Raw genomic sequence first — 568,821 nt, 5'->3', positions numbered from 1 at the left:
GGGGGATCAAGGAGGTTGGGGGATGCTACACCACAGCATATGTAAATATGCTATAAAAATAATAATTTAAAAACCTTTTATTTTAGTACTGGCAGACTTTCTGCCAGTACTTAAGATGGCGGGGACAATTGTGGGGTGGGGGAGGGAAGGGAGCTGTTTGGGAGGGATCAGGGGGTCTGATGTGTCAGGTGGGAGGCTGATCTCTACACTAAAGCTAAAATTAACCCTGCAAGCTCCCTACAAACTACCTAATTAACCCCTTCACTGCTAGCCATAATACACGTGTGATGCGCATCAGCATTTAGCGGCCTTCTAATTACCAGAAAGCAACGCCAAAGTCAAGTTTTTTTTTAAATTTGAACGCATTAGGCGGTGAAATGGTGGCATTAAATATACCAAAATGGGCCTAGATCAATACTTTGGGTTGTCTACTACACTACACTTAAGCTAAAATTAACTCTACAAGCTCCCTACATGCTCCCTAATTAACCCCTTCACTGCTGGGCATAAAACACGTGTGGTGCGCAGTGGCATTTAGCAGCCTTCTAATTACCAAAAAGCAACGCCAAAGCCATATAAGTCTGCTATTCCTGAACAAAGGGGATCCCAGAGAAGCATTTACAACCATTATGCCATAATTGCATAAGTTGTTTGTAAATAATTTCTGTGAGAAACCAAAAGTTTGTGAAAAAGTGAACATTTTTTTTTTATTTGATCGCATTTGGCGGTGAAATGGTGTCATGAAATATACCAAAATGGGCCTAGATCAATACTTTGGGTTGTCTACTACACTACACTTAAGCTAAAATTAACTCTACAAGCTCCCTACATGCTCCCTAATTAACCCCTTCACTGCTGGGCATAAAACACGTGTGGTGCGCAGTGGCATTTAGCAGCCTTCTAATTACCAAAAAGCAACGCCAAAGCCATATAAGTCTGCTATTCCTGAACAAAGGGGATCCCAGAGAAGCATTTACAACCATTATGCCATAATTGCATAAGTTGTTTGTAAATAATTTCTGTGAGAAACCAAAAGTTTGTGAAAAAGTGAACATTTTTTTTTTATTTGATCGCATTTGGCGGTGAAATGGTGTCATGAAATATACCAAAATGGGCCTAGATCAATACTTTGGGTTGTCTACTACACTACACTTAAGCTAAAATTAACTCTACAAGCTCCCTACATGCTCCCTAATTAACCCCTTCACTGCTGGGCATAAAATACGTGTGGTGCGCAGTGGCATTTAGCAGCCTTCTAATTACCAAAAAGCAATGCCAAAGCCATATAAGTCTGCTATTTCTGAACAAAGGGGATCCCAGAGAAGCATTTACAACCATTTATGCCATAATTGCATAAGTTGTTTGTAAATAATTTCTGTGAGAAACCTAAAGTTTGTGAAAAAGTGAACTATTTTTTTTTATTTGATCGCATTTGGCGGTGAAATGGTGGCATGAAATATACCAAAATGGGCCTAGATCAATACTTTGGGATGTCTTCTAAAAAAATATATACATGTCAAGGGATATTCAGGTATTCCTGACAGATATCAGGGTTCCAATGTAACTAGCGCTTATTTTAAAAAAAAGTGGTTTTGAAATAGCAAAGTGCTTCTTGTATTTATTTCCCTATAACTTGCAAAAAAAGCAAAGAACATGTTAACATTGGGTATTTCTAAACTCAGGACAAAATTTAGAAACTATTTAGATGTTTTACCCGCTGCGGGAGTTTGGTCTGTCACTGTGAAGCGGGAGTAACCCTTACACTACCTGATCGATACAACATCATACCTGATGTTTGAAAGCACGTTATTCCAAACAATTTAGGAATGTTAGGTGATTTATGCCCTTTATGGATTAAAACCAGACTCTGCATCAACTATGTAATTTTCCATGGGAGTTTTGCCATGGATCCCCCTCCGGCATGCCACAGTCCAGGTTTTAGTCCCCTTAAAACAACTTTTCCATCACTATTGTGGCCAGAAAGAGTCCCTGTGGGTTTTAAAATTCGCCTGCCTATTGAAGTCTATGGCGGTTCGCCCGGTTCGCCCGTTCGCGAACATTTGCGGAAGTTCGCGTTCGCCGTTCGCGAACCGAAAATGTTATGTTCGTGACATCACTAATAACAAGAGTTTCTTGCTGCATGAGTATAATCCAATCTTTATTGAAACTCCAGAGGAAGGCAACTAGTCTCTAAAATATGTAAAACATCAGTATTGATGTCTATTTTCTGTGAAGAATGTTTTTTTAATAAAGAAATTAGTTAAATAAAAGATACAATCTGTTGTTAGGTGACTACTATCCTGTGGCCATAAGTTTCCGTAGAAAATATTCTGGGGGGGCGCAATAATATGAAATATGCCCAGACAATAAACACACACACAAAATAAATAGGTAGATAGATGGATTTTTTACAAATTGAAGGTCTCTTTCGAGCAAGTCTTTCGGTGCCATTTTTCCATCTTATAAAGACACATAAACTCACATGAATACACACATATACACACCTATATATAGACACCATCAGCAAAAAGATTATGATTCACTGAAAGCTCAGATGAAAGTAGCAATTTCTAGCAATAAAGTATTTTTTTAATTAAGGTATGTACAATATTTTTTTAGACATAATGCTATTGCACACTTAAAGGAACATAAAACAGTATGAACTAACTATAATGCAGCTAAAGCTTAGCTGTGAAACGGTTTTTGTTTTAACCCCCATTAACCCCTTTAATGCAGGAATAGTTTTGTTTGTAGCAATTCCGCCCCCCCCCCCCCCATATATGGAAAGTGTTATCCAGGCCATAGCTTCAGCAGAATGCACTTGTGCACATGCACGGTATGGGGCACAGTCACATGGCACCTGACTAAAGTAGTGCACAGTATAATGCTGTAGTTTTCACAAAGCATGTGAAATTATCCCCATGGAAACAAGCAAGCCTCTTGATAATAAATAGCAGTACCTCAACACCCTTACTTGCATAAGTAATTATCGTCATGTGCACACTTTGTTTCATGATACCACAAGGCTTGGAGTAGGACACTAATAAGGGGGTAGAGCAGGTTACACTTGGCAACACTAAAGTGTAAGTAATTTTGCAGATTTCTGGAAATTGTATTAAAAATTGTATTTAAAAAAAAAAATTCACACACTGTTTTACCTCAGTTGGTCCTTTTATAATATACACATAACTCAAATGTTAGATGGCACTTTAATAGACTACAGTATAGTGTAAATATTATTGTTATTTGTGGCTCACTTTATTGCTATATTTGCTTTGGAACAGAACCAGCAATATCTCTGAGGTACGCCTGTGTGTATATATATATATATATATATATATATATATATATATATATATATATATATATATATATATATAAATCAGGGGTTGAATTAAAGTATAAATTTTAGAGTCATTATATGCTAAACTTTAATACACTTTTACACATTTTTTTTTTTTTTTGGGGGGGGTGTATTAAAATGAATGTCTGTATGCAGACTCCTAACTTATAAAGGAACATAGGAGCATGTAGTATTATTTATTAAAAATGCTATGTTTATTGAATCAGTTGCATTATACAATTAAAAAGAAGAAAAACACAATCAAACAAAAAAGAAACAATGAGGGAGCTTACAAGTTATGCGGTACAGCTTTACCACTAAAAATATGGTCTTTGAGTGCAGAATGGTCAGCTCACCGATATTACAAGTGGTGTGGTATGGCTTTTACGTGGTCGTTATATCCTATACCGCAGCGATCCATTCTGCAATCAAAGACCAAAATGTTTCACAAAACTCATAAAAAAATTTGTTACAAAGTACACTAACACCCATAAACTACTTAACTGCTAAAACTGCCATCCACCCGCATTGCAAATACTATAATAAACCTATTAACGTCTAATACAGCACCCACCCACATTGCGACTACCTAAATTAAAGTATTAACCCCTAAACCGCCATCCTCCCGCATTGCAAATACTCTAATAAACATATTAACCCTTAAAACACAAAGCCCCACGTCGTAACTCCCTAAATAAACCTATTAACCCCTAATCTGCCGCCAGCCCACATCACGGCTACCTAAATTAAAGTATTAACCCCTAAACCGCCATCCCCCGCATCAGAAATACTATAATAAACCTATTAACACCTAATCTGCCACCACCCACATCGCAACTACCTAAATTAAATTATTAACCCCTAAACCGCCACCCCATGTATCGCAAATACTATAATAAACCTATTAACCCCTAAACCACCAACCCCTCACATGGCAACTCCCTAAATAAACCTATAAACTCCTAATCTGCCGCCCACTGAAAGAAGACATTCACCGCTGGACTTCAGGAATGGTACGTACCTATTTTGGGGTTAGTGTTAGGTTTTTGTTTTTTTTGGGGGGGTGTTTTTTTTAAGATTAGGGCTTTTTATTTTTTTAATGGGCAGTAACAGAGCTGATTGCCATTTTAAGGGCAATGCCCATACAAATGCCCCTTTAGGGCATTAAATTTAGGGCAATCCCCTACAAAAGGCCCTTTTAAGGGCTATTGGTAGTTTAGTGTTAGATTAGGGGGTGCTTTTATTTTGGGGTGTCTTTTTTATAGGGGTATTAGTATTAGATTAGGTTTCATTTTTTATTTTAGATAATTTTGTTTATTATTTTATGTAATCTTAGATTTTTTTTTATTTTTCGTAATTTTAGAGTTTGTTATTTTGTGCAATTTTAGATTTTGTTATTTTTTGTAACGTTAGGCTTTTGTTTGTTTTTTCGTAGTGTTAGGATTTTTTCATTTTGTAATTTAGGTTTTTTTTATTTTTGGTATCTTTTATTTTTTTAAATAGTAATGTTATGTTATATTTATAGTTTAAAGGGACACTAAACCCACATTTTTTCTTTCATGATTCAGATAGAGCATGCCATTTTAAGCAACTTTCTAATTTACTTCTATTATCAATTTTTCTTTGTTCTCTTGCTATCTTTATTTTAAAAGCAGGAATGTAATGCATAGGAGCCGGCCCATTTTTGGTTGAGAACCTGGGTTATGCTTGCTTATTGGTGGGTAAATGTAAGCCTCCAATAAGCAAGCGCCATCCATGGTACTGAACCTAAAATGGGCTGACTGCTAACATTTACATTCCTGCTTTTAAAATAAAGCTAGCAAGAGAACGAATTAAAATTGATAATAGGAGTAAATTAGAAAGTTGATATAAATTTAATGTTCTATTTCAATCATGAAAGAAATTTTTTGTCTTCAGTGTCCCTTTAAGCTTAGTTTTTTTTTTTATTTCACAGGTAAGTTTTTATTTATTTTAAGGCAGTTATATTCTAACTTAAATTTAAAGTTAGCGGGTGATAGGTTTAGGGGTTAATAGTTTAATTAAGTTTGTCATAAGTTTGTCATAAGTTTGTGGGGGGTCGGCGGTTTAGGGGTGAAAAACTTTATTTAGTGTTGGCGATGCGGTTGGCCGGTGGTTTAGGGATTAATTGATTTATTTTAGTAGTAGCGATGTGTGGGGGCTGCAGATTAGAGGTTATTAGACTAGGGCTTTATGTTAACCGCAGCATACCGCACAACAAAAGAAAGCTTTTTTGTCATTTTTAATGGCTGCGGTATAGAAATAGTGGTATGAACCCATTTTGCACGGTGTGTACGCTACAGCTATACCGCACAACTTGTAAACTCCCTCAATGTAAGTTAACTTTTACATAAAAAGCCTAAAACCGCTAACAGTACATTACCTAAAATATGCAAAATAAATATTGCTCTATTTGTGCTATTGCCAAAACTTTTAACAAACAATTCCAGTATGTGAGTAGGAGGAATCTGCACAAAAATTATTTACTCGGAGCACATTGCCATTTGAATTGAGATACCTTATACTATGGGGTTGATTTATCAAAGGCTTTGCAAGACTTTCGACCCCATACGACTGCAGGTTCTCACAAGAGAACCTGCATGACATATTTAACAAGCAGACCGCTGCTTTCCTAACCTTTTGCCACCTCTAAAGTGGTGAATTTCAATCACCCCGGTATATTCCGACCAGGGAGATTGACAGCTCCTGCCCGTGCGTGATTGGCTGTATGCGGGCAGGGGGCGGGATTGCACGCAAGCCCAAAATAACGCTTGTGTGCAATGCTGAATTCTGCCAGGGGAATTCAGCCCACCAGAGACGAGCTGCGGCGGACAGAGGCGCGTATGTGCGCCCCTTTCCGCCTCAGCTTAATTAATCTCCCCCTATATAGTACACACATACAGCATGGAGAAGGGTGCATGACCTCATGAGCTCACTCTCCACCACTGTAAAATGCAGCCACCCAATACTGAGAGGAAAAAAAGTGAACTATAAATTCCAGAATCCTATGTAACTTCCAGAATATGGTGCTTCTTCCTCTAAAATGGAGCTACATTCAAGGGAATTAAAAAAAAAAAAATTGTACTCCAGGTGGTGAGGAAAATCCAAGGCGGGGAGGCAAATGGACGCTTGTGGTGGATGCTTATGCCTTTTTTATTGAAGGATTTACAAATCATAGAGCAAGATACTAACATACATACAATATAGTTTGGGCTTCATCAAAACTACTTATGTCATTCTATTATAAGATCATCAGTATCAGTGACAGTGAACATTACAGATCTATTACATAGTTCACATTTCCCTTCATTTATACATAGTAACATAGTATCATAGTAACATAGTAGATTAGGTTGAAAAAAGACCGAAGTCCATCGAGTTCAACCTATACAAATCTAAAATACTTACAAAAAGCTCCAGTTAAGCTTAAATAATCCCACTAAAAGGTGACCCATTTAATACTATCAATCATATCTATGAATTTTGTTAATAGACAGAAATGTATCCAATTATTTTTAAATGTATCTAGGGTATTGGCATTCACTACCTCCTTTGGTAATGAGTTCCACCATTTTATTGCTCTTGCAGTGAAAAAACATTTCCGTTGCAGGAGATAAAATCTCCTTTCCTCCAACCTTAAATTGTGACCTCTTGTCACAAACAATTTTATTGGAATAAACAGAGCTTCTGCCATCTCTGTATATGGGCCTTGAATATATTTATATAAAGTAATCATGTCACCTCTCAAGCGCCTTTTTTCTAAAGAAAACAGACACAGTTTGGACTAGCCTCTCCTCATAGCTTAAATTCTCCAATCCCCTTATTAGCTTTTTGGCCCTTCTCTGAACTTTTTCTAGTTCTGCAATATCTTTTTTTGCAATCTGTCCCCAGAACTGCACTCCATACTCAAGGTGAGTTCTTACCAGAGCTTTATATAGTGACAAAATTATGCTTTCCTCCCTTGAATCAATGCCTCTTTTAATACATGCTAGTATCTTATTAGCCTTTGAAGCCGCTGCCCTGCATTGTGCACCCATCCTTAGGTTCTTATCTATTACTACTCTCAAATCCCTTTCCTCCTGTTTATTTTTACTTCCAAAATGTAGAACCTTGCATTTTTCCGTATTAAATCTCATTTTCCATTTACCTACCCATACTTCTAATTTTTTGCAGATCCTTTGTAACGAAAGTTCATCCTGCTCTGACCTAATGACCTTACTTAACTTAGTATCATCTGCAAAAATAGAGATGTCGCTATTTAATCCTTGCTCCAAGTCATTTATAAAAATATTAAAAAGAACAGGGCCCAGTACTGATTCCTGGGGGACTCCACTGATTACCTTTGTCCAATCTGAGTATGATCCATTTACTACTCGTTGCTCTCTATCTTTTATCCAGTTATTTATCCATGAGCTAGCATTTTCAGCTATTCCCAGTCCCTTCATTTTGTGCATTAATCTCTCATGTGGCACTGTATCAAACGCCTTTGCAAAATCTAAGTATATCACATCAACTGATTCCCCTTTATCTATATTTTACTTCTTCCCCATAGAATCTAATTAGAATAGTTTGACATGATCTATTCCTCATAAATAGCAATTAGAAAAAGGAAAATGCCCCAGTACAACACTACAGTAACTGCTTAAAAAATGAGTTATGTCCGGATCAATACCGTTAACAACTTCCCCAACAAACACAAAGGACTTTAAACCTTCTATCGGTATTTATATTCCTCGTTACTTTGTGTATACATAAGGGCTGATGCCCACAGAAGGTAAAGTACAGTGCTATCATTCACTTTGTCACATGCCCCAAGCTGCGGTGTATCACTAACAATTTCTCAAAGTCTCTCACTATTGGCAATAGCATACATCGGTACTTGTGTCAACTCTAAACACCATAGGTGTATTTCTCAATCTCACCCAAAATTCCGGCGTCTCTCAGCTCCCTTTAACACCCCTCGACAACACCTCAGGCTTAGGATCACTGCGGCCGATGTTCCAGACTCCTGTCCGTCCACTCCATGCGGATTCAGCGTGTCTATAACAGTGCTAAGTTCCCTTAACACCCTTGGGTGTATTCCATCTGGGCCTGGAGTTTTATTTACCTGAATATTATCAATTTTTTTCCTGATATCGTCTATACATAACCCAGTTAATGGTATGGGATGGCATCTTCTATTTTGTTCCAAAGTATCATCCAATGGTTCCTCTTTTATGTATACTGTAGAAAAAAAACTGGTCTAGTACCTCAGCCTTCTCCCTGTCACTGTTAATCATGCTACCCTCCACGCATTTTAATGTACATATATTGTCTTTCTTAGATTTTTTGCTATTTATTTACTTAAAGAACCTTTTAGGGTTAGATTTAAAATCCTTTGCAATTAATTTTTCATTTTGAATTTTGGCTAATTTGATTGCTTTTTTGCATGCTTGTTACATTCCTTATAAATATGGAATGTTGAGTCTGTACTATTTTCTTTGAATAATTTAAATGCCCTACGTTTTTTCCTAATTTCTCTTAGCACATTTTTATTTAGCCACATTGTCTTGGATTTTTTATTTTTATAACCATATGGTATCTGTTGATATGTATATTTATTTAACAAAGTTTTAAATGTTATCCATTTATCCTCTGTATTTTTATTAGAGAATACTTTGGGGCCTATTTATCAAAGGTCTTGCGGACCTGATCCAACAGTGCGGATCAGGTCCGCAAGACCTCGCTGAATGCGGAGAGCAATACGCTCTCCGCATTTAACATTGAACCAGCTGCTGGTGCAACGCCGCCCCCTGCTGACTTGCGGCCAATCGGCCGCCAGCAGGGAGGTGTCAATCAACCCGATCGTACTCGATCGGGTTGAATTCTGGTGATTCCTGTCTGCCTCATCAGAGAAATGGAAACCGTGATACTTCTGATCGGTGTGTGAGTAACAAAGTTAGTGAAGGGTCCCAGCAATCAGATATAAGTGATCGGAGAGTGAGAGAAAAAAAGGGGGGGGGGAAGATGGAGGATGGGGGAAAGTGAAAGCCATTTTAAACAGAGGCAAATACATTAGACCTTTCTCCCTTTAAAGTCTCTTCCATAGAAATCACTGCATTTTGAAACGGTGTTAAATGCTGCTTTTTCACTTCCAGCTCAAACGTTAGAATTAGCTTACGCCACTTACGGAGAAAGAGATCCAATCTATTTTGAACATCTGCCCTCACATCCAATTGTTCTGTAAACATCTGCAATTTTAACATGTTTCTAAAAAAATAGACAGAGGGTATCATTTGCTTTATCCAAATCTGGAGAATACACTTTCTGGCAAGTAGGACTATTAGAATAAGTACAGAGCTAAATTGCCTATATTTATTATCCCATTGCAAGAATAGGATATGTTGAGGAAGAAGTTCTATATGTATGTCTAGTGTTCTGTTGATCCAGTATTGGAGCTTACTCCATAACTGATTAAGTAATGGGCATGTTCAAAAATAATGTAGCACAGTAGATGCGTGAACAGAACATTTAACACAATTATCAATCCATTTGGCCAACCCCCTTGGTGTCAAATAAGATCGGTGTAGGATCCGTATTTGTGATTCCCTGAATGTTGCCAACAAGGTAGCTTTTTTTGTTTTTTCCAATCCCTCGCAAACTGCTGCTCATATTATCTCCGTTAACCCTTCCCTTCCCCAACTCTTTAATATCAGGGGCTGTAATTTAGTATATGTGGCTGTAGGAGGGATTGATAGATGCCCAAAAGGGAAAATCTACCCACCTTGTATAAAGTTTGTGTAAGTCAAAAAGGCGAGCGTTCCCAAAATCCTGGATTCCCATAAATAGGTAAATAAATATGAATAGTTTATGTGCTAGCTGCCAAGCCTTCAAGGGGTCTCTAATATAGTAGGTTCCAGCCCACTAGTTTAATTTTTTTTTCTATTTATTTACACAATTTTATTTTCATCCCATTTAGTGTTTCTTCTTTTAATCTTTTTTTTTTTTTTTTTCCTGTAGGGCGTGTTGTGTGTCTGCTGCCAAAGGTCTTTATCTATTGGATATTTTATACTGTCCTCTGGGACTCTGCAGTATAAAGACACAGCATTAAAGGGACATAAAAGTCAAAATTAAAACTTTCATGGTTCAGATACAGCATGCAATTTATAAGAAATGTTTTAATGTACTTCCTTTATCAATGTTTTCTTGGTATGCTTTGTTATAAAACATACCTAAGTAGGCTCAAGAGCAGCAATGCACTACTAGGAGCTAGCTTGTGGTGGCTACACACATGTCTCTTGTCATTGGCTCACTTTATGTTCAGCTAGTTCCCATGAGTGCATTGCTGCTCTGGAGCTTTCATTAAAGGGCCAGTAAAGTCTAAATTAAACTTAAAGGGGCAGTCAATAAAAAATAACCTTTTATGATTCAGATAGGGCATGCAATCCTAAGCAACTTTCCAATTTACTTTTATTGTCAAATTTGCTTTGTTCTCTTGGTATTCTTTTTTTAAAGCTAAACCTAGGTAGGCTCATAGGTTAATTTCTAAGTCCCTGAAGGTTGCCTCTTATATGAATGCATTTTATAGTTTTTCATAGTTAGACAGTTCATGTGTGCCATATAGATAACGTGCTCACTGCCCTGGAGTTATTTATGAGTCAGCACTGATTGTCTAAAATGGAAGTCTCTCAAAAGGTAAAAAGTGTATTAATATAAAAATGTTGGTTATGCAAAATTGGGTAATAAAGGGATCATCTATCTATTTAAACAATAACAATTTCCTAAGTAGACTGTCACCTTAAATTGATTAAATAGAACATGACATTTTAAGCAACTTTCCAATTTACTTCTATTATCAATTTTGCTCAGTTCTCTTAGTATCCTAATTATAAAACAAGTTGAGATTTCTGCATATCCTAAAAGGGATAATTAATTCAAATAGTTTGCATAAAAAAAATGTTTAAAAATTGCTGGCAATTATTTAAAATCATTTTCAAAAATAAGCAAAATGAATTACATAGCTAAGCTGCCTGGAGCAGCCAACTCCACCCCTCTTATCAGTGTTTAGACACAGGCATTGTATTTCAACTGAGTTCACAGCTTCTAGGCATGCTACAGCAGAAAATCCCTATTCACTTTTGCATTCTACAAATGAACAATAGATATAGATGCAGTCATAGAAGGAAATGTGTGGGGGTAGTTAGAGCTTTACAATTGAGAAACTAAAAACAAAGGGTTAATAGCGAGGCACTGCTGTATAAATTTACAGGTAAAGCAATTAAAGTACATATTATTATATTTTGTCTCTATCCCAACTAGTTTTATGTCCCTTTAAAGAGTAATCCTAGGTGAGCTCAGGAGTTTTCACGTGTCTTAAGCCATCTGGCAATATTGTTTTATAGCAATGGTATATCCCATCAGCCTACTTAGATTTAGTCTTCAACAATAAATACTAAAATAACAATGCTAGTGTAAAGCCCCTAGTAAGCTTGAAGCATATTAAGGGCTGAAGTATGGTAGGGATGAGAATGTGAAGTAGTGTTTAAGGGGTATGGCAACAATGTTGTAGTAAAGGGGGAGTAACTTACCAGTAGTTTAAGAGCAGTGGTTCTGGAAGTTTTTGCATCTTTCCTGTGGTGCATACTTATAGAAGTCTGAGTTGCCCACCCTCCCACCCTTAAGATTGAAAAGCGGGTAGAATGAGTAGACAGCTTCCTTGTGTTACTGTAGTTAGGACGGCTTTGGTAGGGTTAGTCAAGCCAGCCTTTTGTAAGACCCTGTGTTTTCAATTTTGTACCCCACCAGTCTTTTATATGGGTTGAGCGGCTGTCCTTATGAGTAGGAGTGTTGTTCGCTCCCGCGGCAAGAGGTAGCGGCCTTACTTGCAGTTTTGGGGTGGAGTGATGGTCAGGCTGGTAGGATTGGCGATGACACGAGGAGCGGGTCTAGTGTGCCTTTCCTCACAGGTAGGTAGGCCAGGAGAACTCCTTTTACCCCCTTAGCTTGCTATTTGATGGGGCGGAGTCATCCAGGGGGCTCCGCCATGTCCAATTTGAAATCTAGGCTGATACCTCTATTCCGCCACGCATATTTAAATATGCCAGTTAGTTAAAAGTTAACCTCCTGAGGGTGACAGTATTTGATTATAATTTATATTTAATGGGGGCGGAGCCAAGCCGTGCAGGGACATGGCCGCACATTAGAAAGGCTCCGTGTCAGCCTTTACTCTTAGCCTCTTTTGCCAAGTCAGGAAATAGCCCCAGAAGGTGTAAATGGTTGTCGGAGGCTGACTTGTCAACGGGCCACCTGGAATACCAGCCCTTCTTAACAACGTGAGCATTTGGGGACCGCCGGATTCCCGCGGCACTTACAGGGAAGCAGCCCTACAACTGAGTCTCCAACTTAGATGGTCCGGGTGCTCTAGCCGGACACTAGCACCAAAACAGACCGAGGAGGTCAAGACACTGCCCCAAGCTTGCGCTCCTTTTGTGAGTAGGAGCTAAAACTAACTCCCGGATCACCTCGGAGGCTGCAGGAGGCGGCGCCATTACAGGCCAGCTGACCCGCGATAACGGTTTTACCTAACAGCCCTCCCTGGGGACCGCTCAACGCTCGATCAGGGGAAGTTGAGGTACTGACCCTAGTTAATGCCATAGGTGTCTGGAGCTAACAGAGACAGCCTTCCCTATATTAATCTTTCCAGCCGCCACTTGCGATACACGCTTCCCACGTGGCCAGTCCTTACACTCTGCTCTATCGGGCACACACAAAATAGGCCTCTCTCCCGTGCAAGTAACCACGAGGTCCTCATCTCCTGGGTCTGGCTGGCCCATACCGGACTATTTGCATTTAACATAGCAACAAAGAGGAACAATAATATACTGCAGGCTTCATAAGCTCCACAATCAACCAGTTTCAGCTAGCACAGCCTGTGCTACGCTAATCCCTCATTACTTCTCCCTGCAAACTAGACCACCACACCCTCTGCCCGTTAACAGGATACACTGCTAATTCCCGCCATCACATCACTCCTAAAGGAGGCAGCTTCTCACTGCATAAATCCCACCAGCAGGGGACACGGAACCACTATGACCCCTAAAAAAGGGCAAAAATCAGACAAACCCTCCAAGGCATCAACCCAGACTCCTTCAGTTTCGTCCTTCTTTCAGTCTACTGACACAACATCGATGGCTACAGGGGGAACCCCCGACCCACTGGGTCCACCATGCCCATTAGAGTCTGCAAACAGCCACCAAGACCCTCTACAGGCCATACAGGAGAGACTAGCTACCTTACCTTCCAAATCAGACTTAGAATCGCTTAAACCATTTATTAAAGAAGAGATGAGAGACTTGAAGAGAGACCTGAATGAGATAGGGGCACGTTTGGAATGCTTAGAAGAGGGCCAAGAGACCCTGAATAATTTGGTCAGCTCCAACACGCAACAAATCTCTATCCAGGACTCCATGGTACAGTCCCTTCAAGACAAAGTAGAGGACTTGGATAACCGCGGCCGCAGAAATAATTTAAGATTCCGCGGTATCCCAGAAGACGTATCTCCTGAACAACTTAAAAACTATATTTTCGGCCTAGCCCACCATCTATCCCCTAACTCCCCACTGTTGCTAGCTGAAGACCTGGATAGGGCACATAGAGCACTACGCCCTCTACCTAAACCACCATTACCTCCACGAGATGTTATTGTTAGATTCCTACGCTTCACTACAAAAGATACTATCTGGCAGGCAGCTAGGACACGACAGTCTATATCTTACCAGGGTCACTCCCTCCAGATATATCAGGACCTCAGCCCTTACACGATCCAAAGGCGCAAGGAGGTCAAGTTCATCACAAGTGCTCTACAGGAACATCGCATCAAGTATCGCTGGGGATTTCCCTTTAGTTTAATAATCAATCACAACGGCTCACAAATAATTTATAAAGACTATAACGACCTTGAACACTTATCTAGATCTCTCAATATTCCATTCAACACTCCAGCTGATGCAAATGTCATCTCGCCCTCTGTATCAACAGAGCCAGGACCCTCACGCCCATTGGAACAGAGACCCCAGTGGCAAAGGGCTCAGCCAAAGAGAAGAAAAGTGGACAATATGCCATCAAGAGACGGAGCACCGCCGCTATGAAATAATACCTCTACCAAGTCTCATCATTGTTTTCTGCCCGGTACACTCTGAGAACCGGAATGGGCCCAAGCCAGCTGCACAAGATGTGACGCACGTTTGCACCTTCGCAAACCAATGTTTTCTTTTTATCTCAACTACTACGGCAGTAGCGGATATCAGAAGGTTGGACTCACATTGGTAATGTATAGCCTTCTAACATGATCTCTCTTAATTTGCTCAGATTACAGACTGTCTAACCCACACAAGGACACAAGTTATACCTATAGCTTTCTCTTTATGCTTCTTGTTCAATATGATTTATGTATATTTTCATATCTAAGATGGACTACTGTGGTTAGACTTCACTTAATGGTTCACTGAACTTTATATCACTTGTTGTTTTTTGTTACATGGCAATTTCACCTACTGTTTATATTGTTCAACTACCCATGCATGTATTTTTACAAATTGTTGTTGTAATGTATTTACCTAGAAGCCCTCCTAGCTTACTTGGCCCCCCTCAGGTGGATTCCGGGTGATCCCTTACGGTAGACTATGCTACTAAATGTTTTATACCCCTTCCCATATGGGGTCTTAAACGGTATCCGTTACCCTTTTGGTGGGTCCCGTTTTCCCCTAGCTGATAACTATGGCCAGGAGATTCCCTGTTAGACAGTTAAGTAATAAACTAAGACATCTTCTTGTACTGACAGGATTGGATGCACAATTACATAAGTCTTACCTGCCCCTAATTGTTTGAAGTTAGACATCCCCCAGAAATGAGCCCTCTTAAAATTACACCTAAACAATAACTCCATTCCCGGGAAATTTAAACTATGATGTAGCCCTCCTAGACCCACCACTTATCCAGAATACTTTATGTATCTACCACCTGAAGCAATATAAATCTTATACTATGATACATCCCTGATATTATCAGATTACATTCTAACCTAAGAGTTTATTAGGCGATATTCTTCCCCCCTAGTAAGGTGTACAGCGGAATAATTTGTACACTTATTACAAAAGTTATTGTAATCATTATGTTTGATGAATGTCAATGTGTATTGTTTGAATTTTCAGGCTTTGTTTTTTAGAACTCTTTCCTTAATTTAATTTTTTGTCCAGTCTCGGGAGGTTTTTCCCCTCTCTTGAATCAAAACGACACCAAGTTTTTTTTTAATAGTGACCTCAATTACACTCTAACAAATGAATAACCCACCTACTAAAATTAGGTTTCTTTCCCATAATACTAAAGGCCTCAACAGCCCACATAAAAGGTCAATGGCCCTAAGAGACTATAGGAGACATAGGGGCGACATCCTTTTTATTCAGGAGACCCACTTTAGAAGGGGATCTGAACCCAAAGCTAGCTTTCAGAAATTTGGAAAGAGTTTTTTCTCCTCTCACACCTCTAAACATAATGGAGTGGGGATCCTAGTACATAGAAATCTACCTTTCACGGTGACATCTACCCATAAAGACAAGGAGGGAAGATACATAATATTAGTGGGATTTCTCTACCATAAACCCATTACACTCGTGAATCTGTACGCTCCCAACACGAACCCCGCTCCCTTCTTTCACCAACTCTGCAGCAAGGTCCTGGAGGTAGCCAGGGGCAGCTTGATTCTAGGAGGTGACTTCAATCTAGCATTTGACCCAGCTCTAGACTGTTCGACAGGCACATCCTCTACACCCAACAAGACACTGACACATTAAACAATCCCTCTCATATCTAGCACTGCATGACTCGTGGCGCCTCCAGCACCCCAACGACAAAGACTTTACCTTTTACTCTAACCCCCACCAACTATACACGAGAATAGATTATATTTTTGCAGACATCTCTAGTCTTTCTTCCATTGCATCTACTAACATAAGTCCTATAACGTGGTCAGACCACGCTATAATTAGCTGCCAGTTCTACTGGCGTCCCACAGATCCCTCAGCCTCTACTTGGCGATTTGATGACTCTCTCCTCAGAGACCCCCAGATACTCCTACAGGTACAAAAGACAATGATTGACTATTTTCAAAGAAACGACATCCCTGAGACAGACATACATAATATATGGAACGCTTACAAATGCGTACTTCGGGGAGAACTCATTGCGATTAAGGCAGCTAAACGTAAACAACAACTTATCTATTTGAACTCACTCCTAGATGATATTGCTAAACTTCAGGCCATACATAAAACGCACCCCACAGATAAATCCCTCTCCGACAGTATCACACATAAAAGAAACCAGCTACGCTTACTCCTGGGCACTGAAGCTAAGAATAAAGCCCTGTACCTTAGGAAAATTTATTATGAAGGAGCGAATAAACAAGGCAGGATGTTGGCCCGACAGCTCAAGAAAAGAACGAACAAACAATATATAATGGGTATACGGGACTCCGAGGGGGCTCTGAAATCCACTACCACAGAAATCACACAAGCTTTTAGGGACTTCTACGATAATCTCTATAACCTCAGGCGTGGTGTAGCAGACCCCCACCCAGCGACATAGCGGCCTATCTCAACGACATAAACCTCCCCAAACTGACCACTGAACAGAGAGACGAGTTAGACGCTCCATACTCAGAGGAGGAACTCCTCGACGCTTTGTCTTCCCTCCCTTCTGGGAAAGCTCCGGGCCCGGATGGGTTTGGGAACTCCTATTTCACGCAATTTAAGGAAATACTATCCCCCTACCTACTCAAATATTACAAAAGCATAGATGACGTTGGAGCATTCTCGCCAACATCACTTCAAGCACACATTGCTATAATCCCTAAGCCCAACAAATCCCCTGACTTAATAACCAACTACCGCCCGATCTCACTCATTAATACTGACTTAAAAATCTATGCAAAAATAATAACGACCCGCCTCAACCGCCTCCTCCCTACCCTCATACATAATGATCAAGTGGGCTTTGTCCCCGGGCGCAAGGCAAGGGACAACACCGTCCGAAATATACATTTAATCTGGCATGTCGTCAATAAAAATATCCCTACTACACTAATTTCAACAGACGCCGAAAAGGCCTTTGACCGGGTAAATTGGTCTTACTTAAGAGCTTCCCTAGAGGCCTTCGGAATAGGCACGACCACCCTAAAACGGATATTTGCTTTATATACCTCACCCAGTGCCCGTATTATAGTCAACGGCTCCCTTTCCTCACCTATAGATATAAAAAACGGCACACGCCAAGGTTGCCCTCTCTCACCGCTTCTGTTCGCCCTCTTTATTGAAACTTTTGCCTCAAAGGTTAGAAACACTCCTGAAATTCGGGGTATCACAGTGGGGGGAGACGTATATAAACTATCACTTTTTGCCGATGACATCCTTTTTACCCTTACCGAACCAGAATCATCAATCCCCCTGCTATTGACAGAACTCACCACATTTCATAAACTTACAGACTTTCTGGTAAATCAAACTAAGTCTGAGATCCTGGCTTTCGGACTCTCTGAGCGCTCCATAAGAACTATCAAGCACAGTTGCCCACTAAAGTGGTGCGCAGGTGCTCTTAAATACCTAGGCATCTACCTCCCTACAAATTACGACAGCTTGTTTCGGGAAAACTACTTACCCATTAAAACAGCAATTATGCGCGATCTATCATCCTGGGGCTCAAAGAAACTTTCATGGTGGGGCAGGATCAACACTATAAAAATGAACATCTTCCCAAGACTCCTATATATAATGGGAGCGGTGCCGGTGCCTCTGCCCCCCAAATACCTTTCCCAGGTACAGAGTTTAATTAGCACTTTTGTCTGGAAAAAAAGACCTCCAAGAATCAACAAAACTACCATGTCTTTATTACTAGAACATGGAGGCCTAGGCCTACCAGACTTGGACAAATATAGGGTCTCCATATTTATACAAAGAATCCTGGACTGGGGGGTTGCTGGGGGGCGGAGGAGATGGGTCCGCCTTGAGGAACAACTAAACCCCGATTTCCCGCTTGCTTCTCTCTGTTGGAGCCCTGACTTCCACGCGAGAATAAAAGCGCTCCCTAACCCGATCACTAGAGAGACCGTTGCCGTCTGGGATCGGGCTACCCGACAATACCCTTGCCTCTCTTCCAACCCGAGCCCTTTGACTTCTCTGCTCCACAACTCCGATTTCTCATTAAAATCGCTGATGGGTCCTCACCCCCAGGTCCCTCCTAACGGTAACATATTAATATTCAATGTTACGACAAACGACGCCCTATGTACCCAAGAGCAGTTAATTGACAAGGGTTACGACTGGGCACGTAACTGGTTTTCCTACAGAAGACTCCAAAACTATATCAACACCAACACTCATAAAAATAACATGACCCGAAACCCCACTAACATTGAGAAACTTTTCCTCTCAAACTCACCAATACAACACTCTCTCTCTGCCATCTACAAAATTATCCTCCAGCCTTTACCAGGCAATCTGCCATATTCCATTGAAATGTGGGAGAGGGAGCTGGGTGTGATCATCCTCCCGCAAACAGCAGTTAATATTTTCCTCAACACTAAAAAATCTTCTATCTCAGCATCTGTTTTAGAAACCAATTACAAAATCCTACACTGCTGGTACCTAACCCCTCGTAAAATGCACCGGCTATACCCTAGCACTAACAATAGATGCTGGAGATGTGGTCATGTGGGTAGCGGCATGGGCCACATGTGGTGGTGGTGCTCTCGCCTGAACCACTTTTGGTACAAGGTAATAGATGAGGTCGGGAAAATATTACATATGCAGATACCTCCTGACCCCCTAATATGGCTTCTGAACAAGCCTGTCAGGCTACCGCTAAAGTCCCTCCTTCCCCTATTTCGGATATTCACAAATAGTGTTAAAACACTGATAGCCAGATACTGGAAAGTTAAAGATGTTCCTTCCTTGGGAATGTGGAGGGCTAGGGTCTCTGAACTATTGGAGCTGGAAGAATATTCTGCTTATAAGAAAGGGAACACAGAAAACTTTATAGCCATACAAGCTATTTGGGACGAATACAATAGAGCCCCTGATGTCTCCTCTTAGGCGAATATGTGATTATGGGAAACCACTTGACTCCTTATAGGTTACTATAGCTTAAGAAAGCTATTTTTCAACTGTCACTATAAATTGACCCCCGAGACTGGACATATCCCCTATCCCCTTCTGCTATCTCGTTATTTACTGTAACTGTTTTTGATTATACCTAGTTATTACCTGTTCAAATGAAAAGTTTGAATCTGTGCCTTTTTATGTGAAATGTGAACGCATCTACAACTGCTTATTATATGGAAATGATGTGAATTGCGCACAGTTTCTACGTTAATAAAAATAATTTAAATAATTTATATTTAATAAATGCGACCTGTTGATCTTTCCTCCATCTCTGTTGTGGTGTCAGTTATTTAAAAGGCTTGAAAGGGGGAGTAATAAAGTTTAAGGTATGTGTCAGTTATTTCACTGGTAATCTATGTGCAGGGGTTTATATTTGCAAGCAATAGTGCAATAATAAAACATAAGAGAACATTTTCTTTCTTTACAATTTGTGTTCCATTAACATAAAATACATTATTTTATGACTTCCGGTGGGCAGGCGCTCTGATCAGTCGCAGCTAGACGGATCTCCACTCGAGTAATAGAGGAAAGAGATTTAAACACCTTTCTACAACCCCGAATACCTTGAACCATTGACAGGACACCTTTCTAAACCTAACGGGATAACATTAGAGGCAGGAGCAACCATCCAGCTTCCCCACTGGACAGCAATAAGCGGATACCGCTGGAGGGCGGACATTGAGACAAAATGACCCACAGAGTCGGCAAGGGTCGAGGGGCCCACATAGAACATACTGTGAGTACCTGTGATCTTATAATCCCACAATAAGCGGAGGGGAACGAGACCAAAGTCACAAGCTACAATGGTAGTGAATTGGGGCGAAAAGCGGCCATCTTTAGCACTAACCCAGAAACACAGACACAACGGTCCTCTGAAACACAGAGAAGAGGCCGCTCCCTTAACATTACAGGAGCCAATACCACAGCCATCAAAGAAAAGTTTAGAAGTCCTGATAGTAAATCGCTACCCTTATTCACAAGTCTCATGAAACATAAGCCACTTGAGGGGAGAAGGGAGCACACACTATCACCAGAACCCGAGAGGAGAGTTATAAAGAAACAGCATTACAGTCACAAAACTAGGTACTAAAGTTCAGTCTAACTCTCCAGGAAAGAGACAGCTTTCTGCACGACATCTACATCTTGCATGCAGGAGTATTTAAAGGGACACTCAGGTTTTATTAAATTTTCATGATTCAGATACAGCATGTAATTTTAAACAACTTTCCAATTTACTTCTATTAAAAAAATGTGCACAGTCTTTTATATTTAAACTTTTTGAGTTACCAGCTCCTACTGAGCATGTACAAGAACTCACAGACTATACGTATATGTATTTATGATTGGCTGATTGCTATCACATGGTACAGGGGGAGTGGAAATATACATAACTTTGAAATGTGTTAGAAAAGAATCTACTACTCATTTGAAATTCAGAGTAAATGCTATTGTATTGTCTTGTTATCTTGCATTTGTTGATTATGCAAATCTACTGTGTTTACTGGTCCTTTAAGATAAGCCCCCTTTTACTATCCATCTCATACGAAGGCAAAAGAATATAGATCTTTCCGGACTATTCGGCAAAAGTGGCCAAAACCAGAAGAGAATTTTCCCCGTATTGCAGAGATCTGATAGCCCAAGGAGAATTGGTAGCCCTCCTGTACCCAGCTCGACTTAGACTGCAGACACATCAAGGCACAAAGATATTCGAGATGCCAAAGCACCTACAATTGTTCCTGGATCAAACAAAATGTAATAAGGAGCACCCAGAAGAAATACAGCAGTAAGATGAAGGGGCAACCTGAGCTAAGTCCCATTACCTGAGTAATTAGCAGGACAAGATATGTAGGACTACAGGGTCATTCCTGACTGAATGAAGAACCGCTAGGAACTCTGAGTGGTTTAACCCACTCTTTACATATCCTTTTTTGAAAGAAGGGGGGCTGTTGTGGGATTGTTAATTTAATTGCACTGTATTGTTACCAGTTGATGTGTAAACTGTTGAAAAGGTTATTTTTGTTAAGTCCAGCCTTGGCTGAAAAGGTTCTAAGATCTATTGTCTATATCTGTTTTATAAATACCAGACTGTAACAGCCAATCCAAGCTGAACGGGACCAAAAAGATTGTACTCTCTCCCTGGGATATTCAACCATGAGTAAGACACACATCAAACCATTACAGGGGACTCCCCTCTGGGAACTCTAGACACAACTACCAAAGTAACCAAAGGTTCTTAACCCATTAGTGTTCAGATATGAAAATAATTTTCTGGGATGTGGGGGGGATTACATCTCCTATAAAAAGAAAGGCGATATTAAGATTTCTCAGAAACCAGCACTCAGACATAGCCATATTAGAGGAGACCCATCTAAATTCTATAGAGCACCAAAAACTAAAACAGGGTTGGGTGGGAGAGGTAATATACACAAAATATAAAGGAAAGCGTGCCAGAGGAATAGTCATTCTATTCCAGAAAAATCTGGACTATGTCATTGAAAAACAAACCCTAGATCCGGAAAGTAGATTTGTCCTTATCAAATTAAAATGGGAAAATAGATACATTATTATCGGGGAAGTATATGGCCCTCACACACAAAAGAAGGAATTTTGGAGTTCCTTCAAAATAACACTGCTAAACTTTGCTGACTCACCTGTGGATCTGGGTGGGGACTACAACATAGCACCTCAAACACCAGCGGATAGGTTTGGTAAACCTAGTGCTGAAATTCAACCCAACAGACCATACCCTAATGCAAAGAGAGTCTCTGTTATCATATCTAAATTCAAACACTCTTTAGCACTGACTGACATCTGGGAAAACAGGCATCCGGAAGCAAAAGAGTACACATGCATCACACCGGCAAAAGACTCCTTCTCACATATTGACTATTTTCTAACCTCCTCTATCATTCAACCGGACATAACGAACACAAAAATGGACACCACCACTATCTCTGACCATGCATCCATCAGTCTGAAAATAAACTTCAGACCTAGAGGAGAGGGAACTCACAGGTGGTTCTTTCCGACATACCTTTATGCTGACGTAAATTTTAAAAGATTCCTAATGGGTGAATGGAATACTTACACAACTCTAAACGCATCCCACAGAAATAGTAAGGCAGTGATGAGGGGGGTGATAACTTCATATTCAGCGGGTAAGCTAAAAAAAGAAAAAACTGAGAGGGAAAAATCTACTGAGACAGGTGCTAAACGCTAGGAGCAAATATTTACGCAACCCAAATTTAGTCACTAAAAAGAAATAGACTGACATGAAATCCCTAAGGGACATGAGACAAAATATTACAGATACAGCAACAAAACCAGATTTTTTTTTAGCCAGACTTACGAAACTTTGCAAACCGAATAAATGTATAAATGCCATTAAAGCAAACAATATCATACACACAAACACAACTGAAATCCAAAAAGCCTTTGGGGAATATTGTCAAACAATATATAAGGGACAAAAATAGACATATCCCGACAAGAAACATTCTGGCAATCTATACAAAATCACAAAATCTCAGAGGAACACTGACAAGTTCTAAATTCACCTATTACAGAAGTAGAGAAATTGAAGACATTAAATACGCTACCACTCGAGAAGACCCTGGGTCCGGATGGACTACCGGGGGAATATTACAAACTCCTACAGAAAGAAATAGCTCCCACTCTCAGCATACTATACAATAAGATCATGACAGGAAACGTTGACCTCACAGCTCAATTCACAGAGGCACAAATATGCGTTATCCTGAAAACCAGTAGGGACCCACTTCTTCCCTAATCATACTGATAAATATCCCTTATGAATTCGGACAATAAACTGCTAACTAAAATTCTGGCAGATACACTGGCGCTGACCCTACCAACCATGATAAATAAAGATTAGATATGTTTTGTAAAGGGGAGAACCTCTGTGATGAATATTCAATACATTTTAAAACACTTCTGGAATAAACAGGGGGAGAGGGGGGAGGCGGACAATCCCAAAGCATGCGCTTTACTGGTGGACGCGGAGAAGGCTTTGATAAAGTCTTTTGGGACCATCTGTTCTATAAATTTGGAATCACTGGCCTCTTTGTGCACACAATTAAACTATTATATGCTAGCCCAAGTGCATCAATTCTAATTAATGGAGCCCCTTATTTGCCCTTCCTGCTGGAGAGGGGTACTAGACAGGGGTGTTCACTGCCCCTTCTTCTTTTTGACCTGTCCATCAAACCCCTAGCCATAAAAATGTGTACAGCAACAGAGGGTCTGTGGGTTGGGGGGGTTCTGTGCTACCTATCTCTTTTTGCTGATGATATGATACTAGATACTATGGGGCCTATTCAAGCCGTCGACCGCAAATACGCTGGAATTCCGCAGCATAATTGTGGAGTGCTTGATTCGCCTTATTTATCAAAGGCTACAGTCTGGTAAAAGTAGAATTTTGTGACGTAACATACGATCCGCCGGTCTCAGTCCGACACGGATCGATGCTTACGTCACTACAGATGCAAATTCGGCACTATCTGACTACATTTGCTACTTATCAAATAACTACCAAGTACGCTCACCACTATTCCGGCCCAGCGTACCTGCTTTTCAATCCGCCACCCTGGAGGCGGCGGATGCCATAGGAATCAATGGAAGTCTGAAAGCAGCAAAAGCTCATGTTCGCTGCTGCCCAATATCCCATTGATTCCTATGGTATAATAAAAGTTATGTTTACACCTAAAAAATTACAAAGTTACAAAAAGCTAACGGCTAGATTTAGAATTTGGTGTTAGCCGTCAAAAGCAGCGTTAAGGGTTCCTAACGCTGCTTTTTACCGCCCGCTGGTATTTAGAGTCAGGCAGGAAAGGGTCTACCGCTCACTTCCTTTCCGCGACTCCAGGCTACCGCAGACCCCCTTAATCCAATTGCGTATCCTATCTTTTCTATGGGATTTGCCTAACGCTGGTATTTGGAGTCTTGGAAGAACTGAGCGGTAGAGCCTCTACCGACAAGACTCCTACCACCAAAAAAAGTCAGTAGTTAAGAGCTTTATGGGCTAACGCCGGAATATAAAGCTCCTAACTACTGTGCTATAAAGTACACTAACACCCATAAACTACCTATGTACCCCTAAACCGAGGCCCCCCCACATCGCAAACCCTCTAATAAATTTTTTTAACCCCTAATCTGACGACCGGACACCGCCGCCACATACATTATAGCTATGAACCCCTAATTTGCTGCCTCTAACATCGCCAACACCTATATTATATTTATTAACCCCTAATCTGCCGACCGGACCTCGCCGCCACTATAATAAATGTATTAACCCCTAAACCGCCGCACTCCCGCCTCGCAAACACTATAATAAATTTTATTAACCCCTAATCTGCCCTCCCTAACATCACCGCCACCTACCTACAATTATTAACCTCTAATCTCCCACCCGCAACGTCACCGCTACTATAATAAAATTATTAACCCCTTAACCTAACTCTAACCCTAACACTCCCCTAAGTTAAATATAATTTTAATTAATCGAAATAATATTCCTATAATTAAATAAATTATTCCTATTTAAAACTAAATACTTACCTATCAAATAAACCCTAATATAGCTACAATATAACTAATAGTTACATTGTAGCTATTTTAGGATTTATATTTATTTTACAGGCAACTTTGTATTTATTTTAACTAGGTACAATAGCTATTAAATAGTTAATAACTATTTAATAGCTACCTAGTTAAAATAAGTACAAAATTACCTGTAAAATAAATCCTAACCTAAGTTACAAATACACCTAACACTACACTATCATTAAATTAATTAAATAAATAAACTACAATTAGCTAAACTAAAATACAATTAAATAAACTAATCTATAATACAAAAACAAATAAACACTAAATTACAAAAAATAAAAAAAATTACAAGAAGTTTAAACTAATTACACCTAATCTAAGCCCCCTAATAAAATAAAAAAATCCCCCCAAAATAAAAAAATGCTCTACCCTATTCTAAATTACAAAAGTAATCAGCTCTTTTACCAGCCCTTAAAAGGGCTTTTTGCCGGGCATTGCCCCAAAGTAATCAGCTCTTTTACCTGAAAATAAAAATACAATACCCCCCCAACATTACAACCCACCACCCACATACCCCTACTCTAACCCACCCAAACCCCCCTTAAAAAAACCTATCGCTAACCCCCTGAAGATCATCCTACCTTGAGTCGTCTTCACCCAGCCGAGCCAAATTCTTCATCAAAGGTGCGCAGAGGAGGTCCTTCATCCGGTAGAAGTCTTCATCCAGGCGGCGTCTTCAATCTTCATCCATCTGGAGCGGAGCCATCTTCAAAGGAGCAGACGCGGAGCCATCCTCTTCAACCAATGACTTCCCGACGAATGAAGGTTCCTTTAAGGGACGTCATCCAAGATGGCGTCCCTTCAATTCCGATTGGCTGATAGGATTCTATCACCCAATCGGAATTAAGGTAGGAAAAATCTGATTGGCTGATGCAATCAGCCAATCAGATTGAAGTTCAATCCGATTGGCTGATGCAATCAGCCAATCTTATTGAGCTTGCATTCTATTGGCTGATTGGAACAGCCAATAGAATGCAAGCTCAATACGATTGGCTGAAAAGCGCTCAATACGAAAAGCCCCCCCAAAATAAAAAAACCCTAGCCTACAATAAACTACAAATAGCCCTTTAAAGGGCCTTTTGCAGGGCATTTCCCCAAAGTAATCAGCTCTTTTACCTGTAAAAAACATTACAAATACCCCCATCAGTAAAACCCACCACCCACACAACCAACCCCCCAAATAAAAAGCTAATCTAAAAAAAAATAAGCTCCCCATTGCCCTGAGAATGGCATTTGGATGGGCATTGCCCTTAAAAGGGCATTTAGCTCTATTAAAGTCCAAGACCTAATCTAAAACTAAAACCCACCCAATAAACCCTTAAAAAATTCTAACACTAACCCCAGAAGATTTACTTACAGTTTTGAAGATCCGACATCCATTCTCCAAGAAGCCGGCTAGAAGTCCTCAACGAAGCGGCCGAAGTCTTCATCCAAGCCAGCAGAAGTCTTCACCCAGACGGCATCTTCTATCTTCATCCATCCGGCGCGGAGTGGCTCCATCTTCAAGACATCAGACGCGGAGCATCCTCCTCTGACGACGACTACCGACGAATGAAGGTTCCTAAAACAATGATGTCAAACAAGATGGCGTCCCTTAGATTCCGATTGGCTGAAAGAATTCTATCAGCCAATGGGAATTAAGGTTGAAAAATCCTATTGGCTGTTGAAATCAGCCAATAAGATTGAGCTTTCATCCTATTGGCTGATCCAATCAGCCAATAGAATGCAAGCTCAATCCTATTAGCTGATTGGATCTTTAGACCGCTGCTTATAACTGTTGTTTCTGGCGAGCCTGAAAACTCGCCAGAAACACGGGCCCACAAGCTCCGTTCGGAGATTGATAAATGGGCCCCATTATGTCAATAGCTTGCTCCAACACAATGAAGTTTCTGACCAAAATCTTGACATTAACAAACTACTACACAAAACAGAACTTGGAACAACATCCATATCCCCAGGATACAAACTCATTACAAAACAGGCTAATGAACAAACCTCAAATCACATCAGTAGTAACTGGGCGGATACTTTGAGCATAGAAGTCACACCAATCATGGTACAACATAGCATACAGCAGTCAAGAAAGGCTACTCTATCAGCAGCTATTTTAAGAATCTCAAACCCGATTGTTACAAAATGCGTACATTCCACCTAAAATGTTTAAAAATTGAAGACCGGACACAGGGGGCTCATGCCTGAAGTGTAGAGTGCTGGAGGCAGACCTGCCACGCATGTTGTGGAACTGCCCTAAACTGATACAATTCTGGGGTATTGTAGCCCATTAGATGAACACTACATTTCATATAGATGTTAAATTTCTCCCCCAGACGATAGTACTTCTCACCAACACCAAGCTATTACCCAAAATGATGAGACAGTTAGTCAGCAATGTAGTCTGACAAGCCAGAAGGTTAATATTCAACAACTGGATCCCCACACTCATACAACTTAAATCCAACATGCAGAAACAGGTGACATACGAACAGACAGACACACTAAGAGATATGCAGGGGATAACCAAACCATTTATAAAAAAATGGGAACCCTATATACTCAGCCTAAATGAATCTGTGCAAAAACAACTTTGTACCCCCTTAGAAATACAGAATACCTGATAGAAGACAGTCTGAGAGGTAAATGGAAGTTACTATACACAGACAGAGAACAGAGACAAGCCAATATCACATAATTACGCAGGGAGGGAGGCAATCAGGTAATTTGGGAATTATTGTTATTAAATCTGTTGTGAGTGAGTTAACCTTTTTACTGTACTTAGAACCTATGTATATAATATGGATGGAGTAACAGAACTCCAGATCGAGAGAGAGTGAGGAGAGCAAGAGGGTCAGGGTGGGTGGAGAAAAAATAAAAAATGAAGAAGATGTTATGAGGTAAATGAATACAAGGTCTCTGCAAATAAGCTCTTATCACAAAAGAAAGTCCACACCCAACTATCAGAGAATATCATGGGATAACTTCACAAAGTTGGACTTGAATTGTACAAAGGCATAATCCGGTTGTATTACCAAATATGTGGTAAATGTTCATTATATCTTTGAATAAATAAAGTCTAAAAAAAACAAAAAACATTCTTTTAACTGGTTCATCTTACATGAGATGAAAGTAACTGTGCTTGAAAGACGAGGGAGAACTATAGACAAGTTTATGCAGTTTATGAAAACTGCTTGTACAAGAGACCACGTACCTCTAGAACTGTACTGAGGGCAATCTCACCAATAAAAAGCCAACTCGGTGTCAACATGACTGACTGCTGCTACTACTATGTTTCCTAGTAATAAATATCAGCCAAAGGTCAGCTGTCACTGGCGCTCAAGATGTTTCCATGGGAACCAAAAAAAACCTCTCCTTGAACTGTCCTGTCTTTTTTGTGGTAGAACGAGTCTAGGTTACCATTAAGACCCCTGATAGGTCTCATTATTACCTTTAAATGATTTAGGAAAAGTTGACCAGGAACAGTTTTAGGGCTAAAGCTAAAGCTTTGTATACATAGGCTACAGGTACATTTTCTACAGCAATGGGGAACTCTGGCTATTAAGGCCTGTCCTGGCACCAATACCATGCAGTGAATTGGCCTATTAAGTTAACCATAATAACATTGTAACTATACATATCTGCAGGCATTCCTTTTTTCATTTCCTTGTACTTCTCTTGCATTCTCTTTCAGACATCTCTTAAGAATACTTAAAGGGACATGAAACCCAACATTTTTCTTTCATGATCCATATAGAGAATACCATTTTAAACAATATTTCAATGTATTCCAAATATCAATGCCAATCAAATGAGCCATGTATGTGTAGCCACCAATCAGCAGCTACTGAGTCTATTTAGATATGCTTTTCAACAAAGGATATCAAGAGAATGAAGCAAATTAGATTATAGAAGTAAATTGGAAAGATGTTTAAAATTGCATGCTCTTTGTAAATCATGAAAGAAAAAAAATGTGGTTTTCATGTCCCTTTAAGACTTACTAAGTCTTTCTTGTGAGTAAAACAATAACATTTGTACTAAAATGGGTAACAATACAAACTCTTAATTCTTGAATAAATATAATAATATAGGTGATATATATATATATATGCATGTATAAAACAAGAACACACAAATACATACACACATATATACGTATTTCTAAGGATTCCCCCTCCATCTGTATCCTAGGACCCTTGTAACACTGCTCAGATTTTCCGCTGTGTTAGTGGTATAAAAATAGAAATTATGTCACTGGTTACCAAGGAAACATGAGGAATCTAACTTTCATGTCACGACTGCTAGCCCTGCTTCTTTCAATGGTATCCCCTGCACCACACACACTGGTAACCCTTCACTGATTTATGAGAAGGACCTTGGGGCATTTACAATAAAAAGAACAGGGAAAGAAGCAAGGTTCGGGAGTCATATTAACCTTAATTATGCCAGACAAACAACCAGAGGATTTATAAAACAAACAAAAAATGTGACCTGTATATAGCAAATGCTAGATTGCAAGATTATGTGCTTGGTACTGAAAACACTAGAGTAAAAATGTCAGACATTAAAGGGACAATATACTATAAATTGTTTTTCCCTTAATGTGTTTCTAATTACTTTTTTTACCAGCTGCAGAGTATAAAATGTATGAGATTTGCTTTTTAAGCTTATTTGTGTATATGAATTACACATTAAAATATTTTACATGAGAAACTAATGCCTAGTTTCCGAGTCTAGTGTTAGGGTTAAAAAGCAGCGTTGAGAGGTCCCAACGCTGCTTTTTAATGCCTGCTGGTATTATGAGTCTGGCAGGTACAGGTGTACCGCTCACTTTTTTCCACGACTCAAGCATACCGCAAATCCCCTTATATCAATTACGTATCCTATCTTTTTAATGGGACTTGCATAACGCCGGTATTACGAGTCTTGGAGAAAGTGAGCGGTACAGCCTCTCCTGTCAAGACTGATACCGCATTTAAAAGTCAGTAGTTAAGAGTTTTATGGGCTAACGCCGTAGTATAAAACTCTTAACTAAAGTGCTAAAAAGTACACTAACACCCATAAACTACCTATTAACCCCTAAACCGAGACCCCCCTCCACTTCGCAAACAGTTAACTAAAGTTTTTAACCCCTAATCTGCCGACCGCCACTTTAATAAATATATTAACCACTAAACCGCCGCACTCCCACCTCGCCAACATTAGTTAAATTTTATTAAGCCCTAATATGCCGTCCCTAACATCGCCAACACCTACCTACATTTATTAACCCCTAATCTGCTGCCCCCATCGTCGCCGCTACTATATTAAATGTATTAACCCCTAAATTTAAGTCTAACCCTAACCCCCCCTAACTTAAATATAATTTAAATAAAACGAAATAAAATTACTACAATTAAATAAATTATTGCTATTTAAAACTAAATACTTACCTATAAAATAAAAACAATGGGGCTCTACTATATCTAAGTAGTGTGTCCAGAAATAAGGTGCGCCTAATTTATGCTATTTCAAAAAAGTGATAATATGGATAGATCCTAAGTTTTATATCTTACAAAAAATAAACAATATGAACTGTATAATTATAAATACAAATACATAACAATAGTCACCACAGTCATATGGTTAGGAAATATACATCCATAGATGCAAGTGAAAGTCCCAATATAGAGTGATGTCCAATCTGGAAATGATGTCCCAAACGATAGCTGCTCTCTCCAAAGATGTTGAAAAAGAGATGACTGCGTTCTGTATAGAAACAAAAAAAGAAGAGGCGCTCTGGTGCAGATGATCCTTGGCTACAAATGATTCTAAACTAACAGTTCAGAGTAATACTCACAAAGATGTTTGCACATGCAGTGCAATAACAGGTGAGCCGAAGCTTCAGAGCCGCTCGGCTGACTCGCTAGAGGGTGAAATCAGCTGTTCACTGGGTAATCACTTCACCAACGATGTGGGGAAAAAAGATACCTATGACATAAAATATAGATACCGCCCTTGGTGCAGATTATCCCAGGCACAGAATACACATACAACAGATGTCGAGAAGTTATACTCACAAACGGAGTTGCACAAGCAGTGCAATATCAGGCGTGCCGAATCTTAAAGAGCCGTTCGGCTGACTCCCTGAGGCCTGTACAGCTGCTCCTGGATCGTTGGAGGAGTGGTGGAAAATAAAGGTGGATATGCCGGTAGAGGTTAATCCAAGCAAGGGATCAATAAGGCAAATAGAACAATTCACCAGCAAGGTAGACAAAATAAAAGTATTTATTAAAAATATAAAAATTACTTAGCAACGCGTTTCTCGGCTAACATGCCGTTTCATCAGGCTACATCATGAAACGGCATGTTAGCCGAGAAACGCGTTGCTAAGTAATTTTTATATTTTTAATAAATACTTTTATTTTGTCTACCTTGCTGGTGAATTGTTCTATTTGCCTTATTGATCCCTTGCTTGGATTAACCTCTACCGGCATATCCACCTTTATTTTCCACCACTCCTCCAACGATCCAGGAGCAGCTGTACAGGCCTCAGGGAGTCAGCCAAACGGCTCTTTAAGATTCGGCACGCCTGATATTGCACTGCTTGTGCAACTCCGTTTGTGAGTATAACTTCTCGACATCTGTTGTATGTGTATTCTGTGCCTGGGATAATCTGCACCAAGGGCGGTATCTATATTTTATGTCATAGGTATCTTTTTTCCCCACATCGTTGGTGAAGTGATTACCCAGTGAACAGCTGATTTCACCCTCTAGCGAGTCAGCCGAGCGGCTCTGAAGCTTCGGCTCACCTGTTATTGCACTGCATGTGCAAACATCTTTGTGAGTATTACTCTGAACTGTTAGTTTAGAATCATTTGTAGCCAAGGATCATCTGCACCAGAGCGCCTCTTCTTTTTTTGTTTCTATACAGAACGCAGTCACCTATAAAATAAACCCTAAGCTAGCTACAATATAACTAATAGTTACATTGTAGCTAGCTTAGGATTTATTTTTATTTTACAGGCAACTTTGTATTTATTTTAACTAGGTAGAATAGTTATTAAATAGTTATTAACTATTTAATAACTTCCTAGTTAAAATAATTACACATTTACCTGTAAAATAAATCCTAACCTAAGTTACAATTACACCTAACACTACACTATAATTAAATAAATTATCTAAACTAACTACAATTAATTACAATTAAATAAAATAAACTAAAGTACGGAAACCCCCCCCACTAAATTACAGAAAATAATAAAACAATTACAAGAATTTTAAACTAATTACACCTAATCTAATCCCCCTAATAAAATAAAAAAGTGCCCCAAAATAATAAAAATCCCTACCCTATACTAAATTACAAATAGCCCTTAAAAGGGCTTTTTGCAGGGCATTGCCACAAAGTAATCAGCTCTTTTACCTCTAAAAAAAATACAATACCCCCCAACATTAAAACCCACCACCCACACACCCAACCCTACTCTAAAACCCACCCAATCCCCCATAATAAAACCTAACACAACCCCCTTGAAGATCACCCTACCTTGAGACGTCTTCACCCAGCCAGACACAAGTGGTCCTCCAGAGGGGTAGAAGTCTTCATCCGATCCGGGCAGAAGAGGACCTTTTTTTTCAGCCGGCTCTCCCCCATTGATTCCTATGGCGAAATCGTGCACAAGCACGTTCAGCCAGCTCACCGCTGACTTAAGCAGCGCTGGTATTGAGGTGAGATGTGGAGCTAAATTCTGCTCTATGCTCACCTTTTTGCGGCTAACGCCGGGTTTTAAAAAACCTGTAATACCAGCGTTGTCTTAAGTGAGCGGTGAGAAAAAAATGCTCGTTAGCACCGCACCCTTGTTACCGCAAAACTCATAATCTAGGTGTAAGCATTTAAAGTTGTTTAAAGGACCATTCAATACAAAAGAGTTGCATAGGCAACAAAGGCATAAAACAAGATAATGGAATAGCACTTACTGTGAATTTTAAATGAGAAGTAGCATTTGACAGCCATCAGCCAATCGCAGACTCATATACGTTTATTCTGTGAACTCTTGCACATGCTAATGCTGAGGTGTCTCAGAAAGTATGCATATAAAAAGACTGAGTACAAGTTGATAATAGGAGGCCTATATATCAAGCCGTTAACCGCAAATACGCTGGAATTCCGCAGCTCAATTGTGGCGAGCTTGATTCTCCTCATTTATCAAAGCCTACAGACCGGCAAAAGTTGAAATCTGTGACGTAACATACGATCCGCCGGTTTCAGTCCAACACAGATCGATGCTTATGTCATTACAGATGTTCCGAATGCAAATTCGGCACTATCTGACTACTTTTGCTAGTTATCAAATATCTACCAGGTACGCTCGCCACTATTCCGGCCCAGCGTACCTGCTTTTCAATCCGCCGCCCTGGAGGCCGCGGATGCCATAGGAATCAATGGGAGTCTGAAAACAGTGAAAGCTCATGTTCGATGCTGCCAGATATCCCATTGATTTCTATGGGAGAATAAAAGTTATGTTTACACCTAACAACCTAACATAAGTCCCGAGTCTAAACACCCCTAATCTGCCGCTCCGACATCGCCGCCACATGCATAATATTATCAACTCCTATTCCGCTGCTCCTGGACCCCGCCACCACCTAAATAAATATATTAACCCGTATCCCACCACTCCCCGACACCGCAGCCACCTACATTATACTTATTAACCCCTAATCTGCCACCCCCTACACTGCCGCCACCTACATTATACTTATTAGCCCCTAATCTGCTGCCCCCTACACTGCCGCCACCTACATTATACTTATTAAACTCTAATCTGCCGCCCCGCCACCGCCACCACCTACATAAAAGTATTAATCCCTATCCCGTCTCTCCCGGAGCCGACCTCAACTAAATAAAGTTATTAACCCCTAAACCCCTGGCCTCCCACATCAGTACCACTTACTAAACCTATTAACCCCTAAACCGCCAGCCCCCACATCGCCATAAATAAACTAAATTAACCTATTAACCCCTAAACCTTACAACCCGCTAACTTTACATTAAATATTAACTCATCCCTATCTTATAATAAATTTAAACTTACCTTTAGATTTAAATTAAACTATTAATTAATCTATCCTAACTATTATACTAAAATTACATTAAACTATATTAAACTAATAATTAATCTACCCTAACTGTTATACTAAAATAACATTAAACTATAAATTAAATTAAATATATCATATATTTAAAAACCTAACCCTACTCAAATAATTTAAATCTACTATTAAAAAACTAACATCTAAGTTACATAAAATAACAAACACTAAGTTACAAAAAAAATAAACACTAAGTTACACAAAATAAAAAAAAATTATCAAATATTTAAACTAATTACCCCTTAGATTAGAGCCCTATCAAATAACCCCCCCCCCCCCCAAAAAATAAAAAAAACCCTAGCCTACAATAAACAACCAATGGCCCTTAAAAGGGCCTTTTGCGGGGCATTGCCCCAAAGAAATAAGCTCTTTTACCTGTAAATAAAATACAAACAACCCCCCAACAGTAAAACTCACCACCCACACAACCAAACCCCAAATAAAAACCTAATCTAAAAAACCTAAGCTCCCCATTGCCCTGAAAAGGGCAATTGTATGGGCATTACCCTTAAAAGGGCATTTAGCTCTTTTTCCTTGCCCAAACCCTAATCTAAAATTAAAACCCACCCAATAAACCCTTAAAAAAAACTAACACTAATCCCCGAAGATCCACTTGCAGTTTCTGAAGACCCGACATCCATCCTCAGCGAAGCGGCAGAAGTCCTCATTGAAGCCGGCAGAAGTCTTCATCCAAGCGGGCCGAAGTCTTCATCCAAGCGGGCCGAAGTCTTCATCCAAGCCGGCAGAAGTCTTCATCCAGACAGCATCTTCTATCTTCATCCAACCGGTGCGGAGCAGTTCCATTTTTAAGACATCCGGTGCGGAGCATCCTCTTCTGTCAACTTTTTTCTTCCGAATGAAGGTTCCTTTAAATGACGTCATCCAAGATGACATCCCTTAGATTCCGATTGGCTGATAGATTTCTATCAACCAATCGGAATTAAGGTTGAAAAAATCCTATTGGCTGTTGCAATCAGCCAATAGGATTGAGCTTTCATGCTATTGGCTAATCCAATCAGCCAATAGGATTGAGCTTGCATTCTATTGGCTGATTGGAATAGTGTGCACTTATATGCTCAGCATTATAAAAGACAACATTACCCATTATTACTGAAACAGGTTTTTAAGCCATCAAATAGATTGCGTGTCACATTTGTTGAATAAAAATACATACATCACTAATCATTATCATTATTGTGCATGTAATCTCACATAAATTGTTCAGTATTAAGGACATATTTAAGTCACTTGTATTGGTTAGTAACCATTTTAATAATATTATAACAAAAACGTATAAATTCCTTAAGTAGAGATAGGTTATAAAAATATTACTGAGATTTCAACTGGCTATGATCAAAAGAGATACATTTTAAGTTAGGAAAGAAGCAAACTAACATTTCGTTTAAGCCTATTGGGGATAAAGTTTGGAGATTATACATTCATCTAGTTTCTTTTTTTCAACAGGATAGTGTCAATATTACCTCCTTGTCTACTGAGTTTTACTGATTCAATACCAATAAAACTCATATCATCAATTTTGGAACTGTGGAATTGGGCAAAATGTCTTGCCATTGGGCTATCAATATTAAAATCTTTTATATCATCACAATGCTCCGTTATCCTTGATCTAAATTCCCTGTAGCATACCCACCCAACTCTCCCAATTTTCAAGGGACAGTCCCGAATTGTGAAATCTGTCCCGTTGTCCCGTTCAGAGTGCCCTCTGTCCCGAATTGCCCCCGGCCCCTGGGCTACTGTTCTGTGGAGTTTTAAAAAAATGTAAAAAAAGACTTCCTCCTTATGTTGCCGTGGTCACATGACGTTTTCAGCCAATAATATTCCTGCAGTCTGCTTTGCCCTCAATCACATTGGCCCACGTGAGATCGCAGGCAACAGGGTTTGGCTCCTCACAGTCTACTTACTCTCAGTAGCAGTGTGTGCATGCCGCGGGCTCAACTGCAAACTTTGTCTCAGAAGCAGTCTCTAGAGCTCAGTTGCATGATAAAAATGTAGATGTCCTGACCGCAATTATCTGATCTGGATAGTACTAGTGACACTTTTGTAGGTAGAGATCACGGTGAGGGTTGTAGTGCCAGTGTGGTAGTGGTAATGGTGGGCGTCTCACTCTCAACCTTCTAACTAGAGCAGGTGGGTGCTAAAACAACTCTACAGAAACTAGATCTCCTGACTGTATCTGTCTGGTAGTAGTAGGAGCGGTATCGGTAAGCAGCTCACTCTGTTAACCATGGCGGCGCTTGGGTCCTCCTTTTGACTCACTGAGCAGTCCCTGTGTTACCTTACAGCTACTTCATACTAGCGCTGAGCTGCCTTAGGAGAAAACATTGCAATTGCCAGTTAGTTTCCTTATATGTACCTTATTGTTCACCCTGTCCCCATAGTGAAAGTCATAACCCCACTCATATACAGTATGTTCCCTGCATGCTAGCTACTGTGCCCTGTGTGCCAGCTACATGTATGTCAGTGTTTGCCCCAAAAACCCCAGCTGTTTGCAATCCAGCCTTTCACACTCCATAGCAGTCATTGCCCCATTTATCCCAGCTTCCTTTAAACACTGATTGCACAACTAGCACACTGAGAGCAGGCCCCAGGATGCTAGAGCTCCCATTCCTAGCAGCCATTGCCACTTTTGTGTCAACCCTGTATACAAGTCATCTCTATGCCAGCCCTGGCATGACACCTTTAACTAGCTTCTGCATTTAACTACTAATTGTCCCCATATATGCTGATTGATACTTCAATGCAGGACCCTGGGTACCAGTGTTCCTATTAATTAACTTCTTGCAACTTTCATGTCATGCGTCTACATTCCAGCTTGCTTCATTCCAGACAGTGCCCAATTTATAAAATGAAATAGGAGCACCAGGCACTTCCATAAGTAAAATATAGCTTTTTTTTTTTTTTTTTTTTTAAAAAAGCTTTATTGTATAACTCAAGAATACAATTTCTTACAGCAAAATCATAGTAGCAAAGTATAACATCGATATTCAATATAATACAATAGTCTCATACATATTTTTTCACAGAGCTGCCTTAAACCGTTCTGTCCTGCACTCACGGCATTTCTTAGCCTGCCTTTAACTATCCCTTCACCTCCATACCTATTCCAGGGCCTGATTAATTCTCTGTGTCCCCCAACAAATCGGGCCCTACACTTTGTAATGTTGCCCATTGTTTCAGCATTGGTATATTGTCCACATAGGTTTATTCTGTTCCCTGTGCCCCCGGCTATGTCCATGTCCCCTGAGTTAGTTGTATTATCCCTACTGCGCTTTCTGTCTTGTCATCCTAGTGAAATCTCAGATGGCTATCATATGTGTCTCTAACCTTCACGCAGAACTGGGGGGTAAGCGGGTGCTACTAGGTCCATTCATGGGGAGGTTTGCATCTGTGAACGGAGGGGGAGGGGGGGTGCCGTCTCTCTATTAGTGTGATCTTTAGATCACTAATGTTTGCTCCATATTTGCAGCATTATTTCATGCGTCTCTGCAGTGCCATTCCTGATATGGTGGTACCTCTCTAGTTGTAACAGCAAGTCTACTTGTCTTACCCATTCTTGTTGGGTGGGGGGTGCAGCAGTTTTCCAGCGTCGGGGTATTAGAGCTTTTGCACTATTCAGCAGAATCATTAACAGTTTTTTCCTCGCTCTGCATTTAATCTTGGGCAGCCCTGCGTATAGAAGTATTATTTTTGGGTCTCTGGGAATAATGATCTCTAGAGTTCTGCAAATGCATGCGAGGATGTCCGTCCAGAATTGCTGGAGTTTAGGACATTCCCACCACACATGCAGAACAGTACCATCCATCTCGCAGCCTCTCCAGCATTTACCCGAGGTATTCGGATACAATCTTTTTAACCTGCTTGGGGTGAGATACCACCTGGTGAGAAACTTGAAGTTAGTTTCTTGTATCTGTGCTGATATGGAGGCGGTCTTATTGTTAAGGAATGTGTTTTTCCATGTTTTTACATTTATTTCCTCTCCTAATTCCTTCTCCCATGTTGTAGTGTATGTTGGTAGGCTTCCTGAGTCATTTTGTCGTAGTTTCTTATAGATGGTGGATATCAGGTGTGAGCGTGTCTGTCCGGCATAGCAAAGTTGTTCAAATTCTGTCAACTCACGAAGCAGTGAGTTTTTGTCTTTGTGTGTCGATATGAAATGGGAGATCTGGGCATAGGATAGCCAATTTAAGTGTGTTTCCGTGTCCCTAATGTCTTCCCATTTTTTGATTTTGTGTTGTTGAGTCAGCCTTGAGATTGTGTTTTGCCCTACCTGTTTCCCCTGGGCTGAGTATTTCCTTGTTATGCCCAATGCGAGGGCTGGGTTGTCCATATATGGGGTCATGGGGGACGTCGGTGAGGATATCCATGTGGATGTATGGATGATTTTATCCCATACCTTGAATAATTCCTTATAGAGAGGATATTCATCTAAGGTCCGTGGTCAGTCCTTCCCTAATGTCCAAGTTATATACCCCGGGTTGTTAGTGTGTAGGATTGCCCTATCTATCTGTATCCATTGTTTCGAGCAGTCATTGGAGCACCATTCAACTATTCTTTGTAGCATCAGGGCCTGCCTATATGTCAGTATGTTTGGTACCCCTAGGCCACCTTCTTCTTTTGCCAGGTACATTGTTTGCTTATTTATTCTAGGTCGCACATCACCCCAAATGTAAGTTTCTAGAGAGCTCTGGAGTTTACTCATAAAGTCTTTCGGGAGGGGGATTGGTAAAGCTTGCATAATATAAAGTATTCTGGGGAGGACATTCATTTTAATAACAATAATTCTACCTAACCATGACAGATTCTTATTTTTCCAATTGGATAAATCTCCTATTATCATCTTTTCTAGGTGTTTATAATTAGCTTCAAAAATGGCCTCGGGGTCTGCTGATAGTTGTATTCCTAAATATTTCATTGTGATTGGTTGCCTACGTAGTGGGCAGAGGGACATCAATGTGGACATTTTGTCCTCTGTTAAGTTTATGTTTAATACCTCTGATTTGTTTACATTTAATAGGAAATTGGAATATTTACCATATTCCTGAATTATCTTTAAAGCTTGTGGTAGTGATTCTTCTGATTTTGTAAGAGTTAACAGAATATCATCAGCATACATGGCTATCTTGTGTTCTGTGTTATCTAACTTAATTCCCGACACTCGGGGGTCTGCGCGAATCTTCAAGGCTAGAATTTCTATAGATATTGCAAACAGGATTGGGGATAGGGGGCAGCCCTGCCGTGTCCCATTTGTGATGTCAAAGCTCGTGGACAGGAGGCCATTAACTTTAATCTTGACTGATGGGGCGGCATAAAGTGAAAATATCATCTCAATGAAGTGTGTACTGAAGCCCATCTTTGACAGAGGGAACCGCAAGAACTTCCAGCTCACCCTGTCAAAGGCTTTCTCGGCGTCCATAGATATCAGTGTCATTGGGATGTGTTCTAACTTAGAGTATTGTATTAACTGCAGCACTTTCAATGTATTATCCCTTGCCTCCCTACCTGGGACAAATCCCACCTGATCCGAATTAATTAACCCTGGGAGAACCCTATTTATTCTTGTGGCTAGTATTTTCGCATACATTTTTACGTCTGAGTTGAGTAGGGAGATGGGGCGAAAATTTTCAGGCCTGTCTGGGTTCTTTCCCGGTTTGGGAAGAACTGTGATATGTGCCTCCAGCAGGTTCCTTGCAAACCCTCCATCTTTTTGTAGGGTATTATAAGTGTTTGCAAGGTGAGGGGCCAGTATTTGTCCAAATTTTTTATAGTATGCCATGCCTAGTCCATCTGGTCCCGGGCTTTTTCCCGTGGGTGAGTTTTTTATTGCCTTTAAAATTTCTGCAGGTGTTATGCATGCTTCTAACCTTTCTGCCTCTTCTGCACTAATTTGGGGGATTTCTATATCATCTATATAAGATTCCATCTCGTGGTCTATGTTCCCAGATTCTAGATTCATGTCTGGCGGTCGTGTGTTTCCTTTTAGGTTATATAATGTCGAATAATACTGTCTTAACGTCTCTGCGATACCTTTGCTGTCGTCATGTTTTTTTCCCCTGCTTATCTACAATACTTGTGACATATGCCCTATACTGTTTTCTCTTGAGTGCTTTCGCTAGTGAGGTCCCAGGTTTGTTACTGTATTCAAAATAGTGTTGTTTTAAATATAAAGCTTTCGTTTGGGCTTCTTTAATTTGTAAATTTTGTAACTCAGATCTAACCTTTTTTAGGGAAGTATATACATTTGTAGCGGTTGTGTCTTGTTTATGTTCTCTTTCCCAATATGCGAGTTGTGCTTTCAATGAGTTATAATATTGTCTGGACTGTTTGTTCTGTTGTGCTTTAATTTTAATCATTACTCCTCGTATCACTGCTTTGTGTGCCTCCCATATCATGGAAGGTTTGCTCTGTTCTGTTTTATTAATTTTAAAATATTCCTCTAATTCTTTCGTTATTTCCATTATAATTATCGGGTTGTTCAGTAGAGATTCATCTAACCGCCATATATGGGGGAGAAACGGTCTTTCTTGCCATTTAAATTCGCAGACCACAGGTGCGTGGTCCGACCATGTGATGGGCATTATGTCTGTGTAGGTGATTTGTGAGAGCATAGCTGGGTCAGCCAGTATGATATCAATTCTGGAATATAGATGGTGCGGGTGCGAGTAGAATGTGTAATTCCTTGCCTTTTGGTGCATCACCCTCCATGTATCTCGTAGCTGTAACTGCTGTGTCTGTACTGCTATTGATTTTAGGACTTTTTTCGGAATATTAGAGGAACCGCTGGAAGTGTCTATTTTTGGGTCTAAGGGTGTGTTAAAGTCCCCTCCCACTATCATTTCCCCTTTACCTATCTCCAGGAGTTTTTGTGTCACTGCCTTCATAGTTATATGTTGCTGCTGATTGGGCAGGTATATGTTCGCTAGCGTCACATATCTATTATATAAAAGTCCCACGACTATGATATATCGTCCTCCCTTGTCCTTCTCTACGTGAGTTGCCTGGAATTGTACACTGTTGTTAATAAGGATTCCCACCCCCCCTGTCTTTGTAGGGCCTGAGGCTAGGAATGTTGTTTGATATCTGGGGCTCAGTACCCTCGGTTCCCTCCCCCTCTTGAAATGAGTCTCCTGTATAAATAATATGTCGCCTTTTTGTTTTCGTAGGTCGTTAAAGGCGATTGATCTCTTTGCCGGGCTATTGAGGCCCTTAGCATTAATAGTAATGAGACGTAGTTTATAAGCTCTATTTTGTACTTCCCCTGTCTCCCCGTCCGCCATGCTATTTGTTTCATGTCCTGGAGGGGGTTTTGATCGTATTGCCGTATTGATAGGCGTGGCCATAATTCAGTCTATTGTAAGAGATATCAACCCCTGTACCGTGAGTGCAGTATTGCCAATGAAGCAGTTAGTGCTACTTGTATGCTGTGTATCACATAGTGTCTCAGACGTCTACGTTAAAATGAGGGGTGTTATCCCTTGTCGCCAAACCAGCTTTCTGATATGTATTAGCCCTACGTGTATTTAAACTTAGTTGCCTTGTCTTGTTTTACTTAGCTCCTTTATTTTCTCAGGGTGACTAGTGAGTGCCCGGCAAAACTGTATACCTGCTTTAAATTCTACAAGGCATGGCAGTCTAGAGTTCTCGTCAAATTTGCGGTCATTGGCTATTGTGTAAACCCCATACCCTATTCCGTACTGCATTCGTAGTTGCCTAGTGTATGGGATGAGTCTTGTTGTCCTGGTGTTATCTATATGTGTGTGCCTTTTTATATCTTATTCATTGTGTTGATCACACTTTCACCTCAGTTTATGTATGTGCATGCTGAACTATCCTTTCTCCTGCTATCTATGTTCTCCAGCCTGCAGCAGTGTGTGTGTGCGTGTGTTATTGGGCAGGTTAATAAAATTTTTCTTAAAACATGAAACATATATCTATTTGCCGGATCAGTGCAGTTACCCTTATCTATTGGCATTCAAACATTTAAACAGTGTATAGTGCCAGTATCACGTCATACAGTTTCAAATTTAACATCAAATTTTGTCTAAGGCACTCCTTTAAGAAAATTTAGTGTGCACTAAATTCGGTTAAAACATGTCCATATCCAAACATTTCAACAATTACTGCATAACAATCTAAATTTTAGTTTCTATTAAAACTATATCAGTCTTTCATACGTAAGTCCTTTTGGGTATATCCAGATCCCACTGAGTAAAGTACAGATGGGCTCCTTGATAATGTCCCTGTGCGAGTCTCATACCTTGGTAAGTAATTGGGTGAGGTAGTATGACACTCAGTATTTTACTTGCATTAATATATCAATTATCAGCAAACAACAGTTCGTCTTCTCAGTATAAAAACCTTTGGTTATTAATTTTAGCTATAACAGTGAGCCGGTATGTCTCAATAAAACCTCTAACTTTGGTATCAGCCTTTTAGCTGCAGTTATTACTAGAAAACCTAAACCACAGCAGCTTTAGCAATAACAGTGTAAAACTTTAACATTCTGACATATATAAAAAACGTAAAACTCTACAACTTTGATAACTTTACCCATCCTTTTACGGGTAGCTCTTGCTAACAGAGTCCAGATCAGTCCTTCCGTGAGGTAAGTAAGTTCTGTAACATTGTCCTTACATAGAAGACTATAGCTCTTTTTGGGCTCTATCTTTCCGTACCCGTGGTTCCAACGGGATGTTTCTGTCTTGTGAAGAGCTGCCTTTGGGCGGTGCAATGTTCACTTGGAGGACTTCGCAAAATCTTTCCAGATCATCTGGGCCTCTGTATATAGCTGACTTGTCTCCTTTTGAAGCATTTATGCAGACTGGAAACCCCCATCTGTATTGTATGTCTTTTTCTCTCAGGACCGATGTGATAAAATGGAGCTCCCTACGTTTCTGCAGGGTTGCTTGGCTAAGATCTGTGAATACTTGTATGGGTATTCCTGCATGGGTGAACTGTGGTTTTTGCCTTGCATGCCGTAGTATTTCTTCTTATTCTTGATAATTAAGAAATGTTATAATCACATCCCTTGGCGGTGCTTTCGGGGAGGGTTTAGCCCTCAGGGCCCTATGTGCCCGTTCCATTATCACTTCTGCCGCAGTACTGGAGCCTTTAAGGGTTCTGAACAAATCCTCTAGATACCCCGGTAGGGCTGAGGGTTGCACGCTCTCTGGTATGCCCCTGATCCTCAGGTTGTTTCTGCGCCCTCTATTATCAAGGTCCTCTACCTTTTCTTGTAGGTTCTGGATAGTTTCTTCTTGATTATACAGGAGTTGTGATAGATGGTGCATATCTTGAGTGACAATATCATGACTTTCTTCAAGATTAACCACTCTATTATCTATTCTTTTAATGTCCCTTTTCATCTCTTGAAACATGTTCCTCATGTCCGCCATGGCAGATTTGATGTCTTCTTTAGAGGCTAACAGTTTCAGATCTTCTCTTGTGATTTCCACTTGTTTGATAGGGATGACGGGGGCTATCAGTTCAATCTCGCTTAGCTCTGTTGATGGGGATGGAGTCTGTGTGATTTTTAGAGGGGCTTGTACTGGCTCTTCTGCAGACTTTAAGTAATGGTCCATCATCTTTGTCTTAGGGTTAATATCTGTTTTTAATATCTTTTTGGCCGGCATTACCCTTCTGCGCGTCTATAAAGCTTATGTTTTAAGCAGGTCTTGTTATTAACTGGTTGCTTATATTTTCTGTGGGTGCTATTGCATGTGCAACCTGAGTCCGGCCCTCAGTGTGTTAGGCACCTGCCTAAGCTGCTGGTAGCTACTTGAGATGTAATAGTAAGGCTGAGTTACACACCTAGAAAGGTGAATATGGTACCAGTTTTCACCTGCAGTGCTCTCTTCTCTGCCACCGGACTGCCATGTGGGGTGCTTATGTGTATTGTCTCTATGGCTGATGAATTATGCTTGTCACACAATATCTCACACTATTAAGTCTCTTTGATCCCCTGGTGATTGTTGGACCCTGGATTATATAGTGTTTGTCGGGTCTGATGTGATTTGTGTTAGGGCTGTGTATTTGTCCCTGCTGTAAGTTCACAATCATAGTGCGGTTATCACTGCTTACCCTCCACGTGGCATGCCTGAGTGATCCGTTCTTATGTCCCTGTCTGCTGTGTTTGCTCTGCAGCGATGTCAGCCATTTTGCCACATCAGCCCTGTATGCCAGCCTGTTATGCCGGGTTTGTCCCTTGTGTTTTGTGACAGGTGCCGAGGCCTCTCTTATAAGCGATTCTTTTCGTCGTGTGGCCTTCGCACTCTCCCGCCTCCCGCTTGCGGCCGTGTATGCTGCGGTCCTCACTTTACTTTAAAGTCTCCCTGTTCTGTTATCAATCAGGTAGCGGCGGGTCCCACCAGCTGTGTATATTACGCTGGACTTTGCAGATATGACCCGATCCTCTCCTTATCCGCAGCCGTGGGGTTATTTTTTCCTACTCACCAAGTTCCGTCTGTGGTGCGCCTATAGCTGCTGCGTGGTGCCGTGTATGTGAGCTGCTGCACATGAGACCTCCGGTTCACCCTGTACTAGCTATTAGGGCAATAAAGCTGTTAGGTAGGGTTTGTTTAGATTACCATTCGTATTTAATTAAGCTAATCTGGGGACAAGGGCCTAGGAGCTGTGCTAACAAGCTGCCATCTCGGTTCGTGGCCAAGCTCCGCCCCCCGTAAAATATAGCTTTTATTCGGCTTGTAGCAGCTTACAGCAAACTTGCATAAAATCAATTCATAGCATCATAACACAGCACGTTCCAGGAACGCTACCCTTGAATGCTGTGCTGTGTTATGATGCCATGAAGCCGAATAAAAGCTATATTTTACTTATGGAAGTGCCTGGTGCTCCTATTTCATTTTGCAATTTGTTCATTGGGGACAAGTGAGCACAGGCATTGAACATATTGAGGTCAGAGCCTGGGAGCGGATATCGATCCACATGCTGACAGCGCTGAGCATTCTGAGAGAGGGAGACGGAGCTCACGGACCAACGATGACATCATCAGCTATTGCCCGTGGTTGACGAAGGGAGCGGAGACAAGTCTGAAGCGGCAGATAATTTGCGGCAATCTGTGCAGAGCCAAACAGACTGCCTTCTGGACATCTCCCGTGGACCGACCATGGAGGTTAGAAGCATTGTTTTCACATACAATTCAACTGACTGGTAAGACCAGGAACTTTATGTGTGACTCATTGTGGCGTGTATGCTCTCTCAGAACTGGCTATGTGTAAGTTGATTGCTGACATCACTATTACAAGCAGTTATAGTTAAACTGCGAAGTAGCAGTACATTTATCCTTTCCCAATGTGAAATAATAATATGTAGTTTATATGGTGCTGAGACTTTGTTCTACTTTTAAGTGCCCAATTTATGCCAAACTCCTGCATACCAATGCAAACCTTTATAATGGTAACCATTGTTGACCCTATTTTGTCGTTGTTCTCTAAAATTGTGTCTGCCATTAGAAATAATTGTATTAACCATAATAAATCATTAGAACAATTTGGGGGTGTCCGTCTTTTAAATTTACAAATGTTGGTATGCTGTAGGTTTTACCCACATTTGAGGGCATGAGCAAGATAACAGGTAAATGACACCTGTAGTAGAGCAGTTGATGAATTAATGGATTTTATACACTTTATTAGTGGTAGCCTGAAAGGTTTTAGTTTTCATAACAAACTGACAGCAAACACAGTGGTTACAGGGTGGGCATCCCATTCCCTATGTGAAGTGAGTTTAACAGTTTTTCTTTTTTTAAGATAATAGAAGTAAATTAGATTTTTTTTTTTAAACTGCATGCTCTGCCGTAAGTTTTATTTTGACTATAGTGTTCCTTTAAATTGATATTGAAAATATCAGAAAATGCATGTAGTGCATAGCTGATACTCAGGTGTCAGTTGCTTTCTGGCTGATAAGATAATCTCCCATAAGGGCTAAACTCCGATTTCATAATTTATAAATAAATAAATAAATAAAGGCAGACACATGGAGCTGGGTTAATGTCCATTGTTCTGTGGCAGCATATGAAGCCATATCATACCCCATACACCTAGTGGTCAGGGCCCGGTTTTAGGCATGGACAGATCCAACCGACATCATGACCCAGCAATAAGCACCAGTCGCTCTAAGGGTTCTTCAGTCAGCAAGCTTGCGGGGAACACCCAGGGCATGATCCTGGGACATCACCACCCCCATTAACTCAACTATCCCCTCTGCGGACGCTGTACTTAAAATTGGGCCATGACCTCCCGCTGTTAGAAGATAAAGGACTTTATCCTAAGATTAGGCCAACTAACCCTATCTCTGCCTACAGCAAAGCCAGCAGCCCTGTAGAAGCCATTATCCTCTATTGCCGTCACCAACCAAACAACACATCCCAACAATATATTCCTTTTTTTTTTAATATAATATAAAAACAGGGGAGGGAGGGTCAAACTTCTCCACATGGTTTCCAGGAAGAAAAGAGGAAGAGAGGCCTTCTTATCCCCCATAAATAAGGTAAAGGGATACATTTGTTTTTCTTGCAGTTGTGATTTCTAGACATGTGCGTTTAAAATTTGGACGAATTCAACAAATTCTGAGATTCTAATCGATTTGAATTTCCGAATTACCCTAGCAATGAAACTAAACTAATCTGAATGCATTTGTAACGAATAAATCCAAATTAGTTCAGATTTATTCGTTACATTCGAATGGCCATAGACTAATCACAATTCAGTATGAAACAACAACAACAACTAACAACAACTAACAACAACAATTCTAATACTAACAATAACAACTCTAATACTAACAACAACAACTCTAATACTAACAACAACTTTAATACTAACAATAACAACAACAACAACAACTCTAATACTAACAACAACAACAACTTTAATACTAACAACAACAACAACTCTAATACTAATAACAACAACTTTAATACTAACAACAACAACAACAACTCTAATACGTCCAATTCCAATAAACATTGAAGGATCATATGTAACCTATTGGTTTACATACAGCATTATAATACAGCTATTGCCCTTTCCATCTAAGTTTTTGTGCCCGCTAGTGTGGTATCATAAAAATTAAATTTATAATCGCAATTCAGTATAAAAATTAAACTTAGTGAGATTTAGTGAGATAGAACAGTAAAATAATTCCGTTTGTGTAACTTGTAACCATCTGAATCAAAATAACACATACCGAACTTCCGAATTTACAAATCAAATCCGAAACGAATACAACCAAATACATCCAAATTTATTTGAATCCGAATGAAGACAAAACGAATACATTTAAATGTATCTGATTTTGAATCTATCCGAAACGAATTTCGAAAAAACCGGATGGGTCCGAAACTAATCAAAACAATTTTTTTCCACTGCGCACATGTCTAGTGATTTCCAAATTTGGGATCAAATTAATCTCTCTCTAGATATCAAATTTCTTGAGGAGCAAAGCTGAAATCACTGTCTAAAAAGATAATTAATGTGAAACACTTTGCACAAGAAAGGAGAACCGATAAATTCAAAGCATTATTCAGATGCAGACCAGACCTGTTATTATACGTTTAGATAGATGAAACTGGCTATTGAATATTGTAAAAGATGGAGAGTATCTCTCACAGGGCCTGATATTCAAAAGCTCTCCATTCAGGTGAGAAGATCTTTAAGCAGTGGCTCTTTCAGCTTGCACACCGATAGCCACTGGTGCTGGAGAATCTATTGCTTTACCCATATTTTTGTAGAGCAACAATTCTTTTTTTTTTTTAGATCCTCAGAAATTTCTTTGGCATGAGGTGCCATGTTGAACTTTCAGTGACCAGTATGAGAGAGTGTGAGAGCGATAACACCAAATTTAACACACCTGCTCCCCATTCACACCTGAGACCTTGTAACACTAATGAGTCACATGACACCGGGAGGGGAAATGACTTATTGGGCCCATTTTCGAAATTTCCACTTAGGGGTGTACTCACTTTTGTTGCGAACGGTTTAGACATTAATGGCTGTGTGTTGAGTTATTTTGAGGGGACAGCAAATGTACACTGTTATACAGGCTGTACACTCACTACTTTACAATGTAGCAAAGTGTCATTTCTTGTGTGTTTTCACATGAAAATATATAATAAAATATTTACAAAACACCCCTAATTTGCTGCCCCCAACATCGACGCCACCTACATAATATTATTAACCCCTAATCTGCCGCCCTTAACATTGCCGCCACCTAAATAAAAATATTAACCCCTAATCTGCTGCCCTTAACATCGCTGCCACCTACATTACAGTTATTAACCCCTAATCTGCCGCCCCTAACATCGCCGCCACCTACCTACACTTATTAACCCCTAATCTGCTGCCCCCAATGTATATACTAAAGTTATTAAACCCTAAACCTCTGGCCTCCCACATCACTAACACTACATAAATATATTAACCCCTAAACCTAACCATAACCCTAACGTACCCCTAAGCATAAGTCTAACCCTAACAACCCCTAATTTAAATATAATTAAAATAAATCTAAATAAACCTTACAATTATTACCTAAATAATACCTATTTAAAACTAAATACTTACTTACCTGTGAAATAAAACCTAAGCTAGCTACAAAATAACTAATAATAACTTCATCCATCTGGCGCGGAGCTGGTCCTTCTTCAAGACATCCAGCAGCGGAGCATCCTCTTCTTCCGATCATCGCTGGAAAATAAAGTGCACTTTAAGTGATGTCATCCAAGATGGTGTCCCTTACATTCTGATTGTCTGATAGAATTTTATCAGCCAATAGGAATTAAATGGGAAAAAATCCTATTGGCTGATCCAATCAGCTAATAGGATTGAGCTTTAATCCGATTGGCTGATTCAATCAGCCAATAGGATTGAGCTAGCATTCTATTGGCTATTCCAATCAGCCAATAGGATTTTTCTACTTTAATTCCTATTGGCTGATAGAATTCTATCAGCCAATCGGAATGTAAGGAACTCCATCTTGGATGACGTCACTTAAAGTGAACTTCATTTTCCAGCAACGATTGGAAGAAGAGGATGCTCCGCGCCGGATGTCTTGAAGATGGACCCACTCCGCGCAGATGGATGAAGATAGAAGATGTCGTCTCGATATAGACTTCTGCCCGCTTGGATGAAGACTTCTGGCCGCTTCGATAAGGACTTCTGCCTGCTTCGATGAGGACTTCGCCGGCTAGATGAGGATGGATGTCCGGTCTTTGGGTTTTTTAAGGGTTTATTGGGTGGGTTTTATTTTTAGCTTAGGGTTTGGGCACCCTAAAAGAGCTAAATGCCCTTTCAAACACAATGACCATCCAAATGCCCTTTTTTAGATAGAGTTTAATTTGGGGGGTTTGGTTGGGTGGGTGGTGGGTTTTACTGTTGGGGGGGTGTTTGTAATTTTTATTGCCAGGTAAAAGAGCTGTTATCTTTGGGGCAATGCCCCACTAAAGGCCCTTTTAAGGGCTATTGGCAGTTTAGTGTAGGCTAGGGGTTTTATTATTTTGGGGGGCTTTTTTATTTTGATAGGGCTATTAGATTAGGAGAATTTCGTTTTTTTATAATTTCATTTTTTTATTTTGTGTAATTTAGCGTTTTGTTCTTTTGTAATGTAGATAATTGTATTTGATTAATTTTATTTATTTGATTTGATTGTATTGTTAGGTTTTATTGTAAGGCAGGTTAGGTTTTATTTTACAGGTAAATTTGTATTTATTAAACTAGGTAGTTAGTAAATAGTTAATAACTATTTACTAACTAGTCTACCTAGTTAAAATAAATACAATCTTACCTGTGAAATAAAAATAAAACCTAAGATAGCTACAATATAACTATTAGTAGTTATTTAGGTAATAATTGTAAGGTTTATTTAGATTTATTTTAATTATATTTAAGCTAGGGGGTGTTAGGGTTAGACTTATGCTTAGGGTTAGGTTTAGGGTTTAATATAGTTATGTAGTGATGTGGGAGGCCAGAGGTTATGGGGTTAATAGTTTAATTTAGTATATTTCGTTGTGGGTGCCTTGCGGTTTAGTGATTAATAGGTTTATTATAGCGGCGGTGTGGGCGGAAGGGCAAATTAGGGGTTAAAAATATTTAAGTAGTGTTTACAATGCGGGAGGGCTGCGGTTAGGGGTTAATATGTTTATTATAGTGGTGACGATGTCGGGGAGCTGCGGAAGAGGGGTTAATACATTTTAATAGTGGCGGTGATGTCCAGTGCAGCAGATTAGGGGTTAATAATTTTATTTTAGCATTTGCGATGCGGGAGGGCCTCGGTTTAGGGGTTAATAGGTAGTTTATGGGTGTTAGTGTACTTTTTAGTACTTTAGTTATGAGTTTTGTAACGTAAAACTCATAACTACTGACTTTAGATGGTGGTACAGATCTTGGGTGTACTGCTAGGGTGTACCGCTCACTTTTTGGCCTCCCAGGCAAACTCGTAATACCGGCGCTATGGAAGTCCCATTGAAAAAGGACTTTTTTAAAAGTGCGGTAATGACGTTGCGTGACAGCCAAAAAGGTGTGCGGTACACCTATACCTACAAGACTTGTAATAGCGCTGTTAGGGAAAAAGGAGCGTTATGAAGCATAACAATGCTTTTTCAGTCATAACGCCAAACTCGTAATCTAGTTGTATATTAGCTGTTCATCTTTGGAAATAATGATAACAAATCCGATACCAATATTCATCGAACAGAATGCCTGCATGGACGAAATTTGGCCAAACCGGAGGTTTTAAAAACAAATGTTTTGGCTGTGCACATGTCTAGTGTTCAGGTATAGAAGAAGTCTTAAGAAATGCTTCTCAAAACCCAGAGCACAATAGACTGGCTCAATATGCCGACCAAATTAGTATGTGACAGCATCTTTTTAAAGACAGCACCAAGCAACAGTACAAAGCAAAAATCCAGCAAAAAACTGCAGGTTCACAGAAAGTGCTGGTGTTCTGCAAAATATTATGTGACAGAGGGGGTGGAGCCTAGCCATGCTGGAAGATGGCTGCATTCTGTTAGAGCTCTGAAAGCCCAAAAACTAGCTAAGCCAGTTTGATGCGACTCATTTAGTTTTACACTGGGGAGAGGAACAAGGCATAACCCACTGAAAAGACAGGTAGTGCTTTAATCAAGAACCAAACCCTATAACACCTGGTGGCCGGCTGGTCTGGATCACCTCCGCTGACTGCACACCACACAGGGACCATTAAAGTAACAGGAGAGGACACGGAGGAACCCACTACCTAGTAAATATCCCAGACATGGCGTCCCGGACACTTGCGGAAGCAACAGAAGCATACCGCCACCGAATCAGAGGCCGCAGCACTAAGAATGGAACTCATCTGGTGCCTGCCACGTGGGCGCATAACAGAGCGCTGAAAGGGCCTGAAGTGCAATGGCCTTCCTCCTGGCACATTAACAGAGGGGAACTGGCAATCTCTCACACGACCTGCTCATTGGCATATCTACCTCACGCTGCCACTGATCTAGCTTCTTGCGGATCACCCGTCTGACCTGACTGCAGCAGTGAGTCGGTGGCAGTGTGGTGCTGGGCCGCTCAGAAGCTAGGGCTGAATACGCGCCATTAGGAGGTGAGTCACTGCATAGAGCACAACAGGTAGACATTGCCGGGCCTTAAGCGCTCGGCAGAAAGCGACTGTTCCAGATTAGAGACGTAATAGGGGGCTAAAGCACCAACTACATTTGAACAGCATAATTTGGCCCCAAAAGGTGAACTGCATAAGAAGCCCAAAACTAGACGGGAGCTCAGGGGCGTAATTCTAAACAGCAGGGGGTGAATAAATCCACGAAAGTGCCAACTGCATCATAATTATAAGCAGAACAATAAGCACTGTACATAAGGAATAACTGCCTATAAAATTCTCTGCAAGACACAAGGCCTTTTTCATCAGAAGGGACAAGCAATAAAGCCACAAAACACAGCCCTTGAAGCACACTGCAGGGAGACACTAGAAGGGGGAAATCCTGTCACAGCTAAGCAGGCTAGACATAATCTACACCCCAGCCTCATTTAAGGCCCTACAAACCAGACCTACAAGCACTCCTAATAGGCGGTAAACCCTGGTATAACTAGCAAAAGGACACAGAGGCTGGTGAAGGGCTCTCAACTAACAGCTATGGATAATAACTTGCTGCCACCTGATTCAAACCCAAACTCCTCCAGAGAACAACAGGAGGGGAGAAGGCAGATAAGCAATACACAACCACCTCATGCAGACCTGGCGCAGAATAATTATGTTACTAAAGAGGACATAAAACACCTCTCTTCAAAGATAGATATTAAGGAAGCAATGGCAGACGTCAAGCAAATTTTCGCAGAGCTAAAAAAAAAAGATATAACAGCAGTTGAACACAGAGTCACTCAGACCAAAGAAAAACAAGAAAATATGTGCTCAGACTCACAACAGCAAGCGAGCCTTCTACAATCACAAGAAGTAGTGGTGCAAAACCTGACAGAGCGCATCGAAGACTTAGAGAATAGGAGCAGGAGGAACAACTTGAGGCTACGCGGCATCCTTGAGTCAGTAAATCCGGTGGCCCTACATCACTACCTATAAGAGCTCTTCAAATACATTAAGAACTCCCCAGAAGCTGTGGAGGACCAAATAGAGCGAGCACACAGGGCGCTTCCCCCTAAACCGCCTGCCAGGGCACCACCGAGGGATGTAATTATCAAACTCCTATCTTACAAAGATAAGGAGGACATCCTCCAGCACACCAGAACGAGACACCCGATTGTGTATGAAGGAGCAGACATTCAGGTTTTCACAGACCTCTGCACAGCCACCCTTCAAAAAAGGAGAGTCTTAAGATACATTACCAACAAATCCCATACAGGTGGGGTTTCCCAACAAGTGTCAATGCAAGCAAAGATAACAATACAGCAATTTTTAGGAACATCTCGGACCTCCCAAACTTCAACCAAGTACTTGGAACACAGATAAAGCCCCCATGGATGTTAGCCAGAGTAAGAAGTGACCCACAAGGACCTGCACAACCAGCAGCAGGAAACCTACCTAGTTGAAGGACTAACCCACACCAAGAAGCTCACGTGATCGGCACTTGATTGTTCTGAGCCTAAAGTGGCTTGAGGACTCTGATCGGGACAATAAATAACAGCATCTTGACGATCAAAAACACTGACAGATCATTTTGAATCACCTGTTATTTACATGTTTACATTCTGCTTGTTTATAAGGATTGTATCACATTAATGTTTTTTTGTCTCTAAAAGAGAATAATTTATCTATTATCTATTATGTATTATATGCCTGTTTGACACAGATAAGAGGGGGATGAGCTTGATTGCCCAAACTTTGATAGATAAATGCGGGGTAGAGAGGGGGCCTGCCCAAAGGGGTCGAAGTACCCAGTGCTGCACGAATTGAATTAGTTAACATCCTATATGAAGTTGACGGGATTCCTTTTTTACACACAGATGGGGAGTCTCCTTACTGCCACACTAGTAATAACATTGTTAACAAACTAGGGCGGACATATGGCACTCAAAAGATTATTAAGTAGGCGAAGCCTAGTAAGATACAATGGCAGACATTCCCCTCGCCCTTATGAACTGAGCAAACATCTAAGATATATGAGCGAAGATACAACAACAGCACAATAAGTGGCCTCAACCCACACAAACCATAAGCAGACCCTTTCAACATGCAGACCCGGAATAGCTGGGTAGCAGCGTCCCTACCCGCACAGCGCCCTTGTAACTCATTTTGTGGCACGTAACACCAAGTTAAAAGTGGGGCAGCGTGACCGAGACAGACACACAGAAAACTAGTCAGTAGAATAAGAGCTATATCCCCTAACGATAAGAGAGAACATGTGCACACTATTACAATGGTGTGGACCAGATGTGAGGTAGCAATGAGAGGTTTGGGTGACTTTCCTCTCTCCACTGAGAATTTTGTTTTCTTTCATTTCTTTTCATTGTTAATCGTTTCAAATTTGCACAAACTTACAAAAAATAATTGTACAGTATACTTAAACATACGCTAGCTCCAGGCATACTACCCCTGGTTTATTACATTGGTAGTACGGATCTTTTGCACTTCCTACAGGAGGAGCAACAGAGACAGGGAGATAAGTCGAGGAAAGTTTTGGCTCGAGCATTAGCTCGGAAAAAGAATTGATCATACATGCACACACTACTAGACGGTTAGGGTCTACCTAAAGCAGATAGTAGGACAATCGCTGACACATTCAGAGAGTACTATAGTGCTCTCTACAACCTACAGACCCCAGGAACCACTCCTGAGGACCCTCTGCTCTGCGCCAAACATGAGTTAGCGATCCATCAATATATCACAGATACGAAAACACAAATATTATCTAGGGAGGAATCTGAGTCTCTTGAGACTCCCATAACAAGACAGGAGGTCTTAAAAGCAATTAAAGACCTGCCAACCGGGAAAAGTCCAGGCCCAGATGGCTTCAGCCTGAAATATTACAAAACTTTGTCGCAAGAATTAGCACCATGGTTATTGGAACTATTACATCATCTACCCAATTCACAAACTCTCCCCAAATCCATGCTAGAGGCGCACATCATTGTTATACCAAAACCCGGCAAACCTCCTGACAGACTGGAGAATTACCGACCCATATCACTTCTGAACTCGGATGTCAAAATCTTAGCCAAGGTGCTCGCGAACTGGTTAAATACATTTTTTCCCCAGTTAATATCCACTGATCAAGTAGGGTTTGTTCCGGCCCGCGAGGCTCGGGACAACACACTTAAAGTCTTGCAACTGATCTCACACGCCAATGTTAACACTATCCCTTTATCACTAGTCTCAACTGACGCAAAAAAAGCGGTTGACTGGGTGAACTGGTCATTCATGCGTCAGACCCTATATAAATACGGACTCGGAACCAGATTTATTAACACCACATTTGCACTATACTCTGCATCCAATGCTAGAGTCAGGGTAAACGGCACACTATCTGACCCCTTTTCAATAAATAACGGGACGAGACAGGGATGTCCCTTGTCCCCGCTTCTATTTGCTCTCACTATAGAGATGCTGGCTTGTAGAATTTGAGACAATAACTATAACAGGCATTACAGTAGGCAAGACAGAGCACAAAATTGTGACGTATGTGGATGACATCCTACTAACAATCTCCAACACTATCCCATCACTGACTGCCGCTCTTGAAGAGTTTGAAGCGTACGGAGAAATTTTCTATTAAACCCTTCTAAAACATAGATATTAAACATAATGGAACCCGAAAATACATTTGAAAGACTTAGGCAATACTGCCCGATTAAAATTGCACCTACCTCCCTTAAACACCTAGGAATCATTCTAACACCACAAATTAGGGAACTAGTAGATATTAATTACAGGACAATTAGGAATGAAATAACATGCAATCTCACAAATTGGAGAAATAAAAGTAGATCCTAGCTAGGCCTCATAAGCGTAGTTAAGATGAACTTCCTGCCCAGGGTCCTATATATATTACAGACAATCCCGATATCTACATCTCACCACTTACTGCACCAAATACAGATGGCCATAGAAACTTACATTTGGAATGGGATTAAACCTAGGATTCAACGGAAGACATTATATCTACACAGAGAGGGGGAGGAGTGGGGGTCCCCATCTTGAGACTTATTGCAAAGCCATAAACATACAAAGATTGGTGGAGAACTATTTGGGAGGTCTTTTCCATGTGGGATAAGATGATCCGAGATGATACTTTCATCTCTTCACAAAGCTCACCTTTGACTCCGATTAGGGAGAATCCAGATATAGGGCTCAAAATTCGGGCCAGGGCCCCAGACCAAACCTACCCACTAGCAGACAATAACATCACACATGTTTTACAAAGTGGTAAGCTTAAATCTCAGGCCGAACTGAAACAATGGGATAGCCAGATGTTCTCCTCTTGGTTCTGTATGGCACAGCTGGCGCATTTCTACTCCATGCATAAAAGCAAAAAGCACTACAGCAGACAAAAAACTCCCTTTGAAAATCGATGTGTAGCAAGCCAACCCCCAAAACATCTCATCTCAAAATTATACAAAATGCTTCTTTTAGGGGGAGAGTCTTGTCTTCCTTCATTCACGCACGCATGGCACAGGGAGTTAGGGCTCATAATAGAAACTGAGGCCTGGTACAACATTTTCAAGAGAAACAAAAAGGCATCAGTGTCCGCCAGGATACAGGAGATGCACTACAAATTCTTAAGTTGCTGGTATCTCACCCACATAGGCTTAGAAAAATCTACCCAACAATGACCGGGGAGTGCTGGAGGGGCTGTGGGGAGGAGGGCACTTTAATACACATATTGTGGTCCTGTCCCGAAATCTGTCCCTTTTGGGACGCAGTGTCCTTCAACTCGCTATTGCACCTAACCCAAACAATCTACTACTCCATGAGCTCCCAAAAATGGAAGGGGAAGCAAAATATCACGTATTACTTTTGATGCTTAGGACGGCCAAGGGGCTCATACCTAAGCTTTGGAAGATGACACTCGCACTTACTTCGCAAGAGTGGAAAGCTAGAGTCGGGGACTTGCTCCGATTGGAACGCTTTCACTACAGGAGAATTGGGAAAATTATGACCCATGAACTTATGCAACTCACATGGGAGGGCAAGGGTCTTTGACCTTGTAAACTAACATCCAGGGTCTAACATACTGACATTTCTGTCTCCCCAATGTCCTATTCCCCTACGCCAAAAGGTGGGGCTGGGGTTGTTGTTGTTGTGTTTTTTTGTTTTTTTTCCCTCTGTTACCTTTTCCCCTCTTTCTTCGCTCCCCTCCCTTCTTTGTCCTACCACTTGCTCCCTTTCTTCTTTACTTTACCTCTAGCAGCTATGGCAATATCAGAATTGTGTTGGTGATAAAATGGAAAATTGATGTATAACAAGCTCAAGATGGTGGGTGTATAACCCCACCCTCAAATTGAATTCTCCTTTGTATTTCTGGACTGTTATTCTCCTCACTCATCAAGGACTTTAGCCTTATGATATGGCAGGACCACTACACAGAATATGCAGTTTGTCAAATTAAATGTTACGTCTGCCTTGACGTATTGTACAAATTCTTACAATAAAGCTTGTTTTAAAAAAATATATTTATATTATGTGACAATATGTGAGAAATGATGGACTTCTCATGTTCCGACTCCATGCAGAAGATAAATACATAACCTGCAGATACCTTTGTCTTTCCATGCTTCATCAAGACCTAGTGATAATAAATATTTGTAACTTTCAGGAAAACTGTAATGAGAGACATAAATGGAGAGTCATAGAAAGGAAAATCTAAATCGTATATTGCTTCTGAGGCACTGAAAACTGAGGTATATGGCAATATTATTCATGATATAATATACAAACTAGCAAGGCAAATACATAGGTAAGAATAATATGCATCACAAATGAGGATATTTAAATATAGTGTAGGTGAAAAAAATGAATAGCACTACAATAAAAGTGAAAAGTCAATATTCAATAAAACTGACTTCTGTACAGTGTTATGTATCCTGATGCAGGCTGCATTATAGAACAAACACTGATAAGTGACATAAATCAAAGCTGTGCATGCAGGACTATGTGTAACAATTCTAGGATGCACAGCTATACTGGTATTGAGTGCCACAGAATGCATCAAATGAATAAACCAATACATGCGTGACCTGACACCTTGTGGTCTGCTCCTAAAAAACACATATATGTATCAATGTGTGCACCAGCATTACACTAGCAAGATCAATAGCCAAGCAGTCATATCCAAAATAATTAAAGTATATAATCAAATATTTGTCTACCTGAACAGCTCCTTTATAATAACGATAAGTCTATGCAACTCCTAAGTAATAAATAAGGAGTCTGCTGATAAAAGTTATAACTGGCTCACTATGTCTAATAGCACATATGAATAAATAAATATACTGTATATGAATGTACAAGTAGCATACAATCATATATATTGTAATGGCATATAACAAAGCACAAGTCAGATAATGACAATATTATTTGACAATGTGCTTGCTTCATAGCCATATAGGGGTAGATTTAATAAAGGGCAAGCGGACATGATTCACTGAAGCGAATCATGTCCACTCGACCTTGCTAAATGCCGACAGCGTATCTGGTGAAATGCTTGTGCAATGCCGCCCCCTGCTCACCGGCGGCCAATCAGCCGCTAGCAGGAGCCGTCAATCATCCTGATCGTATCGGATGATTTCAGTCCGCCACCTAAAAGGTAGCGGAGAAGTTAAGGAGCAGCGGACTTACGACCGCTGCTTCTTAACTTCCATTTCAGGCGGACCTGAAACGATGGGGCTCTGAAGCAACATCCGCTGCTTAATAAATGGAGCCCATAGTAACTCATAAAGATGCACTACAAATTCTTAAGTTGCTGGTATCTCACCCACATAGGCTTAGAAAAATCTACCCAACAATGACCGGGGAGTGCTGGAGGGGCTGTGGGGAGGAGGGCACTTTAATACACATATTGTGGTCCTGTCCCGGAATCTGTCCCTTTTGGGACGCAGTGTCCTTCAACTCGCTATTGCACCTAACCCAAACAATCTACTACTCCATGAGCTCCCAAAAATGGAAGGGGAAGCAAAATATCACGTATTACTTTTGATGCTTAGGACGGCCAAGGGGCTCATACCTAAGCTTTGGAAGATGACACTCGCACTTACTTCGCAAGAGTGGAAAGCTAGAGTCGGGGACTTGCTCCGATTGGAACGCTTTCACTACAGGAGAATTGGGAAAATTATGACCCATGAACTTATGCAACTCACATGGGAGGACAAGGGTCTTTGACCTTGTAAACTAACATCCAGGGTCTAACATACTGACATTTCTGTCTCCCCAATGTCCTATTCCCCTACGCCAAAAGGTGGGGCTGGGGTTGTTGTTGTTGTTGTGTTTTTTTGTTTTTTTTCCCTCTGTTACCTTTTCCCCTCTTTCTTCGCTCCCCTCCCTTCTTTGTCCTACCACTTGCTCCCTTTCTTCTTTACTTTACCTCTAGCAGCTATGGCAATATCAGAATTGTGTTGGTGATAAAATGGAAAATTGATGTATAACAAGCTCAAGATGGTGGGTGTATAACCCCACCCTCAAATTTAATTCTCCTTTGTATTTCTGGACTGTTATTCTCCTCACTCATCAAGGACTTTAGCCTTATGATATGGCAGGACCACTACACAGAATATGCAGTTTGTCAAATTAAATGTTACGTCTGCCTTGACGTATTGTACAAATTCTTACAATAAAGCTTGTTTTAAAAAAATATATTTATATTATGTGACAATATGTGAGAAATGATGGACTTCTCATGTTCCGACTCCATGCAGAAGATAAATACATAACCTGCAGATACCTTTGTCTTTCCATGCTTCATCAAGACCTAGTGATAATAAATATTTGTAACTTTCAGGAAAACTGTAATGAGAGACATAAATGGAGAGTCATAGAAAGGAAAATCTAAATCGTATATTGCTTCTGAGGTACTGAAAACTGAGGTATATGGCAATATTATTCATGATATAATATACAAACTAGCAAGGCAAATACATAGGTAAGAATAATATGCATCACAAATGAGGATATTTAAATATAGTGTAGGTGAAAAAAATGAATAGCACTACAATAAAAGTGAAAAGTCAATATTCAATAAAACTGACTTCTGTACAGTGTTATGTATCCTGATTCAGGCTGCATTATAGAACAAACACTGATGAGTGACATAAATCAAAGCTGTGCATGCAGGACTATGTGTAACAATTCTAGGATGCACAGCTATACTGGTATTGAGTGCCACAGAATGCATCAAATGAATAAACCAATACATGCGTGACCTGACACCTTGTGGTCTGCTCCTAAAAAACACATATATGTATCAATGTGTGCACCAGCATTACACTAGCAAGATCAATAGCCAAGCAGTCATATCCAAAATAATTAAAGTATATAATCAAATATTTGTCTACCTGAACAGCTCCTTTATAATAACGATAAGTCTATGCAACTCCTAAGTAATAAATAAGGAGTCTGCTGATAAAAGTTATAACTGGCTCACTATGTCTAATAGCACATATGAATAAATAAATATACTGTATATGAATGTACAAGTAGCATAAAATCATATATATTGTAATGGCATATAACAAAGCACAAGTCAGATAATGACAATATTATTTGACAATGTGCTTGCTTCATAGCCATATAGGGGTAGATTTAATAAAGGGCAAGCGGACATGATTCGCTGAAGCAAATCATGTCCACTCGACCTTGCTAAATGCCGACAGCGTATCTGGTGAAATGCTTGTGCAATGCCGCCCCCTGCTCACCGGCGGCCAATCAGCCGCTAGCAGGAGCCGTCAATCATCCTGATCGTATCGGGATGATTTCAGTCCGCCACCTAAAAGGTAGCGGAGAAGTTAAGGAGCAGCGGACTTACGACCGCTGCTTCTTAACTTCCATTTCAGGTGGACCTGAAACGATGGGGCTCCGAAGCAACATCCGCTGCTTAATAAATGGAGCCCATAGTAACTCATAAAGACGATACTGGAAAAGACTCAAACCTTGTAAGCTAAAGGGTTACCATTCATACTGTACAGAATATAACGCATACCATGAAGAAGAAAGAAGAGCAGTCCAATGCTCACTTAAAAAGGTGAAATGTCAGGCCTTGTGCTTCTGTCTGGTCTCCTTTTTAATGGTCTTGTCTTTAGAAACTAGTCAGTCATTTTAATTTGGAAATATAACTAATAGTCTGTAACTTTAGGTCATTAATATTTGCCAAAAAGATCAAATTAATAAACATACACTTCTTTGATCCCAAACAAATAATTATATTGTGTGGCACTGTGCCAAATGGCTTGGCGCTTATACAAGCAATAATTCATAAAGAAAGTGATATAAATGCTGTTACATAGATAGCTGGTACATCTCACATGGCTGATGACTTGCAGTCTACAATGACTTTTGGGCTACCAGTAATGCCAATAATTTGTTCACTGCACTGGCCACTGGGCTACCTGTCACACAAATGATTTGGATTTCCTGTAATTCTATTTGCTGATTGGGTGCTTTGCTCTGGTGCATGACCTTTTTTGTTCTGTCTGCTGGTTGTCTACCTCAGTAAAGCTCTGTGGAAATGAATGCTTCTTATTCCTCATTTGAAGCTTGTTTGTATTAAACCATATAATTGTGCTCACCATACCTGCAAATGAGAAATACATTCTATATGGTCCTTCATTTGTAAACGAATATCCTTTATTTCATTTATTCCAAGGACACTACTTCCATCTCCATCTGCTGGAAATAAATACAACTGCACATCTAGCTGATTTTTATACTGTAGTACACCATTTATTTATTGTTCAGTGAAAATGTTCCCTGCCCCCTGTCTTGAATGAACTACTATACCCACAGTAGCCTGAACATCCCAGGAAAAACCCCTATAACCTAGGGAGAGAAAAATAAATACATTAAATATCCCAAACAAACTAATTTTGTCCTTAATCACAATCTATCGGCAGCAGCTTTTCCTGATATTTTTTTGGACCTGAAAAGGCTAATTTTCTATTCAGTGTGGTCACAATAGTGTGCTTTCGGGTGATTCCTGCAAGCGCAAATGGATTTTCCTATTTCTATTTTTCCTATGGAGAATGGAGCCGAAAAGTTCTCAGTGATCACAAAACATATTTGAGTCGTTTTTCAACACTTTTTCTGGCCCATTTTTGGCTTTTTATGTTTAACACTATTACATTCATGGCTATTTGGAAACAGTCTATCTTGCACCCTGAAAGGCCACAGAAGAAATTCTAGATGTTTATTAACATGCATACTATTAATTGATTAAAGCTCCATTCATTCCTATTGGAGAGGCTGTACACAGTGAACAGGGCACACAATTACATTTGTATGTGTGTTGACTACGTAATGTCCTGTACAGCTAAGGGTATCTGCTAGAAAAGTAATTTCTTTTATTTTTGATTTTAATATTCTATTCTCAGTCACACTCCCACTGTCATGATTGTAACTAACAGTACTAGCGTCTTTTAAATCGGGGTTTCAAAGGAGATTACACCATTGTGACTTTTATAGTTAAATATTGTAATCCATTTCCATCCACACCACTACTAACCTATCTGAATGCATTTTTTAGTTTGTCTGGATGAGCAGACTATGCAATATTTTTCTATTGCTATATAGTTGCTTTTCAAGTTTGACAAATATTTTTTAAACAATTTTACAACTATTCACCTTAATTGCAAGTTTTGCGCTAAACACACAATAGGACCAGCACATCACAGTATCCAATTCATGTAATAAAGTAATAAAGTGCTTTTCCACCTTGGGCCAGCATTGGTAGGGCATCTGCGTGGGCGGTTCCATCTGTACACGCTGCCTGAGGTGTAATCATGTTCGTCGCGTCTAGATTTACGATGTTTGCATTCCTTTATCTAACTTTTAGAGGTATTAACCCCTTCCTCAACCTCTTAATAGGCGCGCTGGAACTCCTCTTCTCCTTCAATTTCCCGCAGCTTTCACACCCATATACTGGTAAAAACAATCCTGGTCAATGGGAATTATACGTGTAACTCGACTCATGTGGTCTATGCGTTGAAGTGCCTATGTGGGCTGTTATATGCAGGTAAGACGACCGAGAAGGTCAAGGATCGCATATGTCAGCACAAGTCAACCATCAGAAATGAGAAAACTGCTCACCTTTCTGTCCCTGCTCACCCCGAAATGTTGCTCTATAAAAGGTTCTGATACCTACCTTGAGTGCCACCTGTGTGTTCTATTGTATGTTTAAGCTGGGACCCTGGAAAGGGGAGTCCTACAGGTGTTGCACCAAAGCGTCCTCTTCATATGTTCACCACCGTATACTGAAGTTGAATGCAAGGTACCCGTTTCAAAATTTCATACCTAGCATTCCTATTGGCTGATTTGATTCTTCAAATTCAAATCAGCCAATAGGATGAGAGCTTCTTAAATCCTATTGGCTGTTCAAAACAACCAATAGGATAAGAGCTACTGAAATCCTATTGGCTGATTTGAATAGGTAAAAGAGCTGTTTAACTTAGGGCAATGCCCTACAAAAGGCAATTTTAAGGGCTATAGGTAGGTTATTGTAGGTAAGGGGGTGTTTTTATTTTCATAGGGCTATTAGATTAGGTGTAATTGTTTTTATTTTTGATAATTTCGTTTATTATTTTTTGTAATTTTAGTGTGTATTATTTTGTAATCTTAGATTTTTTTTATTTTTTCGTAGTATTATTTTTTTTAGATATTTTTAATTTGTAGTTTATTTTATTTTATTACAATAGTTATGTTATGTTAATTTATAGTTTAAACTTAGTTTTTTTATTTAACAGGTAAGTTTTTATTTATTTAAAGATAGTTATATTGTAATTTTAATTTAAAGTTAGGGGGGTGTTAGGTTTAGGGGTTAATAGTTTAATTTAGTGTTTTGTGATGTGGGGGGCTGGCGGTTTAGGGGTTAATAGGTTTAGTTTAGTAGTTACAATGTGGGGGGCTGGAGGTTTAGGGTTTAATACTTTATTATAGTGTTGGCAATGTGGGGGCAGGCGGTTTAGGGGTTAATAGGTTTATTTAGTATCGGCGATCTCGGGGTGGCAGATTAGAGGTTAATAGGTTTATTTAATAGTTGCAATGTGGGTGGGCGGCAGATTATGGGTTGATAGGTTTAACATAGTGTTTGCGCTGTCGGACTGCAATGGTTTAGTGGATAATAGGTAGTTTATGAGTGTTAGTGTCCTTTGTAACATTTTAGTTATGAGTTTTGTGGAACATTTTTGTTTCTTAAAATCCATAACTACTGGTCTCAGATGGCGGAATGGATCGTGTCATATAGGCTGTAGCGCAAGCATTCTAGCCGGACCGCACATCCTGTAATACTGCGCTATGGAAATGTTTTTGAGTGCAGAATGGACATTGCGTTACAGGTTAAAATGCTTGCGGTATAACTATGCCGCCGTGACTCATAATATGCGTTACTGGCCATTCCAGTGCAATGACCAATTTTTCAGCAGTAATAGCCAGTACCGCAACACTTGTAATCTAACCTATTGTTTGTTAAAGCACGGTTTCCATTTTGGTTTGAACTAAAAACAAACTGGCAACTTCGAATGTCTATGCAAAGGACTTATAATATCTTCTTTTACTGGATGTTAACATTCTTTAAACTGCAAATCATAAACACACTGCCTTGCTACATTGTACATGCCTAGGAGACCCTTAAACAAGATTGCGCCTTTATGAATGTTTTTTTATAGGGGACACATAGAAACATAGAAACATAAATATTGAGGGCAGATAAGAGCCATAGGCCCAGCAAGTCTGCCCGATATTTCCTAACAGTATAAACTTATCTAGTTCGTAGGATAGCCTTATGCTTGTCCCAGGCATTTTTAAAGTCCCCCACAGTGATTGTCATTACTACCTCTTGTTCTTTATTCCATAAATCAATCACTCTCTGTAAAGAAGTGCTTCCTCAAATTACTCCTGAATATACTACCCTTTAGCTTGAGATCATGACCCCTTGTTCTTGAATTTTCCATTTTATGTAAAATACCCACAGCCTCCTTTTTACTAAGCCCTTTAATGTACTTAAAAGTTACTACCATATCACCTCTTTCCCTTCTCTCCTCTAAGCTATACATATTTAGGTCATTGAGCCTATCCTGGTAAGTTTTATTTTTTAGACCATGTACCATTTTGGTAGCCCTCCTTTGCACAGATTCACGTTTGTTAATATCCTTCTGAAGATATGGCCTCCAGAACTGCACACAATACTCACGTATCCATGCATGCTAAGTCCCAACTCATTCACAAGAGTGCCTTTAATAGAGCCCACATTAGTGAACTTGTAAACTGGAACAAGCAATTGTGACCGTGGGTTCCAGTGATCACATGACCAGTTTTTAGGGCTGGATAACCTCACATGCAGGCATAAAGAAACAGCCTGATATACATGCTGATCTCAAGTATAGTAAGGGGCTTAGTAAAGCTGAGGCTGTATTTTTCATAAAAAGAAAAATTCAAGAGCAAGGGGTCATGATCTCAAGCTATAGAGTAGTATATTCAGGAGTAATTTTCAGAAGCACTTCTTTACAGAAAGTGTGATTGATTATTGGAAGAGGTGGTAATGATAAATACTGTGGGGGACTTCAAGAATGCCTGGGATAAGCATAAGGCTTTAATACGAACTAGATAAGTTTATACTTTTACAAAATATTGGGCAGACTTATTGGACCTATGGTTCTTATCTGCTGTCAAAATTTATGTTTCTATGTATCTCATGTAATGAAGGCACCCCGTTGACATGCATGGGATCACATGCACACTCTGTCCCCATAATCACAAGTCTGGAGTGGCCTCCATTACACTAGTTCTGCAATGCCTCACTCCTGAGGTTTTGCTGCTGTTGACAAGATCTGTGAACTAACAGCCCAGGACACAGCCACCGCAAAGGGTACTGCGGGTGTCCTTAAGGGCTAAATGACAAGGATTAAAGAATTAAGTAAATTACCTAATAAAGTTCAGTTTTTGCACAGAGATAGAAACACAGATTCAGAGCTCTCCCATATGTCTATTCATCGTCCAAGCAATAACTCAAATCTCCCCTTTCCACGTGATTGATTACATATCGTTTTAAGCTACAGCTGAGTTAAAGGGGCTGATTTATCATGTGTCAGGCGGACATGATCCGCTGTAGCGATCATGTCCGCCAGACATCATTAAATGCTGGCAGCATACGCTGTCAGCATTTATCATTGCACAAGCATTTCTAGTGAAATGCTTGTGCAATGCCACCCGTGCACAATTGCGGCCAATCGGCCACTAGCAGGGGGTGTCAATCAACCTGATCGTATGAGATTGGGTGGATTGCTGTCCGTTGCCTCAGAGGTGGCGGATGAGTTAAGATACAGCGGTCTTAAGACCGCTGCTTCCTAACTTATGTTTCCGCACGGAAACAGCTGCATATAGCAGCATTCGGGGCATAATAAATCAGCCCCAAAGGCTCCTTTACTGCCTAATCCCAGGATCATACTTGAGATATGGCGAAGCCAGAGAGGAGCACTTGCAACCTCTTGTCTACCTTGCAAACGCCCATGGGGATAATTCAACAACAGTATTCCAAATCACCAGAAAACCTTTTCTCACACATTCCAGCAGACATGATGAGTTTCACATTCAACAACTTGGACTGGTTTGGAGTGTAATTTCTTGACAATTCACACAGCCATTTCTTTTCAATTTCTATGCTCATTTCACATGGTAATAGACACTTCTGTGCTGAAAAATAAAGCTAAAAGTCTCTGTATGCTATTGAAGTCATGTGCTTTAAATATCCCTGTGCCACAGGATATGCTTACAGTAATACTTGTCCAATGCCCACTCATGCTTCAAAAATATAAAAGTACATTTGTAGATATCTATCTGACACCCCAGGAAATGTTTAGTCTAACTATGGTTTATTTAAGGAAGAAATCGCCTGAGACATGTCATCTTGAGAAAATAAACACACACTTTGTATGTCTTGCAGACACTAACTATTCTCAAACCGCATTCCTTTATCCTTCGACTTCGACTTGAGCGAACATTTGAAACAGAATACAACCAAGAATTAATAAGAAAACTTTATTTCGAAAAGATGGAAAGGGGACTGGGAGTGTCCAACCTATATTACTACAGAAAGTCCTAAAGTTAAAGTTTATGTCCAATTAGACAATCTGATGTAGTGTAGATTAGCAATTCTGAAACTCTTACATGGCTCCACTTACAATTAAAGAGAAATTTTACGCTTATTATTTTGTGTAAAATTGTGCTTGTGCATGCTACTAAAGAGACCAAAAATAGAATGAAACCATGTTTTCCTCAAAATTTTGCATATAGGTAGCTGGTTTTGGCAGTTTTGTATAGAGACGTGAGGTCCCGTGAGCTATAATTAATATCAAATCCTCTAATTCTGCAACACTCTAGGAGGACAGTGTGCACATCTGCCTGACTGGGAACTTTGTAACAAAAAGTTTATGGCCGGTTGAGTGACTTGCTACTAATTGCTAGCCAAGTAACAACATTTACTATGGGGCCCATTTATCAAGCTCTGTATTGAGCTTGTGGGCCCCTGTTTCTGGCAAGTCTTCAGACTCGCCAGAAACAGCAGTTATGAAGCAGCGGTCTAAAGACCGCTGCTCCATAACCCTGTCCGCCTGCTCTGAGCAGGCGGAGAGGAATCGCCACAATTCAACCCGATTGAGTATGATTGGGTTGATTGACACCCCCCTGCTGGCGGCCCATTGGCCGCAAGTCTGCAGGGACGGCGTTGCACCAGCAGCTCTTGTGAGCTGCTGATGCAATGCTGAATACGGAAAGCGTATTGCTCTCCGCATTCAGCGAGGTCTTGCGGACCTGATCCGCAGTGTCGGATCAGGTCCGCAAGACCTTTCTTAAATAGGGGCCAATTAATTTTACATGTATCTAGCTATTGTTCAATAAGGAATACATAGGTGCATGCTAGACATTCCTGGTTAGTCTCATCAGGCTTTATGAGATGTTGATATATGCGTCATATTTGGGGTACCCCGCACAGTATCACTGATATATTTCAGTGATATTCTTCACTTTTTGCTCATTGTATATATTTATGAATGGAGTATAATTACATCCTTTTTTGGTTTGCAATCCTTAAGATGGTCCGTTTTCCTTTCACTGTGTTCCCATTTATATGAATTGTGGCTGTACATAAATTGTGCTGGACAAGGTCTTCTTTTGTTATATATATATTTAATTAAGCAATTAATCACTGCACTGAAAAAAAAACCAAGTACTATTTGAGTGGTTTATTGTCAACATTTATTGGCAAATGGTATTAATCCCTAGGAGCTGGTGCAACTATATATATATATATATATATATATATATATATACTGTATATAATGTATATATACACAAAACACGGAAGGGGACTGCACTCTCAGACTGGACTGGGTACATATCCCATGACCATACAACATGCTCAGCCCTGGGTGCTATAGCACTCTCAGGAAGCTGTGCTGTCTCCAAAGTCACAGGAAGTTAACCCCAGACAAGTCTGGGTGCAAGGCCCATAGGGAAAATTACAACATAAATTAATACAACACACAAAGAAAGTCCAGCACTCGCTTACAAGCTCTCAGCTAAGATTAAAAGCAAAACTGGAAGAGTTAATTATTGCACCTGGCGAAATGGGACAAGCCCAGGTACCACGTAAAGGTCTCTTTTAAAACCTGGGTCGCTAATACAGCCAAACAAATGCCAGCTCTCAATCAAAAAAACTGGGAACAAGTCAGGATTCAAAGACTTATGTAATCACCCTAGACATATACAAAACACGGAAGGGGACTGCACTCTCGGACTGGACAGGGTACACATCCCATGACCCTGCAACATGCTTAGCCCTTGGTGCTAATAGCACTCTCAGGAATCTGTGCTGTCTCTAGAGTCACAGGCAGTTAACCCCAGACAAATCTGGGTGCAAGGCCCATAGGCAAAATTACAAAATAAATTAATACAACACACAAAGGAAGTCCAGCACTCACTTACAAGCTTGTAAGTGAGTGCTGGACTTAATTTGTGGGTTGTATTAATTTATTTAAGCTGTGCTTTTAATCTTAGCTGAGAGCTTGTAAGCGAGTGCTGAAGTTTCTTTGTGTGTTATACAGGGAGTGCAGAATTATTAGGCAAGTTGTATTTTTGAGGATTAATTTTATTATTGAACAACAACCATGTTCTCAATGAACCCAAAAAACTCATTAATATCAAAGCTGAATATTTTTGGAAGTAGTTTTTAGTTTGTTTTTAGTTTTAGCTATTTTAGGGGGATATCTGTGTGTGCAGGTGACTATTACTGTGCATAATTATTAGGCAACTTAACAAAAAACAAATATATACCCATTTCAATTATTTATTTTTACCAGTGAAACCAATATAACCTCTCAGCATTCACAAATATACATTTCTGACATTCAAAAACAAAACAAAAACAAATCAGTGACCAATATAGCCACCTTTCTTTGCAAGGACACCCAAAAGCCTGCCATCCATGGATTCTGTCAGTGTTTTGATCTGTTCACCATCAACATTGCGTGCAGCAACAACCACAGCCTCCCAGACACTGTTCAGAGAGGTGTACTGTTTTCCCTCCTTGTAAATCTCACATTTGATGATGGACCACAGGTTCTCAATGGGGTTCAGATCAGGTGAACAAGGAGGCCATGTCATTAGATTTTCTTCTTTTATACCCTTTCTTGCCAGCCACGCTGTGGAGTACTTGGACGCGTGTGATGGACCATTGTCCTGCATGAAAATCATGTTTTTCTTGAAGGATGCAGACTTCTTCCTGTACCACTGCTTGAAGAAGGTGTCTTCCAGAAACTGGCAGTAGGACTGGGAGTTGAGCTTGACTCCATCCTCAACCCGAAAAGGCCCCACAAGCTCATCTTTGATGATACCAGCCCAAACCAGTACTCCACCTCCACCTTGCTGGCGTCTGAGTTAGACTGGAGCTCTCTGTCCTTTACCAATCCAGCCACAGGCCCATCCATCTGGCCCATCAAGACTCACTCTCATTTCATCAGTCCATAAAATCTTAGAAAAATCAGTCTTGAGATATTTCTTGGCCCAGTCTTGACGTTTCAGCTTGTGTGTCTTGGTTTTTCCACACGCTTCTTGCGACCCTGTTGACTATTTTGAATGAAACGCTTGATTGTTCGATGATCACGCTTCAGAAGCTTTGCAATTTTAAGAGTGCTGCATCCCTCTGCAAGATATCTCACTATTTTTGACTTTTCTGATCCTGTCAAGTCCTTCTTTTGACCCATTTTGCCAAAGGAAAGGAAGTTGCCTAATAATTATGCACACCTGATATAGGGTGTTGATGTCATTAGACCACACCCCTTCTCATTACAGAGATGCACATCACCTAATATGCTTAATTGGTAGTAGGCTTTCGAGCCTATACAGCTTGGAGTAAGACAACATGCATAAAGAGGATGATGTGGTCAAAATACTAATTTGCCTAATAATTCTGCACTCCCTGTATGTACATACTGTACATATCCATCTTTAGACATGTATATGTATATATCTCAATGTTAAAGACCTTTGCCAGTGTTTTTTTTTTCTTCTAACACCGATCTCATATCTTTGGGCCTTTATAACTTTATGTGCAATATTTTTTTAATAATTTTTATTAGATGGTGTTATTATGAGTGTAACTATACTTTGTAATGTATTTTTGATGTGTTTTGTGCAACTTTTAATGTTTTGCAAAACAGTTAACCAGAGCTCTGAAATCACTATAATCATTCTAGTGTAAATCGCGATTGTGCTCAAGCGATTACGTTTGCTTTCAATTCGTAATACCAGCGTTAAGCCCGATGAGTGCAAACCCCTGCGGTAAACCCCTTATCACTCCAAATACACCATTAATTTAGGATAAAAGTAAAAAACTGGATAAACATAAACACATAGACACTTATAACACATATTAGGGTGGATACAGCATTTAAACAACTGCAACTGTTAGCAAAGAGTCCTATAAAATGTCTTCCATTGGAATATCTCAAAGAAAAGAGAAAAACTTCATAGTGTTATACTGTGGTTTAATTCCAGCAATTAGGAACAAATGGAAGGTACTCACATGCTCCAACACTCCACTTAACTTCACCTCTAAAGTGCCAGTAAGTACCTCACCCTTCCCAGTGACCCGTCACCCACCTCAGTGGTGACAGACTTAGTCTCATAATGAGCACTAAAAGGGGTAAGTGGTATGGTTGAGACAACAGACAGACAATGCAGATTTTATTGTACAGGAAACTGGAAACAGGACGAGGCAGCAGTAATGCCCACACCAGAGCTGGGGTCAGAAGTAATGCCCACTCTAGGGCCAAGAACAGGAGTGCCCACTTTAGGGCCAGGAACAGGAGTGCCCACTAGAGAGTCAAGGATTGGAATGTCCACTTGATGGTCAAGGACAGGAGTGTCCACTCTAAGGCTGAGACTGGAGTGCCCAGCTAATCTGAAGACAGGAGTGACCACTCTAAGGCCAAAGACTGGAGGGCCCGCTTGAGGGCCAAAGACAAAAGCAGGATACAGGTACTTGGCATATGCCCTCTGCAGGGCTAGGGTAAAGGAGCAGGGTACCAGTGCTTGGCAGATGCCCTCTGCAGGGTGTGAATACTAGAACAGGATACCAGTTCTTGGCAGATGACATCTGCAGGGCCTGGGTACAGGAACAGGATATCCGAGCTTGGCAGATGCCCTCTGCAGGGTGTGGATACTGGAAAAGGATAATAGATACAATGGTAGCGGAGACAGGATGTTAACCAGAGAGAAGTCAGTCTGGTCAGTTACTAAATACAGGCAGAATGCAGAAGAGAAGTCAGGAAAACAGGCCATGTTCAGAATACCAGAGAAGCTGTCAAATCCTTCTTCAAATCCAAGGGAGATCTAAAAGAAAAGTCAGGAGGCAAGCTGGATACAGGAACCAGAGAAACCACCAAGCAACAGGGAAACAGTCTTCAGGTAAAAGGAAATAACAGCAAGTGTGAACCTCAATGTCCGGGCAGGGAGTGGCTTGTGAGGCAGCCTTTTTACAGCTGTGCTTATTGTGAAACTACCTGCAACTGGCAAGCAGGTGGAGCCAGAGAGCTAGTTATTGCAGGCAGAAGATCTCCAGGAACAACTGCACAAGCTAGAGTTCTCTGGTGGCGCAGAGACAGGGAAACAGGCTGCAAACCAGGAGCCCAGTTTCTATCCTGGCATGACTGTGACAGCATGCTACTTTAACAGTGAAAAAAAAAGTGCAAACAGTCAAGGCTGCTGAGTTTGAAAATCCAAAAAATGCTCTAAAAACTAATGGAAAATGTTTTTTGATGGATTGGAATAGAACTATCAGATTGTCCTCATGTAAGGTGTATAGGGAGTGTTATGCCACACATGAATTTGAAAAGTTTGTGATAGGTGGTTTATCATGGAGGTTTTTTGTTGGCTTTGAATGGATTTGACTATCTTGCATAAAGTCATGCACACCACGCCACATGGGAATTCTTATACATTTGAGTAGGGATCAGTGTTTTGAGGAGCAGTTATATGATTTAATGTTAGTTATAGGGAGGGTTGTATGAAAAAAACCACACAAGGGTAAAGTACAAAGTAAAGATAATATGAAATATTATACTGCATGTTTGTATAGTGCAATAGGAAGCAGTAGTAATGATTATGTGCAACAGATGTACTATTAAAGTCAAGAGTGACAGAGAGGGTTTCTCTGAATTGCTACACAATTAGGCGGATATACAGATTACAGTTGTTAAAAGACACCAAGGCAAATAAAAAGATTATAAGAAGCTGATGCCAAAAATCAGAATAACTTTAAGCAGGTACAAGAACTGATAACCTTCATATCCTTCTCATAAGCTCAGTAACAGTAGCTGCTATTTCTCTAGTCATACCTTGCTAGAGTATTGTGTACAGCAGGGCAATAATTTAAAGACTGAAGACATAAGATTATTCCATATTGTGTAACCGCATGTGTGTAGCTGTCTTGATCTTTCAATCTGGCTGTTACTGACTCACAGTCTGCAAATTATGAAGCATGCTTGACTGACCAAAACCAAAATGGATCTTAAAACTGAAAACCTAACTGTTTTTGACACAACAAATAGTTTTTTACCAGCACAGATTGCATTGGACAAAACTGCAGCCCACTGTTTTAATTTGCTTCAGGTTTTTTCAGTCTGTAAGCGCTAACATTTAGTTTACCTGGGGATCAACATTAGTATATTCAGTTTTGTGCTGCCCTGGGTACTTGGAAATCTTCCAATATTTAGGTATATTCCCTAAAATACATTAACATTTAGGCATTTATTATTAATCACTAGACTGCAAAACAATATCTACTTAGCATGTGAAGCAGGTAAAATTAGACCTTGATGAAGCAGTTAAAGTAGACCTTGATGGCATTGTACATAAAAAGACAGTTATCTTACCATAAAATATATGTTCCACACTTTTTGACCCCTTGTCTGTTCCTGCTGGTTTTCCTATGCTGTGCAATTAGTATTCAGATTAGTAGCAGAAAGGACCCTAGAGTCCTAAGGAGGTGCGCTGGTGCAGGCTAATATGGAAAACCGGAGAGAGCAGGCCGCACTCTTGGCAACAAAGGGGGTAGTCAGATCATTCCTAATAGGGAAAAAGAAAGAGGAGCTAACATAGGGTACTATTGACGAGACAAGCCAATACAGATCATAATATAACAGGATGTCCCTTCAGGGTAGCTACTCACAAGCGTGGCAGCACAACCGGAGTGCTTGACCGGATGTCGGCGTTCCGTGCATCAGGTAGCGTGACGGGTCACACCAATCACAGAGTCAAATCCCCAAAGGATTGGTATGACCCGTCACGCTACCTGACGCACGGAACTTCGACATCCGGTGTGAGTCCTATGGGCAACTCTGTCCTACAGGCACTCTGTCAGGCACTCCGGTTGTGCCACCACGCTTGTGAGTAGCCACCCTTAAGGGACATCCTGTTACATTGTGATCTGTATTGGCTTGTCTCATCAATATCACCCTATGTTGGCGCCTCTTTCTGTTTCCCTATTAGGAATGATCTGGCAATTAGTATTCACTACACACATACACTGCTTAGACCAAAGCATGCTGTGAATTTTCATTTCAAGAAGACATGGCAGCCATATTAAGAAAGACTGTAGATGACAAGCAGTATGCTGGTAGCAGGGGTCAAGTCGAGGGTGAACGCATGAGAATGGAGTTCCTGCACTATTTTTGCAGGAGGAACTAAGTTCTCTCTGGACAGAGAACAGAAACGCTTCAGTAAGCACTGCTGCTGCTGGTGGGAGGAGTTGGAGCACAGCCTGGTTAGAGGGATAGTGAGATCCTCTAGTACCAGGCAGTAACACTTCCTATAATACACTAAATGCAAGGCTGTCAAGGCCCTGCTGTGTGATCACCCCACAATGTGTGTAACACATGGTGCTTACATTTCTGTGTGGCTTGCTCTGGGGTTATTTAGTTCCCCTCAGCAGAAATAGGACTATTGCACCTTAAGTGGGTGAGACTTAATTTGCTTTATTAACCAAAGTGTATAGATTATATACATACAAATACAGTGTGTATATGTGTGTGTGTATAAAACAATATTAAATGAGGGGGGGTGGAAGTCTTGGTGAGTTCCCACAATTTTTTTTGTAGGCCTTGGTCCCTGGCTGGTAGTGCAAGGGAAGTGAGCCTGCAACAAGTGCTATCATTTTGCAACCCTTCTAATGCAGACAAGCTTGCTAAATCTTTACAAGGCTGGATAGCATAGTTCTATGGGGGCAACCACAATTTTCTATCCCTGCATGTTTAATTTATGGTAAATTCACAATAGATCCAGCACAATGCAAACAAGGTGGTGCAAAGCTGTGTGTGTGTGTGGGGGGGGGGTGCCTCCCCCTCCACAATCAAGTAAAGTTCAATGGAGCAGCAGCACTCGCCAATCTCCAAGGTACATATAAAAGATTTATTCAGCAACCCCAGGCAATGTACAAAAGAAGTTTTGGCTACAAGCCTTTAGTGATATTAATCATACACTGAAACAATACACAAGCATTTTTAAAGCACTCATAATCCCACACCCACACAGAAAAAAATTGAACTCTTTCCTATATTACACCAAAAAACAGCCCCCCCTAGTGGACACAAAAATGATATATATATATAATTATTTATAGGAATACTGACATGTCAAAATCCTTATTTAATCCTACAGGTTTACGTGTTTCTAATTTAAAAATCCAAAACAATTCTCCCTGTTTAAATATGTCTCCCTCTCACCTCCTCTTCTAAATGGTTTCACATGGTCTATGATCTGGAATCTCAATTGGCTAATATTATGCCCAGCTGCTAAAAAATGTTCAGCTACACAGTATTTTACATTTCTTTAGGGATATTTGTTTTGTGTTCGGTTATTCTTTCATGGACAGACCGAGTTGTTTCTTCAACATAGGTCTGCCCACAAGGACATTTATATATATATATACAGTATATATATATATACAGTATATATATATATATATATATATATATATATATATATATATATATATACAGTATATATATATATATATATATATATATATAAATATATATATTTATATATATATATATATATATATTTATATATATATTTATTTATATATATCAAAATTGGTATTACAGGTAAGAAAAAAAAACACATTAATAATAAAATTCTTTCCCGTTCTTAGATGGAAAAAATATTTTGTTTAAATTAAAACTGAATTAGCTGACAAACAATATATCAAGTTACCTCAGAATCCTATCGTTAACATCTGCAAAGAGATTAAAAAAATCTGTTTTGCTCAGAATAACAGTATTATTGGGAAAGATAAGGTGTCTTTTTTGATTAGCGATGATGTTAGAATGCCAGTAAAATACACCTTACCTAAGGTTCATATAAATATGAAAACCCCACAGGTGACAGTAAGAGATATGTGAAACAGAGAGAATTGTTTTGGATTTTTAAATTAGAAACACTTATAACTGTAGGATTAAATAAGAATTTTGACATGTCAGTATTCCTATCAATAATATAGTATTTATATATATAGTGGGGCATGGTATTATTGTTCTTTAAAAATAGTGTATTGTTTCAGTGTATGATGACATGACCAAGGGCTTGTAGCCTGAAATGTTGTCTTTTGTGCATTACGGGGGGTTGCTGAATAACCTTTTTATACCTTGGAGATTGGTGAGTGCTGCTGCTTCATTGTCCAATTTATGATCCGGAATCCACATACTTTTAGGCCTTCATTTTAAGGGTAAAAAATTACTACACATTTTCATTATAATTGCAGCGCACATGGAGTATGTGGGAATGGAGCTTGTATGGATGTTTCAGATTAAAGATCAAAACCAAGATCAGCAAAGTGTTCAATCTTAAAATTTAGACTTTACAGTAACAGATAATTGCTAACTGCCTCCTACCCCCTTTTGCTTTTCTTCTCCTACCTTCTCGTTATCCTACTACTCTTGCCTTTTGCCTTACTTCTCCTTCTCTCGACTCTCCCTTCTTCCGATACCTTTTCTCTCATTTGTTGCTCCTATCTTTAATACTTTCCCCGTCTTCAACTCTTCCAATCCCCCTAACCCCTGACTTCTTGCTTCACTCCTCTCAAAACCTCCCTCTTTCACTCCTTCTACTCATAATTATACCCTAGTCTTTCTGTATCTCTACTTCTTTCTCCACTTTCAAACAGAATGTATGAACTATAAGTATTCTATAACTACTAAAAAAAGATCTGAGGCACCAAACTTTACTTGTGAGATTTCATACTCAAACAAAGAAGGAAGATCATACATCAAATAAAGTGCAATGTGCATGCATAAATCTAACGTTGGAAAGGATTGTTGTCTTCTTTGTATGTTTTAAATCTAGAAATAAAATGTATCTACAAGGATTAGTGACTTCTGGCAAACACTCCACAGGTAAGGATTTCAAGCATTGTACGAACCTGAGGTATCCTGTTTTTCGCACCTATCTCTTACTACACCTGCTAGTACCTGGCCTGATGTGTGACACGTTTGTTGTTGCTTAGCTTTAGGATGCAAGTCCACTTTTTGTTATCGTTCTTATCCGGCTTGTGAGCCATTTGGATGAAATAATCTTTTTACTGACTAATACCTGTCCAGAAATGTCTTCATTTTTCCCTTGAAACCTAATGTTGAAATAAAAGACAATTTTATATTTTAAAAAGTTTCAATTATATTATTACAATTATTTTTGGTGTTTTGGAACTGGTAAATCCCAGATCCCTTGTCTGAATACTTGTAGGTGCTGTCTCCTATCTTTGAATCTTCTCATACTACTAATTATTCATTCATTATGATTCCATATTTAAAATTGATGCCATGCTATATATCCCCATGCCATTGACTTACTAACTCTGAACTTGAAGAGAGGTTAGGATAAAACAACAAGAAGCTAGGATGTTGGAATTATTTTTTTCATCAAAAAAAGGAAGATCTGGCAAATATTTTTAACTGTTTGCATGTCTGTACAACACATTAAGGCCTCGCTTCCATTGAGTCGTTAAAAATGGAGCCGTAAGCTACCGAAGCGGCCGACAGCTAAAAGTAATTTACGGCTCCATTTTAGTACCAGGTTTCCATTGAAATAATTTGCGGATAGCGTGCAGTCGCTCTTTTCGTGTAGCTGTAAGTTAACGCTTCCATCTGACGTCAGATTTCTTGAAAATCAATTAGTTGCTAAGGTAACCCGACCTTACACTATAGAATTTACGTTTAACGTCCGTGCTCCTTACCGGTGATCACCTCTCAAGAAAAATAAAGAAACACATCCATATTTTTAATAATCAAATACTATTTTCTAATATAATTATATTTAACACTTCATAAATATAAGTAATATTGATTGCTGCCCTAGGCATAGGTCTAGTTTGCATTCTGTAGATATGTTCTTGCATATATTATTATATTTAAATATATACTGATATTTCTATTAGAATATAAGTTCAACTATTTCTATACATGAGACAACAATAAATATTACTTATAACAATTTATTTCTACATTAAAACACTTGCATTATTTGCAAGTTTTATAATTTCAATAGAAAATAGGTCTCAAAAAGCACAATTTTCCTCTTTTACACCTAGTTGAGCTGGGGGTAATATGTCTCAATGTATCGACAGCCTCCGACAGTGTATTAACGGTTAGCGCTTTCATTGGAAACCTGGTATAATTTATCGATTAACGGCTTCTATTACTTTCTATGGGACGCGAAGATCTTTTCGGCAGCCGAAGTCCGGCTGCCGATATTGAGGTATAACGCGCCATTGGAAACAGTCGTTAAACGATATTGCTTTCGAAATCATATTTAATGGTTTGCAAGTGCACGCAAACTGAATTACAACTCAATGGAAGCGAGGCCTTAGTGGGTTCTAATTATAAGCATACTTTTTCAAATGCTTCCAATTATGGACTTGAATAATGAATTTGTCTTGTTTCATATTTTTGTAGTGGTGAGCAAACACTATAAAACTGGAACATTTAATATCATTTTTAAGGTATTAGTCAAAAAAGTACACATTTTCAAAATGGTGCAATGAGGAGTGGAAGGTGATTAGCAAGGCTACAATTGAAATCACCAGAAGGTGATATTTTAGGGTGTGCTTTTATTAAATGATTATTTTGATTCAGTTTACATTTTAGTTTACATTTTTTCATTAATACCAAATACTTAAAATGGCTGTTGATGTGTTTTTCAGATAAATAATGCCAATTACTTTATATTGGATTTTAGAGATAAAGTACTGCATTTTAAAATTAAGTTGATATGCTTATTTTCTTATTTTAAGCATAAACAAATTTCCAGGAAAGATCATTTACATAAAGAGCTTGTGTATGAACATAGCTCACCAATTTCAATGAAAGCGTATAGAGAAATTATTAAGACCTAGGACAGCTGTGGGGGAAAAAGGTTGACTTATTTTACAAGTGCCATGGGTTCAAGTCCTATTTATTTTTTTAGTCTGTTTGTCCTAAGTCTACAAAGAAAGAGAAATGTCAGGTAACATACAGAATACTTATCTTTTAATAGTTGGTTGCAACCCAGCGCATAGTAGTGTGTTGGTGTCAAGAGGTTAAATAGGAAAATTAAATAATATCCTTACATTAATATAACAGTTATTTTCCCATATAAAAGCTAGACAATTATTGGTTTGAATAAATAAATTAATTAAATAATTAATGGGAAGTCTTGACTTAAACAATGCTCCTTCCAATTTATCAATTTTAATCAAAATTCTTTACCTGTTTTTGACAAATGTAAAGGTCCTGGACAGACAAAGCATTCAAAGTCTGGGGACATGGAATTTGTATTTTCTTTAAGCAATAATGCAAAAAAACCCAGGAATTACAAAGAGCTGGATCTGCGGCAACATCAAAATTTTATAAAATTAAATTTATAAAAAATATTCATATAAAATAAAAAATGTAGTGTATTAATGTTCTACATTCAGGACAACCCTAATTTATAAATGTCATGGGCCTTTAATAAAATGAATTATCCTGAGTTGCACATTATTTCATTTAGTCATCTCATCAGGTTTTAACAACATAGTAACATCATAACAAGCAGTGATCAAGTGCGCAACCGCACGAAACATGTCTGCGTGGGGTCCTGATCGCTGACATTGTGTCTATTTTCTTTTAACAGTGCTTTAACACAGCTGCGTTTTTTGCTGTTATGTTCTTAACTTGGATACAATAAAGTTTGTGTTTTTTATATCTTGGAGTTCTTTGCGCTATTTGAGCGTTCAATTGTCTTTGGATGTCTATCATCATAACATAGTAGATTAAGTTGAAAGAAGAAAGTCCATTGAATTCCACCAATAAAATCAAGGTGAACACCATTTTTGTTGCCACTTTTCCCTCTCTAGTTGTAAAATATAGAGCTGATTTTCCACACAAAGGTACCATGGTGCATGTTGACTCAAAACTCTGTAGACCTGCTTAGGGACTGAGCCTACTAATATAAATAGAAGGGATTGTCGCCTGCGGTATGGATCAGTCTCAAGTGTATAAAGCTGTGTTTATGATAAACTTGCAGCCTCAGGTTCAAATATTTCCCACAAAATTATTAAATTTCTATTTCCATTTATCTTTACCATGTTTTTGCATTGAATTTCAATTGACAGATTCATTTCAATTATATCATAATGCATTGGTTTTAATAACATTCTTTTAAAGGAAAAGTTAAACCATCTTTTTTTTTGTTTGTTTGTGAGCTGTAGAAATAGCTGATGAGATGGAGTTAAAGCTTTAGCACTAGATTACAAGTGGATCACTAAATTATCGCACGGTAGCAATTGGTGCTTATAAAATTAACCAGATCAGATATCTGGTTAATTTTATAAATGTGCCCCAAATGCCTCTACAGTGTAGTGTATATGTTTGTTCTAACATGTGTATATACACATATAAGCACATAAATATATATACAGTATATAATCAAATATATTTAAATTTGCTGCCATCTCAAATGGCATCAGAACGAGGCTCCCATTGGAGCCCATGGAAGTGAGCTCTTGTAAGCGCAATGGTTCCCAGCAATGTGAATGCAAGCTTGCGTTTGTATTGCTGGCAACTTGTAATACCAGCGCAAATTGGCGTGCACTGGTATTTTACAGTGGAGCGCAAATATCACTTTCATGAAAGTGATATTAAGCTCTCCACTTGTAATCTGGCCCTTAACCCTTTGAGTGCTAAGCACTTTACCACCTGGATGCTAAGCTGTTTAAAGTTTTTTTTTTATTTTTTTGAAATATTTTTTTTTTACGTTTTTCAGATCCCCAATGTATATAGATACAGGCTTCTAAGCAGCATGCCCCCTTTTCCTATACTTAACATTGTTATTTTTAAATAAAGTTGCGCTGTGACGTCATCAAGTTATTGCTCGTGATGTCACCATGCATAACGTGAAGTCCTGGCGATGTCTGTCACTATACAGGCCCGATCACTGGGGTAGGAGCGGGTAGGAGCCCCCAGATTTCCCTCAAGGTGGGAGAGTGCTAGCCGTCGTTAGCACATGAGTGGGAAACTCTGCGATGGCTCAGAGCCGTCGTTAGCACTGAAAGGGTTAAAGGGATAGTAAAGTCCAAATTAAAATTTCATTATTCAGATAGGGCATGTTATTTTAAATTATTCTAATTTTACATTTTTCAGGAAATTTGCTTTGTTCTATTGTTATTCTTAGTTGAAAGCTAAACCTAGGTAGGCTCATATGCTAATTTCTGACCCTTGAAGGCCGCCTCTGCATTTGACAGTTTTTCACAGCTAGAGGGCGCTAGTTCATGAGTTTCAATACAATGTGCTCATGCACTTGAAGTTATTTAAGAGTCAGTACTAATTGCATGAAATGCAAGCCTGTCAAAAGATCTGAGATAAGGAGGCAGTCAGCAGAAGCTTAGATACAAGGTAATCACAAAGGTAGAAATATTAATATAACCGTGTTAGTTATGCAAAACTGGGGAATGAGTAATAAAGGGATTATCTAACTTTTTAAACAATAACATTTTTAATTTTTACTATCCCTTTAATGTTTTTATGATAGTTCAGTTATTTTGTTCACTGTGATTTTGATACAACCCTCTTTAGTAATAAACTAACCATAAAAAGTGTGTAAATGTAGCATTTTATTCTGCTGAAGTTGTGTGCTGTATAATTGCTTCTCTTACTGAAATATATAGCTCTACCAAAAGGTAGATATATATTGGAGCCCATGGAAGTGAGCTCTTGTAAGCGCAATGGTTCCCAGCAAACTTTCACTAGCCCTTTGCAACAGGCAAGTAAAAAACTATTCCTATTATACCAGTACGTTGACTAGTGACTCTTTTTCTCATGACTTGTAATTTTATTCCACTGAAACTATGCTCATATTTATAGTAAATATGTATTCACTTTGTCAGGAAGCATTATGCATAAATGTGTGGGTGTATATATATATATGTATGTATATATATATATATATATATATATATATATATATATATATATATATATATATATGTGTGTGCATATTGAAAAATATGACTATGTTCACTAGTCAGGGGCTAAATGCTTGTAGCCCAGAGGTAAAAAAAAAAGCTGTGTTCACTCAGTGTTAAAGATTGGAAAAACGTACGGCTAGATTACAAGCAGCGTTGGCCGTTTCTAACGCTGCTTTTTAACACCCACTGGTATTACGAGTCTTGCAGGTACATGTGTACCGCTCATTTTTTTGGCCAGACTTGTAAATACCGCAAATCCACTTACGTAAATTGCGTATCCTCTTTTTCAATGGGACTTGCATATCGCCGGTAGACCCTCTCCTGTCAAGACTGGTACCGCATTTTAAAGTCAGTAGTTAAGAGTTTTATGGTACAACGCCGTAGCATAAAACTCTTAATTAAAGTGCTAAAAAGTACACTAATACCCATAAACGACTTATAAACCCCTAAACCAAGCCCCCCCACATCGCAAACACTAAAATGCATTTTTTAACCCCTAATCTGCCAAACCGGACATCGCCAGTATAATAAATATATTAACCCCTAAACCGCCACACTCTCGCATCGCAAACACGAGTTAAATGTTATTAACCCCTAATCTGCCGTTACTAACATCGCCTACACCTACCTACATTTATTAATCCTAATCTGCCGCCCCCAACGTCGCCGCCACTATATTAAAGTTATTAACCCCTAAATCTAACCCTAACACCCCCTAACTTAAATATAATTTAAATAAATCTAAATAAAAATAACTATTATTAACTAAATTATTCCTATTTAAAACTAAATACTTACCTATAAAATAAACCCTAAGCTAGCTACAATATAACTAATAGTAACATTGTAGCTAGCTTAGGGTTTATTTTTATTTTACAGGCAAGTTTGTATTTATTTTAACTAGGTAGAATAGTTATTAAATAGTTATTAACTATTTAATAAACTACCTAGCTAAAATAAATACAAATTGACCTGTAAAATAAACCCTAACCTAAATTACACTAACACCTAACACTACACTATAATTAAATTAATTCCCTAAATTAAATACAATTAAATACAATTAAATAAAATTAGCTAAAGTACAACCCCCCCCCACTAAATTACAGAAAATAATAAACAAATTACAAGATTTTTAAACTAATTACACCTAATCTAATCCCCCTAACAAAATAAAAAAGCCCCCCAAAGTAAGAAAAACCCTACCCTACACTAAATTACAAATAGCCCTTAAAAGGGCCGGGCGAAGCGGTCCTCCAGACGGGCAGAAGTCTTCATCCAGAAGGCATCTTCTATCTTCATCCATCCGGCACGGAGCGGGTCCATCTTCAAGACATCTGGCGCGGAGCATCCTCTTCCAACGAAGTCTTCTTACTAAATGACGGTTCCTTTAAGTGACGTCATCCAAGGTGGCGTCCCTTCAATTCCGATTGGCTGATAGAATTCTATCAGCCAATCGGAATTAAGGTAAAAAAAATCATATTGGCTGATTGTTAGGGTTGAGCACTGTTTCTTTAAGAGACTCTGAAGTTTCTCCTAATTGATTGCTCCTCCTATAAAACAACACAGCACATTGCAATCAGTGCTTGGTATTGTGTTCCAGTATCCACTGAGTACTCCTTGTATTAAGCTCTGGATTACAAGTTGTCTAAGCCTCTCTGCCTTATTTTCTAACAGGTTGAAATATCTGCTGGATTTCCTAATACCAGATCCTACTCTCACTTACTTCCTCATTTGATGCCTGTTCAAGATTCCTCAGTGGGGTAACGGAAGATGTATTACCTTCTCTCAGTGTCTCTCTGCTTCAGCCGCAGCCGCTGCTGCATTCCAGGCTGTCGACTCTGCCGGTGACGTCACACGCTCACTTCTTCCTCATTCAGCATTCACACGCTGCCTGCCTGCTCCACCATCAAACTTCTCAGCTCCTGCAGCGTTTCAGGTACACTCTCTGCAAATACTACTACTGACTGTCTAGCTTGCTACCTCTTACAAATATTGCAGTATTTGATTATACATATTTAGGTAATATTACGCTCTCCATCCTGAAATTATTCTTTGAGTGTGAATCCAGGATCTGTGTACTTTTCTGCACGCTGAGCCAGAGTGTGTTCTGAATAACTTTACCTTACTTCTACCATAGCCCAGTCTTGCTTGCTTCATTTAACAACCTGTGAATCAGAGTTGTTATTAACAACCTGTTTTTACCATAAGGTGGTCTTATATTTCCCTGTCCTATACTTTAATTATTCTGTCAAAATGTATACAGTGTGTGTTTATAAGATAAAGATATAGACTGTGTATATTTTGAAATAATAAAACACTTTATTTTTCAGAATCTGCTTGTCAGTAGTTGATTCAATAAATAAAGTGTAACAACCAAATTTTTACTACTGTTGTGTTCCATATAACAAACATTAATTGAGAGTAACATTATACTGATGCAATCAGCCAATAGGATTGAGCTGGCATTCTATTGGCTGATTGGAACAGCCAATAGAATGCCAGCTCAATCCTATTGGCTGATTGGATCAGCCAATAGGATTGAACTTCAATCCTATTGGCTGATTGCATCCACCAATAGGATTTTTTTCTACCTTAATTTCAATTGGCTGATAGAATTCTATCAGCCAATCGGAATTGAAGGGACGCCATCTTGGATGACATCACTTAAAGGAACCGTCATTTAGTGAGAAGACTTCGTTGGAAGAGGATGCTCCGCGCCGGATGTCTTGAAGATGGACCCACTCCGTGCCGGATGGATGAAGATAGAAGATGCTGTCTGGATGAAGACTTCTGCCCCTCTGGAGGACCACTTCGCCCGGCTTGGATGAAGACTTCTCCCGTTAAGATGATCTTCAAGGGGTTAGTGTTAGGTTTTTTCAAGGGGGTATTGGGTGGGTTTTAGAGTAGGGTTGGTTGTGTGGGTGGTGGGTTTTAATGTTGGGGGATTTGTAATTTTTTTTTACAGGTAAAATAGCTGATTACTTTGGGGCAATGCTCCGCAAAAGGCCCTTTTAAGGGATATTTGTAATTTAGTGTAGGGTAGGGCTTTTTTATTTGGGGGGGGGGGGGCTTTTTTATTTTGTTAGGGGGATTAGATTAGGTGTAATTAGTTTAAAGATCTTGTAATTTGTTTATTATTTTCTGTAATTTAGTGTTTTGTTTTTTGTACTTTAGCTAATTTTATTTAATTGTATTTAATTGTATTTAATTTAGGGAATTAATTTAATTATAATGTAGTGTTAGGTGTTAGTGTAATTTAGGTTAGGTTTTATTTTACAGGTCAGTTTGTATTTATTTTAGCTAGGTAGTTTATTAAATAGTTAATAACTATTTAGTAACTATTCTACCTAGTTATAATAGATACAAACTTGCCTGTAAAATAAAAATAAACCCTAAGCTAGCTACAATGTAATTATTAGTTATATTGTAGCTAGCTTAGGGTTTATTTTATAGGTAAGTTTTTAGTTTTAAATAGGAATAATTTAGTTATTTATAGTAATTTTATTTAGATTTATTTAAATTATATTTAAGTTAGTGGGGGCTAGGGTTAGAGGTTAATAAATTTAGAATAGTGGCGGCGACGTTGGGGGCAGCAGATTAGGGGTTAATAAATGTAGGTAGGTGGCGGCGATGTTAGGGATGGCAGATTAGGGCTTAATAATGTTTAACTAATGTTTGCGATGTGGGAGTGCGGCGGTTTAGGAGTTAATATGTTTAAAATAGTGGCAACGACGTTGGGGGCGGCAGATTAGGGGTTAAGAAGTGTAGGTAGGTTGCGGCGACATTGGCGAAGGCAGATTAGTGGTTAATAAATATAATGTAGGTGTTGGCGATGTTGGGGGCAGCAGATTAGGGGTTCATAAGTATAATGTAGGTGGCGGTGGTGTCCAGAGCGGCAGATTAGGGGTTAATAATATAATGTAGGTGTCAGCGATGTCGGGGGCGGACGATTAGGGGTTAATAAGTGTAAAATTAGGGGTGTTTAGACTCAGGGTTCATGTTAGGGTGTTAGGTGTAGACATAAAATGTATTTCCCCATAGGAATCAATGGGGCTGCGTTAAGGAGTTTTATGCTGCTTTTTTGCAGGTGTTAGACTTTTTTTCAGCCGGCTCTCCCCGTTGACTCCTATGGAGAAATTGTGCACAAGCACTTTACACCAGCTCACCGCTAACGTAAGCAGCGCTGGTATTGGAGTGCGGTAATGAGCAAAATTTTGCTCAACGCTCACTTCTTGTCTGGTTTGTAAAAACCCGTAATACCAGCGCTGTCTGTAAGTGAGCGGTGAGCATAAACTGTTCGTTAGCACCGCACAGCCTCTTGTTTTTACTCATTTGCAGCAATTTCTTACTTGTGTATATATATATATATATGCAAACAGGTGTATAATATGTATTAATACTTTCCCCTTCTGGTGAACCGCAGCCGTCCCACAGTCTCTCCCAAGGTCTGTGTGAATAGATCAGGTGTGCTAGCTGGAGGTGCTGGTTCAGCTTGTATCAGTCGTTGGTATCTTCCTTTCCTTCCTCGGTTGTATAACTCTAGGTGCAAAATAGTGGTGCTGAAATATCAGACAATACACCATACAAAGGTGAATATCTACTCACAGTGTATATTGCAGGTTACCGGCTCCTTCCCAATATGAAAAGACAATATCACAGATTCAAACCAAAGCACTTTTATTGCTCTTGAGAAAGACGTCTGGGACCGTTGAAACGTTTTTGCGTTGAGCCAAATAAAGACAAACTTTTTTACTGAATCTGTGATATTGTCTTTTCATATTGGGAAGGAGCCGGTAACCTGCAATATACACTGTGAGTAGATATTCACCTTTGTATGGTGTATTGTCTGATATTTCAGCACCACTATTTTGCACCTAGAGTTATACAACCGAGGAAGGAAAGGAAGATACCAACGACTGATACAAGCTGAACCAGCGCCTCCAGCTAGCACACTTGTGTATATATATATAGATAGATAGATTATATACAGATGAAACCATAATGTCAATCTGTAGAACTAAAACTGTTCCATATCCAAACAAGGTGCCAGCAGAATAATGACATCTCTCTCATGGGGGAAAGTCTGGGTTAGGATACTGTTAACGGGTCCCGTGGTGTCTGCTAGCCCTCTGCCTCCTAACCAGTACCTTAATCTGACATGGGCAGTCTCTCTGCCTCTCCAAGTGTCAGCAGATCCTTCAGCTGTGGTGGGGCATCCATGTAGACCTTTTCCGTGATGTTCCACTTCTGTCCCACGTGTGTGGCCAACGGGTCAATCAGCTTACAGTCACCTGCTCCATCCCTCACTGTATGCTAAGGTATTGACGAACCGCCTGAAGAGAAGCCAGTGATACAAACAAACGGAGAGGTCCGTCAAAAGTAAAATCCAATTTTATTAATAATTTAGGTAAAACAGGGGTACTGCAACTATCAGGAACAAAACATTCAGGTGGCGTAGCATTGGGTTCTATGTCACCTGAATATTTTGTTCCTGAGGGTTGCAGTACCCCTGTTTTAACTACGTTATTAATAAAATTGGATTCTACTTTTGGCGAACCTTTCCGTTTGTTTGTTTGTTTATATATATATATATATATATATATATATACACACATAAAAAATCCATTAAAAGACTTTACACTAACATCATGCCGTATTATGCTAACTTGATAAGTAACAGTGAAGGTAGCAGCAAACCAATCTAACCCTGCTCACTTTGGCCACTTAGAAATGCTTTTTCAGTTTTCCAATTTATGTGGGCATTTATATGGAGGTATGGGTGAAGATTTATTATGCAGCGGACGCTGTAATCTATGCTGATAGTTTCAGGTCTGCCTGAAAAGTAAGTTAAGAAGCAGCGATCGTAAGACCGCTGCTCCTTAATTTTTCTGTCACCTTTTAGGTGGGGGACTGAAATCATCCCAATTTGATCAGGATGATGACACCCCCTGCTAGTGGATGATTGGCCTCCGGTGAGCAGGGGTCGGGATTGCACAAGCATTTCACTAATGTTTGTGCAATGATAAATGCCGGCATTTAGCAATGTTGAGCGGACATTATTCGTTATAGTGAACCATGTCTGCTCGCCATTTAATAAATTTACCCCATAGACTCTCGGTCCTTCATAGACACTGGCGATATGTATTAATAAACAAGCTAGGCACACAAAATGTAATTGTTCAATTAGAATATCTAGTTCTCAAACTCCCACAAAACTATTTTAAATAATATGTTTAATTAGCATGAAACAAAGTGCCGTAAGCTCTCTTGTATAAATAAATCCAATTTTAGGGGCAATATATAAAAATAAGTCTGATGTACCCATAAGTATGCAACAATAATAAAATCAAGGCCATATGACATACGTGTGAGAGTCCACGACACGTCATAATGCAATTCATACGCAAAGACTCTGCGTTATATTGATCTAGTTGTTGTCCCTTCTTCCCCACAAGAAGTGACCCCCTGTATCCCAAACTCTAACTCTTGCATTTTATTAGTAGGGACTATATTTTTTTTTTTTAAGTATTGGCCTCTCATTGGTGGTAGTTTGCTTGTTGAAGCTGAGTGGACATCAGTCTTTATACTACAGGACAAAATGAATTCCCAATAATTTCATTCAGATTAAGGTATTAAGCCACATAGGGGTATATTTATCAATGTGCGAGTGGACATGATACGAAGTAGCGTATCATGTCCGCTGCAAATCGATAAATGCCGACAGAATACGCTGTCAGCATTTATCATTGTACCAGCAATTCTTGTGAACTGCTGGTGCAATGCAACCCTCTGCAGATTTGCCAATTTGATTGGCCGCTAGCAGGGGGTGTCAATCAAACCGATCATATTCGATCGTGTTGATTTTTGTCCGCCGCCTCAGAGCAGGCAGACAAGTTATGGAGCAGCGGTCTTTAGCCATCAGGCTCGCCGGACACAAGGGGCATCAAGCTCCATACGGAGCTTGATAAATATACCACATAGTCTTCAGTGATATTTTACTTGCTTGTGCACTGAATCCCTTTCTCTGATTCTACACATTGATGAACCCTCAAAAACATATTTGTAATAGTACTTTAAAAGCCCCTTAAAGACAAGTCTAAAGTACATCTTGTTTTTATAATACATTCAAATTTGTTGAAAAATGCTCCATGTAATCCCACTTTGGACAAATCCATTGAGTAAAATTCCTTATGTTGATTTATTCCTTAAAAAAGACCCTATGACCTGACTTGGCAGAAAGGATATAGAATTTGTTTTTTATGTTTATTGTGCTGTATTTTGTTTCATATCATTGGCTAGTAAAATGAAAAGTTCTATTGCCAGGTTGCTCATTCAAAAGACTTAAAGGGACACTATACCCAAACATTTTCTTTCATGATTAAGGTAGAGAATACAATTTTAAACAGCATTCCAATTTACTTATCTTACCTAATTTGCTTCATTCTTTAGATATACTTTAATGAAGAAATAGCAATGCACACAGTGAACCAATCACAGGAGGCATCTATGTTCAGCTACCAATCAGCAGCTACTAAGCATATCTAGATATACTTTTCAGCAAAAAATATCAAGAGAATGAAGCAAATTCGATAATAGAAGTAAATTAGAAAGTTGTTTATAGTTGTATGCTCTTTCTAAATCATGAAAGAAAAAAATTGGGTTTCATGTCCCTTTAATAATAATCCTATTATATAAAAGGCCAAGTGTGTTTGTCCGAAGCTGTCATGCGCAGTAGAGACAGCACGAGGACAAACACACCTGGCCTTTGAGTCCTGCTCCTAGCTGATCTGCCGCCTGCTGCAGAAGTGGGCGTGGCTGGGCATGAGCGGGGGGCGTGACTGGCATGAAGGGGGCGTGGCCGTACGGGAATGTCCATGAAGGGGGCGTGACTGACCGTGAAGGGAGCGTGGCCGATCGTGAAGGGGCGTGGCCAGACGCGGTCGGGAGATAGAGAGGGGAGAGAGAGAGAGGGGGGAGAGGGGGGGAGAGAGAGAGAGGGGGGAGATAGATAGAGAGGGGAGAGAGAGGAGGGGAGAGAGAGAGAGGATAGGGGGAGAGAGAGGGGGAGAGAGAGAGCTCATAAGAGATGGGGGAGAGAGAGAGAGAGCAAAAGAGAGGGGGGGAGAGAGCGCAAAGAGAGGGGGAGAGAGTGCAAAAGAGAGAGGGAGAGAGAGAGCGCAAAAGAGAGGGGGGAGAGAGAGAGAGCAAAAGAGGGGGAGAGAGAGCACAAAAGAGAGGAGGGAGAGAGAGAGAGCAAAAGAGAGGGGGGAGACTGCGCAAAAGAGAGGGGAGAGAGAGAGCACAAAAGAGGGGGGAGAGAGAGAGCAAAAGAGGGGGAGAGAGAGCACAAAAGAGAGAGGGGGAGAGAGGGGGAAAGAGAGAGGAGGGGGGAGAGAGAGGAGGGGGGGAGAGAGAGAGGAGGGGGGAGAGAGAAGAGGGGGGGAGAGAGAGAGGAGGGTGGAGAGAGAGAGGAGTGTGGAGAGAGAGAGGAGGGTGGAGAGAGAGAAGGGGAAGAGAGAGAGGGGGAGAGAGAGAGCTCAAAAGAGAGGGGGAAAGAGAGCGCAAAAGAGATGGAGGAGAGAGAGAGCTGAAAAGAGAGGGGGAGAGAGAGTGCAAAAGAGATGGGGGAGAGAGAGCAAAAGAGAGGGGGGAGAGAGCGCGAAGAGAGGGGGGAGAGAGAGCAAAAGAAAGGGGGAGAGAGAGCGCAAAAGAGAGGGGGAGAGAGAGCGCAAAAGAGAGGGGGGAGAGAGAGAGCAAAAGAGAGGGGGGAGAGAGAGAGCAAAAGAGAGGGGGGAGAGAGAGAGCAAAAGAGAGGGGGGAGAGAGCGCAAAAGAGAGGGGGAGAGAGAGCGCAAAAGAGAGGGGGCAAGAGAGAGAGAGCGCAAAAGAGAGGGGGAGAGAGAGAGAGCAAAAGAGGGGGAGAGAGAGCACAAAAGAGAGGGGGGAGAGAGAGAGGGGAGAGAGAGGAGGGGAGAGAGAGAGGAGAGGGGGAAGAGAGAGAGCGGGGGAGAGAGAGAGCTCAAAAGAGAGGGGGAGTGAGAGCGCAAAAGAGATGGAGAGAGAGAGCTCAAAAGAGAGGGGGGAGAGAGAGCGCAAAAGAGATGGGGGAGAGAGCTCAAAAGAGAGGGGGAGAGAGCACAAAAGAGATGGGGGAGAGAGAGAGAGCAAGGGGTGGGACCACTGTACTGCAAAAAAATGGCCCGTGTGAACGGGCTTTAGGACTAGTGTGCAATAAACTAAAATTGAAACTGCTTGAGAACATCAACTTTAGAGGCATATCTGAGTGACACATAGCATGACTCATGCCCCCCCCCCCCCCACACACACACACACACACTTTCCTGGCTTAAAATGCACCTGTAGTTCATGTAATTTGAAAATTTCTTAATAGTTTTGTTTTTCACTCCTGGTTGTGTAAAATAATAATAAAATAATCTTGGGTGACTTTCTTTATACTAAGCCTATAAACTGCTAGTTATTCACTTCTAACCAGCCAACCAGCTGGAGACAAAATGAGCAAATTGATGATGCATTATATACTATATTCTTACGCTACCTTCATAATGTCTGGATGGAACTTTTGATTGTTAAAGTATACATGGATCAGCCCCCAAAGTTCATTATTTACATACTACAGCTTTCACTTCCAAACAAATGGCTAGATTTCTTGCTTTAGCCTTAAAAAGCAGCATTGAGAGGTCCCAACGCTGCTTTTTAACGCCTGCAGGTATTACGAGTCTGGCAGGTACAGGTGTACCACTCACTTTTTTCCGCGATGTTCTCATACCGCAAATCCCCTTACATCAATTGCGTATCCTATCTTTTTAATGGGATTTTCCTAACGGCCGTATTACGATTGCTTGAAAAAGTAAGCCGTAGACCCTCTCCTGTCCAGACTCCTACCACATTTAATAGTCAGTAGTTAAGAGTTTTATGGGCTAATGCCGTAACATAAAACTCTTAACTAAAGTGCTACAAAGTACACTAACACCCATAAACTACCTATTAACCCCTAAACCGAGCCCCCCCCCCACATCGGAAACACTTAACTAAAATGTTTAACCCCTAATCTGCCGACCGGACATCTCCGCCACTTTAATAAATATATTAACCCCTAAACCGCCGCACTCCCGCCTCACAAACACTAGTTACATTTTATTAACTCCTAATCTGCCATCCCTAACACCTACCTACATTTATTAAGCCCTAATCTGCCGCCCCCAACGTCGTCGCTACTATATTAAATTTATTAACCCCTAAACCCTATCAGCCAATCGGAATTAAGGTAGGAAAAATCCTATTGGCTGATGCAATCAGCCAATAGGATTGAAGTTCAATCCTATTGGCTGATCCAATTAGCCAATAGGATTGAGCTTGCATTCTATTGGCTGTTCAAATCAGCCAATAGAATGCGAGTTCAATTCTATTGGCTGATTGTATCAGGCAATAAGATTTTTCCTACCTTAATTTCCGATTGGCTAATAGGATTCTATCAGCCAATCGGAATTGAAGGGACACCATCTTGGATGACGTCACTTAAAGGAACCTTCATTCTTCAGTCGCCGTCGGATGGAAGAGGATGCTCCGTGTCGGATGTCTTCAAGATGGACCCGCTCTGCTCCGGATGGAAGAAGATAGAAGATTTTGCCTGGATGAAGACTTCTGCCGGTCTGGATGTCCTCTTCTGGCCGGATCGGATGAAGACTTCTGCCCCTCTGGACGTCCACTTGTGCCCGGCTGGGTGAAGACAGCTCAAGGTAGGGTGATCTTCAAGGGGTTAGTGTTAGGTTTTTTTAAGGGGGGATTGGGTGGGTTTTAGGGTAGGATTGGGTGTGTGGGTGGTTTTAATGTTGGGGGGTATTGTATTTTTTTACAGGTAAAAGAGCTGATTACTTTGGGGCAATGCCCTGCAAAAGGCCCTTTTAAGGGCTATTTGTAATTTAGTGTAGGGTAGGGAATTTTATTATTTTGGGGGGCTTTATTATTTTATTAGGGGGATTAGATAAGGTGTAATTAGTTTTAAAAAATTGTAATTCTTTTTTATTTTCTGTAATTTAGTGGGGGGGTTTTTGTACTTTAGTTTATTTAATTTAATTGTAGTTAATTGTAGGTAATTTATGTAATTCATTTAATGATAGTGTAATTGTAATTTAGGTTAGGATTTATTTTACAGGTAAATTTGTACTTATTTTAACTAGAAAGTTATTAAATAGTTAATAACTATTTAATAACTATTCTACCTAGTTAAAATAAATACAAAGTTGCCTGTAAAATAAATATAAATCCTAAGCTAGCTACAATGTAACTATTAGTTATATTGTAGATAGCTTATGGTTTATTTTATAGGTAAGTATTTAGTTTTAAATAGGAATAATTTAATTAATTATAAATTTATTTAGATGTATTTAAATGATATTTAAGCTAGGGGGGTGTTAGGGTTAGACTTAGGTTTAGGCGTTAATAAATGTAATATAGTTGCGGCGACGCTGGGGGGGGGCAGATTAGGGGTTAATAAATATAATGTAGGGTTCGGCAATGTTGGGGGCAGTAGATTAGGGTTTCATAGGGATAATCTAGGTGGTGGCGGTGTCCGGAGCGGCAGATTAGGGGTTAATAATATAATGTAGGTGGCAACAATGTCGGGTGCGGCAGATTAGGGGTTAATAAGTGTAATATTAGAGGTGTTTAGACTCGGGGTTCATGTTAGGGTGTTAGGTGCAGACATAACTTTTATTTCCCCATAGGAAACAATGGGGCTGCGTTAGGAGCTCACGCTGATTTTTTGCAGGTGTTAGGTTTTTTTTTCAGCCAGCTTAGCCCCATTGTTTCCTATGGGGAAATCGTGCACGAGCACGTTTAGCCAGCTTACCGCTACCGTAAGCGTGCTGGTATTACAGTGAGATGTGGAGCTAAATTTTGCTCAACGCTCACTTTTCTGAGGCTAACGCCGGCTTGAAGAAAACCTGTAATACCAGCTTTGTCTTAAGTGAGCGGTGAGGAAAAAAAGGCTTGTTAGACCCGCACACCATTACCGACTAAAACTTGTAATCTAGCCATTTGTGTTCCCATTTTAAGCCTTATTCCTGGGTCTTATAACATTTAAGAATCTGCAACCTGATGTAAGGGCTTGCATCTGAGAGATCGGAAGTAGCAGACCAGATGCTCTAAGGATGCAGTATAGGTGCTCTTAAATCACACCCTGAGTAGTCCTACTATTTTGGACATACTAGGATGGATATATGGTGATCTGAGCTGATTTTGCATGGCCGCAGGTTTCCTAAAAAGAAACCAGGGCAGAAATAGAGGTAGTAGGATTTACCTACCAATTCAGGATCAGCCTGCAAGACAGTTCCTGGAGAAACATATTGCAGATTTCACAGGGTCTGATATGCCGAAGCTTGCTGGCATGGAGAGAAATCATGCAAAATCTTTGGGATTTTGTTTAGACCTTATATTGTAATGTAGGCGTCTCTCTTTCACATCAAGGACCCTGCATAGTGAGTTAAATATCTTTCAAACAAAAATGTGTGTTTCTAACATTTTTTTACGGACCTCTCCTTACTGACGAGGGGTTTCGGCACAAGCGTGGGAACCTGCGCCGTCCGTAATTTCACCTCGCACATCGGGGTATTACATAAACCCCACCGGCAGTTCATAAAGTTCCGTAAGTCTGATAAACTAGCGATGTCCAGAAATGAGCCTAAAGACAAATTTCTGGAGTCGCCAGTGACTTACGGCACTTTAGAAACTGCCGGCGCCTAAGAAAAGTAAAGAAAATAACAAATCTCCCGTAAAAGTCTAACACGTCTCCCAAAAATAAGCCCGACACGTAAAACCCCTATATCCGCAATCCCCCCTCTCATTACTAATATTAAATGTATTAACCCCTAGACCAACAACCCCCCACAACGCAATATTAATTAAATTAATGTATTAACCCCTATAACCCCGCAAGTAATAACTAAATTATTAACCCCTAAATCCGCCAACCCCAACATCGCAAACTACCTATTAAAACTATTAACCCCTAATCAGCCATTAACCCACAACGCAATAAACCTAATAAAGTATTAACCCCTAAACGGCCATAGCCCACAACGCAATAAACCTAACCCCTAACCTAACCTAAACCCCCTAAATAAACTAAAATGACCTAATTTACAAAATACTAAAGTAAATTTACACTACTTTTAAAATACAAATAAACTAAGTATAAATTAAAGGGGCAGTCTAATCAAAATTCAGGAGTAGACTGTCCCTTTAAGCAAGAATTACAGAAAATAAAAAAAATCTAAGATTACAGAAAATAATAAATAAGATCACAAAATTTTAAATAAATTACACCTAATCCTTATGAAAATAAAAAAGCCCCCCCAAAATAAAAACACCCCCTAATCTAATAAACTACCAGTAGCCCTTAAAAGGACGTTTGCAGGGCATTGCCCCAAGATAATCAGCTCTTTTGCCTAAAAAATACACACAGCCCCCCCTACCAGTAAAAAAGCCCAACCACCAAACCCCCCCCCCCAAAAAAAAACTAACACTAAAAATGCTAAACTAACCATTGCCCTGAAAAGGGCATTTGTTGGGCATTGCCCTTAAAAGGGCATTCAGCTATTTTGCTGCCCACTCTATCTAAATAAAATAAATCCCCCCAAAAAACCCTTAAAAAACCCTAAGTCTAACCCCCAAGTGGTCCTCACCTGTCCTGAAGTTCAGCGGAGAAGGTCCTGTTCCAGGTGGTGAAGTTTTCTTCCAAGCTGTGACCTCTTCTTTCTTCTTCCAGGAACCAGCCGGCGCGGAGCGGAGGGCGGAGTTGAAGACTGATGACCGCGGAGATGAAGACCGGCGACTCTGGAACTGAAGACCGGCAACCGCGGAGCCATGGAGCGTGGAGGATCCTCTTCATACGATCTCCGCCATACACTAAATAGGAATTCAAGGTACGCAATTAAAAATTGCGTCCCTTGAATTCCTATTGGCTGATTTGAGCCTTCAAATTCAAATCAGCCAATCGGATGAGACCTACTGAAATCCTATTGGCTGTTCAAACCAGCCAATAGAATTTCAGTAGCTCTTATCCTATTGGCTGATTTGAACAGCCAATAGGATTTCAGTAGCTCTCATCCGATTGGCTGATTTGAATTTGAAGGCTCAAATCAGCCAATAGGAATTCAAGGGACTTCATTTTTAATCGCGTACCTTGAATTCCTATTCAGTGTATGGCGGAGATCGTATGAAGAGGATCCTCCACGCTCCATGGCTTAGCGGTCACCGGTCTTCAGTTCCAGAGTCGCCGGTGTTCATCTCCGCGGTCATCGGTCTTCAACTCCGCCCTCCGCTCCGGCTGGTTCCTGGAAGAAGAAAGAATAGGTCGCTGCTTGGAAGAAGACTTCACCGCATGGAACAGGACCTTCTCCGCTGAACTTCAGGACAGGTGAGGACCACGTGGGGGTTAGACTTAGGGTTTTTTAAGGGGTTTTTGGAGGATTTATTTTATTTAGATAGGGTGGGCAGCAAAAGAGCTGAATGCCCTTTTAAGGGCAATGCCCAACAAATGCCCTTTTCAGGGCAATGGGTAGTTTAGCGTTTTTAGTGTTAGTTTTTTTTGGGGGGGTTTACTGGTAGGGGGGGCTGTGTGTATTTTTTAGGCAAAAGCTAATTATCTTGGGGCAATGCCCTGCAAAAAGTCATTTTAAGGGCTACTGGTAGTTTATTAGATTAGAGGGTGTTTTTATTTTGGGGGGGCTTTTTTATTTTCATAGAGATTAGGTGTAATTTATTTAAAATTTTGTGATTTTATTTATTATTTTCTGTAATCTTAGATTTTTTTATTTTCTGTAATTCTTGCTTAAAGGGACAGTCTACTGAATTTTGATTAGACTGCCCCTTTAATTTATACTTAGTTTATTTGTATTTTAAAAGTAGTGTACATTTTTTTTATATTTAATAGTAACTTTAGTATTTTTTAAATTAGGTAATTTTAGTTTATTTAGGGGGGGTTAGGTTTATTGCGTTGTGGGCTATGGCGGTTTAGTGGTTAATACTTGATTAGGTTTATTGCATTGTGGGCTATGGCAGTTTAGGGGTTAATAGACTTTATTAGTTATTGCGGTGGGGGATTGCGGTTGACAGGTAGATAGACATTGCGCATGCGTTAGGTGTTAGTTTATTTTTGCAGGCATTTTCAGGAGTTACGGTGCTCCCATACTCAGCGCAAGGCCTGCTACGGCTGCCTTTTATGGCGAGGTAAAAATGAAGTAAGATTTCTCCATTTTCGCCACGTAAGTCCTTGCGCTGGATATTGGATACCGATTTATGACGCGGTTCCATGTTAGCCTATCGGAGAAATAATTGCGAGCGACGTGTGAAATATACGCACGTAACTTGTTTGCTACGCTGTATATGTAATACCAAAATTGCGTAAAATCTAGCGGCGGAGGATTTTGCGGGTGACGCTGCATATGTAATGGAGGCCCAGATGTCTTAGATCATCTCACCTAAGCAGCGAGCTCTCCTGCCACAGACACACTTACCACCTTAAAACTTTTAGCAAAACCTGATCAGGCTTTACATTTTACACATAGATCACCATAGAATTATTCTGGCCACCACTATTAATCAAGATACAATATGATTCTTCAAAGAAATAGGTAGAATACAGTATTTATATAAAATACTCCCAATCAAGTAAGGCCTGCAAAACAGCTCATTTTAAATGAGCAGAATAAGAAAGCTACTTTTATATTACATCTGTTTTTTGTACAGATTTCATATCTTCCATAGGGCGTTTGACGTTAATTTTAGATGGATTGATATTTTTTGTTTTTTAGCTGCTGTAAAAAGCAAATATATTTAATTCTCTAGAAGGATGCAATTTTCTTCCCCGGCACTATCAATGCAAATTAAATTTCAGTAAATGTATAAATCTGATAAAATAAGGCTTTAATATTTTTTCTTGCAACATAAATAACAATTGCAACATGCGCTCCCTCAAATTAGGACAAATTTGTATTTGGTCCTTTCATAAAAAAGGCCAAACTAACACAATTACCTTTCGATTAAATTTCCCTAATCTGATGGCAACAAACATCTTATTGTTGCCACACCTGATCTATTCCACACCATAGGATGTGAAAGAGTTCATGAAATAATGTAATCTTTTAACCTTGGGGCAATCTTCAGCACTTGGTGGACTGGCTAGATGATGGACCACAAAATGTTGTTTTGTTTGTAGACTACATTTTGAGCCCCCTGTTATAAGAGGGGAGGGGGGGGGTGACTGGACCCTGGATTTAACTGATTTCCATTCTCCAGATAAAGCTGCATGAAGGGCTGTTAGACTTCTGCCCTGTAACATATTTGCATTGTTACCATGTTCAGGCTTTCGCTAAAGTTTTATTGCCACAGTGATCTTATCATTGAGTGTTTAGCCTTTGTCAGATCATTGTAATTTGCATCAGTAAGTGCAGTATTTATCCTTTTTTTTATTTATCCTATTATAACAGCTTGGTCTGTTTTTTTAACCAGGATTGTTATTTGGGAAAGTCATTCATTTTTCTGAAGAAAATAAATTATTTCCATGTGTACAACAATATAACATTCATTAAAGTGAACAGCTCTGTATAAACATGGGAAAGTTTATATAGGTGGTTTAAATGGAACTCGATATGCCCTTGACACTGGTAATATGCACTAACCTAAGCTATTGTAAGGAAAATACTATATGGAGCAATGAGCTTTAGTAAGAGGGATCTTCCCTAACCACTGTACCCATATGTGTTACTTCTGGAATTCTTGTAAAATCCACACCTCATCATCTTATACATAGATATTAGTGATCATATGTTATTATTGAATACGAGATTGTGTACTTTTCTTCTGCCAGCATTCGGGTAAATACCCTCATTATCAACTCCATAATGTTTATAGCAACTCCCTCCTATTTCTAAGAGAATCTCACCAACCAGTAGTTGTTTTAGCTTGTGAAACCAAGGTTAGGGGTGGAGGGCTGCATTGGTGGGGGTATCACTGTTTCTAATAATAGATTCTGCCTTTATTATTTAAATCCCCCACAGCTTTTAAGTCTCTTTTTGTCCTGAAAGGACCACCTCATAAATATATAGATTTTTATACATTTGCTTTAATGTTTGTTAATCCCTAGAACTGCAAATGTCACCAGCTATGTATTTTTAGAAAACTAATGTAAAAAGCACCAAATCCATTAAAGTTAAGAATGCATATTAAGTAGCTAAAACTAGCCATCTGTCTGATAACTCTATGGGTTCCTTTTATATAGGCAGACGCAGTAGTAGCACAAAAAGACAGACAATAAAACATTTGCCACTTCTTATCATTCATTTGTATCAAAGTTGTAAGTAGTATGGTGTGGGTTCAATTACGTTGAATTTTTTTACCCCTTCACCAAATACACCCAATTTCTACCTTACAGGAAGGAATTATCTATAAAAAAAGAGGATGCACAGTAATATATATATATACTTGTAGAAATATATATATTAACAAAAGTACTCCCTACTTTTATATCAACCCCCTCCCCACCACCAGGGCGATATACTGCTGAAGGTGGGCAGGTCTTTTTCAGGTTCCCATCATATGCCTTAGTTGCTGGAGGTATTCACCAAGTCTCAAAATCTCCAATTATTCATGATACTGTAGCCATTACCTCCACCCACAAACACATAAATCCTTGTAGGGCTTTTTTAGAAGACATCATAGAGCAGTAACAAATGGGGAGGGGAACTCTGGCACACATAGGGTGGGAGGGAATAGTTTATTTCGCACGCACAGCGTACATTGTAAAAGACTGAGGCATCGCAGTGTTTCTGATGAATACAGAGGAGGCTTAAAAAAGACCCTCACCCAAAACAAAATATTGGGAGGAACAAGGAGAAGGAGGAGATATTCAAGGTCCATTTGCCCTAATGTTCTCTCCTTAAAGTACCTCCTCTTCTAATCCAAGTTGTCTATTCATTAATTGGTCTCCATGAGACCAAAATCCCTGCTTCACTCAGGGGCTCCAGCATCTAGAGGGTCTGCTAGTCTCCGGTGGTGTGAAAGTGGGGTGAGGTTTTCTGGAGTAGGAGGAGGGGGAGGTTTGGGAGACTGAGGGGGCCTAGGCACCGGTGGGGGGCCTCGTAGAGTCTGTATCCGCCGGCACTCCTGGCAGATTCTAAAGTGTGCACATCCTCCCCGGCCAGAGGAAGATGGAGGATCCTCATGGAGCCGTTGAGCTCCTGGAGCAGGTGGAGGGTGAGGTGGGGCAGGGGGGTGCTGGTGGGATTGGTAGAGACGCCCATTGCAGAGGCGAGTCTCTCGTGTGGCACGTGGTGGTCGGCTAAGTGAAAGCAGAGTTCTTCCATGCAGATGGCGGGCTGGTCGGCGCCGATGCCTTGAACGAGAAGTCTTCTTACAGGATACAGCACTTCGCAGCTCACTCAACATCTCTTGGCATACTGAGATCTAACAAGAATAAAATGGAATTAAAATAGGAGAAAATACAAAAGAAAAACGACAAAGTAGAATAATATACCTCTATGTCTCTGCAGGGAGGATGCAGTTTAATCTACTTAAATCTTAGTTTAAATCCCAGCACATTTCTAAAATAATAAAAGTATTTTAGAAACAATTCTACCACTGAGTGTTTTTTCGCAGTTTGCCTGGGAAACCAAAAGGAACTAATAAAACGCAAACCTTTTGAATTTAGGTGGTTCAACAAACCTCTAGAACAGGGGTGCTCAACCTTGTCTGCCAGAGGTTTTGGAACTACATTTCCCATGGTGCTCAGCCAGCTTAAAGGGACAGTGTACACCAATTTTCATATAACTTCCATGTGATAGACATTTTTATAAAGAAGAATATGCACAGATACTGATCTTAAAATCCAGTTTATAACCTTTTACAAACTTACTTAAAAGCTCCCAGTTTAGCACTGTTGATGAGGTTAGGCTGGGACACCCTCTAAAATGGGCTGAGAAAGCAGTTAGAGTAGACACTCCCCCCCACCCCTGCACATGAAAAGACAGATTACAGACTCCTGCTTTCCTGTTTATGTAAACGCACATGTACATCTGATACTTGGTTATGAATCTGAAAATCAGCACAATGTTATTAAAAAAACAGAATTTATGCTTACCTGATAAATTACTTTCTCCAACGGTGTGTCCGGTCCACGGCGTCATCCATAACTTGTGGGAATATTCTCCTCCCCAACAGGAAATGGCAAAGAGCACAGCAAAAGCTGTCCATATAGTCCCTCCCAGGCTCCGCCCCCTCAGTCATTCGACCGACGGACAGGAGAAAAAAAGGAGAAACCATAGGGTGCCATGGTGACTGTAGTTAAAGAAAGAAATTGATCAAACCTGATTAAAAACCAGGGCGGGCCGTGGACCGGACACACCGTTGGAGAAAGTAATTTATCAGGTAAGCATAAATTCTGTTTTCTCCAACATTGGTGTGTCCGGTCCACGGCGTCATCCATAACTTGTGGGAACCAATACCAAAGCTTTAGGACACGGAAGAAGGGAGGGAGCAAATCAGGTTACCTAAACAGAAGGCACCACGGCTTGCAAAACCTTTCTCCCAAAAATAGCCTCCGAAGAAGCAAAAGTATCAAATTTGTAGAATTTGGCAAAAGTGTGCAGAGAAGACCAAGTCGCTGCCTTGCATATCTGATCAACAGAAGCCTCGTTCTTGAAGGCCCAAGTGGAAGCCACAGCCCTAGTAGAGTGAGCTGTGATTCGTTCGGGAGGCTGCCGTCCGGCAGTCTCGTAAGCCAATCGGATGATGCTTTTCAGCCAAAAGGAAAGAGAGGTAGCAGTAGCTTTTTGACCTCTCCTCTTGCCAGAATAAACGACAAATAGAGAAGACGTTTGTCTGAAATCCTTTGTTGCTTCTAAATAGAACTTTAAAGCACGGACTACATCTAAATTGTGTAACAAACGTTCCTTCTTTGAAACTGGATTCGGGCACAAAGAAGACACAAATATTTCCTGGTTAATATTCTTGTTGGAAACAACTTTTGGAAGGAAACCAGGTTTAGTACGCAAAACAACCTTATCTGAATGGAACACCAGATAGGGTGGATTACACTGCAGAGCAGATAATTCAGAAACTCTTCTAGCAGAAGAAATAGCAACCAAAAACAGAACTTTCCAAGATAACAACTTGATATCTATGGAATGTAAGGGTTCAAACGGAACCCCTTGAAGAACTGAAAGAACTAAATTCAGACTCCAGGGAGGAGTCAAAGGTCTGTAAACAGGCTTGATCCTGACCAAAGCCTGAACAAAAGCTTGAACATCTGGCACAGCTGCCAGTCGTTTGTGTAACAAGACAGATAAAGCAGAAATCTGTCCTTTTAGAGAACTCGCTGACAATCCCTTATCCAAACCTTCTTGGAGAAAGGAAAGGATCCTAGGAATTTTAATCTTACTCCATGAGAATCCCTTGGATTCACACCAACAGATATATCTTTTCCATATTTTATGGTAAATCTTTCTAGTCACAGGTTTTCTGGCTTGTACCAGAGTATCTATCGCAGAATCCAAAAACCCACGTTTAGATAAAATCAAGTGTTCAATTTCCAAGCAGTCAGCTGGAGAGAAACTAGATTTGGATGTTCGAATGGACCTTGTACTAGCAGATCCTGTCTCAAAGGTAGCTTCCATGGTGGAGCTGATGACATATTCACCAGGTCTGCATACCAAGTCCTGCGTGGCCACGCAGGAGCTATCAAAATCACCGAGGTCTTCTCCTGTTTGATCCTGGCTACCAGCCTGGGAATGAGAGGGAACGGTGGAAACGCATAAGCTAGGTTGAAGGCCCAAGGCGCCACCAATGCATCCACTAGAGTCGCCTTGGGATCCCTGGATCTGGACCCGTAGCAAGAAACCTTGAAGTTCTGACGAGACGCCATCAGATCCATGTCTGGAATGCCCCATAATTGGGTCAACTGCCCACTCCCCCGGATGGAAAGTCTGACGACTCAGATAATCCGCCTCCCTGTTGTCTACTCCTGGGATGTGGATCGCAGATAGATGGCAGGAGTGATCCTCCGCCCATTTAATGAATTTGGTCACCTCTCTCATCGCCAGAGAACTCCTTGTTCCCCCCTGATGGTTGATGTAAGCAACAGTCGTCATGTTGTCTGATTGGAATCTTATGAATCTGGCCTTTGCTAGTTGAGGCCAAGCCTGGAGAGCATTGAATATCGCTCTCAGTTCCAGAATGTTTATCAGGAGAAGAGACTCTTCCCGGGACCATAGACCCTGAGCTTTCAGGGAATCCCAGACCGCGTCCCAGCCTAATAGACTGGCGTCGGTCGTGACGATGACCCACTCTGGTCTGCGGAAGCTCATTCCCTGGGACAGGTGATTCTGGGTCAGCCACCAACGGAGTGAGTCTCTGGTCTTCTGATCTACTTGAATCATTGGAGACAAGTCTGTATAGTCCCCATTCCACTGTTTGAGCATGCACAGTTGTAATGGTCTTAGATGAATTAGTGCAAAAGGAACTATGTCCATTGCTGCAACCATCAACCCTACTACTTCCATGCACTGAGCTATGGAAGGCCGTAGAACAGAGTGAAGAACTTGACAAGCGTTTAGAAGCTTTGACTTTCTGACATCTGTCAGGAAAATCTTCATTTCTAAAGAATCTATTATTGTCCCCAAGAAAGGGACTCTTGTCGACGGAGACAGGGAACTTTTTTCTATGTTCACCTTCCACCCGTGAGATCTGAGAAAGGCTAGAACAATGTCTGTGTGAGTCTTTGCTTTTGAAAGAGACGACGCTTGAATTAGGATGTCGTCCAAGTAAGGTGCCACTGCAATGCCCCTTGGTCTTAGAACCTCTAGAAGGGACCCGAGCACCTTTGTGAAAATCCTTGGAGCAGTGGCTAGTCCGAATGGGAGAGCCACGAACTGGTAATGTTTGTCCAGAAAGGCGAACCTTAGGAACTGATGATGATCTTTGTGGATAGGAATTTGTAGATACGCATCCTTTAGATCCACAGTAGTCATAAATTGACCCTCCTGGATTGTAGGTAAAATCGTTCGAATAGTTTCCATTTTGAACGATGGCACTCTGAGAAATTTGTTTAGAATTTTTAAATCCAGAATTGGTCTGAAAGTTCCCTCTTTTTTGGGAACTACAAACAGATTTGAGTAAAACCCCAGACCTTGTTCCACAGTTGGAACTGGGTGTATCACTCCCATTTTTAACAGGTTTTCTACACAATGTAAGAATGCCTGTCTCTTTATTTGGTTTGAAGATAAGCGAGACATGTGGAACCTTCCCCTTGGGGGTAGTTCCTTGAATTCTAGAAGATAAACCTGAGAGACTATTTCTAGTGCCCAGGGATCCTGAACATCTCTTGCCCAAGCCTGAGCAAAGAGAATGAGTCTGCTCCCTACTAGATCCGGTCCCGGATCGGGGGCTACCCCTTCATGCTGTTTTGGTAGCAGCAGCAGGTTTCTTGGCCTGCTTACCCTTGTTCCAGCCTTGCATCGGTTTCCAAGCTGGTTTAGTCTGGGAAGCATTACCCTCTTGTCTAGAGGCTGCAGAGTTGGAGACCGGTCCGTTCCTGAAATTGCGAAAGGAACGAAAATTGGACTTATTCTTAGCCTTGAAAGGCCTATCTTGTGGGAGGGCATGGCCCTTACCCCCAGTGATGTCTGAAATAATCTCTTTCAATTCTGGCCCAAAGAGGGTCTTACCTTTGAAAGGGATATTAAGCAATTTTGTCTTGGAAGATACATCCGCTGACCAAGACTTTAGCCAGAGCGCTCTGCGCGCCACAATTGCAAACCCTGAATTTTTCGCCGCTAATCTCGCTAACTGCAAAGCGGCATCTAAAATAAAGGAATTAGCTAACTTAAGTGCGTGAATTCTGTCCATAACTTCCTCATACGGAGTCTCTCTACTGAGCGATTTTTCTAGTTCTTCGAACCAGAACCACGCTGCTGTAGTGACAGGAATAATACATGAAATAGGTTGAAGGAGGTAACCTTGCTGTACAAAAATCTTTTTAAGCAAACCCTGAAATTTTTTATCCATAGGATCTTTGAAAGCACAATTGTCCTCAATAGGAATGGTCGTGCGTTTGGCTAGTGTAGAAACCGCCCCCTCGACCTTAGGAACTGTTTGCCATAAGTCCTTTCTGGGGTCAACCATGGGAAATAATTTCTTAAATATAGGAGGAGGGACAAAAAGGTATGCCTGGCTTCTCCCACTCCTTATTCACTATGTCCGCCACCCGCTTGGGTATTGGAAAAGCGTCGGGGTGCACCGGGACCTCTAGGAACTTGTCCATCTTGCACAATTTTTCTGGGATGACCAGATTGTCACAATCATCCAGAGTAGATAGCACCTCCTTAAGCAGTGGAGATGCTCTAATTTAAATTTAAATGTCACAACATCAGGTTCTGCCTGCTGAGAAATTCTTCCTGAATCAGAAATTTCCCCATCTGACAAAAACTCCCTCATTGCCACTTCAGATTGGTGTGAGGGTATGACAGAAAAATTATCATCAGCACCTTCCTGCTCTACAGTGTTTAAAACAGAGCAATCACGCTTTCTCTGAAATGCTGGCATTTTGGATAAAATATTTGCTATGGAGTTATCCATTACTGCCGTCAATTGTTGCATAGTAACAAGCATTGGCGCAATAGAAGTACTAGGGGTCTCCTGCGTGGGCAAAACTGGTGTAGACACAGAAGGAGATGATGTAGAACTATGTCTACTCCCTTCATCTGAGGAATCATCTTGGGCAACTTTACTATCTGTGACAGTACTGTCCTTACTTTGTTTGGACGCTATGGCACAATTATCACACATTTTAGAAGGGGGAGACAAATTGGCTTCCATACATACAGAACATGATCTATCTGAAATCATAGACATGTTAAACAGGCTTAAACTTGTTAATAAAGTACAAAAAACGTTTTAAAACAAAACCGTTACTGTCTCTTTAAATTTTAAACAGGGCACACTTTATTACTGAATATGTGAAAAACTATGAAGGAATTATTCAATCTTAACCAAATTCACCACAGTGTCTTAAAGCATTCAAAGCATTGCACCCCAAATTTCAGGCTGTTAACCCTTAAAATGTGGAAACCGGAGCCGTTTACAATTTTAACCCCCTTACAGTCCCAGCCCCAGCCTTTGCTGTGACTTCACCAAACCCAGGGGAGTATACGATACCAAATGAAGCCTTCTAGGAACCTTTTCAATGAATTCCAGACCCACACACATGCAGCTGCATGTACTGATCTCAAAAGTAACTGCGCAGTAATGGCGCGAAAATGAGGCTCTGTCTACTACAGAGAAAGGCCCTTCCTGACTGGGAAGGTGTCTAAACAAGTGCCTGACGTAAAAAACGTTCCCCAAATTTATAAAAGTGTGAAAATCAACTTCAAACTGTATAAAATACCTAAATAAAGCAATCGATTTAGCCCATAAAAGTGTCTACCAGTTTATAGCCCATATTAAGCCCTTTATTCTGTTTGAGGCTAAGAAAATGGCTTACCGATCCCCATGAGGGGAAAAATGACAGCCTTCCAGCATTACACAGTCTTGTTAGAAAAATGGCTAGTCATACCTTAAGCAGAAAAGTCTGCAAACTGTTCCCCCCAACTGAAGTTCTCTCAGCTCAACAGTCCTGTGTGGGAACAGCAATCGATTTTGTTACTGCTGCTAAAATCATACTCCTCTCATAAACAGAACTCTTCATCTCTTTCTGTTTCAGAGTAAATAGTACATACCAGCACTATTTTAAAATAACAAACTCTTGATAGTAGAATAAAAACTACAACTAAACACCACATACTCTTCACCATCTCCGTGGAGATGCTACTTGTTCAGAGCGGCAAAGAGAATGACTGGGGGGGCGGAGCCTGGGAGGGACTATATGGACAGCTTTTGCTGTGCTCTTTGCCATTTCCTGTTGGGGAGGAGAATATTCCCACAAGTTATGGATGACGCCATGGACCGGACACACCAATGTTGGAGAAATAAGAAAAACTATACATTTTTACAAAAACACTCCCAGATGGGCTATATAAATGGATCATCTACAAAACATTTATGCAAAGAAAAATTCAGTGTACAATGTCCCTTTAAAGTATCTGAACATCATAAGAAATGCTGACCGAGCATCATGTGAAATGTAGTAACAAAACCTTAAGACTATTGACTCTGCAGCACAGTAGAAATACTGACGGTGCACTGCTGGTCCCAAGTGGAACTCGTCGCTAAGCAGTGCAAGTCACAAGACAAAGATGTGACTAGTTTGGATCAGTGACATTTTATGCTTGGGACTAGCAGTGCACCACAAGGCCCAAGTGATATTTCCATTGTGTGTTTAACCTCATTGCAGGGGTTAAACACGCAGTGCTGGTGAGAGGTAAAACACAGCTGATCCAATCAGCAGCTCTAGTTGCACATCTGAGTCGTGTGATTTGCACTGTTGACTGGAAGTTTCCACTTCGTACCAGCAGTGCACCGCGAGTCCCAAGCAGTATTTTTACTGTGTATTTAACTCCATTGCAGGGGTTAAACAAACAGTACTGCAGGGCTGATAGTCTTAAAATCTGTTAGATCAAGTAATTTTTTGACTATAATACCCCTTTAATAACACTCAAAAAGTGGTGATTTTACCCCTTTAGTATACAGTAGGTTTTAGTGGACAGCTGGTTAAATCACTAGAGTCTCTACGGCAGAATGTCCAAAACGCGTCAGCTGGTCTGACAGATACACCAACCTTTTATGGCACACTACTAGTTTGTTTTTAACATTGTGGAAAAATAAAGATACTTTGAAAGTCTCAGAGTTCAAATACTTTCTCCTAAATATCTCTAGTTCAGATAACTGACAACTGCATTTGTCTACATGGCCAGTAAATGCACACAGTTGTGCCACAAGAGATCAGTATACTAGTGCAGAAATAAAACGTATCTGCAGGTTAAAAGGAATAGAATTTCACATTACATTCTATCGGTGCTATTTTACATCTGTATGACCAAATCTCAATTTCTTTCCTGGTGGCATATACATTTAAACCATTTCTTTATAACATATTCCTTTGCCTGGTATTAAAGGGACATTAAATTGCCAGAGTGGATCGCAAATATCCAGAGGTAGGGTCTAATAGTGCGTCTTGCCGCTCATGGCAAGACACCTGCTATTATAGCCACACAGTCCCTTAAGGAAATATAACGAACTAGTCCTAAAGCCCGTGTACACGGGCCATTTTTTGCAGTACAGCGGTCCCACCCCTTGCTCTCTCTCTATATCCCCTCTCTTTTACCCTCTCTTTCTCCCCTCTCTTTTGCTCTCTCTCTCCCCCCTCTCTTTTGCTGTCTCTCTCCCTCTTTTGTTGTCTCTCCCTCTCTTTTGCTCGCTCTCCCCACTCTCTTTTGCTCTCTCTCTCTCCCCCCTCTTTTGCTCTCTCTCTCCCCCCTCCTCTCTTTTGCTGTCTCTCTCCCCCCTCTCTTTTGCTCTATCTCCCCCCCTCTCTTTTGCTCTCTCTTTCTCCCCTCTCTTTTCCCCCTCTCTTTTGCTCTCTCTCTCCCCCCTCTCTTTTGCGCTCTCTCCCCCTCTCCCTTTTGCGCTCTCTCCCCCCTCTCTTTTGCTCTCTCTTTCTCCCCTCTCTTTTCCCCCTCTCTTTTGCTCTCTCTTTCTCCCCTCTCTTTTCCCCCTCTCTTTTGCTCTCTCTCTCTCCCCCTCTCCCTTTTGTGCTCTTTTCCCCCTCTCTTTTGCTCTCTCTCTCTCCCCCCTCTCTTTTGTGCTCTCTCCCCCCTCTCTTTTGTGCTCTCTCCCCCCTCTCTTTTGTGCTCTCTCCCCCCCTCTCTTTTGTGCTCTCTCCCCCCTCTCTTTTGTGCTCTCTCCCCCCTCTCTTTTGTGCTCTCTCCCCCCTCTCTTTTGTGCTCTCTCCCCCCTCTCTTTTGTGCTCTCTCCCCCCTCTCTTTTGTGCTCTCTCCCCCCTCTCTTTTGTGCTATCTCCCCCCCTCTCCTTTGCTCACTCTCCCCAATCTCTTTTGCTCACTCTCCCCAATCTCTTTTGCTCACTCTCCCCAATCTCTTTATCCCCCTCTTCTGCTCTCACTATCCCCTTCTTTTTAGAGCTCTCTGTCTTATGATCACGCCTGGGCCCCGTCCACACCACGCCTGTCGGCCACGCCCACTCCACCACACGCCGGGGGAAGACAGTTAGAAGGCCAGGTGTGTTTGTCCTCGTGCGCAGTCTCTACTGCGCATGACGGCTTCAGACAAACACACTTGGCCTTTTATAATATAGGATATGAAACCCAAATTGTTTCTTCCTTGATTATGACAGAGCATGAGATTTCTATTTTACTTCTATTCTAATTTTTTCTATGTTCTCTTTATATCTTTTGCTGAAAAGCAGGGACAAATGCTTAGAAGCCAGCCCATTTCCGGGGCACCCCTAGTCCAAAAGGATGATCTTCTTGGAGTGATTCTGAAGTAATTGATGACTCCAGACTAGTCATCAGAAGACATCCTGAAGTATGCCCACAGGCGGAAATATTTCAATGAGGTGACTCTAGAGTAATTCACTGACTGTTCATGCTTGTGAAGTAATCAGTAAGGTCATCTGCTAATCATTCTGAAGTCATCACTCAAATGTTTTTTTACCTTAGCTGATAACGTTACAAGTCTGATGATGTCTGATGATGTGAAAATGACTTCTAAAGTAGTTTGGTGATCATCAAATGACTCCAGGATGGTTTCTAAAATAATCCTCTTTGTCTTGGTTCTATATGGCAGCAGTTTTGCAAGAATGTTAACCATTTGCAAGAACACTATATGGCAGCACTGTTTCCTGCCATCTAGTGCTTCAGACAGCTACAGAGGTATCTCTTCAACACAGGATATCATGGGAATGAAGCAAATTTGATAATTGAATTAAATTGTATACTCTGTCTGAATCACAAAATATTTTTTGGGGGGTTTCATGTCCCTTTTTAAACTCAAACTAATATACTCCTGGTTGTCATTGACTATCACAATTCTGACCAGGACTCAGTCTGTGGCATCTACAACACATTTGGTCACGACTACAACATGGCGGCCCCACCCATGTCACAGCTATGGCATTTCCCAATGCTGCCCCATCCATAAGTTCTCTCATCTTCCTCTTCCCGAAAAGTTTGATTGAAATTTAGGGAGGTATGAAGCAGTCAGAACATTTTACTATGTAGTTTTAAAATACATAAAATCTTTATGAAGGAATAAGATGACAGTTTAAGTTAACTCTTTCACTACACTGGTATTCTATTCAATCTGTTTTCCTGTAAACACCATAATATGTATCTCTCACAGGACAAGACTTGCTCATGTCACTTAGAATGTTTTAGATTCCTCTTTATAGTCTCACCTCTTCATTGTCGACAGAACGTCGCGTTGACCAGACAAACTCCATAATTGCCACAAAAACAGCGATGATCAGGCCACAAATAAGAACTACAAAAATACCTCCAATATTCTCCATCCCCAGCCCTATGTGTCAGAGAGAATCAGACAATTATTCACAAATACAGATAACAAAAACAGACATGACAACAAGAAGAAAGCATCAAAGAAAGTGAGTGAAACAAACAAATAAAACAGAGAAAATGTGAACTGTCACACTAAGACACAGCATAACAACAGGAGTGTGATCTTTAAAGAGATTCTGTTAGAAAATGTACAATTAAAGGGATTCTATGCTATAAAATTGGTTTCCATTTAATTTGTTTTCAGTGATTTGTTATACAAGGGAATGAGAAATAACTCCTTTTATTTTTGTATACGTAATAGCCATTTTAAAAAAAAAAAAATTCTAAATGAAACCACACCCCAATCAAATGGGAGAGCAGACCTCATTATCTTATTTACTTATTATTTATTTACCACAAAGCCCTCCTTATCTTATCACTCACTGTATGCACAAAGAGCAAATGAAAATTAACATTTTAATACCTTTCTCTCCGACCCATCCCCACTGGAATTTGGTAATTAATCTGCTGCTTCCTGTTTACATATTTTTCAACAGTGAAAATGGCAGTACTGAAACTTTCAGTATAGTTTTAACATTTAACATTTAGCAAACACACGGCTAGATTTCGAGTTGTGCGTTAAGGTAACAAAGCAGCATTAAGAGGTCCTAACGCTGCTTTTTTATGCCCACTGGTATTACGAGTCTTGCAGGTTTAGGGGCACCGCACACTTCTTTGGCCTTACCGCAAAACGACTTACATAAACATTGTAAAGTCTTTTTTCTATGGGACTTCCATAGCGCCGATATTACGAGTCTGTCCTGGGAGGCCAAAAAGTGAGCGGTACACCCTACCCTGTCAAGAGTCCTAGCGCATTTAAAAGTCATTAGTTAAGAGATTTATGGTACAACGCCGTAACTCATAACTAACGTGCTAAAAAGTACACTAACACCCATAAACTACCTATTAACCCCTAAACCGAGGCCCTCCCGCATCACAAACACTATAATACATTTTTTAACCCCTAATCTGATTGAAACAGCCAATAGAATGTAAGCTCAATCCTATTGGCTGATTGGATCAGCCAATAGGATTGAACTTCAATCCTATTGGCTGATTGCATCAGCCAATAGGATTTTTTCTACCTTAATTCCGATTGGCTGATAGAATTCTATCAGCCAATCGAAATCTAAGGGACGCCATCTTGGATAACGTCACTTAAAGGTACCTTCATTTGTCTTTAGTCGTCGGATGAAGAGGATTCTCCGTGTTGGATGTCTTGAAGATGGAGCCGCTCCGCGTCGGATGGATGAAGATAGAAAATGCCGTCTGGATGAAGACTTCTGCCCGTCTGGAGGACCACTTCGCCCGGCTTGGATGAAGACTTCTCCCGACTTCGTTGAGGACTTCGACCTGGTTGGATGAAGACTTCTGCCGCTTCCTTGAGGATGGATGTCGGATCTTCAGAACAGTAAGTCGATCTTCAAGGGGTTAGTGTTAGGCTTTTTTAAGGGTGTATTGGGTGGTTTTATTTTTAGGTTAGGGACTTTGGGCCTGCAAAAGAGCTAACTGTCCTTTTAAGGGCAATGCCCATACAAATTCCCTTTTCAGGGCAATGGGGAGCTTAGGTTTTTTTAGATAGTATTTTATTTGGGGGGTTGTTTGTGTGGGTGGTGGGTTTTATTGTTGGGGGGGTTGTTTGTAATTTTTTTTTACAGGTAAAAGAGCTGACTACTTTGGGGCAATGCCCCGCAAAATGCCCTTTTAAGGGCTATTGGTAGTTTAGTTTAGGCTAGGGTTTTTTTATTTTGGGGGGGCTTTTTTTATTTTGATAGGGCTATTAGATAAGGTGTAATTAGTTTAAATATCTGTAATTTGTTTATTATTTTCTGTAATTCAGTGTTTGTTTGTTTTTGTACTTTAGCTAATTTAATTTAATTTATTTAATTGTATTTAATTTAGCAAATTTATTTAATTATAGTGTAGTGTTAGGTGTTATTGTAACTTAGGTTAGGTTTTATATTACAGATACTTTTGTATTTATTTTAGCTAGGTAGTTATTAAATAGTTAATAACTATTTAATATTTATTGTACCTAGTTAAAATAAACAAGTTACCTGTAAAATAAAAATAAACCCAAAGCTAGCTACAATGTAACTATTAGTTATATTGTAGCTAGTTTAGGGATTATTTTATAGGTAAGTATTTAGTTTTAAATAAGAATAATGTAGTTAATTATAGTAATTTTATTTAGATTTATTTAAATTATATTTAAGTTAGGGGGTGTTAGGGTTAGACTTAGGTTTAGGGGTTAATACATTTAGTATAGTGGTGGTGACGTTGGGGGCGGCAGATTAGAGGTTAATAAATGTAGGTAGGTGGCAGCGATGTCAGGGACGGCAGATTAGGGGTTAATAATATTTAACTAATGTTTGCGAGGCGGAAGTGCGGCGGTTTAGGGGTTAATATGTTTATTATAATGGTGGCGACGTTGGGAGCGGCAGATTAGGGGTTAATAAGTGTAGGTAGGTGGCGGCGACATTGAAGGCGGCAGATTAGGGGTTAATAAATATAATGTAGGTGGCGGCGATGTTGGGGGCAGCAAATTAGGGGTTTGTAAGTATAATGTAGGTGGTGGCGGTGTCCGGAGCGGCAGATTAGGGGTTAATAAATGTAATGCAGGTGTCGGGGGTGGCAGATTAGGGTTAATAAGTGTAAGATTAGGGGTGTTTAGACTCGGGGTTCATGTTAGGGTGTTAGGTGTAGACATAACTTTTATTTCCCCATAGGAATCAATGCGTTAATGAGTTTTACGCTGCTTTTTTGCAGGTGTTAGACTTTTTCTCAGCCGGCTCTCCCCGTTGATTCCTATGGGGAAATCGTGCACAAGCACGTACGACCAGCTCACCGCTGACTTAAGCAGCACTGGTATTGAAGTGTGGTAATGAGCACATTTTTGCTCAACGCTCACTTCTTGTCTTTTAACGACGGGTTTGTAAAAACCTGTAATACCAGCGCTGCATGTAAGTGAGCGTTGAGTGAAAACTGCTCTTTAGCACCGCACAGCCTCTAATGCAAAACTTGTAATCTAGCCGACATTTATTTTTAAGGTGCATTATCATAGCAAGAGACTGTATTTTTACATCTAGTAATAATCACTGCAACATCTAACTTTGTACTAAAAAACATAACATTATCAAAAAGCCTCCTTTGGTTCCTTATATTTTTGTACATTTGAGTAGACTGTAATTTTAGAAAACATTTGACACATTCATTGTGAGGCTAAAAAATAAAAAAACTTTGCTTAGTACATGAACAAATACAACACGCAGTCCCCAGGGTGGTGCACTTCCTCAGAGATATCTAGAACAACAAATACCATATACATAAATAATTCAATTGTAAACTTGCCACTATTTTTGCCAAACTATTTTTTTATAATTGCTGAAAACCTACAAGTATTTAAGCCAGTATTCTATTCCTGCTGAATTTCCAGTCTTCTTGTTTTATGTCTCGGGCCCCTTTACAATCATAAAATCTGACCTTAACATATTTAATGGTTCTTTTTTATTATTTAATTTATATTTGCTCCAGACAAAGAATTCTTATTAAAACGGAGTGTTAACCTTGCACCCCCAACCATATCCTACACTGTAGAGAGCTATGATGCAGCTCAATGTTTACAGATACTTAAACCTTCTACATCTTTTCTTAGAGAATTTAGTGAAGACGACCCTATGAAGCCTGCAAGATGATTTCCTTCCAACCTGATGAACATGTGAGAATCTACCCCAACACCCCTTTTTCTCAGCCCACAGAGATAAGTAGTAGGTAGATAAAATTATATCAAGGGCAATAAATACAATTTTAAAACAATATAAAACACCTGAAGTTATTAGAAAACATAGGTGTATGTGACTCAAAGAAGGGTTGCAGAGCAATGGTCTAATATGGGTATGGGGCTGACAGAAGAATTGCTGGGCCATAGAGCCTGATCTGAGGTCTAAGGTGGGTATGTTCCTTATAGAAGAAGATCTGGGCCATTAATATAATGTGTGCAATGGGCTGATTTATACTGAAAGACCAGGGGTCTGATGTGAGTATGTGGGCTATAGGATCTTATCTGAGTACTGATGTCACTGTGTGGCTGCATTTAATAGATAAGATGTATCAGTTGCTGTAGCAGCAAAATCCTGTATTTAATCAATTTGATGCCAGCACAGATTTGTGTTAAATGCAGCACAGTTCATATTTTTTATTTTAGTCTGAAGGTTCATGGTATAGTAAAATTAATATGTATATGTGTGTATATATATATATATATATATATATATATATATATATATATACACACAATTAAATGCATGAAGAGCTAATTGGTGGATGGGTATAAAATATGGTAGACACCGAGATAAGAGCAGACTTTGGGGCATATTTATCAAGCTTCGTATAAAGTTTGATGCCCCTGTTTCCGCGCGAGCCTTTAGGTTCGCCAGAGACAGAAGTTATGAAGCAGCGGTCTAAAGACCTGCTCTGAGGCAGCAGACAGAAATCAACCCAATTGAATATGATCGGGCTGTCGGCATTTATCGATGTGAAGAGGACATGATCCGCTATATCGGATCATGTCCGCTCGCACCATAATAAATAGGCCCCTTAAAATGAAACATGAAAAAAAAATAACAAAATAAGAATAATATGAGGAAATCTTGAAATACCATTCAAAGACATAGGTATTTTTAAAAACTATGAGACTCGGTGTGCAGCAGCTATCAGGGAAATGGTATAATTCAAAAAGGAACAAACTGCATGTGCAGGAAAAACACAAAAGCATAACAAAGCCATAATCTGTTTTTGGTAAAGAAAGAAATGAAGGCTGAAAAAATACAGCGCAATTAGCAATAAGGAAAAAGCTCAGGCTGTGAGCTCACCACTGACAAATGTGTGGGTTTGTAAAATATTGTCAAAGTGATCCAGGTGCAACAAATAGCTCAAATAAAAAGAAATATATATAGTTAAAATGAAATATACAGAATAAGGCTCCCTAGATGAAGGAATAATCACACAGAATTTTAAACCTTTGAACATCAGAATAAAAGCTTTTACTTTTTCTCACTAAAGATGAAACTGGCACACACAGAAAAATATGTGACCTCACCAGTTATAGTCAGTCCAGCGGTCAGTAACTTTCAATCCATATTTAAGTCCTAGTGCCTGATTCTCTAAAGCTCTCTGGACTAGTAAGATTATCTAAGAAGTCGTATCAGTACTGTGAGGTCTCAAAGAATTTTAGAACAGCAAAATTTAGCTTGAGAGATGTTTATCTCGCTAAGGGCCTGTGGATCTAAAGCTTTCCTCTCTGGCAAGATTGTCTAAGAAGTTGTGTCATTACTGTGAGGACCCACAAAGAATTTTAGAACCACAAAATTTAGCTTGAGAGCTGAATATTTTACTATGCAGGTTTGTGGATGCTAAAAAAAACAATGATTTTGTGTCAGGGTCGGATTGAGCCGCCTGCATACCGGGAAAAATCCTGGTGGACCGGCAGAGGCTGGGCTGGTGCATAAGTGAAAGCGGTGTAGTGGGGCGGGCATGTGTGGTTATCTCCGCCCATTGGAATCACGCTCCCTTCCCTGCTGGGCTGAATGCTGCCAGCCGCTGTTCCGGTGCTGTCAGTGGTGCAGGGATCCCTGGTGTAGCTGAGGGGAAGTTGTGCTAGTGTACAGTGCAGGAGAATTACAAGGTGACAGCTGAAGGTACCACTAGCTCTGAAACCCAGACGCCACAGCTACGGGAAGCAGCCACAAACCATAGCCTCCTTTGCAGAGCCCCGGTGTTGTAACTTATTTGGTCGCCGTCCCCATGGAGAACTGTCTCCCCTGCCGCTCGGCTAGTAGCCGCATCACTGCTTACATCATCGCCCATCACTTCCTTACAGATCCGCGCATATTGGGTTAAATAATTAGACCATCTGCAATTGCTGTGTCTGTATAACAGTCGTAAACTCTGCCTTTGTAACAATCATGATGACGTCACTACCAATGGTATTATCGTGGGTATTTCTGAAGCTCTAACACATAGTGATTATGGAATTAGTGAATGCCTGGCGCCATAGAACGCCGAATATTTTCATCTAAACAAGGTATGAAAAGTGGTCGCAATTATTTCCCCAATATGTATCTTAAAATGGATTGGGTGGGTAATTAGTAGAAGCTATACACATTATTCATAGTGGATAAGGTACACTGAATAAGGATGATTTTAAAATAGTATATTGATATTGGTGTATGTTTGTATCACTTATAATTTCAAATGTTGGCGTATAGATTTCAGTGTTGTAAATATGCACATTTATAAATAAATACATTGGTATTTCATGCCGAAACATTGACTTTATAGATGGAGTTTGATCCTATGTTGAATAAAATTTGGGGCTGGACTGGAGGGGGCATGGCTGGCCTGGGGGGGTGGAGCTTGGCTGGAGGGGGCATGGCAGGGCCGGTCTATACAAATTTCCAGGGCCGGTCTGATTTTCCAGTCCGGCCCTGTTTTGTATGATTTCTCTACCTGCCAACAAGTTTTTGGTCATCAGTCCCTGAGGTCCTGAATATAAAGGAGAAACATCTTCATTACAATATAATGTGGGGGAAAAGGTTTTGCATGATTTATCATTATACTTGCATTTTTTTCTGATAATCAAGTTTCTATAAAAGAAATCTGGGACAGCTCAGAACCTGCTCATGTGAACACCCAACTTCTCCCAGACCATTCAGATTCTGTCCTGAGCCTCCTGTTCTAAAATTGAAGGAGACAATATAGAGAAGCATGGAAATATTGGCGTAGATTACAAGTATTAGTGATATAGCATGCTAACACCTCTCAAGTTATTCAACAGGGCTTTTATTTTTGAGGTCAAACAAGTTAAAAGTAAGTGGTCCAGCAAAAGCTTGAGCATAACACAACTCACAACTTCTAATTTGAGCAGTGTTTATCTCGTTAAACATTATCTGGTACTTCTATTTTACCATGGACTTGTAATACCAAAATGTGCGCTATTCTGAAGGTGGGCCCACAATATAAGCCTTGCACTATTAATATTGCTCCACTTGTAATCTAGGCCTAAAATGCAATGTATGTGCCACTCTTTCACATCCAGAAGCCTGCATAGCTAGATAAATAGCTCTTAAGCTACAATTTGCCTTTCCAAAAATGATTTGAGGAACCTCACAGTGCTGATGAGACATCTTAGATAATCTTGCCAGAGCAGAGATTTTTAGACCACCCGGCCCTTAAAAGGACTCAGGCAAGAAGTAGATAAGAGTTCATTGTATTCAAAGCAGCTGCAAGAATACTCATTTTTTCACCAAACAAATAATATAAATTATAAAAGTGCAAAAAGTAAATGTTCTAATTTGTAACAATATTTTATTATTGTACTCTTAATTCTGCAAAAATGTGTTTGTAACAGACACAAAAAGGTTACTTAAAGGGACATTAAATCCAAATGTTTTCTTTAATGGTTAAGATAGAGAATACAATATTAAACAACATTCAAATTGACTTCTATTATCTAATTTGCTTAATTCGTTAGATATTGTTTGTTAAAGAAATAGCAATGTACATGGGTGAGCCAATCACATGAGGCAACTATGTTTAGCCACCAATCAGCAGCTACTGAGCCTATCTAGATATGCTTTTCAGCAAAGGATATCAAGAAAATGAAGCAAATTAGATAATAGAAGTAAATTATAAAGTTGTTTAAAATTGCATTCTCTATCTGAATAATGAAAGAAAAAATGTGGGTTTCGTGTCCCTTTAAAGGGACAGAAAGTGTACAATTGAATAGAAGCATTTTTGTAATTTTCTTCCATTAGCAAAAATGCATCAAGTAAAAGTCATTACTGTTTCAGCGGCATACGCACTTTTGCTATGTATGTCCAGAGCAAGTTGGCAGTGATGTGTATTGTGCAAAGACTTATTTTGTGTCATACTGCTAACTGTGGTGTTAGAATGCTGCTGCACTGGCCCTCACATATGAGTGTATGTCGCTTAAAATTAGTAATCATTTTTACTATAAGCATTTTCTATCCCTTTAAGGTCAGTTCCAGCAGCAGTACTATACTGGAAATGGTGAATATAAATAACCATTAACCCTTATATTTAACTATTTAAATTAAATTTTTCCCTCCTATGATAATCACTTATAAAATATAAATCCACATTATAAAGTGATTAAAGCTTGCATTTTTTTTGCAAAATTTATTCCAGTTAATAATATAGCTGTGGAATCTGTTGGCGCTCTACAAATAACCGATAGTAATAATAATAATAATAATATGTAAATACATTTTTTGGCATTTTATTCACAATCACCTAGATTCCGAGTTTTGCTCTAATCAGTGTGCGAAACTAACGCCAAAAAAGTTGCGCTATTTCATACTCCATAGAGCTGCCATTATGAGTTACTGAAAAGCCTCCTTGTGCGTGCAATATGGTGGCATTAAGCTCCTGCGACACCTGCGATTGCGGAATGAAAAATCTCCATAACGCAACCCCAATGATGTCTATGGGGGATAAAAATTTACGTTTAAACATAACATCCTAACATAAACCCCAAGTCTAAACACCCCTAATCCACCGCCCCCGACATCGCCAACACTATAATAAAGTTATTAACCCCTATTCCGCCGCTCCCCGACTTCGCCGACACTATAATACAGTTATTAACCCCTATTCCGCCGCTTCCTGACATCGCCAACCCTATAAAAAAGTTATTAACCCCTAAAGCTCCGGCCTCCCACATCGCCGCCACTAAATGAACCTATTAACCCCTAAACCTACGGCAGCCATTTTACTCACCTCTCTTGCTGACTATGGTGCATTGTGGGGGATGCTGCTCATTTCATGCACTTCCTTTTATGGCCAGACTGGTGTGCATCATCCGTGTGAGACAGAATGCAGTCTCAGAATTGTGATGTCATCACTTATTATTTAAAGGGCCTCTGTTCAGTATGCTTTGCCTTTGCGTTGTCTCAGACCTGTTTGTGAGAGTTCTTGTGTATTACCTGGCTAACTGACGTCCTTCCTGGTTCCTGATCCCTGGCTTGTTCCTGACTCTGCTGTTCTCCTTGTTACTGATTCCGGCTCGTCTGACTACTCGCTTTGGCTCCTGACTCGGCTCGTCTGACTACCAGCTCTGGTTTTGACTCCTGACTTGTTATTTGACTTGTGGACTTTTCATTATTTTTTGCACTTCTCGTCTCAGTCTGATTCCTGGCACCCTGACACCCACATCGCCGCCACTAAATAAACCTATTAACCCCTAAACATAACTATTATAATAAAATAAAAATAAAAACTACCAATTAAAAAATCTAAATTACATATTTAAAAAACCTAACACTACGAAAAAAATAAAAAAAATCTAAAATTACAAAAAATAATAAACACTAAATTACGAAAAATAAAAAACAAAATTATCAAAAATAAAAACAATTACACCTAATCTATTAGCCCTATAAAAATAAAAAGCCACCCCCAAAATAAAAACACCCACTAGCCTACAATAAACTACCAATAGACCTTTAAAGGGCCTTTTGTAGGGCATTGCCCTAAGTTAGACAGCTCTTTTACCTGTATAAAAAATACAAAGTCCCCCCAACAGTAAAACCCACCACCCAACCAACCCCCCAAAATAAAAAAAACCTCACTCTAAAAAAAAAAACCTAAGCTACCCATGTTTTGTATGGGCATTGCCCTTAAAAGGGCATTCAACTCTTTTTCACTGCCCTTAAAAGGACATTCAGCTCTTTTACAAAAGCCCAAAGCCCTAATCTAAAAAAAAAAAAACACCCAAAAAAACCTAACACTAATCCCAGAATATCTACTTACAGTTCCTGAAGTCCGGACATCCATCTTCATCAAGGCGGCGACACCTTCATCCATCTCGGGGACGTCTTCTATCTTCATCCCGGCGGCGCAGAGCTATCCTGGAAGCCATCCTGCGCGGAGCTTCCTCTTAATACGGTCACTGCCGTACACTGAAGTTGAATTCAAGGTAGCCGTTTCAAAATGGCGTACCTTGCATTCCTATTGGTTTATTTCTTCTTCAAATTTAAATCATCCAATAGAGTGAGAGCTACTGAAATCCTATTGGCTGTTTATTATAATAGTTATGTTAGGAAAATGTATAGCTTTAGGCGGTTTAGGGGTTTATAGGTTTATTTAGTGGTGGCGATGAGGGAGGCCGGAGGTTTAGGGGTTAATAGGTTTATTTAGTGGCGGCGATGTGGAAGGCTGGAGATTTAGGGGTTAATAAGTTTATTTAGTTGCTGCGATGTGGGAGGCCAGAGGTTTAGGGGTTAATAGGTTTATTTAGTGAAAGCGATGTGGGAGGCCAGAGGTTTAGGGGTTAATAGGTTTATTTAGTGGTGGCGATGTGGGAGGCTGGAGATTTAGGGGTTAATAGGTTTATTTAGTGGTAGCGATGTGGGAGGCCGGAGGTTTAGGGGTTAATAGGTTTATTTAGTGGCGGCGATGTGGGAGGCTGGAGATTTAGGGGTTAATAGGGTTATTAGTGGCGGCGATGTCGGGGAGTGGCGGTTAAGGGTTAATATATTTAAATAGTGTTGGCGATTTTTGACATTTTAGTTATGAGTTTTGTGAAACATTTTTGTTTCGCAAAATCCATTTCTACGGCTCTTACAGGCCCATTTATCAAGCTCCGTATGGAGCTTGAAGGGCCGTGTTTCTGGCGAGTCTTCAGACTCGCCAGAAACACAACTTATGAAGCAGCGGTCAAAAGACCGCTGCTCCATAACCCTGTCCGCCTGCTCTGAACAGGCGGACAGGAATCGCCAGACATCAACCCGATCGAATACGATCGGGTTGATTGACAGCTCCCTGCTGGCGGCCGCGAGTCAGCAGGGGGCGGCGTTGCACCAGCAGCTCTTGTGAGCTGCTGGTGCAATGTTAAATGCGGAGAGCGTATTGCTCTCCGCATTTAGCGAGGTCTTGCGGACCTGATCCGCAGTGTCGGATCAGGTCCGCAAGACCTTTGATAAATGGGCCTGTTAGTGTTATGTGGCCCCACGAAATGTAACGGTTGTCTAGGGTCTACATAGAGTGATCAGACCTAAGGTTTATGTAATTAACCATTTATGTATTTGCTAAATTATTTCACTAATCAGAAACCTAGGGGAGCTATGTACAAAGTACACAAGAGGTTCTGTGTGTGTAGCGCTCGGTTCACTCCCAATGTAATTGCTGCAGGGGGTGGAGAAACAAATCCTCCTGTCGGCTCAATGGAGAGTGGGTGCAAATATGGAAAGTCCTGTTATGCGGCCCCAAATTAAGTCTGCCAACTTAAAAGTAAATACAAATTGATCCAGTAGAGAGGCGCACCACAAAGACAATCACTCCAGAGTAAAAGTAACTGTTAGTTTATTTCGGCACATCGTTAAAAGCATATAACAGGGCACACAGGCCCAAAAAGGCTCACAGGTAAAAACACAGCACAGGTGTGTCAGATAGTTACACAGACATGTTTCGTGAGCATGCTCACTTGTGCAGTGAACAAGTGAGCATGCTCACGAAACATGTCTGCGTAACTATCTGACACACCTGTGCTGTGTTTTTACCTGTGAGCCTTTTTGGGCCTGTGTGCCCTGTTATATGCTTTTATATGCTTTTAACGATGTGCCGAAATAAACTAACAGTTACTTTTACTCTGGAGTGATTGTCTCTGTGGTGCGCCTCTCTACTGGATCAAAGAGCTATGTACAAAGATTGAGAATATCTATATATTAAATGGGAGTGTTAAAATTGGTAGGAGAAAAACTGTGTTCTTCCAAAAAATAATTTTGTAAATACATAAATTTATTTTAATCTGTAAATGGTTAATTCCATAAACCTTAAGTCTGATCACTCTATGTAGACCCTAGACAACCGTTACATTTCGTGGGGCCACATGACACTGTACATTATTTTTTTTAATGGAATATGCCCTATACTTTAACTGTTGACATTTGGGCTTCACATATTTTTTTATATTTTTTTTAAATTTGTTTTATTTTTTTCATTGCACGTCAGCCCGCATGCACACTGAAGGCAACCTGCCTGTAGAAATCCTGGACCCTCTGATGAAGCGTATTCAGTTGATCGTGAGAAGTCGGGCCGCGTGCGCATGCACGGTGAGTTTCAGGAGCGCATGCACAATGACGGCTAATGCCCATATAAATCCTCGACCCTTTGCTTCCACTGAAACAGCTGATTTTGCAAGTTTGGGTCGCTTGCGCATGTGCAGTGAGTGCCACACGCCTCCAACAGCTGATGCCACGTCACTGGAAGTGACGCGAGTCCTGCATTCTTATGCGTCAAGAAAAATTTTAGAACACCGGCTCCTATGCTTACATTCCTGCTTTTTCAAATAAAAATAGCAAGAGAATGAAGAAAAATTGATAATAGGAATAAATTAGAAAGTTGCTTAAATATGCATGATCTATCTGAATCATGAAAGAAAAAATTGGGTTTTGTGTCTCATTAAATATACAGAGGATGTAACAAAATAAATTTGGTGAGGTAGACAGAGGAACTAGAAATTGTTACTGGATTGTTGTGGCATATGGGCAAAAAAAAAAAATCTTGTTTCTCATTTAATGTGTTTCTAATTTGTGTATACAGTCTGGGAGCCTGACATTCAAAACCTCGCCGGCACGGAGAGAAATCCCACTAAATCTTTGAGATTTTTTTAGACCTTTTATTGTAATGTAGGAGTCTCTGTTTCACATAAAGAACACTAGATAGCAACATAAACATTTCTCAAGTTAAAAATTAGCGTTTCTAAATAAATTTATGGGCCTCGCCATACCTACGAGACTTCTTAGAATATCTCACCTGAGTGGCGAGGTTTTTAATATCAGGCCTTGGAGAGAAGATGAGAAAAAAACATATAAATGAGAGACATACGTGTCAATCAACGGGAATACGTTGAAATGGCAAAGTTCATGATGATGCAGAGATTTATAGAACATGATTAGAAAAAAAGCTGACCTTTGGCGCGATGATCTTCCTCTCTGGGACACTTGCCTCCTTCCCACCACTTCCGCTTCAGTATTTCCAGGTGGTTGTTTTCTTGAAGCTGAAGAATTGCAAGGGTTATCTCATCTCGGTACGGAGACCCTAAATTAAAAAAATATATGAATTTACTAAAAGACAATTTGCAGTGAAAATGATCAAATCCGTGTAGTATAATTTATTCTGTATGATTAATTTCTGATTAACTCAAGGGGACAAATGGGAAAATGTAGCAAAACAATATTTGCAGAAAACCTTTTTCAATGTGTTCTTATCTGTAATGATTTCATTTTCCCATAGCAGTATTCAGCAGATGAACTAATTCCTTAAGACGTAAACTCTCCCATACCCCCTTGTACTGTATAAAAATGATCATCTGGTCTAGTGCTCATATCTTAAAAAACCCTGTTATTATTAATAGAAAACTGTCAAGGGAATGAGTCATGAAAATAAAATTACTCCAGATAAAAAAGTGTTTCCCTGTTTCTTCGCTAACCATGGTATCCAGTAATAATGCTAGACATCTAAAGGCAGTGATAAGCAAATACGTGGAAAACAATAAAAAACAAAATAATTTTCAGTATTTCATTTATTTTCAATTTTACACCTATAAATGTCATAACTTTCATAGCACAGCTTTAACCCCTTGAGTGTTAACAACGGCTCTGAGCCGTCGCAAAGTTTCCCTCTCAGGTGCTAACGACGGCTCAGAGCCGTCACTAGCACTCCCCCACCTTCGTGGAGTTCTGGGGACCTCCATCTACTTCCACCCGGCGTAGATGGCAATGACGTCACTGTGCAACTTTATTTAAAATTGACAACTGTCAGTTATAGGGAGAGGGGGGCATGCTGCTTAGCTGCAGCTACAGACCCCCAAGTCCCACCATTGGAAAAGTAATCGTTTACCCTTTCCAATGGTTTAGTCTTGGGGGTGTTCAGTAAAAAATAAAAAAAGTTTAAAAAAAAATATAAAATAAAAATAAAAAAAAGGATTATATATAATATATATTTTGAATCTGCCTGCTGGAAAAAAACAATATATAGTTTGTATAGTTTATTTGCACAAACTTTACTTCTAAAAGGGTTTAAATGTGAACTGCAACAAAAAACCCAAAACCAGCTTAGCACACAGGTGTTAAGGGGAAAAAAAATCTATTGCAGAAGTGTTATATTATGATACTATGAAAACAGTGGTGGACGGTTTTAGAACTTAATATTCTGGGGGGGGGGGGGGATTTGAAAGACACAACACACATTATATATGGATCACGTCACTACTCAACATGGGTGCTACACGTGCACACCATAAAACCACCATCGTATGTAAATAAAGAATGTGCTCGTAGAAATAGCATTAAAGGAATAGTCTAGTCAAAATTAACTTTCATGATTCAGATAGAGCAGGGAATTTTAATCAACTTTTTAATTTACTCCTATTATCAATTTTTTTTCCCATTCTTTTGGAATCTTTATTTGAAAAAGCAGGAATGTAAGCATAGGAGCTGGCCCATTTTTGGTTCAGAACCTGGGTAGCACTTTCTGATTGGTGTCTAAATGTAACCATTAATCAGCAAGCGCTACCCAGGTATTGAACCAAAAATGGTCCGGTTCCTAAGCTTACATTGAAATAAACATACCAATAGAACGAAGAAAAATTGATAATAGGAGTAAATTAGAAAGTTGCTTAAAATTGCCTGCTCTATCTGAATCATGAAAGTTTAATTTTGACTAGACTGTCCCTTTAAGATCATAAGTGATGGTTCTAGCTAATAACATTTACAGGTGCAATAACTTGACCTCTAAGCTAAGTATCAGGGGTGCAGGGGGCTTCATCCTTCAATATCTATTCCTAACTTTATTATTGTTATCATTTTATTTAATTGTTTTAATTATCATTCTCCCTCTGTTACCACTCCCCTTGCTCTTTATAAAGTACTGGACACCTTTTAAATACTTTGCATTTTGCAACTTCAAGTGTTGTAGTGCAACAGAAATGAATGTGAGTGCTTTAAAACATCCATAAACTGCCACTGCTGCAGATGACTTTAGATCAGCAGAAAAAGAAGTCACAGCTATTGTGCTATCAGAACTTTTTGATTACATTTGAACGGAAACCAAATATCAGTCTCATTACTGATTTATCCTGATGGAGAACAAAATAAAAGTTGCTTAAATACTAGCCAATCACAACAGATGGAGGAAACTACAGATAAATCCCACAGGAGAACATAAGGCTTACTTTCTGTATGTAGTCTTGCCATTGCTCGGAAGTTCTGAATAATTAATAGCATCCCTAGCCATTTTATTCCATTTGCAGCAGATAGGCTGAAATCTGCATCATTAAGACTCACATATTGATATCTGTCCTATAAACCTTAATGTTGGATCTGTAGACTGTGATGTGTGCCAAATGTTTTAAGCCATCTTGCTTTATGTTTGATTCAAGAAGAAAAGCAGAGATATCTTTATATGCTGAATAAGATTGTTTTTATTGTTTGGTCACCATATTGCCCTGCTGTCATGGGCCACAATACCAGTATAGCAATATCATGAGAACAGCAGCAATATCGCCTTGTGTTGCAGTTTAGGGTTAAGTTTGGGTTCTACTGTTACAATGACACAGATACCAGGCATTTTCCCCACTAACAATCTTATGGTCCCAACACCATGAAAAAGAATGTCAGAAACCTGTTTTTTTCAACCAGCACCACTCAACCATAGGCCTTAAAAGCCATAAGTATTTTTTGCAGATTCCTTGGAAGGATAAATATCACTTATACTTAATTTCCTCTTATCTGTGAATATTCCAACAAGTGGATAAATATATAAGCTAGCCAAATCCAACGTGTTCCTTATTTTCTGCTCTTTCCCTTGTTAATTAACTGACCTTTCAGATTTTTTATTATACTGTAATTTGTCAAACCTCTCTGGACCTTGGCATTTTCCATATACAGGTTCATTATCTTGACTTTTGAGTGAGAAAACTAGTTGATGTGTTTTGCTACTAGAGAAGTGACGTGTTGAAATACTTAGCAAAATTAGTTCTGCACAAACATAAGTGCCATAGATTAGAAACCGTAAAACACTAATGGCTAGATTATGAGTTGTGCGTTAGGGGTAAAAAGCAGCATTGAGAGGTCCCAACGCTGCTTTTTAATGCCGCTGGTATTACGAGTCTTGAAATGACAGGCTCACCGCTCACTTTTTTGGCCAGACTCGGAAATACTGCAAATCCACTTACGTCAATTGCGTATCCTATATTTTCAATGGGACTTGCATAGCGCCGGTATTACGAGTCTAACCAAAAGTGAGCGGTAGACCCTCTCCTGTCAAGACTGGTACCGCATTTAAAAGTCAGTAGTTAAGAGTTTTACACTACAACGCCGTAGCATAAAACTCTTAACTAAAGTGCTTAAAAGTACACTAACACCCATAAACTACCTATTAACCCCTAAACCGAGGCCCCCCCACATTGCAAACACTAAAAAAAATGTTTTAACCCCTAATCTGCCTAACCGGACATCGCCACCACTATAATAAATATATTAACCCCTAAACCGCCGCACTCCGACATCGCCAAAAACTCGAGTTAAATATTATTAACCCCTAATCTGCCTGCCCTAACATCGCCGTCACCTACCTAAATTTATTAACCCCTAATCTGCTGCCCCCAACGTCGCCGCCACTATAATAAAGTTATTAACCCCTAAACCTAAGTCTAACCCTAAACCTAACACCCCCTAACTTAAATATAATTTTAATAAATCTAAATAAAATTACTATCATTAACTAAATTATTCCTATTTAAAACTAAATACTTACCTGTAAAATAAACCCTAAGATAGCTACAATATAACTAATAATTACATTGTATCTAGTTTAGGGTTTATTTTTATTTTACAGGCAACTTTGTATTTATTTTAACTAGGTACAATAGTTATTAAATAGTTAATAACTATTTAATAACTACCTAGCTAAAATAAAGACAAATTTACCTGTAAAATAAAACCTAACCTATGTTACAATTACACCTAACATTACACTATAATTAAATTAATTACCTAAACTAAATACAATTAATTACAATTTAAAAAAATTATCTTAAGTACGAAGAAAAACAAACACTAAATTACAGAAAATAATAAAATAATTACAAGAATTTTAAACTAATTACATCTACTCTAATCCCACTAACAAAATAAAAAAGCCCCCCAAAATAAAAAAGCCCTACCCTACACTAAATTACAAATAGCCTTTAAAAGGGCCTTTTGCGGGGCATTGCCCCAAAGTAATCAGCTCATTTACCTGTAAAAAAAAGTACAATACCCCCCAACATTAAAACTCACCACCCACACACCCAACCCTACTCTAAAACCCACCCAATACCCCCTTAATAAAACCTAACACTAACCCCTTGAAGATCACCCTACCTTGAGAAGTCTTCACCCAACTGGGCCGAACTCCTCAACGAAGCAGGGCGAAGTGGTCCTCCAGACGGGCAGAAGTCTTCATCCAAGCCGGGAAGAAAAGGTCCTCCAGACGGGTAGAAGTCTTCATCCAGGCGGCCTCTTCTATCTTCATCCATCCGGCACGGAGCAGCTCCATCTTCAAGACATCTGATGCAGAGCATCCTCTTCAAACGACGTCCAACTGAAGAATGAAGGTTCCTTTAAATGATGTCATCCAAGAATTCTATCAGCCAATCGGAATTAAGGTAGAAAAAATCCTATTGGCTGATGCAATCATCCAATAGGATTGAAGTTCAATCCTATTGGCTGATCCAATCAGCCAATAGGATTGAGCTCACATTCTATTGGCTGATTGGATCAGCCAATAGAATGCAAGCTCAATTCTATTGGCTGATTACATCAGCCAATAGGAATTTTTTTACCTTAATTCCAATTGGCCGATAGAATTCTATCAGCCAATCGGTATTGAAGGGACACCATCTTGGATGACGTAATTTAAAGGAACCTTCATTCTTCAGTTGGACGTCTTTTGAAGAGGATGCTCCGCGTCGGATGTCTTGAAGATGGAGCCGCTCCGCGCCGGATGGATGAAGATAGAAGATGCCACCTGGATGAAGACTTCTGCCCGTCTGAAGGACCTCTTCTTCCCGGCTTGGATGAAGACTTCTGCCCGTCTGGAGGACCACTTCGCCCGGCTTCGTTGATGACTTCGGCCCGGTTGAGTAAAGACTTCTCAAGGTAGGGTGATCTTCAAGGGGTTATTGTTAGGTTTTATTAACCCCTTAATGACCGAGGACGTGCAGGGCACGTCCTCAAAAAAAAGGCAGTTAATGCCTGAGGACGTACCCTGCACGTCCTCGGTGTGGAAAGCAGCTGGAAGCGATCCTGCTCGCTTCCAGCTGCTTTCCGGTTATTGCAGTGATGCCTCGATATGGAGGCATCCTGCAATAACGCTAGATGGCCATCCGATGCAGAGAGAGCCACTCTGTGGCCCTCTCTGCACCGGACATCGATGGCCGGTATCGTTGGTGGGTGGGAGCCGACTTGGGAGGCGGGTGGGCGGCCATCGATGGGCCGGGTAATGTAGAGGGGGGCGGGATCGGGGGCAGAGCCGATGGGGGCGCGCACGGGCGCGCGCGCGCGTGCACGGGGGCGGCGGGCGGGGCGCGGGCACGGGGCGGGAGCGGGTGGGAACGCTACACTACAGAAAATATAACTGTTTAAAAGTTTGAGAAAGGGGTATATTTATGGCAAAAAATATATAAATCGATGGTATCTAGGAGGGGGTGGGGGGTTGGTTTTTGGTGGGGCAGGGTGCTACACTACAGAAAAGGGGAAAAATTTAAAAATCACCAATTTTATTCTAAACTGGGTACTGGCAGACAGCTGCCAGTACCCAAGATGGCGGCCATTAAGACAGGGGGAGAGTTAGAGAGCTGTTTGGTGGGGGATCAGTCAGTTTGGGGGCTAAAGGGGGGTCCTACAGAGCAGCATATGTAAATATGCCTTTTCTTTTTTAAAAAAAAAAGCCCAAATATAGCTTTTATTTTAGTACTGGCAGTTTCTGCCAGTACTTAAGATGGCGGGGACAATTGTGGGGTGGGGGAGGGAAGAGAGCTGTTTGGGAGGGATCAGGGGGTCTGATGTTTCAGGTGGGAGGCTAAGCTCTACACTAAAGCTAAAATTAACCCTGCAAGCTCCCTACAAGCTACCTAATTAACCCCTTCACTGCTAGCCATAATACGTGTGATGCGCATTTAGCGGCCTAAGTACCAAAAAGCAACGCCAAAGCCATATGTGTCTGCTATTTCTGAACAAAGGGGATCACAGAGAAAAATTTACAACCATTTATGTCATAATTGCACAAGCTGTTTGTAAATAATTTCAGTGAGAAACAAAAAGTTTGTGAAAAAGGGAACTTTTTTTTTTATTTGATCGCATTTGGCGGTGAAATGGTGGCATGAAATATACCAAAATGGGCCTAGATCAATACTTTGGGTTGTCTGCTACACTAGAATAAAGCTAAAATTAACCCTACAAGCTCCCTACAAGCTCCCTAATTAACCCCTGCACTGCTGGGCATAATACACGTGTGGTGCGCAGCGGCATTTAGCGGCCTTCTAATTACCAAAAAGCAATGCCAAAGCCATATATGTCTGCTATTTCTGAACAAAGGGGATCCCAGAGAAAAATTTACAACCATTTATGCCATAATTGCACAAGCTGTTTGTAAATAATTTCAGTGAGAAACCGAAAGTTTGTGAAAAAGTGAACGATTTTTTGTATTTGATCGCATTTGGCGGTGAAATGGTGGCATGAAATATACCAAAATTGGCCTAGATCAATACTTTGGGATGTCTTCTAAAAAAAAATATATACATGTCAATGGATATTCAGGTATTCCTGAAAGATATCAGTGTCCCAATGTAACTAGCGCTAATCTTGAATAAAATGGTTTGGAAATAGCAAAGTGCTACTTGTATTTATGGCCCTATAGCTTGCAAAAAAAGCAAAGAACATGTAAACATTGGTTATTTCTAAACTCAGGACAAAATTTAGAAAATATTTAGCATGGGTGTTTTTTGGTGGTTGTAGATGTGTAACAGATTTTGGGGGTCAAAGTTAGAAAAAGTGTGTTTTTTCCATTTTTTTCTCATATTTTATAATTTTTTTTACAATAAATTATAAGATATGATGAAAATAATGGTATCTTTGGAAAGTCCATTTAATGGCGAGAAAAACGGTATATAATATGTGTGGGTACAGTAAATGAGCAAGAGGAAAATTACAGCTAAACACAAACACCGCAAAAATGTAAAAATAGCCTTGGTCCCAAACGGACAGAAAATGGAAAAGTGCTGTGGTCATTAAGGGGTTAAGAGGGTATTGGGTGGGTTTTAGAGTAGGGTTGAGTGTGTGGGTGGTGGGTTTTAATGTTGGGGGGTATTGTACTTTTTTTTACAGGTAAAAGAGCTGATTACTTTGAGGCAATGCCCCGCAAAAGGCCCTTTTAAGGGCTATTTGTAATTCAGTATAGGGTAGGGCTTTTTATTATTTTGGGGGGCTTTTTTTATTTATTAGGGGGATTAGATTAGTTGTAATTAGTTTAAAAAACTTGTGATTATTTTATTATTTTCTGTAATTTAGTGGTTTTTTTTTCATACTTTAGATAATTGTATTTAATTGTATTTAATTGTATTTAGTTTAGGAAATTAATTTAACCCCTTAATGACCACAATGTACCCTGTATGTCACTGGTCGTTAAGGGTTTTTTCAGGACATAATAGCACAAGTCTAGCAAGAACACGCTTTTAATGCACTCCCTCCAGCAGGCTTTGTGCAATAGAGCAGGCTCAACGCTGGTGGCAAGACCGCACTATAAAACAATCAAGTCCCAAAAAAAGGCCAGCGACATACAGGGTACGTCGCTGGTCCTTAAGGGGTTAATTATAGTGTAGTGTTAGGTGTAATTGTAACTTAGGTTAGGTTTTATTTTACAGGTAAATGTATCTTTATTTTAACTAGGTAGCTATTAAATCGTTAATAACTATTTAATAACTATTTAATAACTATTCTACCTAGTTAAAATAAATACAAAGTTGCCTGTAAAATAAAAATAAATCCTAAGCTAGCTACAATGTAATTATTAGTTATATTGTAGCTATCTTAGGGTTTATTTTATAGGTAAGTATTTAGTTAAATAGGAATAATTTAGTTAATTGTAGTTTTATTTATATTTATTTAAATTATATTTAACCCCTTAATGACCGGACCGTTTTTCAATTTTCTTACCCTTAATGACAATGGCTATTTTTACATTTCTGCAGTGTTTGTGTTTAGCTGTAATTTTCCTCTTACTCATTTACTGTACCCATACATATTATATACCGTTTTTCTCGCCATTAAATGGACTTTCTAAGGATACCATTATTTTCATCATATCTTATAATTTCCTATAAAAAAAATATAAAATATGAGGAAAAAATTGAAAAAAACACACTTTTTCTAACTTTGACCCCCAAAATCTGTTACACATCTACAATCACCAAAAAACACCTATGCTAAATAGTTTCTAAATTTTGTCCTGAGTTTAGAAATACCCAATGTTTACATGTTCTTTACTTTTTTTGCAAGTTATAGGGCCATAAATACAAGTAGCACTTTGCTATTTCCAAACAACTTTTTTTCAAAATTAGCGCTAGTTACATTGGAACCCTGATATCTGTCAGGAATACCTGAATATCCCTTGACATGTATATATTTTTTTTTAGAAGACAACCCAAAGTATTGATCTAGGCCCATTTTGGTATATTTCATGCCACCATTTCACCGCCAAATGTCATCAAATAAAAAAAAAAGTTCACTTTTTCACAAATTTTGTCACAAACTTTAGGTTTCCCACTGAAATTATTTACAAACAGCTTCTGCAATTAAGGCACAAATGGTTGTAAATGCTTCTTTGAGATCCCCTTTGTTCAGAAATAGCAGACTTATATGGCTTTGGGGTTGCTTTTTGGTAAGTAGAAGGCCGCTAAATGCTGCTGCGCACCACACGTAAATTATGCCCAGCAGTTAAGGGGTTAAATTAGGTAGCTTGTAGGGAGCTTGCAGGGTTAATTTTAGCTTTAGGGTAGAGATCAGCCTCCCACCTGACACATCCCACCCCCTGATCCCTCCCAAACAGTTCTCTTCCCTCCCCCACCCCACAATTGTCCCCGCCATCTTAAGTACTGGCAGAAAGTCTGCCAGTACTAAATAAAAGGAGTTTTTATTTTTTTTAATAAAAAAAAATAAAATGTTTTAGCTGTGATGGACTCCTGCCTTAGCCCCAACCTCCATGATCCCCCCCCCAGCAATCTAAAGCTCTCCCCTACCTAATTGCCGCCATCTTGGGTACTGGCAGCTGTCTGCCAGTACCCAATTTGCCCCCCAAAAAAGTGTTTTTATTATTATTTTTTATTACCAATTTATTTTTTTCTGTAGTGTAGCAGCCCCCCACAATACCCCAACCCCCTCCCCCTCCCAGATCCTCATATATATATATTTTCCCCCCTCTTCCCACTCATTGGTGTCAGTGTGGGTAGGTAATCGCGCGCGTGCGCGCGCACCCGCGCGCGCACGCGCACGCGCATGCGCGCCCCCGCACGCTCCCGGCACCCGGCGTGCACATTGCACTTACAGGAGCCGGATGCCGGGTAGCGATGGGCCGCCCACCCGCCTCCCAGTTGCGCTCCCACCCACCAACGAACCGGCCGCATCGCTACCGGTGCAGAGAGGGCCACAGAGTGGCTCTCTCTGCATCGGATGCTTTCTAAGGGTATTGCAGGATGCCTCAATATCGAGGCATCACTGCAATACCCTGAGAGCTGCTGGAAGCGATTGCGATCGCTTCCAGCACTCTCTTAGACAAGTGACGTACCAGGTACGTCCATTGTCACTAACTGCAAGTTTTTGCAGGACGTACCTGGTACGTCACTTGTCATTAAGGGGTTAAAGGGACACTGAACCCAAATTTTTTCTTTTGTAATTCAGAAAGAGCATGCAATTTTAAGCAACTTTCTAATTTACTCCTATTATCAATTTTTCTTCGTTCTCTTGCTATCATTATTTGAAAAAGAAGGCATCTAAGCTTTTTTTGGTTTCAGTACTCTGGACAGCACTTTTTTATTGGTGGATGAATTTATCCACCAATCAGCAAGGACAACCCAGGTTGTTCACCAAAAATGGGCCGGCATCTAAACTTACATTCTTGCATTTCAAATAAAGATACCAAGAGAATGAAGAAAATTTGATAATAGGAGTAAATTAGAAATTTGCTTAAAATTTCATGCTCAATCTGAATCACAAAATAAATTTTTTGGGTACAGTGTCCCTTTAAGTTAGGGGGTTAGGGTTAGACTTAGGTTTAGGGCTTAAGAACTTTAATATAGTGGCGGCAACGTTGTGGGCGGCAGATTAGGGATTAATAAGTGTAGGTAGGTGGCAGCAACATTATATATATCGGCGATGTTGGGGGCAGCAGATTAGGGGTTAATAAATATAATGTAGGTGGCGGCGGTGTCCGGAGCGGCAGATTAGAGGTTAATAATATAATGTAGGTATCGGCAATGTTGGGGACGGCAGATTAGGGGTTAATAAGTGTAAGATTAGGGGTGTTTAGACTCGGGGTTCATGTTAGGGTGTTTGGTGTAGACATAAAATGTATTTCCCCATAGGAATCAATGGGGCTGCGTTAAGAGCTGAACGCTGCTTTTTTGCAGGGGTTTTTTCAGCCGGCTCTCCCCCATTGATTACTATGGGGAAATCGTGCACAAGCACGTTCAGCCAGCTCACTGCTAACGTAAGCAGCGCTGGTATTGAGGTGAGATGTGGAGCAAAATTTTCCGCGGCTAACGCCGGGTTTCTAAAAACCTGTAATACCAGCGTTGTCTGCAAGTTAGCGGTGAGGGAAAACTGTTCGTTAGCACCGCACCGCTGTTACCGCAAAACTTGTAATCTAGGTGTAAGGGTTTCACAAAAAAAAAGTTCACCCTGTCAGACAAGATGGAAACAAAAAGTAGGAATCAAAAAGGAAGTGAGCTTTTTATAGCTTATGATGTGTACTGAAGCTTTTTCCTTTCTACTGCAAATAAAAAGCTCACTTGTTTTGTGAATAGATATTGTGTTTAGCAGAGAAAACTGGGATGTGCGATTTGCAGAAAGCAATATAATTGTAGAACGGGATGTATAAAGTGCTGCACTTATGTAAGGGAAATAGCTTGGAAAGCTCTTCAGCTGTATAATGCTATTTCTAAAGAACCCTTGTAGCTATGTAAAAGGAGATAGCCCACCGTAATGCATGAATGCAGAGCAACAGAACAAAATGAAACATACTGTGCTAAACTCTGTCTTATGGCTTGTGACATTCAAACCCAAAATGCAGCTACTTCAACCTGATAGTGTTACATTATCCTGCTCCCTTCTCAGTGGTGGTGTTAGGTAGTTAGCAACTATGGAAGAGCAGCGTTCCTGGCAGCGTCTGCGGGCCTGGCGAGGTAACCGGAAGTGATGCCGGTTTCAGTGTAGTCTTTCCATGGTGAACCAACGGAGTGCCGTAGCAGTGGCGAAACCCAGCCACTATTAAGATACAGAACAAGAAAAAAGTGCAGGCACTGCTGGAGGTTCCTTAAAACAATGATGCTTTATTTGAACAAAGTTTAAAAAGTAAACAGCTATTCATACATGTCTATGAATAAGAGTCCTGAGAGGACTCGAAACTAGTCAGACATTTTTCGTGTCTAAATACCCCAGCCTTGTACCTTACCTTTTTGTACCTTTTTTATATTAGTACTCTTCACAGCGGATGTAGCTGTTTACTTTTTAAACTTTGTTCAAATAAAGCATCATTGTTTTAAGGAACCTCCAGCAGTGCCTGTACTTTTTTCTTGTTCTGTATCTGAAAGGGAAAGAGTGACTAAAATCCATCAGTTGTAATGAAGATAACTTACTTTTTATTGTAAATATGAAATTGAAATACCCCCAAACTTCAAAAGTCAATTTATCGGTGAGCTAAAGGTTTGAATTTTGTCCAATCAGCGTTCTAGCTACAACAAAAGTGCCTTAAAAGGACAGTCTAGTCCAAAATAAACTTTCAAGATTCAGATAGAGAAAGTAATTTAAACAATTTTCCAATTTACTTTTATCACCAATTTTGATTTGTTTTCTTGGTATTCTTAGTTGAAAGCTAAACCTTGGAGGCTCATATGCTAATTTTTAAGACCTTGAAGGCCGCCTCTCCACGTGGAGTTCAGGTGAGCCAGCTCTGATTGGCTAAAAATGGATGTCTGTCAAAAGAACTGAAATAAGGGGGCAGATTGCAGAGGCTTAGATACAAGGTAATCACAGAGGTAAAAAGTGTAATTATATAACTGTGTTGGTTGTGCAAAACTAGGGAATGGGTAATAATGGGATTATCTATCTTTTTAAACAATACAAATTCTGGTGTAGACTGTCCCTTAAAGGGACATTAACCATTTTCAGATGGTAATATAAAATGATAAATTATATATATATAAATAAAGGTTTGAATTATACTTCCATTATTTATTATGTTCGCTTTTCCTGTAATTCCATTCTGAAATTGTGAGCTTTTTAGTTCCTGTGAGAAATTGAGGTGTAGAACACTGTTATATTCCACACAGCCATTGGCTGCACACTCTAGTTACCTATATTTATTATTTAACTGTCCCTAAGTGGTCACAGAAGAGAAGGTAACCTAAGTTACAACATGGCAGCTCCCATTATTTTAGACACTAAAACTTTACACTTATTTTGTCACTATTTAAACAACAAATGAAACTTTAAAAAATACATCTATGTTATTCTCAGACTAATCTTTTCTTTGAATGCATCATTCTATCTAGCATTTATTTATGTCCCTTTAAGAGGAGAGCACTGATTGGAGAACAGTTCAAACCTTTAACTCACAGATAAAAAGACTTTTGAAGTGGGCGGCTGGAATGCGGGGTATTAGAATTTAATATCTACATTACAAAGTAAGTTATAGCGCATCTTCATTGCAACTGATGAATTAAACTCCATCTAAAATACTGCTAACATTCTGGATCTGTCATTATAAAGAGGAGAGTTTACCATCACTTTAATAATTCAGATCAGAGCATGCAATTCTAATTATTATTTTTTTTCATAATCTTAATAAGTTGTTTTCAATTCAAAGCAGATCTATATTCAGTCATTTATGTCCTTTTGTTTTAGATTTTATCTAATTGACATCATATTAAATATCCTTTTTATGATATTTAATAGGGATGTGCACAGGAAACATTTTTGAAGCATTCAAAATTTTCGTTTCATTAAAAAAAAAAAAAACTCTTTTTGCTTCATTTTCATCACTGGTCCTTTTCATTTCAAATGAATTTTGTCCGATATTTTTGTTTTAACTAAAATTTTTGTTTTACTCTATATTGCACATTTTGAAGCTGTAAATCAGATGAAACCTAGAGGGAAAAAAGAGGCGCCAACATCGAGTAGTAGGATCTAGACAGGTAGGCAAAATCCAAGAATAACGGACCCTACAGGGTGGCAACTCACCAGATCCGGCGACACAACCGGAGTGCCGTTCTAGGCAACACAGGACTTAAAACAGTCACCCGTAAGACTGGGGGAGGCATCAGATCACGTCCAGCGTGGGCTGGAATCAAGTGGACCAATCAGCAGGGCCCCTCGGAAACCACAACAAGCGTAGAAAACGTAATCTCAAATGGTGAATAAATACAAGTCCAGGAGCGAGATTGTGGTTAAAAGTGTAAATTCCTTTAATACACAATAAAAACAATGCAACGCGTTTCTCAGCAATATTACTGCTGTTTCATCAGGCTGTGGCACTGAAGGCGTGGGTTGGGCGAGTGGAGGGGGCTATGGACACTTCCGGTGATTTAGTCACAGTAGCAATGTTGGTGGTACTTACACTGGTACTTATTTTTAAGTGGGTCAGACTTAGTAATAAATAATTTACATGTAACAATGGCCACAGGTCATGACCCTAACATTCCAAACACTTTGTCAGTTGTTACACTACTAGTTTTTGTCTGAGCTGGTAGCTGTGGCTGAGATTCAAGAAAGGAAGAACTAGAACACTTTCTGAGAGGTGGGGCGCCACCGCCAACACTGCTGGTCCCAGCCACTGGAACAACACACCAACCACATCTGTTTCTAGCACTACTGCTGTAGGTGGAAGTGGGTCGCACCATTATTGCTGTTGCAGTGTCTGTAGTGGGGGCTGCCACTGATGGTGTTGTGGCTCCTGTAGTAGCTGGGGAATTAATCGGTCTTCTGTAGCTGCGATTGGAGGGAGCAGGGCCCTTCTTTTAGGGTTATTTTAATGTATTTTAATTTTGTATTGAAATAAAAAGTATTGTTTGCTGCCAGGAGATTATATGTCACAGTCCCGGTTTAGTGAAATGTGCTGCTTGTGTTTTTTTTTCTTATTAACTTACAGCTAGATTAAGAGTTTTGCGTTTTGGTTTTAACGCTGAACAAATGGCCATTTCAGTGTAAAAACCGTAATGCAGCCATTACAAGTCTTGTCGGTATAGCTATACCGCAAACATTTTAGCCTGTAACTTGGGGTTTATGTTAGTGTGTTAGGTTTAAACTTAACATTTTCCCCCCAAAGACATCAATGGCGTTGCGTTACAACGATCGCCATTCCGCGCTTCAGGTGTTAGTTTTTTTCCAATCCGCTCTCCCCGTTGATGTCTATAGAAAAAGCGTGCACAAGCACGTCAAAACAGCGCTTGTATTTTGTGCTGTATGGATCTCAACGCAACCATATCGCATGCACAAGGCGGCTGTTTCAAAACTTGTAATGGCAGCGCTATGGAGGGTGAAATAATGCAACTTTTTTGTTGCGTTCGTTAAATATCCTTTAACGTGCATAACTCGTAATTTACCTGTTAGTAATTTTTCATTCATAATTAATTAACGTATATACAGTATCTCACAAAAGTGAGTACAAACCTCACATTTTTGTAAATATTTTAGTATATCTTTTCGTGTGACAACACTGAAGAAATGACACTTTGCTACAATGTAAAGTAGTGCGTGTACAGTCTGTATAACAGTGTAAATTTGCTGTTCCCTCAAAATAACTCAACACACAGCCATTAATGTCTAAACCGTTGGCAACAAAAGTGAGTACACCCCTAAGTGGAAATGTCCAAATTGGGCCCAATTAGTAATTTTCCCTCCCCAGTGTCATGTGGCTCGTTAGTGTTACAAGGTCTCAGGTGGGAATGAGGAGTAGGTGTGTTAAATTTGGTGTTATCGCTCTCACACTCTCTCATACTGGTCACTGGAAGTTCAACATGGCACCTCATGGTAGAGAACTCTGAGGATCTGTAAAAAAGAAATGTTGCTCTACATAAATATGGCTTAGGCTATAAGAACATTTCCAAGACCCTGAAACTGAGCTGCAGCACAGTGGGCAAGACCATACAGCGGTTTCACAGGATAGGTTCCACTCAGAACAGGCCTCGCCATGGTTGACCAAAAAAGTTGAGTGCACATGCTCAGCGTCATATCCAGAGGTTGTCTTAGGGATATAGACGTATGAGTGCTGCCAGCATTGCTGCAGAGGTTGAAGGGGTGGGGGGTCAGCCTGTCAGTGCTCAGACCATACGCCGCACACTGCATCAAATTGGTCTGCATGGCTGTTGTCCTAAAAGGAAGCCTCTTCTAAAGATGATGCACAAGAAAGACAAAGGACGACTGCATGGCTGTTGTCCTAGAAGGAAGCCTCTTCTAAAGATGATGCCGGCATTAGGGAGCTACAGTTCATTGAGGGAACCATGAATGCCAACATGTACTGTGATATACTGAAGCAGAGCCCCTACCTTTGGAGACTGGGCCACAGGGCAGTATTCCAACAGGATAATGACCCTAAACACACCTCCAAGTGGGGTAAAGGTGATGGGCTGGCCAAGCATGTCTCCAGACCTAAACCCTATTGAGTCTCTGTGGGGCATCCTCAAATTGAAGGTGGGGAATAGCAAGGTCTCTAACATCCTCCAGCTCTGCGATGTCGTCATGGAGGAGTGGAAGAGGACTCTAGTGGCAACTTGTGAAGCTCTGGTGAATTCCATGCCCAAAAGAGTTAAGGCAGTGCTGGAAAATATTTGTGGCCACACAAAATATTGACACTTTGGGCCCAATTTGGACATTTCCACTTAGGGGTGTACTCACTTTTGTTGCCAATGGTTTAGACATTAATGGCTGTTTGTTTAGTTATTGGAGGGGACAGCAACTTTACACGGGTATACAGGCTGTACACTTACTACGTTGCATTGTAGCAAAGTGTAATTTCTTCAGTGTTGTCACATGAAAAGATATAATAAAATATTTACAAAAATGTGAGGGGTGTACTTTTGGGAGATACTGTATATTATATTCTTCTAATCTCTGTTTAAAGCAGTGGCACAAGCTTTAGTATATTATATAATAGCAAATATCTCTGAGTGAGGGGGCACAGCTGGCACAGGTACTGCTAGCTCACTGATACACACTGGTACACACAGGTACTGCTAGCTCACTGATACACACTGGTACACACAGGTACTGCTAGCTCACTGATACACACTGGTACACACAGGTACTGCAAGCTCACTGATACACACTGGTACACACAGGTACTGCTAGCTCCCTAATACACAATGGTACACACAGGTACTGCTAGCTCAATGATACACAGTGATACACACAGGTACTGCTAGTTTATTGATACACGATGGTACACACAGGTACTGCTAGCTTACTGATACACAGTGGTACACACAGCTACTGCTAGCTCCCTAATACACAATGGTACACACAGGTACTGCTAGCACAATGATACACACTGGTACACACAGGTACTGCTAGCACAATGATACACAGTGATACACACAGGTACACACAGGTACTGCTAGCTTACTGATACACGATGGTACACACAGGTACTGCTAGCTCACTGATACACACTGGTACACACAGGTACTGCTAGCTCACTATTACACAGTGGTACACACAGGTACTGCTAGCTCACTAATACACAGTGGTACACACAGGTACACACAGGAACTGCTAGCTTACTGATACACAGTGGTACACACAGGTACTGCTAGCTCACTGATACGCACTAGTACACACAGGTACTGCAAGCTCACTGATACACACTGGTACACACAGACACATAGCTACTGCTAGATCACTGATACACAGTGGTACACACAGGTACTGCTAGCTCACTAATACACAGTGGTACACACAGGTACACACAGGAACTGCTAGCTTACTGATACACAGTGGTACACACAGGTACTGCTAGCTCACTGATACGCACTAGTACACACAGGTACTGCAAGCTCACTGATACACACTGGTACACACAGACACATAGCTACTGCTAGATCACTGATACACACTGGTACACACAGAAACACAGGTACTGTTAGTTCACTGACACACACTGGTACACACAGACACACAGGTACTGCTAGCTCACTGATACACCCTGGTACACACAGACATACAGGTACTGCTAACTCACTGATACACACTGGTAAACACAGACACACAGGTACTGCTAGCTCACTGATACACACTGGTACACACAAACAGGTACTGCTAGCTCACTGATACACACAGACACACAGGCACTGCTAGCTCACTGATACACACTGGTACACATGTACTGCTAGCTCAATGATACACACTAATACACACAGACACACAGGTACTGCTAGCTCACTGATACACGCTGATACACAAAGGTACTAATAGCTCACTGATACACACAGACACACAGGTACTGCTAGCTCACTGATACACACTTGTACACACAGACACACAGGTACTGCTAGCTCACTGATACACAATGATACAGACAGGTACTGCTAGCTCACTGATACACACTGGTACACACAGGTACTGCTAGCTCACCGATACACACTGGTACACACAGACACACAGGTACTGCTAGCTCACTGATACACACTGGTACACACAGACACACAGGTACTGCTAGCTCACTAATACACACAGACACACAGGTACTGCTAGCTCACTGATACACACTGGTACACACAGACACACAGGTACTGCTAGCTCACTGATACACATTGGTACACACAGACACACAGGTACTGCTAGCTCACTAATACACACAGACACACAGGTACTGCTATTTCACTGATACACACAGGTACTGCTAGCTCACTGATACTGGTACACACAGACGCACAAGTACTAATAGCTCACTGATACACACTGGTACACACAGACACACAGGTACTGCTAGCTCACTGATGCACACAGGTACTGCTAGCTCCCTGATACACACTGGTACACACAGACACACAGGTACTGCTAGCTCACTGATACACACAGGTACTGCTAGCTCCCTGATACACACAGACACACAGGTACTGCTAGCTCACTGATACACACTGGTACACACAGACGCACATGTACTGCTAGCTCACTGATACACAATGATAAAGACAGGTACTGCTAGCTCACTGATACACACTGGTACACACAGGTACTGCTAGCTCACTGATACACACTGGTACACACAGACACACAGGTACTGCTAGCTCACTAATACACACAGACACACAGGTACTGCTAGCTCACTGATTCACACTAATACACACTGGTACACACAGACACACAGGTACTGTAGCTCACTGATACACACTGGTACACACAGACACACAGGTACTGCTAGCTCACTAATACACACAGACACACAGGTATTGCTAGCTCACTGATACACACCGGTAAACACAGACACACAGTTACTGCTAGCTCACTGATACACACAGGTACTGCTAGCTCACTGATACACACTGGTACACACAGACACACAAGTACTAATAGCTCACTGATACACACTGGTACACACAGACACACAGGTACTGCTAGCACACTGATACACACTGTGACACACAGGTACTGCTAGCTCCCTGATACACACTGGTACACACAGGTACTGCTAGCTCACTAATACACACAGACACACAGGTACTGCTAGCTCACTGATACACACTGGTACACACAGACACACAGTTACTGCTAGCTCACTGATACACACAGGTACTGCTAGCTCACTGATACACACTGGTACACACAGACACACAAGTACTGCTAGCTCGCTGATACACACTGTTACACACAGGTACTGCTAGCTCCCTGATACACACTGGTACACATAGGTACTGCTAGCTCACTAATACACACAGACACACAGGTACTGCTAGCTCACTGATACACACAGACACACAAGTACTAATAGCTCACTGATACACACAGACACACAGGTACTGCTAGCTCACTGATACACACAGGTACTGCTAGCTCCCTGATACACACTGGTACACACAGGTACTGCTAGCTCACTGATACACACTGGTACACACAGGTACTGCTAGCTCCCTGATACACACTGGTACACACAGGTACTGCTAGCTCACTGATACACACTGGTACACACAGTTACTGCTAGCTCACTGATACACACAGGTACTGCTAGCTCACTGATACACACTGGTACACACAGGTACTGCTAGCTCACTGATACACACTGGTACACACAGGTACTGCTAGCTCACTGATACACACTGGTACACACAGGTACTGCTAGCTCACTGATACACACTGGTACACACAGGTACTGCTAGCTCACTGATACACACTGGTACACACAGACACACAGGTACTGCTAGCTCACTGGTACACACAGGTACTGCTAGCTCACTGATACACACAGGTACTGCTAGCTCACTGATACACACTGGTACACACAGGTACTGCTAGCTCACTGATACACACTGGTACACACAGACACACAGGTACTGCTAGCTCACTGGTACACACAGGTACTGCTAGCTCACTGATACACACAGGTACTGCTAGCTCACTGATACACACTGGTACACACAGACACACAGGTACTGCTAGCTCACTAATACACACTGGTACATACAGGTACTGCTAGTTCACTGATACACATTGGTACACACAGACAGACAGGTACTGCTAGCTCACTGATACACAGTGGTACACACAGGTACTGCTAGCTCACTGATACACACTGGTACAAACAGACAGACAGATAGTGCTAGCTCACTGATACACAGTGGTACACACAAGTACTGCTAGCTTACTAATACACACTGGTACACACAGGTACTGCTAGCTCACTGATACACACTGGTACACACAAACACACAGGTACTGCTAGGTTACTGGTACACACAGGTACTGCTAGCTCACTGATACACACTGGTACACACAGGTACTGCTAGCTCACTGATACACACAGGTACACGCAGACAGACAGGTACTGCTAGTTCACTGATACACACCGGTACACACAAACACACAGATATTGCTAGCTCACTGATACACACTGGTACACACAGACCCACAGGTACTGCTAGCTCATTGATACACACTGGTACACACAGGTACTGCTAGCTCACTGATACACAGTGGTACACACATGTACTGCTAGCTCACTGATACACACAGGTACTGCTAGCTCACTAATACACACTGGTACACACAGGTACTGCTAGCTCATTGATACACACAGGTACACACAGATCCACAGGTACTGCTAGCTCATTGATACACACTGGTACACACAGGTACTGCTAGCTCACTGGTACACACAGACACACAGGTACTGCTAGCTCACTGATACACACAGACACACAGGTACTGCTAGCTCACTGATACACACTGGTACACACAGACACACAGGTACTGCTAGCTCACTATTACACAGTGGTACACACAGGTACTGCTAGCTCACTAATACACAGTGGTACACACAGGTACTGCTAGCTCACTGATACGCACTAGTACACACAGGTACTGCAAGCTCACTGATACACACTGGTACACACAGACACATAGGTACTGCTAGATCACTGATACACAGTGGTACACACAGGTACTGCTAGCTCACTAATACACAGTGGTACACACAGGTACACACAGGAACTGCTAGCTTACTGATACACAGTGGTACACACAGGTACTGCTAGCTCACTGATACGCACTAGTACACACAGGTACTGCAAGCTCACTGATACACACTGGTACACACAGACACATAGCTACTGCTAGATCACTGATACACACTGGTACACACAGAAACACAGGTACTGTTAGTTCACTGACACACACTGGTACACAGGTACTGCTAACTCACTGATACACACTGGTACACACAAACAGGTACTGGTAGCTCACTGATACACACTGGTACACACAGACACACAGGTACTGTTAGCTCACTGATACACACAGACATACAGGTACTGCTAGCTCACTGATACACACTGGTACACACAGACACACAGGCACTGCTAGCTCACTGATACACACTGGTACACTGGTACTGCTAGCTCAATGATACACACTAATACACACAGACACACAGGTACTGCTAGCTCACTGATACACACAGACACACAGGTACTGCTAGCTCACTGATACACGCTGATACACACAGGTACTAATAGCTCACTGATACACACTGGTACACACAGACACACAGGTACTGGTAGCTCACTGATACACACTTGTACACACAGGTACTGCTAGCTCACTGATACACGCTGATACACACAGGTACTAATAGCTCACTGATACACACTGGTACACACAGACACACAGGTACTGCTAGCTCACTGATACACAATGATACAGACAGGTACTGCTAGCTCACTGATACACACTGGTACACACAGGTACTGCTAGCTCACCGATACACACTGGTACACACAGACACACAGGTACTGCTAGCTCACTGATACACACTGGTACACACAGACACACAGGTACTGCTAGCTCACTAATACACACAGACACACAGGTACTGCTAGCTCACTGATACACACTGGTACACACAGACACACAGGTACTGCTAGCTCACTGATACACACTGGTACACACAGACACACAGGTACTGCTAGCTCACTAATACACACAGACACACAGGTACTGCTATTTCACTGATACACACTGATACACACTGGTACACACAGACACACAGTTACTGCTAGCTCACTGATACACACTGGTACACACAGACACACAAGTACTAATAGCTCACTGATACACACAGACACACAGGTACTGCTAGCTCACTGATACACACTGTTACACACAGGTACTGCTTGCTCCCTGATACACACAGGTACTGCTAGCTCACTAATACACACAGACACACAGGTACTGCTAGCTCACTGATACACACTGGTACACACAGACGCACATGTACTGCTAGCTCACTGATACACAATGATAAAGACAGGTACTGCTAGCTCACTGATACACACTGGTACACACAGGTACTGCTAGCTCACTGATACACACTGGTACACACAGACACACAGGTACTGCTAGCTCACTAATACACACAGACACACAGGTACTGCTAGCTCACTGATTCACACTAATACACACTGGTACACACAGACACACAGGTACTGCTAGCTCACTGATACACACTGGTACACACAGACACACAGGTACTGCTAGCTCACTAATACACACAGACACACAGGTATTGCTAGCTCACTGATACACACAGGTACTGCTAGCTCACTGATACACACTGGTACACACAGACACACAAGTACCAATAGCTCACTGATACACACTGGTACACACAGACACACAGGTACTGCTAGCTCACTAATACACACAGACACACAGTTACTGCTAGCTCACTGATACACACAGGTACTGCTAGCTCACTGATACACACTGGTACACACAGACACACAAGTACCAATAGCTCACTGATACACACTGGTACACACAGACACACAAGTACTAATAGCTCACTGATACACACTGGTACACACAGGTACTGCTAGCTCCCTGATGCACACTGGTACACACAGGTACTGCTAGCTCACTAATACACACAGACACACAGGTACTGCTAGCTCACTGATACACACTGATGCACACTGGTACACACAGACACACAGTTACTGCTAGCTCACTGATACACACAGGTACTGCTAGCTCACTGATACACACTGGTACACACAGACACACAGGTACTGCTAGCTCGCTGATACACACTGTTACACACAGGTACTGCTAGCTCCCTGATACACACTGGTACACATAGGTACTGCTAGCTCACTAATACACACAGACACACAGGTACTGCTAGCTCACTGATACACACAGACACACAAGTACTAATAGCTCACTGATACACACAGACACACAGGTACTGCTAGCTCACTGATACACACTGTTACACACAGGTACTGCTAGCTCCCTGATACACACTGGTACACACAGGTACTGCTAGCTCACTGATACACACTGGTACACACAGGTACTGCTAGCTCCCTGATACACACAGGTACTGCTAGCTCACTGATACACACTGGTACACACAGTTACTGCTAGCTCACTGATACACACAGGTACACACAGGTACTGCTAGCTCACTGATACACACAGGTACTGCTAGCTCACTGATACACACTGGTACACACAGGTACTGCTAGCTCACTGATACACACTGGTACACACAGGTACTGCTAGCTCACTGATACATACTGGTACACACAGACACACAGGTACTGCTAGCTCACTGATACACACTGGTACACACAGGTACTGCTAGCTCACTGATACACACAGGTACTGCTAGCTCACTGATACACACTGGTACACACAGGTACTGCTAGCTCACTGATACACACTGGTACACACAGACACACAGGTACTGCTAGCTCACTAATACATACAGGTACTGCTAGTTCACTGATACACATTGGTACACACAGACAGACAGGTACTGCTATCTCAGTGATACATACACTGTGTGCAGAATTATTAGGCAAATGAGTATTTTGACCACATCATCCTCTTTATGCATGTTGTCTTACTCCAAGCTGTATAGGCTCGAAAGCCTACTACCAATTAAGCATATTAGGTGATGTGCATCTCTGTAATGAGAAGGGGTGTGGTCTAATGACATCAACACCCTATATCAGGTGTGCATAATTATTAGGCAACTTCCTTTCCTTTGGCAAAATGGGTCAAAAGAAGGACTTGACAGGCTCAGAAAAGTCAAAAATAGTGAGATATCTTGCAAAGGGATGCAGCACTCTTAAAATTGCAAAGCTTCTGAAGCGTGATTATCGAACAATCAAGCGTTTCATTCAAAATAGTCAACAGGGTCGCAAGAAGCGTGTGGAAAAACCAAGGCGCAAAATAACTGCCCATGAACTGAGAAAAGTCAAGCGTGCAGCTGCCAAGATGCCACTTGCCACCAGTTTGGCCATATTTCAGAGCTGCAACATCACTGGAGTGCCCAAAAGCACAAGGTGTGCAATACTCAGAGACATGGCCAAGGTAAGAAAGGCTGAAAGACGACCACCACTGAACAAGACACATAAGCTGAAACGTCAAGACTGGGCCAAGAAATATCTCAAGACTGATTTTTCTAAGGTTTTATGGACTAATGAAATGAGAGTGAGTCTTGATGGGCCAGATGGATGGGCCCGTGGCTGGATTGGTAAAGGGCAGAGAGCTCCAGTCCGACTCAGACGCCAGCAAGGTGGAGGTGGAGTACTGGTTTGGGCTGGTATCATCAAAGATGAGCTTGTGGGGCCTTTTCGGGTTGAGGATGGAGTCAAGCTCAACTCCCAGTCCTACTGCCAGTTTCTGGAAGACACCTTCTTCAAGCAGTGGTACAGGAAGAAGTCTGCATCCTTCAAGAAAAACATGATTTTCATACAGGACAATGCTCCATCACACGCGTGCAAGTACTCCACAGCGTGGCTGGCAAGAAAGGGTATAAAAGAAGAAAATCTAATGACATGGCCTCCTTGTTCACCTGATCTGAACCCCATTGAGAACCTGTGGTCCATCATCAAATGTGAGATTTACAAGGAGGGAAAACAGTACACCTCTCTGAACAGTGTCTGGGAGGCTGTAGTTGCTGCTGCACGCAATGTTGATGGTGAACAGATCAAAACACTGACAGAATCCATGGATGGCAGGCTTTTGAGTGTCCTTGCAAAGAAAGGTGGCTATATTGGTCACTGATTTGTTTTTGTTTTGTTTTTGAATGTCAGAAATGTATATTTGTGAATGTTGAGATGTTATATTGGTTTCACTGGTAAAAATAAATAATTGAAATGGGTATATATTTGTTTTTTGTTAAGTTGCCTAATAATTATGCACAGTAATAGTCACCTGCACACACAGATATCCCCCTAAAATAGCTATAACTAAAAACTACTTCCAAAAATATTCAGCTTTGATATTAATGAGTTTTTTGGGTTCATTGAGAACATGGTTGTTGTTCAATAATAAAATTAATCCTCAAAAATACAACTTGCCTAATAATTCTGCACTCCCTGTAGTGGTACACACAGACACACAGGTACTGCTAGCTCACTGATACACAGTGGTACACACAGGTACTGCTAGCTCACTGATACACACTGGTACAAACAGACAGACAGATAGTGCTAGCTCACTGATACACACTGAAACACACAGGTACTGCTAGCTCACTGATACACACTGATACACACAGGTACTGCTAGTTCACTGATACACAGTGGTACACACAGACACCCAGGTACTGCTAGCTCACTGATACACAGTGGTACACACAAGTACTGCTAGCTTACTAATACACACTGGTACACACAGGTACTGCTAGCTCACTGATACACACTGGTACACACAAACACACAGGTACTGCTAGGTTACTGATACACACTGGTACACACAGGTACTGCTAGCTCACTGATACACACTGGTACACACAGGTACTGCTAGCTCACTGATACACACAGGTACACACAGACAGACAGGTACTGCTAGTTCACTGATACACACCGGTACACACAAACACACAGATATTGCTAGCTCACTGATACACACTGGTACACACAGACCCACAGGTACTGCTAGCTCATTGATACACACTGGTACACACAGGTACTGCTAGCTCACTGATACACACAGACACATAGGTACTGCTAGCTCACTGATACACACAGGTACTGCTAGCTCACTGATACACAGTGGTACACACAGGTACTGCTAGCTCACTGATACACACAGGTACTGCTAGCTCATTAATACACACTGGTACACACAGGTACTGCTAGCTCACTGATACACACAGGTACACACAGACCCACAGGTACTGCTAGCTCATTGATACACACTGGTACACACAGGTACTGCTAGCTCACTGGTACACACAGACACACAGGTACTGCTAGCTCACTGGTACACACAGACACACAGGTACTGCTAGCTCACTGATACACACAGGTACACACAGACAGACAGGTATTGCTAGCTCACTGATACACACAGACACACAGGTACTGCTAGCTCACTGATACACACAGACACACAGGTACTGCTAGCTCACTGATACACAGACACCCAGGTACTGCTAGCTCACTGATACACACATATACACACAGGTACTGCTAGCTCACGGATACACACAGGTACTGCTAGCTCACTGGTACACACTGGTACACACAAACACACAGGTACTGCTAGCTCACTGATACACACTGGTACACACAGGTACTGCTAGCTCACTGATACACACAGACAGACAGGTACTGCTAGCTCACTGATACACACTGGTACACACAGACACACAGGTACTTCTGGCTCACTGATACACACAGACACACAGGTACTGCTAGCTCACTGATACACACTGGTACACACAGGTACTGCTAGCTCACTAATACACAATGGTACATACACACAGGCACTGCTAGCTCACTGATACACACTGGTACACACAGACACACAGGTACTGCTAGCTCACTGATACACACTGGTACACACAGGTACTGCTAGCTCACTAATACACAATGGTACACCGAGACACACAGGTACTGCTAGCTCACTGATACACACTGATACAGACACATAGGTACTGCTAGCTCACTGATACACAATGGTACACACAGACACACATGTACTGCTAGCTCACTGATACACACTGGTACACACAGACACACAGGTACTGCTAGCTTACTGATACACACTGGTACACACAGGTACTGCTAACTCATTGATAAACACTGGTACACACAGACACACAGGTACTGCTAGCTCAATGGTACACACAGGTACTGCTAGCTCACTGGTAAACACTGGTACACACACGTACTGCTAGCTCACTGATACACAGCTGTTACACACAGGTACTGCTAGCTCACTGATACACACTGGTACACACAGGTACTGCTAGCTCACTGATACACACTGGTACACACAGACACATAGATATTGCTAGCTCACTAATACACACTGGTACACATAGGTACTGCTAGCTCACTGATACACACTGGTACACACAGGTACTGCTAGCTCACTGGTACACACATACACACAGGTACTGCTAGCTCATTGATACACACTGGTACACACAAACACATAGGTACTGCTAGCTCACTGGTACACACAGGTACTGCTAGCTCACTGATACACACTGGTACACACAGGTACTGCTAGCTCACTGATACACTCTGTTAAGATTACTGTAGCATTTACTGTATCTTTGCACTAACCTTGTTTTATCATTATATGTTAGACGTGCTGCAGCTTTAAGCTCAGCTCACCACACCCTCTGTGTGTTTGGGTCTCTGTGACATCATCAGAAGCCATGTTAGTTTTACTTATGAACCTGTGAAGAAGCCATGTGGTTGTAGCTAAATAAAAGTTATCTAAAGTTCCTGCTGCAGAGTCTTCATGATATGTGCAAGAGACATCAGACACAAGGTAACACATATACACACAGACACAGTGGTACACACAGGTACTGCTAGCTCACTGATACACACAGGTACTGCTAGCTCACTGATACACACAGGTACACACAGATCCACAGGTACTGCTAGCTCACTGATACACACTGGTACACACAGACACATAGATACTGCTAGCTCACTAATACACACTGGTACACATAGGTACTGCTAGCTCACTGATACACACTGGTACACACAGGTACTGCTAGCTCACTGGTACACACATACACACAGGTACTGCTAGCTCATTGATACACACTGGTACACACAAACACATAGGTACTGCTAGCTCACTGGTACACACTGGTACACACAGGTACTGCTAGCTCACTGGTATACACAGGTACTGCTAGCTCACTGATGCACACTGGTACACACAGGTACTGCTAGCTCACTGATACACTCTGTTAAGATTACTGTAGCATTTACTGTATCTTTGCACTAACCTTGTTTTATCATTATATGTTAGACGTGCTGCAGCTTTAAGCTCAGCTCACCACACCCTCTGTGTGTTTGGGTCTCTGTGACATCATCAGAAGCCATGTTAGTTTTACTTATGAACCTGTGAAGAAGCCATGTGGTTGTAGCTAAATAAAAGTTATCTAAAGTTCCTGCTGCAGAGTCTTCATGATATGTGCAAGAGACATCAGACACAAGGTAACACATATACACACAGACACAGTGGTACACACAGGTACTGCTAGCTCACTGATACACACAGGTACTGCTAGCTCACTGATACACACAGGTACACACAGATCCACAGGTACTGCTAGCTCATTGATACACACTGGTACACACAGGTACTGCAAGCTCACTGGTACACACAGGTACACACAGACAGACAGGTATTGCTAGCTCACTGATACACACAGACACACAGGTATTGCTAGCTCACTATTACACAGTGGTACACACAGGTACTGCTAGCTCACTAATACACAGTGGTACACACAGGTACACACAGGAACTGCTAGCTTACTGATACACAGTGGTACACACAGGTACTGCTAGCTCACTGATACGCATTAGTACACACAGGTACTGCAAGCTCACTGATACACACTGGTACACACAGACACATAGCTACTGCTAGATCACTGATACACAGTGGTACACACAGGTACTGCTAGCTCACTAATACACAGTGGTACACACAGGTACACACAGGAACTGCTAGCTTACTGATACACAGTGGTACACACAGGTACTGCTAGCTCACTGATACGCACTAGTACACACAGGTACTGCAAGCTCACTGATACACACTGGTACACACAGACACATAGCTACTGCTAGATCACTGATACACACAGAAACACAGGTACTGTTAGTTCACTGACACACACTGGTACACACAGACACACAGGTACTGCTAGCTCACTGATACACCCTGGTACACACAGACATACAGGTACTGCTAACTCACTGATACACACTGGTACACACAAACAGGTACTGCTAGCTCACTGATACACACTGGTACACACAGACACACAGGTACTGCTAGCTCAATGATAAACACTAATACACACAGACACACAGGTACTGCTAGCTCACTGATACACACAGACACACAGGTACTGCTAGCTCACTGATACACGCTGATACACACAGGTACTAATAGCTCACTGATACACACTGGTACACACAGACACACAGGTACTGCTAGCTCACTGATACACAATGATACAGACAGGTACTGCTAGCTCACTGATACACACTGGTACACACAGGTACTGCTAGCTCACCGATACACACTGGTACACACAGACACACAGGTACTGCTAGCTCACTGATACACACTGGTACACACAGACACACAGGTACTGCTAGCTCACTAATACACACAGACACACAGGTACTGCTATTTCACTGATACACACTGATACACACTGGTACACACAGACACACAGGTACTGCTAGCTCACTGATACACACTGGTACACACAGACACACAGGTACTGCTAGCTCACTGATACACACTGGTACACACAGACACACAGGTACTGCTAGCTCACTAATACACACAGACACACAGGTACTGCTATTTCACTGATACACACTGATACACACTGGTACACACAGACACACAGGTACTGCTAGCTCACTGATACACACTGGTACACACAGACACACAGTTACTGCTAGCTCACTGATACACACAGGTACTGCTAGCTCACTGATACACACTGGTACACACAGACACACAAGTACTAATAGCTCACTGATACACACTGGTACACACAGACACACAGGTACTGCTAGCTCACTGATACACACTGTTACACACAGGTACTGCTAGCTCCCTGATACACACTGGTACACACAGGTACTGCTAGCTCACTAATACACACAGACACACAGGTACTGCTAGCTCACTGATACACACTGGTACACACAGACGCACATGTACTGCTAGCTCACTGATACACAATGATAAAGACAGGTACTGCTAGCTCACTGATACACACTGGTACACACAGGTACTGCTAGCTCACTGATACACACTGGTACACACAGACACACAGGTACTGCTAGCTCACTAATACACACAGACACACAGGTACAGCTAGCTCACTGATTCACACTAATACACACTGGTACACACAGACACTGCTAGCTCACTGATACACACTGGTACACACAGACACACAGGTACTGCTAGCTCACTAATACACACAGACACACAGGTACTGCTAGCTCACTGATACACACCGGTACACACAGACACACAGTTACTGCTAGCTCACTGATACACACTGGTACACACAGGTACTGCTAGCTCACCGATACACACTGGTACACACAGACACACAGGTACTGCTAGCTCACTGATACACACTGGTACACACAGACACACAGGTACTGCTAGCTCACTAATACACACAGACACACAGGTACTGCTATTTCACTGATACACACTGATACACACTGGTACACACAGACACACAGGTACTGCTAGCTCACTGATACACACTGGTACACACAGACACACAGGTACTGCTAGCTCACTGATACACACTGGTACACACAGACACACAGGTACTGCTAGCTCACTAATACACACAGACACACAGGTACTGCTATTTCACTGATACACACTGATACACACTGGTACACACAGACACACAGGTACTGCTAGCTCACTGATACACACTGGTACACACAGACACACAGTTACTGCTAGCTCACTGATACACACAGGTACTGCTAGCTCACTGATACACACTGGTACACACAGACACACAAGTACTAATAGCTCACTGATACACACTGGTACACACAGACACACAGGTACTGCTAGCTCACTGATACACACTGTTACACACAGGTACTGCTAGCTCCCTGATACACACTGGTACACACAGGTACTGCTAGCTCACTAATACACACAGACACACAGGTACTGCTAGCTCACTGATACACACTGGTACACACAGACGCACATGTACTGCTAGCTCACTGATACACAATGATAAAGACAGGTACTGCTAGCTCACTGATACACACTGGTACACACAGGTACTGCTAGCTCACTGATACACACTGGTACACACAGACACACAGGTACTGCTAGCTCACTAATACACACAGACACACAGGTACAGCTAGCTCACTGATTCACACTAATACACACTGGTACACACAGACACTGCTAGCTCACTGATACACACTGGTACACACAGACACACAGGTACTGCTAGCTCACTAATACACACAGACACACAGGTACTGCTAGCTCACTGATACACACCGGTACACACAGACACACAGTTACTGCTAGCTCACTGATACACACAGGTACTGCTAGCTCACTGATACACACTGGTACACACAGACACACAAGTACTAATAGCTCACTGATACACACTGGTACACACAGACACACAGGTACTGCTAGCACACTGATACACACTGTTACACACAGGTACTGCTAGCTCCCTGATACACACTGGTACACACAGGTACTGCTAGCTCACTAATACACACAGACACACAGTTACTGCTAGCTCACTGATACACACAGGTACTGCTAGCTCACTGATACACACTGGTACACACAGATACACAGGTACTGCTAGCTCGCTGATACACACAGGTACTGCTAGCTCACTGATACACACAGACACACAAGTACTAATAGCTCACTGATACACACAGACACACAGGTACTGCTAGCTCACTGATACACACTGTTACACACAGGTACTGCTAGCTCCCTGGTACACATAGGTACTGCTAGCTCACTAATACACACAGACACACAGGTACTGCTAGCTCACTGATACACACAGACACACAAGTACTAATAGCTCACTGATACACACAGACACACAGGTACTGCTAGCTCACTGATACACACTGTTACACACAGGTACTGCTAGCTCACTGATACACACTGTTACACACAGGTACTGCTAGCTCACTGATACACACTGTTACACACAGGTACTGCTAGCTCCCTGATACACACTGGTACACACAGGTACTGCTAGCTCCCTGATACACACTGGTACACACAGGTACTGCTAGCTCACTGATACACACTGGTACACACAGGTACTGCTAGCTCACTGATACACACTGGTACACACAGTTACTGCTAGCTCACTGATACACACTGGTACACACAGGTACTGCTAGCTCACTGATACACACTGGTACACACAGGTACTGCTAGCTCACTGATACACACTGGTACACACAGGTACTGCTAGCTCACTGATACACACTGGTACACACAGGTACTGCTAGCTCACTGATACATACTGGTACACACAGACACACAGGTACTGCTAGCTCACTGATACACACTGGTACACACAGGTACTGCTAGCTCACTGATACACACAGGTACTGCTAGCTCACTGATACACACTGGTACACACAGGTACTGCTAGCTCACTGATACACACTGGTACACACAGACCCACAGGTACTACTAGCTCACTAATACACACTGGTACATACAGGTACTGCTAGTTCACTGATACACATTGGTACACACAGACAGACAGGTACTGCTAGCTCACTGATACATAGTGGTACACACAGACACACAGGTACTGCTAGCTCACTGATACACAGTGGTAGACACAGGTACTGCTAGCTCACTGATACACACTGGTACAAACAGACAGACAGATAGTGCTAGCTCACTGATACACACTGAAACACACAGGTAGTGCTAGCTCACTGATACACACTGAAACACACAGGTAGTGCTAGCTCACTGATACACACTGAAACACACAGGTAGTGCTAGCTCACTGATACACACTGAAACACACAGGTACTGCTAGCTCACTGATACACACTGATACACACAGGTACTGCTAGTTCACTGATACACAGTGGTACACACAGACACCCAGGTACTGCTAGCTCACTGATACACAGTGGTACACACAAGTACTGCTAGCTTACTAATACACACTGGTACACACAGGTACTGCTAGCTCACTGATACACACTGGTACACACAAACACACAGGTACTGCTAGGTTACTGATACACACTGGTACTCACAGGTACTGCTAGCTCACTGATACACACTGGTACACACAGGTACTGCTAGCTCACTGATACACACAGGTACACACAGACAGACAGGTACTGCTAGTTCACTGATACACACCGGTACACACAGATATTGCTAGCTCACTGATACACACTGGTACACACAGACCCACAGGTACTGCTAGCTCATTGATACACACTGGTACACACAGGTACTGCTAGCTCACTGATACACACAGGTACTGCTAGCTCACTGATACACACAGGTACTGCTAGCTCACTAATACACACAGGTACTGCTAGCTCACTGATACACACAGGTACTGCTAGCTCACTGATACACAGTGGTACACACAGGTACTGCTAGCTCACTGATACACACAGGTACTGCTAGCTCACTAATACACACTGGTACACACAGGTACTGCTAGCTCACTGATACACACAGGTACACACAGACCCACAGGTACTGCTAGCTCATTGATACACACTGGTACACACAGGTACTGCTAGCTCACTGATACACACTGGTACACACAGACAGACAGGTACTGCTAGCTCACTGATACACACAGACACACAGGTACTGCTAGCTGACTGATTCACACATATACACACAGACACACAGGTACTGCTAGCTCACTGATACACACAGACACACAGGTACTGCTAGCTCACTGATACACACAGACACACAGGTACTGCTAGCTCACTGATACACACAGACACACAGGTACTGCTAGCTCACTGATACACACAGACACACAGGTACTGCTAGCTCACTGATACACACAGACACACAGGTACTGCTAGCTCACTGATACACACAGACACACAGGTACTGCTAGCTCACTGATACTCAGACACACAGGTACTGCTAGCTCACTGATACACACATATACACACAGACACACAGGTACTGCTAGCTCACGGATACACACAGGTACTGCTAGCTCACTGATACACACTGGTACACACAGACAGACAGGTACTGCTAGCTCACTGATACACACTGGTACACACAGGTACTTCTGGCTCACTGATACACACAGACACACAGGTACTGCTAGCTCACTGATACACACTGGTACACACAGGTACTGCTAGCTCACTAATACACAATGGTACATACACACAGGTACTGCTAGCTCACTGATACACACTGGTACACACAGACACACAGGCACTGCTAGCTCACTGATACACTCTGGTACACACAGACACACAGGTACTGCTAGCTCACTGATACACACAGACACACAGGTACTGCTAGCTCACTGATACACACTGGTACACACAGGTACTGCTAGCTCACTAATACACAATGGTACACAGAGACACACAGGTACTGCTAGCTCACTGATACACACTGATACAGACACATAGGTACTGCTAGCTCACTGATACACAATGGTACACACAGACACACATGTACTGCTAGCTCACTGATACACACTGGTACACACAGACACACAGGTACTGCTAGCTTACTGATACACACTGGTACACACAGGTACTGCTAGCTCACTAATACACAATGGTACACAGAGACACACAGGTACTGCTAGCTCACTGATACACACTGATACAGACACATAGGTACTGCTAGCTCACTGATACACAATGGTACACACAGACACACATGTACTGCTAGCTCACTGATACACACTGGTACACACAGACACACAGGTACTGCTAGCTCACTGGTACACACAGGTACTGCTAGCTCACTGGTAAACACTGGTACACACACGTACTGCTAGCTCACTGATACACAGTGGTACACACAGGTACTGCTAGCTCACTGATACACACTGGTACACACAGACACATAGATACTGCTAGCTCACTAATACACACTGGTACACATAGGTACTGCTAGCTCACTGATACACACTGGTACACACAGGTACTGCTAGCTCACTGGTACACACATACACACAGGTACTGCTAGCTCATTGATACACACTGGTACACACAAACACATAGGTACTGCTAGCTCACTGGTACACACTGGTACACACAGGTACTGCTAGCTCGCTGGTATACACAGACACACAGGTACTGCTAGCTCACTGATACACACTGGTATACACAGGTACTGCTAGCTCACTGATACACTCTGTTAAGATTACTGTAGCATTTACTGTATCTTTGCACTAACCTTGTTTTATCATTATATGTTAGACGTGCTGCAGCTTTAAGCTCAGCTCACCACACCCTCTGTGTGTTTGGGTCTCTGTGACATCATCAGAAGCCATGTTAGTTTTACTTATGAACCTGTGAAGAAGCCATGTGGTTGTAGCTAAATAAAAGTTATCTAAATTTCCTGCTGCAGAGTCTTCATGATATGTGCAAGAGACATCAGACACAAGGTAACACATATACACACAGACACACAGGTACTGCTAGCTCACTGATACACACAGACACACAGATACTGCTAGCTCACTGATTCACACTGGTACACAAAGGTACTGCAAGCTCACTGATACACACTGATACACACAGGTACTGATAGCTCACTGATACACACGGGTACTGCTAGCTCACTGGTACACACAGACACACAGGTACTGCTAGGTCATTGATACACACTGGTACACACAGACACATAGGTACTGCTAGCTCACTGATACACACTGGTACTGCTAGCTCACTGGTATACACAGACACACAGGTACTGCTAGCTCATTGATACACATTGGTACACACAGGTACTGCTAGCTCACTGATACACACTGGTACACACAGACACATAGGTACTGCTAGCTCACTGATACACACTGGTACACACAGACACACAGGTACTGATAGCTTACTGATACACACTGGTACTGCTAGCTAACTGATGCACACTGGTACACACAGACACACAGGTACTGCTAGCTCACTGATAAACACTGGTACACACAGGTACTGCTAGCTCACTGATATACACTGGTACACACAGGTACTGCTAGCTCACTGATACACACTGGTACACACAGGTACTGCTAGCTCACTGATACACACTGATACACACAGACACACAGGTACTGCTAGCTCACTGAAACACACTGATACACACAGACACACAGGTACTGCTAGCTCACTGATACACACTGGTTCACACAGGTAGCACTAGCTCACAGATACACACTGGTACACACAGGTACTGCTAGCTCACTGATACACACTGGTACACACAGGTACTGCTAGCTCATTGATACACACAGACACATAGGTACTGCTAGCTCACTGATACACACAGGTACTGCTAGTTCATGGATACACACAGACACAAAGGTACTGCTAGCTCACTGATACACACAGACACATAGGTACTGCTAGCTCACTGATACACACTGGTACACACAGGTACTGCTAGCTCACTGATACACACAGGTACTGCTAGCTCAAAGATACGGATACACACTGGTCTGAGGCTGAAAACGTTAGGCAGTAACTTAAAATTCCCTCTTTGACTTCAATCCGCCCCCATTGAAAATGCTGAATTGGCAGAAAATGTCACGTTTCCACTGAGAGGTTGATAGAACTTGTCAATCTATTCACTGCTTCTTCCTGGTTTTCAACCATTGGCTAAAGTCTGCCTGCATCATATAAAGCAGCATCCAAAAACGAAAATGCAAAAGAAAATAATGCACAATTATTTTCGTTATCGTTTTAGTTTCAGTTGCGGATGGTTGCACCTGCGGTATGCAAAGAAAACAATAAAAATGCAATTTTTTTCGTTAATTTCTTTCATTTTTCCGAAAACAATGGCACATCCCTAATATTTAATCAGAAATAAATCACTGAATATACTAAAACTGCAGACCACTATTTACTAAAATGGCTCCATTTTGAGCAAACTATCTGTTAGCCACTTGCAAAATAATAATAATAATCAGCTAGAATACGAGTTTTGCTTTATGAGTGAAAAAGCATCGTTATGCTTCAAAACGCTGCTTTTTCCCTAACGTCGCTATTACAAGTCTTGTAGGTATAGCTTTTTGTCCGTCAAGCAACGTCAGTACCACACTTTTTCAGAAGTCCTTTTTCAAGGGGACTTCCATAGCACCGGTATTACGAGTTTGCCTGGGAGGCCAAAAAGTGAGCGGTACACCCTATACTGACAAGATCCGTACCAACATCTAAAGTCAGTAGTTATGAGTTTTACGTTACAAAGCTGTAACATAAAATTCATAACTAAAGTGTTAAAAAGTACACTAACTCCCATAAACTACCTATTAACCCCTAAACCGAGGCCCTCCCGCATCGCAAACACTATAATAAAGTTATTAACCCCTAATCTGCCGCTCCGAACATTGCCGCCACTATTAAAATGTATTAACCCCTATTCCGCCGCTCCCCGAGATCGTTGCCACTATAATAAACCTATTAACCCCTAAACCGCCACCCTCCCGCATCGCAAGCACTATTTAAATATTATTAACTCCTAATCTGCCGTCCGCCCACACCGCCGCTATAATAAACCTATTAACCACTAAACCGCAAGCCCCCCACAACGAAATATACTAAAATAAATTATTAACCCCTCACCTCCCACATCACTAACTCTACATAAATATATTAACCCCTAATCCTAACCCAAAGTAACCCTAACCCTAAATCTAACCCTAAGCCTAAAACCCCCTAATTTAAATATAATTAAAATAAATCTAAAAAAACCTTACAATTATTAACTAAATAATTCCTATTTAAAACTAAATACAAACTTACCTGTAAAAAAAAACCAAACGGCTAGATTACGAGTTTTTGTCGGTAAGGCTGTGCAGTGCTAACGAGCCTTTTTTTCTTACCGCTCACTTAAGCCAACACTGGTATTACAAGTTTTCTTCAAGCTGGCGTTAGCCTCAGAAAAGTGAGCATTGAGCAAAATTTAGCTCCACATCTCACTGTAATACCAGCGCTGCTTACGGTAGAAGTAAGATGGCTAAACGTGCTCGTGCACGATTTCCCCACAGGAAACAACGGGGCTGAGCTGGCTGAAAAAAAACCTAACACCTGCAAAAAAGCAGCATTTAGCTCCTAACGCAGCCCCATTGTTTCCTATGGGGAAATTAATTTTATGTCTGCACCTAACACCCTAACATGAACCCCGAGTCTAAACACCACTAATCTTATACTTATTAACCCCTAATCTGCTGCCCCCGACATCGTCGCCCCAACTATATTACATTTATTAGCCCCTAATCTTCCGCCGCCAACGTTGCTGCCACTATAATAAATTTATCAACCCCTAAACCTAAGTCTAACCCTAACACCCCCCTAACTTAAATATAATTTAAATACATCTAAATAAATTTACTACAATTAAATAAATTTAATCCTATTTAAAACTAAATACTTACCTATAAATAAACCATAAGATAGCTACAATATAACTAATAGTTACATTGTAGCTATTTTAGGATTTTTTTTTTTTTACAGGCAACTTTGTATTTATTTTAACTAGGTAGAATAGTTATTAAATACTTATTAACTATTTAATAACTTCCTAGTTAAAATAAGTACAAATTTACCTGTAAAATAAATCCTAACCTAAATTACAATTACACCTAACACTACACTATAATTAAATTAATTACATAAATTACCTACAATTAACTACAATTAAATTAAATAAACTTAATAATATAATAATAAGTTATATTTATAGAAAATAGTTTATAAAGGAATATTTCAATCTGCACTGCATAAAAAGTATAAAATATAGAGAAATACAGCAGGTAGTAGAAGATTATTAAAATAACATATTTTCACCACATGCAGCCTATTCAGCACAGGATGTAGCCAGCACTCCACAATGATCAAGTGTTTAGTTTTTGGGGAAGGGCTTAGGATCTTAATTTGTATATCTTAAGGTTAATAAATCATGTATAGATATAATGGTAAATACATTTATTAAGCACAAAGAGAAATAACTGTACTTAAAGAAGTGAGCAGTTACTGCTAAACGTTAAAACATAACTTTTATTTATTGACATTAACAAATAAAACATAAAAAAGTAGAAGTTGGTTAAATATAAATTGTGGTATTCTGCTAAGTGGTAAAACTATCTGAATGTTCTGAGACTAGGATCAATTTTGTACACAGGTCTGTACAGTAATATGATAGCCCATCATAACCTCCGCTCCCGGAGCCCACTGCAAATAAAAACGTTATTAACCCCTAAATTTGTATTTACAGATAAAAGAGCTGATTTCTTTGGGGCAATGCCCCGCTAAAGGCCCTTTTAAGGGCCATTGGTAGATTATTGTAGGCTAGGGTTTTTTTTATTTTGGGGGGCTTTTTTTATTTTCATAGGGCTATTAGATAAGGTGTAATTAGTTTAACCCCTTAATGACCACAGCACTTTTCCATTTTCTGTCCGTTTGGGACCAAGGCTATTTTTACATTTTTGCGGTGTTTGTGTTTAGCTGTAATTTTACTCTTACTCATTTACTGTACCCACACATATTATATACCGTTTTTCTCGCCATTAAATGGACTTTCTAAAGATACCATTATTTTCATCATATCTTATAATTTACTATAAAAAAAATGATAAAATATGAGGAAAAATGGAAAAAAACACACTTTTTCTAACTTTGACCCCCAAAATCTGTTACATATCTAAAACCACCAAAAAAACACCCATGCTAAATAGTTTCTAAATTTTGTCCTGAGTTTAGAAATACCCAATGTTTACATGTTCTTTGCTTTTTTTGCAAGTTATAGGGCCATAAATACAAGTAGCACTTTGCTATTTCCAAACCATTTTTTTCCAAAATTAGCGCTAGTTACATTAGAACACTGATATCTTTCAGGAATCCCTGAATATCCCTTGACATGTATATATTTTTTTTTAGTAGACATCCCAAAGTATTGATCTAGGCCCATTTTGGTATATTTCATACCACCATTTCACCGCCAAATGCGATCAAATACAAAAAATCGTTCACTTTTTCACAAATTTTTTCACAAACTTTCGATTTCTCACTGAAATTATTTACAAACAACTTGTGCAATTATGGCATAAATGGTTGTAAATTCTTCTCTGGGATCCCCTTTGTTCAGAAATAGCACACATATATGGCTTTGGCGTTGCTTTTTGGTAATTAGAAGGCCGCTAAATGCCACTGCGCACCACAAGTGTATCATGCCCAGCAGTTAAGGGGTTAATTAGGGAGCTTTTAGGGAGCTTGTAGGGTTAATTTTAGCTTTAGTGTAGTGTAGTAGACAACCCCAAGTATTGATCTAGGCACATTTTGGTATATTTCATGCCACCATTTCACCGCCAAATGCGATCAAATTAAAAAAAACGTAAAATTTTTCACAATTTTAGGTTTCTCACTGAAATCATTTGCAAACAGCTTGTGCAATTATGGCACAAATGGTTGTAAATGCTTGTCTGGGATCCCCTTTGTTAAGAAATAGCAGACATATATGACTTTGGCGTTGCTTTCTGGTAATTAGAAGGCCACTAAATCCTGTTGCGCCTCACACGTGTATTATGGCTAGCAGTGAAAGGGTTAATTAGGGAGTTTGTAGTGAGCTTGCAGGGTTAATTTTAGCTTTAGTGTAGAGATCAGCCTCCCATCTGACACATCCCACCCCCTGATCCCTCCCAAACAGCTCCCTTCCCTCCCCCACCACACAATTGTCCCCGCCATCTTAAGTACTGGCAGAAAGTCTGCCAGTACTAAAATAAAAGGGTTTTAAAAAAAAATGAATTTTTTTTTTTAGCATATTTACATATGCTACTGTGTAGGATCCCCCCCTTAGCCCCCAACCTCCCTGATCCCCCCCAAAACCGCTCTCTAACCCTCCCCTCTGCCTTATTGGGGGCCATCTTGGGTACTGGCAGCTGTCTGCCAGTACCCAGTTTACAATAAAAAGTGCTTTTTTTTTGTTTGTTTGTTTTTTTTCTGTAGTGTAGCTTCCCCCCCCCCCACACACACACACACAGACAAACCCCCACCACCTTGCTGATCGGTTTTTTTATATTTTTTATTTCCACATTTTCTGTAGTGTAGCGGTTCCCACCCGCTCCCTCCCCGTGCACGCGCCCGCCCCCACCCTCCCGTGCACGTGCGCGCCCCCAGCCACCCCCGCCCACGATCCCGCCCCCCTTCACATCAACAGGGCCATCGATGGCCGCCACCCACCTCCCGGTCCGGCTCCCACCCACCAACGCAGGGAGCCACCGATCTCCGGTGCAGAGAGGGCCACAGAGTGGCTCTCTCTGCACCGGATGACTTAAAAAGGTTATTGCAGGATGCCTCCATATCGAGGCATCACTGCAATAACCGGAAAGCATCTGGAAGCGAGCAGGATCGCTTCCAGCTGCTTTCCACACTGAGGACGTGCAGGGTACGTTCTCAGGCATTAACTGCCTTTTTTCTGAGGATAGGGGTTAATACATTATTTAGGTGGCGGCGGGGTCCGGGAGCGGCGGGATAGGGGATAATACTTTTATGTAGGCGGTGGCGGGGCGGCAGATTAGGGGTTAATAAGTATAATGTAGGTGGCGGCGATGTCAGGGCGGCAAATTAGGGGTGTTTAGACATGGGGGTTATGTTAGGGTGTTAGGTGTAAACGTTACTTTTATTCTCCCATAGGAATCAATGGGATATCGGGCAACAGCGAACATAAGCTTTCGCTGCTTTCAGACTCCCATTGATTCCTATGGCATCCGCCGCCTCCAGGGCGGCGGATTGAAAAGCAGGTACGCTGGGCCAGAATAGTTTTGAGCGTACCTGTTAGATATTTGTTAACTAGCAAAAGTAGTCAGATAGTGCCGAATTTGCATTCAAAACATCTGTAATGACGTAAGCATCGATCTGTGTCGGACTGAGACCAGCAGATCGTATGTTACATCTCAGATTTCAACTTTTGCTGGTCTGTAGGCTTTGATAAATGAGGCGAATCAAGCTCGCCACAATTACGCTGCGGAATTCCAGCATATTTGTGGTTGACGGCTTGAGAAATAAGCCTCAAGGTATTGATCTAGGCCCATTTTAGTATATTTCATGCCACCATTTCACTGCCAAATGCGATCAAATTAAAAAAACGTTAACTTTTTCATAATTTTAGGTTTCTAACTGAAATTATTTACAAACAGCTTGTGCAATGATGACACAAATGGTTGTAAATGATTCTCTGGGATCCCCTTTGTTCAGAAATAGAAGCCATATATGGCTTTGGCATTGCTTTTTGGTAATTAGAAGGCCGCTAAATGCAGCTGCGCACCACACTTGTAATATGCCCAGCAGTGAAGTGGTTAATTAGGTAGATTGTAGGGTTAATTTTAGCTTTAGTATAGAGATCAGATCCCACAAAAAATCTTTAAAAAAAAAAGGCTTTTATTTTCATAATGGCAGAAAGTTTCCATGATTCAGATAGAGCATGCAATTTTAAGCAACTTTCTAATTTACTCCTTTTATCAATTTTTCTTCGTTCTCTTGCTATCTTTATTTGAAAAAGAAGACAGCTAAGCTTTTTTTTTGGTTTAGACGATGGACAGCACTTTTTAATTGGTGGATGAATTTATCCACCAATCAGCAAGAACAACCCAGGTTGTTCACCATCTAAACTTACATTCTTGCATTTCAAATAAAGATACCAAGAGAATGAAGAAAATTTGATAATAGGAGTAAATTAGAAAGTTGCTTAAAATATCATCCTCCATCTGAATCATGAAAGAAAAAAAATGGGTTCAGTGTCCCTTTAACTAGAGCTCTAAAGTCATGCTAACCCGATGCGGGTTAAATTAAATTGCGCTCAAGCGAATGCATTTAATTTCAACTCTTAATAAGCGAGCTTCTTCCGACGCATGGAAAAACCCCGCAATATACCCCTTATTGCTTCCATGCAACAGTTAGCTCACAACTAATCTATCCCTGTGTTGGAGGACATGCAACCAAATTGGTGAATGGTGATGTATCCCATATTTGGTAGACTTCTCAAATCATTCAACCACTCTGGACCAGGGTCGCATATATGTGTCTCTTACTTAATCTACAAGACTCTGCCCCCAGAGATAGCCCTCTTACATTTGAATCTTCACAAGTTTTCCAAACATAGCAGATAACCTTTGATATACTTACTTATAGCCACTAAGCTAGACATCGCTAGAAACAGGAAACAGTGTAATGTGCCTTATTGTAAAGGTATAATAGATTTAATAAAATAATTTAAACTTATGGAAGAATATGTCAATAGATCCAATATCCAGACTGAATTGTTCTACTACATCTTGAAGCCTGGGGATTCACTGAGGGATAAGCGCCCATTCATTTCTTCCTGATTGTTCGAATAGGTGGATGTGTAGGTCCAACCTCTGGAATAATTACTCCCCCCCCCCCCTTTTTTTTCTCTCCTTCCATTTATTGCACTAAATGAGATCTCATTCTGGGCTGAAATATAGATACATAAAGTAAGTAAGAATGATTTTAACAGTATTAGTCTATTTCTCAATCTCAATCCATCTCTATACTATGATTTAGCCCAGTGTTCCCTGTATTTACAGTGACTGCAACAATAGCACCTCATTGCTGTCTCCTTGTCTCATGTATGTATTGTTTATAATTATTCTATTATCAACCTTGGATTGAGTACTCTCTTTCTTAAAGGGACATGAAACCCAAAAAAATTCTTTCATGATTTAGATAGCAAATGCAATTTGAAACAACTTTCCAATTTACTTCTATTATTTAATTTGCTTCCTTCTCTTGTTATCCTTTGCTGAAACGCCTAGGTTCTAGCTGCTGATTGGTGGCTGCATATATACACAGATTGTCATTGGCTTACCCATGTGTTTAGTTAGAAACCAGTAGTGCATTGCTGCTCCTTCAACAAATGATACCAAGAGAATGAAATAAATTAGATAATAGAAGTAAATTAGAAATATGTTTAAAATTGTATTCTCTATCCAAATCATGAAATAATTTTTTTGGGTTTCCCTTTAAATTTAACAGAAATTACATTGAGAAAAAAAAAAAGATGTACCTTAAGTCACAGAAATGGTTGAGAAAGGTCTAGCACTTAAAAATAAAAATGCAGAAAATGGAGAAAAATTAAAAGGAAGGTATTTTGAATTTTAATGTGATGTATTCAATAAAGGTTGAAAAAATGTTTTGGGCTTTGTGTCCTGTTATTGAAAAATCAGTCATCTAATACTAGAATTTTTAACAAAATGTAGTCATCTAATAACTTGAAAATAATGGCATTTTACAAATAACGCTCAAGCCAGTAAAATCTAGAATGTAAAAGAATTAGGCTAAGACATTACACTGGTTATACCACAAGAGGGAGACAAAGGTTTGGCTATAAACCAGTTGAAAAAGCTATGCAAAATAGATTTTTGACAGTCAATGCTTCTGTGTAAACTATAACCAAGGATCCTTAGAAAGAGTGCCCCCAAGTAAACCCCTCTGAGGTTCATTTCTTCCTAAGATCCCAAGGTTGCCTTTCTTTTTACAATCTATTTTGTTTCTATAGTTGAAAATTTTGCCACAACCACTCCCATTTGTGCTTCATTTCTAGAACCCCATCCATCTCTGAATTTGCTCCAGACGCATGTTGGGGGTCATTACCATTGACTTCCAAAACTCTTGTCATTCTTGGCTGCTTAACCTGTCAAGGATTAGTCAAGGATTTATTTGAATGCAAGTTTGACCTTGTACCAAATTTACTGTGACAAATGCTAAATTGTTAGCAGTGCTTTTTCAAGATTATTTTTCTTATAAACTCATTTTCTCAAACGTTAAAAGGACAGTCTACTCTACAATGTTCTCCACTTTAATGTGTTCATGATAATCCATTTGACTTGCTGAAGTGTTATAAATTGTTTACAAATAATTCTTTCAGTTTTATTTTGTCATTTGAAATAGACAATTTAGGGCCAGTTTACATATGGCACGCTAACAGTTACACACAAGCGATATCGGCTGTTTGCACGTCAGATGTAGGGCTCGTAATACAAGTTGAAAGTAAATGCGATCGATTGAGCGCAATTGAAGTTAACGCGCATCCGGATAGCACATCCTCAGAGGTCTATTTAACTGTTTGTCAAAAAAAAAAGTGTCACAAAACACATCAAAAATACATAACACTATGAGGCCTATTTACCAAATAAGTAAAAAAAAGAAGGTAGGATCTCTCTTCAAGTAATAAAACAAAACAGCTTTATTGAAACATGGTTAAAATTCCAGAGCCACCAACACAAGAACACAGGGAACAGCTGGTCTCTGTATTCTTGTGCTGGTGGCTCTGGAGAGATCCTACCTTCTTTTTTGACTTATTTACTATTGGATTACAAGGAGTCCTCTTTTCTGGGATCTCATTTACCTCACCTGGTGCATTATAGCCCATTACTATGAGTGCTGCCTATGTTGTGTGTTGCATGGAGTAGATAACCAATAGAGCAAGCAGCAAGAGCGCATTGGAGCTCAATCCTCACACACCCCCAAAGTGACCAGTGACGTCACACACCATGTTCGGATACGGAGACCGGCACTGGAAGTAACCACAAGGAGCCAAGGTTTACGGAGTGTATAATCCCACACTGGAGCTGTGGTTCACGCATCATACCTGGATTCCTGGATGGCACGGTTCTAGTTTTAGCGGTCCTGTGAGCATTGGAGAGTTCCGCCACAGTGGGGTAAGAGTGTGCAGGACTAGAACAGCTCTATGTTATTAGGTTTCTTTGCCTAGCTCCTTCTTTTTGTGGACACAATTTCAAAAATTGGCAGCTAGTGAGTTCTATGTTTCTATTGGCTACAACTGTTTATGCACCAGGGTTTTGCATTACCTTTTAGTGAGTGACTTTTTACCAGGGAACTTCGCTCTATTTACCAAATGTCTGTCGGACCTGATCCGACAGTGCGGATCAGGTCCGACAGACATCGCTGAATGCGGAGAACAATACGCTCTCTGTATTCAGCATTTCACCAGCAGCTCACAAGAGCTGCTGGTGCAACGACGCCCTCTGCAGACTCGCGGCCAATCGTCTGCCAGCAGGGAGGTGTCAATCAACCCGATAGTACTCGATTGGGTTGAATTGTGGCCATCTCTGTCCACCTGCTCAGAGACTTGCCAGAAACACGGGCCCACAAGCTCCATACGGAGCTTGATAAATGGGCCTCTATATATTAAAATTATATTTTTTTAAATTATTGCACAAAAAAGTTATAAGGGCTCAAAGATATAAGGTCTCTGGGGGAGAAAAAGGCAGACAAAGGCCTTTAACATAAGGATACATATATACACATCCATAGATAATTGTAAATAGGGATACAAAAACACAAAGGAGTGCTAATCTCTGTGTTTAAATAATAGTTACTCTGAGGAAGCGTTATTGTGAAACGCGCGTCAGGGGTCCACAGGAGAAACTTTGTCTCTCCTTTTTCAATTTGCGCACCTTACCTATAATTTAAAATGTGTCTTTTTGTGTGAGGTATCAAATTAGGAATCTGCAGCAATATCTGAAAGTGTAATTCGCTTGGTAGAACGTGGACATTCATTTTGGACAATTGAATGTTGATAAGAATGAAAATCCAAAAATCGAATGTTATTTCAGGTTTTCAAATGTTACTTTGATTTTTGAATGTTCATAATTAGATCGAATATCCACATTCGAAATTTTGAATGTAACATTCAATTTAACAAATATTATTCAGAAGCTTAATAGTTCATTTGGTAGGGAATTCAGTACATTTATACATAATAGATACAAATATATAAATTTAAATGTTTCTATTTTGAATATTGCATAATTCAAATATTACATTTAAAGAAAGCATAAATATATACTTTTACATTAAGCGAATATTAGAATGTTGTACAAACATTCAAAATTCAAAACTTTTTTTGGAATCTTGCAAAACATTCACCTATTCCTAATATTAAAATGGCTCCCACATTGTAGGAGCCTAGTTTGTATTAATTTAATAGGCTATGTCACTGGCATTTGTTACCCTCACAGAACATTTAAATATCATCATAATTCATAGAGGTAAGGTTCAAGTGTTTTTAACTGTGTAGCTCAGCTTGTAATATGAACGCTACCCGGCTCGTGCAAAAAGCTTACTTCTAGCGGAGTTAGCGCCCGAGTATGAGCATTAAACACCTCTCCACTTGTAATCTGGTTTTTGAATCGGCTGTATTAAAGCTTTGTAAAGAAGAAGCTGCAGAAGAATTTACACTCCCAGTGGGGGTTAGGAAATATTTGTAAGAAAATAATATTCAAAAACCTAAAGAATCAATTTCCTATACATTTTATACTCTGCAGCTGGTATAATAAGTCATCGGAAATACATTAAGGGGAAACCAATTTTACAGCACACTGTCCCTTTAATACACCATGTTAGTTTTTTATTTTATTTTACTTATGCTAAATGCTTTTTAAAGATTCTAATTCCCTCCTGCCAAAATTCTAAACTCAATCCCCCACATAACATTAAATTTGGTCCACACAGTGTCCTCCACTCATGCAGACAAACACACATACACAAACTCTCTCTCTCTTACACTCTCTCTCTCATTCACATATACACAAATTACACACAATCACGTTCAAACATCAACACACACAGCAAGATCCAGGATGGATGTGCACAGATATATACAGACACTCACAGGTAGAATAAATAAAGATATGCTACTCTATTGCAATAGTATGTTCCATGCACTACACTTTGGGGCAGATTTATCAAGGGCCGAATGGCCCCTGATGCCCGTTTCCGCGCAAGCCTTCAAGCTCGCCGGAAACAGCAGTTTTATGAAGCAGCAGTCTCCTTAACTGGTCCGCCTGCTCTAAGGCTGCGGACATCAATCCACCTGATCTCATACGATCGGGCTGATTGACACCCCATGCTAGCGGCCGATAGTCCGCAAATCTGCAGGGGACGGCATTACACAAGCAGTTCACAAGAACTCCTTGTGTAATGATAATGCCGACAGCGTATGCTGTCGGCATTCATCCATGTCTGTTGGACATGATCTACTGAGCGGATCACGTCGTAAAGACCAATGATAAATCGGCCCCTTTGTGTCCATACACTTCAAGCAATGCTCGTATTTTCATGTATTTTTCTTATTCAAAAAGAAATGCAACAGAAACCACACCTCATAATTCATGAGTATAAAGGCATACTGCAAGAAAACCATACAAATGCCTATATTTTAGTGTCTAAACTACATGAAGGTTTGTAATTTGTCATGTATTCAGATTTGTTATAAAATTATGTTATAAGAAAAATATGTGAATTGTAATTGTTGTTGCAGGGTGCTCAAACAAATAATTAGCAGTTAGCACCCAAAAACTGTATTGACAGTATTGTGTTTGCCACTTTGCTTGTAATAAAGCATGCAAGCAACCAAGGGGTCGATCCGATAAAAATCGACGCCCGCAAAAGTTGGCGACGCCAATATTTGCGCGGGTTTGGTATCCTATATACGGCGTAAGCTATAAGTTACGCGCGTAGATTTCTGGCGTCGCCCGTAGTTTTTTGGCCCATAGACTGACATACAAAACACGCGCAATTTGCTATCCAATATACGGCGTAAAGACTTACTCGCGCATATTTCACAAAATCTACTCCATTCTCAGCTCGCCACAAATTGAAGGCGCAGGAACCCTTGCACTGACTTAGAAACCAACGTAACTCTCTGAAGGCCTAACAAATGCATGCTTAACAATATACATAGCAGCAGCTTGTTCACAAATAGTTAACCTCTTAAAAGCATTTATTATTCCTGCCCCTGCAAGTGTGTCAAACCAATCACAAACAGCACAACCTCTCACCTGCAGCCTTAAAACACCTGCAAATGCACACCCTCATTAGCCACCATGTTTCCCTTGCAGTATATTGCATTTAGAGTGAGACAGTGTCGTGGGGCACAAGGGGTGCTGGAACCCCTACAAGCCCCTGTTTTGGATGGTATCCCTGCTGCTGAGGTCCCTGGTCATGGTGCTGTAGCTGTCCCTGCTCCAGCTGCTGCTGCTGCCCTCCCTGCTCCTCCTGCTGTTGTCCCTGATCCTGGTGCTCCCCATGCTGCTGTTGCTGCAGCTGCCCATAGGCCAGCAGGGCCTATAAGATGAAGGCATCAGCAGAGGGGAAGAGCACCAAGGGTACACAGGGTTAGGGTCACCCTGTTTGGGATGACAGAAGTGGAGGTCAGGGAAAAGTATCGCTTGACTTCTGCAAGCCTCATTAACCTATATGAGGTCTTGAAGGATGATATTGACCCTCAAGCGTATAGGAACCGAGCTCTGACTGGTATGCAGAAGCTGTTGTGTGTTGTACACTTCCTGGCAACCGGCTCATACCAGTCAACAGAGGGGCTTGTGTCTGGCCTAGCGCAGTCTACCTTCTCCAGGATTCTAGGGGAGGTTCTGACTGCTCTAGATAACCAGACACAACAATACATTCATTTCCCCCGTACCCCCCAGGAATGGAACCGTCTTTATCAAGGCTTCTATCGACTAGGGGGTATTCCCAATGTCATGGGGGCAATTGATTGCACACATGTGCGTATCGTGGCCCCACATGAGGAGACAATCCTCTATATTAACAGGAAAGGATTTCACTCATTGAATTGCCAGATGGTCTGCGATACCAATCTGAAATTCTTACATGTTTATGCAGGCTTCCCAGGTAGTGCACATGATTCCTACATCCTGCGCCAGACCTCCTTATTCAATATGTTTGAAAATGGAACACTCTCGGGAGGATGGCTGCTTGGTGAGTACCTTCATTCTGTCTGTATATTTCTACTAAAGGGACACTAAACACAAATTTTAATCTCATGTTTCAGATAGAGAATACAATGTTAAACAGCATTACAATTCACTTCTATTATCTCATTGTATTTATTCTTTAGATATCTTATTTTTTAAAAATAGCAATTCACATATATGAGCCAATCATATGAGGCTTCTATGTGCAGCCACCAATCAGCAGCTATTGAGCATATATAATATGCTTGTCATCAAAAGTTATCTATAGAATGGAGAAAATGATCTAATCTAAGTAAATTATAAAGCTGATAACAATTGCAGGTTCTTATTAAATGGACAGTCTAGTATAAATTGCACTTTCATTATTCAGATAGGACTTTAAATTTTAATAAACTCTCCAAATTACTTCCATTAACAAAATGTGCACAGTATTTGTATCTTTTATATTTTTGAGTCACCAGCTCCTACTGACCATGTGCAAGAATAAGTGTGTATGCATTTGTGAATGGCTGATGGATGTCACATGGTACAGGGGGAGTTTCAAAATACATAACACTTTAAATTGTCATAAAAAATAACTTTGATATTAGACTAAGTGCTATTGCATTGTCTTGTTATCTTGCATTTTTTGATAATGAAAATCTACTGTGTTGACTGGTCCTTTTAAAATAGATTTTTGGTCTAGACTAATACTGGCATAAAAGTAGATTGCTTATAATGCACACATTTAATGTTTTTATTAAATCTATCTTTTATATGAAATTCATGTTGTGTCCCACATGATGTACCTGTAGTAATCCAAACACATATGTTACATGACAGGTGACGCAGGGTACGGCTGCAGACCATGGCTATTAACCCCCTTGGTGCACCCCATTACAGAGCCACAACTCAGGTACCAGGAGGCACACATAAGAACAAGGAATGTCATTGAAAGGAGCTTTGGCCTATTAAAAACCAGGTTCAGGTGTCTGGATGTTACAGGCGGAGCACTACAGTATAACCCCAACAAAGTGTGTTCCATTGTCAATGCTTGCTGTATTCTACACAACATTGCTGTGGACACACGTTTGTTGGGGGACATTGACCCAGAGCAGCAGCAGCTGGTTCCTGTACCTGAGGATGTGGACAGGGGGACACTAAAGGGGAATGAAGTGAGGGATTATGTCATCCGGGAATACTTCACCTGTAAGTTACTTATTCATAAGTACAGTAAACAGTAACATTCACATGTATTATGATGTTTGACAGTACCTCACCAACCATTGCATGTGTATATATGGATTTCCACTGCATGTAAGTGAAACTACTACATCCCAACCCCCTTCCCTTAAAGGGACACTATACCCAAACATATTCTTTCATGATTAAGGATAGAGAATATAATTTTAAAAAACCTTAAAATTTACTTCGATTACCTATTTTCAGTTATTCTTTAGATATACTTTAATGAAGACATAGCAATGCACACAGTGAAACAATCACAGGAGGCATCTATATACAGCTACTAATCAGCAGCTACCAAGCATATCTAGATATGCTTTTCAGCAAAGAATATCAATAGAATGAAGCAACATAAATAATAGAAGCAAATTATTAAGTTGTTTATAATTGTCTGCTCTTTACAAATCATGAAGGAAAACATTTTGCTTTCATGTCCCTTTAACAACCCTAATTACTGTATATTTCTCATTTTTTTCATTCATGTTTAGTTCACTATCATTAAGAATGAGGATAATGGATATTTATAACTTATGTTCACACCTTCTTTAAATACATTATTAGTTATATATACCAACGTGTCAATTTATATTGGATGTGAGAAACCTTGATTTACATCTTAGAAGTGAATATTACTATATGTACCGTTCATACACAACTATGTGATGTGGTTTATCGAACAGGAATATGTCAGAAACATGATAATAATACCTTTTTTGCCCATTTCAACACAGGTATTATTATATGTTTTAACAATATTACTGTACTAAAACACACCTCACATGGATGTGGATGACAATTATATGGTAAATAACAGAGGACAAGATTTAGGATGAAATAGAACAAGATTTATTTTCTTTTAGGCCTCTTAGATGAGGGGGCTGAGGGGCCTGGAGTGGGTCTCCTGCCTCTCCTGGGTTGTGTGAAACCAGTAGGAGTGCTGGTCACAGATGAGATGCTTGAGGCGATGTCCTGCTGGTGGGTGAAATGCTCCACCAACACACCCAACAGTTGGTTCTGTTCCCTCCATCTGTGGTCACTCTGGATTTGCATGTCCGAAATGACTCTCAGCATTTGTGATTGGTTTTGTACCATAGCAGTTACAGATGCTGCCATGTCCCTTTGCAGCTCAATGGAACGCTGTTGTAATCGCTGTTGGCTCCTATGGAACCTGCGTTGGTCCCTCTGCATTCTCTCGCAGGTGGGGGTGCAGGGTGAGGAATTACAGCTTGGGGTGCAGGCCCCGGTATCTCAGCTGGGGGTGCAGGGCGAGGAATTTCAGCTGGGGGTGCAGGCCCCGGAATCTCAGCTGGGGGTGCAGGGCGAGGAATTTCAGCTGGGGGTGCAGGCCCCGGAATCTCAGCTGGGGGTGCAGGGCGAGGAATTTGAGTTGGTGGAGCTCTTCCAACTGCTGCCGATGGTGCAGATGTCCGGATGGACTGATAGTCCCATTGGCTGCTGGTGTGCATCCACTCAGCCTGCTGGTAGAATCCCTGAGTGGCATGATATTCTTGTGGGGGGGTAAAGACATCTACCCTTCGGGGCTGGCGTGGCTCCCCCTCCAAGCCAAAGGAATATTCCTCCGGCCAGGGCTCCTGCCAGGTATCCTCCTGTAATGCAGGCGGCATAACATTGGGATTCTCAATTGAGGCAGTCCAACCCATGTCATGCCTGGCATACTCCTGCTGGACTCTCTGGACCGGTGGTCGAGGTGGAGATATACTTTGATCCGATCCGGTGTTGGAGGGGGATGCATGGGCGTTGGCACCCTGGTGACTGGAGGTTCTGTGGAGGATGAGAGGGATTAGTACAGTCAGATATATATCCATGTGGGCATACAATGTACATGCTAGGGCCTATCCACATTCCCATGTCAAACTCTATAACATGCATGTGCACATTGAGATTTGTGATATGATGGGTTTTAATATGCAAAGTATACATGTATGTGCTTCATACAATAGTTCTGTGTACATGTCAGTGATGGAGAAAATGTGTTCTTTAAGTGACACTATGGTTGTGATGACTATAGTGTCCATTTACTGAAAAGTCTACATGTGGCTTGTGGCCTGTGTTACTCTGAGACATGTTAGTATTTCACTATTCCACCTCATATCATGATTTTCAATGTGTTAAGTAGCATTAAATAGACATGCAACCCATATTTATTCTTTCATGATTCAGCTAGCCAAGCATGGAATTTTTAACAACTTTGTAATTTACTTCCATTAGCTAATTTGCTTCATTCTCTTGATATTCTTAGCTGAAAAGCATTTCTAGATAGGCTCATAAGCTGATGATTGGTGGCTGCACATCAATGCCTCGTGTGATTGCCTCACCCATGTGCATTGATATTTAATAAACTAAGATTATGAAAATAATGATGAAAAATAGATAATAGAAGTAAATTGGGATGTTGTTGAAAACTGTATTCTCTATCTGAATAATGAAATAAAATTATTTGGGTTTCATGTCCCTTTAATGTTAAATCTCATTGTATATTTTGTTGTTAGTAAGCAAAATACCATGCTCATCATTGTGTACATGAATGTGTGACAATATAGGATGTTATAACTCAAATACATATATTACTGGTGTGTGGGATGTTACTCACCAGCATGCTGTGCTGATGTTGCAGCCCCTGAGTCACGAGCCCCTGGAAGTCCACCCACGGACTGCTGTGACGCTCAGGGACCTACGAATCAGCTCGTGCCACTCGTTGTATTCCGCCTCATAGTGAGGTCCACCTCCTGTTGCCCTCTGGGACATTGCTTCCTGGCCCATCTTCTCCTTGACTCTCCTTTTACAATCATTCCATCTCTTCTTTAGGCCATCCACATTCCTCCTCTTTTGGGAAACACCATTGACGGCCTCCACCACCTTCTGCCAAGCATCTTTACGCCTACGGGCAACTCCTTTGCCCTTCTCTTGTCCAAAGAGGGCATTATGGTTATCCAGGACAGCCTGGACTAGAGCGAGGTTTTCTGCAAAACTGAAGTTAGGACACCTCATACGCTCCTCGTCCTGGGCCGCCTGGCTCCCTCCCTGGGATGTCCCTGGTGTGGGTTCCTCCCTATCCTCTCCCTCCTCCCCCCTTCTATCCCCATGTGCACCCTCTATCCCTCTTCTCAGTGTGCCTGGCCTTGGGGCAACCCCACTCCCATCCTCCCTTCTGGCTCTCCCTCTCCCCACTCCGCTCACTCCCTGACGGGGACCCTGCTGCTCCTCCTGTCCATAATCCTCTCCCTGCAACTCCCCTTCCCTCCTCCCCCCAGCCCTAGCTCTCCCTGACATCCTCACACTACACACACTCACACACTCACACTCACTCCCACTTCAATCACACACAATCACAACCAGACACTCAGCCTTTCAAACTGTAAAATAAATAAAATGTGTAAGGTGTTATCAAAAAAAAGTGTTGTGTATTTTGTATATGTGTGTATGCAAAATGTGTGCAATATGTAAAAAAGTGACAGTAAATGTACAAGCTTATCAAATCCTCCAAATCCGACCTAACTAAATATTATGCAATGTGCCTCTCTCTCTACTCTAACGACTTTCTCCTACTCACTGTAGTGTGCTGTAGCTCCAAGAACCAACCAAACACACTAAAGAAAATGGCGGCTGCGCAGGGGTTTAAGTCTGAATTTTGAATCTCGTCATTACGTGGCGCATCTCTTAGAACTGGCGTTATTTTTTTACGAGTCGTAGGCTAATTTGCATAAAACTACACTTTATTGAGACTTTACGTGAACAAAATACAGGCGCAAGTACTTGCGATGACTAAAATGTGTATTTGCGCACATTTTGCCTGCTCGCCGGTTTTTCCTACTTACGCCAGTTTAGCATCTGACGGTGCTGAATATTGGATAGCTAGAGTTGCGAGCTGAAACTGCGGGCGACACGGGTTATCTCGCTTGCGCCGCAAACTACGATCTATATCGGATCGCGCCCCATATAGAGTACTTTTGTAGCTTGATTTTGTTTAGCAAGTGCCCTATTTCAAACATATTTCAACCTGATTTGCCTTTCACTTGATTTTGAATAGAGCCATTAGACACATAATTATGAACCTACAGACCTTGTCACACGCATGTGCTTATAGTCACAAATACCCATAATATACATAAGGTTTGTATTTATGTAAAGGTCTCACAATTTATTTATTTTCTGTGCTACTGTTGATGGGCCAGATTAGGAGTCAGAGAAAGATGAGAGTTTTAGCAGCCAATGGGAGATTCCCTCCCTGGATGGATCCAAACTGTAGGGGTTGGAGATGGATGTCACAAATGTACTAGAATGGCCTCTACATTTCCTATGTTGTTGTATAGAACATTTTCACTAAAAGTCACTGATTCTTTCTTGTTGTATCTATGGAACACTAATAAAACACTATGGGAAAGATTACAAGTAGCGCGTTATACGTTTTCCACGCACAATGTGGTCTTTTTGCATTCAATTTCCATTAAGCATTAAGTCTTGAAAACACGCGATTCCACGCGCATACTTTCCTCCTTTTATGGAACAATCCATTCCTCGCTCGAAGAGCTGTAGTTAACAGTTTTGCGCAACATACACACATTAAAAAATACATTACAAAGTACACTTACACTTATAATAACACTATCTAATAAAAATTATCCCAAAAAATATTGCACACAAAAGTTATAAGGGCTCAAAAATATGAGATCTCGGGGGTTAGGAAAAAAAAGCCGTCGCAGGGATTCCACATTGACATACATACACATGCATATAGAAACATGGATTTATATGTATAGAGATATGTTTAACTAGGGAGATAATGAAAATATTTTACATTACAATCTTATGCACATTAAACAATATCTCAGATGTAGTTTCCAAGGGATTTTCGCATATAGATTTTGCATATAGATCTCGAGATATCTAGACATAGATATATTCATATACATAACTTGCAATAAATAGATATATCAGCCCAAAAAACATCACATATATAGAGAAATATTTATTTAGAAATAAATAGAACCTATTGCCCAACATATTAGTCTTTTTGTGGGGGGTTTTCTATTTGTCTTCTCCATTGACTTCTATTGGAAATACGTGATCGAACACGCAATCTCGCAGTTTGAATTATGCGGCTTAACGCAGGTGAAAAATAAGTTATTTCTCAACTTGTAATAGCTGCGCAACCCCAAAAGCGAAAAAACCATAACACGCATGGAGTTTTCGTGACTGATTTGCCACGCAACTTGTAATCTTTCCCTATGTATGCACTCAGAATCATTACCCTATATTTATCAAAGCTGGAATAGTTTTCTAGTTAACCTGTTCCGTAATAATGGAGAGATTAGTGTGTTTTAGTGAAAAAGTTCTATACAGTACCAAGAAATAGAGAAACTGGAGAGGTAATTCCACACTTGAAGTCATTTTAATGTAATGCAGATTAAAAGTGACCTGTGCTCAGTATGTGAACAACGTAACAAGGTTATGACTTATGATGGATGCAATCTCAATGTAAGTTAGCTGAAGACTGGAAGACTGAATGAGTGTATGCTTCTTACTCACCCAGAGGCATCCCAATGCCATAGCCCTTAGTATCTAGCAGGCCACCAATCTGAGTGAGGTTACAGTTGAGTCTACGATGGTATTCATTCATAGTGGACTCTAGCAGGAAGGCATAACGAGAATTCAGCACTCTTGCAATACCCTCTTCTGTGCTCTTCACAAACACACTGGGCTGTTTAGAGTTCATATAATTCCACATGCGCTGGTATGTCTGATATCGTGAATTCTGTAGGTTGATAATAGAAAGGTTAGAAAACACTGCAGATTAAAGCTCAGAGTAAATGCCACAACTGAACAGGAGAGTGGGCTGTAGTACAACAACAGAGCACTACTAAATAATGACATGCTTTAGATTAAATTCATGACTAATGGTAAACTGCTAGTTCCTACCTGAAAAAATGTCATGGTGGAACCTCCATGTATCGTCCCATACTCAATGTTTGTCTGATCTGCCAGGTCATCAGCTGATTCAATGGGGACCTCCATACGTTGCACAGTCAGAAAGGCAGCAAGATTGGCCGTGTATGAGGAAATAATGATTAGAGTAAATGCCCACCTGGAAGAGAGATATGTAATATGTGAACAGTACTTTATTATTACTATGTCACTCTTAAGGGAGGAGGTATTGGATCCCTATCCAGTAGCACCCCCTGCTGGTGTCACAATGTTATATATCCATAATAGAGTTATACTTTTAGCCCTACAACTTCTTTTTGTCAGTGTTTTACTGAAGAAATTGATTTTATTTCAAGGAGCTCACTTAATATTGTCACCATATGGAAAGTGTACTTTAACTATTATTGAGTTTGTCATTGATGGGAGACACAGATTCTATACAACATCTTCTAAAGCTACATTCTGCCTACATCTCCCTAAGCCAATAAGTAAGAAACAATGTCAAAATAAAGGAGTTTTCAATAAATCCATTTCACTTTCCAAGTCAAATGGTACATACCATACTCCGCTAACACATCTTGTAGACAGTGCCCGAGGCATAACTTCTGAACCTTGCTGCATAAATCCTCCCACAGGAAACCAAAGGCTGTTACCCAAGGTATACTGGTTTTCCAAGATGTGATGACGTTCACGTAGACAGGGGTGTGGATTGTACCATTCATAGGGGCTGAGTCTAAGGGGAGAAAAAAAAGTCAAGGTGAGGGTTATACCATTCCTGAGCAATCAGTCAAACAATATATATGAGAAGATTAGCAATATAAATATAAGAGCTTCCATGAGAATGGAAGGCAGAGAAGGGGTAAAGTATATTATAGAGGGACAAGACATGAAGTTTATAACATTAACAGTGGAAGGGGCACAGCTTTGTGACAGGAAAAGGGAATAGTGTGTGTTTTATGTATACTTCATTCATCAAGTCAATGCATTTTTATCTGATTCCCTTCTCTAACTTGTTTACTGTTTGTGTCTGAAGGTATTTTGCAATGCTTTCCCCAAGCTGCCTATATACACAACACAACTGCATTTTTTCTTGAGGCATTTGGTTGTAATCCTGTGCTGCCCATCTACCTATTGCTATTTGCAACACACACAGAGCTAAAGTTGTGGAACAGCCTTTTCATCAGCAACCGTTTCATTCCTGTCCTCTCTGTAAGTATTCAATGTTACATTTTCTGAGCCTTTTCTTATGTAAGCTTTTAGTACTAGTGCAAAGTTAATATGTCTGAATATTTTTTGACCCTGCAAAAGGACAGCTGTAAGACACAATACATTTTTCTTTACCAACTGAATTGTCTACTGGGTTTCCTTTAGCAGATAACGACTCTTGGTACCTCTCGGGCACTTTATGCAGGCTATTGTATCCTTGTGTGACTAAATTGTACTTGTAAATGTTGGTTTGGAAATTGAAATTGCAGAAAAAAACAATAGAACTAAATGTGTTTCTAATACTTTAACGAATAACTGTAACCCCTGAAAAAATTGATTACCTATAGTAGTACCCAAAGTACCCAATATTCACATAGAGAAAACTATTGTAATGATTTCCCATTGGATTCTACTAATATATTTCTTGTTTGAATATTCTGTGGGGTTTTTCACCATATCAAGGTATCGATAACAAAAGTTGGAACATACATTTTATGAGCTGTCAATGTTTAACAAAAGAAAAAGTCCTGAATAGGACACATTCTCTATCTTTCACTACAAACTACCATTAAGAAGAAAACTTATTTCCTAAGAGTTGCAACTGTGAGATTTCAATTTGAAATTTTTTAGCTATCATTTCTTTTTCAGTTCTCAAAAAACCAAGACCATACACCATGAGACTCATTTTTTAGCATTGCTAAATATTTGTAATAATAGTAAGTAAATAATAAGTAAATCCATACATTAAGTAAACAAAATAAGTAAAGTAAATAATAATTTTCCTCCTCAAAAGGTCTGGAAGAACTTGACCTAATAACCTCTTTGTTGTCATGTTCTGGAACACTATTTAATGGCCATTTTTGATAAAATATAATGCCTATTAAGGAAAATACCCAAACTTCAACTTGAGGTGACGTTTCCACCTCTTAGCCAATAGCCATGCTAGCCTATGGCATATAATGCCAAAGGGCAAACACTGCTATTGGCTAAGAGATGGAAACGTATCCTTATTGAAAGGAATTGAGCTGTGCCATGGGTGGCCGGAGGCGCTAAGGTTAGCGTTGAAGTCGTGGTGAAATAAAGGTCCCTATTTATACGTTTTTTGGAACTGATGAATGAAGGGCGCCTTTATTTTTTACTGATGGTAAATCCTAGCATATTTGCTGCATTACTACTTTATGCTTTAAGCCTCAATAAGCCTTCTAAAATGTTCCTAATATGATAATTATTTTCTAAACCTAAAACCAAATATGTCTTACTACAAAAGCACATGGAAAAGAATATACAATGCATCAGCATCCCACATGGGAAAAAATCATTCACTTAAAGGGATAGTCTACTCCAGATTGTTTATTGTTTAAAAAGAAAGACAATCCCTAAATTACCTATTCCACGGTTTTGCATAACTAACACAGTTATATTAATATACTTTTTACCTCTGTGATTGCCTTGTATCTAAGCCTCTGCAGACTGCCCCAATATCTCAGTTCTTTTGACAAGGCTTGCATTTTAGCCAATCAGTGCTAACTCAAATAACTCCACGGGAGTGAGCACAATGTTCTCTATATGGTACACAAGAACTAGTGTTTTCTAAGTGTAAAAAACTGTCAAAATGCAATGAGATAAGAGATGGCCTTTAATGGCTTAGAAATTATCATATGAGCCTACCTAGGGTTAGCTTTCAACAAAGAATGCCAAGAAAACAAAGCAAATTTGATGATAACAGAAAATTGGAAAGTTGTTTAAAACTGCATGCCCTATCTGAATCATGAAAGTTTAATGGTGACTAGACTGTCCCTTTAAGCGCATGCTCATCAATTGCAGCTGGTATAGGATATAACTGGTACTTTCTTAGAGATTTTTTTTTTTTTTTTAAAGGGACAGTAAACTTAAAAAATAATGTAATGTAACATTATCTTAGCAACAGCCATAAAAATAAAAATATTTTAGAGATTTTATTTTAGCCCTTAATGTTAAACTTACCTTGTTTCCTCTCCAGGCTCTGCTGATCAGGTCTTCCTTTCCAAAGCGGTTCATAGCGATCGCGCTATTTAACTAAATGTAGCTTGCTCCCGCTATGGTCTGGTAGCGGGAGTGAGCTACATTTAGTTCAATAGCGAGATCGGACATGCTGTTATTAGACAGATCACCCGCAAACCGCTAAGGCCTGATCAGAAAGAGGAAACGAGGTACGTTTAACACTGGGGGCTAAAATCTCTAAAATCTCTAGATTTTTAAAGCTGTCGCTAAGATAATGTTACTATTTGCAGAATTATGTAACATTATTTTTTAAGTTTACTGTCCCTTTAAATAAACTTTTAGTTAATTTCAAAACTTTAAACAACATTCTAATTTACTTATATTATCCAATTTGCTTCATAATATCAGTAAATTGGAAATGAGTTTAGAGTTGTATGCTCTCTCTGAATCATAAAAGAAAAATTCCATGATCCTTAAAATTAGACAAAACATTTAAAGAACAAAGTCCCAAGATGCCTATAAGACAATAAGAAGATGCAACATTGTGTAATCCAAAAACAAACCAATGTATAAAGGAAAGTGTAACACAAGATATAAAGCACACTATTGTGCTAGTGGAAGCAGACTGGCCTCTTTGACAGTGGACCAGCTCACTGAACACCCGGTAATTTTAAAAACAAATTATCAGCACTTTTGAAATGAATTAAAAGTTAAAAAAAAAAAAGTTTAGAAAAGAATATGTAATAGTTTTGTTTACATTGGTGTTTTTCTGGCTCCCAATCCATTTTTTCCAGCTCTGAGTGATCACAATCCAAGAGACATTTCTGTATTTCTGTATTTATAAATGTTTAGATCAGATCCGAGGAGATGGCAGGAAAATCACCCATATGATATGTGCACAGCAATGGCTTCGGCAACCACAATCCCTACCAGGGGGTTTGCACTTTATTTCAACAACAAAATGGACAAATCAAATTCAACACACAAAAGTTGTTGATAAAGTGATAAACTTTATAAGTTTGACAGTATTCAAAGATGATTTGGAACAAGTCATTTATCTTGCAAATGCGCAATAGACTCCAAAAAAAGCTGCAGGGGCCATTGTAGATGTATATATCAATATATGGTCTAGATTTATTAAAGCTGTATTCAGCACAGTTGTATAGTCGTTCAGTAGTGGCTGAGACAGACATTTACATACGTATATGTACTTAATAGACAGATACATATTTTGTACAGCTAATAGGATCTGCAGGAATCGCAAGAAAATGGAACAAATGATCTCAACATCGAGAAATAGTGTTTAGCAAATGTGCGATCTTATCTTTGTTTTTATTTCATACTCGCATTTTTGGGATTGTAAAGTACAGTATTCTCGTCTTTTTGAATGTGGTTGCTCTTGGCAATCGCGTCTTTGTGGTTAGGGGTAAGTATTTGCCATACAGTCTTGTTTGTTTAAAACCACCATCTTCTTTCAGTTTTAGAAAAGCAGCAATGAGATGCCATTCTGTACAGTGACAATGAGGTTTGGGAATCAGTCTGTACAGTGGGTTTTTGAAATCTCTATCTTTGCAGTGATTTTTTTAAAATAACGGTCTGTACAGTGGTTTTTTAAAATCTCTGTCTCTACAGTGGGTTTTTGAAATCACGGTTTGTACAGTGGTTTTTTTTTAAATCACGGTCTGTACAGTGGGTTTTTGAAATTGCGCTCTGTATAGTGGGATTTTTAAATCACGGTCTATACATTGGGTTTTTGAAATTGCGGTCTGTACAGTGGGTTTTTAAAATCGCTATCTTTACAGTGGGTTTTTTAAATTGCTGTCTGTACAATGAGTTTTTGAAATTGCTTTCTATACATTGGGTTTTTGAAATTGCGCTCTGTATAGTGGGTTTTTTAAATCACGGTCTGTACAGTGGGTTTTTGGAATTGCGGTCTATTTACATTGTGAGAACTGTTAAAATCTTGTTTTAGAACATGAGATAAGTTGCGGCCACATTCTTCCTATGGAAATCAATATGCAGCAATATTCTACTTATTTTTTTCTGTTGCAAAACAGAAAATGAGGCTTTCTTAATTAATAAAAAAGTACTTTAACATATTTAAAGTTTAAAAACCTCATTGATCAAACATGCCCAATATCCTCCTCATGCCCATATATAAATCGCTTTCATATTACTTAACACATATAAAGGCCACTCTATTGAACTGATCAACACGGACTGCATTAACCCCTTTAAACCCCTTTAACACACTTATGATTTCAGTGATCCGCATCCATTAATGGCAGTTCTGTATGCCAACTGAAAATTTCTATACCTAGGTATAGGTTATTGACAAACTATGTAAACACAGCCAAAATAAGAAATTACACTCAAAGATAAAGCTCTAAAATGCTCATTTTCAATTGTTATTTCTAAGTATTGTACAGAGACAGAGATAAAAAAAAGGGAAGCATTTGACTGATAAGATAACAAGATCTGTCAGCAAGCCTAGCCTATTTTGATGGACTGTGGTTTCAAAGAGCAAATGCAGCTATTTATTTTGCAAAAAGTAGCATCATTGAGCAATTTCTCATACATTTTATACTCTGCAGCTGCTATAACAAGTCATGGGGAACACATTCAGGGAAATATTTTTTTACAGTGAACTGTCCCTTTAAAGAGACATTTCAGTCAAAATTGACATGCACATAGATTAATTATATATTTGAATAGTAACATATTTGCAATTTTCATGTATTGGCAAAAATGCTTTTAGTAAAAGCTATCACTGCTTTAGTGTTAACTCTGCACATGCCTGTGAAACACAGCTACAGTGAGGAAAAAAAAATATTTGATCCCCTGCTGATTTTGTACGTTTTCCCACTGACAAAGAAATGATCAGTCTATAATTTTAATGGTAGGTTTATTTGAACAGTGATTGCCAACAAGGGTTTTGCCACCAAGTATTAAGTCATGTTTTGCAAAGTGGTCAAATACTTATTTCACTCATTAAAATGCAAATCAATTTATAACTTTTTTAAATGCCTTTTACTGGATGTTTTTGTTGTTATTCTGTCTCTCACTGTTCAAATAAACCTACTATTAAAAATATAGACTGATCATTTATTTGTCAGTGGGCAAACGTACAAAATCAGCAGGGGATCAACAAATTTTTCCCTCACTGTAAATATTATCAGGGCACCTGCAAAATAAATACTGTAGCTGCTCACAGCACCAGTAGGGCTTGTATCATGTCAGCAATTAACAAATTGAGTCAATACTAGATGGTACAAGCACCTTAGGCTCTCTAAGAGAGTGCTGTGTTTGAAATGCTGGTGCACGGTGCATACTTAAATACACTTTTGAAACAGCTATAGATTTTATTAGAAGCATTTTTGCTAATGCATGTATATTAAAAAAAAATATTCTACTCAAAACTAAAATGCATCCATGTGGATTCCAATTTTGGATGGAAAGTCTTTTTAATCATCTGGCACCTCTGTGTAGATGAATACTGCACCTCCCATATGGTCTGATCAGTTTTATACAAACCACTATTCTCACTGGCCTCCAGACACAGACTTCTATGAAATGATTGTATATCTAGGTTGTGCTGGTAGGAGGTTTCCTGGTTGTGCTCATAGGTGTAATATTTATGTGCTCTGCTCATATGGTACACAGGTTTGTTCCCTTGTATTTCCCCACTATAAGCTTAAAGGGACACTGAACCCAAATTTTTTCTTTTGTGATTCAGATAGAGCAGGCAATTTTAAGCAACTTTCTATGTTACTCCTATTATCAATTTTTCTTTGTTCTCTTGATATCTTTACTTGAAAAAGAAGGCACCTAAAGCTTTTTTTGGGTTCAGAAAACACTGGACAGCACTTTTTTTTATTGGTGGATGAATTTATTCACCAATCAGCAAGAACAACCCAGGTTGTTCACCAAAAATGGGCCGGCATCTAAACTTACATTCTTGTATTTCAAATAAAGATACCAAGAGAATGAAGAAAATTTGATAATAGGAGTAAATTAGAAAGTTGCTTAAAATATCATGTTCTATCTGAATCACGAAAGAAAAAATTTGGGTTCAGTGTCCCTTTAATGAGTTTTAGGCAAGCTGCCTTGTAACAATTAATTGCTTCAAGCCAGAACATCTGAGATTGACATGTCATAGAATGGAATAAACTATTTTTTGTTGTTGAATTCCATAGCTTAGGCATTTCCAGCCTTAGTTGCATCTAACTATAGATTTCAATTACCCCACATTTTGCACAATTAACCCAGAATGGATAGGTGATGCCGGGAACCACCTAAAACCCACCAGAAATGGCCACCTATGTCCCAGTATATGTTTAAGCCCTGGTTGTAAACCCTGATAACCCCTTCCTTAGTTAGAGGCTGTATAAAAGTACAGGAAGGACACCGGAAAGGTTTTGATGAATGGTGTAAAATATATCAATATGGAAAAGATTTTATTTTTTACGGTTTTCTCATCTACTGCAACAGCCGGGTCACCAAAGTCAAGAAAAAACATGTTAAAGACAGAGAAAAAAAATTGAAAAACACAACTGAGTATTAGACACTGCAAGTATCTAAAAAAGCAGAGAAAGAGCTCGTCTTCACGTGTTACGCACAAACAATTATATGGCGTACACTTCAACAAAGATGTTGTTTGCCCTCAGGACATTCATTTTGTTTGCACTTGCTTAATGCTGAAATACACATGGCAAATAAACTAAATTAAATTGGAAGCTTGGGCCAACTAATTGTTTGTGTTTGGTATGAGAATTGCAGGGTACAAACTGCATTACAATGAGCACAGCTGTAAAGTGAATGAACTGAAGATAATTAAAGACAAGCCAAACAAATACTGAGTACAAATGGTTTTCATGCGATTTCTTACTGATTGAGGAGATTTATCGATAAATAAAAATCTCAGCTTCTTTTGTTTTATTGCTATAGCATTCAAGCTTAATTACATTCTTGTCAGTCCATACTACATGTACCAAAGGGAAAAGCCAAAGGAATAGATTAAACTGGAATAACTGTAAATCTTCTTTTTCATAACTGTAAATCTTCTTTTTCAAGCGATGCATCTGTGAATCAAAAATAGTACACTAAGAGGACACCAGTCTGATCTGATAGAGATATCTTTTAACAGTGGATCCTTCCCTCTCATTCCATTGCATGTGTCTGTTAGTGTGGGCATTACAAGTTGAAAGTAAATAGTTTGCGTTCAAGCAAAACCCCTGCGCATGCTAACCAAATATCACTACCGCGTTAAAGTTTTCTCCCCAATAGAAGTCAATGAGAGTGTAAAAGAAAAAAACCTAACACCTATCGCTTGCGCACTAACCCGACAGAAGTTATGAATAGTTCACATTCCAATGTTCTTCATATACAGGATAATGTAATTTTTGTTGTACATATACAGTTACAGGTATGTACAGAAATATATATCTATTCTTGTAGATATATAGGTATATACAGGGAGTGCAGAATTATTAGGCAAGTTGTATTTTTGAGGATTAATTTTATTATTGAACAACAACCATGTTCTCAATGAACCCAAAAAACTCATTAATATCAAAGCTGAATATTGTTGGAAGTAGTTTTTAGTTTGTTTTTAGTTTTAGCTATTTTAGGGGGATATTTGTGTGTGCAGGTCACTATTACTGTGCATAATTATTAGGCAACTTAACAAAAAACAAATATATACCCATTTCAATTATTTATTTTTACCAGTGAAATCAATATAACATCTCAACATTCACAAATATACATTTCTGACATTCAAAAACAAAACAAAAACAAATCAGTGACCAATATAGCCACCTTTCTTTGCAAGGACACTCAAAAGCCTGCCATCCATCGATTCTGTCAGTGTTTTGATCTGTTTACCATCAACATTGCGTGCAGCAGCAACCACAGCCTCCCAGACACTGTTCAGAGAGGTGTACTGTTTTCCCTCCTTGTAAATCTCACATTTGATGATGGACCACAGGTTCTCAATGGGGTTCAGATCAGGTGAACAAGGAGCCCATGTCATTAGATTTTCTTCTTTTATACCCTTTCTTGCCAGCCACGCTGTGGAGTACTTGGACGCGTGTGATGGAGCATTGTCCTGCATGAAAATCATGTTTTTCTTGAAGGATGCAGACTTCTTCCTGTACCACTGCTTGAAGAAGGTGTCTTCCAGAAACTGTCAGTAGGACTGGGAGTTGAGCTTGACTCCATCCTCAACCCGAAAAGGCCCCACAAGCTCATCTTTGATGATACCAGCCCAAACCAGTACTCCACCTCCACCTTGCTGGTGTATGAGTCAGACTGGAGCTCTCTGCCCTTTACCAATCCAGCCACGGGCCCATCCACCTGGCCCATCAAGACTCACTCTCATTTCATCAGTCCATAAAACCTTAGAAAAATCAGTCTTGAGATATTTCTTGGCCCAGTCTTGACGTTTCAGCTTGTGTGTCTTGTTCAGTGGTGGTCGTCTTTCAGCCTTTCTTACCTTGGCCATGTCTCTGAGTATTGCACACCTTGTGCTTTTGGGCACTCCAGTGATGTTGCAGCTCTAAAATATGGCCAAACTGGTGGCAAGTGGCATCTTGGCAGCTGCACGCTTGACTTTTCTCAGTTCATGGGCAGTTATTTTGCGCCTTGGTTTTTCCACACGCTTCTTGCGACCCTGTTGACTATTTGGAATGAAACGCTTGATTGTTCGATGATCACGCTTCAGAAGCTTTGCAATTTTAAGAGTGCTGCATCCCTCTGCAAGATATCTCACTATTTTTGACTTTTCTGAGCCTGTCAAGTCCTTCTTTTGACCCATTTTGCCAAAGGAAAGGAAGTTGCCTAATAATTATGCACACCTGATATAGGGTGTTGATGTCATTAGACCACACCCCTTCTCATTACAGAGATGCACATCACCTAATATGCTTAATTGGTAGTAGGCTTTCGAGCCTATACAGCTTGGAGTAAGACAACATGCATAAAGAGGATGATGTGGTCAAAATACTCATTTGCCTAATAATTCTGCACTCCCTGTATATGTATTTTACATTTTTCATATATATATATATATATATATATATATATATATATATATATATATATATAATAATAAAACTTACATTATTTTCTATGTGAAGAACATAGCAATGTAAAATAAGTGTAACACACATAAAAATAAAACACATAGGGACCAGAAACAGATTTTTTTAGGTCACAGACCAGGAACAGGCTTAGGAGAGGGGGGGGGGAACATGGAAAATACAAGAGACAGGAGGAGATATCCGATGAGGCAAAGAAGAAAGGAGAAAACTTAAGAATCAGTGTAGTCAATTTATCTAAAAAAGCCTATCAGAGCATCAAATTGAGGTTTTGGAAAAGGGGTTTTCTTTTTCTCCGAGAAACATAATGATGGTGATGTCAGTTGCTCACCACCGAAGTTTTTCACAGCTCGCTGAAGTAGAGGATCCCCTGTTTTCTCTTAGAGGCGTGCTTTAACACTATTTATTATTGTGCAAGCAAACATGTTCCGATATTGCGGATCATGTCCGCCGCACATCGATAAATGACGACAGCATACGCTATCTGGTGATCTGCTGGTGCAACGCTGCCCCCTGCAGATTCGCGGCCAATCGGCCGCTAGCAGGGGGTGTCAATCAACCCAATCATATTGGATTGGGTTGATTTTCAGCGATGTCTATCCACCTCTTCAAAGCAGGCGGACAGGTTATGGAGCAGCTCCATTCGGAGCTTGATAAATATGCCCCCATGTGCCTTTACGGCATCAACTATTGCTGGACTACCCGATAATAAGATCCACTTGCTGTATGGTAAATCAAACACCCTGGAAGACTAGCCTGGATGCGGACTGAATACCGTGGAACCTGAGTGGTACTGTGAGTATGAGTTTACGGGGTGTGGAAATAGCAGCACAGGAGGTATGTGCCCTGGTTTATTTTTCATTTACGACATGACAGTTGTGGATTATTATACATCAAAGCTTAATCACAAGCAAATTGTAAGAAAGGGGTGGAGTGCTACCAACAGCTGGTCTACCTACCTGGGATTACAAAATATTGCTACATATGGATGGAATACTGTGCAACAATGAATGAGTGGTAACAGCATTTTCAAGTCTCATAATAGGATCATCTCTACTTCTGTGAATTGTATTTGGTTGGACATTTAATTTATTTATTACAAGGCTGAGCTATCATATTCTGCTTTAAAGTTTTGTTAAAGTTGTTTATTCTCAGTAAATAACCTGATGCTGGAAAATAGAGGTCTTTGTTTTTCTTTTTGTTAATATTCAATATTTTACCACTACCGTGCACTGAGAGCAGTGAAACTCTTGATTAGGAGCACTGCTCTTAAATGGCTACTGTGATACTCTAGGTGGTGCTGATATAATTAGTTTTGTTATTTATATACTGTATATATATATATTACTATACAGAATATAATATAGTTTTAGGCAAACATTTTAATGCTAAATTTATAGCACTGACATGTTTTTTTCTGTGCTCCTCATTTTATAGCTAGATAAAACCCAGTACTTCTTTGGCTCTGTCTTTCACTAACCCTCGTCATAAATTTAGACTGTTGTACATGTTCCAACTTTTATCAAGATACTTATTGTTACATTTTTGGATTAGAAAGCCTTATTATACACAGAATGCACCTGTCATGGTTGATTAAATATTTCCTACCTGTTCTATGTTAAATTTTGCATATGTTATGTATTAATATTCGGCTAGATTACGAGTCTTGCGTTAGCCTTAAAAAGCAGCGTTGAGAGGTCCCAACGCTGCTTTTTAACGCCTGCTGGTATTACGAGTCTGGCAGGTACAGATGTACCGCTCACTTTTATTCCGCGACTCGAGCTTACCGCAAATCCCCTTACGTCAATTGTATATCCTATCTTTTTAATGGGACTTGCCTAATGCCGGTATTACGAGTCTTGGAAGAAGTGAGCGGTAGACCCTCTCCTGTCAAGACTGATACCGCATTTAAAAGTCAGTAGTTAAGAGTTTTATGGGCTAACGCCGTAACATAAAACTCTTAACTAAAGTGCTAAAAAGTACACTAACACCCATAAGCTACCTATTAACCCCTAAACCGAGCCCCCCCCCCACATCGCAAACACTTAAATAAAAATTTTAACCCCCAATCTGCCGACCGGACATCGCCGCCACTTTAATAAATATATTAACCCTTGAATCGCCGCACTCCCGCCTTGCAAACACTAGTTAAATTTTATTATCCCCTAATCTGCCGTCCCTAACATTGCCGACACCTACCTACATTTATTAACCCCTAATCTGCCGACCCCAATGTCGCCGCTACTATATTAAATTTATTAACCCCTAAACCTAAGTCTAAACCGAAGTCTAACACCCCCCTAACTTAAATATAATTTAAATAAAACAAAATAAAATTACTACAATTAAATAAATTAATCCTATTTAAAATTAAATACTTACCTATAAAATAAACCATAAGATAGCTACAATATAACTAATAGTTACATTTGTATCTATCTTAGGGTTTATTTTTATTTTACAGGCAACTTTGTATTTATTTTAACTAGGTAGAATAGTTATTAAATAGTTATTAACTATATAATAACTACCTAGTTAAAATAAATACCCATAAATACCCCAAAGTAATCAGCTCTTTTACCTGTAAAAAAAAATACAATACCCCCCTCCAAAATTAAAACCCACCACCCACACACCCAACCCTACTCTAAAACCCACCCAATCCCCCTTAAAAAAACTAACACTAACCCCTTGAAGATCACCCTACCTTGAGCCGTCTTCACCCAGCCGGGCACAAGTGGTCCTCCATAGGGGCAGAAGTCTTCATCCGATCCAGGCAGAAGAGGACCTCCAGACGGGCAGAAGTCTTCATCCAGACGGCATCTTCTATCTTCATCCATCTGGAGCGGATCGGGTCCATCTTGAAGCCAGCCGACGCGGAGCATCCTCTTCTTCTGATGACTCCCGACGAATGAAGGTTCCTTTAAATGACGTCATCCAAGATGGCGTCCCTTGAATTCCGATTGGCTGATAGGATTCTATCAGCCAATCGGAATTAAGGTAGAAAAAAATCCAATCAGCCAAAACGATTGAGCTCGCATTCTATTGGCTGATCCAATCAGCCAATAGGATTTTTCCTACCTTAATTCCAATCGGAATTCAAGGGACGCCATCTTGGATGACTTCATTTAAAGGAACCTTCATTCATCGGGAGTCGTCAGAAGAAGAGGATGCTCCGCGTTGGCTGGTTTCAAGATGGACCCGCTCCGCTCCGGATGGATGAAGATAGAAGATGCCGCCTGGATGAAGACTTCTGCCCATCTGGAGGTCCTCTTCTGCCTGGATCGGATGAAGACTTCTGCCCCTATGGAGGACCACTTGTGCCCGGCTGGGTGAAGACGGCTCAAGGTAGGGTGATCTTCAAGGGGTTAGTGTTAGGTTTTTTTAAGGGGGGATTGGGTGGGTTTTAGAGTAGGGTTGGGTGTGTGGGTGGTGGGTTTTAATGTTGGGGGGTATTTGTACTTTTTTTTACAGGTAAAAGAGCTGATTACTTTGGGGCAATGCCCCGCAAAAAGCCCTTTTAAGGGCTATTTGTAATTTAGCATAGGGTAGGGATTTTTATTATTTTGGGGGGCTTTTTTATTTTATTAGGGGGATTAGATTAGGTGTAATTCGTTTAAAATTCTTGTAATTATTTTTTTATTTTCTGTAATTTAGTGGTTTTTTTCTGTACTGTAGTTTATTTTATTTTATTGTATTTAATTGTAGTTAGTTTAGGTAATTAATTTAATGATAGTGTAGTGTTAAGTTTAATTGTAATTTAGGTTAGGATTTATTTTACAGGTATATTTGTATCTATTTTAACTAGGAAGTTATTAAATAGTTAATGACTATTTAATAACTATTCTACCTAGTTAAAATAAATACAAAGTTGCCTGTAAAATAAATAAAAACCCTAAGATAGATACAAATGTAACTATTAGTTATTTTGTAGCTATCTTATGGTTTATTTTATAGGTAAGTAATTTGTTTTAAATAGGATTAATTAATTAATTGTAGTAATTATATTTCGTTTTATTTAAATTATATTTAAGTTAGGGGGTGTTAGACTTAGGTTTAGGGGTTAATACATTTAATATAGTAGCGGCGACGATGGGGGCGGCAGATTAGGGGTTAATAATTGTAGGTAGGTTGTGGCGACATTGGGGGCGGGAGATTAGGGTTTAATAAATAAAAAATAAGTGTCGGCGATGTTGGGGGCAGCAGATTAGGGGTTCATAGGGATAATGTAGGTGGCGGCGGTGTCCGGAGCGGCAGATTAGGGGTTAAAAATATAATGCAGGTGTCAGCAATGTCAGGGCTGGCAGATTAGGGGTTAATAATTGTAAGATTAGGGGTGTTTAGACTCGGGGTTCATGTTAGGGTGTTAGGTGTAGACATAACTTTTATTTCCCCATAGGAATCAATGGGGCTGCGTTAGAAGCTGAACACTGTTTTTTTGCAGGTGTTAGGTTTTTTTTCAGCCGATTCTGCCCCATTGATTCCTATGGGGAAATGGTGCATGAGCACGTTTTGGCAGCTCACCGCTACCGTAAGCAACGCTGGTATTGAGGCGAGATGTGGAGCTAAATTTTTCTCTACACTCACCTTTTGCGGCTAACGCCGGGTTTAAAAGAACCTGATATACCAGCGTTGTCTTAAGTGAGCGGTGAGAAAAAACTGCTCGTTAGCAACGCACCCCTGTTACCGCAAAACTCGTAATCTCGGTGATTGTTTTTGTATTTTATTGTACCCTATTGTATCAATACAATGTTTTGTGGACCCAGGACATACTTGAAAACTAGAGAAATCTCAATGTATCCTTCCTGGTAAAATATTTTATAAATAAATAATTATCTAAGCATCATTATTTATCACATCAAATATAATTAAAACTTACAAAGGTTTCATAATCAGGACAAATTACTACCAGATGACTCAGAAGTATGAATAAAAATGCACAAAATGTCAATAACAGAACTAGTGATAAGCAGCAAACAGTAACAATATGATTGACTCCTAATTGGTTACAAATTGCTCTCCCCTTCATATGCTAATGGTTTATGTGCAGAACCTGCCATATTTTAAAAATGTATGTGTGTAACATAATTCTTTCAGCAATATTGTTAGCTGTGTGTAGAGCGGGTGTTCTGTTCTTTTTCCGAGCGCGTTACATTTTTCCTACCTACGTCACTTTGAAGGCCACACCTACAATAAACTTGAAAAGACACAGTGCACGCATACGCTCATTGCCGCAGTCGGAAATATTACATTACAACACTCCTACAATAAACTTGAAAATTACACTAAATAGCACGCATGCGCTCACTGCTGCAGTCTGCAAATATTACAGAAACGGTACGTACACAATTTTGGCACTAGCTGGGGACATCAAAATCTTATTGCCAAAAAAAGGCTTCATGCTCAATATTATTGTATGGATTTTTTTTATTAAATGAGTGAACGTTTTCATTAAAACAGACATAATATAAATAGTTACAAACATATATTCACTATGAAGCCTTTTTTGGCAGTGGTATTTACATGTCCCTAGAGTGTTTGTAACTAATTATATTATATGCATTTTAATGAAAATTGTTCCCTCATTTAATCATCAAACAAATCTGTACAATAATATTGTCTATGAAGCCTTTTTTTATCACTGTTATGTTTATGTTCCTAGCTAGTGCTAAAATTGTGAACATACCAGTTCTGTAATATTTGCCGACTGCAGCAGTGAGCGCATGCATGCTATTTAGTGTAATTTGCAAGTTTAATGTAGGCGTGTTCTGTAATATTTGCAGACTGCGGCATTGAGCACTTGCGTGCACAACTGTATTTGCAAGTTTTTTGTAGACGTGGCCATAGGTAGGAAAACGTAACGCAGTCGGAGAATATTACAGAACACCGGCAGTATGATCTACTGTAACTAAATGTTGTCAAATGATATATTAAAGGGAAAGGGCTCATAACAGTCCAATCACAACTATTGCAATACTACTAATAAATCACAAACATCTGTTTTATCTGCATTGGGGATTCTTAAATGGACAGTCTAGTCAAAAATTAAACTTTCATGATTCAGATAAGGCAAGTAAATTTAAACAACTTTCCAATTTGACATTGACAGACATTGTACTCTAAAATTTTCTCCCCTTTAATGTGTTCCCAATGGTCCATTTTACCTGCTGGAGTGTATTTAATTGTCTGCAAATAGCTATTTTACCTTTGTTTGTCATTTGAAAATGCTACTTTTGCCTGTTATATCCCCCTACACTAAATATATAAGTAACAAACATTTCCTCTGTAGAAAAGCTATGTAAAAAGGAGACAATAGGATATGGCAAGGTGTTACGAATGTTGGATAAGGCATCTAAAGAAAATAGATTATTAAGAGTATATATTAGCAAATTCAGTAGTAACAAGTAATGTGTGAAGTTTGTTGTAATTTTTTCAGCAGAGTACACATCCAAAATTATCAAATTTGCAGTATCTTAAAAGGACACTGAACCCAAATTTTTTATTTTGTGATTCAGATAGAGCATGCAATTTTAAGCAACTTTTTAATTTACTCCTATTATCAAATGTACTTCATTCTCTTGGTATCATTATTTGAAAAGCAAGAAGTTAAGATGCCGGTCCATTTTTGGTAACCAACCTGGGTTGTTCTTGCTGATTGGTGGATAAATTAACCCACCAATAAACAAGTGTTGTCCAGAGTACTTAACCAAAAGTTGTCTGGTTCCTTAGCTTAGATAGTTAATCAAAAGGAGCGGACAGTCCGTTGTTAAAATTCAATCCTTTATTGTGTAATAATTAAAAATACAGGAACACACAGGAGTGACAGAGTAGGTGTATTACCTAAACTGGCTTACGCGTTTCGGCGTTAGCCGTAGTCATAGCCATAGGTGTAGGGTGTAACCCCTGCCTTATATATTACGTGTTAAGACATCATTGGTTAACAGAAATTCAAATTAAAAACAAAAAAGCAGAATACACTTACTCATAAATTAGGACTTAATATAGATACAATTGTTACAAGGCTTATACTCAGGAGCAACTATTATTACCAAGTACACATAAATCGATAAAATCAGTTATATGTTGTATAGAAAAAATCATAATTGTAATTATGTGTATCTTGGTGGAAACATACTATCTCCACTTGTCAACCATAAGACAATGTTGGAAATTGACAGGGGCCCGAATTATAAAGTAAGGTGTATACCGATATATATATATGAGCCTCATCATATACTGAACATTAATTCTATAAAGAGACAGTTAAACAATATCAGTATATGGATAGTAATGTACACACCAAGACACTTCAAAACCAAAAAATAGTTAATACATTCAATACATCTTAAATGTTCCTAAGTAATATGAAATATAAATTAGAATAGAGATGAACAATAGAATCTGTCAATATTCTATTAGTGTTAAGACTGGATGTGGGCATGGCCCCAGGCCTCTTAGTATACTATAAAGCTAATATGAAAATATATGCTAAATATTATATATATCTCTTGAGACTATTTTAGCCCAGACTTATCCCACACAGTTTTAACTGAGTGACACTAATAATTCGTTCACTTAATATGACTTAGAGTTATTATAATGCAATATAGACTCGGTTATAAACCTAGGTTGTAGTGTATAACATATGGGCAGTTATTCTATTGTGTATCTGTAGGTAAACATCATAGTTTACCCACATAGCATAGGAGCATGTAAGCATGAGAGAGATGTACTGGATTTGGTTATTCCCAAAAATTGATTAGGTCATATTTAGAATTAAGACCTTTGGGGATTCGTGTCTCCAGTTTAAAGATCCAGTACATCTCTCTCTTGGCCAAAATCTGTTCTTTATTGCCTCCTCTTTTTGGAGTTACTATCTTCTCAATAATACACCATCTAAGGGAGTCAACACTTTTATCATGCATGGTAGCAAAATGCTGCACCAAAGGTGTAGCAGCCTTACCTAGTGACAATGTGGACAGGTGTTCTCTGATCCTAGAGTTAGCATCTCTCCCAGTGAGTCCTACATATTGTTTGCAACAAAGAGTGCATTCCAAAAGATACACAATGCATTCAGTGGTACAATTGAGACAAGATTTTATATCAAAACTCTCCCCTGTTATACACGATCTAAAATTAGTGGTGATCAGTGCAAAATCACAGGGCCTGCACTTTCTTCGCCCACATCTAAACATACCTTGATGTCTTAACCAAGAAGATTCTGAGTTACTGATTTGTTTCAACTGTGTGGGTGCTAATCTTGAACCTAAAGTTTGATTTTTGCGGTAGGAGCATTTAATGCCTAATTTGGCCGTGTCTTGTAAACCATCATCCGCCACTAGTAGTGCAAAATGCTTTTTAATTATTGCACAGATTTGGGAGTATTGGGAACTATACCCTGTTACAAAGTAAACACCTTCCCTGGTTTCAGATTTACTAGGTACCTTATCTCGGGTAATTAATGTTTTGTCTATCAATCGAATCTACCTCCCTTCTGGCTCGCAAGATATCCTTTTTGGTAGATCTGAAACCAGGGAAGGTGTTTACTTTGTAACAGGGTATAGTTCCCAATACTCCCAAATCTGTGCAATAATTAAAAAGCATTTTGCACTACTAGTGGCGGATGATGGTTTACAAGACACGGCCAAATTAGGCATTAAATGCTCCTACCGCAAAAATCAAACTTTAGGTTCAAGATTAGCACCCACACAGTTGAAACAAATCAGTAACTCAGAATCTTCTTGGTTAAGACATCAAGGTATGTTTAGATGTGGGCGAAGAAAGTGCAGGCCCTGTGATTTTGCACTGATCACCACTAATTTTAGATCGTGTATAACAGGGGAGAGTTTTGATATAAAATCTTGTCTCAATTGTACCACTGAATGCATTGTGTATCTTTTGGAATGCACTCTTTGTTGCAAACAATATGTAGGACTCACTGGGAGAGATGCTAACTCTAGGATCAGAGAACACCTGTCCACATTGTCACTAGGTAAGGCTGCTACACCTTTGGTGCAGCATTTTGCTACCATGCATGATAAAAGTGTTGACTCCCTTAGATGGTGTATTATTGAGAAGATAGTAACTCCAAAAAGAGGAGGCAATAAAGAACAGATTTTGGCCAAGAGAGAGATGTACTGGATCTTTAAACTGGAGACACGAATCCCCAAAGGTCTTAATTCTAAATATGACCTAATCAATTTTTGGGAATAACCAAATCCAGTACATCTCTCTCATGCTTACATGCTCCTATGCTATGTGGGTAAACTATGATGTTTACCTACAGATACACAATAGAATAACTGCCCATATGTTATACACTACAACCTAGGTTTATAACCGAGTCTATATTGCATTATAATAACTCTAAGTCATATTAAGTGAACGAATTATTAGTGTCACTCAGTTAAAACTGTGTGGGATAAGTCTGGGCTAAAATAGTCTCAAGAGATATATATAATATTTAGCATATATTTTCATATTAGCTTTATAGTATACTAAGAGGCCTGGGGCCATGCCCACATCCAGTCTTAACACTAATAGAATATTGACAGATTCTATTGTTCATCTCTATTCTAATTTATATTTCATATTACTTAGGAACATTTAAGATGTATTGAATGTATTAACTATTTTTTGGTTTTGAAGTGTCTTGGTGTGTACATTACTATCCATATACTGATATTGTTTAACTGTCTCTTTATAGAATTAATGTTCAGTATATGATGAGGCTCATATATATATATCGGTATACACCTTACTTTATAATTCGGGCCCCTGTCAATTTCCAACATTGTCTTATGGTTGACAAGTGGAGATAGTATGTTTCCACCAAGATACACATAATTACAATTATGATTTTTTCTATACAACATATAACTGATTTTATCGATTTATGTGTACTTGGTAATAATAGTTGCTCCTGAGTATAAGCCTTGTAACAATTGTATCTATATTAAGTCCTAATTTATGAGTAAGTGTATTCTGCTTTTTTGTTTTTAATTTGAATTTCTGTTAACCAATGATGTCTTAACACGTAATATATAAGGCAGGGGTTACACCCTACACCTATGGCTATGACTACGGCTAACGCCGAAACGCGTAAGCCAGTTTAGGTAATACACCTACTCTGTCACTCCTGTGTGTTCCTGTATTTTTAATTATTACACAATAAAGGATTGAATTTTAACAACGGACTGTCCGCTCCTTTTGATTAACTTTATAATTTGCACCAGCAAGGATATTCCGTTACCATATTGAGCAGATATCATCTAGCTTTATCAAGCACTATTACTATCACTTTGGAGATACCGCGGATATACATCCAATCCTATCTGGAGTTGGGCAACACACCTCCATTGGCCGGTCCCAATTGGAAGTTTACAAGCCATCCCGCTGACGTCACCTTCCTCCTTTCCCTCGGAGCGCGGCTTGATTGAAGTATTACATTATCCAGCTAAGCGGCCACGCTGTGTTAGCGTGGGGAGTGGTCACGAGTTTGCAGTGCTGTGACTATCCCTGAGGCCGGCGGATTGATCAGACAACAGCCGCACAAGAGAAGGGTCAGGAGGCCAGCCTGGTTTGGATACGAGGTGAGCGTGCTTACATTTATATATGAACTTTGCTTTGCGGGTTTGATTGGCTTGTCACCGAGGGGGATTGAACGCTAACAGAGGGATCGTTTCTACACATTTGTCAGGATTGTGTGCCCAACAGTGACTTGTATTTTGACACGATAAGGCTTTATTTGACGAACATTGCATTAGATGTTTGACCTACACAGAAGGTAATCGATAGGTCAACAGGGATAGCCCCACTTCTCCACTTTAACATCCTTAGCTTAGATGCCTTGTTTTTCAAATAAAGATAGCAAGAGAACTAAGAAAATTTGATAAAAGGAGTAAATTAGAAAGTTACTTAAAATTGCATGCAGTATCGGAATCACAAAAGAAAAAAATTGGGTTCAATGTCCCTTTAAGGAAGAAATTCTTCTAAAGTGATGATTGTTTAGCACCTATTGTGAAAATTTGCAAATGTGTTGTTTCAAAGATATTTACTTTCCAGGGTTAAAAATATAGCAAATTAAATTATTTTGTTAAAAAATAAAATAAAATAAAGTATTTTATTTTAAAACTAGACTGTCCCTTTAAGTGAATTACATTTTTTTTTAATTTTTTTTTTTAAATTGAGGTCACTGGTCACTTTTTGTATGAATTTTTATAACAAATAAACAACATGATCTAATAGAGTGTTGTTTTTATTATGTTCAGTATGCAGGGAAGATCTCCATGGAGCTGAGATCTAGGATACTAGAGCTTTTTAATAACATTGAGATATTTAATAAATATTTGGTTGTTGCAAGGCATTTCAAAGGTTTTCATATGACAAATGTCCCTGAAATTGTGTTGAAGTGGTAATATTGCCACCTAGGGGAGGAGATATATGCTTTAAAATATATTGATATTATAAATTGATATCTTTAGATATTTTGAAATTATATAACTTATAGCAAATCAGTTACTCAGCATTTTTTTAAAATAATTTAAGGTCTATGTTTTATTTATAAATGTATTAGTTTTAAGGTGTTACATCAAACAACATTGATTTCATCATGCCAGATAACATAGCACCTTTTTTAAAAAAAAATTTACTAAAGTTATTTTTTTACTTAGATCCCCTTGAGTGCAGTTGTGTTTCATTAGTTGAAATTATTATATACTGGCAGCACTTACTCAATCAAATGTAACAGAACTTAGAGAATTAACCTGCATTAACAGTGTACGGGACAGGTATTGCCTGCATACCCACGAAAAATCAATAATACAAATAATCCCAGCACATGCAATATGTCTCAAAAAAATTATATTTATTTATTTAACAAGTCACATTAAAGTATGTAATTCCCATAATAATAATGGGATCAATTAAAAATCTCCATATATTCCAGTATTAACAATCCACACATACAAAAAAGAGCTAAAAAAAAAATTTTTGGAAAAAAAATAAATATAAAAATTCAAAAAATAAAAAATTCAAACACCCCAAGGCATCCCAAGGGGGGTTGCACTTGTCTGGCTTACTGCTTGTATTACGAGTTGAAAGGAAATGAGATCGCTTGAGCGCTATCGCTAATTATGCTAGAATGATTACTGCGACTTCAGAGCTCTGGTTAAAGGGACAGTTTACTCAAAATTTTTCTCCCCTTTAATTTGTTCCCAATGATCCACTTTACCTTCTGGAGTGTATTAAATTGTTTACAAGTAGCTCCTTTACCCTTATATTGGCATTTGAAATTGTTAATTTAGCATGTGGTATCCCCACCTATTCTGAAAGTTTCTGGCCGCGCGTACCAGCTATAGATAAGCTTTGTAAACACAGCCAGCAGAAGAAATTACACTCCCAGTGTTATAAAGCAGAGATAAGGTAATAAAATGTTGATTTTCCATTGTTGTCTCAAAGCATTGGTGATTGTTTTAAGGACAGATATAAGATAAAGAAGCAGGTATATGTGCACAATGTGATACAGTAATGAGATCTGATGATACCTACAAGCTCAACCTATTTTATTAGGCTGTGGCTTCAAAACACAAAATCAGAGCTTTAATATACAGAAATAAACCTTAAAAGGCTAATTTTCATAATTTTTTTACTCTGCAGTTGGTAAAAAAGCAATTGTAAACACATTAAGGGAAAAACTATTTTACAGTATACTGTCCCTTTAACTGTTTTGCGAAACTAAAAGTTGCATAAAACACATAAAAAATGCATTACAAAGTATTCAATTGTTATCATCAAACTCTCACACATATATGCACATATGCTGTTCCAGCATTAGTTTAAAACATCCTACAATCATGTAGTGCCTAACTGGCATTTCAGTGTAACATTATACCACATCTACAGCACATTTCTCATTCCTTAGAATATCCTCCACAGTGACGTGCGGTGAGGTCAGAGACTGGTGAGGCACTAGATATGATACGACGGAGAAACACATATACAGCGGGCCGCAAGTACCCCCAACAGGGCAGGTTTTATTTATAGTTGAACCAGTGCACGGGTGAAATAATCAGCTGATGGGTGAGAGCAAGTTAGTAGCCATGATGTTACTGATCAGCTGATTACTTCAGCTGTGCACTGAATCAGCTATAATGAAAACCTGGCCTGTTGGGGGTACTTAAAGACCATGGTTGAGAAACACTGCACTAAAGCACCAGCTCATCTAAAATGTGTTGATTACCTGGAGAATACATCACACATACTCACTGACACACACACTCTGCTCAATACCCACTCACACAATTATGTGGCACAGTGCCAGTTACTAAGCAATTAGAATGATACACAATCTCTACTCACTACAGTGTTGTAAAAATAGAAATAATTTACCATACAAATTTTACGCAAAGAACAAGTTATCAATACTGCCAACACAGCTGCTGCAATATGGTGCTCAAGAAACGCACGTGCACATCCCACTTAGGTATGCTCTTCAACAAAGGATACCAAAAGAATGAAGTATCCTTTGGTATAATATACCAAAGTTTAATAATAAAATTAAAATAGAAAGTTTGGGGGTTTCTTGTGTGCAATTTCTATATGAATGATGGAAGTTTAATTATGACGTTCATGTTCCTTTCAAAAACTAATTTGATTTGCTGACATGGGGCCAGTAACAGTTAAGACAAAGCTAATTTTCAAAATATAAATAACTGGAAAAGTCTATTAAAATAGCATGCTCTACCTCAATCATGAAAGTTTAATTTTGAATGTCCTGTCCCTTTAACTATGTGTTTTTTAAATGACTCAGATGAGAATTCATCATCTCCTTTAATTAATATAAACTTGTATAAAAGCAGGACATATTAAAAACACAATGCAAAAGCTTTCAATTGATTTGTGAATTACAAGTTAACAGCAGTCTTTAAATAAATGGAGACAGATAAAAATTAAAAGAGACACTGCATCCTCTAACTGAACAGACATAAAAAATTGTACCTAATTAAAGCAAATAACCATCAAAAAAGGGAGGCTTAAAAACAATGGTGAGTGCACACTACCAATATCTATCTGAGCAAAGGATTAAGTTGACTCAAACTGCAGTAACAAATAACACAGTTGCTGCTGCAGGTTACTGTCATACAGAACACACATAAAATCACATAAACAAATAAATGCCTATCTCATTATTCTCTCTAGCTACCAAAGGGTTAATTAATATTTTTTTCCTATGGAAGCTCTTTACACATCGTAAAACTAAACAAAAAGTAGCATTACTGGATTAACTGTACAGTGTACAGCGTACACATATCCCTCAGGGCTCAGACAAACTGTTGTCAGCAGGAGGGAAATTTATCAAGGGTCTCATAAATCTTGTCCTGTGATGTAAAAAATATCTCACACAGTATGAACCTTGATATCCATATAATGGTGGCTGAGTTACTCATATCATTTTATTAAGCAATCTGTGAATCTGCTAATGCTAACAGCTTTTATTAGAGACCATATGTAAGAAAATCTCACATGATGTGAGATATTCTAACATTTTAATTATGGTCTCTAATAATAGCTGTTAGCATTAGCAGATTCACAGATTGCTTAATAAAATGATATGAGTAACTCAGCCACCATTATATGGATATCAAGGGTTTATGCTGTGATGTGGTATATTCTCACATCACAGCATGAACATTTGATATCCATATAATGGTGGCTGAGTTACTCATATCATTTTATTAAGCAATCTGTGAATCTGCTAATGCTAACAGCTTTTATTAGAGACCATATGTAAGAAAATCTCACATGATGTGAGATATTCTAACATTTTAATTATGGTCTCTAATAATAGCTGTTAGCATTAGCAGATTCACAGATTGCTTAATAAAATTATATGAGTAACTCAGCCACCATTATATGGATATCAAGGGTTTATGCTGTGATGTGGTATATTCTCACATCACAGCATGAACCTTTGATATCCATATAATGGTGGCTGCTATGTTTTACTTATATCATTTTTTATTAAACAATTAAATCTTCTTGCTAATGCTAACACTTACACTAACAGATACAGGCTCACCTCTAACTACTAAGAGAGTGCTTAAAAGGGAGGCAGATAGCATACTTTGCTCAAATTGTTGGTATTACTTTATTATTGTAATGGGCAGTTGGTCACTGGCCTGGGTGTGGGCAGCTGAGATCCGGACTAGACCACTAAACACCACATATATTTATAATGTGAAAACTCGCAATGCAAGACACTGTGTCCAACGTCAAGTTCAACTTCTTTACTGCTAAGTCGTTGGCAGTTTTTGTTGTTGTTATATTTGCTTGCACAGCACCTTTAGTATTCACATTTAGAGTAGAAAATAATTTGTACCACTTATTATGTACCTATTTTACTTTAATTCCACAAAATTAAATTTTAATATATATATATATATATATATATATATATATAATCTGTTTTATTGGACTTAAAAAAATACCTTCAAGAAAGTTGTTATTGCTATTTTATATTAGTAATATTAAAACTTTTGCATTTTGCCTCCATAAAATTATAAATAATTTTAAATCAATATTAATTTAAACACTAAGAATGCTTCATTCATAAACTTAATAAACTTAATTCATAAGTGAGTGTATTTGTGTGAGAGAGAATGTGTAGGAGTGTGTGTTAGTGTGTAAGAGAGAGTGTTTGTGAGAGCATTAGTGTCTGTGTGTGTCTTTTTGTGTGTGTAAGAGAGAAAGAGTGTGTGTGTGAGAGTATGTGTGTGAGTGTGTGATAGTGTGTGAGTCTGTGTGTGAGAGTGAGTGTATTTGTGTGTGAGAGAGAATGTGTGGGAGTGTGTGTTAGTGTGTAAGAGAGAGTGTTTGTGAGAGCTTCGGCACACAGCAACACAATCATAATGCTTTATTGCTGTGATATTATAGGTTAGGCCATAGCTCTGAATCACAATTGTGAATGCCTAATTTACTGCTAATTTATCTCCTCGGGCTGTCGCTAACTATATTTTCTGTGCTACTGTGCTGTGGTTGACATATTTGTATTTAATATGGCACAGTGACAGAATTAAAAAAAAGTTCATTTGTTATAAATTTTCCATCTTGACTTGAAGTGATGGAAACGATTCCTAGACCCAGAGTCACAAAATAGAGCATAGCCATGCATGCTATACTAGCAGTGGTGTCACTAGGGTTGGTGTCACCCGGTGCGGTAACTCATGGTGTCACCCCCCCAGTAATGTTTTTGGTGACTCTCAACACATTTTTGGATAGAAAAGGTGTTTAAACCATCACCATACCAGATACCGTCACAATTTGACACAACTTTCTATTTTATTTATATTAATACATTTGCTTAACTCTCTTGGTGTCCTTTGTTTAAAGAGCAGCAATGCACCGACTGGAAGCTAGCTGAACACATAGGTGAGCCAATGACAAGAGGCATATATCTGCAACCACCAATCAACAGCTAGTTTCTAGTAGTGAACTGCTGCTCCTAAGCCTATCTAGGTAAGATTTTCAACAAAGAATATGAAACAATTAAGCAAAGTAGATAAAGTAAATGAGAATGTTGTTTAAAATTGAATGGTCAATCTGAATAATAATAGTTCTTAACTATCCCTTTAACACTAGTTATATTTATATTATTATGTATGTATGTTTGTCATAATACACATTACATTAGGACCCTGGGTAACTCTACTAAACTGATAAATAGATAGAAAGATATAAATATATTTATTATTATTTAATATATATAGTATATTATGGGGCAGAATACCTGTGTGCATTATGAGAAAACATTTGCATACTTTCTACATAATATGTATGTACAATTTTTTTTCACACATATTCTATATCATATGAACAATATCACACACATTCTAGGTCATATGTATTATTAATCACACATTCCATGTCACACATATTACACACTCATTCTTTGTCTCACACACACACACAGTTATACACAACCACACACATATAAACATTGCACTTTTTTGTTAGCATATTCACAGATTTATGAGAACTAAGCTTGGGCATTTACAATAATGTTTTAATTGAGTATATCTAGCAGCAAACAAAAAAATCACAAAACAGCCCTATGAAACACTAGATAGAAATCATGGCATCAAATACTTGTGTGTATTATGAGATTAATACATTTCAATATTTTATTAAGTTCAGTTTCCAGCTTTGGGGAAAAAAACTTGATTGTGTATATTCAGAAATGTTGACAAAATTTCTAAGTACACAGTCAAGTTTTTTCCCCAAAGCTGTAAAATGAACCTAATAAAATATCTTAAATACACAAGTTTTAAAAATGAATCTGTTAGATAGTCTCTCAATTAAGCTGCAGCTTACTAAGGCCTCGCTTCCATTGAGTCGTTAAAAATGGAGCCGTAAGCTACCGAAGCGGCCGACAGCTAAAAGTAATTTACGGCTCCATTTTAGTACCAGGTTTCCATTGAAATATTTTGCGGATAGCGTGCAGTCGCTCTTTTCGTGTAGTTGTAAGTTAACGTTGTGTTAACGCTTCCATCTGATGTCGGATTTCATGAAAATCAATTAGTTGCTAAGGTAACCCGACCTTACACTATAGAATTTACGTTTAATGTCCGTGCTCCTTACCGGTGATCACCTCTCAAGAAAAATAAAAAAACACTTATCCATATTTTTAATAATCAAATACTGTTTTCTAATATAATTATATTTAACACTTCATAAATATAAGTAATATTTATTGCTGCCATAGGCATAGGTCTAGTTTGCATTCTGTAGATATGTTCTTGCATATATTATTATATTTAAATATATACTGATATTTCTATTAGAATATAAGTTCAACTATTTCTATACATGAGACAACAATAAATATTACTTATAACAATTTATTTCTACATTAAAACACTTGCATTATTTGCAAGTTTTATAATTTCAATAGAAAATAGGTCTCAAAAAGCACAATTTTCCTCTTTTACACCTAGTTGAGCTGGGGGTAATATTTCTCAATGTATCAACAGCCTCCGACAATGTATTAACGGTTAGCGCTTTCATTGGAAACCTGGTATAATTTATCGATTAACGGCTTCTATTACTTTCTATGGGACGCGAAGATCTTTTCGGCAGCCGAAGTCCGGCTGCCGATATTGAGGTATAACGCGCCATTGGAAACAGTCGATAAACGATATTGCTTCCGACAGCATATTTATCGGTTTGCGAGTGCACGCAAACTGAATTACGACTCAATGGAAGCGAGGCCTAAGTTATTTTCAGCTTTAATATTTCCTATCTTATACACAAAAAGCTGTACTCTACTGATCAAAGGGGTCTGGGGATTTGTTCAGAAAGACATGCTAACTTCTAAGATAAGACCTTACTAAAAGAGAATATGAGAGGCAGTGGAGAGAAGCCAGAGTGCAACTCTAGAAAAACGGAGCTGATGAGGAGAGGTAGAGAAAGCTGTTCCTGCACACTAATAATCTAATTATCTAACTGTTCTTACCTCTGCTCCTCACTGACAATACTGGCATGTCTCCCTCAGTCAGGCTCAGCACACAGAGCAGCCATGCTTTGTGCCCCTCTTCTCCTCCAAGTGCAGAGTCAGAGGAGGAGGGGCAGGGCTACTCTGCGATCCAGCACAGGAGTGTGCTGAAATGTGCAGACTGAGTAGGTGTAAATAGCCAGTCTTACACTGACTGCAGTACCAATGCAAACACAACTGTCTTCTGCTTAAAGATAAATAGCAATGCAGCTGGCTAGTAACAATCCCGTGCCTGACTGACTCATACCTAAAACTGACAAAGTGCTCCGCTCCTGAGTCCTGACTCACTGAGACCCACAGTCACAAAATCGAGCATCAGCATAACCATGCATGCCATAGTCCGGCGTCACCTACCTAAAACTGACAAAGTGCTCCACTCCTGACTCCTGTCTGACAGTCTGACTCCTTCACTCCTCTGCTCTGAGTGACACCTGATCACCAGTCATGCTCCTAACAATTTCCCGCCCGCAACTCAGCCCAGAGACTGAGACAATACTCATGTCTGATTGGCTGAGGGACGGGCAGGCAGGGCTGAGGGCTCCCGAGGCTGGCCTCCGGTGGGAGCGTATGGGCCGCAAGAGACTGCTGCATTAGCTCTCATTCCCCACTCGGTGGCAGTCTCTGGCGGCCCATACAGTATTACATTCATATTGCGCAATGGAAGGATAGCTGGCCTCTACTTTCTTGCGCAATATGAATGTAATTACTTAAATATTACGTTTTTTTAAAAAAAAAAAACAATAATAAATGTCAATAAAATACTGAATTTGGTGGAGGGGTGGGGGGGTAAGGGGGTCACCTTTTGAGATGGAAAAAAAATTGTTGAAAAAAAAAAACATTTATTTTATTTTTATTTTTATTTTATAAAAAAGGATGTAATACACCACATTGGCCAGGGGAAGCACTGCCTCACCTGCCTCCTATGTGTGCACGTCACTGATCCTCCATATGATAAAACAACAACGCCTCAGTGGCAAAATACTTGTGATTTCCTTAGGTACATAAAGGGGGAATATTCCAGTTGTGATAATGTTACATTGAAATGCCGGTTAGGCGAGACATAATTGCAAGTTGTTTAAGCTAAGGCTGGTATGTACATATATGTATGTGAGCTTGATGATAACAAGGGAATATTTTATTAAGTGAACTCAAGTAATATTGGCACAAGTTGACTTTGAGAAATAGCCACCATACTGTACTGGACACTATCAAAGATGCAGAGTTCCTTTTAATGGTTACATATATATTTGCTATCACCTGAGTGTAAACAGGGTAAATATCTTTTTTTATGGATATGCAGTCGTAGTAACATTTTATTGGATACACTTAAAGAGACAGAACACTCTACGCGGATATCATGATATCAGACCCTTACTGCTTTTGTGCTTAAGTATATATTGAATCAGAGTGTCTCTACATGGGATATATTTAAAGGGACAGAGACATATACATTTTGACCTAGATCTCTCTTTGGTTGAATATATACACTGCATAATTGACAAATGGATTACAGTGATTATTTTTGTTTTGGTTCAATAGCACTCCACCTGTAATCTAGGTCTATATGTGTATATTGCCATTCTCTCACTAATACCTCTCTGGGCCAATTTGAAGGATGTGGTGACTTTAAAGGGACAGTAAACACCCTTTTCATTTAATTTAGCACTGAAAATTGAGCAAGTTCTAATTCTCAGAACAAAAAATGCACACTGTTGAGTTCTCAAGGCTATAAACCTGCTACATATCTGTCCTTAATTGGATTTATTAAATAACAACTGCAAAACAATTTACTATATACAAACTTTATGACAGCAGCTAGCCTTAGCGCCTCCAAATACGACAAATGGTGGGTGGAATTTGGCTACTGAGAAATCATTTTTTAATTTATATTTATATTTTAAAAGGTAAGGGGTTGATTCTGTGTATGTAGATTTGCAGAGGAACAATGAGTTTAAGGTATTTTTTTCAACTCTGTATGATTATTTGATGACATTTTTTTGCGTGAAGAAGAATTATGGTATCTCTGCAGACACAAATTCACAGTTCTGAGAACTTTAAAACCAAGCATCTGTGATATATTCTAGATTTTAAAATGCCCAAACTTATCTTACAGAAACCACTGGGAGAGCATGACATTATGAGATTCATGGAATTAATTTACCAAAAACTGTACACATTACATCTATAAATATACAGCCTCATGCTACATAATTAAAAAGTAATCATTATTTCATTATGACAAACCTTTAGAATATAAAGTATCTTAAACAGAAAGATTTTATAAAACCTTTTCAAGGACATCATCTTTAATTCAAATCAGGGTGTAAATGATTTGTATAATGCAACATATGGCTTTTTAAGTCAGTACTTTATGATGTCATAAGATATGCAGATAAGTGTGAAATATTATTTGAAGTTAGCAGGTCTATAATTACATGACATTTATTAATCCAGTTGTTAATATACTGCTTGTAGTTTATTCTTAAAGCACATAATAATTACAACAAGTGTGATAGATTCTAGAGTTTGTAATAAAGATCAGATCTTCATAAGATAACATTTATTGATGCAAGCTAACAAGTGCGCATAGTTGTCTCCTTTTTGTGGTAGTTCATTAATTAAATAAGCCTAGTCCTTCAGAGAAATAGAATGGTTTTATATAAGGGACATATTGGTAGTTATAAGTTGTTTAAAATTTGTTTCAGACTTTGTTTTAATTGAAATAAAAAAATCTCTGTATCACTACCCAAATCCAAGGGTGATAACTTGGATGGTCATTTTCTGTTTAAAGGGACATTAAACAATAAACACATTTTTATGCACCTCCCTTTGAGTATGTTTGCTGCCATTTTGGAACCTAGGTTTCACTACAGGTATCTAAAGTAGAGTTGGTGCTAGGGTTGCCACCTCATCCATGTTTTCCTGCAGCATGTGTAACTCATATGTGTCCAGGAAAACATGGCCGAGGTGGCAACCCTATTTGCTGCACATGTGCAATCATGTCAGCAACGGAATGCAATGAAAGCCAGATTTCAATATGGTAACCACCCATGACTAGAGGGGGTGGGGGTAACCTAAATACTTATAAAATCTATAGTGTCTAATGTCCCTTTAATGTTGCAGCTTACCAAACCTTGCATAAAAAATACAGTGTGGTACATAGATCTCAGCATATACAAGTACATCGTGTATCTGGCAGAACAAGGCTTAAGGTGTGAAGGGTTCAGAATGCTGTAGTGAATAGGGATCAATGCATTGTGATACATGGGATGCATTCTATCAGGGGCACACAGTTGGGGAAACAGGGGGTCATTACCTGGCTGCCAGGAACAGCACACAGCTGACTGCCAGATAAGCCAACAACATGAAGAGCCAAACAGCAGGAGAGAAGGGATCCAAGAAGGAGAAGTAACCCGGCTTCCGGCCCTGTGGGAGACAGGGTAATATATACAGGAGGGAACATATATTTACAGGAGAGAGGACATACTGTGAGGGGTGTATCAATACTGAATATAGGAGAGGGTGTGAGGCTTGTACAAATGCAGGGTATAGATAGTGTAAGGGGCAATAAACGCAGGAGAGAAAACAGTGGCTTCAATGAATTAACAGCTCAGAAAACTACACTGTGAGACTTATTACTTTACTTCCTATGTTATCCTGATTTACAAAGACTTGATAGTGCCACCTCACACTTCATAATCATAAGATAATACTGTAGATGGATTTTGTTTTCACCAGAGAGTTCTCTGAATGTTTAATAAATGATGGTCATTATAGGAAACTTATAAATACAGAACGCAGTATGTAGTATAAAAAACACATGCAAGTGAGATATCTTTACACAAACAGCACACAGTTTGATGTGGGCTGTTGGGAACTAAATGAAAGTGTGAGCTGTGAATAAATACAGCAGTGAGAGCATAGTGTGAGCTGTGTATAAATAAAGCAGTGAGAGCATAGTGTGAGTTGTGTATAAATACAGCAGTGAGAGCATAGTGTGAGCTGTGTATAAATACAGCAGTTAGAGCATTGTGTGAGTTGTGTATAAATACAGCAGTGAGAGCATAGTGTGAGCTGTGTATAAATAAAGCAGTGAGAGCATAGTGTGAGTTGTGTATAAATACAGCAGTGAGAGCATAGTGTGAGCTGTGTATAAATACAGCAGTGAGAGCATAGTGTGAGTTGTGTATAAATACAGCAGTGAGAGCATAGTGTGAGTTGTGTATAAATACAGCAGTGAGTGCATAGTGTGAGTTGTGTATAAATACAGCAGTGAGAGCATAGTGTGAGCTGTGTATAAATACAGCAGTGAGAGCATAGTGTGTGTGTGTATAAATACAGCAGTGAGAGCATAGAGTGAGCTGTGTATAAATACAGCAGTGAGAACATAGTGTGTATGTGTGTATAAATACAGCAGTGAGAGCATAGTGTGAGTTGTGTATAAATACAGCAGAGAGAGCATAGTCTGAGTTGTGTATACATACAGCAGTGAGAGCATAGTGTGTATGTATAAATACAGCAGTGAGAGCATAGTGTGTGTGTGTAAAAATACAGCAGTGAGAGCATAGTGTGTGTGTGTGTGTATAAATACAGTAGTGAGAGCATAGTGTGAGCTGTGTATAAATACAGTAGTGAGAGAAAAGTGTGAGCTGTGTATAAATACAGCAGTGAGAGCAAAGTGTGAGCTGTGTATAAATACAGCAGTGAGAGTATAGTGTGAGCTATGTATAAATACAGCAGTAAGAGCATAGTGTGAGTTGTGTATAAATACAGCTGTGAGAGTATAGTGTGAGCTGTGTATAAATACAGCAGTGATAGCATAGTCTAAGCTGTGTATAAATACAGCAGTGAGAGCATAGTGTGAGCTGTGTATAAATACAGCAGTGAGAGCATAGTGTGAGCTGTGTATAAATACAGCAGTGATAGCATAGTGTGAGCTGTGTATAAATACAGCAGTGAGAGCATAGTGTTAGCTGTGTATAAATACAGCAGTGAGAGCATAGTGTGAGTTGTATATAAATACAGCAGTGAGAGCCTAGTGTGTGTGTATAAATACAGCAGTGAGAGCATAGTGGGAGTTGTGTATAAATACAGCAGTGAGAGCATAGTGTGAGCTGTGTATAAATACAGCAGTTAGAGCATTGTGTGAGTTGTGTATAAATACAGCAGTGAGAGCATAGTGTGAGCTGTGTATAAATACAGCAGTGAGAGCATAGTGTGTGTATATAAATACAGCAGTGAGAGCATAGTGTGAGCTGTGTATAAATACAGCAGTGAGAGCATAGTGTGAGCTGTGTATAAATACAGCAGTGAGAGCATAGTGTGAGCTGTGAATAAATACAGCAGTGAGAGCATAGTGTGTGTGTATAAATACAGCAGTGAGAGCATAGTGTGAACTGTGAATAAATACAGCAGTGAGAGCATAGTGTGTGTGCATAAATACAGCAGTGAGAGCATAGTGTGTGTGTATAAATACAATAGTGAGAGCAAAGTGTGTGTGTATAAATACAGCAGTGAGATCATAGTGTGAGTTGTGTATAAATACCGCAGTGAGAGCGTAGTGTGTGTGTATAAATACAGCCGTGAAAGCATAGTGTGAGTTGTGTATAAATACAGCAGTGAGAGCATAGTGTGAGTTGTGTATAAATACAGCAGTGAGAGCATAGTGTGAGCTGTGTATAAATACAGCAGTGAGAGCATAGTGTGTGTGTATAAATACAGCAGTGAGAGCATAGTGTGTGTGTATAAATACAGCAGTGAGAGCATAGTGTGTGTGTATAAATACAGCAGTGAGAGCATAGTGTGAGTTGTGTATAAATACAGCAGTGAGAGTGTAGTGTGTATGTATAAATACAGCAGTGAGAGCATAGTGTGAGTTGTGTATAAATACAGCAGTGAGAGCATAGTGTGAGTTTGTATAAATACAGCAGTGAGAGCATAGTGTGTGTGTATAAATACAGCAGTGAGAGCATAGTGTGAGTTGTGTATAAATACAGCAGTGAGAGCATAGTGTGAGCTGTGTATAAATACAGCAGTGAGAGCATAGTGTAAGCTTTGTATAAATACAGTAGTGAGAGCATAGTGTGTATGTATAAATACAGCAGTGAGAGCATAGTGTGTATGTATAAATACAGCAGTAAGAGCATAGTGTGAGCTGAGTATAAATACAACAGTGAGAGCATAGTGTGAGCTGTGTATAAATACAGCAGTGAGTGCATAGTGTGAGCTGTGTATAAATACAGCAGTGATAGCATAGTGTGAGCTGTGTATAAATACAGCAGTAAGAGCATAGTGTGTGTGTATAAATACAGCAGTGAGAGCATAGTGTGTGTGTATAAATACAGCAGTGATAGCATAGTGTGAGCTGTGTATAAATACAGCAGTGAGAGCATAGTGTGTGTGTATAAATACAGCAGTGAGAGCATAGTGTGAGTTGTATATAAATACAGCAGTGAGAGCATAGTGTGTGTGTATAAATACAGCAGTGAGAGCATAGTGTGTGTGTATAAATACAGCAGTGAGAGCATAGTGTGAGTTGTGTATAAATACAGCAGTGAGAGCATAGTGTGAGTTGTGTATAAATACAGCAGTGAGAGCATAGTGTGACCTGTGTATAAATACAGCAGTGAGAGCATAGTGCGAGTTGTGTATAAATACAGCAGTGAGAGCATAGTGCGAGTTGTGTATAAATACAGCAGTGAGAGCATAGTGTGAGTGTTTATAAATACAGCAGTAAGAGCATAGTGTGAGCTGTGTATAAATACAGCAGTGAGAGCATAGTGTGAGTTGTGTATAAATACAGCAGTAAGAGCATAGTGTGAGCTGTGTATAAATACAGCAGTGAGAGCATAGTGAGAGCTGTGTATAAATACAGCAGTGAGAGCATAGTGTGAGTTGTATATAAATAGAGCAGTGAGAGCATAGTGTGTGTATGTATAAATACAGCAGTGAGAGCATAGTGTGAGCTATGTAAAACTACAGCAGTGAGAGCATAGTGTGAGCTGTGTAAAACTACAGTAGTGTGAGCTGTGTAAAACTACAGAAGTGAGAGCATAATGTGAGCTGTGTAAAACTACAACAGTGAGAGCATAGTGTGAGCTGTGTATAAATACAGCAGTGAGAGCATAGTGTGAGCTGTGTATAAATACAGCAGTGAGAGCATAGTGTGAGTTTGTATAAATACAGCAGTGAGAGCATAGTGTGTGTGTATAAATACAGCAGTGAGAGCATAGTGTGAGTTGTGTATAAATACAGCAGTGAGAGCATAGTGTGAGTTGTGTATAAATACAGCAGTGAGAGCATAGTGTGAGCTGTGTATAAATACAGCAGTGAGAGCATAGTGTAAGCTTTGTATAAATACAGTAGTGAGAGCATAGTGTGTATGTATAAATACAGCAGTGAGAGCATAGTGTGTATGTATAAATACAGCAGTAAGAGCATAGTGTGAGCTGAGTATAAATACAACAGTGAGAGCATAGTGTGAGCTGTGTATAAATACAGCAGTGAGTGCATAGTGTGAGCTGTGTATAAATACAGCAGTGATAGCATAGTGTGAGCTGTGTATAAATACAGCAGTAAGAGCATAATGTGTGTGTATAAATACAGCAGTGAGAGCATAGTGTGTGTGTATAAATACAGCAGTGATAGCATAGTGTGAGCTGTGTATAAATACAGCAGTGAGAGCATAGTGTGTGTGTATAAATACAGCAGTGAGAGCATAGTGTGAGTTGTATATAAATACAGCAGTGAGAGCATAGTGTGTGTGTATAAATACAGCAGTGAGAGCATAGTGTGTGTGTATAAATACAGCAGTGAGAGCATAGTGTGAGTTGTGTATAAATACAGCAGTGAGAGCATAGTGTGAGTTGTGTATAAATACAGCAGTGAGAGCATAGTGTGACCTGTGTATAAATACAGCAGTGAGAGCATAGTGCGAGTTGTGTATAAATACAGCAGTGAGAGCATAGTGTGAGTGTTTATAAATACAGCAGTAAGAGCATAGTGTGAGCTGTGTATAAATACAGCAGTGAGAGCATAGTGTGAGTTGTGTATAAATACAGCAGTAAGAGCATAGTGTGAGCTGTGTATAAATACAGCAGTGAGAGCATAGTGAGAGCTGTGTATAAATACAGCAGTGAGAGCATAGTGTGAGTTGTATATAAATAGAGCAGTGAGAGCATAGTGTGTGTATGTATAAATACAGCAGTGAGAGCATAGTGTGATCTATGTAAAACTACAGCAGTGAGAGCATAGTGTGAGCTGTGTAAAACTACAGTAGTGTGAGCTGTGTAAAACTACAGAAGTGAGAGCATAATGTGAGCTGTGTAAAACTACAACAGTGAGAGCATAGTGTGAGCTGTGTATAAATACAGCAGTGAGAGCATAGTGTGAGCTGTGTATAAATACAGCAGTAAGAGCATAGTGTGAGCTGTGTATAAATACAGCAGTGAGAGCATAGTGAGAGTTGTGTATAAATACAGCAGTGAGAGCATAGTGTGAGCAGTGTATAAATACAGCAGTGAGAGCATAGTGTGAGTTGTGTATAAATACAGCAGTGAGAGCATAGTGTGAGCTGTGTATAAATACAGCAGTGAGAGCATAGTGTGAGTTGTGTATAAATACAGCAGTGAGAGCATAGTGAGAGCGGTGTATAAATACAGCAGTGAAAGCATAGTGTGAGCTGTGTATAAATACAGCAGTGAGAGCATAGTGTGCGTATGTATAAATACAGCAGTGAGACCATAGTATGAGTTGTGTATAAATACAGCAGTGAGAGCATAGTGTGTATGTATAAATACAGCAGTGGGAGCATAGTGTGAGTTGTGTATAAATACAGCAGTGAGAGCATAGTGTGAGTGTGTATAAATACAGCAGTAAGAGCATAGTGTGAGCTGTGTATAAATACAGCAGTGAGAGCATAGTGTGAGTTGTGTATAAATACAACAGTAAGAGCATAGTGTGAGCTGTGTATAAATACAGCAGTGAGAGCATAGTGAGAGCTGTGTATAAATATAGCAGTGAGAGCATAGTGTGAGTTGTGTATAAATAGAGCAGTGAGAGCATAGTGTGTGTATGTATAAATACAGCAGTGAGAGCATAGTGTGAGCTGTGTAAAACTACAGCAGTGAGAGCATAGTGTGAGCTGTGTAAAACTACAGCAGTGAGAGCATAGTGTGAGCTGTGTAAATTTACAGCAGTGAGAGCATAGTGTGAGCTGTGTAAAACTACAGCAGTGAGAGCATAGTGTGAGCTGTGTATAAATACAGCAGTGAGAGCATAGTGTGAGCTGTGTATAAATACAGCAGTAAGAGCATAGTGTGATCTGTGTATAAATACAGCAGTGAGAGCATAGTGTGAGTTGTGTATAAATACAGCAGTGAGAGCATGGTGTGATCTGTGTATAAATACAGCAGTGAGAGCACAGTGTGAGCTGTGTATGAATACAGCAGTGAGAGCATAGTGTTAGCTGTGTATAAATACAGCAGTGAGAGCATAGTGTGAGTTGTGTATAAATACAGCAGTGAGTGCATAGTGCGAGTTGTGTATAAATACAGCAGTGAGAGCATAGTGTGAGTGTGTATAAATACAGCAGTAAGAGAATAGTGTGAGCTGTGTATAAATACAGCAGTGAGAGCATAGTGTGAGTTGTGTATAAATACAGCAGTAAGAGCATAGTGTGAGCTGTGTATAAATACAGCAGTGAGAGCATAGTGAGAGCTGTGTATAAATACAGCAGTAAGAGCATAGTGAGAGCTGTGTATAAATACAGCAGTGAGAGCATAGTGTGAGCTGTGTATAAATACAGCAGTGAGAGCATAGTGTGAGTTGTGTATAAATACAGCAGTAAGAGCATAGTGTGAGCTGTGTATAAATACAGCAGTGAGAGCATAGTGAGAGGTGTGTATAAATACAGCAGTGAGAGCATAGTGTGAGTTGTGTATAAATAGAGCAGTGAGAGCATAGTGTGTGTATGTATAAATACAGCAGTGAGAGCATAGTGTGAGCTGTGTAAAACTACAGCAGTGAGAGCATAGTGTGAGCTGTGTAAAACTACAGCAGTGAGAGCATAGTGTGAGCTGTGTAAAACTACAGCAGTGAGAGCATAGTGTGAGCTGTGTAAAACTACAGCAGTGAGAGCATAGTGTGAGCTGTGTATAAATACAGCAGTGAGAGCATAGTGTGAGCTGTGTATAAATACAGCAGTAAGAGCATAGTGTGATCTGTGTATAAATACAGCAGTGAGAGCATAGTGTGAGTTGTGTATAAATACAGCAGTGAGAGCATGGTGTGATCTGTGTATAAATACAGCAGTGAGAGCACAGTGTGAGCTGTGTATGAATACAGCAGTGAGAGCATAGTGTTAGCTGTGTATAAATACAGCAGTGAGAGCATAGTGCGAGTTGTGTATAAATACAGCAGTGAGTGCATAGTGCGAGTTGTGTATAAATACAGCAGTGAGAGCATAGTGTGAGTGTGTATAAATACAGCAGTAAGAGAATAGTGTGAGCTGTGTATAAATACAGCAGTGAGAGCATAGTGTGAGTTGTGTATAAATACAGCAGTAAGAGCATAGTGTGAGCTGTGTATAAATACAGCAGTGAGAGCATAGTGAGAGCTGTGTATAAATACAGCAGTAAGAGCATAGTGAGAGCTGTGTATAAATACAGCAGTGAGAGCATAGTGTGAGCTGTGTATAAATACAGCAGTGAGAGCATAGTGTGAGTTGTGTATAAATACAGCAGTAAGAGCATAGTGTGAGCTGTGTATAAATACAGCAGTGAGAGCATAGTGAGAGGTGTGTATAAATACAGCAGTGAGAGCATAGTGTGAGTTGTGTATAAATAGAGCAGTGAGAGCATAGTGTGTGTATGTATAAATACAGCAGTGAGAGCATAGTGTGAGCTGTGTAAAACTACAGCAGTGAGAGCATAGTGTGAGCTGTGTAAAACTACAGCAGTGAGAGCATAGTGTGAGCTGTGTAAAACTACAGCAGTGAGAGCATAGTGTGAGCTGTGTAAAACTACAGCAGTGAGAGCATAGTGTGAGCTGTGTATAAATACAGCAGTGAGAGCATAGTGTGAGCTGTGTATAAATACAGCAGTAAGAGCATAGTGTGAGTTGTGTATAAATACAGCAGTGAGAGCATAGTGTGAGTTGTGTATAAATACAGCAGTGAGAGCATAGTGTGAGCTGTGTATAAATACAGCAGTGAGAGCATAGTGTGAGTTGTGTATAAATACAGCAGTGAGAGCATAGTGTGAGCTGTGTATAAATACAGAAGTGAGAGCATAGTCTGTGTTGTGTATAAATACAGCAGTGAGATCACAGTGTGAGCTGTGTATAAATACAGCAGTGAGAGCATAGTGAGAGCTGTGTATAAATACAGCAGTGAGAGCATAGTGTGAGTTGTGTATAAATACAGCAGTGAGAGCATAGTGAGAGCGGTGTATAAATACAGCAGTGAAAGCATAGTGTGAGCTGTGTATAAATACAGCAGTGAGAGCATAGTGTGCGTATGTATAAATACAGCAGTGAGAGCATAGTATGAGTTGTGAATAAATACAGCAGTGAGAGCATAGTGTGAGCTGTGTATAAATACAGCAGTGAGAGCATAGTGTGAGTTGTGTATAAATACAGCAGTGAGAGCATAGTGTGACCTGTGTATAAATACAGCAGTGAGAGCATAGTGCAAGTTGTTTATAAATACAGCAGTGAGAGCATAGTGCGAGTTGTGTATAAATACAGCAGTGAGAGCATAGTGTGAGCTGTGTATAAATACAGCAGTGAGAGCATAGTGTGAGTTGTGTATAAATACAGCAGTAAGAGCATAGTGTGAGCTGTGTATAAATACAGCAGTGAGAGCATAGTGAGAGCTGTGTATAAATACAGCAGTGAGAGCATAGTGTGAGTTGTGTATAAATACAGCAGTGAGAGCATAGTGTGAGCTGTGTATAAATACAGCAGTGAGAGCATAGTGTGAGCTGTGTATGAATACAGCAGTGAGAGCATAGTGTTAGCTGTGTATAAATACAGCAGTGAGAGCTTAGTGTGAGTTGTGTATAAATACAGCAGTGAGAGCATAGTGTGAGCTGTGTACAAATACAGCAGTTAGAGCATAGTCTGTGTTGTGTATAAATACAGCAGTGAGAGCATAGTGTGAGTTGTGAATAAATACAGCAGTGAGAGCATAGTGTGAGCTTTGTATAAATACAGCAGTGAGAGCATAGTGTGAGCGGTGTATAAATACAGCAGTGAGAGCATAGTGTGAGCTGTGTATAAATACAGTAGTGAGGGAATAGTGCGAGCTGTGTATAAATACAGCAGTGAGAGCGTAGTGTGAGCTGTGTATAAATACAGTAGTGAGGGAATAGTGCGAGCTGTGTATAAATACAGCAGTGAGAGCATAGTGTGAGCTGTGTATAAATACAGTAGTGAGGGAATAGTGCGAGCTGTGTATAAATACAGCAGTGAGAGCATAGTGTGAGCGGTGTATAAATACAGCAGTGAGAGCATAGTGTGAGCTGTGTATAAATACAGTAGTGAGGGAATAGTGCGAGCTGTGTATAAATACAGCAGTGAGAGCGTAGTGTGAGCTGTGTATAAATACAGTAGTGAGGGAATAGTGCGAGCTGTGTATAAATACAGCAGTGAGAGCATAGTGTGAGCTGTGTATAAATACAGCAGTAAGAGCATAGTGTGAGCTGTGTATAAATACAGTAGTGAGGGAATAGTGCGAGCTGTGTATAAATACAGCAGTGAGAGCATAGTGTGAGCTGTGTATAAATACAGTAGTGAGGGGATAGAGTGAGCTGTGTATAAATACATAGAACAGCCAATAGGATGTAAGCAGCTCTCATCCTATTGGTTGATTTGACATTTTCAGCCAATAGGAATGCAAGGTACCCCCAATATAAAACGGGTACCTCGCATTTAATCTTTAGTGTGCGGCGGACGACCTCCATGTCAGATGACAGCGCTGCCGCAGATCCACCTCCACTCAGCGCCACCGGGATAAAGATTGAAGATGTTCCCACGCTGGATGAAGATGGAGCCGCCTGGAAGAAGACCTTCACCACCAGACTTCAGGAATGTTGAGTACCTATGTTAGTGTGAGTTTTTTTTTTTTAGGTTGTTGTGTTTTTTTTAGGGTGTTTTTTTATTTTTAAGATTATGTCTTTTTTATTTTTGGGGGGTGGGTGGGTGGGGACTTACTATTTTTTTTAAGTAAAAGAGCTGTTAAACTTTGGGCAATGCCCTAAAAAGGGCCTTTTAAGGGCTATTGGTAGTTTATTGTTAGATTAGGGGGTGTTTTTATTTGGGGTGGCTTTTCTTAAGGGGTATTAGATTAGGAATAACTTTTATTTTGGATAAAGTAGTTTATTTTTTCTGTAATCTTAGATTTTTTATTTTTTGTAATCTTAGATTTTTATTTTTATTGAATCTTATTTTTTTTTTATTTTGTGTAAGGGTAGGTTTTTTTATTTTCAGTAATGTAAGGGTTTCTTAAGTATTTTTTTGTAAATGTTTATTATTTTTGAATGTACAGTAGTTAGCATTTTTTATTTTATGTTAGTGTATTGTAATTGGGTTTAACTTAGGGGGTGTTAGGTTAGGGGGCTTAGCTATTAGTTTAATACTTTGCGTTGTGGGGGTTTGTGGTTTAGGGGTTAATAGGTTAATTAGGTAGTTTGCGTTGTGGGGGTTGGCGGTTTAGGGGTTAATAGGTTAATTAGGTAGTTTGCGTTGTTGGGAGTTGGCAGTTTAGAGGTTAGTAGGTTTATATAGTAGTTTGCGTTGTGGTGGGTTGGCGCTGAAACTTACGCCGCATATGTAATCTCGCCCAAAAAGTGAAATCATAATGTGAAAGAGAAATACGTTCACAAGTAGGACATAGTATAAGTGCATATTACGGTATAAGGAAGCAGAATGTGACTAGTACATAAATGCATGAGGGGGGGCATAGTGTGAGGAGTATATGTTATAGGTAGAGGCAGAATACAGTGGGGGTATAAATACAGATGAAGCATAGTTAGGGTTGCCACCTTCACTTCAGACCAAAACCGAACACTCTTGCACAAAAACATTTTTTTTGCTGAGTACACACTACATATAATAGCAAATAAACACAAACTCTCACATAGTTATTCACACTCTTACACTCAGGGACAGGGGGCAACCCTATAAGCATTGTGTGAGGATGTATATACACAGCAGTTGGAGCATAATGTGAAGGGTATATAATTACAGACATTAGTTTGATAAGTGTATAAAGAGAGTTACACACTAAATATGCATAAAACAAAGTAAAGATGACTGAATACATCAAAGAGCGCAGTCTAACATTTTAAGGATTGTTAAAAGCATGGGGTAAGGGCAGTGGTGGGATTCAGCGGTTCTTGGGGGCTGCCATCTTCCTTAACACAGTGCAGCAACAGCAGCTAAGCTGAAGATGCTGTTACCCCAAGTCCAGGGCCACAGCCTCCCTACATCAGTTAGACTTGCAGGGTTATTCAAATGTTTTTCCTCAAGACCCAGTGCAATGATATCACATATTATCTCGACCCTATTTTTATGCTTAGTCTGAAAATTTCTGTAGTAATATACAACAACATAGCTGCAATTTTTGGCAAAGTGACTAAAATGTGTGCATACTTTATTCCCGATTGAAGTCAAACTTGAAAGTGTTGTAAAAGATAATACACACCACACTTACTCTTATACAACACACAAACACCCCACACACACTCTCAGTACACTTTCATACAACACACAGACACACACTCATATAACACAAATACATCACACACACATACAACACACACCATTTTCATACAGCACACACTCTCATACAACACACACATATACCACTCTCATACATTACAAAACACACACCATACAAGACACACCACACATACACAACACACTCTCATACAACACACATACCTCACTCTCATATATCTCACTGTGACCCAGAAAACATGATGTTGCAACTAGGGAAGGGCGAATGTTTCTAAAAATTAAAATTTAAAACGAATTTTGATACATTCGTTCATTCAAATCGAATTTCCAATGTTTATATAACATTATATTTTCGAATTTTCGTTTTCGAATTTTTCAATAAAATTCGAAAATATTTGTTCGAATAATAGAATGTTTAGCTATGTATTCATTCAATTTCGAAATGTAATATTCGAATGTGACATTCGAATTTGAATGTCACATTCGAATTTGAAATAGTATTTCTAGTCTAATACTGTGTTTTAAATGTGATATTCGGTTTGAATGTGATATTCGATTCGAATATGACATTCGAATTCGAAATAGTATTTCTAGTCTAATACTGTGTTTTATAAATGTGATATTCGAATTGGAATGTGGCATTCGAAAACTGTAAACAACATTCGAAAATCAAATTTTTAAGACTATTCATTCTTATCAACATTCTATTATGTAAATCGAATTTCTACAATAACATTCATTCTAACATTCAAATTCGGATATAAACTCATTCGCCCATCCCTAGTTGCAACCCAGTAATGGGTCGTGACCCGTGGTTTGAAGAACCCTGAGTTAGAGCACAAGTTGGTTCCCACACAGAACCAGAACTGCAAAGAGCTGGGGGCTGCTAGGTGGTTTGATAGAGGGAAATTTGCAAAGTTTCAGTGCAAGAAAGAATTTTTTTTTTATGGAAAGCACTGGTGAGATGAATATTTAAGATTGTGAGTAGTGTGAAATTGCTATAGGTATTAACTGCACATGAGTATAGTACATTGATTAGTACACACATTTCTACTACAAAATAGTGTGGCAGAATAATCTATGTGGCATAAAAGATTAAAGAAATAGATATCTTCTATAAATGGCAATATCGCAATTTAATAAATAATTTTTTTATCCGTTTACTTTTTTAACCAATACCATGAGAAATAATTTTTTGGGGCTGTTTTGATTTATTTTTTAACATTGGCAATTATGCTGGCATTTGCTGGCATTACCAATATTTAGTAATTTTATTGTTGCACATCTTTTTCTCAGTATTATCAATATTTAGTAATTTTATTGTTGCACATCTTTTTCTCAGTATTATCAATATTTAGTAATTTTATTGTTGAACATCTTTTTCTCAGTATTATCTTGGTGGTGGTTATATGTAAATAAGTTTATGTCTAAGTTTTAAATTTATAGATTTGAATACATATTTTCAAAAGAGATTATCTCTACACTGAAACATAAGTTTTTGTGGACCTTGTAGTATCATTTACAAAATATGTTAAATAATTTTAATGAGAAGCAATAAATGCACATCTTTTTTTTTGCTTTGTTAAAGCGATAGTAAATCCTATCGTTTTTGAAACTCTAGGATTTACCAGTGCAAAAAATAAAAGGGACTTTCAGTCATGAAGTATAAAATGCTTCATGATGAAAGTTCCTTTATTTGTCTGCAGCGTTCACCATGATGAGTGCCCCAGGCAGTCCGTAGCAGAACGCTATTTTGCAGTGAGGTGATCTTAGCCAATAGCGTGCTAGCTATCCGGCATAATGCCAGCTGGCCTGTACGGCTATTGGCTAAGAAGTGGAAACATCACATCACTGAAAAAAAAACATTCTGCTGCAGGCGGCCTGAGGTGCTCAGTGCGGCTAATGCTTTAGACAAATAAAGGAACTTTCAGCATGAAGTATATTATACTTCATGACTGAAAGTCCCCTTTATTTGTTCCACTGGTAAATCCTAATGTTTCACTAACGCTAGGATTTACTATCACTTTAAAAAAAAAAAAAACATTAAGGTAGATTACAAGTAATGGGCTCAACAGGGTGCAAAACGAACACAACAAAAGTTGCGTTATTTCACCCTCCATAGCACTGCAATTACAAGTTTTGAAACAGCTGGCTTGTGCGTATGATATGGTTGCGTTGAGCTCCATACCGCACAAAATACAAGCTCTGTTTTGACATGCTTGTGCATGCTTTCCCCATAGACATCAATGGGGAGAGCGTGTTAAAAAAAGAAAACACCTGCGATTGCGTAATGAAAAGCTCCGTAACGCAGCCCCATTGATGTCTATTGGGAAAAAAAAGTTAAGTTTAAACCTAACACCCTAACATAAACCCAACGTCTAAACACCCCTAATCTGCTGCCCCCAACATCGCCGACACCTACATAAAGTTATTAACCCCTAATCTGCCGCTCCCGATATCGCTGCAACCTAAATCAATCTATTAACCCCTAATCTGCCACTCCCGATATCGCTGCCACTATACTAAAGTTATTAACCCCTATTCCCCTGCACCCCAACATCGCCCACACAATAATAAATCTATTAACCCCTATTCCACCACTCCCCGACATCGCCGCCACTAAATACAGTTATTAACCCCTAAACCTCTGGCGTTCCACATCACTACCACTAAATAAACCTATTTATCCCTAAACCGCCAGCCCCCACAACGCAACAACCTTAATTAAACTATATTAACCCCTAAACCTAGCCGTAACCCTAACCGTAACCCTAACACCCCCTAACTTTATCATAATTAAAATAAAGCTAAATTAAAGTTACAATTATTAACTAAATAATACCTATTTAAAACTAAATACATACTTACCTGTGAAATAAAACCTATGCTACCTACAAACTAGCTTAGGTTTTATTTTTATTTCACAGAAAAGTTTGTATTTATTTTAACTAGGTAGACTACTACCTAGTTAAAATAAATACAAACTTACCTGTGAAATAAAACCTAAGTAAGGTGCCTTACACTAAAACCTACCATTACAAAAAATAAAAAACACTAAAATTACAAAAAATAAAAAAACCTACCATTACAAAAAATAACAAACGAAATTATCCAAAACAATAAAAAATATTCCTATTCTAATACCCTTTAAAAAATCAAAACAAAAAAATAAATAAAAACCCTAATCTATAATAAACTACCAAGGGCCCTTAAAAGGGTCATTTGTAGGACACTGTCCTAAAGTTAACAGCTCTTTTGTTAAAAAAGAAATTCAAACACTCCCTAACAGTATACAAACCCCCACTCCCCAAACTCACAAAATAAAAATAAAGTTCTTAAACGTAATCTTCCCATTGCCCTGAAAAGGGCATTTGAATGGGCATTGCCCTTAAAAGGGCATTTAGCTCTTTTGCTGCCCATTAAAAAAAAAAATGGCTATTCTAAAAAGAAAAACCCACGCCAAAATGATAAAAACATTACACAAAATAACAAACAAATTATCCAAAATAATAACAATTATTCCTATTTAAAAAAAAAACACCCCAAAATAAAAGAAACCTAATCTATAAATAACTACCAATAGCCCTTAAAAGGGCCTTTTGTAGGGCATTGCCCTAAAGAAATCAGCTTTTTTTCTAAACAAAAATACAAAGACCCACTAACATTACAAACCCCCACCTCCCCAAACCCACAAAATAAAAAAACTATCTAAAAAAACCTAATCTACCAATTGCCCTGAAAAGGGCATTTGTATGGGCATCGCCCCTTAAAAGGGCATTTAGCTCTGTTTCTTGCCCTTAAAAGGGCATTTAGCTCTTTTAAGAAATGCCCAACCCCTAATCTAAAATAAAACCCACCCAAAAAAAACTTAAAAAAACCTAACACTAACCCCTCTTTATGTACTCATAGTTGCTGAAGTCCCGCTTAAAGGATCTTCATCCCGGCAAATCCATCTTCATCCAGACGGCATCTTCTATCTTCATCCCAGCTGCGTCTTCTATCTTCATCCCGGCGGCGCGGAGCGAGTCCATCCTGAAGACATCCGGCGCGGAGCATCCTCTTCATACGGTCGCTGCTGTATACTGAATCTTCAATGCAAGGGAGCCTTTTCAAAATGGCGTCCCTTGCATTCCTATTGGCTGATTTGATTTTGGAAATTCAAATCAGCCAATAGTATGAGAGCTACTGAAATCCTATTGGCTGTTCAAAACAGCCATTAGGATGAGAGCTTCTGAAATTCTATTGGCTGTTCAAATCAGCCAATAGAATTTCAGTAGCTCTCATCGAATACGATCGGGTTGATTGACACCCCCTGCTAGCGGCCGATTGGCCACGAATCTGCAGGGGGCAATATTGCACCAGTAGTTCACAAGAACTGCTGGTGCAATGATATATGCCGAGAGCATATGCTGTCAGCATTTATTGATGTGCAGCAGACATGATCCGTTATATTGGATCATGTCTGCTTGCACCATCTTAAATAAGCCGCTATGTGTTAGGATTTTTTAAACTTTTTGGGTGGGTTTTTTTTTTTAGTTTAGACTTTTCTTAAAAGAGCTAAATGCCCTTTTCAGGGCAATGCAAAAGAGCTAAATGCCCTTTTAAGGGCAATGCCCATACAAATGCCCTTTTCAGGGCTATTGGTAGTTTATTGTAGGCTAGGTTTTTTTATTTTGGGTGGGCTTGTTTATTTTTATAGGGCTATTAGATTAGGTGTAATTCTTTTTTATTTTTGATCATTTTGTTTGTTATTTTTCGTAATTTAGTGTTTGTTATTTTTTGTAATTTAGTATTTTTTATTTTTTGTAATTAGATACTTTGTAATTTTTTTAGTAGTGTTAGGATTTTTTAATGTGTATTTTAGTTTTCTTTAATTGGTAGCTACTTAATTTTAGCTTAAGAGTTATATTAGTTTAATTGTTAGTTTAAACTTAGTTTTTTTTAATTTGACAGGTAAGTTTTAATTTAATTTAAGATAGGGAAATTGTAATTTTAATATAAAGTTAGGGGGGCGTTATGTTTAGGGGTTACTAGTTTAAATTAGTTTATTGCGATGTGGGGGGTTTCGGTTTAGGGGTTAATAGGTTTATTATAGTGGCGGCGGTGTCGGGGAGTGGCGGACTAGGGGTTAATAGCTTTAGTATAGTGGTGACGATGTCAGGGAGCGGCGGAATAGGGGTTAATAACTTTAATATAGTATTTGCAATGTGGGGGGCCTCGGTTTAGGGGTTAATAGGTAGTTTATGGGTGTTTAGTGTACTTTGTAACAGTTTAGTTATGAGTTTTATGTAACAGTTTTGTTGCGTAAAACTCATAACTACTGCTCTCAGATGGCGGTACGGATCTTGTCGCTATAGGGTGTAAAGCAAGCTTTTTAGCCTCACCGCAAAACTCGTAATGGCTGCGCTATGGAGGGTCCCATGAAAAAAAGTAATTTTTACGAGTGCGGGATTGACGTTGCATTACAGGCTAAAAGGCTTGCGGTAAAGCTATACCGACAAGACTTTTAATGGCTGTATTGCTGTTTTAACGCTGAAATGACAATTTTTTCAGCGTTAAAAGACGAACGCACAACTCGTAATCTACCTGATTATGAATTGATGTGTTCAATCAAGGCATGCTACAGTTTTGTAATTTGATATAGACAACTGGTTTTAAAGAGTTAAACCAGTGAGGCTGAAAGTGTAAATGTTCTCATATCACAGCACAGATTTCTTAACTTTTTGTATTATAGAGACGTTCGAGAACCTCTTGCTAAAATATCTGAATCCCACCACTGGGTAAGGGGTACCAGTTATTCACAAGAACCTTGGCTAGTTGTTAAATACAGCTGAGATGACACAAGGTGTACAGATGCATATTACAACAGGGCGAGGTTGAATAAATGACATGCACATTAAGGTAGCATACATAATATGGGGATGTACTATACATACAGGACATAGTACAGTGTAAGGGATATTTACATATAGGATGTGGTGTACTCTAAGGGGTGTATACAGCTCATGACATTGTGCAATTAGTGTAAAATACAGTGTGAGGGGAATACTGGCTACAATGTACAGGTATGTGCTTTGATTGTCCTGAATAGATTTTTCATTTATATTATTTCCTTTAGTTTTTCCCCCTTTGAATAATACACATGAAAGATTTGCACTTTAAGTAGTTTGCACAGTGTATAATTTATGTCTTTCTAGAGATTAGGTCTCCACAGGTGAATATAAAGTTCTAGCTGCTGTCTTGTCAGTGATGTATAAAACATTGAACACTGCTCATACATATCCACATAAAGCCGAGGGAGAGATAGGGGCACGTACCATCTGCACGCGGTACAAGATGCTGATCCCCAGGGTCATGAATGGCTTGGAAAAGTCAATCACCTTTTCTCGTTCTGCAGTTATTGTGAAAGCAGCAACAGCAAGATCTGCCTTCTGTGGGTGAACAGAAAACAAGTGGAATTACTCAACATTATTACCGAGTAACGTATGCTACATTGCAATAATCAGGTTGGTAAAACATTGTATTAGTGGGGTTAGTCTTACATTTCAAGTTATACCTTCTAAATTATTAGTATTGTCTATTATACTGTATCTGCAACACCCAAAAGCTGTTGTACAACAACTGTTAGCTGTAAAGAAAAAAGTCCATAGGTAAAACCAGCAATACTTTATTCGTGCATAAAAATGGAAGACATCCAAATCAGCAGAAACCCTGACAGCAGGGCAAAAGGAAGAGAAAAGGCTGACTGGTTTTGGTAACTTGATAGTACTCATAAACTTAAGCTTACATTCACTTCCCCACATTTTAAAAAGCTGTGAAACAGTTATCATTGGTTGAAAACAAACACATCTGTGAAATCATCACAGTAACCTTAACCCTTTACTGCCCTTATAGTTAAAGAAAAATAATTCAATCATTATTGGCTCACAGAGCAAGCTACATACTAATGTCAAAAGCTATATACAATTAAGTAACATAATCCATACTAATGAATTTGTAACAAGTCAAAGTGTACTATTACTTTGGAAAAAGCTGGAAGAAAAGATCTGGATTCATGTCTCTTACTATTAACAAACATAAATAATAATATATCTTGCTGAAATATTTCATCTGTTAAGGTCTTTGCGTATAATCTATGTATATTTAATAGTGATTTGATATACTATAGTGATATCACTTTAAGCAAGGAAAGCTACTTATACTAGAACATATACACATGTATTTAAGTACATATATGTTTTAAAAAAAAAAATATATATATATATATATATATATAAGACACAGACGCCTAGATTTAGAGTTTTGCGTTAGAAGGGGTGCGTTAGCTACGCGTGCTTTTTTCTGGCTGCACCTTTTAAATACCGCTGGTATTTAGAGTTCACAGAAGGGCTGCGTTAGGCTCCAAAAAAGGAGCGTATAGCATATTTACCGCAACTGCAACTCTCAATACCAGCAGTGCTTACGGACGCGGCCAGCTTCAAAAACGTGCTCGTGCATGATTCCCCCATAGGAAACAATGGGACAGTTTGAGCTGAAAAAAAACCTAACACCTGCAAAAAAGCAGCGTTCAGCTCCTAACGCGGCCCCATTGTTTCCTATGGGGAAACACTTCCTAAGTCTGCACCTAACACCCTAACATGTACCCCGAGTCTAAACACCCCTAACCTTACACTTATTAACCCCTATTCTGCCGCCCCCGCTATCGCTGACCCCTGCATTATATTATTAACCCCTAATCTGCCGCTCCGTACACTGCTGCAACCTATGTTATACTTATGTACCCCTAATCTGCTGCCCCTAGTACCGCCGACCCCTATATTATATTTATTAACCCCTAATCTGCCCCCCACAACGTCGCCGCCAGCTACCTACAATAATTAACCCCTCATCTGCCGACCGGACCTCACCGCTACTATAATAAAGTTATTAACCCCTAATCCGCCTCACTCCCGCCTCAATAACCCTATAAGAAATAGTATTAACCCCTAATCTGCCCTCCCTAACATCGCCGACACCTAACTTCAATTATTAACCCCTAATCTGCCGACCGGATCTCGCCGCCACTCTAATAAATGGATTAACCCCTAAAGCTAAGTCTAACCCTAAAACTAACACCCCCCTAAGTTAAATATAATTTAAATCTAACGAAAAAAATTAACTGTTATTAAATAAATTATTCCTATTTAAAAGCTAAATACTACATGTAAAATAAACCCTAATATAGCTACAATATAACGAATAATTATATTGTAGCTATTTTAGGATTTATATTTATTTTACAGGCAACTTTGTAATTATTTTAACCAGGTACAATAGCTATTAAATAGTTAAGAACTATTTAATAGCTACCTAGTTAAAATAATTACAAAATCACCTGTAAAATAAATCCTAACCTAAGTTACAATTGAACCTAACACTACACTATCAATACATTAATTAAATACAATACCTACAAATAACTACAATTAAATAAACTAACGCCTAGATTTAGAGTTTTGTCGGTAACGACCCGCGTAGCTAACGCATGCTTTTTTTTCCCCGCACCTTTTAAATACCGCTGGTATTTAGAGTTCACAGAATGGCTGGGTTTTCAGTGCGTTAGGCTCCAAAAAGGGAGCGTAGAGCATAATTTAATGCCACTGCAACTCTCGATACCAGCGGTGCTTACGGACGCGGCCAGCATCAAAAACTTGCTCGTGCACGATTCCCCCATAGGAAACAATGGGGCTGTTTGAGCTGAAAAAAAACCTAACACCTGCAAAAAAGCCGCGTTCAGCTCCTAACGCAGCCCCATTGTTTCCTATGGGGAAACACTTCCTACGTCTGCACCTAACACCCTAACATGTACCCCGAGTCTAAACACCCCTAACCTTACACTTATTAACCCCTAATCTGCCGCCCCCGCTATCGCTGACCCCTGCATATTATTTTTAACCCCTAATCTGCAGCTCCGTACACCCCCGCCACCTACATTATCCCTATGTACCCCTAATCTGCTGCCCTAACATCGCCGAACCCTATATTATATTTATTAACCCCTAATCTGCCGCCCCCAACGTCGCCTCCACCTAACTACACTTATTAACCCCTAATCTGCCGACCGGACCTGAGCGCTACTATAATAAATGTATTAACCCCTAATCCGCCTCACTCCCGCCTCAATAACCCTATAAAAAATAGTATTAACCCCTAATCTGCCCTCCCTAACATTGCCGACACCTAACTTCAAGTATTAACCCCTAATCTGCCCTCCCTAACATTGCCGACACCTAACTTCAAGTATTAACCCCTAATCTGCCGATCGGAGCTCACCGCTACTCTAATAAATTTTTTAACCCCTAAAGCTAATTCTAACCCTAACACCCCCCTAAATTAAATATAATTTTATTCTAACGAAATAAATTAAGTCTTATTAAATAACTTATTCCTATTTAAAGCTAAATACTTACCTGTAAAATAAACCCTAATATAGCTACAATATAAATTATAATTATATTGTAGCTATTTTAGGATTAATATTTATTTTACAGGCAACTTTGTAATTATTTTAACTAGGTACAATAGCTATTAAATAGTTAATAACTATTTAATAGTTACCTAGTTAAAATAATAACAAAATTACCTGTAAAATAAATCCTAACCTAAGTTACAATTAAACCTAACACTACACTATCAATAAATTAATTAAATAAAATACCTACAATTATCTACAATTAAACCTAACACTACACTATCAATAAATAAATTAAATACAATTCCTACAAATAAATACAATTAAATAAACTAACTAAAGTACAAAAAATAAAAAAGAACTAAGTTACAAAAAATAAAAAAATATTTACAAACATTAGAAAAAAATTGCAACAATTTTAAACTAATTACACCTACTCTAAGCCCCCTAATAAAATAACAAAGACCCCCAAAATAAAAAAATGCAGGCCCTTTGCGGGGCATGCCCCAAAGAATTCAGCTCTTTTGCCTGTAAAAAAAAAAACATACAATACCCCCCCCAACATTACAACCCACCACCCACATACGGATCGCCTCTTCTTCCCGGATAGGATGAAGACTTTGGAGCCTCTTCTGGACCTCTTCAGCAGCCGGATGATGGATGTCTAGCCCCCGCTTGGGCTTGGATGAAGATTTCGGAGCCTGGAACGATCAGTGATACCTGGCATGGTGAAGACAAGGTAGGAAGATCTTCAGGGGCTTAGTGTTAGGTTTATTTAAGGGGGGTTTGGGTTAGATTAGGGGTATGTGGGTGGTGGGTTGTAATGTTGGGGGGGTATTGTATGTTTTTTTTTACAGGCAAAAGAGCTGAATTCTTTGGGGCATGCCCCACAAAAGGTCCTTTTAAGGGCTGGTAAGGTAAAAGAGCTTTGAACTTTTGTAATTTAGAATAGGGTAGGGCATTTTTTTATTTTGGGGGTCTTTGTTATTTTATTAGGGGGCTTAGAGTAGGTGTAATTAGTTTAAAATTGTTGTAATTTTTTCTAATGTTTGTAAATATTTCTTTATTTTTTGTAACTTAGTTCTTTTTTATTTTTTGTACTTTAGTTAGTTTATTTAATTGTATTTATTTGTAGGAATTGTATTTAATTTATTTATTGATAGTGTAGTGTTAGGTTTAATTGTAACTTAGGTTAGGATTTATTTTATCAGCCAATCGGAATTAAGGTAGGAAAATTCTGATTGGCTGATGGAATCAGCCAATCAGATTCAAGTTCAATCCGATTGGCTGATCCTACCTTAATTCCGATTGGCTGATAGAATCCTATCAGCCAATCGGAATTCGAGGGACGCCATCTTGGATGACGTCCCTTAAAGGAACCTTCATTCTTCAGTTGGACGTCGGAAGAAGAAGATGGATCCACGCTGGAGGTCTTCAAGATGGAGCCGTTCGTCATCGGATGAAGATAGAAGATGCCGCTTGGATTAAGATGGTTGCCGTTCCGGATCTCCTCTTCTTCCCGGATAGGATGAAGACTTTGGAGCCTCTTCTGGACCTCTTCAGCCACCGCTTGATAGAAGACTTCAGCCGGATTATGGATCACCAGCCCACGCTTTGGCTTGGATGAAGACTTCGGAGGCTTGGATCAAGACTTCGGAGGACGGATCGGTGAACCTGGTATGGTGAAGATAAGGTAGGAAGATCTTCAGGGGCTTAGTGTTAGGTTTATTTAAGGGGGGTTTGGGTTAGATTAGGGGTATGTGGGTGGTGGATTGTAATGTTGGGGGGGGTATTGTATGTTTTTTTTACAGGCAAAAGAGCTGAATTATTTGGGGCATGCCCCGCAAATGGCCCTTTTCAGGGCTGGTAAGGTAAAAGAGCTTTGAACTTTTTTAATTTAGAATAGGGTAGGGCATTTTTTTTATTTTGGGGGCTTTGTTATTTTATTAGGGGGCTTAGAGTAGGTGTAATTAGTTTAAAATTGTTGTAATATTTTTCTAATGTTTGTAAATATTTTTTTATTTTTTGTAACTTAGTTCTTTTTTATTTTTTGTACTTTAGTTAGTTTATTTAAATGTAGTTATTTGTAGGTATTGTATTTAATTAATTTATTGATAGTGTAGTGTTAGGTTTAATTGTAACTTAGGTTAAGATTTATTTTACAGGTGATTTTGTAATTATTTTAACTAGGTAGCTATTAAATAGTTCGTAACTATTTAATAGCTATTGTACCTGGTTAAAATAATTACAAAGTTGCCTGTAAAATAAATATAAATCCTAAAATAGCTACAATATAATTATTTGTTATATTGTAGCTATATTAGGGTTTATTTTACAGGTAAGTATTTATCTTTAAATAGGAATCATTTTTCGTTAGATTTAAATTATATTTAACTTAGGGGGGTGTTAGTGTTAGGGTTAGACTTAGCTTTAGGGGTTAATACAGTTATTAGAGTAGCAGCAAGGTCCGGTCGGGAGATTAGGGGTTAATACTTGAAGTTAGGTGTCGGCGATGTTAGGGAGGGCAGATTAGGGGTTAATACTATTTCTTATAGGGTTATTGAGGCGGGAGTGAGGAGGATTAGGGGTTAATAACTTTATTATAGTAGTGGTGAGGTCCGATCGGCAGATTAGGGGTTAATTATTGTAGGTAGCTGGCGGCGACGTTGTGGGGGGCAGATTAGGGGTTAATAAATATAATATAGGGGTCGGCGGTGTTAGGGGCAGCAGATTAGGGGTTCATAGGGATAACGTAGGTGGCGGCGGTGTGCGGTCGGCAGATTAGGGGTAAAAAAATTTAATACAGTGGCGGCGATGTGGGGGGACCTCGGTTTAGGGGTACATAGGTAGTTTATGGGTGTTAGTGTACTTTAGAGCACAGTAGTTAAGAGCTTTATGAACCGGCGTTATCCCAAAAAGCTCTTAACTACTGACTTTTTTCTGCGGCTGGAGTCTTGTCAGTAGAGGGTCTAACGCTCACTTCAGCCAAGACTCTAAATACCGGCGTTAGAAAGATCCCATTGAAAAGATAGTATACACAAATGGCGTAGGGGGATCTGCGGTATGGAAAAGTCGCGGCTACAAAGTGAGCGTTAGACCCTTTCCTGACTGACTCCAAATACGAGCGGTAGCCCAAAACCAGCGTTAGGAGCCTCTAACGCTGGTTTTGACGGCTAACGCAAAACTCCAAATCTAGGCGAGAGAAAGTCCAGCACTCACTTACAAGCTCTCATCTAAGATTAAAAGCAAAAATGGAAGGTTTAGTTATCGCATTTGGCCAAATGGGACAAGCCCAGGTACCATGTCAAGGTCCCTTCCAAAAACCTGGGACCCTAAAACAGCCACACAATGCAGGTTCTTGACGTGGTACCTGGGCTTGTCCCATTTGGCCAAATGGGATAACTAACCCTTCCATTTTTGCTTTTGATCTTAGCTGAGAGCTTGTAAGTGAGTGCTGGTCTTTCTCTGTGTGTTGTATTAATTTTTTTGTAATTTTCCCTATGGTTCTTGCACCCAGACCTGTCTGGGGTTAACTACCCGTGACTCTGAGGACAGCACAGCTTCCTGTGAGTGCCAGTGAGCACCCAGGGCTGAGCATGCTGCAGGGTCATAGGATGTGAACCCGGTCCGGTCTGAGAGTCCAGTCCCCTTCCGTGTTTTATGTATATATATATATATATATATATATATATATATACACACACACATACATACAGTATATATATATATATATATATATATATATATATATATATATATATATAAATAAATAAAAGCAATATATATATAATACCAGAAGAAAAAGAGCTATATAGTTATGCTGAATATAGGTAAAACATAGACACATATATTCAGATATATACATGAACTATATACTGCAGGTGATACATTCATACCAATTAACAAATAGTTGATGATATCAAATTCGTAATTAAAACCTTTTGGAATGTATTCAATCTGAAAATCCAATAAATTTCCTGACGGCAAATGTTAAATTTGTCACTTCCTCTCAGGTGTCTCTTCACCTGTTCAATAGCTTGCCATTTAAATGAACAGACATTTTTATGATGAACCTCAATAAAATGTCTTGATAAGGCTGACTGGGTGCTGTCCCCCCGAGATGTAGGACAAATGTTCCCTAACCCTAGTTCCTACTTCTCTGGTCGTTCTTCCCACGTACTGACGGGAACAAAAAGTACACTCCATGACGTTAATCACAAGTGTACTTGTGCAATTAATGCATCCATTAGTTTCGAAAGATTCATTGGTAGTGCATGAATAAAAGGTATTGGCCACATTTATATAGTCACAGGACTTACATTTCTTACATTCACATCTATATGTCCCATTAAAATGTAGCCACCCATCAGCAAGCACTACCCAGGTGCTAAACCAAACATAAGCTGGCTTCTAAGCTTGCATTCCTGCTTTTCTAGTAAAGATACCAAAAGAACAAAGACAAATTGATAATAGGAGTAAATTAGAAAGTGGCTCTGAGGCATCCAGTCCCAAACTCTCAGGTATTGGCTGAAGATGTCTTCTATTTCGACGTGAGATTGTCCCTCTTTCAGTAAGGACTACATAAGACCTTGGGTCTGGAGTGCATCCTATTACTGTAGCAGGCGTCTTCCATTTCTTCTCATAATCCAGTTTAACACTGACATTTTGGCCCACATTCAGCTCCTGCAAAGGCCTCACAGAGTGTTTTCTGTCGTAGAAGAATCGGTACCCCCTTTTCGCCTCTTCATCACTTCTAAGGACCTCCTCCCGAGGAACGGGGGGGGGGGGGGGCTGGCTGGAAGACACCCACAGAGGGTAGAGTGGTGCGGATCTGGCATCCTAACATCAGCTGTGCTGGGTTTAAACCTGTGGCTTGGATGGGAGTCACCAAATAGGCCAAGAGAGCTAGCTACAGCTCAGATTGCTTCAAAATGAACTTGGTTGTTTGAACTGCCCTTTCGACCATTCCATTGGCCTGTGGGTAATGCAGACTTAATGTAGAATTGATGAAATTATATTCACTGCTGAAAGATCTGAACTCCATGGAAGCAAACTGTATTCTGTTATCACTCACTAGCTCCATCCGTATGCCCCACTGGGCGAACAAGCTTTTTAGACGAGTAATAATGACCAGACTGGAGGTCTCATTCAGGGGTGCAATCTCCAAATACCTGGAATAGTAGTCGATCACAACCAGGTACTTCTTCCCATGAAGTTCACACAAATCTTCTGCCACAGCCTACAGGCAGCGGGGTAGAAATGAAGGGCTCTCTTCTCTGAGTAGGCCGGCATTCTCGGCAAAAGACACATTTTGACACGTGGCTTGCAATGTCGGTACTGATCCCAGGCCACCATACCGCCTTAGCTGCTCTTTCTTTGCACTTTGTGATGCCCAAGTGGCCATCGTGAATCCTGTTTAACATCTCCTGCCGTATGCTAACAGGAATAACAATGTGGTCTTGGAACAGCACTAAACCGTCCAGCTCCGTGAGCTGTGACCTCTCTGACTGGTAAGAGTTTAAAGACATCCAGGCTGCCCGGCTCTCGGGCCAACCTTTCTTTATGTTCTTAATAACTTCTTGAAGATCTGTATCTAAACGTGTCTCCTTTGTTATTTGCTCTAGCTTCCTTGAAGAGATGGATTTAGATGCCAGAACTGAATCCACGTACACTTTCAGATCTGATTCCATTAAAGATCCTTCAGCAGCAGCCAGCGGGAGCCTGGAAAGTGTATCTGCCACTACCAGTTGTTTCCCCACCACATGAACTGCCTGAACGTTAAACCTGAGCAGCCTCATCAAAAGTCTCTGGCATCTTAGGGGTGTCTTGTCCATATCATAGGAATTGATTAGAGGGACTTGTGGTTTATGGTCAGTTTCAAGACTAAATTTCTCTAAACCCACTAGTTAACGCTGGAAGCACTCACAGAACCAAACTGCAGCCAGGCACTCTTTCTCAATTTGGGCATATTTTGATTCTGCAGGGACTTGACCTGTATAAAAGCTTCTTCCTGTGGAGGTCCACAGACCCAGGCAACATCTTTCTTCAACAACTCAGTGATAGGGTGGAGTACTGTGGATAAATCTGGTAGGAACCTACCCACATAATTCACAAGTCCCAATATTTATCTCAGCTCGTGCACATCAGAAGGACTTTTCATCTGTTCAATAGCAAGGATTTCATCAGGGTCCGGCTTGATGCCATCTCCATTGATGCTATGCCCAAAATAACATAACTCAGATTTTCCAAAATGGCATTTCTCTTTATTTAATTTCAGCCCAGACTCTCTAATGGTCTGCAGCACACAGCTCAATCGCTGATCATTTTCTTCCTGTGTAGACCCATACACTAAAGTGTCATCCATGACGACTGCTGTGCCCTTGTGGTCCCTCAGGAGGGAACTCATCTCTCTTTGAAAGATTTCAGGAGCAGAGGATATCCTGAAGGGAAGTCTGCAGAAGCAAACCCAACCTACCGATGTAATGAAGGTAGTCAGTTTGTGGCACTTTGGGTCAGAGGTATCTGCCAGAAGCCGCTGGAAGCATTCAGTGTAGAGAAGAACTTTGCCCCAGCCAGTTTCGGAACTATGTCTTCAAGCATCAGCAGCACATATCTCTCTCTTTTCACTGCCTCATTCAGGCATTTCAAGTCTACGCAGATGAGTATTTTCCCATTCTTCTTCGCAACGGGCACAATGGGGGCACACCAGTCAGTTGCTTCGACAACCTCTTCAATAACACCCATATTCTTCATGCAAAGAAGTTCCTTCTCCACTTGAGGCATGAGCGGGAATGGAATTCTATGAGGAGTAGTAATACTGTATGGGACTGCATCAACTCTAAGTGATATTCAGACTGGATTGCAGTTTAGCAAACATGTCTTCCGTAATCTCATTTACTCTGGCGACAAGGCCCAAACCACAGGCTGCTTTCCTGCTCAATAGGTTGTAAACACACTGTCCTCTAATAACATGTACACACATGGTGAATTTCCTCTGCTTGTACTCGCATCTGGCAAGAAATGTCCCTGCACAATCGAACTTTCACCAGCTGAGTCTGTCGAGGCAGTTTTATGAATGCTGCAAGGGACATAACAGTGATGTCTGCTTCTGTGTCAATCTTGAAGGCAACCTTGGCTCCCATTACAGTAAGGGTAACCCGCTAATCTTCATCTGAACTGGACCGTTCAACAACAGACCCTAAAAAGGACACTTCTTGAGCCTCCTGGTCACTATCCACCTGCATGTCCTTAATGGACTCAGTTTAACACACCACTTCAAAATGGCCCATTCGGGTACACTTTCTACATCTTTTATCTTTAGTGGGGCATACAACATTCTGATCATGAGTACGGTTACACCGCATGCAGCGAGCCGGCTGCAACCATCCACTTCTGGGCCTATCTGTTGACCTTGGTCTACCGCTCACACTGTGCTTTTCACCTGCAGCTCTCCTGAACTGCTGCACTACATCCACAATACTCTCAGACCTCATGTCAGCACTTTGCTTTTTCACCAGTTGACTCTGGCAGCCATCCTAATTGTCCCAATCTAACGTTAATTCAGCCTCCAACTGTAGCTTCAGTGAGACCTCAGCATCTGCAATTCCTATAATTATTCTGTCTCTGATTTGCTCTTCTTTAGCAACACCAAACTCACACAGAATTCAGCTAGTTCATACAAGATGCGCACAAATGACTCCACAGATTCTTCCACACGCTGAGCGCGTTTATGGGAACAGGGCCTCTCATGAATCACATTACGTTTGGGTACAAAGTGAGCACTGAGTTTGTTCATGACTATTTCAAAGTCAAACTCTTCCCCTTCTTGGAATGTAAAGGCATTAAACACCGGCTCCACATCTTTCCCCATAGAGTATAAAAGAGAATTAACTTGTACTTCACTACTCTCCTTGTCCAGCTTGGAAGCAATTCTGAAGCGTTGAAACCGCTGATGCCATGTGAGTCAAGCTGCAGGTTGAGAGACATAAAAAGGCTCAGATGGGGTAAACTTCGACATTGTCATTAATCAGGAAACAGTAGCGCAGGCAAGGACACCAACGGAACTAATATTTTGTTGTTACTTCTTCTCTAGATTCTATATATTCTATTACAGCTGTAAAGTTTAGTGCTCAGGACATTAATGTGCAATAAGAAAATGCTATAATACAATGATGGGCAACTTCTTTACACGCGGGGGCCCCAGGTCAATTTTTTAGAATCCAAAGGGACATGAAACCCCCAAAAAAATTATTTCATGATTCATATAGAGCATACATTTTAAACAACTTTTCAATTTACTTCTATATTCTAATTTGCTTTGTTCACTTGGTACCATTTATTTGAAAAGAATACATAGGTAGGCTCAGAAGCAGGGGGCTAGCTGCTGATTGGTGGTTGCTCATATATGCCTGTTGTAATTGGCTTACAGATGTGTTCAGCTAGCTCCCATTAGTGCATTGCTTCTCCTTCAATATAAGATACCAAGAAAATTAAGCAAAAACATAAATTATGCTCACCAGATAATTTACTTTCCTTCTGTATGAGGAGAGTCCACGGCTTCATTCCTTACTTGTGGGAATTCGGAACCTGGCCACCAGGAGGAGGCAGACACCCCAGCCAAAGGCTTAAATACCTCCCCCACTTCCCTCATATCCCAGTCATTCTGCCAAGGGAACAAGGAACAGTAGGAGAAATATCAGGGTATAAATGGTGCCAGAAGAAACAAAACAAAAATTTAGGTCTGCCCATCGGAGAATACGGGCGGGGGCCATGGACGCTCCTCATACAGAAGGAAAGGAAATTATCTGGTAAGCATAATTTATGTTTTCCTTCTTAATATGAGGAGAGTCCACGGCTTCATTTCTTACTTGTGGGAAACATATACCCAAGCTCTAGAGGACACTGAATGAAAATGGGAGGGTAAAAAGAGAGGTGGACCCTATTCTGAGGGCACCACAGCCTGCAAAACCTTTCTCCCGAAAGCTGCTTCAGCCAAAGCAAAAACGTCAAATTTGTAAAATTTTGAAAAGGTATGTAAGGAGGACCAGGTAGCCGCCCTACAAATCTGATCCATAGAAGCCTCATTCTTGAAGGCCCAAGAGGAAGCCACAGCTCAAGTTTAATGTGCCTTCATTCTCTGAAGAGGCTTATGTCCCGCTGTATCATATGCTAAGCGAATAATGCTCCTCAACCAAAAAGACAAGGAAGTGGAAGAGGCCTTCTGCCCCTACGCTTCCCAGAATAGACAACAAAGAAGTCTGTCTAAATTCGTTTGTAGCCTGAAGATAGAACTTCAAGCCTCGAACCACATCCAAATTATGAAGTAACCTCTCCTTTGAAGAAGAAGGATTAGGACACAAGGAAGGAACCACAATCTCCTGATTGATGTTGCGATCTGAAACGACCTTAGGAAGAAAACCTAACCCAGTACGAAGAACAGCCTTATCAGCATGGAATACTAGGTAAGGGGGCTCACAAGCAAGGCAGCAATCTCAGATACTATGCGCGCCGAAGAAATAGCCAGTAGAAAATGAACCATCCAAGACAGTAACTTAACTTAGCCCTCTGCAAAACCTTAAGAATAATATTTAAACTCCAAGGAGGAGCAATAGATCAGCCTGATTCTATTCAGAGCCCAAACAAGAGACTGAACATCTGGAAGCTCAGCAAGCCTCTTGTGCAGTAAAACAAATAGGGACGAAATCTGCCCCTTAAGGGAACAAGCAGAAAGGCCCTCCTCCAGGCCATCCTGGAGGTAGGAAAGAATCCTGGAAACCCTGACCTTATGCCAGGGGAATCCCTGTTCTTCACACCAGAATAAGTAGGTCCTCCACACCTTATGATAGATGCGACGAGTAACCGGCTTACAAGCTTCAATGAGAGTATCAATAACACTCTTAGAGAACCCCCTCTTGGCAAGGACTAAGCATTCAATCCCCATGCAATCAGCCTCAGAGAATCTAGATTTTGATGAACAAAAGGACCCTGTTTCAGCAGATCCCTGCAACAAGGTAACCCCATCAGGTCCGCAAACCACATACTTCGTGGCCACGATGGAGCAATTAGAATCACTGATGCTTGCTCCTGCTTGATGCGGGCCACTACATGAGGGAGAAGTGGTAACAGCGGAAAAATGTAAATCAGATTGAAACTCCAAGGCACTGCTAATGCAGCTATCAGCTCCGCCTGAGGATCCCTGGACCGAGACCCATATCTGGGTGGCTTTGAATTGAGCAGGGACACCATGAGATCTATCTTCGGTCCCCATCTGTTGCAAATCTCCGCAAACACCTTGGGATGGAGAGACCATTCCCCCAGATGAAAGGATTGTCTGCTGAGAAAATCTGTTTCCCAATTGTCCACACCCGGAATGTGGATTGCTGACAGCAAGCAGTTGTGGGTCTCCGCCCATTCCAGAATCCGAGATATCTCCCTCATTGATAGGAAGCTCCTCATTCCCCCCCTGATGGTTGATGTAAGCCACCAAGGTAATGTTGTCTGATTGGAATCTGATAAACTGGGACAAACTCAGAAGAGGCCAAGCCTTCAAAGCGTTGAAGATCGTTCGAAGTTCCAAAATGTTGATCAGGAGGAGAGATTCCTCTCGAGTCCACAGGACCTGTGCATTCCTGGAACCCCAAAAAGCTCCCCATCCTGAGAGAATTGTGTCCGTAGTCACGATCTCCCAGGATGATCTGCACAGAGCCACCAGAGAGCAATTCTCTCAACCGGTTGTCCAGAGAAATCTGTTGAGACAGATCCGAATGATTGCCGTTCCACTGTCTCAGCATGCACAGCTGAAGTGGTCTGAGATGGAATCTGGCAAAAGGAATGATGTCCATGCTGGACACCATGAGACCAATCACCTTCATACACCGAGCCACAGAGAGCCTTAAGGAAGTCTGAAGGGCAATACAATTGGAAGTTAGCTTGTGACATCTCTAGTGTGTAAGGAATATCCTCATGGATATGGAGTCTATTATAGTACCCAGGAATTCCCCCCTGGTACTGGGAACAAGAGAACTCTTCTCAAAGTTTATCTTCCATCCATGAGATCGAAGAAGAAAAAGAAGATCTTTCGAGTGGTCTTCTGCCAGACGACAGGATAGTGCATGAACCAGAATATCGTCCACGTATGGAGCTACTGTTATACCTCTGGTTCTGGCCACTGCAAGCAGAGTCCCTAGAACATTTGCAAAAACTCTTGGAGCAGTAGCTAGATCAAACGGAAGAGCAATAAACTGGAAGTGCTGGTCCAGGAATGCAAACCTTAGGAACTTGAAGTGTCCTTCAGATCTATCGTGGTCATGAACTGTCCTTCCTGAACAAAAAGAAGGATGGACCTTATCGTCTCCATCTTGAACGAGGAGACAGATAGGAATTAGTTTAAGCACTTTAGGTCCAGAATCGGGGAAAATGTTCCCTCCTTCTTTGGGACCACAAAAAAGGTTTGAGTAGTATCTCAGACCTCTTTCTGCCAGAGGAAATGGTACAATGACTCCCAGGGAGGAGAGGTCCCTCACAGACCCTAGAAATGCTTCTCTCTTTTCTGGCCTTGAAGACAGGTTTGACAAGAGGAATCTGTCCCTGGGTGGATGAGACTTGAAACCTATCCTGTATCCCTGAGCGATGACATCCAGGACCCATGGGTTTTGCACGTCTCCAAACCAAGCTTCCAAAAACAGTGACAGTCTGCCACCTACAAGATCCAGAGCCGGATCGGGGGCCTCCCCCTCATGCCAACTTTGACTCGGCGGGATTCTTGTTCTGCTTGGATTTATTCCAGAACTGAACCGGCTTCCAAGTCCCCTTGGATTGCTCAGGCTTTGCGGAAGGGCTGCTGGTATTTATCCGGACAAAAGGATAAAAAATTAGGACCTTGTCCCTTAGGTTTGTTCTTCTTATCCTCCAGTAAAAAGGCACCTTTGCCTCTAGTAACCATGGAGATAATTGAATCCAGGCCTGGACCATAAAGAAAACTTCTCTTAAATGGGAGGGAAAGACGTCTTGGCTTCGAAGTCATGTCCACAAACCAAGACTTCAGCCAGAGTGCCCTATGGGCTTGAACAGAAAAACCTAAAGCCTTGACATTCAGGCGAATAATCTGCATATTTGCATATTTGCCGGTTGAAACAAATATCCCGTATGTTGAAACATCTTTCTTAAAAGAGTTTCTATCTTCTTATCCATGGGCTCCCTAAACAATTAACTATCCTCAAGCGGGATAGTATTGCTCTTAGCAAGTCAAGTGTGGAGATAGCGCCATCCACCTTGGGGATGGAACCCCACAACTCCAATTGAGAGTCCGGAATCGGTAATAATCTCTTAAAGGAAGAAGAAGGGGAAAATGACGAACCAATTCTTTCCCATTCATTCTTAATAATGTTTGCCATCTTTAGGGGAACCGGGAAAGTCTGTGGTATAACCCTGTCCTCATAGACCTTGTCTAATTTAGGAATACAAGGTTACTCAGGCAATTTAGACTCTGGAACCTCTAAAGTAGCCAAAACTTTCTTTAGCAGAAAGCAAAAATGTTCAATCCTAAGTCTAAAGTCTGGCTTAGAGGCAGCAGATTCTGACCCAGAAAGAGCATCCTCTGAAGTATCAGAGGTATCTTCATCAATGGATAATCTTGTATCAGATAAATCCAATAAGCTAGTAGATGACCCATGAGGAAGGATAGCAATATTTGACCTTTCGCTTGTGCTTAGCAGGGTGAGGTAAAGCACTGAAGGCCGCAGACACTGCCATTTGTAACTGCTCAGTAAAGTCTGGCGGTAAAAGGGCCCCTCCAGATGGAGGATTAGGAATGCTATGGGAAGATGCATGTGTGTTAGGAGATGACTGTAGGGTGCGCACCTCACGGATGGAGACTCCTCAGAGGTGGACGGCTCAGTGGTACTAAACATATTGACTTTCCTTGACATGATTACCCTATCAAGGCATGTGGAACATAATTGAGCAGGCGGGTATACAGAGGCCTCCTCACAATATAGACAGGTATTAGACTTAGGTAAAGAGGGATTACCCTCTAATGTATCAGAGTCCTCCATAGCTTGCGTTTATAAAGCAGACTATATAAAATAAGATAAAATGGCACCTTTATAACCCTAATGGCTGGGGCACTCACCACCTCCTATGACCCAGGCCAAACAGAGAAACCACTTTGTCTCCGGTAAACCACATGGTCAGGAAAAAAGGAAATCAATGTGACCACACCTGGTCACGTGGAGCGCCATGCAGGACCGCCCCTGCTATAGGAAAAAGCGTGCTGAGCCTAACAGGCTGCGCAGTTTACCCAAAACGAAATTAAAACCTGTACATTCCAACATCTGCCTGAGTCTCATCTCACACATGTTGCAGCATAATGATAATAAAATAAATTATGTGATTAATCCCCTCTGTTCAATAACCCCCTTCCGGATTCAAATGCATATTCATGCATTTATCCATACACAATTACACACATATAGGCACAAACATACAAACAAGCACATACATATAGGCTCTCACGTGCATTATGGCCCTGGTGTTAGCAGCTTGCTGCTTTACAAGTTATACAGAGATACCAGTAAGAATACAGGGCTAGATTACGAGTGAAGCACTATTTATCGCTCCTGCTCACGTGCTAATTCCCACTAGAAGCTTTTTGCATGCATCAGGTACTGCTGGCTTTATAAGTTAAAAGTTTATGGCGCATGCAAAAAGCCAAACTTAGAATATCTTGACCGTGTTAACGTATTCCCTCGTAGACTTCAATGGAGCGTGAAAAGCTTAAAAAAGCACCCTACTCTCATGCGAACCCGATTGCTTTTTCTCACATGCTTTAACCCAACATGAAAATATAAATATTTCACATTTCAATGTTCTTCACATAGAAGAATATGTTATATTTATTTAAAAAAATACATATTTCTACATAAATCTGATGGTATTTTGGTACAAATTTATATAAATAATTAGAGAAAAAAAGAAGATAGAAAAATAAAGAAACAAAGTATGCCCTATGCAAGTACAATCTATAAATAATCAAATGAGAGGATAAAGCTATTAACCACTGAGTGTGGAGGTCCCTGTGTGGATGGAAACAGATCCCCTTCCCATAAACAAACAGATGCTTCTAAATATAAATACAAAAATATATATTTATTCAACAATTAATCCTATGTAATTAGTGCAATAAAAAATATAATGCATATACTAAATTGCTAATATATGATGCCTTTCTACCAATGGCCATTGGGATGATGTACTAGTCTCATTTCAGTATAAGAGCTCTTATGGATCATGATAGTGGGGTTATAGGTGTCCCATTTTCTTGTTGCCTATAAGGGCCTAGGGAGCATAAGAAAAATCCATTCCTGTAATAATGTTATTCCCCATTAGAATCCTTAATTTGTAATCCAAAGAATGCAAAATGTAGATAGTTATAGAGTGGACATAAGCGAGTGTAAGTCCAACAATATAGCGCTGTGTTAGTGAGCAGCAGCAATGATAATTAGCAGTAGCACTAGCAGCAGCAGTAAAGCCGATTTCCCCAGCAATTTATAATGGCAAGCTTAAATCTGGTAAGTGCGGTGAGGCAGCAAGCAGGTAGTTAGTATGCAGATATGTGGATATTTAGCACAGACCAGTGTTAGGCAGGTATATATCCGTGAGGCTCCCAAATCACACACTGTGTATACTTTATACAGGGTGCAACCTACTGAGGTATAACCTTGCCCAAGGGACCCTAGTAATGTAGTGCAAAACAGATTGGATCTCACTGGTCTTCTTGTTGCAGCATCTGCCGTGTCAGAATCAGTCACTGAAGATAGATGGGTTGTGCTGTTTGACTTGGAGATCCATTCATCTGCGTCTCTAACTGCTATGTTCTAATCCAGCAGCTATTGACTTCGCTTTACCTCGCTCTATTGAATCATCGGATATAGTCCCAACGGCACCATGAGATAAGGATCCCTCGGCTGGCCTAGCCGAGGACTAAAAACACAAACGCTACACGTTTTTCGCTGCAGGGAGAATTGTATGCGACTTCCTCATGGCATATCATTTCCTACTAAGTTGAAATCCCCTCCAGGAATTTAAACGGTTTCAGGAAGTTCCAGGTAGTGTACTTCCTGTCTGACGTATAGTCCTACTTTAGAAGGCATCATTGTATCGAAAGAGTATCTATTATGAACATGTATCTCTACAATAAACTCCTATTTTATACATTTATAGCATTTTCCCTTTATTGCTTATTTAATGTTTCAACACTTCAAGGGCACCACAAAGTAGTTTTCTAGGAAAGAATCTGTTTTATACCCAAAAGCATAAGGTTATATATCTATAGCATATACACATATTTCATTTCCAAAAAATTTGGAATAAAATCTATTTTCATGCTATTATCTACCTGATGTAACTGATGTATATTGAGGCTGTTTTTAATGATCTGTATATAGCGCATATTGCTAGCAAACATTAATGACAATCCTAAGAAAGAGAGCTAGCCCCAAGTAAAAAACAAATGTAAATGTAAATGGATCCATAATATGAATACCCTCAAACCTAATGACCTGAACGAGGAAATAAATGTTGCGCCTTTCCTGTAAAAGGTGTTCTTTTCTTCATGCATTTACAGATGTTATATACACTATGCTTTTATTAACGAGTATAGCGGCAATAAATATTTACGCCTTATCTTGAATGATGGATACTAGGATTAATATTTAATATCCCAAGCATGTCCTTATATAGAATGTGTTTGTTTGTTTTTTTACTTGGGGCTAGCTCTCTTTCTTAGGATTGTCATTAATGTTTGCTAGCAATATGCGCTATGTACAGATAATTATAAACAGCCTCAATATACATCAGTTACATCAGGTAGAAAATAGCATGAAAATAGCTTTTATTTCAAATTTTTTGGAAATGAAATATGTGTATATGCTATAGAGATATAACCATATGCTTTTGGATATAAAACAGAGCAGTTTCGTGAGTAACGAGTGCGGGCTGAAGGGGCCTGCCATCAATGGCCTCAATAGCAAGTGGAATGGACCGAGGCAAAACAGGAATGGAGTGCTTTGATACAAAAGCACTGTCAATGAAATAGCCTGCAGCACCGGAGTCAACAAGAGCCTGAGTAACTATGGAGGAGTCCACCCAGGAAAGGACAACCGTGACCAAAGGTTTCTCCTTAAGCGGTTCCGGGGACGAGGATAAACCACCCAAGATCTGCCTCCGACAGGACCTTAGGTGTGAGCGTTTCCCGGCCGTGTAGGGGGCCTCTCTCTGAGTCTGATGTCAATTAGGATAAAAAAAAGACACCAATGCCTCGAGATCCTCTGGTAAATCTCTGGCAGCAACTTCGCCTTTAATCGCATCAGAGAGCCCATGAAAGAAGTCGGCAAAAGGGCTTCATTGTTCCAACCTACCTCTGCGGCAAGCGTACGGAACTCAATAGAATACTGAGCAACAGATCTTGTACCTTGCTGAATGGACATGAGTCGTTTAGAAGCAGAGGAGGAGCGAACCAGAACATCAAATACCCTTCGAAAGGAGGCCACAAATTCAGGGTAATTTGAAATAACAGGTTTATTAGTCTCCCACAAGGGATTAGCCCAGGCAAGAGCTGTGTCAGAGAGTAACAAGATGAGAAATCCCACCTTAGCTCTGTCAGAGGGAAACGCTTGAGGTAACATCTCAAAGTAAATGCCCACCTGGTTCAAAAACCCTCTGCACTGAATAGGATCGCCTCCATATCGCTGAGGTAGAGGTGCAGAACCGGACAAGCTCCTGGTAGGCATAGGTGCAAAAGCGGAAACAGGAGCAGCCATAACTTGCGGGACACTTTGGTCCAAATGTGCAGTGCGAGTCAGCAGGGTTTGCAGGGCTAGTGCAAATTGATCCAAGCGGTGATCCTATACATCCATCCTGGAAACGATGGAAGGTAAAGGTGGATAATTAGCAGCATTAGGATTCATGGCCTTTGCGTAATGTCAGGGTGCCAGGAATCAGACTGAGACGAGAAGTGCAAAAATAATCACACCTTTATTAATAGCAAAAAATAATAAAAAAAGTCCACAAGTCAAATAACAAGCCAGGAGTCAAAACCAGAGCTGGTAGTCAGACGAGCCGAGTCAGGAGCCAAAGCGAATAGTCAGACAAGCCGGAATCAGGAACAAGGAAAACAGCAGAGTCAGGAACAAGCCAGGGATCAGGAACCAGGAAGGACGTCAGGCAGCCAGGTAATACCCAGGAACTCTCAAAAACAAGTCTGAGACAACGCAAAGGCAAAGCATACTGAACAGAGGCTCTTTAAATAATAATTGATGACATCACAATTCTGAGACTGATTCCTGTCTCACATGGATGATGCACACCAGTCTGGCCATAAAAGAAAGTGCAGGAAATGATCAGCATCCCCCACAATGCACCATAGTCAGGAAGAGAGGTGAGTAAAATGGCTGCCAGCAGCACATGGCAAACACAACAGGGAAAAAACCCTGACAGTGCCTCTGCGTATACTGCGCCATCTCAATTCCTCCACATGGCCCTGTGCCCAGTCCTATCATACAACAGGGATGGTAAAACACTGGCCAGATGGCAACCCACTCTGAGACGAAAAAAATAGGTTGAAAGGCCACCAGTTGGCCTTCACTGCTCTAATATGTAAGATCTTTTCTTGTTGAACTGTTATGTTAACATTACTATGTGTTTAACCCCAACAAAGAGCTTAAACATCTAGTTAAGGCAAACACTTGATCCTCAGTGTACTGCCAAACCTGAGCTGAACACAGACTGGTAAGCCAATCACAAGCAGCATATGTGCGTAGCCCGTCTATTACTGGCCATGTTAAGCTAAGGCATTTACAAAAACAACTAAGAGAAGCTGAGAAAAGGATACATTGTAGCACTCAAATCCAAAAAAAATACTATGGTGGTTACATCACTCTACAAATTAAAATCAAACTCTATTGTTAATAATAAAAAATGGGTGAATTTAAAAACAGATACTAGATACTGACTGGACACTGTGATATAATTGCTAACTATCAAAATAAAGAGCTGAATAAAATATTATTCATACAAGTCATGGGATACTTCCTAATACAAATAATATAAGATCTCTCTAATGGATTAGCTAAGTTGGCGTAAAAATAACTGTGTGGTATAGAGGAACTACCCATATTTCAATTTATATTCACACACTTAGCTTGGGAATTCATAACATTTTCTATAGTTGTATCCTATATTGAATACAGTAATATACTAAGTATCAATTTGAAATGTCTAATACTCCATCAAGAGTGTATGTGCAATGACACACAGATAATATGATTTGTCAACACATATAATAGGCATGTTTACGTCATAAAAAGCCTTTTGAGAAAGCCGGGTTGCCAGCGAAACATGTTAGAGGGAGAGGGCTAATGGGACCCTATTTTTAATATGTCTAGATAACGGTATTAACTGGTAACTGAACTGATTTATAATTGAGCTATAAAACTAATGGTAGTACACCGGTAAATTGAGCTGTCAATATTATAGCATACGTATTCTGATACAAGGAGAATGTAAATTTCTAAGAGGGCTGGTGCAAGGATTTTTGTATACATAGGCGAAGGTGCCTTTTGACACCCCCCTGCCCCAAATCCCCACCACGACAACATAAAATCCCCTGACAATACCACCAACCTAATAGAGCAAAAAGTTAAATTAATTTGCCTGCAGTTAGTTCAAAATGTGTTTTATGGCTTTAAATAAAGTTTTTAACAAATAAGTTAAACTTATATTAAAAAATGTAATGTGGTACAGAACATAATCATAGCCCTACATATATCAATTGAAAATCCCTGTTTCCTACAGAATAAACTGGCATTTTCATGCAACACCATCATTACCATGCTTAATATCATGACCATGCACATCAATATTCCTTCACTATTGTCCCAATTTCCCACTAGCATTGCCCAAAAATTTACTTTAACCCCTGGCCTGCTCCCTGGAAAGAGATTAAAAAAAAAACCAGAAGTAAAGTATTGTGCATACACCTCACTGGCAGTGGCATGGGCCCCAGCCCCAAGCCAAGGCAAAGTCTGCCATGCCCCAGCCTATATGTATATATAACAGTGAGCCAGTTCAATTCTATTTAAATTAAAAAGGATAATATTTTTAAATAAAATTAATCATGCATCATGAATAATTCATTTTATTTAAATATATTGGCCTTTTTCATGACTGCTCCTTTATTATCCTTTATTTACTTATGTAGCATATTACTTATTAAACACCACACTAAACTAAAAGAATATAGGCTAATGTGCAGGCAATGTAGGCACGTGTAAAAGAGTGCTACAGTTACTGCTATGGTACCCATAGATTTAATTTAACTAAGTTAGGCTAATAGCCTATGATTATGAAATATAAAATGCCACACAGCTTTCCTTTGTCCTTCACATTTCTTTATCATCCTGTCCACGTGTGGGGAAAATGAGGCACAATGGTATAATACAGATATACAACTGCACTACCCCATAGCACATGTGTGAACTGTATACCATAGCCCATATCTCAGTCCCTGCATCAGACGGAGCGACCCCTAAAGACATAAGTGTATCCTTTTAAATAAAACACCAAGATGGAAACCACTGCACCACTAGGCACTAGTTAACTAATGTAAGGTAAGGAGGATACAGGAAGTCCCAATCTTCCTCACGTACAATATAGAGAACAAATGATCCCTTATACAAAAAAACTTAGCAGGTGATCCATCATAACAGTATTAAAAACCTTACAGCTTTAATCTTATTTTGGGGGGTTGTGACATTATAAAAGCCTATAACCCCCAACAAGAGAAGCAGACCCCAAGATGCTTCATTTGAAAGGGTAGAGCCCCAAGAACAGTTGATATCTGGGGGGTTTATATCCTTAGATCCGTCATGTGACCACTGCTAACCTCTCTCATAAATACTACACATTTGGGGTATACCAATAAAAGGGGGCCGTGATCTAGTCTAATAATAGCTGATATGTCATACTATAAATGGAATGGGAATTGAATTTCCACCCACGGAGTCAGACCCTGGCTCCTACCTTCAGTCCTCTTCTTCAAGTTCTCACTGCTGGCTGCAATACCGCGGGTCCGGGTCGGGTGGGCATCACTCACGTGGCTGAGGCTGTGCGTGCCACCAGGCATCCAAACCGTGCCACAATTTCCCATTTCCCTCTCAGAGTGAGATCAGACAGACTCCACACGTCACTGTGTACTGTGTGCACAGACAGGCTAACAGTCACTGAGGCTCTTCTTAGGCAGCGCGGCAAGAGCACCACAAAGCACGGCCACAGAGCAGACTTCAAACTTGCAGCCAGACGCAGAAGTGATCTTACCGCTTACGTCACGCTGGTTTGACAGGCAAATCCCTCCCGCTCTTGGCGCCCACCCTGCTGGGGCGCACTAAGGCGGCTGCCTGTTTGCCTTATGCAAGCGCTGGCACTGATTTCTAATATATCCGCTCTATATGCAATAGTTAAGTAAACTACAAAGAGGATAGTTGTGGTCATAAGCGATCATGCGTTTTAATTATTAATTACATAGTAACAGACATTGTTGATGAAATTAATTTTTTTACAGACAATGTCTGATTGTTGTTTAGATACTCCTGTGCAATTATATCAGCACTAATTTAAGACTATTAAGATATTAGGATGTTTCATCAAGTATATTTATCATAATAGTGGGTTGGAACTCCAAGTCTCTAGGTAATTTTGTGGCATATACAATTGAGCAAATGCCATAGTAACTTGACCAGAACTAGGAGATTTGTGGGTACACTCACTATTTGTATTTAAACACATTACGAAAGTCTTTATGTATTGCCGTTAGCAGTCTGAAGCTATCAGACGCTGTTTCGAATTTGCACCAAATTGCTATAGCACTAACACCAGATATTTATTGGGTTTAACATAACCACCAACTTTATTATTTAGAAGGATTGGTTGTGCTATAACTTTTATTAAAGGGACAGTAAACACCAGAATTGTTGTTTAAAAAGGTAGATAATCCCTATATTGCCCATTCCCCAGTTTTGCATAACCAACAAAGTTATAATAATATACTTTTTACCTTTGTGATTACCTTGTATCTATGCCTCTGCAAACTGCCCCCTTATTTCAGTTCTTTTGACAGACTTGCATTTTTAGCCAATCAGTGCTGACTCCTAGGAGCTTCACATGCCTGAGTTCAATGTTATCTATGTGAAACACATGAACTATCGCCCTCTAGTGGTGAAAAACTGTCAAAATGCTTTTAGATTAGAGGCGGCCATCAAGGTCTAAGAAATTAGCATATGAACCTCCTAGGTTTAGTTTTCAACTAAGAATACCAAGAGAACAAAGCAAAATTGGTAATAAAAGTAAATTGCAAAGTGGTTTAAAATTGCATGCCCTATTTAAATCATGAAAGTTTTTTTGGACTGTCCCTTTAATATAACTCGGCAGCCTGCTTTTCGGCAAACACCATACAGTTATTCTAGTTATATTTATATTATTAGCATACCCTGATCAGACGTTTATGTTTAGTACATAGGCCTAATATTTTGGTCCACTATTGAAGCTAGGCAATTCGTGGGAACACTAACTTCCCATATTTACGGATTTCTGAATTGGCTCCATGCACTGCCTATATTTGGTCTAATGTTCTAACGTTGGTTAACCCCTTAACGACCGAGGACATGCCAGGAACGTTCTACAAAAACACACCCTTAACGACCAAGAACATTCCTGGCTCGTCCTCTGGGGTTTGAAGCACTGGAAGCGATCTTAATCGCTTCCAGCTGCTTCTAGGGTATTGTAGTGATGCCTCGATATTGAGGCATCACTGCAATCCCCTATTTTACCCACGATGCAGAGGCCATCAATGCTAACATTCGTTGGTGGGTGGGAGCTACTATGGGAGGTGGGTGGGCGGTCCAAACATGTCAGTATCCGGATTCGGTTTTGGTGTGATGATCGCCGTTGTTGGCGGTGGCAGTGCACACAATAAAAAAAAATATGACTGATGCAGAGGGGGGATCTCCGATGTTTTGTAAGGGAGAGGGAGGGATGTAGATTATTGAGGGTGGGCAGCTACACTACAGAAAACAATTTTTTGAAATAAACTGCAGACTGTATGTAAAAAAAATAAAAAAATAAAAAAAATAATAACAAATGCTTTCTATTTCAGTACTGGCAGACTTTCTGCAAGTACTTAAGATGGTGGTGACAATTGTGAGGTGGGGGAGGGAAGAGAGCTATTTGAGGGGGGTCAGGGAGTGATCAGAGGTGGGATGTGTCAGGTGGGAGGCTGATCTCTACACTAAAGTTAAAAATGAACCCTACAAGCTACCGAATTAACCACTTAACTGCTGGGCATATTACAAGTGTGGTGCGCAGCAGCATTTAGAGGCCTTCTTATTACCAAAAAGCAACGCCAAAGCCATATATGTCTGCTATTTCTGAATAAAGGGGATCCTAGAGAAGCTGTTTGTAAATAATTTCAGTGAGAAACCTAAAATTGTGAAAAATGTAAAGTTTTTTCTTTATTTGATCGCATTTGGCGGTGAAATGGTGGCATGAAATATACCAAAAAGGGCCTAGATCAATACTTTGGGTTGTCTACTACACTACACTAAAGCTAAAATTAACTCTACAAGCTCCCTAATTAACCCCTTCACTGCTGGGCATCATACATGTGTGGTGCGCAGCGGCATTTAGCGGCCTTCTAATTTCAAAAAGCAAGGCCAAAGCCATATATGTCTGCTATTTCTGAACAAAGGGGATCCCAGAGAAGCATTTACAACCATTTATACCATAATTGCACAAGTTGTTGTAAATAATTTCAGTGAGAAACCTAAAGTTTGTGAAAAAATTTGTGAAAAAGTAAACAATTTTTTTTATTTGATCGCATTTGGCGGTGGAATGGTGGCATGAAATATACCAAAATGGGCCAAGATCAATACTTTGGGATGTCTTCTAAAATATATATATATATATATATATATATATAGATATGTGTGTGTATATATATATATATATATATATATATATATATATATATGTGTGTGTATATATATATATATATATATATATATATATATATATATATATATATATATATATATATATATATATGTCAAGGGATATTCAGGGACTCCTGAAAGATATCAATGTTCCAATGTAACTAACGCTAATTTTGAAAAAAGTGGTTTGGAAATAGCAAAGTGCTACTTGTATTTATTGCCCTATAACTTGCAAAAAAGCAAAGAACATGTAAACATTGGGTATTTCTAAACTTAGGACAAAATTTCGAAACTATTTAGCATGGGTGTTTTTTGGTGGTTGTAGATGTGTAACAGATTTTGGAGGTCAAAGTTAGAAAAAGTGTGTTTTTTCCATTTTTTCCTCATATTTTATATTTTTTTTATAGTAAATTATAAGATATGATGAAAATAATGGTATCTTTAGAAAGTGCATTTAATGGTGAGAAAAAACAGTATATAATATGTGTGGGTACAGTAAATGAGTAAGAGGGAAATTACAGCTAAACACAACACCGCAGAAATGTAAAAATAGCCTTGGTCCCAGACGGTCAGAAAATGGAAAAGTGCTCTGGTCACTAAGGGGTTAAAATTAGCACCCAAACACAACAGTACTAATCTCAACACACTTTTGGCCCTTCCTCTATACCACACAGTTACTTTTGCGCCAACTTAGCTAATCCATTAGAGAGATCTTATATTATTTGTATTAGAACGTATCCCATGACTTGTATGAATAATATTTTATTCAGCTCTTTATTTTGATAATAAGCAATTATATCACAGTGTCCAGTCCGTATCTAGCATCTGTTTTTAAATTCACCCATTTTTATTATCAATAAAGTTTGATTTTAATTTGTAGAGTGATGTAACCACCATAGTATTTTTGAGGGATTTGAGTGCTAAAATGTATCCTTTTCTCAACTTCTCTTAGTTGTTTTTGTAAATGCTGCAGATGATACATAGCACCTACTAGCCAGATATATATTACATTTAAGGCTTAATAATAATCTCTAATGGCAATATCCCTCGTTGTTGAAAAAATAAAACTAAGTAGTGTGATAATTTTTCTTTTTTCTATCATGTTAAGCTAAAGAACAGAAATGCATTACTGGTCTTGGAACCGACTTTAACTAAATGTTTAACAGTTTGGAGCGGTTGAACAGATATATGCGATCTGAGTGCTATAAGAAAGTGCTCTAGCAAATTAAAGCATTTTCTATGTCTCTAACAAATATCATATTTAGGTTTTTAATCCTCAATAGTGATGTCGCAAACCTAAAATTTTGCGTTTGCGAACAGCAAACGCGAACTTCTGTAAAAGTTTGCGAACCGGGCGAACCGCCATTGACTTCAATAGGCAGGCGAATTTTAAAACCCACAGGGACTCTTTCTGGCCACAAAAGTGATGTAAAAGTTGTTTCAAGGTGACTAACACCTGGACTGTGGCATGCCGGAGGGGGATCCATGGCAAAACTCCCATGGAAAATTACATAGTTGATGTAGAGTCTGTTTTTAATCCATAAAGGGCATAAATCACCTAAAATTCCTAAATTGTTTGGAATAACGTGCTTTAAAACATCAGGTATGATGTTGTATCGTTCAGGTGGTGTAAGGGTTACGCCCACTTCACAGTGACAGACCAAACTCCCCGTTTAACGCACCGCAAACAACCGCAAACAGTCCATTTGCACAACCGCAAACTCCCCATTTGCACAAGGTTGGATACCAAGTGGGCCTGGCACACACTCTGGCAGGCAGGCAACTGCTATTATATTACACTAGCAGACTGATGTTTCACAGTTAAAAAAGTTTTTTTAAAAAAATTTTACACTACTGTTACAACAGATATGAGTGGTGGCACTAGTTGGCAAGTGGGCCTGGCACACACGCTGGCAGGCAGGCAACTGCAATTAGATTACACTAGCAGACTGATGTTTCACAGTCAAAAAAGTTTTTTTTTTTAAATTTACACTACTGTTACAACAGATATGAGTGGTGGCACTAGTTGGCAAGTGGGCCTGGCACACACGCTGGCAGGCAGGCAACTGCAATTAGATTACACTAGCAGACTGATGTTTCACAGTCAAAAAAGTTTTTTTTTTTAAATTTACACTACTGTTACAACAGATATGAGTGGTGGCACTAGTTGGCAAGTGGGCCTGGCACACACGCTGGCAGGCAGGCAACTGCAATTAGATTACACTAGCAGACTGATATTTCACAGTCAAAAAAGTTTTGTTTTTTTTAAATTTACACTACTGTTACAACAGATATGAGTGGTGGCAGTGCACTAGTTGGCAAGTGGGCCTGGCACACACGCTGGCAGGCAGGCAGGCAACTGCAATTAGATTACACTAGCAGACTGATGTTTCACAGTCAAAAAAGTTTTTTTTTTAAATTTACACTACTGTTACAACAGATATGAGTGGTGGCACTAGTTGGCAAGTGGGCCTGGCACACACGCTGGCAGACAGGCAACTGCTATTAGATTACACTAGCAGACTGATGTTTCACAGTCAAAAAAGTTTTTTTTTTAAAAAATGTACACTACTGTTACAACAGAAATGAGTGGTGGCACTTAGCAAGTGGGCCTAGCACACACACTGGCAGGTAGGCAACTGCAATTAGATTACACTAGCAGACTGATGTTTCACAGTCAAAAAAGTTTTTTTTTTTTAAATTTACACTACTGTTACAACAGATATGAGTGGTGGCACTAGATGGCAAGTGGGCCTGGCACACACGCTGGCAGGCAGGCAACTGCTTATAGATTACACTAGCAGACTGATATTTCACAGTCAAAAAAGTTTTTTTTTTACAAAATTTACGCTACAGATATGAGTGGTGGCACTTCAGGCAGGCAACTGCAATTAGATTACACTAGCAGACTGATGTTTCACAGTCAAAATTACACAGGCAAAAAAAAAAAATGTTCTAGCCCTAAAAAGGGCATTTTGGGGTGCTGTCCTTACAGCAGAGATCAGATGAGTCCTTCAGTGACTTCTTCTGCTACTAGACCACTGTTTAAAGGGATTAAAACTCATATGCTAAATCACTTGAAAGTGATGCAGCATAACTGTAAAAAGCTGACAGGAAAATATCACCTTGACATCTCTATGTGAAAAAGGTATTTTACCTCAAACTTTCTTCAGCTTACCAGAGTAAGTGCTGTGTAAACAGTTATACTTCAGCTGCTGTCCAGCTGCAAGTTGAACACTTCCTAACTTATCCTAGAACAAGCATCCTGACTGGCTGCTTAAAGTCTATTTACAGGGGGGTGTAAATACTTAGAAAATATGAGGTAAAATATCTTCATTTTCTACATAAAGATGTTCAGGTGATATTTTATAGTCAGCTTTTTACAGCTATGCTGCATCACTTTCATGTGCTTCAACATTTGGGTATCATATCCCTTTAACTTCCCATGCAGCTTTTGTGACTTTTGCCTCTGTCTTAATCTTCCTGTATTAACTATTCACTTTTAAGTATTAACCATTTTCTGGTATCTTTATTTCTACATTCTTCTGACATTTCATTAAAGACAATATTTATTTTCCTAAATTGTAATTAGTAAATGTAAAATACAAGTGTTGCTTAACCGGAAGACAAAAACAAAAAAATTTTTAGCTAATGAAAAAGCTAAAAATATGTATTTACAAAGCATTCTCAAAAGTATGCACGCAAACTTTAAAACAAACAAAAAAAAGCCATGAACAATTTCCTCTTAAAACAGGTCAAAATAGATTTTAAAGATAGAATGCATATTGCACAAGAATTTTGATGGACTGGAATGGAATCCAGTATTTCTAACATTCTATGTATTTGGATCTTGACTGTAAAGATAATTAAAAAAATACAGGTCAAAAGCGACAAAATAAAATTGAAATCTGAAACCACAAAGGCTTATTAGGGAAAAAGTCAGATATCACATACCCTGTTGATGAGTTCGCCAACCATTCCCGTCCAGGAACCATTAGGTTCAGGAGCACCATAAAGCCCATCCTCCACCAGTTTGATTTTGTAGTCAAAATGAAGGAGATTGGACAGCTCCTTCAACATCTCAGCACAGAAGCCTTCATACTGATCATTTCCTGACAAGGAGCGAAAATTTGCTTTGCGCATCATATATGGATTTTCCTGTTACAGAATGATGGGATATTAAATAAGGTAAATATGAGGTCATATGGATATTGGAGGGCTGATTCTTTGGCTATGGAAAAGGGGTAAATGGTTAAATTTACAAGAGAGATGCCAATGATGGATGTCTATGGTACAGTAAACAAAATAAGAGCAAACATAACAGGAAACAAGAACAGGAAAAGAGAAATGGAGAAGAGGAAAGATACAGTATATACAAGGTAGCAAATATTCACAGATCTCACCAGGATGGTGGTGACGACCAGAGTCTTGTTCTCCAAAGTCTTTGAAATATTAATTTCCAAGCTGCTGGCATTCATAGCCAGGGTGCGATTGGAATACCAGACTCCGATCTACAGGCACAAAACATTAAGGTTAAATCTCACCTATTTTTGGAAACTTAAACTGCTTTCAACCATATTTTGCACCCAGAATCTCCAACCATCTCCAAGTGCTTTTTATCTGACCCTCTTCACCATTGAACACTATTTATCTACAACTAAACATTTAGAACAGAGAGCTCTTCTACTCTTAGGCTTTTTTACTCTCTATACCAGACATAGGGCCATATTACAAGTGGCACAATATTTAGAGCTTTCGCTCATGCGCAAACACAGCTGGAGATATATTTTTAACGTGGGTGGATTAGTACGCGTATTACTAGTTGAAAGTAAAATGTTTATACGCAAGCGAAACCCAATGCACGCTAATTTTAGGACTTCGGATATTGTAACCATTTTTCTACTATGCGAAGAACATTGGAATGTAAAATTGCAGTAAATAAACAGTAAAACACATTATAAAATTTTATAAAAATATTTTAAGGTATTTGAGTGGAAAGGGCTTCAAAGTGTATATATATATGTATGTACATGTGTATATACAATATATATATATATATATATATATATATATATATATATATATATATATATACTGTATATGTATATATATCTATATACACTATTTTTAGTTATGCAAATTGCTCTTACGTCTCCCTAAGAATAATGGGGGAAACTAGACGTGGACTCCTTGCACACATGCCCTTAGAGAGATGCAACTGCACCTCACTGACCAGGCCCACAGAAGGCCGAAACGATCAGCTGGGGTTGTTGTTTCTCTTGTTCAGAGAGGAATTGCCTGGTATTTCGGTATTTGCCTGGTTTTTGGGCGCTGGACTGTCATTGGGCAGGATATTTTTTCTCTGTGGAAAGGCATAGTGTGCTAAAAGAGTATGCACCCTGAGTGGCACTGAAAATGAACAGGCATGGAAGTTATTCTAGCTTTTGTTCTGTCTTAGCTGAGTGTGTCTCTTTCTTTATATATTCCGAATATATATGTTTAAATGTTCCGATCAGCCAAAAGAATGCGAGCTCAATCTGATTGGCTGATTGGATCAGCCAATCGGATTGAACTTGAATCTGATTGGCTGATTCCATCAGCCATTCAGAATTTTCCTACCTTAATTCCGATTGGCTGATAGAATCCTATCAGCCAATAGGAATTCGAGGGACGCCATCTTGGATGACGTCCCTTAAAGGAACCGTCATTCGTCGGGAAGTCGTCGGCCAGGATGGATGTTCCGCGTCGGTGGGATGAAGATGGATCCGGAAGAAAGAAGATTGAAGATGCCGCTTGATAGAAGACTTCAGCCGGATGATTGATCTCTTCAGCGCCCGCTTGGATCAAGACTTCAGCCGAATGATGGACCTCTTCAGCCCGATGATGGACCTCTTCAGCCCCCGCTTGGGCTTGGATGAAGATTTCAGAGCCTCTTCTGGACGGATCGGTGATACCCGGGGTGGTGAAGATAAGGTAGGGAGATCTTCAGGGGCTTAGTGTTAGGTTTATTTAAGGGGGGGTTGGGTTAGATTAGGGGTATGTGGATGGTGGGTTGTAATGTTGAGGGGGGGTATTGTATGTTTTTTTTTACAGGCAAAAGAGCAGAATTCTTTGGGGCATGCCCCGCAAAAGGCCCTTTTAAGGGCTGGCAAGGTAAAAGAGCTTTTCTATTTGTATTTTAGAATAGGGTAGGGCATTTTTTTATTTTGGGGGGCTTTGTTATTTTATTAGGGGGCTTAGAGTAGGTGTAATTAGCTTAAAATTGTTGTAATATTTTTATAATGTTTGTAAATTATTTTTTTATTTTTTGTAACTTAGTTCTTTTTTATTTTTGTACTTTAGTTAGTTTATTTAAAGGGACATTAAGCACTTTGAGATGATGATATAAAATGATAAATTGTATATAATAAAACAACTCTGCAATACACTTTCATTATTTATTTTGTCCTCTTTGCCTGTAATTCCATTCTAAAAGTGTGAGCTTTTCAGTTCCTGCTAGAAATGGAAGTGCAGAACACTGTTAAATCCAGCACAACCATTGGCTGCACACTCTAGTGTTCTATTTATAACTGACCCTAATTGGCCACAGCAGAGAAGGTAACACAAGTTACAACATGGCAGCTCCCAGTGTTTTATAGACACTAAAACTTTACACTTATTTTGTCACTTTTTAAACAACTAATGAAACTTTAAAAAATACATCTACATGTTAGTCATGGACTAATCTTTTCTTTGAATGCATTATTCTATCTAGCATGTATTTAGTGTTTAATGTCCCTTTAATTGTATTTCTTTGTAGGTATTTGTATGTAATTAATTTATTGATAGTGTAGTGTTAGGTTTAATTGTAGATAATTGTAGGTATTTTATTTAATTAATTTATTGATAGTGTAGTGTTAGGTTTAATTGTAACTTAGGTTAGGATTTATTTTACAGGTAATTTTGTAATTATTTTAACTAGGTAGCTATTAAATAGTCATTAACTATTTAATAGCTATTGTACCTGGTTAAAATAAATACAAAGTTGCCTGTAAAATAAATATTAATCCTAAAATAGCTACAATATAATTATAATGTATATTGTAGCTATATTAGGGTTTATTTTACAGGTACGTATTTAGCTTTAAATAGGAATAATTTCTTTAATAAGAGTTAATTTATTTTGTTAGATAAAAATTATATTTAACTTAGGGGGGTGTTAATGTTAGGGTTAGACTTAGCTTTAGGGGTTAATAAATTTATTAGAGTAGCGGTGATGTTAGGGAGGGCAGATTAGGGGTTAATACTATTTATTATAGGGTTATTGAGGCGGGAGTGAGGCGGATTAGGGGTTAATAACTTTATTATAGTAGCGGTGAAGTCCGGTCGGCAGATTAGGGGTTAATAATTGTAGGTAGGTGGCAGCGACGTTGGGGGCGGCAGATTAGGGGTTAATAAATATAATATAGGGGTCGGCGGTGTTAGGGGCAGCAGATTAGGGGTACATAGGGATAACGTAGGTTGCAGCGGTGTACGGAGTGGCAGATTAGGGGTTAATAATAATATGCAGGGGTCAGCGATGGCAGATAAGGGGTTAATAAGTGTAAGGTTAGGGGTGTTTAGACTCGGGTTCATGTTAGGGTGTTAGGTGCAGACTTAGGAAGTGTTTCCCCATAGGAAACAATGGGGCTGCGTTAGGAGCTGAACGTTGCTTTTTTGCAGGTGTTAGATTTTTTTCCAGCTCAAACGGCCCCATTGTTTCCTATGGGGGAATCGTGCACGAGCCCGTTTTTGAAGCTGGCCACGTCCGTAAGCACCGCTGGTATTGAGAGTTGCAGTGGCTGTAAATATGCCTGTACGCTCCCTTTTTGGAGCCTAACGCAGCCCTTTCTTTGAACTCTAAATACCAGCGGTATTTAAAAGGTGCGGGGGGAAAAAAGCATGCGTAGCTAACGCACCCCTTTGGCCGCAGAACTCTAAATCTAGTGGTAAGTTTGCCAATACACAGCACCCCCCAGATTGTTGTTTATAAATTTATCTTTTCATTTTATTATTAAACTTGAGCTATAGGAAGTTTTGTATAATTCTCTAAATTCCTTCCAACAAACAAAATTGAAAGATGACTAAAGTATGTCTATATTGATTTCTATTTTTATTCTAGTAATGGAATTTTTAAAATTCCAAATTGTATAGGATTGTTTAACAAGTTATCGCCTAGATTACGAATTTTGTCGGTAAGGCTGTGTGTTGCTAACCAGCAGTTTTCCCTCACCGCTCACCTACAGACAACGCTGGTATTGCGGGTTTTTAGAAACCCGGCGTAGCCGCAAAAAAGTGAGCGTAGAGCAAAATTTTAGCTCCACATCTCACCTCAATACCAGCGCTGCTTACGTTAGCGATAAGCAGGTAAACGTGCTTGTGTACGATTTCCCCATAAGAATCAATGGGGGAGAGCCGGCTGAATTTTTTTTTAACACCTGCAAAAAAGCAGCGTAAAGCAGCCCCATTTATTCCAATGGGGAAATACATTTTATGTCTACACCTAACACTCTAACATGAACCCCGAGTCTAAACACCCCTAATCTTACACTTATTAACCCCTAATCCGCCGCCCCCGACATCGCAGACACCTGCATAATATTATTAACCCCTAATCTGCCGCTCCGGACACCGCCGCCACCTACATTATATTTATTAACCCCTAATCTGCTGCCCCCAACATCGCCGAACCCTACATTATTTTTATTAACCCCTAATCTGCCACCCCCAACGTCGCCCAACTATATTAAATGTTTTACCCTTAAACCTAAGTCTAACCCTAACCCTAACACCCCCTAACCTAAATATAATTTAAATAAATCTAAATAAAATAACTAACATTAATTAAATTATTCCAATTTAAAACTAAATACTTACCTGTAAAATAAACCCTAAGCTAGCTACAATATAACTAATAGTTACATTGTAGCTAGCTTATGGTTTATTTTTATTTTACAGGCAACTTTGTATTTATTTTAACTAGGTACAATAGTTATTAAATAGTTATTAACTATTTAATAACTACCTAGTTAAAATAAAGACAAATTTACCTGTAAAATAAATCATAACCTAAGTTACAATTACACCTAACACTACACTATAATTAAATTAATTACCTAAACTAAATACAATTAAAAAAAAAATACCTAAAGTACGAAAAAAAACACCCCACTAAATTACAGAAAATAATAAAATAATTCCAAGTTTTTTAAACTAATTACACCTAATCTAATCCCCCTAATAAAGTAAAATAATAAAAAGCCCTTCCCTATACTAAATTACAAATAGCCCTTAAAAGATTTCTATCAGCCAATCGGAATTGAAGGGACGCCATCTTGGGTGACGTCATTTAAAGGAACCTTCATTCTTCAGTTGGACTTTGTTGGAAGAGGATGCTCCGCATCGGATGTATTGCAGATGGAGCCGCTCCGCCTCCAGATGGATGAAGATAGAAGATGCCGCCTGGATGAAGACTTCTGCCATCTGGAGGACCTCTTCTGGCCAGCTTGGATGAAGACTTCTGCCCGTCTGGAGGACCACTTCGCCCTGCTTCGTTGAGGACTTCGGGCACGGCTGGGTGAAGACTTCTCAAGGTAGGGTGATCTTCAAGGGGTTAGTGTTAGGTTTTATTAAGGGGGGATTGGGTGGGTTTTAGAGTAGGGTTGGGTGTGTGGGTGGTGAGTTTTAATGTTGGGGTGTATTGTACTTTTTTTTTACAGGTAATAGAGCTGATTACTTTGGGGCAATGCCCCGCAAAAGGCACTTTTAAGGGCTATTTGTAATTTAGTATAGGGTAGGGCTTTTTATTATTATGGGGGGCTTTTTTATTTTATTAGGGGGATTAGATTAGGTGTAATTAGTTTAAAAAACTTGTAATTATTTTATTATTTTATGTAATTTAGTGGGGGGTTTTTGTACTTTAGATAATTTTTTAAATTGTATTTAATTGTATTTAGTTTAGGTAATTAATTTAATTGTAGTGTTAGGTGTAATTGTAACTTAGGTTAGGATTTATTTTACAGGTATATTTGTATTTATTTTAACTAGGAAGTTATTAAATAGTTAATAACTATTTAATAACTATTCTACCTAGTTAAAATAAATACAACGTTGCCTGTAAAATAAAAATAAATCCTAAAATAGCTACAATGTAACTATTAGTTATATTGTAGCTAGCTTAGGGTTTATTTTATAGGTAAGTATTTAGTTTTACATAGGAATAATTTATTTAATGTTAGTTATTTTATTTAGATTTATTTAAATTCTATTTAAGTTAGGGGTTGTTAAGGTTAGGGTTAGACTTAGGTTTAGGGGTTAATACATTTAATATAACTGCGGCGACGTTGGGGGCGGCAGATTAGGGGTTAATAAATGTAGGTAGGTGTCAGCGATGTTAGGGACGGCAGATTAGGGGTTAATAAAAATGTAAGTAGTGTTTACGATGCTTGAGGGCGGCGGTTTAGGGGTTAATATATTTTTTACAGTGGCGGCGATGTCCGGTTCGGCAGATTAGGGGTTAAAACATTTTTTTAATTGTTTGCGATGTGGGGGGGGGGGGGGCCTCGGTTTAGGGGTTAATAGGTAGTTCATGGGTGTTAGTGTACTTTTTAGCACTTTAGTTAAGAGTTTTATGCTACGGCGTTAGCCCATAAAACTCTTAACTACTGACTTTTTAATCCTAACGCACAACTCGTAATCTAGCCGAAGGTTTTTATGTTCTTAACATGGAGTAGACTGGTAACTTTTCTCTACTACCTAGTAACTTTCCTTTCTGCTGGTAAACTAGATAGATAGACACACACACAACTTGAATAAATGTAATAAATCCATTTATACAGCCAACCAATGCAGTAGCATTACCCATATACACAATCCCAAAACCTGAACTACCAGATACACCTGTCCATTATGCTTTAAAGCGACTATGGTAATATAAAATGATAAATCATATATATAAAAAAAACTCTGCAATATACTTTTATCGTTTATTTTGTCCCCTTTTTCAGTAATTCCATTCTGAAATTGCGAGTTTTTCAGTTGATGTTAGAAATGGAAGTGCAGAACACTGTTATATTCTACACAGGCATTGGCTGCACACTCTAGTTACCTATAACTATCCCTAATTGGCCAAAGCAGAGAAGGTAACCTAAGTTACAACATGGCAGCTCCAATTGTTTTATAGGCAATAAAACATTACACTTATTTTGTCACTATTTAAACAGCTAATGAAACTAATATTTTCTATGAATGCATCATTCTATCTAGCATTTATTCTTCCTTTAAGTGACCACTCAAGTATAACCAGTTGCTTCACCACAGTTACCACTTAAGTCAAAATAAAGTATTTTTATTATTATTATTATTATCAGTTATTTGTAAAGCGCCACCAGATTCCGCAGAGCTATAAACATAGGTTAATATGCAAGCTAACAATTATGGAAGACAAATAGATAGAGGGCCCTGCCAAGAGTTGCACTGTTGTATATCAGCTTTCATGAAGGTGATCTTCAGAACAGCTGGGCTCTAGGCTTACATGCAAAGACTGGATATAGGGAATGAAAGAGAGATCTGAGTCGTGTCACCTCAATACATCAGGCAGGGATTGGGGTAATGATGCTATTATCAACAGTTATAGAAAGTTGGGGGGGTAGATATCTTGGAAGGGGGGATAAGGAGCTCAGTTTTGGAGACAGATTAAGATACTGAGAAGGCATTTACTGATGAAATATTAGAAAGTTAGTGACACAAGTTAGCAAGGAAGTGGATAGGTCTGGTGCACACACACAGAGGTAGATTTGGTAGAATCAGCATACAAATGATATTGAAACCTGTGGGGCTTTATTAAGGAACCTAAAAATGATGTCTAAATTGAGAACGGGACCAAGGACAGGGCCTTGAAGTGTAACTGGCTAAGCTTCCTCTATATAATGGTTCTCCATTTCTATACAACCAATGTCTCTCTAGTCTCATAAATAACCATCCTGACTTCTTCTCTCTCTGTACACAAGGCTAAACGTAGACAGCTATAACTTCTTCCTCACAACAACAAACCAACTCTTACCTCTCGGTGTCCATCCCCTGCTCTCTCCAAGATCCTCAGGGTGTAGTTTGTTCTCTGACCTTTGCTGTTGAATTCTACCCGTCCAGTGAGGCCGTCATACTCTACCTAGGGCAGGAGATGGAAAATCAAGTGGAGAAAGAAATGAGGAAGACATGTAGTAAGTTAACAAAGAGCATTTGAAATATGTAAGATAGGAGAGCTCAGTAGATTAACCAGAAGACTATTTACTTAGCAAAATGCAATTGAGCGTCATATGGTACAGAATAGATGTCAAAATTAGTATTGAAGGCAACAAACCAGAATATGGAAGAATTTGGGAATTCCCATGCACTCAGCTTAGAGCTTACACTACTTTACCTCCAACATTTCTGAGTTGCAAAGGTTTTGGGTAACAGCTTTTCGGTTTCAACAAGAATACAGAAGACCAATCTCTCTTATTTCTTACATTATCTTACAGAGGAGAGTCACTACAAATTTGAAAAATGACTTAATTGTTTAATGAATAACCTTCATATGATAGGAAATGGAGACTTGTATCTCCCTAGCTAGTTATTTAAATTCTTCGTGATTTACAAATCAAGTATTTGGTGGCACATGCTTAATGGGATATGTTACTTTAGGAGAACTAATTTGTGATTACTTTAATATTCTGAGTGCGTTTAAGGCCACTCACCATGCGCAGATAGTTCATGAGGCTTGTGCCGTGTTGCCAGATCTGTGAAGTACTGCAGGACAGCTGCTTCACTCCTATCTCTTGGCTCCGATTTAATTCTCGTACAGCACTGACCACAACATGTACTGCATCAAACATTAAAGCAGCTGAAAGCTGGATGGAAAAGAAAAAAGTTAAGTTAACAAAGAGGAATGGAAATGATAAGAGGCAAAGACAAAAAAATGTAAGACAGATGAGAGAGATGGGAAAGGACTCATGTGATATTCTCCAAGTATTTGAGTTTTATTGCTGAACACTGCTCTCCTATTGCCCAATACTTATTTCCCCATCCTCTCCTATCATATCTCATTCTCAAACCATGTTACTTACTGCAGGCCCCAAGTAGGTGCCAAGTTCACAATTCTCTCTCCAAGACATGTTAAGGCTCCTCAGGAACTCCAGATAAAATGGGTGGCTGCTGTTATACATGGAAAAGCCCAGGATGTTGGAATGATCGCTAACTACTCCATCCAGTGGTAACAGAGGGAAATCCTGGAGCAGACACAATTCATGTTTAGATGGTTTCTGATAGATATCTCTCAGTTCACATCATGCTCAACACATTTGTCTTCCTTCTTTCCTGACATTTTCTTTAAAAAAAATGTTTTTATTTATCTTGCTTGTGTTAACCCAGTTCCTACAATCTCTGAAATTAACCATTTTATACTCTCTAAACCTCATATTCTGTTGGTCTCACCATTGTAGTCAGGATATACTTGTAATGAGCAGATGTCATCCCAAGCTCTGAGGCCTAAAAACATAAGGAAAAATAATTTAAATAAGTACAAATATTTAATGCAACTCTTCTCAGTCTTCTCAAAATGTTCTTTTTTGGCATATCACAATATTATGTTCTTTCTCTTATGTTTTAAGCACGTACCTTCTTTAGGATGAGGTGAGATATGGTTGCATTTGCATCAATTATAATCGTAGACACCTTGTCATCACGAATCTCTTTCAGCAGGGGTACTGGGTCATTAGACTCATCTAACATTCGGATGGAGAGTGTATCCTTAGAAATGAGGAACTGACGAACAAGCTCTTCTAACCTCAGTAAACCTAGAGTTGAAGAAAATGATAAAATGTCAGAGACTGAACTTAGGTAGTTGTTGTTTGTTTGTTTTTCTTTTTAAAATTATACTTAATTCAATTTAAATTTGGTTACAGTAATTTATAGTTGGTTTTTGAATACCACCATTCATGACCTATCCATATAATTATTGTCTTATCTAAATTGGACATTACAACTAATTTAATGTTCACTGGCCATATCTTGTGTCACTGGCCTCTATTTATCAAGCTATCTACTTTCTAGCATTCGCCGGCTTATACTCGCCTAAGCTTGCCTAACATCGCCGCCGCGGACCTGAATACGTTCGCCAAATTTAGCAAGAAAGCTGTCAAAAAGCCGTGCACCAAGTACGGTGCGATGAGCAGCGGACTGTTGTTAACTGACAGTCATCGATCTCACTGCTCATCTGCTTATTTGCAGCTTTCTTGCTACCCTGTCACTAAGCGCCCACACTAAACTATACTGTTTACCCCCTAAACCGCCGCTCCCGGAGCCACCCGCAACTAAATAAAGTTATTAACCCCTAAACCGCCGCTCCCGGACCCCGCCGCAACTATAATAAATATATTAACCCCTAAACCGCTGCTCCCGGACCCCGCCGCCACCTACATTATACCTATTAACCCCTAATCTGCCGCCCCCTATACCGCCGCCACCTACATAAAGTTATTAACCCCTATCCTGCCAATCCCGGACCCCACTATAACCAAATTGTTTAACCCCTAAACCGCCGCTCCCGTAGCCCACCACCACCTACATTATATATATTAACCCCTATCCTGCCCCCCCTACACCGCCACCACTATAATAAAGTTATTAACCCCTAAACCTAAGTCTAACCCTAACCCTAACCCCCCCTAACTAATATATCTAAATAAATATTACTATTATTATCTAAATTATTCCTATTTAAAACTAAATACTTACCTGTAAAATAAACCCTAAGATAGCTACAATATAATTAATAATTACATTGTAGCTATTTTAGGATTTATTTTTATTTTGAAGGCAAGTTTGTATTTATTTTAACTATGTACAATAGTTATTAAATAGTTATTAACTATTTAATAACTACCTAGCTAAAATAAATACAAAAGTACCTGTAAAATAAAACCTAACCTAAGTTACAATTACACCTAACACTACACTATCATTAAAATAATTACATAAATGAACTACAATTAAATAAAACTAATTACAATTAAATAAAATTAAAGTACAAAAAAAAACGAACACTAAATTACAGAAATTAAAAAAATTACAAGAATTTTAAACTAATTACACCTAATCTAAGCCCCCTAATAAAATAAAAAAGCCCCCCAAAATAAAAAAAATTCCCTACCCTATACTAAATTACAAATAGCCCTTAAAAGGGCCTTTTGCGGGGCATTGCCCCAAAGTAATCAGCTCTTTTACCTGGAAAAAAAGAAATACAACCCCCCCCCAACATTAAAACCCACCACCCACTGGTTATTATGAGGCAGCCAGGCTTTCTCATATCACGGCGTGGGCAGATAAGGGGGAGCAACAGGGCTGGAAAAACATAGAAACATCGACCCTTCCCCTAGGCCTAAGGTTGGCAGACTTACCCTGGATCCCTAAGCATTGTGTTGACAGCTTAGGAATACAAAACGTCATTATCAGAGACAATCTGAAAGTTTGGTATAGCCTTAGAAACCTTTGCGACATCGCCCCACACCCGTCTCCCATTCATTCTATACCAGCCTTATTGGCGGCTCTCCCTGATACACACATAGAGCAGTGGAATGACTTAGACCTGAAAGTGGTCTCCTGTGTATACCTCTCGGACACCTTAGTCTCACCTCATAATATCAGTACCATTATTCCAGAGCCCCCCCCCCCCCCCGTGGGCCTCCTTTGAATATTCAAGGCTCTACGCCTTTATGACATCTTGGGGATTCCCCAAAGTCCTAAACAGGCCCCTGACTAACTGGGAAAAGCTATGGCAACTCCCTATTAAGACTCCTAGGCTCATATCGTTCCACTACGATCTTCTACAGTCGTCCACTAACAAAGACAGACCATGGCAGATACGGGCTTGGGAGGGAGATTTATCCAGACCAATTTCGGATAAGGACCTATCCACAGCCATGACGTTAACTAAAAAGACAGTACACTGTGCAAATACATTAGAAGCTTACATGAAATTATTCCTAAAATGGTACTATACTCCCACAAGACTGTCACAGATGTTCCCCACAACGCCCCCTTTGTGTTGGAGGGAATGCATGCAAAGAGGCTCAGACATGCATACTTGGTGGGACTGCCCAAAACTGGCACCTCTATGGACACAGGTAGAAACCCTCTGTGCTAACCTGGGGCTATCTATCCCACTCACTCCTGCAATCGCTCTTTTACACATTTTCCCGAGGAGCGTTCCAACCCACGTCTCTAAATTGGTCATCTTTGTCCTAGCGGCCACAAAACTGGCGATAGCAAGGGCCTGGAAACAAACCCATCCCCCAGATATAACGGTTGTTACATCTATAATGCAGGTATACGCCACAATGGAACAAAGTTTCTACTCCCATATGGACAAGGTAGAGCTTTACTGGCAGATTTGGGAGCCCTGGTTTGACTACCAAGGAGCTCAAAGATAAATGACTAGTCGATTTTAAGGCCCCAGCCACCCCTACCACCATACCCTTATCCCTCCCTCTTTCCCCCTCCCTTTCCCTCCTCCCTCATGCTCAACCTGGACCCCCCCGCCTGGAGATGCGCACTACAATTCCCAGATGTAGTACACGGAGAGGCACTCCTAAGCTGACTTCACGAAATTCCTAGACAAGTTGAGTTACTGTGTAGGACTGAGGTACTACCCGGTCCTTATAACCCAAGTTTGTTCATTCTGTTTGTAAACAATGTTTTCATAATGGATTTATTTCTGAGTTCACATTTATCGAAAATGAGGTTTATATGGTAGTTATCTTATTTCATACTTGACATACTTGACCTATAGGCGCAGTAATTTCATTAATAGCTACGCTTACTGTGTCATTCCAACGGCACAATGTTTATGTATATATTTACCTATTGGTCACCTGCGCTGTGACATCTGCTGTAATGTTTATTCCTCAATAAAAAACTTTTGAAAAAAAAAAAAAAAAACCCACCACCCACACACCCAACCCTACTCTAAAACCCACCCAAACCCCCCTTAAAAAAACCTAACACTACCCCCTGAAGATCACCCTACCTTGAGACGTCTTCACCCAGCCGGGCACAAGTGGACCTCCAGACCGGCAGAAGTCTTCATCCTATCCGGGCAGAAGAGGACATCCAGACTGGCAGAAGGCTTCATCCAGGCGGCATCTTCTATCTTCTTCCATCCAGAGCGGAGCGGGTCCATCTTCAATCCAGCCGACGCGGAGACATCCTCTTCCATCGACGTCCTAACACTGAATGAAGGCTCCTTTAAATGACGTCATCCAAGATGGCGTCCCTTGAATTCCGATTGGCTGATAGGATTCTATCAGCCAATCGGAATTAAGGTAGGAAAAATCCTATTGGCTGATGCAATCAGCCAATAGGATTGAGCTTGCATTCTATTGGCTGATTGGAACAGCCAATAGAATGCAAGCTCAATCCTATTGGCTGATTGGATCAGCCAATAGGATTGAACTTCAATCCTATTGGCTGATTGCATCAGCCAATAGGATTTTTCCTACCTTAAATCCTATCACCCAATTGGAATACCAGGGACGCCTTAAATCCTATCAGCCACTTGGAATACAAGGGACGCCATCTTGGATAATGTCATTTAAAGGAACCTTCATTCAGTGTTAGGACGTCGATGGAAGAGGATGGCTCCGCGTTGGCTGGATTGAAGATGGATCCGCTCCGGATGGAAGAAGATAGAAGATGCCGCCTGGATGAAGCCTTCTGCCGGTCTGGATGTCCTCTTTTGCCCGGATAGGATGAAGACTTCTGCCGGTCTGGAGGTCCACTTGTGCCCGGCTGGCTGAAGACGTCTCAAGGTAGGGTGATCTTCAGGGGGTAGTGTTAGGTTTTTTAAGGGGGGGTTGGGTGGGTTTTAGAGTAGGGTTGGGTGTGTGGGTGGTGGGTTTTAATGTTGGGGGGGTTGTATTTCTTTTTTTCCAGGTAAAAGAGCTGATTACTTTGGGGCAATGCCCCGCAAAAGGCCCTTTTAATTTGTAATTTAGTATAGGGTAGGGAAATTTATTATTTTGGGGGGCTTTTTTATTTCATTAGGGGGCTTAGATTAGGTGTAATTAGTTTAAAATTCTTGTAATTTTTTTTATTTCCTGTAATTTAGTGTTTGTTTTTTGTACTTTAGTTAATTTTATTTAATTGTAATTAGTTTTATTTAATTCTAGTTAATTTATGTAATTATTTTAATGATAGTGTAGTGTTAGGTGTAATTGTAACTTAGGTTAGGTTTTATTTTACAGATACTTTGGTATTAATTTTAGCTAGGTAGTTATTAAATAGTTAATAACTATTTCATAACTATTGTACCTAGTTAAAATAAATACAAACTTGCCTGTAAAATAAAAAATAAACCCTAAGATAGCTACAATGTAACTATTAGTTATATTGTAGCTAGCTTATGGTTTATTTTACAGGTAAGTATTTAGTGTTAAATAGGAATAATTTAGTTAATAATAGTAATATTTATTTAGATTTATTTAAATTATATTTAAGTTAGGGGGGGTTAGGGTTAGACTTAGGTTTAGAGGTTAATAACTTTATTATAGTGGCGGCGGTATAGGGGACGGCAGATTAGGGGTTAATAAGTATTATGTGTTTAGACTCGGGGTACATGTTAGGGTGTTAGGTGTAGACGTTCCCATAGGAATCAATGGGATATCGGGCAGCAGCGAACATAAGCTTTCGCTGCTGTCAGACTCCCATTGATTCCTATGGCATCCGCCGCCCTGGATTGAAAACCAGGTATGCTGGGCCAGAATAGTGACGAGCGTACCTGGTAGGATCTTGATAACTTCCAAAAGTAGTCAGATTGTGCCGAACTTGCGTTTGGAACATCTGGAGTGACGTAACCATCGATCTGTGTCGGATTGAGTCCACCGGATCGTATGTTACGTCACTATATTCTACTTTTGCCGGTCTGTAGGGTTTGATAACTACGGCGAATCAGGCTTGCCACAAATACGCTGCCGAATTCCAGCGTATTTGCGGTTGACAGCTTGATAAATAGAGGCCACTGTGTACCTTATCTATTCTGGAATCTAATTTCCTGAAAATCAAACTAATAATTTGATACATGTTTGAGACAACACAATGTAATAAATTGGTTAAAAATTTATATATCAGACAGCACTAGAAACTAGGCAGCACTAAGACAAGTGCACCTCTGCTGATTGTGTGTCCAATTCTCTTTCTCTACCTGGAGTGCGCCACAGTGCATTTACTATACTCCTTCCATTTCTGGTGTGTTGTGTGCTTTGCTCTCCCTCTCCTCTTACTGATGTCCTGCAAAAGGCTGCAGCTGTCTTTCTTTCTGCCAAGGCACACAGACAGCAGAATGCTGAACTAACTGTCTGTGGATGCTATTATATGGATGTGTAGATTTCTTTGTGTGTCATATTGTGAGAGCCAGTATCAAAGCATGAGTGAAAGGGAGATTGCATAGTTCAAATGTATTATTTATTTGTGTCTGTGAGGTGCACAAAATGTTCCTTTGGTAACCCAGGAGAGACCCATGTTCCAATCACCCTCTTTGTCAACAAGCTTTTCTTGGAAGCTCTCTACTATACAAATCTTATATATAAACCCTTCTTTCCCAGCAGAAATGATGCTGTATATTGTATATACATGTATTGCACCCTAAAATATCAGAGATACCAGCCAGCTACCCTGAATGTGCAAGGTAGTGCTTTGCCAGGTGGTTCCAGTGCTCTATGCAGCACAAGGAGAGAATTAAAGAAGAGAAAGGTGATATAGTATAGAGCTATGTTGAACAAGATGAGTCCCCACCAGAAACCAGTACATTCTTTAGATTTTTAGTCACCTTTTTACACCCTTAAATGTTATGGTCTTCACCCTTGCTGGCCATAACACTCCTCTCAATGAATGTGGTGCAGCCCTCCTAAAGGCTAGATTTCACCTCTCTCTCTTTAGTGCAGTCTCCCTCACAGACTGGACCCAATTCACCCTCCCTCTTGCTGCCCTAGGCTGTACCTCCCTTACAGCAGTCCAGCCCCATTAACAGGCTGGGTCAGTCACTCCAATCACTCACCCTAGCTCCACACATCTCTTATTATTCCTTATCATTCTTTACCTATAAAACACATTTAGGGTAAGATTATAAGCAGAGCACAATTATTAGAGCAGGATGCATTCCCATATCTTTTACCCAAGCCCCAGTCACTCACACTGGCTTCACACTTCTCATATTATTATTCATTATCATGCGTCACCTATAAAACACATTTAGGGTTAGATTACAAGCAGAGCACAATTAATAGAGCAGAATTCCATCTCTTTTACCAAAGCTTGTGCAAAGAAATACGCACAATCCAGTTTTACATCTAGATGGTCAGAAATGTAAACCAGAGCATCTTAATGTGGCTGAAACATTTTTAGCTTGTCCTATACTTTTAATGGATAGCACAGAGCACTATAAGTGTAATACAGATAGTAAAATAGCACTGTAAAATTTAGAGCTTGTAGTAAACCATTATTATTATTAGTATAGCACAGAAATACATGAAGATCTCCTGTACTTGTTCACCATCGGCTTAGTGCATCCTCAGCCTATTGTACCAGCGGCTTAGCGCCCAAGAAATATCCAGTATAAATTTTACTGTGTGTCCCCCCGCCTCCCCCCCAGAAGTCTATCTCAAGCTATAAAAAATTACTTTGGAATTGTAATATGAGTGTAAAAATTACATTGTTATTGATTGCGCTTAAGTGGTGTTAAAAGAACATGCAACCCAAAATCTTATTTAATGAATCAGAAAGATCATACAATTTTAAACAATATTCCATTTACTTGTATTATCAAATTCATTATATTGGTATCCTATACATATATATACACTTTATATATAGTTATACAAAGGAACTTTCAAGAAGCAGGGCAATCAGGTAAGCAATTTATAGACAAATGACCACATCCAAATTACACATATTATGCACAAAATATGAAATACTGTATTAGTCAATCTAATGTGTAACTGTATGGGATTCACAGATGCCAGATCCCCAATCTAGATATTATTTTATTATTCTGCTGTTCCAATGTCTCAGTATGCAAACATATATTTATATACATAAGGCCACCAAAGACCTGGGGGTCGATCCGATATAGATCGTAGTTTGCGGCGCAAGCGAGGGAACCCGCGTCGCCCGCAGTTTCAGCTCGCAACTCGAGCTATCCCATATATGTTGCCGTCAGATGCTAGCGTGCCGTAAGTCTGACAAACCAACGATGTCCAGAAATCTGCGCAAGTACAAATTTCTGGCGTCGCCAGTGACTTTCGGCACGTTAGAAACTGCCGGCGCCTACAAAACCTGACTAAAGTCTAAATCACCCGCACTGTCTAACACGCCTCCCTAACATAGCCCGACACGTCTAACACGCCTCCCTAACATAGCCCGACACGTCTAACCCTCTATCCGCTATCCCCCCTCACTATCCTAACAATAAAATATGTATTAACCCCTAAACCGCCGCTCCCAGAGCCCGCCGCTACCTAATAAAGTTATTAACCCCTAAACCGCCGCCAGCTATATTAAATCTATAACCCCCTAAAGTGAGCCCCTAACACTGCCGCCATCTACCTTACCTACCCCCTAAAGTGAGCCCCTACCCCGCCGCTATTTATTTTAAAATTATTAACCCCTAATCTAATCCCCCTACCCCGCCGCCATCTATATTAAATTATTTAACCCCTAAAATACTAAACTATCCCTACCACTAAACCTAAGTCTAACCCCACAAATAGCCCTGAAAAGGGCTTTTTGCGTGGCATTGCCCCAAAGTAACAGCTCTTTTGCCAGCCCTTAAAAGGGCTTTTGGCGGGGCTTTGTCACAAAGTAAACTGCTCTTTTGCCTACAATCTACATCCCCCTACACCGCGGCCACCTATAATAAATGTATTAACCCCTAATCTAATCCCCCTAAACCGCCGCCAGCTATATTAACTATATTAACCCTAATTATATTAGGGTTAATATAGTTAATATAATTATTAGATTATATATATTAACTATATTAACCCTAATTATAGTAGGGTTAATATAGTTAATATCGTTATTATATTATATATATATTAAGTATAATATCCCTATCTAACTCTAACATCCTAACTAAACTCTTATTAAAATAAATCTAATATTAATATTATTAATTAAAATATTCCTATTTAAATCTAAATACTTACCTATAAAATAAACCCTAAGATAGCTACAATGTAATTAATAATTACATTATAGCTATGTTAGGGTTTATATTTATTTTACAGGTAAATTGTTAATTATTTTAACTAGGTATAATAGCTATTAAATAGTTATTACCTATTTAATAGCTACCTAGTTAAAATAATTACCCAATTACCTGTAAAATAAATCCTAACCTAAGTTACAAATACACCTACACTATCAATAAATTAAATAAACTACAAATATCTATCTAAAAATATAATTAAATAAACTAAACTAAATTACAAAAAAAAACAAACACTAAATTACAAAAAATAAAAAAAAGATTACAAGATTTTTAAGCTAATTACACCTATTCTAAGCCCCCTAATAAAATAATAAACCCCCCAAAATAAAAAAATTCCCTACCCTATTCTAAATTAAAAAACGTTCAAAGCTCTTTTACCTTACCAGCCCTTAAAAGGGCCTTTTGTGGGGGCATGCCCCAAAGAAAACTGCTCCTTTGCCTGCAAAAAAAAAACACAATACCACCCCCCAACATTACAACCCACCACCCACATACCCCTAATCTAACCCAAACCCCCCTTAAATAAACCTAACACTACCCCCCCTGAAGATCTCCCTACCTTGTATTCACCCAGCCGGGCAGAACTCCTCATCCGATCCAGGCGATGTGTTCCAGCAAGCGGCAGTGAAGTCTTCTTCCATCCGGGCGATGTCTTGAAGCAAGCGGCAGAGAGTCTTCTTCCATCGGCGATGTCTTCAAGCAAATCGGCATCTTCAATCTTCTTTGTTCGCTCCGCCGCGGGGCATCCTTCCGGCACGACGACTTCCCGACGAATGAGGTTCCTTTAAATGACGTCATCCAAGATGGCGTCCGCCGAATTCTGATTGGCTGATAGGATTCTATCAGCCAATCGGAATTAAGGTAGAAAAATCTGATTGGCTGATTTAATCAGCCAATCAGATTCAAGGTCAATCCGATTGGCTGATTGGTTCAGCCAATCGGAATGAACTTGAATCTGATTGGCTGATTCAATCAGCCAATCAGATTTTTCTACCTTAATTCCGATTGGCTGATAGAATCCTATCAGCCAATCGGAATTTGGCAGACGCCATCTTGGATGACGTCATTTAAAGGAACCTCATTCGTCGGGAAGTCGTCGTGCCGGAAGGATGCTCCGCGGCGGAGGAGCGAACAAAGAAGATTGAAGATGCCGATTTGCTTGAAGACATCGCCGATGGAAGACGACTCTCTGCCGCTTGCTTCAAGACATCGCCCGGATGGAAGAAGACTTCACTGCCGCTTGCTGGAACACATCGCCTGGATCGGATGAGGAGTTCTGCCCGGCTGGGTGAATACAAGGTAGGGAGATCTTCAGGGGGGGTAGTGTTAGGTTTATTTAAGGGGGGTTTGGGTTAGATTAGGGGTATGTGGGTGGTGGGTTGTAATGTTGGGGGTGGTATTGTGTTTTTTTTTGCAGGCAAAAGAGCAGTTTTCTTTGGGGCATGCCCCCACAAAAGGCCCTTTTAAGGGCTGGTAAGGTAAAAGAGCTTTGAACTTTTTTAAATTTAGAATAGGGTAGGGAATTTTTTTATTTTGGGGGGTTTATTATTTTATTAGGGGGCTTAGAATAGGTGTAATTAGCTTAAAAATCTTGTAATCTTTTTTTTATTTTTTGTAATTTAGTGTTTGGGTTTTTTTGTAATTTAGTTTAGTTTATTTAATTGTATTTTTAGATAGATATTTGTAGTTTATTTAATTTATTGATAGTGTAGGTGTATTTGTAACTTAGGTTAGGATTTATTTTACAGGTAATTGGGTAATTATTTTAACTAGGTAGCTATTAAATAGGTAATAACTATTTAATAGCTATTATACCTAGTTAAAATAATTAACAATTTACCTGTAAAATAAATATAAACCCTAACATAGCTATAATGTAATTATTAATTATATTGTAGCTATCTTAGGGTTTATTTTATAGGTAAGTATTTAGATTTAAATAGGAATATTTTAGTTTATAATATGAATTAGATTTATTTAATAAGAATTTAGTTAGGGGTGTTAGGGTTAGATAGAGTTAATATAGTTTATATAAATACTATAGTAACTATATTAACTATATTAACCCTAATATAATTAGGGTTAATATAGTTAATATATATAATGTAATAACTATATTAACTATAATATACTTAGGGTTAATATAGATAATATAGCTGGCGGCGGGGTAGATAGATTAAATTAGGGGTTAATAATTTTAATATAGATGGCGGCGGTGTAAGGGGTTCACATTAGGGGATAGATCAGTTAGATGGTGGCGGTTTTAGGGGTTCACATTAGGGGATAGATCAGTTAGATGGTGGAGGTTTTAGGGGCTCACAGTAGGGGGTTAGTTTATGTAGATGGCGGCGGTTTAGGGGTTAAATACTTTATTAGGGATTGCGGCGGGAGATCGCGGTTGACAGAGAGATAGACATTGCGCATGCGTTAGGTGTTAGGTTTATTTTAGCAGATCGTGGTTGACAGGGAGATAGACATTGCCCATGCGTTAGGTGTTAGGTTTATTTTAGAAGATCGCGGTTGACAGGGAGATAGACATTGCGCATGCGTTAGGTGTTAGGTTTATTTTAGCAGCCAGTTTAGGGAGTTACGGGGCTCCAATAGTCAGCGTAAGGCTTCTTACGGCTGCTTTTTGTGGCGAGGTGAAAATGGAGTAAGATTTCTCCATTTTCGCCACGTAAGTCCTTACGCTGTATATTGGATACCAAATTGCGCGGGTTTGGTATACCTGCCTATGGCCCAAAAAACTACGGGCGACAGCAGAAATATACGCGCGTAACTTCTAGGTTACGCCGTATATAAGATACCAAACCCGCGCAAATATTGGCGTCGCCGACTTTTGCGGGCGACGATTTTTATCGGATCGACCCCCTTATGTCTGATTTCCAGTCTGACAACCATGCCAAGCCCACACCCCAGGACAGATCTTTTAAATGCATTGCATTTATATTATGAGAAAGGAGGACCAAACAAATGGACTGTCCAGGGAAATTCTGCACAGTTGTCAGCAAATCCTTATGATGCATAAAGTATATAGGAAGAAGAAAAGGATGCGATGGTAAAGATGAAAAAGGAAAGTGTCAGGAAAGCAAACAATACAGTGAAAGAAGCTAAGAAAATAAAAATAATCATTATTGCAAAATGACAGCGGAGGACAAGATGGAGAGAATATTGCAGAGAATGAAGTGTAGTGCAGGTCAGGTCTCAGAATAAACCACAAGGTTTCTATAACCAGTACACCCTCTCACGTACAACACATGTTTTATTTGATAGAATTTATTAGCATGTGAGTAAAATTAAATCTGACAGATTGCGCACAAGTCTCACAGCCTAACAGATTTAAACTGCTTACAAAATAAACTGAGAAACAGAAGGTAGCATCTGTATAATATGTACAACATAGTCCAAATAACCCCTCTCTAATTCCTTCAGTTGTTTCAATTTACTGCTCCCTGTAACAAATGTTATTGTACCATATCATTGTTATCTTTAACTTGTTATAGAATTCCTACAGCCACACAGTCTACTCCTTTTGCTTCGTATAACTGCTCTCTATAATTATTTTACTTTCTACTATGTGTATGTTAGATGAAAAGCCTTCAATTAGAACAAGCAGAGCTTCAGCATTTTATTGAACTCAGCCTGTGAAGGCAATGAAATAGGGCTAGATCCCAATCGAGCAGTACACATGTAGGCACTAGAAAACATTATAATCATCACACATTTTTCTGTAGCAGCTCCATGGTATGGCTGTATCACAATCAAATAGCTATTATTTAGTGACAACATGCTATTTGCGTATCACTGCATAATAGCAGCTCTTTAAGGGTGGCCGCCATGACCAGCCCTGTTAGGAGGCTCTATTCAGCCGCTATAATACTGATGATCCAATTCAGGGATTGAAAACCAATGTTCAGAGATATGAAAAACTGTATTTAACACATAAACCAGAACATTTCACAGCACTAGTACCTTTGTCAAAAAAATGAATGACACAAACACCATTTAAAAATGTGATTAAAGATATAAGCATTCTGCCTGGGTCACAGCTGAATGTTAAGGGAAAATGCTCTATGGTATTTTTTATACATGAGGGATAAACCCTCAAGTAAACTTTATCAAATATTTAATAGTTTAGGCAACTTTTTCCAATATTTGAACTTTGTAAAAGTTCTAAATCTAAATTTGGCGGCACTTAAAACTAAACTAACCCCTATCGACAGACGGTCAAGGCCCCTTTCGGTACCTGCAGCATGGCACGTGTTGCTCACACTCATAAGCAGAGAGAAATGGATGTTTACTTAGAGATCTTCGGCTGGCAATTCGTATAGGAGGGGTATCCCTAGGCCGGCACCTAGTGGCCATCACCCCTCCCCGTTCTCAAAGGCCGTCACTCTTCATTCTGACTGCTCACTCCAGGGCCATGACCGACCGCCTAGCTAGGGTATAACCACCAACCCAGTAGAGTGACCTTTACCAGTGTGCCATTCAATCTGCTTACCAAGGGTGGAGGTCTATTTTAAAACCTGGACTTAAAGAGATAGTTCAATTAAACCTACTCACGCCAGGGGATAGACCTAACCAATAAGGCACCAATTACACCTTGCCGCCAACATCTGCTTCCCAAGGGGACGTGGGTGGGAAAATTTGGATTATTATAGCCTTGGTGTATAAATAATCTAGATTTTATTAAAGACAGGGGGCGAATATTTTGCAGCAAATATTTACTGAATTCCAAACAGCAGCAAAGACAACTGAAAAGAAAAATGTGCATAAAGTTGCAACAGTGCAGCACCAATCAGCACACATATGGTGTATAAGAGTCCTAACACAACACAGGAACTTCCTCTTTTCTTTAAGATGAATGCACAGGAACTAATGAACTAGAACAATCAACAATCAACCACAAAAGACAGTTGGAGAAGGAAGCCAGTGGGAAGAACCATCAGGATGATTACACTGTAAGATAAAAGCAAATGCAAATAACCACTGCCCCTAATTCATTCTTATAAACATGTAGGAAACATACATATATAGATAGGAAACTTTAAATATATATATATATATATATATATATATATATATATATATATATATATATATATATATATATATATATATATATATATATATATATATTTTGGGAGGGAAAAAGTAAAGTGGAGGGAAAATTATTGCCTCCTGTCTTTTATAAAATCTGGATTATTTATACACCAAGGCTATAATAAGCCAAATTTTATAGCAAGACAGGAGGCTTCATATTTTGCATTTTTAATGCACAGAAGAAAGAATGTAAGCTATATGAGGGATAGGTTTAAAATAAAAACAGGAAAAAGTAGAAGCCGAGGGCCAGTCTGGGGCCTTCAAAATAGACTTCCGGCCAAAAGGGCTTTAGAGGCCGCCACTCCTCTAACCAAATGGGCTCCGAAAGACAAATCAATGTCAACAGAGGACATAAGCCAACGAACACATCTGGCCAGAGTAGGAGAAGAAACTGGTTTGAACAGATGGACATAAGAAATGAAAATCTGACTCCATTGTGAAGAGCTATATGGCAAGGTTCTAGCTAAATACTCCTTAAGGCAAAGTGCCACACATGGATTAGTGTCTTCAGGAAAATATGGGTAAAATATAGATGAAGAGGTGCTTTTGGAACTTTGAGAGACTACAAAGGAAACACCCTCTGGAGAAAAGGAGAGAGCTTCAATGTCTAAAGCTCGAATATCTGAGATGCACCGAAAGGAAACTAAGCATAAAAACATGGCCAATTTGGCAGACAGTGGTTTTAGAGAGAGGGCCTCATTAGTAGGCATGGAAGGATTTGATGGAATGATTAGCTTTCCCTTGACAGAAAAGCTCCATCAAGAAATTCACAATTAAATTAGGAGGAGCTGAAAGGGATCAACGTGCCTGCTATCGCACCAAGGAACCCATAAGGACCAGGCTGATGAGTAGCATTTTCACCTGCCTGGAGCCCAAGACTCTATGAGGAGCAACTGAGCATCTCTAGCAAGGCCCTTAGACGACCAGGATCCCCTGAAATCTGCCAGGCTAACAGAGGCAGATGATCCTGAAGGACCAGCAAGTGAGGGAGTCCTCTTGGGTCTAACAGAAGGTTCCGGTTCTGGGGAAGCAGGAAAGGAGGTGCAACGGTCATCTCCAAGAGGAGAGAAAACCAGGGTTGCATCGGCCAAAAGGGGGTGACAAGGGTCAGGCAACATCTGGTTTTCTGGACCATCCAAAGGGTTCTCAGAATGAGAGAAAAATGAGGAAAAGCGTAAGCTCCCATAAGAGGCCAAGGTTTAAGAAAGGCATCCGTGGCCTCGCTCCCTGGGTCTGGAAGCCAGCTGAAGTATCGGGGCAGTTGATGGTTGGTACAGGAGGCAAACAGGTCCAGGAAAAAGGGTCCAAAGGATTTCTGGATAAATAGAAAAATGGGGCGAAGAAGTCGTCAATCGCTGAAATCTATCCAGAAGCGAGAGAACCAATCCGCCACCATGTTGTGATACCAGGAATTTATTGAGTCTGGAGAGAAATGTTTCGGGAAACGCGAAACCAAAAAAGGTTGGAGGCCAAATCTGATAGGGATTTGGACCTGGTGTCGAGCAGGCGATTAATATACTGGACGGCTGCGATGTTGTCCATCCGAAAAAGGATGCAACAATCTGTAAATTGTTTTGAGAAACATTGGATCGCAAAGGATCCAAGAACCTCACAAAGCCAGATCCCCACAGGAAGCCCCGCATCCCAGAAGACTGGCATCCAAGGATAGAACAAAATCTTGTCCGGAGCCAAATATAGCTTTGCCGTTCCACGATTCCATGTGGAGCAACCACCAGGACATTTCTGCTCTCACTTTGTCGGTCAGGAAAATCATTTAGTGGTAAGACCTGGATTCATGGAAAGACTGAATCTTCAGGCATTGCATAGCCTGGTAGTGAAGAGAAGCGGGAAAGACTGCTTGTATGGAAGGAGACAAGAGACCAATTATCCTGGACAGATGTCAAATGGAAATCTTTGGGGCCGAAAGGCTCCTTGAATCTCCAATTTGATGCTGTCTTTTTTGTCCTGGGGAAGGAGGAGGAGGCCCGAAGTGGAGTCTATGTGAAAGCCTAGAAATTCCACTTTCTGTGAAGGTGACAAGGATGACTTTTCTAAGTTGATGACGAAACCTAAACCTTGAAGGAGGTATAGGGTGTTGTTTAGGTCACGCCTGATCGTTGTCTGATCCTCTGCAATAAGGAGAATGTTGTTGAGGTATATAATAAGGCAAATACCTCTGCCTCTCAGGGATGTTACAACTGGTTTCATGAGCTTGCCCATTAGAATCTGAGAAATTTTCGGTGATTCTGGGTTATCGGCACCGTGAGGTATGCATCGGTCAGATCTAAGTGGACCAGCCAATCTCCAATTCGAAGAAGATCTCTCAACATGTGAATGCCTTCCATCTTGAAATGGCTGTATGTCACAAAGTAATTGAGATCCCTAAGATTGATGACAGATTGAAACCCAGTTGTCTTTTTCTTTACCTAAAAGAAATTGCTTATAAAGCCTCGGTCTGAGGAAAGGACCAGTTCTATGGCGCCTTTGCAACTGAGGGAGAGAACCTCTGAATGAACCAAGGTTGCAGCCTCTTTGGACCAAATAATGGTTGTTTTTTTTGTGGGGGGGGGGAGTCCTGAAAGGGAGGACATATGAATTTGAGTTTGAAACTCTGAATCATTTGGGAGATCCAGGGATCTTGAGAGATTAAGGCCCACATGTGGGAAAAATGAAAAATGAGAGAGTCTGCCCGCAAATGGAAAGGGGAAAGAGGGAGGGGTAAGTAGGGTACTCATGCTGGGGGATAGCTGGTCCTGTTGATAATGTGGCTCTGGGGGTCTTGACCTGGTTGCTCGGGAATGAAGAGGGAAGAACAGTGTTGTTGCTGGTGTGCCAGAAACTGTTGGCAGCCAGGGAGACAACCTCTGAAGCTGCCGGCCCTGCAAAAAACACGAGTTGGGTTGAAGATCCTTCTTAGGGAGGATTGAATCTTCTCAATAAAGATGAAAGTGGAGACGTAGTGCCTCATAATCTGCAAGAAAGGATCTCCAATGAGAAGTCCTTTGGCTGATGAACCAGCTTCTTCCACTGCCAGTACCGCTAAGTTGGGGTAAACCTGCAGAAGGGAGTCGATCTCCTGTGCTCACTGGAAAGGGCTACTTTTGCATTGCCCAAAAAAAAGGTTTGGAAGGTCCATTCTCGAATAGAGAAGGGATCCAAGGAGGAGTTGGATAGAAGGGCTTCATCAGTAAGGTGTAGGATCTGAGCCAGGGGGCCAGAAATATCAAGTAATTTCCTGCACTCTTCTAAGGGCCTTATCCATACTCTTCCTTGTATCTTTGCCCTTTCTGGTAAAATAAGTGGCTAAATAAGCATCAAACTCAGGGGTTACCGATTCTCTACCGGGTAGAGAAGGGCTGTAACATTCTGCCCTGAGTTTGTTGCGATATTCGCGATCTAAAGATTTGCAAAGTTGCCTTTGCAGGAACCAGGAGAGATGAGGAGACAGAGACCATTCGGAAGATCTAGGATGTTTTATGCGCTTAGGGCTAAAGATTGGATTACACGAAGGATCTACTTAATCATCTTCTGGCTCCTCATAAGTCGCCGATGGGAGAGGCGTGTTGGAATGAGAAGTAGAGTGAAGGATCTCTTGATCAGATTGTTCATCCGCTTTCCATGCCAAGTCGTCTAAATAAAAATTATCATTTGGATCAAAATTGTCAGAGTCTGAGCTCTGATGCCCCTCTTGTAAACCCTGGGGGTAGAATGTTCTTTTGCCCCATTTCACCTCTGGGGAGGAAGTTCTATCACCCCTATGTGAAACGGCCGGGGGAGAGGTGTGAGGCCTACGGACCGGCGCTTTGCCCTTATGAGGGGCTGAGCATGACTCTGCTTTCCAGTGTCTCTTGCAGGGTCTGTGAGGTTCAGATTCTGACGCTGAAGAATCAGATGAGGGGGAGATCACTCTAGAGTGGGAAGTTATGGCCTTAGAATCTGCCTCAGATGGAAGGGGATTATTTTGTTTTAAGGCAGCTGCAATAGCAGTATTCATGTAATCCAAAAGGTCTCTAGAAGACGCAAGGGAGATCTCTATAGGTTGAGAGACTTTAGATACAGAATGAGAGTCTTCTTGGGATTGCATAATGCAATCTGTTATTCAGAATTTTAAATAAATAAAATTGTGAAAACAAAAAAATGTGGCTATACATATAGAAAAAAAAACCTACTAACAAAATAAATATATGAATATATATATATATATATATATATATATATATATATATATATATATATATATATATATATATATATATATATATATATATATATATATATAAAAACAAAACTTCCCAATGTTAACAGGCAGAGAGAAAAAAACTAAAATGCCTGAAGAACAGATATCTATATACAGTATAAAGATATCTACAAAGTTCAACCATGGCTCTAATTAACATATAACCTTTGCAAGTAAAATGATATCTACAAATTTCCATCATGGCTCTATTTAACATATAACCTTGCAAGTAAAATGAATACCGCTGTAATGCCCAGAAGCAGCTCACTTGGCCGACCGGCATAAAGAGCTGGTCAGAGGAGCATCCGCCTTTAGTCCTAGGGAGTAGTCATGCAATGATTGGAGGTGGGAGGGGTGGGCCTTCCTGTGACCGCGAGTCAAGAGCAGAAAGTGATCGGAGCGGTAAGTTAAGGACGCTCGATTACATAGGTAAGATGCCACTGCCACCAATGAATCATATGTAAAATTCTAAGATTTTAGCAAACGATGATAAAACATAATTTATGTAAGAACTTACCTGATAAATTCATTTCTTTCATATTAGCAAGAGTCCATGAGCTAGTGACGTATGGGATATACATTCCTACCAGGAGGGGCAAAGTTTCCCAAACCTCAAAATGCCTATAAATACACCCCTCACCACACCCACAAATCAGTTTAACGAATAGCCAAGAAGTGGGGTGATAAGAAAAAAGTGTGAAAGCATAAAAAATAAGGAATTGGAATAATTGTGCTTTATACAAAAAAATCATAACCACCACAAAAAGGGCGGGCCTCATGGACTCTTGCTAATATGAAAGAAATGAATTTATCAGGTAAGTTCTTACATAAATTATGTTTTCTTTCATGTAATTAGCAAGAGTCCATGAGCTAGTGACGTATGGGATAATGAATACCCAAGATGTGGATCTTCCACGCAAGAGTCACTAGAGAGGGAGGGATAAAATAAAGACAGCCAATTCCGCTGAAAAATAATCCACACCCAAAACAAAGTTTAAATCTTATAATGAAAAGAACTGAAAATATAAGCAGAAGAATCAAACTGAAACAGCTGCCTGAAGTACTTTTCTACCAAAGACTGCTTCTGAGGAAGAAAACACATAAAAATGATAGAATTTAGTAAAAGTATGCAAAGAAGACCAAGTTGCTGCTTTGCAAATCTGATCAACCGAAGCTTCATTCCTAAATGCCCAGGAAGTAGAGACTGACCTAGTTGAATGAGCTGTAATCCTTTGAGGCGGAGTTCTACCCAACTCAACATAAGCATGATGAATCAAAGACTTTAACCATGATGCCAAAGAAATGGCAGAAGCCTTCTGACCTTTCCTAGAACCAGAAAAGATAACAAACAGACTAGAAGTCTTTCGGAAATCTTTAGTAGCTTCAACATAATATTTCAAAGCTCTAGCCACATCCAAAGAATGCAACGATCTTTCCTTAGAATTCTTAGGATTAGGACACAATGAAGAAACTACAATCTCTCTACTAATGTTGTTAGAATTCACAACCTTAGGTAAAAATTTAAATGAAGTTCGCAAAACCGCCTTATCCTGATGAAAAATCAGAAAAGAAGACTCACAAGAAAGAGCAGATAATTCAGAAACTCATCTAGCAGAAGAGATGGCCAAAAGAAACAAAACTTTCCAAGAAAGTAATTTAATATCCAGCGAATGCATGGGTTCAAACGGAGGAGCTTGAAGAGCCCCCAGAACCAAATTCAAACTCCAAGGAGGAGAGATTGACTTAATGACAGGTTTTATACGAACCAAAGCCTGTACAAAACAATGAATATCAGGAAGATTAGCAATCTTTCTGTGAAAAAGAACAGAAAGAGCAGAGATTTGTCCTTTCAAGGAACTTGCAGACAAACCTTTATCCAAACCATCCTGAAGAAACTGTAAAATTCTAGGAATTCTAAAAGAATGCCAGGAAAAATGATGAGAAGAACACCAAGAAATGTAAGTCTTCCAAACTCGATAATATATCTTCCTAGAAACAGATTTACGAGCCTGTAACATGGTATTAATTACAGAGTCAGAGAAACCTCTATGACTGAGAATCAAGCGTTCAATCTCCATACCTTCAAATTTAAGGATTTGAGATCCTGATGGAAAAAAGGACCTTGCGATAGAAGGTCTGGTCTTAAAGGAAGAGTCCACGGGTGGCAAGTAGCCATCCGGACAAGATCCGCATACCAAAACCTGTGAGGCCATGCTGGAGCCACCAGCAGAACAGACAAATGCTCCTTTAGATTCTTGGAAATCACTCTTGGAAGAAGAACTAGAGGCGGAAAGATATAAGCAGGATGATACTTCCAAGGAAGTGACAATGCATCCACTGCTTCCGCCTGAGGATCCTGGATCTGGACAGATACCTGGGAAGTTTCTTGTTTAGATGAGAAGCCATCAGATCTATTTCTGGAAGTCCCCACATTTGAACAATCTGAAGAAATACTTCTGGATGAAGAGACCACTCGCCCGGATGTAATGTCTGGCGACTGAGATAATCCGCTTCCCAATTGTCTATACCTGGGATATGAACCGCAGAAATTAGACAGGAGCTGGATTCCGCCCAAACAAGTATCCAAGATACTTCTTTCATAGCCAGAGGACTGTGAGTCCCTCCTTGATGATTGTCATATGCCACGGTTGTGACATTGTCTGTCTGAAAACAAATGAATGACTCTCTCTTTAGAAGAGGCCATGACTGAAGAGCTCTGAAAATTGCACGGAGTTCCAAAATGTTGATTGGTAATCTCGCCTCCTGAGATTCCCAAACCCCTTGAGCTGTCAGAGACCCCCATACAGCTCCCCAACCTGTCAGACTTGCATCTGTTGAGATTACAGTCCAGGTCGGAAGAACAAAAGAAGCCCCCTGAACTAAACGATGGTGGTCTGTCCACCACGTCAGAGAGTGTCATACAATCGGTTTTAAAGATATTAATTGCGATATCTTTGTATAATTCCTTCACCACTGGTTCAGCATACAGAGCTGAAGACGTCGCATGTGAAAACGAGCAAAGGGGATTGCGTCCGATGCAGCAGTCATAAGACCTAGAATTTCCATGCATAAGGCTACCGAAGGGAATGATTGAGACTGAAGGTTTCGACAAGCTGAAACCAATTTCAGACGTCTTTTGTCCGTTAGCGACAGAGTCATGGACACTGAATCTATCTGGAAACCTAAAAGGGTTACCCTTGTCTGAGGAGTCAACAAACTCTTTGGTAAATTGATCCTCCAACCATGTTCTCGAATAAACGATACAAGTTGATTCGTATGAGATTTTGCTAAAAGTGAAGACTGAGCAAGTACCAAGATATCGTCCAAATAAGGAAATACCACAATACCCTGTTCTCTGATTACAGATAGAAGGGCACCAAGAACCTTTGTAAAAATCCTTGGAGCTGTTGCTAGGCCAAACGGCAGAGCCACAAACTGGTAATGCTTGTCTAGGAAAGAGAATCTCAGAAACTGATAGTGATCTGGATGAATCGGAATATGCAGATATGCAGCTTTTAAATCTATTGTGGACATTTAATGCCCTTGCTGAACAAAAGGCAGAATAGTCCTTATAGTTACCATTTTGAATGTTGGTATCTTTACATAACGATTCAATATTTTTAAATCCAGAACTAGTCTGAAGGAATTCTCCTTCTTTGGTACAATGAAGAGATTTGAGTAAAACCCCAGCCCCTGTTCCAGAACTGGAACTGGCACAATTACTCCAGCCAACTCTAGATCTGAAACACATTTCAGAAATGCTTGAGCCTTCACTGGATTTATTGGGACACGGGAAAGAAAAAATCTTCTTGCAGGAGGCCTTATCTTGAAGCCTATTCTGTATCCTTGTGAAACAATGTTCTGAATCCAAAGATTGTGAATCGAATTGATCCAAATTTCTTTGAAAAAACGTAATCTGCCCCCTACCAGCTGTGCTGGAATGAGGGCCGCACCTTCATGTGGACTTGGGAGCTGGTTTTGGCTTTCTAAAGGGCTTGGATTTATTCCAGACTGGAGATGGTTTCCAAACTGAAACCGTTCCTGTAGGGGAAGGATCTGGCTTTTGTTCCTTATTATGACGAAAGGAACGAAAACGATTAGCAGACCTAAATTTACCTTTAGATTTTTTATCCTGTGGTAAAAAAGTTCCTTTCCCCCCAGTAACAGTTGAAATAATAGAATCCAACTGTGAACCAAACAATTTATTACCTTGGAAAGAAAGGGAAAGCAAAGTTGACTTAGAAGACATATCAGCATTCCAAGTTTTAAGCCATAAAGCTCTTCTAGCTAAAATAGCTAAAGACATATACCTGACATCAACCCTAATGATATCAAAGATGGAATCACAAATAAAATTATTAGCATGTTGAAGAAGATTAACAATGCTATGAGTATTATGATCTGTTACTTGTTGTGCTAAAGCTTCTAACCAGAAAGTTGAAGCTGCAGCAACATCTGCCAAAGATATAGCAGGTCTAAGAAGATTACCTGAACATAAGTAAGCTTTTCTTAGAAAGGATTCAATTTTCCTATCTAAAGGATCCTTAAAGGAAGTACCATCTGCCGTAGGAATAGTAGTACGTTTAGCAAGAGTAGAGATAGCCCCATCAACCTTAGGGATTTTGTCCCAAAACTCTAATCTGTCAGATGGCACAGGATATAATTGTTAAAACCATTTAGAAGGAGTAAATGAATTACCCATATTATTCCATTCCCTGGAGATTACTTCAGAAATAGCATCAGGGACGGGAAAAACCCCCGGAATAACCGCAGGAGATTTAAAAACCGTATTCAAACGTTTAGATTTAGTAACAAGAGGACCAGAATCCTCTATTTCTAATGCAATTAAGACTTCTTTAAGTAAAGAATGAATAAATTCCATTTTAAATAAATAAGAAGATTTATCAGTATCAATCTCTGAAATAGAATCCTCTGAACCTGAAAAATCAGTATCAGAAACAGAATCAGAATGATGATGTTCGTTTAAAAAGTCATCTGAAACATGAGAAGCTTCAAAAGACCTTTTACGATTACTGGAAGGAGGAATAACAGACATAGCCTTCTTAATAGATTTAGAAACAAAATCTCTTATGTTAACAGGAACACCCTGAATATTAGATGTTGATGGAACAGCAACAGGTAATGGAACACTACTAAAGGAAATATTTTCTGCATTAACAAGTTTGTCATGACATTCATCACAAACAACAGCCGGAGAAACAGTTACCACAAGCTTACAACAAATACACTTAACTTTGGTAGATCCAGCATCAGGCAATGATTTTCCAGAAGTGGCTTCTGATTCAGGGTCAACCTGAGACATCTTGCAATATGTAATAGAAAAAACAACATATAAAGCAAAATTGGTCAAATTCCTTAAATGACAGTTTCAGGAATGGGAAAAAATGCCAATGAATAAGCCTCTAGCAAACCAGAAGCAATAAGCAATAAGACTTAAATATTGTGGAGACAACAATGACGCTCAAATTTTTTAGCACCAAAAAAGATGCCCACATTATTTGGCGCCTAAATGCTTTTGGCGCCAAAAATGACGCCACATCCGGAAACGCCAACATTTGTGGCGCAAAAAAACGTCAAAAAAATGACGCAACTTCCGGCGACACGTATGACGCCGAAAATGACAAAATTTTTGCGCCAAGAAAGTCTGCGCCAAGAATGACGCAATAAAATGAAGCATTTTCAGCCCCCGCGAGCCTAACAGCCCACAGGAAAAAAGTCAAATTTTAAGGTAAGAAAAAATTTATTTATTCATATGCATTATCCCAAATATGAAACTGACTGTCTGAAATAAGGAACGGTGAATATCCTGAATCAAGGCAAATAAATGTTTAAACACATATATTTAGAACTTTATACAAAAGTGCCCAACCATATCTTAGAGTGTCACAAAATAAGACTTACTTACCCCCGGACACTCTTCTACATGTAGTAGAAAGCCAAACCAGTACTGAAACGAGAATCAGTAGAGGTAATGGTATATATAAGAGTATATCGTCGATCTGAAAAGGGAGGTAAGAGATGAATCTCTACGACCGATAACAGAGAACCTATGAAATAGACCCCGTAGAAGGAGATCATTGAATTCAAATAGGCAATACTCTCTTCACATCCCTCTGACATTCACTGCACACTGAGAGGAAAACCGGGCTCCAGCCTGCTGCGAAGCGCATATCAACGTAGAATCTAGCACAAACTTACTTCACCACCTCCATGGGAGGCAAAGTTTGTAAAACTGATTTGTGGGTGTGGTGAGGGGTGTATTTATAGGCATTTTGAGGTTTGGGAAACTTTGCCCCTCCTGGTAGGAATGTATATCCCATACGTCACTAGCTCATGGACTCTTGCTAATTACATGAAAGAAAATAGAAATAATAAAAAAAACGCAATAAAATAGAAAATAATAAATAAAACAGCTATATAAAGTAACATGAGGTATAAGAAAACAAGCTTGCTTCTAAAAGAAAATAAACGGTAAAAGAAAATACATGGTGATAAGACTTCTAGATGATCAAAAAGGAAAACATCTGAATAAATTAAACTAAATATAGAAAATATATATATATAATAAACCACTATAAATGGAGATAAAGTATATGTGACCTGCTGTCTGGAAGCAGCAAAGAAAAGAGGAAGTTCCTGTGTTGTGTTAGGACTCTTACACATTATCTGTGTGCTGATTGGTGCTGCACTGTTGCAACTTTATGCAAATGTTCCTGTTCAGTTTTCTTTGCTGCTTTTTGGAATTCAGTAAAGATTTGATGCAAAATATGAAGCCTCCTGTCTTACTATAAAATCCTCTTTAACTCTGGAAGCAGGAAAAGAGGCTGGAACCACTGCAAGAGGACCCTATAAAGGAACGCACACTCTCCCTCGAGTTGCAACAAAGTAACAAAAACACACATAGCAATCTCCAAACTTCAAGTAAGTTATCCCTTAATTTTGTTACAAGCCCACTAGAGGGCCCTCCACTGTCATATTCATTTCTATTTAAAGGGACTGTCCAAAAAACACTTTCATTATTCAAATAGGGCATGTCATTTTAAACAACTTTCCTATTTACATTTATTACCAATTTTGCTTTGTTCTCTTGGTATTTTTAGTTGAAAGCTAAACCTAGGAGGTTCATATGCTAATTTTTTAGACCTTGAAGGCTGCCTCTAATCTAAATGCATTTTGACAGTTTTTCACCACTAGATAGCGTTAGTTCATGTGCTTCATATAGATAATATTGAGCTCACGCACATGAATTTACTGAGTAGTGAGCACTGATTGGCTAAAATGCAAGTCTGTCAATATAAATAAAAGGGCTTTTTGCAGGGCATTGCCCCAAACTAATCAGCTCTTTTACCTGTAAAATAAAATATAACCCCCACCCCAACATTACAACCCACCACCCACACACCCCTACTCTAAAACCCACCTGATCCCCCCTTAAAAAAACCTAACACTACCCCCCTGAAGATCACCCCACCTTGAGCCGTCTTCAGCCAGCCGGCCACCGATGGGACAAAAGAGGACATCCAGACCGGCAGAAGTCTTCATCCTATCCGGGCAGAAGAGGACATCCGGACCGGCAGACATCTTCATCCAGGCGGCATCTTCTATCTTCATCCTTCCGGAGAGGAGCGGAGCCATCTTCTATCCAGCTGATGCGGAGCCATCCTCTTCTTCCGATGAAGTTCAATCCGATTGGCTGATTGGATGAGCCAGTAGAATTGACCTTGCATTCTATTGGCACATCCAATCAGATTGAACTTCATCGGAAGCAGAGGATGGCTCTGCGTCGGCTGGATAGAAGATGGCTGATTAAATCAACCAATCGGATTTTTCCTACCTTAATTCCGATTGGCTGATAGAATCCTATCAGCCAATTGGAATTTGAGGGACGCCATCTTAGATGACGTCATTTAAAGGAACCTTCATTCAGCCTTAGGACATCGGAAGAAGAGGATGGCTCTGCGTCGGCTGGATAGAAGATGGCTCCGCTCCGGAAGGATGAAGATAGAAGATTCCGCCTGGATGAAGATGTCTGCCGGTCCGGATGTCCTCTTCTGCCCGGATAGGATGAAGACTTCTGCCGGTCCGGATGTCCTCTTTTGTCCCATCAGTGGCCGGCTGGCTGAAGACGGCTCAAGGTAGGGTGATCTTCAGGGGGGTAGTGTTAGGTTTTTTTAAGGGGGGATCGGGTGGGTTTTAGAGTAGGGGTGTGTGGGTGGTGGGTTGTAATGTTGGGGGGATTGTATTTTATTTTACAGGTAAAAGAGCTGATTAGTTTGGAGCAATGCCCTGCAAAAAGACCTTTTAAGGGCTGGTAAAAGAGCTGATTACTTTGTAATTTAGTATAGGGTAGGGCATTTTATTATTTTGGGGGGCTTTTTTATTTTATTAGGGGGCTTAGATTAGGTGTAATTAGATTAAAATTCTTGTAATTTTTTTTATTTTTTGTAATTTAGTATTTGTTTTTTGTTTTATAGTTTAGTTTATTGAATTGTATTTTAGTTTAGATAATTGTAGGTAATTTATTTAATTAATTTATTGATAGTGTAGTGTTAGGTGTATTTGTAATTTAGGTTAGGATTTATTTTACAGGTAATTTTGTAATTATTTTAACTAGGTAGCTATTAAATAGTTATTAACTATTTAATAGCTATTGTACCTAGTTAAAATAAATACAAAGTTGCCTGTAAAATAAATATAAATCCTAAAATAGCTACAATGTAATTTATGGGTGTTAGTGTACTTTATAGCACTGTAGTTTAGAGCTTTATGTTCCGGCGTTAGCCTATAAAACTTTTAACTATTGACTTTTTTTTGCGGTTGGAGTCTTGGCGGTAGAGGCTGTACCGCTCACTTCTTCCAAGACTTGTAATACCGGCATTAGGCAAATCCCATAGAAAAGATAGAATACGCAATTGACGTAAGGGGATTTGCGGTAGCCTCGAGTCGCAGAAAAAAAGTGAGCGATAGACCAGTGACGTGCGGTGACCTCAGATGCTGGTGAGGCACTGGTTTAAGAAACACACACACATATATATATATATATATATATATATATATATATATAAACCATATTTCGAAATTAAAGGGACATTACAGTTGAAAAACTACATACTCTTTGCACCTCTACATGTTTAACCCTCGCAAATGGGTTAAATACATAGTATAAGTACTGCACTGCTGGTCCTGAGTGGAAACTGCTTTTATAGCACTAATTTAAATTTAATGTCTGGCTATAGTATAAGTATAGACAGACATTAAATTTAAATTAGTACTATAAAACACAGGGCATTAAGCTTGTTGACAACATTGATTGTACTAGTAGTTGTAATGTACAGATTACAGAATAGATCTTAACCGTCACAACAACGTGGGTCTGGGTCATGCCGGGCCCCGGGGGGGAATAGCACGGCAGCTGAGCTCTCACTGACCTGGCTCCAAAACTTCTACTAGTCTGCTGACAACATTGATTGTACTAGTTTTAAACTGTTTTACATACAGAATAGATCTTATATTTTATTTTACAGCATTGTGATTTGTGTTGTCCAGAATGTTTCTTTCATGATTCTGATAGACCATACCATTTTAAACAACTTTCCCGTTAACTTATATTATCTATTTTGCTTCATTATCTTGGTATCCTTTGATGAAGGCGCAGCAATGCACTACTGGTTGCTAACTGAACACATTAAGTGAGCCAATGGAAAGAGGCATATATGTGCAGCCACCAATCAGCAGCCAGCTCACTGTAGGGCATTGCTGCTCCTAAGCCTACCTAGGTATGCATTTCAACAAAAGATACAAAGAGAATTAAGCAATTTTGGTACTGTAAGCAAATTGAATGAAAAGTTGTTTAAAATTGTATGCTCTGTCTGAATCATGAAAGATTAAGTTTGACTTTACTAACCCTTTAGAGCATCAATAGAAGCGTATTGAAAAAGTTGTTGCACAGCATTCCTTACAGGCAAATTTATAGAGTGAGCTATAAAACAATGTGGTCTTGCTTGTTTGCATAAACATCATTATGTCAACAGATATAGATGATTTATTACGTATATATTTTTGAAAACCGGCACAAGGATATGCTCAGCTCTATAGCTGAACAAAAAAATGAAATTACCAAATTATCATGGCAAAGTTAGCAAATGCAAAGTAATAGTTTTGTAATAAATACTTTTGCAAGACAGATATTGTTGAAATATATAATAGTGTAAAAAGCAAATTAGTCCGTTTAATGTCTCATCCAGTATTTAAAGAAGACAGTGACCTTGAATGGTTATATTGCTCACTGGGCTTTGAGGACTAAAAGTCTGACTAAAATTTCAGACAATAATTCACTGTCTTTATAGTTTTTCACTATAGGCAATACTGTTCACTACACGCCATACGCTGTAGTATTGCTAAAAAGCCTACACTTGACTTGGCATAGTTTATAATATCATGTTGATTCTGCATAAATTAAGGTGTTTACAAAAAGCAATTTCTGAATGATTAAATTAGCTATCTTGATATATGAGTCCTGATAAAGCTGTATCATAATATTAAAGAAAATCACTAACATTACAGTTTTGTATATGCAGCAGTAAAGGAGCATTTGATCAAACAGGGCAGCACCATTTTAAACTTCACTGGTCTGGTTATAATATATATACGGTAGATTCAGGCAGACCTGTTATTTTCAATGGGAAACATTTTACAGCTCAATGGGATATCACAAATTCAGCCCCTTTGCTAGTGAATATGGTAAAGGCAATGAGTTGCTATTTCTTAACCATCACAACGGTCACACAGCGTGTGTCATGCCAGGGGGAACAACACGGCAGCTGCAGCTCTCACTGACCTGGCTCCTGTCTTTGTCACAAAACCCGACACCGTGACCGTCCATCTATGGGATCACTGACACTCACTGACAGTCCACTGAGTGTGACATGGTCGTGCGTGGCTGGCTCAGGGCTGCACTGTGGAGGGAGACACACAAAAAGACCTCGGCTCTCACTCCGCGCCTGGATGATCTCCCGTCTGCCGCACCAGTCCCACCCCCACTGACTAAGTCACTCACTGTCAGTGAGACTGGGACTGCTGATTGGCTGATGGGGCAGGCAGGGCTCCAGAGGCTGGTATAGACGAGCCTCTATGGGAGCGGTATGGGCCACGAAGAGGACTTTGCCAGCAGCCACTGGGTGGCAGTCTCCCTCTCTGCCGGCCCATACAAACAAATACAAACATATTGCGCAACGGAAGGGCTCCCAGCCTCTACCTACTTGCGCAATGTGTATGTATTTGATTTTGAGATAAATTATGCAGCGACAAGAACTATTAATAAAAATAGGAGCTGAGCGGGAAGCGGGGGGGGGGGGGGTCACCAATAAATACCCCAATTTTTTTTATATAAAAAATTACATTTTTTTTTTCTTTTAATTAAAATTAATTAAATCAGGTGTAATTACACAGATAGGTGCTGCCTCACCTGTCTCCTATAACAGCACGTCACTGCGGTAGACCCTTTCCTGCCTGATTCTAAATACCAGCAGACGTTAACCCATTAATGACGCAAGTCGTACAGGGTACGTCTTACACAAACTGGTCTTTAAAGACCAGCGACGTACCCTGTACGACGTTGGGGTTGAAAGCGGCTGGAAGCGATCCTGATCGCTTCCAGCCGCTTTCAGGTTATTGCAGTGATGCCTCGATATCGAGGCATCACTGCAATAGCATTTTTCCCCATCTGATGCAGAGAGAGCCACTCTGTGGCCCTCTCTGCACCGGACATCGATGGCCACAATCGTTGGTGGGTGGGAGCAGACGTGGGAGGCGGGTGGGCGGCCATCGATGGCTTACTGATGTGCAGAGGTGGGCAGAATCGTGGGCGGGGTTGCTGGGGGGCGCGCACGGACACGTACGCGTGCACGGGGGAGGCGGGCGGGCGCGTGCATGGGGAGAGAGCGGGTGGGAACCATTACACTATGGAACAGTGTGTTTTACATTTAGAGGGAGAGAGGGGGAATAAAAATGTTAAAAAAAAGTTAATTGAAGTGATCTGGGAGGGGGTGGGGGTTTAGTCTTGGGGGGGAGCTACACTACAGAAAAGTGGGGGGAAAAAATAAAAAATATATGTAAACTGGGTACTGGCAGACAGTTTTTTTTAAATTTGATCGCATTTGGCAGTCAAATGGTGGCATGAAATATACCAAAATGGGCCTAGATCAATACTTTAGGTTGTCTACTACACTACACTAAAGCTAAAATTAACTCTACAAGCTCCCTACATGCTCCCTAATTAACCCCTTCACTGCTGGGCATAAAACACGTATGGTGCGCAGTGGCATTTAGCAGCCTTCTAATTACCAAAAAGCAACATCAAAGCCATATAAGTCTGCTATTTCTGAACAAAGGGGATTCCAGAGAAGCATTTTCAACCATTTATTCCATAATTGCACAAGTTGTTTGTAAATAATTTCTGTGAGAAATCTAAACGGCTAGATTTAGAGTTTGACGTTAGCCGTCAAAACCAGCGTTAGAGGCTTCTAACGCTGGTTTTGGGCTACCGCTGGTATTTAGAGTCAGTCAGGAAAGGGTCTAACGCTCACTTTGCAGCCGCGACTTTTCCATACCGCAGATCCCCTTACGTCAATTGCGTATCCTATCATTTCAATGGGATCTTTCTAACGCCGGTATTTAGAGTCGTGGCTGAAGTGAGCGTTAGAAATCTAACGACAAAACTCCAGCCGCAGAAAAAAGTCAGTAGTTAAGAGCTTTCTGGGCTAACGCCGGTTTATAAAGCTCTTAACTACTGTGCTCTAAAGTACACTAACACCCATAAACTACCTATGTACCCCTAAACCGAGGCCCCCCCACATCGCCGCCACTCTATTAAAAAATGTAACCCCTAATCTGCCGACCGCACACCGCCGCCACCTACGCTATCTCTATGTACCCCTAATCTGCTGCCCCTAATAACGCCGACACCTACATAATATTTATTAACCCCTAATCTGCCGCCCCCGCTATAGCTGACACCTGCATATTTTTTTTAACCCCTAATCTGCCGCTCCGTACACCGCCGCAACCTACATTATACCTATGTACCCCTAATCTGCTGCCCCTAACACAGCCGACCCCTATATTATATTTATTAACCCCTAATCTGCCGCCCCCAACGTCGCCTCCACCTACCTACAATTATTAACCCCTAATCTACCGACCGGACCACACCGTTACAATAATAAATGTATTAACCCCTAAAGCTAAGTCTAACCCTAACACCCCCCTAACTTAAATATAATTTAAATCTAACGAAATAAATTAACTCTTATTAAATAAATTATTCCTATTTAAAGCTAAATACTTACCTGTAAAATAAACCCTAATATAGCTACAATATAAATTATAATTATATTGTAGCTATTTTAGGATTAATATTTATTTTACAGGCAACTTTGTAATTATTTTAACCAGGTACAATAGCTATTAAATAGTTAATAACTATTTAATAGTTACCTAGTTAAAATAATTACAAAATTACCTGTAAAATAAATCCTAACCTAAGTTACAATTAAACCTAACACTACACTATCAATAAATTAATTAAATACAATACCTACAAATAAATACAATGAAATAAACTAACTAAAGTACAAAAAATAAAAAATAACTAAGTTACAAAAAATAAAAAAATATTTACAAACATTAGAAAAATATTACAACAATTTTAAACTAATTACACCTACTCTAAGCCCCCTAATAAAATAACAAAGCCCCCCAAAATAAAAAAATGCCCTACCCTATTCTAAATTAAAAAAAAAGCTCTTTTACCTTACCAGCCCTGAAAAGGGCCATTTGCGGGGCATGCCCCAAATAATTCAGCTCTTTTGCCTTTAAAAAAAACACATACAATACCCCCCCCAACATTACAACCCACCATCCACATACCCCTAATCTAACCCAAACCCCCCTTTAATAAACCTAACACTAAGCCCCTGAAGATCTCCGTACCTTGTATTCACCACACCGGGTTCATCGATCGGTCCAGAAGAGCCTCCGATGTCTTCATCCAAGCCCAAGCGGGGGCTGAAGAGTGACGTCCATCCTCCGGCTGAAGTCTTGTTCCAAGCGGCAAATGAAGAAGTCCATCTTCGGGAAGAAATCTTCATCCTATCCGGGCAGAAGAGGACATCCGGACCGGCAAACATATTCATCCAAGCCGCATCTTCTATGTTGTTCCATCCGATGACGAGCGGCTGATCTTGAAGACCTCCGGCGCGGATCCATCCTCTTCGTTCAACGTCCAACTGAAGAATGAAGGTTCCTTTAAGGGAAGTCATCCAAGATGGCGTCCCTCGAATTCCGATTGGCTGATAGGATTCTATCAGCCAATCGGAATTAAGGTAGGAAAATTCTGATTGGCTGATGGAATCAGCCAATCAGATTCAAGTTCAATCCGATTGGCTGATCCAATCAGCCAATCAGATTGAGCTTGCATTCTATTGGCTGTTCCGATCAGGATGCCAATGATCTTCAGGGGATTAGTGTTAGGTTATTTTAAGGGGGGTTTGGGTTAGATTAGGGGTATGTGGGTGGTGGGTTTTAATGTTGGGGGGGTTGTATTTTTCTTTTACAGGCAAAAGAGCTGAATTCTTTGGGGCATGCCCCCACAAAAGGCCCTTTTAAGGGCTGGTAAGGTAAAAGAGCTTTAAACTTTTTTAATTTAGAATAGGGTAGGGCATTTTTTTATTTCGGGGGGCTTTCTTATTTTATTAGGGGGCTTAGAGTAGGTGTAATTAGTTTAAAATTGTTGTAATATTTTTCTAATGTTTGTAAATATTTTTTTATTTTTTTGTAACTTAGTTATTTATTATTTTTTGTACTTTAGTTAGTTTATTTCATTGTATTTATTTGTAGGTATTGTATTTAATTAATTTATTGATAGTGTAGTGTTAGGTTTAATTGTAGGTAATTGTAGGTAGTTTAATTAATTTATTGATAGTGAAGTGTTAGGTTTAATTTTAGATAATTGTAGGTAGTTTATTTAATTAATTTATTGATAGTGTAGTGTTAGGTTTAATTGTAACTTAGGTTAGGATTTATTTTACAGGTAATTTTGTCATTATTTTAACTAGGTAACTATTAAATAGTTCTTAACTATTTAATAGCTATTGTACCTGGTTAAAATAAATACAAAGTTGCCTGTAAAATAAATATTAATCCTAAAATAGCTACAATATAATTATAATTTATATTATAGCTATATTAGGATTTATTTTACAGGTAAGTATTTAGCTTTAAATAGGAATAATTTATTTAATAAGAGTTCATTTATTTCGTTAGATTTAAATTATATTTAACTTAGGGGGGTGTTAGGGTTAGGGTTAGATTTAGCTTTAGGGTTTAATACATTTATTATAGTAGCGGTGTGGTCCGGTCAGCAGATTAGGGGTTAATAATTGTAGGTAGGTGGAGGCGACATTGGAGGCGGCATATTAGGGGTTAATAAATATAATATAGGGGTCGGCGGTGTTAGGGGCAGCAGATTAGGGGTACATAGGGATAACGTAGTTGGCGGCGGATTAGGGGTTAATAATAATATGCAGGGGTCAGGGATAGCGGGGGCGGCAGATTAGGGGTTAATAAGTGTAAGGTTAGGGGTGTTTAGACTCAGGGTACATGTTAGGGTGTAAGGTGCAGACTTAGGAAGTGTTTCCCCATAGGAAACAATGGGGCTGTGTTAGGAGCTGAACGCTGCTTTTTTGCAGGTGTTAGGTTTTTTTTTCAGCTCAAACAGCCTCATTGTTTCCTATGGGGATATCGTGCACGAGCACGTTTTTGAAGCTGGCCGCGTCCGTAAGCACTGCTGGTATTTAGAGTTGCAGTGGCGCTAAATTATGCTCTACGCTCCTTTTTTGGAGCCTAACGCACTGAAAACGCAGCCATTCTGTGAACTCTAAATACCAGCGGTATTTAAAAGGTGCGGGGGGAAAAAGCATGCGTTAGCTACGCGGGTCGTTACCGACAAAACTCTAAATCTAGCTGTTAGTTTGTGAAAAAATTTGTGAAAAAGTGAACATTTTATTTTATTTGATCGCATTTGGCGGTGAAATGGTGGCATGAAATATACCAAATTTGGGCGTAGATAAATACTTTGGGATGTCTTCTAAAAAAAATATATACATGTCAAGGGATATTTAGGTATTCCTGACAGATATCAGGGTTCCAATGTAACTAGCGCTCATTTTGAAAAAAAGTGGTTTTGAAATAGCAAAGTGCTACTTGTATTTATTGCCCTATAACTTGCAAAAAAGCAAAGAACATGTTAACATTGGGTATTTCTAAACTCAGGACAAAATTTAGAAACTATTTAGCATGGTTGTTTTTGGTGGTTGTAGATGTGTAACAGATTTTGGGGGTCAAAGTTAGAAAAAGTGTATTTTTTTCCATTTTTTCCTCATATTTTACAATTTTTTAATAGTGAATTATAAGATATGATGAAAATAATGGTATCTTTAGAAAGTCCATTTAGTGGTGAGAAAAACAGTATATAATATGTGTGGGTACAGTAAATGAGTAAGAGGAAAATTACAGCTAAACACAAACACTGCAGAAATTTAAAAATAGCCCTGGTCCTTAAGGGAAAGAAATTGAAAAATGGCCTTGTCCTTAAGGGGTTAAAAAGCAGCGTTAGGACCTCTTAACGCTGCTTTTTAAGGCTAACGCAGAACTCTAGATCTAGGTGCGAGTTTGGTAAATATCCTTACGCTTTGTATGCCAAATTTATATTTAATTTAGGAGTCAGAAAGAAGCTGAAGGAATCTGACACACATTTTCAAAAGAACCAAGAAGGAAAATTATATGTAACTATATGCAGAACATTCTAAAAAGGAGCCTTAAAGGGACAGTAAACTCCAAAATAAACTTTCATAATTCAGATAGGGCATGTAATTTTATGTTTAAATTGTTTTTATTAGAAGCAATAACAAGAAAATCCGGATGTACAGTAGAGTGAATAAAAAAGAAAAAAAAAATACAAAAGATTGAGCATTATGAGTTTTAAAAGGCAGTGTATATCAATCTGCGAGAGCTCTTATATAGTCAATGGTGTTGCATTATCTTGAGCCCATCACCAATCTGAGAGTCTTTCTCTTTACTGTCCTTCTGTTGCATTGGAAACAATCTCAATACATTGGGCATAAGGATATCTCCTCCACTAGTACATCACAGACAAAACATTTATATAACTCATACATAAGAATTTTTTTTTTTTTAATAACATTATTATACCTTAAAAAAAAAAAAAACCAAGAAGATAATCGGGTGCCGAGAAATAGTTAGATTATTACACATTCTTTCAGTTTCTATTCATCTTATAATTGGACTCTGTATTTGCCTTTGCTAACCAATATTGTTAATTGGAGTAGTTAGTGCCATTTCTAAGATTCCAGTAGAACCAAACCTCATCATTTGTTTCTTTAGTGCCTAAGGACCAAGATGCAGATTCATACATACTATAGATGTGCTGGATTTTATTTTTAACTTCCTGCCATGTTGGTGTGCCTATTTTCCAATATTTCGCTATGTTTGTTCGCACTACCGTGCAAAGTATCTTGATGAAGGTGTTTATTGGTTTGTTAAATCTTTGGACTTTTTGGTGTAGTAGTGCCTGTGCTGCTTCAAGGTGTACCTGTTCGTCCAGAAGGTAACTAATCATACGTGAAAGTGAGTGCCATATGTCTCTAACTCCTGGGCAGTCCCACATCATGTGTCGGTATGTCCCCACTGCACCACACCCCCTGTAACACAGTCTGGAGCTAGTCTTTGATATGTGTGAAGTTCTAAGGGGCGTTAAGTACCATCTAAAAATCGTCTTCATGGTATTTTCCCTTAGATCTGCACTAAGTAGTCCCCTGGTGGCCATAGCAAGTGTTTCATCCCAGGTGTCTAAGTCCAAAGTCACCTCCAAGTCGGCTTCCCAGTTGTGTATTAAAGAGGTTTTGGTTTTATGTGTCAGTTTTTGTATGTCAAGATATAGTCTGGAGATTGCTTGTTTTGGTCTAGTTTGTGAGTCACTTAGTCCTTCCAGTGCTGTTCTGTTGTTCGGTTTTGCCAGTTTGAGAAAAGTTTGTAGTGAGGATGAGATTTGGAGGTATAGGTACCAGTGTAGTTCTAAAGGGGCCACCCTTTCCCTAAGTTGGTTATATGTCATTATTTTGCTCTGTACCAATAAGTCTGCTACTCGGTATAGCCCTTTATTTTCCCATTTATTAATTTCCTTTCGTGAATCCCCCTGAAGTAGGTATCTAATGGGTTGTGTTAGTGACCTTACTGGGCATAAACCTTGCTTATGAGATAGTTCTGACCACAAGTGGTGAGTATTTTCGCTTGCCTTAGAGTACCAGGGAATTGTCTTTCGCGTGATGCTGTGTTGTTCCCAGAGAACGTCGTCTGGTTTGTCCCACTTTCCCATGTCTGACTCCAATTGAACCCACATCGCTTCTTGTTTGGATCTAAGTATTAATGCATCCTGAGCTAGCTTCGCTGCCTTGTAGTAATCTATCAAATTTGGTACCCCCAGTCCTCCCAAATTTTTATGTTTGGTCATGATTTTCCCTGCTATTCTGGCCGATTTTTTCCCCCGAATAAATGTCAATATGTCCGATTGGATTTTGTCTATATCTGAGTATATAACTCGTATGGGGAGAGCTCTGAATAAATACAGTAGTCGTGGCAAAATGGTCATTTTCACCGCTGACATCCTCCCCACCCAGGAAAAGTGGTGTCGTCTCCAGTTTTGAAGGTCTTGTCTTATTGATTTATATAACGGGAGATAGTTAATTTTATATAGCTGTTGGATTTGAGATGTCAAGTGAATACCTAGGTATTTTAAAGGGTGTTTCGTCTCTTTGAGGTCAAAATTGATCTCTAATAATTTCTTTGTGTGTGGGGGGAGCTCTATCGGTAGCAACTCACACTTGTCTAGGTTTATTCTATATCCCGAAATTACTGAGAATGTGTTAAGCACCTTATACAAGTTGGGGAGAGACTGCATAGGTTTTGTCAACGTGAGTAGAACATCATCTGCAAAGAGATTCAGCTTGTATTCGAGTTTACCTATCTTGACTCCTGTGATGTCTGGGTGGGCTCTTATCTGGGCTGCTAGTGGTTCTATGCAGATCGCAAACAATAGGGGCGACAGCGGACAGCCTTGCCTTGTTCCGTTTAGTATTGGAATTAGGTTGGATTTATATCCATTAGTGGACACTCGAGCCGAGGGGCTGGTGTAAATGGCTTTTATGGCATCCACAAAGGGGCCCGTAAAATTCATGTGTGATAAGGTCGCCATCATGAAATCCCAGTCCACTCTATCGAACGCCTTCTCCGCATCCAATGAGAGAAGCAGAGAAGGCGTCCTTGTATCACTCAGATGTTGTATGGTGTTAATTAAGCGTCTAATATTGTCGGGGGCTTCCCTATCTTTTATGAAACCCACCTGGTCTCGATGGATCAGCCTGGGTAGAATCTGTGCTAATCTGTTGGCCAAAATTTTAGTGAAGATCTTCAGATCTTGGTTGATCAATGAAATGGGGCGGTAGCTGGCGCATTTTTTGGGGTCTTTGCCTGGTTTGGGTATTACTATAATTTTTGCCTGTAGTAATTCGGGGGGTATCGGGTGCCCCTCCATTATATAGTTGCAAAATTTAGTTAAGTGCGGGACCAATGTGTTCTTAAATAATTTATAATATTCCCCAGGGAAACCGTCGGGCCCAGCTGCTTTTCCTGGTTTTAGTCCTTTGATTGCAAGAATTATTTCTAGTTTTGTTATAGGGTCATTCAGTGTTTTTTGGTCTTCTTCTGTCAGTTTCTCTAATGGGGATGTATCCAAAAATTACCCCCTCAGTCTCCTCACCTCTGAACTGTGTGTCACTTTTTTGCCGTCATATAAGTCTGTGTAGAATTCCCCAAACGCATCTGCTATTTCCTGGGGGTGAGAGGTAATAGTGCCATCCTTTTTCCCTATAAGCGGGATATTGGCTGCTTTAAATTTTTCTCTAATCTTATGTGCCAGAAATTTATCCGGCTTATTTGCATAAATAAAGTATTGTGATTTCAATCTCATTATAGCTCTGCTGGCTTGCGAATTTTAAGGTTTTGGCCAACGAATCTCTCTTATTCTGTAATGTTTTCAACGTGGATGGGCTACCTGTTATCCTATGCTGTCTCTCCAATTGTGCTATTTCATCGTGTGTCTGTCGCATTTCTCTCTGTGTTTGTTTGTTATGTAACGTTTTCCCCTGAATAAGTAGGCCTCTAATTACTGATTTGTGGGCCGCCCATACATAAAGTGGGTTGTCCGTGGTGTCAGTGTTGATATCCCAGTAGTTTGTGAGATTTTGTAAAGTCGAAGCATATATTTGTGGGTTTTTATGCAGTGTGGAGTCATAAGTCCACGATTTCAGTCTGTTTGGGTCGGATGTTCCCGTCATCTTGAGCACCACCAGAGAGTGGTCTGACCACACACATGGAATGATAGAGGTGGTTATCAGATTGGGTTGTAGTATTTGGCTCGTGTATATATAATCAAGCCTTGAGTATATATTATGCGCTGCTGAGTAGAAGGTGGGGTCGTTTGAGGTCCCATTTAACGTGGACCATGTGTCGATCAGGGAGTGTGTGCTAAGCGATGAAGATATGCTTTTAATTATACTATTGCGTCTCTGTTGTTTATTTGTCGTTAAGGTAGCTTTCTGAGAGCACTGTGGTATCATGGAGATATTAAAGTCACCTGCTAGGATTACTCTGGTCTGTGACCATTGCGTCAGAAGTAACGATAGATTTTCAAAAAATAGGTGTTGTTGTTCATTGGGGGCATATACATTACACAAAACAGTGTCTATGTTATCTATTTGGCCTTTTAGAATTAGGTATCTCCCTTCTACATCGGCTATCGTGGACTCATGGACAAAATTAATTGAGGAGTGAATTAGTATTGAGACCCCCCTTTTTTTTGTGTCTATAGTCGCATGGAAGTGTGTTGGGAAAGCTTTAGTCCAGTAATAAGGCAACTGTGGTGTGACAAAGTGGGTCTCCTGCATGAACACTATCTTTGCTTTAAGTGTAGAATATTGTTTGAAGGCTACTCTTCTTTTGGTATCTGTGTTTAAGCCCCTCACGTTGTGAGAGATAATGGTCAGTTCACCTGTCATGTGTAGTGTGGGTGTGGGGGTCTAGCTTACCTTGGTTCAGAGTTTTTCTCGTGGGTGTGTGACTCACCGTGGGTCTGGCATGCTCTAGCAATGTTTTCTTGTCTGAAGGCCTATGTGTCTGCATTAATGAGAGTCTACTATTCTCGGCATCCTTAAATATAAAAAACAATAAGTAACAATAAAACCACAAAACAGTCATTGCCTTCTCCTCTTCAAGAAAAGAAAATAGTGATGAAAAAAAGACAAAAGAGAGAAAAGGAGTTCAGCAAAGAGAAGAGCAAGAAAAAACAATAAACTAACAAACAAATAAATGGTGCAAACAGCTACAGAGATGTTGCCGCGGCAACACCATGCCAATCGTTTTTCAGATTCTGGTCCTCAGGCAATAGGATCAGTCTATATATGTATACTTTAAATAGTCCAGCTATGCAGTGATGAAGGGACATAGCTTTAGTTTAGCGACTCATAGTCCAGTCTTCCAATCTGTACGTGATCTTCCGGTTCAATCTGGTGACTTCTGAGTCTTCTGTTTTTTCCTATTCGATTTGGTCCACTGTGGTGTGGAACATTGGGCCATTGGTTTCGGTGACTTGGGAGGAGGGGGGGCAGGTAGTGTCGTCGGTGTGTCTAGTCCCAGTATTTGGCAAACTTCAGGGATATCCGTGGGTTCTTTGAGGGTGATTGTTTTGCCCTCCTTGTTGATAAATAGTGCAAAGGGGAATCCCCATTTGTATGGGATTTGTTTTTTTCTTAATAGCTGTGTTAACGGTCTAAGGGAGCCCCTACGTTGAAGGGTGCGTATGCTGAGGTCTTGATAAAATTGTATAATATTCCCCTGGAATTTGAACGTGGGGTTCTTTCGTGCGGCTTGTAAGATCTTATCTTTGTCTTGGAAGAGCGCCATCTTTATAATTATGTCTCTTGGGGGTAGTCCCTCCTTGGGTTTGGGTTTGAGAGCCCTATGTGCCCTTTCAATCCCCATGTCGAAATCAATCGTCCCCGCCGTCACTTGGTGGAAAAGTTGCGCTACATAGGAGAGGAGATCTTTATTAAGGATAGTCTCAGGTACACCCTTAAGTCTTATATTGTTTCTCCTACTCCTATTTTCCAAGTCGTCGATTTTTTCCTGAATATCAATAATTTCTTGATGGTGGGTAGCTACCGACTGAGTTATGTTGGTGATGTCTTCAGTCAGGTTGTCGGTGTGTTCCTCTAGGGAATCTATCCGTCCCCCAAGCTCAGCAATTTCAGATTTAATCTCAGAGAGACTATTGGTCATTGCGGTGTGCATGCTGTCCATCTTGTTCCATAATTTCTCAAAGTTTGTGGCAATGTCTTGCTTGGAAACTAAATTTCTTAGGTCTGCTTTAGTGACTGGGGTTGGATCTGTCATAGTGTCTGTAGGGTCCATTTCTGACCTCTCTTGCTCCCTGATATCTGGCTCCAGTTCTGTAGATAAGTTGGAAGTTAATGCCGCTTTGAAAAAAGTGCTGACAGGGGTTGATTTGGAAATTTTGTCTCCCTTCACTAGTCTCCTGGAGGACATTATGAGAGGAGTATGTATTGTTTCTTCTTTTCTTTTCTCTCTTTTGTGTCTCAAACTTTCTTACTGAGGATTAGGATCAGCTTGTTTTCTATCTCAGTGAGAAGTATTTGCTTGTCAGCTCCCTCCACTATGTGTGTTGTATCAGCCTTCGTGGGTAGGATTAGGGGTTTAATTCAATTTTCCTGTATCCCCAGCATCTATTTAGTACTCTTAGCTGAATCTGACTCAGAGGATCCTCTTTGCTGCCCCTTTTTTTTTTTTGTTTGCTCCCTGTGTTCGTTTTCTGTACTTAGATATTGATTTCTCCCATATCTGAGGGTATGTGTTATGTAGGAAGCGTGTGTTTGCTGTTTGGGGTCAATTTGGTTTAGGCCGCAAACTATCCCTTGGTCACTTAGTGTTTATATGTCCCCTTCAAAATCTCATTATCTCCGGCATAATCTGCCGCCTACCGTACTTGATGCAGCTTTTCTCCCCACCTCCGGTCACCAGATCTGGACTCTGCTTAGTCTGTTGTGGAATTCACAGCACGCATGGGGCTCCGGCTCCTCATGCTTCCGCCGCCATCTTGCCCCCTGTCATCTTGTGGCGTAGTTTCTGAGAGCCGCGGAATCTCGGCATCTACCCTGTTCACGGGTATATGGTGGAGGCTGTGCGAGGTGCACTATCGAGACCGCCTCTGTCTTGTGAGCTTAGCGGGTCCGGGTCCCATGAGAAACCCCTTGCTGAGTTAGTGCGGTCCGCCGCTTTGAAGGTGTTCTAAGCACTTGTTGCTTTCGGTCCCCCAGTCGCCTGTAGCTATGTTAGGGTTCAGTGAGGGTCCCTACATGATGTATCGCTCCTTTGGCCACAATTTAGGACCTAATTGCTCGTTTTTGGCTGATGTGCTCAGCGGAGCTCTGCAGCTATGCAGCCATTTCCTAGCTCGGTCAGGCCACGCCAGGGCATGTAATTTTAAAGGGACAGTCTACACCAGAATTTTTATTGTTTTAAAAGATAGATAATCCCTTTATTACCCATTCCCCAGTTTTGCATAACCAACACAGTTATAATAATATACTTTTAACCTCTGTGATTATCTTGTATCTAAGCCTCTGCAAACTGCCCCTTTATTTCAGTTCTTTTGACAGACTTGCAGTTTAGCCAATCAGTGCCTGCTCCCAGATAACTTCACGTGCATGAGCACAGTGTTATCTATATGAATATGAACTAACACGCTCTAGTGGTGAAAAACTGTTAAAGTGCATTCTGAAAAGAGGTGGCCTTCAAGGTCTAAGAAATGAGCATATGAACCTCCTAGGTTAAGCTTTCAACTAAGAATATCAAGAGAACAAAGCAAAATTGGTGATAAAAGTAAATTGGAAAATTGTTTAAAATTACATGCCCTATCTGAATCATGAAAGTTTATTTTGGACTAGACTGTCCCTTTAAACAACATTCCAAATTACTTTTTTTCTGAAAATTTGCTTTGTTTTCTTGGTATTCTTAGTTGAAACCCAAACCTAGGTAGGCTCTCATGCTAATTTCTAAGCCTTTAAAGGCTGCCTCTTTGAATGCATTTGACATTTTTTATAGCCAGGGGCCATTAGTTTATGTGTGCCAGATAGATAACATTGTGCTCATGCCCATGGAGTTACTTATGAGTCAACACTGATTGGCTAAAATGCATGTCTGTCAAAAGAACTAAAATAAGGGGCAGTCTGCAGAGACTTATATACAAGGTAATCACAGAGGTAAAAAGTGTATTGGTTATGCAAAACTGAGTGAATGGTAAATAACATTTTTAATGTTTACTGTCCCTTTAAGTAAAAGCTTAGGAGCTCATGCTCCTTGACACCAGGGACATTTCAACCCCTCTCTTATACTATCTTCTACACCAGATTTAACATAGTAAAATAAAAAATACACAATGGTCAAAAAATAACAAACGTAACTAAAAGGCAGCATTATCCGAGTCTGTTTTTGTTGCTATAAATTCCTACTCTATTGGAGAAGCTGAGTAACCAGTTGAATGGAATAAACTGAAGAGATCCTTCTGTAGAACACACAAAAAAAAAAGTATGTTTATTTTTAGTAAAGACTGGGCATTAACTGATGTGGACATTCTCAAAGCGTCTATAATGCTTTTCAATGGTTCTAGCTTGGCTCCCTTCATGTGTTTTGCTTTCCAATTATTGGCATTTCTTATATAGTAGTTATACAAGATACTTAGTCTTATATGTTATAAGACTAAGGCCTAGATTATGAGTTGTGCGTTAGCCTTAAAAAGCAGCATTAAGAGGTCTTAACGCTGCTTTTTAATGCCCGCTGGTATTACAAGTCTTGCAGGTACAGGTGTACTGCTCACTTTTTTGGCCAGACTCAGAAATACTGCAAATCCACTTACGTCAATTGAGTATCCTATATTTTCAATGGGACTTGCATAGCGCCGGTATTATGAGTCTGCCAAAAAGTGAGCGGTACACCCTCTCCTGTCAAGCCTGGTACCGCATTTTAAAGTCAGTAGTTGAGTTTTACACTACAAAGCCGTAGCATAAAACTCTTAATTAAAGTGCTAAAAAGTACACTAACACCCAATAAACTACCTATTAACCCCTAAACCGAGGCCCCCCACATCGCAAACACTAAAATAAAAAATTTAACCCCTAATCTGCCGAACCGGACATCGCTGGCACTATAATTAACATATTAACCCCTAAACCGCCGTACTCCTGCATCGCAAACACTAGTTAAATATTATTAACCCCTAATCTGCCGTCCCTAACATCGCCGCCACCTACCTAGATTTATTAACCCATAATCTGCCGCCCCCAACGTCGCCGCCACTATAATAAAGTTATTAACCCCTAAACCTAAGTCTAACCCTAACCCTAACACCCACTAACTTAAATATAATTTAAATAAATCTAAATAAAATTATTACAATTAACTAAATAATTCCTATTTAAAACTAAATACTTACCTATAAAATAAACCCTAAACTAGCTACAATATAACTAATAGTTACATTGTAGCTAGGTAAGGGTTTATTTTTATTTTACAGGCAACTTTGTATTTATTTTTTAACTAGGTACAATAGTTATTAAATAGTTATTAACTATTTAATAACTACCTAGTTAAAATAAAGACAAATTTACCTGTAAAATAAAACCTTACCTAAGTTACAATTACACCTAACACTACACTATAATTAGATTAATTACCTAAATTAAATACAATTAATTACAATTAAATAAAATTATCTAAAGTACGAAGAAAAAAAACACTAAATTACAGAAAATAATAAAGACATTATAAGATTTTTAAACTAATTACACCTACTCCAATCCCCCTAACAAAAAAGCCCCCCAAAATAAAAAAAGCCCTACCCTACACTAAATTACAAATAGCCCTTAAAAGGGCCTTTTGCGGGGCATTGCCCCAAAGTAATCAGCTCTTTTACCTGAAAAAAAAGTACAAATCCCCTCCAACATTAAAACCCACCACCCACACAACCAACCCTACCCTAAAACCCACCCAATCCCCCCTTAAAAAAAACCTAACACTAATCCCTTGAAGATCACCCTACAGTGAGAAGTCTTCACCCAACCGGGCAGAAGTGGTCCTCCAGACGGGCAGAAGTCTTCATCCAATCGGGCAGAAGTGGCCCTCCAGATGGGCAGAAGTCTTCATCCAGACGGCATCTTCTATCTTCATCCATCCGGCATGGAGCGGGTCCACCTTCAAGACATCCGACACGGAGCATCCTCTTCTTCCGACGGCCGATGACTGAATGAAGGTTCCTTTAAATGACGTCATCCAAGATGGCGTCTCTTCAATGTCCCAGTCAGCCAATAGAATGCCAGTTCAATCCTATTGGCTGATTGTATCCGCCAATAGGATTTTTTTCTACCTTAATTCCGATTGGCTGATAGAACTGGCATTCTATTGGCTGATCCAATCAGCCAATAGGATTGAGCTGGCATTCTATTGGCTGTTCCAATCAGCCAATAGGATTTTTTTCTACCTTAATTCCGATTGGCTGATAGAATTCTATCAGTTGGGTGAAGACTTCTCACGGTAGGGTGATCTTCAAGGGGTTAGTGTTAGGTTTTTTTAAGGGGGGATTGGGTGGGTTTTAGAGTAGGGTTGGTTGTGTGGGTGGTGGTTTTAATGTTGGGAGTGGTATTTGTACTTTTTTTTTTACAGGTAAAAGAGCTGATTACTTTGGGGCAATGGCCCGCAAAAAAAGGCCCTTTTAAGGGCTATTTGTAATTTAGTGTAGGGTAGGGCTTTTTTTTATTTTGGGGGGCTTTTTTATTTTGTTAGGGGGATTAGAGTAGGTGTAATTAGTTTAAATATCTAGTAATTTCTTTATTATTTTCTGTAATTTAGTGGGGGGGGGTTTCATACTTTAGATAATTTTATTTAATTGTAATTAATTGTATTTAATTTAGCTAATTAAAGGGCCACTAAACCCAAAATCTTTCTTTCATGATTCAGATAGAGAATAGAAATTTAAATAACATTACAATTTACTTCCATTATTTATTTTGCTTCATTTTTTAAATATCCTTAGTTGAAGAAAAAGCAATGCACATGGTGAGCCAATCACACAAGGCTTCTATGTGCAGCAACCAATCAGCAGCTAGTGAGCATATCTAGATATGCTTTTCATCAAAGAATATCTAGAGAATTAAACAAATTAAATAATTTAAGTAAATTAGAAAGATGTTTAAAATTGCATTCTCTTTCTAAATCATAAAAGAAAAAATGTGGGTGGCATGTCCCTTTAATTTAATTATAGTGTAGTATTAGGTGTAATTGTAACTTAGGTTAGGTTTTACTTTACAGGTAACTTTGTATTTATTTTAGCTAGTTAGTTATTAAATAGTTAATAACTATGTAATAACTATTGTACCTAGTTAAAATAAATACAAAGTTGCCTGTAAAATAAAAATAAACCCTAAGCTAGCTACAATGTAACTATTAGTTATATTGTAAGTTGCTTATGGTTTATTATATAGGTAAGTATTTAGTTTTAAATAGGAATTATTTAGTTAATTGTAGTAACTTTATTTAGATTTATTTAATTTATATTTAAGTTAGGGGGTGTTAGGGTTAGACTTAGGTTTAGGGGTTAATAACTTTATTATAGTGGCGGCGGCGACGTTGGGGGTGGCAGATTAGGGGTTAATAAATGTAGTTAGGTTGCGGCGACATAGGGGGTGGCAGATTAGGGGGTTAATAAATAAAATGTAGGTGTCGGCGATGTTGGGGGCGGCAGATTAGGGGTTCATAAGTATAATGTAGGTGGCGGCGGTGTCCGGAGCGGCAGATTAGGGGTTAATAATATAATGCAGGTGTCGGCGATGTAGGGGGTGGCAGATTAGGGGTTAATAAATATAATATAGGTGTTGGCGATGTTGGGGGCAGCAGATTAGGGGTTCATAAGTATAATGTAGGTGGTGGCGGTGTCCGGAGCGGCAGATTAGGGGTTAATAATATAATGCAGGTGTCGGCGATGTCAGGGGTGGCAGATTAGGGTTAATACGTGTAAGATTAGGGGTGTTTAGACTTGGGGTTCATGTTAGGGTGTTAGGTGTAGACATATCTTTTATTTCCCCATAGGAATCAATGGGGCTGCGTTAGGAGCTTTACGCTGCTTTTTTGTAGGTGTTAGGTTTTTTTTTCAGCTGGCTCTCCCCCATTGATTCCTATGGGGAAATCGTGCACAAGCACGTTTTAGCAGCTCACCACTAACGTAAGCAGCGATGGTATTGAGGTGAGTTGTGGAGCTAAAATTTGCTCTACGCTCAAATTTTTGCGGCTAATGCTGGGTTTGTAGAAAACCCATAATACCAGCGCTGTCTGCAAGTGAGCGGTGATCATAAACTGCTCGTTATCACCGCACAGCCTCTAACGCAAAACTCGTAATCTCTGCATAAGTATCTCGTATAATTGCTATAACCATCTAGACAGAGCTATATTTTGGCCTGGGCCAATTATGCATGCGCAAAATGTTGAGGGGTAATTTGATTGCATAATTCTTTCTAATCCCTACAGTCTAATTTATTAATTTAATCACAAATCGTTATTTTTATAGTGAAGGGGTGTATGACCCCCTCTGTTGGTGAGAAATATATGAGGCAAATATGAGTTAAATTCAGAGATGGGTTTTGTTAGATTTAACTATTGACCTCTGTAAACTATACACACGCTGTATCATGTCAACAATGCCTTCCTTTCAGAAGTTAAAGGGACAGTTAAGTCCAAAAAACAACTTTCATGATTTAAATAGGGCATGTCATTTTAAACAACTTTCCAGTTTACTTTTATCACTAATTTTGCTTTGTTCTCTTGGTATTCTTAGTTGAAAGCTAAAACTAGGAGGTCCATATGCTAATTTCTTAGACCTTGAAGACTGCCTGTAATCTGAATACATTTTGACCACTAGAGGTCATTAGTTCATGTGTTTCATATAGATAACATTGAGTTCATACACGTGAAGTGACCTAGGAGTGGGAACTGATTGGCTAAAATGCAAGTCTGTCAAAAGAACTGAAATATGGGGGCAGTCAGCAGAAGCTTAGCTACAAGTTAATTACAGAGGTAAAACATGTATTAATATAACTGTGTTGGTTATGCAAAACTGGGGAATGGGTAATAAAGGGATTATCTATCTTTTTAAACAACAAACATTCCGGTGTTGACTACCCCTTTAAGTAGTGAATTAGAAATTTATTTATTTTTTGCAGGTTTTTTTGAGGTTATATAGTATACAAACAGCATTAAGGTTGCAATGTAATCGGTGACATAAGCATATGTCTGAGAGTAGTAGCATCTGAAAGATACAAAATGTCCCCAATGCACAAATTATACATTATAAATAAAACATAACATCCTAGAATGCAAACACAACCCTTGACAGATAACTAACCTGTGTACTCTCAGTCAAACATCTGTTTATGTATATGTAGTTGCCTTGTTTACCACAATGTAAACTTATCATTTTCCCATAATGCAAAGTGTAAAGATAAACTAGAAAAAAGTATCCCTCATGTAGGAGGTGGCGGTCTGTCTTGGACCTCTGATGCTATTATATAGGGGTTTGAGGATGTAATAGGGGGTATGTAACAAATAGAAGGCATATAGGGTCGCTTTTGGACCCTTAGTAATATGATACATGATAGTGACATAACTAAAATGTGAATATGTGTATCAAGATATTTAATAATGAAAGGAAAAATGTATATATGGTGCATTTCCCTTTGCTTACGATGTAAGCCCATTGGAGTGGGGGGGGGGGGGGGGTCCAGGGATACTTGAATAAATCAGACTAGATGAGCCAAATATCGGGGATTTCTGACTATGACAGAGGGACCGCGCTACATTCGTACAGGAACTCAATGGGATGTTACTGTCTCCTCTAGCTGAGTAAGGAAGCAGTCGATGTATTCTCTAGACTTATATACTAATTATAAGAGACAAAGCTCATAGGACATTAATAACTGTAGAGGAAAGATAAAATGTTAAGGCTTGGTTGGTAAAGAGTACATATAACATTGCAAGGAAAAATAAAGAGCTATGCAATATGCGCGTGTATTAAGTCATCAAGTGAGATCAACAGTAACCAATAATATAAGGATTAATAACATCCCAAGCTGACCAAGGTCTGTACACCAATATTTGATTTCCTCATGTATCTATTCACTTCCTTATATAATAATGGAACACACTACTGAATCTATCATGAAACACCCATATGCACTAGCAGACAGGGTTATCAGATTAAAAGTTCACCAGTAGCAGTGTATGAGAGGATCTTACAGTAAGCTTCTGGCATGAACGTATAGTTCAAGTGTTTACCCTGAATTGCGGGCCAGGTGCCTAATAGTAGGTCTCCTCTGTACATATATAGATATAGCATGTGGAAATACGTTAAACCAGAGACTTAGAACTATGAACTTCATAACAATTAGTGTATATATTTTGCAAGCAAGGTGAGATAATTATCACACTTCCCAAGTCTGGAGACCCATTAGCCAACATAGTCAATGTAAATTAAATAAGCTCAACAGAATCGCAGTCAGTTCTCTCACAAGATATTAATCTCACTGTATGAGGTGTGATATTCTATCCCACGCCAGTACTGCTTAATCAAGGATTATAATACTGGACTATAAGACCGGCATATATTTATAACTCTAGTGTAGGAGTTACATCTGAGGGCAGATATGGGTTGGATTATTAGGCCACGCCAGCGTATATATATATATATATATATATATATATATATATATATATATATATACAGTAAACTTGTGCATGTACACTAAGCAATCAGCCCAGGTTTATTGCCGTCATTAAATCTAGTGTACTTGTCAAGGCACATAGTCTTGTCCATGACATATGAAGAACTGTTTCAGTGGGACATACTGAAGGGTCTTGACCTTAAATTTAAGTCAAGTACAATCTGTTGCCTAGCTTTGCAGATACAACATGAGACTATTGTCTACAATACATAACAACATATATGCATGGGAGATGGAGAAACATTGCAGCAAAAATGCACATGAGATGAAATGGCTGTTCTAAAGACATAAATTGTAAGGAGAATATCAATAAAGATTGTAATAAGTTGAGTGTTATGGCCCACCGAACTCAGGGAGAGATGCACATTACTCACTGTAACGGTCACACATGCATGCTGACCTCTTAACTCTCAGTATCTTAAATATATCAGGTAAATATTAGCTAGTAGTTTTAGGTCCTACGAAGAGTAAGGATATAGAATGGCATAGGTTATAGTCAAAAGTGTAAGGTACAAATATGTCTATGGCTACTATACTGAGGAAAAAAGGAAATATGTCAGCAGGCCCCAATGAGCCATGGTATAAGTCATAGTAGTCATGATCTGACATAACTAGTTATACTTTAAAAACAATTTAAAACAGTATGGCTAATTAAGACACATAATTAAGACACAACAGAAGGCTATAAATGTGTTAATACTGCCATCAAACAAGAAACCAGTGCCTCTAACGAAGTAATAAAAGGTCAAACAAAGCTGAAATACCTCTGGCACATTATGTACTATGCCTGTTATTAGGGTCATTACAGACTGTATGTTTATATATTCTCTTGAATCAGGTTAGTAAACCTTCATGTAGAGCGTAAACCATAAACTGTAACAATTAGAGGCTTTGCCTTTTAATAGTGTATGAGAGCTTATGAACCCTTATCCTATGCCAAGTCTGCTCTGTTTTATGGAGTTAGCCTGTGATCGCCCTCCATGGAGGATGAATTCCTCATAACTGCGTCTGATGGTAGTTTGTCGATACTCTGCAGAGTAGTGTCTCCATACTCTGCCATTCCAATTTCCAGATGACCCGGTCCGTCTGTGAGCCATATATTTGACACATAGCGCTCTGCTTCAGCTCTCCAGGTAAGTTGATAGAGACCTTCATCTTCAGCTTCGGGTCTGTTAGTTGCACATCTCAAGCCCCATGGACTCCCCAGCAATTATCCACCATATCATCCGTTTCGTCTCTATCAACTATCACCGGGCCCCTCTGAGGATTACAGGAATAACCATAGACTCTCTCCGGGGGCTCGGCCACATCCCCCAGCGAGTAAATGGACAAGAAGGAGGGAGGGCCCTCCACAATGCATAGATCCTTTGATGAGGCTTCCGAACAGTCTTGATCTGGTGCCAGGGGTGGGAAATAGAGTGTATTGCTCTGGCTGAGTGTAGGCCTTACATCCTTTGTCTCCAGGGTAATAATATACTCATGATTGGCCTCCTGGAATATGCTTTCAATTTTTTGCAGCAGCGAGTTTTCAACGTCCGCAAAGAGGCCATGCAATGTAGCTGGAAAACTCTCCATGTCAGAGGTTGAAAGGTTGCATACCAAATATTTCCAATAGCTATGTCTAGTATTCGGTCACTCAGGTCTTCAAAATTTCAGGAAACAGCCTCATGGCTTTGCAGAAGAGTATATGTAGAAAATGATCTTAGCATAAGTTCCGAATTCGATCCAAGCAGTACTTAACAATGTAATCCAATACCATCATATAGAAATGTCTCCATTAATTTTAGAATTTAAGTATTAAAAGCTAAATTAAAACAGGAGATCCCAAAATGTATGTCTTGCTGTTTTGGCAGTTAGCTCCGCCCCCTAGAATTTTTATTTTTTTTAAACTACCACATTTCAACATTTATACTACATTTTTACCACATTTCAACTTAGACCTGAAAAAGCTATGAAGCATGTAGTGCATTAACAATATATTTATAACATTTTATTTTTATCCAATTTTGCATCAAGGAGAAATTCCAAGACGACATAACTAAATTATCTTACATGGCAGGTACAGAAAACAACCACAAGATGCTCTATATAAGGGCACACTAAATAATCAGTTGAACAAAAGAAAATTAGAAAGCTAAGGAACTAGACACCCTTCTTGCAGTATAGTGTAATCATATCCATAATATATTACCTTACCATTAGATATGTTTACCAACCATTTTCCACAATAGCCTGAAATCAGAATTATGTATGCATAGAGACATCCTTGTCATACCATACCTTAATAGGATTTTATACTTTATATCACACACAATGAAATACTAAAAGCAATGAATGTGACAAATGAAAAAGAACTCTGTGGGACTGAGAGTTCACTGAGTTATAAAATTAACCAGCAAAGGTCTCACAGATGTGTTCCTCCATCAGATTAATAGCTGCTGTACAGGCCCTTGCTATTAGAAGCAGCATTCCTTTTGAGCCTGCTTACGTATTATAATTTTGAGGACTCTACTACATAAAAGGGAAAAACTGATTGGCACAGACCTTCCTACTACTTAAATATGAACTGAAGGGAACAGCAACCATAATTTGCCTCACTATATTCTTGACATATTATAATAGGCCTTAAATTGACAGTCAAGTCCAAAATAATCTTTCATGATTCAGATTGGGCATTTAATTTTAAACAACTTTCCAATTTACTTTTAGCACCAACTTTGCTTTGTTCTCTTGGTATTCTTATTTGAAAGTTAAACGTAGGTAGGCTGATATGCTAATTTCTTAGACCTTGAAGGCCGCCTCTAATCTGAATGCATTTTGACAGTTTTTCACCACTAGAGGGCGTTATTTCATGTGTGTCATATAGATAACATTAAGCTCACGCACGTGAAGTTACCTAGAAGTGAGCACTGATTGGCTAAAATGCAAGTCTGTCAAAAGAACTGAAATAAGGGGGCAGTTTGCAGAGACTTAGATACAAGGTAATTACAGAGGTAAAATGTGTATTATTATAACTGTGTTGGTTATGCAAAACTAGGGAATGAGTAATAAAGGGATTATCTATATTTTAAACAACAAAAATTCTGGTGTTGACTGTCCCTTTAACAAACATGTTCAAAATGTTGGCTCTGAAAATTTCAGGTCAACCACATAATACAGGTACAGGATTTAACTCCTTGGTTCCCCAGAGGTTCAAAGGTGCCCCAAACATACTATAAACTGTTCCCCAAGGTTTTTACATGTTTGCCATCACAGCCCTCACAATTGGAGTATATGCAGAGTACAGCTACTTAAAGTGAATGTAAACTTTGATGAAATAGTGGCCGTTTTTGAAAAATACTATTAAAAACAGGGGCACTTTCAATCATCAAAGTTTACATTGCAGCAGATTTTACAAATACCTTCTTCTCCTGAAACTCTGGATCGCCGATCCCCTGCCTGCAGGTCTTCTGTACTTCATCAGGAATGACGAAACTGGCTTCCTCCAATCACGGCTTCCCCCCCAGGAGTGTTCATCTGGTGAGGCCACGCCGTGATTGGAGGACGCCTGTTTCGTCATTGCTGTGTAAGTACAGCAGGAAGAAGCAGGCGGGGGATCGGCGAGCTATAGTTTCAGGAGGAAAAGGTAAGTATTTGTAAAATCCGCTGCAATGTAAAATTTGATAAATGAAAGTGCCCCTGTTTTTAATAGTATTTGTAAAAAACGGGCACTATCTCATCAAAGTTTAATTCCCATATTTAAAATCAAAAACCAAAATTAAACTTCCATGATTAAGATAGAGCACATAGTTGTAGACAACTTTCTAATTCCCTTCCATTATCTAAATGTGTGTAATCTTTTTATAGAAACACTGAGGCACCAGCTCCTATACTGTGTAACAATTCACAGTATATATGTATATGCATTTTGTGATTGGCCAATGGCTGTCTCATGATTCAGTGGGAAGAAAAATTGAACTATTTTTTAAATTTATCAGAAAAAAAAATCTACTACTAATTTGAAATTCATACTAAGTACTTTTGCATTGTCTTTCTATTATGCATTTATTGATTATGCAATTATACTGTGTTTAATGGCCCTTGAAGGGATTAGTGTTATATGTTAGTATTGATAAATGGTAGTGAGACAGATGGCAGTACCTGGAAAGAGCCTAGGAGTACCCTCAACCTTACATCACTACCTTTATATTTTATTTTCCATTTATTCAAAATAATAAAATAAGCTTCTCCTAAATTACCAACTACAGCTATATATTAAATAAAACTAAAGGTCTATAGAAAACAAAGAGAAGTGGGAATGGACTTATATATTCTCCAGCTGGATAAACATATTAATCATTTCCTGTTGTGATAGAACATGAATATTTTCTCACTTAAAGGGACATGAAACCCAACATTTTTCTTTCATGATTCAGATAAAGAATACAATTTAAAACAACTTTCCAATTTACTTCTAATATCTAATTTTCTTTATTCTATTGGTATCCTTTTTGAAAGAAACAACAATGCACATGGGTGAGCCAATGACATGAGACATATATATATATGCAGCCACCAATCACAAGCTCCTAAGCCCACCTAGGTATGCTTTTTTTAACAAATGATAACAATAAATAAAAATTAAATGCATGCTTAGAAAGAAAAAATTTGGTTTCCTGTCTCTTTAATTTCAGCCTATTTATAAACAAAGAAGTAGATTATATCCCAGTTGTACAATGCAAATATGAATATTTATGTTATGTTACTGCAATTTATTAAGATTGAAAACTGGGATCTAGCCACTAACATCACATATTCTTAAAGGGGCAGTAAATATCTTGAAATTTAATCAATAAGGTTTAGTTGCGCAATGTAAAACAACTTGGTATTTAACTTTCATTATTTATTTTCTACCCTTTTCATGCAATTCAGCTTTGACAGTTGTGGCTTTTCGAATTCTCAGAATGAAAAAAGCACCCTCAAGGCTAACCATGGTACATATCTTTCCCTAATTGGCTTCAACAAGTACTGGGGAAAAAATAATAATTTTATACTAACATAATGACCATGGCTAGCGTTTTCAGTTGCAGGCTCAAGTCTGATTGGCTCCTCCAAATAAGACACGTGGCGGGTGTAGTTTGGCTATTTAAAAACAGATGCAGCAAACAAGATGCTAATTTGTTTTAAAAATATCTAGATTCGGCTGTTAAATTATTCTATAACCAGACAACAGAAGTGTCTTGTAATTAAAAGGTGTTTACTGTCCATTTAAAAAAGGGGAGATAAATGTTTGCCACCTATTTCACAATACAGAACATATAATGCAAATTGTTAAAGAGATCTTGTGGGGACTGTAATATACTCCATTCATTCAAAACGGGAACTACTACTTAGGTCTTATACTAAAAAAAACTGCTTTCTATGTGAACTGGCTCAAGCCCAACAAGTCAGCACAATTCCCAGTTGTAACCTTCTCGTATGATTATGCTGTCTGCCTGCAGAGAAAAGAGGATATCAAGCCCAATAGTTGGAACACTGCAGACACCTATTCCTCAGTTATCCTTAAAGCCTTCACATTTAACTACTTTTACTGGGCAAGATGTGTCACTGATCTTATAGTGTCAAGGCAATGACCACGGGATCACTTAACCAGTTCTTAATTGTGCTTTAGTGGTAAATGTAGAGGTTAGAGCAGGATGGTTTTCACTATATTAAAATGTACCATTTCTGCTTAAAGGGACATTGTACGCTATTTTTTTTTTCTCCCCGTTTATGGCCCCTAATGGTCCACTTTAAAATAATTGATTCAATTATTTGCAGACCATTTTTTACCTTTATTTTATTATTTGAAATAGCTATTTTGCCTGTTATGTCCCAAACTATACTGAAAATATGAATAACAAACAGTTTCTTGGGGAGAAAAGCTATGTAAACAGGAGACATTAGTACTAATTAATCTCCCAATGAGAGAAGAGGGAAGAGAGAGATTTTGTGTCTCAAATAGCTGGTTCTGCTCATTCAACCCACTATTTCATGCTATTTCACCCTCCATAGCGCTGCCATTACGAGTTTTGAAAAAGCCACCTTGTGTGTGCGATATGGTTGCGATGAGCTCCATACCGCGCAAAATCAAAGCACTGCTTTGACATGCTCGTTCACGCTTTCCCCATAGACATCAATGGGGAGAAAGTGTTAGAAAAAAACTAACACCTGCAATCGCGGAATGAAAAAGCTTGTAACGCAACCTCATTGATGTCTATGAGGAAAAAAAGTTACGTTTAAACCTAACACCCTAAGATAAACCCCACGTCTAAACACCCCTAATCTGCTGCCCCCGACATCGCCAACACCTACATGAATTTATTAACCCCTAATCTGCTGCCCCCGACATCGCCGCCACCAAAATAAATCTATTGACCCCTAATCTGCTGCTCCCACTATAATAAAGTTATTAACCCCTATTCCCCCGCACCCCAACATCGGCCAGACTATAATAAAGATATTAACCCCTATTCCACCGCTCCCCGACATCGCTGCCACTAAATAAAGTTATTAATCCCTAAACCTCTGGCCTCCCACATCACTGCCACTAAATAAACCTATTAACCCCTAAACCGACAGCCCCCCACATCGCAAAAATATAAATTAAACTATTAACCTCTAAACCTAACAACCCCCTAACTTTAAATTATAATTACAATATTTATATCTTAAAATAAATAAATAAAAACTTACCTGGGAAATTAAAAAAAACTAAGTTTAAACTATAAATTAAACTAACATTACTATGATACAAAAATTAAAATAACTATCAATTAACAAAAATAATTACTCATTAAAAAAACCTAATCCTACTAAAAAAATTAAATCTACAATTACAAAAAATAAAAAATACTAAATTACAAAAAATAAAAAATACTAAAGTACAAAAAAATAACGAAAAATAAACAAAATTATCCAAAATAAAAACAATTACACCTAATCTAATAGCCCTATCAAAATAAAAAAGCCCCCCAAATAAAAAAAACCCTAGCCTACAATAAACTACCAATAGCCCTTAAAAGAGCCATTTGTAGGGCATTGCCCTAAAGAAATCAACTCTTTTCCCTGTAAAAAAATACAAAGCCCCCCAACAGTAAAACCCACCACCCAACCAACCCCCCAAAATAAAAAACCTAACTCTAAAAAAAACCTAAGCTACCCATTGCCCTGAAAAGGGCATTTGTATGGGCATTGCCCTTAAAAGGGCATTCAGCTCTTTTTATTTCCCTTAAAAGGGCATTTAGCTTAGGGTTTTTTTTTATCAGAAGATGTATATATGTGTAATAGTTTATTTTAAAGGAATATGACACCCAAACATTTTATATTGTGATTCAGACAGAGCATACAATTTTAAAAAAAAAGTTTATTTTCAAATTTGCTTTGTTCCCATGGTATTCTTAGTTGAAGAGATACCTGAGTAGGTATCTAAAGCACTACATGGCAGGATATAGTGCTGCCTTATAGATAACATTCTTACAAAACTGCTGCCATATAGTGCTCCAGACATGTGCACACTCCGACAATACATCCCAACTGTTCAACAAAAGATACCAAGAGAACAAAGAAAATGTGCTAATAGAAGCACATTAGAAAGTTATTTAAAATTGCACGTTGTATCTGAATCATGAAATAAATATTTTAGGTTTCATGTCCCTTTAATGTGTGTATGATGTGTTTTGTGCAACCCTTTACACTTTATGCTAGGTCCTCAGGCACGCCAACAGTTTGAGCACAAATTTAGTTTGAGGTTGAGCGCAACAGTTTATATTCAGATTGTAATATGTGCATTAGTTAGCGTAGTAGCGATATTGCTTATCACGTTCCACTCTAACAATAGCGTGTCACTTGTAATCTCTCTCATAGTGTTAGGCTCATTTATCTAAGATACATGGAACAAAAACATGTATGATTCCACTGATTTTCATTTGTTATCTAGCTTTATAGAAAAGATGTCAACACATTCCTAGGGGCACTTATTACCAACCTCCAAAATCAACCATCTAGAAATATTTAGATGGTATTAACCATATAGTGAAAACAATTTTAGTAGTACTACTGCTCAGGGTCGGCTCCAGAACGAATGAAATGGGGGGGCATTTTTTTTTCACGAGGGGGCACGCATTTAAAAAGCATGTATGAGAGTCAAAATAAGAGCAGACCTACTGTGGCAGTCCAGGGGTTACATTTATCAGATCTCTGGCTGTGCAGGAGTTAGAATTGTTTATATTTCTGGAAGTGCAGCGGTTACATGTGTCATATCTCAAGGAGTATAGGGGTTACATTTATAAGATGTCTGGCAATGCCGGAGCAGTTACATTTACCAGATTTATGGCAGTGCAGGGGTTACATTTGTCATATCTCAGGAATGTCTCCCACATATGACACAGCCAGTGGACACTGTTTGCATGTGTAGCTCTACCAATGACCCTACTAATGATCAAATAAGCTTTTACGTGACAATAAGTTTGAGTGCCAAGCAGTACATTACTTGTACAGATCAAGTTAATGATATTTACTAGCACACACACAGTATATACAGTATGTATATGCACACAAATTATATATATATACACATACACACACACACACACATATATATATATATATATATATATATATATATAAATATATATATATATATACACACACACACACACACACACACACACACTGTGACCTGCAGTGGGGAAACCTAGGAATTCCCAATTTGATTCTTTATCTGTGGCTGCCAGGATATAAAGCATAATAGGGAAGGGATACTACTCTCACACACACATTGGTTATACGGCTGTGTTTTCACAAAATTACTTCTGCCTTCCCTCTCACTGACTGTTAGCTTCTCCCAGCACTTCCTGCAGAGGTCTGATGATGTCATCATCTCACTGCAGCTCAGTAGTAAGTGGGCTAGCAGGAGGAGGGGCATTGCAAGCCCTAGGTTAACTGTGAGAGCACCAGCAGGGAAATGCAACTTTATTTGTTATCTGGTTGTAAATAGAGGATAGTAAAGAGATTAGCTGGGCCCTCCAGTGGCGGATTTTTTTTTTTTTAAATCACTTATTTTGCCCTGGGGGGCACAGCATTCAATTTGGGGGGCATTGCCCCCAATGCCCCCCCCCTTAGAGCCGACCCTGCTACTGCTAATAATAGTGTAGGGAAATACTACCAGTGCAGAGTTTTTAGGTAGATCCTGTCTCTGTGCAACAATTCTGAGAGGAGTGTAATTCTCTTGATAGTTTTACCCAATCAAACATTACATTTGTGGTTTCCTACACAGAGATTATTTGTTGTTCAATATAGCCAAAGTGTACAGCAGAATACTTTTTGCACAAACTACCTTTTCACATTTATAAGCAGATGTTACATGATCTCATTGTCTATCTAATATTGCTTCTAAATTGGCCCTGCCTTATTCCAATACCAAGATAACTGACTATATAACCTTATGTACTTAATTATGCCAGCTCTGCTTTCAAAGACAGTACTGTTTTCAGTCAATTTCATGCCATAACGCTAGGTTTCCCAGTCACACGGTAGCATTAGAAATACATATTATTGGGATATTTCTAGAGCGGGGACAAAAAACTGGCAGTCAGATCATATCCTCTGTCTGACTCTAGAGGGGCACATGGATATAGTTGACAAGGACAAATGTATGACAGCTTGGAAAGTAGAAAAGAAATATTATGAATAGTAAGCAAATCCAATAGGTAAGGAGAGGACAAAAAAAAAAGATGATAGAAGGGAAAAAAATTATTAGTGTGCAGTGAAAAAGAAAATGTGTAATGAAAGATGACAGGAAAAGGAAGAGGATTCTGGAGAGAATTAAACTGTAAAATCTATTGTATATCTAATGTGGAAAAAGCAATTTTATTTAAAGGGACAGACAAGTCCAAAAAAACTTTCATGATTTAAATAGGGAATGTAATTGTAAACAACTTTCCAATTTACTCTTATAACCAATTTTGCTTTGTTCTCTTGGTATTCTTAGTTGAAATCTAATTCTAGAAGGTTCATATGCTAATTTCTTAGACATTGAAGACTGCCTCTAATCTGAATGCATTTTGACCACTAGAGGACATTAGTTCATGTGTTTCATATAGATAACATTGAGCTCATGCACGTGAAGTTACCTTGGAGTGAGCTCTGATTGGCTAAAAGGCAAGTCTGTCAAAAGAACTAAAATAAGGGGGCAGTTTGCAGAGGCTTAGATAGGTAATCACAGCAGTAAAAAGTGTTGGTTATGCAAAACTGGGGAATGGGTAATAAAGGAATTATCTTTCTTTTTAAACAACAAAAATTCTGGTATTGACTGTCCCTTTAATCGGATAAGAAAGTCAAAATTAAAGTTCTATGATTCAAATAAAGCAGGCAATTATAAGAGAGGTTTAAATTCCCAAATATTTACTTTTTTATCTTGGTATCCTTTGTTTAAAAAGAGTATGTACATATCCTATATTACTAAGAGCTAGTTGGTAATTAGTGGCTGCGCACATTTGTCTTTTGTCACTGGCTCACCAGATATGTTCAGCTAGCTCCCAGTATTGCATTGCTTCTCTGAAGCTTTGTGGGGAAATGGAGAATGAATCTTGTGTTTGAGAATGAATCTCAGCTGTGTTTGACTCAGAAAGACTGTGATCCTATATGTTTGTTTCCATATCTTCAATAATGGGAAAAAAACAGAAAGATTGGCCCTGATCTGCCCCCAGCTAAACTTTTCAGTGGTTCCTGGAGTGCAAGAAGTGGCTGGATCAACAAAGGAACTCAGAAGCACTACAGACATTTACAGCTGTCTAAAAGTGATTTAAGAGACAGACTTTCAAACAAATATAGCAACTACTATCAGCAATGGAAGCAAGATTCATCAAGCGCAAGCAGAGTTCTCTGTGTAATTTTCCTATGTGTTCTCCTCAGCTCGCCTTTAGAGAAGCACATCTGTGCGCTCTAATTTATCAAAAAATGTTTGATTTTGTTTTGCATTTCTCCATAGACGAGCTGAGGAAATGTAAAGATAAATTTCTCCAGTCGGATTAGCATCTGTGCCCTATTTATCAATGAAAATAAGCAACTATTCTCCATGTAAGTTGTATATGAACCAATATCAATATTTATACAGTCCCACTAGTAGTTTTGTTTACACCTCTCTTCAGCAAACTGTCATGGAAGAAAAGAGATCTGTTTTCATTATTTTGCGCTTCTTTTTATATATTATTTTTGCACCCCAATAGATATTATTTTTCCACACTTTTATATATTATTTTTGTGCTCCAATATACACCATACCTCACATAACATCAATATTTTGCTCTTCATTATATATTATTTTTGCACCTTGCCAAGCCCTTTTTTATTTTAACATTGCTTCTAAAGCTGTTCGCCACAGTAGCTATGGAGAACTTTAATGCACGCATTTGCAGAACTGTCAGTCCGAGAGAAGAAATTATACATTTGTAACTAGTCTAATTAATGAGACTTACTATAGGTAATATGACTAAAACAATCTAGTTTAAAGGGACACTCAATCAAAATTAAACTTTCATTATTCAGATAGAGCTTGCAATTTTAAACAACTTTCCAATTTACTTCCATTAACAAAATGTGCACAGTCTTTTTATATTTAAACTTTTTAAATCACCAGCTCCTACTGAGCATGTGCAAGAATAAGCGTGTATGCATTTGTGAATGGCTGATTGCTGTCACATGGTACGTGTATGCATTTGTGATTGGCTGATGGCTGTCACATGGTACAGTGGGAGTGGAAAAAGACATAACTTTTAAAATTGTCAGAAAAAAATCTACTGCTCATTTGAAGTTCAGACTAAGTGCTATTGCATTGTCTTGTTATCTTGCATTTGTTGATTATGCAAATCTACTGTGTTGACTGGTCCTTTAATCCTTTTTTGGTGCACCGGTGCACCTAGGAGAACAGAATTCCATTTTTGAATGATAAATAGGAGCATTTATTAGTGTGCTCATTTTTAGGTGCAAATATAGGAGAATAGCAATGATAAATCTTCCCCAATAAGGTATAGTATAACATTTCTCAAAGCAAAACAAAATTTGCAAAAAAATATATAATCCACAAAAAATTACCAGTAACATAAAACATGTTTAATAACGCAAAAAGATATCAGCACATTTCATAAAATGATGTGTCACAGATCATAGAATAAATCATTTAAATCCATGACAAAAGATCATGGAAATCTTTAACCTCCCATCACAAAGTAGTATGGAACAACAGTCTCTCTTAAAGGGACATGAAACCCATTATTATTATTATTTTTCATGGTTCAGATAGAGCGTGTGATTTTAAACAACTTTCCAATTTACTTCTTTAGTCTAATTTATTTTATTCTCTTGGTATTTTGGTTTAAAAGAATACCTAGATAAGCGCAGGATCTACTGATTGGTGGCTTCACATAAATGCCTCATGTTACTGGCTCCCCAATGCATTCAGCTAGCTCACAGTAGTGCACTGTTGCTCCTTCAACAAAGGATACCAAGAGAATGAAGCAAATTATATAATTATTTTTATTTTATTATTATTAATATTATACTTTATTTATGAAGTGCCAACATATTCCGCAGCGCTGTCCATGGGTAAAATTCATTTAAATAAAACAATAATATAAAACGTGTAAGAGACAAGACAAAAGTTTGCAAACACATACAGGAGGAATTGAGGACCCTATTCCCGTGGGAACTTACAATCTAGAAGGGTAGGAGGTTGAGAAACAGGGGGTGAGGACTACAAGAGTGAGAAAGATTGTAATACAGAGTTAGATGAGGGAAATGTTAAGTGGATTTAATGTATTACTGAGTTGGATGGTAGGCTTCTCTGAACAAAAAAGTCTTCAGGGAGCATTTAAAGGAAGAAAGATTAGGGCAAACTCTAAACTGTAAAGTTGTTTAAAACTATATTCTCTGTATATCATGAAATAATATTTTTGGGTTTCATGTCCCTTTAAATGCTAGGCAGAATATTTAACACTTTTAAGAGAGCCCTATTTTGACAAACAAAATGCCTTATATCATCTTACTTTCTTACCTTCCTGAGCTTCAAACTTCTATGGAAAACATAATTTATGCTTATCTGATAAATTAATTTCTTTCATGGTGTTAAGAGCCCATTATCCATTACTCCTGGGTTTTACCCCTCCATACCACTAGGAGGAGGCAAATAGTCCCAAACCCCAAGAGCTCAAAAAACCCTTCCCACCTCCCAGGTACCTCTGTCTAAAATATAGCCAAGTCAAAGAGGTGGGAAAAAGCAATCAGAGCAATAATTGTAATTGGAGCAGGGAAAAGGAGGTGCTTATGAAAAAAACAATGCCAAAAACGTGGATCTTGTGGACTCCCACTACCATGACATAAATTAATTTATCTTGTAAGCATAAATTATGCTTTCTTACATACAAGTGGTGAGAGTCCATGATCCAGTAATCCTGGGAATAAATACCCAAGCTGTGGAGTCCATGAGTAAAGAAATAAAGAGTGGTATTTAGAAACATTTTTTCACTAAAAAACTAGATGCACCTCACAAAAACCCAAACATGGCATTGTTATTATTTTTTAATGCACTTAAAATTTAAACAATCAGGCAAAAATAAATCAAGCTGAGACAACAACCTGAAGCACATTCCCCTATATAAGGCTGCCACAAAAGAAGCAAAAACATCAAAATGGAAGCATTTAGTAAAAGTATACAAAGAAGACTACGTAGCTGCCTTGCAAATTTGGTCAACTGAAGCCTCATTCTTTAAAGCTCAAGAAGTGACAATTGACCTAATAAAATTATTAGTAATCAGTTTCAGTGAAGGTTGACCTACCTCCAAGTAAGCCTTATGAATCAAAAGTTTCAAGAGGCCAAATAAATGGCAGAAAATGTCTGTCATTTCCTGGAACCAGAAAAGTTAACACACAAACTAGAAGTGTCTTTTAAATAAAAGAAGTGACAACAATTTCCCAACTGATATTGTCTGAAGAAACAACTTTAGGCAAGAAATCAAACTTAGTCCTTAAGACTCATCCTGATGAAAGATAAGATAAGGAGGGTCACAAAAAAATTCAGAAACTCTTGTAGCAGAAGCCAAAAGGGACAAAACCTTCTAAGAAATAATCATAATATCCACTTTATGCATAAGCTCAAAAAGAGGTACCAGAAAAACATTTAACACCAAGTTAAGGCTGATTAATTCATACAAAACCTGAACAAACCATAAATGTCAGGATGATTAGCAATCTTTCTATGAAACAAAACAGAAAGACCAGAAATCTGCCCTTTCAAAGAGCTGGCAGATAGGCCCTTATCCAAACCATCCTGTAACTGCAAAATTCTAGGAATTGTAAAATAATGCCAGGAAAAGTCATGATCTATACACAAAGCAATAAAAGCCTTCCAGACCTTATGATAAATCCTTCTAGTCACAGGTTTACAAGCCTGGATTAAAGTTTCAATCACAGAATCTGAGAAACCCCTATGCTTAAGAACTAACTGTTTAAGCTCCATGCCATCAAGCTTAGAGATTTGAGATTCATGGGCGCTCACCACCTGTATGAAAGAAAGCACCATGACATGTTATCACCTCTAACACTTTGCTAAACTCCTTGGAATTATGATTCTTTCTATTGCATTTCACTGACAAACCTTTTCACTAATAAAAGTCAGTTTGATAGAATTGGCCAGTTCTTTCTACTCTAGATAGGTCTTATATGCGGAAAATTATACCAAGTAAGCTATCACATCTTACAGAAGGTCAAGATGTCCCTATATCTTAAATACTGCTGTTAACCAGTAGAGGGTGCTCCTCTTGCCAGCAGGAACAGAAATCACATAAAACCTCTGGGGGCTTTTTTGAGCATTATATTGTAATGCAGGTGCCTCTCCCTCAAATCCAGAACCCGGCATAGCTAGTCAAGCAGCTCTCAGGCTAACTTTTTTTTAATTCTATAAGGGACTTAGCAGTACAGATGAGACATCTTAGATAAACTTGCCAGAGTGGAGTAATTCAGATCATCGGCTATAGAGAAAATTAATCATACATTTTATCAGACAAATAGAGATCATTTAAGAGTTGCTAAGCTATGCGCTCTATAAAAAAACAATATATCTTTATTCACTCCCCTTTTTCTACATGGTCTCTGCACGCAGTACCTCGAGTTTACATCTTGGTCCCTCTTGTTGCCTCCATTTACATTTGTTCTCTTGGCAAGTTAAGCTTTTTTTTAATTTGTCACCTAAATCTATAGTTGAAACTAAGACTGTTCACCTTCTGTCCTGCCTCTCACCAGTAAATGTCTATCTTTAGCATCTCATTTCCTCATTATAAACATTAAGAAAAGAAGTGTTATTGGTCCCCAGTTCTAGCACGATGCCACCCTGTGAAAAGTCCCTTCAAGATAATCCATCAAAAGTGCCAACAAGCAAGTGTATTGTGGTTATGTAGCCATTACTTCATTAGAAACCATTGGGCACAGGAACAAAAATTGACAGGGCCTCTTCTTCTTCTCTTCCATACCCACAATACACAGTCCTTAGCTACTAACCAGGGCAAAATTGTATTTGCAACTTCTTATCTCACCCACACCCACTACTTCACCCCTCTGCATATGTTTAGCCATTGTGAAACTTTTTGTAATATTGTTTTTGTTTTATACCATAACTAATTAAATAATGCTACATACAATAATACGTTAACAAAAATAAGATCATATCAGTTAGAAACATTAACTAAATGTTCTGGGGTAGAAGCTGGATAGAAAAAGGAAGTTGTTGAACATAGAGAATGCAGAGAGTGCAGACAGTCATAGAAGGTCATAGCAGACCTGGAGTTTTTTTTTAATAATTATCATCTCTACCTTCTCGCTCTTAGCTATCTTTCTCGGCTCCCTCCTCTCTTCAATATTTCTTTTAGCCTCTCCCTTCTATCAAAGGCCATATCTTCTCTTTACACTCTTTCTTTTCCCTCATATCTCTTCAGTCTTTTTTTTCCATTCGGTCTTAACACTACCTTCTTCTCCACTTCTTCTCCACTCTCGCTCTTAGCTATCTTTCTCGGCTCCCTCCTCTCTTCAATATTTCTTTTAGCCTCTCCCTTCTATCAAAGGCCATATCTTCTCTTTACACTCTTTCTTTTCCCTCATATCTCTTCAGTCTTTTTTTTTCATTCTGTCTTAACACTACCTTCTTCTCCACTTTCACTTTTCCTCCTCAATCTCTTTCTCTCTGCCCCATTTACCCTTCTTGTTAACTGCTGCACCATGACCTGCCCTCACAAATTTTAAAGGGACAGTCTAGTCAAAATCAAAATTTCATGATTCAGATAGGGCATGTAATTTTAAACAACTCTCCAATTTACTTTTATCATCAAATGTGATTTGTTGTCTTGGAATTCTTAGTTAAAAGCTAAACCTAGGTAGGTTCAAATGCTAATATCTAAGCCCTTGAAGGCTGCCTCTAATCTAAATTAATTTGACAGGTTTTTACAGCTAGAGGGCGTTAGTTCATGTGTCTCATATAGGTAACATTGGGCTCACACCCGTAGAGTTAATTATGAGAGGGCACTGATTGGCTAAAATGCAAGTCTGTCGAAAAAAAATGAAAAAAGGGGGCAGTATGCAGAGGCTTAGATACACGGTAATCACAGGAGGTAAAAGTGTATTAATATAACTGTGTTGGTGATACAAAACTGGGGAATGGGTAATAAAGGAATTATCTTTCTTTTTAAACAATAACAATTCTGGAGTAGACTGTCCCTTTAAGGTGTAAAACCCTGAAAAGACTTTGACCCCTTCCATATCAATAATTTAACTGGTTATCTGTACCCATGAACAGTCATATTTCTCTGTAACTAATAATATTATTAAAATCACTTTAAACCACTCTAAATTATCAAAAAATCAAATCAATATATTACTCAAAGTTCATCTCCAGAAACCTTATGCAGGGGGGCACACAGTCAAAGTTGCAGAGCCACTAATAATTGCCAGTGTCAAAGGCCTATTAATGAAATAATAAATCATTTGCCTACATTTGTCCATTTACAGTGTAACTTGGACACAAGGCAATATCCTTTTAAGGTTGTTAACTCAAATGACAGAAAATGACACAAGACGTAAATGCTAAAACTAGTGTTTTCTCACCTTCTCTATGTATTTTTCAGCAATTGCTAAAAAAAGACAAAACACAAAAAGCAATTCCATTTATTTTGTACTGTGACTCCCTTTTTGCTGAAATCTAAAGACGTCTTTATCATTTGTATAAAGCTTTGCACTGCTAAAAGAAGAGATATCTGATGTGTAGAGTGCTCTGAATACATGAATAAGAGAATTATGTTGCTTTTACAAGCTTATTATAAGAGGTGAATTTTTAAAAAACTCCACACCCATTAAAAGATAATTATGTAGTCTGTGAAGCCTAAAGTGAGTCCTGAGAGCATATGGTTTTGAAAAGAAAAAAAAAAGAAAAAAAAGAAAAAACTTGCTTTTCTATTAAATTGTGTCAAAACCAGTAGCAAATATTTTCAGTAATGTCTTAAATCCATGAACAAGACAGACACATTGATATAGATAGATAGATAAATAAACAGATAAGACAGACAGACAGAAAGACAGACAGAGCGATAGATAGATAGATAGATAGATAGATAGATAAACAGTCCAGACAGATAGATAGATGATAGATAGATAGATAGATAGATAGATAGATAGATAGATAGACAAACAAGACAGAAAGACAGACAGACAGACAGATATATAGATAGATAGATAGATAGATAGATAGATAGATAGATAGATAGATAGATAGATAGATAGATAGATAGATAGATAGACAAACAAGACAGAAAGACAGACATACAAGACAGACAGACAGACAGACAGATAGATAGATAGATAGACAAACAAGACAGAAAGACAGACATACAAGACAGACAATCAGATAGACAGATAGACAGACAGACAGACAGACAGATAGATAAACAGACCAGACAGATAGATAGATGATAGATAGACAGACAGACAGATAGATAGATAGATAGATAGATAGACAAACAAGACAGAAAGACAGACATACAAGACAGATAGACAGACAGATAGACAGATGCATTGCTTACATTCAGCCTTGGCACAGATGAGGCTGGTAGACGGATTGTGGAAAGACTTCAGGATATGTGACACAGCCAGGCTAATGTCCTCATTACTTGGGTAAAGACTGACGGAAGCAAATCGCAGATACTGGAGCTTGGGAGCTTCCTCGGGGCCCACCTTAATGTGAGGAATCTGTACAAGAAAAGAACATTTGGACCCAGAAGCATAAGACATTGGGGAGAAAAATAAAGAGAGGGTGAATAAGACAGAGCAAAGAGCAAAGTAATTATTAGATGAAATAGGAAAAAGCATTTGCAGAGATAAAGAACAATACAACCAAGTAAGGGTTTTCAGCTATCACTTGAAATACAGATGAAAGCTTCTTTTGAAATGAAATTCATTGAAAGAAAGAAGAACTAACAAGAATAAAGAGGGGAACAAATCCTGTACATTTGCAGAAGATCAATATTATAATAAAGTATAAGGATAAGACTAAAATGCTTAGGGGAAACTCGGCAGTTACTACATATTGTGACTATAAAGAATTAGGGCCAGATTATGAGTGGAGCACTAACGTATGCGCACAAGCGATAAGGGGTTTATTGTGGGTGTTTGCCCTTGTCAGGTTTTCCGCTGGTATTACGAATTGAAAGTAAACGCAATCACTTGAGCGCAATTGTTATGTGCGCTAGAATGGTTACCGAGTCCTCAGAGCTCTGGTTAACTGTTTTGCGAAACAAAAAAGTCATAATAAAAATTATTGAAAAAATATTGCACACAAAAGTTATAAGGGCTCAAAGATATGAGGTCTCAGGTGTTAGAGAAAAAAAAGTCTTCAAAGGGCTTTAACATAGAGATACATACATGTCCATGGTCTCAAAAGTGTATATGTATGTGTAAGTATTTGTGTACATAAATTATATATGTGTGTGTGTGTGTGTGTGTGTGTATTTCTGAATAAATAAAACATATTCTGCTACGTGAAGAACATTGGAATGTGAAATATTAATATTTCATGTCGGGTTAGCACACTTGAGAAACATTTTTACCCACATTTCGCGCTATTGAAGTCTATGCGGAAATACGTAAATGTGGTCACAATATTCAGATTTTGGCTTTTTGCGCATCTGGTTAGCACGCGTGCAAAAAAAATTGTACTTTTAACTTGCAATACGTGTGCTACCCGAAGCACACAAAAAGCACCTGTCTTGCCGATTTAATGTGCGAGCGCAAATTACCGATTTACTTATAATCTAGCACTGAATGAGAAAATCCTAAGAATGTATCATTACTGGTTGCATGTAAACAGTGACAAGAAGAAAGTATTACCTCTTTCTCTCCACAGATGTGGCTGACAGTGGATGCAGAGGCTGGACTGGTTGAAGGCCCCAGAACAGAGACCACTCCTTTGGGAAGAATTTGACACACTGAAAAAAGAAGAGGAATGGTAGAGGTAGATCTTCCCATTTCATTCCCTATTTATCAGAATCATCATCACTCCCCTAACTGCTATCCTGATCACCTTCTGTATCTATGTCATGACATTAGCTGACATTTCTATTGATTATTTTATCCTTACGCATGGAATGATGGTTCAGATTTTATGAAACATTAAAAACAGCTGAGATCAATACTTTTTTTGACTGGTTTCAGCCTCCATTATATTGTTCTGCAGAACATATGCAAGACAATGTACAAAGCATACCCAGTTTTATTATCTTATTAAAAAGCAAAGCATTACAAAACATAAGTTATGTAAGAATTTACCTGATAAATTCATTTATTTCATATTGGCAAGAGTCCATGAGCTAGTGACGTATGGGATATACAATCCTACCAGGATGGGCAATGTTTCTCAAACCTCAAATGCCTATAAATACACCCCTCACCACACCCACAAATCAGTTTAACGCATAGCCAAGAAGTGGGGTGATAAAGAAAGGAGTAAAAAGCATAAACAAAGGAATTTGGAAATAACTGTGCTTTTTACAAAAAAATCATAACCACCATAAAGGGTGGGCCTCATGGACTCTTGCCAATATGAAAGAAATGAATTTATCAGGTAAATTCTTACATAAATTATGTTTTCTTTCATGTAATTGTCAAGAGTCCATGAGCTAGTGATGTATGGGATATCAATACCCAAGATGTGGAACTCCACGCAAGAGTTACTAGAGAGGGAGGGATAAAATAAACAACAGCCATTTTCCGCTAAAAAAATAATCCACAACCCAAAATATAAGTTTATTCTTTAAATGTCAAGAAAAACTTAAAACATCAGCAGAAGAATCAAACTGAAACAGCTGCCTGAAGAACTTTTCTACCAAAAACTGCTTCTGAAGAAGCAAAAACATCAAAACGGTAGAATTTAGTAAATGTATGTAAAGAAGACCACGTTGCCGCTTTGCAAATTTATCAACTGAAGCTTCATTCTTAAAAGCCCACGAAGTGGAGACTGATTTAGTAGAATGAGCTGTGATTCTCTGAGGCGGAGCCTGACCCGACTCCAATAAGCTTGAAGATTCAAAAGCTTTAACCAAGAAACCAAGGAAATAGCAGAAGTTTTCTGACCTTTCCTAGGACCAGAAAATATAACAAATAGATGTAAGGATCTTTTCAAAGAATTCTTAGGATTAGGACACAAGGAAGGGACAACAATTTCTCTACTAATGTTAGAATTCACAACCTTAGGAAAAAATTTAAATGAAGTCCACAAAACCGCCTTATCCTGATGAAAAATCAGAAAAGGAGAGTCACAAGAAAGAGCAGATAGCTCAGAAACTCTTCTAGCAGAAGAGATGGCCAAAAGGAACAATACTTTCCAAGAAAGTAGTTAAATGTCCAAAGAATGCATAGGCTCAATATGGAGGAGCCTGTAAAGCTCTCCAAACCAAATTAAGACTCCAAGGAGGAGAGATTGATTTAATGACAGGCTTAAATATGAACTAAAGCCTGTACAAAACAGTGAATATAAGGAAGTTTAGCAATCTTTCTGTGAATAAAACAGAAAGAGTATAGATTTGTCCCTTCAATGAACTTGCAGACAAAACCTTATCCAAACCTTTCTGAAGAAACTGTAAAATTCTTGCAACTCTAAAAGAATAGCAAGAGAATTTATGAGAAGAACACCATGAAATGTAAGTCTTCCAAACTCGATAATAAATCTTTCAAGAGACAGATTTACGAGCTTGTAACATAGTATTAATCACTGAGTCCGAGAAACCTCTATGACTTAGCACTAAGCGATCAATTTCCATACCTTCAAATTTATTGATTTGAAAATCTGATGGAAAAACGGACCTTGAGACAGTAGGTCTGGCCTTAACAGAAGTGGCCAAGGTTGGTAGCTGGACATCCGAACAAGACCCGCATACCAAAACCTGTGAGGCCATGCTGGAGCCACCAGCAATACAAATTAATGTTCCATGATGATTCTGGAAATCACTCTAGGTCTAGGAAGAAGAACTAGAGGCGGGAAAATATAAGCAGGTTGATAACACCAAGGAAGTGTCAGCGCATCCACTGCTTCCGCCTGAAAATCCCTGAACCTGGACAGGCATCTGGGAAGTTCCACAATAAAAAAGTACAAAAATACAAAGTTCTCCAGTAAACAGGTGATGGTGCCGGGTATATGAGCAAAGTTGTATACATATATTATTATCAAACCCTGGGGGGTAAATCACAAATTGTGGAGGGTATTGTAATAACAATGGTGCTGTGTCTTAAAGCTGACACCGATCGACGGGGAAACTGCGGAATCCAGCCGGTCCTGCTCCAAATGATGACAGGATTACTCCAATACGAACGGTAAGCGACCTCGGCGTTCTGTGCTTTCTACCTCCTCAAGGCTGCACGACTCAACACACCAGCACTTCCTAATGACGCGCTCCTCACTACATTACCATCCTCCACATTGATGCTTCCCCCAGGGCTAATACAACAACCCACGACTGCAAGGCAATGTTAGACAGAAGGGCTCCTTACCCTTCTCGATAAACAGAAAAAATAAGTCCAAAGTACTGCCGCTTGATTTAAATAAAATAAAGTCCAACAGTATCCAGCACAAAATACCAAAGTTACAAGCCCCAGGGAGTTACTACCAAACTCCAATAGTTAAGTAGACAATATACAAATTGGAAGCTCACCAAGATGCCAAAGTTAATATTTTATTCCATGAGAAAGCAGGATCAAACAGTCACGACGTTTCGGGGTAATACACCCCTTAATCATGTGTACAATCACAGTGCAGATACACCTGTTTAAATAGTCTTACCTGGGTGTTAACCCTTACATTCTTACTAACAGCACAGCATATTATGCAATAGCGCCATCTAGCGAACTCCCAAGATTTATCTGGTGAAATTAAAAAGAACAAACAAATATGAAGCCTAAACTACAAACAAATATATTAAAAAAAAAAAAAATTCAATACATTACCAGCCTATCAATTATTTACAACAAAGATTTATTACTCAAGTAGTCCACATAGAATGGACAAAATTGAACAAAAGATTATATATAAATTTACTAAAGTCAATAAAAAACTGACCAGTCTATTTCTCTGTTGAGCCCCTTTGGTTCCAGGGTATCGAAGTGAAAAATCCAATAGGATTCTCTCTGTTTCAGCAAAACTTCACGATTGCCACCCCTTCTAGGAATTTTTATCAGTTTGATCACCTGGAAACGAAGCTGGCTGATATGATGTCCAGCTGCTAAAAAATGGTATGCAACAGGAGCTGACAGTTTGCCACACCTGATGTTGCTTTTATGTTCTGTTATACGATCACGTACCCTCCTAGTGGACTCACCAATATAGGCCTTCCCACATGGGCATTTGATCATATAAATTACATAACTGCTGTTGCAAGTGAAATAGTCCCTATAATAAACTTTGTGTCCACTCTGTGGATGTGAAAAATAAGGACCTTTCACTATGGAACTGTAGTTGCTACACCCTAAACAAGGGAAACATCCTAGGTTTTTTTGGTAATAAACATTTCAGTATCCCTTTTAGCTGACCCAATGTCAGCTCTTATAAGAGTGTCTCTCAAACTTTTACTACGCTTGTAGGCAGGCATAGGTGCTAGGCCAAACTCTTCAATATCTGAATTGCAATGACCAAGAATGGCCCAATGCGTTTTTATTATTTTAAGAACCTGATTACTCTGTCTAGAAAATTCAGACACAAAGATCATTCTTTTAGGGTCCTTGTTCTCTGGTTTCCTTGACTGCAACAGAATGTCACGATTCAATTGGGACACACAATCAATGGTACTATCAATCAAATCAGATGGATAGCCACGTTGTAGAAATTTCTTACCCATTTCAGACAGTCTTATAGGAATATTAGATTCTTCATTGACAATCCGTTTCACTCTAAGTAATTGGCTCTTGGGTAGTGACCTGATCAGGGAGGGATGGTGAGCACTATCATACATCAATAGATTGTTTCTATCTGTATCTTTTCTGAAAATGTCAGTTTTAAAGTGATATCCATCCTTGATCACAGTCACATCCAAGAAGTCAATACAATGTTCACTAGTAGTCAGAGTGAATTTAATGTTGTTGGTTGAACTATTCAACTCAGCAACAAAAAGCTCAAGGGCTCCAATGTCGCCCAGCCAGACTCCAAAGATATCATCGATGTAGCGCCACCAAGTGGCGCCACACCGACGAAACAGAGCACTTTCAAACACAAATTTTTCCTCAAAGAGGTTCATGAAAATGTTGGCCTAATTTGGGGCGACGTTGGAGCCCATCGCTGTACCCTGCAACTGCAAATAAAAAAGATCTTCAAAGAGAAAATAATTGTTATAAAGAATTAACTCCAACATTTGCAGAATAAATTCAACCTGTACCAGTGAATGCATACCAGCAGAAAGCAAAGCATGTTGAACAGCACCAAGGCCACTCTCATGGGTGATGGAAGTATACAAACTTGCAACATCCAGAGTGAAAAGCACAAACTTATCAGTCTGGAGTTGCAAGTTATTAAGTTAAACCAAAAAATCATTGGTGTCCTTGATAAAAGTGCTTGACTGCTCCACCAAAGGTCTTAATACTCTATTCAAAAAAATGGAAATATGTGAAAACACAGAGTTAGTCCCAGCAACAATGGGACGACCTGGTGGAGCAGTCAAGGACTTATGAATCTTGGGCAGAACATACAGCACAGGTGTGATAGGATCAGTTACAATTAAAAACTTAGCTGTCTTATCATCAATTAGGCCATTCTTAACTGTACATTGGACAATTATTTGAATTTCCTTAGTAATTTTGTTGATAGGGTTACCTGCAATAACCTTATATACACTCCTATTATTAAGCTGCCGGAATATCTCTGATTTATAATCCGTTTTATTTAATACAACTGTTGCCCCGCCCTTGTCGGCCTGTTTAAAAATGACATTGTCATTAGTCCTAAGTGACTTAAGGGCTGATTGATCTTTACAAGTGAAATTCACCAACCTAGGTTTACTATGTAATTTCTGTTGTTTTAACTTAGACTGCAATTTACACATATCAAAAAGAACAAGTTTTTCAAATGTCTCAATGCTATGGTCAGTTATAGTTGGATAAAACAAACTCTTATTAAACAACCCTAGATTTTTGATGCTCAAGGGGTTAATTTTATTATTATTGCCAACAATATCAGAAACAACAGAGACATTTCTTTGTAAATTTTCACCACTCTGTGCAAAACTCCTATTTTTATTTGCATGCCAGATCTTTAAGTGAATATTCCTGAAAAACCTGTGAATATCCCTATTCAGATTGAAAAAATTACAGTCTCTAAAAGGACACAAAGATAGTCCTTTCTGCAAGATTGCTGATTCACTATCATCAAGGGGACAGTCAGAGATATTAATGACTTTATTTTGTTTCTGGCTCTCGTCATCCTGTAAGAGCCCGACTTGCCCGTCTTGGATGTTACCTTGCTGCCTTTTTGCACGTCTGCGGTGTTTGCGGCTGCCTCTCCTGGGCTTTCGTTGGCTTCCCCCTGTGAAAAATCCAGGGACGAGTCAGAGCTGCTGCCTGGTGGCACGCATCTCCGCAAGTGGAGCCTTATTGGTGGATATTAATTTGTCAAAATCCTCAGATGACATAACTTGCCGGATTTCTTCCTCCAGCTCCGATATTGACGTTTTCAAGTTCTCCAGATCAGCCTGCAGATACTCCACAGTTAAAACGATCAAATCAAAGGAGCATTTATTAAGGATTTGTTCAAATTTATTGCAGTATTCCGGATTCTCCTTCAGTAAGGTAGGTCTGATATTCATCCTCAATCCCCTAGGAATTCTTTTTACACGGTGGTATTCTGCCAAAGTGGTGGCATGCAAGTCGTAAGCCAATTGTTTTTTAACAAATTTCTCATATTGGTTACTAGCAGCTTGTTTAGGTGCTGTATGTAGGAAATTGCGTGATCCTTTCACAAAAGCTGTGATTCTAGAGGCTTCAAAGTCCGTTTAGGTAAATGTTTGTGACCCTGCAAGGTCCTCTTCACTTGTCATTTTCTCAAATGGCTTGGTAGTGCACGGATAAGGTAGTAAGAATATAGTAAAGCCAGCAGTATCCATCACAAAATACCAAAGGTACAAGCCCCAGGGAGTTACTACAAAACTCCAATAGTTAAGTAGACAATATACAAATTGGAAGCTCACCAAGATGCCAAAGTTAATATTTTATTCCATGAGAAAGCAGGATCAAACAGTCACAATGTTTCGGGTAATACACCCCTTAATCATGTGTACAATCACAGTGCAGATACACCTGTTTAAATAGTCTTACCTGGGTGTTAACCCTTACATTCTTACTAACAGCACAGCATATTATGCAATAGCGCCATCTAGCGAACTCCCAAGATGTATCTGGTGAAATTAAAAAGAACAAACAAATATGAAGCCTAAACTACAAACAAATATATTCAAAAAAATTCAATACATTACCAGCCTATCAATTATTTACAATAAAGATTTATTACTCAAGTAGTCCACATAGAATGGACAAAATTGAACAAAAGATTAATTAAAAATATATACAGTATATAAATTTACAAAAGTCAATAAAAAACTGACCAGTCTATTTCTCTGTTGAGCCCCTTTGGTTCCAGGGTATCGAAGTGAAAAATCCAATAGGATTCTCTCTGTTTCAGCAAAACTTCACGATTGCCACCCCTTCTGGGAATTTTTATCTGTTCGATCACCTGGAAACTAATTTGGCTGATATGATGTCCAGCTGCTAAAAAATGGTATGCAACAGGAGCTGACAGTTTGCCACACCTGATGTTGCTTTTATGTTCTGTGATATGATCACGTACCCTCCTAGTGGACTCGCCAATATAGGCCTTCCCACATGGGCATTTGATCATATAAATTACATAACTGCTGTTGCAAGTGAAATAGTCCCTATAATAAAATTTGTGTCCACTCTGTGGCTGTGAAAAATAAGGACATTTCACTATGGAACTGCAGTTGCTACACCCTAAACAAGGGAAACATCCTAGGTTTTTCTTGGTAATAAACATTTGAGTATCCCTTTTAGCTGACCCAATGTCAGCTCTTAGAAGAGTGTCTCTCAAACTTTTACTATGCTTGTAGGCAGGCATAGGTGCTAGGCCAAACTCTTCAATATCTGAATTTCAATGACCAAGAATGGCCCAATGCTTTTTTATTATTTTAAGAACCTAATTACTCTGTCTAGAAAATTCAGACACAAAGATCATTCTTTTAGGGTCCTTGTTCTCTGGTTTCCTTGACTGCAACAGAATGTCACGATTCAATTGGGACACACAATCAATGGTACTATCAATCAAATCAGATGGATAGCCACGTTGTAGAAATTTCTTACCCATTTCAGACAGTCTTATAGGAATATTAGATTCTTCATTGACAATCCGTTTCACTCTAAGTAATTGGCTCTTGGGTAGTGACCTGATCAGGGATGGATGGTGAGCACTATCATACATCAATAGATTGTTTCTATCTGTATCTTTTCTGAAAATGTCAGTTTTAAAGTGATATCCATCCTTGATCACAGTCACATGCAAGAAGTCAATACAATGTTCACTAGTAGTCAGAGTGAATTTAATGTTGTTGGTTGAACTATTCAACTCAGCAACAAAAAGCTCAAGGGCTCCAACGTCCCCCAGCCAGACTCCAAAGATATCATCGATGTAGCGCCACCAAGTGGCGCCACACCGACGAAACAGAGCACTTTCAAACACAAATTTTTCCTCAAAGAGGTTCATGAAAATGTTGGCATAATTTGGGGCGACGTTGGAGCCCATCGCTGTACCCTGCAACTGCAAATAAAAAAGATCTTCAAAGAGAAAATAATTGTTATAAAGAATTAACTCCAACATTTGCAGAATAAATTCAACCTGTACCAGTGAATGCATACCAGCAGAAAGCAAAGCATGTTGAACAGCACCAAGGCCACTCTCATGGGTGATGGAAGTATACAAACTTGCAACATCCAGAGTGAAAAGCACAAACTTATCAGTCTGGAGTTGCAAGTTATTAAGTTTAACCAAAAAATCATTGGTGTCCTTGATAAAAGTGCTTTACTGCTCCACCAAAGGTCTTATTACTCTATCCAAAAAAATGGAAATATGTGAAAACACAGAGTCAGTCCCAGCAACAATGGGACGACCTGGTGGAGCAGTCAAGGACTTATGAATCTTGGGCAGAACATACAGCACAGGTGTGATAGGATCAGTTACAATTAAAAACTTAGCTGTCTTATCATCAATTAGGCCATTCTTAACTGCACATTGGACAATTATTTGAATTTTGTTGATAGGGTTACCTGCAATAACCTTATATACACTACTATTATTAAGCTGCCGGAATGTCTCTGATTTTTTTATTTTTCACATCCACAGAGTGGACACAAATTTTATTATAGGGACTATTTCACTTGCAACAGCAGTTATGTAATTTATATGATCAAATGCCCATGTGGGAAGGCCTATATTGGCGAGTCCACTAGGAGGGTACGTGATCGTATAACAGAACATAAAAGCAACATCAGGTGTGGCAAACTGTCAGCTCCTGTTGCATACCATTTTTTAGCAGCTGGACATCATATCAGCCAACTTCGTTTCCAGGTGATCGAACAGATAAAAATTCCCAGAAGGGGTGGCAATCGTGAAGTTTTGCTGAAACAGAGAGAATCCTATTGGATTTTTCACTTCGATACCCTGGAACCAAAGGGGCTCAACAGAGAAATAGACTGGTCAGTTTTTTATTGACTTTAGTAAATTTATATATATTTTTTTTTAATTAATCTTTTGTTCAATTTTGTCCATTCTATGTGGACTACTTGAGTAATAAATCTTTGTTGTAAATAATTGATAGGCTGGTAATGTATTGAATTTTTTTGAATATATTTGTTTGTAGTTTAGGCTTCATATTTGTTTGTTCTTTTTAATTTCACCAGATACATCTTGGGAGTTCGCTAGATGGCGCTATTGCATAATATGCTGTGCTGTTAGTAAGAATGTAAGGGTTAACACCCAGGTAAGACTATTTAAACAGGTGTATCTGCACTGTGATTGTACACATGATTAAGGGGTGTATTACCCCGAAACGTCGTGACTGTTTGATCCTGCTTTCTCATGGAATAAAATATTAACTTTGGCATCTTGGTGAGCTTCCAATTTGTATATTGTCTGATTTAAATAAAATGTCCAAACTTTATTAGGAATCCAAATCCATTAAAAACGCATGGAGATAACATCAAAGCTAGGGGGAGAGACGAAAAAGTCTTACATGTTTCGGCAAGGTATAGCCGTAATCATAGACATAAATTCATACAGGTGTCACACTTATTTACAAAGGTAAAATGTTCCCCATTGGTTAAAACATAACACACCCTTCCCCTTCCCTCCCTTGCAAGAGAACAAAAATGAACCATTTAAGCTACATAAGTGCATGACTATCATGGATAGCACAAATGAAGATACAGAATTTATTTAAATAATAGAATACTTCAAATGATCCTAGTTAATGGAAGGCAATTTTAAATAGTATATTAAAATCAGAGCAAATGTGTGTTTATAAACCATGTGAATTATATAATGAAAAACAATTTGATATCAACTGGGCTAAAATTATTTATTTCTAAACTTAGGAGCCTGTGTGTGCACTAAATCAGAATAATAACACTGTTCATTCTCCAAAGATTGTAACATAGTCAGATCACACATTTTATTAAAATTTAAGAGTGAAACATGATACTAGTTTCGTCCATCTCAAACTAAGGCCTGTGAGGTTATTAAAGTTGGACCCAGTTTCACCTCCTATTTTACTAGAGAAGGTTATAATACCAAGGGATGTGTCAATTGTTCAACCACTTTCATGGTCTACCTAATTGGATGTACGAGTCACAAATTGCAATATATTGGTATGACTAGCCGTGCTGTCCGCACAAGGATACGTGAGCATTTGGGGTATATCAAGAATAAGGTAGACTGCTCAGAACTAGCGAGACATTTCATTACTGTACATGGGGGTGATGTGCGAAACTTTGAATGGAATGCAATAGAGACCATAAAAAGACCCCCGAGGGGAGGTGATAAATGGTCAATTCTTGCAAGACAAGAAGTATATTGGATCAATAAGATGCGTACATTATGGATTTAATTCAGAAAATGACATTATCAATTTTTGGGAATAGGTGTTTAAAACATTTGTTCCCTTTCTTTGGTAATGTTATCTGATGTGTTTTTACTATTTTCTATATCTAACTCAGGTAAATAGCTAAGCTTTCAACATCAATTAGTCAATATTCCTCTGGCTATGTCTGGATACATTTAATCTAGTTAATGTATTTGGAACCTTTTGATCTGTATTTGCTTCTTAAATTGTATCTGCTAAATGAATTTAAAGCACCTTTCTTTTTGTAGGTTTGATGGTATTGTGAGTATTATCCACCCAGTATTCCTTCTTTGAGGTACTAATCCCGAGCCCAAATGTTAGGTTCAGTGGTAAATGGAGTGGCTATGTATATATTCATTCATGAGCTATATGTATTTTGGTGTTTTATAAATGTGAATAATATTGCTAATAACATTAACTAGGAGCATGGATTAAATAATTTCAGCCCAGTTGATATCAAATTGTTTTTCATTATATAATTCACATGGTTTATAAACACACATTTGCTCTGATTTTAATATACTATTTAAACTTGCCTTCCATTAACTAGGATCATTTGAAGTATTCTATTATTTAAATAAATTCTGTATCTTCATTTGTGCTATCCATGATAGTCATGCACTTATGTAGCTTAAATGGTTAATTTTTGTTCTCTATCAAGGGAGGGAAGGGGAAGGGTGTGTTATGTTTTAACCAATGGGGAACATTTTACCTTTGTAAATAAGTGTGACACCTGTTTGAATTTATGTCGGCTATAACTTGCCGAAACATGTAAGACTTTTTCGTCTCTCCCCCTACCTTTGATGTTATCTACATGCGTTTTTAATGGATTTGGATTCCTAATAAAGTTTGGACATTTTATTTAAATCAAGCGGCAGTACTTTGGACTTATTTTTTCTAGGCATCTGGGAAGTCTCTTGTTTAGATGAGAGGCCATCAGATCTATCTGTAGAAGACCCAATATCTGAACAATTTGAGAAAACACATCTGGATGGAGGAACCACTCCCCAGGATGTAAAGTTTGACGTCTGAGATAATCCGCCTCCCAATGTCTATACCTGGGATATGCACCACAGAAATTAGACAGGAGCTGGATTCCGCCCAAGCAAGTATCAGAGATACTTCTTCATAGCTTGTGAACTGTGAGTCCCACCCTGCTGATTGACAAATGCCACTGTATGTGATATTGTCTGAGAATTGCACGGAGTTCTAAAATATTGATTGGTAATCTCGCCTCTTGAGATTTCCAAACCCCTTGTGCTGTCAAAGATCCCTAAACAGCTCCCCAACCTGAAAGACTTGCATCTGTAGAGATCATAGTCCAGGTTAGCCGAACAAAAGAAGCCCCTAGAACTAGACGCTGGTGATTTACCACCACGTCAGAGAGTGTCAAACATTGGGATTTAAGGATATTAATTGTGATATCTTTGTATAATCCCTGCACCATGGATTCAGCAAACAAAGCTGGAGAGGTCTCATGTGAGAACGAGCAAAGGGAATCACGTCCAATGCTGCAGTCATGAAACCTACATTTTCCATGCACATAACCACTGAAGGGAATGACTGAGACCGAAGGTGCCGACAGGCTGCAACCACTTTCAAACGTCTCTTGTCTGTTAGAGACAGAGTCATGGACACTGAATCTATCTGGAAACCTAAAAAGGTGACCCTTGTCTGAGGAATCAAGAAACTTTTTGGAAAATTGATCCTCCAACCATGTTTCTGAAGAAACAACACTAGTTGATTAGTGTGAGATTCTGCAGAACGGAAAGACTGAGCTAGTACCAAGATATCGTCCAAATAAGGAAACACCGCAATACCCTGCTCTCTGGTTTCCATAAAGCAGGGCACCAAGAACCTTTAAAAAAGATTCTTTGAGCGGTTGCTAGACCAAATGGAAAAGCAACAAATTGGTAACGCTTGTCTAGAAAAGAGAATCTTAGGAACTGATAATGATCTGAATGAATCAGAATATGAAGGTATACATCTTGCAATCCATTGTGGACCTAAAATGTCCTTGCTGAATAAAAGGAAGAACAGTCCTTAAAGTCACCATTTGAAAATTGGTACTCTTACATAACTATTCAAAATTTTCAGATCCAGAACTGGTCTGAATGAAATTTCCTTCTTTGGGACAATGAATAGATTTGAATAATACCCCAGACCTTGTCCCTGAAAAGGAACTGGCATGACTACCCCTGAAACTCCAAGTCTGAAACATACTTCAGGAAAGCCTGACCTTTAACTGGATTTGCTGGGATGCGTGAGAGAGAAAAATCTTCTCACAGGAGGATTTACTCAGAATCCTATTCAAAACCCCTGAGAGACAATATTCTGAAACTATTGATTTTGGACCGAATTTATCCAAAAAATTCTTGAAAAAAACCTTAATCTACCCTCTATCATCTGAGCTGGAATGAGAGTCGCACCTTCATGCGGATTTAGGGGCTGGCTTTTGGTTTCTTAAATGAGTTGGATTTAATCCATTTAATGAAATTTTCCAATTGGAAACAGATTCCATAGGGAAGGATTAGATTTTTGTTCCTTATTTGACAAAAAGAACGAAAACGATTTAGAAGCTTTATATTTACCCTTAGGTCTCTTACTATCTTGGAAAGAAGGAGATAGCAATCTAGACTTAAAAAGTCACATCAGCATTCCAAGATTTAAGCCTCAAAACTCTTGTAGCTAAAAATATCTAAAGACATAGATCTAACATCAATCTTGATGATATAAAAAAATGGCATCAGAACTGATTAGTATGTTGCAGTAAGCGAACAATACTAGATCAGAATCCAATTCTTGTTGCGCTAAATCTCCAACAAAAAAGTTGATGCAGCTGCAACATCAGCCAAAGAAATTGCAGGCCTTAGACAACCTGAATATAAATAAGCTTTCCTTAGATAAGATTCAAGTTTCCTATCTAAAGGAACTTAAGTACTATCTTCCATAGGAATAGAGGTACGTTCAGCAAGAGTAGAAATAACTCCATCAACTTTGAGGATCTTTTCCCAAAACTCTATAGAAATTGCTGGTAAAAGGATACAATTTTTTAAACCTTGAAGAAGGAATAAAAGAAGTACCCGGCTAATTCTATTCCTTAGAAATCATAACAGAAATAGCATCAGGAACAGGAAAAAACCTCTGGAGTAACCACAGGAGGTTTAAAAACAGAATTTACTAGTTCTAATATCAAGAGGACTAGTTTCCACGATATTCAAAATAATTAAAACTTCTTTAACAAAGAACGAAAATACTTAATTTTAAATAAATAAGTAGATTTGATAGTGTCAATATCTGAGGAAAGATCTTCTGATTTAGATAGATCCTCATCAGAAGAGGATAATTCATTATGTTGTCGGTCATTTGAAATTTCATCAACCTTATGAGAAGTTTTAAAAGACCTTTATATTAATTAGAAGGCAGAATAGTAGACAAAGCCTTCTGAATAGAATCAGTAACAAATTCTTTAAATTTCATAGGTATCACATGTACATCAAAAGTTGAAGGAACAACAACAGGAAATGTACTATTTACTGATGGACACAATATCAGCATATAAAAGTTTATCATAATAACCAATGCAATGACATTTGGAAATATAATGCACTTAGCTTTAGAAGAACCGACATCAGGCAGCAAAGTTCCAACAAATACTTCTGAGGCAGGATCAGATTGAGACATCTTGCAAAATGTAAAATAAAAAACAACATATAAAGCAAAATTTGTCAATTTCCTTATATGACAGTTTCAGGAATGGGAAAAAAAATACAAATAGCATAGCCCTCTGACATAGAAAAAGGCAAGAGGCAAATAGCAATGGGGTATTAAATTAATGAAAAAATTTGGCGCAAGTATGATGCACAACGTAACTGAACATTTTTTGGAGCCAACAATATCCGGAATGACACACTCGCGTCACTAACGACGCAACCGTGTGTAAGGCTTCTGTGTCAACTATGACGCCGGAAATGACAAACTTGCGTCAACGGACGTACTTTTCACTCCAAAAAATTCTCGCACCAAGAATGACGCAATAAAGTCTAGCATTTGGCGCACCCGTGGGCCTAGTACTGCCCGCATTTTGTAAGAAAAAAAGTAGTCAATTGAAAAAAAGACTAAATCCCAGGTAAGAAAAATATTTCTTAATATGTTTATTTTCCCTAAATATGAAACTGACAGTCTGCACAAGGAAATACATGAACCTGACTCATGGCAAATATAAGTACAATACATATATTTAGAACTTTATATAAATGCATAAAGTGCCAGACCATAGCTGGGGTGTCTTAAGTAATAAAAATCATACTTACCGAAAGACACCCATCCACATATAGCAGATAGCCAAACCAGTACTGAAACAGTTATCAGTAGAGGTAATGGTATATGAGAGTATATCGTCGATCTGAAAAGGGAGGTAGGAGATGAATCTCTACGACCGATAACAGAGAACCTATGAAATAGACCCCCGTTAGGGAAATCATTACATTCCATTTCTGATACTCTCTTCACGTCCCTCTGACAGTTGCTGTACTCTGAGAGGAATTGGGCTTCAAAAAACATAATTTATGCTTACCTGATAAATTCCTTTCTTCTGTAGTGTGATCAGTCCACGGGTCATCATTACTTCTGGGATATTACTCCTCCCCAACAGGAAGTGCAAGAGGATTCACCCAGCAGAGCTGCATATAGCTCCTCCCCTCTACGTCACTCCCAGTCATTCGACCAAGGACCAACGAGAAAGGAAAAGCCAAGGGTGAAGTGGTGACTGGAGTATAAATTAAAAAATATTTACCTGCCTTAAAAACAGGGCGGGCCGTGGACTGATCACACTACAGAAGAAAGGAATTTATCAGGTAAGCATAAATTATGTTTTCTTCTGTTAAGTGTGATCAGTCCACGGGTCATCATTACTTCTGGGATACCAATACCAAAGCAAAAGTACACGGATGACGGGAGGGATAGGCAGGCTCTTTATACAGAAGGAACCACTGCCTGAAGAACCTTTCTCCCAAAAATAGCCTCCGATGAAGCAAAAGTGTCAAATTTGTAAAATTTGGAAAAAGTATGAAGCGAAGACCAAGTTGCAGCCTTGCAAATCTGTTCAACAGAGGCCTCATTCTTGAAGGCCCAAGTGGAAGCCACAGCTCTAGTAGAATGAGCTGTAATTCTTTCAGGAGGCTGCTGTCCAGCAGTCTCATAAGCTAAACGAATTATGCTACGAAGCCAAAAAGAAAGAGAGGTAGCGGAAGCTTTTTGACCTCTCCTCTGCCCAGAGTAAATGACAAACAGAGAAGACGTTTGTCGAAATTCCTTAGTTGCCTGTAAGTAAAATTTTAGAGCACGGACTACATCCAGGTTGTGCAGTAGAAGTTCCTTCTTTGAAGAAGGATTTGGGCATAAAGAAGGAACAACAATCTCTTGATTGATATTCCTGTTAGTAACTACCTTAGGTAAGAACCCAGGTTTAGTACGCAGGACTACCTTATCCGAATGAAAAATCAAATAAGGAGAATCACAATGTAAGGCTGATAATTCAGAGACTCTTCGAGCCGAGGAAATAGCCATTAAAAATAGAACTTTCCAAGATAACAACTTTATATCAATGGAATGAAGGGGTTCAAACGGAACGCCCTGTAAAACATTAAGAACAAGGTTTAAACTCCATGGTGGAGCAACAGTTTTAAACACAGGCTTAATTCTGGCCAAAGCCTGACAAAAAGCCTGGACGTCAGGAACTTCTGACAGACGTTTGTGTAACAGAATGGACAGAGCTGAGATCTGTCCCTTTAATGAACTAGCAGATAAACCCTTTTCTAAACCTTCTTGTAGAAAAGACAATATCCTAGGAATCCTAACCTTACTCCAAGAGTAACCTTTGGATTCACACCAATATAGGTATTTACGCCATATCTTATGGTAAATCTTTCTGGTAACAGGTTTCCTAGCCTGTATTAAGGTATCAATAACTGACTCAGAAAATCCACGTCTTGATAAAATCAAGCGTTCAATTTCCAAGCAGTCAGCTTCAGAGAAGTTAGATTTTGATGTTTGAAGGGACCCTGTATCAGAAGGTCCTGTTTCAGAGGTAGAGACCAAGGTGGACAGGATGACATGTCCACCAGGTCTGCATACCAAGTCCTGCGTGGCCACGCAGGTGCTATTAGAATCACTGATGCTCTCTCTTGTTTGATTCTGGCAATCAATCGAGGAAGCAACGGGAAGGGTGGAAACACGTAAGCCATCCTGAAGTCCCAAGGTGCTGTCAGAGCATCTATCAGGACTGCTCCTGGATCCCTGGATCTGGACCCGTAACGAGGAAGCTTGGCGTTCTGTCGAGACGCCATGAGATCTATCTCTGGTTTGCCCCAACGTCGAAGTATTTGGGCAAAGACCTCCGGATGAAGTTCCCACTCCCCCGGATGAAAAGTCTGACGACTTAAGAAATCCGCCTCCCAGTTCTCCACTCCCGGGATGTGGATTGCTGACAGGTGGCAAGAGTGAGACTCTGCCCAGCAAATTATCTTTGATACTTCCATCATAGCTAGGGAGCTTCTTGTCCCTCCCTGATGGTTGATGTAAGCTACAGTCGTGATGTTGTCCGACTGAAACCTGATGAACCCCCGAGTTGTCAACTGGGGCCAAGCCAGGAGGGCATTGAGAACTGCTCTCAATTCCAGAATGTTTATTGGCAGGAGACTCTCCTCCTGACTCCATTGTCCCTGAGCCTTCAGAGAATTCCAGACGGCACCCCAACCTAGAAGGCTGGCGTCTGTTGTTACAATTGTCCAGTCTGGTCTGCTGAATGGCATCCCCCTGGACAGATGTGGCCGAGAAAGCCACCATAGAAGAGAATTTCTGGTCTCTTGATCCAGATTCAGAGAAGGGGATAAGTCTGAGTAATCCCCATTCCACTGACTTAGCATGCACAGTTGCAGTGGTCTGAGGTGTAAGCGTGCAAAGGGTACTATGTCCATTGCCGCTACCATTAAGCCGATTACCTCCATGCATTGAGCCACTGACGGGTGTTGAATGGAATGAAGGGTGCGGCAAGCACTTTGAAGTCTTGTTAGCCTGTCCTCTGTCAGGTAAATCTTCATTTCTACAGAATCTATAAGAGTCCCCAGGAAGGGAACTCTTGTGAGTGGAACGAGTGAACTTTTCTTTTCGTTCACCTTCCATCCATGTGACCTTAGAAATGCCAGCACTAACTCTGTATGAGACTTGGCAGTTTGAAAGCTTGAAGCTTGTATCAGAATGTCGTCTAGGTATGGAGCTACCGAGATTCCCCGCGGTCTTAGTACCGCCAGAAGAGCACCCAGAACCTTTGTGAAGATTCTTGGAGCTGTAGCCAATCCGAATGGAAGAGCCACAAACTGGTAATGCCTGTCTAGGAAGGCAAACCTTAGGTACCGATAATGATCTTTGTGAATCGGTATGTGAAGGTAAGCATCTTTTAAATCTACAGTGGTCATGTATTGACCCTCTTGGATCATAGGTAAAATTGTCCGAATAGTCTCCATCTTGAACGATGGAACTCTTAGGAATTTGTTTAGGATCTTTAAGTCCAGGATTGGTCTGAAAGTTCCATCTTTTTTGGGAACCACAAACAGATTTGAGTAAAACCCCTGTCCCTGTTCCGATCGTGGAACTGGATGGATTACTCCCATTGACAAGAGCTCTTGTACGCAGCGTAGAAACGCCTCTTTCTTTGTCTGGATTGTTGACAATCTTGACAGATGAAATCTCTCTCTTGGAGGAGAGTATTTGAAGTCCAGAAGGTATCCCTGAGATATTATCTCTAGCGCCCAGGGATCCTGAACATCTCTTGCCCAAGCCTGGGCGAAGAGAGAAAGTCTGCCCCCCACTAGATCCGATCCCGGATCGGGGGCCCTCAATTCATGCTGTTTTAGGGGCAGCAGCAGGTTTCCTAGTCTGCTTGCCCTTGTTCCAGGACTGGTTAGGTTTCCAGCCTTGTCTGTAGCGAGCAACAGCTCCTTCCTGTTTTGGTGCAGAGGAAGTTGATGCTGCTCCTGCTTTGAAATTACGAAAGGAACGAAAATTAGACTGTCTAGTCTTGGCTTTGGCTTTGTCCTGAGGCAGGGCATGGCCTTTACCTCCTGTAATGTCAGCGATAATCTCTTTCAACCCGGGCCCGAATAAGGTCTGCCCTTTGAAAGGTATATTAAGCAATTTAGACTTAGAAGTAACATCAGCTGACCAGGATTTTAGCCACAGCACCCTGCGTGCCTGAATGGCGAATCCTGAATTCTTCGCCGTAAGTTTAGTAAGATGTACTACGGCCTCCGAAATGAATGAATTAGATAGTTTAAGGACTCTAAGCCTGTCCGTAATGTCGTCCAGAGGAGCTGAACCAATGTTCTCTTCCAGAGACTCAATCCAGAATGCCGCTGCAGCCGTGATCGGCGCAATGCATGCAAGGGGTTGCAATATAAAACCTTGTTGAACAAACATTTTCTTAAGGTAACCCTCTAACTTTTTATCCATTGGATCTGAAAAAGCACAGCTATCCTCCACCGGGATAGTGGTACGCTTAGCTAAGGTAGAAACTGCTCCCTCCACCTTAGGGACCGTTTGCCATAAGTCCCTTGTGGTGGCGTCTATTGGAAACATTTTTCTAAATATCGGAGGGGGTGAGAACGGCACACCGGGTCTATCCCACTCCTTAGTAACAATTTCAGTAAGTCTCTTAGGTATAGGAAAAACCTCAGTACTCGTCGGTACCGCAAAATATTTATCCAACCTACACATTTTCTCTGGTATTGCAACTGTGTTACAATCATTCAGAGCCGCTAACACCTCCCCTAGTAATACACGGAGGTTTTCCAGTTTAAATTTAAAATTTGAAATATCTGAATCCAGTCTGTTTGGATCAGAACCGTCACCCACAGAATGAAGTTCTCCGTCCTCATGTTCTGCCACCTGTGACGCAGTGTCTGACATGGCCCTAATATTATCAGCGCACTCTGTTCTCACCCCAGAGTGATCACGCTTACCTCTTAGTTCTGGTAATTTAGCCAAAACCTCAGTCATAACAGTAGCCATATCCTGTAATGTGATTTGTAATGGCCGCCCAGATGTACTCGGCGCTACAATATCACGCACCTCCCTCTGAGCGGGAGATGTAGGTACTGACACGTGAGGCGAGTTAGTCGGCATAACTCTCCCCTCGTTGTTTGGTGAAATTTGTTCAATTTGTACAGATTGACTTTTATTTAAAGTAGCATCAATACAGTTAGTACATAAATTTCTATTGGGCTCCACTTTGGCATTGCAACAAATGACACAGGTATCATCCTCTGAATCAGACATGTTTAACACACTAGCAAATAAACTTGCAACTTGGAAATACAATTCAATTAGAATAATATTAAAACGTACTGTGCCTTTAAGAAGCACAGAAGATCTATGACAGTTGAAAATTAATAAATTGAAACAGTTATAGCCTCAATCCTTGTAAACAACACAACTTTAGCAAAGGTTTAATCCCATTAGCAAAGATAACAAATTCTGAAAGCAGGAAACAAATTACAGAATAAACGTTTTTTATCTCAGTCAAACTATAATTCTCACAGCTCTGCTGAGAGAAATTACCTCCCTCAAAATAAGTTTTGAAGACCCCTGAGCTCTGTAGAGATGAACCGGATCATGCAGGGAATACAATGAGTTGCTGACTGAAATATTTGATGCATAGTAAAAGCGCCAAAAAACGGCCCCTCCCCCTCACACACAGCAGTGAGGGAGAACAGAAACTGTCAGAAAAACAGATTAAGCAACTGCCAAGTGGAAAAATAGTGCCCAAACATTTATTCACACAGTACCTCAGCAAATAAAAACGATTTTACATTCCAGCAAAAACGTTAAACATAATCTCTAGTTATTAAACAGCTTTATGTATTTCTTACAGTGTAATTCTAGTGAAGTACCATTCCCCAGAATACTGAAGTGTAAAGTATACATACATGACATTATATCGGTATGGCAGGATTTTCTCATCAATTCCATTGTCAGAAAATAAAAACTGCTACATACCTCTATGCAGATTCATCTGCCCGCTGTCCCCTGATCTGAAGTTTACCTCACTCCTCAGATGGCCGAGAACAGCAATATGATCTTAACTACTCCGGCTAAAATCATAGCAAAACTCTGGTAGATTCTTCTTCACACTCTGCCAGAGAGGTAATAACACACTCCGGTGCTATTTTAAAATAACAAACTTTTGATTGAAGATATAAAACTAAGTATAATCACCATAGTCCTCTCACACATCCTATCTAGTCATTGGGTGCAAGAGAATGACTGGGAGTGACGTAGAGGGGAGGAGCTATATGCAGCTCTGCTGGGTGAATCCTCTTGCACTTCCTGTTGGGGAGGAGTAATATCCCAGAAGTAATGATGACCCGTGGACTGATCACACTTAACAGAAGAAAAAGCTGAGAAGTGCATATCAACGTAGAAATCTTAGCACAAACTTACTTCACCACCTCCATAGGAGGCAAAGTTTGTAAAACTTAATTGTGGGTGTGGTAAGGAGTGTATTTATAGGCATTTTGAGGTTTGGGAAACTTTGCCCCTCCTGGTAGGATTGTATATCCCATACGTCACTAGCTCATGGACTCTTGCCAATTACATGAAAGAAAGAAAAGTTTTTTATTCCTGCTATGCAATACTGGTGGCTATATTTATAAAAATACAATTCTTTTGTATATCAGATATGAAAGTTAAATAATTACTGTTAAGAAAAAGAAACACTGAGGTTTTAAAGGAAATATAATTAAAACATGCATAAATTAGATATAATGGCTGAATAAAGAAATACAGATGGACAGGTAGACAGAAGGACAGATAGATAGGTCTATTACAATTTGTTTTAACTGCATCTGTTAAAATTAATTAGTTCATCTGAGTTAGGTATCCAATTAATCCAAAACATTTATATAACTTAAAGGGACATTGTGCACTCGATTTTTCTTTGCATAAATGTTTTGTAGATGATCCATTTATACATTTTTGTAACAATCTACAGTTTTTTGGGGGTTTTTAAATAACATTGAGCTGATTTTGAGAGTCTTAGCCAAGCCTCAATGTATCAGATTTAGACTGATGTCTACAGATTTCTGCTTGCTCCTGTTTGTGTAATCTGACTTTTCATATGAAAGGGGGAGTGTCTGCTCTTTCTGCTTTCCCAGCCCCTTTCACTGGGTGTCCAAGCCTAACCTCATCAACAGTGCTAAACTGGGAGCTTCTAAGTAAGTTTTTAAAAGGTTTTATACTAGATTTTTAGATCAGTATCTGTGTATTTTCTTCTTTATAGTACTTTCTATTACATGCAGTTATATGAAACTTGTTGTATACTGTCCCTTTAATTTCAGATTGTGCAAAAAATGTAAAAACCTCTGGAAGAAAAATGTAATAGGCAAACAAGAAATCAAACGATAAACACAAAGGGGGAAACTATTACTAGTGACTGCCTTGTGTTATCTGAATGTAGTTGTTTCTATTTTTACCAAGTTAATTAAATCATGACAAGATGTTACGATAATTTTGTGTTACCTTTAATTAGCAATTTTATGATATCCACACCTGACTGCAATTATGATCAAACATGCTGATGACCATATATTATTAATGAACATGATTCAAAGTTTAAAATTGTGATTTTATTTTATTGAAACCATAAAATCTTTGTTTTTGTTAATATATGAACTGAGCGTGCACAAGACTGGCGGCCCCCCACAAAAAAAGCTGTGCATAAAACAAAGATGCGCAGTGGAAAACTAAGTTTAAAGAAATTTAGAATTCAATTGTTTTTAAAAAGTCATGTAAAAACTGATGTATTCATTTGTAATAGTGCAGAGAATAGTTATCCAGAGCTCCTGCCCAACATATTGCAGGATTGTCATAGGTTAGTAGTTCGGCCCCACTAGAGCAAACTCAGGGGCTCACCCGATCTCGCCCATGACACACCCAGCTCCATCTATGGCATAAATGTGATCCTGACCCTCCAGTCACAGTTTCACCCACAAAACACCTGTTGTCCCCAAAAAGTTCTCCTCACCTCTCAGTCCTGAAAAGCCTCTGAAAAATGTTGTGGGGTATGTTTATCAGTACAAAGAAAGTATGTGACAAGATTATGTACTGTAACGGAAGCCTATTTTATAGCTTTCACTGTGTAAAAAATAGCTTAAAGGGACAGTCTAGTCAAAATTAAACTTCCACAAAATTTTAAACAGCTTTCCAATTTACTTTAATCATTAAATTTGCTTGGTGGTATTTTTGAAAAGCTAAACCTAGCTAGGCTCAAACCGATTTCTAAACCGTTGAAACCCGCCTCTTAGCTGAGAGAGTTTTGAAAGTTTTTCACAGTTAGACAGTACTAGTTCATGTGTGTCATATAGATAACATTGTGCTCACTCCCCTGGAGTTATTTAGGAGTCTGCACTGATTGGCTAAAACTGCATGTCTGTCAAAAGCCCTGAGATATGGAGGCAGTCGGCAGATGCTTAGATACTAGGTAATCACAGAGGTAAAACGTGTATTAATATAATTGTATTGGTTATGCAAAACTAGGGAATGGGTAATAAAGGGATTATCCATGTTTTTAAACAATAAAAATTCTGGTGTAGACTGTCCCTTTAAGGAACTTTATAAACTCATTTATATTGGAATAATACTGGAATTATATTCATATTTGAATAGCACCCTTAGAGAAACCAGCCGATAGATAAATAGATTAGACAGACACAGACCGACGATAGATAGATAGATAGATAGATAGATAGATAGATAGTACTGTATATGGGTGTGTGTTTGTGGATCATACATATTTTCAGAGCTTAACATGAATATGAGGTCATCTTCTAATTTACAGGCCAGTCTTGACTTCAATAATATTCAGTGTATGAGGAATAAAAACACAGTGTCACAGTAAGTGATTTCACAGTTCTCACAGAGGAGGCCTCAAGCCTGTACCACTTTCATTGCCATGGAAACTCTTGTCTGATGTCAATGAACATTCCTACCAAATTAAATTTAACACTGAATATTCTAAACCTGTGAAAACAACAAAAGATATTTGCAAGGACAAGATGAGAAAGCAAAACCGTTATAGACAAGGGACGATGAATAAATAACATATTTTGGGATATATATTTTAAACTAATCTTCTACTTAAATGTTCATGTCGCTTACAACAATGCATTTTACATTTAATTGTATACCCTGTATATATAAATTATACATCTATTTATTTAGTATTATTATTATTATTATTAGCCAGTCTTTATTATTATTCAGTACTGACTGAGCCTCTCTCCAGTTTTCTGCAGCCAGCAAAACATTCTATGCTATGTTCTGTTCCTGAGCCTGCCCTAAATATATGTCGACAGGGGATGGAACTATGCTTCACAGAAAGCCAGAACTATTTGAGTCCCCTTCGTATAATATAGTCAGACAGCTGACCCTCAGTTAAAAAGAAATCCAGCGCAATTTGTGCTTGCCTTGATTATCTGCAGTGATTGCCCTAAAACAGACTGAAACAAAATAGCCAGAGAATGCCATGAGTTCTTGCAGTTACGAGCTTGATCCTGTTTTAGATACAAAATAAAAAAAAAATGTCTGAGACTAGGGGGTTGGGTTGCCACATTTTTCGGGAAAAGATACTGCTCATCTCATTAGCATAAATTTGCATAAATGATTACACAGCATAACTCAGAAACTAAAGAGGCTAAGACTGATTTTAAAGGATTATTTGTTTATAATTAGAATCCAACGAACACAGAAGTTTCAGCTTGACAGGACCTTTATTTCTATATGTATTCCTTTTTTATCTATATTGACCTGAACATTACAAATACCAGCCTTGTTAGTAAAATGCAGGCTGGGAGGAAACCCTAGGCCAGTGATTTTTAACCTTTTTTTTTGCCGTGGCACACTTTTTTACATTAAAAAATCCTGTGGCACACCACCATCCCAAAATTTAAAAAAAATCACACATTGTAGCCTAATACAGCATATATATATACACATACAAACAAAAAACACATACTGTATGTATTGTGCTGTTATGCCATGCCTCCTACAAACTACCCCTGCACTGGGAGTAAAAAACAAGCAAAGTTTAAAAAATATGTCACACTGTTGTCAGTCTGCCGTGGCACACCTGAGGATCTCTCACGGCACACTAGTGTGCCACGGCACACTGGTTGAAAAACACTGCCCTAGGCCACCCAAAAATCAAGAGGTGATCGGCAGCAAGGAAGGACTCATTTCAAGGAATTCCCTTATCCAGAACTCACTTGTGTCGGTAGTCTCGTACTGACTATCTTTTTGCAGTTCAAAGATTTCCACTTCAACCCGTCCACTGGAAGCTCCCTGTGTGTGGCTGTTGATATGTTCTCGAGCGAGTGCTAATGCCAACCTCTCACCGCGGCCACACACAGTCTGATCATCAAGGATTGCAGCTGTGAGGAAAGAGACAGAGACAAGGAAACCACATTACAGGAGATAGAAGAAAGGCAAGGTTGTCAGTACAATGGACATAGTTCTGTTACAAGAGAGAGCTTTATATCTTAAAAGACAGAGCATGACAGCTTTACAAAAGGCATCATTGCAAGAGGCAAGGGAAAATGCTGCCAAAAATACAGCAACATGTTTCATATAGCAAGCAGGGTAGGGATTGGGTCCTCTGTGTATTGCAAACAGAGAGTTATAAAGCAATATTGCACACTCACCGGCAACAGTAGAGAACCTTCATAATAGAGGGCCCTGGTGCAACATTTTTTTGGGCCCCTCAAAGGTAACTAAGTAGTAAGCAATAGTAATAATATACATGCTGCTCTGTATAAGGATTTTGCATATAGATAAATGGATAGATGGATGGATAGATAGATAGATAGATAGATAGATAGATAGATAGATAGATAGATAGCTCAGCATGGTTAGTCCCCCAAATCTAAATTTTAAAACAAACCTCATTCAATTAGTTAGATCAGGTTAGATCAATTGTTGTTTTCGTTAGATATAGCATACAAGAAGTGGTATTAACAAAAGATAGATAATGCCATGACTACTCATTCGCCAGCTTTATGCAACCAACATTTTTATATTAATATTCTTTATAACATTTAAACCTCTAAATTTCTGTCTGTTTCTAAGGCACTACAGACAGCCTCATATCACATGCTTTTTTATTTGCTTTTCACAACAGAAGACTGCTAGTTCATGTGGGCCATATAGATAACATTGTGTTCACGCCCGTAGAGTTATTCAAGAGTCAACACAACACAGCACTAATTGGCTAAAATGCAAGTCAATAGATAATAAATTAATAGCCATGTGATCAGGGGGCTGTCAGAAGATGCTTAGATACAAGGTAATCACAGAGGTAAAAAGTATATTAATATAACAGTGTTAATTATGCAAAACTGGGGAATGGGTAGGGATGGCCGAATGTGTTTATATTCGAATTTGAATGTTAGAACGAATGTTATTGTAGAAATTCGATTTATATAATAGAATGTTGATAAGAACAAATATTCTTAAAAATTCTATTTATCGAATGTGATTTACAGTTTTTGAATGTCACATTCGAATTCAAATATTACATTTATAAAAACACAATTGTAGACTAGAAATACTATTTAGAATTCGAATGTCACATTCGAATATTACATTTATAAAACCCAGTATTAGACTAGAAATACTATTTCGAATTCGAATGTGACATTCAAATTCGAATGTAGCATTTGAATTCGAATATTACATTTATTAAACACAGTTGTAAACTAGAAATACTATTTCAAATTTAAATGTGGCATTTGAATTTGAATGTGACATTCGAATGTCACATTCAAATTCGAATATTACATTTAAAAATACAGTATTAGACTAGAAATACTATTTAGAATTCAAATGTGACATTCGAATTCGAATATTACATTTAAAATACACAGTATTAGACTAGAAATACTATTTCGAATTTGAATGTGACATTTATTAAACACAGTTGTAAACTAGAAATACTATTTTGAATTTAAATCTTACATTCAAATTCGAATGTCACATTCAAATTCGAATGTCACATTCAAATTCGAATATTACATTTCGAAATTGAATGAGTACATAGCTTAACATTCAATTATTCAAAGAAATATTTTAAAATTTTATTGAAAAATTCGAAAATGAAAATTCGAAAAAAGAATGTTATATAAACATTCGAAATTCGATTTGAATGAACGAATGTATCAAAATTCGTTTTAAATTTTGAATTTTTAGAAACATTCGCCCATCCCTAAGAAAGGGTAATAAAGGGATTATCTATATTTTATTTATTTTTTATTTTTTTTTTAATATTTTTTATTGAGGTAAAATTTGGCATATAAACAAGATATGTAAAACATTTTACAAGTTCCATCACAATAACACAGTATAAGATTCATCATACAGTTGAAAGACCATAAGCGTCATCAGTAATATCCACTAACAAAACAACAAGGTAACTAATGTAAAAAAAGTTTTTCAGAGGCACAATACAATCATGCCCATAATGGTTTAAGCCTCCTCTCTTGTTTAAAAGGGCCACTCTTGGACCCCTGGCTAAGTGAGAGATTTACCAACATGGGAGGCTAACTGTTAAATAGGAGATCACTCATGGATCTTGATTTGTTTACCTCATATTTTTTAAAGATTATTATTCTATATTAACACACTGTTAGGGATTATGTCAAAAGAAAAACATGCAAATAGAACCAGGGTTAATCCCTTCTATCTGTCATTAAAGACAATATATCCATGGGAAGATGAGTGCTGTAGTAATGTTTTAAGAGATCTATTCATAAAGAAAGTAGTGAAGATGCGGTACAAGTAAAAGAGAGACCGCGTAGTTAGCTCTCCTAAACAAGGAGATACATTATGTGGGGGGGGGGAGGTGGTAACCTGAGTATGGTGAGTATAGTAATTTAGGCTACGTTCTTATAATATAGAGTAAACATGCCTCAGGGTGGCTCAGCAACCTAGCTATATGAAGAGAAGCATATATGGGTTAACAATAAATACTTAACAAAGAACCAGTGCATAGTGGGACAATGTCATATCCAAAATATCAGGGGAAAAAGGTCTAACTGTATGGGTCTGACACATCTTATAAAGCTTAGCTCTGGGACTATGATGAGGAAGACTGTATATAACGCAGGACCAGCCTGCGTGAATACTACGGTAAGTACATAGTTACCCATAGTGATATGTGACTTTACTAATGAGCAATAATCTAGGACTATCATGGAAGGGCATATGTGCGCATCTATTACAAGGAATAGATATGTCATTAAGACACAGTCAATTTTAATCTCTAATTGGGATGTAGGAGCCAGTATGGGATTTTTATAGTAGAAATGTTCCTAACTATGAAAGACTGCGCTTAGTTTGCTACCTGTGCCCTGTGACTCAGATTATAATGGAAACTAACGGTATTTTTAGTAGAAATTAGCTAAGAGCGATAGGAGGAACATTTGTATAAGGAAGGGGACAGAGAATTGTACCTTATAGGACAGCTATATCACTGTACTGACTAACTGTTTAGGTGGAGCCTCGGCCGCTGGCTACGCCCACACTGAAAGAAAATAACACTCAGTACTCAAAGTGTAATGTCCCCAAATAACTTATGATAAATGCATATATGGATATAGAAGTACTGAATGTCACACTTAAACGTTAAGCATACTCATAGAAAACTTCACATTTAGAATAGAGCATATTATAGATATTAATCTGAGCCTTTTCCTGATAGATTAGAGGTGCAATACCCATATACACAATTTCAGGGACATAGAAGGGGAAAATAGAAATAAAATGCTTGGAGGGGAAAAGACAAACAAAAAACTTTCACTCCATTTTTCCCTGTTTTCTAGCGTTGAAACTAAAGAGATGCAATCTTATCAATAAAACATTATGTTTAAACCACATTTGGCATGCAAACTAACAGTGTCTTGCGACTGGTACGCTACAGCCAATGTCAGACTGGCCATGTAATAATAAAAATGAAGTTTAGGTTGAATTCTTATGTTATACTTCTGCAGCAATAAAGGCACTATAAGTGGTGGGAGCATATTACATCTGGTAAAAAACAAACCAGCTGAAGGATTATCTATATTTTAAAACAATAACAATTCTATTGTAGACTGTCCCCTTAACAAAAAATTAGATATTTATTAGATCGAGTATGATTAGTCAGTTGTTTTGTTAGATCTAACATAACTTCAGACATATTAGGTATTACATTAGGGATAACCCCCTCATTTAAAAATACAGGTAAAAAATCCTTCAGGCTAATAGATCTTTGTTAGATCAAGTGTTTATTATGTTAGACATGTCAACATTAAGAATTATTTGGTGGGGGCTAACCTGTCATCAGCTCCCCTTAAAGGGATACTAAACCCACATTTTTTATATTATGATTCAGATAGAGCAGGCAATTTTAAGCAACTTTCTAATTTACTCATATTATCAATTTTTCTTCATTCTCTTGGTATTTTTATTTGAAAAAGAAGGAATGACATTTTAGGAGCTGGCCCATTTTTGGTTCAGAACCCTGGATAGCGCTTGCTAATTGGTGGCTACATTTTGCAACCAATCAGCAAGCGCTACCCATGTGCTGAATCTAAAATGGGCCGGCTCCTTAGCTTTCATTTCTGCTTTTCAAATAACGATACCAAGAGAACGAAGAAAAAATGATAATACGAGTAAATTAGAAAGTTTAACAATAAAAATGGACAAAAAATATTTAATTTGATATTATTTAGATCAAGTATCAAGTGATCAGTCAGTTGTTTTGCTAGATCTAACATAATTACAGAGATATTGGGTATTAGATAAGGGGGGCTAGCCCCCCAAATTAAAACTTCACACAAAAAAAAAACATTCAGGCTGATAGACTTTTGTCAGATCAGGTTAGATCCAGTGTTTATAATGTTAGATCTATCTTGCAAAAGGTGGTGTTAATAATCATATAGCGAGAGCCTCTATGTATTCAATATGGGATGCCAGGTCTGCATAACAAACAAATGTATCAAGTGTTTATCATGTTAGATCTAACAAGCAAAAGCTGCTATTAACAATTATTTGGTGTGGGCTAACCAGTCATCAGTACCCCTTAAATAAACCGGACAAAATGTATTTAATTTGATAGCTGTTTAGTAGGTCAGATATGATTGGTCAGTTGTTTTGTTATATCTAATATAATTAGATATTTGGTAAAAATTAAAAATGTGAGACAAAAAATCATTCAGGCTGATAGATCTAACATAATAACACATGATCTAAATTTATGTAACAAAGGTCTAACACGAAAAAGGTGATAATAATCATATTGTGGGAGCCTATGAGGCCCATTTATCAAGTTCCGAATGGAGCTTGAAGGGCCGTGTTTCAGACTCGCCAGAAACAGCAGTTATGAAGCAGCGGTCACAAAGACCGCTGCGCCATAACCCTGTCTACCTGCTCTGATGAGGCAGACAGGAATCACCACAGTCTGCAGGGGGCGGCATTGCACCAGCTTTTAGTCCAATTGTTTTTGATGAGGGGCTGGCACTCCATTTGAATACATATCAGCTCCCACAATATGATTTATTAATACTGCATTTTGCATGTTAGACCTAACATAATGAGCACTTGATCTAACAAAGATCTATTAGCCTGAAATGTTTAAGTGCGAGGGCTAGACCCCCTAATTTAATACCTCTGTAGTTATGTCAGATCTGACAAAACTGATTGATCCATACCTGATCTAACAAATATCTATTAAATAATATAACTGTATATATCTATTATATTACTTTATATCTATTAAATTATATATCTGTATATATCTATTATATTACTTTATATCTATTAAATTATATATCTGTATATATCTATTATTTACTTTATATCTATTAAATTATATATCTGTATATATCTATTATATTACTTTATATCTATTAAATTATATAAATGTATATATCTATTATATTACTTTATATCTATTAAATTATAGAACTTTTTGTCCATTTTGTGTTACGGGACTGGAACCCAATATTGAATACATAAAGCTCCCATTAAATGATTATTAATACAATTTTTTGCAAGTTAGATATAATGTTATAAACATGTACTAACCTGATCTAACATAGTTCTATCTGCCTGAATTATTATTATTTTTGTCTGAAATTATGATTTGGGGGACTATCTATACCCCCATAATTTAATACCTAATATCACTGCAATTATGTTAGATCTTACAAAACAACTGACTGATCGTACCTGATCTACTAAATATCTTTGGCATTTTCTGTGATTTTTTTGTTTTTAAAAGGACTTATGAAGAGTTAGCCCCCCTACCAAATAATTGTTAATACCAGATTTTGGTTGCTAGATGTAACATAATAAACATTTGACCTAACCTGATCTAACAAAGATCTACTAACCTGAATGTTTTTGTACTTCAAAAATATGAAGCCGGGAGACTAAACCCCCTAATTTAATACCTAACATCTCTGTAATTATGTTAGATCTAACAAAACAACTGACTGATCATTCCTGATCTAACAAAAAGCTTTTAAGTTATTTAACTTTTTAGCAATTTTTTGTTATAGGGGGCTGGCACTGCATAATGAATACATAGAAGCTCCTATTATTATTAATACCACATTTTGCAAGTTAGATCTATTGTTATAAACACTTGATATTACCTGATCAAACAAAGATATATCAGCCTGAATGATTTTTGGGTCTGAAACTTTAATTTGGGAACTAGCCCCCCTAATCTAATACCTAATATTTCTGCAAATATGTTATAGCTAACAAAACAACTGATTGATCATACCTGATATCACAAATATCTATCAAATTAAATCATTTTTCATCCATTTTTTTTGTTATGGGGAGCTGATGACGGGTTAGCCCTCCACCAAATAATTGTTAATACCAGATTTCACTTGTTAGATCGAGCATAATAAACTCTTGAACTAACAAAGATCAATTAGCCTGAATGATTGTTTACCTGCAAATTAAGTGGAAGGGCTAAATCCCCTAATTTAATACCTAATATTGAATCTTGGAAAATTGAAATCTTGGAAAAAAAATACTGGCCATGCTAATTAGCATATATAATTAGAGAAACGTTTACTACACATACTACGGTCTTTTCCTCTCACAATTGAGGTTTTAGTGACTGGTCTTATAGCACATTTGAACACATGTACTTTTAAAGAAACCGTTTACCCTAAACTTTTCTACCCTTTAATTTGTTCCCATTGATTCATTTTACCTCCTGGAGTGTAATTAAATAGTTTACAAATAGCTAATTTGCCTTTATATCCGCATTTGAAATAGCTGATTTTGTCTGTAGTATCCCTAGCTATATTGAAAGTTTCTATACTTAAGTGTTGGCTATTGACAAGCTATGTAATAAGATCAAGATGTCTCATCAGTCTGCAAGCTTAGCCTGTTTTGATAGGTTGTGGTATCAAATAGCAAATCCAGATATACGGGGAAACCAGTTTTACAGTACACTGTCCCTTTAAACGTTTTCTTTGCTCATTCTAATTCTGCTCACATTTAGTTTAGCATATTTTCCATATGTCTAAAATATTTGTGACTAAATCTAGCGAAAGTTATCCACGAATATTATCATGTGCATCAATGAAAAAAAATGTCTACAAAAGCTGTCAAATCTTATTTATCTTAGATAATCTATTTAAAAAATGTGAAAACTTAATTTGTGTTTAACTATCACCATATTATAAGGACATTAAACATTGCTTGCTTTTGTATAAAAATTGTGAATTCACTTGCAAATGCTGCGTATTAAATAGCTGGTTTAGGCACTCTGTAGCATTCTGAAAACCTAGGTTACAGATTTTGCTTTTAGTCTCTAGGGAGCGTGGCACAAAGCACTATTTTCACAAAAGCAAGAGATGTTAGATGTCCCACAGCTACTTAAATTGTTCAGTATATGGCATTGGTAATGATTGGTAGTGCTACAGAGAGAATATTGGATACACATCAAATATGACTTTGCTGGATCAGTTTGTACCTGGAAATTTGCTGGAAACAATGGCAGCTATTGGAGTATATGCCAGACATAACCCATTGGCACAAACACTGTAAATAAACTGAAAGATGCTTTGGGAATGTGTAAAGACTTCCCTAGTTATATTTAAAGTGATAGTAAACACTCAAAATTTGATTTTTTTCACCTCTATAATTACCTTGTATCTAAGCTTCTGCAGACAGTCTCCTTATCTCAGATCTTTTGACAGACTTGCATTTCAGGCAATTAGTGCTGACTCTTAAATAACTCCACGTGCATAAGCACAATGTTATTTATATGAAACACATGAACTAACGCCCTCTAGTTCTGAAAAACTGTCAAATGCATTCGGATAAGAGGCAGCCTTCAAGGGCTTAGAAATTAGCATATGAGCCTACTTAGGTTTAGCTATCAACTAAGAATACCAAGATATCAAAGCAAATTTGATGAATAAAGTAAATTAGAAAGTTGTTTAAAATCACATGCCCTATATGAATTATGAACGTTTAATTTGGAATTTACTATCCCTTTAAAAGTACATCAAAGCACTTTGTTATATACTGTATATATTTATAGTACAATTCAGCAATTAAGCACTGCACTGCAAAATAATTGTGTGAAAACGTGTGTGTTAAATGCTGTCATTTTGTTAGCAAAATTCACAAGGTTTTGTGATTTCAAAGTAGTCCTTTTCCGCAGCCAATTTGGAGAAGAGGTAATTAATTTATACACTGATATAAATAAACAGCCACAATGTATTTTGATAATATTATTGAATGGGACTTTATATTCTCCACAGCAATTTTGATTGTGGATTAAACTTTGGCCTTTTGTAGCTTTCACAAAACATATGGGCTGGCAGTCCAGAGACAAGTCATATGCTTATATCTTATGGCCCAGCACACTGTTTACATTATTTTTATTTGAAAAAAGACCAAGCTGAAAGGGGGAAGCGACAAAAGCCTTCTGCTCTAATAGATAACTTTTATCTGCTCCACACAAATAATAAACGGAAGGCCTAGTAACCGTGTTAATTCTTAGATGCATTTATCCACTACCTTTGCATAATTTTAGACTAAGTAGGTAATGGTTAGCACAGTGGCTTCAAAATGATCTGAAACAAATTTACAAAGGACAGTAAAGTCAAAACTTAAGGGCCATTATAGTTGAAAAATGACAAGCTCTAATTCTTTAGTGCATCTAAATTCAAGACTAGCAACCCTAGTCAAAAAAAGATGATCTTCCTGGAGTCATTCTGAAGTAATCGATCACTCCAGACTAGTCCATCAGAAGCCATTGTGAAGTATGCCCACAGGCCGAAATATTTAAATGAGAGGACTCTAGGGTCATTCACTGTCTTTTCATGCTTGTAAATTAATCAGTAAGGTAATCTGCTAATCATTCTGAAGTCATCACTCAGAATTTTTTACCTTAGCTGAAGACTTTACAAGTCTGATAATGTCTGATGATGTGCAAATGACTTCTAAAGTAGTTTGGTGATCATCAAATGACTCCAGGATGGTCTCTAAAGTAATCATGTTCGTCTTGAGAACCCTGCACCTCTATGCATTTAACACACGCAGAGCACTGCTGGTCCTAAATGGAAAGTGCCACAGCTCATCTGTGTGACTAGCGCTGCAGATTGAGTCAGAGGCAGTTTCCGCTTGGAATCAGCAGTTCTCTGGAGGCCTAAAGCATGTAATTTTTTGACTATAATTATGGCCCTTTAAACTTTTAGGACTCAGGCAGATCATATAATTAAAAAAAAACTTTCCAATTTACTAATGGTTTTACATTTGTTTCATTCTCTTACTATCCTTTGTTGAAGATTAACCTAGGTAGGATCAGGAGCATGCATATGTCTTTATGGCAGTTAGTGTTGAAAATATGGCTGCCATAAAGAGTTTAAGACACATGTACAGTATACTCCTAAACTCCTATAAGCCTTTTTAGGTTTACTCTTCAACAAATGATGCCAAGAGAAAGGAGCATATTTGATAACAGAAATAAATTGGGAGGTTTTTTTAATTGCATGTTCTGTCAAAACCATAAAAGTTTATGTTTTCAGATTATTGTAGCTCAACTAATTGAATAATGGTTTATTTTTAGTTGTTTTTTTAGCCTACTGATAATTAATGATTACTATTTTGATAAAAACCTTTGTATTGAGTTTTCTACTATTTACATGGCATCTGATTGTGCTACAGACAAAATGGTTATCAAAGAATGTGTTTGTAAGGATTCCTATATACCCCAGAACAGATTTCCAAGAGACTTGGATCAGAACAAAAAGACACCTTTATTTTCACTAAACACTAACAGAAATATAGCTTTTGCTTCAATGATGAATGCAGGTAACAAACCACAGTAATGATAGCAGTACCTGTGACTTGTCACCAACAGAAATCAGATTTTTTTTTCCATCACTTTTTTTTGTGGGTATCTTTAAATATTATAAATCTCTTATGAAGCGCATGTACGCATATTTACATATTTACACCTATAAACGAAATTTTGTTGCTGTGAATCTCTCTGATTACACAGTTGGTACCTTTACATGTTCTCTTTTTTACTTTTTGTAACTAATAAATATTGGATTTTTAAACTTGACGACAGCCTCTGCGGCGCACCTCTTTCATTTGAACTACACATTATCTCCAGGGCCGTCTTTAATACTGACTGGACCCTGGGCAAACATTTTCTTGCCCCCCCCCCCCCACCATGCAATTTCGCTCTCCACCCCAACATCCCAAAAAACAACTAAATCAATTTATTTTATATATTTTTTTAAATCATTAGCCCAGCAGTGGATCATCCACTGCTGGGCTAATCATTAAAAAAAAATTGCAATATGTGAAACTGGACCTAAGCAGTACTAATAACTAGTAAATAAATATATAAATTCCTCCACTCTGGATTAATTTAATATGCTTTTGAATGTGATTCTGGTGTGAGGTTAGCTGGTTAAAGAGATTTAGGGCAGCCAACAGGAGCAAAGCAAGGTAAAGACTGAGGTGGAAGCATAGAGGTGCAGACAGATATAAGTTTACTGACTGGAACAGTAGAACTACTATGGGAAGCTGTAAAATCTGAAACAGAGAGAAATAAAAACTATAAAAATAAACCTTACCTTAATGTGTGAAGTATCAGCATGACACTATACATCAGCCACAGCAGCACATGTCACTACTTTGCTAGGAACAAGTTCCCTCTCATCCTGCACTAGACAATGCTGCATGGGGGAGGGGCATGTGTACACTCACTTATTCTTCCCACTGACACCTTTCTACAAAGCACTGTTTTCCTTACAAACTTCAGTTAGTTGATCTTAGAGCCACAGCAGAAAGAGCAGGGCTAAGGGGACCAGCAGACTGGATGCTGTCTGCCCAAGGCTGCATGGATACAGACGAGTCACACAGCCTCAAGACTAAAGAGAGCAGTGTGTGCAGCTGCACAGATGCTCAAATCCTCACGTGCCTGCCACTCCAGCTTTCTGCTGCATGCGCCTATAGTGAGCCCTACCCAGAAACAATCCCCACCACCAGAGCAGTTATCTGGTAACAGTGGTAACCCCAGCAGGACCTTTTCTGATGCAGTTGGATTGACTGGATGCCTAGTTAGGGCTTAGCATCCAGTGCTGCACAGTGCACATCTAAAAAATTTTTTTTTTTTTTTTTTTTAGGACTCTTGGGCCCCTCAACAAAGACTGGGCCCAGGGCAACTGCCCCTTTTGCCCTGTGTTAAAGACGGTCCTGATTATCTCCAGGATTGACAGAGGCAGTGCACCAGTTTTTATATCGCTCCTTTAGCCCCAGCAAAGCTTTGACAGCTAAGATTCCGTGTGTTCAGATCGGAGGAAGCAGACAGTCCATTGGAGCTGCTAAGCCAAAACTTTTCCCTGATTGGACAAGCGGATCACGTGGACGTTTGCTATGTATCGTCTTGGATAGACGCAGCAGCTCTAACAAATGATCAGGGGAGAGGTTGCACCCGGAATATGCTGACAGCGTTATCTAAGTTGATTGTAGACGGCCCAATAGGACACCAGGACCGGTATGGGTATAGTCACACAGTTATATTGTTGTATATATACACACACTATTCAGTACCCATACCGGTAGTGTCTGAAAGTATTATCTCCCTGGAATTTGTATGGGATATTTATACAAACAGATTGCATTCTTTGCCTTGACCCACTGTTTGGCAGAGAGACTGTTCATGCACATAGTGTATTTACTAGATTATAAATACTCTACACATAGGGTTCTTTGGGCATAAGCTGCTGTGGCATTTAAGACTTTAAAGTCTGGACTTATTATCCCATTGGACTCAGGCACATTCTTTCCTTTGCTATTTGTATATAAATATAAATATATTTAAAATATATATTTTTATTAAAAACATGTATATATGTGTTTAATACTTTATATATATATGTGTGTTTTGTATGTTTTGTGCAACTTTTTTTGTTTATTCTTTACAGATTACTTCAGGTCTTAAGTTGCATTAAATATTTTAGCACAGTTGTGGCCAGAGGCATAACTAGAAATTACAGGGCCCGGGTGCAAGAATCTAAGAAGAGCCTCCCCCACCAAAAAAAAAGTGAATTTGATACATATCTTTTTTTTTTTTTTTTTTTTTAACATTTAACACAGAAAACTTGTAATATATGTAACTTTCAACTTGTAATATAAGTTCCAATTTAGCGCATTCACAATATCTATTGAAAGTTTAAGTTGCGCTCGAGCAAAGTCGTCCATGATTAACCCTTCTCTGGTTAACTCACTTTGCCATGCACTTGCAATATTAAGTTGCACACTAATGGTAGCGTGGTTCAGTAATATTCTGTATCGCGTCACACGCTATCATTAGGGTGCTACTTGTAATTTCTGTCTACAGTTGTTTGTTGCTTAATTATTAGGTCAACCATTTTCATTGTTTGTTCAAGTTTTGCAAAAATAAACAGATCAAACGAGTAGGGCGGCCTTTAGTAACACAGATAGGTGTATAGGCTGTATGTTTAAAAACATTATTCTTAAAAGGGATCCATAGATTTCACCAGAGTGCCAACAGATCTATGGCACACAAAAAATGTTAAGAATTTAAGAACCTCTGCTATAGGCTTAATTATAAGAGAATTGGCATTTTTATTTCCAGGTGAATCCAGTTACAATGTATAGACAATACCAAAGAGGAAAAATAGATAGAGTTGACATAAGAAGATAATCATTCATATATTGTGACTCTAGGTGTAAAGAATGAGGTTTATCTGTAAGTCAAAAATGTTGTTTTCTGTCACAAGCACATGAAGCAATTTGTCAGTATACAGCTCACAGTAAGGAAGTTGTTATTAAAGGGACATTAAACACCTTGAGATGGTAATATAAAATGATAAATCATATGTAAAAAAAACCTCTGCAATATATTTTCATTATTTATTTTGTCCCCTTTTCTTGTAATTCCATTTTTAAATTGTGAGCTTTTCAGTTCCTGTTAGAAATGGAAGTGCAGAACACTGTTATATTCCACACAGCCTTTGGCTGCACACTCTAGGGACCTATTTATAACTGTTCCAAATTGGCGAAAGCAGAGAATGTAACCTAAGTTACAACATGGCAGCTTCCATTGATTTTTAGACAAAAAAAACTTTACACTTATTTTGTCAATGTTTAAACAGCTAATTAAATAAAAAAAAAAAAACATATCTACATGTTATTCTCCGACTAATCTTTACTTTGAATGCTTCATTCTATCTAGCATTGATTTAGGGCTAGATTACAAGTGGAGCGGTATTTTGTGTTTTCGCTATAGCGAAAATCCGCTAGGATTTTAATTTTTGTGCTAGTTGGTTTGTGCTGGTATTACAAGTTAAAAGTAAACTCTTTTTTCTCTAGCGGTAACCAAAATTGCGAATAAAGTTAAAATCAGAAAATAGCAATTGCGTTTACGCATTCACCTGTAACTTAACACCTCAATATCACGCAAACACTATCGCATATTCGCATTCCCCATAGAAGTCAGTGTTGAAAAAAAACCTAACACCTCAATATCGCGCAAACAACATAGCATATTATTATATCCTCATTAGCGCTAACCTGATATGAATATAGGAATATTTCATTTTCCAATGTTCTTTACATAACAGAATATGTTCTATTTATTCATAATTAAATATTTCTACATTTATCTGATGGTTTATAAAACAAATATATATTTATACCGGAAAACAGTTAACCACAGCTCTGATATTGCGGTAAGAATTGTAGCGTAAATCACGATTTCGCCCAACTTGTAATATCAGCGCCATTAAAGCTGCTCACATAAACACGATATCGCTTGCACAAAAAACTTTTGCACCTAACTTGTAGTAATCTAGCCCTTAGTGTTTAATGTCCCTTTAAATTGAAACTATTGTTTACAAAATGCTTCCTTCAAACTTGCATTATTATAATAGCATGAAGAGATGGCCAAATCACTGACAAGATTCAGATAGAGCATACAATTTACTTCTATTATCAAATTTGCTTTGTTCTTTTAGTATTCTTTGTTAAAAAGAAAATCTAGGTAGGCTCAGAAGCTGGGAGCTAGCTGCTTATTGGTGGCTGCACATATATGCCTCTTGTCATTTTCTTACAGATGTGTTCAGCTAGCTCCCAGTAGTGCATTGCTGCTTCTTCAATAAAGGATACCAAAGGAATGAAGCAAAATTGCTAAAAGAAGCAAATTGGAAAGTTGGTCAATATTGCACAATGTATCTGAATCATGAAATAAAGGGGTTTCACGTCCCTTTAACAGCAATGCTGCATCATATCTAGACAATTGTACTGTAATCCTAAACCCTATAGCCTTTTTATAATCCTTAGAGAAAGGGGAAATATTGTACTTCTTAATCTTGTCTTGTGGCTTTACGATAACACTTAAAAGCTTTCACTGTGTTTAGTGTGTGAGGAGAGCTATGTATCATTTTCTTTCATTTAGATAAAACGGTAGATAACAATTCTTCATTGTTGTATACAAAAGCTGCATCAGCTTTCCAAAAAAATCAAGGAAGGTGGTTAACAAGATATTGCACTCAACTTTGTGACTTTTCATATTAAAGAGGAGGCCACTATAGAGACGTCTTGCAAGTCAGATTTCAGAAATGCACTGAATGTGTGGGTTGAAAAAGATTCATTTGCTGTGCTAATAATTGCAAGCTTACATTTAATGGTGGAATAGGCTGGTTTAAAAAAAAAAAATGAGACTACGTTTGAAAACTATAGGGGAACTACAATATACTTTTGATATGGCAGAAAACATAAATGGGACAGTCTTGTCAAAATTAAACTATCATGATTCAGATAGGGCATGTCATTTTAAACAACTTTCCCATTTGCTTTTAGCATCAAATTTGCTTTGTTCTCTTGGTATTCTTAATTGAAAGCTAAACCTAGGTAGGCTCATATGTTAAATTCTAAGCCCTTGAAGGCTGACTATTATCTAAATGTATTTGACAGTTATTTACAACTAGAGGGTGTTAGTTCATGTGTGCCATATAGATAACATAGTGCCCACTTACGACCGTGGGGTTACTTATGAGAGGGCACTGATTGGCTAAAATGCAAGTCTGTCAAAAGAACTGAATTAAGGGGGCAATCCGAAGAGGCTGGGATGCAAGTTAATCACTGAGGTAAAAAGTATATTAATATAACAGTGTTGGTTGTGCAAAACTGGGGAATGGGGAATGAAAGGATTACCTATCTCTTTAAACAATAAGAATTCTAGAGTAGACTGTCCCTTTAAGATCTAACCTTTCATAGGTCTAAGCACTACCTTGTTAAAGCGGGTTTCTTTGAGTCCCCAGTAAAAAGGACCCTAGGACTGGAGATCCTAGGTCAAAAGAACATTTTAAGGATCCCTTATATGTATAAAGTTAGAGAACCATGCTCTGCATTCTTCTTTCCTCCACTATTAAAGGGACATGAAATCAAAAAATGTTTCTTTCATGATTCAGATAGAGCAGACATTTTTAAACAACTTTACAGTTTACTTCTATTATCAGTTTTGCTTCATGCTCTTGGTTTACTTTATTAAAGGGGCAGTAATGCACTACTGGTAATTAGCAGAACACATCTGTAAGCCAATGACAAGAGGCAATTATGGGTATCCACCAATCAGTAGCTAGCTCCCGAGCCAACCTAGGTATGCCTTTCAACAAAGGATACAGATCGAACAATGCAAATTAGGTAATAGAAGTACATTTAAAATGTGTTTAAAATTGTATGTCCTATCTGAATCATGAAAGATAAAGGGTTTGATGTCCCTTTAATGGACAATACATGCTAGTTTACATTTCTAAGGTTCTAGAGTGTTCGTACTTCAGTTAAAAAGCATTTAGCCTAAAGACAATGACAATGAATTGCAGTCCTGTTTTGTAGCCAAGAGGTAAAATCCATCAATATCTCATGAGATCTATATCTAAGGTCCTGAACCGTTTGTTTGGATCACTCTGGAAGCTTTTTTGATTTTATATGAAACTTGACAGAACATACGTAGTTGTAGCAGCTCACTGATTGCTTTTGCCTATAAGATTACACCACTTCCCTTTTGTTGGATCCATGTAACATTGGGGTTATTTTCATAAACTCCTCCTTGTACTTAAAATCAGCCCCTCACCCATTGCGATAACCATACTGGGGGAATCTGATATAGGGAAGTTCAGGGGCTTCAACCCTAACAGACTGGTGTTACCATCTGTGGAACTGGTGATTGATAATTTCTTCATGGGATATAAGTTCCTCAATGAGGAGAGTGATTATTTAACAGTATTTTAAGAATAAATTAAAATACTAGAATCCCCATTAAAAGGGAGGCTTGGACAGCAGGTATTCCGTACGTTACCCTCAAATAAACTGAATAATTTACAATTAGCACAATCCTTATTCTGTTTCTTAGGGTTGTCTTTTATCAATTGCAGACCTGGGTATCATGTGATCTATATATATATATATATAAAATTAAAATAATAATAATAATAAAAATATATAAATATATCATTAAAAAAAAATAATATATATATATATATTATTATAATATTTTTTTTATTATTATTATTGTGTTTTATTTTTTTAATTTTGGTCTTGTTATCTAAGCAAAACAGATTTTGTTCTTTCAGACTGTTACTTGGGCTTGACTAAAAAGGAAGAAACAAAGTATAAATAAAGGAATTACGAATAAAGTGATTAGACCTATGGATTAAACTTGGTCCCTTAAGCAAAACCTGCTTGGTAAAGGAGTTGTGCTCAATTCTTGTGAGGATAAATTCTTGCCAAACATTTATAGCTACATAGGAGTGTACTTAATACATTGCTGATATTTTGTGATATTTCTTTTTGCTAGTTGCTTGTTTTTTTACAAAAGTAATATTGCGCATAAGGACTTAAATAAACCTGTCTACCACAGGGGCTTTACTGTGTTTTCATCAGAACTTTATTAAAAGATACATTATAGCAAACCATGGAGAATAAAAATTACATTTCCCTGACTTAACCCATTCTACTTTAAACCTTATAAAATATACAAGAAAAAAAATCCGCTATGAGATTTACCCAACATTTCAAATTTTAATTTCCTTATTTTGACCTAAAGTCAAGAGAACTGTTTTAAGCAGGCTTCACATTTTCAGATATGATCTTGGCCCACTAATTTTTATTTCTATGATCTTGATCTGAGAAAGATGAGTCAGAAATATCTCTTGAGAAATCTTTTTTTACGTATCATCAGTAAAATCTTTTTTCTAAAGTTATTAAAACAGAATTATCTGTAGAGTCTGCAGATTTAAAACACTTTCCATAAAAGAAAGAGTGTGTGGGTGCATATTCCTGATGCACAGGTTGTTGGTGCTTCTTAAAAAAACCTTCTGGGAGACTTTTTTAAAAAAAATCTAATCCTATACTCTGAATTATGAATAAAACAGTAGGCTGAATGAGGGAGGTAAATCACTGTATTGCTGGGAGGCAAGCTGGCGTTAAACAGACACTGATCTTTGTATCTTGAAATTCACTGTAGAGTCTTTCTTTAAATATTTTTTTATTTTTTTATAATCCTGATTTGTTTCAATATTTTCCACTACATTATGTTGGATGACTTGTTATGAAGCAAACAAATTGGAAAAAACAAATCCCATTACTGATTAAATTGAAAATGGACAACAAAATTCTTGTAGAAAAAAAAGTCAACTATTAAATGGAGCTTAAACTCAAAGATTAAATCCCATAGTGTGTTGTAAAAATGCTTTGTAATGTACCTTCATTTATTTTACCAGCTTTTCCTGTAATTTAATTCTGAAAATGTTTTTTTTTTCCACTCCATTAGAGGTGCTTTAGTGTATCCTGCAAGATCTAAAACCCTGTATTCCAACATTCCACACAGTGGTTGCTTAATCAGTGCAGGAACTAATTTATGTGTGTCAGTATTTGGCCAAAGTAAACACACTCAAGGGGCTTTTTTAAGGGTTGTGCCCTTGGACTGCATACCAATACAATGTATTCTAAAATATGTTTTAAATGATTTATATTACATTTATTTTGTATGCAGATCTTTGCAATGCAGTGCTTTAATTTACTTCTATTTTCAAATGTACTTTGTTCCCTTGGTATCCTTTGTTGAAAAAGTATATTTACATATTAACTACTGGGAGCTATCTGGTGATTGGTGGTTACACACATTTGTCTCTAGTCATTGTCTCGCCAGATGTTTTAGCTAGCTCCCAGTAGTGTGTTGCTCCTTTAAAGCTGTCTTTAACCATGTGCACTTTCATATACCTTAGTTACTGGTATATACTTTGCATTGTGTGTGTGTGTGTTTAGCCAGAGTTTAAAGGGACAGTCAACACCAGAATTTTTGTTGTTTAAAAAGATAGATAATCCCTTAATAACCCATTCCCCAGTTTTGTATAACCAACACAGTTATAATAATACACGTTTTACCTCTGTGATTACCTTGTATCTAAGCCTCTGCAAACTGCCCCATTATTTCAGTTCTTTTGAAAGACTTGCATTTTAGCCAATAAGTGCTTACTCCTAGGTAACTTCACGTGTGTGAGCTAAATGTTATCTATATGACATATGTGAACTAATGCCCTCTAGTGGTGAAAAACTGTCAAAATGCATTCACATAAGAGGTGGCCTTCAAGGTATAAGAAATTTGCATATGAGCCTACTTGTTTAGCTTTCAACTAAGAAAACCAAGAGAACAAAGAAAAATGGTGAAAAAAGTAAATTGGAAAGTTGTTAAAAATTACATGCCCTATTTGAATTATGAAAGTTTATTTTGGACTTTCCCTTTAAATTTAAAAGCAATGACATTCCTAACTTAAACTGCCCCCACTTCCCCCATTGGGGGCTTTGCATGACATCATCAATTACATCACCAATGATGTCACAAGCTTTTGAGAACGGTGCCCTTTAAGGGACAGGAAACCCCAAAATTAATGTTCTGTCATGATTTGGATAGAACATACAATTTTAAATAACTTTGCAATTTACTTCTATTATCAAATTTTTTGCTTTATTATTTTTTTATCCTTTCCTGAAGGGACAGCATTGCACTACTGGCAGCTAGCTGAACACATCTAGGTAGCCAATCACAAGAGACAAATGTATGCAGGCACCAATTAGCAGCAGCTCCCACTAGTGTAAGATATGTGCGTATTATTTTTCAAAAAGAGATACCAAGAGAACAAAGCACAATTAAAAATAGAAGTGAATTTTAAAGTGTCTTAAAATGGCATGCTCTATCTAATTCATGCAGGTTTAATTTTGACTTTCCTATCCCTTTAATAATCTGGAGAAGCAAACACAGAAATAAGCTCCCCCTGCTGATTGACTAGATTACTACTAGACTGATAACGTGCTGTAAAAGAAGTACTCTACTGAGCATGTCAGGCGGTGACATAACTGCACAACCTACACTGTGGACTGCTGCAAAAAAGCTTATTTGCATGAAATAACTTAAAAATAAAAAAAGTTGTAAACTTCAAAAACTACCAAAGTTTATTAGTTCAAGTCAAAAGCAGCTATCAGCATGCTACATTTTATGAAAATACATTCAGCCATATCAGCTGTGGTACTTTCTATGTGTGTGCATATATATATATATATATATATATATATATATATATATATATATATATATCAAATCCAAACAGGACAGCACAATCTTACCCCATTCGTAAAGTATGCCAAGGTGCGCTGCTAGTAATACAACTAATCACCGGAGGTTGAGGTGCTTAGTTGTATTTGTTAGGGTGACATTTGACAAAGGCATGAAATATGTGCCGAAACGTTATGTCTTTTTAAGTGCATATAATAAAGGATGCTTTTAATACAAAGCCCAGTGAGTGCCTGCTTTTTTCCTGGACATTCTATATATATATAATGTCAGCCATGCAATAAACAACAGTTTTTTGCTTGATAAATCCAGCGGGTGCGATCCTTTAACCCCTTAAAGGAACATGAAACCCAAAACATTTCTTTTGTGATTCAGATCAGGAATACAATTTGAAACAATTTTCTAATTTACTTCTATTATCTAATTTGTTTCATTCTCTTGGTATCATTTGTTGAAGGAGCAGCAATGCGCTACTGGTTTCTAACTGAACCCATGGGTGAGCCAATGACAATCGGTATATATATATGCAGCCACCAATCAGCAGCTAGAACCTAGGTTCTTTGCTGCTCCTAAGCTTACCTAGATAAACCTTTCAGCAAAGGATAACAAGAAAAGGAATCAAATTAAATAATAGAAGTAAATTGGAAAGTTGTTTAAAATTGTATTCTCTATCTGAATCATGAAATAAACCAGAAGGGAAGGTATAATAACGCGGTCCACACTATTATAAACAAGAAAACCCTTAACAACTGGCGACGTTCATGGTACGTCACTGTCATTAAGAGGTTAAGGACAGGAAAACAAACACCTCAGACAGATATAAACCATTCACAATACCGATAAGAGATAGAAAAGATAGAAGAAAAAAAAAGCATATACTGTCATTTAGTTTGCAAGTAGTATTGATGGCTTTGCAGAATGATGTGCAGTTTAGCATAACAGTGTCTAGGAGATGATTCCAAAGTGGGCATGTCTCAATCAATGCAGAAAAATGACCTATTCCAGCTCTGGTATACAGTACTGGATATTGGTGCGAGCTGGGGGTGTATACAGTCTTGTTGCCTAGTAACACGAGTATAACCAACATTCAGTCTGTTGTCTTCTCCTGACTTGTCAAAAGTCATAAACTGCATATAACATAAACCACACAACACAAACCATTCTCCAGTTTTAATTTGTTTATTCTTTACAGAGTAGCTCTAGCAGAAAATCAGATTGACATTAGTTGCTTGCAGTTTTTAATGAGTTTAAAATAATCAGCCAGAGTCTCTGGAAAAAATCATACTCAACCTGGTAATTTTGTCAATACTGCTACAATATTGCTACAAACCTTGTTGGTAATATCAGTTTGTACTATACAATGTAAATTTATATTAGCTAATAAAAGCCTAAACTCATCTTACTTTCTAGTGAGATCCAGGGGTGGGTCTAAACCATAATGAAAAATTAACACAAAACGTAATATCAAAGGTGGTATTGCTGGGGTGTGCTCATTTTATATTACTTATTCCAGCAAATCTATTTTAAATAATTCTCTTCCACCTATTTACTTGTCTTTTTGTCCTAGGTAGACTAAACTATTGGCATAAAATCGACATAATAGACTCCAGAAACAGCCTAAAATATATATTTAGGAATTGGGGTCCTACGGTAATGATTTTGAGTGCTAAACCTAGTAGAACCTCCATCTATAGGACTGTTTCTCAACAAAAATAAAATAAAAAACAACATCCATTTGCAATTAATAGGCATTGGTACCTATGCTTGAGACCAGTGTTATCCCTATAATAAAAGAATCTTCTGAACACTCTAGTACCCCTCTCTTAAAGACAAGATCCACCTTTGCAGTTAACACTTACATTTCCAGGACCCTCCAATATCTTTGTATTAACAGCAACCTTCCCCAACTGCATTAACACCTACTGTTAAGGATTGGCTACAGATAATGAACTACAGCTTCTTTGACCCCTCAACACCTAAACCATAGCCATTGTGTCCGGACCACATTAAACTCTTGTGTACCAGACCCCCTTAACATTAAACATCTTCCTCTTTGACCTTCCAACATGAAATATAAATTCAATCTCCTCCCTTTGCATTAAAATCTGCTATACTGGACCTCTCCTCACTGCAGTTAACTTTATCATTCTAAACCTCCCAGCAACTTCAGACCCACTAATTGTGACTAAAACTCATGACTAACCACATTAGGGTTATATAGGGAGGCAAGTCTGTAGTTAAAGGGACACTAAACCAAAAATGTTCCTTTATGATTCAGATAGAGAATACAATTTTACTTCTATTATCTAACTTGCTCCATTCTTTAGATATCCTTTGCTGAAGAAATAGCAATGCACAAGGGTGAGCCAATCACACAAGGCATCTATGTGCAGCCACCAATCAGCAGCTATTATGCCTATCTAGATATGCTTTTCGGCAAAGGATATCAAGAAAATGAAGCTAAATCGATAATAGAAGTAAATTAGAAAGTTGTTTAAAATTGCATGCTCTATCTGAGTCATAAAAGAAAAAGTTGGGGTTTCATGTCCCTTTAAGATTCCAGTGGCAACAGTGACATAGTGGTGTCATATACTCTAGTCATAGGGATAAACTGGTATCCATAGCATATGTACCAGCACTTAGTACAAGTCAAATGGATCTTCTCCAGACATAGATCATAGCTGCAGAGAAATAGCGCGGTATCTCAAGGGTAAATCCTTAATGTAATATTGATGTAAAAGTGGAACTATTAAAAGGAACAAGTGAATGCAAAAGTTTACGTCTATCATATCTTGTATTTACCAGAGATTGTAATTTAACCCAATTCCTCTAAATTAAAAATGACTGTTATAGCATGTGATATGATTCCATGCAGTAGGTAAGCTACTCAATTACTTTTACAAAGAAAGTTCTTCTTAAATAAGTGAACTAAAAATAGTTTAATATTGCAATAACAACAGTCCTGTATTATTTGTGACTCATTCACCATTAAATTATAGGTGCAGAGATTAATATGAGCAGCCTTGTTAATAGAAGATGCCATTACTTTCTATAGGCTAAGCAATTAGCTATTTGTACATATTATAAAACAATAATCTAATCAACTGTCTGCTGCGAGGTTGTCGAAACCCTACGGTTCTTTAACCTAACTCTAGTTTCCTATAGGCTTCTTTTCTCTTTGGTTAGTTACATTTTTTAACAGCTGAAATAAGCATGTTCTTCAATCATTTACATTACATTATTTGCCAATGTATTTCCTTGGAACGTCTTATTATCTAGTGATTTAGTCCGGGATGTTACTGCAACACTACTAGCTATAATTTCCATTATTAATAGTGTTTTTCTCCCATTTATGTGCTTTGGGATGGAGACTTCTTTTACACCAGCAAATCTAACAATCCGTCACAATAAAGCATGCAGTTTATTAATATGATAATTAAATGCACAGTAGTATGTTCCAGATTTACATTGCTTTGCATTGTTAAAAGTAACTCGTTATTAAATATGAGAGCAAGAGAAACCTGTTAGTAACTGCTCATATTTACAAAAACCATTGTCCCCTACAGAACTTAGTGAAGACAACTTTAACAGATGATATTCTAAGTATGAAAAGGTTGTGCAATTATAACTGTAGGATGCATAGACAAGTGGTTCAGTACAAAGTATTGTTTTTAATTAATGCAGTGGAAAGTTGGGAGACTGGTGTTTTATGGTATTTTACAGATGAAGCTGTTAATAAATTTATACAATGGAAGAACTGAAAGTGTGCCCTGAAATGTGTTTGTTCTTCTGTATTGAGAGAGGGTGATTTGTATTTTTGCTAGAGGACTTTGGATTGTCATTTAGCAGAAAAATGTGGATACATAAACCTGCTCTAAGATATTTGGTAAAGAGGTATATTTTGTGATCAGTTTCTATGCCTCTAATTTATTTATATGTACATGCATGCCAAGCCCACAACTCTATTTATATAAAACTATGGCATGGAAAGCTTTATGTGCTATATTGAAGTAACTATGTATTTACAGGTATCACATCTGTGTGATAAAACAGACCCAGATGTCAACTAACTGTAGTCCGAAAGAGGTAATTGAGATTGGCGACTAGTGTCCCATAAGTCTGACGGTCCAGACAGAGATGATGGTTTGTAGAATGGCACAAAATGCAATAAGCAATTAGGTATAATAGACATTAGATACAATAAGAAAGTTGGAACAATAATCTGGTAACAGTTTGTAAGAATGATCCAGAAAACACTAACAGTAAAAAGGGTCTAGTAGTAACGCTGCATAAAAAATGTCCAGCAAGATAAAATATGCAAGCAATTGCCAGCAGAACCCAATACACATGAAATAACCAGCAGAACTCAATACACAAGAAATAGCCAGCCCAATACACAAGAAATAGCTAGCAGAACCCAATACACAAGAAATAGCCAGCAGAACTCAATACACAAGAAATAGCCAGCAGAACCCAATACACAAGAAATAGCCAGCAGAACCCAATACACATGAAATAGCCAGCAGAACCCAATACACAAGAAATAGCCAGCAGAACCCAATACACATGAAATAGCCAGCAGAACCCAATACACATGAAATAGCCAGCAGAACCCAATACACAAGAAATAGCCAGCAGAACCCAATACACATGAAATAGCCAGCAGAACCCAATACACAAGAAATAACCAGCAGAACCCAATACACATGAAATAGCCATCAGAACCCAATACACAAGAAATAGCCAGCTGAACCCAATACACAAGAAATAGCCAGCAGAACCCAATACACAAGAAATAGCCAGCAGAACCCAATACACAAGAAATAGCCAGCAGAGCCCAATACACAAGAAATAACCAGCAGAACCCAATACAAATGAAATAGCCAGCAGAACCCAATACACAAGAAATAGCCAGCAGAGCCCAATACACAAGAAATAGCCAGCAGAACCCAATACACAAGAAATAGCCAGCAGAACCCAATACACAAGAAATAGCCAGCAGAACCCAATACACAAGAAATAGCCAGCAGAACCCAATACACGAGAAATAGCCAGCAGAGCCCAATAAACAATAAATAACCAGCAGAACCCAATACACAAGAAATAACCAGCAGAACCCAATACTCATGAAATAGCCAGCAGAACCCAATATACAAGAAATAGCCAGCAGAACTCAATACACAAGAAATAGCTAGCAGAACCCAATACACAAGAAATAGCCAGCAAAATTCAATACACAAGAAATAGCCAGCAGAACCCAATACACATGAAATAGCCAGCAGAACCCAATAAACAAGAAATAGCCAGCAGAACCCAATACACATGAAATAGCCAACAGAACCCAATACACAAGAAATAGCCAGCAGAACCCAATAAACAAGAAATAGCCAGCAGAACCCAATAAACAAGAAATAGCCAGCAGAACCCAATACACAAGAAATAGCCAGCAGAACCCAATACACAGGAAATAGCCAGCAGAACCCAATACACATGAAATAGCCAGCAGAACCCAATACACATGAAATAGCCAGCAGAACCCAATACACAGGAAATAGCCAGCAGAACCCAATACACATGAAATAGCCAGCAGAACTCAATACACAAGAAATAGCCAGCAGAACTCAATACACAAGAAATAGCCAGCAGAACCCAATACACATGAAATAGCCAGCAGAACCCAATACACAGGAAATAGCCAGCAGAACCCAATACACAGGAAATAGTCAGCAGAACCCAATACACATGAAATAGCCAGCAGAACCCAATACACAAGAAATAGCCAGCAGAACTCAATACACAAGAAATATCCAGCAGAACCCAATACACATGAAATAGCCAGCAGAACCCAATACACATGAAATAGCCAGCAGAACCCAATACACAAGAAATAGCCAGCAGAACTCAATACACAAGAAATATCCAGAAGAACCCAATACACATGAAATAGCCAGCAGAACCCAATACACATGAAATAGCCAGTAGAACCCAATACATAAGAAATAGCCAGCAGAACCCAATACACATGAAATAGCCAGCAGAACCCAATACACAAGAAATAGCCAGCAGAGCCCAATACACAAGAAATAGCCAGCAGAACCCAATACACAAGAAATAGCCAGCAGAACCCAATACACAAGAAATAGCCAGCAGAACCCAATACACAAGAAATAGCCAGCAGAACCCAATACACAGGAAATAGCCAGCAGAACCCAATACACAAGAAATAGCCAGCAGAACTCAATACACAAGAAATAGCCAGCAGAACCCAATACACAAGAAATAGCCAGCAGAACCCAATACACAAGAAATAGCCAGCAGAACCCAATACACAAGAAATAGCCAGCAGAACCCAATACACAGGAAATAGCCAGCAGAACCCAATACACAGGAAATAGCCAGCAGAACCCAATACACATGAAATTGCCAGCAGAACCCAATACACAAGAAATAGCCAGCAGAACCCAATACACAAGAAATAGCCAGCAGAACCCAATACACATGAAATAGCCAGCAGAACCCAATACACATGAAATAGCCAGCAGAACTCAATACACAAGAAATAGCCAGCAGGATTGAATATGCAGGTTACTAAGCAGGATGACAAGGTAGGTTAGAGTGGCAAAGAACAGAAGCTACCAGCAGGCTACTGAGAGAGCAAACAGGCATCAGAAGACCTTTATTTTTCTTTCATGATTCAGATAGAGCATGCGATTTAAACAACTTTCTATTTTATTTCTATTATCAATTTTTTTTAATTCTCTTGGTATCTTTAGTTGAAAAGCAGGGATGTAAGCTTAGGAGCTGACTCATTTCTGAAGCACTATATGGCAGCAGATTTGCAAAAATGTTATCCATTTACAAGAGCACAATATGCCAGCACTATTTCCTGCCATGTAGTGTTACAGACACCTACCTAGATACCTCTGCAACACAGAATATCATAGGAACAAAACAAAATCGTATGCTCTGTCTGAATCACTAAATATTTTGGGGGGGTTTCATATCTATTTAAATAATCCTATGATGATGTCACTGGATCAAAACTATACATTTTGCAGAGTAATGAGACTACCCCTTTGAGCTCACTCCCACCCCACAACTCAGTGATCCCAGAGAAGATTCAACTGTCAGTGAGTTTGGTGCTCCCTGAAGCACAGTAACAAAGTAACTTCAATACCACACAAGATAAATATATATAACATATGTATATTTTAAAACATTTTGAAGATTGTATTTTTTTTATTTGAAGATTACTAACAAAATGACATATGGTCAAGAATATTATTTTATATACATGTACATTTTTAATAAAGCATAGATTTCTTATATTTTTATGATGAGTGCTAGCAATATATTTAAGACTTTGAAGAGCTACATTAAAAAGGCTATTTTATCATTTAAGATTTACGGCAGAGACAAAAATATAGTGTTACTGCAATATCGCTGGCTACAGCAAGATAAAGTGAAACATTTATGAATGTGTGTTTAAATGGTACTTTAAGTGGTCATGTATCAGAAATGTGACTTTACCAGGTAGTTAATCTTGCAAGAGAGAATCCTATTGCTTAATATATTGCACCTAGACCTTGTGTGTAATTAGAATGTTATGCATGAATAGCGTGGAAGGCTTTGTAAACGTACTCGCTTTCTGAGTGATATTTTTCCACAACATCTTTGTGGAGATAAAGGTTGTTCTATTATATACTGCCTAATCTATGTGTAAGGTTAGCCTTGAGGACATTTATTAGATTTCGTTTTCATTCTATCGAACAATGACATCTTAGTGTGTAAGTACTGGTATATGATTATTTTAAAAAATTGTAACTGCCTTGAGCTGAATTAGAACCAGTTGCATACTCTGTTAGAGTTAATAAGCTCTATGTCCTAATCAATGCTGGATTAAAAAAAAAACTCTAGCAGTTTGCCTTTTAAAACACATACTGTAAGTGCTCAAGCCCCAAACACCTATCACCTGCCTCTGTATGTAACACATGCTATAACTGTAAGTGCCCCAGCCCCAAACACATATCACCTGCCTCTGTATACAACACATGCTGTAACTGTAAGTGCTCCAGCCTCAAACACATATCACCTGCCTCTGTATGTAACACATGCTGTAACTGTAAGTACTCCAGCCCCAAACACATATCACCTGCCTCTGTATACAACACATGCTGTAACTGTAAGTGCTCCATACCCAAACACATATCACCTGCCTCTGTATGCAACACATTCTGTAACTGTAAGTGCTCCAGCCCCAAACACCTATCACCTGCCTCTGTATGTAACACATGCTATAACTGTAAGTGCCCCAGCCCCAAACAGATATCACCTGCCTCTGTATACAACACATGCTGTAACTGTAAGTGCTCCAGCCTCAAACACATATCACCTGCCTCTGTATGTAACACATGCTGTAACTGTAAGTACTCCAGCCCCAAACACATATCACCTGCCTCTGTATGCAACACATTCTGTAACTGTAAGTGCTCCAGCCTCAAACACATATCACCTGCCTCTGTATACAACACATGCTGTAGCTGTAAGTGCTCAAGCCCCAAACACATATCATCTGCCTCTTTATACAACACATGCTGTAACTGTAAGTGCTCCAGCCTCAAACACATATCACCTGCCTCTGTATGTAACACATGCTGTAACTGTAAGTGCTCCAGCCTCAAACACATATCACCTGCCTCTGTATACAACACATGCTGTAGCTGTAAGTGCTCAAGCCCCAAACACATATCACCTGCCTCTGTATACAACACATGCTATAACTGTAAGTGCCCCAGCCCCAAACACATATCACCTGCCTCTGTATACAACACATGCTGTAACTGTAAGTGCTCCAGCCTCAAACACATATCACCTGCCTCTGTATGTAACACATGCTGTAACTGTAAGTACTCCAGCTCCAAACACATATCACCTGCCTCTGTATGCAACACATTCTGTAACTGTAAGTGCTCCAGCCCCAAACACCTATCACCTGCCTCTGTATGTAACACATGCTGTAACTGTAAGTGCTCCAGCCTCAAACACATATCACCTGCCTCTGTATACAACACATGCTGTAACTGTAAGTGTTCCAGCCTCAAACACATATCACCTGCCTCTGTATACAACACATGCTGTAGCTGTAAGTGCTCAAGCCCCAAACACATATCACCTGTCTCTGTAGGCCAGCACATTCTGTAACTGTAAGTGATCCAGCCCCAAACACATATCACCTGCCTCTGTATACAACACATGCTTTAACTGTAAGTGCTCCAGCCTCAAACACATATCACCTGCCTCTGTATACAACACATGCTGTAACTGTAAGTGTTCCAGCCTCAAACACATATCACCTGCCTCTGTATACAACACATGCTGTAGCTGTAAGTGCTCAAGCCCCAAACACATATCACCTGTCTCTGTAGGCCAGCACATTCTGTAACTGTAAGTGATCCAGCCCCAAACACATATCACCTGCCTCTGTATACAACACATGCTTTACCTGTAAGTGCTCCAGCCTCAAACACATATCACCTGCCTCTGTATACAACACATGCTGTAACTGTAAGTGCTCCAGCCCCAAACACCTATCACCTGCCTCTGTATACAACACATGCTGTAACTGTAAGTGCTCCAGCCCCAAACACCTATCACCTGCCTCTGTATACAACACATGCTGTAACTGTAAGTACTCCAGCCCCAAACACATATCACCTGCCTCTGTATGCAACACATTCTGTAACTGTAAGTGCTCCAGCCTCAAATACATATCACCTGCCTCTGTATACAACACATGCTGTAGCTGTAAGTGCTCAAGCCCCAAACACATATCACCTGCCTCTGTATGCCAGCACATTCTGTAACTGTAAGTGATCCAGCCCCAAACACATATCACCTGCCTCTGTATACAACACATGCTGTAACTGTAAGTGCTCCAGCCCCAAACACATATCACCTGCCTCTGTATACAACACATGCTGTAACTGTAAGTGCTTCAGCCTCAAACACATATCACCTGCCTCTGTATACAACACATGCTGTAGCTGTAAGTGCTCAAGCCCCAAACACATATCACCTGCCTCTGTATGCCAGCACATTCTGTAACTGTAAGTGATCCAGCCCCAAACACATATCACCTGCCTCTGTATACAACACATGCTGTAACTGTAAGTGCTCCAGCCCCAAACACATATCACCTGCCTCTGTATACAACACATGCTGTAACTGTAAGTGCTTCAGCCTCAAACACATATCATCTGCCTCTGTATACAACACATGCTGTAGCTGTAAGTGCTCAAGCCCCAAACACATATCACCTTCCTCTGTATACAACACATGCTTTAACTGGAAGTGCTCCAGCCTCAAACACATATCACTTGCCTCTGTATGCAACACATGCTGTAACTGTAAGTGCTCCAGCCTCAAACACATATCATATGCGTCTGTATGTAACACATGCTGTAACTGTAAGTACTCCAGCACCAAACACATATCACCTGCCTCTGTTTACAACACATGCTGTAACTGTAAGTTCTTCAGCCCCAAACACATATCACCTGCCTCTGTATACAACACATGCTGTAACTGTAAGTGCTCCAGCCCCAAACACATATCACCTGCCTCTGTATGTAACACATGCTGTAACTGTAAGTGCTCCAGCCCCAAACACATATCACCTGCCTCTGTATGCAACACATTCTGTAACTGTAAGTGCTCCAGCCCCAAACACCTATCACCTGCCTCTGTATGTAACACATGCTGTAACTGTAAGTGCTCCAGCGTCAAACATATATCACCTGCCTCTGTATGCAACACGTACTGTAACTGTAAGTGCTCCAGCCCCAAACACATATCCCCTGCCTCTGTATACAACACATGCTGTAACTGTAAGTGCTCCAGCCTCAAACACATATCATATGCCTCTGTATGTAACACATGCTGTAACTGTAAGTACTCCAGCCCCAAACACATATCACCTGCCTCTGTATACAACACATGCTGTAACTGTAAGTGCTCCATACCCAAACACATATCACCTGCCTCTGTATGCAACACATGCTGTAGGCAGCTGTAAGTGCTCCAGCCTCAAACACATAATACCTGCCTCTGTATGCAACACATTCTATGAGGTCAATTTATTAATGTGCGAGAGTGGACATGATACATTGTAGCATCGATAAATGCAGACAGCGTATGCTATCTTGTGAACTGCTGGTGCAATACCACCCCCTGCAGATTCGCGGCCAATCGTATTCGATCGGGTTGATTTCTGTCCGCTGCCTCAGAGCAGGCGGACAGGTTATGGAGCAGGGGTCTTTAGATACACAGGGCATCAAGCTCCGTACGGAGCTTGATAAATTGGCCCCTGTAGCTGTAAGTGCTCCAGCCTCAAACACAAATCACCTGCCTCTGTATGCAACACATGCTGTAAGTGCTCCAGCCTAGAACACATATCACCTGCCTCTGTATGCAACACATTCTGTAGCTGTAAGTGCTCCAGCCTCAAACACATATCACCTGCCTCTGTATGCCAGCACATTCTGTAACTGTAAGTGATCCAGCCCAAAACACATATCACCTGCCTCTGTATACAACACATGCTGTAACTGTAAGTGCTCCAGCCTCAAACACATATCACCTGCCTCTGTATGTAACACATGCTGTAACTGTAAGTACTCCAGCCCCAAACACATATCACCTGCCTCTGTATACAACACATACTCTAACTGTAAGTGCTCCAGCCTCAAACACATATCACCTGCCTCTGTATGTAACACATGCTGTAACTGTAAGTACTCCAGCCTCAAACACATATCACCTGCCTCTGTATACAACACATGCTGTAACTGTAAGTGCTCCGGCCCCAAACACATATCACCTGCCTCTGTATGCAACACATGCTGTAACTGTAAGTGCTCCAGCCCCAAACACATATCACCTGCCTCTGTATACAACACATTCTGTAACTGTAAGTGCTCCAGCCCCAAACAAGGATATTGATATATTTACATGAACTTAGCTTATCTCACTCATCTTTTCTTTTTCTTTTAATTTTAATCATGAAATACATTACAAATTACTAATCAACATACATAAATGAGAATATACAAATATTTAATTTAGTTAATTTTATACTTGTATTACAAACCAGATGTTCAATATTGTAACAATATTTATCAAATTATTTCTAATCTTCATAAGCACATTTTACAAGAGTATAAATATTTACCTCTACATTGGAAAAAAAAATAGTCATCACTTCTATTATGTTACAGTGTCTAAAGTGTCTTGAAACTGTCTCCCAATTTTCTCTTATTTGTAGAAAGACTTCTATTTTACCATTACTCATAGGGGCCGAATTATCAAGCTCCGAATGGAGCTTGATGCCCCTGTTTTCGCGCAAGCCTTCAGGTTCGCCGGAAACAGCAGTTATAAAGCAGCGGTCTTAAGACCACTGTTCCATAACCGGTCCACCTGTTCTGAGGCTGCAGACATCAATCCGCCTGATCCTATACGATCGGACTGATTGACACCCTCTGCTAGCGGCCGATTGGCCGCAAATCTGCACGGGGCAGCATTGCACAAGCAGTTCACAAGAACTGCTTGTGCAATGATAAATGCCGACAGCGTATGCTGTCGGCATTCATCGATGTCTGTCAGACATGATCCGCTGAGCGGAACATGTTGAAACAGACCGATGATAAATCGGCTCCATAGGGGTCAATTTATTAAGGTGCGGACAAACATGATATGCTGTATCGTATCATGTCTGCCGCACATCAACAAATGCCGACAGCATACGCTGTCGGCATTTATCATTGCACCAGCAGTTCTGGTGAACTGCTGGTGCAATGCCGCCCCCTGCAGATTTGTGGCCAATCGGCCGCTAGCAGGGGGTGTCAATCAACCCGATCGCATCCAATTGGGTTGATTGCTGTCCGCCACCTAGGGGTGGCGGACGAGTTAAGGAGCAGTGGTCTTAGGACCGCTGCTTCTTTACTTCCGCTTCAGGCGGACCTGAAGCGGAGTGGGTCGGAAGCAGCATCCGCTGCTTCATAAATCGACCCCATAGAATAATATTCTTCATTTAGATTTTCATTGACTTTTAAAAATACATTTATCATATGAGGGTAGTCTCAAAATGTACCTATACTTATATAACAAAGTATGCAGTTAGGTGTTCTTGTGTAGTCACTCAAATTAGTTGTTCTTGTGTAGTCACTCAAATTAGTTGTTCTTGTGTAGTCACTCAAATTAGTGTCTTACCAAAGAACACAGAGCTGCATCTAGTCACTGTTTATTATCCTAACTGAACTTGTTACCATATATGGTAGAAACACCAACAGCCAATCAACATTCTGTATGCAAATTGACAAACAAATCACATGACATGGTAATAACATTACATTAGGAGCCAGGAATTCAGTATTATGAACTATGGCACTGGCTATGCAATTTGTAAAACCCTGATATCACATATAGAACTACCCCAGCTCTGCACCAATTGTACCTGGCACAGATGGTCCCTGTATAGCAGCAGCAGCAGACTACCACTTCCTGCTGTCACTGGGAATATAAACTGTAATACACAACAATGACCCCTGTAGAATGGCAGCAGTAACTGCAGCTGATTTGTGGAAAGTAAAGTTGGTACTTGTCATTTACACACCCATTCAGGCAAATTTAAGACAATCTGAGACAACATAGCTAAGACACAATGGCCAAATTCAGGACTGTCCCTAAAAAATAGGGATGTCTGACCAGGGTAGGCACGGACCAAGGCTGTGGCGGACATTTTCCAAGGTACAGACCTTAGTGAAGGACACCAAGGTACATTTCAAATTAAAAGCATCAAAAAACACTCTCTTCACTGAGAGGGTAGTGGATGCATGGTGGAATAGCATCCAGCAGAAGTGGCAGCGAAGGGTAGTAAACGAAAAGTGCTGCCCGGTACTCTTCTTTATTACAGACACCAATTAACTGTCAGGGCAGTTTTTTATTATCCCTCTCTCACTGGATATCCCTCCCCCTGCAGCACGCAAATCCCGGACCCCCATACAGCATGGGATAAATATTTATCACTAGTAAAGCAGGACTGAATTCCACCTGAGTACAAGCAGGACAGAATTGTTACCAGCTCTCCTAGATCTATTCCCTGCAGAGAGCCTGCTTTAACCCTTCGCTCTCCCCTGGGTGGTCTCAGCATGCAGACCCCCTGGCTGCTAACAAATTCACTGGGGGTCCCAGTACAAACAGAACAGAAGGCTTTTTCAACTGGCTGCTCTGACTCCCATCATTCTCAGACGGTATCATGTGTCCCATCAGCCTCCAGGGTTCTATTTAAATGGGGGTCCCAGACTCCTCCAATCCTAGCCCCCCCCCAATCCTAGGGGGGAGTATTGATGATACTGTACTACTTTGGTAGTAAGGACCCAAATGCCATAGCTTAAATTGAATCATGCTTCCCGTTAATTTCTATTGGATGGTATAAAACACATTTTAAACTGACACAAACAAACCACATTTTTTTCATATGCAAACTTGTAGCTGATATCAACTTCCTTCATTATGTACCTAAATATCAGTACCAATGTTTTTCATATATTAGGGTCCTCTGACAGCCCCCCCAGACCACAGTAATAGTGACCCTGATATCTCCCTGGTCATAAATCATATTAGGAAAATGCATCATGCAAGCAGACAGGTTCTCAACTGAAGAATAATGAGCGTCATCACGTGTTTTCTGAAAGGAACATGAAACTCACATTTTTTTCTTTCATCATTCAAATAAAACATACAATGTTAAACAACTTTCTAATTTAATGCTATTATCAAATTTGCTTCATTCTCTTGGTGTCCTTTTTTGAAGGACCAACAGTTCACTACTAGGAGCTAGCTGAATACATCTGGTGAGACAATGACATACATGTGCAGCTAGCAAACAGCAGCTAGCTCCCAGTAGTCCATTGCTGCTCCTGAGCCTACCTAGGTATGCTTTTCAACAAAGGATACCAAGATAACATAGCAAAATAAATAATATAAGTTAACTGAAAAGTTGTTTAAAATATGGTTTATTATTTCTATTTGTCTCTGGGTATGGCTTGTGCGCTGTCATATTTTGTTAACTGATTCTGCAAACCGTAACAAAGTGACTGTTAAAATGTATATTTATACTCCTTTTCATCAATGTTCTACTCAATTGAAGAGTTATAAATAAATGGTTATAAAAAAAGGTGATAACTTTCATCACTATGTCATGTCTTTTGATTCTGACATATTGTTGAACTTCAAGGGGACATTGAAGCTGTGTTTTCTTTGTTCCATTTAAAAGAAGGTATTTGGAATTGTATTTTTTTTGTCCTTTTCAATCACTATTAAAGCCTATGGGGATTTTTGTAGATATATTAGTTGATATGTCTTTCTAAAAGATAGTGATTAACCCCCTATTAGGCTTATATAGGGTTTCCAGCTGTTCTCCACAAAAACACTGTGCAATCTGTCAGTGACTGGTCATGACGTCAGATGGGGTAACACAATGCCTTACCCTTCACTCTTGATCCCACATGTATATTTTGCACAACTGAACAGTCATTTTACCCCTTGGCTGCCAGTAACATACAAATAATAATAATTGTTCTGCTTTAGCTGCAAAATGTGTCCAGTTAGCTCCCAGTAGTATACTGCTGCTCTGCAGCTGACGTCAACTATGTATTTAACCATTTGCAGACGTTAAAGATACAGTTATATGTAGGCAATAGTGCAATGATAACAGAATTGAGGATTTTTCTTTTTACACTTTTATGTCCATTTAAGCCAGTAGAAAAATGCACAACAGGAATGAGTAGATTTGCATAATCAACAAATGCATGACAACAAGACAATGCAATAGCACCTAGTCTGAAATTTGTCAGAAGAAAACATCTACTACTTATTTGAAGTTCAAAGTTATGTCTATTTCCACTCCCTCTGTGTCATGTGACAACAATCAGCCAATAATATATTCTGTGAATTCTTGCACATGCTCAGTAGGAGCTGGTGACTGAGAAAGTGTAAATATTAAAAGATTGTGCACATTTTGTAAACTGGAAAGTTGTTCTATCTGAATCATGAAAGTTTAATTTTGACTCGAGTGTCCCTTTAACGTACACATGAGCTGCATATTATTTAAACATGAAGGTTTATTGATACCAAAACAATGCTTACATATGGATTTTATTCCAGGGGGTCACATTTGCCCTCTGGATGCCCTTGTATTTATCATACATTTTAGTCATAAAATAGGCCCAGAGATCTCCATCTCTTTAGTTAGTTGGGGGGTTTCTAATGCTGACTAATTCGTTTATACTTGGGCGTATCCTGCTGTCCTTGCATATTGGAGACATGTGACCATTCTGCTAAAATGTGTTCCTTTAGCTTAAGGTAATGTAAAGCATTCTGCTACTTGAAAGAAACCTCACTGTCATTATATATACTATACATACCCCTGTGCTTTATTATTTTAGCGACCAATGAGAACATAATGTTATATTCCTGGGACAGTGACAGTTTTTGTCCTCCTGTCTCATGGTACAATTGTCCCAAGAGCTTTTCCCACATCGTATGCCATGGATGTCTGTGAATGTCATACATAAGGCTTTTGTTGGCTTTATGTTCATTTGTTTGCATATTGGAATCAGATCTAATTTGGTATTTGTTGAACTGGTAACTGTGAACCTTCTGCAATTTATATTTGAGACCAATAAAATATTTAAAGGGACACTCAAGTCAAAATTAAACTTCCATTATTCAGATAGAAAATGCAATTTTAAACAGCTTTACAATTTACTTCCGTTAACAAAAAGTGCACAGTCTTTTTATATTTACACTTTTTGAGTCACCAACTCCTACTGAGCATGTGCAAGACTTAACAGAAAATACATATATACATTTGTGATTGGCTGATGGCTGTCACATGATACAGGGGTGCAAATAGACCTAACTTTGAAATTTGTCAGAAAAAAATCTACTGTTCATTTGAAGTTAGGACTAAGTGATATTGCATTATCTTTTTATCATTCATTCAATCTACTGTATTTACTGGTCCTTTAATACTCTGTTCATATTGTGTAATTTACATTGGGTGTTTTGGGTGGAGCAGAGGGGGTACCATGGGGGTGTGGCCAGAACTATCATAACCTGCTTATGTGATTTTTCTACTGCAAAGTGTCCCTAGAAAAATGTTTTCAAATGTAAGGTTTGGTTCATTCCCAAAAGCATTGTGCTAGTACCTTGCACTTCTCTATGATAACAGGGAGACATACCTTAAATGGGATATTTTCCAATATTTTGAGTACTTATGTATGTTATTTGGACTCAAGTTACCTATTGCTAGGTTACAGAGTTATTCCAACTTAAAGGGACATTAAAAACTTTGAGATGGTAAAATAAAATAAGTTGTATTTATAAAAAAAGCTTTGCAATATATTTTCATTATTTATTATGTCCCCTTTTCCTGTTATTCCATTCTGAAATCTTGAGCTTTTCAGTTCCTGTTAGAAATGGAAGTGCTGAACACTGTTATATTCCTCACAGCCATTGGCTGCACACTATAGTGACCTCTTTCTAACTGTCCCTAATTGGCCACAGCAGAGAAGTTAAAGTGAAGGTTAACTTTCAAAACTAGCTCAATTGTATTCAATGTATTATTTAAATTGAGTATGAGGTTCATTCATGAATTCGCTAACTTTTTTTTCAAATTGAAGTATTTCTATATTTTTATCCGCTTATTGCTTGCGGCAAAATCAACCCGTTTTTCGTCTCCTATTTTACATCCTCATCACGTGGCAATACCCTCCAATTGAGATTCTGGCCGATAGGCGGCCGTGACACTACGTCATTTACTTAACATTCGATTTGTGCATGTGTGACTTGTTTTCGGCATCCCCGACAGCTTGATGCTCGTGGCCGTTTCGCGCATGCGCACTTTCTTCAGTACTTAATGCGCATTGTAGCCCAGTAGTCCGGTCAATTGCATGCGCATTGCGGGTAACATGCGGACATCGCACATGCACAAATGGACTGGATCATTGTGAACGCGCAAGAGAAGTGACGTATAGAGCGGGTGGGAACGCTCTATACGTAGAGAGTGAAAATCCAGGAAGAAGAAGATGGGAGGAGTCGAAAATCAAACGGATGCATAAAACGTTAGTGAATCACTTAGCACATTGGGTGCTACTTTACTTACACAGCTGTCTTATCTGCACCGTTTGACACAAATTCTTGGACCATTGTGCCTTATTCTTCATATCTGGGACCAGTCAGCTGGGACACTGAGAGTTCCCAGCCTGCACCATTTAGCACATTGGGTGCTGCCTTTTTTGTAAATATAATCATATCACAAGACACACACGCTTTTATCTATCATCGCACTATTATACTACAGACATCCCAACCTGCAAGAACTTATTTCAGGGAGGTTGCTTCACCCGCTACTGTCCCACCACTCCTCCCCTCCCAGTTATATATTGGACACCTTGAAACCCTAAATAAGATACAGACTTATCATTAAAGTAGCTTCCCACTAAAGTCACATTAAAAAAAGTAGCTTTATTGCACAACCACATACAACAAACCTATTTCCCAGTGATCATACGCTTGTTGGTAGTATTTGTGTTTAATTTTATTAAAATAAGTGGGGGGCTTTTTGGTTACTGATGCATACTTTAAGGGTTCTATAATGTCCCAGCAACTAAAAGCATTCCTTAAAGAAATACTTTTCCGGATTTGGGCCACATTGGATCATGGTACTTGGAGTTTAAGGGAGATTGCATTCCATTTGCTGGCATCAGGGAGCCGCTATTATAATCAGGGAGACTCCCTGAACTTCAGGGAGAGTTGGGATGTCTGATACTAGGAGGCGCCCTCTGTATGTGATCTCTTTTCACAGATTCATTCCTAAATTACAACGTGGCAGCTCCCATTGTTTTATACACACTAAAACTTTGCACTTATTTTGTCAATATTTAAACAGCTACTGTTAAAAAATATGTCCACATTATTCTCAGACTAATCTTTTCTTTAAATGCATCATTCTATCTAGCATTTATTTAGTGTTTAATGTCCCATTAAGGCTTGGTATAAATCGGAACAGCTATGGGTAACATTCCTATTAATTAAAGGGACACTGTACCCAAAAAATTTCTTTCGTGATTCAGATAGAGCATTACATTTTAAGCAACTTTCTAATTTACTCCTATTATCAAATTTTCTTCATTCTCTTGATATGTTTATTTGAAATGCAAGAATGTAAGTTTAGATGCCGGCCCATTTTTGGTGAACAACCTGGGTTGTCCTTGCTGATTGGTGGATAAATTCTTCCACCAATAAAAAAGTGCTGTCCAGAGTACTGAAACCAAAAAAAAAGCTTAGATGCCTTCTTTTTCAAGTAATGATAGCAAGAGAACGAAGGAAAATTGATAATAGGAGTAAATCAGAAAGTTGCTTAAAATTGCATGCTCTTTCTGAATTACAAAAGAAAAAAATTGGGTTCAGTGTCCCTTTAACGGATGGAGAGCTTAATCAATACATAATACCTGAGCAGACATAGGTGAGGAGTAGGACCCATGGATACACATATTCATTTGCATATCCATTTATATGGTTATCTGAATTCTGTGCTGTGTCCCATGAACCAGTTTAGAATTAATAAGCATCTTTATTTCATCATACTTGTATCCGTTTTAATGATTAGTTGCCTGATCACCATTTTAATTTGTGTTAACAATAAAAAGCTGTTTAAATATTATTTGCTTCAATTGTATAGATGTTTACCACTACTCACTTCTTTTATTGATTTTTCCTTCTTGGCAAAAATCTGATCTTACTGTGATTGCCTTCTGTTATTGATTTTCCTTACTCTGCAAAAATCGCTGTTTTAACCAGTATTGCATTCCTGCACCTGAATCCAAAAGCACCTGATATAGAAATCATTGATAAGTATCATAACAAAGGGCAGAAAGAGATCTAAAATTACTTTTTTACAAAATGCAATCTTCAATAGGCCAATAGCAAGGTGACAAATCACCACAAAAGGATACATTGCTAAATATACCGGCATACCTCAGAGATACTGTGGGTTCGGTTCCAGAACACCGCAATGAAGCAAATATCGCAATAAAGCGTGTTACACAAATGTTTTGGTTTACCAATGCATATAAAAGTTATGTTTACAGTATACTGTAGTCTACTAAGTGTGCAGTAGCAGTATATATAAAAAAAGAAAATAATGTACATTAATTAAAAAATGCTTTGTTGCTAAACAAATGATAACCATCATCCGAGCCTTCGCTAAAATTAGTTAAATTTAAAAATGTGCAATCTTTTTATTGCACAAATTAGCATTAAAGGGACATGAAACCCAATTTTTTCTTTCATGATTTAGACAGAGCATGCAATTTTAAACAACTTTCTAATGTACTTCTATTATCTAATTTGCTTCATTCTCTTGATATACTTTGCTGAAAAGCATATCTAGATAGGCTCAGTAGCTGCTGATTGGTTGCTGCACATAGAGGCCTTGTGTGATTGTAATTTCTTCAACAAAAGATATCTAAAGAATGAAGCAAATTAGATAATAGAAGTAAATTTGAATGTTGTTTATAACTGTATTCTCTACTTGAATCATGAAAGAAAATGTTTGGGTTCAGTGTCCCTTTAAATACATTTATGTTAATTTATGCAATTAGTTTGTACTTTGGATAGCAGAAAATGATATAATATTAGAAAATATTACACTGACCCCACCCGGCTACTTCATAATGGCACCCGGCTACTTCATAATGGCGCCCGGCTGGCAAATTTTTCTGTAGGGAACACTGTAATACGTGTATATTTGTTGGAAAAATGGTGCTGATAGACGTGATCAACACAGACTTGCCACAAACATTAAATTTGTAAAAAACGCAATATCTGTGAAGTGCAATAAAGTGAAGCGCAATAAAATGAGGTATGCCTGAAATATAAACCAGACCACTTTTATTGCCTCACTTGAGTAATCATTTATTGTAAAATTAAGATATACAGCATGCGTATAACAAGCTGTAATGCATACCTATTTATTATAAAATTAGCAATTGTATTTAAAATAATTTTATACATCAAAATAAAATTAAATACAGTGTTCCATATTTTCAATAAATAATTAATTTGAAATTTTTATTTTTTTCTTAAGGCACTGCAGCAAACCAGGATGTTTGTTTAATTGTGAAATAGACATGCACCAGAATACTGTTGTATTTGGATAACCAATAAGTCATCTGGATTTATATAATAATGGGTAAAAATGCTTTTTAGGAGGATGTGTATATAAAAATGATGCTTAATGGAGCATTTAACTCCTACATAAAATAGGGGTTGCATTGTAGCCTAATATTAAACATCTAATGTGTTTCCTCAGTCCACAGTTATCCAAAAACTGATTAAAAAAATAATTTATGTAAGAACTTACCTGATAAATTAATTTCTTTCATATTGGCAAGAGTCCATGAGCTAGTGACGTATGGGATATACAATCCTACCAGGAGGGGCAAAGTTTCCCAAACCTCAAAATGCCTATAAATACACCCCTCACCACACCCACAATTCAGTTTTAACGAATAGCCAAGTAGTGGGTTAAAAAAAAGGGGGAAAAAGCATCAAAAAAGGAATTGGAATTATAATTGTGCTTTATACAAAAAACATAACCACCATAAAAAGGGTGAGTCTCATGGACTCTTGCCAATATGAAAGAAATGAATTTATCAGGTAAGCTCTTACATAAATTATGTTTTCTTTCATGTAATTGGCAAGAGTCCATGAGCTAGTGATGTATGGGATAGAAATACCCAAGATGTGGAACTCCCCACAAGAGTCACTAGAGAGGGAGGGATAAAATAAAAACAGCCATTTTCCGCTGAAAAAATTAAATCCACAACCAAAAAAATAAATGAAAGAAAAAAACATAAAACATAAGCAGAGGAATCAAACTGAAACAGCTGCCTGAAGAACTTTTCTACCAAAAACTGCTTCCGAACAGGCAAATACATCAAAACGGTAGAATTTAGTAAATGTGTGCAAAGAAGACCAAGTTGCTGCTTTGCGAATCTGATCAACTGAATCTTCATTCTTAAAAGCCTACAAAGTGGAGACTGATCTAGTAGAATGAGCTGTGATTCTCTGAGGTGGGGCCTGACCCGACTCCAAATAAGCCTTTTGAATCAAAAGCTTTAACCAAGATGCCAAGGAAATGGCAGAAGCTTTCTGACCTTTCCTAGAACCAGAAAAGACAACAAATAGACTAGAAGTCTTTCTGAAATTTTTAGTAGCTTCAACATAATATTTCAAAGCTCTTACAACATCCAGAGGATGTAAGGACCTTTCTAAAGAATTCTTAGGATTAATACACAAAGAGGGGACAACAATTTCCCTATTAATGTTGTTAGAATTCACAACTTTAGGTAACAAGTTAAATGAAGTCCGCAAAACTGTCTTATCTTGATGGAAAATCAGAAAAGGTGACTCACAAGAAAGAGCAGATAATTCAGAAACTCTTCTAGCAGAAGAGGTAGCCAAAAGGAACAACACTTTCCAAGAAAGTAGTTTAATATCCAAAGAATGCATAGGCTCAAAAGGAGGAGCCTGCAAAGCTTTCAAAACAAAATTAAGACTCCAAGGAGGAGAGATTGATTTAATGACAGGCTTGATACGGACCAAAGTCTGAGCAAAATAGTGAATATCAGGAAGCTTAGCAATCTTTCTGTAAAATAAAACAGAAAGAGTAGAGGTTTGTCCCTTCAAGGAACTTGCAGATAAACCTTTATCCAAACCATTCTGTAAACTGTAAAATTCTAGGAATTCTAAAAGAATGCCAGGATAATTTATGAGAAGAACACCATGAAATATAAGTCTTCCAAACTCAATAATAAATTTTCCTAGAAACAGATTTACGAGCCTTTAACATAGTATCAATCACTGAGTCAGAGAAACCTCTATGACTAAGCACTAAGCGTTCAATTTCCATACCTTCAAATTTCGCAATTTGAGATCCTGATGGAAAAATGGTCCTTGAGACAGAAGGTCTGGTATTAAAGGAAGTGGCCAAGGTTGACAACTGGACATCCGGACAAAGTCCGCATACCAGAACCTGTGAGGCCATGCTGGAGATACCAGAAACACAAACAAATGTTCCATGATGATTTTGGAAATAACTCTTGGAAGAAGAACTAGAGGCGGAAAGATATAAGCAGGTTGGTTAAACCAAGGGACTGCTAACGCATCCACCGACTCCGCCTGAGGATCCCTGGACCTGGATAGGTACCTGGGAAGTTTCTTCTTTAGATGAGAAACCATCAGATCTATTTCTGGAAGACCCCACTTCTGAACAATCTGAAAAAACACATCTGGATGGAGAAACCACTCCCCCGGATGTAAAGTCTGATGGCTGAGATAATCTGCTTCCCAATTGTCTATACCTGGGATATGTACCACATAAATTAGACAAGAGCTGGATTCCGCCCAAGCAAGTATCCGAGATACTTCTTTCATAGCTAGGGGACTGCGAGTCCCACCCTGATGATTGACATATGCCATGGTTGTGACATTGTCTGAAAACAAAAGAATGGTTCTCTCTTCAACAGAGGCCAAACCTGAAGAGCCCTGAAAATAGCATGGAGTTCCAAAATATTGATTGGTAACCTCGCCTCTTGAGATTTCCAACCCCCTGGTGCTGTCAGAGTTCCCCAGACAGCTCCCCAACCTGAAAGACTTGCATCTGTTGTGATTACAGTCCAGGTTGGACAAACAAAAGAGGCCCCTTGAATTATACGATGGTGGTCTAACCACCAAGTCAGAGAAAGTTGAACATTGGGATTTAAGGATATTAATTGTGATATCTATGTATAATCCCTGCACCATTGCTTCAGCATACAAAGCTGGAGAGGTCTCATATGAAAACGAGCAAAGGGGATCGTGTCCGATGCTGCAGTCATGAGACCTAAAACTTCCATGCACATAGCCACTGAAGGGAACGATTGAGACTGAAGGTTTCGACATGCTGAAACCAATTTTAATCATCTCTTGTCTATTAGAGACAGATTAATGGACACTGAATCTATCTGGAAACCTAAAAAGGTGACCCTTGTCTGAGGAATCAAGGAACTTTTTGGTAAATTGATCCTCCAACCATGTTTTTGAAGAAACAACACTAGTTGATTCATGTGAGATTCGGCAGAATGTAAAGACTGAGCTAGTACTAAGATATCGTCCAAATAAGGAAATACCGCAATACCCTGTTCTCTGATTACACAGAGTAGGGCACCGAGAACTTTTGAAAAAATTCTTGGAGCTGTTGCTAGGCCAAATGGAAGAGCGACAAATTGGTAATGCTTGTCTAGAAAAGAGAATCTCAGAAACCAATAGTGGTCTGGATGAATCGGAATATAAAGATATGCATACTGTAAGTCTATTATATAATGACCTTGCTGAACAAAAGGCAGAATAGTCCTTATAGTCACCATTTTGAAAGTTGGCACTCTCACAAAATGGTTTAAAATTTTCAGATTCAGAACTGGCCTGAATTAATTTTCTTTCTTTGGGACAATGAATAGATTTGAATAAAACCCCAGACCCTGTTCCTGAAACGGAACTGGTATAATTACCCCTGAAAGCTCTAGATCTGAAACACACTTCAAAAAGGCCTGAGCCTTCTCTGGGTTTGCTGGAATGCGTGAGAGAAAAAAATCTTCTCACAGGAGGTCTTACTCCGAATCCTATTCGATACCCTTGAGAGACAATGCTCTGAATCCATTGATTTTGGACAGAATCTGCCCAAATGTCTTGGAAAAATTTTAATCTGCCCCCCACCAGCTGAGCTGGAATGAGGGCCGCACCTTCATGCCGACTTGGGGGCTTGCTTTGGTTTCTTAAAAGGCTTGAATTTATTCCAACTTGAAGAGGGTTTTCAATTGGAACCAGATTCTTTTGGGGAAGGAATGGCTTTCTGTTCCTTATTCTGTCGAAAAGAACGAAAACAATTAGAAGCCTTATATTTACCCTTAGATCTTTTATCCTGAGGTAAAAAACTCACTCCCTTCCCCCCCGGTAACAGTTGAAATAGTTGAATCCAACTGAGAACCAAATAAATTGTTACCTTGGAAAGAAAGAGATAGTAATCTAGACTTAGATATCATGTCAGCATTCCAATATTTAAGCCACAAAGCTCTTCTAGCTAAGATAGTTAAAGACATATATTTAACATTAATTTTGATTATATCAAAAATAGCGTCACAGATAAAATGATTAGCGTTTTGAAGCAAGCAAACAATGCTAGGCAAATCAGAATCTGTTTCCTGTTGCGCTAAACTTTCCAAACAAAAAGTTGATGCAGCTGCAACATCAGCCATAGAATTGGCAGGCCTGAGAAGATAGCCAGAATATAAATAAGCTTTCCTTAGATAAGATTCAAGTTTCTTATCTAAAGGGTCTTTAAAGGAAGTACTATCTTCCATAGGGATAGTAGTACGTTTGGCAAGAGTAGAGATAGCCCCATCAACTTTGGGGATTTTTTCCCAAAACTCCAATCTAATTGCTGTCAAGGGATACAACTTTTTAAACCTAGCAAAAGGAATAAAAAGTACCAGGCCTATTCCATTTCTTTGAAATCATATCAGAAATAGCATCAGGAACTGGAAAAACCTCTGGAGTAACCACAGGTGGTTTATAAACAGAATTTAAACGTTTACTAGTTTTTATATCAAGAGGACTAGTTTCCTCAATATCCAAAGTAATCAACACTTCTTTTAACAAGGAACGAATATACTTCATTTTAAAGAGATAAGTAGATTTGTCAGTGTCAATCTCTGAGGTAGGATCTTATGAATCAGATAGATCCTCATCAGAGGAGGATAAATCAGTATGTTGTCGGTCATTTGAAATCTCATTAACTTTATGAGAAGTTTTAAAAGACCTTTTACGTTTATTAGAAGGTGGAATAGCAGACAAAGCCTTCTGAATCGCATCAGCAATAAAATCTTTTATATTCACAGGGATATCATGTACATTAGACGTTGAAGGAACAACAGGCATTGTACTAGTACTGATGGATACATTCTCTGCATGTAAAAGTTTATCATGACAACTGTTACATACTACCGCTGGAGATATAGGCCTCTAGTTATCAAGCCGTCAACCTCAAATACGCTGGAATTCCGCAGCGTATTTGTGGTGAGGCTGATTCGCCTTAGTTATCAAGCCCTTTACACCGGCAAAGTAGAATTTTGTGACGTAAGCTTCGATCCGCCGGACTCAGTCTGACACAGATCGATTCTTACGTCACTCCAGATGTTCCGCACACAAGTTCGGAACAATCTGACTACTTTTGCTAGTTACCAAAAAGTAGCAGGTACGCTCTGCACTTTTCCGGCCCAGCGTACCTGGTTTTCAATCCGCCGCCCTGGAGGCGGCGGATCCCATAGGAATCAATGGGAGTCTGACCATAGCGAAAGTTCATGTTTGCTGCTGCCCGACATCCCATTGATTTCTATGGGAGATGTCTGCACCTAACACCCTAACATGTACCCCGAGTCTAAACACCCCTAATCTGCCCCCCCTACACCGCCACAACTAAATAAATGTATTACCCCCTAAACCGCCACTCCCGGAGCCCACCGTCACTCTAATAAACTTATTAACCCCTACACCGCCGCAACTAAATAAAGTTATTCCCCCCTAAACTGCCGCTCCCGGATCCCACCGCAAGCTACATTATAAATATTAACCCCTAATCTGTCCTCCCATACACCGCCGCAACTAAATAAAGTTATTAACCCCTAAACCGCCGCTCCCGGACACCACCGCAACTCTTATAAATGTATTAACCCCTAAACCGCCGCTCCCGGAGCCCACCGCCACCTACATAATACCTATTAACCCCTATCCTGCCCCCCCTACACCGCCGCCACTATAATAAATTTATTAACCCCTATCCTGCTGATCCCGGACCCCGCCGCAACTAAATAAATTGTTTAACCCCTAAACCGCCGCTCCCGGACCCCGCCGCCACCTATATTAAACTTATTAACCCCTAATTTGGCCCCCCTACACCGTCGCCACCTATAATACATTTATTAACCCCTATCCTGCCCCCCCTATACCGTCGCCACCTATAATAAATTTATTAACCCCTATCCTGCCCCCCCCTATACCGCCGCACTATAATAAAATGATTAACCCCTAAACCTAAGTCTAACCCTAACCCTAACACCCCCCTAACTTAAATATTAATTAAATAAATCTAAATATTATAACTCTTATTAACTAAATTATTCCTATTTAAAACTAAATACTTACCTTTAAAATAAACCCTAAGATAGCTACAATATAAATAATAATTATATTGTATCTATTTTAGGATTTATTTTTATGTTACAGGTAACTTTGTATTTATTTTAACTAGGTACAATAGCTATTAAATAGTTAATAACTATTTAATAGCTACCTAGTTAAAATAATTACAAAATTACCTGTAAAATAAATCCTAACCTAAGTTACAATTAAACCTAACACTACACTATCCTTAAATTAATTAAATAAATTACCTACAAATAACTACAATTAAATACAATTAAATAAACTAACTAAAGTACAAAAAATAAAAAATATAAGTTACAAACATTTCAAAAATATTAAAACAATTTTAAGCTACTTACACCTAATCTAAGCCCCCTAATAAAATAACAAATCCCCCCAAAATAAAAAAAAATCCCTAGACTATTCTACATTAAAAAGTTACCAGCTCTATTACCTTACCAGCCCTTAAAAGGGCCTTTTGCGGGGCATGCCCCAAAGAAAACAGCTCTTTTGCCTGTAAAATAAAAATACAACCCCCCCAACATTAAAACCCACCACCCACATACCCCTAATCTAACCCAAAACCCCCTTAAATAAACCTAACACTACCCCCCTGAAGATCTCCCTACCTTGAGTCGTCTTCAGCCAGCCGACCACCGATGGACCAAAAGAAGACATCCGGAGCGGCAGAAGTCTTCATCCTATCCGGGCAGAAGAGGACATCCGGACCGGCAAACATCTTCATCCAAGCGGCATCTTCTATCTTCATCCATCCGACAAGGAGCGGCTCCATCTTCAAGACCTCCGGCGCGGAACATCCTCTTCTCCCGACGACTAGACGACGAATGAAGGTTCCTTTAAGGGACCTCATCCAAGATGGCGTACCTCGAATTCCGATTGGCTGATAGGATTCTATCAGCCAATCGGAATTAAGATAGAAAAAATCTGATTAGCTGATCCAATCAGCCAATCAGATTGAAGTTCAATCCGATTGGCTGATCCAATCAGCCAATCAGATTGAGCTCGCATTCTATTGGCTGATCGGAACAGCCAATAGAATTTACCTGTAAAATAAAAACTAACCTAAGTTACAATTATACCTAACACTACACTATCATTAAATAAATTATTCCTATTTAAAACTAAATACTTACCTGTAAAATAAACCCTAAGATAGCTACAATGTAATTAATAATTACATTGTAGCTATTTTAGGATTTATATTTATTTTACAGGTAACTTTGTATTTATTTTAGCTAGTTAGAATAGTTATTAAATAGTTATTAACTATTTAATAACTACCTAGTTAAAAGAAATACAAAATTACCTGTAAAATAAATCCTAACCTAAGTTACAATTAAACCTAACACTACACTATCATTAAATTAATTAAATTAATTACCTACAAATAACTACAATTAAATACAATTAAATAAACTAACTAAAGTACAAAAAATAAAAAAGCTAAGTTACAAAAAATACAAAAAATAAGTTACAAACATTTAAAAAATATTAAAAAATTTTTTAGGTTTTGAGCTGAACACGACTCAAGGTAGGATGATCTTCAGGGGGGTAGTGTTAGGTTTATTTAAGGGGTGGGTTTCAATGTTGGGGGGGGTGTTGTATTTTTCTTTTAAAGGCAAAAGAGCTGTTTTATTTGGGGCATGCCCCGCAAAAGGCCCTTTTAAGGGCTGGTAAGGCAAAAGAGCTGTTTACTTTTTAATGTAGAATAGGGTAGGGAATTTTTTTATTTTGGGGGGCTTTGTTATTTTATTAGGGGGCTTAGATTAGGTGTAAGTAGCTTAAAATTGTTGTAATATTTTTTGTTTAAATATTTTTTATTAATTTTCAAATCAAAATATAATTTTACAAATAAACTTCAAACAAGTAACATTACAGGTTCAGTCTGTTCAAGAGTCACATTCATTATATATTTGTCGGTATTTTACTCCGAATAACTTTGTCATCGTAATTAACATAATATCTTATCCACAACAGAAAGAAACACTCTTATATATTATCACCTTCAACGTTGATTTTCTACGTGTCAATCCTTCTTACCCTTCTAGTCCCTTCCACATACATAATATATGGTTCCCACATTTCGATGAAGCGGTCCCTAGTATTTAGGAGTTCTGCCGTGGCATTTGACATATTATAGTGGTATTCTATTCTCTTTTCAATATATTCAAAGGTAGGAACATCTATCTTCCAGAACTTCGCTATGCACATACGTGTAACAGTACATATCATGTTAACTAACTTGGAGTGCCTCTTTAGATGCCCTTCTAATGGAAAATGTAGAAGGGCCTGCTCTGGAGAAAGGGCTATATCAGTTTCAAGTATTAAGCTTAAATAGTGTGAGGTGCGATCCCATACTCTCCTGACCTTACTACAATGCCACCACATATGTAGATATGTCCCCGCTTCGTCGCACCCTCTATAGCATTTATGGTGTTCACGGTCCTCAGCTTTAGCCCACCTATTGGGATAAATGTACCACCTGTGTATTACCATGAGGTAATTTTCTTTTAATGTAGCATTAGGGGAGAATTTAAGACCTCTCTGGATATTCTCTGCCCAGGTTTCAACTGACCAGGATCTACCTGTTCCCATTTTATCATGCTATTGTTTTTTTTATCCTTCTCTTTGATGTTGAAAAGTGGATATAGTAAAGTAACCATACCCCTCTTATATTCTTTAGTTAAGCACAGTGACTCGTATATAGTGTTATGTTCTTTCTTTGTGTTTCCTAATATCTCTTGTACCCTGGATTTGAGTTGTAGGTAGTGAAACCAGAGATTTCTATCAGGTTCCCCCAGTTCTTCATATTGTTTAAAAGACAGTATCCTACCATTGACAAGTGTATCTGCTATGCGATATAGGCCTTTATTTTCCCATTTTCCCTGCATTTGTGAATTTGTTATTGACTTGATGGGTATCAAGGGTGTCGCTTGAGAGCGGTTATTGATAATTGAAAAGGTTCTGTTTAGTTTGTCCCATAGAATAATGGTGTGGTGTATTGCTACATACTGTCGTAGAATTTGAGGTCTGTCTTGTTTGTCTGCCCATAGTAATCTATCTAATCTGCCTATTTCCATGATATCAGATTCTAACTGAACTCATTGTGGAGTCTTTGTCGTTCTATGCCATTGGATGGTTTGGGCCATTCTAGCTGCATAATAATAAGATATTAAGTCTGGAAGTCCCCCTCCCCCCCCCCTGATTTATGTCTGGTCAACGTGTCCTTATTAATTCTTGCCCTTTTCCCTTGCCATATAAATTTAAGAATTTCCTTTTGCATTATTTGTAGTTCTGAAATCGGTACATTTATTGGGAGAGAGCGAAATAGATAGAGGATCTTGGGCAGTATCGTCATTTTGATGGACATAATCCTTCCATATAATGAGAGTTTGTATTTGGCCCAGTTGGTCAACAAAGCTTTAACCTGTTTAAATATACCTGTGCAATTTTCTTTGTATAGATTATGCACATTTCGTGAAAGGAAAATACCCAGATACTTAACGGATGTCTTTGCCCAAGAGAAGGTAAAATTAATCTCCAGTAATTTTTTTGTGTGATTAGGTAGATGAATATCTAAGGCCTCGCATTTACCTTCATTCACCTTGTATCCTGATAATGAACCAAACTTACCTATCTCTGAGTATATTACTGGGAGGGAAAGTAGGGGCTTAGTGACTGGGAGGATGACATCATCCGCAAACAGTGATATTTTGTATTCATTTTCACCTACTTTGATTCCTGTTATATTGGGGTTGTCTCTAATTTTCTGTGCTAGTGGTTCAATACATAATGCAAACAACAACGGTGATAGTGGGCAGCCCTGTCTGGTCCCATTCCTGATCTTGATTTGCTTCGATTGATATCCCGAGAGTCTGATAAACGCATCCGGCGTAGAGTACAACTTTTTTAACCCCATATAAAATGGACCCTTGATTCCTACCTTATTTAGGACTGCTAGCATGTAATCCCAATTGATCCTGTCAAATGCCTTCTCCGCATCCAGAGTAAGGAGCAGAGAAGGCATTCCATTATTTGTTGCAAAATTTATTGTTGTAATATTTTTTAAAATGTTTGTAACTTATTTTTTTTATTTTTTGTAACTTAGCTTTTTTTATTTTTTGTACTTTAGTTAGTTTATTTAATTGTATTTAATTGTAGTTATTTGTAGGTAATTAATTTAATTAATTTAATGATAGTGTAGTGTAAATTGTAACTTAGGTTATGATTTATTTTACAGGTCATTTTGTATTTCTTTTAGCTAGGTAGTTATTAAATAGTTAATAACTATTTAATAACTATTCTAACTAGCTAAAATAAATACAAAGTTACCTGTAAAATAAATATAAATCCTACTATTATTAATTACATTGTAGCTATCTTAGGGTTTATTTTACAGGTAAGTATTTAGTTTTAAATAGGAATAATTTATTAAAGTATAGTGTAGTGTTAGGTGTAATTGTAATTTAGGTTAGTTTTTATTTTACAGATAAATTTCTCTTTATTTTAGCTAGGTAGCTATTAAATAGTTAATAACTATTTAATAGCTATTGCACCTAGTTAAAATAAATTGAAAGTTGCCTGTAAAATAAAAATAAATCCTAAGATAGCTACAATATAATTATTATTTATATTGTAGCTATATTAGGGTTTATTTTAAAGGTAAGTATTTAGTTTTAAATAGGATTAATTTAGTTAATAAGAGAAATATTATTTATATGTATTTAATTAATATTTAAGTTAGGGGGGTGTTAGGGTTAGTGTTAGACTTAGGTTTAGGGGTTAATAATTTTATTAGAGTTGCGGCGATGTAGGGGGGGGCAGGATTATTATTATTATTCTTTATTTATAGAGCGCCAACAGATTCCGCAGCGCTGTTCATAGGTAAAGATAAAAGGACAGTACAATATGAGACACCAGACAAAATTTAACAAACAAATACAGGAGGAATTGGGAGCCCTGTTCCCGTGGGAACTTACAATCTAAATGGGTAGGAGGGTGAGAAACAGGAGGTGGGATAGGGGTTAATAATTTTATTACAGTGGCGGCGGTGTAGGGGGGGCAGGATAGGGGTTAATAAATTTATTATAGGTGGCAACGGTGTAGGGGGGGCAGATTAGGGGTTAATAAGTTTAAGATAGGTTGCGACGGGGTGACGAGTGGCGGTTTAGGGGTTAAACTATTTAGTTGCGGCGGGGTCCGGGATTGGCAGGATAGGGGTTAATAAATTTATTATAGGTGGCGGCGGTATGGGGGGGCAGGATAGGGGTTACTAGGTATAATGTAGGTGGCAGCGGTTTCCGGGAGCGGCGGTTTAGGGGTTAATACATTTATAAGAGTTGCGGCGGGGTCTAGGAGCGGCGGTTTAGGGGTTAATAACTTTATTTAGTTGCCGGGGGCTCCGGGGGTGCCGGTATAGGGGGTTAACATGTTTAATATAGTTGCGGCGGGCTCCGGGAGCGGCGGTTTACGGGGTAATACATTTATTTAGTTGCGGCGGTGTAGGGGGGGACAGATTAGGGGTGTTTAGACTTGGGGTACATCTTAGGGTGTTAGGTGCAGACATCTCCCATAGGAATCAATGGGATGTCTGGCAGCAGCGAACATGAACTTTCGCTATGGTCAGACTCCCATTGACTCCTATGGGATCCGCCGCCTCCAGGGCGGCGGATTGAAAACCAGGTATGCTGGGCCGGAAAAGTGCCGAGCGTACCTGCTAGTTTTTTGATAACTAGCAAAAGTAGTCAGATTGTGCCGCACTTTGGTGCGGAACATCTGGAGTGACGTAAGAATCGATCTGTGTCGGACTGAGTCCGTCGGATCGAAGCTTACGTCACTATATTCTACTTTTTCCGGTCAGTATGGCTTGATAACTAAGGCGAATCAGCCTCGCCTCAAATACGCTTTTCCAGCGTATTTGAGGTAGACACGTTGATAACTACCCCTCATAATCTCTACTAAGTTACAACAGATACACTTATCTTTGGTAGAACTGTTATCAGGCAGCAGGAATCCAACAGTGGTTTCTGAGACAGGATCAGATTGAGACATCTTGCAAATGTTAGAGAAAAAACAACATATAAAGCAAAAATATCAATTTCCTTATATGGCATTTTCAGGAATGGGAACAAAATGCAAACAGCATAGCCCTCTTAGCATAGAGAAAGGCAAGAAGCATATAGGAAGTGGAGTTTAAATAATGAAATTATTTGGCGCTAAGTATCACGCACAATGCAAAATTAAATTTTTTGGCGCTAACAACATCCTGAAATGACGCAACTTGCATCATGGCAGACGCAACCTTGTGCAAGGAACCTGGCATTAACTAAGACGCCGGAAATGGCGAACTTGCGTCAACGAACGTACCTTCGTGCCAAAAAATTATCACGCCAAGAATGACGCAATAAATAATAGCTTTTTGCGGCCTCGCAAGCCTAATTTTGCCCACAAAAAGATTTTGCAGAAAAGACTATACTCCAGGTAAGAAAAAATAACTTCCTAAATAAATTTTTCCCAATTTTGAAACTGATAGTCTGCAAAAGGAAATATACATAAGCCTGACTCATGGCAAATATAAGTACAATACATATATTTAGAACTTTACAATTATACATAAAGTGCCAAACCATAGCTGTTAGTGTCTTAAGTAATGAAAACATACTTACCGAAAAGACACTCATCCACATATAGCAGATAGCCAAACAAGTACTAAAACAGTTATCAGAAGAGGTAATGGAATATTAGAGTATATCGTCGATCTGAAAAAGGGAGGCAGGAGATAAATCTCAACGTTCGATAACAGAGAATTCTAAGGAAAACCATAGAATCCAATAGGTGATACTCCCTTCACATCCCTCTGACATTCACTGTACTCTGAAAGGAATCAGGCTTCAAAATGCTGAGAAGCACATATCACAGAAGAAAATCAAGCACAAACTTACTTCACCACCTCCATAGGAGGCAAAGTTTGTAAAACTGAATTGTGGGTGTGGTGAGGGGTGTATTTATAGGCATTTTGAGGTTTGGGAAACTTTGCCCCTCCTGGTAGGATTGTATATCCCATACGTCACTAGCTCATGGACTCTTGTCAATTACATGAAATAAATAATGTTTAATGCAGGTTTGTGTAGAAGTATAGGAGCCACACCAAAAGAATTTTCTACTGGCTTTATAAACAGTATATGAAACCCTAGTATGACTGGAATCTAGGTCAGTATTCCTATAGTGATTCCACTAAATAACAAATATATTTTTAAATAATTAGAAGTAAGGGAACCTTATTATGGTGTCTGACAGCTAGGCTTTGTATTGCCCTTGAAAAAGGCAGTAGTCATTTTCTACATGGACCCTAACTCACAGATGTTGTTATAACTCCACCTCCTCCAAGAGCTATAGCGTGATAGGTTATTAAAGTGTAGGTAGGCCATGAGAGGGTACTAGCTACTCTATAGGGTATCAGATTGCAAACAACCCCATAGAAAATAAAGCTGAGGGCCTAGGTATGTTACTGCATTTAGTAAATAGTTGCAAATCATTAATTATGGTACCAAATTATAACTTTATATACACTAAATAAAATATAATGTGGGGTTCCAGAGGATACATTAGACCCCCAGTTGGAATAGCTGCCATTATGCCTCATCCCCATATACTACTGATTAGGTCTAGTGGCTCCTTGAGTTTTTGATACCTAGAAGTTTTGGGTTCAATTAACCAATTTCAGTTCCCAGGCATCCCAGGGGTGAATTCTCTGTATAAGCTCTTCATTGTGTTATTTTTAATTCCTCACACAAATGGCACAAGGAGTATATCTATTACATGCCTGGTTGGAGGACTATGGAAATATTTAATGTACGTAGGCATTTTAATAAATTTACTGGGACCATCAGGGGTTAATGCACAGTAAGAATGTTTACTTCATAAACAAAAATGATATATAGAAAATGGGCTGTATTGAAGTCCACTGGGCATTGGCATTTATATTTAACCTCTATAGCTTGTGGGAAGGGCATGTTGTCAGCTTGAAATTACTGCTTCTAAATGCTTCATTACCAACTGCTAATTCTGAATGGCACTTCCACAATCAGGATTCCTTCAGAGAATTGGGTCAGGAATAATTTATATCTGAGTTTCCTTGATATAGTATTTATCTGAAAGGGAAAAAGTACTAGTGTGATTTCACTCTCCAATATGTCACTTTATCCCTCCTCTTTTTATTCTCCCTAAATATTAGAACACAAAAAATACAAACATTCTAAGAAGTACAGTTTAATTTTGTAAATTTTGTTACACAACCAGTAATAGTAATGTCACAAACTTGACAAAAATTGTGCTTTCCAATACATTTACATAGACTATAGTCCAAACGCATATGTAAGTTCCACATTTAGGACTTTAAAATGAGTAACAATCAGAATTCCCTTGCAAACTAGTACTGTGTGATTTTGGTTTCTTTTTTCAAAGCATTTTCAATTCATTAGAAAAGCTACATTAATAGTGCTCCTATGTTTGCACTCGTATTAAAGGTAAAAAGTTATCATTGATTCAAGTGAAAGGGGCGCTAACATCTGGAGGTCAGATAACGCGACCGTACTAACTCCTTTTCCCCATAGACTTCTATGGGGAACGTTCAAAAGTGACATTTCAGTTCTATTGCATTTGAAATAAAGAATGGTAGATACCAAATACTTTTGTAAATTGTTACTTAGTTCAGAGAAAATTGTGCGTTTTCCTAAAAAAAGGGAAAGGATAGCAAATACTTTAGGCACATCTGTATATCTATCTATCTATCTATCTATTGATATTATATATTTATATTATATATTTATAGACATATGTATGAAACCTTAGGTATACTTCAATATATATATTTACTTCTGAGCCCTTCCCAGTCAAACACCTTGACATACACCATATCAATATTAAACCCTTTTAAACATTTATTTCAATATTATACTTATATTTTTTATTACATATGTATGTGTGTATATATATATATATATATATATATATATATATATATATATATATATATGTGTGTGTGTGTGTAATACTTTATTTTACTATATTGTACATGGGTTTTGTGAAACCCGCTATTCGGGGTTGCTCTTGGGCGCAATTCATAACTTTCAAAAGTTGCAGGTGCGACTGAGCCCTCCCCTGAAGGTCCAAAACTCGAGGGGGGAGGGTGGTCCAGCAAGTGGACTGGTATTTGGAGTACCACCACTGTTGGAGACATGAAGAGGGTGAGGAGTGTCTGGGAGAGGGAGGCTGAGGGAAGGCATGTGTAAGGTAGGTAGAGAGGTGCTAAGAGGTTGAGGAGTAAGCTGCATGTAAGGGAGGTGGGCTGAGAGAGTGAAGAGGGGGCTTTTTGTGAGGGAAGCTGTGAATGAAAAGGAGGCTGTGTGTTTGGAAGACCTGAGCTGAGAGGGTAAGGAGGGGACTGTGTGTGGGGAAGACCTGAGCTGAGAGGGTTAGGAGGGGGCTGTGTGTGAGGAAGACCTGAGCTGAGAGGGTTAGGAGGGGGCTGTGTGTGAGGAAGACCTGAGCTGAGAGGGTAAGGAGGAGGCTGTGTGTTAGGAAGACCTGAGCTGAGGGGGTAAGGAGGGGACTGTGTGTTTGGAAGACCTGAGCTGAGAGGGTAAGGAGGGGGCTGTGTGTGAGGAAGACCTGAGCTGAGAGGGTAAGGAGGGGTCTGTGTGTTAGGAAGACCTGAGCTGAGAGGGCGAGAGGGCTGTGTGTTAGGAAGACCTGAGCTGAGAGGGTAAGGAGGGGGTTGTGTGTTAGGAAGACCTGAGCTGAGAGGGTAAGGAGGGGGCTGTGTGTGAGGAAGACCTGAGCTGAGAGGGTAAGGAGGGGGCTGTGTGTTTGGAAGACCTGAGCTGAGAGGGTAAGGAGGGGGCTGTGTGTGAGGAAGACCTGAGCTGAAATGGTAAGGAGGGGGCTGTGTGTGAGGAAGACCTGAGCTGAGAGGGTAAGGAGGGGGCTGTGTGTGAGGAAGACCTGAGCTGAGAGGGTAAGGAGGGGGCTGTGTGTTAGGAAGACCTGAGCTGAAATGGTAAGGAGGGGGCTGTGTGTGAGGAAGACCTGAGCTGAGAGGGTAAGGAGGGGACTGTGTGTGGGGAAGACCTGAGCTGAGAGGGTAAGGAGGGGGCTGTGTGTGAGGAAGACCTGAGCTGAGAGGGTAAGGAGGGGACCGTGTGTGGGGAAGACCTGAGCTGAGAGGGTAAGGAGGGGGCTGTGTGTTAGGAATACCTGAGCTGAGGGGGTAAGGAGGGGGCTGTGTGTTAGGAAGACCTGAGCTGAGAGGGTAAGGAGGGGGCTGTGTGTGAGGAAGACCTGAGCTGAGAGGGTAAGGATGGGGCTGTGTGTGAGGAAGACCTGAGCTGAGAGGGTAAGGAGGAGGCTGTGTGTTTGGAAGACCTGAGCTGAGAGGGTAAGGATGGGGCTGTGTGTGAGGAAGACCTGAGCTGAGAGGGTAAGGAGGAGGCTGTGTGTTTGGAAGACCTGAGCTGAGGGGGTAAGGAGGAGACTGTGTGTGGGGAAGACCTGAGCTGAGAGGGTAAGGAGGGGGCTGTGTCTTAGGAAGACCTGAGCTGAGGGGGTAAGGAGGAGGCTGTGTGTGGGGAAGACCTGAGCTGAGAGGGTAAGGAGGGGGCTGTGTGTTAGGAAGGCCTGAGCTGAGGGGGTAAGGAGGAGGCTGTGTGTTAGGAAGACCTAAGCTGAGGGGGTAAGGAGGAGGCTGTGTGTGGGGAAGACCTGAGCTGAGAGGGTAAGGAGGGGACTGGGTGAGGGAGTTGGGGCTAAGAGGGTGAGGAGAGGGGCTGTGTAAATGAGAGAAGGCTAAATGAGTGAGGAGGCTGATAAGCTGAGGAGGAGGTTGTGTGAAGTAGAGGGGAGATGCATGGGGGGAGGTGGAGGCTGTAAGAAGTAGAGAGGGGCTGAAAGGGTAAGGAAACGGCTGTGAGAGATAAAGGGTGATAATCATGTGAGAATGTGTGTGAGGAAGAGAGGTGCTGAACGGCTGAGGATGGGGTTGTGTAAGGGGAAGGGAGCTGCCAGAGTAAGGAGGGGGCTGTTTGAGGGAAAGGGGGCTAAGAAGGTGAGGAATGGTTTGTGTGTGAGGGAGAAACTGTGAGCTGTTAATGATTACAGTAAGTTGAAGTGAATAACAGAAATGGTTTCCTGTGTTAAATGTTCCAAAAAAAAGGTATCAAAATCATGCTTTTTGGGGTTCCCTTCATGGATTCTTACACAGGTGCTCTAAGGTTTCTAGTTATAAGAGATTTTTAGCACAATCTTGATAACCATTGAAAGTATTGGTCGTGCTAAAGGGATGTCGGCTGCACTAAATATTCTCTATTTATTCAGTTTTCCCATTAACTTTTTTGCGTGCTAATCCTAGCGTGGTCCCACAATATTAATAGCACATTGTGCGCTCCACTTGCTATCTGGACCATAGTAATCTAGGGTTAGTGTTATAAAAAGTACATGTTCCAAGAAAATAGAGCATATCATTTTTTTTTTTACATTAGAATAACCGTTTATCTTGCTCTAAACATTTTTCTTTTACTATATTTTCTAAAAAGTTTTGCTCAACTACAAAAAAAAGTATTTCCTAGTACCATCAAGCTGCATGTTTCATATGACATGAGACCGGAGCATAAAATCTGTTTTTAATAACCAAAGCTCATTTCCCATCACCCTCTGCAGGGCAAACACAGGCCTCCGCATTATAGAAAGCTGCGCTTAACAAATTGACGTGGGAGGATGGGTTTCCTTTGAAGCTTTTCATCTCCTGTCTATATTCAGGATATATTACATTTCTTTATTCTGGGTTTTTTTGATATGTTAATTCTCACAAATTGCACAGTATTAAATGTGTGTCTTTTTATTACTGCCTTTATACACCGTGTAAAAGAGCACAAATCATATAAAAAGAACTCCCCTCCCTCAGAGGAACTTCTCTGTAAGGCCTTTACTCCATCCTCTGGGATTAATCCTTGTTCTTGCTACTGACATCCATAAAATGCCTTTGGGATGAATCCTTGTCATAACAGCTACTCACATCCTTAATGAGTCTAATCCGTTGGGATAAATCCCTTTTATAACAGACACTGTTTAATATTGCTGTCAACAAATGGTATAGATCATTTTTATAAATACAGCATCAACATAATCACCTTTTGTTTGGAAGGGATCCCTGTTATAGAAACAGCCACTCACATTCCTGATACGACTCATCATTTGAGTGTAATTCTTTATAGAAAAACAGGCACTCACATTCCTAATACAACTCATCTATTGAGAGTTACTCCTTATAGAAAAAGTGCCACTTACTTATCTAATATAACTCTTTCGTTAGGAGGAAATCTCTGTTGTAAGAACAGCCACTCACACTCCTAATATAACACGTTTTGGTTGGAATCCCTGTTATGAGAACAGCCATTCGCACTCCTTAGTAATGTTTTGGGTGGATTCTGTGTACTGTGGTAAACAAACAGCCTCTCATCCTCCTAATATGACCCATGTTTAGAGTGGACTCTGTGTTACAAGAACAGCCTCTCATACTCTTAATATGACTCATCCTTTGGAATGAAAATGATCAAATCAGGTGCTCAGAACACACACACACAGGGACTTAAAGGGACACTAATCTTAATTTTTTTTCTTTCATGATTCAGGTAGAGAATACAATTTTAAACAACATTTCAATTTACTTCTATTATCTAATTTGCTTCATTCTTTAAATATCCTTTGTTGAAGAAACAACCATGCACATGGGTGAGCCAATCACACGAGGCATCTACGTGCAACCACCAAACAGAAGCTACTGAGTCTATCTAGATATGCTTTTTAGCAAAGTATATCAAGAAAATGAAACAAATTAGATAATAGAAGTAAATTAGAAAGTTGTTTAAAATTGCATGATCTATCTAAATCATGAAAGAAAAATTTTGGGGTTTCATGTACCTTTAAACAAAGAGAAACAACAGCGCATATGTCAAAGAATCAAATTCAGAACAGTAATTTTCAGTTCAGATATAATGTAAAATATACTGGTAGAAAACCCTTTATCCAAACTGCTTGGGACCGGAAAATGTTTATTTGCATCTGTAAAATATAACAGTTTGGCGAGGGGATGGGACCATGTGTAAACAACAATATCATATCATTTAGCCAATATTTACATGTTATAATATAGCTTATACATAAGCTAAAGGTAGTTTTATATCATTTTTTAATACTTTTGTATACATAGTACCATCAGAAAGAAAGTACAGTGGTGTAATATGAAAGGTAATATTTGTTGTTTTTTCTTTCATGATTCTGATAGAGCATGCAATTTTAAGCAACTTTCTAGTTTACTCCTATTATCAATTTGTCTTCATTCTCTTGCTATTTTTATTTGAAAAGCAAGAATGTAAGTTTAGAAGCCAGACCATTTTTTGTTCACAACCTGGGTTGTCCTTGCTAATTGGACACCACCAATAAACAAGTGTTGTCCAGGGTACCGAACCAAAAACTGTATGGCTCCTTATCATAGATGCCTTCTTTTTCAAATAAAGATAGCAAGAGAACGAAGAAAATTTGATAATTGGAGTAAATTAAAAAGTTGCTTAAAATTGCATGCTATATCTGAATCATGAAAGAAAAAATGTGGGTTTTGTGTCCCTTTAATTCAGTATTTGGGCATTTGTACCTGTATTATATTACACCAGAGTCTAAAAATAGCAAAATTGGTATACTGATGCATTTTACACAATTTTCCTTTTTTGACACATAGTAAATATAGTAAAATGGGCTCTTAAAATGTCTGGAGAATTTTCAGTAGTTGCAAGAGTGTCATGCTTGCACATAAATGAAATGAATGCATAGTGTCATGATTAATGTCTGTTGTACACTGTTGATGTTAGTTTGTGGTGTGATGTGTTCCTAACACGTCTAGCAATAATATTATGGTGCACATAAGGAAAATGTTGTGTTACAGGAAATAATACTTTAATGGTAACAGTTATGATCCCCTCCTAGATTCTTAGATACCAGAAAATAAAAATAAAGGAAAGACAAAAAATAAAAATAATTTGGAATCCTCACACTAATTAGAAGATAATTTGGAGGCGTGGCATCATCTGCCGTATTTTTCTGCTGAGGCCAGTTAGGTACGGTTATAATTGATTTGATTGTCACTGCATCACAGAGACTGAAGTCCTTTTAACTTTGATATATTCCACTCAGTCATTACTTGCACAGATTTCTGACTCTTTTATATCTGTCACTAAATGTGCTCCGCAGAAGAGATTTGATAAGAAAATCATAGGTGTCAACGTGGAAGATTCATTCTATAAAAAATATATGTACATATTATTTTTAGACTAGTCTTTAATTTAAATATATCATACTCACTAGCATTTATTTTGTGTTTAATATCCCTTTAAGAATATTATTCCTGCTATATTTATACAAAACAATGGAATTTTCCTGTTATGTTACTTCTACATTGATTTTAATGAGTATAATATATGTTGCATTGTATACAGGTCACCTTTTTTTGAACATATCAATTTTAAGTTTAAATAGCTTTTATTGAGGTTAGTCATTTGTTAACAACGAAAATAAGGGAATATACCATAAACATGAGTTACGGAAAAAGAATTACAGGCAATATACGTATATTCATGTATATTAGTAACCAGTATTTAAATTAGTTAATGGGAGGGGAACATAGATAGGGAAAATTAACATCTTTCACATTAGTGAACATGTCAATTTTATATCAACGTTGACATGTCTTGAGTGTATAGAAACAGAAACAGAATTTGACAGCAGATAGGAACCAAAAGGCCCAGCAAGCCTAAACATATTATATGTTACTGTTCTCTTATGATAGCCTGCATGCCCCAGGCATTTTTTAATTGTTTTACAGTCCCTGTGTAAGTTTATTTAATTAATTTATAAGTATTTTATGCTGTAGAATGTTTTGTATATTCGCACAGTAATGATCCTGCTTGTTTGGGATGAGTTTCTTAAAGGGACAGTCTACCATAGAATTGTTATTGTTTTAAAAGATACCTAATCCCTTTATTACCCATTCCCCAGTTTTGCATAACCAACACAGTTATATTAATATACTTTTTACCTCTGTGATTACCTTGTATCTAGGAACCTTCTTCCAGCCCCCTGATCACATGACTGTGACTGTTTATTAGCTATTGTCTTGCATTTAGCATTGTTTTGTGCTAAATCTTAAATAACCCCCTGTGCCTGAACACAGTGTTATCTATATGGCCCACGTGTACTTTCTGTCTCTTTGTGTTGAAAAGAGATTTAAAAAGCATGTGATAAGAGGCAGCCCTCAAAGGCTTAGAAATTAGCATATGAGCCTACCTATGTTTAGTTTAAACTATGAATACCAAGAGAAAAAGGCAAAATTGATTATAAAAGTAAATTGGAAAGTTGATTATAAATAAAATTCCTATCTTAATAATGAAAGTTTAATTTATACTAGACTGTCCCTTTAAAGGGACAATCTTTTTTATATTCACACTTTCTCAGGAACAAGATCCTATTGAGCATGTGCACAAGCTCAAAGGGTATATGTATACTAGTCTGTAATTGGCTGATGTCTGTCACATGATACAGGGGGCCATAAAATTGGAGAAAAATTACATTTGTCAGAAAAAAAATCTACTGCTTGTTTGAAATTCAGAGTCGGTGATAAATCATTGTCTTTTTATTATGTATGTTAATTATGCAATTCTACTGCATTGAGTGGTCCTTTAATCAGAACAACTGTTCACTTTTTTTTAATCAGTCCATAAAAAAAAAATAATAGAGAGATATTTACATCCTTGAAGCAATTGGTTCTTTGTGCTCAATCCTTGTTCTGAGAACATCTAGTCATATCTTTAGTGATAATACATCTCATTCTCTGGGATGAATACCCATAAGCACAGCTATTAACATCCTTCAGGAGTCTCGACCTTTGGGATCAATCAATTCTACAATAAAAGAAAAAGCCTAAACTCCTTAGAAAGCTTTGTCTTTCGGGATGAATCCCTGTTATAGGAACAGCTACTCACATCTTTAATGGGTTTTATCCTTGGGGATGAATCGCTATGATGAGAAATACTGCTCACAAACCTAAGAGGCATTATCCTTTGGGACATATTTATGTAATAACAGATACAAAGCCTTAACAAGCCTTGTCCTTTGAGATAAACCTCCTTTATAAGTTTTATAACATTGATCTTTTGGGATACATCTGTGTTATAAGTATAGATACTCATAGCGTTAATGAGCCTTGTCCTTTGGGATGAATTTACGTAATAACAGCTACTCACATCTTTAAAGACCCTTCTCTGTATCAAGAACACTACTCACATCTCATTTATAACAGCTGCTTATGGAAATGTTTTAACAGGTATTTTAACATAATTCATCTTATAGAGTTTATCAACACCGTTTTTGTTAAAAAAATTCACAGTTAAAGTCTTGAGGTCATTTTCTTAGATACATTATTTAAAGGACCACTCAATGCAGTAGAATTGCATAATTAACACGTGCATAATAAAAAGACAATGATTTAACACCTACTCTGAATTTCAAATAAGCAATAGATTTTTCTCTGACAAATTTATTTGTTCTCTCATTTTCTGTCCCCCTGTATCATGTGACAGACATCAGCCAATCACGGACTAGTATACATATATTCTCTGTGAGTTTATGCACATGCTCAGTAGAATCTTGTTCTCCAGAAAGTGTGAATATAAAAAGACTGAGCAGAATTTCATGGAAGTAAATTGAAAGTGTCTTAAAACTGTGTGCTCTATCTGAATCATAAAGATTTATTTTGTCTTGAGTGTCCCTATTAATAGGCTGGAATAGAATCTACTCTCATGTTCTAAAAGATAAGAAATATTTTCATGTCTTTTGCAGTAAAGGCAGATTACAAACTGTCAACAACTGCAACCTCAAGTTATAATATAGTTTCAGTTACAAGCCAATCAAAAAGCAGGACAGCTGTACACTACACATTGCTTTCAATGCTTACAAGGATTTACGTTGGCTGCAACATAAAATCTAACATTTGAAAAAAAAATAGGCTAAATTTAAAGTGTTACTTTTTTGTTTTTATTTCAGAAAACACAAATGTTCTGTTGTTAAATAAACCTAACATTTTAACCATTGTCCACCAACACTATTGCAGGTGTTATGCTTATCAGCTAAGGAACACACATTAGTATAAGTAAGTCAAAAACATTTTTTTTGTTAGTTTCAATATCAGTTTGAACAACTTTTACATACACTTTTGTCCTACATTTTTTAACATGATAATTTCCCACTCGTTACTATGCATGAAAGAAAAAAATGTTACCGTAAGGAAAGTCACTTATTACATAAACTTTTGTAAAATGTACTCACCCATTTTATATGGACATCTACTAAAAGCAGCAGCCTTTCTCCACCTCTCAAATACAGGTACCTGCCAGCAGTGCCTCTTAAATACCTGCCAACAGTGCCCCTAAAATACCTGCCAGCAGTGCCCCTAAAATACCTGCCAGCAGTGCCCCTAAAATACCTACCAGCAGTGGCTCTCAAATACCTGCCAGCAGTGCCCCTAAAATACCTACCAGCAGTGCCCCTAAAATACCTGCCAACAGTGCCCCTAAAATACCTGCCAGCAGTGCCCCTAAAATACCTGCCAACAGTGCCTCTCAAATACCTGCCAACAGTGCCCCTAAAATACCTGCCAGCAGTGCTCCTAAAATACCTACCAGCAGTGCCTCTCAAATACCTGCCAGCAGTGCCCCTAAAATACCTGCCAGCAGTGCCCATAAAATACCTGCCAGCAGTGCCCATAAAATACCTGCCAGCAGTGCCCCTAAAATACCTACCAGCAGTGCCCCTAAAATACCTGCCAGCAGTGCCCCTAAAATACCTACCAGCAATGCCTCTCAAATACCTGCCAGCAGTGCCCCTAAAATACCTACCAGCAGTGCCTCTCAAATACCTGCCAGCAGTGCCCCTAAAATACCTACCAGCAGTGCCTCTCAAATACCTGCCAGCAGTGCCCCTAAAATACCTGCCAGCAGTGCCCCTAAAATACCTACCAGCAGTGCCCCTAAAATACCTGCCAGCAGTGCCCCTAAAATACCTGCCAGCAGTGCCCCTAAAATACCTACCAGCAGTGCCTCTCAAATACCTACCAGCAGTGCCCCTAAAATACCTGCCAGCAGTGCCCCTAAAATACCTACCAGCAGTGCCTCTCAAATACCTACCAGCAGTGCCCCTAAAATAACTGCCAACAGTGCCCCTAATTAAAAAATAATATGGGGGGGTTTGCCACACCTGACCACAACAGCTTTAAAGAACTGCTGGTGCAATGATAAATGCCGAGAGCATATGCTGTTGGCATTTATCGATGTGCAGCGGACATGATCCGCAATATCGAATCATGTCCGCTTGCACATTAATAAATAGGCCCCTAAATCTACACAAAAATTATACAATTTACAGTTTTTGCTGCAGCTATCTCACATGCCATGAATTATAAATATAATAATGGGATAATGTGAATCTGCTGGGCCTGATAAAAACCATATATAATTTGTGTGAAATTTGACTTACAATAGAGTTTAAATGTAGGTAGCAAAAAAGCTCAAAATTGGCTAAGCACTTGAGTTAAAATATGCTTAGCAGTGAAAGGGTTAAATACATTAGAACTGCATAATCAAAATGTGCATAATAAAAAAGACAATGCAATAGACTTACTCTGAATTTTAAATGTGCAATACATTTTTTCTAACAAATTTCTGCATTTCCTTTAATTTCCTGTTATCATGTGACAGCCATCAGCCAAACACAGACTCATATACAGGGAGTGCAGAATTATTAGGCAAATGAGTATTTTGACCACATCATCCTCTTTATGCATGTTGTCTTACTCCAAGCTGTATAGGCTCGAAAGCCTACTACTAATTAAGCATATTAGGTTATGTGCATCTCTGTAATGAGAAGGGGTGTGGTCTAATGACATCAACACCCTATATCAGGTGTGCATAATTATTAGGCAACTTCCTTTCCTTTGGCAAAATGGGTCAAAAGAAGGACTTGACAGGCTCAGAAAAGTCAAAAATAGTGAGATATCTTGCAGAGGGATGCAGCACTCTTAAAATTGCAAAGCTTCTGAATCGTGATCATCGAACAATCAAGCGTTTCATTCAAAATAGTCAACAGGGTCGCAAGAAGCCAGCATGGCTGGCAAGAAAGGGTATAAAAGAAGAAAATCTAATGACATGGCCTCCTTGTTCACCTCCATCATCAAATGTGAGATTTACAAGGAGGGAAAACAGTACACCTCTCTGAACAGTGTCTGGGAGGCTGTGGTTGCTGCTGCACGCAATGTTGATGGTGAACAGATCAAAACACTGACAGAATCCATGGATGGCAGGCTTTTGAGTGTCCTTTGCAAAGAAAGGTGGCTATATTGGTCACTGATTTGTTTTTGTTTTCTTTTTGAATGTCAGAAATGTATATTTGTGAATGTTGAGATGTTATATTGGTTTCACTGGTAAAAATAAATAATTGAAATGGGTATATATTTGTTTTTTGTTAAGTTGCCTAATAATTATGCACAGTAATAGTCACCTGCACACACAGATATCCCCCTAAAATAGCTAAAACTAAAAACAAACTAAAAACTACTTCCAAAAATATTCAGCTTTGATATTAATGAGTTTTTTGGGTTAATTGAGAACATGGTTGTTGTTCAATAATAAAATTAATCCTCAAAAATACAACTTGCCTAATAATTCTGCACTCCCTGTACAGGTGAAACTCGAAAAATTATAATATTGTGCAAAAGTTCATTTATTTCACAAATGCAACTTTAAAGGTGAAACTAATATATGAGATAGACTCATTGGCCTGAAATTTATCAAATGTCTTGCGGACCTGATCTGACACTGCGGATCAGGTCCGCAAGACCTCGCTAAATGCGGAGATGGGCCTGATTGCATGCAAAGCAAGAAAGTTCAAGCCGTGATTTGTCATAATTGTGATGATTATGGCTTACAGCTCATGAAAACCCCAAATCCACAATCTCAGAACATTAGAATATTACATGCAATGAATATTACATGCAATGTAATACATAGAACAATATCGGACCTCTAAGCATGCATACTGTATGTACTCAGTACTTGGTTTGGGCCCCTTTTGCAGCAATTACTGCCTCAATGCAGCGTGGCATGGAAGCTATCAGCAGAGGTGTAACTAGAAACCACAGGACCCAGGTGCAAGAATCTAACCCCCACCCCCCCAAAAAAAGTGAATTTGATATATATCTTTTTATATATATATATATATATATATATATATATATATATATATATATATATATATATATATATATATATATATATATACAGGGAGTGCAGAATTATTAGGCAAATGAGTATTTTAACCACATCATCCTCTTTATGCATGTTGTCTTACTCCAAGCTGTATAGGCTCGAAAGCCTACTACCAATTAAGCATATTAGGTGATGTGCATCTCTGTAATGAGAAGGGGTGTGGTCTAATGACATCAACACCCTATATCAGGTGTGCATAATTATTAGGCAACTTCCTTTCCTTTGGCAAAATGGGTCAAATGAAGGACTTGACAGGCTCAGAAAAGTCAAAAATAGTGAGATATCTTGCAGAGGGATGCAGCACTCTTAAAATTGCAAAGCTTCTGAAGCGTGATCATCGAACAATCAAGCGTTTCATTCAAAATAGTCAACAGGGTCGCAAGAAGCGTGTGGAAAAACCAAGGCGCAAAATAACTGCCCATGAACTGAGAAAAGTCAAGCGTGCAGCTGCCAAGATGCCACTTGCCACCAGTTTGGCCATATTTCAGAGCTGCAACATCACTGGAGTGCCCAAAAGCACAAGGTGTGCAATACTCAGAGACATGGCCAAGGTAAGAAAGGCTGAAAGACGACCACCACTGAACAAGACACACAAGCTGAAACGTCAAGACTGGGCCAAGAAATATCTCAAGACTGATTTTTCTAAGGTTTTATGGACTGATGAAATGAGAGTGAGTCTTGATGGGCCAGATGGATGGGCCCGTGGCTGGGTTGGTAAAGGGCAGAGAGCTCCAGTCCGACTCAGACGCCAGCAAGGTGGAGGTGGAGTACTGGTTTGGGCTGGTATCATCAAAGATGAGGTTGTGGGGCCTTTTCGGGTTGAGGATGGAGTCAAGCTCAACTCCCAGTCCTACTGCCAGTTTCTGGAAGACACCTTCTTCAAGCAGTGGTACAGGAAGAAGTCTGCATCCTTCAAGAAAAACATGATTTTCATGCAGGACAATGCTCCATCACACGCTTCCAAGTACTCCACAGCGTGGCTGGCAAGAAAGGGTATAAAAGAAGAAAATCTAATGACATGGCCTCCTTGTTCATCTGATCTGAACCCCATTGAGAACCTGTGGTCCATCATCAAATGTGAGATTTACAAGGAGGGAAAACAGTACACCTCTCTGAACAGTGTCTGGGAGGCCGTGGTTGCTGCTGCACACAATGTTGATGGTGAACAGATCAAAACACTAACAGAATCCATGGATGGCAGGCTTTTGAGTGTCCTTGCAAAGAAAGGTGGCTATATTGGTCACTGATTTATTTTTGTTTTTGAATGTCAGAAATGTATATTTGTGAATGTTGAGATGTTATATTGGTTTCACTGGTAAAAATAAATAATTGAAATGGGTATATATTTGTTTTTTGTTAAGTTGCCTAATAATTATGCACAGTAATAGTCACCTGCACACACAGATATCCCCCTAAAATAGCTATAACTAAAAACAAACTAAAAACTACTTCCAAAACTATTCAGCTTTGATATTAATGAGTTTTTTTGTCTTCATTGAGAACATGGTTGTTGTTCAATAATAAAATTAATCCTCAAAAATACAACTTGCCTAATAATTCTGCACTCCCTGTATATATATATATATATATATATATATATATATATATATATATATATATATATATATAATTAAAACACAGAAAAAATATGTGAATCAGATTACATGTATGCAAAAGGAGATACCCTGTGCCCACACCCTGTGCCCACAGTCTGTGAGATGGTCTGACCCCCTATTACTGTATATAGTTATACTGTTTAACCCACCAGTACTGTATATAGTGAGTCAGTGACACAGTCTGTAATCTACCGGTGAGATGGCTAGCCTGACCCTACCCGCCCCAGTACTTTATAAAGTGACCACAGTAGTCTGTGACATGGTCCAGCCCCCCGTACTGTATATAGTGGTACTGTATAGACTGACACTGTTTATCCCCTGCCCCCCCATGCTGTAGTAACAAGGTCTGTAATTTGCTGGTTCCACAAACATACACACACACACACATACATGCATAAATACACACACAGTCACATTCACACATACACACACACACACACATAAACCCCAATGGGTAAAACAGAAACACTAACCCCTGTAGTCAGACACTAGTGAAGCATCATGTCACACTCACATGATATCAGTGCAGGCAGTGGCAGGTCAACGTTTTTTATTGTAATTTTTTTTATTTTATTTTTAAAGCAGGGCCCCCACCCTTGGGGGCCCAGTCGCAATTGCGACCTCTGCACCCCCTGTAGTTTCGCCTCTGGCTATCAGCCTGTGGCACTGCTGAGGTGTTATTGAAGACAAAGGATGCTTCAATAGCGGCCTTCAGCTCTTCTGCATTGTTCAGTCTCATGTCTCTCATCTTTCTCTTGGCAATGCCCCATAGATTCTCTATGGGGTTCAGGTCAGGCGAGTTTGCTGGCCAATCAAGCACAATAATCCCACGGTCATTGAACCAGGTTTTGGTGCTTTTGGCAGTGTGGACAGGTGCCAAGTCCTGCTAGAAAATGAAGTCAGCATCCCCATAGAGCTTGTCTGCGTAAGGAAGCATGAATTGCTCCAAAATCTCCTGGTAGACAGCTGCGCTGACCCTGGACTTAATGAAGCACAGTGGACCAACACCAGCAGATGACATGGCTCCCCAAATCAACACAGACTGTGGAAACTTTACACTGGACTTCAAGCATCTTGCAGTGTGTGCCTCTCCATTCTTCCTCCATACTCTGGGTCCTTGGTTTCCAAATGAGATGCAAAATTTGCTCTAATCAGAAAAGAGGACTTTGGACCACTGAGCAACAGACCAGGTCTGTTTTTCTTTAGCCCAGGTAAGACACTTCTGACATTGTTTGTTGTTCAGGAGTGGCTTGACAAGAGGAATACGACATTTAAAGCCCATGTCCAGGATCCGGCTGTGTGTAGTGGCTCTTGATGCCCTGACTCCAGCTTCAGTCCACTCCTTGTGAAAGTCCCCAACACTTTTGAATGGCCTTTTCCTGACAATCCTCTCCAGGCTGTGGTAATCCCTGCTGCTTGTGCACCTTTTTCTTCCACACTTTTCCCTTCCACATAACTTTCTATTAATGTGCTTTGATACAGCACTTTGAGAACATCCAACTACTTTTGAAATTACCTTTTGAGGCTACCCCTCCTTATGGAGGGTGTCAATGATGGTTTTCTGCAAAACTGTCAGGTCAGCAGTCTTTCTCATGATTGTGATTCCTACTGAACCAGACTGAGAGACCATTTAAAGGCTCAGGAACCCTTTGCCGGTGTTATGGCTTAATTGGCTGATTAGAGTGGGACACTTTGAGCCTAGAATATTGCACCTTTTCACAATATTCTAATTTTCTGAGATTGTGGATTTGGGGTTTTCATGAGCTGTAAGCCATAATCATCACAATTATGACAAATCACAGCTTGAACTATCTTGCTTTGCATGTAATGAGTCTATCTCATATATTAGTTTCACCTTTTAAGTTGCATTAGTGAAATAAATGAACTTTTGCACGATATTCTAATTTTTCGAGTTTCACCTGTATGTATACACTGTGAACCTTACACAAGCTCAGTAGGAACTGGTACCTCAGAAAGTGTGCATATAAAAAGACACACAATTTGATAATGGAAGAACATTGAAACATTTTTTAAAACTGTATGCACTCTTTGAATTATGAAAGTATAATCTTGACTTGTCCCTTTAATAAGATGTTGTTCACCAACTGAAGAGGGAAACCCTTTCTGTATATTTCTCTCTACAATACTGTCCCAAAACCTCCCTCTAAGAGTCATGTCACTCTTCAAAAACACGCAGGATAGATGTTAAAGGGATGTTAACCCCTTAATGACCACAGCACTTTTCCATTTTCTGTCCGTTTGGGACCAAGGCTATTTTTACATTTTTGCGGTGTTTGTGTTTAGCTGTAGTTTTCCTCTTACTCATTTACTGTACCCATACATATTATATACCGTTTTTCTCGCCATTAAATGGACTTTCTAAAGATACCATTATTTTAATCATATCTTATAATTTACTATAAAAAAATATAAAATATGAGGAAAAATTGAAAAAAAAAACACTTTTTCTAACTTTGACCCCCAAAATCTGTTACATATCTACAACCACCAAAAAACAACTATGCTAAATAGTTTCTAAATGTTGTCCTGAGATTAGAAATACCCAATGTTTACATGTTCTTTGCTTTTTTTGCAAGTTATAGGGCCTTAAATACAAGTAGCACTTTGCTATTTCCAAACCATTATTTTTTTCAAAATTAGCGCTAGTTACATTAGAACACTGATATCTTTCAGGAATCTCTGAATATCCATTGACATGTATATATTTTTTTTAGTAGACAACCCAAAGTATTGATCTAGGCCCATTTTGGTATATTTCATGCCACCATTTCACCGCCAAATGCGATCAAATTAAAAAAAACGTTACATTTTTCACAATTTTAGGTTTCTCACTGAAATCATTTACAAACAGCTTGTGCAGTTATGGCACAAATGGTTGTAAATGCTTCTCTGGGATCCCCTTTGTTCAGAAATAGCAGACATATATGGCTTTGGCGTTGCTTTTTGGTATTTTGAAGGCCGCTAAATGCGGCTGCGCATCACACGTGTATTATGGCTAGCAGTGAAGGGGTTAATTAGGTAGCTTGTAGGGAGCGTGCAGGGTTAATATTAGATTTAGTGTAGAGCTCGGCCTCCCACCTGAAACATCAGACCCCCTGATCCCTCCCAAACAGCTCTCTTCCCTCCCCCACCCCACAATTGTCCCCGCCATCTTAAGTACTGGCAGAAAGTCTGCCAGTACTAAAATAAAAGCTATATTTGTTTTTTTTGGTGTTTTTTTTTTTTTTAAAAGCATATTTACATATGCTGCTGTGTACGATCCCCCCTTAGCCCCCAACCTCACTGATCCCCCCCCAAACAGCTCTATAACCCTCCCACTCTAACTTAATGGGCGCCATCTTGGGTACTGGCAGCTGTCTGCCAGTACCCAGTTTAGAAGAAAAAATGTTTTTGTTTTACATTTTTTAAACTTTTCTGTAGTGTAGCTTCCCCCCCACACAAAACCAACCCCCCACCCCTCCACGATCTCTTTTTGTGCTTTTGCACAAACAAGATTAGGCCACTTTTAACTTTTTAATCATTTTCCGTAGTGTAGCGGTTCCCACCCGCTCCCGTCCCGTGCACGCGCCCGCCAACCTCCTTGCACGCGTGCGCGTCCGTGCGCGCCCCCGACGGTCCCGCCCCCGATCCCGCCCCCCTTGACATCACACGGCACACCGATGGCCGCCCACCCGCCTCCCAAGTCGGCTCCCACGCACCAACGATACCGGCCATCGAAGTCCGGTGCAGAGAGGGCCACGGATGGCCATGTAAGGTTATTGCAGGATGCCTCCATATCGAGGCATCACTGCAATAACCGGAAAGCAGCTGGAAGCGAGCAGGATTGCTTCTAGCTGCTTTCCACACCGAGGACGTGCAGGGTACGTCCTCAGGCGTTAACTGCCTTTTTTTGAGGACGTACCCTGCACGTCCTTGGTCATTAAGGGGTTAAACAATAAATGTATGCAAGATTAGCCTTAGAATAATATGTAGATGTATTATTTACAATTATTATTAATTGTTAAAATATTGAAAATATAAGTGTAACGGTTTTAGGTTCTATAATTAATTTTTAGTTTGCATAAACTAATGGGCACTGCCATGTTTCACCTAGTTTTCTACTTATCTTTCCTTGTGCAAACAAGCCCGTGTTGAAACCCTTTTAGATAATCCTATGTTCCACACTTGTTTGGACCACCTATTTTATTGGCTGTTTTATATCTGTCCTTAATTGTCCTCAGCAGAAAAGATAAAGGGAAACTTAAGTTAAAGCATTGTGGGGCTAATTCCTTCATAGAAACTCAGTGAAATTTAGAAAATCAACAATGTTCAGAGGTAAATTACAGGAAAATAAAACAAAATAAATAATGAAAGTACATTGCAAAGTTTTTTAACCACACTTAAAGTGATGGTAAACTTTCCGCTTGTATTATCAGATCTGGGATGTAAACCATATTTTAGATGTAGTTTGATTCATCAGTTGTAATAAAGATTACTTTTTAATCTAGCCATGCCATTCTATTACCCCATGCTCTGGCACTTTAAAAGTAATTTTTTTTGTGAGCTTACGGTTTAAACTGTTCTCCAATCAGCACTCTAGCTACAACAACAGTACTGTACAGCTGGAGTGCTGATTGGAGACCAGTTATAACCGTTAGCTCACCAAAAAAAAATCTACTTCTGAAGTGGGTGGCTGGAGCTTGGGGTGTTAGAATGACATGGATAAATAAAAAAGTAAGTTACAGGCCTTGATTTATCAAAGGTCTTGCGGACCTGATCCTACAGTGCGGATCAGGTCCGCAAGACCTCGCTAAATGCGGAGAGCAATACGCTCTCCGCATTTAACATTGCACCAGCAGCTCACAAGAGCTGCTGGTGCAACGCCGCCCCCTGCTGACTCGCAGCCAATCGGCCGCCAGCAGGGAGGTGTCAATCAACCCGATCGTACTCGATCAGGTTGATTTCTGGCGATTCCTGTCCGCCTGCTCAGAGCAGGCGAACAGGGTTATGGAGCAGCGGTCTTTAGACCGCTGCTTCATAACTTGTGTTTCTGGCGAGTCTGAAGACTCGCCAGAAACACAACCCTTCAAGCTCCGTACGGAGCTTGATAAATATGGGCCATAGACTGACAAATAACTCCACAGGAGTGAGCACGTTATCTATAAGACACACATGAACTAGGACTGTCTAACTTTGAAAAACTGTCAAAATGCACTGGGGTAAGAGGGGGCCTTCAACAGTTTAGACATCAGTTTGAGCCTACCTTGGTTTAGCTTTCAAAAAAGAATACTAAGAGAACAAAGCAGAGTTGATGATAAAAGTAAATGGTAAAGTTGTTTAAAATTGCATGCCCTATCTGAATCATGAAAGTTTAATTTTGAATAGACTGTCCTTTTAACTGTGAGCTATTATTGTGAAGTGGAAGTGTCTAGGAGCAATAACAGCCCAGCCACAAAATGAAAGACCATTCAAAATCTCAGCCAAGTACTGAAGAGTGTAGTTCTAAAAGTCACCTTTACTACAAAGTTCCTAACTGCATAAGGAAGCAACATAAGCGCAATAACTGTGCGTTGAGAGCTCTATGAAATGGGTTTCAGTTTCTGAGCAGCTGTACGCAGGCCTTACATAAACATGCACAATGCCAAGCATCGGCTGGAGCGGTGTAAAGCCCACCGTCACTGGATAAAGGAGCACTGGAAATGTGTGTGATGGAGTGGTGAATCCCTCTTCATTATTTGTCAGTCTGATGGAAGAATCTGGGTGTAGAAGATGCCAGGACAACACTACCTACATAGTGCCTACTATAAAGTTAGGTGAACGAGGGATAATAGGCTGGGGCTGTTTTTCAGGGTTTCTGCTAGGCCAGTTAGTTCCAGTAAAGGGTTAATGCTACAGGAAACAAAGACATTTTAGACAATTGGGTGCAACAGTTTGAGTTAACTGTTTGAGGATGGCCCTTTCCTGTTTCAGCATTTCCTATGCCAGCAAGGTCCATGAATACATGGTTTGATGAGTTTGGTGGAAGAAAGTCATGAGGCCTGCACCGAGCCCTGACCTCAACCCCATTAAACACCTTTGAGATTAATTGGAATGCAGATTTCAAGCCAAACCTTATTGTTCAACTTCAGTGCCTGACCTCACACGTGCTGTTTTGGCTGAATAGGTGCAGATTCCTACAGTTACACTCCAACATCTCATGGAAAGGCTTTCCAGAAGAGTGGAAGCTGATATAACCGCAAAGTGGGAGGTTAACTTCATATTAATGCCCATGGTTTTAGAATGGGATAGTCAACAATCTCATATAAGTGTGATGGTCAGGTGTCCACTGTCCACATACTTTTTGCCAGATAGATAGATAGATCTATACATCTACTACATAAAAAGTACATATCTAAAACCAAAAATCATACAAGACATATATACTGAAAATGCGTTTCAATCATTATCAGTATTATATCCATTAGGCTGCAAAGAGTCCTACTTGCAGATCATTTTTGTTATCCTATATCCGCTATCCTTTACACTCCAGTCGGAAGGTACCTAATCAACAGCTTTTGTTTTTAATCCATTGGAAGTAAAATGATGTTCTTTTCTACATTCATTTGTTTTTCAAAGCCTTTTCCATGATGTACAGATGTTATATATTCTACTTTTCAATTTTCTTTTGTGCTATGTACATAGGTATAACAAGCAAATTAACCAGTAAACCGCAAAGGACTATTTCAGTTTAAATGATAATTCATTTGAAAATTAGGTGTCCCATCAAAACTGGTAAAGGAAACAGTATTATTCCAATACAGCCATACACAAGTTTATGGCTAGATATCCCAAGTGTCTGTGATGGACTGTGAATGCGATGTACATTATAACAATGAATTTCAATTAGTGGGTTATTTATTATGATTTTTCTTTTATCTGAGGCAGCAATTCAAATAGCCAAAGACAGGCAACACCAAGGGCAAAATTAGAAGACAAAAGCAAATCTATAGAATAGATAAAAACAACATTGAAATAAAACATATTACTGCACAAATCACACCAGAGCACAGCCAGTCCTGGGCCAGGTCACAATCGACCAGGAAAGCAAAGCTAAATTGTAGACTGAACTCAGTACTGCTTGTGAAACCAAGTGCCGTATCTACAGTGCAGCAAGTCCCTAAACTAGATCAGAACAAAGAATATTTTCATATTGAAACAGATTTCAGACAAGTAGGGATATTTTTTTAAAGCTGATCCAAGCTCAGTAGATGAAATAACAGGATTACAGCAAGAAAAGGAAAACATTTTTTTTTACCTTATCACACTCTGGAATGGATTACAACACACAGAAATAAAAATATTTTAACAATGGGGAAAAAGCAAACAATTCTCTTAAAGGGACATTGTACACTAGATTTTTCTTTGCATAAATGTTTTGTAGATGATTCATTTATATATAGGGGCCTATCTATCAAGCTCCAAATGGAGCTTGATGGCCCGTGTTTCTGGCGAATCTTCAGACACACCAGAAACACAAGTTATGGAGCAGCGGTCACAAAGACCGCTGCTCCATAACCCTGTCCGCCTGCTCTGAGCAGGCGGACAGGAATCGCCGGAATTCAACCCGATCGAATATGATCGGGTTGATTGACACCCCCTGCTGGCGGCTTATTGGCCGCGAGTCTGCAGGGGGCGACATTGCACCAGCAGCTCCTTGGAGCTGCTGGTGCAATGCTGAATACGGAGAGCGTATTGCTCTCCACATTCAGTGAGGTCTTGCGGACCTGATCCGCACTGTCGGCTCAGGTCTGCAAGACCTTTGATAAATAGGCCCCATAGTGTGCAAACAGAAAGCGGACGCACTCGGTGTCTCCAGGATAAATGTCCCCAGCAGTACAAACAGCTCCGGGTGTGAAACACTAAAAAACCGACCGCTCAGGCTCAGAGCTCCATAGCTGTGGCAGAATCGAGCTGCAAGTCCAAATGAATTCACAAAAACAGAATTTATGCTTACCTGATAAATTACTTTCTCCAACGGTGTGTCCGGTCCACGGCGTCATCCTTACTTGTGGGATATTCTCTTCCCCAACAGGAAATGGCAAAGAGTCCCAGCAAAGCTGGTCACATGATCCCTCCTAGGCTCCGCCCACCCCAGTCATTCAACCGACGGACAGGAGGAATATATATAGGAGAAACCATATGATACCGTGGTGACTGTAGTTAGAGAAAATAATTCATCAGACCTGATTAAAAAAAACAGGGCGGGCCGTGGACCGGACACACCGTTGGAGAAAGTAATTTATCAGGTAAGCATAAATTCTGTTTTCTCCAACATTGGTGTGTCCGGTCCACGGCGTCATCCTTACTTGTGGGAACCAATACCAAAGCTTTAGGACACGGATGAAGGGAGGGAGCAAATCAGGTCACCTAAACGGAAGGCACCACAGCTTGCAAAACTTTTCTCCCAAAAATAGCCTCCGAAGAAGCAAAAGTATCAAATTTGTAAAATTTGGCAAAAGTGTGCAGTGAAGACCAAGTCGCTGCCTTACATATCTGATCAACAGAAGTCTCATTCTTGAAGGCCCATGTGGAAGCCACAGCCCTAGTGGAGTGAGCTGTGATTCTTTCAGGAGGCTGCCGTCCGGCAGTCTCATAAGCCAATCGGATAATGCTTTTAAGCCAAAAGGAAAGAGAGGTAGAAGTCGCTTTTTGACCTCTCCTTTTACCAGAATAAACAACAAACAAGGAAGATGTTTGTCTGAAATCTTTAGTAGCCTCTAAATAGAACTTTAGAGCACGGACAACGTCCAAATTGTGTAACAAACGTTCCTTTTTTTTTTTTTTTTTCCTTTCCTTCTTTCTTTTTTTCCTTTCCCTGCATCCCTCCCCCCCCTCTGCTTTTATGTCCTATTATATTTCTATGGCTTGTAATTACTTGTTATGGTATAAATTGATGGCTTGTTTTAAAATGTCTTGCTATATCTTACTAAAATTGGACCGGGCATAGGGTCGATTAAAATTCATTCCTGGAACGTGGGTGGGATTACTTCCCCTATCAAACGGAAAGCCGTAATAAAATTATTGGGATCACATAAGCCTGGTATTGCTATGCTTCAAGAGATCCATCTAAAAAGGCATGAAATTGATAAACTCAAATCTAAATGGGTGGGGGAGGTGGTCGCTGCCCCGTCACAGGTTAGGAAGAAAGGCGTGGCAATATTGATTAACAAAAATTTAAAATATAAAATAAATAAGAGCCAAATTGATCCAGAGGCCCGTTATCAAATTCTTGACATTGAAATAGAGAAAAGCTCCTTTATTCTCTGTAACATTTACGGCCCCAATCAACCTGATGTCAGGTTCTGGGAGGATTTAGCATTAGAATTAGTAATATACAGAGGACGTAATGTCGTGATTGGAGGGGATTTCAATTTAACAGCATATCCCAATTTAGACAGACTAAGTAGATCTAAAAGTACTAAGCGAGTTAAGAAAACACGAACACTACAAAAATTCTGCCATAAAGTAGGTGTATATGACATCTGGAGAAGTTTGAACCCAGATGTTAAAGCTTTTACCTGTCTATCAAAAGGACATCAAGCGTTGTCGCGCATAGACATGTTTTTAATCTCTGAAAACTTAAGTGGTAAGGAAGTAAAGGCCGATATTAAAGATATAGTCCTTTCTGACCACGCGGTGATAGCTTTAGAACTTAATACTAAATCTCTTACACCTAGACCGAATAATAATTTCTTTTTTCCCAACCATTTACATAGTAACCTACATTTTCAAAATTGGTTAGCTAACAAATGGAGGGAATTTGAGAGTTATAATCATGACTATAAGGACAAGCCAGAAATACTTTGGGAGTCTGGAAAGGCTGTGTTACGTGGGGACATTAAGACGCACATGTGTGCTCTTAAAAAAAAATATTTACAGAAAGAAATTCAACTTTCTAATAGTGTGAGGAACGCATACAATGCATTCATAGCTGTTCCCTCCAAAAAGCTTGGAGAAAAATATACAAATTTAAAAACACAAAGGGATATCTTTCTTAAACAACAAATGATATCTGAAGACATAAGAAAGAAATCACTTTATGGTGGCTATTCAGGGAAAGCAGCAAAATATCTCGTTAAAATCACCAAAAAGAGATCTTCTAATTATATTACGGCAATTAGATCTGGGAAAAACAGATTTACCTCCAATCACGACATTCAACATACGTTTACAGATTTCTTTAAAAATCTCTATAAAGCTGAACCTCCCAATATAGAATCAAAAGAGAGGTTCTGGGATAATGTTAAGATCCCTAAATTGCCACAGGAGATAATTAATCAACTTAATGACCCGATCTCTACACAAGAAATTCTTACTGGTATTACAACTGCCAAACTTAATAAAGCCCCCGGCCCCGACTCGCTCCCTGCCGAATTCTATAAGATCCTTGCAGATCAAATAGCCCCTATCTTACATAAACTATTTAATTCTTATTATTCCGCAGATATCCCATGTTCTCAGTATTTTGCGGCATCTAATATAGCCTTAGTTCTCAAAAAAGAAAAAGATCCTGAAATTCCTTCTTCATATCGCCCTATCTCCCTATTAAATTTTGATTATAAACTTCTTACATCCATAATTGCAAAAAGATTGGCCCCCCACTTAAATAATATTATACATGATAACCAGGCGGGTTTCATGATGGGGAGAAGCCCGACAAAAAATATCCGTAAGGTTATGCTGGTACTGGACTATCTGCGGAATAATAAGAAAGTATTAAAAAAAGAAGATGCTGCCATTCTAACAGTCGACGCCGAAAAGGCTTTCGACTATATCTGCTGGGACCATCTCTTTTCGGCCTTGGAAAAGTTTGGCTTTTCCGGAAATTTCATAAATTTGATTAAGGCTATTTATAATAATCCATCCTCAGCAATATTTATCAATGGTACTATTACGGAGCGTTTTACTCTACAGAGAGGCACTAGGCAGGGATGTCCCCTTTCGCCTATCCTTTTCAACATATCATTAGAACCTTTGGCGATCCTTCTTAGGCAACAGCTAGAAGGTATCCAGATTGGTAAACAAAAATATGTGCTTGCTCTGTATGCTGACGATTTACTCCTTTTCTTAGCCGGCCTAAAAGAAAGTCTTCCTAAGCTATTAGAATCAGTGCAAATATTCGCGTCATTTTCTGGCTACAAAATTAATCTTCAAAAATCCGAACTACTATGGATACACAGAACTGCCTGCCACGCACTAGATCACCCATTTAGAGAAGTTACTCAAATAAAATATTTAGGAATAATAATGTCAAAAGCTCCACATGAATGGTATGAGTTGAACTATGCTAAATTGTTCAATTATTGTAAGCAGAAATTGAATGACTGGGCCTCTCTTCCTATTTCTCTTTCTGCACGGATTATGCTTATTAAAATCATACTTTTACCTAAGTTAATATATCTTTTCCAAAATATACCTTTTCTTCTACATAAGGCAGATATAAAATTATTTAACCGAATATCTACTGAATTCCTCTGGAAAGGAAAAAGACCCCGAATTGCATTAAGTGCATTATCACTCTCTAAAGAGTCGGCTGGCCTCGCTTTCCCGAATATTACCTATTACAACATTGCTTCAATCGCAAAACTAGCGGCCGATTGGATCTCAGAGAAAGAATTTTTCACTGTTTTTGCTGGGGAGGCAAACCTTGTCCACCCATTCAATTTAAAAGCTCTTCTACATTGCCCAATGCCACAACTCCCTCCGCTAATTGTTAAAATGCCGGCGTTCAAAAACGTGATCCTGGCATGGCAGAAGTTCTGTGTAGAAATTGGCACAACTCCATTTGTTTCGGAATATCTCCCAATTCAGGGATGTCCAGGATTTGCTCCAGGTTTCACATATAAGGTTTTTGAGAGGTGGAAACTGAAAGGGCTGACCTTCTTAAAACAACTAGTTACTCCCACTACAATAATTAGAACATTCCTCGACATCAGAGCAGAGTACGAGCTTCCTCAAACTGATCACTTTGCGTACTTACAAATAAAGCATTACTTACAGATCTTAAACTTAAATTCGGTTCTAATTGGACATATGTCCCGTTAAGGACCTTAATGAATCAATATACCAGCGGGGCTTCGTCAATCTCTTCATTTTACCGGTTGATGTCGTTTTCCAAACACGAGGCCCAACTGGAGAAAATAGTATCTATTTGGAATAATACTTTTCCAGAGCTTAGGCCTCAACAAATCCAAGTAAGCCTGAACTTGTTGAATAAAACAGGAAATGCCTTAGCATGGCGCGAAAGGCATTTAAAAATGCTTTACGCGACATATATCACTCCGGACAAATTGTCTAAATGGTATAGAAAAACTATCGGGTGTTGGAAATGCCAGGCTCAACAAGCAAATCTTCTACATTGTATCTGGTTATGCCCTAAAGTCCACCAGTTCTGGCTGAAAATAAACTTCTGGTTGAATAAAATCTTAGATACAGAAATTAGGTTAGAGGCCCAAATGGTCATTTTCTTAGTTAAATTTTCACAACAACAAAAGAATTATAAGCTAATTAATACCGTAATTCTACTAGCTAGGAATGCGATTCTGACATCTTGGAAGCTCTCCCACCTTCCCTCTTTCATAAAATTCAAAAAAGAAGTATTGAAACAATGTATGGTGGAACAATATGCAATATCTAAGTATAATGAGGTCCATATAAAGAGATTCCTAGAAAAATGGGGCCTAGTAATACTGTCACTTCCCTTTCAGGCACAGCAGCAATTAATTAAGCCACTTAGTCAATCGGCCTACATTTTGGAATTGATTAATGCGGGTAGATACCCAGCATTTTGGGCCGAATAGCGAGAGAGCAGAGTGGGCTGGGGGGTATTGCAGGGTTTTTTTTTTTTTTTTTTTTCTTCTTTCTTCCCTTCTTTTTTTTCTCTCTTCTCTTTTCTGGGCCCTCCTTCCCCACCTCTTTCCACTCCCCCCCCCCCCCCCGTATTGACATCTTTTAAAAGTATGTTTAATCCACCCTAGGACAGATATTCATGTATTTACGCCCTTATAGAGATTTGCTTTATATATTCTCCAGGATAAATTCAAATTATGTGTTACACAGCCTATAACTTTCTCTGGCCATACCCCTTCTAACACAGAGTTCTTGGGACACCATTGTATCTTTTACTGTTAAGCTGTGTTCGTTCTTTTTTTTTTTTCGCATTTAAAAATCACTGTTATTGTCTGAAATGCTTTATAACTTGACAAGACTTGTCTCTCCTCTGTAAAGAACATTGTTTGTAATTTTGTTTCATGGCCTGTATCTAGACGACTGTGTGTACGCGAAAAAATAAATAATTAAAAAAACAAAAACAAACGTTCCTTCTTTGAAACTGGATTCGGACACAAAGAAGGTACAATTATCTCCTGGTTAATATTTTTGTTAGAAACAACTTTAGGAAGAAAACCAGGCTTAGTACGCAAAACCACCTTATCTGCATGGAACACCAGATAAGGAGGAGAACACTGCAGAGCAGATAACTCTGAAACTCTTCTAGCAGAAGAAATTGCAACCAAAAACAAAACTTTCCAAGATAGTAACTTAATATCTATGGAATGTAAGGATTCAAACGGAACCCCTTGAAGAACTGAAAGAACTAGATTTAGACTCCAGGGAGGAGTCAAAGGTCTGTAAACAGGCTTGATCCTAACCAGAGCCTGAACAAATGCTTGAACATCTGGCACAGCTGCCAGTCTTTTGTGTAGTAAGACAGATAAAGCAGAGATCTGTCCCTTTATAGAACTTGCAGATAATCCTTTCTCCAAACCTTCTTGAAGAAAGGAGAGAATCTTAGGAATTTTTATCTTATTCCATGGGAATCCTTTGGATTCACACCAACAGATATATTTTTTCCATATTTTATGGTAAATTTTTCTAGTTACAGGTTTTCTGGCCTGAACCAGAGTATCTATCACCGAATCTGCGTGGCCACGCAGGAGCTATCAAGATCACCGAGGCCCTCTCCTGATTGATCCTGGCTACCAGCCTGGGAATGAGAGGAAACGGTGGGAATACGTAAGCTAGGTTGAAAGTCCAAGGAGCTACTAGTGCATCTACTAGAGTCGCCTTGGGATCCCTGGATCTGGACCCGTAGCAAGGAACCTTGAAGTTCTGACGAGACGCCATCAGATCCATGTCTGGAATGCCCCATAATTGAGTTATTTGGGCAAAGATTTCCGGATGGAGTTCCCACTCCCCCGGATGAAATGTCTGACGACTCAGAAAATCCGCTTCCCAATTTTCCACTCCTGGGATGTGGATCGCAGACAAGTGGCAGGAGTGATCCTCCGCCCATTGAATTATTTTGGTCACTTCTTTCATCGCCAGGGAACTCTTTGTTCCCCCTTGATGACTGATATAAGCAACAGTCGTCATGTTGTCTGATTGGAACCTTATGAATTTGGCCTTTGCTAGTTGAGGCCAAGCTCTGAGAGCATTGAATATCGCTCTCAGTTCCAGAATGTTTATCGGGAGAAGAGACTCTTCCCGAGACCATAGACCCTGAGCTTTCAGGGATTCCCAGACCGCACCCCAGCCCACTAGACTGGCGTCGGTCGTGACAATGACCCACTCTGGCCTGCGGAAGCTCATTCCCTGGGACAGATGGTCCAGGGTCAGCCACCAACGGAGTGAATCTCTGGTCTTTTGATCTACTTGAATCATTGGAGACAAGTCTGTATAATCCCCATTCCACTGTTTGAGCATGCACAGTTGTAATGGTCTTAGATGAATTCGTGCAAAAAGAACTATGTCCATTGTTGCAACCATCAATCCTATTACTTCCATGCACTGCGCTATGGAAGGACGAGGAACAGAATGAAGCACTTGACAAGAGCTTAGAAGTTTTGATTTTCTGACCTCTGTCAGAAAAATCCTCATTTCTAAGGAATCTATTATTGTTCCCAAGAAGGGAACTCTTGTTGACGGGGACAGAGAACTCTTTTCTTTGTTCACCTTCCATCCGTGAGAAGTGAGAAAGGCTAGAACGATGTCCGTATGAGCCTTTGCCTTTGACAGGGACGACGCTTGTATTAGAATGTCGTCCAAGTAAGGTACTACTGCAATGCCCCTTGGTCTTAGAACCGCTAGAAGGGACCCTAGCACCTTTGTGAAAATCCTTGGAGCAGTGGCTAATCCGAATGGAAGAGCCACAAACTGGTAATTTTTGTCCAGAAAAGCGAACCTTAGGAACTAATGATGTTCCTTGTGGATAGGGATATGTAGGTACGCATCCTTTAGATCCACGGTAGTCATAAAATGACTTTCCTGGATGGTGGGTAGAATCGTTCGAATAGTTTCCATTTTGAACGATGGTACCCTGAGAAATTTGTTTAGGATCTTCAAATCCAAAATTGGTCTGAACGTTCCCTCTTTTTTGGGAACTACGAACAGATTGGAATAAAATCCCATTCCTTGTTCCTTTATTGGAACTGGGTGTATCACTCCCATCTTTAACAGGTCTTCTACACAATGTAAGAATGCCTGTCTCTTTATTTGGTTTGAGGATAAGTGAGACTAGTGGAACCTTCCCCTTGGGGGTAGTTCCTTGAATTCCAGGAGATAACCTTGAGAAACTATTTCTAGCGCCCAAGGATCCTGAACATCTCTTGCCCAAGCCTGAGCAAAGAGAGAGAGTCTGCCCCCCACCAGATCCGGTCCCGGATCGGGGGCTACTCCTTCATGCTGTCTTGTTAGCAGTGGCAGGCTTCTCGGCCTGCTTACCCTGTTTCCAGCCTTGCATTGGTTTCCAGGCTGGTTTGGGTTGTGAGGCATTACCCTCTTGCTTAGAGCAGTGTTTTTCAACCAGTGTGCCGTGGCACACTAGTGTGCCATGAGAGATCCTCAGGTGTGCCACGGCAGACTGACAACAGTGTGACATATTTTTTAAACTTTTCTTGTTTTTTACTCCCAGTGCAGGGGTAGTTTGTAGGAGGCATGGCATAACAGCACAATACATACATATGTGTGTGTTTGTGTGTATGTGTATATATATATGCTATATTAGGCTACAATGCGTGATTTTTTTTAAATGGTGGTGTGCCACAGGATTTTTTAATGTAAAAAAGTGTGCCACGGCAAAAAAAAGGTTAAAAATCACTGGCTTAGAGGATGCAGAATTAGAGGCTGGTCCATTTCTGCGAAAAGGACGAAAATTAGGCTTATTTTTAGCCTTAAAAGACCTATCCTGTGGAAGGGCGTGGCCCTTTCCCCCAGTGATGTCTGAAATAATCTCTTTCAAATCAGGTCCAAATAAAGTTTTACCTTTGAAAGGAATGTTAAGTAATTTTGTCTTGGATGACACATCCGCTGACCAAGACTTTAGCCAAAGCGCTCTGCGCGCCACAATAGCAAACCCTGAATTTTTCGCCGCTAATTTTGCTAATTGCAAAGCGGCATCTAAAATAAAAGAGTTAGCCAATTTAAGTGCGTGAACTCTGTCCATAACCTCCTCATATGGAGTTTCTCTACTGAGCGACTTTTCTAGTTCCTCGAACCAGAACCACGCTGCCGTAGTGACAGGAACAATGCATGAAATTGGTTGTAGAAGGTAGCCTTGCTGTACAAAAAACTTTTTAAGCAAACCTTCCAATTTTTTACCCATAGGATCTTTGAAAGCACAACTATCTTCAATAGGAATAGTAGTGCGTTTGTTTAGAGTAGAAACTGCCCCCTCGACCTTGGGGACTGTCTGCCATAAGTCCTTTCTGGGGTCGACCATAGGAAATAATTTCTTAAATATAGGGGGAGGAACAAAAGGTATGCCAGGCTTTTCCCACTCTTTATTTACTATGTCCGCCACCCGCTTGGGTATAGGAAAAGCGTCGGGGGGCACAGGAACCTCTAGGAACCTGTCCATCTTGCATAATTTCTCTGGAATGACCAAATTGTCACAATCATCCAGAGTAGATAACACCTCCTTAAGCAGTGCGCGGAGATGTTCTAATTTAAATTTAAATGTCACAACATCAGGTTCAGCTTGATGAGAAATTTTTCCTGAATCTGAAATTTCTCCCTCAGACAAAACCTCCCTCATGGCCCCTTCAGATTGGTGTGAGGGTATGACAGAACAATTATCATCAGCGTCCTCTTGCTCTTCAGTGTTTAAAACAGAGCAATCGCGCTTTCTCTGATAAGTAGGCATTTTGGATAAAAGATTTGCTATGGAGTTATCCATTACAGCCGTTAATTGTTGCATGGTAATAAGTATTGGCGCACTAGATGTACTAGGGGCCTCCTACATGGGCAAAACTGGTGTAGACACAGTAGGAGATGATGTAGTATCATGTTTACTCCCCTCATTTGAGGAATCATCTTGGGCAATATCATTATTTGTGGCAGTACTGTCCTTACTTTGTTTGGACGCTATGGCACAATTATCACATAAATTTAAATGGGGAGACACATTGGCTTTCATACATATAGAACATAGCTTAGCTGAAGGTACAGACATGTTAAACAGGCTTAAACTTGTCAACAATGCACAAAAAACGTTTTAAAATAAAACCGTTACTGTCACTTTAAATTTCAAACAGAAACACTTTATTACTGAATATGTGAAAAAGTATGAAGGAATTGTTCAAAAATTACCAAATTTTCACCACAGTGTCTTAAAGCCTTAAAAATATTGCACACCAAATTTCAGAGCTTTAACCCTTAAAATAACGGAACCGGAGCCGTTTTCCAATTTAACCCCTATACAGTCCCAGATACAGTCTTTGCTAAGACCCAACCAAGCCCTGAGGGGAATACGATACCAAATGATGCCTTCTAAAAGCTTTTTCAGAGATTCTTAGATCCTCACACATGCATCTGCATGCCCTGCTCTCAAAAAAACAACTGCGCATTAGTGGCGCGAAAATGAGGCTCAGTCTATGACTAGAAAGGCCCCCTGACTGAAAAAGGTGTCCAATACAGTGCCTGCCGTTTTATAAACGTTCCCCAAGATTATAAATGTCAATTGTTAGCCTAAATTAGAATAATATGCACAAATAAAGCAATCGATTTAGCCCATAAAAATGTCTACCAGTTTTTTAGCCCATAATAAGCCCTTTATTCTGTTTGTTTTTGACTAAGAAAATGGCTTACCGGTCCCCATGAGGGGAAATGACAGCCTTCCAGCATTACACAGTCTTGTTAGAAATATGGCTAGTCATACCTTAAGCAGAAAAGTCTGCTAACTGTTTCCCCCAACTGAAGTTACTTCATCTCAACAGTCCTATGTGGAAACAGCAATCGATTTTAGTTACTGTCTGCTAAAATCATCTTCCTCTTACAAACAGAAATCTTCATCCTTTTCTGTTTCAGAGTAAATAGTACATACCAGCACTATTTTAAAATAACAAACACTTGATAGAAGAATAAAAACTACATTTAAACACCAAAAAACTCTTAACCATCTCCGTGGAGATGTTGCCTGTGCAACGGCAAAGAGAATGACTGGGGTGGGCGGAGCCTAGGAGGGATCATGTGACCAGCTTTGCTGGGACTCTTTGCCATTTCCTGTTGGGGAAGAGAATATCCCACAAGTAAGGATGACGCCGTGGACCGGACACACCAATGTTGGAGAAAAGCAGGAACTCACTGCTACGGTAAAAAAAACCCCCACTTTATTCCAAACTTGTTTGGTGCAATAAAAAAGGTTCAAATCCTTACAAACAAGGCACAAACAGACACAGGAAGACTAACAGGATACGTCTGACATGTTTCGCACCCACTACAGGTGCTTTGGAAAGTTGTTTAAAATTGCATGCTCTATATGAATAATGAAAGTTTAATTTTGATTGAGTGTCCCTTTAAGACCGCTGCTCCTTAACTCATACGTCTCTTTTGAGGCTGAGGACAGCAATCCGCCCAATCGTGTACGATCGGGTTGATTGACACCCCCTGCTATAGGGGGCGAATCTGCAGGGGGTGGCATTGCACAAGCAGATTACCAGAACTGCTTGTGCAATGTTAAATGCCGACAGCGTATGCTGTCGGCATTCAGCGATGTCTGGCAGATATGATCCACTACAGCGGATCATGTCCACCAGACATTGATAAATCGACCCCTCTACGTAAATGGTTAGAGAATATGGATAGAATGTCAGAAAAAACAGGAAGGCGAGGCAAAAGCTGAGCAGTTCAGACTACTAAAGAGACAGTACTTGCTAAAGATGTTCCTGAGAATATCTGTCCAGTAGCCTAAGGCCTTCTGAGGTTGTTGTTGAGAGGCTAATTGTAGGTCAGTATTTTGTTTTAGTATAAAAATAGCTTTTCTTTTCAAATGTGATAGCCTGTTAAGTGTTTTTAGTTAGGTGTCTATTTGCTAAAGAACAAACTAACGAATATTTATATCCATATGAAATGGACTGTTTCTATGGAAATTGAGAGATAACAAGTTGAAAATATGCAAAAAAAAACAACTGAGGCAGAATTCACAGAGAGAATCATCCATAGAAAAAACATCTCTGATGATTTAATGCCTGCTGGTCTCATACATCTGTACACAGACAGCCGTACAATGTTTACACTTTGGATTTCTCCATATGATATGGTATTCTCCTGTTTGTTTATATTGACAGTGCTGTGCTCACCAACGTTTACAAGTAGGTAAACAATGGCTCCATTTGGACAATATATATTTCCTTGTTGGTAAAAGAAGATATCAGTAGAATTTGATGATAATGTCAGAATCTGCTCAAAAACATATTTTCAGTTTGTTGTTGGAAGCTGTTCTCATTTTCTGATGGTGATAGCCTTTCTGTGTTACTGTTTACCTTCTATCAGCCTATTATCTTTGGGGTTTGCTGGAATTCATATGAACACTGCATTACAATTGATTTCCTTGATTGTATTAACTCATATTTTCTTTGTTCCATCTAAAAATGGTATTTTAAAATGTATCTTTTTTTTGGTTTTGTAAATGACTATTCCTTTGATTAAAAATATTGTTTTTATAATTGTGGTGCACATCAGGGCTGGGCCATTATTAAGGCAGACATAGGCAGTCGCCTCTTGATATATAATGGTCAAGCTTCCAAGGTTTTTGTGTAGTAATTACAATCGATGTCTATAATTAGATATAAATAAAACACGCTATTGCTGATTTAACTCATCTCATAAGTATTTCATCAAGAAGCAGTAAGAGTAAGGCAGGTGATTTGACAAGGGGCAAAATGGAGCATCATCAAGGTAGACAGAAATCGTTGCACTGTTCCCTTGCAACTGTACACTGGTACAGATTTGGGAGTTGTCTTTATCAGCCAGTAAATGACCTGTCACATGGAATGAGTTGTGCATTTTGTTTTTACAATCAGTTTAAATAGCTCTTTAACTTTACCCTTTTCATAAAAATAAAAAAAATACTGCCCTTTCATGGGTTTGGTAGATTCTTTTTAATTTCAATGTCACTTTAAATGAAGTTCCACATCACTCACTCTTTCCATGGCTTTGTTCAGCTGCAACAATGTCATAGCAAAATATTGTCATGGTTGCATGTGACAACCTTGAACAATTCTTGCCTTTGCAATGCATTTACAACCCTATCTGTCATCCAATAGGTTAACCTATTCCCTAACCCTAAGGCTACACTGTGGACATGGGAACTCACATTAACCCCTTGGAAACCATAACTTTGAAATGTACTGAGCTCTCTTAGGTAACCTCTAACCACAATATTACAACAATCTTAAAAAGTGTAATCTGTGGTATTGTTGATTTTCCATGAACCGAGACACACAATCTATTTCTACACAAGTTGACAGCCCTCAACATTGCTACATCTATTGTCACCAGTGAGATACCTTCTGCAATACCACAGTCACAATGGCTTCTAGATGCTCTATCGCCATACACCATTTACACTGTATCTACATTACCAGACTTCCTTCTTGTTCCAGTTCTGCTGCTACCTGTGAGGCCCATTAGTTACATTTCTTCTCTGATTTACCATTCTTGCTCACAGTTCTCCTCTGTTCTTACACTTTTCTACTTCTGTACATCACCTTCGTACTCTTTCTGGATTACTCATATAAACCAACCAATCAACATCATCCCTGTATTTTTGCCTTTTAGCTCTTTGCTTGTCATGGACTTGAGAGCCACACTGCTAATAAACCATCATCCAGATAGTTGTGCCAGAATCTGAACTACCTACCTCTGCCCCTTGGCTCTACTTTAGACACAGTTTTCTAAATGTAACAAAAATTACTACTTTTTTTTTTTTTACAGACAAATAAATAACTGCAAATGTCATAGGCAACAAAATACTGAAAAACAATGACTCATAGGTTAATGTAAGGGATAATATTTCATGCATTTTCTTGATCTAATAATATAAGATGGCCTGATCACCCAGAAAGGGCAAATACTTCATCATTTTTAAATATAACATTAGACAGGCCAAATACTTCATAATATTTAAATATAGCCCCAGAAAGACCAACGACTGTGACTTGACACTACAATAAGTGTTTGATATTAAATGCAATTATTTAAATATTTAGGACCAGATTACAAGTGGAGCACTAAATTATTGTGCGCCTGCAAACTGGAAAATTTGCCCATTTGCAGGCGCACAATAATTAACCAGACATTACAAGTGGCTGGATAATGCTACCGAGCTTGCGGTAGCAATTAGCGCTCAGTAAATTAACCAGAGATCCAATCTCTGGTTAATTATCTAAAAGTGCCCCAAATGCTCTCAAAATAGAGGGCATTGTAGTATTTTATTAAAAAAAAGTCTTTTTTTTTTTTTTAAATAAAAAACTGCACTGGGCAGTTTTTGGGGTCTAAAGTTGGTGGGAGTGGGGTGTTAGAAAAAAAAAAACGACACTGAAAAGTGCCTTTACATTGCGGTCTATGGGAACTGTGTGTTCCCAGTAAATATATATGTATATGATTATATACATATATATTTATGTGTTAATATTAGTATATATACACATATTAACACACACATATATATATTTACAATCATATACATATATATTTAAAAATATACCGCAATTGCTGCGGTACTTACCCCTTCGCTGTGCGAGGTTCTGATGCCGTCTTTGACGGAATCAGAGAGATGCTCCCATTGGAGCATTTGAAAGCACGCTCTTGCATGCAGCCATATTTAGTGCTCCACTTGTAATCTAGCCCTCATTATTAAAGGGACATCAAATAGGAAAAATAAAATGTCCTTATGTGTTAGAGCGTTTTATTATTGCACTTTTGCTTGCTATGGGCTGCATTACAAGTGGCAAGCTAATGTTAGCACATGCAATTTTAAAATATAGCACCCGTTTTAACTTGAGCGCATATTACAAGTTGAAAGTAAATGCGACAACATGAGCGCAATCTAAAGACCTTGCATAAAAAATTAAAGTTGCATTAAACACTACATAAATAAATTACATTTAGCAGCTAGACTCATATATGCTATCTAATAAAAGTTATCCACATAAATATTAATAAAAAACTTATAACGATTAAAAGGTATATGGTATATAACAAGGTAATTGAATGAAAAGGGCTAAAATGTATATATATATATATATATATATATATATATATATTGATCTGTGTGTGTATGTATGTATATACTGCATACTGTACATATTTGTATACATGAGTATTTATGTTTAAATGTGTATATATGGAACACATATATACACATGTACTGTATACACATATATACATATGTATATATAATTTGGAGCCCTTTCCACTTAAATACCTGAAATCAAAATTGTAATTTTTAATAATGTGTTTTACCGTGTATGTACTATAAATATTTTACATTCCAATATTTGATGTATTTTTAAATAGATAATCATATATATATATATATATATATATATATATATATATATATATATATATATATATATATATAACATTGGAATGTAAAATATACATAACTACCCTCGGGTTAGCGCTGTAGGTTTAACTCCTGTCGGGTCAGCACGCAAACATTTATTGTTTTTTTTCCAATTTGAGCTTTCCATTGAAGTCTATGGGGAGCAGTTAATGTAGTTGCGATATTCTAAGTCATCAAGTTAGTATGCGTCGGCTTTCTCGCTGGCGCAAACATTTTAGCAAGTGAAAATGCTAAATAGTGCGCCACTTGTAATCTGGCCCTATCTGTTTAACCCCTTTAAAGGTTAGCTCCTGGGCAGTAATGCTCCTGAGCCTACCTAAGGATACCAATTAAGGGCTACGAGTGCAGCGTAATTTAGCGCTCCCACTCTCACGGTAACATCGCTAGACAAAGGATTTTTGTGCATATCTGGTTGCACTCATATTGAAAGTCAAGAATTTAAAGTAAACCGTTTGCGCACGATCCTAAGCCTGATGCGCAAAAAATATTGCAACCACGTTAACTTCTCCCATACAAGGCAATGGATCACAAAAACTTAAAAAAAAACTAACAATCATACCTGACATTAAATATTAGCATTTTACATCCAATGTTCTTCCCATAGCAGAATATGTAAAAAAAGTTATTAAAATTCTTAAAAATTCTTAAACATACTGATATATACATATATTCTATTGATTATTTAGAATATTTGACAGTATGTATAATAATTAAAAAAAAAATGTATTTTATATGTAATATTTCAAAAATGCACCTTAAGACCATTAAGTTTTCATGTGCGTTAACTCAACTGCATTAAAATCTAAATAGCAAAACGCATATTTTATATTCCGATGTTCTTCACATAGAAAATAATCTACTTTTTATTATTAAATATATACAGTATTTCTATTAATATCTGATACTGTTCATATAAAATACATATTTATGTCTATATATCTATAGAAATAGATATACATGTACTGTATATAGAAATATGTATTCACAATAAAAATGATATTTTTAGACATGTATATGTATGTATCTCAATGTTAAAGCCTTTTCTTTTGTAAGATGTATCGATTCCACGGATTCATCCTTACTTGTGGGATATTCTCCTCCCCTACAGGAAGTGGCAAAGAGAGCACCCACAGCAGAGCTGCCTATATAGCTCCCCCCTTAGCTCCACCCCCTAGTCATTCTCTTTGCCTATTCTAAGTAACTAGGAAGTGCAGAGCGAGTGTGGTGACAAAAATGTTAGTTTTTTATTTCTCAAGCAAAAGTTTGTTATTTTAAATGGTGCTGGTGTGTACTATTTACTCTTTGGCAGAAAAAGAGATGAAGATTTCTGCAAGGAGGATTATGATCTTAGCACTTTGTAACTAAGATCCACTGCTGTTCTCACAAGGGCTGAAGAGTACAGGAAAACTTCAGTTGGGGGAACGGTTTGCATGCTAAGCTGCATATGAGGTATGTTCAGTCTATGTTTTTCTAGACAGACTGTGTTTATTCTAGAAAAGGCTGGCAATATTCCCATGGGGAAAGGGTAAGCTGTATTCAGACACTTGGATAGGAATTTCAGCTTACTTGAAGGGCTCATTTGTTACTGGTGACACTGTTAGGAAAAAACGTTTTTTGTTTGTTCAGTAAATTATGCAATTATAACGTTTTTTGAAGGGACTGAAGGGGTAATTGTGGCTTGTGTTAGGGTTTTTTAACCCACATGGTTAATTAAGAGACACTCAGGTGTTTTTCTAATAGGCCTCAAAACATTGAGTGAGGTGGGAGGGGCCTATTTTCACGCCTCAGTTGCGCAGTTTCTTTTCCTTAAGAGTCATCCAACTGCTTTTCTAGAGGTTCCTGCTGTGTTTGAGGGCTGTAAAGGAGGTTTTTTCCCCACAAATCATTCTGAAGGGCAGGTAGGCGCCACAGCAGAGCTGTGGCAAGGTGCTGAAAGTCTTTTTTACTGGTTTTGACGTTTTTTCAATCCGGTTTTGCCATTAAGGGGTTAATTGTTTATTTGCATAGTTGTGCAAAGTTACTAAGGCTGTAAGATACTACTGTAAAAATTTTGTTAAGTTTACTGGTTTTTTACACTGTTTTGCAGAACTTGTGCAGCTTTTTTTCTCTTAAAGGCACAGTACCGTTTTATTTCATGTCTGATACCAAGGAAAATCCTTGTTCAATATGTTTGGAAGCCATTGTGGAACCCCTCTTAGAATGTGTCCCAAATGTACTGATATGTCTATAAATTATAAAGAACATATATTAGCACTTAAAAATAGAGCAATAGATGATTCTCAGTCAGAAGTAAATGAGGGTTCGCCATCTAGCTCTCCCCAAGTATCACAACCAGTAACGCCCGCAAAAGTGACGCCAAGTACCTCTAGTGTGTCACATTCATTTACTTTACAAGACATGGCCACAGTTATGAATATTACCCTCACTGAGGTTTTATCCAAACTGCCTGGTTTACAAGGAAAGCGGGACAGCTCTGGGTTAAGGAAAAATGCTGAGCCGTCTCATGGTTTAGTAGCTGTTTCTGATATGCCCTCACAATGCTCTGAAGGGGCGAGGGATTTGTTATCTGAGGGAGAAAATTTCTGATTCAGGAAATATGCTTCCTCAGACAGATTCTGATATGACGGCCTTTAAATTTAAGCTTGAACACCTCTGCTTATTGCTTAGGGAGGTATTAGCAACTCTAGATGATTGTGACCCTATAGTGGTCCCAGAGAAATTGTGTATAATGAATAGATACTTAGAGGTTCCTGTTTACACTGATGTTTTTCCAGTCCCTAAGAGGATTGTGAATATTATTGCTAAGGAATGGGATAGACCAGGTATTCCGTTCACTCCCCCTCCTGTTTTTAAGAAAATGTTTCCCATATCTGATTCCATAAGGGACACATGGCAGACAGTTCCTAAGGTGGAGGGAGCTATTTCTACTCTGTCTAAGCGTACAACTATACCTATCGAGGACAGTTGTGCTTTCAAAGATCCTATGGATAAAAAATTAGAGGGTCTCCTGAAGAAAATTTTTGTTCATCAAGGTTTTTCTCTCCAACCTATTGCGTGCATTGTTCCTGTAACGACTGCAGCTGCTTTCTGGTTTGAGGCTCTAGAAGAGGCTCTTCAAATGGAGACTCCATTAGAAGAAATTATGGACAGAATTAAGGCACTTAAGTTGGCTAATTCTTTTATTACTGATGCCGCTTTTCAACTGGCTAAATTAGCGGCAAAGAATTCAGGTTTTGCCATTTTAGCATGCAGGGCGTTATGGCTTAAGTCCTGGTCTGCTGATGTGTCATCTAAATCTAAATTTTTGAACATTCCTTTCAAAGGTAAGTCCCTATTCGGGCCTGAACTGAAGGAGATTATTTCAGACATCACTGGAGGGAAAGGTCATGCCCTCCCTCAGGATAGATCAAATAAGATGAGGGCCAAACAAAGTAATTTTCGTTCCTTTCGGAACTTTAAGAGTGGTCCCGCTTCAGCTTCCTCTGCTACAAAGCAAGAGGGGAATTTTGCCCAATCCAAGAAACCTGCAGCTGCCTCTAAGACAGCATGAAGGGATAGCCCCGATCCGGGACCGAATCTAGTAGGGGGCAGACTCTCTCTCTTCGCTCAGGCTTGGGCGAGAGATGGTCAGGATCCCTGGGCTTTAGAAATTGTGTCCCAGGGATATCTTCTGGAATTCAAGGGCTCCCTTCCAAGGGGGAGATTTCACATTTCTCGATTGTCTGTAAACCAGACAGAGAGGCGTTCTTACGCTGTGTAGAAGACCTACATACCATGGGGGTGATTCACTCAGTCCCAAAGGAGGAACAGGGGCTAGGATTTTATTCAAACCTGTTTGTGGTTCATAAGAAAGAGGGAACTTTCAGACCAATCTTGGATCTCAAAATTCTAAACAAGTTCCTCAAAGTTCCATCATTCAAGATGGAGACTATTCTGACTATTCTACCTCTGATCCAGGAGGGTCAATATATGACTACCGTGGACCAAATTTATTTTCTCTGCGTCTGACTGCTTGGAGATTGAACGCATGATTTTATCAAAACGTGGTTTCTCTGAATCGGTCATTGATACCCTGATTCAGGCTAGAAAGCCTGTCACCAGGAAGATTTATCATAAGATTTGGCGCAAATATCTTTATTGGTGTGAATCCAAAGGTTACTCGTGGAGTAAGATTAGGATTCCTAGAATATTGTCTTTTCTCCAAGAAGGTTTGGAGAAGGGATTATCTGCTAGTTCTCTTAAAGGTCAAATATCTGCTTTATCTATTCTACTTCACAAACATCTGGCAGATGTCCCAGACGTTAAAGCATTTAGTCAGGCTTTGGTCAGAATCAAGCCTGTATTTAAACCTGTTGCTCCGCCATGGAGCCTAAACTTAGTTCTTAAAGTTCTTCAAGGGGTTCCGTTTGAACCTATGCATTACATAGATATTAAGCTTCTATCTTGGAAAGTTTTGTTTTTAGTAGCTATCTCTTCGGCTCGAAGAGTTTCTGAGCTATCTGCTTTACAATGTGATTCCCCTTACCTTGTTTTCCATGCAGATAAGGTGGTTTTACGTACCAAACCTGGGTTTCTTCCTAAGGTTGTTTCTAATAAGAATATCAATCAAGAGATTGTGGTTCCTTCTTTGTGTCCTAATCCTTCATCTAAGAAGGAACATCTGTTACACAATATTGATGTGGTTCGTGCTTTAATATTCTACTTACAAGCTACTAAAGATTTCCTTCAAACATCTTCTTTGTTTGTTGTTTATTCTGGTAAACGAAGAGGTCAAAGGGCTACGGCTACCTCTCTTTCCTTTTGGCTGAAGCATCATCCGTTTGGTCTATGAGACTGCTGGACAGCAGCCTCCTGAAAGGATTACTGCCCATTCTACTAGAGCTGTGGCTTCCACATGGGCTTTTAAAAATGAGGCTTCTGTTGAACAGATTTGTAAGGCGGAGACTTGGTCTTCGCTTCATACTTTTTCCAAATTTTACAAATTCGATACTTTTGCTTCTTCGGAGGCTATTTTTGGGAGAAAGGTACTACAAGCAGTGGTGTCTTCCGTTTAAGGTCCCTGTCTTGTCCCTCCCTTCATCCGAGTCCTAAAGCTTTGGTATTTGTATCCCACAAGTAAGGATGAATCTGTGGACTCAATACATCTTACAAGAGAAAACATAATTTATGCTTACCTGATAAATTTATTTCTCTTGCGATGTATCGAGTCCACGGCCCGCCCTGTTTTTTAAGACAGGCATATATATTTTTATTTTTAAACTTTCAGTCACCACTGCACCCTAGGGTTTCTCCTTTTTCTTCCTAGCCTTCAGTCGAATGACAGGTAAGCATAAATTATGTTTTTCATGCCCTTTTTTTCCCCAACACCTAAGACCTCATATTATTGCGCCCTTATAACTTTTTTTATTTAAAATAAGCTTTATTGAAAATAAAGTCAGAAGTATACAATAAAATCACACTACTCATATTTTTTTGTTTGCGTGCATCGCATTACAAGTCAGTAAACAATAGAGCATAAACATGTTGAAAACACTAATCGACTTGTTATAAAAGAAATTTAAGGCCTAAGTAGATCCCTGTGAGTAGACATTTCCGAGTGACAATTGTCCCGAGTGAAAATGATCAGAAAAGTCCATGTTAGGCAAAAAGCCCCCTCGGTTACATAAAGCTTGGCATTTTTGAAAATTTTACTGCATAGAAATTCAAACATGTACAAACGTAATAAAAAAAAAATAACATATAACAGAAGAATTATGATAATTAAGTGTGACCAGGTAATATCTTACGAAACAAAGAGAAAGTAAGAAAGAGGGAAATGGGTTTCATCATAAAGGAGAGAGGGGAAAAAGGGGGGGAGGGAGGAGAAAGAAAAAAAAAAAAAGGGGGGGGGAGGAGGAGAAGGGTCCATCCAGAGAGCAGAACACGCAACAGGATGAGTCTCAAAGGAGACAACAAAAGAGTTTGTGAAGCATCATATTGGAGTATCTTTCCACGCTGCCAGCATCATATCATGGAACATCAGCTGATTAACTTTGAAGTAATGCAGTCTTTCCAAATTTAGTAAGTCCTCTACTGAGGAGAACCATTCGTCAAGAGAAGGGATGTGTTTAGATTTCCATTTCTGAGGAATTAGTCTCTTAGCGCCTGTGAGCATTATCAGGAGAAGGGCCCTAGTGAAGTCATCTTTAGTCTTACGAAGTTGCTGCAACAGCACTGTTTCTGGAGTGTTTGGGATTGAAATTTTTAGTTTTTGGGACATGGTTGTCACAGCAGACCAATACCCCTTCAACTTAGGGCATGACCGCCAGATGTGGATAAGGGTACCATGCTCCCCGCAGCCCCTCCAACAAAAGGGACTTGCTGATGGAAAGAATCTATGTAGTCTTGTCAGAGTGTGGTACCATCTGGTTAGTAATTTAAGATTAATTTCTTGGACAATTGCTGAAACGGAGGACAGTTTTGCCAGAGTGAATGATCTCAGCCATTCATCTTCATCAATAGTATTATTGAGGTCTTTGCTCCAAGCTAACGTGTAAGAGGGAAGCTGGAGGTCTGGTGGCGCAAGCAGAAGTCTGTATACCTTCGATATCAGCCTCTTGGGAGATGTAGTGCCTGTGCAGAGCAGCTCAAATGGTGTAAGGTCTCTACAAAATCTATCTCTGTGTTTGTGGTGCATGAGGAAATAGGACAATTGATGATATCTGAGCCATGAAGAGAAGAGTACCCCATATTGTTTTGACATGTCTTGCTGTGTGCGGAGTTTATCTCCTTGCATCGCAAAATGTAAGATACCCTCGCACAAGCTATAATGTGTGCTCATACGTGTCCCCAGCAAGTGGTATGGGATTTTGGGATTCTCTATTATCGGGACCATTGGAGAATGAATCAAGGAGATGTGAGTGCTAGTGGCTAATAACCTATCCCATTCCTGCAAGGTTGCATAGGTCAAATGATACCTCTGTATTAAATTGGGGCACTTAGGCTGAGGAATCCACGCGAGGGCGTCAATATTATGTAATTTAAAAATATTTCCATCAAGTCTGACCCATTGTTTATGTGTGGTATTACATGACCATTCGACAAGCCTCTGCAAGAGTATAGCCCGCCTGTATGTTGCCAATTCTGGGAACCCCAAACTATCCCTTTCCTGGGGAAGATATAATGTTTTTCTGGGCACCCTTGGTTTCACTCCTGCCCAGATAAACTGCTCGATGGAACGTTGGAGCTGAGGTAGAAAATCTTTAGGCAGAGCAATTGGGACAGTTTGCAGTATATACAGTATGTGGGGTAAAATATTCATTTTAATTAGGCCTATTTTTCCCAACCAAGATAAAATTTTGTTCTTCCAAGAAGACAAGTCGTTAGTGATTTCCCTTCGTAAAGTCAAATAATTGTTTTTGAAAAGGTCAGAGGGATTTGCGGACAAATATATACCTAAGTGTTTTAATTTAGAGGTAGCTATGGATATACGATGGTTTTGGGCCAAATTCTGAATATGTTCTGGAGAAGCGCTAACATTCAACAGTTCAGATTTAGTCAAATTTAAATGAAAGTTAGAGAGTTCCTCATACTGTTTTAGTTCATGTAGCAGTTCTGGGATTGAGGTTTCAACATTAGTGAGGGTATAAAGAATGTCGTCAGCGTAAAGTGCTTGTTTGAATTCAATGTCACCCACCTGTATCCCATTAATCTTTGCATTCTCCCTAGTTTTTTGTGCAAGCGCTTCAATAGTAAGGGCAAAGAGAAGTGGAGACAGGGGACAACCCTGCCTGGTGCCGTTCGTGATGTGGAAAGTGTCTGATAGTCTGTTATTTACCCGAACCCTGGCATTTGGTGCAGAGTATAGCAAATGTCATATTAATAAAGAGGTCACCAAAATTCATTGCCTTCAGGACCTGGCGTAGAAAGAGCCAATCTACCCGGTCGAAGGCCTTCTCTGCGTCCGTCGAAAAGAGGGCCAGAGGCACTCCCTCAACCTGGGCATGAGAAATCAACTGAATTACCTTGTTGGTGTTGTCCCGCACCTCCCTGCCGGGAATGAAACCCACCTGGTCTGACGAAATTAAAGTGGGGGGAAATTTGTTGAGTCTTTTTGCCAGCACCTTGGCAAAGACCTTTACGTCCGAGTTAACAATGAAATTGGGCGAAAGTTAGCTGGGGAGGTGGGAGGTTTGCCCTGTTTAGGAATAACAGTTATATGTGCCTCAAGAGTCGTGCTAGCAAGCGTCGGGTTCATTTTTAAACTATTAAATAATAGGAGCATCGGGGGACCAAGTGTTTTCTGAAAGACTCTGTAGTACTTAGGGGTAAACCCATCAGGGCCAGGGCATTTACCACCTGGGAGATCTGCTATAGCTTGGACCAATTCCTCCAGGGTGATGGGGGCATCTAGGAGGTTTCTACTGTCAGCGTCAAGTTGTGGAATATCTATTGAGGATAGGTATCTATCTATTACACTTTGCCTTTCTGCAGTACTGTTTGTGAGATGTTATAGAGCCTCGTGTAATAGGAGTGAAAGGAGTCAGCTATTTGTTTAGTACCCCTCAGTGTGGTGCCATCTTCCTTCTGTAAAAAGTGAATATGTGATTTAAGTTTTTGTCTGCATATGTTTCTGGCTAATAATTTACCAGGCTTATTGCCCCCTTCATAGTATTGCTGCTTTATAGAGAGCATCTTGTGATGCAGAACTTCAAGTTGGTGTTTTTTAAGTGTTAGTTTGGCCTCGTCTAGCGATTTGCCAATAGCCTTATCCGATGGGTCTCTTTTATGAATAATCTCTAAGTCTGCTACTCTATCTGAGAGTTGTTTATGTTTCAGTCTATGCTGATTTGCCAGACGGGCCTTATGTTTGAGGAACTCCCCACGAATAACACATTTATGTGCCTCCCAAAAACTCATGATGAAGTATGTGAGGGATCATTATGTGTCATGTAGTCTGTCAGCGATTTTTTAATCTCAGCTTTACGTCCTGTCTTTCCAGCAAGTGGTCGTTCAATCTCCATATGTATGATGTAGGGGGTAGATCGGGCCACTGAATGTTACATACCAGGGGGGCATGATCCGACCATGTAATGGAGTCTATTGTGCAACTATTGACCATATCAAGTCCTATAGAGTCAAAAAGAAAGTAGTCTATACGAGAATATTTATTGTGTGGAGGGGAATAGAATAAAAAATCTCTGCTCGATGGGTGGAGTGATCTCCATACGTCATGTAGTTGGAGATTTGCGATAGTTGTTTTAACTGACTTGATTGTTTTACTGGGAATACTAGATGACCCGTTAGATGTGTCAACAACACGTGCATCCATTGGTATATTAAGGTCTCCTGACAAAAACAACGGGCCCTTCGCATGATCTAAAATTAGCTTCGAGACTTTTTTCATGAAATGATGCTGGTCAGCATTTGGGCTGTACAATGTGGCCAACGTGATCAGGTGTTCATAAAGCAAACCTGTTATAAGTAAAAACCTGCCTTCCAGGTCCCTTTCAACATGCGTAATTTTTAATGGGACAGAGTGGTGGATCAATATGCCAACTCCACATTTCTTGGAGGTCCCGGAGGCAAATAGGGCTATGGGGTATTGCTTATGATGCCATTTTGGCTCTCTGCCTCTACGGAAGTGAGTTTCTTGGAAAAAAAGGATGTGGCTGTGGAATTTGTTTAGCTCCCTTAAGGCTATCGACCTCTTACCTGGATTGTTCAAGCCCTTGGCGTTTACAGTGGTGAAAGTGAGACCATGTGAAGTAAACTTACTCGCCGGACGGACCATCCTGTAGAGAGGGGAAAAAAAAGGGGGGGGAAGAAGGGTATGTATATATAAAGAAGAGAGAAGGGAGATTAAGAGCGGAAAGAGTTAGAAATTATATAGAAAAGGCACCTGGAGCATGCTTAAGAAAATAAGATAGAGATTTTCCTAATAGGGGTCAGGTAGATGATTAAGAAAAAGTGAAAGTAAGAGAGAAGATTTGTTTCTTTTAAGAGAACAAATAAAGTAGGGGAAGTAATCCCCAGATTAGTACGATTAGAAATACATTATTAGGTATCCAGTGACCAGAAAAAAAAGTCATAGCCCCTGGATGTGATTCAATTATGGCAAGGAGAAAAAGGGGGAGGGGGGAAGGGTAGGGGGAAGGAGAGGGAAGGGGAGGAGAGGGGAAGGGATATGTGGGCAAGGGAAGCTGCTTGCTAGAGCATACTAGAAGCTACCAAAGTTAGCAAAACATCAAGAAACATGGTGGTATCTAAATAAGTAGTAAAGAGCACAAAATACAAACATTGTACAGAAAGACAAACCTATACTATAGCATCATCATACCAATATATAACATTGTAAAAGAGAGGTTTGTAGTGGGCAAACATTGTATTCCATAGAATATTATCAAAAATAAAGAACGTAATTAAGCAAATGTCTATCTTCCAAATAGGGGGGTTATGACACGTTATCAGGGCAGCAGAGACGCCCAAGGTGCTAGTGGAACATGTAAAGAGGGCCCCAGGGGGAAGTTAGATACAGAGAGAACATTCTGCGTCCCATAAGTTTGAACAAGACCCCTATTTTCCCCACAAAGGGGGGCCTAGGACCAGGTCTCAGGACCCATGCAAAGCTAGGCCCAGTTAGAGATGACATGTCACTTAAAACTCTAATAATTTCAAGTCCTAGCTATATAGCCCACTACTTCAAAAGGATACCAAATTTGCAGGTTCAGATAGCATGTCTGCTTGTAGCTGTTGTCAGGCATGTACAGGGTGAACAGAGCACCCTCAAGAGGCCGAGGTTACAACTCCATTGTTGGCAGCATCTTGTGGCATATCTTCTTCAATGGAGAGGTTCACAAAGAAAGCTTGGACATCTGAGCCAGGTCTGAAAATTACCGTCTTGTTATTCCAAGTAGCGATCTGGGACACAGGGAAGCCCCATCGATATGGAACCTTGTGTGCTCTCAACTTCTCCATGATTTAAGCTAGTTCCCTTCTCTTTGACAAGGTGGATGGGGAAAGATCCGAGAAAATTTGTAGTACCTCTCCAGCATGTTGTACTGGCTGTTTGGTACGTGCACATTTTAGGATTTCCTCCATATCCTTGAAATTTAAAAGCGGACAATAATGTCTCTAGGAGGCGCCTTTGGGGCGGTTTTGCTCTGAGTGCCCTATGCGCTCGATCCAGTGGTAATTCAGGTGAGGATGGGGTGTCCTTCAAAGTGCGAAACAAGCTCTGCAAGTAGCCCTCAATTGCTGGGGGGATGAATGAATTCGGAAACCCCACTAATTCTCAAATTGTTACAACGGCCTCTATTATCGAGGTCCTCTATTTTATCGGACATTAGCTGTATTGTATCCGACTGCCGTTGAAGTTCTGACTGCATCTGTAGAATAGATGTGGAGGTTTCAGCGTGTTTTGTTTCAGACTGTGTCACTCTGGTGTCTAACGTGTTAATGTCTTTCCTCAGGTCATTAAAAAGATCCCTCATCTCCTTAACAGTGTTTTTGATGTCTTCTTTAGACGAAAGGTGCTGTAGATCCTCTTTAGTAATAGGATGCTGGACTGGTGTGTCAGTAGTCTGCATAGTAGGTAATAAAGCATTTTGGCTGTTATCCATGGTGCTAGATGCTTCTATGCTGGGGTGTTAAACTTGTTTTAAGTAACCACTGAGTGTACGTACTGGTGTAACTTTATCAGGCTTTGAATGCCTTTTACACGGCATAACTTCACAGTCTATGTGTTTTTTAAGAGTAATGGAGCAGAGCGTGTCTGCTAATATGAGATGATGTTTTCCACGTGGGCTTAGCTCTGACCCTAAGCACACAGTATCATTCAGCAAGCTCCACTCTTCAGTTAGTATATTCAAATGACCAGGGAATTGCCTATTATGGATCCTCTAAAAGTGACACAGAGGGCAAAAAAAAAATTATGTGCGATTTAACTTAAAGTCCCACATCAATGTCCCCCGGACTTATGGAGCGTTGATAAAATGTAGTGCGGCCTTATAGTGCAAAGCATCTCACATACAACATTGAGAATATTAAGACTCCGGGTGCCTTACTGTCCTATAAGTATATATTGTAGCAGAGCGAGTGCCCTGATCAGCTCTTAGACAGTTACCGCTACTGATAGTACCTGTTCTCAACTTTCATCAATGGCCGGGAGGACAAGGAGGTAAGAGCAACACACACTGGAGCCGGGCACACCACCGCTCATGTATAATGTCAGCTTTACCCTCAGATGCAGTCCGAAAGTGTCTCCCACCTCCTCCGGTAAGGAAAGTAAAGCCAAATATACGATGCTTCTGAACAGTGGTGCGCAACACCTGAGAGCTCTCTCCCGGGTCAGTAGGCTTCAGGTCTCTCCTGATGTAATGGCTCCAAGAGTCTCTGGCTTCTCTGTGGCGAATGGCAAAGCAAGCAGTTCTTTTTTTTTTACATTTTAAGCAGGCGGTTATGTAGACAGAGTGCACCCACTAAGGTATGGGGGATTGGGTTAGGGAAATGCCATAAATATTCTGCGTATTATCTAGGGATTCAGGAGCTTTCTCAAAACCCAGCCATCCACCTGCGTGGCTAAGCTCCGCCCCCCCTTATAACTTTTTAATGCAATATTTAAAAAAATATATATATTTTTATCAGACAGTTCTAATGAGTGTAACTTTACTGTTAAATATAGTTTTGATGTTTTTTGTGAAACTTTTTTGTCTTGTGTAACAGTTAACGAAAGCTCTGAAGTCACGCTAACCCAACATGCGTTAGATTAGATTACGTTCAAGTGAATGCACTTACTTTCAACTAGTAATACGCGTGCTACTTCCAATGCATGCAAAGAGCCAAGAAATACCCCTTACCGTTCATGCCCAACAGTTAGCACGCCACTCGTTATCTAGCCCAAAGTAAGCTACATTAATAGAATTTAATAACAGAAGTAAATTGATAAGACTTAAAATTATACACTCTGCGGTAGATTTATCAAATGTCGGGCGGACATGATATGCTGTCGGCATTTATCATTGCACAAGCATTTCTCGTGAAATGCTTATGCAATGCCGCCCCCTGCACTTTTGCGGCCAATCAGCCACTAGCAGGGGGTGTCAATCATCCTGATCGTATCCGATCAGGATGATTGCTGTCCGCCATCTCAGAGGTGGCGGATGAGTTAAGGAGCAGCGAGTGGGCTTACGATCGCTGCTTCTTAACTTAAGTTTCAGGCGGACCTGAAACTTCGGGGGTAGATTGCAGCATCCGCTGCTTGATAAATCTACCCCTCTGTCTGAATCATGAAAGTGTAGATTTCACTTTCATTCCCATTTAAAGAACATTAAAGTTTTAAAATAACTTGCTCTAATCTGAGAGTATTTCATTTTAACACTAGCGACTCAGTTATGCTATGTGTTTAACATAGGGGAATTAAACACTTGTTGCGGATCCCGAAGGGGAAACTGCAGCTGATCAGATCGAATCAACAGCATGAGTCACATGACCCTTTTGGGGTATTGTACACATAACATTTCAGCAACGCGAAAGTTAAAATAATATGCACTAAAAGATCATTTTAACACTATCATTGCCCTTATTATGCAAAAAAGAGCACACAATGAAACCAAGCACACACCTAGTCAGTCTAGTCAGGCTCCACATTATATGGAAAAAGATACATATGATGCAGACTATCATTTACTTTGTAATTTTATTAACAAGATATTTTAACTTTACTAACAATGACGTTTATCTAGTTTTACTTCTAGTTAATGTTTTCATTGTTGTCAGATTGCGGAGGATATATTGTAAAGCAATAGTTGCTTTCCTCTGTCAATTAAGGAGATTATATGATCCGTTTTGTTGATAAACAAATTAATTAATCAAGCAAAATGTGTAGAATTCTTTTTTATTGGTAAGAAATGTAGATGCAGACAAAAGATATAAAACTAGTCAGCCTGCCAATTCTCTTATCTACTTATAATGCTCAGTATTAATCCTCAGAATAGCACATTTTAGGAAGTCTTAGATTAGTAAGGTTAAAAAAATTCTATAAGACTTTAGAACCAGTGAGAATATTGGGCGGACCATAGATAAATAAAAGTTTATAAAGTTAGGAGCCAAAATGAAAATATTAACAGGTACTGGTCTGTATAACGTTGATCTGAAATACGCCAAGCCTAACTGCAACTGTATTTATACTCATTAATTTTATTAGGCTAGTTCTCCACATCCCCCAAAATTTCTCTAAAACTGTACTTATTAAAGGGATAGAATTTCATGTTGAATTAGATGTATTTTGCAGTACACTTCCATTAGCAAAAATGCTTGTAGTAAAAATTATTACTGGTTTTCAGCAGAATACACACAATTGTCGTGAGACCATGTGCACCTATATTTAAACATTACACCTTCTCAGAGAATCAGTAGTGGCTTTTATGACACAAATTACATCTGAACAGGCATGGTGAATACTAGTGAACAGGCACTCACAGGATATGTGTGTATGCCACTGAAAAACAGAAATAACTCTTATTAAAGACATTTTTGCTTTTGGAAGTATAATACAAAATGCTTCTATTTAAAATTGAAATGCACTTGTGTATATTTCAATTTTGACCTTTCTATCCCTTTAATGCTTTTTTCTGGAGAATAATAAATAACAATGGCTAATCCTCTGTATCATAAGAATACAAAATGTGCCTCTTCCTAAACAATGGTATGGCACACAGAGACACAGATTCTTGTACATCAGACAATAATAACTGGGCGTACATGCGGAAAAGCCCTTAATCATATGGAAATTCCCACATAGTTATTTGCTGAATGAAGACTTCCTTCATTACAATATACATATTTCAATCAACATCTCAAATAAGTAGGAAAAAAAGACCAAAATTAAATAATATTGTATATTACAAAGACTGTTTATTACTGATACTTAAGGGCTTGGTTACAAATGGAGTGCAAACAATAGTGCACAATCTGGTATTGTAAGCAGATGGTAGAAAAAAGTTAACCAGAGAATCATAAAGCATTCTTTATCACGCTCTATACTTTAAATGGATAGAACAGGAAGTGCTATTAGCGCTCATATTAGTCATGAGTTAGTTGTCACACGCCAGAGCAACACAAAATATAAACATAAATGACATTTCAATACAAATCCATAGTATAAAAGTAAGGAAAGAAGTCCTTAAGCAGGGGTATTAGTACAGATTTGGCTCAGAATTCAAGCGATATCTGAAATTCGTTTTGCAAAGTGACCCCCTTTGAAGTCTATTATGGGAGGGATTTAGCGTTCCTGCATTATCTGACGTCCAGATGTTAGCGCATCTTAGACTTTTGCTTGATTGCTTAAAATGTTACCTTTAACTTGTAATATGAGTAGAAAAATAAAAGCACTATTGATTTAACTCAAGAGATGTTTGGGCAAAATTGTGCTAATATTGAGTTTAATGTCCCTTTAAATACACAGAATCCCTTACTGAGTGGCATAGGCACATAGCTTGAACCTTTCCTTTAGTTGACCGCAGTAGTCTAAGGTCAGAAGGGTAGTCAGGTGATATAAGTGATGAATGGGCGTCTTGTTCTGGGGGAGGAGGACACATCAAACATTCATCAGTGGAATCAATAGGATAAATCAGGGAGGGAAGCAGCTGTGTAATAACCATGCCCCATAAAAGGAATGAGACACTAACAAAGCAGATAAAAAAGGCCAAGCATCACATACAAGGGGGTATATGTCTTAAAGAGAATGGCACTGATAATCTGAATGAAGAGGATGCCGTGCACGAAAAAGACAGCTGACAATGCCTAAACAGGCCCTGATAATCAGCAGTCATGAAGTTGTCCCCTATTTGAGAGACTGCAGCATTGTTTGAGTAAGTACTGATAACCTATGGTTATAAGGTCCCCCCATGTTAAACGCACGCACAGCGCTGTCTAAGCCTGTTGTGATCATTTGCAATCAGAATGTTTCAGGGCTTTACTGAACATTGCACTTCTAAATAAAACAGTAGCAGGGCTTTACTGAACACTGCACGAGCTTGTGCTGATAATCTGCTATAAGGACAATGTCCTACAACCAAGCACCATTTCAGCACGTCTTGATAATGTAAAGTCAGAAGAAAGTACACAGTGACAATTAAGCTTATACATTTGTAAATAATCTTAAAGGGATATGAAACCCAAAAATGTTCTTTTGTGATTCAGATATAAGGCCATATTTATCACACTCCGTATGGAGCTTGATGCCCCTTGTTTTTTCGGCAAGTCTTCAGGCTCACCGGAAACAGAAGTTATGAAGCCGTGGTCTAAAGACCTCTGCTCCATAACTTGTCTGTCTGCTCTGAGGCCGCGAACAGAAATCAACCCGATCAACCCCCTAGTGGTGATTGTGTGCAGGGGGCGATTGGGTGCTATCTGCATTTATCGATGTGCGGCGGATATGATACGATGTGCGGCAATTGTGTGGCGATGTGCGGCGATTGTGTGCTGTCTACATTTATCGATGTGCGGCGGACATGATACGATGTGCGGCAATTGTGTGGCGATGTGCGGCGATTGTGTGCTGTCTGCATTTATCAATGTGCGGCGGACATGATACGATGTGCGGCAATTGTGTGGCGATGTGCGGCGATTGTGTGCTGTCTGCATTTATCAATGTGCGGCGGATATGATACGATGTGCGGCAATTGTGTGGCGATGTGCGGCGATTGTGTGCTGTCTGCATTTATCAATGTGCGGCGGATATGATATGATGTGCGGCAATTGTGTGGCGATGTGCGGCGATTGTGTGCTGTCTGCATTTATCAATGTGCGGCGGATATGATACGATGTGCGGCAATTGTGTGGCGATGTGCGGCGATTGTGTGCTGTCTGCATTTATCAATGTGCGGCGGATATGATACGATGTGCGGCAATTGTGTGCTGTCTGCATTTATCGATGTGCGGCGGACATGATACGCTACTTTGTATCATGTCAGCTCGCACATTGATAAATATGCCCCAAAGCATGCCATTAAAAAAAATAATCTAATTTACTTACATGATCAAATATGCTTTGTTCCCATGATGTTTTGTATTAAAGAGATACCTAGATAGGTATCTGGAGCCCTACATGGCAGGGAATAGTGCTGCCATCTAGTGCTCATGCAAATGGATAAACATTCTTGCAAAACTGCTGCCATATAGTGCTCCAGAAATGGGAAATAGAAGAAAATTAGAAAGTTGATTTTTTTTTTTAAATCAAATGCTCTATCTGATTTAGAAAAAAAAATGGGGTTTCATATCCCTTTAAAAACACTGTGTATCTGTGATCGTTCACCAACTATCATACTGAGGGCTAGATTTATCAAGCCCCTGCGGCAGCAAGTTCTCACAAGAACTTGTTCGCCGCGATTTATCAAGCCGCAGTCACCAGACCGCTGCTTCCCTAACATCTTCGCCACCTCTATTGTGGCGAAATTAAATCTCCTGGGTCGAGTGCGACTGAGGAGATTGACAGCTCCTGCCCGCGCGTGATTGGCTGTGCGCGGGCAGGGGGCGGGATTGCACCCGAGCGCAAAATTGCGCTCGTGTGCAATGTTAATTACCTGCGGGTAATTTCGCCCCGCCACAGGCGAGCTGAGGCATACAGGGGCGCGTCAGTGCTCTTCTAATGATACTGCCAGTATAGATATCTTGCAAAGGTAGTGACCTCTTTTAGAAACTGTATGACTCCTAAAGGCAAAACTGTTACAATAACATTTTTTCTAGCTTCAACCCCATAATGCAAGTTAAGCATAACCTCAGGGTCCTAGACCCAAAGTGCAGTTTAACAGTAAATAGGAACACCACTAAGACCCACATTGCAGCTTAATTGTAACTGTTAACCCTGACACACTGAACACAAGTTAACCCTAGCTGTGACCTCTCCAGCACAATTAACCCTTACCATATGGGAAAAAAACATATAACTAAAAGTATGTGGATACCCCACTAATAATTGATTTCAGATGTTTCAGCCACACCCGTTGCTAACAGGTTCCAGCACATAACCTTGAAATCTCTATAGACATACAATGGCAGTACAATGGGTTGTACTGAAGGGTTTGAGCTAGGTCCCTTAGTTCCAGAGCAGGAACATTTTATTGCTACAGGATAGAAGTACATTTTAAACAACTGAGTACTTCCAGCTTTGTGGCAACAGTTTAGGAAAAGCCTTTCCTGTTTCATCATGACTGTGCCCCTGTGGACAAAGTGAGGCCCATGAACAAATAGTTTGACAAGTTTGGTGTGGAGGGACTCAAGAGGCCTGTACAGGGCCCTCAACCACATTAAACACCTTTGATAAATTATAATGGGATGGCAAGCCGGGCCCATACGGAAACTTACAAAAAAATATCAACACAACACACAGAAAACCTGGCACTCACCAACAGGCACACAGCAATGTTTAAAATCAAAAATGGGAAAGTCAGGGCTGTGGAGTTTACAGTGACTTAGGATGGGTACCCGGCCTGGTCTGAGAGTGCAGTCCTTTCCTGTGTTTTGTATGCACTCAGGGAAATTATAAAGGCCTGTGTTACCCTGGGAGTTTCCCAGTTGGTTTGTTTGTATGCATTGTGTAGGTGCTGGTTAGGGTCCCAGGAAGGAAAATACCTTGATGTGGTCCCGGGCTTGAACTGTTTGGCGCCAAATGCAACCGACTCTCCCATTGTTGCTTTTTTAAACATTGCTGTGTGCTGGCTGGTGAGTGCCAGGGTTCTGTGTGTTGCATATATATATATATTTACACACATACACACACACACACACACACACACACATATATATATATATATATATATATATATACAGTATATATATTAATAATTCAGGGATTAGTTGGCCCATTTATCAGAAACTATATCTGATCAGGGGGGCAAATTAAACCTATCCCTAAACGTTAATAAATCACTGATTGGAAATTAAAAACACCCTGAGAGTGCTTTATGTTTGGGATTCATGTAATTCACATTAGAACACAGGTAGATGAAGTTGATGATCAGATTCATTGCTTGGATATTTTATATATATTTTTCCAAAAACAGCATGGATAAAGATTCTCTTGAATGATCCCTCATTATTGTCTAGCTCCTCTTCTATCTTCCTCTATGTAAAAGAAAAGGCAAGCTCATGTCAAAACTTAGCCAACCTATTATTTAGATTAGAATTACCTAACCTGAATAATGGGTAGGCTTTAGCTTTGACATTAGGCCCCCATGTCGAGCCCCCTCCCCTTATGAATAGAGGATGTCACCCAGGAGGAGTTAGACCCCACTGGAAGATCATTTAAAGAAGATTCTTTTGCTGCTCTTGGAAACAAAAAAGCTACTAAATTTGAGGTGGGGAGTCTTGAGTGATAACTGCACTGCCGGTTTGCTAATAAGGGGTTCTTATATCTGTAAATAGATATATACAGATATAAATGCATAAATATACTGTATATGTACAAACATATAAACATATATTTATATAGAGAGAAAATAACTAATTGTGTAGTTCATTAACAGACAGGCCAGAAGGCTTGTTTTCCCACAGAAAACCTCTGGAATACATTGTTTCCAATGCAGCAAAGGATTCTGGGTAAGATATGCAAATTAGGTTCACAATGACGCACCATTTTACTTCAAGTCTGCTTTTCAGCAGATTCCCTTAATGAGAAACATCGCTGTTCACACAACTTATTAGCTTAGCTAGGGTTAGTGCAGTGATTCATAACCATCCCAGGACAGACTGTTTCGTAGTTATTGCTACTCATCAGCTGGGAGAAGGTTTGAATCACTACTGGGTAAAGTTGATTTCGGGCAAAATACAACAACATTTAAAATTAGGGGGAGGTAAAATGTGAGTTTAAAATCCTCCACTACGCACAAAATGTAGAGAAAATAACTCATTGTGTAGTTCATTAACAACTCTAGACAGGCCAGAAAACTTGTTTTTCCCACAGAAAAATCTGGAATACATTGTTTCCAATGCAGCAAAGGATTCTGGGTAAGATATGCAAATTAGGTTCACAATAACGCACCCTTTTACTTCAAGTCTGATTTTCAGCAGATTCCCTTAACGCCAAAGCATCGCTGTTCACACAGCTTATAAGCTTAGCTAGGGTTAGTGCAGTGATTCATAACCATCCCAGGACAGACTGTTTCGTAGTTATTGCTAATCATCAGCTGGGAGAAGGTTTGAATCACTGCAGGGTGAAGTTGATTTCGGGCAAAATACAACATTTAAAATTAGGGGGAGGTAAAAGGTGAGTTTAAAATCCTCCACTACGCACAAAATTGTGAACCTAATTTGCATATCTTATCCAGAATCCGTTGCTGCATTAGAAACAATGTATTGCAGAGGTTTTCTGTGGGGAAATAAAGTATTCTGGCCTGTCTAGATTTGTTAATGAACTACACAATTATTTTCTCTATATTTTGTGCGTAGTGGAGGATTTTAAACTCACATTTTACCTCCCCCCAATTTTAAATGTTGTTGTATGTATATATATATATATATATATATATATATTTATATATATACATACACATATTTAGACATGTATATGTATGTATATATCTATGTTTTCTAACACCTGAGACCTCATATCTGTAAGCATTTTTTTTTAATTATAAGACATTTTTATTGCGAGTGTAACTGTACTTTTAAATGTATTTTTAAGAAAGAGCCGCAAAAAAAACCCTTTTTGCTTGCACGCAACTGTTAGCGCGCCACTCATAATCAAGCCCTATGTAAGTGTGAATTTTTGGGAAATGTGTTAAAGGGACAGTTCACCCAAAAACTTTCTCCCCTTTAAATTATTCCCAATGATCCTTTTTACCTGCTAGAGTGTATTAAATTGGTTGCAAGTGGCTCCTTTACTCCTATTTCAGCATTTGAAATAGCTGATTTAGCTTGTGGTTTCCCAACCTATACTGAAAGTTTTGATACTGGCGTATACGCTATTGACAAGCCTAAGTAAACACAGCCAGCAGAAGAGATTACACCCTCAGTGGGGGGCATGATAGTTAAGTAATAAAATGATAATTTTCCATTGTTCTCTCTATGTATTGAGCTTTGGTGTTCCAGACAAATATAAGATAAGGAAGCAAGTCTATGTACATAAAAGTGATAACATAATGAGATCTGATATTACCTGAAGCTCAACTCATTGTAATAGGCTATGGTTTCAAAGCACAAAACCAGCTACTTCAGATACACAAATAAACCCAAAAATGCAATTTCTCAAATATTTTATACTCTGCAGTTGGTATAACAAGTCATTTAAAATACATTTATGGAAAAACTATTTTACAGTGTACTGTCCCTTTAAGTGCTTCAACTGTTCTTGCCATTTTCTCTACATGGAGGAGCCAGTCCAAACATGTTACTGGAAACTGTTAGCAAAATCCTAATCAGATCAAATGTGTGTGTGTGGCCAATTAGAGACAGACATGTAGCACTTTCAATTCTCAAAATTACAGAAAAAGGATGCAAAATAAATAATGAAAATGTACTCCATTATTTTACTACTCATAAATTAAACATCTTATTACAATGTCATAGTGTTTACTGTCCCTTTAAATTGCTCTGTGGTGCTTTCAGGAAGGTTATATGGTGCTGGAGGTCTACAGGGTCTTGTGGTTTTTAGGAAAATGCACTGGGGGTTTGAGGAGTTTCATAGTAATGTTTAACTTGCAGGAGGGTCAGAGGGGGATTGCTTGTCATTTTTAAGGTTTATACCACTAATACATAGGAAACAGAGGCAGGGGCGCAACAACAGTGGCACCGGGGCCCAAACAGCCAGTCTATAAATAGGTATGTGCAGAACGTTTACAATCCTAATGCAGGAGAAACTTTAATTAGTGCAGGCCCATTTATTCATCTATCTATTTATACTCAAAAAGCAGCATGTATATTATTACTATTGCTTACTACTGAGTTACATTTGGGAGGCCCCCAAATCTTGCACCAGAGCCCCCCTCTTGAGTAGGTCCACTATTGAACAGAGGTGGTAGTGTTTTTTTTTTCCAATATAAATTTGTATTAAGGTCATCCATTATACACATAAATACAAGCATACTGTATATACTGTGAAAAAAAAAAGAAAATAAGATACAGTGATACATATTCCAGAAATACAGTGTATCTTTTCATTAGAACAAAGTAGTATAAGTTGATATTATAATATCATTACATATGCCTGTACCATTTGACATAAATCATTAATATTATACCAACATGAGATAATTTGTTCCAAATGTAAGGACATAAGTAAAGAAAAATGTTACAACCTTTCTATAGAAAAGAACAAAAAAAAGAAAACAGCATCTTTGTACAAAAAATACGTAGTAGCTCTACCATTTACAATAGAAGAAAGAATCCTGGCGAGTGAGAAAGAGAAGAGAGGGGAAAAAAACCCAGGTGGGGGGTGAAGGAAATTTATAGATCATCTGAAGCCCTATTCTCCTTATCAATTCATCCCTAAGTATTGAAAAGGGGTCATAAGTTGTCTCTGAAGATTACTCCTATATAGCTTAAGGATTTCCAGCCATTTTATACCAAAATCTATCCTGCTGTGTTTCCGAGTTATTAGAACTGTCCAATTGTTCAATTATAAATTGTGTTTACAACAGAGACGTTAGATTATTAATAGTGGGTTCCTTTTATTCTTCCAATTCCTAAGGATAAGGTATCTCCCTCCCAAAATAGTTGTATTAATAAAATCAATATTATTTAACTCATCCCTTTTATCTAACAAAAAAATATATGCTTTTTCTCCTGAATAATATTACAACTTGTCATTTTCCTCAACCAAAATTGAATATGATGCCAAGTTGTTGTATTTTTGGGCAGCTCCAAAACATGTGGACCAGATCGGCTTCAGGTGAACTACATTGGGGTCAGACATTTTGTGAAAGAGAGTACCATTTATTTAGTCTAGAAGGGGGTATATATACCCTATTTATTAGTTTAAAATTAGCTTCTCACCTTATTGCAGATAGTGTAGCATTCTCCACACTCACAATACTACGTTTCACCTTATCTACGTCTATTGCTGGGAAAACAGAACGTCAATTTAGACAAATATCCAGAACATTGGGCTCACCAATATTGGTTAATATAATTTTATACCAATTGCTAATAGAGTGCTTGCCCATTTTAAAAAGAGATAGACCCATCTTTACACCTGGATGTGACCAACTATACCATATTAAAGTCTTTCGTTATTTCAAAAAAACAGTGACGTACTTGAAGATATGCATAGAAATCTGTATTCCTTAGACTATAGCGATCTTTAAGAGTCTCAAAGGTATAAACTCTGGTATTACTTTCATTAAATTGCCATCGATATACCAGCCCGGAATCAGCCCATCTATTAAACAACTTATTATTGAGACTGCCGATAAATTGCGGATTCCCCACAATTGGTACTAGATCCTAAATAAAGGGATTACAGTTTAAAATAGTTATAATAGTCTGCCAAGCTTTAATAATATAATATATGATGTGCCTTTTCGTAATTTTATTAGGGATAAGCTTAATGGGACAGTGTAATATGGCAGTTAAAGAAAAAGGGTAAACCAATTTTTGTTCCACTTCTAGATATGCAACATAATCCCCTCCAGTGAGCCAGTCCATAGCTACTTTAGCTAAACAGATACATTTATAGATAGATATTATGGGTAATGCTAGTCGCCCAAATTTCCTTAGTTGAGCTATTTTTCCCAGAGCTATACGACTTCTACCAGACCCTCAAATAAATAACCTGATTGAGTTATCAAGAAACTTAACATCTTTTTTAGTTATAAGCGTGGGAATATTTTGCATTAAATACAAAAGCTTAGGTTATACAATCATCTTAATTAAAGTGACTTTTGCAGTAATTGAAAGGGGTAAATTAGCCCATGTCATCAGATCTATTTTAGTTTTCAAGAATAGAGGGGAATAATTTAACTTATACCAGCTCAGAGGGTTTGTACCAATTTTTATTCCAAGATATGTAATATATTCTTCAACAATTTTAAAGGGGAGAGGTTGACCATCTTGTATTGGTGTTTTAATCCAAAGTATTTCTGATTTAGAGACATTGATTTTATACCCAGAACATGAGCCAACTTCTGAAACTAAGTCTAAGATCATAGGTATCTCTATTTGTGTATTATTAAGGAATAACAGCAAATCATCTGCATATAGTAATAACTTGAGATGCTTATCTCCAAGAGAGATCCCCTTTAGTATTTTCCTAAGAATTATGGCCAAAGTTTCAATGGCCAAGTTGAAAAGAAGTGTAAAATTAGGACAGCCTTGTTGCGTTCCCTTAGCCATAGGAAAAGAATCTGTAAGCAAACCATTTATGAATAAAGTAGAGGAAGCTTTTGCATATATGGACCTAATACAATTTAAAAATTGGTCTTTGAACCCAAATTGCCTCATTGTAAAGAATAAATGGTCCCACGTAATTGAGTCAAACGCTTTTTGAGCGTCAACAGAGAGAATAGCAAGGTCATGAATAGATTTAGTATTAGAGGTTTCAAAAAATCCAATGAAAGGAAAATTTTAAGAATATTAGCAGAGGGATTTCTATGCATCATGAAGCCGACCTGATCCACGTGTATCAGAGAGTCAAGAGTTAATTTAAGTCTATGCGCTGATAGCTGTCATTAATTTATAGTCTGAGTTTAACAAGGAAATTGGATGGTATGAATCCATTAGCTCCAAATCTTTGCCCATTTTGGGTATTAATGTAAGTTTAGAAGCAGAAATATAAGAAGATGGGGTTTACCATTAAAAAAATAGTAATTAAAAAGATTCAAGAGAGTAGGGGTTACTTCGATTTTAAGGATTTTATATAACTCACCAGGCAGAAGATCTGGGCCGGGTGCTTTGTCTAGTTTAAGTCTGTCTATTGCCTGATGGACTTCTCGCTCCGTAATAGGTGCATTTAAGATATCTATCGCTTCCATGGACAGCTTAGGCAACAAAATTCTCTGCCAAAACTTATTTTAATCATTTATTTGTGGGGCAGCATACAAATGTTTAAAGTATTTAAAAAATTCTGAAATAATTGATTCAATATTAGTTAGCCTAATTCCATCTTTAATGATAGCCTTTATACATTTATAGGACTCCTGAGTTTTAACACATTTAGCTCAAAGCTTCCCTATCTTATTGCCATAGCTTTAGAATTTAGCTCTGGATCTAAGCTCCTGGATTGACATTTTCTGCATATTAATGATTTCCCATTCCTGTTTAGCCTTAATATAGCAATTCCAGTTCATCTGATTAGGCAAGGTTGAATACGCATTATATTTATTTTTGAGATAGTTTGATAATTCAACTTCCTTGGCATAATATTTTTTCTTCAATCTAATGGTGCATTTTTTTTATTTCCCCTCTAATAACAGCTTTGGCCGTTTCCCAAAATACCTCCTTTCTTATGGCAAGAATTATTTTGTATAGCATATTAGTGCCATATAGCAACAAGCCGTTTTTTAAAGTCAACATTATTAAATAGGAAACGGGGAAAGTTATAGCTTCTAGCAGGCTCAAAACTCGAATCTCCCCACATCAAATCCAATGAATTAGGTGCGTGATACGATATAGTGAAATCCCCAATCTGCGCTTTTATATTGAGGCCAAATACTTTGTCTGAAGCTAGAAAAAAGTCAATACAGGAGAAAGATTTATACTGTTTAGATTCACAAGAAAAGGCATGGTTATTAGGATTATCCATTATGTCTTTAATCTTAAGTGTACTGCAGACATTTTTGAGACGTCTAACAGCTTTTTTACAGATCCTTACCCCCTGATGATTTATTGTTTGCAATCTATCAATATTATTAAACACCATATTGAAGTCGCCTGCAACAATTAAAATTGAGTTTGCGTGTTTAAACAATTTTTGTTCAATTGTTCCCAAAAATTCTCATCAATATTATTGGGTCCATATACAGGTACATTACATAAAGTAATTAGACATTTTCCAAAATTTATTTTTAAAATTATAAAACGTTCCCTTGGATCTAGTTCCTGAAATGTAATTCTATATTCTAGTCCTCGTTTAACCCCTTAACGATGCATGTCGTACAGGGTACTTCGCACACAACCTGGTCTTAAAAGACCAGCGACGTACCCTGTACGACATTAGGGGTTTAAAGCGGCTGGAAGCAATCCTGCTCGCTTCCAGCCGCTTTCCGGTTATTGCAGTGATGCCTCAATATCGAGGCATCCTGCAATAACACCCCTTGGCCATCCGATGCAGAGAGAGCCAATTGTGGCCGGTATCGTTGGTGGGTGGGAGCCGACTTGGGAGGCGGGTGGGCCGCCATCGATGGGCCGGGTAATGTAGAGGGGGTGGGGCAGATGGGGGCGCGCACAGGGGGCTGTGGGAGTGGGTGGGAACCACTACACTACAGAAAAGATTTTGTTATAAAAGTGGGAGAAGGGTATTTTATTTTTTAAAACTGGCAGAGTTGTTGCCAGTACTTAAGATGGCGGGGACAATTGTGGGGTGGGGGAGGGAAGAGAGCTGTTTGGGAGGGATCAGGGGTTCTGATGTTTCAGGTGGGAGGCTGAGCTCTACACTAAAGCTAAAATTAAAACTGCAAGCTCCCTACAAGCTACCTAATTAACCCCTTCCCTGCTAGCAATAATACACATGTGATGCGCAGCGGCATTTAGCGGCCTTCTAAGTACCAAAAAGCAACTCCAAAGCCATATATGTCTGCTATTTCTGAACAAAGGGGATCCCAGAGAAGCATTTACAACCATTTGTGCCATAATTGCACAAGCTGTTTGTAAATGATTTTAGTGAGAAATCTAAAATTGTGAAAAATGTAACGTTTTTTTTTTTTTATTTGATCGCATTTGGCGGTGAAATGGTGGCATGAAATATACCAAAATGGGCCTAGATCAATACTTGGGGTTGTCTACTACACTAAAGCTAAAATTACCCCAAAAAGCTCCCTACATGCTCCCTAATTAACCCCTTCACTGCTGGGCATTAGCCTTCTAATTACCAAAAAGCAACGCCAAAGCCATATATGTCTGCTATTTCTGAACAAAGGGGATCCCAGAGAAAAATTTACAACCATTTATGCCCTAATTGCACAAGCTGTTTGTAAATAATTTCAGTGAGAAACTGAAAGTTTGTGAACAAATTTGTGAAACAGTGAACTATTTTTTTGTATTTGATCGCATTTGGCGGTGAAATGGTGGCATGAAATATACCAAAATTGGCCTATATCAATACTTTGGGATGTCTACTAAAAAAAAATATATACATGTCAAGGGATATTCAGGGATTCCAGACAGATATCAGTGTTCTAACTAGCGCTAATTTTGGAAAAAAGTGGTTTGGAAATAGCAAAGTGCTACTTGTATTTATGGCCCTATAACTTGCAAAAAAAAGCAAAGAACATGTAAACATCTAAACTCAGGACAAAATTTAGAAACTATTTAGCATGGGTGTTTTTTGGTGGTTGTAAATATGTAACAGATTTTGGGGGTCAAAGTTAGAAAAAGTGTGTTTTTTTCCATTTTTTCTCATATTTTATAATTTTTTTATAGTAAATTATAAGATATGATGATCCATTTAATGGCGAGAAAAACAGTATATAATATGTGTGGGTACAGTAAATGAGTAAGAGGAAAATTACAGCTAAACACAAACACTGCAGAAATGTAAAAATAGCCTTGGTCCCAAATGGACAGAAAATGGAAAAGTGCTGTGGTCATTAAGGGGTTAAGGACAAGGCCATTTTTCAATTTCTTTCCCTTAAGGGCCAGGGCTATTTTTACATTTCTGCAGTGTTTGTGTTTAGCTGTAATTTTCCTCTTACTCATTTACTGTACCCACACATATTATATAACGTTTTTCTCGCCATTAAATGGACTTTCAAAATATACCATTATTGTCATCATATCTTATAATTTACCATTAAAAAATTATAAAATATGATGAAAAATGGAAAAAAACACACTTTTTCTAACTTTGACCCCCAAAATCTGTTGCACATCTACAACCACCAAAAAACACCCATGCTAAATAGTTTCTAAATTTTGTCCTGAGTTTAGAAATATCCAATGTTTACATGTTCTTTGCTTTTTTTGTAAGTTATAGGGCAAGAAATACAAGTAGCACTTTGCTATTTCCAAACCATTTTTTTTTTCAAAATTAGCGATAGTTACATTGGAACACTGATACCTGTCAGGAATCCCTGAATATCCCTTGACATGTATATATATATATTTTTTAGTAGACAACCCAAAGTATTGATCTAGGCCCATTTTGGTATATTTCATGCCACCATTTCACCGGCAAATGCGATCAAATTAAAAAAAATCGTTCACTTTTTCACAAAGTTTTACACAAATATTAGGTTTCTCACTGAAATTATTTACAAACAGCTTGTGCAATTATGGCACAAATGGTTGTAAATGCTTCTCTGGGATCCCCTTTGTTCAGAAATAGCAGACATATATGGCTTTGGCGTTGGTTTTTGGTAATTAGAAGACCTCTAAATGTCACTGCGCACCACATTTGTATAAGGCCCAGCAGTGAAGGGGTTAATTAGGTAGCTTGTAGGGAGCTTGTAGGGTTAATTTTAGCTTTAGAGTAGTATAGTAGACAACCCAAAGTATTGATCTAGGCCCATTTTGATATATTTCATGCCACCATTTCATCGCCAAATGCGATCAAATAAAAAAAATTGTTAACTTTTTCACTAACTTTGGGTTTCTCACTGAAATTATTTACAAACAGCTTGTGCAATTATGGCACAAATGGTTGTAAATGCTTCACTGGGATCCCCTTTTCTCAGAAATAGCAGACATATATGGCATTGGCATTGCTTTTTGGTAATTAGAAGGCTGCTAAATGCCGCTGCGCACAAAACTTGTATTATGCCCAGCAGTGACGGGGTTAATTAGGGAGCTTGAAGGGTTAATTTTAGCTTTCCTGTAGAGATCAGCCTCCCACCTGACACATTCCACCCCCTGATCCCTTCCAAACAGCTCTCTTCCCTCCCCCACCCCACAATTGTCCCCGCCATCTTAAGTACTGGCAAAAAGTCTGCCAGTACTAAAATAAAAGTTTTTGTGTTTTTTTTAATTAAATTTTTTTTTTTTAAAAAAATATCATATTCTGGTGTGTAGGATCCCCCCTTAGCCCCCAACCTCCCTGATCCCCCCCCAAAGAGCTCTCTAACCCTCCCTTCCCCTACTAACCTATAAGCCACCATTTTGGGTACTGGCAGTACCCACTTTGCAATAAAATAACTTTTTTTTTTCAAAAACCTCACTTTTTCTGTAGTTTAGCTGCCCCCCTCCATACCCTACCCCCTCCTCCTCCCAGATCACTTTTAAAAAGTATTCTTCCCCCCCCCCCCTCCTCTGCACCCACCACCCTCTCCCAGCAATCTCTCCAACAATTTTATTTTTGTACTGCGACTAGATTGCGGGTGCGTGCGCATGCGCACCCTCCCCTCACCTCCCGTGTGCACCCGGCATGGCGTACAGCTAGCCGGAAGGAAGTTCCCCAGCGATAGGCTGCCCACCCGCCTCCCTGCAATGGCTCCCACCCACCAACGATCAGCACCATCTCTGGCCGATGCAGATAAAGCCACAGAGTGTCTCTCTCTGCATCAGTGTGCCAAAAAGGTATTGCAGGATGGCTTCCAGCCACTTGAAACTCCAGTGTACGTCGCTGGTCTTTAAAGACCAGCTTGTGTAAGACGTACCCTGTACGACATGCGTTGTTAAGGGGTTAAAGAGGACTGTTACTCCCCGTTTGCGTGAAGAACAGGGGGTATAAATAACTTCCCCTACTCAGCTCATTTTAAGCTTTCTATGTCCTCTACAGAGGTGGTATTTGTCCCTGATACCTGGTTTCTATAACAAGTCATAAGGTGCTGATACTATTTATTAACCAGGAGTAGCATGCAGTCACTAAATAACAGCCCAGGTGTAATATGGTCACTTAAACTGACCCACAAAACTACAAAGTGTGTATAAAAAATGGCTACATTTGTTAGTGGCCCATTTTAGCAGCTTGCACAGTATCTAACCCAGCAAATACTTAAAGGGACATAAAACCTAAATTTGTTCATTCATGATTCAGATAAAGAATACAATTTTAAACAGCTATTTAATTTACTTCTATTATCTAATTTGTTTCACTAGCTTGGTATCCTTTGTTGAAGAAGCAGCAATATACATAGGTGAGCCAATTACATGCGGCATGTATATGCAGCCGCCAATTGGCAGCACCTGCGCCTACCCAGGTATGCCTTTCACCAAAGGATAACAAGAGAACAAAACTAATTAGATAATATAAGTAAATTAGAAAATTGTTTAAAAATGAATGCTCTATCTAAACCATGAAAGAAAAAAATGTGGGTGTCATGTCCCTTTAAGTATGAGGAAACACATTATAAAAAAGGCAGAACTTTAAATATCATCAATCCATAAATCAAAAAGTAAATATAAGGATTTATAAAACTTTATCTCCAGTATAATAGACTAAAAAGAAAAAAATCAGATAATGTGAGAAATCACCCATGATCAAATGGAACCCCAGAAGTATCTGGGCATATACATTTCTTATTTTGATTTGTATTATTATGTGTTATTTCTAAAACACCACCATATTCTAAGGGACTGAGTAAAGTTGAAAAATGGGTACAAAAATGCAGGTCATGTAAACTTAGTAATACAATACAATATAAGCATATACTTAAATATACAAGTACATACATTTGTAAAGGGGCAGATAATCCCTTCTCCAAAAAGATATTTGATAATATTGAGTTCTAGATACAAAGGGGTGTAGTACTCACCAACACGCAGAGATGATAGCAGTGAGACCCCCGGGGAGGTGACACTCAGGAGCAGTAGGAGGAGCGGAGCTCCCAGCTCAGGCTGCAGCATCTTCTTCTACTCCTCATGGAGACGGATCGGGGCGCAGCCAGGCTGGCACCACCTGCAGGGACAAAGGACAGGGTGACACTGTGACACCACCTGTAAAACAAGGGACAGGATAACAGGTAATGTTGATTATGCGAGCATGGAAATTGTAGGAGTGAAAGGATTAACCAGTTGCAGGGACATAAACATAATACAATTGACAATACAAGATGACAAGTGAGATGACGCACATATGTAATGAAGTGATCTGTAGGGAGAGGGCACATTTAGCCACTTATAAATACATTTCTGTTAATAAATTAACCTCTTTCTCTTGGTACACTTGGGACACTTTTTGGATGTATCTTTTCCAAAGATAGACACACTTTCAGTTTGTGTTCAAACTATCTTCTTTATCAAACAGTGCTTCTAGCTATACAGCATAGTTTACCATAGAGTTTTACCACAGAGCTACTGAAAGACCTGCACTCTAAAGCTCCCTCTACAGGTTGCTTCTATAATATTGCTTTAAGCACTGCTGTCTTATAGTGCTAAAACATGGGTATGCTCTTTCAGTATGCTAACAAGGATAAAAATGAAAATGAAGATGCTTAGCTCCCATGCAAATGAGCTGTTTTAAGTCAGGATATCAAGAAAATAGAGGTACATTTTATAATCAAAGTAAATAAGAAAGTATTTTAAAATTGTACACACTATCTGAATCCTGAAAATGTTATATTTATTTACACGCCCCAGTTAGTATTAAGAAAAAAACAATGCTTAAAAACAATATTAGTATGGGCAGCTGACCACTTTGTCTAATGGTAAAATTTGTCCCGTCCATAGCTAATAACCTAGATATCGAACCCAGGTATCTGAGACTGCATCTAGACATTAAATATACAGAGAAACTACGTACATTCTAAAACAATATTTAAATACCCAGTGACTGCAGGGTAATGAGAGCATGTTAAATAAAATGCAGAAGAGATTACAGTTTAACGCCCTGAAATTGCATGAAACACAGCAAATAAACATCCTGAAGCTACCCAGATAAAATAAGCTAATCACTCAAATAATACTTAATGAGAAGAGACTAGGAGATGTCACAGAGAAAATAAATATGTACTAAGCATGCATACTTAGCCTGCATACACAAAACTATTGTTAGGATCTCATGATTCGATAGGGAGAGACAGTCTAGAGGGGAATGAGAAAAAATGCTAGAAGCTTAGGGCAGTGAAAGAGGCAGAAGAAAATTAAATGGAAATGCGGAGGGCAGAGGGTAAAATTGCGAGAAAAGGAAAAGGGCGTTGGAAAAGAATTCTAGAAATACAACAAAGAGAGGGGATGGAGACAATTAGTACTTTGAAAAGTGTTTTTTTTTTTTTCAGAATGAGTTTTTTCAATTTTGACACAAATGGTATGTCTACAGTTTGTCTAGAGATGAGCTGCAATTCAAGAAAATGATGCATTCACTGTGCATGTTGAATAGGGTTACTACCAGATGTTCAGTATTTATCTGGACAGTCCAGTATTTTAGCAGGCTGTCCAGTAAAATATATACAAATATATTGGATACTTAAAGTGATGGTAAATCCAAGTATATAACAAATGCTAGGATTTGCCATCCCTAAAAATAAACATTAGTTTCTGTCATTGTTTCCTAAAAAGCGATGTTAAACTTACTTTATCTGTAAGGCAAGTATATGGCTAAAAGAAACAGACAAAAAGGGTGGTCCGGAATCAGTCTCAATCCATATAAGGTGAAAAACTATCCTTTATTCTTTGACAGTTTAAAAATATATCGCTAACTCAGCCCCTTTGGTCGCCCACAGCACAGCGCTTTCTTCAATGAGGCGACGTTTCCACCTCTAGACCAATAGCCGTGCTAGGATGTCAGTCTTTTACGTAATGATGACAGAAACGAATGTTCCTCCCTGCACACCCTGTAGCATGTATAGCTCATAAGTGTCTAGGAAAACATGGAGGAGGTGGCATCCCTAAATAGTGGGTATTTTATGGCTCTTTTTGTGCACATTGGAAGTAGAGCGCATATTACAAGTTGAAAGTAAACACGTTCAATTGAGAGCAATCAAATTTAAAGGGACACTGTAACCAAATTTTTTCTTTCGTAATTCAGATTGAGCATGAAATTTTAAGCATCTTTCTAATTTACTCCTATTATTAAATTTTCTTCATTCTCTTGGTATCTTTATTTGAAATGCAAGAATTTAAGTTTAGATGCTGGCCCATTTTTGGTGAACAACCTGGGTTGTCCTTGCTGATTGGGGGATAAATTCATCCACCAATAAAAATGTGCTGTCCAGAGTACTGAAACCAAAAAAAAGCTTAGATGCCTTCTTTTTCAAATAATGATAGCAAGAGAACGAAGAAAAATTGATTAGCGGGACTTCAGAGATCTGGTTATCTTTTACACAAGACAAAAAAGTTGTACAAAAAACATAAAAAATACAGTTACACTCAAAATAACACTGTCTGATACACATAATTTGATAAAAAATGCATTAAAAAGTCATAAGGGCTCAATATATGTGGTCTCAGGTGTTAGGAAAAAAAAGGTATGCAAAGGGATTTAATCTAGAGAGAGATATGTATATTATAATAATAATAATAGCAACTTATATAGCGCTTTTCTCTGGTTTGGGTTAAATATTCTAAAAAAATCCATAGACTATAGGCCGGATTTAACAAGAAGCGAATGCTGCTGAATTCGCCCGATGTTTCCAGCTTGTCGATCGGGATGATTGACACCTCCTGCTAACGGCCAATTGACCGCAAATGTGCAGGGGGCGGCATTGCACAAGCATTTCACGAATCATGTCCGCCCGCCATATTATAAAATGGCCCCTTTATCTTTACATTTTACAGTATGTTTAATATTTTTTCATATTTTTTTTCATATTTTATATGTAATATTTAAATAAAGCGCCTTAAGATTACTAAGTTTACATGTGAGCTAACCCAATAGTATTAAAATCTAAATTGCGAAACACAATGCGCAAAACGCATATTTTACATTACTTTGTATTATTAAATATATATTTCTATATATATCTAATAATGTTCATTAAAAATACATATCTATACCTAACCTATATACATACCTCCCAACATTTCAAAATTCAAAATTCAAAAGAGGGACACCCCCCCTCCCCCCCGCAAAAAAAATGAAATGTGGTGGGCGGGGCTTAAAAAAATCATAAGACCAAAGTAATAAAAATAAAATTCTAAATAAAGTCATATATTTTAATACACTTAGGCAGCAAATCAAACACAAGCTCAAACCACTGGTATGGCTATGTGAGCGCTGTATTTAATTAGGCTTTGCAAAGACATTGCTAAATATTTTTATCTTAATTGCACATTTATTAATACATTCTTTAAAACTACTCTCTGCATTCCCCATTAATATTCTAGATTCTGGCCTTTAAAGTCAGCAAAAATGCACAGTAGCACACTACATAGCATACACTTACACATGCAGATACACACACACACACTACATAGCATACACTTACACATGCAGATACACACACACTACATAGCATACACTTATACATGCAGATACACACACACTACATAGCATACACTTACACATGCAGATACACACACTACATAGCATACACTTACACATGCAGATACACACACACACTACATAGCATACACTTATACATGCAGCATACACTTATACATGCAGATACACAGACACTACATAGTATACACTTATACATGCAGACACACACACACTACATAGCATACACTTATACATGCAGCAAATACTTATACATGCAGATACACACACACTATATAGCATACACTTATACATGCAGATACATACACACTACATAGCATACACTTATACATGCAGATACACACACACTACATAGCATACACTTACACATGCAGATACACACACACTACATAGCATACACTTATACATGCTGATACATACACACTACATAGCATACACTTATACATGCAGATACACACACACTACATAGCATACACTTACACATGCAGATACACACACACTACATAGCATACACTTATACATGCAGCATACACTTATACATGCAGATACACAGACACTACATAGTATAAACTTATACATGCAGACACACACACACTACATAGCATACACTTATACATGCAGATACACACTTATACATGCAGATACACATACACACACTACATAGCTTACATTTATACATGCAGACACACACACACACTACATAGCATAAACTTATACATACAGATACACACACACAGTTATGGATACAGATAGACACACACACTACATCATATATGGGTATCTGTAATTCATTGTATGGGGTCCTGGGGTTGGCAAGCACATTAGCTGGCAGTCTGCGGCTGCCACTGTTCGTTACCCTGGTATTAGCACTGCTCATTGTATAAAACTGAAGGCATGCTAGTATTATCACCTGGGGTTAGATATCATCATTACCAGAGGTAGGTTAGAGAGGTCACTATTACCCGTGGTCAGAGTGTATACAGCCTTCTTACTCCTGCTTAACCCACACACCATTCCTTTTCCACAGAGAATATAACAGGTATCTAACCCTCTGAGAGCAAAGCCAGCTGCTTCTGAGTATGGGCCCAATAGAATTAAAAAAAAAAAATAATATATATATATATATATATTTTTTTTTTTTTTTTTTAAATGCCTGGGCCAAATCGGGACAGATGGCTAGCAACTCGGGACAGAGGGACAGACCCCTAAAATTGGGACTGTCCCGCAAAAATCGGGACAGTTGGGGGGTATGTATATATCTATAGGAATAGATATACATGTATATATATATATATATATATATATATATATATATATATATATATATATACATTTAAGAATAAATAGAATTTTTTTTCTGCTATATGAAGAACATTGGAATATGAAATAATATTTCATGTTGGGTTTAGTGCTCTTGGTTGTGTAAGCGAGTGGGTATGGGTGTTAGTTTTTTTTTAAGTTTTCGTGCTCCATTGACTTCTATGGGAGAAGAAGCTAATGCAGTCACAATATTTTTTTTTACCGCGTCAGGTTTTCGCTCACGCACAAACTTTTTACTTTCAACTTGTAATATGAGCGCAACCCGATGTGCGCAAAAGGAAGGTAAAAAATGTGTTGCACGCAGTCATAAGAAGCTGTTAAAATACTGCTTATCAGTCCCAATTTGTTCTTAGAGAAACAGGATTATAAAAAGTAGAAGGACAAAATCAGGTCTATCTCACAAGCTAGGCGGGATCAGACTGAAAGTTTTCCTCTGTGAAAAGCACACTGGTCTAAAAGAGGCTGCTTCCGGGTGGTAAATTGCCAAAAAACTAGCTGATGAGCTGTTGTTCATTCCTGGTAGAGCGCTTCTCTCTTCGTATGCAAATTAATATGACCCTGGGAAAGTCTCCCTATGGGTGATGGGGGAAACCAGACGTGGACTCCTTGCCCAGTGTGCTTAGAGGAATGTGGCTGCACCTCACTGACGAGGCCCATAGGAGGCCGAAACGATCATCTGTGGTTGTCATGTTCCATATTCCATGTTCAGAGGAGAATTGCCTGGTATTTCGGGGATGGACTGACCTTAGGGGAAGTCTCCCTATGGGTGATGGGGGAAACCAGACGTGGACTCCTTGCCCAGTGTGCTTAGAGGAATGTGGCTGCACCTCACTGACGAGGCCCATAGGAGGCCGAAACGATCATCTGTGGTTGTCATGTTCCTTGTTCAGAGGAGAATTGCCTGGTATTTTGGGGCTGGACTGACCTTACTTGGGGGGATCAGACTGAAATACTTCAGGAAAGTTTTACTCTGTGAAAAGCACACTGGTCTAAAAGAGGCTGCTTACGGGTGGTAAATCACCAAAGAACTAGCTGATGAGCTGTTGTTCATTCCTGGTAGAGCGCTTCTCTCTTCATATGAAAACTATCTCATAAGCTGATGGACAATTTAGATCTCTGCTTCCTAGTCCCTTAGTTTAGTGCAAAACAATCATTAAAGGGACATAGTTGTTAAAAAGTAAATTAATAATTTAATCAATTTTAAAGATACATTGAGATTGCACTATAATATTTTTAATTATGTGTAGTAAAAATAAACTTTGCAATATGATATCATTCATTATTTGTCCCCTTTTTCTGTAATTTAACTCTTAACATTGGTGCTTTCCAATTCAAGTTATAAGTGGAAGTGCAGGCTTCAAACTTTCAGCACTGATATTTTCCACACAGTCATTAGTTACACACTCTAGTGAATTATTTACTGCTGTGCATATCTGGCTTCAGCAGATGAGGAAATCTAGGTTACAACATGGTGGCACTGATTGCTGTATGGACCTGAAACTTTATACTTATTTTTCAATATTAAAACTAAACTAATATAATAAACCAATATATAATGTATTATAAACTATGTTAGAAACTATGTTAGAAACTAATATAATAAAAAAAATAGTCTGAGGCTATATCATTCTATCTAGCATTAAAGGGACACTGTACCCAAAATTTTTCTTTTGTAATTATGAAAGAGCATGCAATTTTAAGCAACTTTCTAATTTACTCCTATTATCATTTTTTCTTCATTCTCTTGCTATCATTATTTGAAAAAGAAGGCATCTAAGCTTTTTTTGGTTTCAGTACTTTTTTATTGGTGGATGAATTTATCCACCAATCAGCAAGGACAACCCAGGTTGTTCACCAAAAATGGGCCGGCATCTAAACTTACATTCTTGCATTTCAAATAAAGATACCAAGAGAATGAAGAAAATTTGATAATAGGAGTAAATTAGAAAGTTGCTTAAAATTTCATGCTCAATCTGAATCACGAAAGAATTTTTTTGGGTACAGTGTCCCTTTAATTTAGTATTTAATGTTCCTTTAAATAAAAATGTTTTTGCAATACACTTGTATTAAAGGGACATGAAACTTTGTTTTTTTAATTTTATGATTCAGATAGAGCATGTCATTTTAAACAATTTTCTAATTTACTTCTTTTATCAAATTTGCTTAATTCTCTATTGTTGAAACGAGGGATGTAAGCTCAGGAGTGTGCACATGTCTGCAGCACTATGTCAGCAGTTTTAGAAGAATGAAATTCATTTGCAAGAGCACAATATGGCAGCACTCTTTCCTGCCATGTAGTGCTACAGATGCCTACCTAGTTATCTCTTCAACAAAGAATATCATGGGAATGGAGCTAATTTGATAAAAGAAGTAAAGTCAGAAACCTTTTGTTTTAAATTGCTTGCTCTTTCTGAGTATAGAACATACAATTTTAAACAACTTTCCAATTTACTTCTTTTATCAAATTTGCTTCATTCTTTTGTCATTCTTTGCTGAAGAAACAGCATTGCACTCCTGGCAGCTAGCTGGACACATCTAGTTAGCCAATCACAAGAGATAAGTGTGTGCAGGCACCAGTCAGTAGCTAATTTCTACTAGTGTAGGATATTTGCGTATTCTTTTTCAACAAGAGATACTAAGAGAATGAAGCACATTTGAAAGTGACTTAGAATTATATGCTCGGTCTGAATCATGCAGGTTTAATTTTGACTTTCCTATCCCTTTAACACACACGCAATAAGACAATAACCAAAAAATTTTCCCCACCAAAGCTAAACTTTCATCAGAGAAAATCTAATGCATAAATATGATTAAGCAGACAGTCATTAAATTATGTAAATTTTCATTGCAAGCATTGGTAACTTTCTGATTTTAAACAGTAGCTGAAAACAAACATTTGAGTAGCTATGTGCACATATCATTACTCAAACGTAACCAGTGATTAACTGACAGGTACTGATTTAAAAAGAAAACAGCAGTATTAAATTTAAAAAAAATATTGAATGTTGCATTTTAATTTATTAATACCAATAAAACAGAGTCTAACTTATTAAAAAGTTTTGCATTTCATTTATCAGTCAAAATCTCATAAATGTAGAAAAGCTGAGCAAGATTTATGTTTTTTGGCACTTCTGGGTATAAGCTATATTGATACTTTTGGCATTTTCACCAATCTTGTGCCTGTCACTACCACCAGTGTTCACTCATAAAGAGAAATTTACCTCAGAAAATATATTGCTGCATATCATGTGTACGCAAAGGTATGCTGTCACATGATCACAGAATTGTTCTACCCATAAGTGTGTTTGTCAGCTGTTCAATATGCTGAATGGCCAGTAACTGTTCATGGGAAAAGTAGGTTTGTGATCGGACCTCAGATCAGAGCTCATGATCTAGCAGCTAATGTTAGACATTTACCATTATTAGACACCACTGCTCACAGCCTCTGTCAGTTACATGCCCAAACTATACCTCAATTGGAGCCATGGCAATGAAGCCTGTGTCAGCCATATGACCACATCTGCCCTCAGATCACATAAATGGCCCTGAAGAGTTCTGAATTCTATAGATTGAATGCCGGCCTTTCCAGAGTCAGTGTAAAGACTACAATGATCAAATTTAAATTGCAGGAAAGCCAGGAAAAATAATAAAATTGTATTGCAAACTTATTGTACTGTGTATAATTAAATGGGCATTGAATTCTAATTTTAATTTTCCATAAAATGTTTAATTATGCACAGTGGGAAAGAAATGCAATCAATTTAATTTTTTATTTTTCATGTAATTTAAATCCAAAAACTGTGCGAGAGGAAATAGCATGACAAACATCTCAGTGGACTAGAAATTCCGTCACAGCCTCCCATTAGAGATCAGGATCTGTGCCCAGAAAATATCCTTCAATTTATGTTTTTTGCAACATGAAGCATGTATATAAGTATCAGACTCCCACTTGTTTATCTCTGAAAGGGTTAATTTGCTGGGGGTTAACTGAGTCCACCCCTTTTTTTTTATTAGAGATACTCTATATAGGTTGCTAACAACTAAGATCTGGGTGCACAGTATAATTAATTTTAAATGTATCAAAAAGTGAAATGCATAAGAGTAGCACTCACCTGCGTAATCTGCCTTGATGTGGGAAAGGCAAACTCCATGCTTTGGCCAAAGTAAATAAGATTTTATACCTAAATATAGGGCCGGCTCAACTGTGGGACCAAATAAGTCCAATGGTCCCACTGCAGGCAGCACTTGACACTGAGTCAGTCACTGTCAGACCCAGACCACTCCTGTCCTCTGTCTCTATGTGGGAAGTCGCAGGCTCCCAGCAGCATAACTTCATTATACACAAATACACAGAACCAGTCAGAGGTGACATTCAAGGTAGGACAAGTGACTCTCTTCCCTAATGTCATAAGCATTAGGTGCATGCAGGTAGACAGGTTTAGTAAGGTCAGCGGTCAGGCTAGTAGGTTGACATGCTAGCTAGTCAGTAATGTCCCAGCTGGGGGCTGTCATTTCATTCTTGGACCCAGTCAGCACAATATTTTGAGGCGGTATTCTGTATTATTTGCCGACTTCGTTACGTTCCCCTATCTCAGGCCACGCCTATCAAATTTTTACAAAGCCGGTTGTTGACGCATGCGCTCACTGCAGCATTGCTACAATAAAGTGCAAAATGACGCCTAATAGCACGCATGCACCCATGCCGCAGTCGGAAAATATTACAGAAGCTGGTCAAACACAGTTTTGGCACTAACTGGGTCAGGTGGCATACAAATTGATCGTACTTATGTTTTAACAATATACATAGTTACAAGCACTTAGATCTACAAGTACTTAGTTACAAGTACTTAGATGTACACAAGTGCTTAGATGTCCCCCAGAGTGTTTGTAAATATTAATATTATGTAAAATAGGTACGATCCCAGCTAGTGCCCAAATTGTGTAGGGGCTTGTAACTATGTATACAGAGAAAACATAAGTACGATCAATTTGTATGTTAGATGTTTTATTTACTCATTGGCCGTACAGCACCTTGCTTTTTTTGCATGATCAATTTGTATGCCACCTGACTCAGCTAGTGCCAAAACTGTGTTTGACCCGCTTCTGTAATATTTGCCGACCGTGGCATGGGCGCATGCGTGCTATTTAGTGTCATTTTCACTTTATTGTAGCAATGCTTTGTAATAATTTGGTAGGTGTGTCCAGAGGTAGGGGAATGTAAGGAAGTCGGCAAATAATACAGAACACCGGCCCTGCCTAAATAATTTTAAAATGTTAGCAACTTGTAAAATTGTATCAAAAGAGAAAAATATATTTTTTTTGAGTCTATTACATCAACGTGCTGAAAATGCATGCTTAGAAAATTTGTCCTAATTAATACGGCGACAAAAAGTGAGAGGCTGCATCTATGCAAGTCTACTGGACTCCAGAAATAATTGGAAGGAAAATGGGAAAGGTTAGTTTTGATATATCCCCCTGTGATTGCTCAGACTGTTAAATATAAGAATGATTATTTCTTTTTTTATGCTTAAGAATAAATCCTTATTTAACCTTTTTTTTCTCTTTTTTTATTTTAAAAAATGGTACTAAACCATTTTTTAAGTCTTTCCTCTTTAAATGGATATTAAATATGGTATATACCGATGTGCCCAGAGTAAAATTAGCCTGAGAGTAATATGCTGATGTATTTTTTTTATTATATTATTTGTTTAAAAATTAAAAAGTAAGTATAAAGTTTTAGTATCCATAAAGCAAGTGTGCAGCCATGTTGTAACCTAGGTTTCCTTTTCTGCTGAGGCCAATTAGGAGCAGTTATAAATGGGTGACTAGAGTTTGCAACCAATGACTGTGTGAAATAAAGCAGTGTTAAAGGTACAGGAAACCCCCAAAATGTCATTTATGATTCATATAGAACATACAATTTTAAACAACTTTCATGTTTAATTGAATTATGGAATATGCTTCATTCTCTAGCAGCTAGCGGAACACATCTAGTTAGCCAATCACAGGAGTCAAATGTATGCCAGTACCAATCACCAGCTAGCTCCCACTAATGTAGGATATTTGCATATTCATTTTCAACATTGAATATCAAGAGAATAAAGCACATTTAAAAATATAAGTGATTTTAAAAGTGTCTTAACATTACATGCTCTATCTGATTCTTGCAAATTTAATTTTAAAGTTCCTATCCCTTTAAGCCTGGAATTATAACTGCATTTAGGTCATTTCCTTTTCTTGATTTACATCCCATTGCAGCATTCACCAAATTCCTTTTTTTTTTTGTTTTCTTTTTTATTTATGACTCAATAGTCACATGATAGAGTAGTGGTTTTTTTTTGGATATCAATAAAGATAGAGGCCTCTAGTTATCAAGCTTCGTACGTACCTGCCTTCGCCAACCCCAATAAGCTCGCCTAAGCTCGCCTCACATCGCCGCCGCGGACCTGAATACATTCGCAAAAGTTATCAAAAAAGCTGTCAAAAAGCCGCGCACCAAGTACGGGGCGATGAGCAGCGGACTGTGATAGTTATCACTCATCCGATCTCGCTGCTCTTCGGCTTTTTTACAGCTTTATTGATAAGCTGTCACTAAGCACCCACACTATACTATACTGTTCTACCCCCTATACCGCCGCCCCCGGAACCCCCTGCAACTAAATAAAGTTACTATCAGCCAATCAGATTGAAGTTCAATCCGATTGGCTCATTGGATCAGCCAATTGGACTGAACTTCAATCTGATTGGTTGATTGCATCAGGTAATCAGATTTTTCCTACCTTAATTCCGATTGGCTGATAGAATCCTATCAGATAATCGGAATTTGAGGGACGCCATCTTGGATGACGTCACTTAAAGGAACCTTCATTCATCGGGTAGTCGTCGGTGAAGAAGGATGTTCTGCGCCGGAGGTCTTGAAGATGGAGCCGCTCCTCATCGGATGGATGAAGATAGAAGATGCCGCTTGGATGAAGATGTCTGCCGGTCCAGATGTCCTCTTCTGCCCGGATAGGATGAAGACTTCTGCTGGTCTGGATGTCCTCTTCTGCCCCATCGGATGAAGACTTCGGCCCGGCTGGGTGAAGACGGCTCAAGGTAGGGAGATCTTCAGGGGGGTAGTGTTAGGTTTATTTAAGGGGGGTTTGGGTGGGTTAGAGTAGGGGTATGTGGGTGGTGGGTTTTAATGTTGGGGGGGTTGTATTTTTTTTTACAGGCAAAAGAGCTGATTACTTTGGGGCATGCCCCGCAAAAAGCCCTTTTAAGGGCTGGTAAAAGAGCTGATTACTTTGTAATGTAGAATAGGGTAGGGACTTTTATTATTTTGGGGGGGTTTTTTAATTTTATTAGGGGGCTTAAATTAGGTGTAATTAGTTTAAAATTCTTGTAATATTTTTTTATTTTCTGTAATTTAGTGTTTTTTTTTTTGTAATTTAGTTTAGTTTATTTAATTGTATTTAATTGTATTTAATTGTAGGTATTGGCTAGTAAATTATTTAATTAATTTAATGATAGTGTAGTGTTAGGTTTAATTGTAACTTAGGTTAGGATTTATTTTACAGGTAATTTTGTATTTCTTTTAGCTAGGTAGTTATTAAATAGTTAATAACTATTTATAACTATTGTACCTAGTTAAATAAATACAAAGTTGCCTGTAAAATAAATATAAATCCTAAAATAGCTACAATGTAATTATTAATTACATTGAAGCTATCTTAGGGTTTATTTTACCGGTAAGTATTTAGTTTTAAATAGGAATAATTTATTTAATGATAGTGTAGTGTTAGGTGTAATTGTAACTTAGGTTAGTTTTTATTTTACAGGTAAATTTGTCTTTATTTTATCTAGGTAGCTATTAAATAGTTAATAACTATTTAATAGCTATTGTACCTAGTTAAACTAAATTTAAATTTGCCTGTAAAATAAAAATAAATCCTAAAATAGCTACAATATAATTATTAGTTATATTGTAGCTATATCAGGGTTTATTTTATAGGTAAGTATTTAGTTTTAAATAGGATTAATTTAGTTAATAAGAGTAATTTTTATTTAGATTTATTAAAATAATATTTAAGTTAGGGGGGTGTTAGGGTTAGTGTTAGACTTAGGTTTAGGGGTTAGTTTAATATAGATGGCGGCGGTATAGGGGAGACAGGATAGGGGTTAATAAATTTATTATCGTGGCGATGGTGTAGGGGGGGCAGATTAGGGGTTAATAAGTTTAATATAGGTGGCGGCGGGGTCCGGGAGCGGCGGTTTAGGGGTTAACATATTTATTATAGTTGCGGCGGGGTCCGGGAGCGGCGGTTTAGGGGTTAATAAGTTTATTAGAGTGGCGGTGGGCTCCGGGAGCGGCGGTTTAGGGGTTAATAAGTTTAATATAGGTGGCGGCGGTGTAGGGGGGGGCAGATTAGGGGTTAATATGTATAATGTAGGTGTCTGCGGGGTCCGGGAGCGGCGGTTTAGAGGCTAATATATTTATTATAGTTGCGGCGGTGTCCGGGAGCGGTGGTTTAGGGGGTAATAACTTTATTTAAGTGGCGGCGGTGTAGGGGGGGCAGATTAGGGGTGTTTAGACTCGGGGTACATGTTAGGGTGTTAGTTGCAGACATCTCCCATAGGACATGGGATATCGGGCAGCAGCGAACATGAATTTTCGCTATGGTCAGACTTCCATTGATTCCTATGGGATCCGCCACCTCCAGGGTGGCGGATTGAAATCCAGGTACGCTGGGCCGGAAAAGTGCCGAGCGTACCTGCTAGTCATTTGATAACTTCCAAAAGTAGTCAGATTGTGCCGAACTTGCGTTCGGAACATCTGGAGTGACGTAAGAATCGATCTGTGTCGGACTGAGTCCAGCGGATCGTAGCTTACATCACAAAATTCTACTTTTGCCGGTGTGTAGGGCTTGATAACTTAGGCGAATCAGCCTCGCCACAAATACGCTGCGGAATTCCAGTGTATTTGAGGTTGACAGCTTGATAACTAGAGGCCAGAGTGTTCAATGGTGTCCAATTTTCTTAGTGGGAGGGTTCAAGACCTCACCAGTGAATGTTAAAGTGGGCCATAAGCCAAAAACTTGTTGTAATGTAAGTCTCAATATTCTATACTTATTCTCTTAATACATAAATATGGAAGGCTGTTTTTAAAGGGACATGAAAGCCAAAATTAAATGTTCATGTTCATGTTCACTGTCATTACCTGCTTTTTATTTCTGTCACCCCATAATTTTATAGGCTCCTATGTCCATAAGCAGAAATATAACTCAATATGGCTGTTGGGGAACTTCTATACATGAATGTCAAAATGTGTTTATGTTTGTGCAGGGGACAGTGTACTTTAATTTATACTGGTGAATCCAAGGATGAACGTGTTTGTGAGAGGCTTTATATCTACTATATAACTATATGTACTATATGTCCGCTATTTACTCGCTTCCCTTGTTTGTTTTGTTTTTTTAATATCAAACATAAAACTAAAGCAGGTGCTGCTCTACCTGGGACACAGGGTTCTGTTTGCCACCTGGGCCAAAGGCTGTCAGTCCTCTGAATGTGTTTGCATTATATTATTGCACTATTCATATATCTGTGTGTTTAACACCCGCAAAGAGTTAAATTTAGCTGCAGATCTGTAATGCTCTACTGAGAGCTAGCTAGACTAGACATATGGGTGACACAAGAGACGTTTGTGTGTAGACACCAATTAGCAGCTAGCTCCCAGCAGAACAACGTAAATTTAATAGTAGAATAGAAAATTCTCTCAAAATTGCATGTTCCATCTGATCCGTGAAAGTTTATTTTTGACTTTAATGTCCCTTTTTAATAAAAAATGCTATAAATATACCAGGGGTGTCCAACCTTCTTACCGGAAAGGGCCATGTTGAAAAATATTTTTCCAATCAGAGGCCACTGAGTAAAGTTTAAATATGTTATACAATACGGGGGGATCTTTTTTATTTATTTAAAAGGACATAAAACACATTTCGTTAAGCCCCTCCCCATCCTGCCCACAACATATCAAACTTTTGCCAGGAGGGGGGGGGTTGTCCCTCTTTTGAATTTTGAAATGTTGGGAGGTATGCCCTATATGAGCTGCCACCTGGCAATGATAAGACCTTTAAGCACTAAGGAAAAAATAAAGATGATATACTAAGATTATATGCTCTGTACTGTGGGATAAATCAAGAGGGCATCAAAGATTTTGTAGTGAGAGTTACCAAGGCAATTTGTGCCCAAGGAATGAACCATAAACTGGAAGTATGCAAACTGTCCTTTATTCTGTGTAGTGGGGCTCTGAAGCAACCTTCCAAAAGGTGTGCAGATTAGGAAACCTGCACCACACTATTCCATAATATGTATCAGATTTAGATAATGCACCAAGCAAAACATGCACTACCATTATTTGCTGCAATCCTTATTCAGGTTATGCTGCATGCTCCTTGCAGCTCTTGGGTTGGGGACAAAGTATAATCTCTCAGTCACTTTTCTAATCTGACGCCTGGCCATTGCTTGATTCACAGAGTTAAAGAAACATTGAAGTCCAAGTTTTTATTTTCCTCCATTTAAATGAGAAAATTTCAAAATGTATTTTAAAAACAAAAACAAAGCAAAACATGTTCTTAGGTAAATACTCTTTCATAAGCATGATATAATGTTTTGAGCACAATGTCCCTTTATTTATACAGAGAACAATAAGAGTTTGCAGATGCCAAAGAATATCTAATTCAGGCCACTTATCAACAATTCCATTTTATCTAAATTACCCAATTTTAACCTTCTGAAATTGTGTATTACTTTTTACAAACTATTGAATCTCTCTGCAAGACCCACAGAATTCAGCAGGGAAGCTGACTCTACCAGTTGCAGACAGAGTCGTGTAGAAGGAATGTAAACATATGAAATGTAAATATACAGTGATTAAGAATGAATAAGCACTAATATTAGGGTTGAGACAGTAATTACAGCTATCCCTGACAGCAAAATTATTAGGTCACATGCAATAAAATTAAAGGTATTTAAGCAAACTCTAATATAAGGAGGTGGCAGTAATTGCCAAAACCCTTCCTGTAAAAGTCACTTTTATGTGGCACTAAAATGTAGTCACAATTAATTATGAGTTATTGACATTCATGTGCTAACCCCTTACTCTTTACTTTCATCTTAATCTATTGTTAAAACACTAGCTGCAAGTCAGATATACACTCATTGGGCTCGATTACGAGTTAAGAGCATATTTGCTCTTCCAAGAACCCATAATCTCTTCTCATTTTGTTATTGCTGTGTGAGTTACTGAGCGTGAGATTATGGGTTGAGAGCACAAATATCACTCCCTTGCGATCGCATCCTCGCGCTTGTGAGGAGTAATATCTGATCTCATCATTAAATGGATTTTAATAAGTATGAGATTGGAATATCAAATTTCTAATTATATGTAGTTACAAGTCTTTGCATTATACTTTCATTATTTACCCCCCCCCTCCCTTCCTATAATTATAAAAATTATTTGAACTTATGTTTTCCCCTTATCTATTTTTCCTGTTGATGACAATTAGGGAAAGATAAACATAGACAATAAAAGAGACTGTTCAAACAAGGCTGTGTGGAACACTGCATCGTCTAAGAAGCTTTCCAAACAGCCTTCTTTGCACAAACAGAGATAAATAGAAAATAAGTTCAAATATGGCGGTGCCCATTACTTTATAGAAACTAAAGTACTTTATAGAAACTAAACCTTTACACATATTTTCAATATTTAGACAACTAATACAATTGTAAAAATACATCTACATATTATTCTTAGACTAATCTTTGCTTTTAATACATCATTGTGTCTAGCACATGTCCCTTTAACCTATAACATTGGTACCGGTGTTTTTCTATATCATAGGGATTTCAAAGATCCCCCAACCACCCTCTGACACAATAACCTTTTTCCACCTATTGAACTGACCTCATACCTAAATGACTAAACTACATTAACACTAATTGCAAACTTCACAAATACATTAACTCTTTATTATCTACCATATCTCTGAACCCCCTGTACAATTAATACCCAACCATGTACAGCATTAACCCCTGCCTACCCTAAAAGTATTACATGATTATCTCTTCCCTTACTTCACCCAAATCCCTTTTTCATCGCACCAGCAAGAAACACCCCCGCAATGCAACAATATTTCCAATTGGACCACTAGCACCCAATAAGATCTGACCCAAGAACCCCTTGGGACCTATAAACATCTCCATAGGAAAATAATTTCCATGATTCCCTACCCAGTAGAAAGGCTAAGCCTCAACACACAATAGGCTCTAAGCTGCCACTGAACCCCACAGTAAATACCTCCAACACCCATGGAAGCATCCACCAAGGCCAATACCCAGCACAGAACCCCACAACAAAGTGTCCCCCCTACCATATGCCTTGATCCAAATATGTCCTCAATCTTCAAGAAAGCCGTCTCATTGGCAAAATTCAGAATCTTCTGGCTACTCTAATACTAAAAAAGTAAAAAATGGTCTTATCACAGACATTTTGCTTCTGCGGATCCTAACTGCCAACTCAATATCTTAGAGTTGTAGCTGCTTAATTTATAGAGTTCGCTAAAATCCTTGATCTTTTGATTCCTTTAGACATCTTCAGATGAACAACAATTGTGTCTGATTATTTTTTATAACTGCTCCAGTTTGTATCAGATTATACAATCTAGGCCTTTATTAGCACACAACACAAATAGGTATCAGTTGTAGCTATGTTGAAATAAGTCCTGTTAATCAGAGTGCAGAGAGAGGTTGCATTTCTTGTGAGAGGTATCACAATGAATTAAACGTCCTAGGCTGTGAGCTGTCACTCTGAGTGATTGGTTCCATTAGTGTCCCTAGGTCATTGTAAACATCCAGAACTCACATGTGATAAATGGGACAGAACTCAATTGTGTTATCTTAATACAACTCCCCCACCTAATATATATAATGCTAATTTATTAATGTATTTATTAAAAAAACTTTTGTGTAATTATTTACTATATACTGTGTATGTATATATATATATATATATATATATATATATATATATATATATATATATATATATATATATATTAGGTGATAAGTCTATGTTTAAAAAAATACAAACCCCCCCCAAGCTAAAGTTACAAAAAATAAAAAAAAGTAAAATAACAAAATGTAAACCTATAAAAATAAAACATCCCCCCAAAATAAAAACACCCCCTAATCTAATACTAAACTACCAATAGGGCCTTTTGTAGGGCATTGCCCTAAGTTAAACAGGTCTTTTACTTAAACAAAATACCAATTACCCCCTAAGAGTAAAACCCCCCACCTAACCAACCCCCCCAAAATAAAAAAACCTAACACTCAAAAAACCTAAGCTATTCATTGCCCCTAAAGGTTTTGTTTTTTGTTATACTTCGTGCAGGGATGGTTAGGTTTTTTTTTTTATTTCTTGCGGGCGGTTACGTGTTTTTCATTGTTTCGTGAGGGCGGTTGCATGTTTTTTTTGTTCAAGGCCTTGTTTGCCTACGCTGCATCCAGGTGAATACCACCCTGCCATTTTCGGAATGCAGCTTTGCTGAATCCAGGCAGATTATTTTGGCTGCCTCGCACAGCCAACATTCTTTTGAGGATGCGTGCGCAACTGGCAACGGACGCGTTACAAACACGATTATAGTACATATTTATATATTAAATGCATTTACAATCTTCTTACAGGTTTTTCTGTAACAGGACAAGTAAAACTGTTTATTTATATACTTTGTTGTGTGTATCTGTTTGTATTGTAGTCACACAGATGCTGAAAACAGCTATTAAAATTAATATATCAAATGAAATATACCTCTGACATTTGCCACATAGTTATAGTGGCCATGAAATTGCATGCCTTATCTCACTTTAATCGTAAGTTAGTTTGTGCCTTAGGAGCATAAGCTTATGAATACTCCTAAGGCTTATATAAAACCCATTGGAACATGGCTGTGCAAGATAACTAACCATTCATAACATGACCTCTGGTAAACCATGTTAAACAATCTAGGCACAATTCTGTTTTATGTCACTTGGTTTCACTTAGGGGATGAATCAATATTCACAGTTTGCACCACATGTTGGGCTCTCATTAGCATCCACACGTAGGAGAGACATTATACAGAGTAACACTCAGCAAGAAAGTGTGTGTCTATCTCAAGGGGATCATCCAAAGTGTACACTAGGGATTGGAGGTTGCCAATAGCTTCTGGGTTTCATCACTCGTATCTTTTAACCAACAGTCTAAATAAAGAATTGTTTAAATACATTAATCAAAAACAAAGGTAGTAACAATAATACAAATGATGTTAGGGGATAAACAGTTTTTAAAGCAAGCTGAGTGATATTTATAATACAAATAGTGTAATGCAATGCTTGAAATAACAAAACATGTTTATAAATGTTAATGCTCACAACTTATTTGCCCATATCTATATTTGGGCTGGCCAGTGGCTTAGTATCTGAAATTGACTCACCTGGGCTTAAAGTGATGGAAAACTTTCACCTTTATAAAAACAGATCCGAAATGTTAGTGATATTTTAGATAGAGTTTAATTAATCAGTTATAATGAAGTTGCGCTATAACATATTTTAATATAGATAGATATGAATTTCTAATACCCTGGGCTCCGTCACCCACTTCAAAAGTAATTTTTTTGTGTGAGCTAAAGCTCTGAATTGTTCTCCTATCAGCACTCTCCCCTTTAGGCACTTTTGTTGTAGCTAGAACACTGATTGGAGAACAATTCAGAACGTTAGCTCAAAGAAAAAATGACTTTCAAAGAGGGCGGCGGAGCACGGGGTATTTGAATTTCATATCTATATTAATAAGTAAGTTATAGCACAACTTCATTATAATTGATGAATTAAACTCCATCCAAAATATCAATAACATTACAGATTTGTTTTTAGAAGGGGAGACACAATCCAAAACATTCTTTCATGATTCGGATAGAATATAGAACAAAGTACTTCTCTCATTAAATTTGTTTGATTCTCATGGTATCCTTTGTTGAAAGAGAAGCAGTGCACTACTGGGAGCTACCTGAACACATGGGTGAACCAATGAGAGGCACATATTTACAGCTACCAAACTAGCTAGCTCTCAGTAGTGAATAAGGTATGCTTTACAATAAACAATAGCTAGCTCTCAGTAGTGAATAAGGTATGCTTTACAATAAACAATAGCTAGCTCTCAGTAGTGAATAAGGTATGCTTTACAATAAACAATAGCTAGCTCTCAGTAATGAATAAGGTATGCTTTACAATAAACAATAGCTAGCTCTCAGTAGTGAATAAGGTATGCTTTACAATAAACAATAGCTAGCTCTCAGTAGTGAATAAGGTATGCTTTACAATAAACAATAGCTAGCTCTCAGTAGTGAATAAGGTATGCTTTACAATAAACAATAGCTAGCTCTCAGTAGTGAATAAGGTATGCTTTACAATAAACAATAGCTAGCTCTCAGTAGTGAATAAGGTATGCTTTACAATAAACAATAGCTAGCTCTCAGTAGTGAATAAGGTATGCTTTAAACAATAGCTAGCTCTCAGTAGTGAATAAGGTATGCTTTAAACAATAGCTAGCTCTCAGTAGTGAATAAGGTATGCTTTACAATAAACAATAGCTAGCTCTCAGTAGTGAATAAGGTATGCTTTACAATAAACAATAGCTAGCTCTCAGTAGTGAATAAGGTATGCTTTACAATAAACAATAGCTAGCTCTCTGTAGTTAATAAGGTATGCTTTAAACAATAGCTAGCTCTCAGTAGTGAATAAGGTATGCTTTACAATAAACAATAGCTAGCTCTCAGTAGTTAATAAGGTATGCTTTAAACAATAGCTAGCTCTCAGTAGTGAATAAGGTATGCTTTACAATAAACAATACAAAGATAGTGAAGCAAATTGTATAACATAAGTAAATTGGAAAGTTGTTTAACATTTCATAATCTATCTGAATCAGCATGAGTATAAATTTGACTTTACCGTCAATCCCTTTACTCAGGAAACCATTTAGCATTATGGTTGCCAGATAGAGCTAAAAAACATTGCATTTCAGTCTTTGGTGGCAAAGGGGTTCAATTTGTTATATTAGAGGTACATTTAAAGGGACATACATGTGCAAAAAGAAAATATGTGAGAGCATTTAATTATTACATTGTTGCTTACATATAAATATATATTCATCCCTGCAAACAGCAGCAATGCACTACTGGACAAAGATGGATACATCTGGTGAGCCAATGACAAGAGGCGAGTGAGTAGTAACCAATCACCAGCTGGCACCTTGTAGTGCATTACTGCTCCTGAGCCTATCTAGGTAGACGTTTTAACAAACAATACCAAAAGAACAAAGTAACGGCTAGATTTAGAGTTTTGTCGGTAAGGACCCGCGTAGCTAACGCTGGCTTTTTTCTGGCCGAACCATAAAAATAACTCTGGTATTGAGAGTCCACAGAATGTCAGCGTTAGGCTCCAAAAAAGGAGCGTAGAGCATATTTAACGCAACTGCAACTCTCGATACCAGAGTTGCTTACGGACACGGCCAGCCTCAAAAACGTGCTTGTGCACGATTCCCCCATAGGAAACAATGGGGCTGTTTGAGCTGAAAAAAAAACTAACACCTGCAAAAAAGCCGCGTTCAGCTCCTAACGCAGCCCCATTGTTTGCTATGGGGAAACACTTCCTACGTCTGCACCTAACACTTTAACATGTACCCCGAGTCTAAACACCCCTAACCTTACACTTATTAACCCCTAATCTACCGCCCCTGCTATCGCTGACCCCTGCATATTATTATTAACCCCTAATCTGCCGCTCCGTAAACCGCCGCTACTTACATTATCCCTATGTACCCCTAATCTGCTGCCCTAACATCGCCGACCCCTATATTATATTTATTAACCCCTAATCTGCCCCCCACAACGTCGCCTCCACCTGCCTACACTTATTAACCCCTAATCTGCTGACCGGACCGCACCGCTATTATTATAAAGTTATTAACCCCTAATCCGCCTCACTAACCCTATAATAAATAGTATTAACCCCTAATCTGCCCTCCCTAACATCGCCGACACCTAACTTCAATTATTAACCCCTAATCTGCCGACTGGAGCTCACCGCTATTCTAATAAATGTATTAACCCCTAAAGCTAAGTCTAACCCTAACACTAACACCCCCCTAAGTTAAATATAATTTTAATCTAACAAAATTAATTAACTCTTATTAAATAAATTATTCTTATTTAAAGCTAAATACTTACCTGTAAAATAAATACTAATATAGCTACAATATAAATTATAATTATATTATAGCTATTTTAGGATTAATATTTATTTTACAGGTAACTTTGTATTTATTTTAACCAGGTACAATAGCTATTAAATAGTTAAGAACTATTTAATAGCTAAAATAGTTAAAATAATTACAAAATTACCTGTAAAATAAATCCTAACCTAAGTTACAATTAAACCTAACACTACACTATCAATAAATTAATTAAATAAATACCTATAATTATCTACAATTAAACCTAACACTACACTATCAATAAATAAATTAAATACAATACCTACAAATAACTACAATGAAATAAACTAATTAATAAACTAATTAAAAAGAACAAAAAATAAAAAAGAACTAAGTTACAAAAAATAAAAAAATATTTACAAACATAAGAAAAATGTTACAACAATTTTTAACTAATTACACCTACTCTAAGCCCCCTAATAAAATAACAAAGCCCCCCCAAAATAAAAAAATGCCCTACCCTATTCTAAATTACTAAAGTTCAAAGCTCTTTTACCTTACCAGCCCTGAACAGGGCCCTTTGCGGGGCATGCCCCAAGAAGTTCAGCTCTTTTGCCTGTAAAAAAAAACATACAATACCCCCCCCAACATTACAACCCACCACCCACATACCCCTAATCTAACCCAAACCCCCCTTAAATAAACCTAACACTAAGCCCCTGAAGATCTTCCTACCTTATCTTCACCATACCAGGTTCACCGATCGATCCAGAACAGCTCCTCCGATGTCCTGATCCAAGCCCAAGCCGGGGGATGAAGAGGTCCATGATCCGGCTGAAGTCATCATCCAAGCGGGAGCTGAAGAGGTCCATGATCCAGCTGAAGTCTTCATCCAAGCGGGAGCTGAAGAGGTCCATGATCCGGATGAAGTCTTCTATCAACGGCATCTTCAATCTTCTTTCTTCGGGAGCCATCATCTTCCATCCGACGCGGAACATCCTCTTCTCCCGACGCCTACTAGCCGAATGACGGTTCCTTTAAATGACGTTATCCAAGATGGCATCCCTCGAATTCCGATTGGCTGATAGGATTCTATCAGCCATTCGGAATTAAGGTAGGAATATTCTGATTGGCTGATGGAATCAGCCAATCAGAATATTCCTACCTTAATTCCGATTGGCTGATAGAATCCTATCAGCAAATCGGAATTCGAGGGACGCCATCTTGGATGACGTCATTTAAAGGAACCGTCATTCGTCTTTTAGTCGTCGGCCAGAATGGATGTTCCGCGTCGGAGGTCTTCAGGATCCTGCCGCTCCGCTCCGGATGGATGACGATAGAAGATCCCGCTTGGATAAAGACTTCAATCGGATGGAAGACCTCTTCTGCCCCGCTTGGATGAAGACTTCTACCGGATGGAGGACCTCTTCTTGCTCCGCTTGGATGAAGAATTTGGCTCGGCTGGGTGAAGACGACTCAAGGTAGGGAGATCTTCAGGGGCTTAGTGTTAGGTTTATTTAAGGGGGGTTTGGGTTAGATTAGGGGTATGTGGGTGGTGGGTTGTAATGTTGGGGGGGGTATTGTATGTTTTTTTTTACAGGCAAAAGAGCTGAACTTCTTGGGGCATGCCCCGCAAAGGGCCCTGTTTTGGGCTGGTAAGGTAAAAGAGCTTTGAACTTTAGTAATCTAGAATAGGGTAGGGCATTTTTTTATTTTGGGGGGCTTTGTTATTTTATTAGGGGGCTTAGAGTAGGTGTAATTAGTTTAAAATTGTTGTAATATTTTTCTTATGTTTGTAAATATTTTTTTATTTTTTGTAACTTAGTTCTTTTTTATTTTTTGTACTTTAGTTAGTTTATTTCATTGTAGTTATTTGTAGGTATTGTATTTAATTAATGTATTGATAGTGTAGTGTTAGGTTTAATTGTAGGTAATTGTAGGTATTTTATTTAATTAATTTATTGATAGTGTAGTGTTAGGTTTAATTGTAACTTAGGTTAGGATTTATTTTACAGGTAAATTTGTAATTATTTTAACTATTTTAGTTATTAAATAGTTCTTAACTATTTAATAGCTATTGTACCTGGTTAAAATAAATACAAAGTTACCTGTAAAATAAATATTAATCCTAAAATAGCTATAATATAATTATAATTTATATTGTAGCTATATTAGGATTTATTTTACAGGTAAGTATTTAGCTTTAAATAGGAATAATTTATTTAATAAGAGTTAATTAATTTCGTTAGATTAAAATTATATTTAAGTTAGGGGGGTGTAAGTGTTAGGGTTAGACTTAGCTTTAGGGGTTAATACATTTATTAGAATAGCGGTGAGCTCCAGTCGGCAGATTAGGGGTTAATAATTGAAGTTAGGTGTCGGAGATGTTAGGGAGGGCAGATTAGGGGTTAATACTATTTATTATAGGGTTAGTGAGGCGGATTAGGGGTTAATAACTTTATAATAATAGAGGTGCGGTCCGCTCGACAGATTAGGGGTTAATAAGTGTAGGCAGGTGGAGGCGACGTTGAGGGGGGCAGATTAGGGGTTAATAAATATAATATAGGGGTCGGCGGTGTTAGGGGCAGCAGATTAGGGGTACATAAGTATAACGTAGGTGGCAGTCGGCAGATTAGGGGTTAAAAAAATTTAATCGAGTGGCGGCGATGTGGGGGGACCTCGGTTTAGGGGTACATAGGTAGTTTATGGGTGTTAGTGTACTTTAGAGTACAATAGTTAAGAGCTTTATGAACCGGCGTTAGCCCAGAAAGCTCTTAACTACTGACTTTTTTCTGCGGCTGGAGTTTTGTCGTTAGATTTCTAACGCTCTCTTCAGACACGACTCTAAATACCGGAGTTAGAAAAATCCCATTGAAAAGATAGGATACGCAATTGACGTAAGGGGATCTGCGGTATGGAAAAGTCGCGGCTGAAAAGTGAGCGTTAGACCCTTTTTTAATGACTCCAAATACCGGAGGTAGCCTAAAACCAGCGTTAGGAGCCTCTAACGCTGGTTTTCACGGCTACCGCCAAACTCCAAATCTAGGCCTAAGTTTGATAATAAAAGTAAATTGAAATGTGTCTTAAAACTGCATGCTCTAGCTGAACCATGATGTCCATGCCCTTTTGGCAGACTTGCATTTTAGCCAATCAGTGCTGAGCACAATGTTGTTATCTATATGACACACATGAACTAGCACTGTCTAATTGTGAAAAGCTGCCAAAATAAGAGGTGGCCTTCAATGGCTTAAAAATTAGCATATGAGCCTACCTAGGTTTAGCTTTCAACAAAGAATACCAAAAGAACGAAGTAAATTTGATTATAAAAGTAAATTAAAAAGTAATTTAAAATTGCATGCCCTATCTAAATCATGAATGTTTCATTTTGGCTACACTGTCCCTTTAATATTTTTCTTCCTCCTTTCTTCAAAACTATATGCACCTTACTTATTTGCTTAATTTTCTTTGTATTGTTTGTAGAAATGCAAACCTATGTATGCTCAGGAGCAACAATGCGCTACTGGAAACTAGTTGCTGATTGGGGGCTGCACATAAATGCCTTTTATCATTGTTTACTAAAGGTGTTCAGCTAGCTCCCAGTAATGCATTACTGTTTCTTCAACAAAGGATACCAAGACAATTAAGCAATTTTGAAAGTAGAAGTAAATTGGAAAGTTGTTTAAAATGTTATTCCCTATCTGAATCATGAAAGAAAATGTTTGTATTTCATGTCCCTTCAATTATACATATCCATGCATTATAAATGAACACTAAGATCTACGGATGATTAACTTTAGATTAAAAATCCGCTTAAAGGGGGCGGAGCTTAGCCACACAGGCCGATGGCAGCACGGAGTTAGATCTGTAAGGTAGGTAAACACAAACAGCGCATCCCAAGACTCAAATGCTGTTTATTCAAACATATAGCATGCACAGATAAAAAACACACCTACTAGAAGCATGTAGACAAAAGGCATATTGTGTTTTTCCATTTGTTTTTATATTAGCGCCACTATCTTTGGTAGTTGAGCACGGAGTTAGACCTCCTAGGCCCCGGGGTAGCAAAGGTCATTAAAACAGACATGTAAGCCTCCAAATCCGCATGCCACCATCAACAATTAATATAAAGGGAAGAAAAGACCTACCCTAACTGCCGATCGCAACTCGACTGCAGCAAGCAACCAGCGTACACCAATATCAGAAGTGCTACGGCCGACAACACCTATGACAGTGCTGCTTCAATCTGCCAACTGGATGAAAAGATAGTTACCACCACAGAGCATAAAGCGGCAAATATATCCGCTTTCACCACAGAGGGGATTTAGAATAGAAACACCACGATCGAAGCCCACCTAACACGCACACGGCGAACAGGAAATCTAGCTCAGGGCCCTTAATAGAGAGGGAACAAGCTACAAAACAAAACAAACACTTAACGGTCAGACATAATTCAGGCCCAAGTTAAGGATCTACTGCCCTTATAACCGGCACATCTAGCAACCAATGCTTTCTGGAGGCCTATAAATCTGAATCACAGCAGATCTAAAAACCTGAAATCTAGACAATACCACGCAGTGAGGCCTTATAACACTCCATGTGGTGTACAAAAACACACCATACCCCTTGAAACAGAGTTCCAATTAAATGGTCTATCAAATAGACAAAATAATACAAAATACTTCTTTACCATGTTCACAAAGGGAACCCTTGTCACTGCATCTCACCTATACTGCTGGAATCTGGAATGTCTAACAAGAAACCAGCCAGAACAGATAAGGGTTCTACCCCTAGGACTCTTGGCCATTACTGAAGCCTATGGAATCACAAGAACCCACAATAGAGGCTCACGCTGCCAGCAAACAGACAACAGTAGCAATGGTGCACAACACAGACAACCTACCACCAAAATACGTTACCAAAGAAGATCTCAGTCATCTCTCATCTCAAAATGATATAAAATTTGTAATGCATGAAGTTAGAACTTTATACAAATAACTTCACAGAGACATCTCAACTCTAAAAGAAAGGCTCCCAGTAATAGAAGAAGACCAAACTGCAACCACCGCAAACATAATGCAACTTGCCTCCAAGATGTCATCCCAAGATAACATTATCCAATCTTTAAATAACAAAATTGAGGACTTAGACAACTGTAGCCGCCGCAATAACTTATGAGTGAGGGGTGTACCAAAATCTGGAAAAATACAAATTGTGGGAAATAGAAACCAACAGGGCTGCACTAATAGCACTCTATGCCTAGACTATAAAATAGAGAACACAAAGAATTAAAACATAACTTTTAATATGGAAATTTAAAAAAGGGACCCAAAATGACACACAATAATGAACAGCACTTAATAATGGTACTTACGCTGGCGCAATTCACTGAGTAACTATAAATTGTAATTAATATTGTGGACTGTTGCTTCAAGCGCAAAGTTATAGTGGATTTTGCATGCACATCACAAAGCTTTTCCCCGTAAATACTCTGATCAGAATGACTAAACGGCTCTTTTAAGAGAACATAAGGGACATCAATGCGTTGTGACAATAGCGCTAATCTAACAGCTGTTCTTACTACTATGTTATCCTGCCGATATCTGATATGTAACCGACAGTCGTTTATATTACAATAGATACTCACCAGTACCTAGTTTTTCTCAACAACCTAATGTACAACCGGGCTTGATTCTAGACCATCATTTATAATTACTAATAGTGACACTGTTGTGAAATTTGTTCCAACAGTGTGGAATATTATTTAATCTGAGACCAGAACCCTGATATTTACTAGAGGTGGCATAACGCTAGTTTTTATATTTGGGTTATTCCAATAACCATATGTACCGTATTCAAGGAGGGGAAAAGCCCTGGCTGTAACTCCAATAAGCAATCCTAGCACTACTGTGGGGAAGTATTTCTTATATTAGTAATTTAAATTGGTTATTTGTGTACAACTGAAACCTTAATCCTTTGCGATTTACAAGGACAGTACAATATGGCTGTATTTATAAAGGGTTGGTTTCAACACATTAATAAATCGATTTTTACACGAGTTGAAGCACAACGCACTCATTTATAAATATACACTTTTGTTGAAGCACTCCAATATTGGCATAAATTCAAGATTAGATTAGTATCTATATCACATTTGTAACAACTGCAACACCAGCAACTGTCACGTTCCCTACTATTTATGTTTGGATACATTATATCACATCCCATCTCTGCTTGTTTAGAGCTAATGCTACTTGATTAGTAGCTATTATTGCAATAGCAACTTTATTTTGGATTGGTCTAGCCCTCCCACATGTAACCATTAGTATTACCTGAGGACTTACGTTTGTCCTTTTACTAGTGACTAGTACCCTATTGTGCCCACACATTTTACTTTCCTGATTATCTTATCTGATCACTATCCAAAGGCAATATAGTTGTACAATCAGGATAATACTCAGAATTTTATCAACTCTTTTGTTGTTTTAATGTGTGTCATTTTGGGTCCCTTTTTTAAAAAAAAATTTCATATTAAAAGTTATGTTTTAATTCTTTGTGTTCTCTCTTTTATAGTCTAGGCATAGAGTGCTATTAGTGCAGTTTTTTCTGTGGGTTTCTATTTCCCACAATTTGTATTTCTCTATGAATCTCTGCACAGCACCACTCATTTATTACTATTATTAGAGGCCTAATTCTTTTAGTACCTCATAAACCATTGAAATCAGGGGAGATTGTTGTTGTGGTGCCATTGTAATTTTGTGTACATATATTTCAAGTGACAAGTGTACCAGAATCTGTCTCTCCCACAGCCCTAGGGGGTTATCTCCTGGACTTATTCAAGACCATTAAAGGTACTCCAAATTCAGAAGCTCCTATTGAAAGAGCCTATAGAGTGCTGAGGGCTAGACCCCCTCCTAAGGCCCCTCCAAGAGACAAAGCAGACATACGAATCTCAAGAGCAAAATATCCACTCCAACATGCAGGAATCCCTATCCAGATCTTCAGCAATCTAAGTCCAGTGACACTGCAGAAACGAAGATCTCTGTAACATATCATTTCCGTCCTATATGCTCATAAAATTCCCTACAGAAGGGGCTTCCCGGTTTTCATAATAGCGATGAAAGACAACAAAAACGTGATCTACCACACAGAAGAAGATCTTACACAGTTTTGCTAACCAATATCAATCAAAATACCACCATTATCTCTACTTTCAAGTGCTCTAACTACTTCAAGCATCCCAATAGAAGTCCCGGCCGGATCTCTATAACAAGGGCCACCCACCCGAGACCAAAATCAAGACAGCAGAGAAGATAAGACATTTACATATTCACTGGAGAGGTAATATACACTCTTTTGTTTAAGGAAAAAGACCCCACAGCATAATGTGCACTACACCGTTTAAGTACACAACCCAGAACTGCTCATTGGTTGCACTTGAATCTTACTGACTTTCCAATCTGGCAGACTAATAAATCAGAATAACAAACTAAATGCAGTTTCTTTCAAAAGTTAGCATATATTTGTTTATGGTTAGAACACTTACTAGAATTTTGGAGGTTCCTTATCGCCATGTTGGCTACAATTAGGCCTAGCTTAGTGGCCTGAGGACCCCCTCAGTTGTATTATAAGTTTTAAGCAACATTCACCCTTACTGAGGTCCTCGCATAACTTGTTCTTTATGGTAAACTAACTTGTAGCATGAAATAATGTTTAGCCTATCACTATTATTGAGTTCATTTATGTATGATTAGTTATGTTGAACTGTATGTTACTATCATCCTCTGTTGGGCCTTAGGGCAGAATACTCCTTTCCTCTATATCAGATATGTCACCCCCCCTCCTCACTTTTAATAACCAAAGATTAAAAGTACTAAAACCAAGTTACTTGCCTCACCAGACAGTAGGAGTTAACCCCCCTGCACCCAATAATAAAGACCACAATCTTTACTTGCACCTGCACCACAGGGACACATCCCCACTGGTACATCTCTTCTCTAGTACACACACTTGTACCATCTTCTTTCCCTGTTCTTACGGTTAATAACAAAACCCTCTGTACCTAAACAACAGTAATCTACAACTACACCTATACCCACAACCACCCATCCCATAGAGCCCTACTCGCACTTATCTCCTTCCCCTTCCCTAAATTTCAAACCCCCCGGAAGCTTTTGAAACAACTCGACTCCTCTTGTCCTACTACATTAACACCCATGGTACCACCCTTTCAGTTACCTTCCACAAATATGCCTCCTAAACTACCTACCCACCCAGACCATACTATAACTCTAACCACTATAAACGTCAGAGGTCTAAACAGCCCAGGTAAAAGGTTTATTGCCACACAGGAAATATCTAATCTTAATCATTCTTTAATATTCCTGCAGGAAACCCATTACAAAAAAGGGAAAGAACCTAAGTGGTTCATCCTCAAATACCCCAATGTGTTCTTTGCTTCCTGCCCCCCCAAAAAAAAACAGGGTTGGGATACTGCTCCACAGGTCTATGCCCCTACAATCCACAACAGTGATCAATGACCCTGAGGGCCGTTATATTCTAATTGTAGGCCTTCTCTTTGGTAGGCCTCTTACCCTCTTAAACATATTCGCCCCCAATACTGGTCAACATTGTTTTATCAAAAAATTATCATGCCTCCTACAAGACAACCATAAAGGGACAGTCTTGCTGGAGGGGGGGGACTTTAACTTCCTGCTCAACTCACAACAAGATACATCTAACGGCACGACCAGCGTTCTTTAAAGCATACTAAAAATTGGCCAAAACCACTTCAACTGACTTAAATCTGCATGATATTTGGTACACTCAATACCCTACAACAAAAGACTATACCTTCTATTCCAACATCTATAAAAAATACTCACGTATAGATTACTTATTCACTGACTCTACAGGACTCACTGCTATAACCAACTGCGAGATTGGCACAATAACTTGGACTGACCACGCACCAGTTAAATGTACCCTCCTTTGGCCAGAAACCCCGCTAACAGAATTTGTGTGGAGACTAGACGATCACCTATTGCTAAACCCGTTGACAACAGAGACAATAGGTAAAGCAATCTCAGAATTTTTCACTCTTAACCCACACACAGACACCTGCAGTACCGACAACTGGGAGGCACATACGTGTGTCATTAGAGGCGAACTAATCAAGCTTAGATCAAAAAAGCTGATAAAGTAAAGAGTACAATATGAAACAATACAACAGCTAGAGCATAGACACAAACAAGAACCCCATAACTCCAGACTCTTGGCATCATTAACACAAACTAGAAAGGAACTTAGCGACCTTATGACAGCTGATTCCTAAAGACAAGCCCTATACCTCCATCAACTCTATTATGACCAAGGCAATAAATCCAGCAAACTACTCGCTAAATCTATCCAGCATAAAAAATATAAATCATACATACACTCCCTTTAGACCATTAATATGAAGGAAATAAGGGACAGCAAAGGGACAGTATTCCACCAATACTACTACACATTATATAACCTAGAAACCACCTCTATCTTCCCTCCGATATCACAGAATGCTAACAAACACTCTCTCATAACAGACTACCTAACAGACCTCCCTCTTAACAAACTTGACATAGAAGACTCGGCAGCCTTGGAATCACCCCTCAACGTGACAGAACTGGAGCAAGCAATAAAAGACCTTCCCTCAGGCAAATGTCCAGGGCCTGATGGGTTTACCCCCAAATACTTTTAGACCTATAATGCCCTCCTCATCCCACACTTACTTACTCTATTCAACGACCTAACCTCCACTAGAACATTACCCCAATGGATGCTTTAGGGGAATATTTCAGTTCTACCCAAGCCAGGAAAAAACCCAGACAGCCCAAGTAGCTATCGACCAATTTTACTCCTGAACACCGACTTCAAAATCCTGGCCAAAGTCCTTGCCACTAGATTCAATAGGTTCCTCCCAAAGCTCATATCTACAGACCAGGTAGGATTTGTGCCAGGTCAAGAAGCTAAGGATAACAACCTCAGAATACAACATATCATAGATTTGCAAAACATCACTCTCTTGCCCTAACTCTATATTCAACCAATTGATATAGTTGATTGGCTTTTTCTTAGAGTGGTTATGATCAAAATGAACTTTGGAGACCCTTTTTTCTACATGGTCTTCTCCCTTTACTCTGATCCCAATGCTAGGGTAAGTGTGAATGGGACTCTTTCAGACCTCTTTCACATATCCAACGGAACCTGACAGGGTTTCCCACTGTATCCCCCTGCTTTTCATCCTTTCCTTCGAAGCCCTGGCCCAAAAAGTCAGGGTCAATAATAACATTACAGGACTAAAAACTGGCAACATAGAGCACAAACTTATAATGTATGCTGATGATATCCTTTTCACACTATCCAACTTAGACACTACTTTACATAAATATGGTCATTTCCAATTTTCATCTTAACCTGTTCAAATCCAAATGGTTCAATTTATCGTCTCCACCACATCTCATCCAACAAGTTGTTTCAAAACACCACTTAACACTTGCTCCTGATAAACTAAAATATCTTGGAATATACCTCACTGCTAAATCCGACACCCTATTCACCCTCAATTACTTACAGCTAAAAATGAAATAACCAAAGACTTAAAGTGCCATAAAACATTTTGAGTTATGTGCATATTCTAAAAGGGTCAACTGAGATAAAACAGTGTGTGAAAAAAAGTGTGAAAAAAAGCTTATAGGTATTTTAATAAAATTTCCAAAAATCTGCAAAAACTTTACTGTTCCCAATTGAAGCTTGCTCCACCCCCCTTATCAGTGTCTTACTCCAAACCCTGAGATATCATGTAACAAAGTGTGCACATGAGGATAATTACCTATGCAATTAAGGGAGGTTGAAAAGGGACATCAGATACTGCTATTGTTTGTTTCCAAGAGGCTAGCTTGTTTCCATGGGGATAATGTCACATGCTTGGTGAAAACGTCAGCATTATACTGTACACTGCTTTAGTCAGGTGTCATGTGACTGTGCCCCCTATCAGTGCATTCTACCATAGCTATGGCTTGTATAGCACCATCCATATATGGAAATGTCCAGGGGGGGAGCTTGCTGCAAATAAAACTATACCTGGATTAAAGGGGTAAATGAGGGTTAAAAAAGAAACCACTTTGCAGGTAAGCTTTGGCTGCATTATATATTCATAAACTTATGTAAGTTCATACTGTTTTATGTCCCTTTAAACTCATGGAACAGTAAGCCCCTCTCCTCTCTGGTTAGAATAGGAATTATTAAAATGAACGTATTGCCACGGATACTACATATCTTTCAGACCCTGCCAATCCCCCTACCCACAAAATTCATACTGCAACTGCAAACCCTCAAAGACAATTTCATATGGGATAGGAGGAGAAGCAGAGTATGGAGACAGACTATGTGCCTGCCAAGAGGGAGAGGCAGTCTGGGAGTACCTAACATTGATCTTTATAGAAGAGCTATATTTTTACAACAGATCTTAGACTGGAGCCACAATTCAGATCAAAAGGCTTGGGATCAATTGGATAACTACATATTTAGAAGGGGCAATGTTACAACCCTAGTCTGGACAGAAGCTAGAAAACGATCAGTCCTACTGCCCCTTTACCCTACAATATCGAAAACATTTAGAGAGTGGGATAAAATAATAACCACTAATCCACACATCTCATCCATCTATTCGCCACGTCTCCCCATTAGGGAAAACATAGACCTACCATTAGGAATTACACACTCTTCTCAAAGACTCACATACAAATTGCGAGATGGAACCTTACATTTCGCAATCGAACAAGGAACCATAATGCCCCTAGAAAAACTACAACAATGGGATGAAACAACCTTTTCTACCTGGCTATCCATTCACAAATTATACATTACATCACAACGCACAGACATAAATCCAAAATGCAACAAGACTTCACCCCTTTTGAATGCCTATGCACTCAACAAACTCCCCCAAGACACACTGTCTCCATCCTATGTAAAATTCTCCTACTGCCCGTTGAACAGCCACTACCAACATACACTTGGGCATATAGTACGAAAATTAACACAGAACACGACCCAAAAACATGGCACAAGTCCTTCCAAACAGCAACAAAAGCCTCTTCATCTGCTAACACACAGGAAGTGCACTTCAAGCTCCTCAGTAGCTGGTACCTAACCCCCTCTAGTCTACACAAATCCAACCCACATATTAGCGACAAATGCTGGAGAGGATGCGGACAAAGAGGCACCATGTACCACAAATGGTGGTCATGTCCTCTCATTGCAGAATTTTGGAAAACCGTATTTAAATCCATGTCCTCGGTTGTAGGCATTGACATCACACCCAGCATGCAACTGCTGCTTTTCCTGAACGTACCAAAATTGCAGAACCAAATTAAAACATCCCTTCTCCTTATAGTAATTAATAGCCGCAAGAAACTAATTCCTAAGCAGTGGAAATTAAGTGCAATCCCCTCACTCCTAGAGTGGCATTCACAAACTTCTGCTTTGCTGCAACTGGATTGCTTTCACTATCTAAAAACAGGGAAATCCCAATTGGATTACTATCACGAGATGCTGGACCTATGGAGCAATCTTAAACCCTAGCGGGACCAAACTAGAAAAACTTTGGTGCTCTCTTACCCCCCTCCCTTCTACCCCTCCTCCCCTCCACTCCTACTCCCACTACCCCCACTACTCAACCACCACACCCTACCCTATAACAGTACCGTTATAACCACCTATACCCCTCTTCTCGCCTCTTTCTTTGCCTTTTCCACTTTTTTAAGATATGTTCATGTAATATCTATGTTTAATTGGTCCTGTAACATAGTTGGCAAACACAGTGGCACATTGAAAGGACTAATGATAACCTTCTGTGCTATTTTAAATGGCACTGCTTTTACACATACATTTAATTAGCAATATTTACATGGTACTATATCAAGTAACATCCTACTTACACAATGCTACAGCAGCAAATTGTTAGATAAATTCAGGCTCCCTGTTCCGTGCTGTTTTTCCCCCACCAGATATGTGTGTTTGCGTGTATGCACTTTTATATTCACCTTTTAAATTGTTTAAAACCTAGAGAACTCATATTACAAATGACATGGATTGCAGCTCTGACATCACACATGAAATATGATATCATCAATGACATACATTCTGACACTATATATCATGGTATACATTACTCTTAACATATTGCATAGGACAATACATATTAATAGTAGTTCTAAAAAACCTATGTATGGGAAGAACAAAAATCCTGAAACAAAATGTCAAAAAGTCCTGTATTCTCTATCGTCATAGAAAACTGATATAAATTAATTCTTTGTCTTTCAAAAGTAGCTAAATACTAAATAAATAAATTTTACATTGAAAAGCAATACAATTAATTATCATTGCAGTCTATTGTAATCCATTAGAAGAGCAGTGCAAAGTGCCTTGCATTGATTGTCTTGGGGTTTTTAAGCTCAAGACCTAGTTATTCAATGCCTTAGAAATCATAACAAAACTTGCTAATACCATGATTGTTCACCTGTCGCCAACAAGTGCTGTGTTGGCGACAAAATGAGTAAGATGCATATTTATCTGTCCTATGTCTGTTGTGTCTTCTTATGCTTATTTTGTTTTTCAATAAGGTTTACTTTTTAATTATGTGCCATTTTGATGATTCTTTTGGATCTACTTTGGATCTACTGGTTTTCCAGTGGCTTCATACCATTTTAACTGCAACAGTATCAATATAATTCAACAATTATATATAAATCCAGTAGAAAAAACTTTTCAGGCCTCGGTTTTTTTTTTTTACTTTTGCAAATCATCTGCTTTCAACCCTTTATCCAGTTACTAATGTTTGCATTTTTTTCAGTGGTTTAAATGGTTAGTGTCTATACAAACTACATACATATTTTTCAGAATCTAACAACTTATAAATAATGCACTACTAAATTAAAATCAGTTTTATAATATTAAAAAAAAACATAAATAAAAATATTGAAAACTATGATATATCTAGCATTCAACACATTTTATAATTAGTTTTTCAATCTTTAGGTCAATATTTATTATATATTTAGTGTTGTGTCGTTTCATGTTAGTTATGTACAGGTGGCCCTCGGTTTACAATGGTTCAATTTGCACCGTTTCAGAATAACAACCTTTTTTTTTATTCAGTCATGTGACTGCTATTGAAAAGCATTGAGAAGCAGTGCATTGATTAAAATAGCCAGTAGGTGGAGCTGTCAGCTTGTGTTACATTAAAGATATGCAAGCCAAGCACACAAGCAGGCTTAAATTAATCAGTGTAGCTAGCTAGACCTGAGCTATGGAGCAGCTTTCAAAGGAACAAAATCTTCCTGTCTATAAATCAGTCCAGATTGGAATGCATAGAAAGAACTGTTTGCAAAAAAATGCAAGTGAAGTCTGCGTTGTGCGATTATTTTATTAGGTTTAAAATGCTGTTTAGCAAATGTTTTTCTTCATTTAACTTAGTTTAATTATATATTATGTGTTGTGTGATTATTTAATTAGGTTTATAATGCTGTTTAGCATTTAAAGTCTTCATTTCAAAGCTTAAAAATAATTTATTAGGTGTTACTTATGACAATTTTGAGAGGGGCCTGGAACCTAACTCCCTCAATTCCCCTTGACTTACATTATAAACAAAGGTTTCGATTTACAACCATTCCTTCTGGAACCTAACCCCGGCGTAAACTGAGGGCTACCTGTAATAGATGATGTGATATCATGAAATGTGTGATCAATCAAAAACAAAAAACGCCCGCAATAAGTATTTTTAAAAAAACTAACCTCCAGCATGAACTTTAAAGAAAAGAAAAAAAACCTAATAAAATTATTAACCCCTAAATCCGCCAACCACAACATCGCAAACTACCTAATACATCTATTAACCCCTAAACCCGCCAACCCCCCACAACGCATTAAACCTAATTTGCCTATTAACTCCTAAACCGCCAACCCCCACAACACAAAAAACTAATTTAATGACTAAGCCCCCTAACCTAACACCCCCTAAATTAACCCCTTAGCTACATAAAAAATACTACATTACAATTAAAATATAACTTAAAAAATTACATTACATTCTAAAATTACAGAAAATAAAAAAGGATAACATTACAAAAAATAATAAACAACTCTATCCAAAATAAAAAAAATTAAACCTATGGTGCAATGGGTAGTTTAGGTTTATTAGTGTTAGGTTTTTGTTTTTTTTTACTTTGGGGGGTTTGGTGGGTTTTACTGTTAGGGGGGACTTTGTTTACTTTTAATGTAAAAGAGCTGATTTCTTTAGGGCAATGCCCTACAAAAAGCCCTTTTAAGGGCTATTGGTAGTTTAGCATTAGATTAGGGGGTGTTTTTATTTGGGGGGCTTTTTTATTTTTATAGGGATTAGGTTTATTTTTTATTTTTTTGGATAGTGTTGTTTATTTTTTCTGTATTTTTACTTTTTTATTTTTTGTAGTTTGGGGGTTATATTTTTTACACATAGACTGCTCTTTGGGCAGGCTTATCAACTAGTACATATATGTGTTTATATGTGTATACACATATATATTTACAGTTTTAACACAGTCCCAATAGACCACAATTGGTGCCTTTTTATTAACACCCCACAAAATAAAGATGCTACAATTTTTTATTTTAATAAAGGAACCTTACATTTTTTTTATCTGATATCTGGTAATGAATTCTAGCGCAAAGTGCTCGCAGTAGCATTAACCAGCCACTTGTAATGGCTGGTTATTTAACGTGCATCTGAAAATGGGCAAATTTGCCCCTTTATGGGCGCACGTTAAAATACTGCATCACTTGTAATTAAAGCCACACGGCTAGATTACGAGTCTTGCGTTAGCCTTAAAAAGCAGCGTTGAGAGGTCCCAACACTGCTTTTTTCCTAACGCTGGTATTACGAGTCTTGAAATAACAGGTGTACTGCTCACTTTTTTGGCCAGACTCGGAAATACCGCAAATCCACTTACGTAAATTGCGTATCCTATATTTTCAATGGGACTTGCATAATGCCGGTATTACGAGTCTTCCAAAAAGTGAGCGGTACACCCTCTCCTGTCAAGACTGGTACCGCATTTAAAAGTCAGTAGTTAAGAGTTTTATGGGCTAACGCCGTAGCATAAAACTCTTAACTAAAGTGCTAAAAAGTACACTAACACCCATAAACTACTTATTAACCCGTAAACCGAGGCCCCCCCCCCCCACATCGCAAACAATAAAAAAAAATATTTAACCCCTAATCTGCCGAACCGGACATCGCCCCACTATAAAAAGTATATTAACCCCTAAACCGCCGCCCTGCCGCATCACAAACACTACTTAAATTTTATTAACCCCTAATCTGCTGTCCCTAACATCGTCGACACCTACCTACATATATTAACCCCTAATCTGCCGCCCCCAATTTAATTAATGATAGTTATATTATTTAGATTTATTTAAATTATATTTAAGTTAGGGGGTGTTAGGGTTAGATTTAGGTTTAGGGGTTAATAACTTTAATATAGTGGGGGCGACTTTGTGGGTGGCAGATTAGGGGTTAATAAATATAATGTAGGTGTCGGCGATGTTGGGAGCAGCAGATTAGGGGTTCATAAGTATAATATAGGTGGCGGCGGTGTCCGGAACGGCAGATTATGTGTTAATAATATAATGTAGGTGTCGGCGATGTTGGGGGCGGCAGATTAGGGGTTAATAAGTGTAAGATTAGGGGTGTTTAGACTCGGGGTTCATGTTAGGGTGTTAGGTGTAGACATAAATGTATTTTCCCCATAGGAATCAATGGGGCTGCGTTAGGAGCTTTACGCTGCTTTTTTGCAGGTGTTAGTTTTTTTTTAACCTGGCTCTCCCCCATTGATTCCTATGGGGAAATCGTGCACAAGCACGTTTAGCCAGCTCACCGCTACAGTAAGCAGCGCTGGTATTGAGGTGAGATGTGGAGCTAAATTTTGCTCTATGCTCACTTTTTTGCAGCTAATGCCGGGTTTCTAAAAACCCATAATACCAGCGTTGTCTGTAGGTGAGCGGTGAGCATAAACTGCTCGTTAGCACCGCACAGCCTTACCGACAAAACTCGTAATTTAGGTGATCGTTTTTTATTCTTACACCATACTTATCATATACTTCCTATTAAACCATCATCAACAATCAGAAAACATTTTTAAAAAAAAATGTTTTTTGCATATTTTCTTTTTCATTCAGCACTTTTTTACCTCTAGAAAAATATTGTTTATAATGTCTGTGCCACATTCCAATCCACTGGCATTTTTGGCTTCCTTTTTATTGCATGCCAATTCATTAAAAGTATGACAGTTAAAGTACAAATGGAAAAATCAGGATTTCTTAAATTTGCATTAGGTAAACATAAGAACAACTTTTTAAAGTGGTCAAGGATGTTGAGTTAGGTAACTCCAAAAAGCATGTAAAACACCTGCAAAAAAAACATTATTTCCTATGAGGAATGTTTGCAAAAAGTGTTATTTTTTTTGTTTGTTTGTTTTTTTAAATATTTTTTATTGAGGCTGTAAAATGGACAAGACAGGCAAACAATACCACAATTCCAGAAAAGACAGTAACATCCAAATCACTGAGTTATACATAGTGAGACATAATTACAATTCACCTGAATGTATAAGTAAAATAAACCTCAAGTTTTCTATTAAAGTGTATCCCCTCAACATATAGTGATGCCAGATAGACTGTTTTCCCACAGTGACAGCAAGAGTCCACTCTTGGACCCCTTAGAAAGGGTTTTATGACAGGATAGGGAACTTTGGGGGAGAGATAATACAACCAAGTGGGCCACTTTTGGACCCCTGAAACTATATACAATAACAATTAATAGTATGAAAATGTAAAGATTTAAACTATTGACAGTTTGAAAATTTGGACCACCTCATTGAAGGAGCTTCTTATTAGTGGGCTTGCTGACTCCATATACAATCAATTTTTATAAGGAGAGGGTTATCTAGGGTTGAGGGTAGTTTAGATGATTCGCCTTGGTGTAAGCTGGAGATTGTCTTGTGTATGGTATGGGGACAAGGCATTTAGCTGTTCACATAATGCACTACCTTGGTTGCTGGCAGCGCAGCAACAATAGCTGTGCTTGCAATAGGAGAAGAGCTAGAATTAGTAACATATGCATAGATATAAATGGAATAGTTATGAACTAAAGCGGGGCCAAACCAGCACCCTCCGCAGCATTAAAAATAAAGATAAATTCTGATTAAGCAACTGCAGTCATTACAGGGCATAGGTCTATAAAACTATTCAGTAAAGGGGATGTTGCGTTTTAATTCATAAAATAAGCTGTAAGAAGGGGAAAGATCTCCTATGCATAGTTAACTAAAATGTGAAAAATTTGTAACATTAGGTTCCAACCTGCAGATTACTCATCAGAAAGACATTCAGGGACATCTTTAACTGGAACATTCAATTTATAGATAACAGGGACCTGGCAACAACCTGTCGAGAATAAACAGTTAATGAATAAAGTGAGCACCATATTTAGTCCCTTCTAATGAATTTAGGTAATCACTAATACTAGTTAGGTGCTCTGTAGCAAGCATCAACATGCAACATATTAAACAATGTATGAAATCAACTAGCATTAACTTCTATTCCTATATTATTCTTAGACATCAAGCTCAGTAGTCCTCAACGTGGAATTTTTAATAAATGGCAGAGGAGGTTAAAAAGGAACACCCCAATCAGTTCACTGTCCCACCGCAGATGGATGGCAAAACATGTCTGGGGAACAATCCTTATAGTGAGATGACTGTAGTCAATCGGGTAATTATTATTTCCCCCAGGATCTGGGAAGCAGTCAGTCTCTCACCGGTCAGACCCCTCTTTCCACAAGATGTGGGCTAAGAGGCGCTGTGATCAGCCAACACCAACCTTAAGAGCTTTTGTCACACAAAGAAGTAGGCATCCAGGTTTCAGCAGCATGTCAAGTAGAACTGGAGACCATTCCTTTCGGGTATGTATAGGTCCCGTTTCCAGCTGCTCGGTGGATGATGCGTTGGGAGCCACATGGGTTAAGAGAAAGGGCAGCGCATTTTTCTGGAATCGGGTTTCTTCCCTGCAGGGCGTTAATGGATCCAGATCCCATAGAGAGTCAGTGCAGCCCAACGGGAAAACAGCTGCCCCGTACAGCCCGACATGCTGAGCTCCAAAAGCCTCTGCCTCACCGATAACGATCCGGCATGTCAGCTTTGCAGCACTCTGTAAGTTCTGGAGCTGTCTATTAACTCCGCCTGTCATTGGAAGTGGCGCGGCCTCAACTGGGTACAGGAGGTTATGTCTGGGCTCTACCTCCCCAATCTGGGCCACTGGATCTGATTTGCTGCCGTTCTGCTCTGGCTGATCCCAGAAGGTCCGGAGTGCACCCGCAATCTGTGAGTAGTCCCAAGAGGCTTGCTGGTCTGCTTCTGCATCGCAATGTTGAGGGACAAAATATGTTGAGTGCTGGGGTTCCAAGAACTCGCCACTCATACGGAGCTCCCAATCTGATGCTCCTCTGTTGCACCCCTTATGTATAGCTTCCCGGATCGAGCTGCAGGCTTCATTAAGCATTTCTGTGAAGGCTGCCTGGTGAAATTCAAGGAGCTTGCTGAACTCCAGTATAATTGCCTCTGTCATCGCCATTGCACAAGGCAGTACTGTTTTCAGGTGTCTTATTGGAAATGATGAGGTGGTTCTTAGAGATAGTATAAGGGCAACAACTTTGTGTTGCTTATAACCCAGAATCAGAATACACAAATCCCGGGGGGGTTATATGTGCGTCAGCCTCGACGACAAAGAGTAACTGAGTCACAGAGTAGGCCTGCTTGCCATGCGGTCAGCTTCAATGCGGTCTAGCTGAGGAGCATAGGAAGGTCAGTCTATGCAATTGTGTCTCACCGACTCCTCTAGGGTACCTTCAGGGCACTTTAACTAATATGTCAGTAACAAAATTATGATTTTTTTGAGAAAAAAATATAGTTAAAACCAAGTAGGAATCAGGAGCTCTTCACATATATGTCCTTCCGCAACAGCTGTAGGCTCCGCCCCCCCAAGTGGTGTTTTTTTTTAAACAAATATTGTACTATGAAACCACACTATGCACTTAAATCAATTGTTGAACCTCATAACCAGGGATAGACACGAACCAAGGCTGTGGCGGACATTTTCTAAAGTAAAGAACTTAGCGAAGGACACCAAGGTACATTTCAAATTAAAAACATCATTATATAGTGCTGAATGTTATTATACTGATGCAGATACCACTGATCCTATAATCAGCCCTCCTATACCCATGTGCCAGTGTCACTTCTGAATCTTTGTATAGTGCTGGGTGTTATTATACAAATGCAGATACCAATGATTCTATAACCAGCCCTCCTATACCCATGTGCCAGTGTTACTACTGTGTTATTATATAGATCTGGGTGTTATTATACTGATGCAGATACCACTGATCCTATAACCAGCCCTCCTCTGGCTATACCCATGAGCCAGTGTCACTACTGTGTCATTATATAGCGCTGGGTGTTATTATACTGATGCAGATACCACTGACCCTATAACCAGCCCTTGTCTGGCTATACCCATGAGCCAGTGTCACTACTGTGTCTTTGTATAGTGCTGGGTGTTATTATACTGATGCAGATACCACTGACCCTATAATCAGCCCTTGTCTGGCTATACCCATGAGCCAGTGTCACTACTGTGTCTTTGTATAGTGCTGGGTGTTATTATACTGATGCAGATACCACTGACCCTATAACCAGCCCTTGTCTGGCTATACCCATGAGCCAGTGTCACTACTGTGTCATTATATAGAGCTGGGTGTTATTATACTAATGCAGATACCACTGATCCTATAACCAGCCTTCCTCTGGCTATACCCATGTGCCAGTGTCACTACTGTGTCATTACATAGAGCTGGGTTGTTATTATACTGATGCAGAAACCACTGATCCTATAACCAGCCCTCCTCTGGCTATACCCATGTGCCTGTGTCACTACTGTGTCATTATATAGAGCTGGGTGTTATTATACTGATGCAGATACCACTGATCCTATAACCAGCCCTCCTCTGGCTATACCCATGTGCCAGTGTCACTACTGTGTCATTATATAGTGCTGGGTGTTATTATACTGATGCAGATACCACTGATCCTATAACCAGTCCTCCTCTAGCTATACCCATGAGCCAGTGTCACTACTGTGTCATTATATAGAGCTGGGTGTTATTATACTGATGCAGATACCACTGATCCTATAACCAGCCCTCATCTGGCTATACCCATGTGCCAGTGTCACTTCTGTGTCATTATATAGTGCTGGGTGTTATTATACTGATGCAGATTCCCCTGATCCTATAACCAGCCTTCCTCTGGCTATACCCATGTGCCAGTGTCACTACTGTGTCATTATATAGTGCTGGGTGTTATTATACTGATGCAGATACCACTGACCCTATAACCACCAGCCCTCCTATACCCATGTGCCAGTTTCACTTATATGTCTTTGTATAGTGCTGGGTGTTATTATACAGATGCAGATACCACTGATCCTATAACCAGGTCTCCTCTGGCTATACACTTGAGCCAGTGTCACTACTGTGTCTTTGTATAGTGCTGGGTGTTATTATACAGATGATGCAGATACCACTGATCCTATAACCAGCCCTCCTCTGGCTATACCCATGAGCCAGTGTCACTACTGTGTCATTATATAGTGCTTGGTGTTATTATACTGATGCAGATACCACTGATCCTATAACCAGCCCTCCTCTGGCTATACCCATGTGCCAGTGTCACTACTGTGTCATTATATAGTGCTGGGTGGTATCATACTGATGCAGATACCACTGATCCTATAACCAGCCCTCCTATACCCATGTGCCAGTGTCACTACTGTGTCATTATATAGTGCTGGGTGTTATCATACTGATGCAGATACCACTGATCCTATAACCAGCCCTCCTCTGGCTATACCCATGTGCCAGTGTCACTACTGTGTCATTATATAGTGCTGGGTGGTATCATACTGATGCAGATACCACTGATCCTATAACCAGCCCTCCTATACCCATGTGCCAGTGTCACTAATGTGTCAAATAGTGCTGGGTGTTATCATACTGATGCAGATACCACTGATCCTATAACCAGCCCTCCTCTGGCTATACCCATGAGCCAGCGTCACTACTGTGTCTTTGTATAGTGCTTGGTGTTATTATACTGATGCAGATACCACTGATCCTATAACCAGCCCTCCTCTGGCTATACCTATGTGCCAGTGTCACTACTGTGTCTTTGTATAGTGCTGGGTGTTATTTTACTGATGCAGATACCACTGATTCTATAAACAACCCTCCTCTGGCTATACCCATGAGCCAGTGTCACTACTGTGTCATTATATAGTGCTGCTTGTTATTATACTGATGCAGATACCACTGACCCTATAACCAGCCCTTGTCTGGCTATACGCATGAGCCAGTGTCACTACTGTGTCATTATATAGAGCTGGGTGTTATTGTACTGATGCAGATACCACTGATCCTATAACCAGCCCTCCTCTGGCTATACCCATGAGCCATGAGCCAGTGTCACTACTGTGTCATTATATAGAGCTGGGTGTTATTATACTGATGCAGACACCACTGATCCTATAGCCAGCCCTCCTCTGGCTATACCCATGTGCCAGTGTCACTACTGTGTCATTATATAGTGCTTGGTGTTATTATACTGATGCAGATACCACTCATCCTATAACCAGCCCTCCTATACCCATGAGCCAGTGTCACTACTGTGTCATTATATAGTGCTTGGTGTTATTATACTGATGCAGATACCACTGATCCTATAACCAGCCCTCCTATACCCATGAGCCAGTGTCACTACTGTGTCATTATATAGTGCTTGGTAATATTATACTGATGCAGATACCACTGATCCTTCAACCAGCCCTTCTATACCCATGAACAAGTTTCACTACTGTGTCATTATATAGTGCTGGGTGTTATTATACTGATGAAGATACCACTGATCCTATAACCAGCCCTCCTCTGGCTATACTTATGAGCCAGTGTCACTACTGTGTCATCATATAGCGCTGGGTGTTATTATACTGATGCAGATACCACTGATCCTATAACCCTCCTCTAGCTATACCCATGTCCAGTGTCACTTCTCTGTCTTTGTATAGTGCTGGCTATACCCATGAGCCAGTGTCACTACTGTGTCTTTGTATAGTGCTTGGTGTTATTATACTGATGCAGATACCACTGATCCTATAACCAGCCCTCCTCTGGCTATACCCATGTGCCAGTGTCACTACTGTGTCATTATATAGTGCTGGTTGTTATTATACTGATTCAGATACCAATGACCCTATAACCAGCCCTTGTCTGGCTATACGCATGAGCCAGTGTCACTACTGTGTCATTATATAGAGCTGGGTGGTTATTATACTGATGCAGACACCACTGATCCTATAACCCAGTGTTTTTCAACCAGTGTGCCGTGGCACACTAGTGTGCCGTGAGAGATCCTCAGGTGTGCCACGGCAGACTGACAACAGTGTGACATATTTTTTAAACTTTGCCTGTTTTTTACTCCCAATGCAGGGGTAGTTTGTAGGAAGCATGGCATAACAGCACAATACATACAGTATGTGTGTGTTTGTGTGTATGTGCATATATATATGCTGTATTAGGCTACAATGTGTGATTTTTTTAAAATTTTGGGATGGTGGTGTGCCACAGGATTTTTTAATGTAAAAAAGTGTGCCACGGCAAAACAAAGGTTAAAAATCACTGCTATAACCAGCCCTCCTCTGGCTATACCCATGTGCCAGTGTCACTACTGTGTCATTATATAGTGCTTGGTGTTATTATACTGATTCAGATACCACTGATCCTATAACCAGCCCTCCTATACACATGAGCCAGTGTCACTACTGTGTCATTATATAGTGCTTGGTAATATTATACTGATGCAGATACCACTGATCTTTTAACCAGCCCTTCTATACCCATGAGCAAGTTTCACTACTGTGTCATCATATAGCGCTGGGTGTTATTATACTGATGCAGATACCACTGATCCTATAACCAACCCTCCTCTGGCTATACCCATGTGCCAGTGTCACTACTGTGTCATTATATAGTGCTTGGTGTTATCATACTGATGCAGATACCACTGATCCTATAACCAGCCCTCCTCTAGCTATATCCATGTGCCAGTGTCACTTCTGTGTCTTTGTATAGAGCTGGGTGTTATTATACAGATGCAGATAAACATCCAGTATTTCACTCAGGCTTTATTTATTCCATAACTTATAACCCAATATAGCTAGCAGTCTCTTGACACGCCACTAACTTTTTTCACGCTACATATTCTCCCTTTCCTATTATTTAATCAGAAAGAAAAGATATACTAAGGTTGTGAATCACAACCTTAGTATATCTTTTCTTTCTAATTAAATACTACTTATAATAAACCTCAGATGCTGGTTAAAGTGATTTGCCTTTGCATATAAAGCTCCAGGGACACAGTGGCAGCTTGCTTCTTGAATCTTTCCTCTCTCTCAGTCTCACTCATAGTAATTTTTTCCCGGTACTAAGCGGCATCACGTGGGAGTGGCCACAACCCTGCGAAACGTAGCACTGCGTGTTTCAAGGAGGAGTCAGGACCAGCATTCATCTGTCCTACTCCTCCCTCCCCACAGCAAAATGGGCGGCGTATACTGGCAAGGGCCAGTATACGGACACCTTGCCCTCCTCTAGCTATATCCATGTGCCAGTGTCACTTCTGTGTCTTTGTATAGAGCTGGGTGTTATTATACAGATGCAGATAAACATCCAGTATTTCACTCAGGCTTTATTTATTCCATAACTTATAACCCAATATAGCTAGCAGTCTCTTGACACGCCACTAACTTTTTTCACGCTACATATTCTCCCTTTCCTATTATTTAATCAGAAAGAAAAGATATACTAAGGTTGTGAATCACAACCTTAGTATATCTTTTCTTTCTAATTAAATACTACTTATAATAAACCTCAGATGCTGGTTAAAGTGATTTGCCTTTGCATATAAAGCTCCAGGGACACAGTGGCAGCTTGCTTCTTGAATCTTTCCTCTCTCTCAGTCTCACTCATAGTAATTTTTTCCCGGTACTAAGCGGCATCACGTGGGAGTGGCCACAACCCTGCGAAACGTAGCACTGCGTGTTTCAAGGAGGAGTCAGGACCAGCATTCATCTGTCCTACTCCTCCCTCCCCACAGCAAAATGGGCGGCGGACACTGCAAGGGCCAGTGTACGGACACCTTGCCTATCCCTGCTCATAACATTCAGGTGCAAAACAAACAGTTTGTTTCAAACGTAAAGGGATATTAAGCCCAATTTTCTTTCTTTCGTGATTCAGATAGAGCATGCAATTTTAAGCAACTTTCTAATTAACTTCTATTATAATTTTGTTCTTGGTTCTCTTGAGATCTTTATTTGAAAAAGCAATAATTTAAGCTTGGTAGCCAGCTTATTTGTGGTTCAGAACCCTGGTTAGCACTTGCTGATTGGTGGCTACATTGGCTACACCAATCAGCAATCGCTACACAGGTTCTGAACCAAAAATGGGCCAGTCCCCAAGCTTAAATTCCCGCTTTTCAAATAAAGATACCAAAGAACAAAGACAAATTGACAATAGGAGTAAATTAGAAAGTTGCTTATAATCGCATGCTCTGTCTGAATCATTAAAGAAAAAAAAATGGGTTTAATATCACTTTAAATACCTAAAAAATGACAACCAATTCAGTTCAGTTTTTACGTTTTTAGTGTTTCAAGTCTATATACATATACAGAATTACAGCCTATTCACAGGTATAAGCATTTAAAAATCAGGCTTTTAGTTGATGGAACTATTATAAATAGAGATAGAAAGAGAGACAGATATATGATAGATTGATAGATGATAGATAGATAGATAGATAGATAGATAGATAGATAGATAGATAGATAGGTAGGTAGGTAGGTAGGTAGGTAGGTAGGTAGGTAGGTAGGTAGATAGATAGATAGATAGACTTTTGCTTATTCATAAATCCTTAGTTAAAGGGACAGTTTACTCAAAATATTTCCCCCCTTTAATTTGTTCCCAATGATCCACTTAACCTGCTGGAGTGTATTACATTGTTTACAGGTAGCTCCTTTACCCTTATATTGGCATTTGAAATAGTTGATTTAGCATGTGGTATCCCCACCTATTCTGAAAGTTTGTGGCCGCAGGTCCAAGCTATAGATAAGCTTTGTAAACACAGCCAGCAGAAGACATTACACTCCCAGTGGGATATAGCAGAGATAAGGTAATAAAATGTTGATTTTCCATTGTTCTCTCCAAGTATTGGTGATTGTTTTATGGACGGATATAAGATAAAGAAACTGGTATATGTACACAATGTGATACAGTAATGAGATCTGATTATAGCTACAAGCTCAACCCATTTTATTAGGTTGTGGCTTCAAAACATAAAATAAGAGCTTTAATATACAGAAATAAACCTTAAAAAGCAAATTTTCATACATTTTTACTCTGCAGTTGGTAAAAAAAGCAATTGTAAACACATTAAAGGAAAAACTATTCTACAGTATACTGTCCCTTTAAAGAATACGTATAACTCTGGACATTACAGCAGTCAAGCAATGAATTCTGTGAATTACGGCAGTTTGAAACTCAATAGTTGCTAGGCAACTCCAGGGAGCCGAATCAGCACATACAAAAAAGAAAATATAAATGGGAGTGGTTTATCATTGCAAAATTTACTGTCTGATAATTAGATAGCAATTTGTCATGTTATTCATTATGTTCTGTTCCCTCTATTAAGAATTATAGTTAATTTCTTATCTGAATAAACATGACAAAGTGAGTGTTGCTGTATTGGTCCTGAAGATAATACCATACACAGTATAGTATATTAACAGGACAATGTATAGGGCTACATAAGCTTTCAAGACCTTAATCCTTCTGAGCAGCGGCAGTTCTAGAACAGAAACTTTGACACAAGTTAACTATGAAGTGTGCAAGGGCACTGCTTGGTACCTTATTTATTTTCTACTACTTATTTCTATCTTTAATGTCACTATCTCCCTCTCACCTTTCTTTATAGAAAGAACTGGACATGCAGGAAAGTCTCTAGCTTGCACATTTAGGATGTAATATATAGATAGTTATGCAGCAGTAATGAAAAGGCATTTAAAGGGACATGAAACCCAATTTTTTTCTTTCAATATTTAGAAAGAGAGTACAATTTTAAACAACTTTCTAATTTACTTCTATTATCTAATTTTTTTAATTCTCTTGATATACTTTGCTGAAAAGCATATCTAGATAGGCTCAGTGGCTGCTGATTGGTTGCTGCACATAGATGCCTCGTGTGATTGGCTCACACATGTAAATTGCTATTTCTTCAGCAAACGATATCTAAGGATTGAAGCAAATGAGATAATACAAGTGAATTGGAATGTTGTTTAAAATTGTATTCTCTAGTTGAATCATGAGAGAATGTTTTTGGGTTTAGTGTCCCTTTAAAGCCACTACCTCTGACCTTTTTAACGTTCATGCAATCATCTAAACATCTTGCTCTACGACTATGCTTTCTCTACTACAATCTATCACAGATTCGTGGCCAATTGGCCGCTAGCAGGGAGTGTCAATAAACCCGATCGTATACAATCGAGCGGATTGCTGTCTGCTGAACCAGAGGTGGTGTACGAGTTAAGGAGCAGCGGTCTTAAAGGGCCATAATACCCAAATGTTTAAACACTTGAAAGTGATGCAGCATAGCTATAAAAAGCTGACTAGAAAATATCACCTGAACATCTCTATGTAAAAAAGAAAGATATTTTACCTCAAAAGTTCCTCAGTAGCCACCTCCCATTGTAAAGGACTTCTAAGCAGCATATTAGTGTGTCTGTCCTAGGACAGTTGAAGGGATGAGCCTCGTGCACTCTCATATTATTTCACCAATCAGGTAAAGGAAGCTTACTATGAAATCTCATGAGAGTTAAGTCAAATCTCATGAGATCACAGTAAGAGTTCATGACCTCAGCACTGCTGATGCTGATTGGCTGCTGTTCATTTCTTCATTTTTTTTTTATTTTTACCTGCAACTGGGAGCAGGTGAAGTATAACTTTTTACACAGAACTTACTCTGCTGAGCTCAGGAGATTGTGAGGTAAAATATCTTCCTTTTTTACATAGAGATGCTCAGGTGATATTTTCCTGTCAGCTTTTTACAGTTATGCTGCATCAGTTTCAAGTGATTTAGCATATGAGTATTATGTCCCTTTAAGAAACAGGGGTATACGGCCCCATTCGGGCCGTGATAAATCGGCCCCTAAGACTGAATTTCTATCTCTTTTTGAGATTTAAAGTGACATGGAACTCCAAGTTTCTCTTTCATTATTCTGATAGCACATTTTAAACAACTTTCAAATTTACTTCTTTTATCAAATTGACTTCATTCTCTTTGTAATCATTGTTAAAGGACCAGCAATGCATGACTGAATGCTAGCTAAACACATTGGGCTCCATGTAAGAAGCAGCGTAAGCTGCTCCGGAGGTTTACCACATGCAAGCCTGCTTCTTGCAATGTAAGAAGCAGCTGTCATCAGGTGGTGGAGAGAAATCATTCTGAGTTTGTTTGTCCGGGGAGATTGACAGGTCATTCTCTCACGTGATTGGTCACGCAAAAGAAGGGGCAAGCTTTTCAGCCTTTGTGTATATTTATACATATATATATATATATATATATATAGAGAGAGAGAGAGAGAGAGAGAGAGAGAGAGAGCGCATAAAACCACAACATTAAGGGGTCAATTTATCAATCCGCCAAGCAGCTAATTCCGCGCGAGCCTTCAGGCTTGCCGGAATCATGAGTTAAAGGACCAGTCAACACAGTAGATTTGTATAATCAACAAATGCAAGATAACAAGACAATGCAATAGCACTTAGGGGTCAATTTATCAAAGCTTCAATCTCAGTGCATTCGCGGGCGTCAATAGGCTCGCCATACATTGCTGACGCAGATCTGAATACGATCTCCTTATTTATCAAAAAAGCAATCAAAAACATGATGCAAATAATTTTGAACAAATGCAAAGACAATATTCCTATAACATAAAAACAAGAAACCATTGGAATGATAATAGAGTCAGACCTGATCCAACACAAAGACAGTACTGGAACCTCAGACACTATGAAAATAGTGGGTACAACACTAATCATGGTCCCTATAGGAATCACACATACAATCCCCATGTCAGATTTAACAACAGATTTCCTGAAAGGAGTGATAACTACTATGGAAATAGATAAAATATGGGATATACTAATAAGAATGGCAATATTCCCAATACTAATTTCAGACAAGGATCTGAATATACATATCCCCACAATAGATATAATACAGGATATGCATATAAGAATGGTCATAACCCCAATGCAAACATAAGACGGGAGCATGAAAAAACCCCAAATACAAATTGGAGACAAAATTTCCAAAATCTAGATAATAGGTTCATCACAATTAGGAATGATGACCAAAACTATAGAACACCTGAACAATTTAATACCACAACAAGAGGAGAGAACCAAGGTTCTACATCTAGGGAATCTTTTTTAGAGCTAGACCCAAGCACATTCCCAGAGAAAGAGAAACATATGGGAAAAAGGAAAATGGACTTTATAGAAACCCACAACACCCCACAACAAAAAAGAAAACACATAGGGGGAAGAGGGGGGGCGCAAGAATAAAATGCAAAAAAGAGAGGAAGTTTAAGCAGTAGAAAGACCAAACCCTGATATCAATTCCAATACCTATGAGATTTTAAAGGGGCATCCAACAATGAGATTCAAGACAGAACTAGATAGACTATTAGAAGGGACTAAACTGAACGGGGTTCTAAACAAGAAAGAATATAGATATTTGAAAATCGAATACCCCAAAATTCCCATCTTCTATTATCTGCCGAAGATACACAAAACACTCATTAATCCCCCTGGCAGACTGATCATTTCGGGTATTTGTTCCATAACAAGTAATTTATCACAATATATTGATAAAAACTTACAAAAATATGTTAGCACTCTAGCCTCATATCTTAAGGACTCCACACAGTTGCTGAATATACTAAATGGAATAACTTGGGATAAAAAATATATTTTAGTAACTTGTGATGTGACGTCCTTTTATACAAGTATACCCCATAAAGAGGGAATAGAGGTTGTGCAATATTTCCTTAATAAATATAATACAATGGCAGAGGAACAAAGACATTTTATTATGGAAGGTATTTTATACATTTTAACCCATAATTATTTTAACTTTGATAATAAGTTTTATAAACAATTATGTGGTACAGCAATGGGGACCAGATTCATGCCTAGCTATGCGAATTTATATATGGGCAAGTGGGAGACCATATTCTGGGACTCCTGCCCAGCTAGCGCGGATCTGGTCCTCTATCAACGATATATAGATGATATTTTTATGATATGGCAGGGCACTGAGGAAGATTTGAAATTTACAATAGAAGTGATGAACAAAAATGAAAAAAACCTTGTTTACCTATGAAATATCTTCTTTTTAGTGAGATTTTTTGTCTATTAAATATATGTGGTTTTATCATTACCTTTCATCCAACTGTATAAACTCTTAATAGTACTTTATCCTATTGTTCTTACTTATAAATGTATTGTATTCACAATGTGAATTACATTAGAGGTATATACCTACTGATATGGACAATCCCTAATATTAGTATCTTTTATTTATTTTAAATTTAATGTAGACTCATGCATATTAGTATAAATTGACAATAAATCAATATCCTTTTTATACATCAGAACTACAGGTCCCAGAATTCCATCATGCAACCGGCTGTGACCTCAGAGCCGGAACCGGAATTGACCTGCATTTCGAAAAAACGGAAGTGACGTGCTATCCGAAAAAACGAAAGTGACACGTCATCCGGATGTAACTTAGTTGCCACGTGGCGTTTTTCATAGAATACAATATTAAGAATAGATTAACAATCCAGACCATTATGATAATATGGAGTTTTTACTACGAAGGTTTGTAATCATCAATTCCAGAACTTAACAAATAGGGGGAATCAGCCTATAATAATAATAATAATATGTCCAATACCGGAAGTGAAAGAGTCAGTAACCACCATCTTTATTAAGGGCATTAGAGGATTGCCATGATACATGTAATGGCAATTTAAGGCGGGAAATTACCAGAAGTAAAAGACCCAGTGGTTACCATCTTTATTAAGGACATTAGAGGGTTGAAATGATACATGTAATGGTAATTTAAGCCTGGAAATTACACCCATCTTTATTGGTCCTTATAGGCTATTTAAGCCATACTTTTACTAGCAGTAGACATCTTGAGAAAGGCCCAGCTTTGGGGCTGAAACAAGTTGATGTACATGTTATTAGTAGTCACTGCTCGAGTTTACATATAGGATAAGCCTATTTTCAATTAGGTTTATATTTATATTAGCGTTATTGCACTATGTGACTTTTGTTTTCACAGGTACCGCAATTTTTTGGATCCTATTGGATTTCTTATTCACTTTTTTCACTTGATTCACTTTTCTCCAATTTTTGTTTATATTTTTATTTTATTTTTTATTATATATTTTTGATTACCATCTTTATTTTGATTTTTGATTTCTTGGATACCCCATCATACACAAAGGATTAATTGGATTCACAAGGGCACCGGATTTGTTACACATGACATTTGTTAAGGATATCACTACTTATTAAGACTTTTTATAACATGTGGGACTTTTAATACACATTTGTTGTGTTTATATGTTTTGGTATTCCCCTCTCTCCTGAGGGGCAATAACTCTATTGTTTTTAACTAATTTTTTTAATTGTTTTCAATCAAATTGTTATATGTACATAGGGTACCCTAGTTTATGTGAATGTAATAAATGTATTTTAATATTATTCTGATACTTTAGCCTATAGCTGGTGATCCCTCTTTGTATATTTATATATATATATATATATATATATATATATATATATATATATATATAGATAGATAGATAGATAGATAGATAGATAGATAGATAGATATCAAAATAACAAGAGTATTGCATTGAGCAATGATACTTTTTTTATTGGACTAACTATACATTTATAAATTGACAAGCTTTCGGAAGAGTTCCTTCCTTTATCAAGTCTAAAGCAATTACATTACATGTATCATTTATTGCTTTAGACTTGATAAAGGAAGGAACTCTTCTGAAAGCTTGTCAACTTATAAATGTATAGTTAGTCCAATAAAAAAAAGTATCATTGCTCAATGCAATACTCTTGTTATTTTGATATCTAAATCTCTGGACTAACACGGCTACTCCAATCAACGTATATATATATATATATATATATATATATATATATATATATATATATATATATATATATATATATATATATATATATATATGTGTGTGTGTGTGTGTGTGTGTGTGTGTGCGTGTGTGTGTTATGTCAGAAATCTTTTGCAAACATATGTACGTCCTTAAATTTTTTTTTGTTATAAACAATGTTGTCTTTCATATCTCTGTGTTTATTTATACCACTATATGTATATAGTTGTCAGGTAGACTGTGTCATTCATCCAACCCCTCCCACCTTGTCTTCATATCCTGCTGACTGAATGACTCAGGTGCTTAGTAATTTTGTTTAGTTCTCCTAAGCACACTGAGCTCCTCTGGGAACTTTGTTTTCTAGAGCCTATCCTACGTTCCTATGTGAAACCACCTTCAGCTTGTGGGATATTGTTTCTACCATCATCTGTGTCTTATTCCGACACTTATCCTGTTTCATAGCAGCGGTTGTCATTAACATCAACTGCCAGCTCTACTAACATCTCGGCTGTACATTAATGCCTGCTGAATTCTAAGTAGTATTCCAACATCTTACTGTTGCTCTCAACTTAAGCTTTTCTACTGCGGATCTTTATCTGCTTACTACTGATCGATTGTGAAGTTTCTCTGTGACCGGAGACAGGCCACTCCTACATCTGTGATGTCATGTGTAACGCAACCTCAACCGGCTCATTCTCTTACACGCCGGATCAGTAGCAGCTCTCTTTGCTGGTTATCCGCAACAGGAAGAAGGTATTTCCTCAAGACTGTGACTAATATTTTGTGTTACACGGACTGTCATCCTTCCAGAGTCACTACCTGTGAGTTCAGAACGTACCACCCTCTCACTCTGATATACAGCTGCTAGTTCGTACATGATTCATTGTTGTACCTAATCCGGAGACTTTGTTTCCTAACTTCATCTCCTTAATATTTCACTACAGACTACTTAGTTTCCTCTTTCAATAGGAAATCTTAAGCCTAGTGAAACAAACAACCATTTTACTACTAAAGTACAGCAGTTGTGCTCTTAACATAAACATATTATAAGACTCTACAAGTTACGTTAATTATACCTGCAGGTTTTTTACAATAGTGTAAATGTATTATTATTCCCAGCAGGAATGATTGCCAATATAACATGTAATCAGGGTATCATATGTATTTATTTGCAATCAATGGATATTTTAAGAGTTGGGCCAGTTTTCTCTCTGTACCTGTGTAACCCCTCCTGATTGCAATCTAGTTTTAAAAACCATCCCTTCACAGGTGTTATAAAATGGGCTGGCATATAAGATGACATTTCTTACTGAAAAAGAAATTCAAGAGAAGACATAAATACACTGAAAATAGCATTTTTTCAACAGTAAAGAGGTGATTTTAATTTCTGCTGTATCTGAATCATGACAGTTTAATGTTAGGTGGGCTATCCCTTTGAGCTATCATTTTAAGATTATATTGAATCAAACATCAATTCGAATTTTAAAATCCTTGTCTAAAATATCACACTGTGTGTCCTAATGTTAGTATCAATGTTTATCTTTAATTCTAAATTCACATATACATACTTTTAAAGTATAATACACAATGTAACAAATGGCACTTACAAGTTCTGATGAGTGATCAATGACACAAGTATCGAGCAATTTGATTCGTTAGTGATAGTTAAAAATGTATATTTGAATCAGATTGGCTGATTTCATAAATCATGTGATTATGCATATTCCAATCAAAAGTGTTTGAAAAATTCACTAGTGTGTGGGTTGTATAGGAGTTTTCATCATAATTGGTTGCGAAAAGTGTTACGTCAAAATTGGTGCAAAGTGGAGAGTGTGACTTGTATTACATGGCTTAAACATGGTTCACATAGGCCTAGATTTAGAGTTTGGCGGTAGCCGTGAAAACCAGCATTAGAGGCTCCTAACGCTGGTTTTAGGCTACCGTCGGTATTTGGAGTCAGTCAGGAAAGGGTCTAACGCTCACTTTTCAGCCACGACTTTTCCATACCGCAGATCCCCTTACGTCAATTGCGTATCCTATCTTTTCAATGGGATCTTTCTAACTCCGGTATTTAGAGTCGTGTCTGAAGTGAGCGTTAGAATTCTAACGACAAAACTCCAGCCGCAGAAAAAAGTCAGTAGTTAAGAGCTTTCTAGGCTAACGCCGGTTTATAAAGCTCTTAACTACTGTGCTCTAAAGTACACTAACACCCATAAACTACCTATGCACCCCTAAACCGAGGTCCCCCCACATCGCCGCCACTCGATTAAATTTTTTTAACCCCTAATCTGCCGACCGCCACCTACGTTATAGCTATGTACCCCTAATCTGCTTCCCCTAACACCGCCGACCCCTATATTATATTTATTAACCCCTAACCTGCCCCCCACAACGTCGCCGCCAGCTACCTACAATAATTAACCCCTAATCTGCCGACCGCAAAGAACCGCCACCTACATTATAGCTATGTACCCCTAATCTGCTTCCCCTAACACCGCCGACCCCTATATTATATTTATTAACCCCTAATCTGCCCCCCTCAAAGTCGCCTCCACCTGCCTAGACTTATTAACCCCTAATCTGCCGAGCGGATCTCACCGCTACTATAATAAAGTTATTAACCCCTAATCCGCCTCACTCCCGCCTCAATAACCCTATAATAAATAGTATTAACCCCTAATCTGCCCTCCCTAACATCGCCGACACCTAACTTCAATTATTAACCCCTAATCTGCCGACTGGAGCTCACCACTATTCTAATAAATGTATTAACCCCTAAAGCTAAGTCTAACCCTAACACTAACACCCCCCTAAGTTAAATATAATTTAAATCTAACAAAATTAATTAACTCTTATTAAATAAATTATTCCTATTTAAAGCTAAATACTAACCTGTAAAATAAATCCTAATATAGCTACATTATAAATTATAATTATATTATAGCTATTTTAGGATTTATATTTATTTTACAGGTAACTTTGTATTTATTTTAACCAGGTACAATAGCTATTAAATAGTTAAGAACTATTTAATAGCTAAAATAGTTAAAATAATTACAAAATTACCTGTAAAATAAATCCTAACCTAAGTTACAATTTAACCTAACACTACACTATCAATAAATAAATTAAATAAAATACCTACAATTACCTACAATTAAACCTAACACTACACTATCAATAAATTAATTAAATACAATATCTACAAATAAATACAATTAAATAAACTAACTAAAGTACAAAACATAAAAAAGAACTAAGTTACAAAAAATATTTTTTTTTTTACAAACATTAGAAAAATATTACAACAATTTTAAACTAATTACACCTACTCTAAGCCCCCTAATAAAATAACAAAAGTTCAAAGCTCTTTTACCTTACCAGCCCTGAACAGGGCCCTTTGCGGGGCATGCCCCAATAAATTCAGCTCTTTTGCCTGTAAAAAAACACATACAATACCCCCCCAACATTACAACCCACCACCCACATACCCCTAATCTAACCCAAACCCCCCTTAAATAAACCTAACACTAAGCCCCTGAAGATCTTCCTACCTTGTCTTCACCTCACCGGGTATCACACCGATCCGTCCTGGCTCTGATATCTTCATCCAACCCAAGCGGGGCTAGACATCCACTGAAGAAGTCCAGAAGAGGGTCCAAAGTCTTCATCCTATCCGGGAAGAAGAGTAGATCCGGACCGGCAACCATCTTCTTCCAAGCGGCATCTTCTATCTTCATCCGATGAGGACCGGCTCCATCGTGAAGACCTCCAGCGCAGACCCATCTTCTTCCGGCGACGTCCAACTGAAGAATGACGGTTCCTTTAAGGGACGTCATCCAAGATGGCGTCCCTCGAATTCCGATTGGCTGATAGGATTCTATCAGCCAATCGGAACTAAGGTAGGAAAATTCTGATTGGCTGATGGAATCAGCCAATCAGAATCAAGTTCAATCCGATTGGCTGATCCGATCAGCCAATCAGATTGAGCTCGCATTCTATTGGCTGTTCTGATCAGCCAATAGAATGCGAGCTCAATCTGATTGGCTGATCCGATCAGCCAATCGGATTGAACTTGATTCTGATTGACTGATTCCATCAGCCAATCAGAATTTTCCTACCTTAATTCCGATTGGCTGATAGAATCCTATCAGCCAATCGGAATTCGAGGGACGCCATCTTGGATGACGTCCCTTAAAGGAACCGTCATTCTTCAGTTGGACGTCGCCGGAAGAAGATGGGTCCGCGCTGGAGGTCTTCACGATGGAGCCGGTCCTCATCGGATGAAGATAGAAGATGCCGCTTGGAAGAAGATGGTTGCCGGTCCGGATCTACTCTTCTTCCCGGATAGGATGAAGACTTTGGACCCTCTTCTGGACTTCTTCAGTGGATGTCTAGCCCCCGCTTGGGTTGGATGAAGATATCGGAGCCAGGACGGATCGGTGTGATACCCGGTGAGGTGAAGACAAGGTAGGAAGATCTTCAGGGGCTTAGTGTTAGGTTTATTTAAGGGGGGTTTGGGTTAGATTAGGGGTATGTGGGTGGTGGGTTGTAATGTTGGGGGGGGTATTGTATGTGTTTTTTTACAGGCAAAAGATCTGAATTTCTTGGGGCATGCCCCGCAAAGGGCCCTGTTCAGGGCTGGTAAGGTAAAAGAGCTTTGAACTTTTGTAATTTAGAATAGGGTAGGGCATTTTTTTATTTTGGGGGGCTTTGTTATTTTATTAGGGGGCTTAGAGTAGGTGTAATTAGTTTAAAATTGTTGTAATATTTTTCTAATGTTTGTAAATATTTTTTTATTTTTTGTAACCTAGTTCTTTTTTATTTTTTGTACTTTAGTTAGTTTATTTAATTGTATTTATTTGTAGATATTGTATTTAATTAATTTATTGATAGTGTAGTGTTAGGTTTAATTGTAGGTAATTGTAGGTATTTTATTTAATTTATTTATTGATAGTGTAGTGTTAGGTTTAATTGTAACTTAGGTTAGGATTTATTTTACAGGTAATTTTGTAATTATTTTAACTATTTTATCTATTAAATAGTTCTTAACTAAAATAAATATAAATCCTAAAATAGCTACAATATAATTATAATTTATATTGTAGCTATATTAGGGTTTATTTTACAGGTAAGTATTTAGCTTTAAATAGGAATAATTTATTTAATAAGAGTTAATTAATTTCGTTAGATTTAAATTATATTTAACTTAGAGGGGTGTTAGTGTTAGGGTTAGACTTAGCTTTAGGGGTTAATACATTTATTAGAATAGCGGTGAGCTCCAGTCGGCAGATTAGGGGTTAATAATTGAAGCTAGGTGTCGGCGATGTTAGGGACGGCAGATTAGGGGTTAATACTATTTATTATAGGGTTAGTGAGGTGGATTAGGGGTTAATAACTTTATTATAATAGCGGTGCGGTCCGTTCGGCAGATTAGGGGTTAATAAGTGTAGGCAGGTGGAGGCGACGTTGTGGTGGGCAGATTAGGGGTTAATAAATATAATATAGGGGTCGGCGGTGTTAGGGGCAGCAGATTAGGGGTACATAGGGATAATGTAAGTAGCGGCGGTTTACGGAGCGGCAGATTAGGGGTTAATAATAATATGCAGGGGTCAGCGATAGCGGGGGCGGCAGATTAGGGGTTAATAAGTGTAAGGTTAGGGGTGTTTAGACTCGGGGTACATGTTAGAGTGTTAGGTGCAGACGTAGGAAGTGTTTCCCCATAGCAAACAATGGGGCTGCGTTAGGAGCTGAACGCTGCTTTTTTGCAGGTGGTAGGTTTTTTTTCAGCTCAAACTGCCCCATTGTTTCCTATGGGGGAATCGTGCACGAGCACGTTTTTGAAGCTGGCCGCGTCCGTAAGCAACTCTGGTATCGAGAGTTGAAGTTGCGTTAAATATGCTCTACTCTCCTTTTTTGGAGCCTAACGCAGCCATTCTGTGGACTCTCAATACCAGAGTTATTTAAAAGGTGCGGCCAGAAAAAAGCCAGCGTTAGCTACGTGGGTTGTTACCGACAAAACTCTAAATCTAGCCGATAGATTTTTCTAAAAAAATAAAAAAGAAGTTAGCTATATTATGTTGTGTATATCATTTTTATCTCTATATCTATTAGTGCGACAAGTTTGGGGCAAAACTTTTCAACAAATTTGTAGAAATATTGTCCCCTTGCTTTGTAATGAGAGACAAATTTGTAGCATAATCTATAAGTAGTAATATATTTTTCATTTTTATCCCTATATCTACTAGTGCACCAAATGTGGAGCAATAATATTGTTTGATTTAGAAAGGGCATACAATTTTAATAGAGTTTCTAATTTACTTTTATTATGTAATATGCTTCATTCTCTTGCAGCATCGAACATAAGCTTTCTGTGTTTTCAGACTCCCATTGAGTTCTATGGCATCCGCGACCTCAAGGGTAGCGGATTGAAAACTAGGTACGCTGCGTCGGAATACACGCGAGCTTACTTATTAAATGTTTGATAAATTTGGAAAAGGTTCAAATAGAATCAAATCTGAATTTGAAACATCTGTAATGACGCAAGTATCGATCTGACTCGGATTGAGATTGCGGGATCGTATTTTACGTCACAAATTTCAACATTTGACGATCTTGATGCTTTGATAACAAATACGATGCAGAATTCAAGCGTATTTTAAGTTGACGCTTTGATAAATAGACCCCTATGTCTGAACTTTAAATGAGTAGTAGATTTTTTTTCTGTCAATTTTAAAAGTTATGTCTATTTTCACTCCCCCTGTACCATGTGACAGCCATCAGCCAATCACAAATGAATACGCGATTATTCTGTGAATTCTTGCACGTACTCAGTAGGAGCTGGTGACTCAAAAAGTTTAAATATAAAAAGACTGCATATTTTGTTAATGGAAGTAAATTGGAAAGATGTTTAAAATTGCATGCTCTATATGAATAATGAAAGTTAATTTTGACTTGAGTGTCCCTTTAAGAAGCAGCGGTCATAAGACCGCTGCTCCTTAACTCATCTGCCAGCTCTGAGGCGGCGGACAGCAATCATCCGGATCGTATCCGATGATTGACATCCCCTACTAGCGGCCGCGAATATTCACGGGGCAGTATTGAACAAGCATTTCCCAAGAAATGCTTGTGCAATGATAAATGCTAACAGACTATGCTGTCGGTATTTATCTATGGGCGGCGGACATGATCCGCTACAGCAGATCATGTCCGCCCGCACAATGAGAAATCGGCCCCTATGCCTTGATTATATGCTGTGACGAATAAAGGTTTTGTTGATCTTACCATGAGTGCCTACTGTTTTGAAGACCGTTTATAGGATTACAGCCGGATCCTGGTTTTCATGTTACTTTATTTTATATATATATATGTGTGTGTGCAACCATTAACCAGCAGCTAACCTGAGCATACCTAGGTATGTTTTTCAACAAAGGATAGCAAGAGAAATAATCAAATTAGGTAACAGAAGTAAACTGAATAGTTGTTTAAAAGTCCTGCTCTCTCTAAATCATAAACCTTTATTTTTTTACTGTACTGTACCTTTATTTTTCTTCTAAAACTGCGTAATGCTTGCTATGATCAAATCATGGTTCTTGTCATTAATTTGCAGAAGATTTAATATTAGCTCTCATCTCTTTTGATATAAGTAAGTGTGATATAACTATATATTGATGAGCAATTGCTTTAGCCGGACCTGCGAGCAGTCAAGTGCTTTGATCAAAGTGCTTGTTTGAAACATACTTTGCCTCCTTGAGCTGAAGCATATTAAGGGAGTTTCCCAATCGCTTAAAATCAGAAGAAAATATTGTTGCTATAACAACAGTCTTTTATTGACTCCCCCTTTGGGTGACGTTAATGCAAATAGAACTGTTGAAAGCCCATCTATTGGCCGTCGCATATAAATGAATTAGAAACACATGCATTAGCAAGCACTTGTACTTTTAACATTTTCCATCTGATAAGATAGCTATTTATACAGGATGGTTAAAAACTATTGTGTTATAGAGAGTGGTTTCTCATTAAGGTATATATAGCATATGGCTTTTGGGGTGTTATTGCTAATGCTATCTTTATTTATAACAGTGTTATAGGTGCAGGTAAGGCCGCACCTTTAAATGTGAAATATAAATTATAATGAAAGCTGCATATAATGTAACCTGTAGTTATAGGTCATCAATCAGATTCGGCTAGATTACCAGTGTTGCGGTACAGCTTTTAATGCTGAAAAAATGGCCATTCTAGCGTAATGGCCAATAATGCATATTACGAGTTGTGTCGGTATAGCTATACCACAAGCATTTTAGTCTGTAACACAACATCCATTCCGCACTCAAAAAAATGACGTTTTTGTGTGGGATTTTCATAGCGCCGGTATTACAGGTTGTGCGGTCCGGCTAAAATGCTTGCGTTATGCTCTATACCGACACGATCCATACCACCATCTGAGACCAGTAGTTATGGATTTTGTGTAACAAAAATGTTTCACAAAACTTATAACTAAAATGTTACAAAGTACACTAACACCCATAAACTGTATAGGGCTATTAGATTAGGTGTAATTGTTTTTATTTTTGATAATTTTGTTTATTTTTTTGTAAGCTTAATGTTTTTTATTTTTCGCAATTTAGTGTTTATTATTTTTTGCAATTTTAGATTTTTACATTTTTTTCGTAGTGTTAGGTTTTTTTTAAATTTGCAATTTTTGTTTTTAACTGGTAATATTTTTTATTTTATTAGAATAGTAATGTTAGTTTAATTTATATTTTAATGGTAGGTTTATTTTTATTTCACAGTTAAGTTTTTATTTATTTTAAGATAGTTATATTGTATTTTTAATTTAAAGTTAGGGGGTGTTAGGTTTAGGGGTAAATAGTTTAATTTAGTGTTTTGTGATGTGGGGGGGCTGGTGGTTTAGGGGTTATTAGTTTATTTAGTGGCGGCGATGTGGGGGGCCAGAGGTTTAGGGGTTAATAGGTTTATTTAGTAGTGGCAATGTGGGGGGCCAGAGGTTTGGGGTTAATAATTTTTTTTTTTTTTAATAGCGGCGATATGGGAGGCCGTAGGTTTAGGGGTTAATAATTATATTTAGTGATGGGGAGCAGCGGATTAGGAATGAATAGCTTTTATTAGTTTTGGGGATGTCGGGGAGCGGCAGATTAGGGGTTAATTACTTTATTTAGGTGTCGGCGATGTTGGGCGCAATGAATTAGGGGTTAATAACTTTTATTAGTGTCTGCAATGTCGGGGGCGGCGGATTAGGGGTGTTTAGACATGGGGTTTATGTTAGGGTGTTTAAACATAACTTTTTTCCCCCAATAGACATGGGGTTGCGTTACAGAGATTTTTCATTCCGCACTTCAAGTGTTTGTTTTTGTCTAACACTCTCTCCCCATTGATGTTTATGGAGGACGGCGTGCACGAGTACGTCAAATCAGCCCTTGGATTTTGTGCGGTATGGAGCTTAACAACACCATATCACACGCACAAGGAGGCTTTTCAGTAACTCGTAATGCCAGCGCTATGGAGAGTGAAATAACGCAACTTTTTTGGCGTTAGTTTTGCACCCTGTTTAGCGCAAAACTCGTAATCTAGGTGATTGTGAGTACTAAAACACATATAGGGCTAGATTACGAGTGGAGCTGTTGCAGGCGTCTTGTTATTTCAGCAGTATAGAGTATAAAATGTATTAGAAAATGCTCCTTTATAATTATTTTTATATATGCAATAGGTGGTTTTGTTCTTTGCAGGAAAAACAGATCTATTTATTGTATCACTTTCTGTACAAATAAATGCTTTCTTATCTTATATTTATCTGTATGTCAAAGCCCAATACTTAGGGCCTGCTATTCAAAACCTCACAGATCAGGCAAGATACTTGTCAGTACACTTGTCAGTACAAGATACTTGTCAGTACAGCCAGGCCCTCAAAAATATTTAGAAACACAAATTTTAACTTAATACATGTTTATGTTGTTATGTAGTGTTCTTTATGTGAAAAAGATACTCCTACATTACAATAAAGGGTCTAAAAAAAATTCCCAAACACTTTGCATGATTTCTCTCCATGCTGACAAGGCTTTGAATATCAGGCCCTTAGAGAGAACACTTGAAAATTAGCATTGTATTACTTATCTTTCCTAACCCCCCAATGGGAGTGTATTTTTTTCTGCTTGATATGTTTATACAGCTTTCTATAGCCAATACTTAAAGGGACAGTTTACCCAAAAACTTTCTCTTCATTAATGTGTTCCCAATGATCTATTTTACCTTTTTGAGTGTATTACATTTTTTTTTAAAACAGCTCCTTAGCCTTTATATTGGTATTCAAAATAGCTTATTTAGCCTGTAGTATTCCTACCTATACTGAAAGTTTCTATACCTAGGTATTTGCTTTCAAAGTGAATGTAAACTTTGATGATAAAGTGCCTGGTTTTTAAAAATTCTATTAAAAACAGGGGCACTTTAATTCATCAAAATTTACATTTCACTTGTGTTGTGAAAATACTTACCTTTTAATCTTGACAGCCGCTGAATCGCTTCCTCCACCCATCGCAAAGCCTCTTCCTGGGTCTAAAATGAGGAATCTGGCTTCCTCCAATCACCACGTTGAATCAGACACTGATTCCCCCGGGGGGAAGCCGTGATTGGAGGATGACCGATCCATCATTTCTGATATAGGAAGAGGCTTGTGACGACCGGGGGAAGCTGGAGCGGCTGTCAAGTTTAAAAGTATTTAAAGTATTTACAAAACACGAGTGAAATGTAAATTTTGATGGAATATAAGTGCCCCTGTTTTTAATTGAATTTTTAAAAACCAGGCACTTTATCATAAAAATTTACATTCACTTTAAAAAACTATGGCCTAGATTTGGAGTTTTGTCGGTAACGACCCGCGTAGCTAACGCCGGCTTTTTTCTGGCCGCACCATAAAAATAACTCTGGTATTGAGAGTCCACATAAAGGCTGCGTTAGGCTCCAAAAAAGGAGCGTAGAGCATTTTTAACGCAGCTTCAACTCTCGATACCAGAGTTGCTTACGCAAGCGGCCAGCCTCAAAAACGTGCTCGTACACGATTCCCCCATAGAAAACAATGGGGCTGTTTGAGCTGAAAAAAAACCTAACACCTGCAAAAAAGCCGCATTCAGCTCCTAACGCAGCCCCATTGTTTGCTATGCGTAAACACTTCCTACGTCTGCAACTAACACCCTAACATGTACCCCGAGTCTAAACACCCCTAACCTTACACTTATTAACCTCTAATCTGCCGCCCCCGCTATCGCTGACCCCTGCATATTATTATTAACCCCTAATCTGCCGCTCCATAAACCGCCGCTACTTACATAATCCCTATGTACCCCTAATCTGCTGCCCTAACATCGCCGACCCCTATATTATATTTATTAACCCCTAATCTGCCCCCCACAACGTCGCCTCCACCTGCCTACACTTATTAACCCCTAATCTGCCGAGCAGACCTGAGCGCTACTATAATAAAGTTATTAACCCCTAATCCGCCTCACTAACCCTATAATAAATAGTATTAACCCCTAATCTGCCCTCCCTAACATCGCCGACACCTAACTTCAATTATTAACCCCTAATCTGCCGACCGGAGCTCACCGCTACTGTAATAAATGGATTAACCCCTAAAGCTAAGTCTAACCCTAACCCTAACACCCCCCTAAATTAAATATAATTTTAATCTAACGAAATTAATTAACTCTTATTAAATAAATTATTCCTATTTAAAGATAAATACTTACCTGTAAAATAAATCCTAATATAGCTACAATATAAATAATAATTACATTGTAGCTATTTTAGGATTAATATTTATTTTACAGGCAACTTTGTAATTATTTTAACCAGGTACAATAGCTATTTAATAGTTAAGAACTATTTAATAGCTAAAATTGTTAAAATAATTACATATTTACCTGTAAAATAAATCCTAACCTAAGTTACAATTAAACCTACCACTACACTATCAATAAATTAATTAAATAAAATACCTATAATTATCTACAATTAAACCTAACACTACACTATCAATAAATAAATTAAATACAATACCTACAAATAACTACAATGAAATAAACTATCTAAAGTACAAAAAATAAAAAAGAACTAAGTTACAAAAAATAAAAAAATATTTACAAACATAAGAAAAATATTACAACAATTTTAAACTAATTACACCTACTCTAAGCCCCCTAATAAAATAACAAAGCCCCCCAAAATAAAAAAATGCCCTACCCTATTCTAAATTACTAAAGTTCAAAGCTCTTTTACCTTACCAGCCCTGAACAGGGCCCTTTGCGGGGCATGCCCCAAGAAGTTCAGCTCTTTTGCCTGTAAAAAAAAACATACAATACCCCCCCCAACATTACAACCCACCACCCACATACCCCTAATCTAACCCAAACCCCCCTTAAATAAACCTAACACTAAGCCCCTGAAGATCTTCCTACCTTATCTTCACCATACCAGGTTCACCGATCGATCCAGAAGAGCTCCTCCGATGTCCTGATCCAAGCCCAAGTGGGGGGCTGAAGAGGTCCATGATCCGGCTGAAGTCATCATCCAAGCGGGAGCTGAAGAGGTCCATGATCCGGCTGAAGTCTTCATCCAAGCGGGGCAGAAGAGGTCTTCCATCCGATTGAAGTCTTCATCCAAGCGGGATCTTCTATGGTCATCCATCCGGAGCGGAGCGGCAGGATCCTGAAGACCTCCGACGCGGAACATCCATCCTGGCCGACGACTGAACGACGAATGACGGTTCCTTTAAATGACGTCATCCAAGATGGCGTCCCTCGAATTCCGATTGGCTGATAGGATTCTATCAGCCAATCGGAATTAAGGTAGGAATATTCTGATTGGCTGATGGAATCAGCCAATCAGAATCAAGTTCAATCCGATTGGCTGATCGGATCAGCCAATCGGATTGAACTTGATTCTGATTGGCTGATGGAATCAGCCAATCAGAATATTCCTACCTTAATTCCGATTGGCTGATAGAATCCTATCAGCCAATCGGAATTCGAGGGACGCCATCTTGGATGACGTCATTTAAAGGAACCGTCATTCGTCGTTGAGTCGTCGGCCAGGATGGATGTTCCGCGTCGGAGGTATTCAGGATCCTGCCGCTCCGCTCCGGATGGATGACCATAGAAGATCCCGCTTGGATGAAGACTTCAATCGGATGGAAGACCTCTTCTGCCCTGCTTGGATGAAGACTTCAGCCGGATCATGGACTTCTTCAGCTCCCGCTTGGATGATGACTTCAGCCGGATCATGGACCTCTTCAACCCCCCGCTTGGGCTTGGATCAGGACATCGGAGGAGCTCTTCTGGATCGATCGGTGAACCTGGTATGGTGAAGATAAGGTAGGAAGATCTTCAGGGGCTTAGTGTTAGGTTTATTTAAGGGGGGTTTGGGTTAGATTAGGGGTATGTGGGTGGTGGGTTGTAATGTTGGGGGGGGGATATTGTATGTTTTTTTTTTACAGGCAAAAGAGCTGAACTTCTTGGGGCATGCCCCGCAAAGGGCCCTGTTCAGGGCTGGTAAGGTAAAAGAGCTTTGAATTTTAGTAATTTAGAATAGGGTAGGGCATTTTTTTATTTTGGGGGGCTTTGTTATTTTATTAGGGGGCTTAGAGTAGATGTAATTAGTTTAACATTGTTGTAATATTTTTCTTATGTTTGTAAATATTTTTTTATTTTTTGTACTTTAGATAGTTTATTTCATTGTAGTTATTTGTAGGTATTGTATTTAATTTATTTATTGATAGTGTAGTGTTAGGTTTAATTGTAGATAATTATAGGTATTTTATTTAATTAATTTATTGATAGTGTAGTGGTAGGTTTAATTGTAACTTAGGTTAGGATTTATTTTACAGGTAAATTTGTAATTATTTTAACAATTTTAGCTATTAAATAGTTCTTAACTATTAAATAGCTATTGTACCTGGTTAAAATAATTACAAAGTTGCCTGTAAAATATATATTAATCCTAAAATAGCTACAATGTAATTATTATTTATATTGTAGCTATATTAGGATTTATTTTACAGGTAAGTATTTATCTTTAAATAGGAATAATTTATTTAATAAGAGTTAATTAATTTTGTTAGATTAAAATTATATTTAACTTAGGGGGGTGTTAGTGTTAGGGTTAGACTTAGCTTTAGGGGTTAATACATTTATTAGAATAGCGGTGAGCTCCGGTCGGCAGATTAGGGTTAATAATTGAAGTTAGGTGTCAGCGATGTTAGGGAGGGCAGATTAGGGGTTAATACTATTTATTATAGGGTTAGTGAGGCGGATTAGGGGTTAATAACTTTATTATAGTAGCGCTCAGGTCCGCTCGGCAGATTAGGGGTTAATAAGTGTAGGCGACGTTGAGGGGGGCAGATTAGGGGTTAATAAATATAATATAGGGGTCGGCGGTGTTAGGGGCAGCAGATTAGGGGCACATAAGTATAACGTAAGTATAATTTCCTCTAGCCTTAAAATGTGACTTCTTATCACAAAGTAGTTTGTAGAAATAGTTAGTGCTCCTAACAACTCTCTGTATGAACTGTGAATATATTAATACAAAGTGATCATATCACCATTTAAGTGCCTCCTTTCTAGTGAAAACAGACCCAATTTTGCTGCTGAATAAATTTGACACATTTACTACAACAGCTATTCATTCCCTGTCTTCTAAACAGTTGTTGAATTAAACACACAGTGCACTGTAAATTGGTTTAACATTAATGAGCCAGATTACAAGTGTCACGCTAATGATAGTGCAGGACGTGATATGCGATATCGCTGGACTACGCTAATATTAGTGAGCAACTTGATATTATAAGTCCATGGTAAAGCGTGTTTAACAGAAAAGGGTTAGTGCGGCCAAATTTGCTCAAGTGCAACCTATACTTTCAATGGATATTGCAAACGTGATATCTTGCGCTAATATTAGTTGAAAGTTATAGTTTGCAAGTCGAAACTGCGCTAGAATATTTAGCACCAGTTGAGACCTGAAGTAATCTGATAGGGTTAAAATAAAAGTTGCACAAAACCCACCAAAACACATTAAAATAATGTGTTACACACATATATACACTTTTTTTAAATAAAAAAAAAAATAATAAAAAGGTTTTGAAGGGGTTAAAAAAGATATGGTATATGGCAAGGTGCATGACTGGAAGTCTATATATAATGTATATGTGTCTAAATATGTGCATGTGTGACTATATATATATATATATATATATATATATATATATATATATATATATATATATATAGAGAGAGAGAGAGAGAGAGAGAGAGAGAGAGAGAGAGAGAGAGAGAGAGAGAGAGAGAGAGAGAGAGAGAGAGAGAGAGAGAGAGAGAGAGAGAGAGAGAGAGAGAAAGGAAGGAAGGAAGGAAAAAGCTGGCACTGCTTCTTAAAATTCCATAATTTATGTATAAATTGATTAAAATAACAGCGACATCAGAGATGAGCTCTGATGTCCCTGTTATTTTAATCAATTTATAAATACATTTTGGAATTTTAAGAAGCAGTGCCATCTTTTTCCTTCCATTCTATTGCATTGAACTATCCCTACAGCAAGGCACTGCTTTTAATTTTGAAGTCCCAATTTCAAATTGGTGTCTCAGAAGGATTATGTGGATGTAGTAAAGTAAAGGATTGGAGGAGCAAAAGAAAGTGAGCTTGCATCTGACTACACCAGGAACTGGAGATATCAGTACACGATTGTACAGTTTGGAAGGGCGCTTAAAGCGTTTCAACTCTACCTGACTGCAGGATCCAGACAGCTGACGATCGAGGACGACCGGTTTCTCTCCTCCTTACAACGCTGAACAGGAGGTGAGCATGGCGGCAGTAAGTCCCATATGGCTATGTCTGTGACAGAGACTTCCAATATTCTTGATATCCGGAGGTGTACAATCACCGCTCCTAGCTTCATACGCTCCACACTCCCTACCTCTCCACACCACAGATGAATGTGTAGTTCCACTTGTTTATCGGTTGATCCAACCCAGCTGTAACACCATTTCATTACTCCAGATTGAAATTGGTTCAAGTTAGCTACCTAATACATTATATTTTCTCTGTACCTTTAAGTGATCGATTTCCTCTTCTGCCAGGGCTATTTAAGCCACTCTTTTACTTACATCATTGCTTGGTATTGATTCGCTTAAACCTACTTGGAGAAGATGAATTTCTAAGCAGTTTCTATTCATGTTAAACCAGTAGATCCTCAATCGGTTTACTATATTTCCTGAAGACTACTACTACCTGAACTGCAGACTACGGATTCTGTTCTTCAGCTTTAGTAACTTTGGACTTGTTAGTAATCTCTCTGCCGGATCATCTGAGGCCGTTCTGTGATATCGCAAGCCGAGAGTGATGTCACTTCCGGTCCGATTGGATTCAGCTTTTCAACGCTGTGACTTACTGGTAAGATGTTTAACTAGTCTTTGTATGCGCTTATTTATAACATTGATATCAATACCCCTAGGCATTAAACGAGCACCTTGCAAGAATTACTCATTGCTAAAAGGTTATCTGTCATAAAACATAGGGATATTAAAACGCTCAGCCATTGTTTCAGTGTTTATACAGATTCAGTTAACATTGAAACTTTGTTTCACAAGACACGATTCATTACTGAGCAACAAAACATTATTATTAATGATACATAATTATACTTATAAGGTTGAATAAACAGAGTTGCAAAACGTGAGTTTCCTATCAGCAGTTGTGATTCTTATTGTATCTTTTACAAAGATACCTGAAGTGTATACAAGGTGTAACACCAGCTTGCAATACCTTCAAACTTTGAAATATATATAAATATACTGTTGGCTATTAGGGCTTACTATTTGGGAGCACGGCACGAGCGCCGGCTAGAGCTATGTTGTGCTCTAAAGAATCTTAACAGTTTTGTCTTGAAAAAGGCCCAAGTTAGGGCCGAAACGTTGACATTTTTGTATTTTTTTTTAATTTTGTGAACATTTGTAAATAAAGATTTACTTGGATTGCAAACAACTCCTGTGAGTGCCCTCCATATCTGAGAATTTTGTATAAGCATCACTGAGGATAACAACCAGGTATTTGGTATACCCTGGAGGTTGGAGTGCTGGGCTACCGGCTAGTTACTATATACAGTTGCAAGAAAAAATATGTGAACCCTTTGGAATGATATGGATGTCACACAAATTGGTCATAAAATGTGATCTGATCATAATCTAAGTCACAACAATAGACAATCACAGTCTGCTTAAACTAATAACACACAAAGAATGAAATGTTGCCATGTTTTTATTGAACACACCATGTAAACATTCACAGTGCAGGTGGAAAAAGTATGTGAACCCTTGGATTTAATAACTGGTTGAACCTCCTTTGGCAGCAATAACTTCAACCAAACGTTTCCTGTAGTTGCAGATCAGACGTGCACAACGGTCAGGAGTAATTCTTGACCATTCCTCTTTACAGAACTGTTTCAGTTCAGCAATATTCTTGGGATGTCTGGTGTGAATCGCTTTCTTGAGGTCATGCCACAGCATCTCAATCGGGTTGAGGTCAGGACTCTGACTGGGCCACTTCAGAAGGCGTATTTTCTTCTGTTTAAGCCATTCTGTTGTTGATTTACTTCTATGCTTTGGGTCATTGTCCTGTTGCAACACCCATCTTCTGTTGAGCTTCAGCTGGTAGACAGATGGCCTTAAGTTCTCCTGCAAAATGTCTTGATAAACTTGGGAATTCATTTTTCCTTCAATGATAGCAATCCGTCCAGGCCCTGACGCAGAAAAGCAGTCCCAAACCATGATGCCCCTACCACCATACTTCACAGTTGGGATGAGGTTTTGATGTTGGTGTGCTGTGCCTCTTTTTCGCCACACATAGTGTTGTGTGTTTCTTCCAAACAACTCAACTTTGGTTTCATCTGTCCACAGAATATTTTGCCAGTACTGCTGTGGAACATCCAGGTGCTCTTGTGCAAACTGTAAACATGCAGCAATGTTTTGTTTGGACCTCAGTGGCTTCCTCTGTGGTATCCTCCCATGAAATCCATTCTTGTTTAGTGTTTTACGTATTGTAGATTCGCTAACAGGGATGTTAGCATTTGCCAGTGACTTTTTTAAGTCTTTAGCTGACACTCTAGGATTCTTCTTCACCTCATTGAGCAGTCTGTGCTGTGCTCTTGCAGTCATCTTTACAGGACGGCCACTTCTAGGGAGAATAGCAGCAGTGCTGAACTTTCTCCATTTATAGACAAATTGTCTTACCGTGGACTGATGAACAGCAAGGCTTTTGGAGATACTTTTATAACCCTTTCCAGCTTTATGCAAGTCAACAATTCTTAATCGTAGGTCTTCTGAGAGCTCTTTTGTGCGAGGCATCATTCACATCAGGCAGTGCTTCTTGTGAAAAGCAAACCCAGAACTGGTGTGTATTTTTTATAGGGCAGGGCAGCAGTAACCAACACCTCCAATCTCATCTCATTGATTGGACTCCAGTTGGCTGACATCTCACTCCAATTAGCTCTTGGAGATGTCATTAGTCTAGGGGTTCACATACTTTTTCCACCTGCACTGTGAATGTTTACATGGTGTGTTCAATAAAAACATGGCAACATTTCATTATTTGTGTGTTATTAGTTAAAGCAGACTGTGATTGTCTATTGTTGTGACTTAGATGATGATCAGATCACATTTTATTATCAATTTGTGCAGAAATCCATATCATTCCAAAGGGTTCACATACTTTTTCTTGCAACTGTATATATATATATAATATATAAAACACTTAAGGGGACTGCACTCTCAGACTGGCCTGGGTACACATCCTATGACCCTGCAACATGCACAGTCCTGGGTGCTCAATAGCACTCAGAGGTTGCTGTACCATCTCCAGAGTCCAAGGCAGTTAACCCCAGACAAGTTTGGGTGCACGGCCCATGGGGAAAATTACAAAAAAAATTAATACAACACACAGAGAAAGTCCAGCACTCACTTGCAAGCTCTCAGCTAAGATTAAAAGCAAAACTGGAAGAATTAGCTACCGCATCTTGCAAAATGGGACAAGCCCAGGTACCACGTCAAGGTCTCGCCCAAAACATGGGTCCCTAATACAGCCATACAATGCAAGCTCTCAATCAGACAAACTTGGAGCAAGTCAAAGGTGCACAGACTTATGTAATCACCCTAGACATATACAAAACACGGAAGGGAACTACACTCTCAGACTGGATTGAATACACATCCTTTGACCCTGCAACATGCACAGCCCTGGGTGCTCAATAGCACTCACAGGTAGTTGTGCCATTCCCAAAGTCCCAGGCAGTTAACCCCAGACAAGTCATAGGACTGTGCATGTTTACAGACATAAATACAGATATAGGGGCCTAATTATTATAGTGCAAGTGGACATGATCTGATATTGCGGATCATGTCCGCTGCACATTGATAAATGCCGACAGCATATACTCTCAGGATTTATCATTGCACCCGCAGTTCTGGTGAACTGCTGGTGCAATACCGCCCCCTGCAGATTTGGGTTGATTTCTGTCTGCCGCCTCAGAGCAAACGGACAAGTAATGGAGCAGCGGTCTAAAGGCTCGCCAGAAACACAGGGCATCAAGCTCCATACGGAGCTTGATAATTATACCCCAATGACACATAAATACACTTGTATAAATATACAGACATATATAGAAGTGAATTGGAGCCCTTTGCAGTTAAGAAAATAAAAACATCTCAAATCATATTTATACAATATTCATATTTAATAAAGTGTTATAGTGTATACTTAATGTAAATATTTCACATTCAAATGATCTGCACATAGCAGAATATGTTCTATGTATTTATAAAATAAATATTTATACCTATATATAATCATATATATATATATATATATATATATATATATATATATATATATATATATTTATAGGTATAGAAATGTATTGTACAAAAAAATTATATTTAGAAATATTTTTTTTTTTTTTCAATTTCTTTTTATCCATTGACTTCTATGGTGGAATTCGTGAACGTGCACGTTATATTAAGTTCTGCTTTTTGCGTTCATCGGGTTAGCGGGTAAGCGAAAACGGTTTACTTTCAACTCATAATAGGAGCGCAACCCAATGAAAGAAAAAAGCTTACTTCTAGTGAATTAACGCTTGAGCAGAAGCATTCATTCGCGCGCCACTTGTAATCTGGTCCATTATGTACAATAAAGGTCTACTCCAGTGGTCTTTTCAAGTCTAGCTACTAGAGTCTACCATGAAATTGATAATGAATTTGAAGCTATTATACTGCAATGTCTCTCCTAATGGTTCTTTTCTTTTGTATATGGAAGAAGAAGAATATCTAGCTTCTCAGCCTTCTCCTAGCTACTGTAAATCATTCTTCTATTCTAGTGCTCCAATATTTTCATTCTTACATTTTTTTTACCATTTATATGCTTGAAAAACCTCTTAGGCTTTGTCTTGCAACCTTTTGCACTTAATCTTTCATTTTCTTTATTAGCCAATCTGATTGCCAGGTTGGCTTTTGAGTGCTCTATTCCTTATATACTTGGAAGGATGAATCTGTACCATCCTTCTTAAATAATTTAAATGCCCTATGTTTCTTTTTTATTTTCCCTAACAATGTTTTATATTGAACCTTATGGGTTTTAATTTATTTCTTTACTTTTTTCTTTACATGGAGAAACCTTTACTGTTATGCATTGCTGTAGAGTTGAAAAGTACATATTTACCTTTAACAGTGAGATGTTACAGGATTCAAAGAAAAAAAAATCTAAAACATACACTAATGCTGAATATATTATCTTACTACATAGAATTACTAAGGAAGTTATTGACGCATGAGTCACATTCTACAGAAGACAAATACTATGTATGATTCTGAGCTATACGGCATATATATTGCATTTTATCTGTAGAATCATATCTAGCAGACACACAAATCCCATCAGTGGGAGTAGAATTCCTTTAAGTTAATATGAATATTGATTCAATGGATTTCTACAATAATGTTTACAGAGAAGAACATTTTTGCAAAGATCATAAGTTCTTCTTTTTCTGGGTCATAATGGTTGCTGACAAACCATTTCCCATTCCCACATCTGTTTGCTACATCTGGAATAGGGAGAGAAAGAAGTGATTTTTATAAATTACCTAGAAATTGTCCTTTCTGAAGATGTTTATCACTGTGCATAATCAAGACCAGCAGAGCAATCTACCCACTGTGAAACTTCAATGGTTCACAGACATAGTCATCCCCGAGACACAGAAGCGGCATTAATGCAATTATATGTGTGTGGGTGTGTAGTATGCATTAACACATTTAAAAAGATACTCAGGGAAAATTTAAAAAACATGTTTAGAAAGAATTTAAAACTGTCCAAAAAAATACATTATTTTGCTGTCCTGAGACACACCACTTGAAACACTCCCATTTGCTCATTAACTGTGCTTGACTTTGGCTTTTTCTGCATGTTGGATACCGAGATTATTACAAGTTGAAAGTAAAAAGATTTCACTTGCACACTAACCCGACTCACACAAAAAGCCAAGATTACAAAATCGCAACCGCGTTAACATATTCTCTCGTATACTTCAACGAAGCACAAAAAGTGGAACAAAACACAACCTTTTGCAGTTAATCTTTCAAAACACAACCTTTTGCAGTTAATCGTTTAAGTGGCTTAATGAGTTTTACCAAGTGCGCTAACCCGACATTAAGTATTAATATTTCATATTCCTTCAGCTTTTATATATTCTTTCTAACCTAGGAAATTAAGTATCTGATTAAATGTCTTTTGTAGAATGTAGGTGGCATAAACTCTCTCAGTAAAAGAAAATTAATAATCAAACATTTAGCTAAGTATAATCCCGATTGTGTGCTATTACAAGAAACACATTAAAAACTAGAAGAAGCTGCTAAACTTAAAAGCAAGTGGGTAGGCCAGGTTTTTGCATCTTAGTGTTCTAAGAGAAAGAAAGGGGTGGCGTTTGATCCATGATAGGTGGTTGATTTTAAGCATTGAGATTGCCCGGGAAAAATATACATTCTGTAATATTTATGGATCCAATAGTACTGATTGTGATTTTTGGAACACAATGATAACTAGGCTCTTTAAATATATTAATCAAAAATTAATCTTAGCAGGTGATTTTAATCTGATCCCACTATTGTCTCTCGACAGACTCTCTCCCAGGACGACCCCCGGCTCACCTCAAAAATCTAAATTTTTTACACAAATTTGTAAAAATCTCAAATTACATGATTAGTGGCATATTCAGCACCCAGACACCAAATTATACACGTGCGAGTCCAGGTCATATACATCTTTCTCTAGGATTGATCTTTTCTTAATATCTAACTCATTACTCAAATAAGATGGTAAGACTCAAATACATAATATTGCCATCTCTGATCATGCTATAGTATCCTTGGAGTTCACACTTAGACCACAACACTTAGATGCAACAGTCAATTTCTACTTAAGTAAACAATAGATTAACAATGTTTCATTTCAAAATTGGTTACGACATAAGTGGAGAGAGTTCAAAGATGACAATATCCTATATATCAATAGATCAGAGATTCTGTGGGAGACAGCGAAAGCTTTCTTCAGAGGTGAGATCAAAGCCTATATGATAAAAGTTAAAAAGAAAAATAGAGCTGGTGAACTCCCGCTATCGAATGAAGTTAAGAATGCATACAGGAACTATGTTAACACACAAATTAAAAAATTCTGGGATAAGTATAAGACAGCCTGACAGGATAGAGATCTTTTCTTGAGCCAAAAAAATGACTAATGAGGAGATCAGAATTAATGTGATATACAAGGGACACTACGGCAAATCAGCAAAATATCTATATAGAATTGATAAGGCCAGCAAAAAAAACAATATCATTGAAAATATCAAAGATTGGCAGAATAATTTTACAGAATTAACTGATATTAAGAGGACTTTCTTTAATTATTATCAGAATATATATGCACCAAAAGAAATTAACAAAGATAACAAAAAGATCTTTTGGGAAAAGATTGCTACACCTAAAGTCCCCTCTTCTCAACTTGATCTAATAAATACCCCTATCATGTTGGAGGAAGTCATGGAAACTATAGAAGTCTCTAAACTCAGGATGAACTCCCTGCAGAGTTTTATAGGATACTTAAAATAGAGATATCTGATACTTTAACTACTTTATTCAATGACTATTATATAAAAAAAAACAAGTAATGTCTATGAATATTTCTCTGCGTCAACTATAACCTTAATCTTAAAAAAAAAATAAGAACCCCATGGATCCCGGGTCATATAGACCTATCTCACTATTAAACACAGATTACAAACTGCTTACCTCTATTATAGCTAACAGACTTAGAATATCGTTAAGTGAAATTATTCATCAGGACCAATCTGGTTTTATGAATGGGAGGTCCCCAACTAAAAATATAAGTGGAACATATTTAATATAAGAATAATTTTGGAATAAATTACATAAACATAAAATAACATCCAAGCAAGACTTTGCTTTGGTTCTAATTGACGCTGAGAAAGCCTTTGATTCAATAATTTGGGATCACTTATATTTCTCCTTGGCCAATTTTGGTTTTTCAGGGAATTTAGTAGCATTTATCAAAGCTATTTATAACTTTCCCATATCATCTATTCTAGTCAATGGTAGTTGTACACCTTTCTTCAGATTAAATAAGGGAACCAGACAGGGCTGCCCTCTCTCCCCTCTCCTTTTCAATGTTGCTTTTCAATGTTTCTTTCTCAGACAAGAACTACAGCAAATAAGTTTGAGAAATCAGACATTTGTCCTATCATTATATGCGGACGATTTATTATTATATTTTAAAAATACTAAAAAAATATTCCTATTGCTCTTAAGATTCTTGACCTCTTTAGTACATTCTCCAGTTATAAAATCAATGCTGATAAAACTGAAGTGGTATGGATTCATAAAAATAATAATAATTATACTCAGCATGACTTTAGAGAGGTAGAAAGTTTTAGTGTGAATTAACTTGCATAAATATCTTAATGTGTGGTACAAACGTGACTATACACCTTTTTTCTCTAATGTAATTACTAAACTTCAAAGATGGAGCTTTTTCCCTATTTCATTATCAGCAAAAGTAATGATTATTAAGTCTTCTTTCATCAATTATTGTATATCATGAATAATCTACCTCTGTTTATTTTTAATAAGGATGTCAAGAACTTTTATAAGGAATGCACTAAATATATCTGGAAAGGGAAAAGACACGTCCTATCTATACCCAAACATACGTATGCAGTTAACAGATCTTGGTGGCCTCGCCTTTCCTGATGTTAGATCGTACAATATTTCAATACTTGAAAACTATGCGGTAGATTGGCTTATGTCACATGATTATCTGACCAACACTAGTATGGAAGAAAAGCTGATCTTTCCCTATTCTCTTAAGGCCATATTGCATTGTCCACATACACAGCTTCCAGAGAATATTAAGACACTATCAAGCATATGCAATGTTACTAAAGCTTGGCAGAGACTCTGTGCGACCCTGAATATTAATTTTTGAGTTTCTGTTTTTCTGCCTATTGGAGGTGACCCGGAGTTTCTTCCTGGGATAGAGTCAGAGATATTTCATAGGTGGGCTCAGAAAGGCTTGATCACTTTAATGCAAGCCATGGAGGGGACATACAGAACGAGAACCTTTGACAGTATTTCCACAGAATATAATTTACCCAACCACAACTATTATGCGTATCTCCAATTGCGTCATTCCATTAGTAAGAAAGTACAATTGGGTCAGATAGAGGAACATTTTGGGAAAATTGGTGGTTATATTAATCTTTATCGCCAAGGGAATCATTCAATTGCATTATTGTATAAAATACTTTTGGCAAAACAAGGCCAATTATGTTTAGATAAGATCTTTTTATTTTGGATGAGATCTCGAGGATATCGATATTGACATGATTAAGGCTGGTATCAAATGGGTACTTGAGGCACCTCTTTCTTCCTCCTGGAAAGAATCACATATAAAATGAATCGATAATGCGTATATCACGCCATCCAGACTAGCTAGCCATGTCAGTTGTCATAGATGTAATTTTCCAACAGCCGATGTTCTGCATTGTTTTTGGTTGTGTCCAAAAATCATGCAGTTTTGGCAGAAAGTCAATTATTGACTCAATAAAAATAATTTTCATGATGGATTTATCATCGAACCAAAATACATTTTTTTCCTCTACAAGAATGCGGATATTCAGGATTGTGCAAATATACTATACAATTAATTCATGTAATTAATTCTGCATTTTACAAAGTGACAAAACATATTTCATTTAAAAGGTAATATCATAGCACACATGAGTTGTACTTGGCTTTCAACAATTAACAGCTAATATATTAGCCCCTTAAAGACCACGACATACACTGGGAGAGTTTTTCAGCGAACAGCTTGTCCCCATATTGAGTAACTAAGCTCATTTAACATGAATACAAAATATATTACTTCTTCAGTGGCTCTAACAGGGAACACAGAAGCACTAGTAGAAGCTGTGGAGTTAAATATAATAGCACAAACATACTAACAGTATTAACCCCTTAATGACGTGCGAAGTACCATGTATGTCGTTGGTTTTTGAATGGGGATTGCTTTTTTTATTGCAGGATGCCTGCAACAGCAAGGGAGGTCAGAATAGCCTGCGCTACTATGACCTGAAAAACCCTTAACGACCAGCGACTTACAGTGTATGTCGTAGTCTTTAAGGGGCTAATATATTAGCTGTTAATTGTTAAAAGCCAAGTACAACTCATGTGTGCTATCATATTACCTTTTAAATGAAATATGTTTTGTCACAGCAATTTTGACAAATGTATACGTTAATGGTGAGTGAAGAGGATATTTGTATAAATGACAATATTACATACAGTAAATGCTTAAAAAAAGAGATACAATAGATTTGTCTCTGTTATCAACTGATAACTGTATTTTACTACTCAATAAATTGTCAAATAAAATCCCTTTGTGATTATGGATTCAGACTTCTGAAGAAGCAGAAAGAGAAGAATGCAGTTTGTTTGGTGCAACAATACCAATAAAAGATTGTTCTATTGGAGTAAAACAGTATAAATTTGGGTGTATAGAGAGAAAATGAACAAGTAACAGATAAGTGAAGAAAGTATAAAAATAAGGTATATTTTGTTGATACAGAGTAGCAGATAGTAGATTGAGCTAACTAAATATTGCAATATTTCTGTGCTATTTAAAGATACAAAACCCCCAAAAATGTGTTTTTTTATGATTCAGACAGAGCGTGCCATTTTAAACAACTTTCTAATTTACTTCTATTATGACATTTTCTTCATTCTCTTGGTATCTTTTGTTGAACACCATGAATGTATGCTCAGGAGCATGCCCGTGTCTTGGACACTATATCACAGCAGCTCTGCAATAATGTTATCTTTTTGCAAGAGCACTAGATCGCAGCACTATTTCCTGCCATGCAGTGCTACAAACACTTACCTAGGCTAAGGTGTCTCTTCTACAAAGAATAACATGGGAATGAAGCAAATTTGATAATAGAAGTAAACTGGAAACTCTTTTTAAAATGGTATGCTCGGTCTGAAATCACAAAATAAAGTTTTGGGGTTTCATATCCTCTTAAGAACAATTGCACCTGCATTGTCTATTAAATCTCCACATGTAAATGTTCCAGAAACCAAAATCTCCTTGGCCTTGGGTCTCCACAAGTTCAGTCTCCTTTACAGAACTCAAATTGTTTTGTGCTTCCCTTGTGAATTTGGAATACTACAAATTCATCCCTTAAAGGACTCTACTTTAAGACCAACCATGCTTTGTTAATATTTTATAAAGTGTGTGGTTGTGGAGGTCATTCAGAAAGTGTTGCTGCTAACAAGGAGCTGGTTTATCACAGTCCTGTCGTTGAGATAATATTGGAGTAATTAACGATGGTAGGACTTCATCATTGCATCATAACCATAGATTCTTACATGATTTATAAACCTAAGATTAAAGCATTGGTAATGGAATTGAAACAAAGGCCATTCTTGCCTGTGGGAATGTAATTCTGCACTTCAAACTCTGTGATTTGTTGTTGTGCCTTAATCTGTCAATATTCTTGTCTTCTCAGTGGGTCACTCTGATTGTTCTAAACACAGTAGTTGCTGCTTAGACTCTGAAGCAAAATGTGTCTTCTGGGGACGCCTATCATACTCTCTGGCAGAACTTGCATGGTGGCTTTTAAG

The 568,821-nt window shown here is 38.9% G+C and overlaps 1 protein-coding gene across 1 annotated transcript; it reads right to left on the bottom strand.

The window, feature by feature from the left end:
• Positions 1–99,705: 99,705 nt before the first annotated feature.
• GRIK5 (glutamate ionotropic receptor kainate type subunit 5) lies at positions 99,706–486,887 on the bottom strand. The gene is made up of 19 exons (XM_053691035.1): positions 486,797–486,887; positions 363,761–363,925; positions 339,112–339,209; positions 337,809–337,974; positions 270,639–270,817; positions 270,456–270,509; positions 270,089–270,250; positions 269,720–269,872; positions 269,047–269,151; positions 261,371–261,478; positions 260,922–261,125; positions 230,795–230,908; positions 213,055–213,164; positions 181,462–181,635; positions 180,897–181,062; positions 180,507–180,732; positions 123,594–123,722; positions 110,444–110,565; positions 99,706–100,503 (listed from the first exon to the last, which is right to left on the bottom strand). Exons 1-19 carry the CDS (start codon positions 486,885–486,887, stop codon positions 100,048–100,050), a joined length of 2,982 nt encoding a protein of 993 aa, XP_053547010.1. The 3' UTR covers positions 99,706–100,047.
• Between the last annotated feature and the right edge of the window lie 81,934 nt (positions 486,888–568,821).

Source organism: Bombina bombina, chromosome 8 (assembly GCF_027579735.1).
Source record: "Bombina bombina isolate aBomBom1 chromosome 8, aBomBom1.pri, whole genome shotgun sequence".
Lineage (NCBI taxonomy): Eukaryota > Metazoa > Chordata > Amphibia > Anura > Bombinatoridae > Bombina > Bombina bombina.
This window is presented reverse-complemented; position numbering and strand designations above follow the sequence as displayed.

Bases quoted from the DNA above. Each gene is read 5' to 3' on its own strand.
- GRIK5 (XM_053691035.1), bottom strand. From the start codon at position 486,887: ATGCTGCAGCCTGAGCTGGGAGCTCCGCTCCTCCTACTGCTCCTGAGT. The intron at 339,210-363,760 runs GTGAGTTCTGGA...TTCTTTTTTCAG, and splicing joins GTACGAGACTACCGACACAA to TGTGTCAAATTCTTCCCAAA. The intron at 269,873-270,088 runs GTAAGTAACATG...TTTTCCATCCAG, and splicing joins GCACCTACTTGGGGCCTGCA to CTTTCAGCTGCTTTAATGTT.